The following is a 576,716-nucleotide window of genomic DNA, read 5'->3' as shown; positions in this document are numbered from 1 at the left end:
AAATGTATTGGTAAATTACAAGGAGAACACACACAGACTCCCTTCTAACCCTGCTGGAGCAGGTGATTGGACTAGAATAGATATCTCATTATCTTTCTCCTCCTTTCCTCCCTCCTTTATTTCTTTTTCTTTCTGTTCCTTCCTTCTATCCCCCCTCTTTCTTTGTCCCTTTTTCTTATTTCTTTTTCTTTCTGTCCCTGCCTTCCATCCCCCCTCTTTCTTTGTCCCTTTTTCTTTCTTTCCCTTTTCTTTTTCTCTTCTTCCTTCTCTCTTTCTCTCTCTCTCTCTTCCTCTCTCTTTCCCTCTCTCAGGCTCACCCCATTGACTTCATGCACTGCTCCGTTCAGACTTGCTTGGGCAGGTGCCTCCGATGCAAGGGGCTCAGTGGGGTGAACCTGCAGGGCCTCGCCCCAAATGTGGAGGGATGTTTGAAAAGGAGAGCAAAGCCACTCTGGCTTTGCTCTCTTTTCCCACACTGCTTTCAGGGCAAAGCCCCGCAGGATCACCCCATTGAGCTTCTTGCACCAGAGCATGCAAGTCAATGGGGTGATCTTGCGGGGCCTTGCCTCAAACGCGGCAGTGGGGGAATTTTTTCTCACCCCTGAATTGTGCCCTGCCGCTCACCTCCAGCACCCCCCCTGCTGGCCCCCTTGCCTCTCAGTGCACCCCTAAGGCACCCCACTGCCCCTCAGGGGGTGGTACCACCCACTTTGGGAACCACTGAATTAAATAAATATGCCAAACCCAATTAAAAAGGCATTGCTGCACATTTGGCATTCTTCCTATCTTGCAGGGCTCAGGTTTTTTTCTAGAACTGGAGAATATATGCTATTTATGCATCATGATGGTTTGTGGTTCCTGATGCTCATCTGATTCCCCTTTGCAATGGGGAGAAAGTCTGTTAACATGAAAAACAGCCTGTTTTTACAATTGCCAGCTGAAGAGGAATGGAACATACGTTAGTATTGGTTGTAACAATACTGGTATTCTGCCTCCTTTCTTTCCAGATGTTCTAACAATAAAATAAATAAACAATAAAATAAAAAAGAGAAACTATGAAAAAACACATAAGTAAGTTTTCCTTCTTATATGTATATATGGAGGCAGGGAACCAATTCAAAGGTCAAATACAGCAGTTTGAACAGGGACAGTACAGGTTGAGAACCAATCTAACAGACCAAACTATTGCCTAAATAAAATTTTAAAAAGCTGTTTGGCAGTACTGAAAGGACAACGCCAAGGGAGCCAAATGCATTTCTGAAAATATCTCAAAATCATTCACAGCTGTTGAAATGCATCTCTCATCTTCCTACCAGATGTGCTTCAGAAATTGGCACAATAATTATCTTTCTTTTTTTAAAAAAATAAAGTTTTTTATTTTTAAACACAAGCATACACATACAAAAACATAAAAACATAAAATCATCTTCCACTTTATACAGCGTGTCAGTTGGTTACGTATCTTTTGTGCTATACTTTTGTAGTCATTTACTCACAATTTGTATCAGTCTTCACATTGTCAAACTAACATATATTTATCAGTTATTAATCATCCATGACTAAACTATTTATTCCATTGTTTTATACGAGATGTTCCAAATTGTATCTTAAAATTTATGTTATACTTTCAATCAGTGGTTATATATATCTATATTATGTTTTATATCAATCTATTAGATTTCTATCACAAAATTATCTAGTCTATTATATTACCATGCCTTTTTATAATAATTATCTTTCTGGAAGATCTATTTGGACCTGGTTTATCCAAGAGAACTGTTTTACTTCCAGATGACTTTCCTTCCAGAGAATGGAGCACTGGCCTAAAAATTCCTACAATAACATAACTATTATATGATTCATCTAGTCTTCTCAGCTTTGAAGGGTGTAAGGTCACAGGGGGCACTGCCAGTTTTGACACTTGGAAGCAGTTAGAAGATATTCTGTGAATGTCTTCCCTGTTGACAGGTTGAATGCTGAAAAGCTGCAGCAAAATTCAGTGGAATGCCTTGAGCTCTTCCAGCCAAAGTCCCCTCTCCTCCCTTCCTTTCTCTCCTCCAAAGAAGTTATAGAAACAGACTAGTAGTCTGGTGATTTTGAGTACCTTGGTTGCCTCAGAAAATAAGGAGGAATAAAGAATTTCCACAAGGGTGTTTACACAATGGCCCCTGTTTGGCTTTGGTCTTCATCATGGCTCCCAACCCTCATTCTTTCAGCCAACTACTAAGGGACTGTTCCCACTCCCACTTTTTTTAACCATTTAGCTTGCAGCAAAGGAAAGAGAAACAATCCTTAGTGCAAGGACATCATGCCCCTCCTGAAATACTACAGCCCAGAGAGAGAAGGGGGAGATAGAGAGGCTTTGTTGAAGCTTCCCCCAATGAGATGCTGCTTCTCCAACGTGTCTAGAGTTCAAGTTAGCAAATGGCAAAGTAGGCATTTTTCACTCTGAGATCTTAGGCCAGTGGGCTGAAAGAAAATTGCTTTGACCATGCAAAGTTAATGCCAGAATGGGAATCAAAAGGAGTTCTGGAATTGCTTTAACGTAGCAAATTGTGTAACATTTGTCCATCTCACTTTGGATTACTTCTCTAGGCTACAATTCAAGGTACGATTTTCTTCAGGAAATTTGATAGAAGGCTTTAACTCTGTCCCATCCCAATGTCACAGTCTTACATCACAAATATTAGCTATACATTTCTTCTATACCAGGGGTGTCAAACTTGCATCGTCATGGCATTGTCACATGACATATTGGGACTTTTTTCCGCTTTGCTAAACTGGGTGGGGACAGGGCCAACATTTGACGCATCCAGCCTGCGGCCCACGAGTTTGACAGCCCTGCTCTATACAGTATGATCAAGTTTAATTGAAGGGGACATGTTATAGCAAATTTAAATGGAATATTCCAAATATTAATCTAGGAATTCAAATTGATTACGTAAATATCCTGCATTTGTCTAGATTGACTTTAATTGGACTGGGTTGTGATTTTGTGATAGTATTAATATGGGCTCAAGAACAAAATCATTTCATAAACCATTTTATCAGAGAAGTCAGTGCATTGTTTATTAAATGTTACACTTATTCTCTTTATTCAAAAGTAGGTACAAGCAGTCTAAGTAAGGGCCTTTGTGTGGAAATAAGCTCCAAACCTTATCTCCTTTTTACATGAATGGCCAAAAAATGACTATTTTTAATTTCTTTGATGGGGTAAGTATTCAAGATGTTCTATTCACTACTTCTTTCGGTCCATACACCCAGGCAGCCATAATTCAAAGATTGAGGAAAATTAATTATAATGCCTAACCTGTTTGCCACTAAATAGCTCTCAAACAACTAACAAGATAAAAATAATATAATTAAAACACAGTGAAAATCATAATTAAAAATCAAACAAAACAATCAGCATACTTTTCCACCCAATGCAACTATCACAAACAAAACATGCCTATCTAAACAAAACATTCTGTTGGCTGGCATAATGTATTTGGTGCTAGGCCAGAAACTAGGAGACCCTGACCTCTGGTTCTCTTTAGGTACAAAGCCAACTGAATGACTCTAGGCCAGTCACTCTCTCTCAGCCTCAGAGAAAGACAATGGCATGACACTTCAGGGGGAAAAAGCAAATAAGTCCAATCAAGACTGACTTGAAAGCACCAAAACAACAATCACCGCAATTAAAGGTAATAGTAAAAAGGAGGCCAGTGAACTAACTTTAAATGCCAAAAAGTCAGTCACTGTGGCAATCTTGTCTCATTCTCCATTAGATACAACTTGGATGGTGACAGGTTAGAGAAAAGAAACTTTCCCAAAGAGGTGAAGCCCAGGGAGGCATATAAGATTACAGTTTATAGATTAACACAGTTGGAAAGGACCTTGTAGGTCATCTAATCCAACCCTCACCAAGCAGGTGACCCTACACCATTTCTGACAAATGGCAGTCCAATCTCTTTTTGAATGTGATGAAGCTCCCATAACTTCTGAAGGCAAACTGTTCCTTTTGTTGATTATTCTCACTGTCAGAAAATTTCTCCTTATTTCTAGGTTGAATCTCTCCTTGATCAATTTCCATCCATTATTCCTTGTCTGGTCTTCAGGTGCCTTTGAAAATAGCTTGACCCCTTCCTCTCTGTGGCAGCCCCTCAAAGGGTGTTTGAATGGTGTCAGAACTGTCACTTATATATCTAGAATACCATGAATTCCAACTAACAAATTAAGCTGTACCAATAATTGTTAATAAGTTGTCTGAATTTACATGCTATATTAAGATTAGGTTTGTTTTAACCATGGCTTAATAAATACCACAGCAGGTCCTGACATGTTAAGCTATATGCAGCAATGGACAATCTTTTAGGAAAGAGTTCCATTTTTAATATCTTTGGAAGGAGCAAGGGTCCCTCACTGGATCAAGAATGATGAGAAGTAGATGGGTTAATGATGAAAAATGAGCGACAGCATATTTTGTGTGTGATTTTCTGTTTTAAGGAATATTTGGTGGGTTGTCCTAAATCTGTTCTGAAACCTTCCAAGCAACTTCATTGTGTCTTTTCTCTTTTAAAAAGCAGGAAATTGCATCTGTAAAATTCAATAATTGCATCTCTACATTTTGGTGACAAAGAGCTCAACTTACAAGGATGCAAAAATGTGGCTACCAATGATAAAATAATTCAAAAATCATGCTAAGCTAAAATTGAATAAATCACATTATTCCTTCACGTAATACTAGCTCTATACCTGTGTTTCACTGCGAAAATATGTGATCGGACTTAGTTTTTGGGCAGGAAAATAAGAGGCGGGGGGGAATTGTTGTGCCTCTGCCTATCAGCATCCATTGGTATTCATCTGGCTAGAATCCTGTCAGTGTGTGAGAGAGTTGAGGGCTGTTTGGAAACTGAAACATGGAAACTGAAACAGTATTTGCTGTGTGAGTAAGAAGGAGACAGCAAGGAGTCTGGGCGTGGCTGAACTCAACTGTTCTGTACTAAAGCTGGTTGCTGCTGTAAAACTAAAACTGAAACTCCACTCCTCTGCTTGTGTTTTGCATTTGGAACAGATTTCTTTTCAAGTGAGGAGGGGGAGTAGAACCATCGGAGCCTGTTAATAATAATATACGAAATGCTAATACTCTGATGGTCATTTTGAAAAATCCTTTCTTAACCTAGAAGCCAAGAGGAACATACGTGCCAAATTTTAAGTTTGTAGGTGTTACGGTTCTGGAGATTTTGTGATGATGCATGAGTGGTATTTCGCTTTTATAGATAGGTAGGTAGGTAGGTGGGTAGGTAGGTAGATAGAAGGAAGATAGATGATAGATAGATGATAGATAGATAGATAGATAGATAGATAGATAGATAGATAGATAGATAGATAGATAGATGGATAGATTAGATAGATGATAGATAGATAGATGTAGAACCAGCTTGGACCTCAGAATGTGTTATGAAGTTTCTCTGTACTGCAGTTTATAGTACAGAGTTACAAATTCAGTTTCAGGCATTTATCATGTAAACAAGTATATGTTTGACATTTCAAAGATCTGAAGCATTAACATTTATGAAATGTAAATTCTTGCAAAGCTGAGAAAAGCACTGCATGTACTTGGTTATTTGCACAGATCAGTGTTGGAACAAGGTGAGAAATGGAGCTAGGTTGTGCCTATTGAGTGAGCATACATACACAAAGTAAAATAAAATGGAAGAGCTTCTATTTTTTACATCAGATGTAAATCCCATTAAGCAACAATTCCTAAATAAACACATAGCTATTATTTGTAACTGGCAAACATCTTTAAAATAATACATAGGCTTCAACGTTCACCCTGCCACCATTCTTCATTTTTACTATGGCAACTGATACATTTTACAAAAGCAGGAGCCTTCACCATTAAGCAATTATGCAATGCTAAAATACAGATCTATAGCTATTCTAAGCAACATGTAAAATTAATATTGCACCACTCCTGTTCTGGTACATTTATTTATTTATTTGATGATAAATGTACAGTGGCTCCCTTTGAACTGCATCTAGCATAAATGGAGCAAAGGAAGCTTAATCAATCTTCTTCTCCAGTCCTTTTGTTTATAAAAACAAAGACAGAAAAGGGTTTTTCTTCTGAAAACATTTAAAGCTTTTTTTAAAATACTCCTCTGGCATGATGTTTATACTTCTGGCTGGGCTATGCAAGGCATTCAAAAGAGGATTTTTGCAGCTCATGTTAACCCAAACTAGACACTTCTCCAATGTTTAAAGCGGGCATCTTTGAAAGTTTCCTTGCACACACAGTCAATATTTTCACTGTGTCTACCAGTGAGCAAGTCAGGTAGAGAAACTGGGGAGAGCTTTGGAAGTAGCTTGCAAGCTTTCCAAAAAGATGGTGCTGCTTTAAGAAATCAAAGTGCTTTGTTCCCACTAGTAAGTGTTGTAAAACCTCTCTTCAAATGCTTACCCAGGTCTTGTTTCTGACCCAATTCAAAAAGGAGGCCTTGGATTTTAAAATTCTGTAGAGTTTATATTGATGACCTCAGGGAATACTCTTCTTGCATGTAAAACCTACTCAACCAAATTAATTAGGAGCATATTTAAAAATGCTGTTCCAGGTTTTTTCTTAATTAGACAACAGGGTTGTGAGAAGCAATCAGACCTTCAGTTTAAAGCTTTAATGTGACCAAGGTGTCCCAAAGGTTTCATAGAGCCGCTGACTGCAAGCCTTTTGCCATTTCTTCAGCAGGCATACTTCTTCATTTCAGGAGCAATCCTGGTGGGAGTAATTTTCTGCATGTATGCACAAGTTCAGAAAACTGGGGATGGGGGAGGTGTTTAATTGACCATCATGATTAAAACAACAAATATTTTTATTTTTTAATTCTTGCCTTAGATCCTCATCTCTCCCAAGAATTCACTGGTCTTTAGGCAACAATGATAAATGAGACAATAATGCTATTTTGTTTTAATATTAATGAGCCACACACAATTGATTTTATTAGTAGTAATAGTAATATTGTAATCTTACTGTCTTACAACTCTTTTCCTTTTTTTCTATAGCTGTTTGCTGCATCTGATAAATGAATTGTCAGGTTGTTTTTATTGATTTATTGGTAGGTCTGCTTCCTTGCTTTACTTTGTTAATCATAATACTGTTATATGAATAAATAAACATACTGTATGTACTTAATGAAATTTGCTCCCCATATACAGTCATATATTTATAAAGGAAAATATTTGTAGCTCAGGGTTGAAATGAGGGGTCCTTCTTGGTGCTCTCTGAGCTTGGTTGTTTTCATTACCTAAACTAGGTAACATCATCAATGCTAGTTACTAGCACTGGTGATGTTACTATTTAAGATAATAAAACGTCTGCAAGAAAACAGCCAAGCTCAGAAAGCAGCAAGGACCCTCCACTCATATATTTAATGACTAAATTAATATTTATAGGTGGTTACATTTTCCTAAACAACTGTAATATCTGTTGTAGTAGAACACCATACTGATACGTCTATGCATTTGCTTCTTGCAAATACAAAGAATTGCTCTTTTATAATAGAAAAGTCACAACGAGCCCAAATGGGATCCTGTGATAATCTACTGATAATTTATTATATTACCTTAATAAAATGGATTTTCCATTTGCTGTTTGCTGTTCCAAGGAATCACTTCAGAAAATCTCCCTTGAGTGGTCATAAGAGAAGGACACATTCTTGGATGGGCTACTGCCCCAAAGTAAATCATAAAATTAATGTTTTTGAGCTGAATCAGAAGGATTCAAAATCCACTGGGGGAAAATAACTTCCACTCCAACCACAAGGCTGCTTACACAGAAAAAAAACAAATTCATATGAAAATATACATACTAAGAAAGCCAGGAAAAAATAGCTTTAACATACTGATGATATTTACAAAATATCTAAAAAATGTCCGTGAAATGTTCCAGAGGAGGGAACAGCAGGTGATACAGTAGTTGGTGATGAAATAAACAAAAAGAAAGGATAACCTCCAGCTCCGTATACGGAGCATTATGGACATTGCCTACTACAGACTAGGGGTTGCAGACCAATGGACAACCAGTAGATGGCAGCACAAAGATAAGGGTTTCTGTATTTCATGTCTAGAATGTTCATACTGTTCAATAAATAGCTATCATTCCGAGATGGTCACTTGGGATCATATTAAGGCAAAGTAGATCAGTAATCATAGCACCACAGGGAGCAAACCATGAATTGCTAAATAAGCAAATTAGGTAGATTCATATAATTTGCTAAGCCTAACACTCCATTTATTAACTATAGTTGCGTGAACACAACATACTAGCATGCTTAAAATCTCAGCCAAAGAAGGACCAGTTTTCTCCAAAAAAATTAGAAAGAGTAAGCAATATTTTGAACTTCTAATTTAGCCCAAATTAACATTTCTGTCCCCTTTGCCACTTAACCATTATGACTTTTGTTCACAATTTTCTAAGACATTTCTTTAACCAAAAAAGTTATTTTGTGTTGATCAACCAATCATTGATAACTTATTTTTATCAATACCTTTCAAAGCATAAAGCAATTTATCTCATATTGAGTTGTAGTTAACCATATGGCATTAAAATGCTTACAAAAGTAGATCACATTGATGTCCCAAACCTACTTATTCCCACTATCTCCTCAAGCATTCCTTATAGATTTAGCCAATAATACATTAAACAGCCAAAGCGACACCAAATAATTTTGTCTTACTCCTTTGTTCAGTATAGTGAACTTAGCATTTATGCTGAAACTTCCCTTTTTTTCATCAAATACAACTCTTACCACACTTGGCAATCAAGCTTCAATTCTATATTTTCACAAGATATTCCACAATTCAAGCTATTTTCTTTAGCTCTTTAGCTTTCTCCTAACTTTGTCACATTCATACATTTCTCAAAGATTTGCTGATGAGCAAAAATATGATCAGCACTCTCTGCCTATCATAAAACTACACTGAACTTCTCAAAGCTTGCTGGTTGCACGTTTTCAATCAAAATTCTGTAAGATCCCTGACACACTTAACACACTAAACTCTGTGGGGGTTCACCTTTGCTATCTTTCCTTTGTAACAATAACAATATTGTTTAGAATGATTCAGATTAAGTCTTTCCACAATCTTAGATAAGTCTCACAGTTGTCATATAAACAAGCCACACATTCCTTTTCCTATTTCCCATCCTCCAAACATAATTATTTTCACTCTTTCAGCCTTTAACCTGAAGACCATTTTCATTCATTTTTGGGAGATATTTAACTACCAATATATCACGCAGGACTCATATTTTCTCTTTTCTCTTCCTGTAGACATTACTTATTTCTTACTTATCCATTTTCCCCCAAGATTCAATACTACTCAAAATGGTCCTACACTCAAATTCTCTCTTCACCCTCATCAATAAGTCTTTCATTTTTTCATTATAGGCAGACAAATATGCTTTCAGATAGATCTATATTCATTTGTTTGCTGATCTGTAGTTTTATTTCAATTATGCATGCAAAATAAGCACTTGATTTTTTTTCTAAGAAAATTGTCTTATCACCAGGCTTTTAGGCTTTCATGTGGAGCAATTTCTGTACCCCTTTAACTTGTTTTCAGTAGCCACTCATCTCAGACTTTTCCCCCTGATCACATTCATTTCTATTGTTGCACGGGGTTTCCTCACATTCATCTCTGTTTCTTTAGTTATCACCATTCTCTTAAATGTCTCATGCAATTCTCACAGCCTATAAATTGCTACTAACATGTGTGATATAGAGGATATAAAGCCATACCTTTCGACATACATTTTGGCTGCTCATTCATAATTAAATCAATATTATGCAAAAAGTTAGAAAAACAATGAAATATCTACAATGGAAATTTGGATTATAACATTAACTGGATTTGCAGAAGTGGCAAAGCTGACCAGTTTGATCAGAAGAAGAAAAAATGACAAATATTTGTTTGAAAGATTGGAAATCTTATATAAGTAAGATTTATTATCACAATTGAGCCCAACATTTCTGTTGCTAAGCAAGACAATTGTTAAATGAGCTTTGCCCCATCTTATGACTTTTCTTGAAACAATTGTTAAGTGAATCTCTGTAGTTGCTAAAGTAGTGATATAGTGTTAAAGGAATTTGATTTCCCCATTGACTTTGCATATCAAAAGTTTGCAAAAGTTGATCACATGACATTGGGACACTACAACCATTATAAATATGAGTCAGTTGCCAAGTGTCTGAATGTTGATCACATGATGATGGAGATGCTGCAACAACTCAGTGGTTAAGATGGGCTTGCTGGATGGAAAACTGGCAGCCCACGTAACCAGAGAAGTTGAGGCTTAATTATGGAAGTTTCTGAATTTCAGCTGAAAATATTATCTGGCCTTAGATGGTGATGAATTCCCCCTTAAGGATGAAGTGTGAATTTGAAAACCAACTTAAATAGTTAAAATAGTTGTATGGGAATAGCCTTGAATATTTTTTTCCCAAATTTAGACTGTTATACTATCCAAGATTAAATCTGAACAGAATTGATCTTGGCTTGATTATATGTTATATTGATTTTAAATTATTGTAGCTCGTTTATATGGAACTATATTTGCTTATTTAATTTATATCCCAACATTTTTCTAGCTTAATAAAATGTCTTATCTTCCATGTCCCATAACAGGAACAACCCTATGGTTTTAAGTTAGTTCAGATCAGAAGCCTTATCTGCAGAATCCAGCCATCCAAGTACCAAATGCATTTGAAACTAATACAATATCATCCGTACTAATTGCTGATGCAGTTCTCAACATTGTTGAAAATATTGTTTGATTCAAGCCCTACTTTCATTTTTGTTAATAGCAGTGTCCTAAAGTTGTATGTAAAGGCCTGTCCTATGTTCTCATCACCAAAAGTAGTCAGATTAATAAGGAAGTCATTTGAGTGTAACTCCACATTTTCATATTCAACCCCACATTTCCATCAGGAGTTTGCAAACTTTGATGCAGGCTCTAAAGGAATGCCTGTTTTCACTGGCTTTCCTTTCCGCTGCATTTTGGGCTTCTAATTTAATTAAAATTGTTGGCAGTTACTGTTTTACCATTTCCTTGTATTCTTCCTTTTGATGATGCATACCATGGTGCCACTCTTGAAAGTGATCTAAAATAGTTATAAGTAAGCAGAGATGCAAATAAGTCCAACACAGAATCTGCTCAGAACAACAACTATTTACAGGATTTAGTTAGGATTATATAGTATATGGGTAATGAGTTGTGATTCGAAGAAGGATATATGGCAAGGGCATAATCTTTTAGAGAAAGAGAGATGTACTCAGAATAATTTTCAACTATGTACCATCTAGTCATTGTCTACTCTTAGCAACAATGTAGATTTTCCCCATGACCTTGGTCCTTCATGTCTTCCGACAGTGCACTCATTGCTACACTAAATGAATCTATCCACTGTGCTGCTGGTTATCCTCTTCTTCTCTTTCCTTCCACTCTTTTTTCCTCAACATTAAAGCATTCTCCAAAGAGCCGGACCTTTGCATAATGTGTCTGGAGTAAAATAATTGGAACCTGTCCATTTATGCCTCAAGTAAGAATTTTGGTTCCATTTGTTTGTTTTTTTCTCTGTCCATGGTATTCTGAGGAATCTTCTACAACACCAAAGTTCAAAAACATCAATATTCTTCTTATCTTGCTTCTTCAAGTTACAATTTTCACTTACTAAAAGTGTCACAGTGAATACCATGGCTTCCACAATTCTGGTCTTTGTAGGTACAGACACATCCCAGCATCTGAATATCTTTTCCAAGGCCTTCATGCCTGCTCTGCCAAGTGCTAGTCTGAGGGGGTCTTTCTTGACTGCTTTTTCCTTTACTGTTGAGGGTTGATCCTAAAAGGCAGAAGCTATCCACATCTTTGATATTTTCCCTGCCAGCTGTAAGGCTGATTGTTTTACCCGTTGTCCTTACTTTGGTTTTCTTTCTATTTAAATTTAGTCCTAATTTTTTCATTGTGCTCCTTTACTTTTATCACTAGGCTTGCAGTTCTTTGCATTTTCAGCTAAAAGTAAAGAAACCTGAGAAGTTAAGATCCTATGATAGAAATCTGAGCTATAAGGGAAAGGCAGATAAAATGAAGGCATGAAGGCAAGAAAATGAGGGCAAGAAACAGATAAGGGTTAGAAATCCAGCATTCATAGACTCTTTGAGAAGAAAACTCTTTGAACTGAAACTTCTGATTAAACAAACTAAATCAGAAGCCTTTGATTTGGTAGTTCAATTTTTCTTCAATTATTTAATAGAATAACATAATAGAAGAATTTTAATAATTATATTCTAAAATAGAAATATGCAGCTGGCTGAAGTTAAGAAAGGTACAAAAATGTACATGGAAAGAAGAAACAAAGAAAGCCACTGTGAAATATTTCTATAATGGTGAGGTTTATCAGGCAGTTATCAGTTTTGAATATTCTTGTATTCTTGTCAGTCCTGAAGATAGAATGCCCAGAGAATATGAGAGATTATACTATAAAATCAATTATTTGTGAAGGAGGAAATGAAAGAGGATTATTTTATCAGGGATTTTTATTGATTTTTCCTTAATAGAATAAAATGACACTTGCAGAAATTTGAATTAAAGCAATAAAAAGATGCAGTAGAAATTTAATGAAATTTAAAGACTCTTAATGGGATATCTCTCCTGTTGTTTCTTGAAGTAGAACATTTTTAGAAATTGAAAAGAAGGAGAATTGGGAAAGACTATTTACCTGTAGGGAAATGGTTAATGCAAAAAGTTTCAGCGATGCCATTAAATTAGTGCAAGAATAACCAGTCTTTTGCATTACAGTTCCTCTTTACTGGTAGATAGAATTCAGGCTAAGAGTTTCTTAAAGATCACACTGGATATAGTCCCTATTTCATTTACCAGACAATTAAAAAAAACACTAAATACTACTTGTTCAACCATTGAAAACTATGCCTTGAAAACTTTTTTACATAGATAATTCTATATGCATTTGTTGCATGTAGAGATCTTTATTTTACTCAGGATTGTTTGGATAGTTTTAATCGTGTTTGATGTGTCTTTTACTCCAAATGTTGGCATACTTTTTCCTGATTTTTATAAACCAGTGAAACTATTCCCAATAAGTATTTGTGGATAATAAGCAATGAAACTTGCACAAGACATACATAAAGCATCAGTATTATGAATGTTAAGTTTTATTAGTAGCATCATCCTAAATGTGTTTGCTCCTTTGGTTCTTCTTTGCTTGAGTGGGATTTACTTTACATTTCAAATGTAGGCCCAGGACATGTAACTGAATTTTTAGCTCTACTGTTGTTCTTGGTATCCCTTGGTGACACATGGCAACCCCATGTACAACATATTAATGTTGTTGTCAAACCCCTAATAACAGGGTACAATCCACAAACAAAGATTTACAATGTCTCTCATTAAAGTTGAAAAAATTTGATGGCTTTCTTATAGATGGATCTTATTCTTGTTATTTTTCTAAATTTTCTGCTTGCAATTCATGTGGGAAAGAGGCAGGTGCAGTTTGACATTTTGGTATTCTCAGTCCTTTGGGTGCAGTGGCAAGAGGACATAGGAAACTATGTCAGGAAATCTAGATGGATTAAAAAAAAAGAGTTAACACCTGTCTGTATTAGATCTTCCATGTTTCAAAGCTTACAAATGATATTAGTTATATGCATTGATCTCTGTCCTTTTGATTTTAAAAATGTTACCTTTTATTACTGATCTCTAATGATAGAATTATATTTTTTATTCCTTGCTCCATTTTATTTATAATTTTCTTTGCCAATCTGTGCAAATCAGCAAGTAACACAAAGCTGCTTTAACAATTGCTATAATCATAGCAGTTCCTCCCAGTTACATGCTTCAATTTCTACAGTATATTTAAACTCTCTGCAGTCCAATCATTTTGCAACAATAGGAAACTGTAAACAGGAAGGCTGATTGCATCAGGCAATTTAAAGCACATATTTCAAAAATCCATGATTTAGCAGCAAATAAAATCATTATCTTCCGAAAATGTTGCCATATTGTTAAAAAAAGCCTACACAAAATTAGCATCATCAAGTGTTAATAGTGTTGCTTGGCAACACCTCCCTGCATCATTTCCAGGCTGGCCTGCTCATATTAATTCTGTATGACTTTGATTTTCTCCCTTGATTGCCTGTTAACATTAAAGCTTGTAGTTGCTTGCCCCTGTCCGCTTTTTCTAAAATTGCTTCATCTTGTCTGAACTTGCCTTGTAACTGGAGGGACAGGATAACAGACGATTTAGACCCATGTTAACATGTTTCATTATAATTTTTTCACTTTGATTCCATATAACAGTGGTAAGTGGCTACAAAGTATTGTAGTTCTTTTTTAATAGCCATAAAATTATGTGTCAGAATTGCGACAGGACTTTATCTTACAGTGGGAGTGTCAAACTCAATTTCATTGAGGGCCACATCAGGATTGTGTTTGACCTCAAGAAGGTGTGGGGGTGCAAGCCAGGGGGACATGGCCAGCTTGATGTCACTCATGTTGGGGGTGCCTGTAGTGGCCCAAGCGCTCTGAAAAAATGGGCTCCTGAGCTCTATTTTTGCCTGCAGTGGCCTCCTGCAACCCTCTGCTAGTAAAATGAGAGCTCCATTTTTGCTGGCAGAGGCACGTGGGCCAGTCCTTTGCTGTTTCCAGGGCAGCCCCACATGCCAGATCTAAACACCACGTGAGTCGGATTCAGCCTGCAGACCTTGAGTTTGACAGCCCTGTCTTACAGTAACTAATATATCTGGATGAAAATAAGAAAACTTGCTTGATCTATATATGATAGTTTCTTCTATTGTAGAACACCCTCCTCTTTAACTAAAACTACATATATGTCAGCACAGTCCTAAAAATCAAGATGTGTTGTTATGTTTTTGTTGATTTTTTTTCTGTGAGGTTTATATTTGTTTTTGAACTAATAAATTTATTAAATGTACTGTATTAAAAGGTAGCATTTTCTTAACTATTCTTATTTTCAAGCAGCATTCAAAGAGTCATAAACAGTGAGCTGCAGGCTTGTTTTTCCTACCATGACCCCTGGCAGGTAGGGCAGAAAGTAAGTGACTGGCGCATAGCCTCACAGTAAGTTTCTGTGCCTAAGGTTCGATAACCCAGTTTGAACAAAATTCTAAACAAGAGATTTCTGAGAATAAGCTGATCGCACAATTTTTTTAATGATGTGAAGTCCTGGGAGAATTTGGAAGAATTGCTTTCTTTCATTTTTCTTCCAATAATTGAGGGCCGTGTTTCATATTCCCCTAGGAGTTCTACACTTGGCATATCTACTAATAAAATTTTCGTACTCTGGAACCCTGTGGTCTCCTTCTTTCTGAATAGCGGATTACTATTATTCATATTGTGAAGAGGGAGAGAAGGACCAGGCTAGAACAGGAAGAAGACCTGTTGTTTAGTGATAAAACACACTTTGAATGCATACAGTCCCAATTTCAGAATAACAGAGTTAGAATTTCAGTTGAACCTGTTGCAAATATTAAGTTATATTTTATTTTGTTTATATGATTATATTCAGATTCTCTGTCTGTAGAGTAACTTCTGTTGAAAATACCACAGTCCTTTCCCCAGCTATAGCCACCCTTATAGTATTCAAGGCTTTTTTCCAACATAGGTAAATTGACATAACCAAAGCATTGTTAAAAATGTTTGTTCAGAGATTGCTTGAGGTGACCAGAGCTGCCTGTGGTCTGGCTTGCATATCATATTAAGCTCTAATATCGTTTGTCTTATTTTGGCTTAGAATGAACCTTGTCACTGCAAGTTGTAAACCACAGATGACCCATTTCCACAAGATCTCAAGGCAGTTTTCAGTCAAAGACCATTAAAAACAATAGCCCATTAACATACTCTAATTAAACCAAGGTAACTCTTGTATCATCAGTACCAGAATAAACCCTTTCAAGGCATTGTTAAAGGCCAAGAGATTGGCGCTGCTTCTAATCTCAAGAGGCAAATGTTCCAAAAAGCAGGGGCATTGCTAAGAAGCCACATCAAACCCTTCAATCCTGGTAGGATAAGAAATCTTGGGATATCTTCCCTCCAAAATTATATGAGATATGCTGAGTGGGAAAGATAATCATAGAAGTACCCAAATATCATATAAGGCATTAAAGTATTTTTAGCTTCAAAAGTTAAATGCACTTTGAATTGGACTCAGTGACTGCTGCACAGAGGGACAACAGTTACAGAAGTGTGGTTACATTTTTAAACCAATGAAATCTTCCAAATCATCCACAAAGACAACCATGAACAGCAGGTTAAAATAGTTCTCAAACCAGAAAGATTGATTCACATTAAGTTTAGTGTCCTACAAGTTAGAGGTTAATGTTATGTCCCCGGGACTGACACAAGTTCCCCATCAGGTCCGTTCCTTCCGCGGGGGCATCAGCAGCCCCCATTGGCTGGCTCCCTTCGACAGCCGGTTATAAAAGCCGGCTGCGAGGTCGAGCCAGCTGCTGTTCGCTGGTAGGTCTGCCTGGTTAGAAGCAGACGCGACAGCCCCCTTTATTCCCCTGAATAAAGTGTGTTATTGGAATGCTCTGGTGTGGCCTCCCCTTCGTTCCGATCTATAACATTGGCGACGAAGGTGGGATCTGGCCAACCAGCAGCAATAGCAAAGAGCTGAAATCACACACCAAACGCTGAACCGTAGCCGCGCCGTGAGAGCTCGGTCAGTTGTGGATTGCAGAAGTGAAAGCGGAGGGTGTAGCCGCTCCATGTAAAAAAAAAAAGAAAGCTACGTGAAGAGCAGGGCGCTGAGAGCCTCAGCCGCTGACACTGAGCGCGGAATTCAACTGCTGTGTTCGAATTCTGCTGTTAGCAAGCTTGGCGCTGTACTCGCAGCCGTCAGAACGCATTGGTGCGCGATTTGAATAGCTGTCAGCACGGCGCCACAGCTATAGCCGCCTACGCCTTTGGGAAGGCGCGAAATTCAAACGGAAGTCAGTTACGGGCTACAGCCATAGCCGACAGAGTCACATAGAGCGTGAAACACAGAGAGAACCTCTAAGAGCTGAAACACTAAGCTGGGCAGATCTGCAAGCTACTGCTGCCACGCTTATCAGGGCCATTGTATTCCCAGTGAGATTGGCCAGTCTACCAACAGACTGAAAGCCACACTTATCAGGGCCATTGTATTCCCAGTGAGATTGGTCAGTCTACCAACAGACTGAAAACCCAATATGAATTCAAATCCGGCGTTCCCGCCATTTAAGCCAGATGAAGACAAGTGGGACTCTTACAGAAACCGCTTCAATCACTACATTGATGCCATTGGTCTGGCCGATGCTACAGAGAACAGGAAGAAATCGTACTTCCTGAGTTACTGCGGGGCCGCAGTGTTCGATACCGCCACAGCACTATTTGCACCCAGGGAGTTAAAGAGCGTCCCCTGGCCCGAGCTGTTAGAGACACTCTCTAACCACTATTCCCCAAAACCATTGCAGATCGCGAGACGTTTTGCCTTTCGCATGAGGAAGCAAGCAGATGGGGAATCTATCAATCAGTATTTGGCCGCCCTGAGAACCGCAGCTCTCCACTGCGAATTCAAAAATTACCTAGACGACATGCTCCTTGACCAACTCGTCTGTGGAGTCAAAGACTTAAGATTGCAGAGGCGTTTGCTGGCTAGAAAAGACCTCAACCTCACTCAAGCGATCGAGGAAGCCTTGGCAGCAGAGCTAGCGACCCAATCAGCCGCCGAAATACAAGGGAGCGCAGCCAAATCCAGTCCAGTCACCATCCACTCAGAGGAGGTGGTGAGTGAAGAAGACCCCGTCGAGCACCTAGAAGTCCATCGACTCAAGCCATCCAAGCAGCCACAGGTAGGAAATAGGCCTGGGAACAGCAACACGTCCAAACACATCCTGTTGTGCCTCGCCTGCGGGGGTTCCCATGCCAGAACGACTTGCAGGTTCAGGAACGTCACCTGCAACAATTGCGGCAAGAAAGGCCACATCGCCAGGGCCTGCCAGGCAACACACGTGGCTCCACAAAGGCAGCATCCTTTTACTCCCCTCCGGGGCCACCCAGGCAAGTAGAAAATTGTTACACGTGCTACCAAGCTAACCACACTTTTCTGACACCTAATAAAATCACGCTTTCTATCCATTTAGAAGGTAAACCCTGTCTTATGGAAGTCGATACCGGGTCAGCACTCTCGATCATCTCATGGAGCACGCTCAAGAAACTACGACCCAGGAGATGGGAGGAGCTTGCGCCGTGGCGATACGGTCTGCAATCGAGCTCTTCGATTGCAGCCGATATCTCCGCCACTGGCCGGTCCAACGGACCTACGCTGTCCCGTAGGGACAGCCATCGTGAAGAGCATATCCTGAGGATTCCGGGGATACCGCAAAATCCCTGGAGAGCCCGGGTGAAGCTCTTCTTGCCAGCGGCGGAGAGGCAGCCCCATGCTGCTGAGGCCGGGCGACTCCAGACGGAAAGAGTTTGAGAAAGAGTTTGTCGGTTGGGTGAGAACTTCTTTTTTTATTTAATTTTTGAATTTGGAAAGTTTACTCTAATTATCTGAAGAAACCTGTGTGATTTTTGTTTTGTTTTTTGACAAAATTGATTTAGCGGCGTTTTTTAGGGAAGCGTCAAAGAGAGAATCCATTTTTCTTTTCTTTGCTTCCGGACTCTATTGTTACTTATTGGATAACTGGACTGTTTTCTTTTTCTATATATTCATATGTTTTATTCTTCTTCTGGACTTTTTATTTTTATTTTTTCTGGGCTAGAGGCTTCTCTTGATTTTGTTTGATTTTTCGGTTTTTGTTTTGTGTATTGCAAGCCGGCTTTCCCTTAAGAGAGGAGGGGGAAAGTGAGAACTATGATACTTTGTAACACTGCCACCTAGAGGCTCGGAAATATTTAAAAAAGAAAAATAGACTCTTCTTCTCAAGGACATCCCCTGATAAGATAGAGGAAAGCACTTTGTGGAATATTATTACAGGTGTCTTTCTGGATATACATGGCTCAGCTTTGAAGCTTGTGGGAAAGAGAAGGGAGTTATAATTAGAGCCTTGGATAATTAAATAGAGTGCAGTGTTGTTGTTTTTTTTTGAGTTCTGCCAACCCCTTCACTAACATCAAGGTCCTGACTTTTAAGCTTGATTTATTTGCAAAGGGAAGCCTCTGAATTTCTTTTTTCTACTTATATTTTATTTTGATTTAACTGATTTTATTTTTTCTTTTGCCTATTTGGATCCTGTTTTCTCTTTTTCCTTTTTTTTTTTTTTTTAATGTACATTAGCGGACTATTTCTTTTTCCTTTTTTTAATTGAGGTTTTTCTTTTTCTTTTTTTTTTTTTTTTTCTGGCTGGACTAAGGTGTGGAATCTGAAGAAACTTATTTTTCTTGGTTTTTGTTTTGTTTTTTGTTTTTTCTCTTTTTCTTCTTCCCTTCTTCCTTTTTGGCTTTGTCTTGTTTATTATTATTATTGGGTTTTTATTTTTACTGTTACTTTTTTTTATGGTTTTTTTTTTTTATTGGACTAAGGTCAGGAAGAATTTGAAGAATTTTTTTTTTCTTTTTTTCTTTTTTTTCTCTCACTTTTGGCTTTTTTATTGTTGGCCTTTTTACCTTGGATTAAAATTTCATATTTTTTCTCTTTTTTTTGTGGATTAAAATTTGAAAAAACTTGAAGAGTTGGAACCACTTAAAATGAGTAAGAAATTTATATCTTCGGGTGCCTCTATGTCTGCTTCTGCCTCCCCACCATCTGGACAGCGTTCAATTCAGACATTGTTAAAGCAAGATAAAGAGAAAGAAAAAGAACAAGAAAGAGTATCCTTCAGATGATTATGCAAGAATTCAAGATCTTAAGGTAAAAATGGATACTATTGAACAAAGAACAGGTAGGATGGAACAGATGATGGAAAAATATGAAGAGAGACTCCAAAATGTTGAAGAGGGAGGCAAACAAAGAGAGGAGAAAATTGGAAATATCGACAATAGATTAACAGCGATTGAACAAGAAAAAAGTGAGATGTTGAAGTGGGAGTTGGATAGATCAGAATTTTATCTTAGATTCCAAAATATAGAAGAAGAAAAAGGACAAGATTTGGTTGCGATAATGGTAGGAATCTTGGCGGAGCGCTCGAGATAACAGAAGAGAAGATGATGGATGGAATTGATGAGATATATCGAGTTTTTACAAGATATGCGATGAGAAATAACCTACCCAGAGAAGTTCATATTAGATTTATTAAAAAATCTTTGAAGACACAAATATTGCAAGTAGCAAGAGAGAAGCCACTGAAATACAAAAGTAAAGAAATTTTGGTTTTAAAACAAATACCTAGAAGAGTGAGAGAGATGAGAAGAGAATACCGATTCCTGACTAAAAGGTTATTGGAAAAAGAGGTGTCTTACAGGTGGTTGATTTCAGAAGGATTGATGTTTACGTGGCAGGAACAGAGACATAGAATTGATTCAATTGAGAAAGCAGAACTGTTTTGCGCAGAGGGTTTTGGAGGCAGAGAAGGAGGAGCAGGAAAGGAGGTCCCATCAATTGAATCTCAAGAGGAACAAATGGAGGTTGGAAAAGAAGAAGGTGCAGTAGGTGGACAAGTGGATATTAAAGATCAACGTGAGGCAAGACCCACGAGAGTGGTTAAATCTAAATATAAAACATAATTATGGAAGAAAAAAAATTGATTACAATGAATATAAATGGACTGAATTCAGCTGCTAAGAGAAGGAAGATTTTCCATAAATTAATGAAATTAAGGTTCGACATAATTTGTTTACAAGAAGTTCATATTAAAAAGCAACATGAACAATTGTTATTACAACCAAAATTAGGGAAATTGTTTACCTCTTTGACACAATCCAAGAAAAGAGGGGTGGTTTTATATATTAAAGAGGCCATTCCAGCAAAAATGATTTATACAGATGATGATGGGAGAATATTAATGGTAGAAATAATGGACAATAATAGAAAGATACTTTTGATTGCAATTTATGCACCGAATGATAAACAGGAAGAATTCTATAGAAAATTACATACTAAGACTGCCGAACTTGACTATGCTAATGTAATTATGATGGGAGACTTTAATGGAATTGTGGATAATAGACTTGACTATATTGCAACAACAGTAAAGCATAACAGGAAAACTCTTCCTAAATCCTTTTTTAAAATGATAGATGAATTAACTTTAAAAGACATATGGAGAGAAAGAAATGATAAATCTAAGCAATTTACGTTCTATTCAAATAGGCATCTATCATGGTCCACACTGGATATGATTTGGATCTCAACAGATTTAATGTCTAGTATTCAAGAAGTAAATATTGAAACAAGTACTTGGGCTGACCATAACCCATTGACAATTGAATGGAAGGGACAAAGGAAAAGATCGAGATGGACATTAAATAATTCTATTTTAAAGGATAAGGAATTTATACAATGGATGGAGAAAGAATTGGCCTTCTTCTTTAAAGAGAACAGAAAAGAAGACACCTCAATACAGAATGTTTGGGACACAATGAAGGCCTATGTTAGAGGCTTGATAATAGACTATACAAGAAAAAGAACAACAGGAAAAGGCGAACTCTTAAAGCCTTGGATGATGAATATAAGGGACTTGAAAAAGAATTACAGAAAATGCCACACAGAAAAGATGTTAAAATGAAACTGGATATAACTAAACATAAAATGGATTTAATAGAGAAAGAAGAACTGGCACAGAAAATTAGGAATGCTAAACAGAATTATTTTGAGGATGCAAATAAGCCAGGTAGATGGCTAGCATACAAATTGAGAAAGGAGAAAGAGTCGAGGAAAATACGCAGTTAATAGACGACCAAGGTAAAATTTGTTATGGCAGCAAAGAAAAAAAAGAGATTATTTATGATTTTTATAAGCATTTGTATAAGAAAGAAGACATTGACGAGGAGAAAGTTAAACAATACCTACAGAATGCAAATCTACCTAAGATACCTAAAGAGATTGAAGAAATGCTAGAAAGTAATATAACAATGATGGAGTTAAGTCAAGCACTTAAGAAACAAAATAATGGAAAGGCACCAGGTCCAGACGGGTTTCCTGTAGAATTTTATAAAATCTTTCAAGAATCACTGTGTATTCCACTGTTAGAAGTTATGAATGAAGTTATGTTAAAAAGATGATACCTAAAACATGGTCAGAGGCTTACATTACACTTATTCCAAAAGAGGAGGCGGACCTACTGCAAATCAAGAATTATAGACCGATTTCTTTACTAAATGCAGATTATAAAATTTTTGCTTCAATATTAGCAGAAAGACTTAAAAAGTACTTGAATAACTTTATCCACCCAGACCAAAATGGGTTTTTGCCAAAGCGACAAATCAGAGACAATATGAGAGTAATTCTGGACACCCTGGAATACTATGAGGCACATCCTGAAAAGCAAATGGCTTTGATATTTTTAGATGCTCAAAAGGCATTTGATAACGTGAATTGGAGATTTATGTTACTTTTAATGGAACAGATGGGCTTTGCTAGAAGATTTATTCAGGCAATAGAAGCAATTTATAATGAACAAACAGCTAAGGTAATGATGGAGGGAGAATTTACAGATCCTATTAATATAAGAAAAGGCACAAGACAAGGTTGTCCTCTTTCTCCCTTGATATTTGTATTGACTTTGGAAGTGTTGAATAGAAATATCAGAGAAGATAAAACTATAAAAGGAATGAAAATTAAAAAGGAAGAATTTAAACTACAAGCCTTTGCAGATGACCTAGTCTTTATCTTGGAAGACCCTATAGAAACAGCCTCGAAACTGTTGGAAAAGATAGAGGTCTATGGGGAGGTGGCTGGTTTGAAAATAAATAGAGATAAAACAAAGATTTTGTCAAAGAATATGTTGCTGAAACAAAGGGAAGAGTTGGCAGAACTGTTAAAAATTCAAGTTACAAACAAGGTTAAGTATCTGGGGATATATTTGACATCAAGATGTAGTACATTGAAGGAGAATAATTATATTAAACTTAAACAACAGATAGCTCAAGACTTGAAAAAATGGGAGAACTTACAATTGTCATTAATAGGAAGGATTTCAACAATTAAGATGAATATTTTACCCAGAGTCTTATTTTTGTTTCAAACAATACCAATTAGGCTTGGAAAAGAATATTTTGAGGATTTAAATAAAATTGTTTTGAAGTATATATGGCAAGGTAAGAAAGCAAGAATAAAGTTAAAGCTTTTACAGGATGCTAGATTTAGAGGAGGGTTTGGACTGCCTAATTGGGAGTTGTACTACCAAGCTGCAAACTTGACGTGGGTTAAAGAATGGATAACATTAAGGAAAACCAGATTGTTGACATTAGAAGGTCATGATTTGTTGTTGGGCTGGCATGCTTTTTATGGTACAAGGGAACTAAAACACAGGGTATTTTAGAAGGCATTATATACGGGAGTCTCTGTGGTTGAATTGGGAGAAGATAAAAAACAGTCTTATTTGAAAATTCCAGTTTGGTTATCGACGATAGAAGCGTTTTCTTATCCTATAATCTATAAAAAGGAACAAACAGTTAACTATGGGGAATTATTAGATGAAAAGGGTGAACTTAAATCGATGCAAAATTGGAAGAACAAGGTATACGGATGAATTGGTTTTCATATTTGCAAATATATTCAAAGTACTATGAGGATTCCAAAGCAGAGGGATTTTATGATAAGCAAACTGACTTGGATAAGATTTTGATGGGTACTGATGAAAAGGTGATTAAAAAATTGTATGGTTATTTATTGCAAATTAAGCTTGAGGAAGAACAAGTTAAAGAAACTATGATTGCGTGGGGAGGAATTTTGGATATGGGATTGATTTAGAGAAATGGCAGAAATTATGGTCGCAAAATTATAAAATGACAATGTCTACAGCCTATAAAGAAAACTTGTATAAGATGTTTTACAGGTGGCATTTTCCCCGACAAGGATAGCAAGAATGTTTAAGAACAAATCCGAAAAATGCTGGAAATGTCATCAGAAACCTGGTTCATACTATCACATGTGGTGGACTTGTGAGGATGCTAGAAAATATTGGACTAAAATCCACATGTGGCTGGAAAAATGACAAAGAAGCATATAGACTTGAAACCGGAGTTTTTCTATTGGGAATACTACCAGATACTTATAGTAAAGAGTTGAAATATTTGATTGTAAATGTATTGACTGCTGCTAGGATTGTATTTGCAAAAATTGGAAAAATGAGAAAATTCCATTGCAAGAAGAAGTTGTAAAGAAAATTTTGGAATGTGCTGAGATGAGTAGATTGACTTTTGAAATTAGAGAGCAAGAAGATAAACAATTTTATTTAGTTTGGGATCTTTTCTATCAATGGTTGAATGATGAAATATTAAAATATAAAAGTTAGATAATAAGGAATAATAATGACTTTATTTTCCCTTTCCTTTTATTGGTTTTTGATACTATATTTATATAATAGTTTTCTTTGTTTCTTTCTTTTTCATATTTGGGATAGAATTGGTATGATTATAAGATTTGTTTTAGAATAAAATATTTAAAATATAGTTATCTCATAAAGGCATGACCGAATAAAAGTTTAGTCAAATTTTTTTTTTTTTTTTCTTTAATAGAGATACTAGGATTTATAAATTTGTATTGATAAGAGTATTATATAAAGTAATTGTAATTGTGACTATGAGGTGAATGCACAAAACCGATGGACCAACCGACTTACGGTGTGTACAAAAATATGGGGGAGCTGATACTTTTATGTTTTGTTGTTGTGTTTTTTATGTTAAAAAAATAATAAAAATTTATATATAAAAAAAAAAAGAAACTACGACCCAACCTGTCCAGAAACCAGCTCCAGAAGAGTCGTCTCACCTTGAGGGACTACCAGGGGAAGAACATCCCAGTACTCGGAACAGGCAAGTTCCTTGTTAAATTCAAATCCTTTAAAGGCCATCTGCCTTTAGTGGTGGTAGATGGTACCCTCCCTAGCCTTTTGGGGTTGGATTGGTTCCCCTATCTCGGCCTTAGCTTAACGGGAGTTCATGCTGTCTCACCTTCCGATATCGACTCGCTATTTTCAGACTATGCTGATGTGTTCAGCGATGAATTGGGTTGTTATAAGGGTATGCCCATCTCCTTTTCAGTGGACCCCCAAGCAGTTCCCGTCCGTTTAAAGCCACGCAGAGTACCATTTGCTCTGCGCTCTAAACTGGACGCGGAACTGTACAAATTGCTCAAACAAGGGGTGATCGAGCCCACGGATTTTGCTAAGTGGGAGACCCCAATTGTCACACCCTAAAAAAGATGGCAGTATAAGAATGTGTTCTGACTACAAGACCACAATTAACCGCTATCTGCAGACTAGCGCGCACCCAGTTCCGGTGATCCAACACTTACTACACACATTTGAACCAGGAACCATATTCGCCAAATTGGATATGTCACAGGCTTATCAACAGTTTCCTGTAGACAACCAAACGGCCGAATTGCAAACAATTGTCACCCACAGAGGGGCATTCCGATGCAAACGTCTCCAATTTGGCATTAGCGTCGCCCCAGGTATATTTCAGTCATTAATGGAACGGATACTGCAAGGCCTCCCTGGCGTGGTTCCGTATTTTGATGATATTTTGGTATCAGCCAGGGACAGACCCCAGCTCCTCCTCAGAGTCAGAGCGGTATTGGATAGGTTCAGGCAGCATGGCCTCAAACTAAAAAGGGAGAAGTGTGCCATCGCCACTAAGCAGGTGGACTTTCTTGGGTATAAAATAGACGCCTCAGGCATCCACCCGGTGGAATCCAAAGTCAAAGCCATTCACGAGGCACCCACTCCTTCTTCCAAGTCAGAGTTACAGGCTTTCCTGGGGTTGCTAAACTTCTATGCATCGTTCCTACCCCACAAAGCGTCAGTAGCAGAACCGCTGCATAGACTTCTAGACAAAAACACTCCATGGTATTGGGGACCCAAAGAGGATTACGCTTTTAAGGCAGTTAAGTCGCTGCTCACCTCGGATGCTGTCCTAATACAGTTTGACCAACACCTTCCTCTAGTCTTAGCAGCAGACGCCTCACCTTTTGGGATCGGGGCTGTCTTGAGTCACAGACTGCCCAACGGCTCTGAAGCCCCAATTGCCTTCTTTTCGAGAACCTTTTCAGCAACTGAACGTAACTACAGCCAAATTGACAAAGAGGCCCTAGCCGCCGTAGCTGCGGTCAAAAATTCCATGAATTTCTTTTTGGTCACAATTTCGAACTTGTCACAGACCACAAACCACTATTGGGGCTTCTCTCAGGTGAAAAGCAGACACCGCAAGTCTTGTCACCTAGGATGACTAGGTGGACCTTATTCCTGGCGGCTTACTCGTACAAACTAGTTCACCGTCCAGGAAAACACCTTAGCCAACGCCGACGCCCTCAGCCGCTGCCCGTTGCCAGCACCCGTGGAGGACCCGGCCCCGGTACATGCCATTTTCGATGCCAGTGAGTTCAACCTTCCAGTCACTGCCGGCGACATCGCCCTCCACTCCAAAAAGACAAACTTATCGCCCAGGTTCTGGACTGGGTACGGAGGGGGTGGCCGGGCAGCGATCTCTCAACTGAATTCTCACCGTTTAAAACCCGCCAGCAAGAGCTTTCCAGTTTGCAGGGCTGCCTGTTATGGGGGACCAGAGTTGTCATTCCAGAACCACTGCGCACACCCGTCCTGAAGGCGCTGCACGAGGGACATCCCGGCATCGTCCGGATGAAAGCGTTGGCTCGGAGTTACGTCTGGTGGCCGGGCATGGACGACGAAATAGCAAAATGGGTAAGCTCCTGCCATCCCTGTCAGGAATCCAGGCCAGCACCGCCAATCACCACCCCAACCAAATGGGAAAGTGCCAACGCACCGTGGTCACGCTTGCACATTGACTTGGCCGGGCCATTCCACGGCAAGACTTTCCTGGTGGTCGTTGATTCATTCTCAAAATGGATCGATGTGGCCCTCCTACTGCGACCACCACCCGAGCAATTGCCCAGGCTCTGACCCGCCTATTTGTTACACACGGTCTGCCTGACACCATAGTCTCAGACAATGGGCCCCAATTTACGTCCACAGAATTCAGTCGGTATGTCACCAACCTGGGCATCCGACATATCCTGACGGCTCCCTTTCACCCCGCTAGCAATGGGTTGGCGGAGAGAGCCGTTAGGACAGCAAAAGAGGCGTTGGCAAGATTCACTCAAGACGACTGGCACTCCAGACTCTCTCGTTTTCTTTTGAGCCAACACTCAACCCCATGCATTGTCACAAATAAGTCTCCAGCCGAGCTACTGATGGGCAGACATTTGAGGACGGTGTTAGATAGACTGCACCCCCACTATTGCCCTGACACACCAATTGGTTCTAACAGTAGGGTCAGCAGTTTTGTATTACAGGACCGAGTGTTTGCCCGGAACTACGCGGGTGATCCGTTGTGGGTACCCGGAAGGATCGTGGCCATCACCGGTCCGAGATCATACCGCATCCAGCTGGAGGACGGGCGCATCTGGCGGAGACATCTGGACCAGATAAGAAGTCGCCAGAGCGAATTTGCCAACTCTGGCCCAGGGACTCCAGGGACACTCCAGTCGCCGCTCCTGAATCCGAGTTGGGACCACCAGAGTGACCAGCCTCCGCCGACCGAACCGAGGGAATGGACGGTAGACCGGGACCGTCCACCAGAGTCGCCAGCCTTACCGTCCAATGACACTACCAGGTTACGTGACGATGACAGTTCAACAATCCAACCTGAAGACTGTGGTCATTCCCAGACTCCAGACCGAGTTCCGGATCGACCCTGTGCTCCCGCAAGCCCCGTTCCTGACTCACCAAACTCTGTGCCACTTTATGTCTCACCAGAATTGCGCCGGTCAGTGCGCTCGCACAGGCCACCCGTTTACTTAAAAGACTATTCGTGTTCGTATCTGGGGGGAAGGGGTGTTATGTCCCCGAGACTGACACAAGTTCCCCATCAGGTCCGTTCCTTCCGCGGGGGCGTCAGCAGCCCCCATTGGCTGGCTCCCTTCGACAGCCGGTTATAAAAGCCGGCTGCGAGGTCGAGCCAGCTGCTGTTCGCTGGTAGGTCTGCCTGGTTAGAAGCAGACGCGACAGCCCCCTTTATTCCCCTGAATAAAGTGTGTTATTGGAATGCTCTGGTGTGGCCTCCCCTTCTTTCCGATCTATAACAGTTAATATATAGAATCATAGAAGTTGAATGAGCCACAACTGTATTCATTAGTGCACTCATAAAGACAGGCTTTGAGAGCCATTTGAACCTCTCTTTCTTAAAATGCAAGCTCAAAGGGCTAACCATTCTCTTTCCAGGAAAGATTGGCCCTAAGATGTCTATCTGCTTCTCATTAATTACATCTTGAAATACTCCTGTTTCTATCCCAACCCCAGTGTTTTCACAGTACAGTTTCTTATGTTGTGTAAATCCAATTAATTGAGGGTTTTTTTTAGTAAAGCATAGCTTAGCAATGTGTGAATATAACAGTTAAGGCAACAGTGGAGGTACTTTGGCCTCCATTTTGCTGAAGTATAATTCTAATAGAATAACAGAGTTGGAAGGAACCTTGGAGGTCTTCTAATCCAACCCCCTGGATTGGCAGGAAACCCTATATCAGTTGTGGCTAAACTTTTTGGCCTCCTGTGCCAAAAATTGTGCACACACTTGCACTCGCGTGCCAGCACCCAGAAGGCAATGTGTGCCTCTCCCATGTCCGCTATGCATGCGTGTGCAATCCCCCACCCACCCACCTCCCACTGCCCCCTTACCTGCACTGCGCCTCAGAGCTGATTTTTGGCTGGTTTGATGCCTTTTTTGGCCTCCAAATGCTTGAGGAAAGCTTGTGCAGGCTTCTACAAGCTTTGTAGGCCAAAATCTAGCCCAGTTTTGTCACTTCCTGTTTTTCCAAAAATACTGGAAGTGACGAAACGGGGCTAGATTTTGGCCTACAAAGCTTGTAGAAGCCTGCAGAAGCCTTCCTCAAGCTTTTGGGAGACTGAAAAAGACCTTAAACCGGCTGAAAATCAGCTGTGAGGCATGCACATGCGCAGTGAGGTAAGTTTGCCTGCAGGTCGTGTGCTGGCAGAAATGGCTCTGCGTGCCACCTGTGCCAGCGTGCCATAGGTTCGTCATCACGGCCCTATATCATTTCAGACAAACAGTTGTCTAATCTCTTCTTAAAAACTTCCAGAGTCGGACCATCCACAACTTCTGGAGGAAAGTCATTCCATTGATTAATTGTTCTGTCAGGAGATTTCTCCTTAGTTCTAGACTGCTTCACTCCTTGATTAGTTTATAGCCATTGCTTCTTCTCCTGCCCACAGGTGCTTTGGAGAATAGCTTGACTCCCTTTTCTTTGTGGCAACCTCTTAGATATTGGAACACTGCTATCATGTCTCCCCTAGTCCTTCTTTTCATTAAACTAGACAATTCCTGCATTCTTTATATGTTTTAGCCTGCACTCCCTTAATCATCCTTGTGATCTTTCTCCACTGTTTAGTTAGGGCTCTGATAATTTATACTTTGGCAATATCTGGAGAAGTCCAGCTTTCTCAACTTGCATAAGAAGTCATAGCCCACCTGATTTTCAGCTTATAATATCCTATGGCAATGTAATAATTCAGAAATCCAGTCATGAGGGTGTCTGCATAGATTTAATACAAGATTGGTTTTATTACTCTTCTGTACTCCTGAGCCTGAAAAAGAATGATTTCCAAAGCTGACTGACTCAATACAAATATTTCAGCTATCCTATGTTTCTACATAACGCACCGTGCTGCAGAGTTAATGTTGCTTAGAAACAGTTTTTTTCTGCAACAGCTAGGTAACACATTAATACATACTGAACAGCATACTGAAGCAGAAAGCGCATTACGGAAATGTGAGGAAATATTTCTTGATTTTCAAATGTTCTTTAATCTTTAATTCAGGATAAAGTGGGAGGAGAATCAACCTGAAATATATAGATTAGTTGAAAATATATTTCCTCTAAGAATTTTCATGCTTAGGTAGCAATAACAGGGATACTGACTAAAGAAAGGGTGAATATCATATTCTTGATATGTCAATATTGCAGAAATAAAGCAACATTTTTTAATGTAATGGGATAAAACTGTTCAATGGCAGCTGAGCAGGATCAGGGCCGTCTTAACAGCATTATGGGCCCTGGGCAAAGCAGTATATGGGGCCCCTACAGCAACTATTCACAGGAATAAACATGTAAATGGTTAATAAAATTAAACATATATTTGCATGTTAGTATTAATTAAAAAAGAACCCTTCATGGATCACTGCCTTGTCATGGCGAAGGGGCTTGCATAGCTCAATGAAGCTATGAGCTATGCCATGCAGGGCCACCCAAGATGGACAGGTCATAGCAGAAAGCTCTGACAAAACGTGACCCACTGGAGAAGGAAATGGAAACCCACTCCAGTATCTGTACTATGAAAACCCCATGGACAAGAAGATATGGTGCTGGAAGATGAGCCTCTCAGGTCAGAAGGTGTCCAATATGCTACTGGGGAAGAGCAGAGGGCTAGTACTAGGAATGCCAGAAAGAATGAAGCAACTGGGAGAAAGCTAAAAGGACACTCAGCTGTGGGTGTATCTGGTGAAGAGGTAGTATCCAGCAGGTTTTGACCAATTCTGGAGAAACGGTAGCGGAAATTTTGAGTAGTTTGGAGAACTAGCAAATACCACCTCTGACTGAAGATTTTACAGTATCTTTCCCCTGCCACGCCCACCAAACCACGCCCGCAGAATCAGTAGAAAAAGAAATTAAATCCCACCACTGATCTGGTGGTGAAAGGAAAGTCCAATGCTGCAAAGATCTATACTCCAGAGGAACCTGGAATGAGCGCAAAACATAGTCACAGAACCAGTAGTAGCACCAGTTGAATCCCACCAATGGTATAGAGCAGGCGTGTCAAACTAGTGACCTGCAGGATGGATACGTCCCCCTCAGGCCACGCCCATCCCAACTCCACAAAGGGAAGAAACATCGTGATACGTCACATGACCGCAATGTGACATGGCAAGTTTGACACCCGTGGTATAGAGTTTCCTGTTTGAGCAGTGGGGGGGTGAACTAGAAGATCTCCAAGATCCCTTCCAACTCTGCTATTCTATTGTCCTGGTTTGGTTCTCTTCCCTCTTGACATGTAGAGTTTCAAAACCATGTGGTCTTTGGGACAATCTGAAGAGAATTTTCTCTTTTTTTTTTTTCCTAGAAAATCCTTCAGATTTTTACTTTACTGATTACTTACTTTACAGATTTTAACTTCCCTTCAATAGCTGAAGCCTGATGTGAGATAAATAGAAACTGACATAATCTTTACATGCTACAAATTCAAACATTACGTATTTTAACAAATGTCAATAAATACTATTGAGATTCAGCGGTTTATGATTCAAAATACAAAAATGAGGAATATGGCTAGCACTAAATTTGAGTAATCTTCCAATTCAGTGCTATATTTTACTGCAGTTGCTAAGTCCTCATCTAGTGACTGCCATGTATAGTGAGCAAATAGGATGGTGGTGAAAAAGTAATTTTGTGACCAATCTTTCACATTTACTTAAGTCATTGTGAGTCTTTGGAACTCATTTAAATGCCTAATTGATTGGTCATGAGACCAAATATACTTCTGACTTCTATATAAACAGAAATTTAATGTTAAACCAACAGTGCAGGATAAGCAATGTAAATGTCAATAGCCTAACCTGTATCAATACTCAGGCAGCTGAACATTTCTCCAGTTTAAGTCTTTAAATGCAGACCTAGATAAAAGCACATAACAATAATTAAGAATTGATGTCACACACATAGCTAACAGTAGCAAACCTATTCAGCCAAGGAAGAACAGCATTTGTTCCTAGGAACCACAGTTGTGTCTTGGATTTCTGCATTTAGTACTGGTTTTTTTTTTAAAGAGATGGTAAAACAAGTCATGGCTTAACAATTATCCTCTTTTAGATAGTGAGTGCCCGAGGCATCAAATATCAGCTCATGTCCTTATTCACTGCACTGCATGTCAATGTCAGTTTTTGGTAGATTGATTTCAGAATCAGTAAATACAGGGCAGTAAACACAAGAAGAGCCTATTGTAAAATTTTAAAAAGCTGAAATAATCCAAATAATTCTGGAGATAATACATTTATAAACCTTGAATGAGAAATATTCCTCTGCCTGACCATTTTAAGTACCAAATTTTGTATGTGGAATCTGGAGCAATTGCCCCAAATAAAAAGCTGCAAGCATAGCTCAAGGCATGACCTCAGCCTTAGTAGAAAGCACATAAAAAAGAGTTTTTTTCCACTTAATGACTGATGCTGACATTTTCATTTTTGATTGCATCCTGCAAACAGTCTTGCTGGGAAAGGATCCCACTTAAGACTCTCGAATATCCTGAAGGAAACAGATAGTTAGTATATGAAAGTTTTTAATTGAAAGAGGCTAGGATCTTTGTGGACCATGTCAGGGAAAATTAAGGGTTAAATTAAAGATTGTTTGACAGGACAAACATTAATAAGTTGCTTTAATTTAATACAACCCCTCCCCCCCATATACTGTGTACCTGAAAGTTAGCCGAAATATAATGAAGGATTAAATACCTAAAACAAATACTGATGGGATTAATAAACCGCACAATAATCCCTTCTGTGATTTATCTATATTTAAATTCCGTGCTTTCTTTCCCCCCCAGCTATTTCTCCTAAGGTGCTCATTTGTTAACTTCATGCAAAGCTTAGAGGAACTGTGCCAATAGTTGTCAAGGAGATACTGCAATTACACTTGATGCTAGCATTTTGGGTTATTTCGGCAATATGTTTCTGTAGACTGTAATAAAGGTTAATTATTTCTTTTCCTTTTATTCTGTTGCCCTCTTCCCCCAAAATACCAAAAAGAAATTATGTAAAGGGCTCAGGACACCATCTGTCAGTAGGATAATTCTGTGAAAATTAAACTGAATGGGGCCAAATTTGATGTGGCTGGAGAAGCCAGCAAAAGAAAGATCAAGTCTCAAAACAGGCTGGACCAAGGGCTCCAGAGGAAAAATCCAGAGGGAGGAAAATCCTCCAATGATCCTCATAGGAGAAGCAATTGGCCAGCAGCTTGGAATGTTGCCTATTGTTCCATTTTAAGCCCACCCTTCTCTTGGTCATGTGGCCCAGAAAACATCTGCACGGGAACTGGGAAGTACACATAACACACCCAAGAACAGGCAAGGCAAGACAAGCACACATGGATATGCACACACAAATGCATGCATGCCGAATAATCTCTGAAGAAGAGATTACACACAGACACACAGACCGTTTAACCAATGACATCATTATACAGGAGAAAACACAGGCAGCTCCTACTGTATGTCATCAATGCTAAAGGAGTAGAGAAAAATCCCAGAATATGTGCCATTTTTGATTTCCCTACATTTTTTTCAGGACTTTAAAAGTAGCAGGAGTATATCAGTGAATGAAGCAGAGTACCGATAGGATTCTGCTGAATACCACCTCTGTATGCAGACTGTCCCAAGAAATGTTCGATATTGTCACAAGTTGTAAGCTGTTCCAAGTAAAGTTGCCTTTTTACAGTTGATTGGTGGTAATTCTGTCAATACTAATGATGTTCAAGTGGATATCCAGATGTTTTGAGACTGTAGCTGGGGTTCCTATCATTATTGGGCATTATTTGCTTTCTTTTGACACAGTTGTTCTACTTTTATATGCAGGTCTTGTAGTATGATCTTCTCTTTCTCTTTTGTTCTGCTGCTTTTAGCTACTGCAACATCCACTATCCAGACTTTTTAAAAATCTTTCTTATAAAAATTATTAAGCCTAGGGTACTAACAGAGAAGGCAGATCCTTCTCTGTTTGAACTCTAAAACCCCATAGCACTGCAGCCTTTTTATTTTCTATTATTTAATGTATTCCCCCCCCCCCACTCCCACTCCCCTCAGTTCTTGCCTGGAGACAAATGATATTTCTTGCAGATATTCCACTGCAGCATTGTTGCTACATTGTCATGCTATTGTTTGGGCTTAGTTTATGCAATTTTGCAGCAACTAACTAGGTGGTGCACTATTTCTTCAGCTTCTTTGCAGAGATGACATTTGCTTTCTGTTGCTGTTTTCTCAAGTCTGGTTTTGTATGCATTTATTCTTGTGCTGCCATAATTAGCCCATAATCTGACTCTTTGTTTAACTTTCCTGTACTTAGTCATTGCCAGGTCTTGTTATCTGCTTTGCCTTGTTTTTGTTTTTAATGTACTGGCCAAGTAATACTTTGTCTTATCTTCTCTCTTTTTAATTCTTCATTTGATCTTTTTTGTAAGGCACTTTGGTCTCTCAAGTACTCCAATACAGTAAGCCTTCATGGTATACTAACGCTGATGTATCTTCTTCATTATTCTTCTGATATTCTGCCAATGCCTTTTTTCTTCTTTATCTATCTAAGGTACTTGAAACAGTCCATGCTCATCTATTTTCCTTGGTAATGGTTTGTCAAAATCACTGCGAGAATGAAAGGCATGATTCATTGTCATTATTTTTCTGGTCTTCCTATCCAGGGCCTTTAGTTCTGCATGAGTCCAGTCCACTATTTCAGTGTGTATCTAATGACTGGAATTGCCCAGTGTTAATAGCCTTGATGACATTTCCCCCCCCCCCCCACACACAATTTTGACTTTAAAATCTTGTTCACTTCCATGAAGTATTAACTTCCAATCTTCTCCTTGACTTCAGTCTACTTGATATCACCTGAAGGCTGCTGAAATAAATTGATTGATTGACTTCATCTAGACCAGGGGTGTCAAACTCAAGGCCCGGGGGCTGGATTCGGCCCACAGGGTGCTTAGATCTGACCTGCGGGGCTGGAAACAGTGAAGGCCTGGCCCATGGTGCCTCTGTCAATGAAAACAGAGCTGGGGGAGCTGTCCACAGCCTTCCTGAGCTCCATTTTCACTGGCAGAGGGTTGCAGGAGACTGTCGCAGCTGAAAACAGAGCTCAAGAGCCCATTTTCTCTGGCAGAGTGCTTGGGCCGCCACATGCACCCCCAACACAAGTTACCTCAAGCTGGCCAAACCCACCCTGGTCACACCCACTCTGGCCTCGAGGTCAAACACAATCCTGATGTGGCCTTAAATAAAATCGAGTTTGACACCCCTGATCTAGACTCTTGATGTTATTTCTGTAGGATATCTTGATTCTTTCAGTTTTGTTTTTCCTATTGATGGTAAGGGTGGCACATTTGTCAAGTCCATTGCAGTATCATGGCTGTATATACAGTGTTGAGCAGTGATGCTATTTTATATGGCATTTTTTCTATACAGCTTCAGATGGCCCATGTAAAGGAGGTGAGAAAGCCTGACAGATTTTTAAAAAATGTTTGATAGCCATGGTTTATGAGACACAGTGGTGCAGTGGTTAGTGTGCAGTACTGCAGGCTACTTCTGCTGCCTGCCGGCTGCCTGTAATTTGGCAGATCAAATCACATCAGATTCAAGGTTGACTCAGCCATTCATCCTTCCAAGGTGGGTAAAATGAAGACCCAAATTGTTGGGGGCAATATGCTGACTCTGTAAAACTGCTTAGAGAGGGCTGTAAAGCACTGTAACATGGGTATATAAGTCTAAGTGCTATTGCTATCTGACTTGTTCAAAATGGTTGAGATGAATCAATGCAATGAGAAACAGTAGTGGTCACAGTGAGTGTCCTTGAAAGATTCTCATCTTGAAATTAAATTACCCCAGTATATCAGTACTGATGAACAACAGTGATATTACCAATGCAGGATGGGAAAATTGAGGCCGTTCAAAATGAACTATCTTTACTATGCCAGTTCAGGCAGAATGACTCATAGTGAAGGAGCAATATTGAAACAGCTAAAGCTTTTCTTATTTGTGCTTCAATGAAGCAGCATGAAGGCAAATATTTTAACAATAAATGTGTTCAACAATTGTTGTTAAACAATTTAATTTAATTAACATTAAAATGCATTGAAGCTTTGCATTTCCAGTGTTTGTTATTTCAAAACTTTGGTGTTGCCTGTTTTTTTTCTTGACTATTTTGTTAGGGTCATGCAGCAGCATTTCTTCATTACCATTTACTTCAAATATGGTATCTGTACTGATATCCTAGCCTTACTTTTCTGGTTAGCATTTTACTGGAACAGTCTACACTAGGGCTGTTAGGAATGTAAGTCACCTAACAGCTATTTGGCTTAGAAATATATAAACCAGGATAAACATTTTAAAACTGTATCTTTAAGAAAATGCAAAACTGTAATTAGGTGTGGTTTCTCAAACGGCTATAAGATGGAGCCAGAAACCTGGTTTGTCTTAGTCTCAGAAGAGAGTGTGAGTCAGTCTCTGTTTCCTTCTGTTGGAAAGTATTGCCGTCCATTTTTCCTAATTGACTGATATTCCTGGATTTGATGTAAGTCTGATACTGAACTGTTTTTGATACTGGACTTTGTTATTGGATTATCCCTGGATTGAAAAACTGACTGATTTACCTGTGAATGACTTTCGACTGCTTATTTTGAACTTTGCTTAACCTTTATTGAAAGTAAAACCCTACATTTACTGTACAGTGTATCTGTGTGCTGTGTGTGTATTATTCAAACACTACTCTCTATACGTCTCCCTGTATGCGCTCATTCTCCAAACATTGAATTACCTCAACAAGGGCCTTGTTTGTTTTGAAAAACAGAAGATTGATTACAGTAATGTCTCTAAACATCTTTTAGCTCTCTTTGCTTAACCTTCTTAATATAAACAGCTTTCTCATTTGTATTATATAGCCTAATGCTGCTAGAGGGAGAGACACAGTAAAGGCAGGAGATAAGGATATTTTAAAAACCTTGTGCCCAGTAGATAATATACGGATTCAAATTCCCAGATCACATGAAGTCAATAGGAACACATTATCCATATCATTTCAAGAGCTATTGCTTTTTTTGCTGTAATAAGTGTGGGGTTAGAATTCAATTATAAATACAGCGATTCTGATAATTAGTTGTTTGAAAGCAATATGCTAGGGATCAACAGCTTAAGAAGGCAACATCCCTTTCAGTCCATCTTCATGCAGTCCCTGAATGCATCTGGATGGCAGTTGTGGGACCCAGAAGTCTGGACAAGATAGGCTCTTGGTCCCATCTAGCAGGGTTCCCTCAAAGCTATCTGAAGTAGAAACTAAAATTCTATGGGGCCGCTCAGAGGTTGGATTCAATTTTTTAAACAACCGGTTCTGTGGGCGTGGTTTAGTTGGTGGGCATGGCTTGGTGGTCATGTGACTGGCTGGGCGTGGCCAGATCAACATCAGTCACATTGAGGCACGCTTCTCCTCACTTGGCCTCTCATGACTGTGGGGATGAAAAATGGTCATAAGTCACTTTTTTCAGTGCCATTGTAACTTTGAATGGTCACTCCACACAAGCAAAGTACCAGCAAAGGAGGAAAAAAACCCTCCAGAGAAGTTCCAGAGACAGGAAGTCTAGTCCTGCCAAGAATGTAATAATGGTTAACAGAGAGGCAGTTTCTGTAAGCAACACCAGAATGTTTCTTTCCTGCCTTCCTTACAGGATTAGGCTAGTAATTTCTTTTAACAACCGGTTCTCCGAACTGCTTAGAATGTTAACAACCGGTTCTAGTGAATAGGTGCGAACCTGTAGAATCCCACCCCTGGGGCTGCTGCTGCTAAATATTTCTTCAATAATAAACAGTCACTTTAAATTCAATAAACATCTCAAGACTTCTTTTGAAAACAGTATCTCTTTCACAAAAAAAGGTAAATGGTTTTCAGAAAAAAACAGGCAGCCTTAGTATCTTCCTATATAACATTTCAGATTCCTTATCCTTTTATTTTTCACCCTTTGTCTATCTTGACTACATTAATGTTTTTGCTGGCTTTGATGAGATCACTTGTTTATTAAATGGCACAGTGGACTATTAGCTTCCACTACCAGAACTGAAAAATGTACCAGGAGCCATTAATTAGTTATCTTAATAGTTCAATGTAACATTCTAGACTCCGTGAGGAACAACAAACTGAAAATCAGGGGTGCACATATAGATCAATGTAGACCAACATTTGAATAATACAGAAGAAATGTACTATGGTCTTTTTCTGGAATGTTATTTTCAACCAGCTAGTACCTGTGATTTCTTGGTAGCCTCCCATTCAAGTACTAAACAAGTTTTTTGGCCAATGTCAAAAAATCAGACGAGATGTTGCCATTCTAAGTTTTTAGAAAATGCAATTTAATTATTTTAAAGTTTTATTCCAGGACTAACAACATAGACCCCATTTAAGAGGATTATGTAAACAACCTACCCCTCTTTTCCCCATTGTCAAGCCTGTAGCTTTTCTAAGTTGTTTTTGATTTACAAAAGCCAAAACATGCCACATATCATTTCAATCTCTATTTCCATATTTCAAGTGCATGACAGTTTGTTCTTTTTTCTGAGTTAAAATAGCAAATAGTGCTGCTGATTGATGTTATCATTCTAAAAATCAATAACACTTTATCCTGTGTCCTTTACTTCATCATAAAGCCAAACAGCATGCAGATACAATTCATCATCGCTAGTGCTGAAGAATTCACATCCATTGTGGCCTAGTTTCAATCATTCTTTTAAGACTGTGGGAAGCCAATATAATCAGCATGTTACTTGACAAGACATAAAGTAACAATTGCACAAAGTTGTTATTACAAGAGAAGGACAGAGCTTAGACAGGGTCAGGTTGTCAATGGGTACCAGTGTGTTTGGAGATTTGATGCCTGTTAAAATTCTTTGCTCTTGATTTTTTTAAAAACAGAAAGGGGCATGCTTCATATCAAAAAGACTGAAATCCCTTCAATCTTTATTACCAGAAAAGCTTTTGGAAGTATGAGATGCTAGAGTTTCATCCTGAAGCATGGCTGGAAAAAAGGGGTGAGTTGGAAGCGGTGAGAAAGGAAAGCTTTATTTATTTATTCTGTGCAATGCTGAAGTAAGGGATGCTGGGAACTGCCATTGAAGAATATCTGGAGAAGCGTAGATCTGTTTTGAACCAAAGGGAAGGAATTTCATATTTGGGTAAATCGGGTTTCATGCAAACAGGCTGCCCAGATAGAGTTTGGAAAAATCCTGGTAAATCCTGCCAGCTGTGTATACCAATAGAGAGGAAATCATCTGAGCATGCACAAAGCAGCTCCCTTAGTGGCAGTGGCAAAAAAATAGAGAGAAGTAAGCTCAGGTTCAGATTCATTGAATGGCTTTGGATCCATATTCTAATTACAGGTAACTTGCGACCCTAATTGAGCCCAAAATTTATGTTGTTAAGTAAGAAATTTGTTAAGTGAGTTTTGCCCCATGTTGTGATTTTTCTTGTCACATTTGTTAAGTGAATCACTGCAATTGTTAAATTAGTAACATGGTTAAGTGAATCTGGTTTTCGCATTGACTTTGCTTGTCAGAAGGTTGCAAAAGGAGATCACATGACTTTTGGACACCGCAACCATCATAAATGTGAGTCAGTTGTCAAGTGTCCAAATGTAAATCACGTAACCATGGGGATGCTGCACCGGTCATAAGTCACTTTTTTTCAGTGTCACTGTAACTTCAAAGGGTCACTAAACAAACTGTTATAAGTCCAGGACTACCTGTATTCTAACCTAACTCACAGGTTCTTAAGATAAAGATAAAAGATGAAATTGTCCCATCCATTTCTTCACAAATATTTTTACAAATGAAGAATACAATAATAATTAGCATAGGGTTCAGCTGGGTGTCAGGTATATTGGATTTGTGCCTGTATGATTTCTACAATTTGTATTAGCTCCAGGGTTTGGGGATGGGGAGAATTTAATGGAGAATCTGAATGTCTTGTATTATGATTTTCTAGTTTTTCTATGAACATACTACCAGTAATACAACAGATCTAATCTAAAGTAAAAGACTTTCAGTTTTTATAGGGAAAAAAAGCCACTGGGAATTCCTAGCCACAGAAGTCTAGCAAAGTATTGTTAACTGGACTTGCACTCTCATATTTTAGAAAAGATGTAGTTAGGTCAAAGTTTCAAAAATGTTTTGTGACAGTATTCCTCTGTAAAATATTTGAAACCCAGCTTCAGAAATTCCCCGTATTATGAATCTACTTTCTGCTTATAGAAAAACAACAAATTGAAAATTACACCACCATTAATTCCAATGTGGGTAGCCATTTGTTCTTATAGCAAAAACAGTACAAAAATGTTATGTCATCTTAGAGTCTAACAGATGTATTATCATATAAGCTTTTACTGTGTTCAGTCCATCTCATTTAATGCCCATAAGCCACAAAAGATTGACTGATAGTACAATCATTAGCATTTAAAGTGCTACAAGAACTTTTACATTTATAGTTATCAACAAGCAAGTTTTTCCTGTTTGCTTTTTAAAAAGAAATATTGCATTACACGTAGCGAGTACATAGCGAGTATATATTTGAATAGAATTTAAGTATGACTGTAGATGTCCAGGCCTCCAAAACCCATTTTGAGAGCTGAACTTTTAACATTAAATTAGTAAGGCTGATATCTCTCAGAGCTTTAGCTGTCAGGCAGTTTAAGTAAGGGGGAGAGAAAGAATGACAAATAGAAAGAGAAACTACTTTTAAAAGATTTATAAAGCATAAAAATATTCTACACAATGAATGAGAGAGAGACCTAAAAACAAACAAAAAGATTTTAATTATTTAGTCCAACTAGAACTTCCAAGATCTATTTTGGGGTAATGACACAACCTGAGAAGTGCTAAATTAACTCTTAAATGTTTTTGCTCTCTAGATTGATCATGGTGACCTTAAAATAATTCACATTAATGTGTTCTTTGACATTGTAAGATTGGTTAAAAATTATTTTTAAAGCTTTTCTTTTCTCTGAGACCTGGACCTGGCATGAAGCTGGCGGGGGCGGGGAGGCAGGACAAACAGCAATCATTCCATTGGTGTTGATGATAACATCAGTGCTTTAAATGAAGATCAGAAAATATGAGAGAGCTGATTAAAGGGAAAATAATTCATACTCAAGTTTGCAATTAAGATTATAATAGCCTTGATAGAGAACACCGTGAAGGCATTTGGAACTTTTAACATGTTATGCAAGTGTAGTAATAACAAATTTAAACAGAAAAATACTTACATCCCTTGATAAATGAGAGTAATTACATTCACATTCTATCTTCAGTGGCAGAAAATGAAATATATTGTTGCTGGAAAAATCAAAGTTAATATCTCTCAGCTTGGAAGTAATGAAAATGCACAGTCGCAATCAGTACTGTATGTTTAGATTCCATACATATTAAAAAACAATTGAAGGCTACTACACTAAATAAATAAATAACAATTTATGCACAATTTCCATTTGTTTTTTGCATCCTATAGAAACTTCCTAAATTGGCCTATGTAAAAAATAGTTTGGGTACTAGTAGATTTTGCTTTTAGAAGTTCATGTGTAGGAAGTTATCACCCACCCCTCAATTTGGCACCCAAGCAGATGGGACTCCAAGCTAACCTAACCAATGGACCAGGCCCAGGTAAGATTCCCTTGCCAGCAAGCAGACCCATTGAGTGTGTGGGTGAGTTTTCCTGGACCTTGGCCATTTGGAAAAAAAGGTTTTAAAGGGGTTTTGAATGTTGAGCTCCAAGGCTGCTTGGAAGGGAGTACCTCTAAATTCTAAATTTAAAGCATGGGAAATGTATGTATGCCTGCATGTGTGTAGGGAGAGGGTCCTTCTCCCAAACACAACTGGATCTTGCTTCCTCTGTGCATTTCCTAACCGCAGAGAGACCAAGAGTCTGGAGAGCATGGGGGGTTTGCCAGAGCACAGGACCTTTTTTTAGGGAAGGAGGAGGTGTCTGTGTGTGTGTGGGGGGGGTGGCTTCACCCTTGGACAGCAGCTGAATCTCCTTTGTTTGGCCTCTAGCTGCCCTCTTGCCTGTTGCTAGCTCCACAGAGCCATGACCATCAAGACAGAAAAAGCAAGGAAGGGCCATCAGAGTGTGGGACCTTCTGTATATAAGAGGGAGAAACCAAGAGGGTTATCATTGAAAGGAGGGAAGAAAATGTTTTGTTTTGTTTTTTGTCCAGTGTATCCCAAAAGCAAATCCCAGGATTTTAGGTAATTGTGAAGTTAGGTAGTTAGGAAGTTGTGAAGTTGTGAAGTAGTAGGAATGCCAGTACTTGCCTGTAAAGAGCAGCAAGTCCTTCCAGATTTGAGCTCTTCCAAATCCGAAAACCTAGGCCTGAGGAAGGAGCGCCAATACTTGTCTGTTGGGGGCAGCAAGTCCTCCTGAACTGTCTTTTTGGGGGATAGTAAGTTCTCACAGACTGTTTTGCCCCCAGTCCAAAAACCGTGGCCTGAGAGTTCCCTCTGAGGGGAGAACACATACTTTGAATAGGGAACCAAAGTCTCCCCCAGATACTTCTGTCTGCAAACTGGCGGCCTGTTGACTTCACTAAGCCAAGTGTGAAAATCCCACATCCGAAGGAGAAAAATGGGAAGCTGTAGTTCGAGAGTCCTGAGTAGAATCCCCCCCACTTCCGGGTGAGTTGTTGGAGGCTTGAAATGAACAGCAGAAGCCAATCCTTAGCTGGTATGGGAAAAAAGGAAGAATAGAAAAGCTAAAAGGATATGTAAAAAAGAAAAAAGGGCTTTGCTGAAGGATGACACTGAAACTAATTTGGTACTTAAAATAAAGGTACTTAAAAGAAAAAGGCAATATAAAAACAGGATCACATGGGATTTTCTGTTTTTCTTTCTTTCTCTTTCTTTCTGTGTCTCTTTCTTTGTCTCCTATGCAACCATGTGGTTTGTTTCTTAAGAGTTGTGCCTTCCCCAATTTAACTGAGATTTATTGTGGGAATGATCAGTTTGTGTGTAAACCTCAGAGTTTTGTTTTCCTCTTTGTCCTTGTTTGTGTGTACGTGTGTCTAAATCTTTGTGTCCTTGAGGTAACTGTTGCAACTGTTAAGTGTCTCTGATCCCTTCAGATATGAATTTTAAATTGTTAAAAGCACCGAGAGAAAATGTCTTCTGCTGATCTAGCCTGGCTAGCTGGACAGAGTGAAGAACACAAGTTCAATTTTCTTTTATCTCTGTACTTTTTTAAAAAAACCAAGTTTATTAGCGAATGTTTTAAGTTCATTTACAAGAAAAGTTTCATCCTTGCATTTACTGTGTGTTTAAATTATTTTACCTGATCATCTTTTTCCTGAAGCATGGAAATCCAGTTTTTTTCCTTTCTCATCTGTTGTGTCTCCATTTTGTTGAAATTGATTTATCTGTTCAGTAACTGCAATACTGATGTGTTGCTTTTCCCCTCAAACCTGCCTGCAAGCTATCTACCCTCCAAAAAATCTCTTATCCTGCCAACAATCCCTTTCCTGGTAAGATCACCCAGCAAAGGGGGTAGGGGACCTTGTTCTTCTGTCTTTCAGCCCTGAAGAATGTGGAAACAGATGCTGCCTCCTACAGGAGACACTCCATCCACTGGAGCAAAAAAATTGGATTTGGATTTAGTCCTCCACTGAAAGTTATCACAGCAACCAGAGTGGAGCAAATCCTCCCAAACCTGACTGACCACCCATACCACTAGGCCAAACCTATGCCACCCAGAGACATGAAGGAAAAGACCCTGAGATGGACCAGTAAAAGACTAAGACTCTTTTCAATCCCCAGAAGACAGTTAGAAAGATTATGGGGAAGAGGGTGGAAATTAATTGTAATTTGAAATTCATTGTAATGTGAAATCCATTATAATGTTTTCTTTCTTGTATCATTTATATTGTAATCAGTCTAATGTACTTATGTAAGGATTGTATTTGAGTGGCTGGCCCAGCAAGTTCTGAACGCTTGACTTCTGTCTGGTGGGAGGGAAAATTGTCCAGAATGTTTGTATTGTCTGTATTGTAAAAGTAGCTGCATACAAACACACACAGAGAGAGACACCATTCAGAATTAGACAGAGGTTATCCCCTTCACCTACCTCCACACAATGCTGCTCCTAGCTTCGTTTTTTGTTTTTTTTTGTTTGTTGCTCTGTGACACTAAAGCACAAGCAGACACGTCTCCCTGCTAATTCCATGGGGGAGGGGGCATCTCCCTCAGGCAATTCCCTTACTTGAAGAGATAGCAGAAAAGAGATCTCCAAACCCCAAGTCCTGACTGACTCACAAATGATGCTGCCCAGTTGCCCAGTAAAGCAGGATATGTTGTACTGGTGGTTTCATGAGTAGAAGTCCCGGGGTTCATTGTGTGTAATTAAAAAAAAATACTAAATAGCCTGGATTTCACACTGGCTAATCTCAAGGAGCACAGGAGCCCCAAAATGTTAGGCACCACTGCCCTAACCTATTGGGCCCTGGACATATCTCCAACATCTACACAGAGTAGCAACACTGAGCCTAAGTATTTTGAGGTTGAAAATTCACTGGTCCTTGCCTTAGATTTAAGCAAGACACAATGTACATAAAATTCTTCCATAAAAATCTAGTTTAACTTGAAGAAACATCACCTTTACTCCATGGACCAGTATCAGTAGTGCATTAACTTTGAAGTACAGAATTTACAACAATGCATGAGTTATTAATGCATTAATTATAGATATACATTAAACAGCATCAGTACACATTTAATAGAATCACAAATTGAGCATAAACCATGAATTGGATGTTCATTGCACTCAGCAGAAATATGTGTCTTGTTTAAACTGATGTCACCACTTCTGCCTTCAAAAAAAAATGAAATTGGCTTCTCATCATTATTTCAATACACCACCAATATAATTACAAAAGGAATATTTTCAGAACTTTACCTTAAGTGTTGGTTCTTAAAAATATGGACATTCATGTGTAATGATGATATCTCTTTGGGAATTAAAAATGGAACTTAAAAATATGAGAGAATTACTACAGGAAAGAGGCGAATCACTTTGCTCTGTTCTAGGAAAAAATGGAAATGGCGATTGAAGAACAAGAAGAAAGAGCTTCAGAGGAGGAGGAGTCGATTCAAGGAGAAGACATTTTAAATAGACAATTAACACAAAGAATGCTACAAAGAAGTTGGGAAAGAAGGAAGGTTAAAAAGTTGGGATTTAAGAAGGCAATTAAAAAGGGGAATACTTGTGAAGTCAGGAAAGGCAGAAAGACCCAGCAGAAAAGGGGAAAGGAAGATATTAAGAAAGAGAGGGATATAAACTGGAACGAGAAAAGATATGGGGAAAAGAGGGGGAGGAGGAGCAGTAAGAAACAAGCATATGAAAGAAATACAGAAATAGTAAAATGTTGAAAAGAAATTTTTTTTTCAGAGATAATGGTTGATGAATTAAAAAGAGGATCTGCAGGGTGACAAGCGGTAATAAGAATATTTCTGCAATTAAAAATATTTAGAAAATAGGGTAATATAGATACTGATAATTCTTATTGGGGGAAAATATGCTGCGGAATTCAATTGAAAAGATGTAATGATTAATGGTCTATTGGAAATTAAGATGAGGGAATAAAGGTACATTCTTATTATTAAGGTGCCACATTCAAAATAGTAAAAGGGGGGAAACCTATATTTGTTTGTGTGTGTGTGTGTGTGTGTGTGTGTTATTAATTTAGAATCCATAAAAAAAGTGTAACGGAAAGAGAATATGACAAAGAACCAGCTAAATTAATAAGTTAGTATAGACTATTAAGTTAATATAGACTATTAAAAGCAAGGAGAGACATTGGTAACTTTATTATTACTATTATTAGGCAAATACATATTGTTTATTTTTATTTTTAAAATAAATATTAAAGGATTATATTTGAAATAATTGAAATGAAACAAAAAGATGTTTCGATTGAGATCAATGAAAGAGGTTAGAATTAATGTGTTTGTTTCTCTCCTTACTGAAAATTTGGAATGGAAAAGGTAATAATAGAATTAAGTATGCATATATGAATGTATAATTGCTGTCATATTTGTATGTAAAGGTGATGACCCGGAAATACGTTGTCCACTAAAAGGAGATTTTTGTTTTCAAACTGAAAAACTGAATAAAATTTGTTTTTTTTTAAAAAAAAATATGGACATTCACTCCAAGACAGTTCATTTAGTTCATTTCAAAGTTTCTCTTCAAATTTTCACTGAAACCATTTTTGTTTCATTTCTACCATGAACAATTTTTAAAAATTGGAACAAAAATACCATTTTTAGAAAAGACAGCAAATATTATTTAAATATCTTTAAATATCTAATTTAGAATATTTACATGTTTCTCTATCTTCACTACTGTATTTCATATTTTTCTACATTAAATAAAAAAACTAAAAAAATGCAGATGAGAGAAGGCAGAGCTGAAAGTCTGCTACCAAAATCATTCTGCTTAGGAATCCTTTATCCTGTGTTTGCTTACTCTATTAATTTAGTTTTTGATGGCATGCTAGAAAAGATCTGGCTTCTCTTTGCTCAGCAAAATATCAATGGTCAGGGTCATCTTTGGAGAATAAAAAATGAAACAAGATTTTGGTCAAATTATTTTCTCTCCAAGGACATTTACATCCTTTCACCATTTCTGAAGGATTCTTCTTGGACAACAGATTTGTGTGAACTGATCATATGGTTTCCTCCCATGCAACACAATAGACACTGCATAACCCTTTTTTCCAAATTTTTATGGCTTGTTGCCATAAAATCACATTCTCTCAATCTTAATTACACAGTGATATTGTTGAGCATGTGGAACAGGTGAATCTTCAGACATGTGAATTATAAATACTGTGTTTATATGTCTAGGAAAAGGAGATTGTGTGATTTGCCCACTTGTACTTCAGATAGCTGTTTCTCATAAGTAAACTGCAAGAACCAAAGTTTTTATAATTGGTTCACAAACTGAGCAAGGGACTCCAAATAAACTCAAACGTTTGCCAAACTTCATTTCTTAATCACTTTCAGAAAACGTTTAATTTTTTTTTAGCTATTAGAATCCTTCACAACAGCTAGTTTCAGGACACTGAATGATTTCATTCAATCCTTGAAATAAGTTTTAAATAAGCTTTAAGATTTTAAAAGATCTTTTCTGTTGAAACACACAGCAAAAATGTGATTAAAATGTTGATTTTGGAAAGTTACAAATGCAGAGGGTCCAGATAGATTTGAAATAAAAATTTAAAATTAAGAATCCTTCCCATGGGAAAATGCTGTTGTTTTGAATCCTCAAAAAATGATAGGTTAGGACTTTGATGATTGGACATTAAAGGAAATCAGAAGGGAATTTATAATTCAAGGACAGGAACACTTACATTAGACCTACGAATACAGAATGGAGCAAAATACTTTTAACATTGGATACACTGAAGGATATTTATTAACAATGGACCCAGATATTAATTTTAAAAATCTGTCATTATAGATGGACTGTGTTTAAACGATGTTTTACAACAGGAACCAGTTTCACTGAACAAGATTAAAATTGATTTGAATGTGGATTTAAAGTGACAGGCGACAAGAATCATACAGAAAAAGATGCGATACTGGCTATACCGGGTGTTGGCAACCTGTGACTCCAGAGCCACATATGGCTCTTTGGGCCCTGTGCTGTGGCTCGCTGTCAGCTGAACCCACCACTGGCTGGCCTTGCCCCTCACCCTCCCCTCCCAGTCACTTCTCACCTGGCCTAAGAAGGGTGGTGGTGGTGCATGGAGACTCACTTCATATTCCAGAGCGGGAGTGAAACGCCTTTACTTGCCTCTTCCTCCGGCTTTTGTTAGTGCTGCATGCACCTTGGTCACTCGGGGAGACGTGCAACTCGCTCTCTGCCCTGAGACACTGGCTCACCCCTGCTGTGGCTGACTCTGCTGCTCTTGCTGCCTCCATAGCCTGCTCGCTGCTCTTGCAGCGCCTTGTGCAGCACACTTAAATTTAGTATGCTTCACAATGGGGGAGACAGCATCCCTCCTCCTCCCATTACAATGCAGAGCATTGGCTGAAGCGGAGCTGGCCCAGTGTCTCAGGGCGGAGAGCAATTCACACATCTCCCTGAGCAGCCAAGGTGTGCACAGCACCAAGAAGGGCCGGAAGAAGAGTCAAGAAGAGGGGCGCTTCACTCCCATTTTGGAATATGGAGCGAGTCCCCATCCGCCACCATCACCCTTCTCTTTTCAGGGCAGGCAAGGAGTGAGAGGGAGACAGAGGCAGGGGCAGGCAGTGGTGGGTTCAGCTGACGGAGCCACAGCAGGGGGACGAAAGAGCTTCATTTGAAATGACTCTTAATTTAAATCATATGGCAAAAAACACCCAAAGAAAAACACAAACCCAAACCCTCGCCTGTTTTTGGAAATGGTTTAAGAGGGAACACGCACACGAGAGAGAGAAAGGGGAGAGAGAGATGAGAGAGAGATGAGGGAGAGATGAGAGAGAAATCAGACAGATAGAATGTATAATCATGTTTAATTAAAATACTATATTTGCATCTACTCAACTTTTTGACTGATCCACACTTACTGTATCTTCGTATACAGTCAATTGAAAAAGTATATCCCATCCATTTTTAAAAACTTTTTCTACATAATTCAACATATAGAGATTTGATTTTAATTTCAGTAATACTGCTAGATAAACAGAATATAACATAGTTTGAGCCCATGGAACCTGAGGAAGTGAACAAGGCCCCCTACACATACTAGTTCACCTACTTGTATATTAGATCCATGCCCTTTTGTGTTCATTATTCAGACGTGGGATTGGGTCTGAACGGTGGTTAGCTCCTCCTTGAAAGTGTCCCACCAGCTCTTAAAGACCCCCTCCTCAAAGGATCTTCTCTCAAACCAACCAAGTTGGACAGTTTTTGCCCAGTTTCCAATCTTCCCTTCCCAATGAGTGCCCTCATAGATGACATATGGTGAGAGAAGGATGGAGTAGTATGTCCATTCTGGCTCTTCTTGACCTCTCAGTGGCATTTGATACCATTGGTCATGGTATCCTTTTGGGCTGGTTCCAAGAGTTGAGGCTGAGTGGCACTGTGTTGTGCTGATTGTCTTCTTTCCTTCAGGTTTGATTTCAGTTGTTGATAAACAGGAAAGATCCAGGCTGTGCCCCCTACTTTGTGGACTGCATCAGGGATCCACTGTCTTTCTTCTCCAATTTAAAACCTACATGAGATCAGTGAGTTTAGTTCAGTTCAGTTTAGGGTGAGATATCAATATGTGGATGGCACTCAGGTTTATCTCCACACCAGGCCCCTTGGGTGATGCTGTAGACATCCTATTCCAGTGTCTGGGGGCTACTTGGGCCTGGATGGGATGAAATGGACTCCAATTCAATCTCAGCAAGACAGAGTTGCTGTGGGTATTTGGACCTTTCAGAGACAAGGGTCTTCTATCTCTAGTTCTGGATGGGATGACACTACCCCAGAAAGATCCAGTGTGAAATCTGAGGGTTCACAATGTGGTTAGGACAGCCTTTGCATACCTTTGGGTACTGGAAAAATCTATCACCCATGCCCTTGTAGCCTCCCACTTAGTTTATTGTAATGTGCTCTATAGGAGGCTGCCCTTGAAGAACATTCAGAAACATTTTAACTGGTGCAAAATGCAGCTGCACAGGTAATAAATGCCAGCTACATGGCACATGTAACACCATTCCTCTGTGAATTGCATTTGCTGCCAGTGTGTTTCTGGGTGCAATTAAAGGCTTTTCACCTTTAAAGCCCTACGTGGCTTGACACTGGGTTACCAGGGGGGCTGTCTTTTTCCAAGAGTTTCTACCTGTACAATGGATTGGACATGCTGCAGATCCTGTTAGCCAAAAAGTATCAACTGGTAGGAACTGGAAGATAAGCTTTTTCTGCTGTAGCCCCTGCTTTGTGGAATGTTCTCTCCTCAGAGATTAGAATGGTCACAACCCTGATGGGTTTTCACAGCTTTAAAATTTTTTCAAGACCTTCAACTCAATTTATTTCTTAATCCTTTTTGCTGGAAAATTGCGGAAGAATCTTAGCATTTCTCAATAAACCCATTAAATAAAATAGAAGAACACAACATTTTTTTAACAGAAGTAAATACTTAACATTCTACCTCAGTGGTATGAAAATTAAAACAAGAGAAATCCAGCCCACACCCATAACAAGAAAAATTTAAGGAATTAACTATCAAAACTACCAGTAGATAATAAACACATAGCTGAATAAATCAGGATTGACTTTCAATGTGTTCAGAATTTCAAAATCTGTAATGCTCAGTAAATATCTATACAGTAGGAAACAATAAAATCACACTAAGGAAATGAGAATTACTAATAGATCTCAAGGTTGAGTATCATCAGATAATTATCTATTACCACATTAAGTTGATAAAGCTTTTTATCAGTGTGGCTGTGCGTGACTTATAGAATTTAATGGGACACCACCACCACAATCAATTGGCCCATACTACAGTTCAAACTGATGACAAATAGTCTGTTTAACACTGGCATACCTGTAGGAAGATCTAATAGTAGGAAAATGTTTGCACTATCAAACATTGTAGTTAAACAAACTATGATGGTTTTCTTCTGAGCTGTACTTCTGGCTGAAGTACATTTATTTATTTCCTTACAAAAAGAGCATTAGAATCTAAATATATTCGTGTCTGTTGAAACTGGTGCAAATATTAGAAAAACAAGCCAACTCTAGAAATTAAGCCACTCAAAGAAAACAGCCAATTTAAAAATAAAGTAATTTATATGTACAAACATGAAAGCTGTAGGCTGCAGCAAGATATCTTACTGTAATATTATAAGAATTTCATGCTTGAATTTAACAGAGCTCAATTTTTTGTTTAATGTAATATAATACATACCAAGAAATGAACATAATGAAGAATACTAACTGAATCTTAGCATCCAGTTTCTTTATGTATTACTTTACTCCATTTACTGTTTTCAAATCCCAAAGTGTTAGTACATAACATGTGCATTATTTTTGTATGAGAATAAAACCTAAAAGGTTTAACATATTATCCCATCTGCACCTATTTTCCCAAGTACACATTATATTCCAAGAAATAAACATTTCAAAATGTCAAATTATATATTTAATTTACATTAACATCTTATGATTAATTGATTTCCAGCAATATTTAGGATGATATGAATATGATCAAACTATGTTCATGCAAATAAATCTTCAAAAGCCTGTGAACAGTTTTAATGTTTCATACTTCATATAAAATGGTTTAGATATACTCTGCAAATGATGTCAGTGAAATGTTATCAATGAAGATTATGTCAAACATTATGTTTTTATTTATGTAGATATAAAAATTCTAATTTGCAATGCTAAATTCTGTGAACCACTGAGATTACATTGTGTGGGCAATTTTCTAGTCTTCAGAGCCACCTCTAGTTAATGTTTTTTTAAATTGTTGTTACCCAAAATTATGGGCATAAAAATACAATATAGCTCAAGAACAATAATTACTAGCTAAAAGAGCTACTAGAAAAAGCACTTAAGTAGAACAGTTTAATAAACACAAACTGTTTGCTTTTGTCTATTGCTGCTGCTTAAAAAAAAACCAATACAAATTATAATAAAAAAGCTTAGAAAAGAGTTGGTTTTCCACTAAAAAATATACTTGCAAACATGTTTTCAAATCACTGTATTTTTCCCAAGATATATATATATATATATATATATATTCCCTTGGAAATGTAACATAGATGTCTTTGTTAATTTATGACAATGCTCCATTATTCCATGAGATACAATATTAATAAGTTAAAACTTGAATTCCTCATATATACTGCTATCGAACAGGAGGAAAAACAGCATGAGAAACCATAAAATGTGCATGGCTAAGCATAAATAGTAACCTATACATTTTGGTTCAAACACAGTTTGGAAAACTGCATACAATGTCTTAAAATAGTTTATCCTCTATTTTCTGTAATTCTACCCAAGAAACAAAGTTCAATCACTTCAATGTAAAACATAAACTGAAATTTCATATAAATTTTGAATACCCTGACTGAAATATTTTGCAGCTGATCATTCTAATGCAAACACATTTCTTATTATTTCACTCTTCCAATTGTCCATGCTTATACCCAAGCATACAAACATAAAAAATATTAGCTAACTAAAAAAGGTACAATAGACTCTTGGTAAAAGTTTTTTTTCTCATGAGGCAATGTAGCATCTTCTAGATAAGACTTTAAAAATTACATTGAAATTTCGTTACATTTCTGTCATAAACATGCAACTTACTGTGATATACAAAACACTTGGCTCTGAAGAAAAAACAGCTTTATAAAGACAGACTGCATCAATAAAATTTTCTGATTTACATGGTAATAAAACCTGTATTTTCACTAAAGCTCAGATATTAGGTCTCATATTATAACATAATTTGTTTGATGAACGTAACGTTCAGGAGGGAATATACACATTGACATACTAGACTATTAAAAATTCAGTTACAGAATTTTATTGATACAGCAGATTAACAAAAACTAATAAGGAAAATATGAGGATCAGCTTTTGTTACATTATTTAATAACACATTTTAAAAATTAAAATATTAAATTCTTTTAAATGCTCAATGCCACAAGAAGTCTAGAGAAATCTGTTATCAATACTGAGGTGCATTAAAAGACTATTCTTTCACACATCTGCAGCTGGATGTATTGTTTTATCCCACATCGTTTAAAAGCAATTTGGCACCTCCAAAGACAGACAACTGCCAAAGGTAAACACTGAATTAGATACATAAAGAGAATGTTTTTTATTTTTAACAAATAGTGTCAGAATAAGTGTCACTATTTTGTCAAAGTGATTTTTTCACAGTTAAATGTCAAGAAAAATAAGAATACAGACACTGACAAATATTGCTTGATACCCATTCTTACTTTTTTTTGTCTTTTTCCCCAAATCAATAGCTCTACCAAACAGTCTTCTACTGTTGTGTAAAGCCGTGATAAAAGCTATACAAGCACTTTAAAGTCAGAAATATTTTTTTTAAAAAAGGATTATTTACAGACAGTTTTTTTAGTTCTTTTGCCTATATAGCCAGCATACATTACATTTCACAAAACCCCATAGTTAATGATATAAACATATGTGTGAATTATGCTCATGACCTAGGAGCTTCAAAAAGCAGGAGCAGGAAATAGAGTGATTTAATTTCTTCAGCAATCCCACTGTGAGCATAAACAATTCTCTTCAGCATAAAAGTTTGCAAATGATAAGAATGACATCATTTAAAAATGGCAGGAGCATGACTCTTCATCGCCTTTCCCTTTTAGATGTCCTCCGACGAACCTGAAAAAGCCAAAAAACAAGAACTAGAAGTCTCAATTCAAGAATGTTTTGTGTACATAGTCTTCCATATTCCAAAAACATGAGCAGTGTAAACCATACATTGGATGCAACATAAAGAATTTAAAAATCTGCATAGTGTTGATATTTATCTAGCTGTTTTGCTCTTTCAATAGATAATGCATTTTAATCGGCATTAACTGATTCATCAAGGAAATGCATCTATTAAATGCAGTGGCCCACATGGTTTTATGCAGACCCCAGTGTGCACATGAGTCACTTCTCCTGCAGAAGCTGCATTGGTTGCCGATTTGCTTCCGGGTGCAATTCAAGGTGCTAGTTATCACCCTTCATGGCTTGGGTCCAGGTTATCTAAGGAAACATCTCTTGGCAGTCACATCCACCCGACCCATTTGAGCGAGGAGGTAGGGAATGTTGCGGGTCCCACCCCTGAGGGAGATACACTGGTGGGACCCAGAAGAAGGGCCTTCTCCGTGGTGGCTCCCTCTCTCTGGAACATCATTCCCCCAGAGATTAGAATGGCCCCCACACTAATACTCTTCCGAAAGACACTGAAGACCTGGTTTTGCCAGCAGGCCTGGGAAACCCAGAGAGGGATGGAGCCCATCAGGTGGCTAGTGTGATCTGCTGTCGTCGGGGAGGGTGGGGGGGTTGAAGTTGGTTTTGATTTTTTGTTTTGTTTGTTTTCCCAAATTTTGTTCTATTGTACTTTACTAAATTTGATTATTTTTGTTAGTTTTTATTGTTTTTATTTTTATTTTTTTGTTTTAAACATGGTTTTATATTGTGTAAGCCACCTCAAGTCGCCATGGGCGAATAGGCGGCAATATAAATTAAATTTACTTACTTAATTAATTAATTAACTGGAACATCATTTAGATGAAGGCATTCCATGATATGACAAGACAAAAAGAATCAGGCAGAAAAGCTTGCCCCACTAATTGCTAAGTTTAATTGCATTTAGATGCACAGTTGAATTCAATTAGATTAAGCACAGTCCAGAATATGATGATCCTACTGATGGTTTAAAAATAATTTTCTACTTTCTCTGCATAGGTGTCCATCTGGATAAAAGCTCAGATTTAAAATAGGCACAAGTAATGCAAGAACCATGGTGGCGCAATGGTTAGAGGCTACTTCTGCTGACTGCCAGTTGACTGCAATTTGGCAATTCGAATCTCACCAGGCTCAAGGCTGACTCAGCCTTCCATTTTTCCGTGGTCAGTAAAATGAGTACCCAGATTGTTGGGGGCAATATGCTGACTCTGTAAACTGCTTCGAGAGGGCTGTAAAGCACCCTAAATCTAAGTGCTATTGCTATATTCTCCTCCTATACACATTTTGTTGTACTACATGAAATGGATTTCTCTATTTCTTCCCAAAGAAAAAGTCTCTCACTTTTAAAAAAGGGAACTGCCAATTCTGCTTTACTATATTTAGTAATATCAAAGATAGCATTTTACTAAAGCTTCAACTGTATGAAATGCATAAACATTCAAAGAAATTTATATGCAATTGTGCATAAACATATTATTTACTCTGATTGAGGACACTTCTTCTTCTTCCATTGTTACTTCTTGAGGAATATCATGAATGGGAGAACTACTTTGAAATACATCCATCTCTTCACTAGATTCATTTTCTTTGCTTGCTGTTTGTTTTGATCGTCCAGCTCCTCTAAAATAGAAAGCCACAAGCCAAGGTATCACTCAACACTTTAAATTTAAGCAATGAAGAAAGATTTGGAGAAAGAATTAGACTATCTTAGCATCTAAGTAATATTAAATTGTTATTTCTGTGAACTTTATTGTACTCACAGGATCGTCTAAGCTTTAAACATTTTTAAAATTAATTTGAACCCCTTGTTAGATTGACATCATATCATACCCTTTCTTCTGCTGAGTGGGTGGAACTTTTGGTGGTCTTCCTCGTCTTTTTTGCGGTGTAGACTGGTTTGATTCAGCTGTACTTATTTCTGATGATTCAGATCTGTTTTGGAAGGATATCCAACTCGGTCATCTTGTCAATTTAAATTTAAAAATAGCAGACAACTGAACAAAGAACTTACCTTTGTTGTGATTTTTTGGGTGTTTTGTACTGTCGACCTTTTGACTTCTGTTCTATGCTGTCTATCTGACTTTCTTCCTCTTCTTCCTCCTCCTCTTCTTCCTCCTCCTCTTCTTCCTCCTCCTCCATAGGTTTAACTGGCACAGCTTTTTTTCTCCCTCTTTTAGATGTTTTTACTGTTGATTCTTCTTTTTGTATGCTTCCTGTGGTGGCCTTTGGTGGTCGCCCTCTTCTTCCCTTCTTTGGTGGACTGTTTTGTTCATCTTCACTTTCTAAGATACTCTCTTTTAACCTCTTTTCCTCTGACCACTGAGGTTCCTCAGACTCTGAAATAACTGCAGCTCTTTTTCTGCCTCTCTGGCTACTTCTAAGTTTTGGTTCTTGTCCTAATTTGCTCAGTTCATCCATTCTCAACTTTTCTTCAGGATCTGTAATCATTTTCTTTCTACTTCTGGGCTTTTCCAGCTCTGACTGAGGAAGAAAGAGAACACTACTTCATCCATCAACTATGTCTAGATCTTACTTACATAAGGAAATATGAACCCACTCCAGAAAAAAACTGAAAAAACACCATATTTTAATACTCCAATATTGTATTTTTCTTTATGGCATAATAATATAAAAACTGACCAGAAGGGCCATATAAAAACTGTAAGAAAATACATGTTTTTAAAGCACTCTTTCTAAACCTTGTGCCTTCAGATGAATAATCATCAGGCACATCTCTGATTGCTTGCATTTTTTATTATTTCTAAAAAAATAATGTTACAATTGATTGAAAAGTAATGCTGTTAATTCTTACAATTTCAGAATCATCTCTTTTATCATTCTTCTTTCCTGGCAGAGATGATGCCATTGTATAGTCTTCATTTTCACTGTGGTCCAGTTCAGTGCTATCAAGCCTATTAAAATATGCAAAATTATTAAAATATATTTTAATAATTTAATAATAAATTTTTGCCTCAAAAATACCCCTATCATCCCAAAAAGAAACAGGGTTGCCAAGGTCAAAAAGCACTTCCTTATATTGCATTTTCACTGATAAACTACATGTCCTTATGAAGTACTTTTTGCAACTTGGTTGTTTGCCTGTAGACATTTCATTACCTGAAAGGGTAACCAAGGGAGCAAAATGAAGGGAGGAAACCCCACATTCACTAGCACTGATGTTACTTAGGAGGATAATGAAACGTCTGCAAGCAGAAATCCAAATTCATAGAACAGCAAGGAGTCCAAAATTCAGCTGAGCTACAAATATTTTCTTCTATTAGAACTATATTGTTATTATTAAAGTGTAGTCAGTAATTTATAAAATATAAGGAAATGTGAGACAGTAGTGGTTATGGCATCAGATAGAAACGAGGAGACCATGAATTCTAACCCTGCCTTTGGCACAAAGCTAGCTGAATGAGCTTGGTCTAGTCACTAAGTCTCAAGTCTTAGGAAGGAGGCAATGCAAACCACCTTTCAAAAACCTTGTCAAGAAAACTGCAGGGACTTGTCCAGGAAGTCTCTGAAAATTGGACACAACTGAACAGAAGAAAAGGAAAATGTATATATGTATTAAGACTTGGTTACTGACAAATAATGCCTAATTGTTTGGTTTTACTGAGAATTAAGCTAAATTCCATTACTCAATTTTGTTTATAGGATACATTGTTATCTCAATCTTCCTATCAAGCAATGGCTTTCTCCTGCAATAATGCACATAGTCTTTGACTTATAACTATTTGTTTAGTGACTGTTTCAAACACTGACACGTGCTATGACTGTTTTTCACATGACCGTTGCAGCATCCCCATAGTCATGTGATCAAAATTTAGACACCTGACTCCTATTTATAATGGTTGCAGGGTCCTGGGATCATGTGATCACCTTTTGCAACCTCTTCTGACAAGCAATGTCAATGGGGAAGCCAGATCCACTTAACAATCATTTACTAACTTAACAACTGCAGTGATTCACTTAACAACTGTGGCAAGAAAATCATAAAATGGGGCAAAATTCATTTAACAGATGTCTCACATAGCAACGGAATTTGGGGACTCAATTGTGATCGTAAGTAGAGGACTACCTATATTTTATTTCAGCATCGCCTTAAAGTAAACCACTGCTGTAGAGACATGCTGGTATAATCATTATGATACCAGCCTTGAAAATGGGAAAATGAATTCTAGTTTCAATTTCAGCCCAAAGCCAGATGGATGATTTTGGGCCATTCTCTATCTCTCTCAACCCTAGAAAGGAGGCAATGGCAAACTGTTTCCAAAATCTTGCCCAGAAAGTTCCAAGGTCTTCTCCAAGCAGTTGCCAGGAGTCAACTTCATTATAGAATATCTTACTACTATACCACAGAACAGAATAATTATACTATGTCCCTGAACAGTTCTTAGTCTCTTTTAAACATCACAGGTACATTGGATTATCATGTGAATCAACGCATTTCTACAACTTTTTTTTGTGGTAGTGGTTAAGCAAATGCCACAGTTGTTAAAAGAATCAATGGTTCACCATGGCTTAATTCTGCTGAATATTAGAAGTGCTGTTTTTTGGCAGAATTGTTGTAAAACATGGTAACATGACCGCAGGACATTGCAAATGGCTGTAAATGTGACCTGGCTGCTGAGTGTCCAAAGTGTGGTCATGCGACTGGGGGTGAAGTCTGATCATCAGAACTGGAAATTCAGGTCATAAGTCCTCTTTTTCAGGCCAGTTCAAACTTCAAATGTAAATGAACAACAAACTATTACTTTACAGTATTTAATTAACTAAATGCAAGCCAAATATTGTTAAATGTTTTAGATATTTCTACCCAGCAGATTTAGGGCTCATAGAAATTTTGTTGCTGTTTCATAAAAATTCTGCTATTTCTTTCTGAATCTAAACAAAGTTTTTATACTGCTGCAGTTCATATCCTGGTTAGCTAAAAAAACCCAGCCTGCAATCATAATTTAGCAGTTTGAGAGCTAAAAAAAATCCATTCAAAAGAAAGGCGAAGAGGAAGTATACAAATCCATTTTGTAATTAACAAAATGTATAATTAGTAAGATGCAATCCAAATCAATGTAAGCTACTCAAAATACAAAACTATTTTGCATCAATTAATACAGCATTTTCTCCTTTAAAGAACCATTTTTCATTTAACAGGTTAATTTGGAAAAAGTAATTTTCAAGGCAGCCTATTACAGCTTATGGATCTGAATCATGTAATACAATGGTATAATACAATACTTAAAACAAACTCTATTCATGCTCTATAATTCTTCAATATGGTTTTCTCAGTTTGAACTAAAAGGTATCAGCTACACGAATTCATTCATTTTATTTATTTAACAAATATAGAAATGAAGATCACGTAAGAAACAAACACAGAATGATATAAAAACAACATTCTGTCATACTGCTAGGTATTCAAATACAGGATGAAGTGTAGAGAGAAACTTGTATTACTTACCTTCCTTTAATTCTTCCAGGTGAGCTTGGGTTTGAATTGCTACTGGCATTGCTTACAGTTTCCATCCGAGAAGATTTGGATTGAGATTGCTTGCCTGCAGTTGAAAGAGGCTTATTAACTGCTCCAAGAACATTGGCTGCTTTGGGCTGTAAAAGATAGAACAAATCAGTTATCCATTAAATCTATATGTTATGATTATACTTTCTAAAATAAAAGACAAAACTTCAAAATCTAAGTTTGTAAACTCTTCAGAATATCTTAACATACTTTGAAAAAAAAGTTTTCAATCAGTTAGTCAATGGCCTCTGAATTAATGTTGGTCAACAATGTTGGAACATCAGCAGTTCAGCAAGACACTGTTGAATTCAAGCAGTATACATGTTCCTGCAATATACAGTACATTACTGTTAAGAGGCTTTCTTGAAGATCTGGCTTATTTCCTAAACATTGGTTTGATACTTAATAATGCTCTGTTGTTTTAATCCCTGTCATCCCAGTATCCCCCTGTATCACCCATATACTATGTATGAAATCAGCTTCAGCTCTACTAGATCCTTACCATGAGGAGTAATGCAAAATGATCAATCCTGGATTATACTAATCAGAATATTAATGAAGTATCCAAAGTTCTGCCCTCACTATAGCTTGAAAATCAATCTGCTCTTAGGCTTCCATCACTAACGTCTTTCAATCCTTCTATTGTTCGAAGACTTTTCAGCACTTAAAGATTGATGGTCTTGGTTTTTAAAATCATGCCATGTAATCTCTGCAATGCAGTATAGGTGGAATTGCCTTTGAGTTAGTAGCTAAATATTAACATAAAAAATATACAACCCTCATTGTAATAAATAATTTCAAAATAACTTTTTATTGTAAGAAATTTATTTTGGTTGAACAGAATTATTCTGTGAAAGTCCTAAAAATATACAAATGCCCACCTTTCCTGGAGTAAAAAATGATTTCATTTCTGGAGGCAGATAGTTTTTGGTATTACTGAAATTCTGCAAGTAAAGGAAAAAATGTAGATAAGATTCCAGTTTAAAGATTAAACAGGGATTGCATAATTGATATGCAGTTACATAATTGACTATGAAACTAATATGACATTTTGAGTTGATTCCAAAGAAAAGTGGGATAAAAGTAAAACGAATAATCCACACAATGCACTTCATATCACATAAAATTCATAATCCTTTGGGTTACCTGGCTACATTATGCATAATATTTACTTTAAAAAACTATTTTTTTAACATGTAGTTCCAATGAAATTTATAGGGAAAAAAAAATCACATTACTTTGTCAGGCTGAGTGAAATATCGAGCTGGTAATACAGGGTCTTTGGGAGATTCCAAACTATATGTTGTGCTCTTTGACATTATGATGTTCATTGCTATATCACATACTGTATAAAGTTTCTGAAAGAGAAAGCGTGATTTTTTTTATAACATCAGAAAATATTAATAATAAAAGATCTGAAAAGACAAAAGGAATCTTTGGAACCCCATGTTTTGTATAAAAATTCTACAGTAATATCAAACAAAATAAACTTACCTATTTCAGAAGTATACTATACCAAATAAAAAAGCTTTACAATTGTTTGGAAAATTACAGTATTTATAAACAGTGAATAATTATAAAGCAACTTAAGACAATTTCTACTGGTTATCATAGAATAGAATAGTGATAGTTCCTTTCACAGGAACTATCATAGGCATATCATATTAAATTTTGTTTTCAATCTTGAATTCTTGGAAAGGGCAGACTATGGAGAAGCCCAAATTTCTAAATAAAAGAGAACTAATTATTTATATACAGCCAATTTACAACCTAGATAAAGATTCACTATGTCTATATAAATATTAGCAATATGCAATAAAACTTACTTCATTCATTTTTGTGTCTTCAGGTCCTTGGGCATCTTTTGTCTGTTTAATATTCTCTACCATTTTTCTGATAAATGCATGACTATTATTTTCATTTTTAGCCATTAATATTTCTAGTATGAACCACAGACACCTGAAGAAATATAAAATATAGCTGTCAAATAACCAGTTGATTTTCTTGGAGAATAAATTAGGTACTGAATTGTGAAAAAACATTATCATAGTTGTGGTGAATATTTAATTAAAATATAAATCAGTATATTAATATACCGAAATTTTTCATTTAAAATACATTCTTACTCTTTAATATCTTTTAGTTGTTCAATGTCTTGGATTTTGACATAATCAGGATCATGTGCCAGAAGATGGATAGTGTATGGAACAACATACTCTGGTAGAAGTGACAAAAGTTTCTCTGAAAGTGTAAATTCAAGAAAATTTTTAACATTTGGATGTATCATAACAGTAATAAAATAAATGATTATTTTATATTAAATATACATTAGATTATAGATTATCTTCAACTGCATAAAATAAAGAGACAGTCATTATGTGCAGAAAAGATTTAAAGTTCAAGAAAAATTAGCCTAGTATATAAATAGCTTCAAAGCACAATCAACATGCACTGAAACTTACGTGTTCTAATTTAAACAATTACTTGGTTTGAAATTCTATGCCATGAAGTTTCTAGAAAGATGGATGTATTTATTTAAGCCTCTCAATTGCAATCAAGTGAATCTGATGCAAAAAAGGCTTGAAAACAAGCTATAGAAAAAGGTGGTATGCATCTATCTTAGGCAAATCTGTAATATGTATTTTTTTAATGTGACTAGGCTTACAATCTTTTAGGCATAAAGAGAAGCAAGCCCCAGAGCAGGATGGAAAGCATGCTTGCATTATTGAACAAACAGATTTGACCTCAGAATTCCTTAACATCCAGGATACATATTGTTTTTACAATTACTGAATACCATTTTAAGTAAAACTATAGATAGAGGATAGGAGAATTCAGCACTGGTTCTGGGAAGCTGCATTAAGAAATGAAATAGTTGAGTAGATATGCATATATACTGTTAAAAGGCATAGAATGCACAGTCATGGTAAGAACCAAATTTAAAATAATATAATTCATATTTATTCATAAAATGTATTTTTTCCTAAATCAAGGCACTACAGTAGCACACATTTTAATGTAAAAACAAAATAAAGAAGAAATCAGGGTTATAGTTACAGCACCAAAACTAACAAGAACAAAGATCAAATAGCAGCAAGATCACAATAAACAAGAAACTAGACAGAATATTCAAAGTTGTTTAGTGCTGCTATCTGATATCACACAATAGCTTTGACCATCTTTCACAAATATAGAATCATAATCCAGGTGCTTCTCACAGATAAGGTTGTGCTTTATGCACTTTACAAGATAATGGGATACAGAAAAGAACTAAATTATACTACTAGTAGTATTAGGAAAGTTCAATGAAGAGAAGACTGCTATCATAAACCCAAAGAAAGCATAATAATTATTTAAAAATAATAATCAGCAGTTGGAACTGGGTTTAGAAGCAAATCAAGACTCAATGCAATCAATATAAAATTGTTATGTCACAACCACATTCTTCCACTTTGGAAAAACATTTAAGGCAAACTGTATTGGTACAGAAAATAAATTTAAATACAGAAGGACATAGTGTTAACATTGTACTTTAAATTATTCTGCTAGTACTCCAAGATTTCTTACCACTAACTGCTGCATGCTGTTTTAGATATTCTCTTCTCACATTTATGTTTTTTACTAGGCACTGTCTGGCATGAGCTCTTCTCTCCTTTACTGGGTCTTTTGCACACAATGCACAAATAGCCATATATTCCAGTGGTAACCTGAGTCTTGATAGGCCTTTGTGAAGTTTCTGAGCAAATGCTTGCCTAACTTGGTAACACTCATCCTAAAAAAAAAGAAAAGAAATTTTATATAACTATGACTCTTTGACATCTGTTTTAGGAAATACAAAGCCAAACTGCTTGCCACAGAAATTTGAAATGTATAATAAGCATTTAGAGATAATATTACTTAACACCCATTCCTTCAATTTTCTTACATTGATAGCTAATGCACACAGTTGGTACTGTTCTAATGTGATGATTTCATGATAACAAGGTTCCTGTGCCAGCTTGACAATAGCACTAGCAGCAGCTAGCCTTAGACGAGACATATCAGGTTTGCTGAAAAAGAAATAGAACATATGGTCTAGTTAGTGTATGGCTGATTTATTGAAGGCATTTTTGCTTATTTTCTTGTTTCCAGCACTAGGTATACTGTAGATAGTAATCATTTCTATCTTTGAACATGCATATTTAAGATGGTACTGAGTTCAGAAGACATCTCACCTTGTTTAACTGAATTATGCACAATGATTTTGCCTATCCAGCTTCTCTGCATTTACTGTTGAATCAAAAAGTATCCCATTATCTAGTTTCATCTCCTTTAAAATAAATTGCTTTTGAGGTTATGATGGCAACTAGGACTAGAATTTCCATTGTTAAGCAATATGTTAACTTAGCAATAGCAATCCTAGCAGCAATCGTGACCCGAAAACCACACAGGTAGTTAAGTGAGACCTAGTGTGGCCATGAAATGGGAAGAATGGGAATCTCAGGCAAGCAAGCCAATAGGTAAGAGCAGTAGGTGGGCAGGTAGGTGCCATGGGCAAGTTCTATGGAGTGCAGGCAAGTGGGTACTATGGGTGGGCAGCCACAAAGTTGCATGAGCAGATATATGCTAGGGAAAGAGGGCGAGTGCCTCAGGCTGGTGCTGCAGAGCATGGGTGGGTGCTATGAGCACAGGAGGCCATGGGTGAGCACTATGGAGCATGAGTAGCCAGGGAAAAAGTGATAGGAATGAGAATGATTTGCAACCCCCTGCCAGCTTTCCCATAGACTTGGTTTGGGGGAAGATGGCAGGGTAAGTTGCAAATAGTTGTCATGTGATGGGATGTTGCAAATGTTGTTGTAGTGAACCAGATACCACATGCCTGGATCTTATGGCCTTGGGAACACCGCGACGACCACAACTTCAAGGACTGGTCATAAGTCTCCCTCATTCAGCACTATCGTAATTGAGTCTTTGATTATAACGGAAGGACTACTTGTACTTACATAATAAAGCTATCACATTATGTGGGAAATATTCTCATTTTCTTCCTTTATTTACTACTATTTCTAAAGCAGCAAGATGTTCTGTTGAAACTAGAGTTACTAAATTCATCAAAGTAAGGCAGAAAATTCTGCTCAGAATGGCTCAGAAATATAACATATTTTCATTTCCTGTATTATTTGAAAAAATGTTTGTAATGTTGCTTTAAAAGTATTTATATACCTAATTTTCCCCTGTTCAGTTAGATCTCCATCACTGTGCAAGATTGTTGTTAACAGTCTTAATGTAGATGTTCCTGATTTACTGTGGTTATTCTTCATTCCTAGTAACCATCGAACCATCATCTTAATTGCCTGGATCTGAAATAAATGTTAATGAATAATCAAGCCAAATTTTATCATTATAACAACTCAAGAAATTTCATCTTGAACAGGGATTTTTTTTTTCTCCAAAAGCATTATAAGAAAAATATAACTTGGCAAGTGAGAAAATTTCAAATTTATTTTTTCCTTAAACCAAATTAGAAAGTGATTCATGCACAATGTTCTCCTTAAAGGAACTGTTAACATTCTACAGGGAGGGTGCTCTACTTTATCACTGGGGAAAGATTCACATCATTAGGAAAAGATCTTGAGAGCCTTAAAAATCTGGTTCTTTCCCACTCTTTGCATTGTTGGGTATATGATATCAACTTTATCATCAGATTTGTCATCTGTTTGCCATTTTATGTAGATTGTTATTTTTTATATTGTTAACTACCCATTCAGTCTTCAGTAGGGTAATACCTAAATTGAATAAATGAAATATATGAATTTTAAATCATTTATTTGGTGTTATTACTAATGTAGCAAGCATTGCTGTTATCGTCAAAGTACAACACAAGTTTGGAAAAACAGAATCCAGTGACTCTATTGTAGTATCCGTCTTTACCAGAAGGGCTATGCAATTGTTTCTTTTAATTTGGAAGAGTGTTACAGATTCTATTTTAAAAAGCACTTTGGAACTTAATGAGATTTCAAATTGAGACTGTATAATTACCAACGTATCATTTGGCAGTTTGTGAATACGGCAGAGTTGTAGTATTACTTCATAAACTAACATGCTACTAAGAACAATTGTAGTTTTCTGTACCTGCAAATCCCATTGCATTATAAGGGTCCGCAGATTAAGGCTAAGCCAGTCCACAACTACAGGACAAAAATTACATTACTCCATATTATACTTCTAGACTTACACTTTTAAGTGTCTGCCATCTAACTGTAAAAGGGATAATGTCTAGAAATGTTCTCCTTAACAATGACTATATAAAAATGAAATAGATTATTACTGCAATGATTTAAATTAGACATGCATACAAATATCAAATTAATGTTAATAATCAATAATTCACAATTTTTATCAATATTTTATTATATGCAAAGTTACTTCATTTTTAGTCCAAAGTAAATCAAAATGTGTTACTGCAGCTACATCATGTTTTTCAAATAAGATTAAAGTAGCACTTTAGATAGAGTAAAATCAAAGTAATTATGAAAATATAAGTTTTTAAGTAGTGTACCTTTACAAGAGTCTCTGGAGAAACTTCTTCATCTGGCACCCATAGCTTAGTTGTTTTTTTTCCTGGCATCTGAAACAAATTATATCAGTTGCTACTTTAGTATCATAAATATTTATACATTCTACCTTGAAGAACACATAGCTATGTTTCAAGATAATTTCAAGCTTTTTTCAAAGTCTAAGAACTGTCCAAATATCTCCATAACATGTAAGCAGTCTCAAGTAAAGCTGTTTTAGAAGGCGGATATTTTAAGGACAAAAAATTCTACTCTGTTCAGCTGTTTTGGCAATTCTACTGTTTTAGCTCCTAGAACTACAATAATTATTATTATAATTAATAACTATTATTTTTGCAGTATTTCAGTATTATTTCTCCATTATTGATTATAAATAACCATTAATTTGTTTGCAGTATGGCAGTATTATTTCTCTATTTCATCTTCAGCTTTAATGATACATTATGGTCTCTTAATACAGACAGAAATCAAGGTATGAGTAGCTGCCCTTAAATAGCTTAGCATTTCTTTTTGGTTGCAGCAAACCAATAAATATTTTGAAGACACTGAAACCTTACTAGGATTTTTACTTTGATGATAAAAATGAGGTTTATTTTATGAAATTAAAGATATTTGCATTTGATTTGTTGGAATACTTTAATCTGTTGGAACAGATTTATCTTGAAAAGGCTAATCCTCACTTCCTCCTAAAGTAGAAGCATAGAAGCAAGTCACAGAAGCAACAGAATATTAGTGTTATAAGAAAACAGTGGATGATGAAGAGATGGAGACACTGACTGATTTTAATGCTGACTGGAAACCACTTTTGGACTTTTTGTACAAAATAGAAAAAAATGAAATGATGATATATGATTTTGATGATTAAGAAAAAAAAAAGAAAAAAAGACAGTTGTGTTGTCCCCTTAGAATAAGAGGGCATTTTGAATTTATACTTATAGCTGATGTAAAAAAAACCCAGAAGTTATTTCTTTTCTCGTTCTTTTTCATCTGCACTTCTGGTTTGTTCTTTGTTTCTTTACTTTTTCTCTTTCTGTAATTATTAGTTACTGTTAGTTTTTAACTCATTTTAAAATTATAAAAAAATATAGTATGTGAAATAATGTTCAGAGAATCTGAACCAATCTGGTGTCCTCCAAAAAGACTACAAGGGATAACAGACATGACCAAAAGAATTGGTACTCTTCTATTTTTAACTCATATTCATATTTGTCATGGAATAAATTGAAACTGACACAATTAAATGGCATCTACCATACTTTATTCCACAGTTCATACAGTAAGCTGTTGATATATGACTAGACATGATCTTAAAAATTGAGGCAATAATTGCAAGCAGGCACTTTCTGGAGCTCTGAATGAGATTTCTACACTTCTCAACCAACAATATGTTCCATTCTTGTCCCACCTGCAAACTGTTTCTTGTCTTAGATTTGATGGCTTCTCTCAACTGTGAGTTTCAGCTCTTTCCAAACATATTCAGATCAGGACACACAGCAGGACACTTTAGAACATTCCAATGTTTACTTTTCAACTTCCTGAAATGTATTACATGTATATTTTGGGTCAATATCCTGTTTGAGAAACTATGGCTGAAAACAGAGCTTTCTACCACTGGGCATGCTTTTCACCACAAAATGCAGTGATCATCTTCCTTGTACCCTGAAGATTCGAGGCACCCAGTGCTGGAAGCAGCAAAGCAACCCATAAGAGCGACCCATGGAGATTCTTCCAAATTTCACAGTAGAGATGGTGCTGTTTTCTTTAAAACCATTGTTTTTCCCTTCTGTGAATGTAAAGTTGCTGTGACTTATCAAAAAAACATTAATTTTGTTTCATCTCTCCAAAGGACATCATTCTAGGACTGTGGGTTGTCAACATGCATTTACTAAATTTCAGTCTGGAGTGGGGTTTAAAAGTGGGGCTTACCCAGGTCTGAAATCATGGAATCATGTTCACTTAGATAGTGATGGATCTTGTAACTTGATGCGTAGTTCTTGATCTTAGAAGTCAATAGCTTTTGTTCTGAAATTTTCCTTTGCTCTTATTCCACCATTCAAACTATCTTTCTGTTCTAATTTTCTTCTGATGGCCATATCTAAAAAGGCAGATTACCATCTAAACCTCTTGATAACATTAATAACTGTGGTCCAAGGAACAGGAAGCTCTTTGAAATCAGTTTTGTAGTCTTTAATTTTACTATGCTTACTGTTACCATCTTCCTTTCCTCCTCAGATAACTCTCTGCTTTTCTTTCTCTTGTCCATGTTCACTGTGCTGCACACAATGACAAAAAACATCTGAGTACTTTTCCTCATTCAAACAGGCTAAGTGACTGATTATGAGACTGAAGATACCTGTGACTGTAATTAAAGGGTCTGTTAAGAGATCATTAAAACCCAATGAAGACTTTTAATTTTTAAGGGTGCCAATAATTTAATCATATTCATATTATTTTCTTTTATTTTTGCCAATAATATTAAGTTTTACATCCAAAACAAAGTGTACCCACTATGTCAAATAGCTGTGGCAGTTTAAATTTACTTCATAGGAAATTGTAATTGGGGGGAATGGAAGGTATCAATAATTTTGGCTATGTCTGTATGTGAATCCAAAACAACATGAGGTAACCAGGTGGAGGCACAGTAGATACATTTATAAGTTCACATTATTTAATAGAATAGTGTTTATACACACAATGTGTGCATATGTTGTTATAGAAAAAGGAAAGGAACTGAATAAGCAGGAGTAAAAATTCAATTTGATATTTCTCAAGAAACTTATTACATTCTTGGTTTGTCTTCATTACCCTTCATAAGTTTACATTTTATAATTCCTCAACTGAGTATGCTGGACATACTAAGAACTGTATAGCTATTTTCTCTTGTTAAATACACACAATATAATGTATTTTATTATTTTTCTCATATTTTTTTTACTGCATAAAGCAAAACCATTCTTACCCTGTCACTCATTAACAAATCTTTAACTATAAATGTAGCCACCAAAGATTTCAGCGGGGCAGCAAACTGATCAGGAGCCAGCAAGGCTATGTGGCCGATAGAAACCAGTGGTGTAATCAGATGTTCCAGATTACTTGGATCGAGACTCTTATGTAGTGGCTAAAATATATAAATGATAAATGTTAATATCCATATGCCCTTAAAGAAGAGTCCGCTGCAAGCATTTAAAAGCATTTTAACCAAAATCAAATGATTCAGATTTTTCTACTATAAATGAACTATAAACATAAAATTTAAAAAAATACCTCAAATATCTGTGCGAATTGTGTTTCTTTACTGGAGAATATTGCATGGATGCAGTGAATGGCATACTTGGCCTGTCGAGGAGGACCTTTTTTAGCTTTATGTTGTAAAACTGGAAGTAAAGCTCTAGAGTAAAAAAACAAACATAAATAATACTGTATGAGTAGTTTTGTTTAATGAACTTGAACCATTGTATATTTAACTTGAATCCTTGTGTATTTAATCAGAATTTTGCTACAATAGGCTCTGTTCCTAACTATACAGGATTTCCCGTATTCATAATATAAATGGTGACCCACCATGCAAATCAAAAGTTCAAAAATCATCCCACAATTTATGTACATATGTAATATAATCTGCTTGTTTATGTGCTTTTTCAATCATAGTGACTCTGAATCCAATATTGCACTTGCACATGGACAGCACCTCTCTTCCTGATTCTGTGCATGCTATACCAAAGAATACTTTAACAAACTTGAGGTGTTTAGGTTCCAACCTTTTTCTTCTAAACCATTTTTGAAGCAGCCACAATCCTAGTCTATAAAAAGCTTGTATATGCAACGATGCACTTACTTTTTAAGTACAATTTCTAAAATCTGTGACAATTTATCTAGTTCTTAAAGATAAAGATAGTCTCATACAAACAGAGGGAAAGATTTCATTCTTTTAAATCATCATTATTCCTCAGCATAAAAGACAATGTAAATTCCAGGAATAAAAACATCAAGGGAACCAACTAAAATATAACAGTAAAGTGAAATCTTTAGGGCCCTCATCTTGCTAGGAAAACATATAGGAATGCTACTGAAATATACATAAGTATACTTTAAACATACTTATTTGCTTAGCCTTCATCTGGTGGGTAATGTGCTCGCCTAAAAAAACAAGAAACCACTTTAGTCTAGTCCCTACCTTAGGCATGAAAGTCTATTGGGTGACTTTGGGCCAGTCACACTCTCTCAGCCCAACCCACCTCACAGGGTGGTTATTGTAGAGAAAATATTATGTATAAATGGAATGAAGTCAGTGGTGGGATTCAAATTTTTTTACTACCGGTTCTGTGGGCACGGCTTGGTAGGCGTGGCAGGGGAAGGATACTGTAAAATCTCCAGTCAGAGATGGTATTTGCCGGTTCTCCGAACTACTCAAAATTTCCACCACCGGTTCTCTAGAACTGGTCAGAACCTGCTGAATACCACCTCTGGATGAAGTTCTAATAAACAATATAGAATTAACTCACGATCTGATATGTAAAAAATTCTCCTCAATTCTGCTTCCTGTGTTCTTAAAAATCTGTAATGCAGCTTCAGCTACTTTTTCATCATCCATTTTTAAACAGGCCAGGAGAGATTCAAATGTTTCAGCTGAATGGAATGAGATAGGGTGGGTAAATGAAAGAACCTGCAAGAGTAAGATTAAAAGGGTTTTTAAAATCATTCTTGTGTTAACCTATGCTGACTGAATATATCTCATTGAATCAATCTTGACAAATCTTTATGTATCTATGGATAAACATCAAACACCCTAGTTCCAATTACAATAAGGATCTATCTAAATGGCTTATGTATAAATCTAATGAGCTACAAATGCTCATTTAGTGACTGATTGAGCCTCAGACATGCTCCATAGCAACACTATGGATGGCTAGTAGATTTTTACTTACCTTTGGTGACATTCAATTTTGTACTCTATCACCGTCAATGTTATATTATCAATTCTTAGAAAAAAATGGGACAACCAGACCTGCTGACCATATGAATTAGAAAAATTTTAAATTAAATAATGTAGATTTCTAAATGGGGCAGGCCATACTAATAAGTGCCTATGGCTCCAACAAAGGATAGAGGTGATTGCAAAGTTAGATATCAGTCTATAACACAACTGAATTAGATTAATTTCATATTTACTTCCTTTCCTTGTCCTTCATTTCATGAAAGTCACTATTATTAAAGTAAAAAAATGTAACAAAAATTATTACAATAGTGTTTTAATAGAAAAATTTACCTTAAGCAATTCAAGACCTGCTCTGATTGCCAGATCAGTAGGGACACCTTCATCTTCATCATCTGCTGTCCCATCTATGGATTTGTTTACTTGTTTAATAAGGGCACTAATAAAGGAAATGATAAAGAACCATATTGGACATTCCATTTAAATGTGATCATGTGGAAGCAGTATATTTGAGCAAGAAACTTTTCCTTTAATAGAGCAATGGCACATATTTAAGATATACATTTTTCTTCTCATTAATACTGTTGTAATCATTCAGTTGTGTTATGCTTAATAAGATAGTGAGTGATAGAATCTATTTTCTTTAATTTTATCTGGTATGAAATAAGGTGTCATTACAAGCAAGATAAACATTGCTCCAAGTTATCATTGTAATTCTTCCATTGTCAAACCCTAACATCTTTACATAGTAAGTACAGTCTCTATCTTGCAGCAACCAAATGTTTTTCTCTTTCTTGACTAAGCTTTTTCCTCCCTTTGTCACTTTGACAAAAAAATGAATGTTAGGAAAAGAAGCGAATGAATCATAAACCTTCAATCAATACAAAGAATAAGTTCAGCCTCACCCCCAAAATTTCCCCACTTTTTTCTCCACTCAGTAAGACACATTACAATGTAAGATTTAATAGAGAAACACTACAGCATGTCAACTTAAAAGAATTTTCTAAGCTTTCTCAGTTTAATTTAATTTTAATCCCAATGTAAGTGAAAAGAAATACCTGATGGATTCGGTGTCAATGTGCACAGGAGCTATCCTCTCTAAAAGAAACTTTACCATTTCCAAAAAAGGGTTTGTAGGTTGCTTGGGATTGCCTAACTTCTTTGTAATTTCACGCTGCAATAGTAATTAGGAGCACTTTAGAAGACAGACAATTTAATAACCCCAAATAAGCTATATTTTAGCATCTATTCTTACCACACATCCTTCAGCTTGTTTGCATGAACAAGTTGGGCTAACAAGCATTTCCAACTGGTGTTTTATTTTGTCGTCATCTTCTAGAACTTGAGTGAATTTCTTCATGAAATCCTGTGCTTTGCCAGGATCTGGCAAATTTCCTTTATGGAAATAAAACCCAAGGTTATGTTCAACAGAAAGCTAATCATTAAACAAAGCTTTTCTACTATAAGTGGCATTCTTTACATTCTTTTACAACATAAAAGTAAATCAATAGAAAGAATAAGGCACAAATATGTATGTAATTATATCTTAATAATTTTAGCTATTTCATGAAGTGAAGTGTAAACAGTTTCATACATTGTAAAACAAGACAAAGGTTCAGGTGCTTTTAAAGCTTTTGTCACATAGCAAGCAAAAAAAAAAATCCATGCTTTGAATTGTATGTGACTGAAGCAGCATGAAGAATTAAACAAAAAGATATAAGATTATACAACCAGATAATATATTTTGTTAATTATAAATAATTCACAGAGCCCTGTGGCCAATTGGTGTAAGCTAACATAACATTAAAAAGATGTTAAAATATTGTTTCCTAGCAGAATTTTGAATATCTTTAATAATTCTACACAAACTATTCAAGGAAGGCATATTTTCAACTAAATCAATCAAAAAATGAATCCTATTAATCCTTTGATATATTAATTGTATTAGGTTGCAAGATAACATTAGTTTTATACAACTTGCCTTAATCCATTTCAAAGGTCACTTACTCAAAATTAGGAAAAATGATTGAATGATTGAAAGTATCATAACATAATATACATAAGTAATATTTTCTCAAATGTTAAATTTAAAATATAGAAAAAAACTTACTTGTTATTACCATCACTTTGGAAAATATAGCTTTACTGCTGGCATCTGACTGGAAATTAAAAGAAGGTTTTTCAATGACAGGCTTTATAATACAATTTAATACTTTACATTCTTTCATTAATAGGTAAGATAATTCCTTTACATTAGTAAATAAATTATACAGAACTAGAAGCATGTCATTAATTTAGTTTGATCTATTCTGTATTTTCAAGTGAACCAGACAATTGTGCATTTGTAACTCCTACAAAATCAGTTATCATTACTGCAATTTTGAAAAACAGTTCTTAGCTAAAAAACCAGCAGAAAATATCTATTGTATTCATTAATATTTTTTTTGCATCCTTTCCACAGAAACCAACAGGCTAATCTATAACTTGTTAAAAAATCATAACAAAAGCCAACAATAAAACATATACTTAAAGCAAGATGCATATGTTACATATGCAATGCTAAATTAAAAAAACCAAACCAATCCTGATCTGAAGTTTGACTTTTAATAAGTATACCCATGTGGGCTATGAATGCTAGCCTATAGCCTTGGAGTTCTGAGATGGTTTCCCCATCCAATCCTGCTTAGATTCTGAGATTAGCGAAGGTCAGCTAGGTGCTACCACCAATTGAATGGAAAACATTTTAAAAATGCTGAAAAAATGCTGAAAACCATGGTAAAAATTCATTTTTATTTTACATCACTGATGAAAAACATGATGGAGCAGGCAAAGGAAGAAATATATTAAAAAAATACATGGATCAGATGGATTTATCATACAAAGTGAACCCAAACAAAGTTAGAATTCTGACAAAAACCAAAACCTTACTCCCTAAGCAGTGATTCTCAATTTTCTAATTCTGGGAGTTGAAGTCTACATATCTTAAAAGTTGCCACGGTTGAAAAAGACTGCCATAAAGCATGCTGTTGCACTTCAAACCACTAAAGTTCTACAGCTAGTTATTGATAGGATCCAGGAAGAGAGCCTTCACTGCTGTTGCCCCACCCTGTGGAATATTCTTCCCCCAGAGGTAAGGCTGGCTCCTACTCTCCTAGCCTTCTGAACATGAATCAAAATATGGCCCTACGGCCAAGCATGTGGAGCCCAGAGGATCACACAGCTGTGGGGCTGACTGGTGCCTGAGTACCCCCTCCCTTTGTTTTTTTAAATTAATTTTAATAGTGTTTAATCGATATCCTTTTCTATGAAGATTCTCAGTCATCCAGGTCATAGTTGTCCCAAAGATACTTTTTCAAGTGACAACTGGACTTTGTTTTTCCTTGAATACGTTTTGCTTCTCATCCAAGAAGTTGAAGAAGTTTCTTGATGAGAAACAAAATGTCTTCAAGGAAAAACAATGGAAGTCCAGTTGCCTCTTGAAAAAGCACCTTTGGGATAATCATCATCCCTGTCTAATATAATTTTAATTTTCATATACTGTTTTTATATTTTAATGTTTTATTGTATAGTACCCACACCCCCTCTCTGAGGGAGATTGGCAGCACATGAATGTGAAAAATCAATCAATCAATAAACAAATATTGAAAAATACCTAGAATTATTCAAAAAATTAGAAAAAACAAAGTTTGAATTAAAAACCCAGTTTTTCCTGACTATTTCTAGAATAAATAAGCATAACAATTTATCATTTATTCACATATATTTATTTATCAAATAAATTTATATACTGATCCATCTCAAATTCATGATTGCAGGCAGTGTACTGTAAAACAATCCATTAAAAGAAATATAAAACAACAATTAAAAACAATATAAATACAAATATAAATAAAACCATGAGGGAATGGACTAACATCCTACAGTGTAATCATCTCACAAACTCCCTATAATTCTTGGATCTCCAATGTCAATATCATAGCATATATGCTAAAGCCATGAGGGCAACTCTGCCCCCAAGGGAAAAAAGATATCTACATTATCAAACCTGGAAATTAAACTTTGAAACATGCAGCAATAAGAAAATTAATAATATATATAAACAGAACAGTGGTTTAACTAAATTTAAACAAGAATGGCTTCCCTATATATTGCATGACACATAACAAGGCAAACTTACTTAAAGTATGATTTTAAGCAGGAAATATTTCATGTAAAGGTAATAACTAAAGCATTTAAAATAGCGATGAAATCACCAATCAGAAATATTGGGAGGAGATAGAGGAAGTATAGGGTGATGGATACATCTATGTCTATTGTTATAAATGAACTGTAGTAATAAAGTAAGGTAAACATGAAAAGATCAAATTCAGTATACTTTTAGTAGTATATTAAGATACTTCATAATAAATGAAATTTCATTTTAGTAAATCAATAAATGAAAGTTCTAGAGTAAAAAATAACTTGGATTAACTGCATTAAATGCAACACAATTCTTATAATTCATTGACTTTTTTCATTCTTTTTAGCTGTACATCATACTACAAAAGCTTAAATAATTTTTCCCCCTGGAAAAATGGATGGCTATGTAACTTTGGTTGAAATCGTCTCTTTGATTAACTTGGGATGCTGAGAACATGCTATTTGGTTAGCATAATGTAGAGCAATCAATGTAAATTTTAGTTGATATGCTCAGTAGCAGAAAGCTGTTGGGATTTCTTGTAATAATATCTTGCCTAACCAAATAGATATTAAATTTCTCAAAATGTTAACGTTTAAATATACGGAGTAAGGTACTCTGTTTTCATACTTTCTGCCAGCAGAAAAAGATGAAAGAGACAATATTTCTAGCTGCAATTTTTAATGTTTTGAGAGCATGAGCTAACCTGCAGAACTGTGTAACAATACAGATCATCATAAAAAGCCTATAAATACTGAACTTGAAATGGGAAATGATATGCCTACAAAGTCTTGCAGGGGATTAAACATAAATGGGGTAGTTTCTGGAATTAAATTCTATTCCTTATCAGAAAAGAACAGACAAAATAAAGCATGATTACCTGTCAGAATTCTGTATGATCTGCTTTAAAGACTTTCAGAGATAATTTAGGTAAACTACTTCATGGATTCTGCTGCTTTAACAGGCTGAAGGACATCAAATATTTTTGACATTTCTATAGTCCTTGATAGTTTCAGGAACATGTTAATGTGAAAATATTCCACATATTACTTTTGATCTTTGAATCCATAACAAATCCCCTTAATGGGAGCTAAGTAACATATTTCAACAAGTCTATGATTCACTGACCAATGTCCAAACATACAAATGCATATATGTGCCTATGACTTGACATCAGCTGACTGTAAATATTCTTAATACAGAAAAAATACATATCAGATTCAATATGAGGAAATAATATGGATAAGGACAGTTTTATTTTATTGCTGACATGTAGATAAAATATATCAATATTACCCTGAAACTAATCAAAAATCTGTTTCAATCATATTCTCAAATTTTTTTAATGAAAATCCTTGTTTAATGTGTAGTTCTTCATGGAAATTTGAAGAGACGCTACTGGATTATATTAAAGATCTAATATACCATCCCAATTATTATTATAGTTACAAACCTGAACCTTAGTAGTCTTCAAGTTATAACATTGAGACTGGAATTTCTGTTGTAACAATGTGGTTCAACAGCACAATGTCACATGACTGAACTGCTTAGTTATGGCAATCCCAGCAATCCTTATTGCTGTTGTTAACCAAATCCCATTGACTGTTAGATGAGGACCAACATGATCCAAGCCATTAACAGACCCGAGCTTCAGTAAGGTAAGGGTCTGCCTCCTCTTCAACTTCTCCTACCCACCAATATTTTTCACATATTAAAATACCCTCAGCACTCCTCAGCGGTGACACTGGGACTGAAATAGAGGCCAAACTGTCAGCACAGCCACCACCAAGAATTACCACCTCAACTCCCACACCACAGCCAGTCAGCCAAGCACCACAGTGGAAAGTTCTAATCATCCTGTGCTCTGCATGTCCTGCCATGCTCAGCTGACTTTCATTGTCATTTTTCTGCTGCTGACAAAGAACACCTGACCTGTGCCTATGTGAGGCAGCTGTTGGCCATGCCAAGCTTTTTTCCTGAGATAGCTTGTGCTGTTCTCCAAATAGCCATTCTTGTAATGCAGGCCATTCTTGTAATGCTTTGTCAGGTTTTTGAGGCCTTCTGACACCTCACAAGAAGACTATGCCTACCTACCATTCTCCAAATTGCCAGTGCTGTTCTTGTGATGCTTCAGAAAGCCTTTGGAAAACTTCTGAGGCCTTCTGAAAAATTAGAAGAATGGCATCCATGATTTGGAAAATGGCAGGTGCAGGTATCTCCTGAAATTTCAAAAAGCCTCAGAATCTCACAAAGCATGCAATTTACCAAGGGCTGCCAGAGCAAGAGTTTGCGGGGTGGATAGGTGATTGAAGGGGTTGAAAATGCCTCTGTGGTTTAAGTATGGGCAGGCTTTGATTACATGACCACAGGGATGCTGCAACGTCTGTAACTTCAGAAACTAGGTTTAAGTACCATTCATTCAGCATCATCCTAACTTCAAATAGCCGTGAATGAAAATTAGAGAAGGCCACACTTCTTCATAGATAGTTTTTTATGGACTTTAAAGGGATCCTTCCAATTTATTAATGGCAAAATGCTGGAAATCAGGTGAAAGCTGTAGTGACAACAGTAACTAGATGCACCTGTTGGTTAAGCCAATATTGGGTGTTTTTTTTTTAAATAAGTTAAGTAGTGGTTTAGACACCAGGTTTTCCTGCAATGGGTGAGAAGGGAAATGACAGCCTAGCAGAATATCTGATTAGATCTAGTTATCACTGTGATTGAAGCAGAGAGAAAGCTTGAAAACTGGTACAGGTTTTTTTAAGCTGGCATTATTTCTAGCCATTTACACATAAAGGACAAGCAACTGAAAACTGGAATGTACAAAAAAACAACTTATTGAGAATTTGAACCTCTTATGTTAAAGGTTTTTTAAATATAGATTTGTTATTTGAAAATAACAGTGTCTTTCAAAGATTAGGTCTACCAAGCAGAAGAAAAATGGAACACTCCAATATTCATTGAAACATAATATATTGGGAAAAAGTTTGTCATTCCCAAATGGTGCATGCCTTATTATGAAGTATCTGTGATAGAAGCTTTCTTTATTTAAAAATGGGTTCCATGGAGAGAATATCCTATCAGAAAGTAAATTATTCCCTAGGATGCTCTTGCTACTGCAGCGGATCTTATATTGTGATGAAAGTCATTGCTAAAGGTAATTATAACTTTGGAGGCAGATGTGTTGCTTTATATCTTTCTATGTAATTTTCAGGGCAAGGACATCAGCTTGGTTGCAAGTTGCTGCCTAGATTTTTGCCTGTGTATTTATTCATCTGTAAACTATCTTGAGGATGAAAAAGCATGATATTAAACTAAGAGTCAATAAAATAAAATGAACTTAAAACAGTTTCCCACAAAATTATTTCAAATATTTAGGACAGATAACATAGGCATATAGCAAAGTTTCACTTTCATATTATCTTTTTAAAAAGAAATCCAGAAAGTACTCCTCTGTCAGTGAAATAAAATTCAAGATGAAGTCTTGAAAATATTAGTTACATATAAAATTTCAGAAGGAAATGAACTTACCTTTGTCTGTTTGATTAAATCAACCAAATCTTTTACTTGATGCCTCAGTAAATTTTGACATTTCCACATTTCATTCAATGCCCTAATCATAAAAATAACAAAGTATAAACAATGAGTGATGTAACAATCATCTTTGCAACCGACTAGACGTTATAAATTTTGTAAGTGAGAAACTCCTCCTGTTGTTATTGAGCAATGTGGTCCCATGACATCATACTTTATAACTAGATTGTACAGTGATGGAAATTCCAGTCCAAATTCTTGGTGTAACTTGAGGACTGCATGTACTACAGATACTAGATAAAAACACACTTGTCTCTAATTTCATTCACTACCAAACTCTTTTTAAAAATTGTCTGGTAGGTTCAACATATGTTGAATTGCTGGTTCCATAATAGTGTAGCTAGTGATATAAAAACATGTACAAGGAGTATTACCAGGTTACGGATTCTACTGTCAAATAATAAATATCACCATCTTTTTGGGCTTATAAATTTAAATAGACAAGAAAAATAATTAATAGGTTTTGGGTTTTGTTTTGTTTTTTTTACTTATAGGCAAATATGATGCCTATAATCAACTAAAGGTTTTGAAACAATGTAGTCCTTAAGTGAGGACTTTCTATAAGGCATCTATGTGGAGATATCTCCATCTTTAGAATTGTAACCCATTAAATAAATCATATACAAGATTCAAGTTACCAATTAAAGAATAATGAGTGGTTTTTATTTTAATAACATAAGATAATTCAACTGAAATGAAGAAGTGGGCTATATGCAACTGCATGTGTTCACTGTTGGAACATACCCCACTGGCAAAAACAGATTTTCCATCTACCACCGTTCTCTACCACCTGCCTCCTTCCAAATCTATACATAATTAGTAAGGTTGAATAGAAAATTAAAGAAGTGGAAAAAAGATTTTTTTTTAAACTGTGGAAAGGTAAGTGCATGATGAGGATATATCATACAGTACTTTCAATGAGGCATTTTATTTACTAATAAGAACTAAAATTTTTAGCCCCAAATAGAAAATATTTGTTTCATAAGAAACAATTAAAAAACAAGATGAAGGCCTTTGTAAAATCAATTGGCTTTAATCTATATTTCTCTTAATCAAAATTATTAATTACATTTTCAATGAAAAAATTCCATAGCTCCATATCTGTAATTGAATACATACTTAACAGCATTAGAATCAAGTGTTGCGTAAAGGTAGTATAAGCATTTCATTCTTTCATTTGTTTCCAAATTGTGTGGAACCATATATTGAGCAAAGATTCGTTCTACCAGCAATCTAAAAAGAAATTACCAATAACAAGTTTCAGAAAAATATCAAAATTAATACTAAAATCAAAACTTGGGCCATGATCAACTGCAATGGGGAGCAGTGCAATGGAAGTGGTTGATCAAATAATATCAGATCCTACCTCCCCCACTCCACACACCCCCACCCTCCCCATGTGTCTTCGTTGTTTTAACTGTATATGTTTAACTGTAAGCTTCCCAGAGTTACCCTATGGTAAGATGGGCAGCCAATAAATTTTATAAACAAACAAACAAGATCAATTTGTTTGATCAATCATTTTCTTTATAGAAGAATGAATATGATTCAATTAATTGAATTATATTTATTCTTCTATAAAGAAAAATAATTAATTAAAGGTTACAAACCTGAAGAGCTATATCCCACTAAATCATTTTGCACACAATAAATGAATTTTAGTTTCCATAAGTTTTGTTATAAACACATATCACAGCTACAGTAATCCAGTATAGTTCGGTACCTAATTCAGGTATAAGAGAAATTGCATTAACTTGTAGAATTTACTTGTACAAGTTACAGCAATTATCAACTTGAATAGCATGAAAAAGTTATTGGATAAAAATAAAGGATATCAGTCACCAATGGTTATTGTTCTAGTCCTAATGCCTCATGGGCCCTCATTTTTCCTCTGCTTTCACCCAACAACTAAATAAAAAAAAATATTTTTCTAAATTAGCCACTTTTCTCAAAGATTTTAGGAGTAAATAAATTGGGGGTTTTAAAAGCTATTTTTCAAAAGAACAAGTCAGTCAAATAATGATTTTACTGAATTATTTCAAAGTTATTTCAACAACAGAATAAATACATTATAGAGTTGCTTCAAACATGGAAAAATGATTAATATAAATTTATAACTGATATTACAACACACAAGCTCAGAGTTTAGACAACCTAGTTAATATAGTTGGAAACCTTAAGAATTCTATGGTATAGTTCAGGTTTATTGATTTAAAAATAGATTGTAGATAGCTTTAGAACAGCATTATAATATCTAATAACATGTCATGAGACCAGAGAGTTACTTTAATAATGTCTAGTTTCTAGAGTTCTAAATTAGGTGATCATGTAATGTTCAGAATGTTGTTAAAAATAAATGAAATTCGTATGAATTAAATGACCTCCTGACCTCCTAATGTATTTCTTCCTGTATTATGTCTCTTTTTTTTTCCTTTTTTGTCATTATTATTCCAAACTTTGAAATAGAAGTGTCTATTTTATTTAAAAAACTGAAGATAACTTACCGATCATCAATACTGTTTTGGTAATATATATGCAATAATTTGTCCTTAATCCAAGCAATTTGTTTAGCAGCTTCTTTTCCAGCTTCTGATTGTAAAGAATATTTCTTATATATCTGTGCAAGTCCCATCATAGCTTCTTTTCTCACCCTCCACTAAAATAATACATAATGAGAGCCCCCCCAACATTTATTAAAAAGGCTATTACAATTGAAAACATACAGCAATATTTTTACTATATGCAGAAAAGGAACCATGCAAAATGGCCAGTTTCAAAGTTCATTCACACAGAATTGTTCATTTCAAGGTCAGAGCATCTATTTTGACCATTAACTTTTTTGCAAAAGTTACTTTCAAATTTACTATGGCAGGGTTTCGGAAAAATTATTTAATACATGGAATGCAACAGCACACTAAGAGTAAAAAATATAATCTTTTACTATTGATGCTCTAAGGGAATGTACAAATTGCAACATAAAAAGTGAAACACAGTTAGTACAATAATGTCAATGTCAATTAAAATAGGACTTATACATATGAAATAATATCTCACCACTTGCTATATATGATGAAAGATGTAATTGTAAAGATTAATGAACAGAAGGCCCTTTTGAACTGCAAAATATTCCTATAGTGGTCAAAAGTATGTAGCTCTAAGAAACAGCTTGCTGGGGTTTATTAACCTGTAAGCAAGTTTTGTATAGGAAGTTCTCAACTTACAATCATTCAATTAATGACTGTTTGAAGATACAATGGCACTGAAAAAAATGAATTATGACCGTTTTTACGTCTCTTGCAACATCCCTGTGGTCATGTGATCAAAATTTGGATGCTTGCAACTGGCAGGTATTTATCACAGTTCAGTGTCCCGGGGACATGTTATTGCCTTTTTGTCCTTCTGACAAGCAAAGTCAATGGGGAAGCCAGATTGACTTACAACGTTTTATTATTTTAGCAGCTGCAGTGATTCACTTTCTATGGCAACAAAGGTTATAAAATGGGGCAAAACTCACAATTATCCTGCTTAGCAACAAAAATTTGGGGCTCATAAGTTAAGGACTGTCTGTACAAAAAGTGTCCATGCAAAGTAGAAAATCAAAGTATATGAACATGATACTGAAGGCCTTAACAATAAAGGATTTTTAAAAACATATTTAACTGGTTAACCTTAGATTAGCAGTCTGTAGTTAATCAACAAACTTACCCGTTTGTCTAGTGTTCGCTCTCTCACAAAATTAAGCAGATGATCATTCACAAGGAGGAGATCTTTCTTAGCAGCAGTAACTATTGATACAATAACATCGTGCCTAATAGCTTCTTCAGGGTCATGAGATCTCACTTTAAGATATTCTGTACATAATACATAAAATATATACTGTACATAAAATACATAACTGAAATGTTATATCATTAAGATGAATACTTGCATTATACACTTAAGATAATTCCTCTAAAAAGAGAGTCTTATATTATAAAATATGCCACCGTAGCCATTTCCTTTTTTTTCTCTAAATAAAATCAAACCTAGTTGAATTATTATGAACAACAATGTCACTAATAGGAAAAATAAATTAAGCCATTTGGAAGGAATTTTTATTATCTTTCTAACAGTTAAAACAAGAACCTATTAAAGGATTTGGGTTGCATGGTAATTTCCATCACAAAGAAAACTAACAAAGCAAAGTACCATATAAATCTTTCTTTCCCCTTTCTCTGATAAATATTTAAATGTATAGCTCCACAATTTATAGCTTAAGACATGTGATACTTGTTCTTTCATGGTGATATTATGATCTTTGTATTTAATAAAAGGATCACACACACTTAATATATACACAGAGAGAGAGACTCCTGTCCTATTACATTTTTTTAAACAGGGAAAACTCTGCTTATTACTGATTTAAGATTTATTTATTTCTCCCCGACCAGCAATTTGAAACATCTGTATTTGTATTTGCAGAACCTAAGATTTCAAAGTACAGGAGGGTATTCACACTTATGTGTCAATGTAATATCAACAGCTTATCATGCTAACGAATTATGTTTCTGTGATTCAAAGGAATATAGTAATCCATATGTTTCTTTGTTAAAACATTGTTAGGCAGAAACAATCTATCTCTGCTCTAAAATATCATTTGAATATTACATTATGTTTCTTTCTTGCACAAAATAGTTTCTCAGAGCAGTATTTTTTTTGCCAAATTCAAGAGAGTGAAAACATGAGCTAAAATTGCATCCAATTAAACATTAATTGAATTTAAATTTAGTTGTGCATTTTAATTGTTTTACAGGTAGTCCTTGGTTAATGACCACTCATTTGGGAACTGTTTGAAATTATGACTGCTGTGGACATTAACAACCTGCCTTCTAAGTTGCAATTGCTGCAGCATCTCCAAAATTACACAGTCATGATTTGGGCCCCTTGGTAACAACTTGCGATTACAACCGCTGCAATATACTTCAGTCACATAACCACTATTTGTGACCTTAACTGTCAGCTTCTGACAAGCAAAGTGAAAGGGGAAGCTGGCAGGAGATGGTGATCACATGACATCAGGTTTAACATCCACACATGACTCATGTAGTGATTGCAACTGGTTTAACATCCACACATGACTCATGTAGTGATTGCAACTATCATAAGTCAGCATGGTCACATCTTTATGGCCACATCGTTGCCGGTCCCAATTACCATTGTTAACCAAGAGCTATCTGAACACACTCTCACTGTAATTTGACCGGATAAAATAACTGAAGACAGAAATTACCTGCTTTATTTTATTTATTAAGGTTTGTACTAAAGGGCTAAAGTGTATTATGTCATAAATTAGCATATTTTAGTTTCAAAAAATAACAAATACTCTTGAAAAACAAGTCTGGGTAACATCTATGTAAGAAAACTGTACGTCTATAAGATGGATGGGTGAGATAGAGAAATAATGTACTTACATGCTCATATTAAAACTCTGTTAAACATGAACATCTGATGGCCTTAGGGACAGAGATTCATAAGGAGCAATAAAGGAGCAATAAAACTTGCAGAGGTCACTAAAGAATATGACTTGAAGCACACTTTTTATAAAGATACTATTATATTTAAGTATTTTTTTATTTTAAAAGTATAGTGTTTTTGCCATACAACTAAAAGTACAAGAAAAATTCTTTTATTCTGAAGTTTATTGATACCTGTTAGATCTTTCGCTAGATCAGGATGGTTCATAAGGCAATGACTGGCAAATTTCACACATTCAAGACGGATAGGTACATGTATATCATTGAATCTGTTTTTAAAAAATTAAAATTTTTAATAATCATGTTGTCTCTTATATAATTTTCACCAAAATACTGTATACAAAACTCGACCAGAAGAATATCTATAGATGCATATGGATAACATACCAGCCTACAGATGTTTTAGAGCAGGGGTCCCCAACCACTGGGCCGCGGACCAGTACCAGTCCGTGGAACATTTCCTACCGGGCCGCCGGTTTGCTGGGCGCCGCCATCTTGTTTGACGAGAAAGTGCTTCTGGGTGAGCTTTTCCGGTTGGAAAGCGGCATTTGGGTCCTGAAGGAATCCTCGCGCCTTAGTTTCATCAAAGGGGGGGAGCTTTGAATAAAACTAAGGCGCGAGGATTCTTTCTGCACCCAAGGCAAGGCGAGCCGAGCGACCATCCCGAAGCGAAGCCCATCGACAAAGGTACAAAGGAGGAGTTGAAGGTGGCGGGGAGAAGCGGGGGACGGCTGGCTGGCCGGTCGCTCGGCTCGCCTTGCCTTGTCATGCTTGCTGATGCCGGTATCGGGCCGTGGGTCATTTTGTGATGCCGGTAACGGGCCGTGGCACAAAAAAGGTCGGGGACCACTGTTTTAGAGGGCCTTATTCTTCATCCAGGCCTTCGGCTAGAGTGGTTGAAGCCCATTCAGGTTAATGTGAGTATGTTTTCTGTTGTTGTGCAGTTTTTGCTACTATGGGAACCTTAGTGCTCACTGAACTTGGTTGTTTTCTTGTAGGCATTTCTAGAAGGGAGTAGGTTTTGCTCTTACTAGTGGCTTGTCCTATCAATGTTGATGTGGGTGGTCTTGGTTTTTTTCTTTGATTGGCGTATTGTTTACTTATTGATTGTTCATCTAGTAATCTCTTTGTATTAATCTCTGTTCAACTGGATGTTGAGTTTTTGCTTTATTCTGTTCCTCTCTTGTTGTGATATTATTATTTTTCTGTGCTTTTAATTTGTGTAACACTCAAAATTGCTGATAGCTGGACAGTTTAAAAATAATAAAATAATAAAATATAATCTGTGCTTTTTTTAGCCAAAAATTATGAAATATGAATCCAATTGTCTTTTTAACCAAAAGAAAAACATAATGGAAAAGACATGTATAGGTGCATTTCTTTGCATTGTTTTTTTTATTGTGAAGTGTATTTGTAATCTATTTGCAATTCTACTACATTAGTTTCTAATGTTATCTTTCAAAAGGATATTAATATTAACAAAATGCAATATATCAACTGAATTATACAATGTCTTGATATTTAATTCTGCTGATAAAGATCCACCTTATTCCATATAACTCAGTAAATTGAAAGACACTTGTTATGTTTATATATTTTGCTGAGCTTCACCTTTGTACTAAACATAGTTTTCTAAACTGTAAATAACAATACAGAGTCAGTAAATGAACTAAACAATCATTGCTTATTTTGTCAATTTCTTGATTTCTTTTCCTTTTTCTGGCATTGTGGCAGAAACGAATGCTCAGTACCTCAAAGCATTAAAAATCAGAAAACCAAAAAGTCCACTAAGTCACAAATGCCAAAAGAAAACAAATCATTTATGCTAACATAAACCACAATTTCTTCACTGATTTCATTAATTATTATATTAAACAAAATCAAGCAAACCACATTATAGTTTAGTAAAATGCAGAAGCCCAAATTTACAGTCTAAAAACTAGTGGATCATAATGGTCTGTGGAAGTACAAACGTAGCTTAAACCTCTCCTAAGATACTTAAGAGTAAGCAGGATAATAGTTACTACTCAAATTTATGGCTAATACTAATATTTCAAAAAATATTAAATGTTGAATAATTACAATACATTAAGCCTAAATTACAAATTAGTGAGAAATGAAGTAAAACAAAACATACCTTCCTAAGTAGCATTGCCAAAGGGGCTTGTTCTGAGCTGCCAGCTCCGAATCTTTTGCTCCAAACATTTTTGCAAGAAGTTTTACAACCTGGAGTCGTTCCTCATTGTCATTGCTCTAGAAAATAGTATTTTTTTAAAAAAAGTATGTAAATCTACACAAATAAGCTTTGGAAAACTGTTTCTTCATACACTAAAAGAAAGAAAATAACAAAAACTAAACTAAAATCAGACAGGCATGTTGTTTGTGTATGTGTGTACAAACATACACATACATGCACAGAACAGAAATTATCCTGTAAAAAAACTCAATGTCAGATGTACCTTTAGGTAAACATAGAATAATTCCCTCCATGTACTAATTATATGTGATCAACTTATAAACAAATACAAGTTTACAACAGCTTTCCTGCACTATTTTGTCCTTCAGCCATTTAACACTGGAAATTAAAGAATTCAAAGTGTATATTTTTCTTATTCAGTGATAGCTAAAAAGAGAAGAAGAGCATTAGCATATACTGAGCTATTAAAACATGTCTGAAATGTATAGTGAGGAACGTTCATCAGAAAAAGGAATTTGAAAGAGTGGCATTCCCTACAGCAGAATTAAAGTTCTAATTGAAAAATGGTGCATCATCCATGCCCACTACACAGGTTTAAATCTTCAATTAATGGCAGTGATACTTTTACCTTAAGTGATAGACTTACCTTAAGTTTAAACTCAAGCTGTGGCAAAACTGAGAGTAAAAGATGGCTGTCAATATTATATAGCTCCAAAATTAAATCAAAAACATGCTCCGAGAGATCACTGATGGATGTTTTTCCTAGCATAAGCACTTGATTAAAGAACTGTGAAAAAAATCAAAATATAAATAGGATAGAAATCATAATAGTTTAACTTATTTCAGAACAATTCTAATTTTCCAACAAAACCAAGATTCCCTATTAAAAATTGTTATTTTCACAATCACATTTTAATCCCATAACACTTCGTTCATTAAATTGGAGTTTCCATCTACTTTGGCTGTGCAATTAAATTCATTACAGGAAAATTAAAATACTAATGGCAATAGGTATACTTAAAAAGCTAGTGTCAACTGAATTCTGTATGTACTTAAATTCACAATTTACATCAATGAACCTGACATTTAAATATCTAGAAATAAATGTATAAATATATAAAGATTCCTAATGTGAACTGCTAATGAATCATAAAAATTAAGGTACAATTTGAAATAAAATGTAATACATTTCTGTATCGCTAAAGGATCAAGAATATAAATGTCAGTTATTCAAGTTGAATATATATGTATATGTATATGTATATGTATATGTATATGTATATGTATATGTATATGTATATGTATGGCATTCAGCTTTGTTGGTATTTTCCACGTCATTGTAGTTGTGCTTTTAAAGTTGTAGCAGCGTTTGGCAGAATCTCATCTGCCATCATCAGGCTTCTATATTGTGTTCGTCTGTGAGTCAGACTTTCACAGCCATTTCTGTTTTAAATTTGGGGCTAGCCTACTGCTGTGCATGAAGAAAAAAACATTCTGGCACAGCAGTAGGCTAGCCCCAAATTTAAAACAGAAACGGCTGTGAAAGTCTGACTCACAGATGAACACAATATAGAAGCCTGATGATGGCAGATGAGATTCTGCCGAAACGTTGCTACAACTTTAAAAGCACAACTACGATGACGTGGGAAAATACCCGAACAAAGCTGAATACCATACATATAAATTCCTGTGAAAACATATGTATGTATGTATGTATGTATGTATGTATGTATAAAACATTTTGAAAATCAATCCTTAAAATGATTACTGATATTATTAAAATAAATACTTAGTTCAGAAGACATGCAAGCATTTGTAAACTGTAATGTCTCTTAAGGTAAAAACTAGGTATTAGACAGTATTCCACCTATCATAACACAGATCTATTCTATGAATTATTTTGAAATGCTTTTGTTTTCCTAGATCAATTCCAAATCAAACTGCATGAAGAAAGAGTACAAGAAAATTCTATCTCCAAAAATGCCTAAGTCTTTCAAAAAATCATTCCCATATATACATTTCACATGGATTAAAATAAAATATGAAAAGCAATTGGCACTTTTTTGTGACTGGAACTACTTAGAAAAGTTCAGCTGCAACTATAGAGATGACTGCTAGATACATCTTTTATCATCCAGTTCATAAGATCACATCTTCCAGGAGAAGTGCATTTATTGGGGGGGAGGGGGAGATTTTGTGGAAAAAATACAAAGGATGAATATTTTTTATAATTGAAATGTTCCTTTAGTTCAGAGTTTATTCTCAAATAATCATGTACAGTACCATAACTGTACGCACTGGTTGCAGATTCAAACAGATAACAATGAACTCAGTGGTATTCTATCATTAACTTAATTATTGCTATTATTTTACATGTTATTGTATGTCTTGTCTGCATTTCTATCACTGGGCTGAGAAAGCATGACTGGTTCAAAGTCACCCAGCTGGCTTTCACTCCAATGGGTGGCCTAGAACTCAGTCTCCTGATTTCCAGGCCCAAACCGTAACCACTATAGCAACTGGCCCTAACTACTAATTGGATATTGACTATCAATAAATGAACATCTAGTTTCATGCTTCTGTTATAGGATGATACTTAATGCATCTGACAACTGGTGTAATTAGCTGCTGTTAACTTTAATTTATGAATTATGCACTTTTTAAATAAGAATACAGTCAGCTATGATTTGATTGTAGAAAAATCCTAAAGTATTCAATGTGCAATATAAAGGTATATTAACACTAGTTGATAAATATATTCAGTTTTTTCTACATGGTCATTTTAAATTATCACTTACATTAGTAATGTATGGTTCAATAGCCTGGGCTGTTCTCTTCAGTAAAGCCTTTGCCAAGTCATATGCTTGTTTGTTTAAATTCTAAAAAATTATATTGGACACAAAATTATAGATTTATTCTAAAAAAATTAGACTCAATACAAGTAAGCAAATCAACAAAATTGACGTTTTTCAAAATTTTAAAGAACAGGATGGGTAACATTGATTAAATATATTACAACTACAAGCATTCCAACCACTATACATTGAGTACATAAAAATACATATGTACATTACAATTAATGTTCTGTACAACTTTTAAAGACAGCAGCATTCAGGCCTCATATCTCACGTCATCTATTCCTTCAGGATACTCCAGAGGACAGCAGGATGTACATCTGATTACGATGTACAGGATTCCACTGTCAATCATGCAGATTTTTATCCCTCCTCCTCTTCCTACCCTCTATTATAGCCTAGGGCCAAATATTTATTATCTTCCATCTCACAGTCTAATCATTTGAATTCGTTCATTTTAGACTTTATGTATATCTAATGATAATGACAATATTCTACAATGTTATTTTCATACAGACATAATGCATATGGTATATTCACAATTCAGACTGTCATTTTTCTCATTTTAATTATAGTAAGCATCTCTAGATTAACTTGGCTTAAAATAAAACCTATAATGTAAATTAATTAAAATGTGTCCAGATTCACTGTCGTCATGCCTTCTCAGTTCTCTCCCACTCACTGGTATGGCAATGACAATATAATTCAGATTTTAGTAGGGCAAAATTTAATAATAATAAAAATAATAACTTTTTGATAAAGAAAGAGAAAGAATGCAGGTATGAATATAATTTATCTAATGATCCTCGTCATTAAACTTAGACCAACATAACATTCTTTTATTTCATGCTTCAGAGACTATCTAAGAAATAGAATAAAATATTGTTTAATTTCACTTTTTCAAATGATAACTCTTTGTGTTATAAATTCATGAATAAAAAGGTAGCTGCAGTATATTTTGCCAAATATACATGTATCAATTTACAATATTTTTAGATTAAAATGTTAATTCTTACCTTATGTGCAGGTACTAGATTAACTAAAACTGTATCCAAAAGCTCTTGAGATACTGTATCACCTTCACAAATGATAGAACTCATCAAATCTACCATATGCATATGAACCTTCTGGTTATGACCATTGCTAAAATGAGAACAGAGTCAGCTCAGCAACATAGTGTAAGTTATTATGGCCCATTTTAATTTAGAATTTGGATAATGAACAGTTTCTTTGAGACTGCAAAACCACAGTTCTTATCTGGCCCTCAAGAGGTTTCCTACTTGTCATTCTCCTCTTTTCATTGCTGTTCTTCCCCCTTGCCATGGCGAAAAGGGCGCATGTGCCATTCTGACCAAACCTTCAATAGTCTGTCCCAAACACAATGTACATCAAGCTCACAACATAACATAACCTCATGCAAGTCCACCAGTAACAAGATTATTTCTATCTTGCTACAGTCATTTCAGCTGCATTTAAATTACTGGCCAGAAGAGGTCTTAACTGGTACCCTAAAAAAATGCTACTTAGTCAAGATTACAAGGAAAATATTTTGTGGGGTTGAAAATATTACTCAACCATGCAACTTTTTTCACCCCCATGCTTACACATTTTAAGCCTACTCCTAACAATCAAAACAATCTTTCATTCCCATCACATATCAAAATTGCTGTTGAAGATATACTCACTTGATAACAGAAAATAATGTTCTGTACAGTTGTGTAAAAATTTCATTGCTATCTTCTAGTTCAAAGCATATGTTGTAAGATTTAACCCATGCAATATTCTATTTAGGAGAAAAAGATACAGTAACTGTAATTTAATAAAGAATCAGTAAAGTCAGTACTGAATAATTTGCATCATAAATATAGATCTGTTTCAAATATACTTAAAATGTTATTGTATTTTATGCAGATAGATTTTGACTAAAACTTTGATCAAACTAAGATGAATATGAAAGACAATTGTTTACATTTACCTCTAATAAATAAAAATATCTGTTGAATTGTGGGCTTTTTGTATCTTCTAATCCCTTCAGTTGTCTTGTGATAAACATAAATATATCCTGGGGGGAAAAATATAGAATATGTTTGTCACTTAAAAGTAAATTCTTCCAGCATAATCATTCAGTTCAACTGAAAAAATAATGTCACTACACTAGTAAGCATTTAAAATATTTTAACTAACCTTTTCATTTTATAATCCAATTCAGAAGGAACCTCGTTCAGGATATTGCAGCACCAATTTCCACTCTCGTTTGTTGATTTTATTTTAGCAGAATATTATCTTTTGAGTTTCCCAAGTCTGTTACAGAGGATATTGATAAAAGTAGCTCCTGGCCATTTCCCCACCACATTAATTGTGTTCCAAATAACAACCATATAAACATGGGGCATTTAATATGACCTTATGCTGGGTATATTAATAATATAGCATTGTTCATGGATTTTATAAACAACCAAGGTGAACATATAAGTACTGTTTGCAATATGTTCCAATATTACAACAAAAAGCATTATTTGAGAGAGTAGAAACTGCAACTCAATAAAAAAAAAATAGCTTGGAAAATGATTCAGTGGTTACTTTGGAAAGATTTGTTGAAATCTTTAAGGAGGACTTTGGGAGCAATTCCCATAGCTTTCATTTCTTCCCTCAACTACAGAGGAAGGGGAATATATGATCAAAACCATATGAATCAATCTCAGGTCACTTAAACTGTTTCATTTTTAAGGTATCTGGAATTCTTCAAATAATTCCCAAAAATATTCCAAACAAAAATTATGTTCAATGTAACAAATTTGTATTTGTTTCAACATGTCTTGAGCTTATAAAGTAATCAGCAACCAAGAAAATTCATAGCCAACTATCCTTATAAGTCATCCATTAATACATTTGGTTTAATTTTGAAAAATTCTATTAATTTGTTACCAACAGCTACATTCAGCTTTATTTATCTATATTATATTCTCAATAAATATTTGAATGAGTATCAATTAATTTACAAATATATAACCTTTGTTACATTTCTTATCATTCATATTTAAATTTTTTATTCATATTTCTCAGAAAATCAAAAACTATTATTATTGCTACTAAAGTAGTATTACTATAGTATACTGGTTACCATATAACCAGTCCTCAGCATACTATGCTCATTATAATCATTTTTAGAAAATACAGGTGTGTGAGTTCTACACTACACTGATTTAACTATAAACCATCTGCATCTAATATTTTATAATGAACAAAAATAGTTTTATAATAATAATGTGTAATAATTTATAACATAATAAATGTATACAAATGAGAAAACATATGTAGACATATGATAATGTACTTGTAAAATGAAAAAAAAAATCATGGAAAGCAGCAACAATCAGATGTTTTACTTGATGGTACTAATAAATAAAAGTTAACCAAAGTATAAATTCATTGTTTTCTTTTGTGGAAAATAAAACATTATTTAAACATTATTACTAATATAAATACTAATCCTAATTTTATTCCAACAATCCCTACATATAAAATACTAATTTACAATGCCAACAAAAAAGAGCTAAAAAGTTCAAAATCACTGATCTGTTCAATTGACCCAAGTTAGACAAATTATTGTATCATATACAAAAGAATAATTGGACTAGTTTATGGAAAAATGCAGAAAATAGATTTATAAATCTATAGAAAACAAAATGATAATAAAATTACCCATTATCGCATTTCTTTGAATTCACAAGGAAATTTCTTAAAAACATTTTCCTAACACAACCACTAGGCGGCTTTATTTCAAAACCCCTGTTCACCCAAGCATACAAGTCAGTATTGTAATTCAAGGGAAGAAAGCAGGAATAAGGGAATAAGAAACAAGAAAGAACTAAGAAGAAAATGGAACAATAAATGAATATATAGATGAGAAATGAAAGACTCATCATACTATAAACATGGTACCATTCTACCCATTGTACACTATTTTGATGAATATTATATGAAGTATTCTTTTGAAATTCCTTTGCACATCAATTCTCTGTTTCTCTAAAAAAAAAAGGCTTCTGAGGTTTCCAGCAATTCCAATAACCATACTTCCAATTCTACAAATGTGCATGAATGTGCAAAAATCTTTTCTAATGGGCATCAAGGCCTGAAGGTGAAACAAAATGTTTCAGTCAAGCACAGTGAAGTTTCTTTAGACTCTTGGTAAGATCCTAACTGTTGTGGGAAAACAGTAATTGCCTAAAAGTAATCAGATTGTCTTAATGTAGTGCAAATCATTGTTTATCTACAAATTACAACTTATTTGAAATCAATATCTAAACTTACTCATAGATCAACCACAAAAATTTTAAACAGTATAAAAATATTTGCAAATTTAAATTAATGCTAACTGCACTTTGTCACGTTTGTGTTTTTATTGTTATTAACTTTACAGTTTGTTTCCTCAATCTGTTCTTCTTGCCCTCCTGGTTAAGACGCAAAAAGAAATAATGATTTAAAAATAAAACTAATAGTGCAGCTAAATAACTCTTTCTAGTATACTTCCTTCTCCCTTCTTTTTCACTCTTCCTATTAATAAATGTTCCTTCTGTGGTTGTTTTCTACTTTTTCAGTGAAACTCTGTAAGGAAAGGGAAAACAATTCAAAATAGGCTGTACTATAAGTCAGAACTAAAGCTTTCATTGGCTGCTTTCTCCTTTTTTGAAAAATCAAATGTTTTTCTCTCTCTGTCTGTCTGTCACATAGACACAGACATATCCAGAAACACCAGAAAAAATTAAGAGCCTAATTTAAATCCAAGTAAAGGGCTCAATTTCCTCAGGAATACAGTTAATAAACTATCCTATCCCTATCAAGCTAACCTTTATTTGTATGGAACTAGTTTTTTTAAAGGCATGACATGTAGAAGGCTCTCCAATGTGGCTCATAAACTATGTCATTTTCTATCAAAAATATTAATAATCTTGGCTATCAAATTGTCTGTTGACTCCCTATATTCACTAACTAGAATCATTGGATTACCTCAGTCTTCTGTCTCATAATGAATCCTATCAGACTGGTCAAGCCTACTTACTACCACCTGACCACCAGTTATGAAAAACGGTGGAAAACAGAATTGTGTAATGATTAGTCTTTCAGTAGTATGCAAAAATAGCCCTTCAAAAAAATTGACCTGAAGGAGAGAACAATAAGGCTAGAACAAATATTAAGCATAATTTATTTGGAAGACAACTGAAATACTTATTTCATATACAGTTTATCTTTTCTATCATGTTAAATATTAATTTGGCAGCACTTTTATCAGTTCTATGTAGCAGCTGATTCATATTAAGAGGGAACAGAACATAAAAGTCTTTTCAAAGTACTTATGACCCCCCCTATTGAGACGTCATCAATTATTTTTAAAGGATCTTTTTAAACCCATCTGCCTTGTTTTCCAAATTGTGTAAATACAACTGTATAATTTATTTTTAAAAAAACAAACTATACCTAGTGTTGCAAATAAATATAATTTATTAATTAGTATTGATTAAGCAATACAAGCTTTCTATATTACTTGATACAGGTAGTATGTCATGCCCCTGTCAGAATCTGATTCCGAGGCAGAAGCCGAGCAGCTGACAGAGAGTGGGAATGTGGCTCCGTTGGCTGTGGAAGAAACTGGGGAAGGGCATAGTCTGGCTAGGCAGAGCAGGGGAGAGGTAGAGCAAGGCAGAGGGAATTCAGAGGAACATCCAGGCCCACCCCCTCTTCATCCTAGGGCATGCAGGGAGGAACGGAGAAGGGAGCAATGTGAGTTGTGTGGCTTATGGGGGAGGAAAGGGCCCTGATTCCCATCATTAGCTGCAGCTGGGAACACAATGTTTAAAAACGGAGTTTGCACACAGCAACTTATTGGAAACAAATAGTGTATTATCTTGTTTTGTCGAGGCTTATCTGAGTTCCTGGGGTCTTCCTAACTGTGTGTGTTTTGTTGGCCTTTGAAGTATGCAATTCCTTATCCTGCCCTGTTCAGTTAATTGCTGCAGCATGGTTTGTGTGGATTTTTATTTACAGTTTATATGTACCTTGTTTTCAGACTGAATTTAAAGACTGTTCTTGGAAGGGTTTTTCTCCAGCCGAAGGTAACTGGACATTGGGGGCAAAGTTGGAGGTATTAAAGGGACTTTTCTGACTTACGTTACTGTGTTACCTTTGTGCCATGCCCCGGCTCATCACATTGTATTTCAATTTTTAAAAATGCTTTAATGTTTTAGATTATCTAATTAAACATGACCTATTTGCTTAATAGTTACCTAGCTTTAAAGTATTTAAAGTCACTAGGAAAATGGAGCAAAAAACAGGAACCAGTTTTTTAAGACAATCAGAGAAAAATATCAAAGAAAGGTTGAAGGGAATAATGATCACACTGTGCAAATGACAGAATTTTCATTATTAATATAATAGAATTCATCTCTACATCATCTTGGAATTATTGGTTTTGGAATACATAAAGAAAAGGAATTTCTGCTAATTCCTAATTAAACATAAATTTATAAAAGTTCAAAAGACTAGAACTCTGATTATCATTTTAAGTTTTATAGTTTTCCTGATGAGGGAGGATTTGACCACCCATTATTGAAAATTAGTATTAGGAATCTGGCACTCTATTTTGCCATAAGTGGTATATAAATAAAATCAGATAATAAAGGAAGCCATAAGGACTGAGTTAAGATTCCCCTTAATATCAGATATGCTAAATACTATGCAAAAATCTACTAAATTGAAAATGGAAGTTTATTATTTAATTCAAATTAGTTGCTATACACATCATAAAACATATAATACAGAGTTTCATATGCAATTGAAAACCATAATCTACCAGGCAATTTGCTTTTAATTGTTTAGAAACAAATATAAAATAGCATTGTTACACATCCAGATTCCAAGAAATTAAGTAAATCACACAACTTTACCTTGAGTTTATCAGGTGAAGTATATGGTGCTTCAGGAGCATATATTCTAAAAATATCAGCAAGACAACACGCAACAAGCAAGCGCACATCTTTGTCAGGATGCTTAAGAAAAAAATCAGAAGCAAGATGTAAAGCAAGATTTAGATACAACTCTTTTTCCTCTTCAGAGTCTTGGTCCATATCCATAAAGGTTTTTACAACCATCTGCAAAAATAATTTTTAAAAATTAGCAATATATTATAAACAAGACATTTCACATAGATACATACATACGTACATATATACATATGGTACATATATACATGTTGCTGCTGCTGCTGTTATTTTAACCAGTTGTGTCTGATTCTCAGTGACTTTATAGATAAGTACTCTCCATGCTACCCTCTCAAGCACAGCTTCTTTCAATTGTGGGATGTTCACTTTGTATCAGATTTCATGTTATCAAGCTAGAATGTCCTTTGATTGCTCCTTCTTGTTCCACTAACCATTCCTAGCATAACTGCCTTCTCCAATGAATTTGCATGCATGACATGACCAAAGGACGTAGTCTTGTGATTTTAGTTACTCTGACTGTCAATGGTATATGCAATAACACCAGCATCACAGTTCAAAGACATCAATTCTTCTTCAATAAGAATACTGTATGTGCGCGTGCACACACACCTACTCAGAAAATCTGCTTTTTACCTTTAATCAAGTATAACATTAAAAATGCCTTCAATATTTTTTAATTATATATCATTTTATATTTCCCCATTAAGAAGTAAATGATATATGTATCTATAATAAAAATATGGTTTATGACCTGAAGATCAAGATAAAAGTGAATGGTGAAGTGCACTGGTATTATAAAAATTATGTTTGTTATTTTTAAGTTGCTATAAACTCATGCTGAAAGTCTGAAACCATTGTTACAAACAAAACTAAAATACATTAGAAAGTATTAATAAGAATTTGTTTTCAGAAGATGATTTGCTTTTTAATACTCATGTTTATTATATTTCTTAGCATAGTATGAAAAGTATTAATGTTACACTTTAGTCTGACAGCAAACATCATATTAAACATCTCTAGTTTGGTCAACTTGCTACAACCATGAAAGACAGCAATGAGATTCAGTTTCAATCCAAATTTTAAAAAGCAGCCCAATTTGATGAAATACAAACTTCCATGTCTATCAAACAAACTCAATAAAGGCGTTTAATGTTTTGGTTTGCTTCTTTGTCAAATATGAAGATTCTTTTAATTGGGGGTGGGGAGGGTGAGGGGTGGATGAAGGAAGAATCCAAAATACTGTCACATTCAATTTCAGAAAAGTGATACTTTTAGGATTTATATTTCTTCAGAAACTCAGTGTGAAATAAACAGCACTGACAGCATTGCAGAAGTAGCATTCTTGCCTTCAGTTTTTTCCCTCCATAATAGCTCTGTAACTCGGAATGGCTGAGGCTGGAGGTGTCCTTCCAAGTCCTAGGCTAATATTTATAGCAATACAGATAGTTGCTACGTTAAAATCCATTGTTGTCCATAGTCAACATATGATCCAATATTGCCCTGATAGTTAACAACGTCACTGACAAATCAATTTCCTTAGAATATTATGGTTATTATTATATATTTTAAAATATAATGACTGACTGCCTTTTAATGTTCATGTAAATATTCACAATTTGTTTTCAGGAGATATAAATAACTTGAAATAGCTTCTTTTGAAGCAAAAATGCCTACTTTATTATATCAAAAAAACTCCACAACAGTACAAAAATCACAGCCCCCCCACACACTGCCACATAAAGAAATCCACTACTACAAATCCCTGATAGATGGCCCTTCATCCTCTGTTTAAACACTTTCTAAAACAGCCTGTTTCACTGCTAAACAGTGAAATGGTTTTAAATGGTTTTTGTTTCCTGGTGTCGAACCATTATTTTAATTTTCAATTGCGCAGGAAATAAAATGTCATTAAATCATATAACTTTCCTAATATCTACAATTATTGTTCTAATGTTTTCCTGGTTCCTACCTAGAATTATATTTTATAATTGTCAAAATTGCATAACCGCTTCCTCAAAAAAATAAAAAAAAATAAACAGCAGAGATGGAAAGTATACTATCTATCTCTTTCCTTTTCCAACAGAAGACTTCTCTTTCATTAGTAGTAAATTTATAGTACTAAATAGCTATGTAGCTATGGCATTTTGCATTTATTTAAGTAACCTTACTTCTACAATCTACAAAGTATCATCTTATTGCTATACTATTACCACAAAAAATATAAGAGGAAAAATAGATTTCTCCTCTTATCTAATTAAAAAAGCTCAAGGGATCAAACATGTTTATTTAGAAATATTGAACAAAACATAAACATTAAGATAGAGAGGATGAAAAGCTGTCGGAGACAAAAAGCCTGCTTGGCTTATTTTAGGCAGGAAAATGATCATCACAATTCAAGTTTAACAAGCAACTAAAAAGAGATGCTTGTAAGGGATTTTGTTTCATCGAATTAGTTCTGCTAACTCATCAGAAAAACTTCCAACAACTTACTATTATTTACATTATTAGCCTTTTTGTTTGAAAATAAACAATTTCACATACATCCAATTTTGAGCTGTCCAAATAAACATCACAATATATAATAAACTACCCATACTCACTTTTAATCTTCGTACCATCTCTTCTTTTGAAATTTTGTCAGATATTTCTTTAACTCCTGGAGGGTATGTAATTTTTCCATCATTGGCTCTTGTCTTTGAATGAGCCATAGTGCTATTTTAAACCTAGTAAAGAAAAAAATAGATATTGATCACAAAATTATCAAAACACAAACCAAACAGCCAATAGGCAACTAGATAAGTAGTTTGATATGTATAGCATAGATTCATAGTTTGGCTTTAGGATATCTTGCTACAGCCCTCCTGGTCTATAAACGTTTGCAGGCAATGTTCAGGATCCCACTTCTATATAAATGCATGGGGACCCTAATCCTTAAGCAATCTTTTTCTGTTATTGCCCCCATATTATGAAACACTTTGAGCAAGAGATTAATCTGGCTATTTCCCTATTAGCTTTTAGCAAGATGTTCAAGACTGTTTTATGTATGCAAGTATTCTAGGATTAAATACTGTCAGCTGATTATGTGGGCAACTATCTCTTCCTATAGCTGGAAGTATATTATGTTGATTTTATGTTGACTTTGCATTTTACATAAACCACCAGGACTGCATTTAATCTGGGCATATAGAAATACCTTAAACAAATAAATCCAATAATTGTTTGCAAATTATTGTACAGGAATTTTGTAATCAACTGTATAGCTGAAATACAATTGCAACATACCCATTAGACAACATTCTATTGAACGATTTATCGATTTAATAAAGGTTTACATCTCAGCAAAAGTATCTATTTTTCCCCAAAGGAGATGCAGAAAACCTAAGATACATCATAATTATTCTAATACTAGACGTTTATCCAAAGCTGGGTCTAAAAATGTACAAAATTGAAATAACAAGAAAGCAATTTTGATGAGAACATAATTATAAACAAATGTTAAAACATATCTGAAGAAAAAATATTTCTTCAACAATCCTTTCTCAAATAAAATTTGAGACTTTCTCACCAAAATAGATGTTTAAAGAATGATAAACGTATATATTGCAATATAGTACTAATGGAACTTCAGCTTTATATGAACTATTACTTCTGGGAATCTTATGAATTTATATATCCAGAAACTAATGTGCTAGAATGAATAAGCCTACACAAATTTCTCCTTTCCCTTCCAAACAAAAACTTTGCAGGAAGGATAATTTCTAGGCAAGGGTCTTGAGAAGAATGGAAACCCTCTACCCAATTAAAAGAACATCTGACATACTATAGTTTTATGCTACATACCAGAGAGGGACAGTTAAGTTAAATTTTAAAAAGTAATTAGTATAATAGTTAGAAACATTTAACATTTGTTGATTTGAAATAGTGCACATGACAAGCAATTATTATAAAATAACAGATTGAAAGAAAAGATTATTGTTAGATGCATTCCATACTCTTCCCCCCAAAAAAGCACATGCAAAAAAGAATGAAAAAAACTTAATACTGTATTCTAGTAATATGTAGAATAAAAGAGAAATAAATTAAAAATGTACTAAAGTCTCACTCAAATAAACAATATATTTATAAATATCTTCTATATTTCCTAAGAAGAGCTGAGTACAACACATTTATGCTTTAATATACCATTTTTCAATTCTTTCCCTTAATTTTCAGGCCTCAAAAATCCCTGCATTATTACAACAAACATGAAAATTCACAATACAATTCACTTTAACCTGCACAATTCACCTGTTATAATGATACAACCACAACAAAGTAATAGGCCAACTACTGAGTAATGGTGTTTAAAATTTCCACTTAGATTGCTAGCATTTTTTTTAAAAAAATCACAATCTCTCACAGAACCCCTTATGATTTCTCCCAAGAATCTAGAGTTTCATGGAAGACCAACTGAGAAAGGCTGCTTTAATACTATTAGGCACTCACAAAATCAGTTACCACCTTAAACTAGCACAACATACAGCCTTTGATGTTACATTCACATATATAAGTATTTCACAGCCGATCAAAAATTGGTAGAAAATAGCACCTAATGGGAAGTAACTAGCTTACATAATTTCTGAGATGTCAAGACTGAATAACAGTTAAGTTATGCAGAAGGAGCACAATTTCACTTGAAAATAACCAGGAAGCTATTAAGAACAATCTCTCATGGGTGTGCATACCCACATTTCTGCATTCCCCCCAATGTTCTTGTACAACGCAAATTTTCAAAAGCCTTTCAATATGACTGAGCTTTAAAATATTAAATGCAGTATTTTGTAGCAGCAAAATAATGATTCCAAAGTAAATGTTATTAGGTTATGCCGTGATTCAGATTCAATTCCAAAAAGGTGCTCAATACGTGGGGATATGAACAAAGCACTGCAGTTTATTACAACATCTGTGTGGTTTTTGGGAACTTTATGGCAGCAGTAGAGAGCAAGTGCTCATTCTTAGGACATAGTGCAGATTCTTGAAAAAGTTAAGGACAGATCTTAAATTCACACTCATTTATTCTCTGAAACATCTTTATTGAATTTGAAGTTTTCTACAATACGGTTACCCAAATTTTGAGTTTTGAACTATCATTTGAAACCAAAATTCAGCATAAGCCAAGATCATATTCCGAAGAAGCTGACATTTCTTGAGTTCAGATACAAAAATGGAAATTTCCATTCCTAATATTGCATTTCTCAAAATTTCAGCACTCTCCCTGCTCTATTCAACATCTACATCAGAGCTTCAAATGTTTCCGGCTTTGCAGACTGGCGGGGGAGGGGAGGGGATGTTTGTTTCTACAAGTGGACAGCAAGTATGCATGTGCACATAGTTCCATTTGCCATTCACGCAAATGGAACGTACACACTTGTCCGCTGCTCGCGCAAATGAGGATGCACGTGTATGCTAACCAGCTGTTCCCATGGCCCTCATGACCCACAGCTTGGGGGCCCCTGAACTACATGAAGCTGTTGAGTAATGTAATTTGACAGCCCAGGATGAGATATAATCAGCATGCAGATTATACTCAGCTATACATCTCCACATTGGGCTGACCAAGTGAGGCCATGGAGGTCCTGGCCTGACGGCTGAAGACTATGGGGGACTAGCTGGAGAGGAAGAGTCTTCAGTTCAATTCTAACAAGATTGACTGTCTATGGATTTGGGGGCCATCCTGGTCTTTTGAGGTTCCACCTTTAGTTCTAGTATGGTTGCACCTCTCCAGACCAAATCAATATTTAATTTGTATTCCCCCCAGTGTGGACAATTATGGGTATTTCTCAATCACCAATATTACATTTTTGATAAGCAAGCTTTATTGATTTCCAATAGGGTTTCAGATGTAATTCAAAGTACTGATTGTCAGCTTGAAAGAAACAGACAATGAAAAAATAATAATTTTGTATGTATGCTAATGAAATAGTACACCAAAGAATAAAAATAATATTTTAATTTAAATGTATGATTAATAAAGCCACAAAGTAATATTAAAAGCAAAACATAAAAACTCTACTTTCCATTCAGGCATTTCAACAACTCCTCTTATTTTAGCATTGCTATGATCATGTTCACGTCATTCAATTATATCAATTTTTTCCTCCCTCTTCATTTTTAAACTGAGAGTTGCATTATTTAAATTCACAAAATTTGCAATCTTACCTATATAACATACAGTGGGCACATACATTTTTTAACAGCCCATAGAAATCATGTTAGCACTAGGCCCTGTCCCATTTATCCTTCTTCAGAGAGTAGTTGTGCAATATTTTATTATAAAACATTTTAAAATTATAAACATTTATATACAGTAGTTTTGTTTCTGTAGAATTATCTTTTGCAACCTCAACATCTCAAAAGTCAATTACAATTCCTATAATTCCTATAAGAAAGTTGGAACAAATGGGAGTTATTTAATAACATGCTTGGTAACATGTCTTGCAGAAGTAAATTTAAATTGTCCACCGCTTAGAAGGCTGTGACAATGACTCGAAAGCATAAAAGGCAAAGGGAAAAATCCATAATTAATTTTATCTTTCAAATATTTCTAAATTCCTTAGATAGAATCAATTCAACACTGACTCATTTCTCAAATTAGAACCTTAACATCACATTCCAAATTTGTTTTACGAAACAATCTGTTACACATTTTTATGCTTACAGGTCAAAACTAAGATAAGCACTTGTGCTAAGTTTACGTTTTGAATTTTAAAAAAAGTACTTTTATTTTATTAGCTAATTAATGCTTCCTTGCCTTCAGGCAGTCACGGGGAAAATTGTGAAGTATTCTCTCGTCAGCATTAGCACTGGCTGAAAAAGTTGTGGCTGTCTTAAGGGAAAAAAACCTGTAAAAGACTGATGCAAAATATACTTCAGAGTAATGTTGATGATTAATAGATACATTAAAATGTTTTATAAGGCATCCCCTTTTCCCCTAACAAGGTACACAGGGGAGATCCAAGAAATTATAGGTTATTCAGCTTAACATCTGTTCCAAGCAGAAATGGTAATCAAAGAAAAAATAATGAGGTACACAGAACAGGCCTCTCCAAAAATAAAAATAAAATCAGAATGGATTCTCACCAACTTTCTATAAACATTTGTTAAGGGTCAACAGGAGGAAAGGTGAAAGTAATCTCCTACTGACATTGTATATTTGGATTTAAAAAAATAATACTGACTCAATTCCTCTTGAAGTATACAGTACTTGACAGTTATGGAATAAGAGATCCTTCCTTTTATGGATTACTAAGTGTTTAAAAAACAGAAAGTAAATAATAGGACTAAAAGAGCAGTTTGAGCTCTTCTCAAAGAGACCATTATCCCTGGACCATCCTGGATTGGAGATGAGCTACCCAGCCAAATAGGCTGACGTTGGTGGTCAGAACTAGCCGGTTAGGTTCCTTAAATAGGATTCCTGAAGAAAGGGCTTGAGAAGACCACCAACAGAAGGACTTAATAACCTCCAGCAGGATCCAAACTTGGGACTGGGAACTACTCCTGCCTTCCCTTGGAGAGACCTGGCGTGCAGGCATACCCAGGGCACTATGGAAATACATGAAACCATTTTGCCCAGGAACAGCAAGAGTGGGGCCATGGGCACCCTGCGCTTCGATTTTATAAGGGTAATCAACTCTTTTAAGCTCGACTGACGCTCCTGGGAGAGGCACCTTGGTGTCTATTACAGCTCCTAGATGGAGGTGCAAAGGTGTTTATTACAGCTCCTAGATGGAGCAAACGGTTAGTGGGGGGAAAATGGCTCTTGGCCTTATTTACAGAAAAACAGTGCTCCTGGAACACCTGAATGGTGATCCTCAAGTCCTCAACTGCCTGAGGTGCAGAAGGGGATTGGGCTAGGATAACACTGGACTCTGACTGGGATAGCCCTAAGTTGAGCTACTAGGGCTGCTAATAATTTCGTGAAAGTTCTTGGTGCCGCCGAGAGCCCAAAGGGTAAAGCCCTGTATCAGAAATGTCGGCCATTATAAAAGAAACATAGATATTGCCTGTGGTCAGGTAAAATAGGGACATGCAGGTAGGCTTCCGCTAGGTCAATAGATGTAAGGAAGTCACCCTCCCTGACGCTTTCCAGAATAGACTGGAGAGAATGTATCTTGAACTGCCTGTATGTTAGTCAGCGTTCAGACGCTTCAGGTCCAGAATTGCCCTCCATCCCTCTGAGGCCTTTGGGATGACAAAGAGGCCTCCACCAGACCTTCTAGATAGTGGCGTGGAGCAAGGCTCATTCGTACTAACCACGGTACTGTAGCCTCCTTACTTGATGATGGGTCAGCCCTCAGCTGATCTGGCCCACAGCCGATCTGGGCCAAAGCCCCGATCACCGGGTGCTGACAGCCACTCTGCTGGTAGACCAGGAGCCAGCTGTCTCCAAGATATTCAGGATTGGATTGATGGTATTTGTTGAAATTTAGACCTCAAATGTTGGAACAAATTGAAATGGGCATTGGTATAATTATCTGAGAATGCCCTTTCTATCTATGCTGCAAGAAAATCCAGGATGGGTAAGACTTCTCCCTGTGACACCATAGAGCTCAGTCTGCCAGTATATAAAAGCCGGCCCCTTGCTGGCTCCCCCAGCTTTAGGCGAAGGTACATGACAGACGTCGAGTGTCTATGGAAGCAAAAAAAAACCAAACAATTAGAAAACAACCCCTGCCCCAATATCCAAAACCAGACAAATCACCGGAACAAGAGAAGAATCTGTGGTGGGGCCTGCACTCTGGAGAAAGAGTGACTGGTTCCTGCTCATTGATAAGGTAGCAGGAACCATTGAACGGCCTGGGAATGCAGCCTTGCCCAAGGGATGATGCCAATACAGAAAATCATGTTCTCGAGAAGTCTGGAAAGATGAGACAAAGGGACTGCATGTTGGCCTTGAATCTGAAGGATCATCTCGATGAGGCTTTCTTCTCGATCTGGGGAGAGGGAAACCTCGCAAAGAGATGTATCGATGATTGCGCCCAAATGGAGTAACCTGGTCATGGAAGAGATATGACTTTTCTTGATCGAAAAACCGTGGTCCTGTAGAAACTGCAACGTACTGTGGAGGTCTCACTGTGCACACTGGAGTGACATCAACTGAATCAAGATGTTGTCCAGGTAACATTGAAGTCTCACAGGAACTGACCAAAGGGAAGCCACCAAAGCTGCCAGCACCTTGATGAAGACTCTGGGAGCCAATGAAAGCCCAAAGGGAAGGGCCCAGTACTGAAAATGCTTGTTCTAGTAACAAAAACAAAGAAATTGGTGGTGATAGTGCCAGATGGGGATATGGAGGTACACCTCCGTGAGGTCAGTGGAAGAGAAGAGGTCGCCCTCCCAAAAGCTGTCTAGGATCGAATGCAATGTCTACATTTTAAAATGCCTATACGGGATAAACTTATTCAAAAACCTGAGGTTGAGAATGACTCCCCTTGGGGACCATGAAGAAACTAGAGTAAAACCCAAGGCCTTGTTGATCTGCCGGGACCGGTTGTATGGCCCTTATGTCCACGAGATGTTGAATGGCCGATTCCACAAGGGCCCATTTGGCACTAGCCTGAGAAATGGGACATCTCACAAAAAAACATCGGGGGGGGGAGGAATTCCAGTTGCAGACCTGACTTCACTGTATTAAGTACCCAGGGGTCCAATGTAGACTCTTCCCACCTGGAGGCAAAGAATGCCAAACAGTCTCCGATGGGGGGGAGGGAGAATGGGCATTTATTTGGAGCATCGGAAGGAACAGCTTCCTCCTCCTCGAAAGGGCTGTTTACTTGTAGGTTGTTGCTGCCTGCCCTCCACCTCTGGTCATTGTTCCTGGTGCTGAGGGAACACCCTCTGGTTATGGGAGAAGTGAGATGTAGACTTGGAAGGAGGAGGGACTGAAGTACGGAGTTGGATGATAATCTGCCCTCTTTCCCATTGAAGAAAGGACCTTTCTCTTGTCCTTGGTCTTGACCAGGTACGGGTCCAGGGCCTCTCTGAAGAGCTTCTTTCCAGTGCAAGGAGCTGATCCCAACTTCCATTTTCAGCAGGAGTCAGGCTGCCAATTTCGCAGCCAGAGGAGCTGTCTTGAAGTCACTGAGGAGGCATGGCTCTAGAGGCAAACTTGGCAGAATTTAAAGTGGCGTGTACTATAAATTCAGCCGCTGCGATAATGTTCAGATCCTGATGCGATCTGAAGTCAGTTGGCGGAAAGCAATCTTGTAATTGATGCAGCCAGCGGAGAGAGGCCCTAGTGAAAAAAGACGCTGCTGTCGGAGGCCCAGATCGCCCAGGCCGCGGCCTGGTGGGTATGCTTGAGCGTTTGTTCCGACCTTCCGCCTTGAGCTCATCCTCTGGTTCAGTGGGAGTGCTGGAAGAAGAAAACGATGCTACCACTGGGACATCCACAGAGGATATTAGCCAATGAAAGGACCCACATTATAAAATCGCCTGGCGTGGGACGGTCGGGGCCCAGCAGCAGGGAAGGCCCCCTGCTCTTTAACCAGGTCCAGGAACAATAGAGGAGATGGGAGATCCTCAGAATGTATCAGTGGTTTGGAGAAGAGGGAATCCCCAGGACCAGATGAATCCCCTTGGGGTTCAGGAGTCACCTCTTCTGGGGTCAACTGGGCGGTGACCAAGGCTTTTTGAAGTAGGGGCTTAAATAAAGCCGGCTTGAACATAGCTGTAGAAGGGGGCTGCTCAAAGCGAACCCCCTCATCCTCAGACATGTTAGGGTTTATGATCTCCCCGTCTTCTTCCTCGGATCTTGAGATTCTACAACGCTCCGAGGGATTGGTGTAACCTCTATCATCATACTTCCCCCAGTCAGACTAGGTGGAGGGACCACTAAGCTCCTGATGCCTGGCATATCCTTTATGTAGAAGGGGAGCGTCTTGGGAATAAGCTGGGAACAAGGACTGACCCCTCCCTAAAGGACAAAGGAGCTGCTGGAAGCCTTCTGCTAGGCCCTGCCTGATGGCTAGAGACCATATCTCTAGTATCACTAAGCCCGCTGCCAGAGGGGGGATCAACTGGGCGTAGACCTGCCGCTGAAGGAGTAAAGATAGCTTCAGGTCTACGCCTATGGGCGTCCTGGGAGACCTAGCCAAGGAGGAGACTCAGAGGAGCCTGCCTAAAATTAGGCCCAGATCTACTTAAATCTTGGGGATAAAATTCTTCCTCTACTCTTTCAGGGGACCAGGCATGGAGATAAGTAGAGGTGCTGGCTTCAGCCTCCCCTTCCCTGGGACCAACCCTTGGGCTAACCTGCAGATCTAATGGGTGAGAAGCCTGTTGTAAACGATCTCTCATTTGCTCCAGGACTTTTTGAAATTGCCTTTCCAGGGCAGCATGTCTTCTCTTCTCTGCCCTGAGTTCAGCCTTGGAAGTTTTCTTGGGCGCCAGTGCCTTGGCCCTGATTTTTGCAGCAGCCTCTCTCTGAGCAGACTAGCCTCTCTGCCTCTTTCTCTTTCGGGCCTGAGGGCCCTGATCTTCTAGGACCGAGCGTTCTGCGTTGGCCCTGTCTGACTCCATGCTGGACATAGGAAGGACACAAGAGGTGCTGGAAGCAACCCTTGTTTATGTACCTCCTATCCTGGACCAGGCACTTTGGGAACAGAAAAAACTTCTTCTTAGGAGAGTTCTTGAAGAAGGCCCAATTCAAAATGGACGCCCTCCACATGCTCAGTGGCTGATCCTTACAAAATGGCCACCCACATGTGTGTGAACCCCAGGGGGAAAACCACAAGGCTGTGGCTCCTTAGGCTATAGAGAGCCCCGAACCAGACAGTAAAAAAATGAGCTTTCTACTTTCTGCCTCTCTCCAATTAGCTGAGAGGCACTGCGATCGATTGCTGTAGCTTCTGAGTCAAGCGGCCGGCAAATTAATTGTGAACGACTGCGTGGGAGGATTCCAATCGCTTCCCTCGCCTGCAGCCTTTCAACAGCAGTGCTGAGTCCTTGGTGCTGCAGGAGAGTAGATGCCTGCTCTCCACGTGTATTGCTCTACCAGAGCTGTGGGAGCAGTTTTTTTAAAAGGAGATCTTTTTTCCTGTTGTTGCTGAAGGTGTGAAATATCCAACACTGCTTCCGAGACACGAGCTGAATCCACGGAGCTGAGTCAAAGCTGGGGGAGCTACCAAGGGGCCGGCTTTTATATACTGGCAGACTCAGCTCTATGATGTCATGGGAAGGAGTCTACCCATCCTGGACTTTTGATGCAGCATTAATGAGAACATGTTGTCCTAGCTGGGGAAAGTTGGTAACAGGAGCATGGCCTCACAGGTTTGACAGATCCAATCCAATTAGCTAGCAAGACAAGGTCAACCCAATCCTGGATGCTATATCCACCACAAAAGAGAATGAAAGACTTTCTTCCGTGAAATTCATTATTATAAAATATGAAAATGGGCATTAATTTGGACTGAATAAATACAAGGAGGACTAAAAGATAACTACAGCAGGTGGAGCAGGTCTTGCTTGAAACACAGAGTAAAGGCATTTAGTTGGCCAATGAGAGAAACAAAATGGTGGATTAATATAGGTTTTCTATGATACAGGAAGGCTATTCTAATATTCTTACATCTCCAGGAAACAGCTGTTCCCTAATAGTGCTGGTCAATAACATCTGGGACACTGGTATACTGCTATCAAAACATGACTTCAATTTAACTATCACTGCTGAGGAATAAGCTAAATGAACATGGAAACAAGAAACCAGAATTCTTTTGCACTTTGATTTGTTGGGACTGAGCTGCAGTAACATATAGTCTATTTCTTCCTCCTAGTCTGCCTACTAATCACTGCCACTAGTTCTAACAGCCAAGATTTTTTTAAGTTAGCAATCTACTCTTCAAAATTTGGCTTTGCTGTATAGTTAACCAGCATCTGTCTTCTTCTCATTTTATCTTTGTCAGTTGGGTAGTGCTTTATTTGAAGAGACTTTAAGCAAGACATAATATCTTTTCCAGCCTACTTGTCTCCATTATTGATAATTTTAGGAAAACATTTGCTGTAACTATAAATGAACTTCCTTGATAATTTTCCAGTCAATTAAATGTTCACTGGTATTATGGCCAGTTTCTAAGCAGTCTGATTTCATCTTACAACAAATCCTGAACATAATTTATGATTAAATAATATCCTGTTAGATCTAATCTGCATATATTTATTGTATCTCTGTAGAAATGTATAGAATCCTTATATTTACATTTCTCAGGCAATTTCATAGTCAATCTCTTACTTTTCTACTTCCATCTTCTTTAGCACTTCTTTACTAAATTGCACTTGTATCGTGGTGATAATATTAACACAACCCTATTCAATTCTTAACAGTTTATTATTATAATCCCAATAGACCACCTACGACCCATTGGGTCATCTTTTGAGAGAAAGGTAGTACATCTGATGTGATCAGAATGAACATTAAAATTTCCCATCCAATTCTTGTTTTCTCCTCACTTCCCTACAATATTTGATGTCATCTCTTGATCATCATATCTCCCCTATCTTGACATAATTAGGCTGATATTTTTTTAACCCCAGTGCTAGATATTGCTGTCATCATTGCATAAGAATAACTATATTATACAACTATGGGGATGCCACAGTGGAAATGTTGGAATAAAACTGGTCTGAATATGGTGGAAGCTTCTATTTAAAAAGAGTAATGAGTTTTAATAGTATCTAATGTGTTATCTTAGCTTCAGAAGTCCCTATTATCCTATTCTGACTTTTACCACCAGGATTTAGAAACCTATTCCTTTCTAAACATAAGTATCCCTCTAATTTTGATTTTAGACTATAACGTATATTATACACACAAACTCTCTCTCTCATGGGGTTAAGTCCAAATAAAGTTAATGGGGCTAACTTCAGACTAGATATGAACAGAATCCTAAATTCATTGTGCTTCTCAATCTTAGACTTGCTATCAGTTTCTCAGAACTAACCTACTTCTATTTATCTAATCTTATTCAAAGCCAATTTAATGTCCTTCAAATATGTATTTTCTTTCTAGCTGGACATTCTTCAACTCTAATAATTTCCACCAAGTCAAGTTATAAGTTGCTTTATAATTTTGTTTTTATTTCAAGTCCAAGGTATCATTAAAATTCATAATGAATAATTAATACTTTATAAAACATTTTAATTTCTTAGTACCGTTTCTTTCTCTCTCATCACTTTCTGACAAACACATGATTATGAAGCCAATGCATTTTTTGTGTGTGTCTATGTATGCATGCACGCTTACCTTGAGGCTTTTTAAAAATATTGTATTGTAATGATGTTTTTCCAAACTTCATCACAAAGACCAATTTCACTGTATTAAAGATGTTGCTGAATCCCAGTCCCAGTGTTACTGGAGAACAACATCTAGAAAACTACAGATTTCCCAACCATAACTGTTGGCTTACTTTAACCAAATTCAGTAGCATATCTTATACATCTCATAATGCTGCTATACATCATCATAAATAAGTCTATAATTAATGCAACCTATAATTAATCTTAATATAATTAAACTGATCTTCCACTTTGAGGCTCATATCAGTCATTACAAGAACTCACTATCAGAAAAGTTATAAAGTCACAAACAAATCTAACACTTCTTTTATATTTTTTATCCTTTATAATTAGATAAATTTAAAACAAACAAGTACAAGGCTATACTGTATTATTTTAAGTTTCAAGAAGCAACAATTGCCAAAAGAAAAATCCATAAGTTAACAGCAATACCGGTGATCTTTGATTTAACAATTCCCTTAATGACTTTTGGGGTTACAGCGGCACTTTAAAGTGACTAATGACCATTTCTCATATTTATTTTATGCGGATGTCCATGCAGAATCCCCATGGTCATATGGCCAAGATTCAGGTGCTTAGCAACTGACTCATGTGTATGACAGTTGCAGTGTCTCAGGGTTATGATCACCTTTTTCAATCCTATGGCAAGCAAAGATAATGCAAAAGCCAGATTCACTTAACTGTGTTACTAACTTCACAACTACAGTGATTCACTTAACCACTTTGCAAGAAATGTCATAAAATAGGGCAAAACTCATTTAACAACTGTCTTGTTTAGCAACATAAATTTGGGGCTAATTGTGATTGTAAGTCGAGGGCTACCTATATAGAGGAAGTGCAGTGAAAATGGCAAGAATTTGGTACTGTATACCAAAAAGTAAAGTGTTTTCAAATACAGATTTTTTTTCAAACATTCTCTTTGCAGTATGTTTAAATTTGAAAACACTCTTTTATCTGTGACTGTCATAAAAGTCAATACAGGATTTTGGCTATGGCAACGAGTACTTTGCACTATTAAATCTGGCGTGCTAGCTGCATCTCTTCCTGAGTTGCTTAGATTTGGCAACAGTTATCCAGGTTTAAATTACAATCTGTCTCAGCTACTAGAACTTCCTACATTTGGAGCTACCCTTGAAAAATATTTGGATGTTGCTGTTGGTACAAAATGTGGCAGCTAGTCCACCAATTAGTGATTATACTAAGAACATAGTTTTCTGATTATGTTGAGACCAACAGATTATAATATCTCTTGGCTGCTATTTGTATTTAATTTTTTTTGCATTGTGTTTTAATTGGTTTAATTGTTTTTATAATTGTTCACTGCCCAGACACATTCAGATGGGCGGCTATACAAATCAAGCATAAATACCAATAATGGTATCAATAATGTTCTGATCAAATAGACAGGCTGATAATTGTTTACTAGACACAATTTAAGTTACTGGAATTAACCATTATCACTCTAAACTGTTTAGAGTTTAATTATTTTACAGAATACTTCCCCTATTACAAATCTGTCTGCTTATTAAGATCTCCAGGAGAGCTCTTTTGGAAATACCTCCATTGCCAGGTGTCTGTTTTCTGGCATGCTTTGTTCCTTACTCTCAGATTTGGTCTTAATTCTTTCGGGATTTAGAAGATGTAAACATGCATCTTTTTTACCAGGTTTTTAATTATACTACTACTTAGTTTTTATTTTTAAAATTAGTATTAATCTATTTTTTATTTTTTTACATTCTGCCTTTAAATTATTTTAATTTAAAGCATAACAAATGTATTTGATCAGGAAAAATTATGATTAAAGTTATATCTCTTTAATAAAATATCACAATAAAATGCATTATAGGTAAATTCTCTACACTTAGAAATGTATGTATTTGCATACCATCACATTTTGTTTTCTCATGTAAACAAAATTTCAACCACTATCACTTGATATTTTTAGTGAAAATATGAAAATAGTAAATTATTCCATTCTTACTAGTTAAGAAAAGAAACTAGAAAAAAACCTAGGGTAATTCAATTAGATTTCTTCAGTACAGTTCAAGCAAATAACTTTATGAGAAAAAAGAAGCATGTAAAATTTATAAATAATACAGTCAGAAATAATTACAATCAACAACCAGACTATATTCAGAAAGGAAGCTATTATATTTCTAGCTTCAAGGCTTTAGCTAAAAGCATTTTCTTAAAGATTTTTCCTCTCTTTTTCAAAATAAATACATAATGAGACTTCAATAAAATAACAGGTTAACAGCAAAAAAAAGGTAGACTGGACAACTCAAAACTAATCTTATCAGCAATTAAGAATACATTACAATTTCTTGGACAACAACAAGGATTTATGGAAAGTCCTGGAAAGTGAATGCCATACAGCCACTACTAAAAAGCTTTCTTGTTGCAAGAGAGAGAAAAGCTCCATTCACAAGCTCCACAACTGCAATTTCAATTCTGTTGTATTTTCTCTGCCAGGCTGATACAACAATTTTTACTATCATAACAAACCATATCTGTTCACATAGGTATACCAGAAAGGGAAGAAGCAATATTCTCCTTCACAGGTAATCAAGGAAATGTGGGATGTATGTACAGTTCATTCTATAAAGATTTCTACAAAACTTAAAAGATTTTGTAAGCTTTCAAAATAAATAATAATTATCCTAACTTCTGAGGAATTTTGAAATCATGTATTAATATATAATTTTCACTATAAATTATTACTAGGTAATTAGCATAAAAGGCTACACTGAATAGATGGGGATTAAATTCTCCCAAAGGTCACATTTCATCTTCAAACCTGCAGATACACAACATACAGGCAGTCCTCGATTTACCATCACAACTGAGACCAAAATTTCTATTGCTAAGCAAGATATTTGTCAAATAAGTTTTGCCTCATTTTACAATCTTTTTGCCACAATTGTTAAGTGAATCACAGTTAGTAACATGGTTGGTAAATGAACTTAGATTCTCCATTGATTTTGCTTGTCATAAGGTCGCAAAAGGTGATCATATGATCCCGGGACACTGCAATTGTCATAAATATAAGTTAGTTGCCAAGCGTCTGAATTTTGATCACATGACCACAGGGATGCTGCAACACTCTTAATCATGAAAAATAGTCATAAGTCACTTTTTTAGGGGCCACTGTAATTTCGAACAGTCACTAAATGAACCATGGTAAGTGGAGCACCCACCTGTATAGGTCCTCAATAACATGTACACAAATTACACAGATACTATGGACAGAGAGAAAACCCATTTAACCGCCAATCAATTTATCATGTAGGTAACTACCCTCATGGGTTCATAATGCAACTGTAAATATAATGAACATATGGTGTCAAAAAATACAGGAACTATTCTAAGCACCTTAATAGAACAGCAAAGTAGGCAGTAAAATGCACTAACTTTGCGTTAACAAGATGTGACTCTATATTATACATCTCTGAATACTTCTTAGATTCTCCACAAGCTCCCCATTCTTCAAACTGAATTCCATTACTTTCAACCACACCTCCAGGAATCGGCATCACTAATTTTACTTAGTAAAGCCACCAATTTGCCTCTCTCCATAAACAATGAAAAGGGATCGTGAAAGACTCAGATTTTTTTTTAAAAAAAAACCTTCCTCTTTCAAAGAAAAGCCCTCTAGAATGCTTTTATCGCAAATGCTTAACATGCCGATTTCTCTCCCCCTCCCTCACCCTACCCCCCAAAAGTGTGGAGGCCTTGCTTAATAATTGAGCCAACTCCCAAACTGCTACATTAAAAAAAACCCAGGAGAAAGATAGGGGTGTTTATTATGTTCGGCAACCACTTTCCCCGCCTTTCCCGTTGCCGCTTCCTCCGCGCGTATAGAAAGAGATGCCTCCAATGCTTTTGGCAAGTTGAGAGTATGAAACGGGAACGGGGGAGCGGCTAAATCTCGGGAGCCCCCTTTTCCTCCCTCGTCTCCGACAGGCCCCAGCCAATGGCAGCCGGCAAGGGGTAGAGCTGGGGCAGGGTCCCTGCGCGAGGAACTAGGCCAACTGGGACGGGCAAGGCTCCAGGGTTGTCCGAGCCATTCAAGTCTTTTGCAGAAAAAGCGGCTCCAGGGGCGGGAGGGCAGGGCGGGCGGGTGGAACCGAAGGGAGGCCGACTGCAGTAGCGCCACATTTAAGGGAAGGAAGCGTCTACTGCTGCTGCTGCCGCCTCCTGTCGCGGCCGCTGCTGCTCCACCTCCTCCTCCTGTCTTCCTTTAAGGAGGCTTCAAACGGAGACCCCTCGAGGACCAAGATACAGCGCCCGCGGGAGGAGAGGGACACCCCTGGATTTTCCGAAGGAAAAGAAGGCGCTTCGGACAAGGTCAATTCCCCACCCCACCCCCGTTGCTTCTCGCCCGCCGCGGCTCAGAACAAGCCCGCACACAAACACCCACAATCGCACAGCGGAGGAAAGGGCGGCAAGTTCAACATGCTCACTACGGCTGAGCGAGGCAGGGATGGCGGCGTAGAAAGGAACGGCGTGAGGGGAATATCGGGAGGCGAGGGGGGAGGGAAGCACTCGGGCCACAATCCGCCTCGCTTTCCGGATGCCTGAACAAGCCGAGAGGCAAACGAGGAGGCGGGGACGTGCAGGGGGCTCCTGCCCGAAGAGCCTCTTCGCCCTTCCACCCTTACCTTTCCGTGGTTGACTGCCGCCGTCGCCTTTTCTGCTTCTTCCACGAGCGGAGACGAGGCACAGCGAGCCCCCTATGCTCCTCTCCGGCCCGCCGCGTTAGGCTAGGCTAGGCTGGAGCAGCAGCCGCTACCGCCGTCGCTCGCCAACGCAGCCAATCGCCTTCCGCAGCTCACTGCGGTCCCCCCCTTTCCGTCAGCTTCAAAATGGCGGCAACGAGTCCTCCGTTCCCCGAGACCCCGCCACCGAGCGGCTGGGAGAGGCCGCCCTCAAAGTAAGGTAGCAGCGACCCCTGCAGGATCCGAGGGAAAAATTAAAAGGCGCAAAAGAGCGGAGAGATAAAAGAATGCATACGACCCACCTCGCCCCGAGCCTCCGCCATAAAATAGCGGGAAAGAGTTTTTCTTTCCTCCTTCCGAGTGAGAGTAAATAGTGCTACAAAGGTAGTATTGCACAATAGTACTTTGTAGCGCGTGGAAAACTTTAGGACTGGGTTTGTTGCCCCGCAGAACAGGGTCTGAGAGTTAATAGGAAATGGGTGGACAAAGAAGAAACCGGAGTATCAAACTTTTAGGACATTCCGCAACATCATTCGGTTCTCAGTAATCTGACTCGGAAATCAATCTTGCTCCTTACCACGCGGATTACTCTCTGAGGCATAAGACTGAAGCTCTATAGGTGTTTTTCCTTGGGAGTAAAATGTTTACTATGGTAATACTTGAATAGATACCACTCGGAGGAAGGAAAAAACCTGTTCCTCTACTCCGAAAATTCAGGACACAAAATAATAGTTTTAAGTTAATTTATCCGTGGAACCGATTTTTAAGGAAGGTGAAAGTTGAGATGGAGGCTAGACAGACACCTGTCAAAGATGTTTTAATCTGAATTCTTGAAGGAGTAGAACATTTAACAAAGACTTTATGGCGTCTTTTGACTCTATCATTCTAAGGAGGAGTATATTAAATATTCGCTGAATAAACATGTTAACTATGTTTAAATTAATTTCATATCAATTAAATATTTGTAAACCACCCAGAATTGTTGTGAATTTGGAGGCATGTAAATTTAATTAATAATGACAACAACTTGTAAATACAAGTTGAATGTGGTACCAATTACCATTCCCATTGACAAAATCTGTCAGTCAATTGCAAAACACCCTTTACTAGGAAGTTTCCAATACCTTTAACATCATCAATGTCTATTCTTCTTGGGAAAAGATTAAATAGAGCAGGAGTATCAAATTCAATTTCATTGAGGGCCACATCAGGGTTGTGTTTGACCTGGGGGGGGGCGTGGAGCGTGGCCAGGGTGGGTGTGGCCAGCTCCACATGTGTCGGGGCACCTGTGGCGGCCAAGTGCAAAGGCAGGACTTCCCTCAGACCCTCCCTCCCTCTCATTATAATCTCCCTCCCTTTTCTTTTTCCTTCCCTCTTTCTCCTTTCTTTTTCCTTTTTCCGTCCTTGCTCTCCTCCCATCTTTTCTTCTTTTTCTTTTCTCTTTCCCTTTCTCCTTTCCTATCCCTTCTTGGATGCTCAAATGCAAAAGGGAAAACATTTCTCCTTTTGTTTTTAGTTCAGCCTCCTACAGTCCTTTGCCAATGAAAATGGAGCTTGGGGGCCCGCATGTGGCCCTCCCAAGCTCCATTTTCACTGGCCGACCCACTGCGGGCTGATCATTCACTGTTTCCAGGACGGTCCCCCGGGTCAGATCTAAGCATCCCGTGGGCCTGATTCAGTCCACTGGCTTTGAGTTGACACCCCTGAAATAGAGGGTAATTTATTTAAAATATTTGTACAGCTGCCTAACTAAAAATACAACTCTCCGGGCAGTTCAGAAAAACAATAAAATCCAGAACTATAAAAACCATAAAGCCAAAACAAAAACCAGCATCTCCGTCCTCTCCTTGGGATGCGAGTAACCAAAATCAAATATCTTCATACATGGCAAAAGCCCAACTGACATGTATAAAATGTTCAGTCATAGGTGATTTCAAGTGTTCTGGAAATTGAATGTCTTCTGATGTCAGAATAGCTTGTCTGAGGTTTCTGGAATGTTCTATAACAGAACATTTTAAACATCCCTGCAGCTCAAAAGTACAAGTGTACCTTTTGCCAGGTACAAAACTTCAAAAGAGCACAACCTAACCTAAAGGACATGAGTAAGATGAATTTTTGGTATCTTCTTACAGACTATATTACGGAAAGGAAATGAGTGCTAGATACAATAAGTGGAAATATATGTTAGGCTAATTGTGCATCGTGAGTTTTTCTGGAAACCATACAAACAAGCTCAACTATTTCAATTTACTTTTCAGAAATTAATGACAGAATAAATTTTCTCACATAGGTATCATTACAAGAGTTGTGCAGCACTTCAGATTTGACCTGCATAATCTGCTTTTGAGCTTGCTAGAGAAGAAATGTCATATTTGTTGACAACATATTAAAGTAGCAGCTGCCTAATTTGGGAAAGAGGCCACTGCTTTTAAAAGATTGTCCTCAGGGGATATGTGGGTAGTCCTTGACTTAGGAACGGTTGTTTAATGACTGTTCAAAGTTACAATGTCCTCGGAAAGGTGCTTCATGGCCGATAAAGCTCTTCTAGCCATTGTAAAACATTGTGCCTTCCCAGCCCCTCAGGCACATGACAGGATTTTGGGTGCTTGGCAATCACATATTTATGGCTGGTTGCAGCATCCCAGTCACATGACGGATATTCACAATGTTTTGACTAAACGGCCATTCAACGTAATTAATTTGGTTAATGACTATGTCAGGTGTCAAACTTAATAGTGTCACATGATATATCATGACTTTTTTGTCTTTGCAGAGCTGGGGTGGGCGTGGCCTGCACGTGATATATCTGGCCCGTGGGCCACCAGTTTGATAGGCCTGGACTACATGATTCCTTTAATGACTGCCGTAAAACACTAAAAAGATTGGATCTGGTTAGATTGACTTATGATGAAAATTCTGGTTCTAATGTCACAACTCTGAACTAGCTGTTCTCACATTCCAGAATGCATTTGAAATACTTAATCTGAAATGCTGGTCTGCCCGAATAACTGTATCAAAGTACAGGTAGCCTCATTTAGTGCCCATCCATTTAGCAAACATTCAATATTATAGCAGCATTGAACAAGTGATGGCTATGATCAGTCCTGGCCATCCCAGCAACCATGTGGTCATGAAATTGCAATTTGGGGCATTTGGCAACTGGCTTGAGTTTACAATAGTTGCAGCATCACATAGTCACATATTCATAATTTTTGACATTCCCTGCTGGCAAAATCAATGGGGAAGCCTGCAGGGAAGATCACAAGTTGCTTGGATAAGTCTTCCCCATCCATGCACCATTCGTGTACCCTCCCCATTCACAGCAGCCATTCCATTACCTGCCATGATCACCCTGCACCTCTCTGACCATCCATGTACCCCATTGTTTCCTCTCCCACTAGTCAGCAACCACTTATCTACTTGGCAGCCTGATTGTGAGACACCGAGGACTTGCAACTTCCTGCCTGTTTCCCCACTGATTTTGGTTGTTGGAACCTAACAGGAAGTTGTGATGAGGTCCTCACTTAACAAGCCATGATCTACCTTCCTTGCTTAATGATGGCAATAAGAACTGCAGATACAATTACTTGGTATCATGTTTTAAAACTTTGCTTAGCAAAAGAAATTCTGGTTCCAATTGCTGTTGTAACTCAAGGACTACCTGTTGCATATCAGCTTGAAGATGGGGAATATCTGACAGATGGTGATTTTGTCTTAGTTGCACACTTTTCAAGGAGTCTAAATGATACTTTACTTTTTGTCAGTACAATATCAACTCTGCTTTCTTCTCATTTTTTTATCAGAAAAAAATGATTGTACAATGCACATGATTTTTACATTGGTAGTACTAGAAAACTTCAATTTAAAAATGTCCTTACTCCAGGCACATTACTTCAGGCAAACATAGGCATGATGGAAATGAGAATTCAATATATATAATCATGTCTTAATCTGCAGAGGTACAGACTGGGAAGAATTCAATTATGTAAAAAACAAAATCTTGCACACTAAGCTTTTAAAAAATGATAAATAAGGAAAAGACATAATAAAAATAGGAAATTTGTACTTTAAAATTAATGGGCTATTATGTTTAATACAGTTCATATTTCAAAATGACTTAGTATATATGATGACAGTTTGCTATTTGATCTTTTTAAAAAACATTTGGGATTGAAATAAGAATAAATTGCTTACATCCATCAGAAATAATATATCTCACATTTTGTGATAAACATGCCCATTTGTTAAAAGCTGTGATCTCCAACATTTTTATATAACAATTTGTGAAAATGTATTCTATCCACTTTCAATTCTGAAATTTTGGTCACAGAATTTTCTAAGCTTCACATAGGTCCTGGATTTTCCTTATTTATTACAACTCTTTATTGTATATGTTGGTAGAACCCACACGTAGCTTGGAAAATATTCCATGCCAAAAATATGTGGAATTCATAAAATCCAAGTTACAGTGAATGTATATTTTACATAATTGCCATATTAGGCAAATAAAGCATAAGGATTTGATAAGAACAAGTGTGATTTGGGTATACCTTCTGTTAGACAAATTTTATTATTGCATTTCTTTTTTTTTCCTTTTAAACCACCACTTTTATTAACTGATAGAAATAGTACAAATTTTCAATTCAGCTGTAATTTTATTATTGCATTTCTTTAGGATCAGGATATCTAATTTTCTTGTAAGTTTTATTGCAGGTATATTTGTAATGTAATTCTTTATGATTGCAAGCATCTTAGCATTTCATTCTGACTTAGATCTTAAACATATTTTCTTGGGAGCAAAAAGCTATTAATTTGGCGATGTTTGCTCCCAAGAAAGATGATATTCATAAAGTACCATAGTTAGATTTAGGACATTTTACAAGAGTACTTGTTGTTTTTAATGCCTGAAAATAATGTCTACTTCCAAGAGAGCTAAATCCAACTAAAATATAATGAGTTTAACGGCACATTTTCCAATAAATGTACATAAAATGATGTAGAGTGGTATTCCCTTCTGAAAGCACCACTTTTTTTGCAGATGATAGGACTGTAATTCACAAGGATTCATGGAATTACAGTTCCAACATATCTGGAGAATACCAGGTTGGAGAAAGTTACCTTAATGACATTAAAATATTATTAAAGAAACTGGTATAAAAATGAGCAAGCTATGCGCATCAGTGGAATAATATGTCATTTGGTGAATGTTTCTGTATAGCAGTTGTGATACTATTTACAATACCCCTTTCCCTCAGTACTTAGCAAACAGACATTCATCTTCTTCTGTGAAAAATTAACCGCTAGACTCTAGACCGGGGTGTCAAGCTCAGGGTGCTTAAATCCGCCCCATGGGACCAGCCTGGAAATATCAAGGGACCGGCCTATGATGCTTCCGGAGGCTAAAACAGGCCGTGTGTGCCCCCACACCTCATTTTTACTTTCCACGGTTTCTAGCATTCTGCTGGCCAAAATTGGCCCCAAAACAGGTCAAAAAATGACTGAAAAATGGCCCCAAAATGGGCCACACGGCCCATTTTCATCCGGCAGAGTACTGCAAGAGGCTGTGGAAGGCAAAAACTCGGTGCTGGGGGGCCTTTTGCAGACCTTCCACCCCGTTTTGTCTGGCAGGGTGTTGCAGGAGGCATCCATCCTGCCCCCCACCCTGCTGGCCCTCAGAGGAGAACTACAATGCCGATCCAGCCCTCAAAGAAATCCAGTTTGACACCCCTGCTCTGTCTGGACGATGAAAATAAGTCAGCTTTCACTAGTGCTCCTAATTAAAGAAGGTTGCTAATTAAAGCTTTTTAAATTTTATTTTATTTATTTATTTTAGAAAATTTATATTGCTGCCTACTTGCCCGTGGTGACTCAAGGCAGTTTACACAAATATAAATATAAAAACATCATATAAAAATAAAAATGATAATAAAAGAAAATAATAAATAATAATAAAATAATAAATAATAATAAAATAATAAAAAATAATAAAATAATAGCCCCTCACCCACCCGCATCCTGGTGACATATTCATACAAGCCATTAATGGATTCCATCTTGCTCTGGGTTCCCCAGGCCCGCTAGCAGACCCAGGTCTTCAGCGCCTTCTGGAAGAATGTTAGAGTGGAGACCAATCTAATCTCTGGGGGAGGTATGTTCCAGAAAGAGTGAGTCACCATGGAGAAGGCCCTTCTTCTGGGTCCTGCCAGATGTAACACCCTAGGGCAAGAGTATCAAACTCAAGGCCTGTGACTCAGATCTGGCCTGCGGGGTGCTTACATTTGGCCCGCGGGGCTGGTCTGGAAATAGTAAAGGACTGGCCTGTGGGGGTTGCAAAAATGGGTGTGTGGGGTGCATGCAGGGGCCCTGCGTCCTGTTTTGGCCAGCAAAGTGCTGTAGGAGGCGTCCGTCCCATATCTCCCGCCCCATAGCCGGCTCACGGAGATCTAAAATGCTGATCCAGCCCTTGCAATTGTGTTTTCATTTATCTAATCTAACTGCCATTTATCTAATTGAAGTGCAATTGTGTTCTAACACCTTACCACCTGTACTGCTTAACATTGGAGTTTCCAGCTCCAATCACCATTGGAAAGAAATATTGTAAATACATAGGCAGCAGCCAAGATGAAACTATATACAAACATCCGAAATCGAACATCAACAGAACCATCTCATGGACACTGACCAACATGCTCAATTATCAAACATTATCAAAGTTTTTACGAAAGGCCAGCAGAGTTGGAGGTAGTCTTATCTCTGGGATGATTATGCTCCAAAGGGCAGACAGAAAAGGCTCTCTTCCTGGACCCCACCAGAGGGCACTCTGCAATGCAGAAGGCTCATAGCCTCCCTCTCCTGCTGGATCTGGTGGGATGATCACATACAACAGGGGAGAAACCTATCTCAGATAATCCAGTCCCATGCCAAAAAGGGCTTTGTACATTTAAAAAAAATTAGTAGCTAACAAAGTAAATGTAGCTTACATTTGATTGCCAATTTTTTATTTCAGCTGCTATTTTTTCAAATCCTCCTAATATATGTGCTATAGAGATTATAGATATGATGAAAATATTTGTCTTTTGGTGTACTCCACTCCATAGTCTGAAATATTTGAGTGATTTAATTGTAGAAAATAGAGATGATCCTAAAAGGAAAGTAAATACCTTTCACTAACCAAAGTAAAATCATAATTTATAGAATATGATAAAGTTTCCTTTCTAATCTTTTCAACGTTTAGAATTATCATTATAATTATTATCTACCTCTACACACACACACACACACACACACACACACACCCCGTATACCAATAGAATTGCATATCTCTTTCAACAGAAAAGATTTGAATACTCCAGAAGTAATTTATTTGACATAACGGCAAAGTTTTTTATTTTAGGGAGGCTGCCTTACCACAGTAATTAATTTAAGCAATGGAGTACTCTGGATAATGCAAATTTGAATGTATACCTAATAAATTAAAACACAGCTAATTTTCCAAGCTCAAGGCAGCTTTCAATTATGGAAATGAAAAAATGGAAAAAGAATTTCTACTTGTTGCATATGGAAGGAACTGTAGGCAAAAGGGCTGTAATAAAAATAACTGCACTTTTAGGAATACAGTAAAAATAAAATGTGTAAAATAAACGAATTCATGTGGAACAGTGAAAACCCCATGCAGTATAGCGCATCTTGTTACGATTACGTTCAACTAAATTGTATAGTATTTACTTCTATGTAACTTCTATGTACGGTATGTGGAACCTTCTAAAATGAGTTCGGAAGCTGCCCGGGAATTAAACCGTTTGTAATCGGGCTAATACATTTGAGCTGCAGGACAAAAAGATACAGGCTTTGTATGTCGTTGCTGCCAATCATCCGAATATTTGTGATGAACTGTAGGTAACACTAGGTGGTATGGTAACACACGCAAAGGATTTTCCGGGGACGGATTTATATACTGCGTCCTGGATAGCAATCAGAGATTTATTTTAAAGATCTTTCGAACTTGCGATCGTTATACCTGTTACGCCAAGGTCGATAAAATTCAGAATTTCTCTTTTTTATTGTTGCACTTATATTCTTATAAACTTGCCCCACAACTATCTAACATTTTCTTGCTTCGCTCTCCTGCAGGTTCCGCTCTTTGCTTTTCTTCTATGATGTCATATTAACGCTCTAGGAATGTCGGGAAATGTATTTTGTAGGCCGTGAGAACTACCAAAACGCATGCGCGGAAGCTTAAGGAAGCCACCATTTTGGAAGGAGGCGATTTGAGGTTGTTTGGGCTTTTGGCCTTGCTTTGGTGGGGGTGCGTAGTATCCGTCCCCGCTTGACCTCCGGAATGTTTGGCGAGCGAGTAGCCGATTTGATTTGAGGTTAGTCTGCCGATGCGGATAAGAAAGTTTCTTTGGGAAGAGCGATGCTTAGGAAACCCTCTGAATTGTACAGCCTGAGGGAGAAGAACTGGGCTGGTGGGCAGATGCTTGTTTTCTGTGTGACGCGTGTTGATAGACTGGATATAGCCGCCCGCCTTAGCTAGTCTGGCCCTCTTGGACTACAGCTCCCATTGCTCTTAGCTGTAAGGGCAGTCGCTTTGCCGCGGGGGATGGGACTGGTAGTCCAGAACCTAGGAGTGAGAGAAAGTGTAGGCAAGCCCTTCACTGGGGCTCTGCTTTTTGTATCTGAGCTGTCACTCGTCGCATGAGGAGGTGTAGGATTGACATGCCCGCCCAGTGATGTCGGGGCACCAGATGCATAAAAACAAGGGGAAGCATAGATGGCCTGGCCACAGCTGTCACACGGGCAGATCATTTGGAAGGGGGCTGCCCTCCCAAAATCCGGATCATGAGTCTTAGGTAACACATGGGACCTTTAAGAAAAGGGCAAGGGTAAAATTATATGACCTGGGATCTTAATTCTGAAGTGGCAAGGGCTTTTTTTTTTTTTTTGAAGATTGCTATTGTGTGTTTTTAAAACAAGGTCTATCCGTTTTGTTGTTGTTTGGCCTCAATTTCTTCACAACTTTTTTCCCCCCAAAGCAATTGAAAGTTAACATAGATAGCAAAAGTGTGATAGTGTATACTGTCATTGAAATATAAAAAAGACACCTTGATGCCAAAGCACTTTGTAAACTGAAGAATATGTTTTACCTGTAGGCCCTTTTTCACAACCTCTTACTAATTTTACAATAACATTTTATTATTTAGAAAGTATATTTACATAGAAGAAAATAGGTTGGCTACAATGGGTGTATCCTCAGTTCAGCATGTTTAGCTTCAATCATTGCATGAGTGATGTGATCAAAACATGAAACATATTTGATATAATGTTTTAAATATATGTTATTGTTTTTAAGATGCTTCATGCTGCGTTTAAGTCAAGATATTTTGAAAATCAGGATGTCTCAGTAGTTGAGCCCTCTTCTAAAAGGATGAAATCTACAGAAGAGCCTTATGGTAAATCCTATGATGAATTACAAAGACTTCATGAGGAAATACATATAAAAAAAACTCATTCTGGCTTTATACCATTGTCGCTATCTGATGATGATGATCAAAAGGAGGAAAGAGAAAGAGAAAGAAATGCAGAAGTATTAAATTCATTTAACCAAGAACCTCTTGGTCAAACACCAAGTTCAACAGATCTTTCAAGTTTAGTAAACAAAACTAAAATTAAAGGAAATGAATATTCTTCCGTTACTGACAACAGCAATATAACTCATAATGGAGATAACAATTTCATTAATGAACATAAGAATAAAGGGGAAATGGAACTATACAGCACAAGCAAAGCATTTATTGGGCCCATTTATAAAAGTGAAAGTAATTCTGAACATAAACAAAAGCAAAAGTATATTGAAAACAACTGCCCAAAGAGATCAAATACTATTAATGGTAAAAAGTCTCAGAAAGGAATAGTGCAAGCTATCTCCTGTGATATGCCAAAAATAGAAGATGAATTGTCACAGTTCTACAGGGAAATTGATCAGCTTGAAAGTAATGAAAGTTGTCCAGATACTCATTTACAGGAGACAGAAGCAAATTCACCTTATCCATCTCTGGACTGTAGTAAATCAAATCAAGTAATGTATGTAAAATCTCAAGAATGGTCTCATAAGAGCAATGAGGGACAATATTTTTATAATGAATCAAATAGTTATAGAACTGGCAAAGACATTTGTAATGACCCAAATGGTCACAGAACTGGCATGGAACAACGTGAACATGGAAGAGATGCATGGGAAATCGAACAACCATGTAATAAACAAGATTTTAGATTCTGGAATGATTTTGTACCTCAGTTTAGGCATAGTGGCCCACAGACCCATCCATTTGTAATACCTTACAACCCACCACATCCATTTACTGCTCACTTCAATTTTCAGAACTCTAATTCCTTATCACTTTGTTCAGATGGCTTCAATTCTTCAAATACAGAATTTAAAAAAAATAACATGAACAGTTCAGAACGTGATCAAAGTAATCCATACAGTAATCACTTGAATATTCCTAGTATGAATATAATCAGAAATGAATGTAGTGGACCCAACGGATATATGTTTAATGTTTTCTGTGAAACCCAAGCAAATTGGAAAAACAGTAAAGCTCACAATTTTGAGGAGTCAAATAATGTTCCCCAGCAGCATCCTCAGGACAAATCATATGAGTTTAAAAAGCGACTTTTAATGTTAAGAGGACTTCCAGGCTCTGGAAAGACAACCTTATCTCAGTAAGTGAATCATGACTTTATTTTAAGAATGAAATAGAAGTAATTTATTTCATAGACTTCCTCTTTTCTACTGCTGCTTCCTTTTAATCTTTTCCCCCTCTATTTCTTATTCCCTCTATCTCCAGATCGAAATCAGGACTTTTTCAGTAGTTGGCTAATGATCTTAAATTATTCATCAAAATGTACTCTTTAACTTATTGTTTAAGCTCAAATATCAACCCAAGTATTAACATTTTAGAAACAAAAACACCTTGTTTTAACTATTTGAAGATTGTGAACTGGACAATTTCAGATCAACTAGTTCTTCTGTATTTCTTTTTTTTTGTTTAAAATGGAAAAAGTATATGGGAGCATGAACAAATAGATGTGAAAAAAATCTAAAAGATAAGACTCTGTAGTTGCCCTTCAACAAAGCAAAATTTAAAGCTGTTGAAATTATACAGGGTTTTCAGATAACTGGTGTTAGTATTAGGCTTATATAACTTTTAACTTCTAGCTAAGAAAATGGGCCTTTGGACAAACAGTGACTGGATTCCACAAAAGGCCTTTCTGAATCTTACATGTAGATCATGTTTTCTTATTATTAGACTATATTTTAATTATTATTTCATTAATTAGAATATTCTGTAAAATTTAGGAAATAATTTGAATTAAGATAGTATAAATATGTTTTAATGTAATTAGCATACATTCTTTTAATGGTATGTTTTGGGAAGTAGGTCAAAGCGTTTTGTTGAAATATAGGTAACTGAGCTAGAACAAGTGGGATAGTTTCTAAAAGTGTTTTAGAAAGACCATTTTTGAGGACTTCTTAGAAATGTTTGTATTAATAATTTTTAGCTTAGTCTGCATGAGATATGTATTTACCTGAATTTAAACTATTAATGTACTTTGGCTATTTATTGCTTATCTTTGTGGAGCCTAAATTTTTTAAAAATATTGATGGATGGATAAAAGGATCCTTCTGAATAATGATGATTAGTAGATTTTAAAGTAATTTTGCTGATTTTTCTTAAAATCAATATAAATGATACCTTTTGGTTTAAAAACAGAAAATAATTATTAGTATTCTTTGGGATAGTTTCTTTCCACATGAAATTGGAAGATAGATAAGACAGCATAAATATATAATCAAGTAATTAAGTTATCTGTTATGGAATTGAATTAAATTCTTTCTAGAAATATCATTTATGAATGGATTATTCTTCAGGGGGAAATAGGTAGTAAAAAATTAGATTTGGGAACTGTCGTAGTCCTAAGATGTATGTCAAAAATGTATTGGAAATGGTTTAGTATAAGATTTTCTGGTTTTTTTAGCATAAAATTTCAGTATAAGATTTTCTGTTTTTCCAAACCATCATTTGACTGTGTGATAATACACTTCCTTTTTATTCCTTTGACAGTATTCTCCGTGGTCAGAGTTATAATGGCATTGTATTCAGTACTGATGATTACTTCCATCAGATCAATGGTTGTTGGAGCTATAATGTTTCTCAGCTTGGTACTGCTCATGAGTGGAATCAAAATCGAGGTGTGAAAATATGTTAATGTAGAAACATTTACAATGAAATATGCACTTAAATTGGTATTATAAATCTCCAAGAGTTTGTTACAGATTCATTGGTATATGCAATACTATCCCCATAAACAGTAAGAAATTTGAATTTTTAGCATGGTTCCTTACTATTTTTCTCTTTTATGGGAAGTATTGGTAAATGGAACCTGTCTTGGGCCTATTTTTTCTATAAGTACAGACAAATCTAAAATGTTACGGGTAAAGGCAAACCAAGTTAAGCTTACTACTTTTTCCCTGCAGATTATACTTTTCAACATGATCTATAATTTTCTATATGAATAATCACTTGACCATTCATATATAAATGCAGATTTGGGACATCTTTGGATATTAATGGGAAGGGTGAGGCAATGTAGACGATAACTATACAGAAGATATAACAGCTATCAAAACAATAGAATAGAATAGAATAGAATAGAATAGAATAGAATAGAATAGAATAGAATAGAATAGAATAGAATACCTTTATTGTCATTGCATTCCATGAATACAATGAAATTTGAAAGCTACTCCAGCACAGTGCCCCAAACACCACATCACAATCACACTACAGAGTATTTAAAAATTAAAATAATTATAATAATAATAGGACTAAATCACAAATGCACTGTTTGATTCAAGACAATTACTGCCTTGGAAAAGAAACTGTTTCTCAATCTATTAGTCCTCATTTTAAGACGCCTATAACGCCTCCCTGATGGTAACAGTTCGAAATATAATGTCCAGGATGAGAACGGTCTGTGGAGATTTTTAGTGCTCTAGAGAGGAGTCTGGTCTCTGCAATCTCTTCAAAAGAAGAAAGAGAGCAACCAATGATTTTTTGTGCTGTGTTTATAACTCTCTGGAGCATCTTTTTATCCACTACAGAGCATCCAACATACCACACCGTTATACAGTATGCCAAAATGCTCTCAATGGATGTTCGATCTTATATTAATTAATTAATTAATTGTAGTCTTCAGAATTTAAGAAGAGTTAAATCAAGTCAGTGACTAGTCTAGTCTCCCATTCTGTGCCAGTGCATAATCAACCGGACATATTCAAACAAGAATAGGGAGATGATAGGTCTCTTCAACTTTTATTCTCTCAGGAGGTTTTCAAAAGATTAACTATTTTAGCTGCCATTTATCTAATTGAATTGTTATGTATTGCAGCAAAAGAAGCAATGGATCTAGGAAGATCCCCAATTATTATAGACAACACAAATACACAAGCTTGGGAAATGAAGCCTTATGTGAAAGCGGTAAATAAAGCAGCCACTTTTCTGTCTTAATATATAAATCTAATTTCTGTAAATGTATTAATCATTTTGTCATACATTTCATCATGTATTAACTATGTCTTATGAACTATATAAATTTCATAAAACAAAAGTTTTACTGGAATAAAAATTATGTTAAATGTGCTGAAATTGAAGTACAATCTTATACATGCCCTCTTAAAATAAATCCTATTATATATAATAGGACTTATTTCCAATTTGGTATATACATACAGGATTGCAGACAAGATCAGAAAAAGTATTATCTGATGTTCCTTTTATAACTGTATTTCTTGTTTGCTTAGGCTCTAGAAAAAGGCTACCATGTGGAATTTCATGAACCAGACACATGGTGGAAGTTTAATCCTGAAGAACTAGAAAAGTAAGACTTAAATTATGCTTCACTCATTTGAAAAAAAAAAATGTATGAAACTTCTCTTTAATACTTCTCATTTCCATTATTGTCCTTACGTATGCAACTTGAAACTTTTGAAATTTTTTGTATAAACTTGAAATTATCTTTGTCCCTGCTCCAAGGCTAATTTCTAGGCTTTGTGAAATAGAACCACATGGTGTGCTTTCCCTTGGATAGTTTATTTTTAATTATGCTGATGCTTGTAATTAGTAAGATGGATGAGTTCAGTTACAGTGACAATGGTAGCAATGGATGCATTTTTGGAAGTTAGGATCACGGTAGAGAAAATTTGTCTATATGATTTCTAAGAGTCAATACCAACTTCTTGGTGTACAGTCATATAACTACAGTTCCCTTTTACGCTCATAGAGTTTCATTCACAATCTCTTGTTATTCAGTTGTCCTGATCCACAAATTTCCTAGGATTTGCAGGCTACATATAAGTCCTATCTGTGACCTGCCCCAGAGGTCCATTCAAGTACTATAAATCCAATATATCAGTTGTACCTTGTGCCAGGATACTTGGCAGCAGTTAAAGGAAATGAAGAAATATATCAGTGTAAAAATAAATAAGTAAATATGCCAAACTGTTCAAGAAACTATGTAGCAGCAGCCTCCAACAAAAAATACTAAGTTTATGCCTCTCTTGATCTCTTCATTTTGTCTACTTAAAAAAAAATCCTTGTTGGTACCTGCCTATTTGTTTTTAGGATACTTACAAATATGCAGAAATTGTGAGATTTTAATACATTTGTTTTAAATGAGAAACATCCACAATTAAACTATATATTTAAGACAGATAAAATGCTGCTACTTTTCTTGAACGTCTTTTACGCTCAAAATCACTGATCAATTGCTATTTTTCCACTTAAATATGTATTAGTCTTGCAATTTTTTTTGAAGAACATAAACTGAAGGCATTCTAGGTGGTATTCCAAGATGATCAGATTTTTATTTGTTTAAATTATTTTCTTTTATAGGAGGAATAAACATGGGGTCAGTCGTGAGAAGATTGTACAAATGCTGGAAAGATATGAATATCAAATCTCGATACCCATTGTCATGAATTCAGTGCTTCCTTTTCATAAAACTTCACAAAGACCATATTTACAAAGAAGAGAGAGGTGGGGAGACTGTTCAGTCTCTTGGAATACTTTTAATACTTTTAAGCGAGGATACATTTAAGGTCAATTTTCTTTATCAGTAATAACTTGCCATTTATATACAATTAGTAGAGTTAAATCTATTGAAAAGACTTAATTCCTTGTTGATCTGTTTTAAATATTCTGTTAATTTCTTTTGTGACTAAAATAGATTTAATGCAGATTAAATACCTTGGAATTATTTATAAAAATGTAAATGTTTAATATTAAAATGTAAAATACTTTCACATTTTATATTTGTACTAATCTTTATTTTATTGAAACTTGTGATAATTACTGATTTTTAGTGCAACTTTTTACTTATACCGCAAACTGCTGAGCAGTTTCTTTTTCTCAATAGAATGGATTTTTAATAAATAACAATAGGGTAACTTTTAATATCGGAATTACATTTGAACAATTCTTTTTTCTACTTTTAGTAGCATTTCAAATTCTGCATATTTATTGATAACAGTTATGTTATTATGAAGCTTATCAATCAAACATTGACATTCAGCTGAGGTTCTTATGTTTCCACTTTCTGATCTGTACAGAATTCTATCTGTGCAAGTTGTAAGTTGAAAAAATGGTAGCAAAATTCTGCAGTTAAAATCTGTGACTTTGAATATCAGCATGCAGCATGTGATTTGTATTCTTACAAATCAGTTCTCAAGAACTTTTTTTATCAAATCCTAAATCCACATTACTATGGTATGTTAAATGTTGTGCCTTTTGATATGGGTACTTAAATTTTCTTACAAAAGAATTAATACATTCAAATATGTTGAAAAAGTGAAATGGACATTAGTTATACCATATTACATTTGTTTAGGATATGATATATGCAATATCCACTTCATGATATTTTTGTGGCTGAATTCACAAAAAGTTTTTTGCTAATGCCATGTAATAAATTGAATACCTCTTTTCTTTTTGCATGGTTTTGTACTACTGCTTCAGAAATCCAGTCTCAATTGAATTGAGTATTTCACCAAGCTCCATTTCTGCATGAAACCTTTGGAAGTTAAAGAGTAGCATGACCTGTAGAAAAAGTTCCTACAAGTTATTAAGAACTATTGGTAAAAATAATTTGGCTTTCATGACTAGATTTTTTTTTAAAAAAGAACTTATGCAGGGCCCAATACCTATGCTCAGTGATGAAATCTGAAAAAGTAAAGACATTTATTAAAGCAGAAGCCTGAAATATAATTTAAACGTACTCCTCCATAATATTTCTAGATAATCAAATTATTAATGGAAATATTCACTTCATCTCTCGTGCCTACTAGGCTGACATGTTTATGAATCTACTGACTCAACATTACAAAAAACTTTTACTTATATTGTATGATTTTGTATGAAACCTTCAGCCTTCACCAGGATGTCCACATGATGGAATAATGGTTCCATTATACTTTGCTCTTTGACAGTGAATTCAAATGTAGGGTAAGTAGATCATTCTACACCTACAGAACTCTTACGATAACTTCACCTATGAGCTCACACTTCCAAATGTTCATCAAGGACCATGTTGGCTGGGAAGGGAAATGAAATCAACGCATCTCTAGGGCACCCAGGTTGATGAAAGTTACCTCATAATGTGGATGGAATCTTTACTAGTCAGTAGTTAAGTGATTTTTTTTTTCAACAGTCATTCGAAAACCCCAAATTTCTTTAACTCCATGGCAATGTTATCTACTGAAGTGCAGTTTTGATCAATTATTTTTCTCTACAACTCTACTTTTTCTACTTTTTTATTATTTATCATAAGTTTCTACAAACATACAAACATGACTTTCTGTTTCATGTGTTTCTTTTTCTTTTAAAACATAAGCACATAGAGGATTGAAGAATCATGCAGATGAGATTCAAAGTCCAGATTGAATTCTGGATATTTATTAATTTTTGTGTGTCCTAATCTTTAATGTATTGAAAAATATGCATGTAATTACTACTAAATAGAAATAATTAAAAGATATTTTGCATAATGTACTGCTTAATTGTTTGCTCCATTGCCATTTCCTTTAAGTAGAAGAGATTCTTGTAAAAATTAAGTTCAGTAACTTTAATATATTAAACTTTGCATTTAACAGTGTGTGCTTATAACTATTAATCAGTGCATCAGTATTTTGCAAGTTAATAGTACATATTTTGTCATTAGTAATATGAGAATATTGTCCTTGTTCATCTCAGCATAATTATGTAGCTGATCATGATATGCAGAAACCTAGGAGATAATATTGAGGCAAAGATTCGGGAATGATTACCTAAACAAAAAGGACAAAGGCATTCCTTAAGGCTAGAAAGGAGATAACATTAAGAAGAAACTTGGCTCTTTCCTGACTGACTGGGGAGCAAGGGGAGGAGAAACTCTTATCAAACTTGCAGGATTCTATTGCTATATAGTCTATCTCCATAAAATGCAACTCTAGTATTACTGTGTTTTCTGATCTGGTCTACCACAAAAGCCTCATATGATATGGAGGTGGCTTTTCCTTTCAGCAGTAGACGTTATTTGTCTCCAATTCTGTACTTATTCCTTATAGCAGACAACGAGCACCATTTTTTCTACTTTTGTATTAATCATCATCTTGTTGCCACAAAAGTGAAAGCAAGGCAAGTTTTCACCTTTATGTCAGTTTGAACAAATTGGATTGTTGTGTATACGTATGTACATATGGTAGTAAATAAACAAGTGATTGTAGATAATAATTTATATAACAGTGATTAATATGTTCTCTATCAGGTAAGTATGATTTTTATTAACAGTGATTAATAATGCAGTCCTATACATGTTCATTCAGAACTAAATCCCATGGTAGTCATTAAGAGGAGGTTAATTTCTCTATAAATTACAATATAAATATTAGGTCTTAATATTGCCAATACCCACTATGTGTGATACAAGGTTTTGGATTTTGAACAGAGAGAAAATGCAATTAACATATGTGGCAGAATAAAGTGCTAAGAACTTCCTGCTACTAGGAAGATCATAAATAGAAAATGCTAGTTTTGAATTACTCCCTACACACAAATGCTAGATAAGGTAAAGCAGTTCTAAATTTATTTTCAACCCATGCCCCACTGGGTCATCATTTCAGAGATACTTGCTTGCCTAAAGAGAAACGGAATGACCAAGGGTGGGCAAAATGTAGTGGGATCAGGAGTGACTTCCTGATGGCTTCCCCATTGAGTTTCGTTGACGGAATCTGGCAGGAAGCATCAGAGATCTTTCCTTCCCTATCCTACCCTACCCAACAAGCAGGTAAGTGGCTGTAGTTTGGTGGGGGAGTGGGCGATTACAAGACAGAATGTTGAAAACAAGAGATCATGTAACCACAGCGGCAGCCCAGCAGTGCAACAGCAACCAGTAGCACTAAGCAGCTACAACTTTTTAAAATTTCATTCCCCCAGCAGTCTTGGGTCCCAGATTTTGAACACATTCTGTAAATTAGTCCATTTGAAGTCTCTTGGTTCAAAAATTGTTGCGCTATGATACACTGTTTCGTCTAGTTTAAAGTCATGATAGACAATTTTAGTAATACATAAATTTTACCCTCTTCTGTTGTAAGTTTGGATCTATCTCCTTGGTATATATTTTCATAAGACTGCAAATAGACTTCTGGGTTCTATTCATATGAAGGAGTGAACAGTTGATTGGAATCTTGATTTTGCTTTTCCCCAGAGAGACTACACAGAGACAGACACAGCCATAAATACTGTGTGTCTCATAGTTTAGTATATACTGTAGCTTTTAACAGTGCACAAGAATTTCTTACTGTGACAAATTTGCAATAAAAATTCTGACACAAAAAATCAAGTAGAGAAGGGAAATCGGGAATAAATACAGGATTTAAATTTAATTGACTGAAGAAAAGAAGAACCATGCTAGATGAGACCTAATGCCATTCTGTCAACATTTCTGTTCCATAGTGTCCATGCATAAGTAGTTCAGTTACGGAATTCTTTATGAATGGATGCATAAATTAGCAAGTTGATGTTAGCTAACATATTTTATGTGTTTTGTCCTTCATTTAGGAATTATCCATAAACAATTTGAGAATGAGATGAGGTGAGGTCAAATAATATTAATAAAAAAATTGTGCTAGAGGATGAAAATTATTCATTACTCTTTCAGTTTTAAAGCAACATCCTCCTAGTTATTATGTATCTTTTCAGGGTAAAATGTCATTTCAAAATGGCACACGAGTAAAATTATGAAATGAAATAAACAATGTAAATTAACTTTTTTTTTCTCCAGACAGAAATATACATTGATGTAAATGATATTCTATGGATTTTAGTAGAACTTAAATATATGGATGAGTTTCATATTTCAGTTGAAAGCAGATTGAAGCAGTTTGGACTTTGATGCCTATTTTAAAAATACCATCTTACACATAATGAAACCATAATCAGAGAGGATTTTTTCTTATGTCTTCCGTAACTAACTAGAAAAAAGTCATGAATTCTATATTACAACTTGAATACATCTTTTGTACTACTATTTTCTGGTTACAAATGCCTTCTCATGTAAAATGCCTTCTCATGTAAACGTGCGTGCGTGTGTGTGTGTGTATGTGTACGTGTGTTTATGTGTATGTGTAATGTTTCATGCTGGTGAACATATCATTCCAACACAATACCCTGGTCTGTTTTTAAGTTTGATTATCAGTACTTTCTGCTCTTATTATCTAAGATTTAAGTACAAAATATTTTCTGTGGAAATTTTGAATATTTAGAAAAATGTTATGAAGCTGTTGATGTGATGAAAGTTGGATCACTCCATAACTGTCTTGAGATGCTCCATGTGTTAGTCATTATGTGCATGTCTGCCGCTAAGAGCATTCTGAATAATTCGTTCATATTTAGTTCTTTATTCTATTTAGGGAACTGGTTGTAAAGAGGAAACACAGATTACACAAGATAAAACAAAAAAAGAAACGAAGGAAGAACAGAAAAATAAAAAATGCTGATATTACATCAGTGGACATAAGATCAGATGGACACTTAATTCCAAATGATGGGGATTTATCACAAAGTGAGCAAGAAAATTCAGAAGACAATGGACAATCAGAATTAGTGATTGGCTATTCAGATGAAGCTAAAATTGATAGTGAGAATGGCTCAATGAAGTATAATCATGTACAGCTTTCTGAATTGCAAAAAAAGGAATTCCTTGATTCTGTTGTGGTAAATTCAGCGTCTTTAAAGAAGTCACTAAAAGCAGATATTACTGAAGATGTGTCACTATCAATTACTCTAAATGAAAATATAGCTGGCCAATTATCCAACTGTCATTTATCGAATGGGATCAAAAGCATATCGCTTGCAGAAAGTGACAGTAACACTTTAGATTATTATCAAAATTCATTTCAACAATCAGATCAAAATGATGCAAAAAAAATTATTGTATTGACTGATAAAGAAAACAAAAATACATCTGCTGAAAACTTGGTCCAAAGAAACCAAATGTTAAGCAATGAAGAGGAAACAACTCTTCCACATCCACATGGAACTTCAGAAAGTAATGAAATGAATTCCTGGGCTTTCTTTTCCTTTGATTTGATTGATGAACAATTTCAGATCAAGACAGAAAAAAAAGAATCGTGTTTGACTTGGCCTGAGGATCTATCTAAAATCATGTTTGAGCAAAGATCAAAAAAGGTCAAAATGCTTAAGAAGATGCTTTCAGATGCAACAACAGAAATAACTGATTATAATTCTAGTAAAGAATTGGTGAAAGAAAACAGTGTAAGACTCCTGCCTGAAAATAGTGATACAACAAATAGCCCTTTGTCATTGCTGATGGAAAATAAGATACGTGATAATGCTAGTGAATTTGTCAGAGAAAGTGGAAAGAAAGCCAGTTTCACAACTAATGGGTGTATATTAGCTTTATCAAATAAAAAAGAGAAACATAAAAGGATCTTCAAATTGGCCCCAAACTTTGATTTACCATGGCATATTCCTCCTAAAAATAATCAGAAAGTGCTAAACAATATAGATACAGAGAAAGAAGACATTTCAAATGAAGAAATTATAGAAAAGAACAAACAATGCTGTGAACTTCAAGCATCCAATTACAATGCAGTAGTTGAATTTTCTGATTTTGATGTGGAAGTTCCCTTACAAAATGGTTCCAAACAACTTGCAGAAGAATCTGTGACTATTCCAACAAAAGAATCTGATACTCCAATTCATGAACATGCTTTTGTTTCCTGTAAAGCTCCCTCACCAATTGAACAAGAATTGTTTGAATGTGATGAAACAATAGAAATTAAAGAAAAGAAAAAGATACCTCCAGATACTTCAACTACTCAGCCAGATATTTTGCATTCAATTAAACTAATTACTGAATGCCTTACAAACACTATGGCTGAACCTTTTGAAAATATGGAAGTGATTAATGAACGTGAACAAAAAGTACATTCTCCGATCAAAGATGTTCAAGATTCCCCATATACAAAATCCAGTAATTGGGAGCTTCCTTTATCACTAAGATTTGTACTTCAACTCGTAGAACTTTTCGGTTCTCCAGGAGTTCCATTAGGTAATTATTAGCTAAAATAAAGTTGAGAAAAGTGTAGAATTTCATATAGTTGAATTTTAAAAAATTATTTAGCAATTTAAACTTTAGCATGCAATTTAGTATTCATTGCCTTTTTATACAGAAGTTAATTTTATTGCTTACTTTGGGGGTAAAAATGCCAGGTTCAAAAAACTGAAAATTCCATTATGATGTTAATGATTAGTATATATCCTCATGAAGAATAACCTCATAAAAATCATGTGATTAATTTTAGATTTCAGGCTTGCCAATTTTCAATTTAATTTATTTTCTGTGTAATTATTTTGCATGTTTCTTATCATGTCCACTAAATGGGCACATCAGTTCCACATTTGCTGAAGCAATGCCATAGTTCTTTTTTTTCAAACATTTAGTTCAAGTGAGAAGCTTGATATTTTAAAAATATTCCAGCCCTTGATGCCTTTTCTCTTTGAAAATGTTTTATAGATATGGCAGAACTATTCAAACTATGTTAGAAGTGTTTTGCTTATAGGAACAACGTCAACATTTTCACAATTTTGTTGATATTCCTTATTCTAGTCACAGTATTATTCAAATTGTCACTACAATGACAACAAATTAATTTTGTCAGTTAGCAATGCTAGAACTTTTAAATGAGACTCTAGATTTTTTCCATGTAGCTTTACAAAGAATACCACATAACACCTCTAGCTTATTAATCTTTTTATAATAACGTAAACATATGGCCCATCTCATATCATGTTGCTACAACATATACACTGTGAAAATTAAGCCATTGTGTTGAATGAATCTTTGGCTTCTACTTTAAAATTCAATTTACTACAGCTGGATCAACTGCTCCTTGGCTGAGAGTGAAAACACCTACCTAGTGCTACCCCCGAGATGCCATCTTGCAGTTGCCTAACTCAACTTTCTTAATCCAGTGAGCAACATTCAAAGTCACAGCTGAGTTCTAGTCTAGCTGCCATCCATTCCCTCTGACAATAATCCCCATTTTATCTTAAAAAAACAGTTCCCAAATGTATTCATCATTTCATCCAAAGTGGAATGGCAATAGAAGAAACCGGTCTATAAAAGCAACTGAGCCAAAACCATGATCACCATTAATGCAACACTATTCTTGCTATTGAGGTGAATTGCAGTTGATTGCTCTTTCCAATCCATTACTTTACATGAAAGGGCTCATAGAGCCTTAAAAACTAATTGTCTCTGTCCAAAGGAAACTGCCAGAAGAACTCCAACTGTTTGTTTTAGAATGGAATATGCTGCCAAATTCCAAATGGTTCTGGTGGCTTCCAAAAAAATCTAAACATAAAAAAAATCTCACACACAGTTGGCCGGCTACTATTCCCATGAAGGAAAACCCCATGAAGAATGCATCTTTTTTCACTCTCTCCTTGCTTGAATCTATCAATAACTGCTTGTTAAATTTATATCTACCTTACTCATCCAAGTTGTCTTTCCCATATCCATTTAGATATTATGGTTCATAATTTTTCTGATTTTTTTCTTTAATTACACTTTCTCCTTACTGCACTGTATCTGTTGCAGTAAATTTAGTATGTAATTATGTTATGGTAAAGGACAAACCATAGTTCAAAGACTGGATTCAGACTGTTTTGAGTTGTTAAGTGAATCTGGCTTCCCCATTGACTTTGTTCAACAGAAGATTGCAAAAGGTGGTCTCGAGACCTCGAGAAACTGCAACTGTCATAAATATGAACCAGTTGACAAGCATCTGAATTTTGATCACATGATCATGGGGAATGCTGCAAAGGTCATAACTATGAAAAATGGTCATAACGTCACATTTTTCAGTGCCATTGTAACTTTGAACAGTCACTAAATGAACTCTTGTGAGTTGAGGACTATCTGTATTTCATATTTGACTGCTGCAATTATTGTATTTTTCACTCCATAACACGCACTTCCCTCCCCACAAAAAAGTGGGTGAAAAGGTCTGTGCGTCTTATGGAGTGAGTATTGCGTCACAGACCATGAATTATATTACCTCAGGGATCCCCAACAGTGGACCGGTGCTGGTCCTTTGGTGAATAGCAGCCAGGCTGCAGTGGTGGGGTCCTTTTAGGGTGCTGAACCCCATCTCATCTGTCTTTATTATTGCCTGCCTCTTCTGTCTCTTTTCCGCAGTGCAGGAATCAGTGCAGAGCTGGCACATGAGAGGACACCTATCTCTGGTCCTCTCAGGCTCTGCCACATTTTTTTTTCTTGTTTTCCTCCTCTAAACCTAGGGGTGTCTTATGGTCCTGTGCATTTTGTGGAGCAAAAAATATGGTATATTGTAACAAATGTTTTTTTATCATGGATTACATACCTTCCTTCATGCAGTTGTTCCAATACATCTAGTATATAAACTAATGACCAATTAAAAAATAAATCACTGCGTATTTCATTTTCATTGCTCCCAATATAATATCTCAAAAACTTTCTAGTTTTCATTTCATTCAGCATGAGATCCAATTTTAAGTTAATAAGCCTTAAGTAAAAAAGTGATATGTGCAAGTGTGAATCAAGCTTTAATAGCTCAGTTATCTTGTATATTCAACATATGCCATTAATTGTAGCATCATAATTAAATAACTAATGTGCTCTTAGGTTAGTACTACCTACAATCAAATGATTGTCACATCTATTTTATGTAAACTTCAAACCTATGAGTAGATTAAAAACACTTTGTGTGATCTTGTTTTGTAGGTAGTTTATTACCAGATGATTATGTAGTTCCTCTTGACTGGGCAATATCAAAGGAGATCTATCTACAGTGGAAGACATCTGTGGAGGTATGTCCATTACTCCCCTGTATATTATACAAAATAATTGATGGCTCTTAGTCATCTGTAAATTATACCTAGTAATTTATGCAATGATACACAGCAGTTATTAGACAATAGCAATAGCACTTAGACTTATATACCACTTCATAGTGCTTTACAGGCTTCTTTAAGTGGTTTACAGAGTTAGCATATTGCCCCTAACAATCTGTGTCCTCAGTTTACTAACTTCAGAATGATGGAAAGTTGAGTCAACCTTCAGCTGGACAGGATCGAAGGAATCAAACTCCTGGCAAAGTGAGCAAAGTTAGCCTGCAATACTGCATTCTAATCAGTGCGCCAACACAGCTCATATCAAAATGGATGTGAAGTTCGAACAAGCATTGCTGTCAGGTGTTAAAGAACAGATTTTTTTTTTCCTGTAGAAAAGAAATATAAGATACATGTACCATTTCCCTTTATATTTTATTGCAGAAGAAACAGGAAAGTAACCAATTGAAAGAGAATTCCTTGCTCGGTGAGTGACTTTTTAGTCTGATTTATAACCAGCAACCAGCAATTGGTCATAATACAACATTGTACTAAGGTTAAAGTGGCGATACTGCACCCATGTGTAGAGTCAGATAAGCAAGCAACCATAGATTCATGCTGGGAACTGGGAACCCTGTCCTGCTCGTTCTGATGAAAGATTCTGACCAGTGCAGAAACAAAGGCATGTAAAATCCTTACGCTGTTTTATACTGTCTCTTTATCTGTAGTTGCTGCAGCTGCTCTCCAGGATTCAAATAAGGATGGTCAAGAAAGAAAATCTTCAGAAATGCCTTTGGAAGAACCATCATTGCTCTGAAAAATTGTTTCAAGCTATATATCCAAGCAATAATGCTAGCTACTCTGAGATTTTTATTTAAAAACAATCAACCTTTTTTGCAGAAAGGTAATTTCTTTCTTTGATTTGATTCTGTTAGCTCAAAGCTTTGACCTGTTCTGAATATGAAATTCATAAACCAGACCCCCATCAAGTGAACATGGCTGCTTCTGGTTTTGCTAGTCTCGATTGTTGAGGTGAACTTTGCATTGTAGAAGAAATGATGGGATAAAGACAAAATGAATGGAATGGTTTGTTTTAGAATATTACCAAGATTAAAAAGTAGCTTACAAAGAGAAGATCAATATTATTACTGAGGCAATAGCAGGCTCATATATTTTTTAAACCATAATTGCTGAAGATGTGTATTATTTATACTGATTACCCATAGTTGAGTGTGAAAATCCTCTAGCATCCTACCACTCTGTTAAAGAGGACCATTGTATTACTTTAGTTTTTGATTCCTCCATCCTGTTTGTTCTCTGTAGGCTATTTCCAACCAAACTGCCACAACTTCCTTTACAACACCAGTGTGCAATCTTTTCCACACCAAGGGCACTTTTAACTTATCAGTGGCATAACAGAGGCTGAATGTGAAAAGTAGGTAGTATGAAAAAGAGTAGGTGAATCTGGGATTGAATCTAAATTAGATTAGTTTACATTTTATTGTAATTTAGATTAATTATATTCAGTTAATATTATTCCTGATGTATTTATTTTCCCTCTTCCATCCCATTTTAAAAATGCAGTTTTTTTAAAACTGCCTAAAACAAAATTTTAAATTGTCCAAAACTAGAGAGGTTTAAGCAGTCATACCACAAAGCTTCCAAGGACCATATGCAATGTGAGGACTGAAGTCCTGTACCTGTACAGCATAACAAAAGTGAAGTAATACTTAACTGTCTCCTGAATAAAAAGAACTGTTTCTACTATCTCCTTCAAATTTCTTTCTTCTGATTCTTGGTTTAACTGCTCATATTTATCCAAAATTTTGCTGAGATAATTGGTTATCTTTTTGATTCCAATATGTCCTACTTAGACAACTGCAATAGTAGTTAGTGTCCTTCAGGATCTTACACAGATGTCTTTCCTTACCTTCAAATTCCTCCATGACCACCCTTTTTATCTCTTTACTCATACAGGTAGTCCTCACTTAATGACTGGTCACTTCATGATCATTCAAATTTATGATATACCTCCCCCCATCAAACGGTACTAACAACCAGTCATCCCCGGTCACATGGTTGCATTTTTGGCATTTGGCTCACATTTATGGCATCCCATGGCCATGTGACCAGTCTATGAAGTTTTTGCCAGAAACGGGTGTTTACTTGCAGTTTCTGACAAAAAACACTAATTGTTGACACCACAAAAAAATGTCATAAAATCGGATTGGTCATGTGCTGGCCTTTTTAACAATTGACACAACTTACTAATTCTGAACTCCATTGAGTCGAGGATCATCTGTATCTGGTTGCATCCCTATCCACTATCCTCCATTGTTAGGACCGTAAGATCCTTCTTTTGTTTTTTGTTATGCTGTATGTTTGGAACTTCTTGGAATATTGCCATGATGATATCTATTTTATTTTCTATTTCAGAACCAATCTTTTAATTAAACCCTAAATTGTCATGCAATACTCCCTAAACCTCAGCTTGTGACAGTGAAACAACCACATTTTTGTTTCTCTCTGAAACCCGCTTTCTTTGTGTTGAATTTTAAATTAAGTTCTTGCATAACTTTAAAATGTCTTAACACTATTTAAATATTTTATGATCAGAGCATAACATTTGGCTATAAGTTAAGTTCTTCTGTGCAAAGCAGATGCAAGAAAGATAATTATGCAGAGGGAAAGGTTATTTAACAAAAGTACTATTATAATGTGGAGATATGCATTAATTAGTTAAAAATAGCTAAATTTTTGTTTGCAACTAAAACATAAAATTATAAACCTTAATAAAATGTGATGTCAATTTTATTTTATTTAATTGCAATTGTTAATATATGAATTATAGTTTGGGTAGCTAAGATAGTTGTAAGACTTTAATACCTAGGTTTGATCTTTCACTATTTTTTCATTATTATTATATTACAGAATGTGCTTGCTTTTTGGCTTTTCTTTGGGTGGACTCAAATTAACAACCATCTAGAATAAAAGTAAACAACAGGAATCAGCAAAAGTACAAAGCATCAAACTTTTTGAATCCCTATCTAAGTCACCTGCTGCTTTTGAATTTCATTTTCAAATAAAATTGTGAAGAGTGATTGTCATTGTTAAAAGGACAAAGTGAAATAATGTGGCTTCAATTATTTAAGTCATGTATGTATGATACCCCTCCCCCCCAAATTAAGGGTTATACCATCATAGATTTGGAAAGGTCATGCCATCCTCCAGATGAAAGTCATACCTGGCCTAAGGTCTATCCAGCCTGTTCCTGAACATATCCAGTGTGAGGATTCCTCTCTATGAATTACTGTGTAATGCTTCATATCATTAGAAAATTTCTGCTAACCTTTAACTGGAATCCATTCGCTGTTATAGTAAGACCATTATTTTATGTCCTGGAACAAGAAAACAAGCTATCATTGTCCTCTGTATCAGCGGTTGCCAACCGGTGGGCCATGAGAAAATTTTGGTGGGCCACAGAGAAATCTCACCCCCAGAGCACCCCCCCAAAGCAATTAATCCAGGCTGCACAGAAACACAAGGCTGCTCAGCCCACATGGCCCGTGGGAACCCACCCCGCCCACTCACTCCTTACCTGGCAAACTTGTCTACTAAGTTGCTATTTTTCCTTTTTCCGACCATCATCTGTTCTGCTTTGCCGGGAGATTTAGATTAGCTAGGAAGCAGGAAATGGTTGGATTTCTTGCGTTCTAGCTAAGCACAGCTGAACCTCCCTTAGGACTGAAGATTTGCTTGCAAGCAAATTCAGTGCAGACTCACGGCAAGCAAATTTGAGAGACTGAGCTATCCGATGGCAGATAGATAGATCACTCAATGATTCTGTGAGCAACTCAATCTTCCTGCTTTGCCTGATTTTGGGTAAAAGTTGCTTTTTTTAATAGAAAATTCAATATTTATATAAATATTTATAATATGTACATACAAGCCATGCCCAGGCAGTCACATGACCAAGCCACACCCACAAATTAGGCCATGCCCACATAACCAATTAGTGGTTCCTGGGATCTAAATTATGAATTTGGTGGTCCCTGAGGTCCAAAAGGTTGGCGACCCCTGCTCTGTATGACACTCCTTTGCTGCTAGAAGGCAGCTATCCTATGCCCTTTAATAGGCATTTCACGAAACTAAACAGACATGTCTTCATATACCTTTTTTTCTAATCCCAAGATTATCCTTATTGCTTTTCTTTCAATCTCTTTTGGTTTCTCTGTGGCCTTATTAAAATGTGGTATATGGAACTGGACACCATGACAAAGGTAGGACAGAGCTGAATTATTTATTTCTGTTATTTCTAACTATATTTCCATTAATGTAGCATATGAGTATGACAAGTGGTAAATTCCAACTCCTATAATAAAACATAAGACCTATGTACACAAATATGACTGCAACTTGATCGGCAGTTAGTTGTAGTTTGTTTTCAGGTTAAATAGTACGTAATGTATAATGTATTTATTGTTCTGATACAATGCAAGTACATAAAGAGATAACTGACTGACTTCATTATAAGAACAATAAATAGAACTGTTAAGGGAACAAAGAGAAGAGAGTGGTGGAGAAGGGGGAGAAGAGGAAGAAATAGTAGAAGTTGTAATAGTTAAATACTGGACAACCAGTAATATTTAACAACTGGAAAAGAAAAATAAAATAACCAATATAGTATAGAAAAAAACAAAAAAATTGGCAAACTAAAACATTCTAAAAATAAATGCAGAAAATTGTTGACGTGTCTGTTTAAAAATAACTTATATTCTGTTTATACATTGTAATTGTTTATAATCAATTAATTCTCTTAATAAATGTGAAGAAACTATAATAAACCCTACTTCTAAAATATTCTACCAAGAGCCAATATGAGAATATATAACTACTAACTAAAACTCTTACATTTATCATTTGGAAGTTGGATAGTAATATTTTAAATAATTTTTCATCTCTAAACTAGAAGAAATTACCAATTCTGAATAAATGAATATTATTTTGTTACAGCACCAACTACATTTGTATAACAAATATAACAAAATGTTTTAAATGTTCACTAGCCTTGAGTAATAAGAAAACCTTTATTTGTTTTTCCATCCACTCACTCAAACTAATCCAATTCCAAATATTTGATAGAGATAACTAAGCTCATCAATTGCAAAATAACCAGTGGATATTTTAAAATGTTGTATTTACATACTGTGTGTAACATTTTGGAGGTAAAAGACGAATTGATCGGCATGGGGAAAAATAAACTCTAGGATTAAACGACACAAACTGCACATAGATTAGCTGTGCAAATTGACATGTATAGAGAAACAATCCGGGTGACGTTTTGTAATAATTGCCAATAACACATTCAAAACTGGCATCGCTAAATTAAATTAGCTTATGATACCAGCAGCCGTCCGATGGCAGAGAATGTGACAACTGCACGCAATTGAGGCAAAATCGTTCAGCCAGTCCACGGCTATGCTCTTCGGGGGCTCCTTAACAGTTCAGCCAGTCTCCGGAACGGGTCTTCACTCCCCAGAAAAAAAACTCTCTTCGCCACCTAATGGTTGCCCGGATTTCTGCTGCCAGAGCTGGCGGCTCCAACGTCCTCCTCTCGGAGGCTGCAATCCTATCCAGACGCTTTGCCCAACCCATCGTAAGCCAACTGCTGCCTGGTTATTGCTTGGGAGGGGGGGAAGCGCCAAGCCCATTCAAGTGCGTGATCCCCCAGATCGTGACTGAGCTGACTTCGCGGGACCCCCCATCGGACTGGACTTTTTCCTGACAGATTGAGGTCGGCCGAAGCAGGGCCCTCCTCAGCGTGGGATTTGACACGTTAGTTAGCCGGGAGCGACTCTAGTCTCCCGGCAAAAGGGCCACGCGCCGGCCTTCCCTCCAAGGAGCCGTCCTCGGAGAGGGCCTTCCAACGCATCCTTTTCGCTTTCGGCCGGCTCCTTTGGCGCGGCCTTTCCTCGGCTCCGGAGAAACGAGGGCGGAGCGGGGCGGCGCTGCCCATCTCAAGTCACGCGGCCGAAGGGCAATGTAAACCCCACCAGGTGACTCCGAAAGGCTCCACAGTCGCCTGAGATGAGGAAGCTGCAGCTGCGGCCGCCGTCTCGCCGCTATGGAAGATAGCCTGGTCCGCGCCTTCGGGGGCCTCAGCCTCCAGCAGCCCCGCCGCCCGCCCCCAGCTCGCCGCTTCAGCAAAAGCCTCTATTTGCTCCGCGGCCTGCCCGGCTCAGGCAAAAGTACTCTGGCCAGGTAAGCCTGTCCCAGCTGCAGCCCTTCGAGAGGTCGCGCCGGGTTCTGGGTCCGCTTGGGGCGGGGGGCGCCGGGCGACGCGGAAAGCAACTCTCGAGGGTCTCCAAGAGCTATTTGATCCCTGGGGTTGAAGACAGCGGCGGCTGTGCAGGAAGCGCAGCCGAAGCCGCCTGGCTCCGGTTGATAACGAGGCAGGCGATTAAGTCGCCTGGCTGGGTAAGACAAGGAAGAAGCTGTTGTTCCGTTTTTAGGCGTCCCCCCCCCCCTCTGGTGGACTGTATTATCTTAAACTTAAAGAAGTAACAATGCTGGGGGTGGGGAGGGCCATGAATGGTGGCCAGGAGAGAACTCGGAGCCAGTCAGGGAAAGCCGAGAAGAATAGGAAGAGTGGGTGATGGAAAGGAGGATACTTCGCCCTGCGACACCCGTGTCCCTTGTGCTCTAACTCCACTTTAGGTCTACGCTACGGTGATAAACACCAACAGAAAGCGTAAATGGGACGAGGCGCTAGTAAACAGGAAGCAGCCGTAGCTAGGAGGGTCGATGAGAAGGCCCGCCTTTTTTTAGCTGAAATTTGTGTGCCAGCCATTCTTCAAATTCTAGAACTTATTTGGCAAAGTTGCACTGCTGTGTCTGGGTTGCTCTAAGGCGGTGTGTGACTTTTCCCCAGACTATGCAACTATCGAAAGGGGCAATTCCCACTCACCTGTGTCTTTGTTAGAAATTACATCTGTTTTACCTGCTGTGGTTTGGAGAGGTGATTGTGAGAATGCACTGTGAAAATGGAATGTTTATTCTTTCCATTTTATACAATACTTTAGTGCTGAGCCCAGTGAAATTCGTTAATATCTTTTCTGCATGTTATTTAAATTTTAGATTGGCAGCTGAATCCTGTCCCGGCTATTGTTTCTCTGCACCTAGCCGCTACTTTATAACTGTCATAAATATTTTACACTGAATGCATACCAAAAGGTCACTGTTTGTATACAAGGAAGTGTACATTTTGTCATGCACTAATAATGCCTGTCAATTTCAGATAAGTGTTTGTTTATTTTTTAATTCTGGAAAGTTGAAGTCCTTCACATCTGGTCTAACGTTCAATTCTGCAAAAGTTTCATAATTGACACTTGGTTTTAATTCTTGTTTACTAAATTGAAGAAGCATAACAAGCAGCAGATTTAAAAGATGAGTAACAGAATTGTAATTTGAGGTTTATCTTAATACTGGCTCTATTTAAGTAAAAGCAGTCCTCAAAAATTATTTTGCTTTACTTACCGAACAAAATCTATAAATTTAATTACAAAATAATGTTATAAACAAAACCATCAGCACATACCAAACTGATCTTTCAATATTATGCAAATATTCACAAATCAACCTAAATCAATTCAAACATTTATTGTCAATGCACAACATGTGTACAATGAAATTAAAAATTTCATTGATAGTATAATGCAATCCATATATATGTGATGATTTTAAATAAATAAAAGGGAAAAAAAAGTATGGAGAAAAAAATGCCTGGAAATGCATAGCATAAAAGTAACTCCATAAAATTTGACAAATTGAAAGTGCTGCTATTTTCCCTTTGACTGTATACTTCGCTGCTGCAGTTCAGGTGTACTAATCTTCAGGATTTGAATGAAAAAGGTCTGTGGTTCTGTTTAGCAATTATAAAGACAGAACAGGCCCTAAATTTAATTTTCATTTTCTATTCTATGCCAAAATGGAATGCATTTTGGAAGAGTATTACACAGAATCAAGGCATGTGGATAATTGAATGTAGGGATAAGTATTGGGGGCCTCTACCTCAAATCCCTAATGGAAAAGGACATTGAAGAAAAGCCAAACCTTAATGCATCCTGAAAAGAAAGCTATGCAATCTTTATAAAACCTGTACTACGAACTTAAGAAAGGAATTTTTATACTTAGCCAACAACAACCAAATAGCCAGGTTGTAATGTCCTGCCTCGCCAATCCTCTCAAGAAAAAAGTTTCAAACGGAAACTTTTATTGAAAGGTAATAGTAAGAGATCTAGGCAGGAATTAAGTTTCCTGCTTAAAAACAGTAAATCACCAAATGTAAAGATATTATGAGAAACCCAGGCTGAGAAGATGATAAGGCAATGTTGCTGCTTTTCTCTAGAGACGAGATAAAGCACCTGGCTTGAAGCACATTCCCTCCCCCTCCCAAAGCCCCAAAAGTTAAAGCTAAGCAATGCAGGAAATAGAAACAGAAACTTGATAAAGAGCCCCTCGCAGGAGAATACTACTGTCCCTATAGAAATATAGAGCCTAGGTGGCGCAGTAGTTAGAATGCTGTACTGCGAGGCCACTTCTGCTGACTTATCAGCTGCCTGCAATTTGGCAGTTCAAATCCCACCAGGCTCAAGATTGACTCAGCCTTCCATCCTTCTGAGGTGGGTAAATGAGGACCCAGATTGTTGGGGGCAATATGCTGACTCTGTAAACCACTTAGAGAGGGCTGTAAAGCACTGTCAAGCGGTGTATAAGTCTAAGTACTATTGATATATATGGGACCTGACACAGGTATAGAATAGGTGGTACCTGGCTCAATAGCAGTAATCTCAGAGTTCTAGTGGACAACTACTTAAGAACCAGCAATGTGCTGCAGCTGCCAAAAAAACCAACACAGCCCTAGACTCCATCAACAGAGGGATAGTATAAAGATAATGTGAAGTGTTAGTACTATTTTATACTGCTTTGGTAAGACCACACTTGGAATACTGTGTCCAGTTTTGGTCACCATGACAGAAAAAAGATATTGAGACTTGAGTGCAAAGAACAGCAAACGGGGGCTAAAACATACAAAGAATAATTGCATGAATTGGGTACATCTAGTTTAAAGAAAAGAAGGACTTGGGGTGATATGATAGCAGTGTTCCAGGATTCACACAGAAGAGGGGTTCAACGTATTCTCCAAAGTACATGAGGGTAGGGACAAGAAGTAATGGATGGAAACATATCAAGGAGAGTACCAACATAGAACTGAGGAGAAATTCCCTGACACTGAGGATAATGAATCAGTGAAACAGCTTGCCCCAAGAAGTTGTGCGTGCTCCCTAACTGGAGGTTTTTAAAAAGAGATTGGACAGCCATTTGCCTGGAATGGTATCCTGTCTCCTACTTGATCAAAAGATTGGACTAGACCAGGGGTCGCCAACCTTTTGGACCTCAGGGACCACCAAACTCATAATTTTAAATCCCGCGGACCACTAATATGAATTTTGACTGACGGTGGCTTGCTGACATTTGTGGGAAACTTGGTGCCATATTCCAGAGCTGCAGTAATCACAAGACTGGCCCTTTGGTCATCCTGGAGCAGAAAAAACAGAAGCCGTAGAGATCCTGGGAAAATCCCCAAAAAAGTCTTCAGGAAAATTCCCCACCCCATTTTCCTACAATCGATCATTCTTTATTTGGGATTGCAGGATACCGTCTCCAGCTCCATTCTCAGGGAGAGAGAGAGAGACTTTTGGCTTCATGCAAGGAAAGTTGCTGAAGCAGCAGAAGTCTGTCTTTCTTTCCCCCAAACTCCGACAGAAATGAGTCTTTGTGAGACTTGTTGTGCCGGCGCAGCCTCTTGGAGCAGGATGCCTTGCAGGGTCCCAAAGACTCATTTCTGGCGGAGTTTGGGGGAGAGAAAGAAAGACTTTTGCTGCTTTCCTTGCTTGCAGACAAAAGCAGAAGAAGAAAGAAATGGAAAGAAGCAGCCCGGTGGCCAGGTGAGGTGCATGGGGTGAGTGGGGCAAGTTCCCCCCCCTCCGCCCTTTCCCCCCCTCCCCTCACTATCTTGTGTTGTTTGCAATGGACACTTGTGTTGTATCTGCAAACCCAGATAACTGCGGTATAGTTAATAAATGATTCTTAAACAATGGTTTAGTGCACCCAGGTCAGGATGCTGATTCTGCTGGATTTCTGAGGCATGTTTCACTCTATTTGAAGGATACAGTGCCAGTTGAAATTTTCTCCTATTTAAAGGGTCTTGCAAGACTGGTATGTCTTCATCTATGACACAGCAGATAAAGCACTGACCTTGGATGATATCAAAAAAGCTAAGTTAGTCCATGGGTAGGAGATTACTATTTGCAATTTTAAAGGGAGATAGTCAGGGACAATTATCTCCCCCCCAAAAAAGTTCAACTCAATAATCTGATTGAATCTAAATTTGAATTGAAATACAAATTTAATCTTGATTAGTCCCATAAATTCAGCTAGATGTCTTGCTTGACAAGAACCCATCACAGTAACATTTATTTAACAGACTTAGAAAGGATTTGGAGGTCTTCTAGTCCAGTGATCACCAACCAGTGGGCTGGTGATAAGGACTACTTTTAAAATGCTGCGTATTTTAGATCATAATCATCCAAGTTAAGAAGTTATTTTTACTCTTATTGTGCACAGGACAAATAAAAACAGTGATTCAGAAATTTATAAGTGGTACACATTTTTCTCTTGTGACACCGTGTTGGATCCAGTGATGATAACAAGTCAGCACTTTGTTCTTTTTTGTTTGCTTGTCAGGCAACTGAAACATGAATTTCCTAATGCAGTCATTTTTAGTACTGACGAGTATTTCATCACAGAAGATGGCACCTATGAGTTTAATCCTGATTGTTTGGGAGACGCACATAAGTGGAACCAGGAAAGAGGCATGTATGGCTGGTTCTCCTTAACATTCTTCTTTATCTGCTCTATCAAAGTGGCTATCTAAACATTGAGTAGAATAATCACATACTAGAATTAAGAACAGAATAAGCCTAATTCTGAAGTTAAAGTTGATATGCTTACTGTTTAAAGACTTTCTGATATGGAAGCTAAAGACTATATTGCATTATGATGTTTGGCATTGCTCTGAGAAATCATTCCCACTGCCAATTCTATGATAACTTCCAATTGGCTTCTAGGAGGATATTGAAAAATGGATAGAAGTAGATGAAAAGTAACATGGACCTCTCCCCTTTCCCAAACATTTTGATAAATTATAGGACAGACATGGCCATCTGGAAACATGAGCCTAGAAGAGAGGCAAAAAATATACCAGGGTTTGAAGTGTTATCTGGGTCTAAAGATCTGTTTTGAACTTAATTTTTTTAGTTCATTCCATTTCTATTTTGACTACCAGTATACATTATCTTTGCACTATTTTCTTTTCAGTATAATGCAGTTAATTCGGGTACTTTACAGTTAACAATACAAACATTTCCTGCTACATCCTGGGAAACAACTGTGACCTGTATGGAGTCAAGCAGCTTCTTAGACCTATTTTTGCAGTACCACTGATCTAGATTGCATTGAAATCTAGATTCCATGTGTTGAAGTGAAAAAAACATGCAAAAAGATGTAACATATTATTTTGTCATCATAAACTCTTACCTGATCAAAAATTGTCTAATACATGGCTACTCCAGCTACAAGAAAGACTGCCTATCTCTGTGTTGTACCCTAAAAACGAAGCTTGCCAAAACAGGAAGTAGTTGGTTTCTTTTATCAGCAATCAATTTACTTGCTGATTTTAAATGCTGTGACAATGATTTTCTAGCTTAGAACTTGTGGGGTAAGATTGGTTACTAAATTAGCAAGAAGCATCCGAAGACCAAGCAGGAGCTGATTGAATACATTATTGCAGCCTGGCACCACATTGTCATCAAAGATCACGTGCAAAGGCTTATACAGTCTATGCCGAAGTGATGCTGCCTGGTGATAAGCAATAAGGGCTGACCAATTTCATATTAGTAACCATGTTTGGTTACCTAAACGGTCCTTTTCAGGGTCACAAACAATAAAAATGTTTAACAAAACACTAGCATCGGCCTCAGTGATTGCAACATGTATGCCACTGGGTATGGATCAGTTAATCTGTTTTCATAGTCATTGTAAGCATGCATTGTAAGCATGTAAGAAAATTCACAATCCCCATCCAAACAGCACCAAATTGCAAAAAGCTTATGCTTTTCACTTAAAAAACACCAGTATTTGCACAGCAGTTAGCATAAAATATCATAAAATCAATGGTCTATCCCAAAAAATGTCGTAAACTGAAAAGTGTACAGGACTATTTTACACAGTTCTATCTACACACACACACACACACACACACACACACACACACACACACAGAGAGAGAGAGAGCATATGGAAAATAAGCTGAAAATATAATGCTAAAAAAATATGAAAGGAATAAAACCCTGCTTCTTGAAAGTCCTTTACTAATTATATCTCATACTTATTTGTAATATAAATAACCAATATTTCTGTTGCAGTCAATCCCCCAAACAGGTTCTCCTAGCGATTAGCTCCTAGCTCCTTAGTGATTTGCAACTGTGCCACAGGCCTTGGAAAACTAAAGTTCTTTTATTATCTGAAGGATTTAATATAATTATCTAGATAAATGATAACTAATTTCACTTACTAAAACCTTATTGTATTACAGCACGTAAAGCTATGAAGAAAGGGAAATCCCCAATTATAATTGATAATACCAACATCCATGCTTGGGAAATGAAGCCATATGCGATAATGGTATGTAATACTGTGACTTCTTTGTAGTTCTTAATAAGTGCGGGCTCAAAAGAAACCTGTAACTTTATAGTTATCAAATTAGGGAGGAAATTTTCAAGAATCTGTAATGTCTGTAATGTTTTCAAACACCATTTTCCTCTCCTTGAATTCTTGTACAACTCTTTGTCCAAATCTTTGAACTGCATTCTCCAACTTGGCAATATTGCAACTATAATACATTGGATGGGATTTATGGGCATCTGGCAGGTAATAGATCTTTACACTATCCAATATAAATCAACCCTCTCCTTTTTAGGTTACATTTAGCTAGTTTTCTTAAAATTGAGAATGTTCTAAGGAATCATGCACAGTTTTAAAGGAATGTCGCTTTATGGAGACATTGAAAGCATAGTTCCATCTTGTGGAATATTTGTTTCTAGGTCAGTATAAACCTTGCAATCAATGCAATCACTTTTTAAATTCAAATATGAGATTACCTTATATTGAGCAAATCATTAGCTCATCAGATACTTTCTGATTGGTAGCTGTTCTTTTAAAATACAGATCGTTCTGGCATTCTAATCTCTTTTAACAGAGATACCAAGGACTTTGTAAAGGCAAAAGTATGTCCTTTTGATGGTGCTACAGACCATCTTTCAGTTTAAAGCAGATTGTAAGAAATACTATGCTTTCCTTCTGTTGCATTACCATTGGTGCTAACTTAGCATTCAAATAATTTGAGTGAAATACCAGTTGAAGATGCTTAAGGACATTTAGCAAGCATAGATAGTCTAAGCTCCTTTTAGTCTTGCATTTCACTCAATGGCCAACCAGATGCCTTCCAGTATTCCTTTGCAATTGGTACCTGACCTCAATGGATTTATAAATTTCCTTTTCAAATTAATAGCCATCACTGTGTTTTGTGGTGATGAATTCTTAATTATTTTGTGTAAAGAAGTACTTCTTTTTGTCCGTTTAGTGATATTGGTGACTGTTAAAAAATAGATGCTGCCTGGCACACCAATTAAATAGAATCTGTGCCCCTCTTAGTAATAAAAATTGCTTATGAATGAAATTCTCAAAAATCTGCTAATTCAAATTTCCACTCATTTTTTAAAATATAGTTTTGACAACACGTACAGTATCAACAGGTAACTGTTTCAATATTCTTAGCTCACAACCGTCTGTTTTGAGAGCACTTACAGATTACTGCATGTCTAACCAGTTTTGCTTCTTAAGAAGCGATATTTTAAAGTCCTTGAGATAACTCAATAGCAATGTTGGATTTTTTGTTTGCTGTCTTAAAATACATTGATGATGAAAAGTCATATAATTAATGGTAAGTAATTAGAAAAATCATACTGAAATTTACAGGAAGGAAACATTAGGATGTTTGAATAAACATTGCTTGAATAATTCTGAGAAATAGAATAAATAATAGATGTGTGTGGGTTACAAAACATATTTCGCTTATACTTCCAACAAAACAATCCTTTGTTTGGCAGAATATAATTTGTTGTATTTTAATAAAATATTTCAAGTATTCTAGTCATTGAAAACAATGGAAACTTTCCTTGTTTTTCATCTCAGGAATACAAGGTTAGATGGGATGCTACTCAAAAAGGAAAATCCAACCTACAAAAGAATTGGGCAGATTATTTTATTGTTCTTTTCAAAACATTGAAAGTAAGGCTCTTAGGCGGCCATGGAAAGAATTATTCCTTGTAGTTATTTTGTATATAGCTTACCACTCCACTATTAAGCAAGTTAAAGCAAAAAAGGATCTTTTAAAAGTCAGTCTTGCATTCAGGTTGCTTTTTGCTGGACCTCTGTCTGCAACGTTACGTTGCTGCAAAAAATGCTATTGCTTAACTCTTGCATGAACAGTAATATTGACATGGGAAAATAAACAGTTAAAACTTAATGTATCCTGAAGCTTAACTCATTTCAGTCTCACTCAAAAGAATGCACAGAATATCCATATCCATTGAAGTATATCCAAAATATACACCAGAATTCTCACTCTGGCATTCATAGCGATCTCTGTATTTACAGCCTAAGTTCCCAGCAACATTGGAAGTCAATCAGCTGTAGTGTGCCTTGTCCTGCAGCACAGTTTGCCCTGGGTCTGCAATCCTGAATGATGTGCTTAGGTAACAGCAGGCTGGCATGCCTAATGTCAATCCATCAAAGCCAATAGCAGTAGGTATGACGAGATTAGTAAATCTGCCATCTTTACTAGCCTGGAAATAAAGCTTGATGTATAAGCCGCCAAGATCTAGTTTCTATGCTTTGAACAGCTACCACACATGAGACAGTGCCTTTTATAACTAAGAACTTTTGTGAGAATGCCCATTTCATTTAGAATTTAGTACTCTCTAAGTGATTATTTGATGGATAGTCCTTTCAAGAAGTGCTGGTTGAAGAAATTCAACTTGAATTAATCATTCAGGAAAAAGAAATAGGGGGCCTTTCTGTATGCTCTGGATTCATGCCAAATAAATTGTCATTTTAGGCGTTCATAAAATGTGGGAAGGGTACCACCACTCTTTTTTTGATAGTTAAAATTTGGATAGTGAAGATTAACATGCTTGAGAAGCAAGTGCAGCCTACTTAACCACGTCCGATGTTGCTCTATGGGCTACATTCACATACCGTGTTATTTTTAACTAATTTTTGGTGACTTAATGTGTGGCATGCAGTTTATTAATCAGTGTATTGGGTTTATTCAGTGATCAGGTTAAATGTGTTGTGCATCTCAAACCTTTGATGTTTTTTTCTCCCTCATGGTAGAGAAAAATATGGAAAAACACTGCTTAATAATTAAAACATGATTTTTTAAAATTGTAACATAATTATTTGTTTTTCTTTAATCAGGCGCTTGAAAACAGATATAAAGTTATATTTCGGGAGCCAGATACACGTTGGAAGTTCCATGTTCGGGAATTAGCTAGGTACATTTTACAACCAAATTTAGAAAAACCAGTCAACCATTGTTGTAATCATTGATTGATTTGAATCCTGATTTTGACAAGAGGCTTGTCCTGAGAAACAGTATGTAGGAAAGTTGGCTTCTACTAGTCTAGTTGGAGATCATAATCATCCTGTTTATGTATTGTAGTAGTGTAGTTTCTTGTAGTGACCTTAAAACTACAATGAAGACATTGCCATGTAGGTAGTATATCTCATGAGTCAGAAATGGAGTTTATATCCCAATTGAAACATAATTTTCAGTGTTTGAAAATATATTGTAAATAGAGCAATCTGCAACTAGCAAACACTTGCTGTGTGCAGCAATAATTAAAAACATGGGATTTGAAAAATAAGAAAACTGGGAAAAACTAAATGTTATTTTTAAATTAATTATTTGGCATGATTTCTGAAGAAGTATGATCTTGTTAATGTTAATTTCTATGTTATTCTAAAAGTGAGAAAGTTAGGAGCAAAAGCTTCAATTGAGAAAGCATGAATTTTATTTCTTCTGGGTCAAAAGTTATCTCACACAAAGCAACATCGGGAACATTATATTCATAGATTTGGAAGGGACTATTTAGGCCACTGAGTTCAACCCTCTGCTCAGGGCAGGAATCTAAATTAAAACATTACAATCTGATGGTTCCTATCTGGTGAAGCAAATCACATCACTTCTCTTGGCAATTGGTTCCATTGCTGAACAATTCTTACTACCCAGAATGTTTGCGTAAAATTAATCTGAAATTGCCTTTGTATAATTTAAACCCATTATTTATCTTCTTATCCTATAAAATGAACAAAAATGTTTTTTTTCCTGTAACATGTTTCTATTTGGGATTCTTTCCTATAGCCAATCATCATTGATGTTTTTTTTACTAGAATAACAAAAATATTCTGAAAACTCATGTTAAAGTTCATTCACATAGTTTGATAACTTTTTTCCTTTCTTCAGTAGATCAATTTTGGATGTACTTATACTGAACATACTGTGTTTCTCATATAAGGCCGGGTCTTTTTTTTTTTTTTTTGAGCCCTGAAAAAACGGCTAGGTCATCTTTTCGGGGATGGATTGATTTCTTTCTCCCCCCCCGTGCACCCTTGCCTAGGGTGCCCCGCCAGAAGCTATGCCTTGCCACCAGCCACTCCTAACAGCCAATATGGTGGAGCGCGGAGGGCTCCCTTACCCCCACCAAGCGCTGAAGACCCGGGTCAGTGGGCGGGCGGGGATGTCTGCCGGCAGCGTTTCAGCCACTTCTCAGGCCTCTGTAGCTTCCAGTTCCCACCGGTGCTGGCGCCTCTCTTGCCAGCGCTGTCTCCAACAACAGTGTCTAAGTCGCTCCTGCTGTTCCCCCGTCCCCGTAACAACAGGAAAGAAACATTTTGAGGTACCTGGGAGCGCCGCGCGCTGTGTTTTGGTTTAATCCCGAGCAGCTGGGTGGGCATGAGAAGAGCCGAGCGAGCATCTCTGCTGCTGCTACCCTTGGTGCTCCAGCCACGGGCTCTGCAAGTTTGCAAAAGTCCCAGTGCACAGCCCGTTCCTGCATTCCAAGCGCCCAGGCCAAGCTACAGCTGTCCCTCTCGCCAGCACTGTCTCCAATAACAGCGGCAGCAGCGGTAGGAAGCGTGGAAGTTATGGAGGCAGCTACCCCACCCGAGAAGTGGCTGAAACGCTTCCACAGCGATGCCGCCCACCTACTGACCTGGGTCTGCAGCAAAGGTGCTTGGTGGAGGTAAGGGAGCCTTCCATGCTCCACAATGATTGGCTGGTAGGAGTGGCTGATGGTGAGGCATAGCTGCCTGCGGGGCACTCCTAATGGCAAGTTCCCCCCTGCCTTCCCCCCAATTTCGCATGCTTTAAACTAGGCCTAAATTTGGGGGGAGGGGCTTAATTACATTTTATGCCTAGAAAACATGTTGGGTCTTCCTATTGGGGGGCGTATTGTTGGAGAAACACAGTATTATGTTGCCTAGAGGCTTGCTGTGACAACTGGCCCTTTTCCTTCCCTCTAGTCCAAGGGTGTCAAACTAGTGGCCCGTGGGCCGGATGCATCACGCACAGGCCACACCCACCCCAGCTCTGCAAAGGGGAAAAACATTGTGAAATGTCACAAGATGGCAACATGACGCGGCGAGTTTGACATCTGTGCTCTAGTCAGTATCCCATAGTTACTAAAAATACAGTTCAGTCTTTAACTTGGAGCCTTTTTCTTCTGTGATTCTGGGGATTACTTTGGTGAAAAGGACCCTTCCCCAGTTTGATCGCATAGGTGTTGGATGTAGAGTTCAATATTAGAGGGAGGGAGTCTATTGATCTATTGAGTATATAATCATATTTCAACCATACCCATATATGCATTTAATGGACTAATTCCTGACTGTACATATAGGAAATTTGCCTTCTGAATCTATACCAGGTTCTGATTTTTTTTTTCAAAACCACATACAAGGAAAATTAATGTATGGATCAGGGGCAATTAATATTCTCATGCTTTCTTTGTCATTTTTACATTTATTTTATAGACGTAATCATCATGGTGTCCCATTTGAGAAAATACGATGGATGAAAGATGAATATGAGCATAATGTTACCTTCCATACAGTGCTTCATTCTGAAGAACCAGCCAGATACTGCAATTCTGGACGTTATTCTCGTCCAAATTCAGCTTTTTCGAACAACAGAATGAATAGGTCATGAAATTGAAGGATTTTAATGGGAGACCTAGTGGGAGATTTTAGTGGGATTTTATAGATTTTTATCAATTTGTATTTTGTTTTAGATTATTAGCAATTTTCTATTTTTCTACTGAACGAAAGTAGGTTTTAACCCATTTAAACTTGATGTTCCATAATTCTTGCAGATTTTAAAGAAAATTATAGAAGAAATGATTTAAACAATCATAATCTTATTGTTGCTTTTTCATATTTTTAGTTTATTCTTTTCTGCAACCATTTTCATACTAGGCTTTGTATTCACCCAAAAAATTACAGGGTGGCACCTATTTAGGTTTACATATGTTAGCCAAATACCATGTTGACTGTTGGCATTAAAACGCTAATTATGAGATATGAGATATTTTCATACATTAAGAAAAGCAATTCTGTAGTAGCAGCAGCGATAAATGTGTTTGATTTTTTTCACTCAGGCTAAAAATAGGACTCTAATCCAATGGCAAACCTTTTCTATTTATGCCTTTACCACTATCCAGTGTATCAAAAGCCTGAGCCTTCAGGAGAACCAGAACCAACCAAAATGTTATGAATGGGTGTGGGTGAAGCTTTTGAGCTGTAGGATAAGTAAACCTGAAGCTACTCCCCAAACCAGTATAGATTTGTGAAATCCTCAGAATGATCTTGTTTCTTAAGCCCTATAGTTTCTGTGTTTCAGATTCTATGTTTTTAAAATGTTATCCACAGTATGTAGTTCTTTTCTTTTCAAATTTTAATTTTCTCTTTAAAAATAATCCCGTTCAGTGTGTTGTTCAAAGAAGTGAGGTGCTTCATTTCAGATCCCTATTTTTGAATTCCTAGTTCTGATGGGTTTTATACGACCTAGTAGTAATTTGCTATCATAAAACAGGACAAAGCAAAAGCAATTTTTTATTTTTACTCTACAAAAATGATAATTTTGTAGAATTTGGGCTTTATGAAACAAGCAAGGTGCACGTCAACTTTCCTATTAAGTAATAAACTTAGATGAGTCAAGAAACCATAAATGTTAAAAACTAGACACTGGCTAAAACCAAAATATTAAAATTATTACAGTTGGTATTGACTGAAATAAGATTTTTCTTCTGAAAAGTTTAAAACCCTTTTTACTTTAATAGGAGAAACGGGATTATTTTCTCTATCTGGTTTCTATATGTTCTTTAAAAATTAGAACTTTCTATTTTTTTAAAAAAATGTTCATTGTATTTTAGGGAGACTAATCTAGCAATAGGCTCCATTTTAAGCACCCCAAGCCCAATGAAATTTGTGAAGCATATCAAACAATTAAGATATAATTAAATTTGCCAGGAATTCAACATATTGTTTGCAATGCATTAACTCTTTTATCATGGATTATATACTTTTATTATGAAATTTTGGCTACTTTATATAAACAAAAATATATACAGATAATGATCATTTTAGTCATACTTGAAAACTGCTTACTGTAATAGTTTTCTACTGGTGTATAAAGATAGATTAGTGTTCAGGGACATATTTGTCATTATGATTTAGAGATCACTGTAATAATACTATAGTATCTTTTTGCAGAACTCAGTTTCTGGCAACAAGAATTTATATTTATTTCCCCAGTGTTAGTGGAAGGATCCCTGAAAATATTTTTGAAATAAGTTAGAGATCAGGTGATATTCTCATTTGTAAATATTAAAGGATGAGGGATCATTTTTTTCCTTCCTCTTTAGGGAAAAGATAATTTGATGCTGATGCTATTTTAATATTCAAATTTGATAAAACAACACAGGCCTGTTCATAAAATTTTGGGCACTAGTCCCTTTAACAACTTCTGATACATATAACATTTTAGAATAGCCACTTATAGAACATCTTTAGGAAAGGAAAATAAGAAAAATCCTTTTGTGCAACCCTTTTCTGTATTCTTCTATTAAGCCTTGTTCAAAAGTTAACTTTGAATAAGATGCATTGAATATTTGGAAAACTTTAAATTTGAAATAAAAATTCGAAACTCATATCTTCTGATATAGAAATGTACCTGTGGCTTACATATCAGGAATTTGCAAGTTATTCTTACTGAAGTGTCTTAAAATGCTTGTTTTGAGTTAAAACGTGTAATAAACAAATTAAACAAACATTTACAATGTTCAGAGTTTTAAAAGACAATTCACACATTAAATACAAACTATATTAACCTCTATTTGCCTCTGTAACATTTCCTACACAATAATGAACTGTTAGTTCTGTTTTCCTTTGTAGGAATTAATTTTCTTTGGTATTACCCTGATGCATTTTTATTATTACTAGGCTGGACAGAGTAATCAGCCTGAAAAAAACCTGCATCATCATGTGCTGGATATCACACGTGTGATGTCACCCATAGATATAATTCCTTGCTCTTCTGAAAAATTATTTAAAAGGGCTTGGGTATTTATCATTGCAAGTTCCTCATCAGCAACAAAATTGCTTTCAGGAGCAAAATCAGTCCCATTTAACTTTAGCAGCAGATGTTTGTTATTCTTACTTTCAGTTTTTTTAATTATTTTGCTCTGGGCACAAGTGCTTCGAGGGGGCTGAAATGCTTTTTTTAGAGATGGTGAAATAAATGCACAGATTGGCTTCACGGACGGAGGGGAAGGGACTTGACTGAGAAGATCCATTGCCTTTCGTTTCTTACAGTTCTTTGGAGTTTCTTGAAAACCTGGTGTCACTTTTGCAGATCCAAGAAAAAGGGATGGTCTTATGTCTGACTTTCCAATGGTCAAAGGACTTTGATGTCTTAGTTCACTGTTGGGAACTGTAATCTAAAAAACAAAACAAAAATGTAATTGTTGCTGCTTTTACTCACTAAGAACATTTGAACTAAATAATGCCTTTCTCTTTAGATATGTATGCTTTTAAAATAACTTCCTTCAAAGCAATCTTAGGAAAGGATCAGTAGAAGACAGCAATCCTGGCCTTAGAATTCTCAGCAGTGACTATATAGGATTACAAAATGCCCTAAAGTATTTTAATTGAAATTCTTGATAGGAAATCCAATGAACGTAGAATAACTTACTTTTGAACAGCATTTATAAAATTGTTCTTTTGATAAACTTACTGCTTGTTTATTTCCTGCATCAGATTTCCAGGGAAGATCCAAGCCACATACGTTAGATAAATTACATAACTGCAAGGGATCTGATTTTAGCAAGTTAATGACTTTGTATTGTGCATCTTTGCTAAAGCAGCCATCGTTCTACAAGACAAAAACAATATTTTTGCATTGTAACTATTAAATTATTTAATTCTATATGGCTATCCAACTTGACATACAACTCTGGGGAGTGAACAGCAACTTAAAAACCAAACAAAAACTGAAATAACACATATTTTAGGTGTAGTATCAATACATGCTTTCTGAAATTATTTGAAGTATGCAACTAATACCTTATTTTTGAATGTCAGGAGTTGCCAAAAGAACATATTTTGATTTTTTTAAATAATGAAATATATACAGGTAGTCCTCACTTAATGGCAGCTGGGACTGGAATTTCAGTTGCTAAATGCTGCAGCTTTAAAGCATCACAGAATGTAACCTCATTGCTTAGTGACACAATTTCCAGCATTTAGAGTTGCTATTAATCACATCAATATGGTCTTTTAAGTGAGGACCTCACATGGTCACCATTTCCGAACTCCTTTTGGCTTTCCCATACTTTTTACTTGTGAAAAACTGACAAAGTGGTTGCAATTGGTGTTCAGTTGACTGGGACACTGCAACACTGATATTGTGGGCATCAAGCACCTAGATGTGACCACAAGTACACTACAACCAACAAATACAATGATCAGTCATAACTACCACTTGTTCAGCACTGTCATAAGTTGAAACAGTTGCTGAACAAATGGCTGTTAAACGAGGACTATCTGCAGGACTGCAGCATTTCGATTCATTTTCACCAAGGGGAATGTGGAAGGTTGTAGAAAAAAACTGATGTAGACACTGACTCAGTTGTGGAATGCTATTGTTTTAATCTGCATCACAAAAAAGTAATCTGTGCACTGCATGTACTTAACTGCTCTTTAGAAATAAGTAACTTTACCTCAATGGTATTTTTAAATTCTTTGAATATTTCTTGGAGATGGTTATCTTTTGGGTTTGAAGAAAATGCAGAAAGCTCTCCAGCAAATAGGGTGGGAATATCGGATTTGAACTCGGGTCGCCACTGAAGATTGGTTGCAGAGATCAATACAGATGGAATGATTATATCTTCAATAGCAAGCTGCTTGAGATCTGTACAAATCTGGATTGCTATTATATTATGATGTTCATCTGACAAATATACCAATGTAGAAAAACCTATGTAAAAATGAAACATACAACTTTGGTTTAATATTAAATTTTACATATTGGCCATGTTGAAGTTCAAAATGAAAAATTCCTCTATTCCCAGCTACCACCGATATAAAATTATAATCTATTTGCAGTAGGAATGCAAGGGGAAAAAGAGTGATCAACAAGTCCTGTGATGTCTTCCCTTTCCCCTATACTGCATTCTGCCATCACTACCCAGTAATCCTATTGACTTGCCCTCTAACTCAGCTGTTCATTAAGGATAACCCAGTTCATTTAAGAATGGACTGAAGAAGCAAATTGTTTCTGCTTTGTTACTCCCCAAATCCGTCAAATTAGTATTTTTTAATTTCTACAAAATTGAAAGGTCAGTAGCACAATTCCTGCTAAAGAAAAGCGAATACAATTTAAACAATTGTGAAAAGCAATATAATAACAAACACCAGATATCTAGAAAGTAACCCCATTCTTTTTTATGCATAACACTACTGTGGCTTAAATTTTCAGCTGTTATGAAACCCAATTTAAAGAAAGTAAACACAGGTCCATGGCATATCACACTTGTTAGATGGAGCTTGGTATAGTGACAGTAGAAGGGAAAATGTTAAAAATCAGTTTCCTCACACACCATTAGAATATTAGGTTTTGTAAATGGAAATCCTTGGTTTATATTGATGCAGGTCCATGATCACATTACATTTTAATTGATTGGTTTATATAATGCCTCTATGATTTCTGTTCGTAACTAGACCTAGACAATTTAAATTTGAAATAAATATATATTGCAATTAATTTAAAACTTTAAAAAGCCCAGTGATTTTTCAGCATATTACATAAACTAAGGCAGAATGTATCCATTTTACCCAGGTGATGGGGTGGGTTATTTCATTGCTTGTGTGAAACTTCAACTAAGAAATTTTAACTTCTACATTTCAGTTTGGGAGAAAAAATGGCTTTAAAGATACCAATTTGGAACTTATATATAATTACGTATATATAAGGAATAAGTGTGATTACAACATGTAACATACCTGCTCTTTTTGTCAAGCAAACTACATATCCCACCAAATCCACTTCAGAGCAAGCTGGTTGGAAGGAGGGGTCCATTAATTTACCATATACCAGACATTCCCTTGGTCTGTAAACTTGTAATAGACTTTCTTGAGAAACCTAATAGCATTATGGATAATAACATAGTGAAAATTGTGTAAAATCTGTAACTTAAGTAGCTCACTTTAGGTCTTAACGAACACTTACTGGCAGTTGTAGATACTGGGTTTTCTTGGTAGCTGTTAACTGTATATTGTTGGTTTTCAACTTGCCTTTGGAGTGAGATGCAGATAACTGAAAAATTCTATATCGTCCTCCTTCCTTTAAGAGGCTACAAACATGTGAGGGTGGACGCCAGATGTTCAGTATAACTTCTAAGATTAGAATTAAAAATACAGATTGTATTTTGACAACAATATGATGCATCTTTAAAAAAATACTTTTGCTGGTTATTGACCAGACTCATAGTCCTTAACTTAAAACCATTTGTTTAGCAACCATTCAAAGTTATATTGGCACTGAAAAAAAGTGATTTATGAGCAGTCCTTGCCCAACTATCAGTGTCTTCAGATCACGGGATCAAAATTTGAGTGCCTGACAACTGGCATATTTATGACAGCTGCAGTATCCCAGAGTCACACAATCTCAATTTGTGACCTTTTTAGCTGGCTTCCGACAAGCAGTCATTGGGAAAAGCCAGATTTGCTAAATGATTGTGTGATTTATTAAATAACTGTGGGAAAAACGTTATAAAATCAAGTGTGTCTTGTGTAGTAATGGAAGTTCTGGTCCCAATTGAGGTCACCAAGTCGAGGCCTCTCTATATTTTATTCTTAATAAACAAAAACTACACTTAATATCCATTCATATCTGTGCTACAGATCTTAATTAAATTTACTTTTAGAAATGTTACTATTTGCATACTGCTACAGTTAAATAATGCGTCAAGGGGTGACATACGATCAATTCAGCAAGGCATTCGACAAAGTAGACCACAACCTACTTCTTGGTAAGCTAGAAAAATGTGGAATAGATAGCACCACCACCAGATGAACTCGGAACCGGCTGACAAACCGTACTCAACAAGTAGTCCTTAATGGATCTAAGTCTACATGGAGGGAACTAAGCAGTGGGGTGCCACAAGGTTCTGTCTTAGGCCCAGTACTCTTCAATATCTTCATTAATGACTTAGATGAGTGAAATGAAGGGAAACTTACCACATTTGCAGATGATACTAAGCTGGCAGGAATAGCTAACACCCAAGAAGATAGGCTCAAGATCCAGATGGATCTTGACAGACTAGAACACTGGGCCATATCTAACAAAATGAAATTCAATGTAGAGAAAAGTAAAGTCCTACACTTAGGCAGGAAAAACCAAAAGTACACATATAGATTGGGTGAAACCAGGCTCAATAGCAGTAACTGTGAGAGGGATCTTGGAGTCTTTGTGGACAACCAGCTAAATATGAGCCAGCAGTGTGCAGCAGCAACCAAAAAAGCTAATGCAATCCTAAGTTGCATTAACAGAGGGATACAATCAAGATCAAGGGAAGTACTAATACCACTCTATAAAGCCTTAGTAAGACCACACTTAGAGTACTGCATCCAGTTTTGTTCACCACATTACATAAAAGATGTTGAGACTCTAGAAAAAGTACAGAGAAGAGCAACCAAGATGATTAGGGGACTGGAGGCTAAAACATACAATGAACGGTTGCAGGAACTGGGCTTGGCTAGTCTAGTAAAGAGAAGGACCAGGGGAGACATGATAGTGGTCTTCCAATATTTGAGGGGCTGCCACAGGGAGGAAGGGGTCAAACTATTTTCTAAAGCACCTGAAGGCCAGACAAGGAATAATGGATGGAAACTGAACAAGGAGAGATTTAACCTGGAAATAGGGAGAAACTTTCTGACAGTGAGAACAATCAACCAATGGAAAGCTTGCCCTCGGAAATTGTGGGAGCGCCATTACTAGAGACTTTCAAGAGATTGGACTGCCATTTGTCAGAAATGGTGTAGTCTCCCACTTGGGCGGGGGGTTGGACACATTGCAGAGATTATAATTAACCATCTTGTTAGACCATGTATAACGGACAGACTGGATTTTATCATAGATTTTAGTTGTTATTTATTGTTTTATACTAGAATTGTACATTTACTGAGTTTTTATTTGTTCTGGTTTCTGGTCTATGATTGTAATAAACTAAATTGAATTGAATAAAGCATTGCTTAGGTACTATATTATTACATGTATTTACGGTGAGTATGCCTTTCACAGCAGATTAAGATCATATTTACCTTTTGAGTTTTCTTTTGTCCCATAATTTACAATTCGTAGCTTGATTATGTTGGATACATCCCTTCTGCAGGAGCTGTTTTTCTCTTGTTCAGCAGATTCCACAGCTTTCCTGAATTCTGCCTCTATCTGAGCTTTCCTTTTATCATTGACCATCTGTCTATGACTATTCAAGGCTTTTAACTGCTCTTCATTGAAAAAACCCTGCAATAAACAGTGGTAAAACTGCAGCTAGAGATCTTAACAAAAGGGAAACATAAAATAAGCCCCCTTTCAATTATAACATGGAATATTAAATATATGAACATGTTTGGCTATCAAATGGATTTTTTTCCAGTTAAATCATATACATATCTATTTAGCTATAAGTAGAACCCGAATCAAAAATAGCTATTCCCCCGTCAGTTTCAATTTCCTATTCAGTGAAAGAATCCAAATTAAAGTATCCTTGGGAGTAATAATCATTATTACTGTCACTGTCATTGTTGCATGGGCAACACTAAAATGTCCAAAAAGCAGTTTTTATTCTCATAATTAAAAAGGTTTTCAAATAGCCCTCTTAATGTGGAAAAGACTCTTTTTAGACTTCTTTTCCAATTAACTTGCCTTTCTATTTTTTCACTTTCTTTTTGTAACCAATTGGTGTTTTTAAATATACACATCAAAAAATAAAGTGATCATGTCATAAATTCTTAATTTTTTTATTTTATAATGTTTATATACAGAAATTTTGAACTTTTTTTGTAGAAAATGTTATAGAATCTGACACATGGCCCATTTTAAAATCTGCTTGGTCCACCAGCCCTATATTTTTGAACAGGACTAGACAGGGACAGGCAAAGAGTCAGATATGGCCCACTGGATGTAAAACAGTGAGGTCTATTCTTGAAGAATGACTGATTTATACAAATAGAATGACTTCCAAAAACTATTGTTACTACTGTATCACTTACTTATTAAACTAATTATATTTCCTGCTATTGAAGTCTCTTGTTAGATTACTATGAAACCATACAAACAGAATGATAGCCACAGATATTAAAACACAAATCATCAAAATATAGTAGCCTGTTTTTTAAAAAATCATAATTTGGAGACATTTTAAAAACCTAGCCAAGAGATAAAATACCTGAACTCAGTAAAACTCTAAGTCCTGGAGTAGTTATAGAGAAGAACCAAGCCCGAGTCACTGTGATATGTAATCAAAAGCCTATGAAAGTTTAAAGGTAATACCAATATTTTGTACTGAATTTAATGGATCTTACTTTTAAATCAAATACTAATATTCTATCCAATCACAGCTACAAGAACACAGACTTAAATTTGTCATGGGCACTGAACTGATACAATCAAGCTCATACATTCATGGTTGAACTTAAATGGCTACTTCAAACAATGAATCTACCCTCCCCCCCAAACATTTTGGTGTAGCAAATAAACTTAGTTATATATACACTTGTCCTCATTAAATTTCCCAATATTTATAAGAATGGATGAAATGTAGCTTCTTTAAAATATTGGGTGAAATTTCTCTCAATATCACCATTTCTTTTTCTTTCTTTTTTTTTTTGGGGGGGGGGGGGAGAGGTCATTCTGACTTCCTGCTTTCCCCCACCTGTGCCTCCTTTGTTTTATCCCCTCTACTTATTGTGTTTTTTTTTAACTGAAGCCCTCTGGCAAAAGGCAGAAATTCATAGAATGACTATTTCTAGCATTGTTTAAAAAAACTTACCTCCATGTAAGATGGATCAGCAGAATTAATAATTGCTTCGTAAAGCTCTGCACCATCTTGTAGACCACGTATCTGTTGCCTTGTTAGAGCATGGGATCGCAGTATTTTTTTGCCTTTATCTGTTTTAAAAATTAATGAGACATAAAATTAACATGTGTCAAATACCTACTGCTATGAATTCCCAGTTAACAGAAATCAAATAGAACTGAACACAATGTGATTGTTAAGCTTCTGAAAGGAAATAGAAACAAATTGTGTTAGGTTACAAAGAATGTGCCAGCAATTAATTTAAAATTACCATCCCAAATAACATTTTTGTTTTTTCTATATTTAATGTCTTGTGTTTATAACATCATTTAAAAAGACATCCAAACAAGAACCCAACAGGATTGCCCTATTTTTAAAAATACTATTTAAATATCAAGAATTGGCAGTAAGCATTCCAATTTTGAATATAGCAACACAACCAAGAACATTCTCTCCACTATCTTTTAGACCTTCCATTAGCCATCCCTAACCATTGCCGGTTACACTTAATATCAGTTCAGTCCAAACAACAAGCTATCTTCTTTGGCAGATGGCTACTGCTCAAACAAGAAGTCAGATAGCCCAGTCCACACTCAAGTGGTCATTTCACCTGTGGCTCACTCTCTCCCTGCAAAAACAAACTCTTGACCACCCAATTTGTATCCCATAAACCTGCGTTATTTAGCACTTCAACTCATCAGAAGGCTGATAAAAATTTCTGCATCAAAATCAATTTACAACTTCAGTGGCATAAGTTTTTAATTTATTTGAAATAACACCATTATGGTGGAAGATTACTGTGTTCATAAACACAATAGTAAACCAAATCAAGCACAGCAGTAAACCTTCTCTATGGAAGCTTGGTTTGAACACTGCATACAGCAGGAACAAAGATGGTGTGCTTTAATAGCCTTAAATAGAAAATGATTCCTTCTGATATTGTTTCATATTTTATCATAGAGAGGTAGTCTGCAGATCATTTATTGAATGTATTGGGGCAATTTTTATTTAAACGATCAGGTATATAGAGTGTGATCTGTCAATATTCTAAACTAGGCATAAATTACTTAATGCAATGAATTGTAAATCTGGTTTATAGTTAGGACAGAATTATTATTTTGGAGTTAGAAGTACTCAGAGGAAACCATTTCTAAAAGAGATACTTTAATATTCATTCTGTTTATGTAACTGGAAGAATTACTTTTTAAAAACCTGATACTTCTTTAACTATTAATACTATTTAAACATTATTAAATAAGTAATATTACTTTATAATATTCAGGCACGTACTATATGTGTGATATATTTCTATGCTTAAGAATCCAAATTTTTCAACATTTCACAGTAACTCAATTCTGTTTATAGGGCTGAAATCAAATATAATTGAGAAGGAAAGAGATATCAGTTTTCTAAAGAGTTCTGACACATAAAGGTTGAACAGAACAGATAGATTGTATAGCAGTGTGAGATTTAAACACGTTTCAAATCTTATTTTATGCTCACTAATTCGACAGATAACTCTGATGTACAAACAAAGTTTATTAAAAATGTGTTTGCACAGACAGGCCTTCATGTCTCTTCCCAAAGTGGATTGAGATCATGAAGCATACCTTCGGGGTTTCAAACAATACTTTTATACAGTCTCAATCAATAAGATCCCTCCCAGTTCCCTTTGTCTGCGTACTTGACAAACAAATAACACATCCTGCATACGTGACAAACATGACTTCCTTTTGTCCGGTTACACCAGGATTTATCTTATCTTGTCTTTTACGGTTTGTTCAGAGCAAGGCGACACTTTCTTGCACATTCCGGTCAAGCTGACACACAATAGTTCTTCCGTTACAGTTTGTGGCCTTGCTGCTGAATCTTGCAATTAGAGTCATTAGCATTTTATAATACAATTCAATTTCTTTTATAAAAGAGTAACTTTCTACCCATTCCCACAGCAGTTTTCATATTTCTCTATAGACATTTTTCTTTTATTACATGCAAAATAACATTCTAAAAAATTAAAAATATAGATGTATATTTTACCATCACTCTTTTCAAATTTTGCTTGTATTTTTGCCAACAATATTTCTAACGTTTTCTGTCGATTTTCAGCAAATTTTGCAGCTTCTCTTTGTTCTGCTCGATTGTTACGAAACACACAGCACCCAGTTGGTTGTTTTTCCATCCACTGAAATTAATATTGGTTGAAAATTAGACCACACATTTGAATTAAGATTTGCTTCTCAAATACTAGTAATTATGTATATATTGAAGGCTAATTAATAAACTGAATTACCTGTATAGGATAAATCCTTTGAATAATGACATCAATGCAACCAACAGTCCCACCATCACTAAACAATGAGGATAAAGGCAAAGAGAATGGCCGAGGATCACGATAATATCCTAATTTGGCATACCATCGAGCACGTCGAGTACTGTTAGCTGTAATCTATAATAAAACAACTACTTACTTCAGAACACATTGTAATGTAGCCTGACAGCCATGTAAATTTTTAAGTATGTAGCACATCTAGTTATAGAGCAAATGTTTATTTCAGAGAAAGGGAATAAATTATATCTGTCAATTGTAAGTGCAATAAAAGTAGTCTATACCACTCATGTGTACATTATGGTATTTACTTGATTTCTATAGCTGCCTTTCTGACCAGTAACACTGATTTTGTAGAAGATACTACTTTTGGTCTCTGGGAGGTGGCGATGTGATCTGGGCATGGGATGATCACATCTGTCCCTTGAAATGGACAGATCCCTACCAAATGACCCTGGAATTGTCCTCAGCTTTACAAGGAAGTGGCCTTATTGGATCAGCCTGGTCCAGGTAGCTATTGGACTCTATTTGGTTTCAGAAACAGTTTAGTTTTCTCCCAGTATTTTCTTACACAGTTAAATCAAGGCGTCTTGATTGGCTAATCCTTCCAGGGAGGGTGCATCTAAGTGGATACCAAGTGGTGATAAAAATATCTCTTTAAGAGCAAGGTGATTCTGCAAGTTCTGAAAGATGGAGGTGCACCTGTTATTCAAGAGACCATTCTGAATAGTATTTTTTTTAAGAGACCATTCTTGGGCCCAATCAATCTGGATAGCTTTCATCAGTCTCCAACTTTCAGAGAAGGTTGCTAAGGTGGTGTTCAGCTTCCAGTTTCAGAGAACCATGGAGGAAGTAGATTATCTGGACTCTTTGGGGATTTAGAAATGGGTTAAATACAGAGATGGCTTTTGTTGTGCTGATCAATGATCTTGTCAAATTTAGGATGGGGTAGTGCATTCATCCTGGTTCTCCTTGATGTCTCAGGAGTCTTTAATATATCAACCATGATATCCTTCCGAGATTGGTAAAATGAAGACCCAGATTGTTGGGGGCAATATGCTGACTCTGTGAACCATTTAGGGAGGGCTGTAAAGCACTATGAAGTGGTCTATAAGTCTAATTGCTGTCGCTATTTTACTGTAATATCTGTTTCTCCCCTAAGCAGTTGAGTCTAGTCAAATGAGTTCTCTGTCGTTGATTTATCATGTTTGGCTGGAATTTTATATTTTATATGTTGGGTTGTTTTTTAACACTACATAGTCCCTCACTTGATTATTTTCATTCTGCACAGTTCCCATTTTTGAGTTCAATGGCCCTATAAATAGATAAGTAAATAAAAGGATTTGTAAGCAACTCACATTATAGACAGTTACATATGGTGTACTTTAAGAGAGAGGGTGGGAGCTACCTGACCTGGAGACCTATAACTCTGAAAGGAGAATACAAAACAAAGAGACAACTATGCAGAAATGTTTTGTCGCTGCCCATTCAATATGTAAAGGTCATCTTGAAATACAACCATAGCACAGGTTATAAATGTACCTTTAACATCAGAGATTCTGGTGCTTCTAAAGGAGTGCTTGCATCCTGAGATCCCACAAGTTCTGCTCCGTGTACAACAATTTTCTGGCCAACTGTAAGCTTCTGCCTAGATAATAGTGACTGAAGAGGAGGATCCAAGACTGCCCTAATTCCATACCAACCATCTGTAACTTCAATGATTGCCACTTCTTTTTTATTGTCCTCAGTGATGCTTTTACTGTCAGCAGTTTGAGGCATGTTTGTGCTAAATGATATAATTTTAGAGATGCACAGTATGATTGTTTTTCCAGCAACATCATCTCTTTCTGTTATTCTTTTGATGGCTGATCGTTGACTTTTATCCACTTCTATATCGTACCTTTAAAAAAATTGAACAAATATTTCAAACTGATTTTGATGTTTTTGAGAAGCAATTATCTTGCTAAGTAAAAGGTAAACACATATGTGCTAGTCGTTTCCAGCTCTAGGGGGTGATGCTCATCTCCGTTACAAAGCTGAAGAACCAGAGCTGTCCAAAGACATCTCTGTGGTCATGTGGCTGGCATGACTAAACGCCGAAGGCGCATGGAATGCTGTTACCTTCCAACCAAAGTGGTCCCTATTTTTCTACTTGCATTTTTACATGTTTTAAAATTGCTAGGTTGGCAAAGGCTGGGACAAGTAACAGGAGCTCCCTCCATTACGCGGTGCTAGAGATTTGAACCACCAACCTTTCTGATCGATAAGCTCAGCATCTTAGCCACTGAGCCACCATGTCCCTTGCTAAGAAATAGCACTTAATTTTAATGAGCAAACACCAATAGTCTCATTTGAAAGTAGAGCATAATTAAGACTATACAGACACAGGTAAAATTTAGAAGAGTCATTTTCCCAAATCTTAATCTTAATTCTACCTGTACTTTAGCTGAAGTAATACTCCTTCTGGTGTCAAACATTTACTGGCAAAAAATTGTGGAAATGCCACCTCCATAGCTGCCAGTTTCCATACAATCCACTTATAATGATTATACACCCAGGCTTTGGAAGTTAGATTGGGATCTACACCAGGCGTGTCACATAAAGCCCTGCACCAAAATATCAAAAAATGTATCAAACTATTAGAAGATAAATCCTGAGTTTCAACACAAAAAAGACAACAATAACAATCATAATTCATCTTTTTTAAATGCATGTTTTGAAAAGAGTGATAAATAAAAACACAGCCTAGACTCCTACTAGTATAGAAGCTAAAAAATGTCCTGTGGAATTTCTTTGTGTTACTCCCTGCATTACTACTTTTCACATTTAAGCTCTAAATCACTACAGACAATTATACATATTTATCTTATAAAATTCTATATTTTAGTCAAAACACAATGAAAAATAACTTAAAAATTGGACGTGATTATAGTAAGAGAGAATACTGGCGTTTGGATGTAGAAGACTATGAACGTAAATGAGAGGTACTTGAGAGAACTCTAAGTCAAGTGGAGTCGGGGGCATGGAAGAAAGCAGATGTCAGGTTTGGATGTAAATTGCAAATTCTGTGAATAATGAAACCTGTGCTGGAAATATTTTTCAAAAAGATTAATGGTTTTAATAGACGTGTGTGTGCGCGCGTGCGCATATATGCTAGGGAAAAATGTGATAAAGCATGATCAAAGAAGTGTGCAAATTATTTTCTTGTAAATGAACCTAGAATCACACATTTCAAAGAAAAAATAAGTTTTGTAAATTATTTTAGTAAGAAGGCCTGCAGCAATACTTGTAATTGATTATAGTAATATTAATAATCTATTCAAATTAGTAAACAAAAAGGAGCATTTATTTGGATATTAAGGATATTTGTTTCCCATCCTTCCCTCCCCCCCCCTCCCCCTGCCCCAAAATGAAATCATGAGTTATAGTCTTCCCTTAGACATGAAAGCTAGCTGGGTGGTTTTGGATCAGTCACTCTCTTAGCAAAGCCCAACACACCTCACAGGGTGGTTGTTGTGGGGAAAATAGGAGAGAACATTATGCATCCAGGCTTGAGCTGTATAAAACAAAGGCAGAATATAAATCTAATAATAAGTAAGCAAGCAGGCATAAGAACCTACTTTATACTGAGCCAAAATATTTATATTGCAGTAGTTCAATAGTTCTAGTGGGGTCCAGATTTTGCTTATGACCTGTAAGGCCCTAAATAGCTTGGGACCAGTGTTCCTAGCTGATTACTTTCACCATTAGTGACCTGGTCAATCCTTAAGATAATCAGAAGTGTCGTGTGTGTCATGAGAACCATAGAATGCCATCTAGAAATCCTAGAATCATTTCTAAACAGGCTTTTCATGCAAGTGTGAGTATATTTTGAAATAGTCTCTTTTAAGTATATGAGGTTCCTGAAGGTACCTCTTTTACATAACTGAAATTGCTTTCAACCAGGACTTTCTGTAAAAATGTTAAATGAATGGCTGTTGTTTCTGGATGTATTATTAAATATAAACAATGTCTTAATCTTATAGTTTTTCAGAGACATAAACAAAAAACAACTTTTTAATTTTAAACAAATACTGTAGTTTCTGCATTGCGCTGGTACTGAGAAATATACACATTTCTGCCATTAAAAACATCAGTAATTCTAACTTTTAATAATGTATTACATACTCATAGATTAGAACTGTCAAACTCATGGCCCTCGGGCCGGATGTGCCATGTGTTGGCCATGCCCAAACCTGGTTTAGTGAAGGGGAAAAAAGTTACAATATGTCCGTGACGACACGAGTTTGACACCCCTGTCATTGATAAATATCTTGAATATCATACCAAAAGAATTCTTCTTTTCCGGCCTTTCCCTCATCATTAGGAATAATATATCCTCCATCAGCCAACTGTATTCCATTGTCTTCTAGAAAATATTTTTTACTGAAAAAATCCTGGATGAGAAATTGAAAATCTTCTGCATTTGTGCTATTAATTTTTATGCATTGCTTGGAAATACCAAAAGCATACAACTGCAAGGATAAAAGGCAGACAGAACATTTTAGTATTATTAAATGCATATAAGCTCAACATATATGTACTAACAAATTATGAATGATACTTCTCAGCATGTTTCTCAAAAGAAGAAATTCCAACTATAAGTTCCAAGTATTTAGTATCTGTAGTACCATGATATTGATCTCTAGAGACAAAACTTTATAAGTTCTTTGGTTACTTTAAAGTCATTATTAAAAAGGTAAAATACAAAGTAATCAGAAAGCAAAAATTCAAAACAGTCAGATCCCTGGAATTAAGTAGCTTTGACTTTTATGTAGGATCTTTTAGAAGACTTAGATGCATCTCAGAACCTTAATAGTAGTCATTCTCATCTCATGAAAGAATAGCAAATGACAAAAAATTCCTCCTCAAATTTAGGCATTATGTTGATGGGTAAATAGTACTAAAGTATTCATTTATTTTCAATAGAACAATATAGGATATTGTTCAATATAGGAACAAACTGCAGTTAACCTTGGTTCATTCATTTTCCCTCGTGTTTCTCTACCAAGACTGGAAATACAGAATTTAGAAACTTTTATTCAAGTTCAGCATAACTGAATTTAAGTTAAATCTGAATCAGGACAAAACAAGTTAATATCACTTGAAATCTCCAGTTTCAGAACAAAATATATGATATCCAAATATTGTCATTAACAGTAATTAATCCAGATTAATCAAAATTAGAAGCAAAAAATAATATCCTCAGGATGGTAGATAAAAAAGAGAGAGGCAATATTACTTGAAATTACCCAAGTTCAGAAAAAAAAAACAACCATATTGTCACTAACAATAATTAATCCACATTAATCAAAATTAAAAGCAAAAAGTGATCTCCTCAGGACTGCAGATAAAAAAAGAAAGAATAACAAACATACATCTGAAGCTTGGGTATGTAACATTATATAGTTGTTAATATTATATTAAAACCAGATCAATATGCCACTGGATATATTAGGAATGTTAATATTTATTTTCCTCTTCAAAGAAAATGAAGAGGGAAAAAGAGGAGAAAAAATGATGGAGACAGGGAAATTGGTTACATACATACAGTATATACCGTAAGTCTTATGCTTCAAAACATAATAATAAGGAATAGAAAGTTGTTAATCACAATTAAGGGAGAAAATAATGGAAATATATACCATCCTATGTTAAAGATGGTGCTGAAGATACTGTAATGTATTAAAAAATGAATTAATAGAACAATAACCAATTATGTTGTCGGAACTTGATATATCGTTCTAAAATATTTCTAGCCCTATAAAGAATTGAAATAAGGCAAATAAACTGTGTGCAGTTTTGTTACATATTGCTACTTAATTACAATTGTAATTACAATTAAAGTGCAAGGCATATTGTACACTAATTTAGCTTCTGTGAGGAGCACTTATGAAGAAACAATAAAAAACCAAAGAAGTCTATATTACAGTGTGTTTTTATAGTAACTAAATCTGTCCTATTTTAATTTTTATCTCCCACCATCCCTCAAATTAGTATCTTTGCTTAAAAAGAATGAGAAATATACCCAGAGTCATCAGAAATCAATCTGTAGCTATCATCTATGGCAGTTAATTGATCAATGACTATAATAAGCATTGTAAGCAATTATGTTCTTGCTTTTTATGCAAACAATCAATCAAACTATAAAGTCCCCTATCAATTGGACTGGAAAAAAATGAAAAAGTTTTGATTTTCAGCTTCAGCACATAATAACTTATTACAGTATACCACCTTTAAACCATGAAAAAGCTTGTGTTTTTAAAAACAAGTTACCAGAGTTTCCAGACAACATGAAATGGAAAACTTTAGTTTACTCAATTTCTTAAGATTCCAAAAAGGTTGCATTTGCACAGATAAGATAATTTTTAATAATAAGTCTCTTAAAAGATACTATGCTTACCTGTTCATTGGAATAAAATTCAGGCAATTTCTCTTTGACTGCAGCTTTTAAGGGAATTCTGCAAAGACCAGAAGACCTTTTTACAAGGAACAGGCTGCCTGGTTGTGGATGAATTATTTGATCTTGTTTCTTTGTAATTCTAATTTGTTGTAGATTTCTGGCATACTGAAGATATGTTGTCATTTTTGTTATGTCTGCCAAGGTATTAATGAAATCATGACTATTTTAAATCAGAAAGTTCAAACTTGCCTAAGATAGCAACACTGAATTCTAATCACATATGGACTATGAACAATTATAAAAGACATATTTCAGCCTTTATTTCAGCATTAATGTGCCAACAAAACTAGTGTTATTAGTGAATAAGCTACTTCTGTAATTTTTACTTATCCAAGTTAATAATAGGAAAGATATCCTTGACTAGTATAAAATTTCAAAGAGTACATAAAATTGTATATAACTGAATTTCCCCAGTCTAGAGATGGCATTGTATAAAATTAGGAGAAGAAATGCTAAGATTATCAAGACATAACAAATAATAACATTTGCGAATATGCTATCTATAACTTTTGTGGATTTCCATAACTAGAAGTCTATTTGTTATTTTGTATATGGAAGATATCCAATTAGATTATAGTCAGCATTCTTTCTAGATTTGCTTTTTAAATGGTATCTTTAATTATAATAAGAGTTTTAGACAATAATTCTGCCAATAATTAATAAGTAGGAAAATTGTACAGGTCAAAAAAATTAAAGTACTTGATGTTAAAGGTATTGAGTGGGGATAAAACATGTATCTAATTTTCAAAGGTCTGCAACACAGAATATGTTGAACTGTATATTGATCAGAATTTTTATAAAAATTATGATCATAAACATTACATGCCAAAATAATAAGGAATGAGATATATTGAACTGTATGCTGATAAAAGAACGTTTATAGAAATTGTTATGATCGTAATAAACATTACATACATGCCAAAATAAAAACAAGATTGAGGTATCCAATATACCTTGAACTATTTTACTACATCCTGAATCCAAAGCTGATATTCGTGCACAATTATCTTTTCCTGATTCAACGAAGGTTTTAATTTCTTTTGTGTTGTATTCTTGCATTCTGTTGATACTTTTGCAACTGAATGAGGGATGGTCTTTGACATTGCTTATTTCACCTTCTGAAGTTCTTGATTTTATTTTAAAAGGAGGCACAAAGATCTTGGTAGGTTTTTTCCCTGAATAATGATTGTGTGCTTTGTTTTCCTCACTTAAGATCATTCCAAACTGAGCCAATGACCTAACTGAAGACCGCTCTGAAAAACCACCAGATTTAGATCCTTTCATAACTTGTGGAATACTAAAATTTGGATTCAGTATTTCTTGTCGTTCATTTGCAAAACTGAAGAAATAAATACATTTTAATAAGAATCTGAATGGAAGACTAACAAGAATTCTTTTTTATGTTCCTTCTCTTTGACTAAGAAATTCACACAGTTAAGTTGCCATGTATTACATACATACTTAATTTACTGGTAATTTATTTATATTAATACTGAATAATAATGTATTAGTTTTCAAAATGTTACGAAGATTATCTAATGCATTTTTTAAAAATAGTATCTACTGCTGTGCATTGCCCAATTTCCTTAGTTGAAATGGTTGGCTATTATAAATTTGATTAATAAATTAAATGAAAATCAAATATATTTGCTACCTTATTTATATTTTATGTGACTTCATTATATCCTTTTGATGATTTACAAATTACATAATATACTATTAGAATAAAATTCAATAAATCAAATAAAACTGTGCCTCCTTGAATCACATTTTCTTAATACTATAGTACACTGTTTTTGCTACTATGATCTAGAAAATTCAATCTTGTCAGTTAAGATTTTTTCCAAAACCCACAACTGCTTCTTTAAACTATCGGGCAAAGTTTTTGACAAAGTATAAATAACTTATGTTAAGAAAAGATTAAACCTAAAATGAAATGACAATCTACTCTTACCTAAATGAGCCACAGATGGCTGGTTTTAAAGAGATCTTGTTAGATATTTTTTTTCTGTCATTTATTACACCTAAATAAAAATAAGTTCTATGAATCAAGTGATATTTAAAAAAATATGGATTTCTATGTTTATGATAAAACTATCAGTTTTAGCTGACTTTTTTAAAAAAAATTCAAATTAATATTTTTAGGAGAACTAGTTCAGTTTCGTATTAATTTGAATAACATTTGTCAAACAGTTGTATAACAATCACCACTATCCCTACTGCAAATAACTGGAAAGTATTTGGATGCAGAATTGCTTTCTATCAGCTTCTGTTTATTGAGAGAAGCTTTTAGATAAGTGAGGATAGATGGAAAACAATTATGGGGTATTAGTTTACAAGTAGCAGCAAGATCCTTGAGGTCCCTAAGATATGTTACTGTAAGCCTGACATAATTGAAAAAAACTGTCACTTTTTGATGAGTAAAAAAACAAGCACAACTTGAAACATGGTTGTGGTTTTTTTTTTATTATGCCCTCTGTCACAATTTTAAAATTAATCTGAATTACTGCTCATATATCTACATAAAAGATTGTATTTACTTCTATGGGAACATGGCTTTTCTCAGAGTTCTGAAATATAACTTGTTCTTAAATGCAACGAATATATTTGATCACAAAAAAAGAAATAAATTACCTCCTCTCTTGTCTATACATGAAAAATGTTCATCTGCCAAAGCTCTGTGATGGTGTAATAATGTAATATAGAAATACTATTACTACCACAAAGATCACTCAATTTTGAATCAGCTGAAGTTCCTGAATGGATTTCAAAGGCTGTCTCACACAAAGTAAATTACAGTAATCAAGCTGATAAGTGACAAAATCATAAATTTCTATATCAGTATATTCTGTGCCAGAAAAGGTCACAAACTATACCAGCCAGAACTAGACAAAGTCTTCTTGGCCATGTCTTACACCTGCTCTTCAAGCAGCAGCCCCTCAGATTGCATATTATTTTTCTCTGGGAGACCACAATCCAACATTGAAATTTCTAATGGAATAAGAAATAAGTGGTTCAAAAGAATGCATAGTAGTGATATACAGATATATGTAAGGATTAGATGTGTGTATATGGCATAAAATAAGGATAAAAAAGAGGTCTTACAAACTGTTGAAGATGAGAATGTTTTTAATTGTTTTCTATTTTTCTCTTTCTATTTTCTTCTTTCTTCTTTTTCTCTTTCATTTACACATGTGTTGTTGGTTTGTTTTAATTGTAAAATCAATAAAATTTATTTTTTTAAAAAGAATGCATTTTTAAGTGTTGCTGATCAAATGTTCTGATAACTATATTGCATTTATTACTGCAGATTACAGAACAAACAACTCCAAGGGTTTTTTTGGGGTGGGTGGGTGGTAAGTTATGCGGGAAACTTTAACACCTTCTAGTTTTCCTCTGTTAACCAGAGATAGCATCCTGCTTCTGAAGTTGGGCTTTGGGAAATAGTTTTGACTGCTGCAATTGTACTAACTTCTTTTCTCCCTAGCAGTTTTCCTAACCAGGCCTGTGGTCAAACTGATGATGTTTTCCCAGACTTATGTAATTGGGAGACTTCAATTTGCTATTGCTCAAATTATGAGGTAGTTTGGGATTTCACAGCCATCAGTACAACCATAATCCTTGGCCTGATTCATTCCACAGAGGTCACACATTGAATATGTTTTAAAAAATCTTAGGGCATTACGTTATCTGAAGGATATTAACATGTCACCTGCTATAGTAAGATTACTCTCAAGTTGGTCTGCAGTTTTCTGGTACTGTTCCCTCTCCCATATGGAGCTGGGTCCTCTGAATAGTCTGCCCATATGCCTGATGGACTGTTAGTTTTCAGAGCATGTTTGGGGTTTAAGGTTAAGATGAAAAGTTCAATTAAGGCTTTAGTCATCACTTGGAATGAGTAGGTAACAACAACCCTGGATCAATCCCTTCACTTTTTACATTGTAGTCCCTCACGCATCAATCTCCAAAACAAGAAAAACATGCAGGCGCTATAAAACAAGCAAGAAAAGATATGGAGTGCCAAAGAAGATAAAATGTATGTATCTTTGAGATGGCTTACATAGACTGAAAAACAAAAATTACCATATGGAGAACTTCTTGAAGATTTGAAAGATGATCTTCTGGATTTTTCGGATTGATCAAATTCAGGCAGCAGCTTTCTTTTAAGGGGAGGTTGTCCTGAAAAAGATGTCACTAAACATTTCAAAAATGCATATTCAATAAATATAAATTTCTATGGAACATCTATTTAACTGATTTATTAAATCATGTTTTATGTGGATAGCAGTGCTTTCTTTTGAAAGCAAGAGGCTTATTTTATTCATATTTTGGATTGATATATCTTTATACTAGACAGATATTACTTTTCAAAAATATTTATAAATAAAATATTTACAAATAAACCCAAGTTCTAATTAATTCAGATCCTGATGACTACACAGATTCAACCTTCCATGTTTTTCCCCAGACATACAGCAGTGATTTGCCACTGTGTTTTTAAAAAAATGTTTTTCAGTTTCCAAGCCTGGCCTACAATCTTGGCATTTGCTATCAGAAATTCCAGACTAGAAAGTCAAAACACTAGGAAGCAAGAAGTAAAAAAATAATCCATACAATTGCTAAAAATGGCATAGATGTAATTACCAGAAACAGAATCATGGAGGAATGTGAGAACTTTACATTATACATTCACAATTCTTCACATGAATATTTCTCATTATTCAAGAAAAATGGTAAAATGACTAAACAAAAATGGTTGAATTATTTTTAGGGGACAGCCGGAGGAGAGAAGGTATAACTACCTACTTTTACAGCATATTGTTCCTCTCAATGTCAGCCCTGCTAATAGGATAAAAGCTGTAGAATATTTATAAGAGCAGCTATTACTCTACTCTTCCATCAATCTTCACTAAAACTCATGTTAATGCTACACTGTCAACCCTTTGGCAATATAAATTTGAGACTTTGTATTTTTTGAAATAAGATTTTTCTTCACTGAAGTCAATAATTGTGTAGAACATCAATCTGAACTATTGTCAGTGTGCAGTCTTCAGTACTTAAATGAATTTTAAGGTTGAAGAAAGCAAAGAAGTACTTACCAAATGTGTTTTCTTTTTTCAGGTGTCTTTTCCCACTTCTTGTACGCAATGGAGAATTATTAGCTGTCAAGATAGATTTTTGAATATTTCTTTGTACTTCTGAATTTGTGAAATTGTCATCTTCTATGAAAGCTTTTGCACTTTCTGAAGCTTCTACATCTGAGTAATTATCTGGAGTTTGGGAAGAAGCAGGACAAAAACAATCTGGATTCCCTTCTGTTGCATGTTTAGTATTGATTCTGCTTTGGCATGGTCGTGTTATCTTCAAAGGTTGAGTTACTTCTTTTGAACATGAAAAGCTTCTTTTGAATTTTGCTAGTTGCTTGGATTTCTCAGTAGAAATGATGTACATAGGTATTTCAATATTTAGCAAAGATTTAGAAGTTTCTTTCTCATTCAGATTCTCTCTGGTTTTACATTTCTCCTTCGGTTTAGATGATGAATTAGCTTCATGCTCCTGTTTAATTTTTGTAATGGGAGTTTTTATTGAAGAATTATGAGTTTGATTTAAACTTCCATCAACAAAGAAATTGCTATCATCAAATTCTTTTAAAAGTCCCATAGAATTTTGGAGAGCCTTCTGAGAAATCTGGACCGGTTTCCCACATGCTGTATTAAAATCAGATGGAATGCCTGAATATTCTTCCATATTTGGATTTTTTCCCCTTTGGGATATATGTAATTTATTTTCTCTGGGAAGTTCTTTTTTTCTGACAGAATTCATTGTGTTATCATAATTGCAATCTGGATCAAAATTCTGATAACCAGATAAATCAGATTCAATTTCAGAAAAAAGTAGGCTTGCTTTCTTTCGTGATTCTTTAGACAACTGAACAGGCTTACCACTTGCTGTGCTAAAAAATCCACAGTTGTCAGTAGAAAAGTCTGATTTGCAATCCTTTTTGTTGGAAATTCTGGTATCAGAACAGATCTGCATTTCAATAAAGTCATCTGAAGTTTTACAGTTTAATTCAGGCAGAGTTTCCATTGATTTGGGTACAACACATGATAATGCTTGGGTGTTTTCACAGAACTTTTTGGTTATAGGAAATCGGGACAGGTCAGAATATTCTGTTGAAATCTTCTCTACACTCAAATAGCTGGAACCAATACAGTCCCTGCTACCAAAAGCAACAGAAGAGCTTCCAAAGGCATCATCACTATTTACTTCAGAATGAGATTCTAAGTTACTGAGGTTTTTATGAAGAAAGTGTTGGGCATTTTTTAATGCTTCCTGAGAAACATTAACAGTTTTACCACTTGCTGTTCTAAAATTGAATGTAACTGGGCTAGCTTTCAACTGTTTTGAAGAGGTGTCTTTTTCTCCATTAGTTGAGGATTTCTCTAAGGTGCTAATATCTAAAAAATGCAAGCTACAATTTGGTGTCATCCAATTTTCATTTTTACAGGTTTTTCCAGATATGTTGACATTAGTTTCTGCGTTAACATCTGACTCAGATGCATTCATGTTCTTCACTGAATGTATCCCATTACAGCTGAAATTGTCATCTGAAACAAAATTCTGGTGACCTGATAAATTAGGTTCAATTTCAGAAAAAAGTTGTCTTGCTTTATTCAGCGATTCTTTAGATAACTGAACAGGCTTACCACTTGCTGTGCTAAAAAGCATACATTTATCAGTAGAAAAATCTGATATGCAGTTCCCTTTGATGGAAACCCAGGTTTTAAAACATTTGTCCATTTCAAAACTTTCATCTGTAGTTTCACAATTTGATTCAGAGTGTGTGTCTACCAACATGGGTCTAGCACATGGTAAAGTTTGGGCAGTTCTACATAATTTTTTGGTCATAGGAAACTGAGATACATCCAAATATCCCATCGGCATCTTCTCTACATTCAAGTAACCAGAAGTAATGCAGTTTTTACTGTCAAAAGCATCCAAAGAACTTCCTAACATATTACATTTATTTGTTTCAGAGTGAGAATCCAAATTACTGTAATTTTTATGAAGAAATAGTTGGGCATTTTTTAATGCTTGTGGAGAAACTTTAACAGTTTTACCACTTGCTGTTTTGAAACTGAATGCAGCTGGTGTAACTTTCAATTGTTTTGAAATTGAGGTTCTCTCTTCATTAGTTGGATATTTCTGTAAGGTGCTAGTATCCAGTAAATGTAAATCACATTTTGATGTCATCCAATCTTGATTTTTACATGTTTCTTTCAAAATACTGATATTTTCCCCTCCATTAAAACATTCAGATGCATTTATATTCAAGGTCAGTCCTTTAAAGATCAGTCCATTCCTGAAACCCTGTTTAACCTTGTTTGACAGCACACCCAAAGAGTCTTCAAAATTATTTTTAGAATATCCAATTTCTCTACATTTCTCAGCTCCTCCTCCAAATTTAAAATTCTTTTCAACTGAATCTTCAACACTAGGTTTTATATGATTACCAATATTGTTCATATTTCCAAAAAAGAGTTGTTCTTCTGAAAGAAGATGCCTTGCTTTAAGTAAAGATCTGTCAGTAAATGTAATTTGCTTACCACTAGCTGTATGAAAACCACTAGTTTGCTTTTCCCCGTTTTCAGAGACATTCTTATGGTTGCACCCCAAAAATATTTCAGTCTGATTGAATTCTGTACTCTCTTTCACAGAGGGGATAATTTCGTCATGTCTAACATTTGTCTTCCTTTTGCAGTATGACATACTATTTATCTCTTCCTGTATATCAGACCCTGTCAACAAATTAAGCCTCTTACTTTTTTCTGAAAATATGCTCCCATCAGTAACAGTGTGAATGCTCTGTAGAATATATTGTTTTTCTGGATTACTTACTTTTTCCTCTTGTTCTGAAATAAAGCTTTCTTTTGCACCTGCATCATTCCAAATATTATTTTTTTCAGTTTTAGCAACTTCAACTAAACATGTTAGATCAGACAAAGTTTCTGGGCAATTATTGTTACAGCAGGTTTTCCCACAATTTACAAAATGATGTATAGGTAAAGCATTTTGATTTTTAGTGGATGACAATTCATTTTCTGATACACGTACAGAATATTTTTGAATAATTTTCAAGTTTACTTCTGTAGTGCTAGTAATCTGGACAACACTATCTTTTTGGCAGTCCACATCTTTTAACTTATTTCCCACATCTGCTTTTACGAAAGCAATTGTTGTATCTTTTGTGGTATCTTGTATTATACATTTAGCATTTCCTTTTTTGGCTTTCTGAGACCAATCAATATCTATTTCTTTCATAGGCATATGCCAACTATTGCATTTGTTTGAACCATCCGTTTTTATTTTATAGGAGTTCAATATTTCACCCATTCCATTCATATTTCTGACTAATTCTGTACCTCTTCTTGTAATCTCATCTTTGTTTTTACCTGAATTATGATTTTCCAGATCAGACTGTAAAGGATCTGAAATAATTGGAACAAAACATTTTTCTTTTCTGTTTGATTTCAGCAATATAACCTTCTCGTTGCTTTGTCTGTCAGTATTATGTTCCCCAGTATCTATATGCTTAAAAGAAGAATGATTATCACCTGGATCATCCACAAATCCCATATCTTTCCAATTCTTAGAATTTAATTTTTTTTTATCAAAACATCTAGTCTTGTTAGTGTTATTGTACATCATAGTCTTGGGTTTTCTAAACTGGGTAAATTCAAATTGACTGTCTGTTTCTTCCAATATATTAGAAAGTTCAGTAATTTCAGCTATTTGGCTTGCTGTTAAATTGTGTTTTTCTTTAGGGTGCTGATTTTTAAGTACATTTTGAATAGATTTATTGCCACATTCAGGAAAACCAATTTTCGTATCATCTGAGTGAGTAGAGTTTACCACAGAATCAGAAACATGTAAATTTAGCTCATTTTGTCCAACTGAAAAATGCTCAGTATTTTCTTGTTTATTTTGAATTGAAATAGCACCTTTTTCTTCATTCTGAAAGTCTTCAAGAAGTTGATCTTCTATATCCTTGAATAGTAATTTACCTTTTCTGATTTTATCAGCAGATAGCACTATCTGTTTATCAGATGCAGTCTTAAAACCTTTGAATTTCTGGATTTTCCTATGACAAAGACATCCTAACTCTCTCTGCTTATCACCAGGTACACCTTTTAAACTTAGTAATGGAGACAGTTTTGTATCCATTTCTTTCTCCAATACCATAGTTTTAGATTTTGATGCTTTCGTTGAATGAATACCACTGTCCAAAAATTGTGCAGTTAATTCCAAGGTTTCTTGTGTATTTTCTGTTTCTGATACTTGCATCGGCAATGTACATTCTTTAATAAATGCTTCTTGTGATGAACTATCATTTGCAAAACCAGTCTTTCTATCCACATAATTATTGCTATGACAGATTTCATGGAATCCTTTTTCAGTTATCTGTGTTTGATAATTAACAGCAATATCTCTGGAAAACATTACAGCTTCTTTCTTCATATTATTTTTTAGAAGTATTGCTGAACTATCAGTAGTGTTATATTCAATATTTGACTCTTTACTACCTGTAGTTTCATATAACATGTTAGGAGATGTATAGCATTTTTCAGAATCTATTTGCTTTCTTTCTTTTGTGGAATGATTATCAGCAGTTTCAATTTGTCCTGTAAGAAGTTGAATTACAACAGGCATGTGAGTTAAAATATCAATATAAATATATTCTAAACTTCTGTAGTATAATATTGTACTAAAGTATTTTTTCAGGATATCAACTGAGAAGCCACAACTTTTATTTATATCTGAATTGTAGATTTTTATTCTATATCTGAAAAACCATTAGATATTAAAGCATTTGTACGCTTTTATATTTATAGTTAAACAGAATAGGTTTGTCTATACCAAAGAAACAGCTTTCTCTGAGAAATCTTTTTAGGCATACCTATATGAACAAAATGCATAATTTTATTATGATTTCTCTGTAAAACCACCCCAATAGAACACATCAATAGAGTTGATTTTTTAAAAATAAAATGTTTATCTTTTCAACACATAATAATTGGGATTCAGTAATATATTTTTAGCAAAATCAAGTCCTTTTTTCTAGAAATATTTGAAATTACAATCTACTTTTGGAATGGTTTATTCAGTCCACCTTTGTCTTCATTAGCTCTTAGAGAAAACTTTCTCTATCCAGAGATGGGGGAAAGGAGGGGAATTCCTTTATTTTTAAGATATGTTATTTTTACTTATACTGACCAGCAGGAGGCAGTATATGACCAGTTTCATTCTATCTGAAATTTGTCAATTGTCATTTACTAAGACCCCATACAAAGCTCTGTGGGCTAGGTATACCTGATAAGTCTCAAACAGAACAAAACAGGCTTCCTTATAGTCAGTATCTGAAATTCCAATATTTTTCTTTGTTTTTATAATTAACCATACTTTCTTATTATATCTGAAAATGACTTCAGCAACATTTAATTAACATATATACAGTATATTTTAGTAGACCTTTTCAATGCAGTAAACTAAAGTCACAACAATGAACTGAAACATAAATGGAATTTTAAGACTTAAGTGGTAGAAGTTAATACACAAAGGAATATAAATATTGTACCTTCATTCTTGATTAGGATTTCAGAAAGTTCAGAGATACCGGTTTCTAAATTTGTACATACTGGCACAAAACAAGTAAGAGATCCATCTCTCTGGGTGGTTCCTTCTTCCCGCTGAACTAGAGAATTGTTTAGAGCATAAATGAATTTTTTGGGCCGCCTTTTCAAACTGGAAAGTGAGCTAATATTTTTCAAGCTTGATTTTGTGTTTTGTCTGCCATCACTAGAAGTTTGATTTGAAATATTATCTAGATGGCCTGGAGAACTTTTATCCTTCCTTGACAAATCAGAATGAATACTTTGGATTTCTGAGGATTCTGTTAAAGTTCTGCTCTTTAAGAAATAATTATTCTCTGAAAAATTAGTCAATAAATGTGAGTTTTTGGAAACGGATAACTTTTCTGGAGAATTCATCTTACTATCTTGTATTAGACATGGTGTGTTTAACATATATGATTTTAATATTTTAGGACTACTGCATTTTTTTTCAATAGATGATGGACTACACGGAGAAGTTTTCTTGACCTGTAAGGTAGAAGATGAACTAATGCTTTTCATGAACCTTTTTTCAAGCTGCGTTATTTCAAGACCAGACAAGTCCAACTGAGACCATGGACAAAGCAAAGATGATGGCATATTCTCCTTTCCGTTCACTGCATTCTGTATTGTTGGGACATTTGTATTCCAGTTACATTTAGAAGATTTTAACTTTCTTTCACATTTTCTTCCATTAGAAGCCTTAATCATTTCATGTCCTCCTTCAAGTTCACCATGATTCTTTTCATAAAAAAGAGCTTTTTTATTCTCAACTGTGTTAATTTTTTTAAGAAAAACTCTGCTGCTGGCAATGTTCAGAGAAAAATCATTTGTTCCGCCATGATTATCTTCATCCATTGGTACATTTGATGGTTTTTGGTATCCATGTAGCTCAACAGGAAATGGATTCTTATCAAAAGATTCATTTAAAAAATTTTCAAGATCTGTAAATAATTGCAAAACAACAGCATCAGAAGTAAAATCCCGCAAAAGAAATTTGGTAACGAAAATTATATGAGAATTCAATTATAAAATCTAGGTTAAGGCTTAGGAAATATTAATGTAGTCATTTGTACATGAAAATCCAATGTCCATTTGAAACTAATTATCTGTAATGGTTTGTGGAAATAATCTTGGAAAACAGGGCAACAAGACACAGCCAAGTGAACAAGAAAATAAATTATTCTGCAGCAAGAATGTGAATGGGGCAAGAGGTTCAGAAGTACTTTCAGATTTTCAAGAGACTGTTAATGTAACTTTGCAACCAAGCAGAATTAGTTCATCTAGTCATGTTGCCTGTCTGGTCTACCTGGTAAGGCCAACACTATCCAAAATATTATCAATTATGGTTCATTTAATTACTAAACAAAAATAAAGAAATAAATACTGTATCCTAAACAATTATTCTAATATTTGCAATGGTGTCAAATATTTAACAAATAAAAATATTGAAGGAAAAGAGGCAAACTAAGAGTTATAAACTGTTAATAAAGGACAAATGCTCACTGTGAATTTTGATGTCCATTTCTGCACATGCAATTTCAATTCCTGATGAAGATTGCCTATTAATAATATTGCTCTTGAGACTTTTCCCATGTTTGGAAAAAAGACCATACATGATCTAAAAACCAAAGCAATGAAAATTAATTTATAAACTTACATATCAGTTGAAAATTGTAATACCAAAAATGCACATTCTTTACTTACAGTATCAGTTATTTCATTATGGATCTTTGTTCCAGAAACTGAATAATTTCTTCTGTCTACAATTCAAATGATATATATTATTTGCAGTTATTTTATGACTCATTGATGGAAATGTTTTATGTCAAACTTCTATTTAGTGAAGCTTTGTGAGAATTTTATTTCAAAATACAGAACATATTTAATGAAATAAGTTGAACAATTAAATATTCTAATAAAACTATTGGTACTTATATTAAGCTTGAACAATGCAACCATTTGCAATGATTGCAATGAATTAATTATATGGATCCAACATATTTAGACCAGTAATTATTCAACTTAACCAAACTTTTAAGAATACATTTGATTTCATATTTATTTATACTCAGCCTTTCATTCAGGAACTCAACTCACTGTAGTTCCTCCTATTTCTTTCCGCAACAGCTTTGTGAAGTAGGCTGAACTGAGAGATAGCAGCTAGCTCTAAGCTAGCTCCAAATAAGCACTGGCTGATGAGGTAGTCAAATTGTGTTTTCCCACTTATTGCCCATCCATCAGTATGTCACACTGATTCTATTTCTACCTCTTTAACCACATTGAAAATGAAACAAGTATATGTCTAATAATTATCAGCTGATTTCAAAAGAACCATAATTTTAATAACAATATATATATTATATTAATTACAACTGCAAAATGTCTTTCTCTTGTAGTTACTCTGTATTTACTATTCTTTATCCTCACATATTGGTCATAACCATGTTACCTTCATTATCTATTATGACAGTTGGAGAAAGTGTAGGAGGTGTTGCTAAAGAACTTGTCCAAGACATATCAGGATCTGCTTCTACTCCCAAGCTTTCAGAAATGCATTTCTGTGCCTGAACCTAAAATATAATGAACAACTGTTTAAACACAAACACAGACACACACAAACACATATGGTATTCTCATAATTAAAATATTTTAGAATAAAATTACCTCAAAAATCTTGGGTGTTTGTAATAAACTTTCACTTAGTACTGAAAATATGAAAGAAGGTATTCTTAGAATACTTAGAATGAGCATATATTTATAAACTAATACAACTTTCAGTGCAATAGATAAAGACATTCATATTTACCATATTTATTATTTTGTTTTTCTTGTACAACCGAACTGAAATATAAAGAAAAAATAGTTATTTAAATCAAGAATCCTTAAACACAATTTTAATTTCTATAACTACATAAAATATAATGAACAATGTTCACACATCCAACTCATTTAAACAAGATGTATCTTTTTAAAGTCAATATGGATAATCTCAGAGCTTCTGATACTATAGCACTAATGAGGTTAAGTACAATCCTTTGATTAGTCATTTTAATTTCTCCAAAAGACAACATAACTATTATATAATGATATCTGATATCATAGTTTGAATATAATTATTTTCTTATCTCTCTGCAGAAATATATTTACCTATCAGAATTTATCTTTAGGGTAAATTACATGTTATAAGTATCACAGGGGTATGTTATGCATCAAATATACTTCTTAGTTGATGAGATGTGGGCAATAATATATTGGCTTGCAAAGAAGTCTCTGAAGCACCTGCACTAGAGCAACAGTGAGGTAATATTAGATTTTGATTGTGCTTATTTTGCTCAGAACATGTCCAAACTGATTAATACTGTTCTTGATAATGGTGAATCTGACATGGCTGTTATAATTAGTTACCTAGTGTAATTCTTTCCCATTCTACCAAACTGGTAGGTGAAAGCCTCAATTGTTCAAATCTATGGTCTAGAATACATGGGTCTTTCTGCTGACAGACGTAACATATGAAGAAAAATGTACAAGGGGTTCATAAGTTGAAATAGGGTGACCTAAATTAAGGTGAGTTGATCTTGTAGAGTTAAGATAAATACATGTTGGGGAAATGAAGATGTAAATTTAACTATAAATGAAAAAGCTAAAATGTATGTCACAAGGTATGAATCCATGTCATCTAGACTTTTGTTGGGGTAGAAATTCAGTGATAGCTATTACTGTTCAATACACTGATTAAAAATGAGCAAGGGAACAATTGTGAAACATGAAATACAGATAGAATAGGGCAGATAGGAATATGGAAGATTAAAGAAGTGGCTGGACCATTTAGAGATCCAAAAATTAATGAAAATAATAATTTTTATATCTTTGAATATCTGCTTGGAAAATGTTGTTTCAAATTTATGGTTTAGGCATATGTATCTATGTGTGCACACACACAAACACACATTTAATTGAAAAGCTTAATTGTTTTTATATAATGAAAGATCAATACAGTTAATAAAGGATACAAGATTGATGAGAGGTTCTGAATATGGAATATACCACAACTTGGAATTGTCAAGAAAGATCTTATGCAGTCTTAGAAGGAAGGGGAAAATGTAAAAAAAAAATAGAGAAGACTGAATGATTGCAGGGGGAAAAAAGTATGACACTATGAATATTTGTACTAGTGATGGAAGATAAATTAATCTTCCAACAGAATGAATGGAAAGCAGACATAACAAAAAAGCATGTTGCTTTTCTGCTTGGAAAAGAGTGAAAAAAATTCTGCTACAAGTGCTACAGAAATGTATGGAGTAATGCTAAGGGAAAATATGAAAAAAGATGCTTGGTAGAATGATGAAGTGAAAGTGGCAAAGTAGGTGCATATAGGAAGTAATTGCTAAAAAAATTAGGAAATATGTTATATCAAGATGGGCAGGAGTTGGGCAGGAATGGAAGCTCACCCTGTTGTGTGGCGCTTGGGTTAACTTGGGCTATCAGCTTTCTAACTGACAAGCTCAGCATCTTTAACTGAGCCATTGCACCCCGAGTGAATAGTAATAATTAATAAAACATATGAAGCACAAAGAATATTCTAAAGATACAGATGCTAAATATGATTTTAACAAAACATTACGATATGTTGAAAAATCTTCAGAAATTAGACTACTAATTGCAGGCATGATATTCCCCTCTGAAAAAAAAATCGGGGCCGGCCAAAAGATACCCCCAGCTGCGCGCCAAGAAATCGCACACACAACACCAATGCTACACACCCTTCCTTTCCAGCCGGTCAGGTGTGGATCAGCTCCGGAGCTGGGCAGCCGTTTTCCTGGTGGTGGGGCCGCCACCCGGGGAGCGCCCGCTGCTTTCCCTCGCCAGGGCCGGGTGGTGGCATGTTGCACAGAGGCTGGTCTGTGGCTGCCCAGCTCCCTTTTCCTGCCGCTCAGCAGCCTCCGCTCGCACCACCCGGGCTCCGCTCAGGTATCCAGCTAGGGCTGTCAGGAGTTGCTACGGCTGGCGCGGCTCCAGTCCCGCGTTGCCTCGGGAAGGGAAAGGCAAAACCAGGAGCCGCTGCTGCCGTTGCAAAGCGCCGCCGCGGCGCTTCCTTTTTGCCTTTCCCTTCCCGAGGCAAGGCAGGACTGGAGCTGCGCAGAGCTGCGCCAGCAGTAGCAACTCCTGACTCGGGGCCTCCGAGGGGAGGGGAAGAAGAAGGGGTGGGGGGAAAGGGGGATTCCCCAAAAATCAGAATTCGATTTTAATCGGAAGAATATCATGTCTGTAATTAGGGATATGGAACATTTAGTGACTAAGAAAATATATATTTAAAGAAGATGAGATAAAATTAAAATAAGCAGAAAAAATGCAGAATGATTTTGCTGCAAACATTTTTAATAAGTGAAAAACACTAAACAAAATCCTCCAGCAGAATGAAAACTATTAAAAATAAAAGTATTGAAATTATTTTGGGTGAAACTAAATAGTGGAATATAAGAATATGTTTCTGCCCTTTTTGTGGGGTGAAGAGGAAAAAGCAGAAAATTTTGTTGGAGTTAGTAAGATTCTTAGAAATGGAGAACAAAAGTACTGTATGAAAGTGTCAGAGAGAGCAAGGATATTTTGTAACACCAAAAAGGTACAGAGAGATATACTGAAAGAAACAGATGTTAACTAGATATAGCAATATTGTTTTTTACACATTGTGCCCTAATTTGCTTGGCTATTTCTTATGCTTTCAGAAAATTTATCCACATCAATGTCACTACATTCATTTCAATATACCAAATAATTAGCTAAAGTCTGAGGCACTTGTTGCCATGTTGAATTAATCTGGTGTAGTAATGAGCCAATTTACTAGTTTGGTTGGTTAGAGACGTCAGGCTAGAAAACAAGAGACTGTGAATTCTAGTCTTTCCTCAGATGCAAAGCCAGCTGAATGATTTTGGCCAGTCAGTTTGTCAACCCAAAAAGGCAATAGATGATTCCAAGAAATCATCAACAAAATGGCCAAGCATTGTAATGTTATCTTGATTCAAAAGGCAAATTTAGCTGTAACAATGGAATTCTTTTTTGTGTTGTTATAGACAAGATCTATACCTGCAGATAAATAAATGAGATGCACCTTGCAATAACGCAGGAACTAGAAAGATTCATTCCTTCATTTGATTCATTCACTTGTGTCCTCGGTCTAGGCATTTCACTGAAAGTTTTACCTGTATCAAAGAAATGTAAGCAAAAAACCTATTTCACTACTAGATAGTTCGATTTTTTCCTCTACATGTCTTATTAAATCTTGAAGGCTGCAGGAAGTACATTTATTATTTAATCATTTTTTAACCATTTCTAGCTCCACAATTCCATTGCCCCTCTGCTTATGGTCACTTTCCCCCTTTTAATAGTTAAATCAGTTTAGTATGGATACAGGATCTAGTAATCCAGAACAAGACATTAAATCTATGGAACGTAACTTAGAGATTGTGCAGATCTATCTTTTAAATAAAGTGAGTGAATATAAAGGATAAAGGTAAAGATTTTCCTGTCCAGTCGTGTCTGATCTAGGGCATGATGCTCATCTGTTTCTTGGCTGAGGTAGCCAGCTTAGTCCTAAGACATTTTCTGTGGTTATGTGGCCAACATGGCTGTATGCCTTGGGTGCACGGAACACTGTTACCTTCTCACTGAAGTGGTACCTATTAATGTACTCGCATTTGCATGCTTTTGAACTGCTAGATGGGCAGGAGTTGGGCAGGAACGGAAGCTTACCCTGTTGTGTGGCGCTTGGGTTAACCTGGGCTATCAGCTTTCTAACTGACAAGCTCAGCATCTTTAACTGAGCCATTGCACCCTGAGTGAACAGTAATAATTAATAAAACAAATGAAGCACAAAGAATATTCTAAAGATACAGATGCTAAATATGATTTTAACAAAACATTACAATATGTTGAAAATGCTTCAGAAATTAAGAGTACTAATTAGGGATATAGAACATTTAGTGACTAAGAAATGAATTGCCAGAATTGCCCTCCATCCCGCTGAGGCCTTTGGTATTACAAACAAGATGGAATAAAATCCCATCCCCTGTTGATCCTCAGGCACCGGCTGAACAGCCTGGATCTCCAGCAGGTACTGACTAGCTGTTTCCATGAGGACTCTTCTCTCTCTGTTCTGAGAAACAGGTTAACGAATGAAAAACCTTGGGGGTATGGAGAGGAATTCTAGAGAAAGACCCGAATGAACGGTCTCTGGGACTCAGGTGTCTGTGGTTACTTCCTCCCAACGCCTGGCAGACGTCCCCCAATGGCAGGATTGACAGTAGGGTTATCTGGGGCATCGGAAGGGATGACCCCCAGCCCCTCAAAAGGGCCTGTTCTATATACTATAAACCCAGAAGTGGTCGAAATTGTCTTCTATTTTATTTTTTCATGTTTTTATGGAAATGGAGCAAAAGCTGTTATTTTATACCTCAATCATCAACCCAAAATTCCTGTTTTATACAGGCCACAATATTTGAGCTGACAGCTAATACCACCAAAATGTTACTTTTCTAGTTGTGGACTTTTATGTAGCCAGAAAAATACAATTTCCACAGAAGAGGTATCTGCATTATAACATTTCGTTTCCATACTACATCCATTTCATAAACGGTACACATACAAAAATGTTTACAATTTTGGTTACATATTATTTCTTATCTTACCTGTTTCTTCACTGGGCTGAGCTGATTTTTCTATAGGAGAAGTAAATGTTTTTACATTTTTATTCTGGTCTTTAAAAATCATGGGAGTTGATACCGATGAGTTATTTATAGACAACTTCCCTTTTGGGGTTTTGAAAATATTTTGATCCATAGCTTTGTGTAAGGAGTCTTCTGTTTTTTTCACATCATAAGGTGGAGCTTCTGAACTGAGTTCTTCAAACCAATTGAGACTTATTGGTCCTAGGTCTAAGAAAAGCAGTCAATACATTATTTAATGTATATTTCAAGTTATGATTTAATGATTATTACACATTAATAATTTGTTTACAAATAATGTAAATTACTATATATTACTTTCATCAGAAAATAATCACTTTAGAAGATTATTTTGCAGGATCTAATCTGGGTCAGTCACCAGGACCAGAGGTTTTGTCTTCTGAGCTTTCAGACTCATGCTGGAGCCCATCCTCAGAGAGAAATACCCTGATGATGGGCTCCAGCATGAGTCCAAAAACTCGGAAGACAAAGGTCCTGGTGACTGGCCCAGGTTGGATCCTGCAACATCATCCTGGGACAGGTATATTCATCTTCATTTGTAAGATTTTTTATACAATTACTGATGTAGGTTGGCTTTCTAAAAATATTGTGTAATACTAGATTTTTAAATAAATATGAACTACTATCAAATATTACTACCACTACTATAAAATGTTTTTTTTTAATAGGCAAGGCATCCTATGGAGAATATCTCCTCCCACTTACTTTAAAAGCAGAGTTCAAAACTACTCTGAAATTCTTTCTGAAGGTCTTCACGTATCGCCTTGCATCATGAGATCGGTGGCAAATAAATTTAATAATAATAATATCTGGCTCTGTCTTGTTTGGAGAACATGCATGCCTATTAGGCATGTGACCAAGATTTGCTTACAAGCTAAAGACTCTTTCTCAGGTCACTCTTTTATAAACAACCACCTGCAAGCTTCTCTGTTATCAGCAAAAAGATTCACCTCCATGCCAAATCACTAGGTTTTTAGAAAGAGAAACAAAGTCTTGAGGCTAAGGTATATATGTTAGTTACAATTGGGAAACAGCTCAATTACTGAGGCTGTTGTAACCCTATCCTTTCCTTCTCAATAAATCTTGTTAATAGTTTATATTAACATAATTATTTTTCATCACACATTAATTATATTATTTATAACAGACAATAACAGAAAAAGGTGAAAAAACACAAGAACCTGGCAGTAGCTACAATTAAGCATGCACATTTTCATCTTAATTATATAACAATCTGCCTAAATTTTCTTTAAACTCTTTTTCTGACTTGTCAGTCTAAAATTGGGAAAGCAGCTATCCCCCTCTAACCAAGGAATATCAAAATAATTTCAATCTTGTCTCCGGAGCAAGTAGGTAGGAATATCAACTATAAGATACGTTGTATCATCTATAGAAAATGAACTTGCAATGTACTATTTACAAAGGCAAGTCTCATATTTCAAGGAAAAAGTTTAATATAGCCAGTGATGGCGGACCTATGGCATGTGTTCTGGAAGTGGCACACAGAGCCATCTCTCCGGGCATGCCAGCCATCGCCCATTGCTCTTCTGGGTTCTGCCATGTGCATGCGTGCCGGGCAGCTGGTCTTTGCATGCGCAGGAGCGCCGGAAACTGTTAAGATCGGTTCCTCGGTGTGGATGTGCACGCTGGGAAACTGAGCTTCTGGTTTCCAGCACGCGCATGTACACCAGCTAGCTGGTCTTCGCACACACATGTGTGAAAGCTAAGGCATGTGAGCAGCTGAGCTTCCAGTCTGGAAACTGGAAGCTCAGCTGCCCTTCCAGTTTCTGGCGCTCCCACACACGCGCATGCTCCCATTTCAGCACTCAGTGCCAAAAAGGTTCGCCAACACTGATATAGGCTGTACTTGGCTTACAGTTTGTTCAGCAACTGTTCAAAGCACAATGGTACTGAATTAAGCACAATAGTACTGACTTACAACCTGTACCAAAATTTGGTTAAAATCTGGGCTCTTGGCACTCTATCCATACTTACAACCACAAGTGCTGTAAGTCCCACCTGCCTATCTGACCACCATTTATGTCCTTTTGATCATCTGCTGTCTCCCCATTGACTTTTGCTGCTGTTTTCTTCCTCCCACTACTGCTGAGGCAAAGCTGGCCTGGCTGCAGTGCTGTATGGTACTGGTTTCATGCAAAGAAAAAAGGATTCACCTCCCTGCCCTCAAAGCAGCTTGAATTGAAATAGTACCTGATTCACTGTATTGTGTTTTGAATATTTCAAACAAAGATGGTTTCTTTGGGGATATATCAACATTTTTCTTTTCCATTGCACTGCTAATACAGTTAAGAAAGTCTGCAAAATAAAGTGTTCTCAAAATTATATGAATTCATCATATTTGACAGAAATTCTATTCTTTTTTCTTCTAGACTACTTAGACATCATATACCCTCCCCACAAGAAATGCAAACATTTAGTCACAGCACTAACATCATGAATGAACCAATAAGTTTATAAAATAAAGCTGTATAATTTATAGCTTATATGAAAATTCCAGATTTTGACAAATTATAAGGACTGGCTCAAACATAGATCTAGGCAACTCTTAAATAGAATTAAAAGACTAAAGACAGAGAATAGGATTTTGTAACTTCTGACTAATTCCCTTAATTGTTTGGCAAGAGAGTCAAGACAAAATATAATCAATGAAAACTGCTGGCAGTGTTTGTTGTGTAATAACTATAGTAGTTGATCTTTGAGGAAAATTAGGCCAAACTTTTAATTTAAATTGGTATGTTGTTTCAAACTGATCAGTTTATAACTCATTATTCCTATTCAGAATTGTAACATGTTTTAAGTATGTAACTTCTATCCATAAGTACTGCCACAACAAATCCAAAAATAATATTACAAGAATAAGCTATACCCTACACTGGACAATACTGTAATATTTCAGAAACTGAATGATAGGTCCATATTTGTATGCAGTCAATACATCTGAAGTAGATTCTCACAAGCAACAAAAAATCAACACAATGATACTAACGTGGAAACCAGTTCCTGCAGCATACCCATCTCCAAGAAAGGCCCCAACAGTATATTTAAAAAGTTTGAAAAGCTTTTCCTCTAATGGAATATATGCTACCATCTACTAGCAATGCCCCTATCCCCTCTGGATTCTGTCAGGTCAAATGGTACAAACTTTTTGTAAAAGAATTAAGAGTAACAAGTTTAACATCAGTTCACTCTTCCAGATTAAAAAAATGCTATTTTAAAACAAAAAAATTAACCCAAAATTGAGCAAGATTCCTGAACCTGGATATATTATAACCAGGCTCTCACAAAAGGTCTCAACAAACATGTTTTTAATACAATTGTTAATTGATAAAAATACTTATCTTTCCTACATGTAACCTGCATCTGGATAACCAACCTACTTTCCATTCCATTCTCTCCCTTCACCTCATTCCAATATAAATTCAATTCCAGTTTATCAACTCTGCTTACATGACTTGTCGCTCAGAAAAGCTTTTAATAAAATGTCCCCCCAACCTCCCTTTGAAACCAGTTGAGCAATTGAGTAAACTGCGAGTTGCCTTAGTTGGCAGCCTAAGCAGAGGGGCCCGGAACTGCCCATTGCAGCTGATAGGTGGAACCAGCTTCTTTAGCGACCCCTCTGAGACCCATTCCGTCCAAGTGGTTGCAGTGGGGAATCAGGGGCAGGGGGAAATAGGGCTATCTGAGGGGACAAAGAAGAGCAGCTGGCTCGGGAAGCAGAAATGCAGCGGGAATCTTGAGATCGTCTGATATTTACTCTGACAACGGTATACGTACGTGATTTGAGTTTGCAGTTGGCAAACTTGTTTTCAGACTTGATCAACAGTTACTGGAAATTTTTAATTGGTTATTGCTGCCCAAAGAGGGATCTTAAGTTATTAAAAGCAAAGGTTTACATTTTTACACATACAAATATGTAGGTCTGGAATTTTCTCATGCTTTAGGTTTATATTTATGCAGAAACATTGAAAATTCAAAAGGATTCATAAACTTAGGACCTGCTATAAATTGCAGATTAAGACAAAACTCTAAAAATAACAATTTATGATAAATAACTTGGCTGTGACTTTTAACTGGAAATTTGTTAGATGTCTATCTCAGCATTATTACTTTATAGTTATCTCAAGGCAGTAGACACCCAATACTTCCTCTTCCTGTTTTTCCCACAGGAACAAGCCTGTGAAGTGTGTTGGACTGAGTGTGTGACTGGCCCAAAGTCCCCCAGGTGGCTTACGTGCCTAAGGCAGGACTAGAACTCAATCTTCTGGTTTCTAGGCTAGTACCTTAGCCACTATGTCAAACCTGATATTGGAAGTGGTGTAGCTAAAAGAAAACCAGAAAAAAAGGACATTAAAATTATCAAGTTTAATGTCTAATTACATTGTTATGGAAGGATCTGCACTAGCTACATAGCCACTGAAAACTATCATGAAGAATGAAGCTAAAAGAAAGCAAGTCTATCCCTCTCCCACCTCCACATCTGCTAACTAGGTTCTAAGAACATAAGCCTGTACAAAACAGAGGGCTGAATCCAATTGGACAAATTTGCAAGCCTACTCAACAGCCTTTGACTGCTGCTTTAATGTGCAAAGCAGGAAATTAGACTTGAATATCTATTTAGGCCATCAATCCTCTCACTGTTAAACTGCCATCCTAATATACCTACCTGGAAGTAAATCCTTCTATTTACATAATATCTACAAGTAAAAAAGTATTCAATGGAGCTTGCCATGACTAAGTTTTGCAGGACCAACTGGGCCCCAGTTTGGTGAAATATCCCAATCAGCTGTGCTAACACAACACACTGAGCACTAATTTTACTATATGACCAGCTGGCATAGTATATAGCCACAGATATATTTTTGTTTAAGTCTGTATTTGTCCTAATATTTTCTATCTCTACACGCTTAGTTGGGAATATTAAATTCAAATGTTAATTTAATGTACTCTGAGTAACAGGCAGAAGTATTAGGTATGTCCACCACCTTAACTAGCCAATATAGGGAAAATGGAAAATATAATTATAATCATTTTAGATCTAGTTTGATCTAGTGGTTAAGGCATCAAGCTAGAAACCAGAAGTGTACAGGTTTCAGCCCTGCCTTGAGCATGAAGCCAGCTGGGTTCAGTCCTAGACAGCAGGCAACAGCCTATCACTTTTGAACAATCTTGCCAAGAAAACTGCAGGGACTTGTCCAGACAGTCGGCAGGAGTAAAAAAAAACTGACTGGGGGCGGGGTGGCACAGAAATCCTACTTCAGACCTCACAACGACCAAATAAATTATCCTACGGGATTGCACCGTCAGAGTCCCTTTCCCTCAGACCGCACCATCCCAGATACAGAGAAGGAGCCAAGGCTTTCCTCTCCATGTCAAGCCCTGGAAGAAAACCCGACCTTTCTTCCACTCACACACGTTTCACCTCAGTGCCTCTCCTCATGGGACAGCGAGTTTCTTCTGAGCTAAGAAGAACCTCAGAAGAGCAGCCCTGTGGAAATGTAGTTGAGAGCAAAAAAAGAAAAAAAAATCAACGGACGAAGGAAGATTTCTCGAGGCCCCCCAAAAAAGAAGCCCCCGATACAGCCTGGCTCCAAGTCCTCTCAGCAACAACTTCCTCTGAAAGACAAAAGAAGGCGCCAAAAGCCGCCAACGCATGCGCAGTTCCAGAGGGGGTGGACTCAATCATTTCCTCACGGCTGATCCACACTCACAATCCGGAGGTTTTTCGTACATACCGATCACCCTACGGACGGAAATGAAATTGGTCTCCGGCTGGGAACAGTGGAGCCCAGCTCTTGCTTCCGTTTTTCACTGGCAATGGCATGAAGGCCCGAAACTAAGAGAAGAGCCAGCAGTTCAAGGGTCTTCAAACTTGCCAAGTTTAAGATTTGTGGACTTCAACTCCCAGAATTCCCGAGCTAACATGACTGCAGGAGGAATTCTGGGAGTTGAAGTCCACAAGGCTTAAAGCTGTCAAGTTTGAAGACCCCCGCTGTAATGGTTTAATCCTGCCGCACTCAAGGGATCATGGAACTTGTGGTTTGTTTTTTTACAAAAAAAGAATTGGCCCGTTCTAGCACGCTAGTTTATATGCAGCACTTAAAAGTGTGCCTCAAACCACGGAATTTTGATCGTTCAGAGACAGGCACATAGTTTCATTTTTCTCTCAGGAGTGTTAAGACCCTTTCCCCCTCCCATTTCCCCCCCCCCCAAAGCTGCAAATTATCTCATTGAAATAGCTGTACATTAGTTACTGTACAACAAGTACAATGAGAAATGTAAATTTTTTTCCCAAGAGATTTACATCTCTTGTGAAAAAAATTTTCATTTTACAGAATTAACTGATTTGCTATTTATATTCTGCCTTTCTTCTAGGAGTTAAAGGAAGTAAGAGAGGGCACTCCTTTTCCCGGTTTCTCCCCATGGTTGGCTGTCCCAAGGGTGCTTTTTTGAAAATCAATTGAACTTTCTTGATATTTGTTTCTTAAAGGTGTTTTGCTTGAGTTCTGAAGAAGTTCAACGTTTTTTTGTGTGGGGGGTGGGGACCCAAGAAAGTCCAGTTGCCTTTTGGAAAAGCATCTTTGGGACAACCATTACCTGGATGATTGAAAATCTAGACACTCCGAAGTTGGTTGTACTGTGCATGTCTAGTTCAAAGTCACTGGTATGCTTTGGGGCTTGAATCTGGAGGAGTTTGCATATAAAGACACAAACATTTTTATGTTCATGTGATTTTATTTTACATGTTGCGTAAAGTCTGAAGTCATTTACACATATTAAAACTTAACATTCTGCACCATAAACCTAGTTAACAAATTGCCATGTTTAAGCTAAGACCAAACATCACATTAAGAGTTAGTGTATTGCATGAACAATGAGCCATTAAGTGTTTTATCAGAGAGGTTAGTGCTGAACAATCTAGCCAGGTTGCTTTCTGACAAATGGGGAGTTAGTTGTATTCAGACAAACAGAGGCCCTTTAGTTTTACTGAGTCAAATTGCCTGGATTTACAGAGCATTTTAAATAATCTAACTTTGCTGTTTGGATTTCCACAGCACCCGAAATAACATTTTGACCAAGAGACCCAGTGCTGTTTGGATAACTAGGTTTGTAAAGAACGGGGTGTTATATTGCAATTGGGCCAATATTATAGGTTTATTGGATTGCAATCTCCAAGATTCAGTTGATATCTATGTACTACCTTGGAGTAAATGTTTCCGCTCCCTGATATTTCGGTAGGACTTAATTTTGGGTAAAGTATCCCTTTATCTTCAAAGCATCTGCTGAATCTTGTTGTAGTTTCACTGTTTCGGTTACAACCCAACTCAACCCAAAACCTGTCCGATTCATCATCAATGGGTCTTGGTTGCAAACATTTAGTGGAAGCGCTTTGGAGAGGGAACGCACATTGTTGTGAGTTCAAACCTGTTAACTCCGGTGCGTAAATTCCCAGCGTACTTTACGAGCGCAACTGTTCCTGAATTAAGAGGGTTTATTGGTTTTCGCCACTAGTTAATGAGCACTAATTGCTCCTGGGGGGCGATAAAAGCGAGGGAGGGAGGAAGCCTCCCCCTTAAACCAGGCTCCCTGTCCCGGCATGGAGCGCTTCGTTTATCCGTCTTACAGCGTTTATCAAAGTTATGGAAGCAGCTTTACCCCCAGCCACAACGTGGCCTCGAGGCTACCGCCCAATCAGAAGCAGCCGAGCTGGAAGCAAAGCAAGTGCAGCGGCATCTCTAACCCCTACCGCGGGCTGCTCACGGCCCCTTCCGCGACTCCTCCGGTGTCTTCGCCGGATTATTTGGATACTTATAAGCGAGCGCAGCTAAAGGCGCTGCTCTCGCACGTCAGCCCGGGCCTCACCCCGCGGCTCCGTAAAGCCAACACCAAAGAAGTGGGTGTTCAGGTGAACCCGCAGGCGGACGCCGCGGTGCAATGCTCGCTCGGATCTCGGCCGCTCCAGGCCGTCCGGCCTCAAAGCCCCCCGGGCCGGCTGAGCCTGGAGCAGCCGCCGCTCCCAGGCTTCTACTCGCCCGTGCTTGGTCGCCGCCTCTTCATCTTTCCCGAAGCGGCGGGGAAACCGAAGGCGCCGCCTGAAGGGCCGGCTTCGCTTCCGTTCAGCCAGATGTCCGAGGAAAAAGGAACGTCCGTAGAGAAGGGGGACGGCGAGGCCGAAGAGGAGGCGGGAGCTGAGGACGGGCTGGCGGGGCACGCCGTCGGATACTCTGCCCAGCAGCAGGTCGGGAAAGGAGGCGAGGCTGAGGAAGGCGGGAGTCGCTTCTCCGAAGAGGATAAAAGAACTACCTTCCAGGTGAGCGGCGCGGTTTTCTGCAGACGCTGCGCTTGCTTGGAAATCCCTCCGGCTTCTGGCAGCCGCGCTTTGATGAAAGGCAGAAGGGGGATTTTTCCAAACGCCTTAGAAAAGAACTTGGCCTTAGCTGGACCCTTGGCTTGCTTGGCTTAGCCTTAGCCCAACCTCAGCGTCTTTAGGATGTGTTGGCTTCAACTCCCAAGAATGCCCCAGCCAGTTGGGAATTAAATTCTGTGAGTTAAAGTAACTGAGGTTGAGAAACGCTGTACTAGCCTCTTCTGCAGGGCCTGACATTTAAACAAACCTGTCAACGTGTATGGCGAACATTTGAATATAGCCAGGATGTAATGTTTGTTTGTCACATTTTTGCCTCCCTACCCCCACCCCAAACACAGGTGTGGACTGTAGCAGTATATTCGCAAGAGATGTTGGGATTAAGAATTGTATAGAATCACGTTCGATATAGACCCCTTCTTATACTCCTGTACTTCTCACTTTTTTGACTTTAATGTTTAGGATTATGCTTTCTGGGGTAGCACTTGTAATTGCTATATGGAGTAAAGTAATTTCACCCCTGAATGAGAAATTGGTATAGTTCTTGAAGGTGTCAAAATAGAATGCATAAATTTGGCTGTGGGAGTAGATCAAAACTGTATTTGGCCAGAAATAATTATCTTAATATTTGGAGAACCCTCCCCACCATGCTTGCAGAAGAACGTAGATAGTGAATGGGATTTTTTTCCTCAGATTTCTGCATTTAAAAAGTGTGCTTTAAATGTTGTGATTTAAGAATAATCTTGCAAATCAAATTTTAATATTTACTGTTCATGCACAACTTTCTGTTGCAGTTCTTGGAACAGAAATATGGCTATTTCCATTGCAATGACTGTAAGACCAGATGGGAAAGTGCTTATGTGTGGTGCATTTCTGGAACCAATAAGGTATGTTTAGAAGAACATTAGAAAAATTGCTTCTATTGTTTAAGGTGTAAATTTCAGAAAAGGCTTCAATGTCTGGACTGCATGTTAGAAAATGTAACTGTCTCAAACTTGCAGAATCCTTTTAGGCTCAGTTTTGATAGAATGAGAGGAGCAAACTAGAAGTGATGTTTTTGTACAGTGTTTACCTGTTAACTATAGTGGTGACCAACCGCAAATAGTTTGATACACAAACCTTTTTTTTTTGCTTTGGGTTAAATTGTGCCATGTCAATAGGAAATCATAAAATGAGCTGAATAAGAATTTTTAATGCCTGTTTGGCACAATGAGTATTTAGTTGTGCTTAAATGTATAATTTTTTCATGCTACATTTTAAAGATAGTCTGATCTAAGGTTTTCCCTTAGATCTAAGATCTAAGGTTTTCCCCTCTAATGTACCACTTTCATTTTTAGGTATACTTTAAGCAGCTTTGTCGCAAGTGCCAAAAGAGCTTTAATCCCTATAAAGTAGAAGCAATTCAGTGCCATGTAAGTAAGACTTGATATTCAGCAACTGCTATTAACACATTAAAGAAGTATCTAAAGAAGGGTGTTTTACTTGGCTTAAAATTGCAGTGTATTAAGGAACTATTTGAATCAGAGTATTGTAATATGCAATACTATTCTCCAAGACAAATTGATTTCTATAAGTTATCTTCCTCTACGTCAACAAATAATGGCAATAAAGGTGAAACTTTGAAACTTCTCATAGAAAGATTTTGGATACAATAGGCAGAATGTCAGGTCAGACCATCCATGGAAATTGGAAGTTTGGTGCATCTGAACTATAAAGCACTTACATTTAGGTAAATTATATCATTTGTAATAACTTTTGTCAAATTATACTTTTGGATTTAATAGATATTTGTGAAGAGTTAATGAATTTTCTTCCTCTGATGGTGACTGTTAAATCTTAATGTTCACCAATAAGTATGGATAATTCAGATGCTTCATTTCCTTGTTCAGTGGTGTCTAACTCGTGGTGTCACATCACATGATGTAGCACAACTTCCCCCCCTTTGCTAAAATGGGAGTGGGTGTGGCCAGTGCATGATGCATCTGGCCTGTGGGCTGTAAGTTTGACACCCGATTCTTAATAACCAAAACTAACCCAAAGAATTTAATAGAGAACTTCAGAGGATGGTCGTTACAGCACTATTAAAAATATAGAATATGGCATTTTAAAAACTTTCCTTATTTCTAGTTCAACATGGGTATACGGTGCTTATTGTTATGAAAGCATACCTTTGTTTAATATTACTTGGCATCTATGGCACATTTGTGCAATAGGATTAACTTGAATCTTAGTTAATAGAATATTTTTCATCTTTTATCATTCAAAAGTTTCTAGAAAATCACTAAGTATAATCACAAAAATAATCTTTGGAATAGGTTTTGATTTCTTCTACTAATTAAAGTTTGTTATCCTAAGATCTGTTCAAAGACTCGTTGCTCCTGTCCCCAGAAAAAAAGGCACATTGACCTCAAGAGACCCCACCGGCAAGAGCTATGTGGCCGCTGTAAAGGCAAAAGATTATCTTGCGACAACACCTACAGCTTCAAATACATTGTTTGATCTGTGCAGTTTGTGTGCTGAGGTTGCATTTAGCTATGCACTTTGTTTCATAATGTAGATTTGACTTTAGGATTCTGACCTGGCAATGGATAATGGACTAAAGATGTTTGCAATGCTAAGATATATTTGTAATTTATCACTGTACTGCCTAATTAATAAAACTTAAATTCCAATTAAATTGTATTTCCCTTGATGAGCATTAAAAAGAGATGGGAGAGCTGATACACTTAACTAGAAAAAGGTGGAAAACTTAGAGGGATTTTAAATGCCAGATTAAATCTTGCAAATACTACACTGCTCAAAAAAATAAAGGGAACACAAAAATAAGACATCCTAGATCTGAATGAATGAAATATTCTTATTAAATACTTTGTTCATTGCATAGTTGAATGTGCTGACAACAAAATCACACAAAAATTATCAATGGAAATCAAATTTAGCAGCCCATGGAGGTCTGGATTTGGAGTTATACTCAAAATTAAACTGGAAAAAAACACTACAGGCTGATCCAACTTTGATGCAATGTCCTTAAAACAAGTCAAAATGTGGCTCAGTAGTGTGTGTGGCCTTCACGTGCTTGTATGAGCTCCCTACAATGCCTGGGCATGCTCCTGATGAGGTGGCGGATGGTCTCCCGAGGGATCTCCTCCCACATCTGGACTAAAGCATCCCCCAACTCCTGGACAGTCTGTGGTGCAACGTGGTGTTGGTGGATGGAGCGTGACATGGTGTCCCAGATGTGCTCAATTGGATTCAGGTCCGGGGAATGGGTGGGCCAGTCCATAGCATCAATGCCTTTGTCTTGCAGGAACTGCTGACACACTCCAGCCACATGAGGTCTAGCATTGGCTTGCATTAGGAGGAACCCAGGGCCAACTGCACCAGCATATGGTCTCACAAGGGGTCTGAGGATCACATCTTGGTACCTAATGGCAGTCAGGCTACCTCTGGCGAGCACATGGAGGAGGGCTGTGCAGCCCCCTAAAGAAATGCCACCCCACACCATTAGTGACCCACTGCCAAGCCGGTCATGCTGGAGGATGTTGCAGGCAGCAGAATGTTCTCCACGGCACCTCCAGACCCTGTCACGTGTGTCACATGTGCTCAGTGTGAACCTGCTTTTATCTGTGAAGAACACAGGGCAGCAGTGGCGAATTTGCCAATCTTGTTCTCTGGCAAATGCCAAACATCCTGCATGGTGTTGGGCTATAAGCACAACCCCCACCTGTGGACGTCGGGCCCTCATACCACTCTCATGGAGTCTGTTTCTGACCGTTTGAGCAACCACATGCACATTTGTGGTCCGCTGGAGGTCATTTTGCAGGGCTCTGGCGGTGCTCCTCCTGTCCCTCCTTGCACAAAGGCAGAGGTAGTGGTTCTGATGCTGAGTTGTTGCCCTCGTACGGCCTCCTCCACGTCTCCTGATGTACTGGCCTGTCTCCTGGCAGTGCCTCCATGCTCTGGACACTACGCTGACAGACACAGCAAACCTTCTTGCCACAGCTCGCATTGATGTGCCATCCTGGATGAGTTGCACTACCTAAACCACTTGTGTGGGTTGTAGACTCCGTCTCATGCTACCACTAGAGTGAAAGCACTGCCAGCATTCAAAAGTGACCAAACCATCAGCCAGAAAGCATAGGAACTGAGAAGTGGTCACTACCTGCAGAACCAGAACCTTTATTGGGGATGTCTTGCTAACTGCCTATGCTTTCCATCTGTTGTCTATTCCATTTGCACAACAGCATGTGAAATTGATTGTCAATCAGTGTTGCTACCTAAGTGGACAGTTTGATTTCACAGAAGTGTGATTGACTTGGAGTTACATTGTGTTGTTTAAGCGTTCCCTTTATTTTTTTGAGCAGTGTATATTCCTGCAATCTTTTTGTAGAAACAGTGATACAATGTGAGGATTCTGAATATAATTGAACATATTGAAGTTTGATAAAGATTGAGCAATATACTTTCATGTCTACTATGGCATTCTATAAAGACACATGTAAGTAAGTCTTAAATCACTGAAGGAAAATAGAATATGTAATAGATTTATATGATAGGGATAACAATCATTATTAAATTGAATAAAAAGGACAGTAGTCTTCTTGAATCATCAGATGGCCTGTCTGTCTTGTTGAAATTAAAGAGGAAAAATACCTGAGCATATTAATGGTTAGGTTTACTTAGATATTTTTGTATTAATAATATAAGACAATATCAGATTGCCAATGTACTATTACTATGAATTTTGTGGTGCATGTTAAACTAGCACTTTTGTCTTAGGAGGGATATTACTCTCAAAACTAATTTGCAAAAATGACGATAAAGCCTATATTAGAAGAGATACATATTGAGTTTCGTAGCACTATAGATTAAATATGCAATTTCAAGCCAATCTAAAAACAGGAAGAATTTGATAAGATTTGGTGATTATTCATAAGCAATTGCAATTTTCATAATTATTTCATACATACAAAAATAATAACCTGAGTCATTGCATGTGTAATGAGTTTGCCCCCATTTCTGTTGCATTTCAGTAAGGAGATGTGGAAAGACATAACCATGAAGTGAAGCTTCCATCTTATTTTCAGTGGTTTTTAGATGATAATAGCAAAATTATAGTGAAAACAGCACATGTTCTGAACTTGCAAATAAAGTTCAATTAAGCATGATTATGATAGTTCTTAGGTATATGTACATGTGTATAGGTTGACATTTCATTTAAAAAAATGATGTTTTAAGCCTGTGCTATACAAGAGCTGGTAAGTAGCACAATGAAGAAACATGAACTTCATCGTTCAATTATATTAGGTTTACTAACACTCAGAAACATTTGTTAATCTCTTACAAAGCATTCCTCTAAGAGAAGAGTAAGTAAGTGAGTTGGGCAGCACTCAAGTCACACAGTGAAAGAGGCACTTCATGTTAGCTTTCATGAGGGTTAGCTGACATGGACTTGCCATACAAGATTATAAGCAATAAAAATAACTTTATATCCCATTAATACTCCCCAAATTCATATGATTATGGTAGTAGGCCTTAATCACTAAGCATAAAGCTTGTCTTTCTTCCAACTCAATAGGGAAAAAGAAACCAAGATATATACCTAGCAAATGACATGTTAATTTTATAGTCTGAATGTGAGATACACTATTTTAATCCCTGTTTGAATCATTTTTACAAAATTTTAAATTGGCTTCTATAATAAAGGTAGCACAATCCAACAGGAAGAGGTTCACACCTATAGAGCCCATCTGCTCAATTGTGGTGTTACAGAATAAGTACACTTACATTTTGCATAACATATTTCTTACAGCTTGATTTTTCCATAACAATTCAAACTAATACCTTGCTTCTCTTATATATGCTCAAATTACTGTTTTGAGGAAGGGAGAACAGAGAAGCCTATCAATTTTCATATATTTGCAGAAACCCTTTCAGCCTGGTTCCTTTCCCACTTGTTTGGACTATAAGTCCCAGAATTCCAGTATATTCTCTAGGTAGAAATTCTGGTATTAGTGGTCCCAACATCTCTGGAAGACGCCAGATTGACAAAGCTTAGCTAGAGAGAACTGGTCGAGCAAGAATACATTAAATTTAAGGGACTTTGTTCAATTTATATCAGTTTGTGCAGGTTAATGTTTGGATGCATAGTGAGCGCATAAAAGTTGGACTAATTTATATGTTGATTCAAGCCCAACTGAAAAAGAACCTGATTTCAAAATATTCTTATAGAACTGTTTCCATATATATTATAGCATAAACTCATTACAATTTAGTACATTTACACGCTAATGTATATGTATACAGATATATGTATGTTTGCATGTATGTACACATACACACACATACAGTATATAGTTTTTTATACTTGAGATCTGTAATGATCAAAATATTAAAAGAAAATTCACGAAAACCTTTAAATGTATTTACAGGGTGAATAAGCGACACAATGTTGGAATAAAAGTGTCTCAAATGTGCAAATAACTTACATGCACTTGTTTTAACTCTTTACAGCAGTTAAGTGCAAAAAAAAAAAAACGAGAAAACAGGAACATATATTACTAATAAGCACTTGAAAATAGAAAGTAAATCTGATCTGTACTTAATAATTTCAGTGTTAAAATCCAAATGTACATTAAAATTAAAAGATGCATGTACCAGTTCAAAAGAACTTAAATCAGACGTGATATTTTTCTACAAAATGACAACTTATGCCAGACCAGCATTCTTAATATAAATATACATAAAAGCAACTCTCTAGTAAAAAGCAGCCAAAATCTTTTGTTTTAAAAAAAAAATCTTTGTCCATTCATAGGTACTTGGGTCTTAATAACAGACCTCTTGAAATAGGATCTAGTACCTTCCAAGACAGTAGCCTAGCAACATCAACAAATGTACTTTGTAGCAGCTTATTTTTTTTCTCTATTTAGAAGATACGGTAATCATATTTAAATACAGTGCACATTTGTAGTCCTTTACAACAACTTTCATATGCAGAGGCTCTCAGCTTTCGCAGTGACAGTCTTTCAGTATCCTGTCGCTAGCTTCATTCTGCCTGTTTTTAACAACTTGGTCAAAGGAATAAATGTACAAAACTAAAAAAAATCCTCAAGTGAAGAAGAGATTGCACTTTTTATATCTAAAACTATTTTCTAGAAAGGAAGTCTTGCTCAGTGTAGTAGTCTTTGGTATGTAAGGAAGTCACTTCTTCAGTAGTGAATTGCAGTTGCCCTGTGAAAGTCATTTGTGTGTGTAGTTCAGAACAAAGGATTTGACGCTACCTTTGTTCTTATATTATGACTGCACTCTGAAAACACTGCCCAACTTTTCTTGGAAAATATTGTAAAGGTAACAAGATTGGGTATGTCTTGATCAACTCTTTCTAAAGCTGAAAATGCACTGAACCATCTCATCCCAGCATGGAAGCAATCCCAGCCTGAAAGAGGTAGGGGGCACCAGACTTTTGTCAGAGACTCGTGCCAGAAACACTGGAATCTGGAAGAAAAGAAGTGATCACTCGGTAGCTTTGAGCTCGCCGGATCATGTCCCGGATTTCTATGTTCAACTCCATCAGTTTCGCACAAATTTCAGTCAGGCTTTGGTTAGAGTCTACCAATGCATAAGTGCCAGATTGCCCTAGTGTTTGGTGCCGGAAGTAAATATTCAGTAGAGTCTGGACTTCATCATCAGAACTGCTTCCAAAAATGTCATTCGGCCATAAATTCCTGCAATGAAACGAAAGTACAGGTTATGCTACTTAAATGCTGTTTCATGCAAATGAAATCTCATTTTTTAATTTCTGTGGCTACACATGTAAAAAGGTAAAAAACAACAACAACAAGTGTTATTGATATCACAAAATGAAGGGAAAAAAAAACCTTCAGGTGCAACGGTATTAATTACAATATGCACTGCAATGGATTTAAGAAGATTGACTCTTTTGAAGGAAGAGAAGGAAGCTTCATTATTGGCTAGTAAAGTAACTTTAAAACTCCTGGCTTTTTTTTTTAATAAAGCAGGTTCTCTTTTTTATTTGCTTGAACCCATTGGGTTTTACAAGATAATGCTTCTGGGTTTTTTGTTTTTTGCTTTTGCTTTTTTTTGCTTTGGGTACTAACTCACGTATATCTTCCATGCAAAAGAAGCTTGAAAACCAAGCCATAGATAGTTTAGTGGACAAAAGCAGTATGTTCACCACTAAGTGAACTTCGTTTCTTTCAAAACACAAAACCTAATTTGTGATCAAGATAGGTTTTTTTTTTTCATTTCAATACAGAACCTTCACTTCTCTAAGCAAGGGAAACTGATAACAGACTGTGTTCCAAAATTATAACATTTTTTAAACATATAGAGATACTTGATGAACAGAAGGAACACAGAACCTTTTAATTATTTCTCATTTATTACATTTAAATGAGTTCCTTTAATTTGGATCTATTTATATATATTCAGCAATAATATTCAGTATTATTCAGTAAAAACAAAGTATTTGATAGCTGCTCTTCAGAGAAAATAGGAAAACAATACATTAGTCATCTATCCCAATGTACCTGCATTCTCTTATTTGGTGTAGAGCTTTTCCAAGTTCATTGTTTTTCAGACACTCTAGCATAAATTGAATAGCTATTTCTGTAGAAGCGAACATGGGTTCAGAGGTACCACTTTCTATAATAGATGGATCAAGTGCAATGGCAGCACTAGCTTCCTTAAGGTTTTTCTTTAACTCACTCAGTTCTCGTGACATATTTAGCAGCTGTGGAAGAAAAAATATCATTTTCACCAACGTACATTATCTCTTCCCATATAAAAGATGCAAAATTCAAGGACAGATGAAGTATTTAAATTAGCAGGAACAATATCCATATGAAAATTAATTTAAGAATATGCATTGAAATATATATTTGGTACATCTTGTCCTGATTTTAAAACCAGCGGAGGAATATAGGGTGTTCTACAAGTTAAAGAATATCGTAAACTCATGCTTGCTTTTCAAAAAATGAAATAGATATTAAAATTTTATTTACCGTATTAAACTCAATCAAATATTTGGATATGAATCCAACTTTGGATGGATTTATTAAGAAGATTTTTTTAACCAAAATCAAATGCTCTAAGCATTGAATCATGCATTTCAACCCCACTGTTTTAAAATAAGGTGTATATCTTCCACACTACTTCACGGTATCTTATTTCCTTTTCGCCTCTGTCCAGCTTGGTTACAGAGTCTACTTCTTTTGTGTTATATTTGTCCAGTTTACAAGATCAATGCATGATAATGACAAGGGTTTTGTTCTTCAGCTGACTTGTTGCAGACCCTTACACTGTGTTATGTTATTGTTTGGGAGCTGTGAGAAAATGACTAACTCAAGCTTAACCAATTGTTTTTCATGCTTGAGAAAGAAATAGAACCTGCAGCTTCTTGATTCTAGTCTAACATCTTAACCACTAAACCACACTGCCTTTCAATCGCATGTTTGTATTTTGTGAGACTGGAATAAATGGGTTGTGAATCACATTAAACATGGTATCTCTTTCAACCGACTACCGAAAGTCAGAGTAAAAGGCACTCTTTTTCAGTGGTTCTGTTTCTATTTATGGAAGTGGCTTCATAGGGTCGACTCAGCTTAGCTCCATGATGTCTGGGTCATGAATCCCAGATAACACAGTATTTTTACCCTTGTATTTTTACCCTTCTTTATACGGTCTATATAAATTGAGGTGGGGAAAACTGTATCAATAATTTTTTTAAAATCTGAAATATCTTATAAGATGAGGTTGTTAGAGGGCATTAAACTTCACTTTTCCTTCTTTTCAGGTGGGGCACTGCAGGTGTTGGCTTTATAACTTCATGAAAGCTAATAACTAACAATACATTATTGTAGACTGTGTGTTACTGCTGTAATGATATATCAGTTGGGTCCACTGATACCAGTACTATTAAATTTAAAAAGCTGTATTGAGATGATTTCAATTTAAACATCAATTCCTTGATGTTTGAAGTCAAGGCACCTCATCAGCAATTCTTATCTGCAGGTTACATTTTACACTTCTAGGTGGCTGGGTTCTGCTTCATCTTGGACAAAAATAGGGCAAGAATACTAATTCCAAGGAAAATAATACTATTATTCTATCGCAAAAAGTAGATTCTACCATTTTATAATTTAATGATTAGTGTTGGATTATAAATTAAAGAATAAATATAAAGCATTTAGATAAGCTATGGTTTTTAAAAACCATGCCACAAGCCTATTTAAGAGTAGCCTACTATATGCTGCATGAAGCTTACTGTAATAATATAGTTCAGTATTAAAATTAGGGTAAGGAAGTCTTTTCTCAGCCATGAAATTCAACTGAGGGATATTACATTAGTCACTTTTTGTCAATATTTTATTTAACATTCCGGTGTGAAAAAATGGGGTATAGAGAATGGTCTGCATACCAACTTTTAGCTCTCTCTATATATATAAAAAGGAGAAGGAAAATGTTTATGTAAACAAATATGGAAATGTTTTCTTAAAATATTTTCATAAAATCAACAAATGTTCTAAAGTTTTCTACATTTATAATTTTAAAAGAGAATGCTTAATAGATAACCTGCAGACCATAATGTATTCAGGGCCCAATAAAAATATAGGGGTATGAGTGGAACCAGAGTTTCCCCATGATTTTGTAATAGGAAATGTGGGGATAACTTCTAGTATAGGCATTACACAGTTAAAAAATTGGGGGGGGGGGAGTGTGTACGGAGGAAAAAAGAATACTTAATTCCGCTCCTATTTATTTTTCATAATTATTCCTTCCATTATGATTCTTGTCCAGCAAAATTTAAATGTTCATTACCAATCACTTAAAGTTCACCTGATCTGGTGAAATAAATAAACATTAATCAGAAGAGTACAGCAATTATTCCAGGAAAAAATGTTTCTGTCTTTTCTTGTACATACCTCTGGCATTGTACTAACTTCATGCACTTGTCCGATGAGTTTACAGTATGACTGAAAAAGTAACAATAACTGGAAGTGCAGCTTATATAATCTCTGACACAGTTCCAATTGCTAAAAAAAAAAAATAGAAGAGAGAGTTACTATTAAAAGGTGACAGCTTGGATTTTTCCATAATGTGCTTTGCAACAGAAACTAAGAATCATGAGTTACAAAATAATATGAAGCGATTATGAGTATCTTATGCAATTTCTACATTATTTGTTTTAATGTTTCTTTAGACTGATGATGAGTTAGAGCAGCAGAGCTGCTACAATATAAGTCTCTCTATCAGTTATCTCTGATATATTTTTTCCACTGCCATGAACACAGTTACAAACCATTCTTTCTTACTCCCAAGCAACATAGAGTTAATAATGATGACCTATCTTTTAGGACTTGAAATGCTGAGTCTTATTAAACTCTATGATGCAGAATCTCCTCTTACATCATTTCTTTTTATTAAGCTAACATTACCAGAATGTCTTTAACATTTTATCTATTTTACCTCAATACAGTGTGCGTTACTTTCACAAATTAATTGTGACATGAAATTTAAGAACCAGAAAGTTATGCTTTTACTTCACATAGTATCAGAAACTACATTCTAGAATCGTAAACTATAATTTATTGTGATAGGAAACAGATTAATGCCTCTATTCTTCTCCTATATGGCCATGAAAAGAAATTTCAAAGCCTTTTCTTCCATTTTTATTAATTTTATTTTACTGTTTTGTCTTCTGTCAAAATAATTTTGGCTAATCTTATCTATGTTTTGTTAAAACAAAAAAATTCAAAGCATGGGTTATGAAACCAGGTTATTATAAAAATTCCTATGAAAAAATATAGTTTAGACATAATTGTTGCGGGGTGAAATTTTCAGTTTCCCAGTAGCAGAGCTCATAGTTGATTTCATTGCAAAATACATGGCTTATTTTGAAATGGCACAATGGATTCTCGGATTGTAATTCATTCATATTTTCATGGAATGAAATTATAGACTCAGATATTGAAAGTAGGTAAATAATTTTTATGGGAACTCTTAAATTGAGCCAGATAAATTAAAATTAAAAGATTTACTCTAATCTATTTTGTTACATGGTTTACTTATGTTAATGGTAATTCCATAACTTTAAAAATTATAGTTGTTACTTAAACTTTCCATTTATCTAGAACATTTTATTTTCATTGAAAGCCTTCAGTATCACCACATAAACCAAAAACATGAAACTGTGGAACTATAATATTGTATTTAAATTATTATTGTCGCTTCACTAGCATTCCCTGTTGAAATCTTATGAACTTGGTGTAAAAAAGCCAAAATCTTGTAAGAATTTGATGCTATATTGTATGATCTGGACCCAATTTTATTTTGGTATCCACTCGAAGAAGCATTTATACTACCTTAACAGGTTAAAGTAATAGGTTACTTTAATGATTTGCAGACTACAGATTCAGAATTATTGCCCTGTAGCTTTTGTAAGTGACAGCAAATGACTACTGTAAATTCAGTTACTAAATGTCATATCCATATGGTTGTAGATTATCATTTGTGAAAAGATGGTAAGTCATTCTAGAGTAGCCACTTAAAGCAGCTGAATTCCTCTCTTGCATTATGAACATATGTAGTGAATTTGTAATTGATAATTAGATATCTGGACCTCGAGAGAAATGATCAATTCAAGCTACAAATAACAGTCCTCTCATATGAAATAATAATGTAGTTAGTTTGCTGCAATGATGGCTGATGAGATCAGGAAACAAGTCACTTTCTTTAATAAAATATTCTATTAGTTTGATTTATTCAGAAGAGAAGCAATGAAGTGCCCTGATAATTTAAAAAGGCTAATATACTTTCAAATAAAATTCGTATAATAATTGGAGTTAAATGTGACATGGTCAGAATTTATAAACAAAGAAAACTCCAAGGAACCTGGGAAACTGGACAGTAAAATAAAAAACAAACAAACTTTAATAACAATGATTGTACACTGAATAAATAAGAAAGTGAAAAGGGAGAAACATGCTAAGAGTTAAAACAGTGTATTAGTCCATATTTTAATGGACAAAGAATATGAAAAGAATGTTTAACTTACTGCAAGAGATTCCATTTGCTACACAGCAAGCATGGCACAGGAAAAAGGAAAGGAAAGAAAGTAAAGTGTCAGTGTAATGCATGCAACTGGAAAAGCACAGCCATTACTACTACTCTCTTACTACAATTAGCAGAGCTTATTTTGAGTTGCTAAAGTGATTCAAGATGTATCAACTACACAACATGCATGGCTCAGAAATCTTAATCATAATTGTAAAATCAATAGTTGCAATTCTCTTATAGACCAGAGTGATCTGAAAGAAAAAAAATCAAATACCATAATAAGATAGTATGTATTAGAACTGGCCAAATAATATATACTAGCTTGTGATTTCCAAAATCTTCACCAGCAAGATGCAACAGACTGGAAGGAAAAGGTTACAAAAACAGAACATAATGTTGGAATTATGAAGTCTATGTTTTCATAATCTTAAAATTTCCATTTTAAGAAATTTTAAAAAGCTGTGGATGCAAATTGATTAGCCTCTTTTAGTATCATGCAGGTTTCAAACACTATTGAAGCAGGTTGAGGTAAGCAAACATATAGGGTAAGCAGGATTGTCCCATTTTTTAAATAGCTCAGGTCCAAGTTATTTGCAGGATGTTCACTGTCAGATTTTTAATAGCATGCTCTGCCATCTACTTATTACAGTTTAGGAGGAGATTTAAAGCTCCCTCATGTTTATAGATTTTTTTTTAAAGATGATTATATTATTTTTAAAATAGGTTTTCTGTACGTTATAATCCGTTATAAATTGGAACAATGACAGAATATGCAGCATATACCTTTCTAAAAATAAAATAAAAACAAATATTCATTTTTAAAAAATGCTGCCCCCACCTCAGCCTCATCTGTATCGAGCTTAAGAGGGTTCTGTGAATCTCTAAAATTTATGTTCAATTTTGTACTTGCTGATTCTGATAAAAAGCTTTGTGTACTGTAGATGTTAACTATAATTAGCCTGTTTCTGAAAGTAATTTGAAAATTGAGCTATCGTTTTTAGTGTATTGAGATCTTTAAAATGTAACGTAAGACGTAACGTAATGTATAGGAATATTTTTTTAGGATAGCTGAGAAATTAAATTGCCCATACCATTCAAATTGCTGACAAAACCATCTATACTTGCACTAGAACATGTTATATCCAACCTGAATATGAAAGATGATGGTTCTATGAATCATGAGCCTGTATAATAATTCTTTTTCCTAATAAAAATAGCATCAGTCATCTATTTCAAGAAAGCTCTTTCTCAAACATCTGTTTAGCTGTCAATAAGGAATACAGCATGTAGGAACAATCTACTCTGCACCATCTTTCCTAGATCAGTGATTCTAATCTCCAACGCCATATTGACCATCATAAAGGACCAGTGCTCTATCACTGTAAAAAAATGAAGAAAGAGAGCACCCTATCAAGCAAACAAGCTTTGTAGAAAAAAACCTAAGGAAATGAAAGATGATTACTCCTCCAATGATCTCCTGCTTCAGTGATTTTATCTTGCTGTATATGTACTTCATTTTTGAAAAAAAATCATAATTAATTTGCCATGGAAAGTAACGTAAAGAAATGCAGTATTTACACCTATACAATCCAGCTAAAACTGAAGTATTTAGATTTATTTTAATGATAATGCCTATGAAATAGGACACAAATCCTGAAATGTTTATATACCCAGAAGTACAAAACATTAAATATAACATAAAAATGTCATTTTTATAATTAGACCTTTATCTCACTTTTTCATGTATGACTAAGGCAACAAACTTACCTAATTATTATTCCTATAATAGCTATTATGTTTACTAATATTATACTACATTATGATGATGACACTTGAACCTCCAGAAATAGTCAAAAACTAGGCTTCAGTATGCCACTTTTAAAATATTTTGTATTACAAATATAATATATAATTCTACCACTGCCTACATCCTTCACTGAGTAAAAGCAATTAATTAAACAATGGGTAACCCTTGACTTACAACCATTAGCTGTTTGAAGTTACAATGGCACTGAAAAAAGTGACTTAAGAATGTTTTTCACACTTAGCAACTGTTTCAGTATGCTTTGGTCATGTGATCAAAATTCAGATACTTGGCAACTCACATGTATTTAGGGAGGTTGGAGTCCACTGAGGTCATGTGATCACTTTTGCATCTTCTTACAAGCAAAATCAATGGTAAAACCAGATTCACTTAATAACAATGCAACTTAACAACTGCAGTGATTCACTTAACAACTATAGCTTGTAAAATGGGTGAAAACTCAATTAACTATTTGCTTAGCAACTGAAAGTTTGGGCTCAATTGTGGTCATAAGTCAAGGACTACCTGTATAAATTTGTTTAAATCTCATATTTTCAAAGTTAAACTATTTTTCCTTACTTTAGCCTTTACTTTATGGCCATCCTGTTTCCCTAACGAGAATGAAATCAATACTGTTTGCTGTACAGCATGAGAAAATGAATAAAATAATAACATTAATTTTAAATTACTCAGCAGTATCCTCAAATATCTTAATGATGCACATTTGACTGAAAGTTGCCTTGCTGTACAATATTATACAAAGACACAGCTAAGCATCAGACAAAGTTGTAAGCTGTAATCCACTACAGACAGTTACTGGTGGATTAATCCTAATGTATTTAATATAAGAAACACTGCAGTTTTAAGCATTTATTGCTTTAGTTGATGCACATAAAAGTTTATCCTGTAAAATGCCATTTAACTAGTTCCATCAAGTTTGGTGGACTAAATATGAAGTCAGATAGAAAGGGATAAGAGATCTGACAGATCTTTGACAGAGTTTGTCTTATAGCCAATATCCCAACTGTCTGCATGACTTAAGGTACCCTCTGAATACTTAATTTAACTAATATAAAAAGAATAATCAGGCAACATATCATCTTCTTTGAATTACTCAATGTAAATGAACGAGAACATTCTAATAATGTAATCTTGTGTCCAGAGGGGACACAAAATATGGCCTTGGAATGCTTTTTTAGTCTGTGAGTTAAAATATATTATCATTTGGATGGAAAAAGGTAGGAGAAATTCAGTTTTAATTATATTAGTTAGACTTTGCTAGTTTCGAAAAAAATCCAATTTGTAGCAAATGGCCTTGGTCACTGCCAGGCTTATGGCATGCCAGGATAAACCAACAGATCATTAATAAATGCCTTTTCACTAAAATAATTATCACTGGCTAAATCCTATGAGGTTGGAAACTACAAATCTCATTATCCCAGAAAGGTAGACATGCTGATAGAAAGTTAAAGCTGAACATTCTCTAATTCCACATACAAAAATAAGGACAAAGGTTTACTTAGTCTTACTATTTTATGCATATTGCCAAAAACTCTGGGAGGAGACCCAGTGCAAAGAGAGAAAACTGATTATGTGGGAAAGTAAAAGCATATAATTTTAGCAGTGACTAGATCAACATCACAGTTAAATTATGACAGAAGGGAAGTTGAAAGAGTAATCTGCAAATAAATCAAGAAAGCAAAAGCTATCAATATCTCCAAAACTTTGCAGGGGAAAAATACTTTCAAGCTACCTATTGATATTTGTAACATTATCTGCAATATCCAGATCCTGGGAATAAACTCCCCCCCACCCCCCAGTTATGGTAGATATCCTGCTTTCATTCATAATTCTTCCTGATTTTATTGTTTCAAAGAAGCTGAAGTGAAATTCATCTCCAACTCTTTTGCAAAGAAACTGTTTTGTGTTGATCAGAAGTGCAATAATAGGCCATAAGTACTGAGTACTGTTTTGCTTTCAATGCATTGTAAAGAAATATGTAAATGCAGAATATATTGTTCAGCCCTTGACTCTGAACATGGTATGGCAGCACTGGATTCACACCAAGACATTGGAATTAAAAGTCCATTAACATTACAATATGCTGATTTCTTGAGCTTCTTAAACAGGAACATATTAATAGGCCAGAAGAGAAGAGGATGTTATGTCCTATTTCAAGTGGAACAAATCAAAGTAACTGATTTGCATCACAGAATCACAAGGTTGACAGGATCTTTGTACACTAGCTATGACAGGAATGCTGAAATCCTTGGTTTATTATTCACATCTGCTTATGTGATGTCAGCAGGCATCAAGTAGTACTCCCTATTTTATGGTATGGTACTTAAGTGATTTCAACATTTCTTTTTATGTTTATGTGGTTATTTTCAAACAAATAGTATGATTTTTTAACTCCAGCTAGAGGATTAAACTGCTCAGAATTGGCAGACTGGCCTGTAAACCCTTAAACAATATATACATACTTACACAAATCTGGCCATTTATTCCACCTCTTTCCCAAAGAGAATGGAAGCCAAAGTTCTAGATTACTGGGGGAATCCCTTTCATGCTTTTTCAAAGAGTGCTTTTGAATTGAAGGCAAAAAAATATATATGTTTTTGCAGTAAATGAGTAGTCCTGGAGAAGGCATAGCTGCTTTAAGGAGTTACGGATTAACTACATTAGCTTCAAAGCCCTTTTTTGCCTTGTGGTGCAAAGTGTGACAGAACCCTATCACTAATACAAATCTACTTTCTCATTAGATAGTAATGATGTGCAAAATATTCAAGGGGTTGTTTGCAAAGTCATTAAAGTTGAGGCAGCTGTATCTGTTGAATGGGCTTTCCTGTGTCACCTCTGAATGCAGGAGTAGGCAGGGACATTTTGTTGCTAATTTCTGCACTGTATATGACATGAACAACCTGAAAAAGCCTTTGAAGAAGCTGGAGGATGACTGCTGGAAGACAACTTCTGGCGGATGAAGCTGGCCCAATTGAAGATTCTCTTCAAATCCTTGCACAGACTCATGAGAGGCATTCTCTCCAGAGAGAAGCTGGCAATCTGAGAAAAGAAAATGCCTTCTTGTCCCAAAGGTGCTTTTTCAAGAAGCAACTGGACTTTCTTATTTTTCTTTGAAGATGTTTTGCTTCTCATCCAGGAAGCTTGGATGAGAAGTAAAATGTCTTCAAAGAAAAACCAGAAAGTCCAGTTGCCCCTTGAAAAAGCACCTTTGGGACAACCATGACCTGGATGACCGAGAATCTCCATAGAAATGCCTGTTTCTTCCTCCATTAATGGCATTTGGTTGAGATGAATGGTAAATTAAATTTCTATGATTTTTAGGTATGTACATGTACTTTGACTTACTGATGGGGATTTGAAGGAAGAAGGGATTTTTCAATGTTCAAAAAATCATGGGAGTACAAACACAAGGCACACAAAAATCTTCCTCCAGAAACACCATATAACCAGAATGTTTATTACCTTTTCTTCTGAATCTCCTGGCTGACAAGTGATAACCCCATCTCTTGAACCCCCTGAAAAAGTTGCCTTGCAGTTTGCCAGCCACTGTTTGTAAAAAACAATATATATGTATATATGTGTGTACATACATACATACACATACACACCCACACATATTTATATAGGCATTAGCACAGAAGACATAAACTTTCAATTTTTCAAAAATCATACTTTTGAGATAATATACATTTTACTGAATTTCTAAATATTTTCTGGAATAAATCTAAGAAAGGATGCATCACTGTGCTGAATATAAAATTCTTGAATGAAAATGTAGCAGATACTACATTGTAACTCAGATTTAATCACATTATCCTGATTCCTCTCTCTAAAATCTTTTTACTTCCTAAAATGTGTTTAAGTTTTTAAAGTTAAAATCTTTAATATTCAGTATATTCCGAGAGTAATGAATACACATCAGCGTTAACTAGCTTTATATTCTTCAAAAAATGGTTTACTGATGAACTAATCTCCTTCCAGATTTTATATTTAAAAGTAAGACAAAATCAACATAAGACAAAACATAACAATCATGCTTACAGAAAGTGTTGCTTCTTTTCTGTTATTATATGTATCCAAGTATTCTTGTAGTTCTAAGACACTAAACTTTAATTTCTCTAGAAGCCCACAAGAGAGAAGCTGGAAGAAAAATAAAGATGCTTCAGTGAACACTGTTTCTTTCAAACACTGGTAAAAATTGCTCTCACTGAGTAATGAAAATCAGCAGGGACAGAATTAAAGTCTAGAATGGTCATGCAGAATGGCTTTGTCTGAGGTACAATGCTTCATGTGAGATCAGATGTTACAGAGAAACTCTCTGTTCTAGCTGGTGAAGATTCTCAGTCATCCTGATAAAGTTATCTTAAGGCTGAGTCATAGAAACTAGACTTATTTTCTTGTTGGCTTGAAATGTTTCACTGCTCATCCAAGCGGTTTCATCAATCAGAGCAAGTTAGTTAGGTAGAGAATCGTTGGAATGTACCAACTCCTCCTGCACCAACTGCTCCTCCTAACTAACTTGCTCCAATTGGTGAAGCAGCTTGGATGAGCAGCAAAACATCTCAAAAATCAAGTAAATAAGTCCAGCTGTCATGACTCAATCTTCAGACAGCTTTACCTGGGTGACTGAGAATCTGTACTGACATATTACAATACACTTCAGGCAGTGGTGGGATTCAAAAATTTTTACTACTGGTTCTGTGAGCCTGGCTTAGTGGGTGTGGCAGGGGAAGGATACTGTAAAATCTCCAGTCAGAAATGGTATTTGCCAGTTCTCCGAACTACTCAAAATTTCAGGTTCTCCAGAATTGGTCAAAACCTGCTGAATACCACCTCTGACTTCAGGGAAGAAATGCCTGATGTGGGAGGACTTGGTACATTCCAAGGACTCTTTGCCTAACTAGCTTGCTCTCATTGATGAAGTTGCTTGGGTGACCAGAAAAATGTCTCAAACTAACAAGAAAATAAGTCCAGGTGTTGTGATTCAACCTTCAGACTCTAGTTCATGAAGAAAATGGTTTGGAATTTGAATGGTAGCACTTTGGTGATGCAAGTTTCCATTTATAGTCGGACATGGTAATTCCTATAAAAACAGATTTTGGTGATTAAGGCATCTGGCTAGAAAGCGGGACTTAGTTCAAGTCCTGCCTCAGGCATGAAAGTCAGTTGGGTGACTTTGGGCCAGTTACTCACTCTCAACCCAACTGACCTCACAGGTTTGTTGTTGTAAGGAAAATGGAGGTGTGTTGGATATGTTTGCCATCTTCAGTTAATTGTAAAAATAATAATAAAGATGGGATGCAAATAAATAAATAAAATAAATAAAAATAAAATATGATTATGCATTAAAGACTGTATTGTATGCTCCATAATATGCAATGGATCTCTAATTATCCAGGGAATGGATATTCAGGAGAACTGACATGCTGATCATGAAAAGATATCATGAAATTACACATCCACCTAATTCTAATAAACATGCTGTTTTTGTGCGATTGCTTATGTAAATATACTCACGGTTTCAGCATCTACAAAAAGGGTAGGACATTCTGAACACGAAGTCAGCATCTGGGATGAGCTCACAAACTTTGAGCCAATCCCTCGTAGATTGTCACCGAGATAGCTGGCAGCATCACAAGTTAGAAAGCAGAATCTTTTCTGAATATTCTGTAAAGCAGAATTACATTTGCTTTTAGTTTCATACACAGGCAGTTCTTGCATTATGACTGTAATGGAATTTGCACATTAAAGTTGCAAGTGGTCATGACATCCATCTTGTATTCTCCCCTGATACAGTTGTTAAAACAAACATATGGGTTGTTAAGCTGGTATAGAGTTCTCAGGGGCGAGGGAGGCTCTGAGAGGCCTACTTCAGGCCCAGGCTTGCCTTCCCTAGGCTTCCTCCACCCTTAGGCATCCCATACTCCACTTCTCACTCCTTGGGGTCCTCACAGCCTTTCAGCTTCCTTCCCACCCAGTGACCTGGGGAAGATCAGGCTTGCTGGAGTATGCAAGCGAAGAGAGATCAGGCTGGATGCTACAGCTGGCCTGATCTCCCTTGGGTGAATGAGTGGCTGCAGGGACTTGGCAGGGTGGGATGGGTGAAAGCTGCAGCACCCCTGTGGTTGGTCATGAGAGCAAATGACTGCAGAGGTGCTGTAGCAACCATATATTTGAAACTGGGTCGTAAGTAGCTTTCAAGCCGGTCTGTCATAACTTTGAACAGTTGCTTGGGAACCAGTGGTAAGTCAAGAAGTACCTATAATGACATTTTTTTCTATGATTCAAGATGAAATATGTAACGTAAGTGGGGTGTATGCTTATGTTCTTAAGGACATACGAATATCTGTAACGGTTTAATTATGCACTATTACCTTTATGTATAGTACTAGTATTTATGAATGTGCTACTTCCTGCCTGTCCTACTTAATGTTTGTTACAACTGTATGTTGTAGATGACTCCTCTTTTTTCTTCTGGGGCTACTGGATCTTTTGATTTAGTTAAGATGTGTTAGAAACCTTTGGTTGCTTGTGTGCTATGGTAATGCAATGTGGTTGTATTAGTTTGTGGTTATTTCTGAATTGTTTTGATGTATGACAGCGTTATCTTTTTCATAGGCACTTTTTGATAAAGCTCTGTGCGTGTCCATTTTATTGGAAGATACTTTATAGCTGGCTGCTTCCTTTTCCTGGTGTTCTGGATTGTTGCAGTGTGTTTTTGCTTATCAGAATAATGTTCTTACACAGCTTCTTTTATGAGAGGTTGGGTTGCTACTTTTGTATATTTCTTTTCTTTTTCCTTGCTACATTTTTTTCTATTTTTATTTTTACAATACTTTTTCTGCATTTTCTACTTTTCTTTTTATTTTATTTTTTTGTAGTCTATATTGGTTTTTCATCTGTTTAACCATAATGTTAAATAAAATCATTATTTTAAAAAAGAAAATAGCAGGAAAGGCTTCTCTGTATTTACTTACTGCATACAAAATTTGTAAATGTTGCTTGAAAAAGTTCTGAGAAGTTCAGCTGGAAACTATGAGAGCGGAATCTCTTTTATTTTTATTTTTTCTTGATTGAGATTATTTTTCCCTCTAAGGAATGCTCAGTTATAACTGGAAACAGCTAGTAATAATTTCAGTTTATCATTTGAAAACCATGGTGGGAAATTGTTGTGTTGGATATCAAAACAGAGTTATCAGGATGTGTTATCACCAACGAGTATATTATATGAAACAGAATTGTTAAACGGATGTGAGATTTGTTTCGTGACTAAACAATTTTAAATGATTTTTCTGCTAAACAAGGTGATTTAAAAGTAAAAGGCTATGTCCAGGCATGACCCCTTTTCTCACTAGAGTATTGCTTTTCAATTTCTTCTTGCATGAAGAATTTAATCTTAGTGTTCACTAACATTCAATTCTATTTCAGTGTTTTATTATAAAGGACACTGTATATACTTTTCAAAATACTGTAGAAGATGTATTTGGACATCTACAAATTCATCCTATCAACCTCAACTCTCTTGCTTCCCCAAGTGATTAGATGTAACACAGGTGCCTTTAATGTCTATTGCAAGCCGGGAAGGTGGCTAGCCTATAGACTTAAGAAAGAAAAAGAAAAAAGAGCAATTCAACAATTGAAAGATGCTGATGGTACCCTACATCATCAAACTGAAAAGAAAAAACATATTGTTAAAAGTTTTTTTGAGGAATTATATAGTAGGGAAGATGTACCAGAGGGAAATATCCAACATTACTTAGAAGGAAAAGGGCTACCTGTGATCCTGGAAGAGGATAAAGAAGAGAAATAACATTAAGAGAACTGCAAGAGGCAATCCTGAAACAGAAAAACAATAAGACAGCAGGACCGGATGGTCTCCCAGGGGAACTGTATAAAACGCTCCAAGAAAAATTAGAAATGCAATTATTAGAACTGTATAATGAGGTACTGACGACAGCAAAATTACCTAAGTCATGGGGGGAGACATACATAACATTGATCCCAAAAGAAGATTCGGACCATCAATTAATTCAAAATTATGGGCCCATATCCCTTTTAAATGTTGATTATAAAATATTTATGTCCATAATGGCAGAAAGACCCTTAACCAGATCATTCATACCGACCAAAACAGATTCCTACCAAAGAGACAAATTAAAAATAATACCAGAATGGTATTGAATATAATAGAATATTATGAAGCAAACCCAGGAAAACAATTGGCAATGGTCTTCCTCGATGCGCAAAAGGCATTTGACAATGTTAATTGGCAGTTCATAATACAACAATTTAAAAGCATGCAATTTGGCAATACATTTATTAAATTGATTTCGACAATTTATACAACACAGACGGCCAGTGTAATAATGAACGGTGACAGAACAGAAACATTCAAGATCAACAAGGGAGTAAGGCAGGGGTGCCCACTGTCACTCTTTCTCTTTATTCTTACCTTATAAAACTTATTGGAAAACGTTAGGAAAAATGTAGAAATCAAACAGGCTTTAATTAAAAAGGAGCATTATAAAGTACAGGAATTTGCCGATGATACACACTGCTCAAAAAAATAAAGGGTACACTTAAACAACACAATGGAACTCCAAGTCAATCACACTTCTGTGAAATCAAACTGTCCACTTAGGTAGCAACACTGATTGACAATCAATTTCACATGCTGTTGTGCAAATTGAATAGACAACAGGTGGAAAGCATAGGCAGTTAGCAAGACATCCCCAATAAAGGAGTGGTTCTGCAGGTGGTGACCACAGACCACTTCTCAGTTCCTATGCTTGCTGGCTGATGGTTTGGTCACTTTTGAATGCTGGCGGTGCTTTCACTCTAGTGGTAGCATGAGACGGAGTCTACAACCCACACAACTGGTTTAGGTAGTACAACTCATCCAGGATGGCACATCAATGCGAGCTGTGGCAAGGTTTGCTGTGTCTGTCAGCGTAGTGTCCAGAGCATGGAGGCGCTACCAGGAGACAGGCCAGTACATCAGGAGACGTGGAGGAGGCCGTATGAGGGCAACAACTCAGCATCAGAACCACTACCTCTGCCTTTGTGCAAGGAGGGACAGGAGGAGCACCGCCAGAGTCCTGCAAAATGACCTCCAGCAGGCCACAAATGTGCATGTGTCTGCTCAAACGGTCAGAAACAGACTCCATGAGAGTGGTATGAGGGCCCGACGTGCACAGGTGGGGGTTGTGCTTACAGCCCAACACCATGCAGGATGTTTGGCATTTGCCAGAGAACAAGATTGGCAGATTCGCCACTGGTGCCCTGTGCTCTTCACAGATGAAAGCAGGTTCACACTGAGCACATGTGACAGACGTGACAGGGTCTGGAGACGCCATGGAGAATGTTCTGCTGCCTGCAACATCCTCCAGCATGACTGGTTTGGCAGTGGGTCAGTAATGGTGTGGGGTGGCATTTCTTTAGGGGGCCGCACAGCCCTCCATGTGCTCGCCAGAGGTAGTCTGACTGTCATTAGGTACCGAGATGAGATCCTCAGACCCCTTGTGAGACCATATGCTGGTGCGGTTGGCCCTGGGTTCCTCCTAATGCAAGACAATGCTAGACCTCATGTGGCTGGAGTGTGTCAGCAGTTCCTGCAAGACGAAGGCATTGATGCTATGGACTGGCCTGTCTGTTCCCCAGAGCTGAATCCAATTGAGCACATCTGGGATACCATGTCACGCTCCATCCACCAACGCCACGTTGCACCACAGACTGTCCAGGAGTTGGAGGATGCTTTAGTCCAGGTGTGGGAGGAGATCCCTCAGGAGACTATCTGCCACCTCATCAGGAGCATGCCCAGGTGTTGTAGGGAGGTCATACAGGCATGTGGAGGCCACACACACTACTGAGCCTTATTTTGACTTGTTTTAAGGATATTACATCAAAGTTGGATCAACCTGTAGTGTTTTTTTCCACTTTAATTTTGAGTGTAACTCCAAATCCAGACCTCTATGGGTTGCTAAATTTGATTTCCATTGATAATTTTTTTGTGATTTTGTTGTCAGCACATTCAACTATGTAATGAACAAAGTATTTAATAAGAATATTTCATTCATTCAGATCTAGGATGTCTTATTTTTTTGTTCCCTTTATTTTTTTGAGCAGTGTAGTATTTTTTTTGGAAGATCTAGAGGATACGGGAGTAAAATTAATAAAGGAAAATAAAGGAATTTGGCAAGGTCACAGGCCTTAAGATTAATAAAAAAAACCAAAATTATTGACTAAAAATTTAAAAGATAAGCAAAAAAAAGAATTAGAAGGAAAATTGGGAATGCAAAGTGTGAAAAAGGTAAAATATTTAGGCATTTGGCTAACAGCAAGATGCTCTTCAATCAAAAAAGATAACTATGACAAATTAATAATACAAATCAAAAAAGAATTGGAAATGTGGGTGAAATTACAGCTATCATTACTGGGGAAAATTGCAGCAATTAAAATGTCTACCCTACCAAAAATGCTATATCTTTTTCAAACTGTACCAATAAGATTGGATAAAACCTTTTTTAGAGAATTAAATCAAACAATAAGTAAATTTGTTTGGGATGGGAAAAAAGCTAGGATAAAAATGAAATTGCTACAGGACAAAAGAGAAAGGGGTGGCTTTGGACTCCCTGACTGGGAAATGTATTATCAGGCTGTGGCTATTGTATGGATTAAAGATTGGATGAACCTGGAAAATAGAAGAGTATTGTCGATAGAGAGTCACAACTTGTAGAGAGGGTGGCATAATTTCCTATGGGATGGGAAATGTAAACAGCATGCATATTTTCAGAGACACATGATTAGAGATTCATTAATTCGGACATGGAACAAAATTAAAAAGAATCATTATACTAAAATACTGAACTGGCTGTCAACTATGGAAGCACAAATCTACCCAAATGCAATGGATCTGGGAAAAAAGAGGAATTACAAAGACCTATTAGACACACAAGGAAGATTAAAAACAAGACAGGAATTACAGCAACAAAATATAAAGATAGATTGGTGGCCATATATGCAAATTCAGGCAAGATATCAGAACAACAAAGAACAATTTGGTTTCTGCTTGGAAAAGCATCAATTAGATAAAATTCTACAAGAAATAGAAAAGAAAATGATTTCAAGAATATATAACTTTCTACTAGATTTTAAAATGGAAGAGGAGGTGGTCTAAGAGATGATGGTGATATGGGCGAAAAATGTTGGCCACAATATAGACCTGGAAAATTGGGAGAGAATGTGGGGATCAAATTACAAACTAATTACATCCACAGCATGCAAGGAAAATCAATACAAAATGTTCTACAGATGGCACCTTCCTCCCGCTAGATTGGCAAAAATGTTTCACTCAGACCCAAATTGTTGGAAATGTGGAAAAGAAAAAGGCACTTATTTTCATACCTGGTGGCCATGCCAGGAAGTGAAAAAATATTGGAATACAATTAGACAATGGATAGAAGAAATCAGAAATTGAATTTAATCCGGAAACTTTTTTATTAAGTATAATAACACAAAAATGCAATAAAACAGATAGATATATTATGTTACATATATTAACAGCTGCAAGGATTTCGTACGCACAACTCTGGAAGGAAAAAAATAGTTCCACCGGAAGGCATGGTTATAAAAAAAAAAAAAAAAGATTGTATAGAGATGGACGGGCTAACAATGAAAATAAAAGACAGAGAAGATTCAATTCATTATAGGGCCTGGGATGCCTGGGATGAGTGGTTTAGAAGTAAAAAGAAAAAAAATGGCAATTAGGAAAAGAATGAGGGAATATCTAAATATGTAAATATACCATGGAGAAGATTGAGATGTAAGGATAAAAGATATTGATTTATAGTAAGAGTAAGATGTAATGGTAAAGGAATAAGTAAATACATATAATGAAAAATGTGAGGAGATGCAAAAGATGTCTTGATGTTGATAACAATGTATAAAGTTTTATTTTATGTTTTTAAAATTTGGAAACTTAATAAAATTGATTTTTAAAAAAATGTCTATTGCAAGCATACTTTAAAATCCCAGAATGATAATTCTGCCATATTTTCAACAAACTTTATCTAGTCTTCTTGAAAACATGCAAAGGGTCCTCTGTTTCAAAACAATTTAATAGTTTTAAACAACAGGATTCATGGAAGTGATTTGCCACTAACCTTTTTCTCCCAAGATTCATTTTACTTTATAAAATACTCTACAACCCTAGTGCTACCAACTGTTTTGACCTATATAAACATAAAAGGTTCTTTTCTTTATAAAGATATGAAAGAGCAAAAGATAGAAGAAAGAAGAGACTGCAGAGCCAGTTCCTAAATCTGAAATTTGACTATTTTAAAGTTCTGTCACTTTAATGTATGAAAACTCTTCCCATAGAATTGGGGTACCTAAAAAAGTAAACAGGGAAAAAACAGAAAGAAGTAAACAACTATAACTATGACTAGCTGAAGTAAGCCACACTCATAAAACCTATAGGAACAATCCATCTTCAGAAATATATGCTTCTCTTCTGAATCTATCTACTTAAACCAGAATAAAGGAATAGAAAACATTGATTGAGAATAATTAGGTTGTCTGGATACAGCAAGAAATTATTATAATGCACTGTATTCATTTAAAAGGTCCATGTAAAAACACCTTTAGGAAGGCTTGAGCATGATAGTTAGGAATACAGAAATTCTGTAAACATTAAATATGGATTCAAAGAATGAAATATAAGGCAATTCTCTTCTAGACAAGTGGTGGCTAACCTTTTCAGCACCAAATGTCGAAAAAGGAGTGTATGCATGCGCACCGGAAACCGAAAAAGCAGCTCCCTGATGCACGCATGCGGGAGCGCCGAAAACTGAAAGCTTAGCCTGGTGTTCCAGTTTCTAACGCACATTCACATGCAAGACCAGTTGGCTGGTACACGTATGTGCTCCGGGGAGCTGCTTTTCTGGTTTCCAGCACTCCTGTGCAGGCGAAGACCAGCTGGCCAGCACGTGCATGCACTCTGGGGAGCTGCTCTTCCGGTTTCCAGTGCTCCACCGCATCCGAAGTCCAGATGGCTGGAACCCAGAAGAGAAACAGGCAATGGTTGGTGTGCCCAAGAGATGGCTCTGCATGCCACTTCCGGCATGCGTGGCATAGGTTTGCCATCACGGTTCTCAAGAGTTGTACTACAAATTATAAGCTTTTTATATTTACCCAGCATTGATCACATAGGATTCTAGAACAATTTCCTTACCTTAAACAGGGAGGAAAACACATGAAAAGTATAAACAGCACAAGAGCCATCTGAGTCACACATAAGCTGGTTGATATGACTACGCCAAGCTTCTTCTGCAGCATCACAGGCAGTAGGTTGAAATGCAGCCAGGATTGCAGAAAAGAATGGGGAAGGTGGGGGTGTAGCAGTGCGGTCACCTTCACCAAAACTGTAACAAAGAAAATCTTAAAATGTTAGTTAAGGACAGATAATGTGTTTAAAATGTCTTGGTTTTCATACATATACAATCTTAATGAATTTAATTATTTGACACAAATCATTAAACTCTGTCATGTGTACGTTTTTCAATTCACACTGGTATATCTATGATTAAAGCTCTGCCTCTTGAAGTTTTTGTTGCATTTTTAAACATTTCCTCTTAGCTTTATTTTAAGAAATAATTTTCATTTATTTGAACCAGTTTACTATGTTTTGCTATCAGTGGTGGTATTCTACCGGTTTGGCCCGGTTCGGGCAAATCGGTAGTAAAAAATATTGCCGTTTGGCTGAACTGGTATTTCTTTTCTTTTTTTTCTCCTCCTAATGAGCAGCTGTTCCAACGATCAGCTGTGCTGGGATCCTCCTCCTCCTCCTCGTTCCTCTTCTTCTTTTTGCAGCATCCAACCGCTACCTCAACGCCCAATCTCATCACCACCCAGCACAGATAAACTCCATGACCAAAACATTAATTGCCAGAACCAAACGCCTGGCAGACAAGACATATACATATAAAGACTGAACTATGCACCCTGGCCAAAGTAATGACAGCCAATGGCTTCCACAAAACAAAATCACAGGCCTGATCCACAAAAACACACTGAGACATAATAGAGACCTAGAAGAGGAACAGACCTATGGAACAGCTGTTCTTCCCGACATAAGAGATACAACAGACAAAATCAGTAAGATACTACACAGGCACCACGTCAAGATTGCCTTCAAAACAGACAGAAAAATAACAGCCATCCTAAGAAACGCCAAAGATAAAATTGACCTGAAAAACCAAGGCATATACGAAGTCTCCTGCGCATCATGCCCTGCCACATACATTGGACAGACCAATAGAAGAATAAGTACCCGCCTTGATGAACACAAAAATGCAGTTAAAAAGCTGGAACATCCTCACTAGTCCAACACATGAAAGCCACAGGTCATAGCATCGACTTCAGTGGCACCAAAACCCTAGCCACTGTAGAAAACCCAGCTACAGAATCATCAGAGAAGCCATAGAGATTGAAAAAAGACCTGAAAGCATGAATAGAAGAGATGACTCCACCAGACTGTCAATTATCTGGAAGCCTGCACTCACAAACAAACAAATCTCCACACCACAAGCCAAGCAAGCACCTGGGCACAAACAGACCCCCCCGATACCTCCAGCCCAAACACAGCCCACCCACCCACTCAGATGAAACCTAGCTTCCTAATAAATGATAGCCAGTCATTCACCTGAAGCCAAGCCGCGCTAAAAGCTCCCAATACACGAAACACAATGTTGCCAGCCAATCAAGACAAAAAACAGCTACAAAACAGACAGAAGATATTAGAAACACCAATCAAACAGAACACAGCAAACTCCAAGACCAATAAACACAGACCAAGACTCCTAACCAATCAGGATGAAGAATAACCCATTCTAACAAAGCAGGAGGCTAGCACCAAATTTAAAACAGAAACGGCTGCAAAGCCTGACACACAGACGAACCCAATGCACAAGCTTGATGATGGCAGATGAGATTCTGCTGAAACATCGCTACAACTTTAAAAGCACAACGATAATGACGTGGGAAAATACTCGGACAAAGCTAAATACCATACATACATGCATGCATGCATGCATGCATACATACATACATACATACATATACACACACACACGCACATGGAAAGAACTAATCTAAAGTCTGGAATAAAACAACTCGTGTGGAGCAAAGGTGCTGGGCAACTATGGGCCACTCACACCCACAGCCTCAGAGGGAGAGTGCTATGAACTCCAAGGGAGGGAGGGAGGGAGGGAGGGAGAGACGGAGGAAGGAAGGAACCCACCTGGCAAGTGCATATTGGTCTAGCACTCGGTCACCTTTTTCTTCAGCTTCAGTCATATCTAGACTAAAACTATCACTGTATTCAAATGCTGCTGGGAGATCATTGGTAGATCCAGATAGATCATCTTCCTGAACTGAGGTATCTTCTTCTTCTTGGGCACCTTCCACCTAAAGGAATCAGTTATAATTATAAGTAGTGCAATTTGTATTACAATTTGAGCTGAATTTAGTTTTAAATAACTTAATGAATGTGTCCCCATACTACTCCTAGAAACAATACAGTGGATTGCTCTTGCTTTGTTCCAAAATGATTTTACTTTTAAATTTCTGAGACTAGTCTACAACTCTTGGTAGCTAAGACTAGTTTTGATTACTTCCACGCCGAGACAGAGGCACTTAGGGGTGCTTATAAAGTCAAATAATATTGATACAACCAAATAAAAATTCCTTCATCAAATATGGTCATATGATATGATGTAGTATTTGTTATACAGCTGCATGGAGCTAAAATTATTCATTTGCATGAAAATTCCAAACATGAGCAATCAAACCAAAAAGTTACTATGAAGAATTATTTTTTTTCACTTAGGGCAAAGAAACGAGAAAAAACATGACAGAAGTATATGGAAGGGAAGAAAATACTGGAAAAAATGCTATCTTTTTAAGTCACAAAGTTTACTGAACATTTTTAAAAGAAAACATTTCCAAGAGAAGAAAACAGAAATCACAAGCATAACCACTAAATCTACTAAGCCCTTACTAACTTTTACTAACTTTTCAAGGTTGTGTCCACAATAAGCTTTGTTTCAGGCATTTGAGACTTACAAAACTCTACATACTGTAATCAGCATTCTCAAAGTAGCCCAAACAAGCAAAAATTGAATACACTACAGTCAGTAGCACAATAGCACTCCCACATTCAGGGGATGGAATAGAATTCATATTAACTCCCACGGACCACTTATTGCACTGCTTTATTAAAACTGTAAAAGTGTAATGCCAACGTTTTCCAGAGTATCTTGAGAAGCTTATATATTTAATTTGATGCACAAAAACATCTGACTTTGTTATATAGAACTATAAAGTGTTATTTTGGCAAACCTAAAACTATATCTTTTAGCAAATATGTATCCCTTACCACCCTCCCCCAAATCCTGGCCACTGTTTCTTGAAATTTTAAATTTATTCACCTTTGAATCTTCAGAGACCTGGAGATTATTCATTTCTGGCAAAGAAGTGTTAAAGCTAGAAGTTCTTGAACTGAAAGGAGGCGGACCTGATGTTGCTGCCTCACATGGCGTGGAAAGGGCATCAATGTGATTTGTGTCCTCAGAAGGGGAAAGTGTCATGATCTGTTAAAAAGGAGAGAAAGGGCACATTCCTCTGGGAGATGCTTCTGTGCAGGCCAAAGCACTGAATGAGAACTGCCCAAAGATTGCTCCTTTATCTGTCCCATACAAGTCTGAGTATGTGGGAGAGAGATGACATCATTTCCCCACGAACAGTCTTCCTGAAACTATTCATGATTTTCTTCTGGTGAAAATAATACAATTAATATATGTATTACTTTCATAACCACATATTTAAAAATGAATGCTGACTCCTTATGAAGTTTTTTTCTCTTTTTCTTGTAATATTCTGCTAAAAAGAGTGATATGAGAATATCTGATACAAGAGTATCTGGCAACTTTTGAAAACTCGGCATTTTTGGTCATATTTGTTGACTCTCAAAAGATGAATCAATTCAGAATATATTTACTCACTCTAAAGGTTATGGCATCCAATTTCATTTGAAATGAATTCAAAATCAATCTTTTCTCATCTTTAAATGCAGTTTTAGTTCCTAGCAGCTTAACTTAAAAGTACTTACAAGTTCTGATTGTTCTAAGATTTGACTTGTTGTAAGGTCCTCCTCTTCCGATGATTCATCAGAGTCTTCATGGTTGATTTTGTTTAGGCTGGGAATAATTCCTGAAAGCTGGCTTTCTTCCAGAAGCTGCATATCACACTTGTCCAGACTGTCAAGAGAACGCCTACGAACTCCCCAGTTGAAATTATCCATGCTTTCACCCTGCAATCATAGCAGTGCTTTATTTTCTCTGCCACTATACAACAAATTCTTCCTACCTGACATTTAAAAAACATTTATAAGTTTGTGCATTTAAAGGAGATATATATATATATATATATATATATATCCTTTAACATATATTTTAAATCCAGAAATATAAAACCATAGGAGGGAAGCTTAATAATATGATCGTCTCCTCTAAAAACTCTTCTATTTTCAAAGCTTTAGTTTTCAGAATGTTTCAATGATGAAATTCTATTTATTTTCATATGTCTGACAATGAAGACTAAAAATTTAAAATTATGAGAAATCCTTACACTGTACACATTTAGTAAGTAAAGAGTAATGTCTGTTATGAGGGATTTCTACACATATGAAATTATTTGTTCATGCAGTTGAAAAAAGTATTTTGAGTATCAATTTATGTATACTTCCTTTACAATAACAGAACAATATCAAATCCCAAAATATTACAGAACTTTGCTCTGTCTGTCTATCTACAATGTTGAAGAACAGAATTAAAATAAAACGGAACACTCAATTTTGCATGCATAATGCAAGATTTCAAAATCAAGAGCCCTTATTTTTAATCCTGATTTTCTAAAAATAAATCTAAAAGTATTTTATGTGTAAAAAACAAATGAACATTTCTTATTTAATAATAGTTTAGGTTTTTTTAAAAAACATGTTCTATGTTTACATTTTAAATCTAGTTAACATTGTATAGTGCAATCTTACACTTACTTCCATAGAAACAAGTCTTAAAGGATTTAATTGATAATAGATTTTTTTTCAGTCATTGATGTGTTGACAGGTTTGCTTACTTCTAAAAATGAAGTATGCAAACTTGGGTCTTTATTATTGAAAACACTGAAGATCTTTACAGTTAGCTTAAAACGTGAATGAATTTGATTAATAGCATAATATTCCAATATTCCTTTTTTCCATTTGTGGCACAGTGTAACATTAACAGACTGCTCTTATTATTTGTCTATATGTGGTCGATAGGAGTCAAAAACAACTTGATGGCACATAATCTCATTATTTGTGCAAGTGAATTGAAAGGTACTTTTTGGGAGCCCTTTATAAAGTAACATTTTAGAAGATTTTAAGCTGTGCTAATCTAACAGTGTGGAATTTCTTACAGCATTTGTTATAATAATAACATAAAAATAAAATGAAAAGGTTATACTTAGATTATTGCTATAAATATTTTCTTCCTGCAAATGTTTCCTACTGTCATCTGTCAAGACAATATGTCAAAAAATATATTGCTTCTTTTGCTATTCTCATAATTGCTATCACAGAAATAGAATTTGACAGGATCTCCTAGGGCCTAGGCAATTGTACAAAACTCCCAAGGATCCCTGAAATGCTAAGACAGTTCTGGAAAATGCAAACACTACATTTCCTACTGCCTCTCCTAATCATTATGCAAGAATTAAGTTATAGATAATTTATTGTTTTACAAATACCCTGTCATATTTAAACCACAACCAGAATATACAAATGGGTTAAATTTGATCTTGTCAAAATCATGATTTCACAATGGATGAGAATTGTGGTCTTACTGTGGATATTATAGAAACCTTGAAGCACTTTCCTTTGAATTCTAATACATTTATAAACCTGTGCGTAAGTATAAAACTTTCATACATGTAAACAAACATACATATACTGAAAGAGCAGTTCAGTAAATATTATAGGATACAAACAATGCATTACATTTACTAGCACATTAGTTCAAATAGCATTATCTTACCTGAAGTTCCTGAATAGCAGATATAACAAATAGGAAACAAATAAAGAAAAGCTTGTGTAAACATATTTGATTTAAATATACTTACAGTCATTACTGCAGCTGACCAATTTATTCCTGTATTTCATTTTTAAAAGCTTAAAATACTTTAACATTGGTTCGAACAACAAATTAAAATACTAAATCACTTTTCTCTTAACCCAACTAAATTTAATTCATATTCACATAAAATTAAGCTTAAAAAGTGGAAAGAAAATCTAGAACAGATTTAATTTGTTGACATTAATTCATTTCTATATCTTGTAAGATCAGACCTATTAAAGCTACATTAAGAAAATGAGCCAAATTTAATACACTAACAGGGAGGAAGACCTAATGTACTCAGAGGGACAAGAAGGAGACATGCATAGGATTTTCTTGAAAACCAAAACACAGTTACCTTCTTCCCTGAAACAGAATCTGCTTTTTATTTTTTATTTGTTAAGGGCAAAGAAGTTAGAGTCAATAACAGGAAACATATTACAACACCACCTAGCAACGTTGCTATTGTTACTGAACATGTTTTTCCATTATACATACATCCCACTTTGTATCCTGACATCTACTGTCCCACTTGAAGTATAGGCTCAATATTTAGAATCCTAATTATCAATATCTCATATTGATAATCCTTGAAAAGATATTTACAATTTCAGGAATTATTCAGCAGATTTGGCTCTGAGTTTTGCTATCAAAAGAAGAAAAATTGTACCATAATTCCTGTTCTAATTCCAGATCAATTCTTTACAATTCCTTGCAACTTTTTACTTACAAAACATTATTGTTATTCCAGCAAATATATTTTCTTTAGAATGCTTTGTTAAAATGTTCCAAATTTAAACACAGCACAGTGCAAAAGCTGGTTTTTATTTCAATGTAATTTATTTCCAGTTCAGCTCATCAAACTGAAGGAGAATAATATAATTCATAATCAAGCAGCTTGGTAGTGATGGATATGCTTCAGACCCTGCTAAGTAACTAGTATCAGATGCTCCTTTTTAAAGCAAGGAACCCTCTCTCATCATTGACATTAACAATCCTGCTGAACAAGTTTCTGAACACCAAATTGTTGCTACTACTCATCCCGTCTCTCACTACCCTCTTAAGAACAGCCAAAATCTGACCTGTTATGTAGAGGATTTTTATCTTTAATCTAGTAAGAGGATTTATTTACAGGATTGAGGTGAGGCTCACAGGTGATATTGCCTGCCCTAAATTATTCCTTATTTTATGAATCTCCTTCCTTTCCTACATCCACTGCCTGTTTTTCTTTGCAGAAGGGAATGGGGCAAGATATTGTCAGATCACTAAACAGTGTTCTTTAGTACCAAATGCTGATCTATTCTCTAGTTTACCAGTAATAATTATTTCTAGAGAGAAGGGGACCATATTAACTATAAAAATATTATTTAGAAATAAAATAAAAACACAAACAAGACCATGCCAATTAAATGTTGCTAGTGATCTGCTAGCAGGCCTTTTCAGCAACTTCAGTTAAAACAGACAAGCTTTTACCTGCTGAGACATAATTACAGGCCCTCAAGCTCCTGTTTTTCTTCTACAGACCACCAGGCTTTCTAAGTGCACTATCTTAAGGCAGCAGAAGCATTAAAGATTTACACAGAGAAAGCTTTAGCTTTTTGGAAAGTCATTGATGAAATTGCCAGCTTTTAAAATCGTTATGCAATAGGTTTATGAGGCATGTGTTCAGATTATCAATCAGCATGTCAGGCAGATGGTTAAGAATGGTAAAAGTACTGTGTTTTATTTTAATGTATGGAAAACAAACTTTTAAGCTTTAATTTTACTATTAGAGTAGTTTATTAAGCTCTAACATTGTGCTAAGGTTTCCATGCGGGGCAGCAAAATATCATGACCCTTAAATATATTTGGCATGGTAACCTGCCAAATGTTAGGTCCTTTTACCCCCTACTGTTAAAAACTATATGAAAATGTTCATGCAAAATCAAGATTATTGCTACTCAGTTATGCACTTACTAAAATATAAATACAACACTACCGCGAAGGGCAAATATGGGGCTTAATCTATGATAAATTTATTTCAAAAAGAATGTACCGTACCTCACCATCTTCTAATTCCACATCTAGGAAATCAAAATCTCTAAAGACTCGGAACTGTTGCTCGCTGTTAGAATCATCCATATTCTCTTGTTCACGTTGTCCGTCTTCTGAAGCTACCAGACTAGTTTGGTGCTCAATCAGGTCCAAATCTCCACAGGAAGAAAAAATGACCTAAACATTGAAAAGGGATGACTTTCTTTTAAAAATTCTTCTATGGTTCCTTCTACTAGCCTTAAAACTAATGGACTATTCAGAAACAGTATTTTCAGTACACATCTAATTCCTTCAGAGAGTATTTTTAGAATACTCTTTTTTATTATTTATGTTGGACAAGTGCCTTCAGATTAAACTTGAACAAAGGCACAACTCTGAACTGTAGCAATCCATCCAATTACTTCCTAATGGCTGCAGTACGATGTGGCCTTAGTTTATCCAAGCATTTATAGAAACAAGATACAACTACAAAAATAAGCATTCAAGGAGCTTCATAAAATCAGCCACTCCCCACAGTTGTTCAAGTTAAAACATGTGGATTACTTATAAAGCATTTTAGTTTTGCTGACCTAGTTTTTAATTTTGATTTTATTTGCAGAAAAATGCAGAATTGCTTCTTGGTAGATAGTGATCATAAACTATCAGCAAATAAGTCAAATGAAAAAAATAGGTATGCACTATCTATTATTCTACTATATGTTTAACTAGTCTAGATGCTGATCCTGACATTCCCTACAGCAGGAATTTTGAGGGAATACAGTCTTACTATTGTATAACTCCTGAAACAAAAAATAAGGCTGTTAGGAATATAAGTCACCTAACAGGTATTTGGGTTAGAAATATATAAACCAGGATAAACATTTTAGTACTATATATTTAAGGGAATGCAAGAGCATGCAATTGGGTGTGGTTTCTCAAACAGCCATTAGATGGAGCCAGAAACCTGGGTTGTTTAGTCTGAGTCTCAGAAGAGAGTGTGAGTGTATCTCTGTTTCTGTTGGAAAGTACCGTATATACTCGAGTATAAGCCGAGTTTTTCAGCACATTTTTTGTGCTGAAAAACCCCCCCTCGGCTTATACTCGAGTCAAATTCCCTCTGAAAAAAAAATAATGGTGTGGAGCTCCGGAGCTGGGCAGCCGCTTCCCTGCTTCTGTGTTTCCTTTGCAACTTGTAAGCATAGGGGTAATCGGAAGCAGAAAAGTTCTTGCATGAGGATATAGTTTTTTCTTTATTTAACTGTTTTTGGGGGGGGGGGGAAATCCCACCGTCATGTGAGAATGCTCAGACACGAAATCTATCCGCCTGAAAATAAGTGTGTGTGTGTGTGGGGGGGATTTTAAAAGAGGGAAGACATAGGGAGAAGGCAAAAGAGACGGAAGATCCTTCAGCCCTAGCTACTTTCAGTCTGCTCGGGAGGAGGAGGGGGAGGAGGAGGCCATTTTTTTTTTTTCAGAGGGAATCTCACTTGAGTATAAGCCGAGGGGGTTTTTTTCAGCACAAAAAATGTGCTGAAAAACTCGGCTTATACTCGAGTCAATAAGTTTTCCCAGTTCTTTGAGGCAAAATTTGGTGCCTCGGCTTATATTCGGGTCAACTTATACTTGAGTATATACGGTATTGCCTTTGCTCCATTTCTTCTAATTGACTGATATTACTGGATTTAATCTAAGTCTGATACTGAACTGTTTTTGACACTGGAATTTGATATTTGGATTATCCCTGGATTGAAAACTGACTGATTTAACTTGTGAATGACTTTGGATTACTTATTTTGGACTTTGCTTAAACCTTTCTGGAAGTAAAAACCTACATTTACTGTACAGCGTATCTGTGTGCTCTGTGTGTATTATTCCAACACTACTCTCTATACGTCTCCCTGTATGCGCTCATTCTCCTAACGGGGAATTACCTCAACAAAGGCAATCCCAATATTTCAGATATTTTCATTTTTACAATTTCATTTACTAGAAATAATGTAGATTTGCACTTTAAAAATAAGTGGCATATAGAGTTCTCAAAGGAAGTGTCAGTACAAAATAAAAGACAATAATAGGATAAAAATTAACACAATGTGTTTTATTAAACTGCATTTAATACCGGACAGAAGAATTTCTTATCCAATTTTATGCTGGATAGTAGAGATAGAAAGGGACTGATGGGATGACATGAAATACCCAGGCAATTTTGTCTTACATGCATTTATGGCTTAAATATGATAGAACCAATTAATTTTTCTACAAACTAATGCCCTTCATAGAAAAAATATATTTCTTTATGTACTTTATTTATTTGAACACCAGACTGATTGATATATTGACTTACTGTCAAAATGTAAATGTAAAATTATAAAAATAAAACAATTAAATAAAACAATGCCCAATAAAACAATGCCCAGCCCCAAAATACATAATATAAATAAGTATACCTTGAAGGCCTTACAGAAAAGTTTTAATGATGGCTTTTTTGGAATGATATTCATGTGGGGTAACAAAATCCAGAAGATGGAGGGACAATCCAGAAAAGCATTGCTGCTGACCACCAGCATTTTGGCATCTCCTATACATGAGGAACACTTAACATCTATAATTTTGTTAAAGCTAAATGATGGGCTGTTGCACGTGCAGGAGATAGTCCTCATTAATCTCAGAGTCAGAGTTGGGCTTTGTATATTTAAGACAATAATTTGAATTGCATCCATGCCCTACTGGAAGTTATTGCAGCATCTGCAACACTGCTGTTATATAGCTAGAGCAGTTCTCGTCTGCTGGCATCTAAGATATGCTAGAGTCCATGAAAAGTACATTATTATTCCAGTGATAATGAGGGCGTAAGTCCTCAGTATCAGAGCCTTCCACTCTAGATAGGCTCACAATGGGCACCTTAGCCGAAGATTGTCAAAAGCCAACATGTCCTCCACCTGCAAATCTAGTGGGAACCATAAGTTCAGGAAGACTATGTCAAGCAAATGAAAGACAGTATCTGAAACTGAAGATATAAATTAATTGTGCATAAACAATATAAAAAGAAATATAAAACTTACTGAAGGGTTTTTGCTCAGACCAACCTCTTGACCACAAAGACTAAGAACATGCACCAACTTTTCTTTTGTTCTTTTCTTAAAAAAAATAAAGGTGAAAGAAGATATTTTTAAAAATAATATTATACATATGGATTATTTAATAATAAGAGAAAAAGTAGGAATGCTTGTAAAAAAAACCCATAACCCCGGCTCTAATTCTTCATAATTTTAATTAGTTAATTAATTACTACCATTTAATCTGACAAAATATTACTTTGGTGCAATTTGGATTCTCTGTATTTCAATACTTGTTAAACAATATTTCTGAACACCAATAATTAAATCTAAAGTGAACAGAACAATCCACCATTACAGAAAATCAGTAAGAATATTACCTGAGAATACTGAGGTCTCTTCCAACTAACAGGCACAAGGACATTGGAATTAGACCCCGAAGATGTTGAAGAGGTGCTCCGTGTGACAGGCATTATTCTATGTTTTCCATCACGACCCGAAGAAGTCTGCAGCTCATCATACCGCTTGCCAATAATTGGTGTCTTAAAGTAACACATCAATAAAAATTAAAATTTACATATATTATTCCAATAGTGCATATAGCAACTCTGAATAATAATTGGTTTTAAAATTCAGAAATTCTATTTTTTAAAAAAATTCTTGATTTCAACAATTTAATAGATAGTATGTGGCAGTAGATTAATTTCATGTGTATAGCATGTAGTTTATCTCTGATCTGAACATGATCTTATTGATTAAGCTTTGACTAAATTGCCTATTCTGCTTAAATGATTAGTTTGTAATATTAGTTTATAATATGAAGACTGGTGGAGCAATGGTTAAAGTGCAATACTGCACGCAAATTCCGCTCACAGCCCCTAGCCTAGAATTCGATTCTGACAGGGCTCAAAGTTAACTCAGCTTTCCATCCTTCCAAGGTTGGTAAAATGAGGATTGTTGGGGGCAATGTGCATACATTGCATGCATATAATGCTTACATTGTAAACCTGCAAGAGAAAACTATAAAGAGCTATAGGACAATATATAAGCCTAAATGCTATTGCTAATTTAATTAAGCTAATATAGTACCTCAGAAATATCAAACTGGAACTCTAAAGTTTTTCCAGGAAGTTCCTTGGATGCATTATTCCAGATACAATGTATTTCCATTTTTGAAATATCATTATGCTGATAAGAAGGTAAAACAAGACTTGCTGAGCGTGCAACCACCAATTTAAGTATATTCAGGGCTTCTCGCCAGTGAATGCTCTGTAAATAAATATTTGCACAAATATGTACATAAAATTATACAATGAACAAAAATATATTTTGTAACATTAAATACATCAGAGACTGATTGTACTGAATATATAAAATCTGATTACTCTGTAATAATAATATTTTTAAATATTCCATGTTAAAAAAACCATATACCAAATACAACAAAAAAGAAATGTTAGTAATATTACAAAATATTACCAAGGCTTCTTGTTAGCATTCTACTTGGCACAGAATTTGACATTTTTTAGGTTTTCTAAACACAGTACAGAAATCAAAACAATATTGGATATTTTGAGAAGATTCCCAGATTTATTTTATTTTCTGGAACAATAAAAATAGTAAATGTTCTATCAACTCTACTGATTAGAGTTTATTATTTTGTACAATAACAAGTTTAACATAGTAAGCTGAGGAATATAGTGAGCTCTTTGCCCATTCTATTTACTGTTTTTCTTTATTTTATCATTATTTACCAATGTCAGGCACATTTACCATGCCAATTTAACATACAAGTATTTACTGGAAACTTTGGTTTTAACAATTCTTAAATAAAGTAACAATAATAAAAACAACAACATACAAAGGATCATTTCATCATATATAGTTACAGTATTTTACTAAGCCATCAGGCAGCCATTAATGTCATATTTGCCGATAATTAACATCTGTCATCTACTGTATTTATTGCCATAGTTGCCCATTATTTTGTTCTTAACTTCCTTGCAGCTTGTACAAATCACACAACTTGCTACATTGCAAAGTTATCAGAATCTGCTAGAAGGAAACAAATTTCGCTTGGTGAAGTTCAATAACCTTTCGGTAATGTAGAAGAGGAATTTAATTGGTGCAGGATTTTCTACTGAGTCCCACAATGTACCTGCAGATTTAATTACACTGTGATTATTTCTGATATACATTGCAATACCAAGAAAGACATGGGCAAAGTGCTAATCCTCCATTTATTTAACGATGTTAAATGAAAGAAGAATAGTGGTAGATCTTTGAGACTGAGAGACATGGGAAGAAATGAGTGAATTAATATTGGTTTCTATACAAGTACTATGAGCAAAATACCATACTTACTTGGACATATTTTTCTATTGTCTTTAGTACTTCCATGTTAAACTGTTTAACAGGTAAGTTTGATAAGTCCATATAACTAAGAAGACTATAGATTATTTGTAAAAGTGATTGCTGCATGTTAGGAAGCCCCTTTTCCAATAGCTGTAAAAAAATTAGACAAACTCATAATCTTTAAATAAGACATAATAATAATTACTGTAGACAGGTAAAGATTAGAATTTTATATTGTAACAGAAAACAGTTTAGTGTAGCAAAAATATGTGGACATCTGATATATTGAATTAGGAAACATAGATGTTAGAACTGCACACGTTTTTCCAATTAATTTCAAAAGGTTCTTCAGAGCATATATGAATGAACAAATGCAGCATCTGCTACAAGTCTTTAAAGGAGCTTTGTCTTTTCCCAGATCACAAAGTGGCTCTAAAGCTGCATTTATATTGGCCCCCACTTTGACACACTTTTGCAAGGCCCTGAAGACTTGGTTTTGGCAATGGGCCCGAGGAACCTCAAATGGCATTGAACCCAAGTGGCTTGTTTCACTGATTGTTTTCACTGGGGGGGTGGGCTGTTTTGTTTTTAATTGTTTATATATTGTATATTTATTTTTGTAAGCTGCCCAGCATCAATTAGAGTGAATGGGCAGCCATACAAATTTTCTTAAATAAATAAATAAATTTAAAACTGCTCCTGTTCCAAGGAACCTGGAGCACTGCACAGCCTTATTGGCTATAATAATCACTACCTTTTTTTATATCATAAATAATTTCTGTAATGTGTATTTAGACTCGGTGTTGTTCTAAATCTTTCAGGAAATCTATTGTTAGAACTATGAGAAGAATGGATGAACTTATTAAAACATACCTCAGCAAGATAAGTAATCATATTCAGAGTAGTGTCAGTAAATGCTTCATGAAGGTAACGGCAAACAACATTCACCCAAGTTGCACAATCTCTTGTATAGCTGTGTGTTTTATACAGAGTCATGACATGTGCAAGATTTGACAACTTTGGGTTCTTTTCTTCTAGACAGACCTAACAAGCAAACGACAACATACATTAAAAAAAAGGAAGCACTGGATTTAATAATATCCACATTAAATTAAACATAAAGTACCTGAGCAATCCTCTCTGCTATATCCTTGCAGAGCTGATTTGGGCCATCAAAGTGCTGAATTAAATGAGGCAGAAGGCATAAAACGTTCAATGGAAATCCTGGCATTAAAAAATAGAAATAAACATAAATGTGAAGCTGTAATGTATTACATGATAATAAATGAAACCGATTGAAAACATACATTATATATACCAAAATACAATCCATGTCTTTTCTTAATTCTGATTATGTGAAAATAATAATTGGGTACTTTCAGTCGTTTGTCGTTTCAGTAATATGCAAAATGTATTGCTATTAATTATTGCATATAATAATGTAAATGTATATTAATTATACACATAAGATTTCATATGGAATAGAAGGTGTAGTTTGTAGGTTTTTATGCCTGGGGGAAACAATGATAAAATAGTAGATTATACTTTCATTCTACTGAAATAAAGGGTTAACTGGGCATCTTCTTACATAGAGGTAAGAAGGAATGGATAGGGAACAATGGACAATGGAACTTGGACAGAAAGCTAAAGGTAAGAAAAGAAAGATGGTTTTCCTATTCCTCTTTAAATTTTAAATTAGTACCCACTTCAGTAATAGAAGGAAGTAGAGACTGAAGTAGAGGAAAAATGGGGAAACTTGGAATATGACACAAGATGCATTATTTTCATTATGATTTACCAGGAAGCAGAGACAATAACCCTGTGATTTCCTAATACCAATATGTAATTGCTTAGCCTGTTTCCAAAATTTTGTAATTAACTACTTATATAAATGCATATTACCAAATCCAAGTTTAGCTTTCAGTATTTTATGTTCATTTTATGTTTGATCAAAAATAAACAAAATATGTATTAGATGTACCTATAGCCTGAGAGGAATCAACCATGGATACACGTGATACTGGAGTCAGCAAACTGAAGAGCTGAAGTGTGAGATCAGTAGTTGTTAGAGAAGTAAAACCTTTAAGCAGAAGTTGCTGGAGCCCTGAGAAATCTGTCCATTTTAGTTGTCCTTGTAGCTTTTCTAATTTTTCCCTGTTTTCTACTTTATCCAGTGGCAGATGAACGAGTAGCTTACTGAGCAGTCTTAGTGCCATTAGATACTCAAATTCAAAATCAGATTCCATCAAAGCCACTGCTCCCCAGAAAATGGTAGCCAGCAGGTTAGTTGGATTGTTAATATTGGTAGGGTCTGAAAGACTGTCCTTCAAAGAAGAGGAGCTCCTAGTTTTGGAGGAAAGGCCTTGCTGTGTACAAGCCTGAATCCTATCCAGAGTGGCACTGCGAGGGGGATCAGAAGTTCTATCCACAACCCCAAACTTTTTAGGCACTGAAAAACTCCTCTGATGTCTGCTACGCTCAGCAGTGCCTGTACTGCCACTGGCAGCTCCTGAATTCACATTAAGTTGTCCTGTGCTCTTCCGATTGGCTGTCAGTTTTGCACTTGATGTCAAGTCTGGTGAGGAGGAACTAAGAGAAAACAATCATATGAATAAATTATCAATTTAATTGCAGCTGTAACACTAAGCAGAAATATCTTCAAGGAGAGGTTAAAAAAACAAAGCTATTCCTTCCATAGATTTTCTGCTCATTGAACTCAAGAGATCATGTCATGAAGGCACAAAAACAAAAGGTGCACTATGTAAGCCATCTTCTTTCTCCTATATTTTAAGAAGAACACTTTTTTTAGAAAGCAGAGAGTAAAATTATAATGGAACTATTGTATGAAAGATTTAAATGCATACAATACAGCACTGAGTCAAAGAAAAGAAAGGGAAGGAATTTCGATGGACTTTTCTCTGCTAGTTGTTGCTGACTATAGGTGGCGCCCATCCCTGTTTCAAGGCTGTTGAGCCAGCGTTGTCTGAAGACATTTCTGTGGTCATGTGGTCAGCATGAATTCATGAAGCACTGTTTCCTTCCCACTGAAGTGATACCTATTTATCTACTCACATTTGCATGTTTTCAAATTGCTAGGTGAGCAGTAACTAGGCAAAAACGGATGTTCATCCCCGTTGCACAACACTTGGGTCTTGAACCCGCGGGCTGTCGGCTTTATTTTTCATGCAGCATTCAGAAGAGTGTTTTCTTTTCTCTTTTTTTCTGTTTTTTTCATGCATCATTCTACTCTACCAACAAACTACTAACTTGACATGACAGGGACTATATAAAGGTGAAGGTAAAACATGTTCATCTCTAAAAGGGATCATATTTTATTGTGCTTCATTGCTGGGAAGCAAGGAAATTACTAGTATTCCAATATCAAATGTTTTGTAATCACTCACAAATGTCAATATATTAAAATCATTGCAAAATGTAACATAGTCAAGGTGGGAAGGCTTTTAACATAAGAGGTGACTTTGCCTCAAGCTATGCCAGTTTTAGTAGATGTTTTATTTCAGTTCTTTAAATTCTAATACCTTCTTTGACAGGGGAAGTAAATAATGCACTTGCAGCTGAAATCTGGACGTAAGACTTCCATATGGACAGACAGAAAGCTAAATATTGTATGCTTATCTAATGAAACAGGAATATATGAGCCTTCATAAATTATGGCACTCATTTTTAATACTGTTAATATTTCACAAAAAGAACATAACAATATCCCAAATTGATTTACTAACACCTACTTTTTTACAAGATCCATTTCTTTGAAATGCCCAGTGGGCTCAGATGTTGAGTTGACATAACATAAACTTCTATCAATATTGCAGAATCTCTACACTGTAACTGTATATTTTGCACTTGAATTACATCCTTCTGTGTATACATGTGTAGTCTCCGAACTAGTCCAGGCAGTTGCATTCTGAATTCTATAGCCAAATATTTATAGAAAATGTTATATTTAATTGAATAGAAAAACTCGTTACCGTGATAAAACGGTCAAAAGATCACTGTTCTTCAGACAATCATACAGAGTATCCACAGTGGCTTCTAATGTAAGAAGGGCTTCCATAACATAACCCTGCCAAAAATACAGAAATATGATCATTTCAGTATATTTATTTCACTTATTTAAAAGATTTCTATGGCGACCCATCTTAAACTCACAACAATAATATAATCATTCCATTACTACCAGTAATGTGAATCATTGAATGTCTACTGCCTAATCTTAGTTTTCATTAAATATTCAAATGCACTTTTTTCATTAAATATTCAAACACACTCTAGCTTGACTTTTGGAATTAACTGTGAAAGAGATACTGTTTATGATAAGTAGTGCGTACATTTGATATCTGCTAAGCTAAAATTAAGGAAAAAAATTAGCAAAGAAGCCTCTAGTCCTTGTGAAAAGCACTGAGCTAGATTGTCCAACAATGAAAGGCAACTTTTTATGTTTCTACAAAGACAGGATAGGACTGTATTTATACCTGAATTTCTTCTCCATGTTCTCCTATAACTTCCACTAATCTTGAAAGCAGATCTGACAAGGCATGTGCTGAAAGTGGCTGTTTTAGAGCCCGAAATATCTGAAAAGAGCGGCCAGCATAATGTCTTGAGGAACTTGAAAGAGCTGTTTGCAATGCAATTTCACTAAGATGCTGCTCCAAATGAAAGCCTGGTGAGAAAACCAAGCCAAATGTCATATTATCTCATAGATAATACATGAATTTGAAATATATATTGCAAAATTTCATTTTTGAGGCAACAAAAGGAAGACATTATCAGGAACCTTTACATTTTTAATCATAGAGAGGAAGCAAATGCAGGTTAATGTGAAAATGATTATCTGAAGCATTTATTTATTTATCTATCTATCAAATTTCTACCCAAATTTCTACCCATTTAGGTGATTCGGGGCAATTTGCCATAAAAACATAAAAAGTGGCATAAAACCATAAATACAGTAAAGTTAACAGACTTAAGGACAAAACTCAAATTTAGTTATTACACATTTAAAACAAACATGGAGGGAGCACTCTCGCATCACCAGTCACCCCTGAGATCCATATAATTCATCAACTTCCATGCCAATTGGCAGGGCCAGGTCTTAACATTCTTTTACAAAGACAGAAGAATGGGGTCTCGCCTCACTTTTGGGAATAAGATGTTCCAAAGATGACTCACCAGTCAAAATTATTTAACCAATGGGATCTGCAACCCTCTCTGTCTGATCAGATGGGATCAGACAATATAATTGGGATGAAACAGTTCCTTAGGAAGGCTAGTCCCATGCCACAAAGGGCTTTAAATTTGATAACCTCAAATTGGACCCAGAAGCAAACTGGTATCCAATACAGCTTGCATAGCAGAGGTGTTACATGTCTGAGAGTCTCTCAGAATTGCATTTTGTATCAGTTGCAACTTCTGGATATTCTTCAAGAGTAGCCCATGTAGAGTGCGTTATAGTACTCCATATAGGAGATTATTAGGGCATGAGCGACTGAAAGAAAGTTGAGCAAAGTCTCCATCACCCCCCACAACTGCCACCTGCTTCTCAAGCAGGAGTTGTGAGTCCAGGAAGAATCTACAGTTATACACTAGGTCCATCTGGGGCAGTGCAACCCCATCCAGGAGCAATGATGTAAGCTCCCAGATACAGAGTAACCTAAAGACAGCCACTCCATCTTACCAGGGTTCAATTGCAGCCTGTTTGTGCCCCATTCAGTTCCTCACAGCCTCTAAGCACCACAAAAGGTTTACAGCATCATTTAATTCACCCAGGATGCAGATACGCACCTGCACCATACCCTCCCTGTCTGATTAGGTGGGATGGGACCTCAGTATACAGGGTATCATCAGCATACTGATGGTACTTCCTTTTATGGTGATGGATGATCTCACCCATCAGTTTCATGTAGATGTTAAAAAAGAGATGAGAGAGCAATTAACCCTGAAGCACCCCACAAATCAAGGACTGCAACTACACAACAGCGATTTATCAATACCAATTGGGACCATTCCCATATCCCAACTTCTAAAGTCAATCAAAAGAATATCATGGTTGATGAAATCTACCAAGAGATCAAGAAGAGTCAGGATGGATGGACTACCTCCATCCTGCTCCTGTCAGAGGTCATCCAAAAGTGTGACCGATGCTGTTTCATTCCATATCTGGATCTGGTATCTGCCTGGAAAGGCCCAGATAATCCTTTAGAACTGCACCACACTACTCAACATCTTTCCTAAAAAGGAGAAATGGGAAACTGGTTGAAAATGATCAAGAGTGATAAACTCCAGTGATGGCTTCTTATAAAGGGAATGTACAAACACATCTTTAAATGGTGCCAAGAATATCATTCTCTGTCAAAAATGAATAATCCATCTCTGTCACCTCCCAGGTGCCTCGATCAACCAGTAGGGGCATGGATATGAATTATAGGGGCCATGCTTGTAGACCGAAGACTCCAACAGAATCAAACTGATCCCAGATAAGACTGTTTCCCAGGCATCTCCAAAGAACCATGTTTGGTCTCCAATCGAAGAAATGCCTTTAAAACTCTTTAGAGCTTTATGTCTTACTTAGTGAAGAATTCAATGGATTTATTTGACAAGGCATTCAAGGGTATTGCAAATTTTGTCTCTGAATCCCTAAGGAATGCTGGAAAAAGCTCTCACCTGAATCCTGAGAAAATCAGATTCTCTTCAATTTGGTCTGCCTCTGTTATAAATCATAGCCAAACAGGAGATCAACAAAGGAGTACAACTAAAATCAATTTCTTATGCTCCTAATTTGGGGCAATTCTCAAATCATAAAAACAAATCTACATGCTTTGATTTATTTTATTTTTATGAGTGATCGTGAGCAACAATTATTGTGAAAATTAGGATTTGTCCAGCAAAATAAAATTTGAGAAAGCTGCTTGTTAAGTAAAGGTGTTATAACATCAATTGGTTTAGTACCTGATTTAGAATCTTTAAAGACAGATACAACATGCCGCAAGAAATTGGTAAGCTGTTCTGCACTTTTTGTATTCTGGTTTTTAGGTGTGATATCTTCATGGCACCAGAGAGGACCAAATGCCCTTAAAATCAGAAAATTGATATATTTTATTTTGAGATTTAAAATAAATTATTTTAAATAGCACAACACAATAGCACAGTTCAACACACATCCTCCTTCTGATGAAGACTGTAGGCAAATGGTTTACAGTATAGAAACCTGTAACTTTGTGTAAAGTCTCAGTAAATAAACAATGATTCAATCCTATTAATTCTATTAAAACTTGCAGAGGGCATTCCTTTGATACAATCTTGACTCCTTTCAAACAAATGGACAAGCCCATGCAATTTTCTTGGCTAGATTTTCAGAGGGATTTGCCCTTGCCCTCTCCTTTCTGGGACTGAGAAAAATTACCAGTCCACAATCATCTAGCTGATTTTGTGCCTAAGGCAGAAATAGAACTCACTCTCTCCCAGGATCTAGTCTAGTGCTTTAAACCACTGCACCAAACTAGGCCTCAATTACCCAAACAACACTATATTTTCATTCTTACAATAAAGAGGTCAATTTGGCAATGATACCACTCCAATTCGGAAATGAATCAAACTTGACTATAGCAACCTTTCCTATCCAGGTGCCTTTCAATCAACCCAGGAGTTCAGGTTCCAATAGTTCTATAGACGCCATTTGGGGGGAGGCTGAATTATTTGATACTGTTATCAAGAGCAAATGATCCTATGAAAAGTTCTGAATTATGTTATCCTCATGCTAAATGGCTAAGAAGGAAGAACTTCACAGTCACTATATGGTCACAATATAAAACAGAAGAATGCCCTCTTGAGGTGATGTTCTTTCATTGAATGATGGCCTCATTAAAACTTGTGGTATTATCAGGACAGTTAGGTAAGCCTTGTAATTTTTCTAAGAGATTATTGATGTGCACATTGTATAAATATGTTTATCCCTTTTTAATAAGTCTAAGAAAAGATGAAGAAGACAGTTTTAGCCTCTGATGCAGAAAATAGTTCTCATTTTAGCTAACTATGAAGAATAAAAACAAATATTAATTCAAGAGTCTGCTTTGAATTTCAATGGGGAATGAAGCATTTGAGTGACAGTGCCAAACTTTATTTCAGAGTGACAGTATATTTTTTAAGAAGCAATCTGCCAGCCAAAAAAGAATTATTGTATTATCTTCTTCCCACAATTTGAAATAAATTGCTCCAAGCAAGTTAAATGCCTCTTTACATCAGTTTTCTATACCTGCTTAATGCTAACATTTACTTCTGGCTAAGATTAGAAAGAGGGAATCACAGTAGCATTTGCAAAAACTGCCTATTACTTGTAAAGCAGAAAATGAGACATTGTATCCATGCTGTTATGCCCAAGAAACCTATTAATGAAAGATACTTTTTAAAAAATGAATTATGAATTATACAAATTCTTTTAAAAGCACACAATACTGCTTTTAAGAATTAAAATGGGATATTTATTCTGTCTTGGTTACCTGGTAGTTAGAAATTCTACTAGTTTGTTTGCCTTTTCATTTGTCTCCACACTTGGGTCAATGTCTTCTATTTCCTGGGTGATTTGTGGTAGATTTCCACTGCTTCCTCCAAGGCTGATGCTGGAAGAAGTGGAGCTAGAGCTGAGCCCAGAGTCTGGCACAGGGGAAGACTGATACTCCCGCAAAAAGTCAAAACCACCTAGCAAAAATGTGGAAAAAATCTATATAAACATAGAAGTTACAATTTTGCTACATTACAGTCACTGTGAAATAGGAGGTCACATACATACAAACATATATTTTATTAAGAAACATATGAAAATATGCCTTTGAATAAAAATCTGATATGGATAGATCCAATCAAAACATAGTACCAAACAGAATATGTGTCTAAAATGTGCTTCTTCGGGAAAGGAATCTTTGTTCTATCCATTTTTTCTATGTTGAGCACCATAGAATTATGAAAGTGATGTTAGCCAAGCTCAAACAAAACTGAAATAAAGCCAAAGAACTGGGTTTTCATTACCTGTGTAGAAGAATTCAGGTAAATGCACAGGCTGGACTGTAAGGGTCTTGGTTTCATTCACCTCTCTAGTCTGAAGAAGCATTGAGGCTATGGCTTGAAAATTGCTGTTGCATGACAACACAATCAGCAGATGGAGCAACAGCTTCTTGCTATGCTCAAAGACTTCTGGACGATAATGATCAAGGCCTAAAGAAAACAATCAGGAAGTTTGATTAATTAAGAAGCACAAAAAGCTCATATGCTAGAAAAAGGGCATATTTGAAGAGCTTTTTATTTGGGAAAACCAAAATAATTTTATTCTTGTTTATACAGTTTGCATGATTTTTGTATGTTCTAAAAATAAAGTTGTAACATTTAGTTGGATTAATCTATTGATTTATTGATGGACAAATGCATTATTGGGAGACTTAATTGGTTGGGCTGAAGACAGATCACTCTGGAAGGTTTATTTGACTGATTGCTAAGAACTAAGAATTAGCTTTAGAACTGCAACTTTTAATTGTATTAATCAATTTTAATAATTGTTTGTAATAAAGTATTAACATGCTTGAATAAATCTTGACTGCTGGTGATATATGTATATGGACAGTCATAACTAAATTCTATAGTAGTAGTTTGGCACTACATTTTCTGGAATTTTTTAAGATCTAGTTTATAGCCTTGAAATTCTATGGACATCTCCCATTAAGATATTACAGCAGGCATTAGAGCAATTCCACTTCTAATACTGATGTCTTTGAAGACAGTACTTCACATGACCCATCATCATAGCAACAACCAAAAATTTAACTAAAACAATAAACATTATACTATCTAACACTACAATCCTAAACATTAGAGACAGAAAAATAATTGAATCCATGGTAAGTAAACATTAAAAAAAATCTCATAGGACAATAGGTTAATCCAGAGGTATCAGACTGGATTACAACAATGGTGGGGTTGTGATCAAATTTGAGGGATTTACATTTACTCTGCCTGCATGTAGATGACCTTTGCTAAGCTGCTGGCACTAAGCTTGCTAAGTTTTCTTTAATAATCTTTGCATTTGAAGCAACATTTCCTATCATATCCCCAACCTGTTCTGTGGGATCATTCAAGGCCAGAATTGAGGTGCTAATCTCATTGCTCCTCTCTTCCAAGGATGGCTATTTAGGATTTCTTCCTGGAAGGCATCGTGCCAAGTCTTGGTACTGAACCTGGCTATGTGCTCCAGGCAGTCTGAGTGTTTTGTCTTCTCTATTTTTGCAGTAGCATGAGGCCTCATGACAGGAAGCTTACAGCATTGTCAGAATGTAGACTGCCAATTTTATCCTTGGAGAAATGTCATTCAAATTCATGTATCATTTTAGTGAGTCATATCACTTTTAAAGTCTGAAAAATCTCAAGAACCAGTTAATAGTCCTAATAGTATTTCAGGTTCTAAATGGTCACCATTTTATAACTTCCCAATGAAAGTATAATGTGGCTGATGCCGTTTTAGAATTAAAGTGTAAAATACAATTAAAGTACCATAATGAAAAGTTAGAGAGACTTCTACCTTTGATTTGGTCGTTGTGTTCCCCCCACACCCCCATACAGAATGTATGTTGTCTGATTCATTAAGGACATTATTGTCGGAATTTCTGTCCAAAATCCTCTCTCATAATTTATTGCCTTTTTTCATAAAATGTAATATTTTTATCTGAAGGAAAAGCTATCTATTAGGGGATATGAGTGGGTTGGTAGGAATAACACAAAGGAGTAAAAATATAATAACTGGGCCAAGTATGAATGAGAATAATTGTTTAGTGAGGAGATGCATAAAATGCATAGATGCATTTAAACTTTGTAGTTATTATTTCTTACCTAAAAACAGAGCATGCAACAGCAATGGAAGATGAAGAGCCCAGTCTTCTCTTACACTATGGTCTACTACCATTTCAGTCATGAAGATAACAGCAATATTGCATCTAACAAGAAAAATAAAATTAATCAATTCAAAAATTGCAATAAGAAATAGGAAAAAAGCAGAAAACATGAAGAAGCTGATCACAAAATACCAAGAACAGCACAGGTATATGGCAATTTATAAGCTATACTAAAAGTAAAGGAAACAGAAGGGTGGTTAATATGAAGAAAGGCACTGATAATTATATATTCTGCATTAAATGCATGCCAGTGATTTTATCTGCAGTATATTAAGAAAATAATCTCTCCATATTTCGTCTCTCACAATTTTCCACATCTGAAAAGTTAGAGAGCTTCCTGGAATAAATTTTGTAGAAGTACAAGGGAAAAGGAGGAAGTCAAAATGCTATGTCCCAAAAGTGCTTTTTCAAGAAGCAGCTGAACTTTCTGGTTTTTCTTTGAAGACATTTCGCTTCTCATTCAAGAATCTTCTTCAGCTCTATGGTTGTTTTGGCACATTCGCCAGTGCCAAAACACCCCCTTCCAACCTCAGAGCTGAAGAAGCTTCTTGGATGAGAAGTGAAACTCTTCAAAGAAAAACCAGAAAGTCCAGTTACCTCTTGAAAAAGCATTTTTGGGACATAGCATTTTGACCTCCTCCTTTTCCCATGTACTTCTACAAAGGATGACTGAGGATCTCCATAGTCAAAATGCTATGGCAAAATAAAAGTACTCTTTTGCAGGATCTGATTCAAAATAGTTTTTGGCATTTCAGGAGTCATGGGAGAAATAAAGAGATGTTTATATATTGAAATTCAACATACCAATATTAAAAATATAATTTACAATGTGATTAATCTGCCAAAATCTCACAAAGGTCTGTTTTAAGTACAATATCACAATATGATTCCTAAACTTAATTAATTTAGATCATCCTATGCTAGTGTTTCTTTATGTTCAGAATATAACTAATCAAACCATGTTCATGTGGCAAAATGAATGGTAATTAAACAATTTTCAAATACAAGAAACGATAACTAAAGTGGAACAGATTTTAAATGATCATTATACTGAGAAGATATAATGGTTATAGGTGTTCTGTTTAAATTGTATGAGTAAATAACTGGAATACATAGCCCCTGCCCTATTCATATAATTTTCTAGTATATTATAAAAAATATCCCAAAGTATCCAAAGCATATTTACTTTGAAGGACTGAAAAATTTGTTGACATCCACTCTATGGATTTCATGATGTCACTGACCATGGCTTTTATGGCTTCCAAACAGAGGTTAAAATCTTTGTGCAGCCCCCAGATTGACAATATTGTCTAATTTTAGAACAATTATATGAACCAGTTAAAATATGTTAGGAAACTGGGGTTTCTTTATATTGTGCTTACCTATGGAGGGGTCCCCGTGGTGTAATTGTTTCTGGAAGATAGTCAACAAGTGGTGCCCAGCACCCTCCATTGAATGGCATTGGCAAAGGTTGTGGCTGTTTCATTTCCACAATATTCAGAAGCCAACTTGTATATGGAGAAATAGGATCATCTGTGCAGAAACATTTATTATATTTTTACATTGTCCAACAGCCAACCTTTTTGGAGCAGTGTTCAGGTAAATTAAGAGAAACAATGTAGTGCAAATATAAAATCTTATAGAATAGCTAAAAGAAAATAATATATGTCTTTGGCTGGATATTAATTAATTTATTCGTTCAATTTATATGTTGCCCATTTTGCCTGGCCATAGGTAACTTACAATAATTAAAAATTAATAAAAATATTAAAATGATAAGCAATAGTAACATTAATTAAAATTAACAAAGATGAGGAAGGAAGGCGGGGGGGTTCTTGTCTTAACCACCTCCAGAATGATGTGTCCACACTGGGGTTCTTTCCTTGGACCCCGCCAGATGGAATTATTTGGCTTATGGTGTCTGCAGCATATAAATATTCCAATATATATATATTTCAATACTAGGGTGCTATTTTGACAAAGGTCCTGTTTCCTGGTGATCCCAGGGCCTCAGATGATGCCCAGGATAGGTGGTCAGCAAGCCATTTAAGGTTTTAAAGCAGCACTTTAAATAAATCTAGATAAGAGCAGTGCAGTTAAAAGATATTGGCACAATGGGGTCACTAATGCCATGAACAACATTGCTCTTACTAGACTACTAAATTAAGCTAATACAAAGTGTTCAAAATAATCAAGATAATAGTGAGCATGGAACAACCTGTTTTGGCTGATCAGTCAGGACTAAAATATGTGCTTTGTCCAGGCATAGCCCCAAAACACATGTACTTTGGGTAGAGGCATTCTGAGATGAGGAACGACAGACAGAAAGGTCATTGGCAACAGTACTTGGCGGTGGCCAAGGGGTAGTAGGAAAAGAAAGGCACCTGGAAGATGAGAGGGAGGAGGCAGGCCAGCCACTTTGACGTGGTGTGTTTGAATTCAAGGTAAGAGGAGACTAAGGTCTTGGAAAGTGGTATGGGGCTAGAGAGTAGAGAAGTTTGTTTCTCTGATAGCTGAACCATCTGTTTGCTGTGGAATATGCTGCTGATTGCTTTCTGTTTAATAGATAGGGAGTCTGATATTGCCACCATTACAAACCAGTCAATGCACACTGTGAATACTTGATGCATTTTTATACAGGTATTTAGATTTAGATAAGACAAATACTAATCAGATGCTAATATTAATGCTTAACTGAAATTTGAGTGTTAAAAACACTTAAATTCAATCAACTGAAAGGTTTAAATGAGATTGTAACAGACATTTAATATTTTCAATTGAAATACTCTATCAAATACTCTGTCCAAATCATGTCTGGCTAGCGTTAGCAAATAACACCATTCACAAAAAATAATATTAACCAAATATGAAGACATACTTTTATCATCATCGTAAGATCCTCCGGAGCTATTGCTATATCTTGATTCTAGTCGGTTATGTGCTCTGATCACATTACTAAACCTTGCAAATGAGAAACCCCCCCACAAAAAATCTAATTAAAATCACAATACATGCTCAATTCATAATAGCATTCTGTATCCTGGTGGGTGGGTAAAAATGTATCCATTCTTGTTTTAAATTCATTTCTCAATTTTTTTATCTCTAACATCCATTAGGCCTATGCTCATATTAGTTTAGATTTTTTCCCAAACAAAAAGTTAGGTTAAAAAATTTGGTAGCATTTTAAACTAAAAGCTCTGCCTCCATAATCAGTCTATAACGTTTAATTGTTTCCAATAGGATATAGCTCTGTGCCTGAACATTTCTGAATTTCAAAAATGAAAAATAGCTTAGTTTATTAGCAGAAAGCAGAACTTCTAAAAATAGAGAATAGACATTAACGATATAAGCCTTTCTGTAAGCAATGTCTAGGTATAATACAACGGACACATTTACAGGTAAACTTTTTAAAAAACATTAAAGCCTATTTTATAGAATTGTAAGATCCAGAGAGTAGAAGTAGCTTTATTATGGAAATTTGTAGCCTTGAAATAATAACAACAGAAGTCTAAGGTTGTTCTCTTACTCCCATGAAAGCTTCCATGCCCTCTTTCTGCCATAATGTTTGTCTGCACCAAATACCTGTATTTGCTCCTCACTCACTCCTTCCTGGGTCAGCCTGATCCAAAATTTTCTCTGGCTTCCTTTCAGTAACTAACCTTTTTCTTTGGACCAACACAGTCAGCTATTGGTGGTGGAAGGGATCACCCATTCAAACTAATTTCATCGGTCTTTTACATTCAATAGAAGAGGCTCTCAACGTCCCACTGAATGCTACAGCTATTCATAAAGGGCCATGACTTGACACAATTGTAGTTAGTAGTCTGTGGGCATTAGCAGCTGAATCAAGAGGCTTACATGGGAGATTAGTCGTTCCTGCAGATCTCTTATAGTCTCTGTTGTGAGCACTAAATGCTGTTGTGAGAATTTCCCAGTTGTCTGAGAGCAATACTAGTGTCCAGTAATACACTGAGCAATTGCCATGGACTCTCTCAAAGAGTATCTAGCATTCTGTAATGCAGTCAAAAGGTCCTGGATATTAGTGTTGCCTGCTCACAATCACTTGAGTGAGTTGTGAGCAATCAGTATCCAATGTTGCTATCTAGAGATCTCAACAAATCGTCTCACACAAGGCTAGCATCCAGCAGCACAAATAAGGCTCTGAGGGATGCTAGTGCTGACTGCACATTACTTGTGGCAATCTCAAACCCACCACTGGATGTTAATGCTACCTACAGATGATTTGCTTTTTGTTTTGATCACCATGAACTAGAGCAACACTGGTGACTGCCTCATTAGTGGCCTCTCCAATGAGATCTTGAAGGATCTCTGCAGAATGGTGAAATTTGCATAGTCTCATATTAGAGAAGAGCCTTGACAGGCAAATGGGTTGATCTGAAGAAGACTAGGTACTGAGACAAAGATAGAGAGACTTTAAGCAGACATTCAGTGAGATTGGCTGAAACCTCATAATGAAAAGTAGGCACAAATACGTGTTCACTATATAGACAATCAACCTGAACATTAGAAAATATACCCATCCACAGTTTTAATCATTTATGTGTATTCCAAGTTCTAGTCTTTAATTGTTAATCTCAGAAACAAAACCACAGATCATAAGATTGTGGTTATCGGTACTCAAATTGGAGAACTACTAAGCAATTCTAGTACAGAAAAAGGAAGAAAAAGTCTGAGATGTTTATTACAAACCTCTCATCTGTCTCTTTTACAATTCTATTGTCTTCAATGTCTGGAAAACTATCTTGGCCAGCTACAACAGTGTTACTGCTTGATGTAGTTCCTATACATGTAAAACCAAAAGTATTACAGTATTATTAAAAATAATCATTTTGAAACCACATAAATACATAAACATCCATCCAATGCAATGCATAACTCAACAATCAGCAAACCCACACTATATTTGTTGGCTTCTCTGAGTCATGTTATAAATTAATATCTTGTGTAAATAAAAACATTTATATTGCAGCTTACTTCTTTCCATCTCTCTCACATATGCAACTATTTGCAAATTATGAACTGTTGGAATAGAACATCAGAACAAAGAAACTATCTTTTGATCCCCATCCTTAAGTTACTTCCATATTTTTCCCTATCATAGATTCCGATTGATGATGATATGAGGATTATATCATTTTTAGGCATATATGATTAAAACTTACATATTTTAGGCTCAACATACATGAGTTTATATTTGAACTACAACACTAATTATGCAATCCAGATCAAGCATCAGTACTGCATGAACTTTCCAGAATCTTGGAACAGGACCTAAAGGTTTAGCATAATGGCAAACCACAGTGTGAATAAACTTGGCTAAAAGCATTTGTCTGTCATTACAATAGATCTAGGGCTAGCTCATGAATGTAAGTATCCTAAAAAAGCCTATATCTGGTCTTAAGTCGATAAAAACTTGCCATTTATTCTAAGAAACAATAAATCCAACAGCAAATAAAAATAAATCTAAAGATACAATCTTTGTTCTGCAGATATTAAATGTTGGGTTCAAACTTATTTAAAGTAGGACCACTGTGATCAAGAATATTTAACTTAGTCGTGGTTATTTGATTTCAAAGAGTGTACTCTAATCTACTGTGACTGTGAGGACTGTACCTACATATTTATATCTTGATGAAATATTTCAGTCTGAGAAGCACCAAGCAAGATATAAGTGAGACAGCCAATGTAACACATGCAACTCTGTTCTGAAAGGTCTATAATTCCTTCCAGTGTAATATCTCTTCCAATAAAAGTAGAAAGATTTAATTCTTACCAGAAGCAACAACTGAAGCTTTGTTGCTGGCAGTAAACCGATAAAATGGTGGATTGTCACAATGCTGAACTATGGGATTCACAGGATCTGTTTGCTGGAGCTCAAATAGAAGTTCTTCCATTGTTTGAATAGTATTGTTCCGACACAAATAGATGGCAACTTTTTTGATCTGAAGAAAAAGTAGTATTTAGCAGCTTTTATCTACAAAAAACGTAATGTAAAAATGTGCACAGTGGACATATAGATATTTTTGAATTATATAATAATAATAATATAAAATGATCTTCCTCATATTACTGGCTGCCAGATGGCAAAATAAGCTGGGAAGTACCTGGATGTGGAAATAACATTTTGCCCACAAACTAATGAACAGCTATCAAGGATTAGTTCCAGAGTATGAAAGCATACAGAAACTGGTTACAGAAAGATTCTGTAATAGAGAAATAATCACAACTATATTGTAAAACAATGCTGTCATGCCATTGAACAAGTTCTCATTACATAAGGTAGACATTGGGAATAATTTATGTGGTCTGCAAAGAGTTATAATTTTATTCTGAACTTGATCTGCAAGGACTTCAAAGTACATATTGATTTTAATTAATATATTTTTGGTTAATTTTGGAGTGGTCAGAGAGCACTCAAAAATGCTCATTAAAATTAAACAAAGGCATAGTTAGCTCTAGCTTGACAGGGAGCTATGTGGATATAAATCTAATAAATACATAAATACAATTTGAATTTAATTATTGATGAGTTTATGGGCACATCCATATTGTATTTTTGGCAATAATATAGAAGTGATTTCTCATTAAACTCTTCTAAGTATGTCTTTCCCAGGCTGACCCTACAACTCTGTTTCCTAAAGGTCTCCAATCCAAACGCCAACAAGATTCCACCGTACTTAGCTTGAGATCAGTCAGATATAACTAGGTGCTATCTATAAGTTCAGTACATTGAAGTTTACCATTGAAGTTTTTAAAATGGGTTTTCCAGGGTTTTTTTTTTTGTTTAAACTCCAGTATCATGGTAATTGATAAATTGGTAATTTGTGATCAAATGTTGACAGTGCAGTTTCTGAGGTGCTATCCTTGCTAAGCTTTGGGTTCCACATTTCACATGAAAACAAAGATTTTATAAAGTCTACTGAATATTTGGTATTGTAGGGGAAATTTATTTACTTCAATAAAATTCATAAAATTATTCCTAATACATTATTTTGAATAGATATTGTTTTGTTCCATAAGAATAAAACTTTTCTTTAAAAAAAAAATCACTTACATAAGGTAAAAGAATTGTATCACTGCTAACCCCACATAAGCTTATCAGAAACTGCAAAGTTATTCTCAGGTTGTTGCTCCATTTTTCATTATTAGCTAAAGCATTCCAGACATTCTCCATTTCTGGTCCAGGAACTTCATCTCCATACTAAATAGAAATATGAAAAATGAAAGTGATCAGAATACAGTGAGTGATTGCTAAAATAAGTGAAATATAAGACAAACGGAAAAGTAATTAATGAGCTAAAGAGTCACAGGAAAAAGATCTTTTTTGTGCACAGAATCTATGCGAATAATAAAGGTCAAGCTACATTTAACTCTTGCTGGTATAACATTGGAGAAAAGTACTAACAAATACGTACTGACTGATATTTAATAATCAGACCTTTCCAATATATCATTATGTAGCACTGTGCAGATAAAAAAAGAGGAAGAATTATTCATGCAACTTTCAATCCTGGTCTAATACTATGCCATTACATTTCATATTTTATATATTGCTCAGTATTTCTTTGCTTACCTTGGCTGTCATATACATCAGATTATTAAGCACCAATGATGTGGCTTCTGGTGAGCCCCAACCATTTCCCTTCAAACCACATGAAACAGTTACTTCTCCATCCTTATCCTTTATTTCATCTTCAGGGGTGGTAGGACTTGAACCTGGGAGAAGAAGTCTGCTGTCTACTAGTTCAATGTTATGAAGCCAGGGTAGCAAGTAGGTGAGCATAATCTGGCGCCCATTTGGATGAGTTGTTGGAAATCGTTGACTTACTTCTAAAATTGAAAAAAAAAAACACTCCTAGGATCTTAGCTTTAGAGGAATGAAGCATTTAATTCAACAATAAATTCTGTCAAATATATTTCTTCTGATAAAATGTCAAGAAGACATTTTCAACATAAAGACAGAAGTAGCACATATTTTATTTCCAGCAACTGACATAGGAGCAGAGTCTTTGTGGAACAGTGATTAGATGTTGGATTAGGAGCAGGAAGAGCCAGATTATGGATTTTCTCACTGGAAAGCTCACTGGGAGAGTTTGGGCCAGTCTCTTAACTAAAACAAGTTTACTGCTTGTTTACTTTTCCTTATTCAGCCTATTATTAAACTTACATTATATTCCAAAATCAACTTTCACAAAGAAAGAGTAGTATCTAAAGATAAATGCATTAAGATAAAAACTTGAGCTTTTAAATAGTTACACAAAATTTCAAATATGTATGGTGACTACAATGAGATAAAATAAGGTAATAAAAATCCTTCTAGTTATTCAAGTAGTATAACAAAATTGGAATCGTATCTTTAGATCAGGCGTGTCCAACCTATGGCCCATGGGCTGCATGCAGCCCTTGACAGCTAATAATACAGCCTCACAAGATCAAAAACTTGTAACATTATGTGATTTATATACATTAACTACATTATAGATTTTATATGTGGCCCAAGACAATTCCTCTCAATGGGGCCCAGACAAGCCAAAAGATTGGACACCCATGCTTTAGATCTGATTTAGTTCTACTGCTTTTGGCATAAGTAAATAGAACCTGCCCCCGCCCCCCCCCAAAAAAGATGCAAAATCATGTCCTATAGTTCGAAGAGCTTACATATATGATGTGTTCGCAGAGCCACAAGAGGTTAATATATCATCTTTCCACTACTAAAACTAAAGACATAAATAGAAACTTGTACCTGAAAACAACGGAAGTGTCAGCTCAGGGTACATTCTTGCCATTTCGTAGGACAGATGAGCTAATGAGACACTGTAAAGTGGTGGCAAAGGACCATGAGTTCCATAAAGAATGCTGCCAGGTCTTCGCTCAGCTATTTTCTTGGAATAAACAAAAAGTTTTGTTTCCAAAATCTGATGGAAAATTTAAAAGAAACAGAAATGATATAGATGCTAAATGAATGATGGAGTATTATTGTAAATAAATTTTAATTGATGACTCAGATTAGCAGCTTCTGCCTATGCTTTTGTATCTTCTATCAGAGGTAAAAGTATTCATAAGTATTAGGATTACCACTGATTTGGTCCTCCTTCCCTTCTTCTCCCATAAGGAAAATAAAAGAATAGGTGAAAAAAATCCTTGTTCCCTCTATTGTAATTTTGTTTTTTTCTGAGAAATTGAAAAAAGTAGAAAGTTTTTCCTAATCATTTTCTTTCTAAAGGATATATTGTTGTTTCATACTATTATTTTGTTTACTGTTATTCTTTTGATGTAAGCTTCTTCAAATAATTTTAGAGCTGACAATCTCTAAATATCGTAATTAGTAAATAAATCTCATAAATATTAAGATACCAAGCTTTTATTTCCCCAAATTATCTTTTAAAATGTTTAAAGGAGAGATTTTAAAGAGATTAATATACAGGAACAAGCTATATGGCACAACTCTCAAATTACAGGATAAAAAAGAAATTCTTGTTTCAAGGAACACTGACATCTGTTTTCAAGAAAAGTGTCAGTCCAAGCCGCATCCACACATATCTCTAATTGTGCCATCAATGTGCCTAAATGCAACTTCCTCATGGCATAATCTTGAACATACTTCAAGCTCAGAGCTGTCCTGCTGAACGTAAAGTAAACTGTATTGTTTACTCTTCCTTATAGTTTATAAGATTTTTTTAAAAAAAATATTTCATACATGCCTGCATGAGTTGCATGGAAATTTCATAAATCTCTCTGCTGGTATCAGACGCTTTAAACAAGACTAGATTTAAAAGAGTCACAATATCAAAAGGGTAGTTCCTGAAATAGCAAACAAAAGTGATTGTTTGACATTTTAAAGTTTAAATGAAGATTCTCAATTGTTTTCCACAAAACAATACACTCAAGGCAGAAAACTCAGTTTGCTAACAGTTATAGAAAACAATGAACTATATTCAAGCATAATGACAATGAATTCTCTTTCTTTTTCCAACAGACAAGTGTATAGCAACAGCACTTAAGATTTATATACCACTTCTGAGGGGTTTACAAGGTCAATATATTTCCCCCAACAATCCGGATCCTCATTTTACTGCCCTTGGAAGGATAGAAGACTGAGTCAACCTTGAGCTGTCAGGATAAACTCCAAGCTCTTCTGGGCAGTTAGCCTGTAATACTGCATTCTAACCACTATGCCACCACAATATAAAACAAATAATTCCCAGTTATAAGGAAATAACATATTTACCACTATGTGTAAATGTGTGTGTGTGTGTGTGTGTGTGTGTGTGTGTATGCATGAATGCACACATAAGAGGTTTCCAAATATTCTTGGTTCATCTGCTCTTTGCTTGTAGTGATTTTTTTCCTGATACCCTAGGGTAGTACTTTGTGCTGTCCAACAGATATTACTGCTTTTCACAAAAAATTAAAATATTTAACAACCCCTCTGTAAGTTTACTGGAGCATCCTGGACACCATGGCATAGAATTTAGAAACCTTGGCATATACTGCATCTAAATTACTAATACTACTACTTATAATGCCATATCTTCTGTGCTTGAGTCAGGATCTTAAGGATATACATAAGTTTATTTTCCTCCAACATTAAAGCAAATCAATCAAGTCATTCATTATAATAAATAAGCGACAGACTAGGTACCCAACAACTGGTGTTCCCTTTCTATATTTTTAACCTAAGCAAGTTGATACAGAACAAACAGAAATCCAAAGAATGCTAAAAACCCTGCAGACAGAGCTGAAGATAAATATGGGAAAATGCCTTGCTTTCAAAACTGCATTGCTATAATAATTAGTTTAAGTTTCTTCTTGCGATTAGTGATATTTTGGGGGGGTTATTTTTAAAGACTATATAACAAGAAAAATAATCCATTGGAAACATTTAACATTTCCACTTAGTAACTTTAAGGAGTCAGATTGTGGAACCAAATAAATAACAAATCCAGATCTCTTGGAAATTATTTTATTTGTTAAAATGATATGTCTATTCTTGAGTGTCACTATACTACTTGCCAAGTTGGTCTGTGCAAACAGCAGTGCACTTGCGAAGTATTCATCCATCCACCCATCCATCCATCTATCTATTTATTTATCAATTTTATTGGCCACCCATTTTGCTGCTGAGTAACCCCAGGTTAGATTTCTTGATTTGTACAGAGTGCAAATGTGAGTGTGCTTTGAGTGAAACTCAAAAGAGAATCACATGATTCTGGGATACTACAGCATCATAAATACATGCTAAATGTTAAGTATCCAAATTTTGATCACATGATAATGGGATGCTGCAGCAGTTATGTCAAAAACAGTCATAAGACACTTTTTTTAGTGCCATTGTAACTTTGAATGGTCACTAAATGAATGGTTATAAGCCAAGAACTACCTGTATGTGGTAATACAAGAGATAAAGTCAATAATAAATGGTGCTGAATGAATTTGAGTTGAATATAAAAGTGTGTGACCAGTATGAAAGAAATATACTGAGCAGTGGTGGGATTCAATTTTTTTTTACTACCGGTTCTGTGGGCGTGGCTTGGTGGGTGTGGCAGGGGAAGGATATTGTAAAATCTCCAGTCAGAGGTGGAATTTGCCAGTTCTCCAAACTACTCAAAATTTCCACTACCAGTTCTCCAGAACTGGTTAGAATCAGCTGGATACCACCTCTGATACTGAGATATGTCACAGTGATTGAATAAGAATTAACATGGAAAATGGACATTTGAAGTAAGAGTGAAGGAATCAAGAAGAAAGGGAAGACTGAAGAAGTCATAGTTGAATGGATGTGATGATTCCTTGAAGAGAGAGGGGGGAAGTTTAAGAGAAAAAAAAGGTGATATATGGATATGAGGGAAACAAGGACAAGAAAATACAGGATAGAAAGATATATTGTAATTGGTAGTGCTAATTAGTATTAGCTATGTTTTCTTTTTATTATCTCTTGACTTTTATTTCTTTGTTTCTGTATATTGCTTAGGCTAAAAGGGACTGTTTTAGTGGGCATGCATGTATGCAGTCCTATCAAAACATGAATATATAATTTTAAGTCTATCCTTTTCAAAAGTTCTAGGGTAATTTATTTTTAATTTAATTCACTCGCAAGGATCACTTTTTCTGCTTTGCTTATTGTTGATACCTGTTTCCACACACAGTTGCAATGGCTTTGAAGCATCCTGAAGCAAGCTGATAGGATCCAGTATAACATCGGTCTATAGCCCAGTTAAAGAGATTGATTTGGTCAGGATTCAACTCCAGTAACAAGACAACAACTTCACAGCCAAGTTGATGAACCTGAAAATGCAGAGAATGGGTAAGGGGGTTTAAAACAACAATAATATGTTTTATAGCTCAACAACTGACAAAAGCTCATTGAGATCAATATTCTGTTTTGTGTGCTTGCCAAACAAAGGTGCTGATAAACATGACATTAAGAGGCAAGATTAGGTGACTCAGAAACAACACACAAAGTCTCCTTGGCCATTTTGTGGCACCTGCATTATTTGTTATCAAAATTTGAACGCTCACAATGCTAAGCATGTTCTTGTTTAATATCGTTTTGTTAAAATGTTTCCTTTAATTCTTTGCAATTTTGTCATGTTTGTATAGATTACTCCCTCTTACCTCCCCATCTCTTCTGGTCTTATTTAATTTGGCACTATCCCTTATCCATCCCTTCAATCCCATTCCTTTTTTTTTAAAGCAATCTCTGGAGAACCACTTGGAGAAGAAACGGGGCAGTCACAAAAACTTTAATGATCCCAGATAAATAAGTTAGAAAGAAACTTATTTTACTTGCTTGTTTGTATAAAATATTTGAATAGCTGCTCATTTTATGTTGCATAAACCTGGGCTGCTCACAAAAAGATATTTTTTTAGTAAAGGTGACTCTGCCTTGACTCTGGTATAAGAGGAAGGGAAAACTCAGAGGTTTCAACTCTATCCTGAATCAGTAAGTAGAATACCGATATTTCTTCTGGAGTCTGTTTCTTGACCTGGCCTATCTCAATGGGCTAACTGTGATGGAATATAGTCTGAATTCCCAGGAAAGAGTACTTTCCAGAGGAGTAAATGACAACTCAGTTTAGATTGTCTGAAAGAAAGGGGCTAAAGACAACACCTCCTTCATAGTTCCTGCAGTATATGCTTTATGAGGGTTTAGTTTGCTTTAGTTTGGCAAGATTCTGTCCATAGCTGAGGAACAATAAAGAAATCTGCTTGGAAGAATCACAATGTGTCTTTCTTGGTTTTTGGAGCCTTACACAAGCAACAACAACAACAACAGCGTTACCTATAGTTACTGCTGTATAAGGTTCCTTACCCTCCTGGTATTCTTATATACATAAATCTAATTTGGGACATTTTAAAGCAATTTTGTATAATAGCCTTTGTAAGAAAGGGATCCTCATTAATTCCAATATCCAAAATGGTAACGGATTGCCTCTTTGCTTCCCATGAATTTTCTAATCTTTTTTTTTTAATTCACTGAACTATTTTGTGAAGATTAAGGCAAAAATATTTTTTCAGGTCAGAAATTATTGGCAGTCCCTGTGGTTCACAGTACACATTATATTAAGAAGTGGCAATTTTCTATAAACATTGTGTTTATGCTCTAAAATATTTTATAAATCTATTGTGATTAGCAACTCCCCCCCCCCCCATGCATCCATCCATTTACCTGCCCACCTATCTACTCACTTAGTCCCTATTACTTATTTGGAAAGAACATTTGGTTTTAGTCCCACCGTAGCCATGAAAGCAAGCTGGGACAGTCACTCTCAACCAACTCACTCCAGTGTTGTTGTGGGAGAAAAAGGATAAAAAGATATGTTGGATATGTTCACTGCCTTCAGTTATTTGTAAAAATTATAAAGGTGGAAATAAATGAATGAATAAAATAACTTTTTTATGTCCCAAAGTTGCTTTTTTCAAGAGGCAACTGGATTTTCTGGTTTTTCTTTGACGACATTTCGCTTCTCATCCAAGAAGCTTCTTCAGCTCTGACTGGATGGTAGGATTGGAAGCATCCCTCAGGGGGAGGGATATGACATCATGTATCTCCAGTCTACAATACAGACCTTTCAACAGTTCCAAGAAAGCTCCACACCCATTTTCACCACTCAGGTGACCCTGATGAGACAGATAAATCTCCAGATGGCCTTAACAACTCTCTAAAAAAATGCAAATGACCAGCTGTCTGCAAGGAATATAAATCCTTTCATTCCCCACAATCCAATCAGAGCTGAAGAAGCTTCTTGGATGAGAAGTGAAACATCTTCAAAGAAAAACCAGAAAGTCCAGTTACCTCTTGAAAAAAACAACATTGGGACAACTATGACCTGGATAACTGAGAATCTCCATAGATATCTCTTTTTTTTGGTCTCCTTCATTTGGTACTAATTCCTAATGAACTGTTATTTGCTTTTTATATACAGTTTTAGCATGTCCTTTTTTATACATATTTTCTAATCTTACATTACTCTGTTTTTTGAACTGGAGCAATATGGCACTATACAAAATATTTTAAATGTAGTAACACTATTTCCTAAGATAATTTCCCTTGATGCAAACCTTTCTATTCAGATGTTCTTAAAAATAAAAATAATTGTAAGTCAAGGCTCCCATGTGATCTGACCTGATTTTAAAGTGATTGTTAAGCTAATCATGTGGTGGTAAATCTAAACCCATTTTTCAGAATAAGACTTTTTTGCTGAAAACTAGCAAAAAACAAAAAAACTGGCAAAAAACATCATTCATCTTAGTCATGTGACTGTGAGATTAACTTATTAAATTTGTTTGCCACCCAAGGGCTGTAAACCACACTTTCTGAGGCCATCATAACTTTCATCAATCATTAAATGAACAGTCATAAGTGAATGACAACCTATATTTCTTAAGACTACTGCCACTTTTAACCATCCTCTGAATACTAACCCATGCAATTGATATGATTCACAAGAAGCTTTTCAGTAAGATAGTCCTTATCCATTTGCCTCTCAGAGTGCCTACAACCTGGGTAGGTAGGGTGGAAAGACTTCAAACAAAAATGCAAAGAAATTGATATCATGCTGATCTTGTTGATCTGTAAACCACTAAAATGCTTGGAGTTTTTCAAAACAGTAATTCAGATTAATAACTCACACCAAGTTATGTATCTTGAAAAAGAAACAGATGATTTCATTATTGCAGTAATGGAATGATGACAGATGATTTTGAACTGCTATAAGAAAGGTATACAACATGAGTTCAGGACATCTGCTTCTCTCAAATTAGTTTAGTTCTTGACTTATCATACCTTGTCCCTTAACATAGTTCATAGAATATGGCCCTCTGATAAAACACAAATTACACCATTTGCACCACAGTACAAATACTAAACGAATTCCACTTGAATCACAATGAATTTCATGCATAGAATAGACCACGTGCAATACAAATAAAATTTAATACATTTAAAAGTGAGGATCATTGCTGAGTTACTTACCCTTAAATCTTGGCAAGCTAGAATATTATCAAGCCATTTATAAAGATAGCCATCAGGGGAAAGGCCCACATTGTCAAACACAGGGCCACAGCACAGCACTGCTGACATGGCCTATTTTTAAAAAAAGAGGATATGGTCTTGTTTACTGAAAGGTTATCAGTTTCAAATTCTAAATGAAAGGCAACAAATCAAACATGTAGTAATGAAGATTAAACAGGTAGACTTAGAAAACATATTTCCAAATGCTACAATGGCCCAATCATTGCTTTCCTGCAAATGTATAGTGATGCCATTCCTTTACTGACACAAGGCTCCTGAGATACCAAGTACTTCCTGGGCAAAGCATGTAGATATTATGTGTTCCCCAAATTGTATTTTCTAAACCAGTTAGTATGCTTGCATGCTGCCAAAACTACCAGTAAGGAAAGATGACTGTATAGTGGACGATTGGATTACATTGAGTTAAATGTCTTGTGGCAGGAAGTTAATGTAATTCTTGAATGATTAGGTAGTTCTGGGTTTAATTTAATACTCCCAGTAACACTTTTTCGTATTCTCTGCTCTTATTATCACTCTTCCTCCTGAGCCAATTAAGTATGAATTAATACGGTCAATTTTGTATTTCCAAGTTAACGTTAATTGAAATATTTAAAATATTTTCTAATCATTTTTCAAATGATGCATACAAGATTAAAAATAAGACCACAAAAATGCACCAAATAATCTGCCATTTTGGGGAAATTCTTTAAAATTTAACTTGTCTTACCACTGTTCATTTCTAAATTTAAAATAATTTAATTTGATAAAGATTTATATGCAATGAAATGAAACATGATGCACCTTTAAAGCACAATACTGGTATCTTGTAATCTGATGATTTCTATCACTATATCGATCCAGAGGTGTAAACATGATACTGAAAGGTCCAGCCCATTGACTAAACAGGATGAAGAGGTGGTGCCTCAAGCTTTGCTGAGGAAAAAGAAATCTCCTATGATGAACTGAGTGAATAAAAAAAAAAACAATATTATCTATATTGATTAATTAATCAAAATTCAAACATAAATCTGATGCAAAACTGTATAGCTAAGGAAATTCCTAAAACACATTAATAATATTTGTCAAGTATACATTTATTGGAAAGGAAAGAGCCTTGATTTTAAGATTATCTCATGTAAAAAAAGTAGTGTAGTTTTAGGTAACTAAATATACACAATACAAAGAATGTGGAGTCGTGAGAGAGATTTGCTCAGAAACAAAGATGGATTTCTCAGACTCTCAATAAAGAAAATTACATGACTATCCCTTTTGGACCAGCTTGACACTAACATCAATAAAATAAACAATTAAACAATTAAATTTGTTTTATGCATGGGGCAGTCACACAAATTCATTCATCATTTCAAGAGGTCACAGTCTGGCAAAATTTGAGATAATTCAGATAATGCCTCTGAAGAGTTTTGAATCTCTAGAGTTTTAAAATTCTAAATATCATGAATGTCTGTATTTATATCACAAATACTCTTCAATTTTCAGATGCACACAAGAGTATGGATGGGACCAATGCACACTATATATTATGCAGGTAGATCCTTCATCCCAAACTGAAATGCTACATGGAGATGCCAAACAGAGTGAAAAGATATATTCTGATATGTTTACTAAGTTATCCAAATCCCTTAATGTTCAGTTTTACAATAGAGCTATGGAAATTCTAAATACTATGCTAAATTAAAAAAGCCAAATGCTCTTTTAATCTCTCTTGCTTGTTCCCATCCTTTACCATTTTATATGTACATATATATAATTTTGTAATGAATGAAAACAAAAAATCCTTTGTTAGTACTAAGAAAATTCCATTCATTGAGCATTTGGCACAGATGCATTTAATGCTTTTAAAACAGAAGACTGATCTAATGGAAATTTTCAGAGAAAACAGAAGTTTTCAGATGCTCCGATTAACCTACAGACCTGCAGGCTGATTTAAGAAATGAAATATACTCAACCTTCTAAGAAATCTTTCTACATACATAACCTTAAATAAAGTTTCTGCTATAAGGAAAATTAATGGTCACTCTACTTTATGGATGCTAGTTTTCTGCAGATGAAAGCTAATAGTTCCTTGGCTGTTTCTACAATAACCACAATCATTAATGAGTTTCGACTACAAAAATACTGTACAATCAAAGGAACCCTGTATTTGAAATTTCCTATGCAAATTAGAAATCAATATGAATAGGTATCAAATGATAACCTGACTGATCCACAACACTACAATTGTACGCATATATATTAAACATATTTGAAAATGTTTTTAAAAACCAAAACTGAAGTAAAACTTTCAAGTTTATGCACTGAAAAAAGACCAAACTCAAAAGCAAATAATCTGACTCATGTAGCCTAGAGACTATATTGACTTATAACAGTGTTCAACCTAGTTCATATAAGTACTAAATCCATAATCCTTATATGTCCACAGTATTAGGATGAGAGATACAACAAATAATGATAGATAAGGCATGTTTCATAGGATTGTATGTGGTCCACCTTTTCTTTGTTAATTACTTCGTATTTATTTCTTGCACTTTTTCCTCATCCATTTCATAGAAAGCATTATGACACTTTAAAAGTATGTGTTTAATATAGCACATGTTTTTATGGACTCCTGTCAACTCAGTTCAGAAACTGGACTTCAGTATGGAAAATCCACACATTATATCGTCCCAATTTGACACTTTATTCACTGGTGATTCGGGGCTGGTTACTCTGTCTCAGCCCAACCAACTTCATATGGTTGTGTTTTGCATCTCTATGTGCATTCTGTTCCCAGAGGAAAGATAGGATACAAAGAATAGATTGATATTAAATAATTAAAACATTTATCTCAATGTTAACACAATATAGATACACACAGGGGATGGGCTGTCACTGGAAATCAAATAGAAATGAACTAAACATAATACTGACAGTGATAATTATACAACTCACAAACTATATTGTTGATAAATAAGGAACTCAGGATAACATTTCTTACATCAGACATCATTCATGGAATTTGTGCTATAAACAATTTGAAAGCAATTACTTTTATCATAATTTCTTACATGCTTACAACTCTAGAAATTGTACGATTAAAATTCATATAAATTATACTTCTACTTAGTGTCTTCTTTCCCCTCTCCCCACCAAGTACAGGTAGTCCTTGACTTACAACAGTTCATGACCGTTCAAACTTAAAATGGTACTGAAAAAACTGACTTATGACTGTTTTTGAATTATAACCAGAGGTGGTAGTCAGGTTCTGACCAGTTCTGGAGATTCAGTAGAGGAAATTTTGAGCAGTTTGAAGAACCAGCAAATACCACCTCTGACTGGAAATTTTATAGTATCCTTCCCCTGCCACGCCCACCAAGCCATGCCCACAGAACCGGTAGTAAAAAAAAAATGTGAATCCCACTACTGATTACAACCATTGTAGCATCCCCATGGTTTTTTCCATCTTAATAATTCTGTACTTGATATAATTATTGCATTACCATACCTGGCACACATTGAATCAAGTTAGCAAGCATTGCACTGAAATGGGCTCTCATGTCTTTGAGAATCTCAACTTCTTTATCATTTTCAGCTTCCAACAACATGCGAGTCAGGTCAACGTATTCTAAGAACAAAGCTCCCAGTGCTAGTGTATCTCGTTCCAAGGCACCATTTGTACTGTAAGGAAAACAGTATGGATTAAGGAATCATCCAGAGGAAACCACAAATGTGCATGACAGACTAGAATTTACAGTATAACAGTCAAAACTGTTACAAGAATTATAAAGGAAATCATATACCAGCTACATAGGAAAAAACTATTTTAACAGAGATTCAAGAAATGACTGTGATCAGACAAGTAACCAATCACAGGGTTTTCTTCTATTTGAAAAGCAGTATATCCTACCTATCGCTTATCACACCAGCATCAGCAAGTAATTCAAAAATTCGCAACAGCTGTAATCGTAACAGATCTCTGCGCTCACGACGTTTCTTATTCTGTATTGCAGAAAAATAGGGCAATATTAATTACATCTACTCTCTGCGTGTTGCTCTTAAAAATAAAACCTAGCTGAGTTTTAAAGCTATCCAGCAATTTTCAAACGGTCCGAACTTTTTAACACTAAAGATGGTTCTCCAGAGAACTGGCAGTGGCACACTATTTGGGGGAGCTCCTATAAAAACCAACTTGCTGGTTACTAAACATATCTGTATAGATTTACACAAGAGGAAATAAAGCATTAATTATGATCCAGCAGAGTGATCACTAATGTAGAAACTGTTAATGACCTATGTGGTTGCTCCTAGAAGGCTACTGATGCCTTTCAATGGGCTGTGATCAACCTTTGAGCTGTTTTTAGATGCCAGCATGTGAATTATTTGCCAACAGCTAAGCCATTCAAAAGGCCTAGTCAATGTTTTCTCAGGTATCCTGTAGCAGCTGCTGCTCAGTGTGGTTAATTCTATCCCACTGTATCTGCCAAGGTTTGCCTGCTTTTTCAGTATCCTTCCCTTTCTCTTTCTGACTTCTATGTTGCCACATACAGTGCTATAGCTAAACTCTATAAAGAGTTGGTTTGTACAGTTTTAAGGAAGAGGGATAAAGGGACAAGAGGAGAGAGATGTGGGCATTCCAATCACTGCATTTCTTCACACATAATTTCTGTTGTCAAATAATTGAAAATGAGAAATCCCAAAGAAACAACAGATCTTCCAACAGTATCTGATCACTAACTTCCAAATCAATAATATTTTTCATAGATATTGGGTTTTTTTCTCCTTTGTAGCAACTTTCATTGTGACAAATTAAATCCTTTATGTTGCAAGTATTTTGTTTTTTATTGATTACCACCCACATAATTTTCAAATGCCTTACAAAGGAATTTTTATTTTAAAAAATAAATTTATTTAATATTTTTGTCCAAAATAATTTATTAATTAGTTTCAATCTTATTTACCATTTGTTAAATATTTATAGCTTAATTTTGTTACCAACCTCTGGTCTTCTCTCTAATGCTTCCTTCATTAGAGGGTGAAGTTCTTCCACTAATTCCCTAAATTAAAAACAAAGTATTTTTCAAATAAAGTTCTTTATAAATTAAGTAGACTGCAGTTATAATATATATGAGAATATATGCTCCTTCTCCAAATGTATGGTTATTTTTGGGGTGTATTGTGAAAAGAGATGGTGAATTCTTGAATGTTTCCACAAAAAACAGATCAATAACCTTGTGATGGTGTATATATATTGAAGGCACATCAAAATGATTAAGATCTTAAAAACAGGAATACTCTGCTTTAGATGGAGAGTGGAGTTTCTATACAGATCTCCTAGAAGAGCAACTGTAGAGGTGAAACTTGAAACTTATCTAATAAATGAGGACAACAAACTCCAGTTAAACAATGTCATTGAGGAATCTGACCCTGTGGCCTAGGCTTCTGACATATCTTTTTAATAGTAAATTTATTAAAGTTTTATTTAAGTTTACAGTTGCAACTAAGGTAAAGAATAATAGAAACTAAAAAGAAAGAGTGCAGAAAAGAAAGAAAAAAGAAAAAATAATGGAAATATTAGACTTTTTTTTTTACAACTCTGTAGTCCCTTAATTCAGGGTACAGTCTGGGTGACTGTATGGAGCTGAGCATTTACTGGCTGGATGCCCTTCTTGACGCCTACATGGAGTTGGCAGCAGATATTTTTTCTTTGCACTCTAAGAAACAACTGCCACTACTTAGGATTAAACTCTCAACCGTAAATATTAATTATAATTACCATGCAATAAAACAATTTTACTTTTTAGTGTTCTGCATATTATGGATTATTTAATAAATAAAATGCCTGATGCATTAATGCTTCAAATTTTATTATCAAGATGGTTATTATCTAATTTTATTATCAAGATGGTTTAAAGCTGTCTTCTATTTAATTCAGTGTTCCAATAATAGTACATTTTATTCCATTTAATACTAAAGCAAATTTGGACTGTGATCAACTCATGCCATACAAATACCTGAAAACAAGAGCATTAGTTCTTCCAAAGCCTAGTACAAGTGATTCAGTAATTTCTATGCTTTCAAGTCTCATCAAAGGTACTAGCTGTTTTAATAACACACCAACAGATGGAGTTCCTATAGCCTAAAATAAAATGAAAATAATTTTAATGGGTATGGTCATTAAAAATATTAAAAATTATGGCTAACAAAGCATGCATAGTTATAACTGTTGCTAATGAATTTTTAAAAGGCACATTTTGCAAGGGAGGATTATGTTCAAAATAGCCAAGAAAATAAAATAAGCAATATAAATGGCACGTTTATTAAAGCAATGTTTAAACAGAACTGTAACATGTACTTTTCTCTTTAACATATACAAACTGATTTACTCCTGCTTAATATCACTGTATCTTTACAAGAATGACATTGGAAAGACATTTCTGAATGGTATGTGGAGCTTGGTAATATAGTTTTAGAATAGGGTCATTCTCAGTTGAAAATGAGATTTTGGTAACTTATCTTCATACCTGATCTATGGAGTTTGGACATTTATCCTGAATACAGAGGACTCAGTTTTATTTTCTTCAAAACTATGAATGCTTTTGCTTTAATCTCTTAATTATAACTCTGTTTAAAAATCCCCAATACAGAAAATTGTTGTTTCTTTTAATTCTTTTATTTTTCTTATATATATCCATGTATTCATAACTATGTTTTTACTTATACCTATTATCTTGTAACAATTGACAAACCAAATAAAATAAATAAAATATATTTCTGAGTCCACTCTACACCTTGCCACTACATTCTTTATTATCTGCTGAAGAAAGGGAGAATAACCATTGTGTGGTGGCAAAACAAGAGCCTCTAACAGAAAGGCCTGCACAGTTGGGGACATTTAAAGTTTTTTACCTCAATATAACAATAGAGACATTCCAAAACCTCACTCATTATTTCAGAAAAGCTTATCAGAGATTTATCTCTTTCACTGTCTTTCACTTGACCTCAAATGCTAACTCTGAAAAGAAAGCATGTCTTTTACCTAAAGGTCAAGCATCTGAGGCTGGTGCATTTCAGAGACAAAAATGTAATTGGCGGCCAATATAATCCTAAAAGTAAATGGAATTATATTTGTATACTTCCCTTCTGCCAACAAAATGGCTTACAAAGCACTAGGTCAAACCAGAGGGAAAGATCAGCCCATTCATTATCTGTTTGTTTTCAAAGTTTTATACCTTGCCCCAATCCTGAACTGGTAACAATGGACTAAAACATAGAATACCCAAACTAATTAGATAAAAACAATATATTGGCCAAGGAAATAATGATGAACTAATAGTATGATCCTTTTCAAGCATTTGAAGATGTTTGAAAAGGATCGTAGTATTAACAGTGCCTTGCTGCTGGGAGACAATTGTGAGACTGCAGACAATAGGTTAACTTTTCTGGAGGAGTCCTTTCAGATCCATTAAACTCTTTCTTATAGCACTACTCAAACATTTCAGAGCAGAAACAAGAGAAATAAACATGAGAAACCCCCTACATTTATCTTTGTGAATGTGCTATCAGAATAAAAAATGTGTCCATATTAGTACAATTTAGTTGGTAATGCTATTGGAGTAGTGAGCTTCTAGCTACAATACAAAACTAATAATATTTTAAAATGTTATGTCAGTTTTTGCTGATACCATGAAGGTAGTAGCAAAATAATTATCACTCAAAAAGGAAATACTAACTGGTTACCTGAATCTTACCCATTAATAATGAGATGAAGACCAATCAATCAAACTTTTTATGATATCCATACTTCCATAGTGTAAGAAAAGCACAATTTGGGGCTATTTATTTTGAAGAAAGAAATAATAAAAACTGGATGACAGAATTGACTTTTGATTTCCATCCTACAAGGATTCCCCAAATCTATGAAAACCCAACTTTGCTCCTAAACATGGGGTCAGGCTGTTTGTTGAGCCACAAAATATTTAATATACTCTAATGAGTGATCTTATCCAGACATCATTTGGGAGATGGATGGTTTTCTAAATTTAATAAAATAAAAATAAAACTATGTCCTGCTGAGGCCAATATTGCTAACTCCAAGTGGCAAGATAACTGTAATTGTCTTCTTCAATTCCTCTTTTCCAAAATTTTCAAAATTATTTCTTAACAACAGATTAGTAGGTACAAGTTTGCTTTCTGCATATATTGCAACATCTCTTTAAAATCTACAGAAAATAGCACATTATATTAAAGAACAGTTTGAGGACATTGTGCAAAACTGTATAACTATAAACATTTTAGTCACATTATAAATTCTTTTACTGAAATATGTTATTACCTTATTATCATAACTAATGGTACCATCAGGTGTAGTAGCCATGATCTCTGGTGTAGAAACACGCAAATGTCCAGGACTCATAATGCTGGGTTTAGCTACTCCAAAGCAGAGAATCAGATAGTTTCTCCACAAAGTTACAAAATGATCCCCAGTACTGGGTGTACTTGTTTTCTTTGCATTCATAGGACTACTAGAAATATGGTTTAAAATAAACATTTTTCAAATTCAAATATTAAATATAATTTTGTTCTATAGTTTTTACAATACCAATAAGATGAGGAAAAAGAGAAGGAAATTAAGATTTTGAGTTCAACCCAGTTATAAAATGAAATTCATTTGAGATTGAATCAACAGCAAACTAGATATTTCATTCTGAAATCTTAGAGAGTAACAGCAGGTTAATAGTAAACAAGATAAACCAATTGTCTAACTCAGTAACTAGCCTCAAATCATTGAGCCACACTTTACTGAGTGAGTCATATCACACTAAGCATAACAAAAAACAAATAATTGGGCTTAGCATTTTGTATAAACCTGATCTATAAAAAACACTTTCCAATGTACCTAATAATGGGTACAGCTACAGAACATTCTTCAATATGTTTTTTTTTAATTGTTAATTTTGAATTTGTAATTCGATCTATGACATGCTAATAACAAAATTCACCCACAGGTAAAACCAAGAGATTTAGAGACCAGGGGTGACAAAGAATATTTTTTTAAAATTACTTGAAGTCCAGCTGAAATATTTTAAATATACTATGTGGAAGCCTTAAATATAATTATTGTTTACAAATATATAATTTTCATATATCATTGAACTGTTAGATTTATTTTTTAAAAATTAATCAAACATATCTAACAAAGTAACTTCTCTGAGGTGGTTCAAAAATAAACAAATAAACCTAAGTTTAAAAACAGGTAATATTAATAGGTAACATTAACAAAACTTACTTTGGATCAACCAAAGGCATCACTAGCTGTAGCCTTGTAAATGCATAAGGCCAAGCATAGCTAAGAGCTGTAGGACAATGCTTCGGTAAGTTCTCTTGCCTAAGAAAACTGAAAAGGCAGAGAACCCAAGGATCTTTGACTGACTGCGCAAATATCCAGACATGGGAAGGGCTTTTTACATCATAATGGCTATTAACAAGTACTGCATTCCATTCAACCAGCCATTGCAAATCCACATTATGTGTTAGTGGTAACGTTGTCTGTGAAAAGAAATGAAAAGAACAATATCTCCAAAAATCATCTACTTTTCATATTTTCTTCAGTACAAAGCTCTGCTAGATATCCAGGCCTCATGTCTGATGACAAGGCTCTTCTCTACTGGGATGGATTCTCTAACACAAACACAACTGACCTATATTTTGCTGATTCAGCATTCCATTCCTGATTTATTTACATATTTCTTATTTAAGTAACCAAATGTTTTCTCTCTGTTTATTGCAGTTGTTTCTTCAGCATTCAGATACAGAACAGTTTGTCTTCATCAAAATCCATTTAAGGAATTTGTTTCTTAGTTCATTTACTTGGTTAACATACTCCAGTTCTTTGCATTTATATTAATCCAACAAGCAGACAGTCTGTTCCAATGGAAAGTGAAGTAAATTAAATTAGCAGGGTAGACCTAGTAGATAATGGAGCTGGTTCTATGGCAGTCTCTGGATGGGCTGACACAGATAATTCTTGACCACAATGGAGCTTTGAATTTTGGTCATAAATTGTGGCCATAAGTCAAGGCACCAGCAAATCATCATTGCTATTAAGTGAATTCAGCATGTCCAATGGGTTTTTTTTTTATGAGAAAACAGCAAAAAGTCCCATCATAGTCATGTGACTAAGAGCCAATGCAATTGGTCATAATTGCAAGCCAGTTGCCAAGAGCTCAAAATGTAATCTTCAAGGATTGGTTGTAAATAGTTTTTTTTAATCTGTCATAAAATGATCATTAAGCAACTGATTGTAAATCAAGGACTACCTGTAGTTAAAATTGCTATTAGATGTTTGATTTTCTGCTAAAAATTGAAAAATCTATACAACAATAATAGCAAGCTACAATGTTTATTTAGCACGTATATTGTTAATGATGAGAAATTACTTACTGAGTCAGAAACAGCCACATGAATAAAACTTTCTAGAATAGAAGAACTTAGCTGGTCCATAACATCAATCATAGGTCTATCTTCATCCTGTACACATGAAAGAAGCAATAATTAATTGCATGTGTATAGAAATGACAAATCCCTCTCTCCCTCTCCCTCTGATAGAGAAACACCCACACCCACATATACTCGATGCGGGGAGCATTTTGTAAGGTAAAAGATGAATAATCGTAATTTCTTACAGAAAAAAAAGACACAAGTTATATTAATTAAAATCATCAAATTTATCAAAGGTAAGTAAACACTTATTTTAGGGCAAAACACTACCACTTTATTTACAGTTTTAGCAAGCACATACTTACACTTATGCATGTATTCTCTAGAAAGAATGTGGTGAAGTTTATCTCTACTTTCCCAGAGCATTTGGAATTACATTGAATAGCTAGAATATTTAAGAAAACATTCCTTTGGCAGAAACGAAAGCATTTCCTTATAAATTCCAGCTACTCCAGTAATGCTGGGAAGGAAAGAAATAAACTGCCCTACCTTGTTTGTTGAATTTTATTCATGTCTCTGCAAGTGATAAAAGTAAAAGAGATACCATACCCAGTAATTACATACTAAATCTCAATGTAATTTGATGATGTCTTAATCAAATCTGTTAAAATATTCCCTTTCAACAGTTTCAACAGTTATATAAATATGGCACCAATTAATACCATAATCATAGCAATGTGACATTCCTTGTTTACCAGATTCTATATGACTGGTCAATATAAACTAATGAAAAAATAGATTACTTTTTTCTCAGACGTCCCAATGGCATGAAAATAGAATATTTTGAGCCTTCTTTAACAATTAATAGCAATAGCACTTAGATGAATATACTGCTTCACAGTGCTTTACAGCCCTCTCTAAGAGGTTTACAAAGTCAGCCTCTTGCTCCCAATGATCTATGTCCTCATGTTACCAACCTCGGAAAGATGGAAGGCTGAGTCAACCTTGAGCCTGGTGAGATTCGAACTGCCGAACTGCAGTCAGCTCGCAGTCAGCAGAAGTAGCCTGTAGTACTGCATTCTAACCATTGCATAACCACGGCTCTTGTAATGTAGGTTACAAACTAGGAATACAATCTCTATGATTTTATAGTTGACAAATAGGTATTAGTAACCTTTATTCCAATGTTTCTCAACTTTAGCAACTTTAGAATAGGTTGAGTTCAACTCTTATGATTCCCTAGCTTAAATTGCAAAGGTTGAGAAGCACTGCTCTACTGTATTAAGACCACATTGCCACCTTATTTTTCCTGATGTCATATGTTATTATAATATTAACTGCAACATATGAAGAAATATTTTTACAACATTTCATATCAGGAAGGGACAGTTGGTGACTTGGTCTTAATATATCTCAATGCCCCTTTCTCAAAATAAACTCAGTTCAAAAATCAATATTACGCTATTTCTAGGCTCGAAAAAAATATTAGCTGGATAAAATAGACAATGAGAAGCAGGAAAGATGAATTCAAGCAGTGAGCAAATCACCTTTAAGCTTGTGTAGTCCTTTATTAAGATTGAAAAAGGCCTTCCCATGTAAGGCCTCCTTATTTCAAAGCCTGGTATTCTCACTGTTCAAAGGTAGCTTTAGTAACACGTCTGCAAAAACAGACTCTGTTCCAACTTATAAAAAGAAACAAAAACAGCCCCTCCTGTATGTTGCCTTTTCTTCACAATAGCAAGTTGACTTAACAATCCATCTCCTAACTCATTTTCTTGCAGCTCAGCAAGAAGCTACTCTTAACTGACAGATATTTCTGGAAAATTTGTAATATTTATTGCCATTATTTATTGCAATTATCAGATAATCATTTTATCAGATACTCAATACTTTAATATTAGTTTGGGAAATTTCTTGGTGTTTTAATGTTCTCTGATGTGTTATTCAATATCTTTAATCATAAATTAAATGAATAAAATTAAACTAACTTAAAATGCAATATTCAGATACCCCATGGAATTGATATACATATGATACCTGCACATTTTCACTGCTGAGGTTAAATAGCAGATTTTAAGAAATTAATCTCAATCAGAAATGCAATGCACATAGAAATAACTAACTTTCTTGCCCTGCCATGAGGTCCTAATCTGAACTTTCTATAGCCACAATTTATATTTTTAGAACTCTAAATATAAATCACATATCTTTCGCTGTCATAGCTGATTTGGCACTCACTAACTCTCACATCTACAACTGTGATGAAAACTAGAGGAACTTAAAAGCAAAATATATTGGTTATTGATCTTGGTAGGGATTAATTTTTAAGTAAATTTGCACTTCAGTCCGAGCTGATACAGCGGAATTTCATTGTTGAGGAAAATCAAAGTCATGATACAGGAAAGAAAGCCATACCTCTGCTTGTCCTAGTGCATGAAATAAAGCACGGACCTCTCTGAGAATCAAAACTGCCAGTTTACGTGTGGCAACTTGGAAACTGCAGAGTAATACCAGTGCAAAACCTTCAACTGCATGCAGTACATTTGAATAAGAACTTCGCTCAGTCTGGGTCCTTTGACTGGATCCATTTGCTATCAGCTGCAATATAAAACATGTATTAACTCATCCAAATATGTTTCAGGTTTTAGTCTTTAGAGAGTTCTAATATGGAAAAATATATAATTTGAACTGTAAATTTGAAATAGAAACAAAAAGGCATTGACTTGTATGACTCCCCGTTCACCGAAATAATAACTACTTTTCATTCTTATTCTTCAAAAGCATTACCCTATGTTATGCTGGTCTATGGCTGTAATAAAGATTTTGATTTGATTATCCTGTGGTGCACAGTATGTGTAAGTAACATTAACTGTCTGACATTTGATTTTAGTCATAATTGGATTTTCTCAACTACAAAATTGCTTCCTGCTACTATCTAAAATTACAATTAGGACAAAAAGAGAAGCTCTATTTCCACGCCAGTCATCTTTAAAGCAGGTCTTTAGCATGGGAAAACCAATATTCAAAGCCCACCATCCATTTTTCTGAATTTTTAATATAATTTTGAATTGCACAAATGGCTAAATCATGCACTTCATCTAATCTGGCTAATTCTTCTTCTGCAAAATAATTACTGTTATAGAGATGCTATCCAATCAAATCAATTTGGGGATATGTAGAACAACTTATCACAGTGGGACAGATATGAAAAACAATAAATAATTCAAAGACTCAGTAAGAAACCTCCTCTGAAAACACCTAGTCTTGTTAACCATTCTTTGTTGGTTGAACAAAGCAGGGTTGGGACAAATTGTAGAAGGAATTAACTGGAAGAAACCAAGGTCAATTTATTGAGGCAATTGAGGGTACTATCTTATAATCTATTTATAAAACATTTTTCTGTTTTTCCCACTCTTAAGCTTATTTGTGGTAACATTATTTAAATTCTTTTAGAAATTCCAAGGAAATGCTCCTCTTTCATTGTAGGCCCTTTCTTGTTCTATTGATACACAATAAAGGCCTTTTTGTAGTTAACTATGATGAACAATGCATGGGAAACATGAGATTCATTAAGTATATTAAAATATATAATTATTAAATATAAATATGATACAGTCCTTGCGTGCATCATTGTATAGTTATAAAATGTGTGTGGAATAGATATTTCTTCCCATGTTAGATATATATGATATTGAGCATTTTTCTGTTTTCTTTAGCTATTAGTAAGACTTGAGAATATCTTAGCTTGGACACAAACTGGCTGCTTCAATCACCTTTTCTGTCCTTTTTATATGGTGATGAAATTTGTAGACATTATTCTCAGGGAGGCTGGAATTCTACCTGAAATTTTTGTGGAGTTGATCCCTAGAAAGTATGTATGTAGGAAGCCACTTGCTGAAAAAACAGGTCTGCCAAATTTAGAATGGGTACTCCAATTCTGTAAAATGAAGGAACGTGTTATCTTTACTTTTAGAATCTTACCTCTGAAGATCTGACTTTTGTCTGTTCACTGGTCTTCCCAGAAGTGTGTATTGTAAGCTTCCATTGTGTTAGCAACTGTAACAATAATTTTAAAGATGTGTCCAGGAGACTATTATGCACATCATTTACTTCACGCAACAAAAAATTTGTGAAACCAAAAAGAACATCCTCTCTCCAATCGACAAAATCAACTAGTAAGCCCTGAAGTGAATTTTGTGCAATGTGCCGAAGTTCATCATCCATATGTATAGAAAGCCTATGTAAAAAAAAAAGAAGTAAAATGATAAATTATGGGCAATTTCTATAGCAAAAATAATCACAGTATCTACTTGTAATAGCTACTCATATAGATCTACATTATTGTTATAAATTTCTTCTCAGTCATTTGTTTCTGAGCAGATTTGAGTAAATTTATATGTTAAACTTTTCTTAAAATAACTTATCAGAAAGTATTTAATTTTGAAGTAAAATACAATGCAAATATCATAAAATTAATCTTGTTTTAATTCAAATTTAGTTTAGATATTTTTATTTTCAAAACAAAACAGTAAAGTAAAGCTCAAGACACAAACAACATTCGCATTAGGAGATTACAATACTGTAGACTGAAAAGCCAGGAAATACTTTGCTTCTAGCTCCAAATATAACAAGGACGATGTCCTTTATTTCTTTAAAATGCCTTACTAACTTTATAAAACTTTATATAACAATATATGGTTTATTTTAGAATATTCACTACTCTTTCCTCTGGTAATTTAATTTAACTGAAATGAAATTGGATACTGACTCTACCAGCTCATTCCTAGTACTCTTTTTATAACATCATATATCAAAACTGTCACAGGGTGTCTGAATACGGAGATATAACTGCAAGACATTTGATACTTATGAAATAGAAATAAACCAGATCTTCTAGAAGATACATGTGAAGACAGATACTGGAAGAAGAGTAATAAAAAAACTGAAATAAACTAAACGAGGTTGATACAAAATGAGTTAGGAAGAGAAACACAGATTAGCAATGATAGTCAATAGCAATGATAGGCAATATTTGTTATCTGGTTCATAGTTCAAGTTTATTTCAGCAAGAATATTTTAAAAAAGAATAGTGTTTCTTTCTTGTCCTATAGTTGTTCTGTAGTTGTGTAATATAATATCACAATGAGAATTTGGAATGAACTGGAGTAACCGATTTGACATTTCACACATGCCTTAGAATTTTCTACTTTTGTACTTGAATCACATGCAAAAATGCATAGGATAACACTTGCATCATGACAATCATTTTGTCATTCTATTTATTTATTTGTATTATTTATTTTGTCAATCAAGTATTAGATAACAGGAATAAATATAAACATGATTATGAATACATGAAATGGATACAAATAAAAAGGAACATTAGGACAGGACGGTAGGCATGTTGGTGCACTTAGGCATGCCCCCTGAGTGTTGTATATGTACAAATTCCTTTCTGAGGAATTTCAAAAGGTGCAGATACTATACACAGGGTGTTTAACATTTAACTGTGACTAACACTATAAAATCTGTATTGCAATGCTGATTTTTGAAATATGAAGAAGGAAATTAGGAGGTCAACACCACAATGTTTGACATGAAGACAGTTTATTCTTAACAAACATCTTAATCTAACAATGTTTTAAAAACCAACACACTGAAATGATTCAAAACATATACAATAATAGCAACAAATAGGTATGCATTTCAGCTAACATTCAAAACTAAGGCAAATGCAGCCCACCATTAATCCTGGAGCCTGCTAGTTTCTTGACACAGGTAGATAAGAAGTGATCTGAACTGACAACGTGGGTAGATTCTTGAAATCTGCTTGATGGGTTGAATTCTATGTTTTAAATTTAGCAGTAATTTTGCTTGGCTACCGCAAGCCACGTACACTGAGTAATACTGAAATCTCAGATTTAAACTGATTATTGTTATGCTTGTAGGGTCACTTAGATGTGAGGTTTGTTAATCAGTAAGGATAAATTAAAAAATTGGAAGAAAAAATTGTGTGTTTTATTATTTTCACCCAGAAGACTAAGCTGACTGCTTACTCTTCATAATCCCTTAGAGCAGCTGTACCTTTTCTGGTTGGCTTCAGCAGTTACAGTGAGATCCAAAAAAAAAATGTGATTTATGGAATTGCTAGCAGCTCCTACATGCACACAAAACATGTTCCGATGCTCTTTCCAAGATGCTACAGAATTCTATTATAGCTCTACAAATTGATCAGCAATGTCATTTTGCCTCTAAAATTTATTTAATATGTACACAATTTACCTTGATAGTAAGTCAATCAGCTCTAATTTAGACATTCCATCAGGAAGGAGTCGTGGAATAGCAGCAACACAAGTCCTGAAAAGGTCAATTTTTGGTTTTCTTTCACCTCTGAAAAGAATATGAAATTTATTAATCATTTTAGTACCAGACAGAAGAAAAAAATATAAGCAATAGTAAAATGATGTAAAATGATGATCTTATTAAGCATTCTCCCCCAAAATGGCAGTAATTATTTATAAATCAATATAATTTTACATAACATAAGCATTGTGGTATTATTCAATTGCTAAGATCAAATTTGTCTCAAAATTCAAATAAGATCTGGTGCAAAATCAGAGCTACAATGAAAACAAGTAATTTTTCAGGATCACAAAGGAGATGCTAACTCCTGTTTTTAAAGGATTATAAAGAAAGACTATGCTTAACTACAATTCTGAAATTTATTATCTACATCAATGCTTCTCAATCTTGGCAACTTGAAGATGTGTGGACCACAACTCCTAGAAGTCTCCCTATATAGATAAGGTTTTGCTTTTTAAAATTTTTTAGCTGTAATAAATCCAGCTCAATATCAATTATCATTTAAGACTTACGTGATCATATCTTCAGGTTCTTTGTTTAACATTTGTATATTTGTGAGCATCATGCACCGCCCAACTTCTTTATCAAGATGTCGTAGTATGTTGTCTACAGCTTTTCTTACTTGGGAATAATACATTGACATGCCTAGAAAAACATACAGTGGAAGAAACCATAAAATGTAAATCTAAATTATTTTTTAAAAAGTGAACACGTGCATTTTAGGTGTTATTATTAACAATTTATTATTTTGATCTGTAATAAAGAATGTTCTACCCCACAATTTATTTTGTACTTGAATATTAATGAACCAAATAAAGAAAATATAAATTAAAAAAACATTCTTTTACAGACAAGTGAAATGCAGAAAAAGAACTTACATGCAGATTATGACCTTAGTATCTGGTGACATTATAGTAATTGAAATCAGTGTTAGGAAGGATCATAAAATGAGGGTGCTAAAGCAATTGACTCTTTATGTGATTCTTAGGCAGACTAGAACGTGAAAGTGAAGCTTTTTTTTAAGTCAGTGAATATTCCAAGTACTGGAAATACGATTTTGCTTACTTAAATCTACCCATGAATTCCCTGATAAAATTATTTGAGATAAGAAAAAGTCCCAGAAAATGCAGAATTGCATTGGGCCAGCTGAATCCAAGAGTTCTGATAGAAAAATGGGCATTTCAGGTGTTTAAAGGATTTTCCCAAACTATGGCATTTAGGATAGAATCAATACCATTAACTCATAAATTAAACACATAATGATACAAAGGCAGATGTTTAAATTTAGAAAAAACAGCTGTTTACCCTAAGCTTTTTTAAAATAAAACTTCTGAATAGAATCATAGAAGATTCTTAGAGAAACATTGTTTTGCTTTATATTATATGAGTAAGCATAGGACTTTTGAGGACTTTTAGGATTAGCTGTCTCAACTGATTGTTCAATCAGTTCTAATTAGGGAAACATTTCTAACAACAGTATTGAATCAAACTTATGGGTTCATGCAGGATCATCTCTTTAATAATGCCTATATCCTTAAAACTCCTGAATTTCTATCAGCATGCTGCAATGAGATAATGGATTTATAACTATCCTTTTCTTGTATTTACATTCAAGACATATACTAGCAAAGGACTGACACTACAACTAGTCTAACAAATGGCCATTGACAAATCTTTCTTTTAGAATACTGCTTTATTTTTTTCTAGTAGTTATAACTTAATATTAGTCATGTGAATATCACATTATGAACAGTTATTCCATGTGATTCCTATTTTAATTATATAGATTAATAATTATTAGTCCTATTCTGCCAGAGTTAAATTCTGGAAAAAATTAATACAAAAATAAATAAATAAATAAAGCAAACAGTACACCATAATAAATGGGTTATACATTATATCACTATAGTATTTGCATAATTTTTGGTTGCTACTGGCAACTAGAAATTGTCCCCAGGCAACCAAACTATGATTCAACTTCTTTCAAACTGCATTCTCCAAAAGAAGCATTTGGATATATACTCTGCTCAACAATGAAATGAAGTCTCAGGGCTAGCAATGTGAGTAAAATTTGGCTCAAGCTGTCATACACATTTGTGAAGAGGCAGAAGACATGTCTGATACTTGCCTATCATTTTAGCTTCCTCCTCTGTGAGAGTTTTGCTCAAGTAAGTTTTCTTCACTCGTAGCGTGTTTCCAGAAGGCAGTACAGCTCCAGTAACAGGCATTGGAGGCTCTCCATCTTTTTGCTGCAAGCTATCCGCAATAACCAAGAAAGCTCTCAGACCAATATTCATTCTCTGCAAATTTGATGGATGGATGATGAAAGCAAAATAACAATTATGTGGTTAGCACTGATGCATTCTTTACTCTCACCTGACCTGAAGAGATTACACTGAAAATAGCTAGAGATCAATGCAGTATCTCCAAAAGATTCCAAAGAACATGTTCCATACATGAATTTAGATTCCAGTGCGAATTAAAGAGGACTGATAAGAATACAATAACATGGAAATGGTTGTGTGAAATAGTGGGGTATCAAGTCAGTAATTTTAGGTTTCCAATTAGTTACTCAAGAACCTAGAAGTATGACACAGAATATTTGTATAATATTTAAAAATGTGTTACAATTAGCAAACAGGCCAAACTGTTGCTTTTTCCCTAGTTTTCTCAACATAATGTAATCAAGGAGACAAGCCTTCTCTACTGAAATGTCTACCCTAAGGAACAGTCTCTCATGGAGATCTGGATAGCCCCAATCCTGTTTGTTTTCTGGAAGGTTGCAAAAAACCAGCTGCTCCATCAGGTGTTAGGGTTGAGGTGATATCAGAGACTAACACATGTAGACAAGTCTGTGATTAAGAATAATGTGTGAGATTCCTCAGCTTTTGTATTTTGTTATTATATAACAATTTTGTAATTCAATATATACAATTATATTTAATTGTATTTGAACTGTTTTTATTGGTGTATTATTAGCCATCCAAAATTATCTGTTTATGATGGGGAAACATAAATTTCAAAAATACATTTCTACGAACTACATGGAATTGTTCCATCAATGTAGAGCACTGTAAAAACATGTGCTTAGGTAGTGTTAAAGAGCAGTTAAGGACTTGATGAATGATACAGATGAGAGTTGATCCCTTATGCCAAAACAAAGAGCACTAAATAATACTGACCCACTTTTCTCTTAAAAATATATTATACTTTTTAAAATTTTAAACAAATTATATTAATAATGATACCTTACCTCTGGATTTAGACTAAATGCTTTTGCTGGCTTTCCAACACAAAGGAAATCAAAAATGATTTCTTTCATTGCAAAATCCAAACGTTCCTGTAGCAAAATATATATTGCACATGAACATATGATAACATTTGTTGCATCTCTATATTATCTGAGTGGAATGAATTCTAAATAATCATAGAATTCCAACTTATTTTAACAAGACCTCATTTATAGCAAGACTTTCTACATAAACAATGAAAGGAGATTGCTGCTTATCTAGGAAATTGTAAAGCAGAAGGCCTAATTGTAATGTAACCCTATGTAGATCTTAAATAACTTATCCTGATAGATGAGACGATATAATTGAGACATATTCAATCCATTTAGTGTAGTTTTCAACATGAGACTTTTCTATAATTCATCCAACTGAAAGCTGAAACTGACTATTTAGGTAGGCTAAAGAAGAAAACTCAAGAAGCAAACCTAAGAAGCAAAACTTAGACATGTAAATAGAGGAAACACAATATAAAACTTATCAAGAAAACATTCCATAGCTTAAAAAGCATAAAAGTTTTTCAAACCTGTGCAATAAACTGTATAATTTTCACAAAAATGTTCAGAGGCATGTCTCGTGGTACCACACCTCGGGAACCTTTTGGAAAAAGGGTTGTGATGATTGTTATAAGCCGACTGTAAAATTAAAAAAAACAACATTGTGACAAGTTCATTTTTTTTGCAATATAGCTTTATGCTACCTTAATCAAACTTTTGAAAATAGTTTAGAAAAATCCTACAGGAAAAATGCCAATAATGGAAAAAATATTTTGTTCCAGATTAAAAGACAGCATGTCATTCTGCCTAGTACATTCTAAAATTTGTTAAAACTGAGACAAGAAGAGATTCCCTGTATCAGAAACATATTGTAATACTGATGGCACAGCAAATGCAGTTAAATAAAAGGATAATTCCATGATGTAAATGTGTATTTACCAAACTATAACCCACAAATATGCCCTGGATATGTCTCAAAATGTAACTAAGATATTTTATCTCTTTCTTTGCATTATGTGGCACTAATTATACCCTTTTTACATATTACATTCATTTTTATTAATAGAAAATACTTTTGGATGAAAGATGGTACATGGAAAAATTGTTACCCAATTACTACTAGAAAGTCAGGCTGGTAATTTAGCATTTTTAGCTCGCATTTTTTTCAGTCCCTTTTTCTTGTGCTTCTTCACAAAGCACATATTCCTCAGGAATTTGGGATCCCCCCCCTTTCAGAGATTCGTCTCTTTGTGACCTGGATTTCTTAATGCCGTTTCTGTGCCATTTGCAAGATTGTGTATAGTATGGTTCTGGACTTGGATCAGGGATGGGATTCTACAGGTTCGCACCTATTCGCTAGAACCGGTTGTTAACATTCTAAGCAGTTCTTCTAACAACTGGTTGTTAGAAGAAATTACTGCCCTAATCCTATAAGGAAGGCAGGAAGGAAACATTCTGGTGTTGCTTACAGAAAGTGCCTCTCGGTTAACCCTTATTACATTCTTGGCAGGACTAGACTTCCTGTCTCAGAAACTTCTCTGGAGTTTTTTTCCCTCCTTTACTGGTACTTTGCTTGTGTGGAATGACCAGTCAAAATTACAATGGCACTGAAAAAAGTGACTTATAAGCATTTTTCACACTTACAACTGTTGCAGCATCCCCACAGTCATGAGAGGCCAGGCGAGGAGATGTGCGCCTCGATGTGAGTGATGTTGAGTTGGCCGTACCCCGCCAGTCAAATTACCACCAAGCCATGCCCACCAACTAAGCCATGCCCACAGAACTGGTTGTTAAAATATTGAATCCCACCCCAGACTTGGATTATTCTGAAGGTAGCTTTAGTGATTTGCTCACTATATGAGAAAAATTACATTGAAATTAAATATGAATATAGAACAATACCTTTGGGTAGTTGTATTGCTTTCACATTTAATTCTAATCATATAAACCCATAGCAGTCTGTAGAGAGATTCCAGTGCAACTCGAGCCATTTTTGGATCTTTGTTCTAAAAAAAAATCATGAAAATACTGTAATCTTGATTTATATTTCATATAGCTGCTAAATTTTAAGGCACCTATGTTTTTATTGATGGACCCTGAAAAAGGGCATTTTATTTGTAATGACCTATGAGAACTATTAAGACTGACAAATCTACAAAATATGGATTATGGCCTTGTTTGGGTTCCTGCAAGAAAAGGGAAAAAATACATAGCAGACTTTATGCCAAGAATGATATGAGAGCCAAAGTATTTGGACTATGTTCTCATGGCATGAACAATCTGAGCTAAGTAATGATATTACAGAGAGAGAATTAGATACAGCATGCTGTATTTTTGTGGAATTTAGAAAAATGAGAAGTATGTAACAGATCTGAATAAAGTAATTTTGTAGAGTACAGATGAGGAATATACATGCATGAAAAAAGGTGAAGATAATGAATTAAAGGATCAAACCGTATGGTATTGAATGAAGGGATTATAATATATGTATTATATAATATGATATATATGGTAATGAAATTTTGTAAACTGAAACTGAAGCTAATGCTGTAAATGTTTGAGTACAAGGAGAAACACAATGAAAATAAAGTAATATTATGAATGGTGACAAATTGCAAGGCTGCACTCTATAAATGGTAAACCTGGAGAACTGCTAAAATTTGCATCATAAGTAAAATAATGCTACTATCGTTCCCCTACATGGAAGGAAAATAGCAATATAACATAAATAATAAATAATAAATGTGCTCCTTTCATATCAATTAGATTTGATAAAAGTAATGCATGGAGATCTGTCTTTGTAAGAGAGAATAAAATAGAAAGCAAACATTTAATATATTTAAATTTAAAATTATGATGCTTCTAGCTTGAAATATATATGCTTGAATTCAACAGATTTGAGAAAGAACACTATTTTTTCACTGTAGCAATGGGTAAGTTGAACATGTCTTGTCTATGTATCTTAAAAGTGCAGAAGACTTCTCAGCCTTTGCAATCAGAAATATTCTTACTGGTGATGACTTTTAAGTTTTGAGTGGATAGATGTCTTCAGCTTTGTTTAGTTATCAAAATCAAGCATCTACTATAATTCTAAAGTGTGCTGGAAGCCAAATAATCTGCTACACAAACACATCTGGAGTGTCCTTTTAAAGCCAGCTGAGCAAACTGACCTAAAGACAGATTTTTTTAAAAATGGCAAGATGTGAATATTTCATATCTCAGGCATATAACTGGTACATGACTTTTACATAAAAGTCAATGTTAACATTCAAAAAACCACTTTAAAATGACAGATAAAAGAAGCTATTATTTATTGCATATTTAATTGAAATGGTTTTAACAAAACTTAACTTTTGCAAAGTTATTTATCCAATCTGTCAGTTTTTATGTTTTATAATATTTTTATATACAGTTTTATAACATTAACTAGAGGGTGCACATTACAAAAAGCAGATCACAATGGTCATGAAGTGTGAGACAGTGTACTATCAATAAGCCACAAAAAAACTTGATTTTGCAAATTACCCAGGCTGGGTTTATTAAACTTGCTAAATCGTAATAATGTTTTTTTATTTTGTTTTAGTAACAACTAGCAATTATTATTTGTAAACCAAGGTTTATAGCCTAATGTATTGTATGAACTCAGACAATTATATTTCAGTGAACCATGATTAAGTAAAATGCATAAGAGAATCATATATTGCAGTATATTAAGATTTGTGTCCTTTTTGTATCATATTATGATGCTATTATATGCAACTATGACAGATTAATCAGACTTCACCCTAAGTGTGCCCAGATAACTCACTTGAAAAAGGAGAAACTGGAAAAAGTTTGGAGAAGGGCAACAAGGAACAAAGTTATATGATGAAAGATGACAGAACTGAGCATGTTTAATTTTCAGAAGAGAAGTTGAAGTAGTAATATAATTGTAAAATACTGGTTGAAATACAAGGTCAAGACCTGTTCTTCCTCTTTCATGGATGCTCTAAAATGCTCTTTCATGGATGCAGGAGAGAATGTGGAGTGCAGTTATCAACCAGTTATCCTGAACCTGAGTTCTCCTTCACTGGACGTTTAAGCAGACGTTAGAAAACCATCTGTTGGGGATGCTTTCATTTGGATTTCTGCATTGAGCAGGAACTGGAACTGAGGCCTAAACAGTTCTTTAACTCTGTGATTCAATAAATGTTCTATGACATCACAGAAGTTCTGCTAAGGATTTGTTAGCCTCCTTTACATTTTGCTAATTAAAAACAATGCAACTATTTAGCTTTGTAACTATCCATCCTTTGTAGAAATACCACAGAAATGCTCAAATTGAATATAAGCAAAATGAGTCAAATTTTCCGTAAATAATTTTAAGTATAATCCAGTGAACAACAATGTTCAGATAGTATTTATGCAAAATGATTGGTAGCAAGTTTTCAAAATAGGAAAAAGTTATTATTTACAGTAAAGCAACTGGCAGTTTTTAAGCAATAGTGTTTCATCCAGTTAAACATAAAAAGATAATAAACCTGGCTGTTAAATTTTGGTTCTCACCAATCATAACTCTATATGTGATTAACAGCTGTATTTCAGTTAATAGAGCCGGAGAGCTTAGCTATCCAAACAGCATATAAATATTTATGAAATAAAAGGAGGAAGAGTGAGTTAAAAACTCACCAATCACCTTATATGACCTTTTCTGTTTTCAAATATACCAGTAGGGGTATCTGGAATGTTTATGGTGGTTTTATAGCTAAAATAGTGATTCTGAAAAACAAGAGATAGTATTGGCAGGCAAGTTTTTGTAAAAGTAAAAGAAAATCTTTGTTTTAAAAAGACTAATCTGGGGATATGTTTAGGACTATGCAAAACCCAGTATGAATTGGAGAGACAATCAAAAGGAGTTTATTCAAATAACATATTCCTGCCTGAGAGAAAGAAGACGCAAGAACATTTACATTGCAATATTTTTTGTAGGTCCTGCTTGCCTTTTTTACCTTTTAAAGTACAACAATTGTCATCCATTTGTTTTTAACAATTATATTAAGTATTCTTAACAACCATTATGTTAAGTAGATGTTAAATAAAATAATTATATTTTCTTTTTAATAACCATATCTTTAGTCTGTACTGTTTGAAGGTTATATATTTTAACTGTTTTTATTGTTTAGTATTTGTATTTTAAAGCAGTTCAAAGTATACCAGAGAAGACAGCTATAATCAATTCTTCTTCTTCATCATCCTGTTAAATGTAAGATGTGGACGTTATTATTTTTAAAAAAAGTAATCTTATTATATTTACAAATGTACTTGCAAGTACTAGTTCTATTTTATTTTAAAGGTACTTAACAGAGGTGTTATATAAATGCATCCTACATTTCAGTATGCTATGTGTATTTTATAATTAGTAGAGATGTGGGAAACCATTTATTGATTTGCAAGGAAGCCTCTAAATTAAGAATATAAGATTGCACGGATAGTATTGGCAGATTCATGACACATAGACCCAGAGCTAACTACAAAGCAAGCAAAAAATGATGTACTAACTTTGAGATTGGACAGGCAGTTGTTGAGAAAAATATGCCATCTATTTAGAAAGAACTGTTTTTGACTGACACAAAGCAGGCATGTTACTAGAGGATACAAAGCCTAAATAAGAGACAAAAGAAATACAAGATTATTTGAATGACAACAAAGGAGAAATCTAATTTATCAACAGATCCATAGTAAACGTTGGAGCATTAGATCCACACTAAACTTTAGAGCTCCACCTCTCTCCTGGCTTATATTAAATGCATCAGCCACTATAAACACAGAATTCAAACAATGATTTTTTTTAAATAAAAAAAATAACTCTTACAATTTTTAAAAACTTAATTATTATGATTTTTTGTGATCATTCCGTATAAATGTAGGAATATATTTACAATTAAATAATAAACTACTTCTATCTAGTGCTATCCAGTACACTTGAAATGCGCTCCAACGTTATGCAGCAATAGAGTGTAGCATTCCAAGGACAAATTGTAGTAAGCTGTAAATTATTGTACCAGTTAGATTTGTTGAATGTTAAGAATCTGCTGTCATGAAGCTATTAGAATTCCCACAGAATAGACCATTTGTATAGACTAATGTGGCCCTCGGCTTTAATGGATAAATTAACAAATACATTCATGGTAGTGACAAAAAAGCAGTTTAAGTTCTTCTTCAAATAACTGGTATTTTTTTCATCCCATTTTATCTAATAATCAGCACTAAATAAATGTTTTTTTCTTAGAACTGTATTTTATTTGGCTCTATTACTGGAAATAGCCTAGAGAAACAGCTTGTCCCTTATACAGTCACAGAAATTTCTAACTTTCCTTCAACACTTCAACTATATTATTTTCAGTTAAAAATATTCTTAAAGTTTCCTTTTCAATTAAAATATTGTAATAAAAATAAAAGATTCCATAATTCGCAGGTCAAGTACAAAGGGGAAAGCTAGATGATCCAAAATGCATATTTTTTGTCCAACTTTTTGTCCTCTTCCAAATGTTCTACCTTGCACTTTCAATTAAATAGTTTTTTTCTTCCCTTTCCCCTTTTTGTTTTGCTTAAAAGCTAGAAAAACAAAGTATGATTTATATGTACTCTGGAGAATGTCCACTATATTCAGTAGGATTTTAACACTCTCAGTATTAAAAGAACTATTTAAATCACAATCTTTCATCATTATTATCAAAATCAAATATGTTATTACAATCATTGATCAGAAAAAAACTTTAAAATATAAATTACAGAACAAAAATAAAATTAATTGAGCTCAGATGATATCATGTCTTCACTACCATCTAATAATAAAGGTCAATTATCCTTATTATGCCTAGGTTAGTGTCTCTTAATAATTATTTAGTATAAAATATTCCTGTTTTGCCTGGAAATCACTGGAAGATTGGTGCTCTATGGTAGTTATAATATCTTGTGTTTTTCTGATTTTGATGTAAATTGTAATGCAAAATCTACTACTTTCAATTAAAATTGTAAATTGAAATGTTATACCTTTTGTTTTCTTAAAGTCCCATTCATTTTCAATTGATCTAGCCAATGGACATGATCTAGTTAGAGAACCACATCTTCTTTCAAGATTTAACCATTATCTAAATCTTTCCAAATGACCTCAGTTAGACTTAAAAGTGATTACTTTCTTCACATTCAGCATTATTATTTTCTTACAGTGACCAAAACTCATAATATATTCACAATTGCAAGTTTCATTGATACATTTTAACAATTGTTTAGTAAATTGAAGAATTAACCTTATCAATATAAATAAAATTGAAACCGTACTAAGATTTACTGCTGCTGCCCAATATTTATTGAGCCATTAATGAATATAGTACCTTATCTCCATCCCTAACCAGGTCCTATATTCGGGATATTAAAGGTATTTGTAGAAACCCAATGCTTGGGAATAATTAACCCACAAAAGTAATATAATCGAATGAAAGAAGAATATGCTAAGATCCAATGCATCATATCTTCATCTCTGCTACAGCTTTTCAAAATGAAATGTCTATGCTACTATTAAGTTCATACAAAGTATAATTATACTTAGAGACTATTGTTTTAAAACAAGTTATATCAGCTTGTATATTAAGGATACCAATTACTTATTAACAAAACTTTATTACTTTGCAATGTTTAGTAACACACCCATTTACCCTTTTAAGCCTTATGATAAGGCTGGACCATATTTCAAGTAGATGGGAAATAATGGTGTGCTTCTTTTAATAGCCAGAAATTAACAATGACTAAATAAGGTAGAAATATTGTACATAAAAACAATTTATGCATATACTGAGAGGCATGTACAAATTAAAAATTCCAACAAATTATTGTGAATCTAATGAGATACAGAGATATAGTTTTGGAAACATTTCAGAAAGCATTTTAAGAAAAATAAATATTGCCTTTTCATAATAGATATTAACCTCAACATTACTAACCAGTGAATGCTTCTTTCGTGAAGATAGTTCGAGTGTTGTATCATAGAGACTTTCAACAAAGTTCCTCAGACAGGGAACATTCACTTCATTTTTAACAGCCTGAAGAGAGAGAGAAAGATAAAAATTAAGTTTTACTTCAGATTTTCTAATACGTACAGCTTGGATACTCATATAGAAGAGAATACTGCCTACAGTCATCAGCTGAACAAGGGAAAATAAACTTAAACAGAATCAAGGGAAGGCACTGAGGGGAATCGTAATTCTAGCAACTCTGATATCTAGCAACTATCTGTCCAAGATGAGATAGAAAGAATAAACACAATATGCAGCTTGAGAGCTCTTGGATCTAAATTTTACCCTGAACCTTGAAGTGAATCCAGCCTCTTACCTTCATCATATCTTAAATAATAATAATCTAATACAACTGTAGATATACTTTTATTCCCCAACTATTTCTATTTTGGATTCCTTTTTTTGGCCACTCTTGCATTTTATTCAGAAATTACCATTGGTACAAAACATTGCTGCTGTGACAGAGCACACTATGCTAATTTTGAAGTGTTAACACAGGTTGTTTATTTGTTTCTGGATATAGTGAAACATGTCATTTACTACTTTTAAAAACTTGGCCCCAGGACACATGCAAAATACTTCTTATTGCAAGATTCCCATCATTTATTTTCATAAGCCACCAGAAGCCCATTTTTCAATGGAAGCGGGTTTGCCTATTTGCTATTTGGGGTCAAACTTTCCAAGTTGAATTCCCAGTGCAATACAAGAACTGCTGTCCATGCTGGCCCTTAAGATGACTTTAAAACAGAAACCTTTCAATTAGCTTACAGTTGAAATGGTTTATTTTTAACTTTTGTTATTAATTTAACTTTGGTAAAAATGCTACTTTAATTCTGCTTTAACATTAGACTATAGTTTTAAAGTTTTATGTATTTTAACTTATTACTAGCTATAGTACTCGTTAATACTGCGTATACTAATCAGGGACTTGGTTGATCGTTGATAGGTTAGTAAAGAAAATAGTACTTACAGCAGCTACTGGGACAAGAATTTCAACAAACAACCCTGCTAATGCATGTTTGATATCTTTGTCTTTAACTTCAAGAAAATAATGTGCACATTCCTAGAATAAACAAAAATAGAAAATAAAGTTTCATAAATAAAGAAGAATATTTGTATTTTTGACAAAGCCATTACTTTGTTAAATAGGAGCTCCCACTGTATTCGAGGGTCTTACTCCAAATTAAGTACAACAAAATAACACAGAATAATAATCTGCCAAATAGAAAAATCTAAGCAAATATTATGAGCAATCAAATGAAAATAGTTTTTCAGTTATTATAATAGGCATATCTTATTTTCCAGTTTTCATTACTCTCTGACCTGTGAAATAAAAACCACCCGTTCCTCAAATTAGTTACTAAACAAGCATTATGAAGCACTGAGGTTTGTTTGTATAAGAAAAGGACAGCTTCCTCCTGATATGGAACTTTGCTACCTGCATAAACTGAAGGGAAGCTTCAAAATCTTCCACAGGATACATTTTAATACGGAAGAATTTCATCCCCATGATTAGACTGATAATGCTTTGAACCATGTAAGGATTCTGCTCTTTATGCCGCAGCTCTTTCAATTCTGCCATAAATTTCTTCTTCACAGCTGGGAATCTACAACAAAAATAAATTATAATGATGCTTGTTTCAAAGTATATATTTGGCAGCAAGACAGATATTTATATTTTTCACTATGCGTTATACTTTATATACTTGTTTTACATTGTGAGCTACACAGAATGGTCTTGGAGTCTGATATCATCTGAATTTAAATAAATAAAGCCAATTACACAAAGTGAAATTTTTGTAATACCAAAGAGTCTACAACTCCTACGACCTGTGAAATATGTTATGGCAAGTGGAAAAGAAAAATCACCACCATACACATAGAAAATGAAGTCTCCAATGTTACATCCTAAATCAAATGTACACAATGCAATGTAACAACTTCTAGATTTCCCATGGCCATGAAACCCAACTATAAAGTTTTCCTTTTCAAAATTTAGCTTTGTAATGAAAAAGAGATAACATTAGAACATAGGTTGTGTATAGTAACAGGATGGCAAATTACCTGTAGCATTAAAATATCATTAATTATAATAATTATTACATTAATGATTAGATCATTAATATTCCCAAAAAACATATAGACTGATTTAATCAACTGTGTTGTCACAACACATTTCTCTTTTCAGTTTCCATTTCAATTATCCTGGGAGGAAAAAAGAGGAAGAAAATAGTAAGAAAAGAGAAAGTAGGAGGGGGGAGGAGGAGAAACCTTCCAAGGAATTAGTTCATCTCTCTGGTTGGATCAGCCTAATTCTACCATAAGATCCATAAGACAGAATGGGTATTAAGGGTATATATTAAGGGTATTTAAGAAACCTGGAGGTGACTTCACATCAATTCTGATTTTGGTGCTCCTGGAAGATTATGAGATCAGACAGTTCTCTACATCAAAACCTAGTTTGATAAAACAAAGTATTTATGAGGGGAAAGGATCAATTCTTACAAAATGTGCATGTGCATACAGTTGTGCACACACAAACTGACAGAGAGAGAGAGACAAAGAGAGACAGAGGGACAGAGAGAGAGAACTTCTCACTGAAGAATCTTTTTGAGGGAAAGCTATCTAATATTTTGATTATTTAAATATACTTACTTTGCTTGTGCTAGTACCCCTATTACCTCAGCATAGAGATCTGCAACAATGTGCATATTTCCAGTGTTGGGACCTAGGTACCTGTTAAAGTTAAGAAAATATAGAATTTTAAAACATTCATAAATAAATTTCACCGTAGGTTTAGCTTTATATGACCAATAATCTTTCAGTATTCCTATCATTTCTGAATGGACACACACACTTAGGCTCGGTTTACACATGTTGGGTTTTGATTTTATGTAGTTGAGTGCCCAAATGTAGTGACTTATAGTTTAGCTGAATGTGTGAACCTGGCTTAGTATATAAAGAGTTGTAACCTCATTAAAATCTAATCCTGCACAATATCACAAGCCATATAATTAATCAATCTTTATTATGGTCATACACCAGCATAGGGTATGAGAAAAATATAGTCAGTAATAGACATGAAATATTTGTTTTTCTAGACAAATCTTGTTAAGATTCATCACTATACTAGCAAAAGAGTAAGCCTTCCCTATGATAAAGATTAATCAGTTGTACATAGGGGAAGTGGTATGCCTGCATTATAGAATTAAATAGGAATTCTCTATTTATCTGGGACTTACACAAATAGTAAATTTATGAAGGGACCCTTAAGCTCTAATATCAAACTTCCCTAAAGGAAGGCAGAACAGTTACTGATTAAGAAAGTGACTTCTAAAAGGAGGTCCTTACTCACAAAATTTAGACTCCCAGATTACTACCTTACAACTAGGTCATGTTTATATTGCCATAAGGGTTCACTATTAAACTTAAGTAACTATTGATGCCAATGTGGTCTAAATCCACGAGATTTCATAGAAAAGAAAGAACAAGTCTTACCCTTCTTTGTATTTAAAGTGCTTGAAAGCCAAATTAATAACATCATGTACCAAACCATCAATTACAGGATGAAGCTGAATCTGAAAAACAAATGAACAACCAGTTAACAAAATTCAGACCGATACTTAAAGATGACTAATGGCAAGTATAGCCAACCATTGCATGTTTCTGCTTTCTCCTCCAAAAGATAATACTCCTTAATTCTGACACACATGCAGTAATAAACCTTCAAAATTAATGTTTTCCAGTTTATGTGGAAACCCATAGCCACTTATATACATTCTTTCTTTATTTCAAAGGGTTACAAACCTTTCCCTAAAAGATTGACAAACATATGCCATTAAAATTAAATATTAAAAATTTCAAAATGACATACCTGTTTCAATACTTCTATTAATACTAAAGAAAAAATAAAATCAATAGCAAGATCTCTTCTTTCCATTAAATAGTCTCGTTGCTGCTCATCACTTTAAAAAATGAGAAAACATAATTAAAGTTATCTTGTTGTATACAAATGAAGTATAAAACAGTTTTTAATTAGTCTATTTTAGGGTAGGAAAGTCAAAAATTCATCTGACAAGTTTTTAAGGATGTTTCAATATCTACTCCTTTCATTTCCTTTATTATTCCCCAATTTAAGAGATTTAGTTTCTGTTGGTTGGTTCTCCCTCAATTTTATTTCCTTATTAAACCCTCACTATTTCTATACATCTCATATAAAAATACAATCCGTAAGGCAATTGACATAAAACATGGAATCAATATTTACCAGCAGATAAAATGCAGTGGCAATTGAATTTATGCAAGGATACATTCCACTAAAAGGCTACCACAGTCCAGGATTCAGATAATCTCTCTGAAACAAGTAGTTCTAATAGCAGTAGCACTTACACTTATCTATATACCGCTTCACAGTGCTTCACAGCCCTCTAATGGAGCAAACGTGGCATGATGGTTTAGTCTGCTGGAATAAGCCAATGTGGGTATCTATGATTGGATTTATATTTCCTTCTATAGCTTATTCCTTCAACTAGGAAAAGCCATCACACAACTTTGGGACTTTGGAACTTTTGGGACTTCTGCACATTTTTTGTACCCTTCTAAGGAAGCATTGGTTGACTCCTGGTGTTCTCTGTCTATTCTCAATAGGAGAAATTCAACAGGAATGAAGATAATTCAACAAGAATTTAAATTCAACAGGAGTGAAGAGAATTCCATAGCTAGCTTCATGATGTTTTTGACAGGATTGGAGAATGAAAGCACTCTCAAACTACTGTCTGAAGCAAATCCTTTAATCCACCCACAAATATTGTCTGAAGCAAATCCTTTAAAGTAAAATTCTATATAAAAACAGGTTCCTTTTTACAAATAATCACAAAACATAAATAGCAATCAATAATAAAAGTTATCCAGGTGCATACCTTTTGGATTTTGTGCTTGTTCTTGGTCTGTATTCATGAGATTCATCTTCAATGCCATTTTGTCTTTTATACCAATCAAACAAAGTACGCAGGATAGAAGGTAGACAATACTCTGAAAGGGAGCTCATTGAACTAATTACCTATCGGAAAATGCATAAAAATAAAAATATATTTAGGTACAGTCTACTAAAAATCTACTGTAATCTTTAGTCAATTCTCTGAGGTGGGTTAGGCTGAGAGAGAATGACTGGCCCAAAGTTACTCAGTAGTAGGTTTTCATGGCTAAAGCAGGACTTTAATTCACGTTATCTGGCTTTCTAGCCTGGCGTCTTAACCACTATACTCAAAACTGGTTTAGTAATATTTTGTTTTGACTGGGACACAGCATGCCTTTAAAATCTATATGGTGAGAGTTAAAGTTTAAGATTTATGACTGACCCAAATCAGCCCTGATTATTTAATGAAGCATTCACACAAGTGACTCTGGTATTCCTTTTATTAACTAACTGAATTGGGGGTAGATTAATTTTTCATACTAGCACATCATATGTTGGATGATTTTATGAAATAAATGAACAAAAAGGATATGCATGAAGCTGTGATAAAATTTAATTGTAAAGATTTGCTTTTATAAACCTCATACTGAAGTAGTTTTTTAATAAAACTATAGTCTAGACCAGTGATGCCAAAACTGGTACATGCATGTGCCAGACCACCGGAAACTCAAGACCAGCTGGCCGGTGCGCATGCATGTGCCGGCCAGCTGGTCTTTGCATGAACTGGAGTGCCAGAAACCCAAAGACCAGCTGGCCGGTGTGCATGCACGTGCCGGCCAGCTGGTCTTTGCACGCACTGGAGTGCCAGAAACCCCAAAACCAGTTGGCAATGGCGTGTGTGTCCACAGAGAGGCCACTGCGTGCCACCTTTGGCATGTGTGCCAAAGGTTTGCCATCACAGGTCTAGACTCTAGAAGAATGTACAAATTTTCAACAACCAAATTATATTAACAAATCTGGAAAGTTCAAACCAAAACTATAAAAGGTCAAATCAGACCATATGATTAAATATTCCCACTCACAAATTACATTTCCAACAACTAGTGGTCCAAAGCCAGCTATTAAAAAATATTTAGTCACACAATATGTCCAATAAATACAGAATATTAGAATAAATAAATACATAATTAATGTGTTGTCTTAATTTAATTAAGACTATCTTTATTTATATCATTTATATTTAGCACATATTCTCCTTTCTTCAAGGAACTCAAAGTAGATGTATTTCATTTCCAAGGTAAAATAAAGTGTAAAATAGGTATAGTTGAGAGAAAGCAAGAAAACGTAGTTGATCAGTAATAAAACCAAATCTTTTTTATGGTCAAAAATAAGGAGAAGAGTAGCATAAGGAGGGCAGGGTACAAAAAAATTAAAAAGCATGAGAATTATATATATATATATATATATATATATATATATATATATATATATATATATATGGCATTGACTTTTTCGGGTATTTTCCACGTCATTGTAGTTGTGCTTTTAAAGTTGTAGCTACAACTTTAAAAGTACAACTACAATGACGTGGAAAATACCTGAACAAAGCTGAATGCCATACATGTAAGTACGCAAAACTTAAGTATATATATATATATATATATATATATATATATATATATATATATATATATATACACATACACACACACACACACACACACACATATACATACATACATATACATACATATATATATATATATATATATATATATATATGTATGTATATATATAATAGATATCAGTGCTAAATGTAAACCTAAAAATATTTTTAAAAATCTAAAAAGAACCTAAGGAAAGGACAGGATCAGTAGATGAGCAGAGAGGAGCATGACAAGCTAAATATATCACAATGCAGATCACTCTAGAATAACAAACAAAGTGTTCATTAAAACTGGTTTACAGCACAGGTTATGTTCTGACACATTTTAAGTGCTGCTGTGTACAACCTGGCAATATCATATTTTGTAGTAGGTTTGGTATCTGCAAGCAGCAGGAAAGTATATAATTATCCTGTGCACCCTGGGTATTTATGAAATAATGGTGAGTGAGGCTAGTATAAATATCTCTGTAATAGAAGGAAGCACTAAGAAGCAAATGTTCTACTGTTCCCAGAGTCCCAGAGGCATTGTCTCTTCAGGTATGGAATCTTCCTGAATCTATATCAAGGATATCTGAGGGGAGAAAAGTTAGCCAATAAACTTCCAAGGCTGACATAAAATTTGAATACGTATTTCCTGATTTCTAGTTCCACACCTTAACCAATCTATCCCACTATTTTCAGCAGAATGTGTAGCTGAACTAAGTCTCCTGAAAGGTGGTTTTTTTTTTCCAATTCTAGTCCTTTCCCCCTTCAATGGATCATAAATGCAGTGCTGGATGGTTCCCCGTGCAATTTTCCCTAATCAAAATATCTCCAATTGCTTATCCTCCCATAATAGAAAAAAACATATTTAAGTTTTTCTTTAAATAAAGAAAGTCAATAAAGAAACAAAATATTGGGATTCCATCTTGAGTTTTTATTTGATCTGAATTTGACAATAGCAGCTCTCACAATTTTATATCAGTACAGTTTTTTTCAGCTGCACAAACAAGTCAGTGTCGAATGAACAAGCTAAAATAAAAATGAAGATTGCCAAAATAAATGTCCTTTGGAAGACAGAAAATAAAATGGTGTGTCATTCAATCTTAGACTATATCTAAAGCTTTAATGAAACTGTACTTGTAGTCTTTCTCCCCTTTCTTTTTCTTAAACCCTATCCCAAATTCATATTACAGATTTCTTTCCATTCCTGTATATTTGCTGATCCTTGGTAACAGAATTTTGCAAATACTGAGATTTTTCTTGATAAGTGAAGAATGACCATTTATTTCTCTGAATGCCTCACGTCTCTCTCATTTGTTCCTGCTTTTGTCACTGGCAGATCTACAATATCAGCTGGCTGCTTGGATGTACTTTCAGTGAAACTCTGAGTTCATATAGATTTTCACCTGATGGTCATGGAGATAACCCATAGAGCCCTTCTACAAGAGAGATGGCGGGTTACCAAGTTTGATATACAAATAAACAAACAAATGAATAATTTGCTACATGATTTTTCAGTAATATTTTCCTATTTTTGTCACTAGATATGTAGTCCCAATGGTCTATTAGTAAGATAATTGTTATAAATGTATTGCTGATTTGAAGAAGCAACTGCATGGGTCTCAGCTTGATTTATTAAGCATAGTATGTGTAACTTATAGGTATGTAGCTTCACCTATTCATGTCTAATTTATTGAACAGTGCTGCCCAATGTAATGTAAACTAAATACACAGTGTCTCCTTAGCTTTTTAACTTTTTTGGTCATTGGTCTTATAAGTCAGGAAGGAAGGGTGGAATTTTCAGAGACTGGCTGTTAGAATACAGGAAGGGAGGAACGTCTAAGTCAGCATGCTGGTTACTCAACCCCTCTATTTATTGGAATCATAGCCAGTGTGAGAAGAATTCTAGCTCTGTGTTACTACTGAAAGGGAGTGTGCAGATGTACAAATGGGTCCTTGTTACACAAAATGATCATGTTCTTCCAACCTGAATGAACTACAGAGCATGCAGCTTGAGATACCCACCCTACACAAGCAAACGCCCTGCTAGCAGGGCATTGAAAACAATCTATACAAATATACTTTTCATAATTATTTTGGAAAAATTTGAAAAATAAGTCACCTAAAGTATGTTTGCTCTGATGTAAGTAATAATAAAAAAGAGTTATTGAAATGTCAAATCTGAATATAAATCACTATATATCTTTGTTAATTTTATTATTAGTAGGGATAGGTAATTCATTTGGAGACTTGCTTCACAAAATGATTGAAGTATACCTCTTAACCATTCCTCAAAACAAAGGGCACCACACTGTCACAGATTCCAAGTCAACAATAGCTCAGGTAGCTTTCTTATATTGCAGAAGAACTTCTATTTCATAATTTCTTTATATTTATAAACTATGTTGTAATTTTTTCACTTCATCTAAAAGCATGATAAAATGTTAAAACAAATACAGTCACAAAAAGTAAGCGTACCACTTGTAAAGGTTTTTTTTTCTTTTTAAATATAAGTGGGCAAATTGGTATTTTATTTACATTCAAACAGTATATAAAAGATAAAACTAATGTAATTCAACAAAACAACCTATACCTTTGCAGCCATAAACTCAACAAAAAATCAAGAGATATGCCATTTTCTTCTGTGGAAAGAATAAGTATAAGTTACTGACTCTATTTGATATTCTACCTTTGGCAGAAACAACCCCAAACAGGAGTGTCTTATACAGATAGTCCTCAACTTACAACCATAACTGGATCTAGAAATTCATGATTGAGTGCTGCAGTCATTAAATGAGGCATAATGTAACCTCACCTGGTTTTATTACCTTTGTGGCCACAGTTGCTAACCTTGGCTGTCAAGTGAGACATCACATGACCATGACTTGTAACCTTCAGAAGCTGACTGGGAAGGTCCCAGATGGAGATCACATGACTGTAGGGATGTTACAATGGTCATAAGTGTATGAACTAGTCATAATTCAGTTTTTTCAGTAACTTTGAATGGTCCTAAATGAATGGTCATATGTCAAGAACTACCTGTAACTGTCTATTACCTGCTGATATCAGCTGAGAAGAATTTTTCCCTAATCCCCCATGTAGATTTTTTTCAGCTGTTAATGTTTAAGGAGCATTCAAGCACATGCCACACCATCTTGATGGGCTAAAATCTGAGTTTTGACTTGGCCATTCCAGAACCCACAGGGTTGGGTTTTTTTCAGAGAGCCCTTTGTGGATAAGCTGGAATGTTTAGTGTTATTGTCATGTTATAAGGTCTACTTCTGGTTGAGCTTCAATTTTATGGCAGATGGTCTCATGTTATCCTCAAGCACCTTCTGGACCAATGAATGATTCATAGCAGCTTCTATGAAAGTTAGCTGCCCAGGTCCTGATGCAGCAAAACAGCTCTAGACCATAACTTTGTCATCACTATGCTTTACAATTGGTACCAAAAAGTCTCATGAGATGAAATAAATGGATTGTATTATTAAGCAATATACAGTGAGAACACTTTGAAGTTTTTCAAAGCTGCAAATAAATTTATATGGGCTGAAAAAGAATGTTATTCAGCCTTGAGAAAGGTTTAAAGTGAATGTTTAAGGTTATGTATATTCAGCAAAAGCTGCCAAATTTTAATGTCTAGTATGAATTGGCTCTGCAATTGAGGGGAAGTACAATGATATATTGTAGATTGTCTTGCACTTATATTTTCTAACCTACAATATATACAGTATATATTTTCTTACTAACAAAAACTAAAATAAATTGAAGATATCAACAGCCTCAAAGCAGTTAGGGAAGATTAATCAAATTCTTCTGCTTCACATAAGTAATTATGGAACTGCAGTGCAGACAGCAAAAAGAGATATAACTTACTTGTCTCTAATATAACTTACTTGATCAAATTGTGGATCTTCTCCATGTTGCAGAGATTTGCTCAATGGTTTTTCCTATAATAAAACATGAGATAGATTATTTACTGTTGTAAATGTTATTTGGCTTCTGTTATATAGTTATTTTATGTCAGATGTTCATGAAGTCAATACAATTATTAGGATTCTGTATACAATATTAAATATCAGAATATATAATAATTTTGCCACTAAGGTAAGATTTATAAGTATCTTGGGACCATAGCCAGAAACCTGTCTTCTTTGCCACCATTTAGTTATAGATCCAGACTTACAAAACTACTTTAAGTACTGAATCCTAATTTGTTAGTTCATTTACATGAATGAAAAAGCAAAATAGCTCACACTGTAAATATTATTAAACTAGGATTTGGATCCAGAATTATGTACACACCAGTATTTGAGAAATTACAGTTAGCAGTCTGCAACTTACAACCATTTGTTCAATGACAGTTTGCAGCTATGGGGATGATGAACAAAGGGAAATACAATCAGAGCAGCACACTGTGGTCAAATAATTAAAATTTTCCCTGCACTTACAACGCAGCGGCACTTCGATTCCCCCCACCTGTGTATCTCCCACCACCTATCTCTACCCATTTTGGCCCCAGCAGCCCTAGCTGACCTTTGCAGTTTTCTTGCTCCTGTTGCTGACCAAGCATGTCTGCTCTGCCTTTCATGGGGCAGCTGCTGACCACCTGAGGCTTTCTTCCTAAGATTGTGCATGGTGGTTTCTTCTCAAGACTTCCTCTCAAGATAGGCCAGTTGGGGGAATTGAAGGCAGTCCCTTATCTTATCAAGGCTGGGAGGGGACAAGTCTAAAATGGCTTGGATTGGAATGGGTTCTCAGCTGACAACTGGTGGAATTTGGTTAACAATGGCAATGAGGATTGCAATCACTAAGGGATGGAGCACTGCAATTTACATTTGCATCACTAAGTGATGGAAATTCCAGTCCCAATTACTATCACTTGAAGGACTGTTATAGTCATAAGCTATTGCCAGAGTAATTGAAGAGCAGAGTTTGAAAAGTCAGTGCGTTTTATCTTACAGAAATTATGGAGGAAGGAAATATTAATTTATACCCCATATATAATATACAATTATATAATTGTATATTGTATACAATTAATTTATACCCCATATTCTAATTAGGCATATTTTACTCTGAATATTTTACAACAAAATGAAAATCTAGAAAAGGGAGAAACTATTTATTGCTTTATATTGTTTTTCTTGACTGTTCCAGTCTTGAATTTGCATGTTCATCATGCAAACTGTTGGCATTACTACAATATATATCTATAAAATCTAGCAGACATTCTAGAAGACAGTCAGACTAATTATAATTACCCTTTTTATCATTAATGTCCTAAGTAATGATAGTCACCCTTTGTAAGATTATAGGAAATAACCTTGAATGCATTAGGAGCCAGACAAAAATATTTTTACTTTTTAAAGCAGCTTTCTCAGATTTCACCTGTTTTTCTTATCTTACACAGTCTCCTTTTGATGTCCCAGCACTAACAAATCTCTTGTTCTTTTGGAGTTCCTGTTAACTGGGGCATGTTTCCTGTTTTAGCTCACCTTTATATCTTTCCAAGCCTACTCCAAATATATGTTGTCTTTACTCGGTCATTCCATTCCTATCACCTTACCCTATTGTTAATTATTTAGTTCTTGTTCACACTCTAGCGGTTTTACCAGTCTGAATTTCACAGTGAAGCTGTGAAAATACACTGTGCCCAATTGTCAAATATGTGGTTAGTATGTGCAAGCAATGGGTCACCTTGAAAAGGCCTTTTTTTAAAAAAGATATTGTTCCAAGCAAATCAACCGACAAATTAAAGGGAAACAAATTATGATTATCACTAAGAATGCTAAGGTTAGATGCCTCTACCAGGCTGGGGATTACCTATAACACTAGTGGCTAATCCTTTTGGGCTCCTGTGCCAAAAATTGTGTGTGCGCTGGCATGCCAGCACCCAAAAGGCAATGCACGCCCCATGCCCCCTACACACATAATACCGGAAGTGATAAAATGGTCCTATTTGGCCTGTAGAGGCTTTTTTCAAGGAGGCCGAAAAAGGCCTCAAACCAGCTGAAAATCAGCTGTCAGGTGTGTGCATGCGCAGTGAGGTAAGTTTTCCTGTGGCTCGCGTGCCCGCACAAATGGCTCTGTATGCTACCTGTGGCACACATGCCATAGGTTTGCCATCATGGACCTATAACATCCAGTCTGTATCTTAAAAACATAAGCAACTCCTTGGTGGATTGGACTCCAGACCTTAGCAGGCTTTTCTTACAGAGGCCAACCAAACTATACATGGAGGCCCATTCATCTCCCAGTAAATGCTTTCAGAGGCATCACACCCTATTGCTTCCAGAATATCCCTAGGGCGTTTCCAAAGCACTTTCCTGATAACTGTCTACCAAAAACAAAGAAAAATAAAGTTTCAGGAATAAATGGAATGGAAGCAGGAAAAAATTCTGGTCTTTTTTGAAATTATGTTACTGAATTCTTGTTCTGCCCTCTATACAATCAACTTTTGCACATTAAAGTTATTTTATGGCATTTTGCAGGACTAACAAAAAGCTCAGTTCTGCCTCAAGACATGGCAGATGGAAAAGCATGATTGCTCCATGCTGAGGAAATGAAGAACAAAGGCTCACAGATGGAAACAGATTAAAAAGGTATAGTTTTAGCTAGGAAAAACCAAGCAGCTTCACAAGTCAGCATGAAGGAATAGATGCACTCTCATAACCTAATAGCTCTTTGCACTATTTAGAACTAATCAGAACAGGCATAACTAGGAACAATTGCTCTACTGAAGCAGAACTAAAGATAGCTTCCAGGTTTTGAAGAAGCCTAAAATGCAAAACATTCGCAAACGGGGAGATTAAGAGGAAAAATCATTGTTGTCATCCCTAGACAAAAAGTGCTCCCCGATTTTCTTTAAGACTTCAAACTAGAAATCAGTTCCAGATAAATACCACAGCAGGATTTTAAAATAATGAAATGCAAATATAAAATTCCCAGAAATGAATTACAAGCTATTGTACAATATCTTTGTACACCTTCCTGAAAAAAGGAAAAATGTTTTAGAAATGAAATCTTTTTTTTAAAAAAAGAAAAAATATTCTCTTTCAAAACTTTAAAAAGAAAAAATCCAAATCATTATCCAGCACTATTTACTCTAAATAAACTATTACTAGCCAAGCGACAGGTTGTTCACAAAGATTTACAAAAAGGATGTGGGTCATGACCACAGTTACTTGAATAGGCAGTCCTGTGCCAATTAGTCATTATAGTGGAAATGGCTTCCTGGGAACATGAAAATTTCCCTTTCTGTTCAACTCAGAGAAAGATCAGCGACAGAAGAGCAATCTGCCTGCCTGCACATGCTTTCTGGATTCATTTGATGAATGGGAAGGGAAATGATGCCGATTGCCAGGAACACAGCAGAGGTCTCACTGGGTAACAACAGAGAAATGGCTGGTTCTGCGCCAGGAAGGCTGATAGAGGATCATGCTGGTTGCACAAGGACAAGAAGAAAAGATGGTAGAGAATCAAAGATGGGTTATGCAAGTAGTCTGGTATAGATACAAAGATAATATTTGGCAGCAGCAGTCATGAGAAGAAAACATAAAATAAATATTACTCATAGGTATATTGGGTTTAATTACTTCGGGATCCAACATTTCTTTTATATGCTTTTCTCCCTAAATATAGTCATTGATTCTCTGTCTTCCCATTTTAGCAAAACTATTTTTTTATGGAAATTAATCTCTTCTAAGAAATTGCTGCAAAGAGATTTCTCAAGTCTCTATTTGGCCATTTACAGTATTTGCAAAAAGGGAGAAACATTCTTCACTCCACCCAAATGTGTCTATTGCAATTTATTCACTATCTTTCATACTGGTAGGTTAAATACAGAGCCAAAATCTACAGCCACTAAATTTAGTACAAAAGGGGTTTATTCATTTTCAATGATTCACTATATTTTGGACTGAAGCAGCTGTTATATAAGAACCAAAGAACACCAAATAAACATATTCCTAGTTTAATAAACAATGTCATTAAAGCCAAATTTTAATATCCTGATCTTTCATTAGAATAATATACAACACATTTAAAAACAAGAGGTAATCTAGATATTTCACAAAAGATATTTTAAAAGAATTAAGACTGAAAAGTTACAATTATTTCTCTTCATCATAATGACTTTTAAAAGTTATAATAATTACAGTTTGTGAAGTAATAGAAAAGAGTTATGGCATCTCCAAAAGATAGCACCACATTCAGGGGTGGGATTCAAATTTCTTAACAAGCGGTTCTGTGCAAATGGCTTAATTTGTGGCTGTGGCTTGGTGGTCATGTGACTGGGTGAATGTGGCTTGATGGTTGGCCATGGCTTGATGGTCACATGACTGGCTGGTGTGGCTTGGTGGTCACGTGACTGGCTGGTGTGGCTTGGTGGTCATGTGACTGGGTGGGTGTGACCAATTCAATGTCACACATGTCAAGGGGTGCCTTGCCTGGCCCCTCCCCTCCCAGCCATTCCTTGTGACACCCAGTCTCAACTTATCTACGGTTCTGTAAAAATTTGTTCATCTTTTTTTGAGTTTAATATCTATGTACTATAGATGTACTTTCATGGACCACTGAAAGGAGGAAATGGCTCACATGCTTTGCTCAAGAGTGTGATAGGCAAGATGCTTTCTTGTTCTTTCTTTCTTTATCTCCCTTCCACCTTTCTTTCTTTCTTTCTTTCTTTCTTTCTTTCTTTCTTTCTTTCTTTCTTTCTTTCTTTCTTTCTTTCTTTCTTTCTTTCTTTCTTTCCTTCCTTCCTTCCTTCCTTCCTTCCTTCTTCCTTTCCTGTCTCTCTCTCTCTCTCACACACACACACACACACACACACACTCACACACACATACACCTGGTCTGGGACGAACCAAATGATCCTGCGAGCTCCAGATAGCACATGGTGGGAAAAGAAAGAAGGGGGAGAGGCATGCGGTGGTAGCGGGGCCATGAAGCACCCCCCCAAGCCCTCCCAAAGTACGGTACCTCTGTGGGTGGTGGCAGCGGCGGAGGTGCAGCAATGGCATTTTTACGGGACGCCACCACGTGATAGGGAGAGCTGGGAGAGCACCTTGTGGCGGCTTCATCAGCCAGCCGAGCCCAGGAATGGGGGGCAGGTAGGCAGGCCCCAGCCAGTGCTGCCAGCAGGAGGGGGTTGCTCTGGTGGGGAAGCCAGCCAGCTGAGTCCTGGGACAGGAGGCAGGTAGGTAGGCTGGGCAAGGCTCAGGGAGCCCCGGAGATGGCTGCAGGAGGCCCAGAGACAGTGGGGGAGGGGCTAGCATGACTTGCAGGCTTACCTGTGAGCAGATAGGAGCTGTTTCGTGAAGGGAGGGGCCAGGGACTTGCAAGCTTTTCGCTCTCTCACAGCAAAAAGCAGGCAGCAAGGCATGTTGCACATGCACACAATGTTGTGCCTGCGTGATACGGACTGACCGGGCAGGGAGCAGAGAAGCGGGCAGAGAGGGGCAGGGCCAGCCAGAGGTCCGATTTACCAGTTCTCCAAACTACTGGGAACTGTAACAACCGGTTCTATAGAACTGGGCCGAACTGGTAGAATCCCACCCCTGGTCATGTTTCTTAAACTCAATTGTAAATTTCATATGAAAGTGTGAACTCCTTGGTTCACAAATATTCTTCCAATTATGTTTTTAGGTTGTAGAACTGAGTACAAGTAGTCCTTGAGTTATGACCATAATTGAGCCCAAACTTTATGTTGCTAAGTGAAACATTTAACGTGGTTTTGCCCCATTTTACGATTTTTCTTCCCACAGTTGTTAAGTGGATTATTGCAACTGTTTAATGAGTAACAGGGTTGCTAAGTGAATCTGGATCCCCCATTGAATGCTTGTCAGAAGGTCGCAAAAAATGATCAAATGATCCCAGGACACTACAACCATCATAAATATGAAACCAACTGCCAGGTGCCTGAATTTTGATCAAGTGATCATGGGAATGTTGCAATGGTCCTAAGTGTGAAAAATAGTCATAAGTCACTTTTTTCAGTGCTGTTGTAACTTCGCTGTTGTAACTAATGATCAGTAAATGAATTGTTGTAAGTCAAGGACTACCTGTATTACGGCTTAATGTAAGCACTGGCTTTATCATTACTGTTTATATTTATATGCATATATAAAATTAACTATTTACGATATTCTTCTTAGGTTTGGAACAGGATGAAGTGCAGTTAACAATCACTAAAGTCATTTATAACTGTGTGTGTGTAAACATCCATGCATCCATCCATACATACATACGGTTTATAATCAAAACATGAGGACACTCACATTCTTTTCCAATTCTTTACCAACTGATTGGTATGAACTCATTGATAAGCTGAGAACCTCAAGATACGGTGAAACTATATCAATCTCAGCATGGGGCTATTGTTTTCCTTAGATCTATATTCTACTCCTTCTCTAAGAGTTCAACCTGATATTCTTATTGAGTTAACAACAACATGGTATTCTGATTTATCCTTCCAGTCCAAAGAAAAGAACCAGGACAAGGAAACATTAATATTATCTATGGAAATGTTGCAGAAAAGAGAGACGATTACAGGACTCTGGTCTGAACAATCTGGATGATGGTCTATTAACAAAGGCTTGCAAAGCATGCACTGATATGTATGCAGGAAGCAATTGATCCAGAGTTACCCAGAGAATAATTAATTTCCACAAAATTTATGAACAAGATAGAAGTCATCTGTTCCTTCACACATATATCAATACATATAATCATAAATAAAAATGCAAATGAAAAATGCAAATAAAAATAACCAAATTAAATATTTATGCAACATAGTATAATTCAAATTAATCATAGCAAAATGTAATTGATCAGCTGCATGGACATATTACACCTTTTTGATTAAAAGCTGCTTCTGCCACAAGAAAAAAAAATCTATGAGAACAGAAGGAAATTCCTAGACAGGTGTTCAGATGTCTCTTCCTTCCTGGAGGGAGGGGCCCCTTATAGGCATGCCAGAACGGGGAATAGGGTTGTCATCTTTTTAAGCTGACCGCTATTCCCAGCAAGAACAGTTCTAATTTCAACTGAATGTTGATCTTTAATTTCTTTACATCATTATATGTATCTGAACCCACAACGATTCCATTATTAAATAGATACAGAATTTGAATACAAGTAATGAAGACATAACAATAGGAATTTAAATTTATTCCAAATATTATGTTCACAGAAAATGGGTGTAAGATATTTTACCATTGGTATTATCATTGCAGTTTTGATTGCTAAAGTTGATAATTCATTTTCTAAAAATTGTTCCAACTGTAATGAATAGGTCAGATAATTTTTTTCATATTTGGAAAATGATTCATACCAGAATGAAATATATTTTAAAAGTCAAATTTCCATTTCAACCTGCAAGATTTTATTGCATTTTATTAAGCCGTATCTTCTCTCTAAGTAAACTGAATTACTTTTGTTTACTGCTGCAAGGATATTGTGTGCTTCTTATTGAAAAGGTCATCTGACTGTCTCTTCGGAAAAATGATTAACCAAATTGTGGGAGTACATTTCAGTGTCCAAAATAACTCTGTACCTTACTACAACAGAAACAGAATTTTATTCCAATTTATTTGTGACTCAGCCAAGGTTTGGGTTTTCAATGTTTAGAGTTCACATATTAATTTCATGGGACATTTAAATCAGAATAAATTTCCAGTTTTGCCTTGGTGATTCATACTGTGTTGATCATGGTTCTTGATATGTATCCTTGCTTAGAATTTTTAGTTTTCTTATATGTTATATTCATTTGTTCATAATTGATTAATGATATATTGAAAAATTATGACTTCCTAGACATTTTGGATTCTTCATTTATTTATTTATCCATTACTTCAGTATTTTCTTGGTCTTTTAAAATTGTTATTGTTTGCATATTTTCTGTGACATGCTTAATAAAAAATTATATAAAGGAAGGAAATACCCAAAATTTAGATAAGTATTCTAATTTGGAAATATCAGACAAAGCAAGATACAGGAACATTTTTGGCCACAGAAATTTGCTAATAATAATAATAAAAATAAATAATATATAGAAGTCATACGTAAGAAATGAATTAGGTAAGAATTCATGTAAAACTTTCAACTTAATGAATGAGATGTTTTATGGACATCAAACCTCATCTTCAATTGATATAATGAATAGGGCATGAGAGGAGCTCAAAAGACATCAATACACTGATAGACTTATTAACAATTTAACTACTGCTTTAATATGTTTTGAAAGTGGACTTTGTTCTCAGTACAAAACTTGATTTTCTACGTTTATGGAAAAAATAAACAGTACAAGAAAGACATTCCTGAAAATATCTTTAAAACACCAAATTGAGTTTTACTTGAATTCTGATGTATACACCCAAACATATCCTCACCAGCAATTGTCAATAAAAGTATTAAAGATCTATCTGATAAGAAAGGGGAGACACAAAGCAATGATATCCTTTTCTGATATGCTTCTGGCATTTGAGACGTGATTATAGAGTCTAATAATCTCCCATTTAAAGTATTACAGGGTGGAAAAACGGAAACTGCAATTAGTTGATATTAGAGCAGCAAGATTATTAAACTGGGACGGGCTGTGTTTTAATTTCTGTACCACTTCCCAATGCATTTCCAAACCCAAATCCCCTTCAACATCTTACTACAGCATGGGATCTAGTTATATGAAGGATTGCTTTCTTCCATTTGTACCTATCTGAAATTTTGATCTGCAGACATCAGGCTTTGACTACATAAACAAATTAACCACAAGGTAGACAACCTTTCTGAAAGTGATATTCTGTCATGGAAAAGTTCTAAACCTGAAGCTGTTTTTAGAGTCTTCTTTAGAAGTATGCAGAATAATCTGAAGCGGGAAAAGTACTTTGGATCTGCACAGGCATGCATACTCACGGCATCTGTCAACAGACTGATAAAGAAGCTGTGTCTTTTCCTCAGCTTGCATTGTAGCTCTGTGGTTCCAGGAAAATATATGCTTGCGCTAAGAAGGCAGCAATAGTTGAGCCACTGTGGCTTAGGCAGCACCTAAAGAGCCCTGCATCTTGACTTAGTTTAATAAGAAAAGGTATATTCTGTGGTGAGGTTTTGTGGACATTTGAACTAAGTACATATTCAAGATTGTGGTTATGGTAGAGAGCCTTAAATGTAATCTGCAAACTAAACTATGCCCACTTAAAGTATGGCTCTGTATGTCATCTGAACAAATGCTAAGTCCTCTACAAATGAACAGAAATGGTGCAAAATAGAGTCCTTCCTGCAACAGAATATAACAAGAACTATGGTGACACAGTGGTTAGAATGCAGCATTGCTGGCTAATTCTGCTCACTGCCAGGTGTTTGATCCTGACTGGCTCAAGGCTGACTCGGCCTTCCATCCTTCTGAGGTTGGTAAAATGAGGATCCAAATTGTTGGAGGCAATCTGTAAACTGCTTACAGTTACAGAGTGCTGTAAAGCACTATAAAGCAGTATATAAATCTGAGTGCTAAGTGCTACTATTTTAGTTTTCAACCCTGCATGCATTACTGTATTTCTTGGTTGAAATAAAGGTGCTCAAGGAATTAACTTTCCCTTCTCAATGCTTGCAGTGATGCACCTCTGACAGTTCATGGAACATGGCATCCTGAATAAATATTTTATAAGACAACTTATAAAGAATCGGACATTAAGTAGAAAAATCTAGTATTTTGTCTCAGCTAGTTCGCTCTGATTAATAGATAATTAACAGATAATCAGAGTTGGAAGGGACCTTGTAGGTCAGGGGTCACCAACCTTTTGGATCTCAGGGACCACCAAATTCAAACTTTTAAATCCCGAGGACCACTAATATGAATTTTTAAAAAAAGCTAATATATTTAATATAATTTTTATGTTAATTATATATATATATATTTAGTTAATATAGTTATAGTTAGTTAGTTATAGTTAATTAAATATATATATAAGAAATATATATATTTCTTAAGTTTTCGCTGGTATTACATGTATGGTATTGGCTTTGCTCAGGTATTTTCCCACGTCATAGTAGTTGCGCTTTTAAAGTTGTAGCAAAAGTTGTAAGAAGCCTGATGATGGCAGATGAGATTCTGCTGAAACGTCGCTACAACTTTAAAAGCACAACTACTATGACGTGGGAAAATACCCGAGCAAAGCCGAATGCCATACATACATACATACATATATATACACATACATACATACATACACACACACACATACACACACACACACATACATACATCATACACAAACAAACACACACACACACACACTCTTACTTATTTAATTATAACAAAAATGTAAATGCTTAATGATAACAAAATAAAATGTTCTGGGCTGGAAGCCTCCCCCACTTGGCACCTTCCAAAGAGACAGAAGAGCAGGCTGTGTGTGTGTGTGTGTGTGTGTGTGTGTGTGTGTGTGAGCTGAGGGGCCTGGGGCAACTGCTGTTGGGAGAAGCAGAGGGAGAAAGGGGGTTTTGCTCTCCTTGGGGGCAGCGCCCCTTGGCTGCCACTCCAGGGGCTTCTCAGTAGGCATCTGCCTGCAGAAGGACTGCCGCTCTTGGTGATTAATTGGTGGAGGGGAGGGGGAGAAAGTGGGAGCTCCTTTCAGATCCTGGGTGGAGGATTGAGAGGCTCAGATCTGCAGCCGGGGAAAAGCTGGGGGGCGGGCTCTTCCAGCCTCACCTGGAGACAGGCGAGGAAAGGTGTCCCTGGGGGCACTTCGCTCGCTTTAGCACTTCGCTGCCAAACCCAGCCACAGCCAGTGATTATTTGGGGGTGGGGTGGAAGAGAGAAAGTATCTCTCGCATTACCAGGGGAGGAAAGGAGACAAAACAAAGCTCACTCTTTCACTGAGACCTACAAAACGCCAATCTACCGTGTTCCAGGAGTTCTTCAAAATCATCAAACGCTCCTACTTGCAGTTCTCACACCTCCCAGCTAGGTCCCTGAGATGCACGCTCCCACACACGGCGGCGGCAACAACAGTCCCCGCCCCCAGTGCCCGCCATCAGCTCTCCCCATTAGTTTTCTAGCCTTGAATTGCTCCCGGCTCTCTCTCTTTCCTCCCCCCCCCCAGGTGCAGGGAGGAAAGGGAGACGGAGCCTTGCACAGCTCTCCCCTTTTCTAGCCCTTGCTGCCTCTCCCAACACCGAAGCCTCGGAAACGCAGGCAAAGCCGCCACAGCAGTAGCGCCCTGAGTTGCTTGCTTCTCCACTACTGCCTCCTCCTCCTCCTCCTCCAGCACCACTTCCTTCTCTGGGTAGGGCATTTCTTAACTAACCGAGCATGCTGAGGCAACTCAGGATGCTGAAACAAGATGGCGGTGCCCAAGCAAACATTCTTTGCAGCCCAGTACAAAACGATCCATGGACCGGTACCGTCCGGGGCCCGTGGTTGGGGACCACTGTTGTAGGTCATTTAGCCCAACCCCCCCACCCAAGTAGGAGACCCTACACCATTTCTGACAAATGGCAGTCCAATCTCTTCTTGAAAGGCTCAAGTGATGGCACTTCCACAACTTCCAAGGGCAAGCTGTTCCATTGGTTGATTGTTCTCACTGTCAGAAAGTTTCTCCTTATTTCCAAGTTAAATCTCTCCTTGTTCAGTTTCCATCCATTATTCCTTGTCTGGCCTACAGGCACTTTAGAAAATAGCTTGACCCCTTCCTCTCTGTGGCAGCCCCTCAAATATTGGAAGACTGCTATCATGTCTCCCCTGGTCCTTCTCTTCACTAGACTAGCCATGCCCAGTTCCGTAACCGTTCTTCATATGTTTTAGTCTCCAGTCCCCTAATCATCCTGGTTGTTCTTCTCTGTACTCAACATCTTTTTTGTAATGTGGTGACCAAAACTGGATGCAGTACTCTAGGCGTGGCCTTACTAAGGCTTTATAGAGTGGTATTAGTACCTCACTTGATCTTGATTGTATCCCTCTGTTAATACAATTTAGGATTGCATTAGCTTTTTTGGCTGCTGCTGCACACTGCACACTCATATTTAGCTGGTTGTTCACTAAGACTCCAAGATCCTTCACACAGTTACTGCTATTGGGCCTGGTTTCACCCAGTCTATGTGTGTACTTATGGTTTTTCATGCCTAAGTGTAGTACCTTACTTTTCTCTACACTGAATTTCATTTTGTTAGATACGGCCCAGTGTTCTAGTATGTCAAGCTCCCTCTGGATCTTGAGCCTATCTCAAAAAGTCAGGCTGCTTAGTGTTTAGAAGGATAACAGAATAGAATGACAGAGTTGATGGGGTCCTTGGAGGTCTTCTAGTCTAACACCCTGTTCCCTGCAGTAAATTCTATGCCATCAGGAGATCTAGACCAATAGATCTGATTGAAAACTGAAAAAAATCATCTTAAACAAAAGCAATGGGCAAAATAGTTTTGTACTATCGCAAAGAAAATTACATGGATTTGTAAATCTGCTCACAAAGAACTGAGGTTCATTCAAGCAAGAATTTATTAAATATTACTCTCACACACATATACCTTCATTTTAATGTTATTATCAAGTACTTCTAAAGAATATTTTTCCTTTCACTCTGACCAACAATCCAAGTCCTAATCTCATTATTTCTCTCAAAATCAAATATTTAATGATAAGTGTATTTTATTCTTTTCATTTGAAATAAATAGAAATTTAACATTTCACTGGTTTGCATTCAATGCATCTGTTAGATTAGAGAATAGTATGATTTGTAAAGGCTAAACAAGCTACTCATCTTGTTCTAATGACGTGGGGCTAATTCAAATATATAAAAGTTGAATTAACTATAGTGATGGACCAATTCTTGTATGGTTCTAAAATATTCTCCATTTTTCATTTTGACTCTAATCTCTGTGGAAAAATGCAGGTTTATTAGTAGTTGAGGAGCCTTGAGAAAGAAATACATTTTAAAGTCTTCAGGAATGAGAAGCATTTTGCTCCCTATAGGCATAAAGTCATCAGTAAAACAGTCTTCTTTCACATAGAATATAGTATATGAAAAGTGCCTAAAGACTCACAATCATGTTACAGCCTGTACTATATCAGATAGATTGCCCCCAAATTATTACAAAATTATTCATTTCTCTCTAATAGATTAATAGATAAGATTGATAGTCTATACAGTTACTTCATACAGTCAAAGAGACACAATAACACAATGAAAAAGTTGTGTGAACTATGTCATGAAAACGCTGACCAAAACTCATTGATTTTTTTTCAGGAGGATGAATGTGGCATAGATTCTTCCATTATTTTCTAAATGTTATTTTAAAAGTATCTCACAAGCACAGTCATAAACTAGACATTCTTTGGAAAATATAATTCTGCTTTACTACCTTATTGCCATGGAATAGGCTTGAATTAAATCTCATACCTGAACTTGGTCACTCTTACTTTTTGTTTTCTACCAATGTTATTTCACATATTTTATTTCCTGAAGCTGCTCAAAGAATCAATCATTTCCACAGGATCAGCAGTCAGGGAGAGGTCACTCAATAAAAGCAGCCCTGGTTGTTTAACAAGGCATTTGACAGAGTTGTCCACAAGATAACTAGGAAAACAGTGTCATCTGGAAACCTATGGACCATTAAGAGCCACTGTAACATTACAGACATTGCTGGTTTCAGTTAGATCCATCACTATAAGAAAGCGGTCTGTCTACAACAAGGGATTTATGGAAAAGTCCATAAGAACCAAGTAACATTTTATGTGCTCCAAGATAAAGGCCAGATACTGTATATAAATCAGGCTAGTGATGTCCAAGGCCATATTTATCATGGCAGCCAGAAATTCCTGAACTATTTTTGAACCTAGAAAGAGGAAGCAGAAATTTATCTAAGTCTGGGTGAATCAATATCCAGTATAGTAATGACATCAAGAGGTTTGATGGTAAAAGAATGGTAAAAGAGCAATACCCTCTACTTCACCCAAAAGCTAATCGCACAAATATCAGTCAAATTAGTGAATCAATGTTTCTTGTAACACCCACAGTGCGCCAATATATTATTGTCACTTCTCTGCCCTTGCCCCAAGAGCTGACAGAGCACATGAAACCTGGTCAAAGATATTTCAATGAGAGGCATACACCTCTTTTTCCCTTTGTCAAGCCAGCTCTTGGTAATACGTGTCAGGTTTGTCCTGTTATCCACAACTAATAAATATATTACAGGCAAACTTGGCATTCCAAAGAATAATCCTGAACCCAGTCTGATGCAATGACCCAAATGCCTGGGTTATTAAATCTTGTTAATCATTTTTGTCAACGTATTCGAGTTATATTCCCCTTATCCACCAAGGCAATACATTTTCCAAGGACATTCCATACATATTTCTTATCTTAGTAGAGCTGCTATTTTACAGGTCTTTAATCCCCCCACAGAGTAAAACAGTCATATTCCATTGGTTCAAGAGATTCTAGAAAATCGATTACAAATTAGTTTTAGTTCATTCTACACTGAAATGTTGATTTTTCTTTGACTTACCAGAGGTTCTGCCATGATGATGCGGATCTTGCGTTCAGCCAGGGTGGTAAAGTTAACAAATAAGCTTTTCAAGACATATTCTCCAGGCTTACTATCTGGATCAACATTGATAGGTAGCATGGTTGGAGGTCCCTTTTCCTTTTGTGTGCCAGAAACAGAAGGGACGGGTGGTTTAATGTATCCGTTACCCACTGGAGATGCTGAAAATTAAAAATGCAATATATACTTAATAAGACATAATTCAGATTACAAAATGATTTTATTCCAATATAGATTATACAATTTTATGAAGCAGCTTGCAAAGATGTTGAATGGATTAAAGCCTAATATTATTTTAATGTGAATATGTAAAGACATTATAGAGCTGTTAAAATTAAATATTAGGCAGTGGCATGATCTTCTAAAATGTAGAACAAAAAGAAGATAAGAGCACCCAGAGAGTCTGAATCTGTCTTATTCAAATAAAGTATCATAGCCAGTTCCTTTCCTGTGTGTCTGTGTATATAACCACAAAAGCATAATACTCACATATCACACAAATATACCAAAATAAGCTAATTATATTGCAGGGAGAATCCCAGACAAGGAGAGGTAGATTTCCCTGGACAATCTTTTCTGAACAACAGGCTCTCTTCTATTGTGCTCTCCTAGTATTTCATTAAGAAATAACGATTCCATGATATAATGGTGTCATTAAGGTTATATGCAGTTACATCTTTGGAAAAGGTTTTATAAAAATCTTTCTTAATTAGTGGTTGTAATGAGCTCCTTATAATTCAGGGGGAGCTGCTTCCAAAAATGCATAAGGTATGTCAGGAAATAACTCTAGTTACAACAAATAGGAATGTAACAGTGCAGAATGATCAAAAAAGAAAAAAATCATATTAACTCTATGAACCCAGAGAAATCAGGATTTTAAAAGGCAAAATAAAATATTGTGCCAGACTGAATGTTTGCCTAAAATGATGAATACTGATGGGAATATTAAATACTGATAAATAAATCAGACGACTACTCTTCATATCTGAAAGTTGCATTTAAAGTTGGATGCTCCACTCCCTCTGGGATGCAGTCTAAACAGGCAATATTTCTTATTTTTCATAATAATCCCCAGAATTGAAATACAGTTAGTACATTGAACTCTCATTTTGTATAGTAGTCAGTATTAATCAGAAGCAGATAGACTTAATTCTCAATGTTTCCTATTTGGAATAAATCAAGCTAATGTAAGAGGACACAACACAAATTAATTTTTGGTCACTTTTCTGTTGTTTACATAACAAAAAAAAAGTAATTTTATTTTTCCATACCAAACATTACAGCGTACAATTCAAGCTTTATCATATAAGAGACTTCTCTTTAACCCTTCCTATTTTTTAAACTAACCTTATTCCAAATACATATAGTTTTCCTGGTTTATTTCTTCACTCACTTGAGATCAGCATAATAAGCCATTTACTGAATATAGATCATAAATATTCTAAATATTGCTTTAAATATGAAAATGTCTGGGCAGTGCAGACTATTCTAACATAGCATCTTCTTATATACTTTATGTGACAAGTGAGTCAGATATAACAGCATTATCAACAACTGTTACTCTTGAAAGTAAGACAGTATCTGTGGACAATGGGAGGGCAGCTTAAGGTTAAATGTAAACAAAATTGAATTAGAAATTCATATTTTTGATCCCATATTGTTAGTCCTGTGAATTTATAGTCTTGTTTTAATCTCCCCATGTCAAAAATCTTAAATACTACAGACAAGTTCCAGGTGATCAAAACAATCGATTTTTTGCTGAAAGTTCTCTGAGAAATAATAAAATACAGGTATGATTTGTAGATTTTTAGTCTGTGGATTACTCCTCATCATTTAACTTTATTGTATTCAAGAAAATTTCTTAATCTCAACTGTTTTTCCACTCAAGGAACACCACAATGGCAGCAAGTATTGGTACATCACATACTTTTACTTTACTTAAACTACAGTTACAATTTAATTACCATTAACTTACCATTCTAATTTTATAATTAAAATAAGTTATAAAACATAAAATTAAGAAAAATGAAACATAACTATCCTATTCCTGTGGTTATGCATCAATTAGCTATTTTTCCCCTGGCTAAAAATAAATATCTAAATAAGTAGATTTCCTGGCTGATAATCCTTCTCCATTCTCAACCCTTTATTACTAAATTTTCTTCCCGTATTATTGTGCTGTGTTCTTTATGATAATTAAATGCAGCAGATAGGATAGTTGTACAGTATACACATGACACATGCATTAGAAGAATTCAAGATAAAAAATGATGTCCTTTCCATAGCTTTTCAAATACACAATATAACCAAAGATATTCCTTTGATTATAAAGCAAAACCAATGAAGAAAGATATATCAGACAAAACCCAAACCTCATTAAGTTTATCAAAAGCAGGCAGTATTTTTGTTATCTGCCCACATCTATATCTATAAATCTAAATATATTTGGCTTTTAAATACAGAAAACTGTAACAAATCAATTTAAAATTCAAACTTATGGAAAGGCTTTTTGTCTTTCTTTTTTACCTACCAAGTCCTTTTATTAAGCTGATCACACTGGATCGCCGCCAGCAGGCCAGTGAAATCTCCATGAGGATGACAATATCAAAAAATTTCCCGGTCATAAAATTTATTTGTTTCTATAGCTGAGAAAAAAAATGACTTGCTTCATGTCCCTGGCTTGGTCATTTTGTTACAGAAGTTTTTATTAACTTCAGATTCAAAGCTAGAACTTTGGGGTTTTAATGAAGACAACCTGTAGCTTCCTGATCAGAACACATTTTCCATAACCAAAGAGGTAATTTTTAGCCTCAGTGTATGATGATGATCTACAACTTGCAGAGTAGCAGCCAGTCTATATTTATCCACAAGCACATACTATACTGACAGATTAGCAAAACTACTTCATGCACTCCAAGCACATGAGACCTGCTTGTATAGCCTGCGTAAACAACTCTTGCATACCAACAACATATATTATCGTACAGAGCACAGTGAAGGTAGCAATTCTCCCCAGAAAAGTTAGGTAACACTGAGATAACACAGAATAAATGATAAAAACACTTGCTTTCTAACCAAAGGTCCTAAATCACGCATAGGAACAATATGAATTCCTTTAGACACAACACAGAGGGTGTCCTTTTAACAGTGTCAAAAGAAGTGTGAAATTGCACATCCTCAAAGAAAGTTACAATTTATACTGTGACTAAAATTTGCACATTTGTTGAGGATAAACCCTCCATGCTTATTCCCGAACAGGATTAGAATATTAAACTAGTATGAAATACTGAATAGAATTTAATATGCTACAATTCACAGCAAATGTTGTTCTAAGATGACTTACAAACTGTTTTTTAACCCACCAAGAACTACATGAACATTTCCAGGTGTTTACCAAGTCAGGACTGACTAGAAAATCCAAACTTACACAATTTAACAAGTTAAAAATAGCAGCATAAAATGAATTCTATGGAAATTACATTAACTATAATGAAAAGAAAGTTATTCCAAAGAAAAAAGTGAAATCTCCAACAACTACATTTAAATTTGAATCGACAAGCTATTATTTATAATAAAAATAACAATAATCATTACATTATGTCAAAGGGAAACATTTATCTTTTCAAGGACTAATTAAAATGAAAAATGCAAGATGGCTCACATCTGAGTAGCTGCCAAGAATAGTGCAAGACTGCCTATAACCTCTCTTCTTCAATTCATAGAGTTGTATCTTTCCAACAATGTATCTTGCTATCTTAGGAGAGATAACAAATTCCAAACAAACTTGCCAAACTCGCTAAAACTAACAACAGCTAGCTAACTGTTCAAACCCCCTTCCCCCAAAGGGTGGAACCAGACAGAAAAGAGGGGAAGTCAGCCCACTGAATTCTGCTTCTGATGATTTTTAAAAAATATTTCAAGAAATATACATTTCTTGTCATAAAATCAAGCATAAATCCAAAGGGTTTAGGGAGATCCTCTCAACTTTCTTTACAGAAAGAAAATTGGAATATAAATAGGTATAGATGATTCAAGCGTGTAGATATACAAATCATCAAGAGCACAATGTCTAGGAATGTAGAATATAGGTAGATCAAGAATATAGGTAGATATAGATCTATCTATAATATAGATATAGAGAAATATAGAATAAAGGATATTCTATAGAGATAGAATAGAGATATTAAAAGTGCAATGACTATGCCAAAGTACATGGATATGGAATAAAACCAATTAATTAATACTGTAGCTAACTTCTAGTCACTTTAGGAGTTTATATGATGTGTGATAGTGCTATAAGATAAATGTCAAAGACAGTTTTTCTACTTGTAAAAGGTGCTGCAGAATTTATTGAAAAATTGTAGCAGGATGAATTGTTTCTGCAACCTTTTGTGCAATCAGTTTTGAAACAGTAATATTCACTTTCTTCTTTTCATTCATGACTTCAACTTCAAGCAAGAAAGGATGGAGAGCCAATATCAAGCCAACCAACTTCAAACAATCATACTAGGATGGTCACACCAGTAGTGGACATAATATAATTCCACTCCTCCCTTTCTTTCCTTTTATCCCTCAAGCAGAGGTACACATAAACACATACTCCTCTGCAAACATTGCAGCGAGGCGTTTAAAGCTTCTATACATTCAGAAGCAATTTTCTAAAAAGTGGTCAGAACTTGGGATAGAGAATGAACCTCTCCTCTCATGAGCACAAACCTTCTTTTCAAAAATACTTCTGCACAATCATTAGCCTTTAAAATAACACTCACAATAGAAGCAATTTTAAACCCTTGGGGGGTGGGAAACTTGTTATTTCCATTTAACCTTTTCCCCTGTAGAGCAAACTCAGTTGCACTGGGGTGGTGGGGTGGATGGAATAGCTTCCTTAAATTGCCTGTGGACTGAATGAGAAACCAGAAAAGCTGTACTTTTTTTGGAGGGGGCTCCCCAAATTATTTAATTTACACTATAGAATTCTTTTGTTAAAAAACATCAGTAAAAAGCACAATTATATCACCTGACTCACTAGTAGCTATCATATCATCAGAACTACTATTATAAATTTTAATTAGTGAAAAGTAAAACACAAGATCTGGCTATATTTCAAAACATAAATAAATGTGCTGAAGTTGGAAACCAGCAAGACTTGGTTTTATGCTATATTAAGACATTTATGAGAATACAATCAACCTAAGGAAACTAAATACAAAGTCTCATCGATTGCCTAAAACCATTTTCTGAAAACATGTGGAATATATGCACATAGCAAATCTCACCAGGATATACTTAATAAGAGACACTACATCAAATGTGCAAACTTTTGAGAGAATCTCAAGAATCATTAGCGATCCTGCAAAAATATATGGATTTATCATGGAAAAATGAAACTTACACCGCCTTTTACACTTATTTAATATTAATTTATAGTGGCTAAATATAATTCAAAAGTACCAAATGCAAATCTTATGAAACAACTGGTATGAATGGAATACTGCCAACCAATATCCGATAAGAACCTTCCTCTATTTTTAATAGATGATGCAACCATATATACAGAAAGGTTTAACTAATAATGCAAGTACATTTCATGTCACGAAACAAAAGGCCTCAGAGAGAGAAATACAGAGAGTTTTTCAATTGTTATTGCTTTGGAAAGATGGTTGAACTTCTATCTCATTATATTTAAAAGAAAATTTTATTTTCATTAACTATATTGGTCCTCACCAGAGGTGGCATTCAGCAGGTTCTAACCAGTTCTAGAGAACCGGTAGCGGAAATTTTGAGTAGTTCAGAGAACCACCAAATACCACGTCTGACTGGAGATTTTACAGTATCCTTCCCCTGCCATGCCCACCAAGCCACGCCCACAGAACTGGTAGTAAAAAAAATTGAATCCCACCACTGGTCCTCATGTAGTTAAGATCTTTGAGACTGGTTCCTAAATGGTTCCTCATCTAAAATTTCCAATCGTTCGTTTTGGAGAAATCCCAAGAGAATCAATTTCTAATTGGCCAGTCCTTGAATCAAGCTGTTGATTAGTTCTTTGTGGGTAGATTTGTGATTAGTCTATTTTCTTGTATTCCTGCCACACAGACTTTTGAGAGATCAGCTTGCCAGGTTCAAAACAACAGCCCAACCCAATAAAGCTGCTCACTCTGCCTTTGAATTGCTAGTGAAATATCAGGCCACTATAAAACCAGACCATGGACATTCAGCCCAGAAGCTCATTGCTACTTTATTGATACCAACCGTGAAAGCCTACACGAGTACAGCTAGATGTCACATATCGATGGTGCTGTTTAGTAACCATTCAAAGTTATGATGGCGCTGAAAAAGTAACTTTACAACCAGTCTTTACATTTACAACCACTGCAGCACCCTATGTCACATGATCATCATTTATGTATTTCACAACCAGTTTAGAGCCAACAAAGAAATCAGAAATAACAGTGCAAGTTGTAGTCACATGATGCTCATTTAATGAAGACATAAAGGAATTTATTACCTCCTTGCTTTCCCATAGACATTCATAATCTACAGATAGTCTTCTACTTACAACTTTCATTGCTAAGCAGATAAACGAGATAAATGAGTAGTGCAGATTTTAGATCTTTTTTTGCCCTGGTGGTAAAGCGAATCACACAGTTCTTAAGTGAATCCAGATTCCCCCATTGACTTTGACTGTTGGAAATTAACTGAGATCGCAAATGTGGATCATGTGACCTTGGAATACTGCAACTGTTGTAAATACATGTTGGTTGCCGATGCCTCAGCAGTTATAAGTGTAAAGACTGGTCACAAGTCACTTTTTTCATTCCCATCAAAATTTCAAACGATTGCTAAATAAATGGTTATAAATTGAGGACTACCTATACATTTATATCAAAATCAAAAATCTACATATAAAAATGACCATAAGAAAAATACTAAACACTAATACTAATAATGATACCATACTAATGTCAAATACTAATACTAAAAATAATATGGTAAGTAGTCATAACATTAAATCTGTGTGCCTCCCAACTCTCAATGACTCTGGACAACAATGAAATGTAGAAATTTCAGTGCAATAAATAAAAGATATAGTTAAAAGATGAAAAGGGTGATGAAGAAGAAAATAGTGCAGTATCTCCATCAGCTTCCTTAAAGTAATGAACAATGTATGAACTCTTTACGGGACAATACTGTACACAAATATAATTTGTAAACAAAAGTTTATATGGTCACTTTTCTTGATAGATTGAAAATATTAAATTCAGTTACTACGTTTTCAGTCACATATAAAGTAAATATAATGCTGTTAGCCATAAAATAGTTACTAAGAAATTACTTAACATTGCCTTTCAAATGAGAACTTTCCTGTAAGACAGTGGAGGAAAACAAACGTTCCACTGTTGTTTTAAATTTCTCTGTAAATAACTATCTACAATTATAACTCCTAGCATATAACCAGTATAAACAGAGCATCAAAATTTAACTTTGCATAAATAAATAATTTTGTAAATGTTATTTTGTCCTGTTAAATGGAAAATATTTTCAAACATGACAGTAAAATTAATCTTAGAACATGTTCTCGTAAATTATCTCAAGTACTTTTGCTTAGCTGAATACTAACATGTCTTTTCTTCTTTTCATTTCTCTTACAGTATCAGTCAAATAAGTTTAATAGCAATAAAGTTAAAATATTAGAAAAACTGCCCATAAGCAAATACATACATTCAGATGCCTATATAAAAAGACTTACTGCATGTATATCCTGCCTTTCTTCCATGAACTCTAGGGGGCAAGCCAGTTAAAGCAGATTCCATCCAATAACATTGGCCAGCACGGCAAATACTGTACTGTTACATCGTGGAAATTTATAAGACTTGTCCTACACCAAGGCTTCTGTATTTACAGTTGTAAGTTATAGCTAATTAGGGAGATGTCTGAAAGTAGTTTTATATATGATTTTTATTGAAAGTTTTAAGAAAAGTAATGAGTACTATTACAAACTAATATAGAATATAAAAGGGGAAAGAGAAAGAGAGAAAAAATAAAAAATAAAAGTGCAGAAAGAAAACAATTGTAGAAGAAAAATAGGAAGAAAAAAGATAAACAAATATATAGAGACATGGCTTCTAATTTTCCCAAAAGTTATATATTACATATAACTATTTTAGCTTCTCTGTCTCTAAAGTTAGAAAGAATAGAATAGAATAGAATTCTTTATTGGCCAAGTGTGATTAGACACACAAGGAATTTGTCTTGTATTATCTATTATGTCTAATCATCAAAAATAGCAATCATTTTATTTTTTCTTATTTTTATGCAAAAAGTCAACCAGTTTCCAATCACCAATATATACATATATTCTGTTCTTTGTCTAATCAAAAAGTCACTTTAGCCATTTCAGCAAGATCTGTCTCTTCACCAATCATTCCTTCTCCATTCTAGGTACTGCCAAATCTTTCCATGTTCGTGCATACAATAATTATGCATATAAAAAGTGTTTCATGGCTCTTTTCTAACTGCTTATTCATCAGTTCCAAGAAAAAAAAGTTATAGTTTCAACTGAATGTTAACCTGTAAAATCCTCTGAAATACTGTTTGTATTTGACCCTATATGTATTTGGCAGAATTTTCTAGCTTTTCTACATATCCACCAACCATAATAAAATGACCCTAGTTGTTCATATTTCTAAATTTGAAGTACCTTTATACATTCTGGATAATTTTCCGGTATCATATATCAAAGGCATATCATTTTATAAAGATTCTTCTTAAGATTATAGTATACTTTAAATTCCAATCCTTTTAATGACATATGTTCCCATTGTTCCATTTGTATATTATAAGCAAACATTTTAGCCCATTTTATCAAATTCTTTGACCTCCATTCAAATTTCAATAAAAGTTGACAGTTTAGCAATTATATGTTTATTATTTGTACACAATTCCATTTTAAATTCTGTCTTACATGGTATACCATAAATTACTCTGTCTACTTTAAATGTTTCTGATAACTGTAAGAAAACTATTGTTAATAGTTATTGACTATTGCCTTTATTAGCAGTAGTTCTCTTAATTTTATTATACATTCCCCTTGATCTCACAATATGTTAACCATTTATTATTATTATTTATTGCACAGTCAGCCAGATGTTCAGACTGGGTTTGGAATTTTTGTTTACCTATCGAATCCTTATCAAGGACCTGGCATAGGCAAATCTGGATGTTTGATGGTGTTACAGATATCGCCACAGGATGGAAGCTGTTCCAAGTAAAGCTGCCTTCTGCAATTGACTGATGGCAAATTTGTCAATGCCTATGGTGTTCAAGTGGTGCTCCAGTTGTTTTGGGATTGCACCCAAGGCGCCTATTACTATTAGTACTAGCCTTGCTTGCCTTTGCCATAGTCGTTCTATTTCTATTTGTAGGTCTTTGTATTTTGTTATCTTCTTCAATTCCTTCTCTTCTATACTTCTGTCTCCAGGCACTGCCACATCCACTATCCAGACTTTTTGTCTTTCTTATCGGCAACTGTTAAGTCCAGGGTGTTATGTGGCAGGTGCCTGGCTGTCTGGATTCTAAAGTCCCAGAGCAATTTAACTTTTTCAGTTTCTATGACTTTTTCTATTTTATAGTCCAATTAGTTCTTGCTTACAGCAAATGATATCATCATCATCGTTTCTCATTTATAAAGTTTCTTGTGCTGAGAGCCATAAAGGTGTTTTCAGGTTCATCGTTCATTTTATATCTCTACCATACTCTCAATATGGCACATCTAACATAATGATTCTTTCATATTCTCAATATGGCACATCTAACATAATGATTTTTAAAATCTATATTAAGCTTAGCTTTATTGTACCAGTCTGAAAGTACTCTAGCTTTATCAAGCAGTATATTATTATTGTTGTTGTTATTGTTATTATATGCTGACTGTTTTACCCTGTCTATTATTATAATTTAGCATCCTAAGGATGTGTAGAAAGCCTACTAACAACTCCTACAATACTCTAATTTTCAGGGATGGGATTCAATTTTTTTAACAAGCGGTTCTGTGGGCATGGCTTAGTTGGTGGGCGTGGCTTGGTGGTCATGTTATTGGCTGGGCGTGGCCAACTCAATATCACTCACATCAAGGCACGCATCTCCTCACCTGGACTCTCATGACTGTGGGGATGCTGCAACAGATGTAAGTGTGAGAAATGGTCATAAGTCACTTTTTTCAGTGCCATTGTAACTTTGAATGGTCACTCCACACAAGCAAAGTACCAGCAAAGGAGGGAAAAAAACTCCAGAGAAGTTCCTGAGAACCAAGAATGCCAAGAACGTAATAAGGTTTAATGGAGAGGCAGTTTCTGTAAGCAACACCAGAATGTTTCCTTCCTGCCTTTCTTACAGGATTGGGCCAGTAATTTCTTCTAACAACTGGTTCTCCAAAGTGCTTAGAACGTTAACAACTAGTTCTAGCGAATAGGTGCAAACTGGTAGAATCCCCCCCTGCTAATTTTGTTCTGCTGCCTTTTCTTTATTACTGCCTGCTTACGTGCTCTCTAAGTGAAGCAGTGCCAGAGAAGGGACAATGGAAGAGCACTCTTTTCTTCTTCTTCTGAGTCCAAAGTGAAAGAGAAAACAATTTTTCAGGGGGTATCAAAAGTCAGGTCCCCCACAGGCAACTTATTATATTTAATTGGCTGCCATTTTCTTTTAAACAATTGCTTATTCGTTTGATGCATGATCTTTGAACATTCCCAAGTATAGTAACATTTTATCTGGAAAAAAATAACTTAATAAAACTTTTTGTGATTAGTTTATAGACCTGACCTTTGGTACAACCTGTATAAAAGCTACAGCAATAGGACATGTTATGGGGTTTACATTGAAGACTAACTTCTTGAGAAAGCTGGAGCTCATGCTTTTTTGTGATTCCTATATTATCTTCATGTATGCCTCACTAGCTGCCCTAGATGAAACAGGAGAAATTAGCTAAAATCTTGAACATTTTAAATTGCATTTTCAATGCCTTTCTTAGATTGTTCTAAAACCAGAAAGTTATAAGATTCAAACAAATGCAAGATCATCTTCTGGTAATCCAGATACTATTCTATCTTTTATACTGTATACTACAAACCTCTGGCCATTTCTTTATAAACCCAACAGAAATGAAAAAGCTGCAATTTTCCCCAAATATTGCCATCCTTTGTACCCACCTTTTAGCTCTTCTTTTAAATATGCAATCAGGTATTTGCTTCATTCCACAAGTGGATAGGCATTCTCCCAAAATGAGTGACTTTCAACAAATCAACAAATAGTAATCAGTCAACGAACGAGAATTTAAAACTTGTATATTATTAGTGATGTTTAACTGACATGAAAATAAAACAATGTGAAGCATTGTGTAAATAAAACAAACAACTTGTATAGATAATTAACAATAAACATCACATGCCGCCTGAGAACATTTGTATTGGGACATCACTTTGTAACAGGCACAATGACATGCTATTTTGGCATAATGAATTATTATTCCTGGTATCATGAGATCAGCTCTATGGTGCTTCTGGAAAAAAATTCATTTTGTATGTTCACGTTAATGCAAACACAAATTATGTGATAGGCATGTAAATGAAAGTTTACTTTTGTAGTGTATATTTAAGGATTTATATACGTATTTAACTTCTCCTTCTACAGGCATAATCTGCGCCATCCCCTCTCAAGAACCTAAAGTCTGCTTCTTTCAACAACACATCAGTTTCGATATTTGTGGGAATCAAGTGAACCCCATTTTTGCTTTTAGAATCAAAATCTTCCTTTATCTATGATTGCTATATCAATACTAATAACCACTGATATTAATCATGCTAACCTAAGGTAGAATGCTAATTTATCAGGCTTTCAGTATAAGAAACTTGGATGCTCTTCATAGGTTTTATTGACATTAAATAGAAAGATATGGAAAGAGAACAAATGAAGCCGAGGACGAATGGAAACATGCTAATATTTCCACCTAAAATTATAACCATGAATCTACTTCTAAGTATAATCTATTCAAAAATGAATATCGAATTGGAGCATGTGCAGTGTTCCTGAATTTTTTTCTTGTAAAATAACTTGTTTGTCTCCCTTTCACCAGGAACACAGCCCATACATGACCCAGGAAAAGACGCAGCTGCTTCATCAACAGGTGCTATGTGCATGCTTAGGCACTTTCCAAATCATACTTTGCTTTCAACTCCAGATATTTTCCCAGCCTGACTGACTACTTTTTCAGATTCTGTTTCATATAACTCACCTGTAAAGCATTACAGGTCATAACTAAGGCTACAGTATTAAAATTGTATTCAGCTGTTTTTGCTTTGAGTAGCCATCCAGGTTAAAACACTTTTCTAAATTAACAGATGCTGAGCTGTTGATCTACTGAAACAATCAAAACAGTTCAACAGCTGTGGGACTCAAAATAACACGGACAGCAAATTGCCAAACTGCAGCCTGGACGTGAATGTTGGCATTTTATTCAACAAGAGAGATCCTATAATTAGGTTTATTCACTGTAGACAAATAATTAATAATATTTCTGAATCCAGAAAAACAATCTATATTCTCTTTATGTGATCTGTTATTTATATATATACTGAGTTTTAGATCATTAACTGATACTGTACTTAAAAGACATTAATCAAGAAATATAGTTTTCAACTTCTACTAACGCAATCTTGCCATAGATAGTCAGCTGAAAGTGCAAGTGAAATGAAAATCAGAGGAAAGCTGAACAGGACAGACAATCGGCAGGAGAGAAGAGAGATTTGGATAGGACACAAAACTGGTTGAATTTTTGTGGATAACCACAAAAATAGGATAACCAAGGATAACCAAGCTCAGGAACAATGCTTCACAATTCAACTTATACCCCCCCAAAGCAGCAAGTTGTAAGACTGAGGCAAGAAGAAAAAGTGTGAATCCAATAGAATCACATATAAGGCTTACATTTGGAAGAACATGAATAATTCCTTCATGGTATGTCAATTTTTACCCTCCCCAAGGAGCTGAAATCAAACATTTCTGCTTTACATCAACAAAGCTTGGATATTATGACCAGCTATGCTATTGCAATGGAATTCCTGAAGTCAAGACTGCTGCGAAACCAAGAAAATATGGAACTGGATTTTACAACCAAGCTCTAACAACCAATCACAATGTAGACATAAAACACATTACATAACTGCATTACTTAGTGGCAGCAACACTGGCAGTCCCTGCTGCCATCATTAAGTGAGGATTGCAGGTTGTTAAACAAGGACCATAACTTGTAACTTCCTGCCAGCTTCCAACAAGCAAAGTCAATGGGGAAGCCAGCACTGAGTAGCAAGTCTCAGCCACAATAAGTCTTTCCTTAGGCAGCTCACAAATAGGATAGCTGATAGCAGATGGATGAGTGCTGTGAAGTACAGAGAGGTGAGGAAGGAGTGTTACCATTCTTAAAAAATGGCAGGAGAAGTATGACTTCCCAGAGCAACTTATGATCCTCTTCTGACTTCCACACTGTCCTTGCTGGTGGGAAACCATCAGGGAAAGTTACAAATGACTGAATTATAATCACATGACTGCAGGCGTGTAGGATATTTGGATATATGCTGCCTAGAAATATTTGAAAAAACAACAACATGTGGGATACAAATAAATAATAGCCATCAAATGGGGAAACATAATGAACACTGAAGGAATCAAGATGCCCTATGGAAACAGCATCAAGAATCTGGATGAAGATGATCACTACAAATACTGGGCATCCTTCAACCTGACAACACCAAGCACACTGAATTCATGAAAAGAATTAGAAATGAATATATCATGTGAGTGAAGAAGATCTTAAAAGTTCAAATATCACCAAGGCAATTAACACCTGCATAATTCCGGTCATTAGATACACAGCTGGAATACTGGTCTGAACTCAAGCAGAACTAAAGCCTTGGACAGGAAGACCAGAAAAATGACAATGAATCATGTCCTTCATCCTGGGATATGGAGGATATTGACAGACTTTATTTACCAAGGAAAATGGGTAGGTGTGGAATGTTGCAAGCGTGTCAGATGGTTGAAGAAGTAAAAGGGTTTGGAAGGATATCTGAAGGATAGTGGAAAAAAAAATGCACTGAAGCAAGTATATCAGAAGTAACTAAATCAGGCTTACTGAGAACTGGTGAGACCAAACAGACAAGAAAGACCTTACGAAGAAGAGAAAAGAAAGATAGGAAGACAATTCATGGCCAATACATTAAAGAATAACAGGCAAAGCAAATAATAACAACACTTGGAAATGGTTAGGAGCAGGAAAGTTGAAGAAAGAAATAGATGGGCTAATTCTGGTTGCACAGGACTAAACCTTAAGAACAAATTAATGCAAAGCCAGAATTGAGAAGATAACAACAGACAGCAAATGCTGCCTCTGCAAAGAACCTGAAGAAACAGTGGACCACCTGGTTAGCTGCTGCAAGAAGTTTGCAGACTGACTACAAAAAACAGCACGACCAAGAAGTAATAATAGTACATTGGAAGATCTGCAAGAAACTCCATTTGCCTGCAAGCAAGAACTGGTGGAATTATAAAATAGAGAAAGTAATAGAAAATGAAGCTAAAGTGCCTTGTGATTTTAGGATTCAAACAGACAAATACCTATCACGTAAAACCACAGACTTAATAATTATTGATAGGAAAGACCAACCCCCCCCAAACCACTAAATAATAGATATTACAGTGTTTGGAGACAGCAGAATAGAACAGAAAAAAACAGGAGAAGATAACAAAATTCAAAGTCCTGCAAATAAAAATAGAACATCTATGGCAAAGCAAAGAAAGTAAAGGTAGTATCAACACTAATAGATGCTTTGTGTGCAATCCCAAAACAACTGGAGCATCATTTAAATACCTCTGGTATTGACAAAATCCCCATCAGTCAACTGCAAAAGGCAGCTTTACTTAGAATAACTTACCTCTGATCCCAGTGACTGATCCAGATTGAATCCTTCCAGGGCACATCTATCTATTTGCCTTCATTCATAATCAACCTTGAGTTATCTACATCTTTATGGTTTGAGCTTCAAAACTGAATATCATCAAGTTGAAAAAATGCATTTCTAATTTGCAAATATCTGCCGGATGCTTCTGTGATTCTTTAGTTATTTCTATTACAACACATTTTGATTGCTGTATATTTCAGCTCTCTTTCCCGTTCTATTGGTATGGCAAATATTTGTTTTATTAAAAAGTTTGGTACAAATGTATTAAATGAGAATTTCTTTGTTCTTGATCTTAATTCTTCTTGAAGTGTCTGTACAGAAAGTAGTACAATGCATTCCAACTTCCTTAGGTTGGAATGTTAAACACACTTGTTCCTGAATAATTTGAATGTCTCTATGAAGGTTTTCGTTTATAGAATAACAAATCAATCTACAGAAAATAATAAAAAAAATAATCTAGGGAAATTCTCATGGTCAAAATAAGTTGTTTTTATGAAACAACTGTTAAGAATTTATGTAAATGTTAAGATACTTGATAAACAGCATGATTCATAATAAATGTTTGGGCAATCCTCCTTAAAATCATGACACTTAATCCAGCTGACTTAGAAGTAGAAATAATCATGGAGCTTGATTATTTTTATACTTAATTAAGTAATTTAATGTTAAGTTTTTAATGAGTGAGGTTATTAAATTATTGTACAATGCAATATGTAATGGAATATATGCTAAGAATGTTTCTGCTAAGAGTAATGCAAAAATTCCATGCTATAACAATGATTTGGCCCAAATTTCTCAGAAGAGCAATTGCATTCCATTGTGAAAACCAGGTGTACACAGCTGTTGTCTATATGCCTGAGACTGCTGTCTTCATGTAGACAAGAACTGTAGATATTAATTACTTTGAATAAACCCAGGAACTCTGTCTGTTTATCAGAGAGAAAAAATACATAAGCACCTAACAATACTCTTGAATAGCAGTGCAAATGGCTTTCATTATCTCTGATTAGAAAATATATTCTGGATCTTGGTGTCTAAGGTAAATAGCATTCATGGTTTTTTACATTTTTTTTAATTTTATGGATATGCAAAATGGCAGACATGTGTAAAATTTTTTTTTTAAAAAACCCCATTATCCGTGGTCTTGTTATTCATGCTTTTTTCCTGTGAATAACAAAGGCCACACTGCAAGCCTGAAAGGTAAAATAGTTTACTTTTCTTCCCTTTTATAATCTTCTGAGTCAAGGACAGCCTCCTGCTCCGAGGCCCCATTTTTGGCCTGGAAGGCCTCCTGGGCGACTGGAGGCTCCGTTTGGGGCCTGGAAAGCCTCGTGCGTGACTCTGAAGGCCCATTTTCGATCTGGACAACCTTCTGAGTGACTCCAGGGGCCCCGTTTTGGGTCTGGATGGCCTCCTAGGTGAATCCGGAGGCTCCATTTTGGGACTGGAAGGCCTCCTGAACGACTCCAGAGGCCAAAAGCAGTTGCAGGGGGTGGGGGTGGGGCTGCCTGCACCCCATTTTTGTTAGCAGAGGTACTGCGGGCCAGTCCTTTGCTATTTCCAGGCTGGCCCCCGCAGGCCAGATCTAAGCACCCTGTATAACCAAGCATATTGTGGAGATCTGAATGAACTTGTGTACCGTCTGTTAATAATCTTCGGGCTAAAATCCAAACAAGTTATGATGTGATATGTGTGGGTTTTATTATTTTTGATAATAGTACAGTATTTATAAAAACTATATTTTACTGAATGATTAATTTATTTTGCTTCATTCATAGCAAAGTGCTGTACGTTATATGATATTGCAGATTGAAGTGTGTGTGTATGTGTGTGTGTGTGCATGCCTGTTTTTTATAGTCATTGTTAAGTTTAACTCTGTTCTTGTATCTTAATTGTTCCTGTGTTCTATCCCAGGAAAATCTTTTACATCACAAATAAATCAGCCTAATCAAGCTTACAGGAATAAATACTGTTAAATCTGGGAGGACGGTTCAAGAACGGAGGCAAGACTCAGATAGAAACAACAGCTCTTTATTTGTGACTTCAGATCTGAGCAACTAACCCCAGCCGCAGCAGCCCCTTATATAGGGCTGGCTGCGGCTAGGCAGCCAATGAAGGCGATTTGAGTTTGCCGCTCTTGGCAGGGCCAATCGCGGCAGCCCGTTTACTGGCCAATCGCATCAGTCTATGGCGACCAATCACGATCGGCTTTCAGCGGGCCAATCAGATTTGCAGGCTACGAGCCTGCTAGTCCGGAACACCCCTCCCCTCTCGGTTCCGTTTAAGGGGTGGAGTAATATAGTCTCGCAGGTAGGCAGGTCTTCCCACCTGTCTGCCTGACTTATGCAGTTCCGCTTGACCCTGTTCAAACCGGGGTTCAGATGGACTGCTTGCTGGATCAAACAGGAACGGTGAACCGGTGTCATGGTTAGGGCTCTCCTCTGGTGCCCCCGGGGTGATGGGAGTCCTCAGCCTCGCTGTTACTACCATGGCTCCTGGGGCTCGCTGAACCTGCCTGGTTGCTGCTTCTTGGCGAAGCGTTCGACTGTCCAGTCTCAGCTGCAGCTGGTGAGTGTTGCCAACCATGGTGCGGTGATCTCGGTGTTAGCTCGGAATAAACAGGTGTTGGTTCTAATTCTGAGTTCACTGCTTCCCCTCCCCCCCTAGTGTCAAAGTTAGGGTCAGGGTTGGAAGATGTGGTTAGTCTGGAGCGCAGTTGGTCAATATGGCGTTTCCATGGTCTGCCATCAGTGGTGAGTAGACGGTAGGAGCGGGGGCCCGTAACTTGAGTTACCTGGGCAGGAATCCAAAGGGGATCCCCAGAAAATTTTTTTGCGAAAACAAGGTCTCCTACCTTGAAAACACGGTGCTTGCTGCTGGAACCCAGGGGCTTTTCCGGGGTGTAGGCAGGGTGCAAACGATCTAGAGGCGATCTGAGTTTCCTGGCCATCAGGAGTTCAGCTGGGCTCTTGTTGGTCGTGCTGTTTGGTGTGATGTGTTGTAGGAGCAGCATTCTAGTGACTTTGTCATGGATGTTGCCTTGATCCATTTTCTGTAGGTTTTTTTTCGTAAACTGAACCATTCGTTCAGCCCGGCCATTCACTGCAGGATGAGCCGGCGATGTGAGTGCGTGTCGGATGCCCCGTTCTGCTAAATACTGTTCAAAGGCTAAGGCAGTAAGTTGGGGCCCATTGTCAGAGACCAGGACATCTGGTAACCCGTGTGTGGCGAAGAGTCTGTTCAGTTTTTTAATGACCGCCTCAGTAGTGGTTGCTTTCATTTTATTGACCTCAAGCCAGTTTGAGTAGGCATCTACAGTTATTAAGATGGTGTGGCCTCTCGTAGGTCCCACAAAGTCAATATGAATGCGAGACCAAGGACCCCTGGGTGTTTCCCATTCTGCTGGTGGGGCTTTAGGTGGAGCTGAGTGGTTTTCCTGGCATTTGTTACAAGAGGCGACCCAGGTTTCGATTTGTTTGTCCATACCTGGCCACCAGGCGTAACTTCTTGCCAGCGCTTTCATACGCACGATGCCCGGGTGTCCATCGTGTAGCATTTGCAAGACCCTTTTTTGTAACTTAGTTGGTACAACAACTCGGTCTCCCCACAAAATGCACCCTCTTTGTGAAAAAAGTTCCGTTTGTCTGTTTTTAAACGGCTTAAACATTTCCTTAGTGTCGTAATCTGGCTATCCCCTCTCCACCCAGCCAAGAACTCGTGCCAAACAAGAGTCTCTTTTGGTTTCAAAGGCGATGTCTTGAGCCGTTAGTGGAGGTGATGGCATTGTCTCTATTTGCAGTACCGGGAATGTGGGAACTGGGTCTTCCTGTGGCTCGGGTTGCGGTGAGCGGCTCAAGGCATCTGCGTGGGGAATAGATTTCCCCGGGCGATACTTTAATTGATAGTCATAGGCAGCGAGAAATTCTGACCATCGCGTCATTCTGGGGGAGAGAATGTGTGGAGTAGGTTTGTCGCCCGCCAGGATCCCAAGTAGTGGCTTATGATCCATTATAATAGAAAATGGTCTCCCATAAACATATTCATGAAATCGTTTTATTGCGGAGACAATAGCAAGGGCTTCCTTATCTAATTGGCTATAGTTTCTTTCTGTTTTTGATAGAGTTCGTGAAAAAAATGCAATTGGTGCTTCTGAGCCGTTTGGTAGGACGTGGCTCACGTGGCTCAAATGGTGAGGCATCACACGTGACAATCAAAGGTAGTGTCTCGTTATACTGAATTAGCACTGCCTTTGAGGTAAGGAGGTCTTTTACTTGCTGGAAGGCGTGTTCCTCCCGACGTCCCCAAATCCAGGATGCCCTTTTATCGAGTAGTCTATGAAGGGGCTCAGCAACAGTCTCCTTCTGGGGTAGGAAGATGTTATAAAAGTTAATAAGTCCCAGGAAGTCTTGGAGGTCGGTTTTGCTTTTGGGTCTTGGGGTGTTTTTGATAGCTGCCAATTTTTTTTCTGTGGGGTGGATTCCTTGCTTGTCAAGGAGGTAGCCAAGAAACTCCACCCTTTCTGTGCAAAGCTGGCACTTTTCCTTCTTAACCTTGAGGCCAGCGTTTTTGAACCTCTGTAGGACTGTTCTGAGGCGTTTTTCTAATTGATTTTTTGTGGGTGCTGCTATTAATATGTCATCAAAATAGGGCACGACCCCTTTTATCCCTTGTAATAGTCTCTCCATCAGGCTTTGAAAGATGCCTGGGGCTACGCTTACACCAAACTGGAGCCTGTTGCTTTTGAATGCACCACGATGTGTGACTATAGTTTGGGCTTCTGCAGTCTCGGGATCAACTGGCAGCTGTTGATACGCTTGGGCCAGATCTAATTTTGCGAATATTTTGCCACCCCCAAGTGAATGCAGGAGATGTTGAACAACTGGTACTGGGTAGGCGCTCTGCTGTAGCATGTGATTGAGGGTGGCCTTGTAGTCACCGCAGATTCTTATGGACCCGTCAGGCTTTATGGGGGGTGACAATTGGTGTCTCCCATCGGGCGTGGTCAATAGGTTCTAACACGCCTTGCGCAATTAATTTGTCCAGTTGCTTGTCAATTTTGGATTTAAGAGCAAAGGGAACTCGGCGTGGCTTTAGGCAAATGGGTGCTATGTCGGGGTGAAGATTAAATGAAATAGGGGACCCCTTGTACTTGCCTAGGCTTTCGTTGAACACTTCTCGGAAGTCATGGACGAGAGCCGCCTCCCAGTCATTGTCTTCAGTATGATAGATGCCAGCCATTCCGATTCCTAATGGAGCGAACCACTGAAGACCCAATAGACTTGGCCGGTCTCGATCTACGACGGTGAGTGGTAGAATTGCCTTATGTCCCTTGAACGAGACCTGCACATGGCGGGTACCTGCGACTGGAATCCAGTTGCCTTGATAGTCTTTCAGTATGAGTCTCTGACTGCTGAGGTCTTGGCGTCAGATGTTGGGGATTAGCTGCTTGAGTGTTCTCCAGGATACCATGGATAGTGATGACCCAGAGTCGACTTCCATGTTGCACGGTTTGTTTTCAATCGTGACCTCTACTCGGATCTTTTTAGCGTCAAGTGATGAAGCGTGGCCAATGGTGATGGTTTGATGAGCCTCCTCTCGTCTGGGGGTGTCGTTAAACCTTCGGGGTCTGCTGTACCGGTTCCACTGGTTGCTAGGGCGGTCCTTCTGCGTGGTGGCTTTGCCATCATTTCTCTTTGGGCTGCTCCCTCTCCGTCTGGGGCTGGAAGTTCTCTTGTTTCTGCATACCTTCGCGATGTGTCCCCGTTTCTCGCAAAAACGGCATATGGCATCTAAGAATCTGCATTCGGATCGGGGATGGTTTCCCCCGCATCCGGCGCATTGGTAGTTGGATTTGCGACCCCGCTGGTCCCGTTGCTCACGTTCTGACCGGAGCCTGTGGACTTCTTCCTCGCTGTCTGAGGATGACTCGACGTCTTCGTGATAGGTGGTTGATGTGTACTTGTCTGAAGGTTTCCCAGCATCGTTGGTGGGTTGGCGGTTGGTCCCGCTGGTTCGACGCATTCGTGCTGCCGATTTACGAGTGGCTTCGGCTGCTGTGGCGTCTGCTATGGCATCTGCAAGTGAGATGTCTCCCTTGGCCATAATCTTGCTCTGGACGGTTGGGTCTCTGAGGCCAAGGACGATGCGATCTCTCATGGCTTCTTCGAGGTTGGCGAAGCCACACAAACCACCCAGGTTCCTCAGGTCTGCCACAAAATCCCCAACGCTCTCATCTTCACATTGGTCCCTCTGGTAGAACTCATGCCTGCGAATGAGAGTTGGCACGGCTGGGGCGTAATGGTTGCACAGGATGGGAGCAAGGGTGTCCCAATCCATGGTTTTAACTTCAGCTGGCTTGGCTAAGGCTTTAGCCATCTTAAAAACGGCTGGTCCACAATGGGTTAGAAAAACGGCTAGTTTCTTGCTGGGCGTGGCATCTTTGAGGTTGTTAGACTCCAGGAACATTTGAAATCTGTCCGTGTATGAGTCCCAATCTTCGCTAGCTGGATCGAATGGTGCGGGTGGTATAGCGCTGCTGGCCATGTCACCGTCGTTGCGCTCTGTCAGCCACGTGCTCCTTCGGCTAGCTCAATTCAATAGCTTCTGTTGCGTCCACATCCCATCCTCGTCGCCAGTGTTAAATCTGGGAGGACGGTTCAAGAACGGAGGCAAGACTCAGATAGAAACAACAGCTCTTTATTTGTGACTTCAGATCTGAGCAACTAACCCCAGCCGCAGCAGCCCCTTATATAGGGCTGGCTGCGGCTAGGCAGCCAATGAAGGCGATTTGAGTTTGCCGCTCTTGGCAGGGCCAATCGCGGCAGCCCATTTACTGGCCAATCGCATCAGTCTATGGCGACCAATCACGATCGGCTTTCAGCGGGCCAATCAGATTTGCAGGCTAAGAGCCTGCTAGTCCGGAACAAATACAGATAGGAATAAGTACACAAAGCCAAACCAAATAGCACTGATTGATATCACACTGTTCCTGGTTATTAAAGTGTGTAATTAAGCTACATATTTTGGAAAAATCAAATGCTGTATGTGTAAAGAGGAACGTTTATAAGTAAATATGCCAGATATTTTTAAAAATTCTATTTTATAAAATAATAGATAAATACAACAAATTAGCATAGGATTATGCTTTAAGAGGGAAATATAAATGGAAATTTATATGCCCATTTCATCTAATCTTAGGTATTTTTTTCAGAAAAAAAAACTATTTATTACCTGGCTATTGCTTACTTCAAAAATTCTGTCTATCCTCAAGATTCAGGTCACTTGACAACTCACTTTCGGCAACAAAGGTGTCCCAAACCATTTTTACATCTTTCAACACCCTGCTGTTTAGCCATCTAATTTGATCAGCTGATTTTTCAAAGAAGGGCTGCAATTAAAGGCCAAAAAGTTTACACTTCACATAAATCTCTGGATTTGCTTTCCCTGAAAAACATCACTGCATAAACATTTACTCTAAACTTGATTCATCATATTGTCACGTTTCACTAAATCATACTAAAAAAAAAATGCTTAGCAGACTGTATCTCCAGCCTAATGATGCCACATGTGAAATATATGTCATAATTAACAGTATTTTCCCCCAAGGGCTGGAATAAGCTGAGTTTGGTATGGGAAGAACTTGTTCTAGACTGCATGGGAAAACTTAGCCATGTTGTTTTAAAGTTTTTTATTTTACCTTAGATACTGTTTTTATTTTGAGGTTTTGAGCTGCCCTGAAGTTGGTTCAAGACAGGTGATCATCTAAATGTTTTAAATAAATAAGCATAAGTCACATTATTTGCAAATGTTAAGCAATAGCTTTAAAAGCAAGCTTTTAACAATGTCATTCAAATCTATCACTCTGATGTTCTATTAATCTATGTATTCAACATCAAGAATCCATTAGGTAAAGATGACTCAGTGTTTTAAAACTGGGATATACAAACACATTAATATGTCTCAGAGTAGTTGAAGATGGCTCTTTAAGCAAAACTTTCTGAATCAGTGGGTCCTAAACACTGTATGTCTTTTGACCAACAACAACTCAGTGTGACAGATTTCTAGGAATAACTATTTCCTCTATACATTTTCATTTACATGGAAATGTTTATCCTTGCCACCCACCCACTTAATGCCTCTGGGCATCTTACAAGCAATAAAAGCAATACATCTAAAATTAAATCTTAACATATACATTAAATTGTTGTAAATATTTTAAACCCCCTCCTGAAATGTAAAATACCAAGTATTTTATTTCAGAATACAATATTGTGCAGTTACAGAAAAATCCACTAAGAAAAAAAAAAAGTAAGGAAAAACCTGAATCAAAAATGTGCATTAGAAAATGCCCAGCTGTCTTTGAAGGATTCATTCATGGTCAATTTTTTTAATTCAGGTAAAAGAAAAGAACAATTAGTGCATGCTTTTCTTTTTTATTTTCAGCCTGAATTTAATGTTGATCTTTTGTTCCAATGAGATTTTGTCTCTTTTTCTTAATGGATTAGTTTTGCAGGTTTTTTTTAGTAGTTCTTCATCCTGGAAAAACTTTCATTTTTTCCCTTTTTTATGCAATCCTATTATATTTTAAACTACAGAAACAAATAATAAGAAAAAAGACTGAGCTAGTTCCAAACTCATTTACTATGACTTGGCAAATATCACACCTTTTCTCATCTCATTTTCAGCTATAAGTAGGAAATGAGAAACTTCTGTTTCCAGCTTGAGTTAACCGCTACTTGTCTTGACATTTTAGAGCAGGGGTGTCAATCTCAAGGCCCGCGAGCCACATCCAGCACATGGGGTGCTTAGATCCGGCCCACGGGGCCAGCCTGGAAATAGCAAAGGACCAGCCAGTGGTGCCTCTGCTAGTGAAATCGGGCTGTGGGGTGGCTCCTGCACAGCCTGTTTTTGGCTTGGACAGTCTCCTGCAGCACCCTACCAGATAAAATGGGTGGGGGGGCAGTAGGGTGCTGCAGGAGGGTGTCCAGGTTGAAAATGGGGCACACGGGGGCCACCCATGCCCCATTTTGGCCTGCAGGGTGACGCAGAAGGGTGTCCATCCCGTCTCCTCTCTCCCCCGGCCCAGCCCATGGTAGACAACTAAGTGCTGATCCAGTCTGATACCCGTTTTAGAGTATGAATAGAATAATAGATTGCAATTAATGAAAAACAAATGTAAACTCTTCTAATGTTTCTTTTGCAACCACCCTGAAGAATTGAAGGGTTTATTATTTAGTTTAGTTTAGTTTAGTTTACTTTATTGTCATTGCGCCTCATACAATGAAATTAAATACCATCTTCAGTGTACATTATGACTATGAAAATAAACACGAACACACATCCTTCACATTCTATACATTGAATTGAAAACCCCTGATATTGCAGTAATATTGCACTATACAATAGAATTCATTAGTTACTGTCTTGGGATAGAAGCTGTTTTTTCAGCCTATTTGTCCTTGTTTTTATTATCCTGTACTGTCTGCCAGATGGTAATAGTTCAAAAAAGAGTGCCCAGGATGAGATGGATCTTTGAGAATGTTTTGAACTTTCTTAAAGCAGCAGAAGCTATAAAGCACTTCCAAAGAGGGAAGAGGGCAACCAATGATCCTCTGGAAATGACATTAACCCTCTGGAGTGCTGTCCTATCTGCCACTGTGCAATTGGTGAACCATACACAGGTGCAGTAAGTTAAGATACTCTCTATGATGCAGCGCAGTGGTAGGATTCAATTTTTTTTACTACCAGTTCTGTGGGCATGGCTTGGTGGTTGTGGTGGGGGAAGGATACTGTAAAATCTCCAGTCAGAGGTGGTATTTGCCAGTTCTCCAAACTACTCAAAATTTCTTCTACCGGTTTTCTAGAACTGGTCAGAACCTGCTGAATAACACCTCCGGTGCAGCGGTAGAAGGTTACCAGCAGTTTATCGTTCAGTTGTTGTTTTCTGAGAAGTTTCAGGCAATATAATCTCTGCAGTCCCTTTTGACCAGTTCTGCAATGTGAATTATGTTCAAATTATATTCTGTTCCAGGTGATCAGTGGGATATTAGCAAAATTAAGCATGACAGTAGATCAATAGACCACTAGTTGAATGACAAAGGTTTTTTGCATTTTTAAAATTATTGTTCTATAACTCAAAACCTTCCCATGCTGTCCAACCTCTCCTTTTTTTCTTCCAGTCAATCATGGCTGATTCTTGGAGACTGCCTGGAAAAATCCCCACAATTTTCTTGGCAAGATTTTTCAGAAGTAGTTTGTCATTACCTTGTCCTAGGGCTAAGAGAAAATGAGAAGACCATCTTCACCTTCTAGGCTTTGTGCTTAAATTGGCACTAAAACTCACAATGTCCTAGTTACTAGTCCGATGCCTTAACTATTACATCAAAAATGGTTTCCATTCTGTCTTTAATGAAAAGTATTTAATGTGCTACTTGGTACTGTACCAAATAGCAAGCCAGAAAACTGCAGATGAAGACTTTCAACCCCTGTACCTTGACATGGTGCCCCTCTGTTTGCAAACATATTAATGGTTGTGCACCAAACCCAGGCAAGCATCCACCAACAGTTTTTCAAACAAGTGACATCAAAGCCTCTCATATCACAGCCAGGATAGGGAATCTTGTGGGTTTAATGAGTATCCTGGGGTCTACTAAATACCGCCAGAAACTAAAGGCTTACATATAAAATAATTCTGCTCCTAGGAAAGTTGAATGTAGTCTTCCCATATACAATCTATTCTAAGTTCTACATCCTTCAACTTATTTACAGCAGCTTTTTTCCACTCCCAATTTTTAAAATAAGTAGTTTTTAATTTGTTTTTTATATTTCAAGCAAATAAATCAGAAGACAAGTTTGATTGAATTCTTGCTTTCATTGATACCCAGATTCTTTTTAATAACTAATAACTTGTCATAGGATGACAAAAGTTTGATAATAACTAATTTAACTTTTATGCATAATTGCAGAGAATTATGTTGATATTTTTTAAATTTTACTTTAACATATAGTTTAGTTAAGCTGAATAACTTCTAATTACATTGCTAATGAAAATGATTCAACCGGATGGAAAATACATGCAAGGATAATCATCTAATTTTCATTAAAATTAGAAACTATATAAGTTAAACTATTTTGCCATCATTTTCATATTACACATTTAAAAATCAGAACCAGTTCATAACAAAAATCTACCAACAGTTTTATTTCCTTCTCCTGTTCTGCTATAGCCTCTATTTAAATCAGTTAACAATAGCTCAGAAACAAAGCTTTAATGTTATGCACAAGAATGATGATTAGAATTATTAGAATGCCACCACTGTTACAATATTATTCACTTTATGGTTAAGAAATTCAGATAAAGCCAATGCCTTTCAACATTATTCACAATTGATATTTTTGATACATTTGATTCTACACCATATTTTAGATCTGTATTTGACTAATTAGCATCTTAGCCCATATACAAATTTAAAACACAGCATATGCCAATGATATTTAATTGAAGATATGGGCTCAATAAGCTATATATTACATATGTAAATGTTTCGATATATTTTTACATTACACAAATTATATATATTACAAAATAGCTGTATCCTTCCAGAAAGACTGCACACTTTACATAGTGTGCACAATTATAAGGCAAGTTGTATTTCTGAGAATTAATTTTATTATTGAACAACTACAGTGTTCTTGGTCAATCCAAAATGTTAATAAATCTCAAACCTGAATATTTAAGAAAATAAAAGTGAGGTTTTGGCTTTCTTAGGAGAATATCTATGTGTGCAAAATTATTGGGCAACTATTAGTGTGCAGAATATTATGCAACTAAATGAAAAATGTTTCCCATGTCACTCACTTATTTCCATCTGTTAAAGTGAGAATAAGCAAACAACTCAAAATGTACAAACAAACATTTCTGATAGTTCAAAAAAAAAAATCAGTGACCCTTCTTTTCAATAACAGTCATATGCCTTCCATTTATGGAGTCTGTCAGTTTCTTGACCTGCTGCCGATCAACCGTTTGTGCAGCAGCAACCATAGCCTCCCAATTACTGTTTTCCTACACCATAAATCTCCCATTTAAAAAGTTCTCAATAGGGTATAGGTAAGGTCAGGAAGGGGGCCCATGTCATTAGTCTTTAATCTTTAAGGCCTTTACTGGCTGGTCATGCAGTCGAGTACTTTGATGCATGCAATGGAACATTGTATTGCACAAAAATCACAGTCTTCCTGAAAGGTGCAGACTTTTTCCTGTACCACTGCTTGAAGAAAGTATCTTCTAAAAACTGGCAACAGGTTTGGGAGTTGATTTTGAGTCCATCTTCAACCCAAAAAGGTCTGACTAGCCCATCTTTAATAATACCAGCCCATACTAGTACCCCACTTCCACCTTGCTGGCATCTAAACCAAAATGGAGCTCTTGCCCCTTACTGATCCAGCCGTGGGCCCATCCATATGGTCTGTCAAGAGTCACTCTCATCTCATCAGTCCACTAAACCTTTGAAAAATCTGTTGTCAGATATTTCTTGGCCCAGTCTTGCCATTTCAACTTATGTGTCTTGTTCAGTGGTCGTCGGGTTTCAGCCTTCCTTACCTTGGCCATGTCTCTGAGCACTGAACACCTTGTACTTCTGGACACTCCAGATAGGTTGCAGTTCTGGAATATGACAGCACTGGAGGATAATGGGCTCCTGGTAACTTCACATCTGATTCTTCTCAAATCTTTTGCAGTTAATTTGCATCTTTTTTTCTCAACACGTTTCTTGCTATCCTGTTGACTATTTGCAACAAAACGTTTGATGCTTCTATGATCACATCCCAACATCTTAGCGATTTCAAGAGTGCTGCAACCCTCTGAAAGACTTTTTACATTTTTTGACTTTTCAGAGTCAGTTAAATCTCTTCTTTGCCCCATTTTGCCTGAGGAAAAGATGTTGCCTAATAATTATGCAGACCTTGATATAGGGTGTTGATCTCCTTAGGCCACACCCTCCCTCATTACACAAATACACATCACCTGATATGCTTATATCCAATAAGCATTCAAGTTTATACAGCTTGGAGATGGAAAATATGCATTAAAATGATATGGTCAAAATACTCACTTGCCTAATAATTGTGCACACAGTGTAGACGTGGGTAGAATCTGATGCCATTCAAATATGCTGACATAAAGTAAGCATGAACAGGACAAATTTCTCAAATGAAATTTCACTTATTAAAAGAATCAAAGTAGACAGACTAGAGGCTTTAATTAACTTCACATTAGTAGTGCACATTCTTGACATTCACTGAGCTTTACTATAAAGAATGTTTGCTACATATAAAAAAATAGAATAAAGGCCACTTGGATTACCATCAGTAATATTGACCCCTGAAACGTTGCATAGCTCCAGCCCCATTTGTTTACATTGTGGATCTCTCTCATTTGGTTCAGGAAAAAAGGTAGAATCCTTTGCCACAAATATCACAGGCAATAAAACCACAAAAGGGGAAAGTGTGTGAATACTGAATAGCTTATCATACCAGGAGTCCATCCTTCCTACCTGACTCTATTGTTCAGCAGATATGTAAAAATATTAAGATGATTTGTCATTTTTTTCCTGTGTTTCTCCCTGAAGGAGAAACACAAAACATGTCAAGTGCTGCTATTCAGTTGAAGAGCCATCCTCCCCACAAATGAAAGTCACAAAACCAAGCAAAAACATTTAAGGATGGGAAACTAGAATTATGCCACCCTGCTCTTCTCCAGATTCAGAGGAGGAACTTGAGAGGTCTTTTGAAAAACCCAGCAAAACCAGGTAGGAAGTGAAATCCTACCTTCCTCCTAAAAAGATGATTATAATCATAGCTATAATTACAACCGCAATTAGATTTGCTATTAAAGTACATCATGGGAGCCTTCACCCCACAGAAAGACATCACTTGGTTATCAAGCTATCAAGCTTGGTTATCAAGGCAAGGATGCACTGGCTCCATGCTACCAGCAATTCTGTAGGAGGTGGAGAAGGGTGGGGGGAGAGGGAGGAAGCTCACTCACTATTGCTCCAGGATTTCAGTAAATATTTGATACTGATTTCAAAGAAGCCGGAATCCTGTTGGCTGGCCATGGTTGCAGCATACAAGATTCTCCGAGAGCAGCTCCAGCGGCAGGTACTTTGCCGGCGAGATGGGACTGTCACCAGTCAGTGATGTAAACGGAGGGGTCAGGAGAGGAAATGAAGTCTCCGCAGAGCCTCTCCTTCCGTTCCTGAGGGGCGCTTGCTCCTGCAGTAGCGGCAGCTACTGCCGCTCTCTCGTCCACGGACAATGAACGAAGCAGCCTTGGCGATGCTCGTCCTCGGCTCATCCTTCACCGAGCATGCCGCCTCCCCATCGCACGGAGCCCCGGGAGAGTCTAAGCGCCCCTTCTCACCATCCACCAGCTCGCTTTACAGCGCTGCTGCTGTTGCGGGCTGCGGCGGTGGCTATTGCTGCATGAACGCCGCTGTCTCCTTCTCCTTCTCCTCCTTCCTTGCCGGGTATTAGAGAGGAGCGGTCGGAAGGAAAAACACCTCTTCCTGCAAAACGCCTCGCAGCAGCCCAGGCAGTCGGGGCGGCCCGGTGATTCGCCACCGAGAACAGCTTCAAGGGCCCTCCTCTCTTGCAGCCCCGGCGCGCGGGACGGAAGATGGGGACCCAGCCAGAGTGGTTTTGTTTTGTTTTGATGCCAGCTGCTGCCTTGTCAGCTGCTTCCCTCCCAAGAACAACAACAACGCCTAATTCTCAACAACTGCATCATGCTGCGGTAAAGCCCAAACTGCACCCATCCAGAGGGTGCAGTGACGGTGCCTCTTTTCTCCTCCTCTCCCTCCCCCAGGTTTTGCCGGGCGCCGCTCCGCGCTGCCTTAGTTGTTTGGGTTCTTCTCCTTCTCTCGGCACCAGACAAATCGGAGCGGCTGCTGATACCATTTTGGCTTGGGTCAGATTTAAAGAGACAGCAGCCAGCGGAATAATGGCTTACTATAGTAAAGCCCCTCTATGTTTGCCCCTTATTCCATGGATATGGCCAAGCTACAACATCCCTTTCCTATACCAAGTTGGCCACCTGCTTTAGCAGGAGATCTGAACATTGTACTGAAATCAAAGAGACTTAATATCCTGATTACCTCCCCCTTTCAAAATTAAGGTATATTTTACAAAGCCAGAGCCCTGAAAATTGTCACTACTATGAACTGGATGACCATGGGCTACTTCGTGGGCTTGTAAAGGCCTTCAGTGTCTTGAATATTGTCACTAAGCAATATTTGTTGCAAAAATATAGACTTTCCATATGATGAGCAACTGGGTTGCCACAGACAAGATTCTACGCATACATTGGATATTTGTATGTGCATGTATGAGTATGTATGAATGTATGTATGTATGTATGTGTGTATATATATATATATATATATATATATATATATATATATATATATATGTGTGTGTGTGTGTGTGTGTGTGTGTGTGTGTGTGTGTGTGTGTATGTATATATGTATACACACACACACACACACGTACAGTGTATGTATGAGAGAGAGGGAGGGAGAGAGGGGGAGGGAGAGGAGAGAGAGAAAGAGAGAGAGAGAGAGAATAGAAGAGGTTTTTAACAGGTTTCTAGCACACATAGTCAAAAAGGCTGTACAGTATATTATACTAAATATGGTAGTATTTAAAATGCTACAAGTGAGTGTTAGAATGAAAGCACAACATAGTTATCCCTCTGAAAATTTCTTCAGTTCCATCAGTTATACCAATTATATCTTATTGCTACTGATTTAAAGGTAGTGTATAGCCAAACAGCCATAAATAGTACCCTTTATTTATGTACCACAAGCATAGGTGATACCTCATAGAATTTAAACTTTAAAATCCTTATATCCCTTTTTGATTAGTGCTAGAATCCTCTCTGAACACAATTTCAAAAAGCAGCACTTGCAAGACTGATGTCAGCAGAAGTAGTTGAGACAAGAAGCATACCCTGAAATACTAATTCTATCTTTAGTATAAGTTTACATTAACAAAATCTTGCAAGTCTAAAAGTACATCTCTTGTATCTCATCTTTACAGTCCAACAAACTAGAGGGGATGTCCAGTGGTAGGATTCAAAAAATTTTACTACCCGTTTTGTGGGCGTGGCTTGGTGGTCATGGCAGGGAATGATGAGTGGTATTTGCTAGTTCTCCAAAGTACTTAAAATTTCCATTATCGGTCCTCCAGAACTGGTCAGAACCTGCTAAATAACACCTCTGGGCATGTCCCTCTGAGACATTTGCTATGCCCCCATTCCTCCTGGAAGCTCAGCTGCTCTTATCTGACCATTGCCTAGTCTATGGCTCCCTCTCTGTGCCTCCCAAGGTCATTCTCATATCCCATTACAGAGGCAGAGCTTCAAACACTACATTGTGGCCACTATGTTGACTTTTTTGACCTACCCTGCAAACATTCCTGGCTCTTTGACATACCCTTGCAAAATCAGGATCTGCCCACTTGCAGTCATTTCTTATCCATTTTTAATTATCCTTGAAGAATGTTGAGATATCCCAGTTAATTTCTCAGGTGGTCAAAACACAGCCATTGACTACTAAAATGGAACAGACAAAATATAATTATTGCTAAATTTTAAATAATGTCATTGGTTCACTGTCCATTTCTGAAAACATTTCTAATTTTGACAATAGCTCTTAATGGCTGCAGTCTGTATATCTGGAAAAAAGCCTGTTCCTAAATTTTAAATTTTAAGCTTGCTCTTGGTGCCCTTATATTCTAAAGTTAGACTTATTAGTGAACAGGGAAGGACCTGTTCCTTTCTGAATGGCTTCCTTGGTGCCAGCATTGATATATAATTCAGAACAATATGAAATGAGATCAGTTTTTAAAGGTCTTATGCAATTTCCTGTCTCATTTTTTATTTTAAATTATTTTAATTGATGGTGACAACCTGATCTTGAAGCTTGCAGATGGAAGAGGTAGAAATATATTAAGCATATAAAATAGCAAACTTCAGATAAAATATAGTTTAAAACTTCTAATAAGTTTAGTAAAATTAAAATGCAAATTTACTATATTGATGAACATTATAATTTAAGGGGAATAAAATACACAATTATATTTAGAACGAAAAAGTATCCTTTTCTATTATAATTTGACATAGGACCAGGGCATCTTTTCATGCATTTTTAAAGAACAATCTTAAATACTTAATTTATATAACCAGCTCTGCTCCAAAGTTTACATTACTTATTAATGTCCATTTTTGTCTAGGGTCCTCTGATCAAAATATTTATAATAGAATTGTTCTCATAGCATCTGCCAGTAAACTGCTAACAAGTACTTTCATAACACAGGAAATTAGCCATGCATGATGTGGTGTACATTAACTGCCTTGCTCTGGAATTACCAGTTGAAATGCAAATCAGAAATACTACCTGTATGACCTGAAAAAAGGAATACTGATTTTCATATTTTCTACCTGTACAAAACAGCAGAAAAAGAAAAACCCTCAAACTCCTTCCCAAGTAGACCAAAACTGATGACGGAGAAATTGAAATACCATATCAAATCTTAGTATAGATAAAATGTAGGATTCAAATGCAGATATTTATTACATTTTGTTTCCTATAAGAAACATGTTCCTCTGCTGCCCCCAAGTGGCTTCAGAAACCAATGTTAGAGCAGCACAAGGATGAGTCATTAAACTATAGTATTGTAACAACCAGTTTAACCATGTTTTCCTTGTCTATTAATCAGCACAAAACTATGCCAGAATTTAGGTTTACTTCAAGAATAAAATGGTGAAATGGTAATGGGTGATAATCAGAAGACCGACTTTCTAATTCTTGTTTGATGTCTGTCTTCTGTTAGAACTCCAATAGGGTTCTAGCTGATGATGGAGACAAGAAAAAATAATGAAGAACTGGTCAAGAACTCAAGTCTCCAGGATCAGGTGGACTATTGATAATGTTTAAGAACTCCCATGAAAATAGTAAAGTCCCAGAAGATTGGAAGATCATAAATATGATCTCCATCTTTTAAAACAACAAATAGAAGGTCTCAATAAACTATAGTCCTGTATGCTTGACATCTTTACTGCAAAAGGCAACATGTTTGTGAAAGTTAGGATAAGTATGATACAAATAAGAGGATCTATAATGGATTAATCAGAGATAAAGCATGCTATACTAACATTGTTTTTGACAGACTTAACAGCTTAGTAGTTCAGGGAAATGGATTGGACATAATGTAGACAAACTTCAACTAAGCCTCCAGCAGAATAGGATAAAATATGGGCTGGATTATACTGTTAGATGTAGACATAGTTAAATTAATACACCCTAAAAGCAGGGATGGGATTCAAACTTTTTAATAACCGGTTCTGTGGGTGTGGCTTAGGTGGTGGGCATGGCTTGGTGGTCATGTGACTGGATGGACATGGCTTGGCGGTCATGTTATCGGCTGGGTGTGGCCACCTCAATATCACTCACATCAAGGCACGCATCTCCTCACCTGGCCTCTCATGACTGTGGAGATGCTGCAACAGTCGTAAGTATGAAAACGGTCATAAGTCACTTTTTTCAGTGCCATTGTAACTTTGAATGCTCACTCCACACAAGCAAAGTACCAGCAAAGGAGGGGAAAAAAACTCCAGAGATGTTCCTGAGACAGGAAGTCTAGTCCTGCCAAGAATGTAATAAGGATTAACAGAGAGGCAGTTTCTGTAAGCAACACCAGAATGTTTCCTTCCTGCCTTTCTTACAGGATTAGGCAAGTAATTTCTTCTAACAACTGGTTCTCGGAACTGCTTAGAATGTTAATAACCGGTTCTAGCGAATAGGTGCAAACTGGTAGAATCCCACCCCTGCCTAAAAGTGTTCAGTAATGATTCTGGTTTAGTTTGGAAGGAGGTTATCAGGTTCCACAAGGTGCTATCTTGGGCCCTGTGCTGTCCAACATTTTTATCAATGGGGGCCTGGCCAGAGCAGAGTCCAGTGGAAAATTACTTTATGTAATCTGAAGACTTGTTCTTGTTGATGCAGTTTAAGATAGTCTTTGTCTTTTTAGTATCATCATCACACTACTGGTTCATGTTTAGGCTAAACATACTTGGAGCTTTTAATCTTTCTTCATAGGGATTAATTTTCAGACATTCACCATCTTGGTAGGTTTCTTTTGAACTTGCTCCAATTTTCCACTGTTTTTTTTTTCAAACACTGGTGTTCAGAATCTATATTCCATGTGCTACAGATGACTAGTCCAATTTTCTCCATTGGTATCTTATGGCCAGATTGACAGATTATAATTAACTCCAAGTTATTAATGCATTCTATGGCTGGTTTTGAACTTGGACCTCAACTGCATCACCATCAGCAGCTTATAATACTCTCAGGTATCAGTGCTAAAAGATTCAAAACACTTTTTACCTATACTCAATTTTTCTCCTTTCATGGAAAGAAACAAACAAATTATAAATTAATATAATTGTAAAAGATTACACAACAGAATAATCAATTTTGCTATCAGTCTGAAAGAACAAATAGTTCAGGATATTTTGTGTTCTACAGTATATGGAAAATATAAGGATCAGTCAAAACAGTTCCGCATGTCAGAAATTCCCAGTTCACATATAGATAGGTTTCAGAGGAAGAACTTTAGTTTAGGTTCTCTATGAAATTTTAAACTTCTACCATGCCAAATCAGAAGGAATATTCAAGCATAGAAGTTCCTGTTTTCTGAAGCAATGTAGTAGCATGAAGAATGTATTAATGATTTTCCTAGTCACATAAATTTAGATTGAGTGCACAACTTGAACAACTAAGTCTCCATGCAGTTCCTGAACACTCTGGATAAATCCTGAAAAACCTGTACAGAAAATGCAAGCACCTCTAATTCTGAATATATTGAAGAAAATTATGAAACACATAGAAATACAATTAAATGCAATTAAATAAAGTTATGTCTCATCCCAATGTTGTGCATACTTGGAAAGAATAGAATAGAATAGAATTCTTTATTGGCCAAGTGTGATTGGACACACAAAGAATTTGTCTTGGTGCAAATGCTCTCAGTATACATAAAAGAACAGATACAATCGTCAAGAGTCAAGAATCATAAGGTACAACACTTAATGATAGTCATAGGGTACAATAAGCAATCCCTAGAACCCCCTCCTATAGAATACAGAATAACAGACTAGAAAGGAACCTTAGATGACTTTACAGCCAACCCACTGCTAGCTTAGTCATTGTGACTTCTGTGGTTCAGAATAATAGTATAGTTCCCATGATCCCTAGTTATGAGTGCTCCTTGTCTTTTGAGATGAGAAAGAGGATTTGGCAGAAGTGGTGGTGTTTGTTTGTGAACATACAAGAAATATCCAGTAATTCTGATGGGATTATGTGGTCCTAGCTATGGAAAAATAATGTAAGGTATTATCAGCATATAATGACTTGGATGGCAACAATTGGGAGAGTGGATCCTTCAGAGGCCCCGGCCCTTAATCTCCTTGCTTCTTCCCCTACGGCCGCCTCTTTCATCGTCCGTGGTCATGACTTTACCTTCCTCAGCAAGCCAGGGCTGAGAGCTGCTGGACTCCCTGCCAGTCTGCATCTTGTTCCCCTTGTCGTGAGATGCCTGAAGCCGCTGCCTCTTTTTTCAGTGTGAGAAGCCTCCCAGCTGATGCCCCTTTGCCAGATGGAACCGAGCTGGCTGGATGGCTGGAGGCAGGCTTCTTGCGCCAAAAAACTACCAGCTCCACTTTTTGAAAGCGCCAAAAAAGAGCTTCAGTCCCGCCGCCATCGCTGCCTTGTTCTTTGTACCGGCCATGCACATGCATTCCATTGCCTGCTGCACTGGAGGGACTTGCCTGGGCAAGTACCTCCGATCCAGCGCAGCAGGCAATGGGTGCACCCTGTCGTGAAGAACAGGGTGGCGAGTCCCAGCTGCTTCTTCTTTGCCAGCCAGAACCAAGCTATTAGCCCATGCACCATCTCCTTGCAGAGGTCGTGGGATCTCACATGCAAACGTGAGGCCAGGACCTTCTGCGAGGAGATGGCGTGTGGCCGAGTCCCTCCAGCACCGTGAGATGCACATGCTCTGTGTATGCCTGAGAAGGAGAAGACTTGGGTGAACTTTTCTGCCTCCCTTCCCTTCGCTCTGCTGCTGCTCGGAAGGCAGCCGCCCCAGCCTGTCCCTTTAAGACACTGCGATGCACGGGGGGCAAAAAGGGACAGGCAGGGCACATGAGCTGCCTTACAACTCCTGGCTGAGTCTTGCTGTGTTCCCCTCCCCCACCAAGAAGCCTATAGCTGCCACCTCTTTGCTGGTAGGAAAATCTTCCAGCCGCCACTCCTGGCTTGGTTCCAGTAAAGAAGCAGCAAAAATCATGCAGGCCCACCCCATTGAGCCCGCTCCACAGGAGGGACTTGCCCAAGCAACTCCAAGCGGAGCGGCACAGCAGGCAATGGGGTGAGCTGGCATGGCCAGTGCATAGAATGCGCCAACAGCACGTTAGAGAAGTGGAGCAAAGCCAGAGGTCAGTAATTTTCATTGCAAGAAGCCTACAGCTGCTGCATGGTTTTTTTGGTGCGGCTGGAGTCCAGCCACATCGAAAAAAATGTGGCAGCTACAGGCATCTTGTGACAGGGACAAAATGTGGGCTGGCAGGGAGCCCAGCAACAACAATGGCTCAGTCCTGGCATGCCTTCTCTGGCAGCCAGCCATAGGAGGAAGGTAAGGTCACGGCCATGGGACAACAAAAGAGGGAAAATGGGATGACGCGTGTGATTGGTGAAGGGACAGCAGGCAGCAGGCAGGATTAGGCCAGGCCTTTGACAGATTAGGCCAAGGCTGCCTGGGTAGAAAATAGGTAGATAGGTATTATGCACACTTACTATAGAAGGCATAAAACAATCCAGTCAATTAGCAGTCACATCAGATAATTGTTCTGACTACCTATACACCAGTGGGGGTATTCAATTTTTTTTCTGACCTGGTTCAGTGGGCGTGGCTTGGTGGGGTCATGTGACTGAGTGGGTGTAGGTATGAGTTAGACACACTCACTCAGTCACATGACCCTCCCCCACCAAGCTACATCCACAGAACCATTAGGGGAAAAAACTGAATACCACCACTGGTGTATAGGTCATCAGAACAATTACCTGATGTGACTGCTAATTGACTGGATTGTTTTAGGCCTTCTATAGTAATTGTGCATAATAGTAGTGAATTATCAGTTTATATCCAACTTTTCCTGTCAATATCTAATGTATTGCAAAAACTCATTCACAATGAAAGATTTCTTCTAAAAAATTATTGTAGAGGAATAAAAGAAATCTATTCTCAACTGAAAGGCAAAGAAGAACTTCATAACATTCTCCCATTTAAAAGCTATGAAGAGCCATAAGCATCCCTGGGCGTATAACCTAGGTACAGTGATGGCTAACCTTTTCTGGATAGAGTGCCCAAAGCGGGCACACACAAATGCATGCACGAACCGCCAAAATGCAATGTGCACCCCACCCCTGTACGTGTGGTAGGACCCCACATGCGCCCCACCCCTCACATGTGCTCTGCACATGCACATGACCCCCTGCACGCCCCCCAACCCCACCCCACACATGCGCAGCAGAGACACGACGACCAGCTGCCCACAGAGAGGGTGCTGTGTGCCAGCCGTGGCACACGTGCCATAGGTTCGCCATCACGGACCTAGTACATAACAGGTTTGAAACTCTCTGTATTTAAAAGCATTTCTATTTTTTAAATTAAGGATTAGATAAAGAAAAGTTCCAATCGGCCATTTGTTTACACTTTGCATTACAATTTACTACCTAAACTTGTTAAAGAAAAGCATAGGGGGATCCATAAGAAAAGCCAACAACATTAAAATCGTGGGCACAAAGTCTTACTCCTTATTAACATGTTTTGTACCCAATGCACATATGTAAAACAGGCAGAACTTCAATACCAGGACACACCCACTTTTATTATTATTGACCCCCCCAGTTTTGCTTCTGGGTGCAATTCAAAGAGTTGGTTGTCACCTTTAAAGCTCTTCATGACTTGGAACCAAGTTATTTCAGAGACTGTCTCTTGCCGGTCACATCCACCCTCACATCCAACCCATTAGAGCGGGGAGGCAAGGAATGTTATGAGTCCTGTCCTGTAAGAAGATACGTCTGGCAGGACACAGAAGAAGGGCCTTTTCCATGGTGACTTCCTCCCTCTAGAATATCATCCTTTTAGAAATTAAGCTGGCCCCCACTTTGACACTCTTTTATAAGGCCCTGAAGACTTGGTTTTGTCTGGGGAACTCCTAGTGAGATGGAGCCCATCAAATGGCTTATTTGACTGTGTGTTATCAGCGGGGGTGGATGGAGTTGTTGTCTTTTATTTTTATTTCTATAATTGTTTGTATTGTTTGTAAGCTGCCTAGAGTTGCTGTGAGCAACTAGGCAGCGATATACATTTTCTAAATAAATAAATAAATAATGCCTGGATCTACCACAAATCCCCAGTTGTCTTGTATGCATTACTTTTATGCTCAGTCTTGCCATATATATATGCACAGGTAGTGCTCATCTTGCTATAATTGAGACTGAAAAAACTGTCATTAAGCAAGGCCTCACAGGACTGTACCCAATTTTTTAGCTGCGGTTGTTAATCAAATAATCATGGTCATTAAGAGAGACATCATGGGACTGTGACATGCAATGTTCCCTGCCAGCTGTCCCACTGACTTCCCCAATGGGAAAGCCAGATTCATTTAACAACCATATTCTAACTCAATAATTGCAGTGATTCACTTAACAAGTGTGGCAAGAAAGGTCATAAAATGGGACAAAACTCACCTAAAAATGTCTCACTTAGCAACATAAATGTTGAGCTCCATTGTGATCGTAAATTGAGGATTACCTGTAATTATGCAGACTGGAACTGGTCCAGAAGACCCATACATGATTTTAACTCTGCACATGTTAGTGAAGTAGGTGTTGTTCAGGAATAAGGAAGTTGTATATAGCAGCATACACCCAAATCACTTGACTTCAAGCAGTACAAGAACTGTATATCATATCTGTATTTAATTAAAACTTTATTGATGTCTGCTTATGGTTAACAATTTAAACCAAAAATGCAAAGTCATTTAGAAATGTTAATTTTTTTCCTCCTAAGGCTTTTAAAATGTTTTTGCATTTATAGTACTTCCTTAAGTCATATCTGCTTTCATTTTAAAATTTTAGGGGATGTGTCGTTTTTAAAACAAGAATCCCAAATCTTTGATATCAAGCCTATATGAGTTCTTAAATACGATTCTGAATTAAAATCAATTTGACTTTCTTATTAATATATTTTATTTACTATTTGAAAAAAATTGTTGCACACTTACAGAAATATAGGTTCTTAATATGCTTTAGAACTTCTCTATCTGTACAATGAATTTACAAGTAATCAACATTTTGTCTTAACTCCTTTACTATTTTAAATTAAAACCATAATTCACTGTTCCTTATTTAATTGAAAATCTGATTAAGAAACACAAATCCATTCGAGGATTAAATATACCCATTACTTCAAACATTTCCTACTTCAGTGCAAAATAAGGATTTAAAAGGATGTCTTTCAGAAGAATTTTTTATGTTTTTATTGATAAGAACTAGAACTTGAATACAGTAAGAAGTGTCAAAATTTCATACAAATAATTCAAAACAGAATCTGATTGTTCGTGTTTTCTTAATAGCATTGAAACATCCTAAACTTCTTTATAAAAAATGCTACAATATAGGAAACAAAATTATATTTTTCAATAGACATGTTTCAAAGCAATGAGGTGATTCAGTTCACAATTATTACTGTATGCTACCATGATTTGATATTTTAAAATATGTATCATTTATATATCATACATGTTTAGAAATCTCTGTATTTTTCAAACATAAAAAACCATTAAGAATGTGCAATAGCAACTTCCTGACATGTCCTACCTGGAAAGAGTGAAGGTCTTTTCTTAGGGCGTCTCGGATGGATGAGTTCTAAATTCCTAATATTTCTTTGATACTTTCCTTTAACGTCATTTCTGAGGAGTTCCAATGGTAGACTATTCCGTCTTAATTTATAATCAGCTTGGTATGAAGTTAATTGACACTTAATTGTAAAATGAAGATTATTGTCACCAATTGCCATTGCAGCACATATATTAAAACCACTACTCAAATTTCTGGAAATAAAACAACTATGGAAGCAGAGCTGCAGATCAATCAAATCTCTTTTACTGATGAAAAGCAGTCACCAACCATTTTTAATGCTTAGCCCAGCATTTGTTCGGTAAGTTCAGCAAGTGTGAATAGACATGGACAGAACTGAGTGTAGAATTACCACCAAGTCCCTCCTTTTAAAAGTCAAGTACCTCAGGGGAGGAGGCATAACAAAATCATTAATGCAAAAAGAGACATGCAGATTACTGACAAGGTTACTGACTAAGCTCATCAACTCCCATTACGCAGGGTAAAAAAAATGGTTTTGAAAGACTGTGATAATTCATGCTTCACTGTTCATGTTTCTCTGCTTAGTGACAGATCAAACACAGAGACATGTCTCAGTAAATAGAGGAGCTCTGCAATTTAGTATGTTCTGTTATTTGTTTAAAGATCAGATGTGAGCAAAACATTTCATTTAACGTGTATAACTGAACAATGTAGCTGTTTTCAATCTACTGCTTTCAAGATGGTTTGGGCCACAAGTTCCATAATGCCACCCAATACTGAATTTATTTAATGAGAATGATTGGATTAATAATCCCACAGGTTAGAATAAGTCAAGTTAGAGAAGATGGCAGGATATTATTTATTTTGAGAATGTTAACTGTTTGACACCTATACATATATTCAGGATTTATAACAGATTTCAAATCTGCAAACCTTGAATAGGAGTATTTTTCTATAATAACTTAATACGTGAATAAAAAAATACATTATTGCAATTTATTAGGTTAAATTCATGTTAAATCTAATGAAATCATATGTACAACTTGTTATTGTATCATTTTATGAATTTCAATATGTTTATGTTAAATAAAATTAAGTTCTTCTCTCCGACATTCTGCATTTCTGTAAAGACATACCATCCTTTATCTAGATTGCCTCCTGAAGCTATTGATAAAGTGGAGATGCTGAGCTAAACTTTATTTTTTTTAAAATCATGCAGGTGTTGCAGATAGCAAAAGAGTTACTTTATTTCTATGCAGTATTATAAAAACAACCCTGTTAATACTCTTAAATTCTTCAAAAGATACACAAAACCTTTGTTTAAGGAAATCTTACATTAATTCAGTTTCTATCCTTGTTTTCATCCATTTTTCGGCATAGTCAACAAACTCCCTAGATACCCTGGGGCAAGTTCTTCAGTTAATTGAAGTACAGATGGTAAAGTTTCAACAAGCTTTGTTTACACAGCTAAAACTTGAATAACTGCTGCACAGCTTTGTAAACATGTTTACACCTGGACGATTTTTCTGTTTTTCTACTTCCCCTTTCTTACTTCTTGCTTCTGATTTAAGCTCTCCTAAAGCAAGTCTCTTTTTTACAATTAAACAGATAAATTGATATAATATCATTCAAATCTTCCCCTCAAAGCTGAAATCTAAATAGAGTTTTGGGTTTAAGTGTGAATCTTCTTGCAAGCTAAATAAAGTGATAACTTATATAGCTCTTGACCTTTTTCTAAAATATAGTTGGTTTTTTATGTGTGGAATTATATGTCCAGCTATATATTATGATGCATTTTTCTTCAGTTTGGATTTATTTATTACTGCCTGCCTTAAACCTTTATTTTTGAATAGGTGCAGTTCAGATAAATAGAAATATCAAAATCCAAAATGCCAGTGTTTGAATGTTTTAGTTGTAAATTTCCCTAGTACACAGCGAAGGACCATAAATGCCAACCAGTTATTTGACCATAATCCAATATACGGTCTCCTATGTCTTTGGTAAAGATATTTTCCAATCCTAGGAAATATGAATGTCCAAGAGCCTAGTAAACCATGAATTATGAATAACTCTATTCCATGCAGAATTCAATATGTCTAATGCAGTAATTCATAAAATTAGTGGTTAGCACAGTATAAACTGCAGTGGACTTGCTGATTTAGAAAGGGAAAAGATGTCTGTGTATACTTAAGGATAATTTATTTGGCTCTGATCCTGCACTCTCAGGTAATAAAAAAGAAACTCCACCTCACCTTCTGGGTTTGGTCATATGTCCCTTTAGTCATTTTTTCTGTAGGCTAAACATACTCAGATCTTTTAATCATTTCTCACAGAGACCCTTCACCAAGAGCTGTGATGGTGCAGTGATTAGAATGCAGCATTGCAGGCAAAGCTCTGCTCACTGCCAGGAATTTGATCCTGACCGGCTCAAAGTTGACTCAGTTTTCCATCCTTCTGTGATGGGTAAAATAATGTTTTAGATTGTTCAGGCAATATGCTGAAAATGCAAACCACTTAAAGAGTGCTGTAAAGCACTATGAAGCAGTATATAAGTCTTAAGTGCTGTTGCTATTTTTATCTTTGGAGTTTTCATCTGACTTTACTCCTTGAATCTATGCTCTTGTTAATACATTTCAATATAGTATTTGCTTTTTTAGCCACACTGTTGGCTCATGTGATTGGCAAGAACACCCAGATTATGTACTAATGTAAAACCAGATCATCCTATCCTATGCTCATGTCTTAAATTTCCTTACCAACCTGAAGAATGTTATTTCTGTCATCATTCCAGCCCACTGTTCAGGCAAATCTAGATCTTTTTGAATATTATCTTTTTTGTCTACAGTGTTAGCTAAACTTATTTATTAATCAAATTTATATGTTCACCTGGAAAGTTGACTCTGGGCAGCATAAAACAATTAATATAAAACAATCATTACCCACAGCTATTATATAGAAGTTATTAAAAAATTAAAAAAGAATTAAAAAAGAAAATTATAATAAACAGGACAATGTTGATAATAATAGAATCTCCTCACGGATTCAACCCATCTCCTCAAGTTCCAAATAGTTCTGGCATAACCAGATCAGAGCTGGTATTCAGCAGGTTCTGACCAGTTCTGAGAACCGGTAGTGGAAATTTTGAGTAGTTTGGAGAACCAGCAAATATCACCTCTGACTGGCCCCGCCCCCATCTATTCTCTGCCTCCTGAGTCCCAGCTGATCAGCTGGGTCCTCTTTTGTTGCCTTGCACAGGAGAACAGAGCTGGAAAGCAGGTTAGTGGGGTAGGAGGGAATGGGATTTTGCAGTAACCCACCCCCAGGAGTGGGGTGGGAATGGGGATTTTACAGTATTCTTCCCCTGCCATGCCCACCAAGCCACACCACGCCCACCAAGCCATGCCCACAGAACCGGTAGTAAAATTTGAATCCTACCACAGAACCAGATCTTGAAGACCTTCAAAAAGCTCAAGAGTTATGAGGCTGATCCATCTCTGGAGGGTGGAGGGAAAGGATTCCATAATATAGGCACCATAGCAGAAAAGGGCCACTGTCTAGGCCTGGCCAAATGTAATACCCAAGACAACAGAACGCAGAACATGCTAATTCTACTAAATCTGGTAGGATGGGTAGATGAAATTGAGAAGGGTGATCCCTCAAATAACCTAAAGCTATGTAGGACTTTAAAGGTGAACCCCAGCACTTTAAACTGGACCTGGAAGCAAACAATGCAGCTCCTAAAGTGTAACATGCACTCTACAAGTAACACATAACAGCTTGTACCACTGCATTTTTCAGATGCCACTGAATTTTCTAGGTACTCTTTTGGAGCAGCCTATGTAAAGTACATTGTAGGGCCTCTTAATCCAGGAATGGGTGCAACTGGTGCACAATATGAAGTTGTAGAAAGACCTTCCTAGTCATAACCACCTACTCCTTGGGAGTTGTGAGTCTCGGAAGACACCTAGATTGTACACAGGGTTTTTTGGGATAGCACAATCCATTTAGCACCTGAGACAGTATAGTCCTAGAATAGAGGGACTTTAAACCCCAGATCTCTTAGTCTTGCCAGGATTCAGTTGAAGCCTGTTATTCCCCATCCAGACCTTCACAGTCTCCCGACATCAGGATAGGGTATACAGAGCATTGCTTAATCTACTAGGGACAGACATATATATTTGGATATCATTGGAATATTGATGATACCTTACCCTATGGTGATGGAGAAGCTCACCCAAGTTTCATGTAAATGTTAAATAGAAGGAAAGCACTGACCCCAGCAGCACCCCACACCAGAGGGTTCAAAGGCAGGGTATTTCTACTTGGCAATGATATATATCTATGATATATATCTATTTTATACTGTTTTAAATTATATTTAATTTGTTTTTACATTTTATGATGTACATTGCCCTGAGTCACCTGGGGAGCTAGGCAGCTATAGAAATCAAATAAATAAAATCTCTCCTTTCCAAACTACTGGAATTGATTCTGGGGAAAGGAGGTGAACCACCACAACACCATGCTGCCCACCTAAAACCCTCTGAGTCAATCCAGAATAATACCATTGTTAATGGTATCAAAAGCCACCGAGAGGTCAAGTAAGGCAAGGATAGAGTCTGCACATGTAATAAGTGTGCTGTCATTGATAGACCTGCTGAACAACTCAGGGTCCAAGGCAATATCCTGTGGCACTCTTGATTTCATCCCCTAAGTTAAAGTGGGGCCAATTTTGGGGGGCAGTTTTTTTTAATCTGCAGGTTCAACTAAGAGTAGTATCATACAGCCCATATTTATTTTATGGAGACTATAATGAAACACTTTCTCAAAAGTTTGCAACATATACTCTATATAAAACCATACTAGTCTATTAAATTAAATAAGACACAATCTGAAACTAATTTGTGAAAAACCTACACTGGCTCTTCTTAATTTTCCTATTCTTTCTCACCATAAGCATGTTGCTTGATATTCTCTACAAAGACATTGCTTATATAAACATCAAATTGACAGGTCTGCAGTTTTATTTCTTTTTGAATATAGGAATAATATTTTCTCTGCTCCAATTTCCTGGGGCTTCACCAGTCCTCCAGAAAATCTTGAAGATTGCCATTAGGTTTCTTAGATAATCTCTGCTAGTCCTTCTGTGACTATGATGAAATACATCTGACCTTAAGTTACCTGAATAAATTTCAATTAGTTAAATTCTCTCTTATTTTCTCTTTATGTATCCTAAGCTGAAGTTCCTTCATTTTCCCAGTAGAATAACAATGACCTAGTTGAGCTCCATTTTCCCTCTGAGAGAAAACAAGTGCAAAATAAGATCTAATCTCAAGTTACCACTTCACTACTTTCTCTTATAATAGACTTACACCCTCTTTGGCTTTCTTTTTATTTCATTCCAAACAGCATTTTTTTGTTGTTGGTTTTGCTGTCTCTGGCTATTTGAAAGACAAATCATCAGATTTAGAAAAGCTCTATTTATATTTTCTGCCTGGAGAAGAGGCCTAGAAAAAACTCTCATCATGATATCACTTTTGTTTCTCTCTCTTTTTATTTTTACTTAAATATTTTCAACATAATTTATTGAAAAATTAAGCTTTATAGGAGATGCTATGATAATTTGTTGAAAAATTAAACTTTATAGGAGATACTATAATAAGTGAAATGTTCTGATAACTTGATTTAATATTATTCCCACAATATTCTTGAAGAAAACCAAAACTAAATTTGAAAATAATAATTCTGCCATTCAGCTTCTCCAATGAATCCATTCAAAGGGATTTATTCGGTAGTTTTTTAAACCACAGCACTAGTTCAAATCTAACTAATGCTAATTTCGACATAACAAAGGCACTCCACTCCACCCTTTCTTATACCACAGTGCTTCTCCAATTGCTTGGGGCCAAGCTTTTAAAACATTACCTTACAACTATATCAAATATTATTGTACATATGCATGCTTCAACAGGTTCCCTATATAAAGGAAAGAATCATTCAAAAGCACTGGGGAAAAAGTAACTATATTTTGGAATGCTAAAATGTTTTTCCAATGGGACAATGAAAAGAAGGATTTCCATTTCAGCAACAGGGACCAACATTGACAAGTAGGAAATAAAAAATTAGTTGATACAAAGTTCAAAATCATACTATTGTTTGTTTGGTTTGAGTTTAATATACTGTGTAAATCATGATTTATGTATTAACATAGTGTGTGAATCCAATTAACTGTCATTTATTCAATAAATAATGTTTAAGCAAAACTTTTGGCTTCGTACAATATGTGAAAAAGCTCTATATGCCTTTGCATTTTCTTTCACGTTAGAAATTCTATTGACAGGGAGTTTCAGTGAACATAATGCTGTTGAAAGAGCACTCTAACGCACTCGATTTGATCTTTTCTGACAGGTTCTTCTTGCAGCTTATATTTCTTTGCATTTTATTTTGTTTTAGTCTTGGGTGTGACATAGGATTGCTGAATTATTCCTCTCTTAACTGGCCAAGAACAAACTTTGACTTTTAACTCTAGCTTATGCTTCATTTATTATGAGTAGAAGAAAACAAGGATCCTATTTCACAAATAATGCTAAACAAAGAATACGCAATCATTGTCTTTGCCTGCCTGCTAACAGGAAAAATCGAATGGGATTATTCAAGCAGAATGTATTGCTCACCCTTTAAAAATTATGATATTCTGATGTATGCATATACTGTCAGTGTAAAAACCTCTAATGATCATGTAAAATTTAAGAAGAAAAAAATTGAAATCTTTGCCCTATTTTCCCAAACTATTTTGCACTGAGCTTAATTCTCCCTCTCTCTCTCTCTCTCTCTCACTCACTCACTCACTCACCCCTCCCTTTGAGTCACTTCTTTTGATTCCTGCAAAGTCCCTGCAATTTTCTTTGGAAGTGATTTGCAATTGTCTACTTCCTAGGGCTGAGACAGTGTGACTGGCCAAAGGTCACCCAGCTGGTTTTGTGCCTAAGCTAGGATTAAAACTCATGGTCTATCAGTTTCTAGCCTGATACCTTAAGCACTGCACCATTATTAGTATTTTCCTGTTGTTCATAATAGTCTGATTTTTAATAATTTGGGCAGTTTGGGTCTTTTGGATGAAATCTAACAAATTAAATGTTGATGAGAAGAACTTTAGAAGTAATAATTACTAAATGATACAACAAAAACAATATTTTTCCCAAAGAAAATAAAATAAAAATAGTTTGAAGAACCATACATTTTCCATCATAATCTACTTACAAATTTCAATAAATTTAATTACTTATTTCTAAATAAGTGTGCACAGTACTATATACTTTATCAATGGCATTGATTAGTTGTCAAATTATTTACATGTGTTAAATAAAAAGCTGTAACATTTACTCAGTTTAGTAGATAGCTTATTATCAGAAAACATGACAAATATTGATTTACAGGAATAAAGTCTTTAGGCTGTACAAAAATCTTGCTTTAGGCATATTTTTTAATTATCCCATGCTAGGTAAAGGCATTTGGACAATACCAGTGGCTTTTTCTACAGCTGAAATTGGTTTTAATAAAATAAAAATATCCTTGGCTGTCCAATCAAATTCAGAAAAAAAAATGAACATGGTCCCCGGGTTCTTCTGTTTCGAATGCAGTTCATTAGAAATACACAACAGAATTCTAGCTTTTATCACAATAGACACGTGTTGCAACAAGTATCTTTCCACACTTCTAGAAGTTATGCATGATCAGGTTATATCTTGCTACCTAATCACTATTACTGATGAACTGTCTTTTAAAACACTTCAGATTCACTGATAGCAAATTACTTTGAATTGTCCTACTTCAAATTTCTACATTCAAGTTTCTTTTCTGGTTTCTGTGTACCTGTCCTGATGCTAAAATGTTTATCATTAATGTTCTAGAAAGTGGGAAATAGAAAAGTTTTTAATTTAGAAACTTTTTAATTAATGCACAAAATTTAACATTACAATGATTATTGTGATTCTGTATGTAATCATAATTTACATAACACGAGATCAATCCAATATGGATGTATCACCAATTTGGATTAACATCAGAGAGAGATAAGACTGGATTTACTTGTCATTTATTTTTGAATCATTATTTATCTATTAACAGGAATTCTATTAATAGCATACACATGTCAAAAGAAAACAAAAACCAATTTTGTCTATCAGTTTTAAAGATGAAAGTAACCCACTGAATTATTACTTTTTTCTAAGATTTTATTTTTTCCTACCTGATACTACTTCACATTCTTTGAGCAATAAAATTTAATAATCTGCTGATTGTACCTGAATTTAGTCATATGTTATTTCTATGACAACATACATATCCAATGGAATCAGGGTTCCTGGTGTATAAAACTGAATGAACATAAATAAAGTAGAGGCTAAATATTGAATTGGTTCTTGCAAAATGCTTCAAAGCTGCAGCAAATTACAGTAGCAAATTTATTTAGCAAATTTAGTAAAGATTTCATTATTTGATTGACAGTTTCCAAACAGATTGCAATTGAACTGGCAAAGGAACAAGAATCATTTCCGGATATGTTCCCTCATGGAAGACATATAATCTTTTTAAAAATGTCCTTGGCATTGTTCCCCAAGGTGAGTTAATCGTATTAATGGAGGAAAACATCTAATTAAAGAGGGAAACAGCTTGAAATATTTCAACACTATCCAATGTGTACTTAACAAACTAAGATGTTTATAACAGATGAATATTATTTAAATATTTTAATAATTGATAATATTTTAATGTCAATCTATTTAAATTCCCTAAACGGACAATACAAGGGAGGGAGGGAGGGAGGGAGGAACCAATTTGCAATTGCAATTTAAACAGAGAAATCAACAAAATATCCAAAAAGATGATAAGATCATGGGAAGCCATTTGCACACTGTTGTAAAAAAATTATATGGCTATGTCTGCTGAAGGAGCTGAACTTAATATGTGTTTAACTTTTGAAAAAAATAAATTAGATATACTGATACTGAGATGTATGAACTATAACTGTAGTTCATAACTGTTGTGCCCTCCATATATGGGAATTACAACTTCTAAAATGGTTATTTAACAAGATCTGTAAAATGTGTACACTGGAGGTACCAACTGTGGGATTCAAAAATATGGATGACCCCTAAATGTCTGATCAAGACATCCTTCTTACCTAGAACTAATTATCTAGATATTTCTATTAAACAATGCAATATATAATATAATATAACTAAGTAACATTTATCTATATATAGCACCATTAGGACACATTTTAGAATAGAATAGAATAGAATAGAATAGAATAGAATAGAATAGAATAGAATAGAAAACAGAGTTGAAAGGGACCTTGGAGGTCTTCTAGTCCAACTCCCTGCCTAGGCAGGAAACCCTACACCACTTCAGACAAATGGTTATCCCACATATTTTTATAAACTTCCAGTGTTGGGGCATTCACAACTTCTGGAGGCAAGTTGTTCCACTGATTTAATTGTTTTGTCAGGAAATTTCTCCTTAGTTCTAAGTTGCTTCTCTCCTTGATTAGTTTCCACCCATTGCTTCTTGTCCTGCCCTCAGGTGCTTTAGAGAATAGCTTGACTCCCTCTTCTTTGTGGCAGCCCCTGAAATATTGGAACACTGCTATCATGTCTCCCCTAGTCTTCTTTTCATTAGACTAGACATACCCAGTTCCTGTAACCATTCTTTATATGTTTTAGCCTCCAGTCACCTAATTATCTTTGTTGCTCTTCTCTGCACTCTTTCTAGAGTCTCAACATCTTTTTTACATAGTGGCAACCATTTTAGACCACATTATAAATACAAGATCATATTTCAAGGCCACGTTATAAACAGAAAACGATATAAGATTAAATATAAGACCATATTATAAAATTGTTTTAGACAAGTAGAAAACATTTTTTCCATTATATGGCTAAATTATCTGTTTCTTCCAAAGTCATATTAATAATTCTGAATTCATCTAATATGCTGTTGTACAACCAGGGGTGGATTTCTACCAGTTCTGTCCAACTCTGTAGAACCGGTAGCTCTGAAGAGCAGCAGACATAGAACCGGTTCTATGTCTGCTGATGTTTTTGCCCACCCATCCACCCAGGCTCTTACCTGATCTTTATTTCCTGATTTTTCAACTTCAACTGCCGGGACGAGGCACAGCTGCAGTTAAAAAAACAAGAAAAGAGGGCTGTTTCAAAGGCTGCTTCTTGGCACACAGCGTGCTAATGACGACTAACAGGCATATGGCTCATAGCAGGCAGGGAAGCTAGTAAATCCCGAACCGGTAGTTAACCCTGTCATATCCCACCCCTGTGTACAACCATTATCAAAGTTAATGTGTACTTATCTGACATTACTAACTAAGCTGTAGTTAGCATTCACTATTTATGGAATATGTATAATAAATGTTCAAAATAAATGTAAAAAATAATGCACAGCACCTGTCTGCTAAGCAAAAAACAGAATTAAGGAACAGATTCAGCCAAATATTTCTGATATCCAGTCAAATAACAATCCAGCTACTGTTTTGTACAATGACTGATTATAGTCACGCCTTCATTTAATACTGAATAGGAACAGTAACCAAAGGACTATACTTCATAACTACTAGAGACAGTTTTGTGTTCTTGCACCATGAGAAAACTGTAAACATGTACTATTAGGTGGGTAGCCTTAATCAATAAGGAATTTGTTTTCCCTCCTGAAACTGTAGAAGTTGCTTCTATGAATGGAGATTATCAAACAAAAACAAAGAAAGAAGCTTCTAAGGAAGAGTGAAAAAATAGCTTATCTGTTAGCATGGTTTTTGATAGTCGATCAAACAAAACAGGTTGTCAAAAACCTTATCTGTTATTTACATTAAGTGGAAAGTCTGATGTCAACTATTGCTTAAATGCATCAGGAGACCAGCACAAAATGGCTTTTATACAGTCTAACAGTGAGTCATTGATGTCCTTGTCAGTTGTTTTTACATTTTTTCTCCTCATTTGTAATATGAAAACATATAGTAAATTATTGGGATGTATTTACACTACAGAAAAATCATTTATTCTGTGCAAACTGCAATTGCTATCAAATATTTAAACTTGGTTAAGCTTTTTATTACATATAAATGTAATATAAATAACAATAAGTGCTTATGTGTATTACAGTTACGCAGAAATAATTAGTGTAGATAGAATGTAAAATATAATCTAAAGAGCAACAATCAACTTCAGGCAATAGCAATATTACAATAGCAAAATAGCAATTAGGAGCCTCGGTGGCGCAGTGGTTATAGTGTAGTACTGCAGGCTACTCCTACTGCAATTTAACAGATCGAATCCCAACAGGTTCAAGGTTGACTCAGCCTTCCATCCTTCCAAGGTGGGTAAAATGGGGACCCAAATTGTTGGGGGCAATATGCTGACTCTGTAAACCATTTTGAGAGGGCTGGAAAGCACTATAAAGCAGTGTATAAGGCTAAGTGCTATTGCTAATATATTAGCTGTTAGTGTGGCAGATTAAATTGAAGCTTTTTAGTATCTTTAGGACTGAAGCTGTGTATGTGTGTGTGTATGTGTGTATCGAGGTGGGATTCAACCGGTGTTACTACCGGTTCAGTGAGAGTCCGGTTTCAAAAGAAACATCAGCTGCCCGGATAGCTGCCCGTTTGAAAATCCTCTTCTTTACTGCTTTTTCAACCTCAGCTGTGCCACGCAAAGCAGCTGAGGCTGAAAAAGCAGGGAATAAAGGACAGCCAAGAGCCAGAGTAGGCGGGTGGGTGGACCAAACAGACAAGCAAAAGGTCATAGCAGCGAACCGGTTTGGTGTCTGCTGCTCTTCAGAGCGGTTTTATAGAACCCGGCTGAACTGGCACATCCCACCCCTGGTGTGCATGTGTGTGTGTGTGTATGTATAGTAGTAGTAGTAGTAGTAGTTTACGCATAGGGAGAATGACAATACTACAAGTACACAATACAAAAGATCTCCAAGAAGAAAGCAAGACCAAATTTGTAGCACAAGCAAAAAATGATGGGTTAGTAAATCAGATTTATTAACAACTTTTTATGCTGACTAAAATGGCACTGAATTTGCTGCTGAAGGTGAGATAAAATGTAGACCTAAAATTTTCAAGGCTATTTTAGGATCTGGTCAACTGTGATTTTTAGTTTAAACTAAATATAATTGGTAAATCTGCATGTGTGTTTTTGATGTGACAAATAAATCCATGGAACATTATGTTATATAAACTGTAAAAGTTGGGAATGGGGAAATTGTGCCCCGCAAGATATTGCTGAACTATAGATCCCAACAACTTTGACCGACATGGGAAGAGATCTGGAATGTAAGCAATTATATAGTTTATAAACATGTATGTTTATAAAAGTCTATACAGGGGTATCAAACTCGCATTGTCACAGTGTTGTCACATGATGTATAGCAACTTTTTTCCCCCTTCACTAAACCGGGTGTGAGTGTGACCAGCACATGAGCATCTGGCCCACAGGCTGCAAGTTTGACAGCCCTGCTGTAGACACACAATTTTTCCTCAAATGGTACTTAGTCTGTTATAGTAGCTTGCTTAAAAATATTGTAGATCAAAATATTCTTTACTTCCTTTCTGGTCTGCTGGTTGGAATGACATTAGCTTTTTATCCTTATTTTATATTTTGTGCAATTGCATGTTCTGAGTCTACTATCCACTGGATCATTAAAATGCCATTTTTGAACAGTCATCCTTGACCTTCAACAGCTTATGAAGCAGACAGAACATAACTAATTATTATTTGTTTTAATTAACATAGAACATGAATATATCTCCTAATAGCTATTTGGTTCCTGCTGTGTCAAAAGTGAGTATCTTGATGCTTTTGAATCTCACATCTGCATTCGTTGCCTGTAGGAACAGGAAGGTGAGGTCAGAGAGTATGTACAAATTGTGACTGCCAATTAAAAAAGAAAATGACTAAACTTAGGGTTGCTGCTTTTTTTTTTTTTTTACTAAACTCTGCAATGCATTAAATAAAATTTGATCAATCTACACCTGTCTCCTGGGGCCATATCACTGTCAATCAATATACAAAGTGGTATTTCTCTATGCAGGCTATTTCTGAATTTCAGGTTCAGAAGCAACAACCTGTTGAAAATCAGCTCCTGATGAACAATGGCATTGGCCCTTTTGTACTGATGAACTGAAAAACTGTTCAGCCATCCCTGGCTGGTAGAAAAGTATTCCTGTCTCTACTAACCCCTAGGTAACAAGTAGCAAATCCTAAGCAAAGATTTTACACATCTTGAGACTTCCCTTCAATAACTTGGAATAAAGCTAAAAAGCACACATTATATTATATATAACAGCATTATTATACTAACACCTATATTTTTAATTTGCTTCCTTCCTAATAAAGTGTTATGAAGTTTAGTCCATTAGCCACATCTTAGAAATTCCAAACAAGATGTTGACTTTTCTCCTCAAATGTACTAATATTGCATTTGCAGATAGCCAGCCACATATGTCAGATCCACCTCAATTGGATTCCCAATTGTGCAGGTTTGGGTTTATTAGAAATAATTGAGGCATGGTATAGCTTGGTTATCTGGGAAGAATTCAAACCTGTTTGTCCATATAGTATAGCCAATTGTGTGTTAGATTCATGTGTCTCCTGGATGATTAAGGTTTCTCAGGAGTTGGCATGTACTTGGATATGAAGGGACTGTACTCCATCTGATATGTGATTTGGAGTTCTCTTGAACTCTTCAATCTTCACTCTAGCTTGAAAGATAGCCCCACTGTGGCTGGCCTTCTTGAAAACCCAGCTCTTCCTTCAAAAGAGTTGTTTTTATTTTGCTGGTTATTTTTTTTGTTTTTCTGTTTCAATCTTACGTTAGCTACTCAAAGTTACAATTGTGAGTAGGGTAGCCATATAAATTGGTTGAAAATAATAACTCTTTTCTTTTAGTTGTAGAATGATAAAGTGATCTCTCTGTGTGGAATCCTGTAGATCTCTTTTTGTGGATTAATTAAGAGTTAATTGCAGCTGCAGAGTTCTATTAACACACTTCTCCCAACACGTAGGGTAGAAGGTGGAGAGGAAAGGTTGTGAAACCAGTTCCTCAAGTTCACATTATTTCCCTGATTAAATCTGGTGCGCTACTTTTCTATACAGTAAGTGCTCTTTTTAGAAGCAATACGCTAAGGGGAAAAATCTATAAAAAAAGAATGAAATCTCACATGGACAAAAGACTTAATCACATTGCTAATGAATCAGACTAAAGAAGCCTAGTATTTAGGACAGTGGTGTCCAAACTTTTTGCAAGGGGGGCCAGATTTGGTGAGGTGAAAATGTGTGGGGGCCGACCATTCAGCCATTCACAGGAACCGCTGTGCAGTGAAAGGAAAAACACCGGCAGGTGGAGATTAGTAACAGGCTGAGCTAGCAGGGAGAAGAGGCTGCAGGCCACTTGAAATTTGAAAATGGGCCGCAATTGGCCCCCAGGCCAGACTTTGGACATGCCTGATTTAGGAAAACATAACTTTTTCCCACTTCAGAAAATAGTGGAACTACTTAAGTACTTTCCTTTAATAAAGACTTCCATGGAGAATATAGGATTAAATCATAAGTGACAATTAAACCATCTGTCTCAATTTTATTAATTCTGAGAGGAGACAACTGATTTCTGATTGAATCAACTGGACATACTATACTCATAATTGCAGCACCATCTTCTGGTCTCTATTGAAAAATTGCAAGGTTGAGTGACTAAGTAGTTTAATGAAACTAGCTCACTGAAACAAATGGCCTGTACAGCACCATTACAATTTTAGTTCTCATACAATCCCTCAATGCTAAATCAGAAAGAAAATAAATTATATTACCAAATCCAGATATGTCCTGCCTTAGGGTGGACTTATGAATTACAAGTTTTGTAGGACATTTCATTTTATTGCATACACTTTCAAGGGTGGAGAGCCACTAACTTTTTTTCTAGCCAATTATCATCAGGATTAGCAGTGGCGGAGGCACAGAGTTGGAAGGAACCTTGGAAGTCTTCTAGTCCAGCCCCCTGCACAAACAGGACTCTCTATACCATTTTAAACAAATGGATGTCCACTCTCTTCTTAAAAGTCTCCAGTGATAGAGCACCCACAATATATTGCTACTTCCAGACAATTGCTGTATATGAATTTTATATACCTCAGTCTTATTCAGATTTTGACTCCTTATATTCTGTAAATTCTGATATTCACATATTATAGAAATAGTAGAAACATATACACAGGTTATAATTGCAAAATGAATAATTAAGCCCTGCTCTAATATAATTATAATTATATTAGAGCAGGGCTTTTAATAGCTAAATTCCTCACATTTTCCCTAGTTAATATGGAAAGTTTTTAAATATAAAAAAGTTATTCAACTGGAGTTTACACACACAGCAGCAATCTGATTTCAATTGCGGACACTTTTCTAATGCTGCCTATATTTTCCTTCAAATTATCTGTAAAGTTATTATTAGCTTATAGCTAATAATTATAGCTAACTATAGCTTAACCAAATCAGTTTCTCAATAATTTATAATGTTAACATTTAAATGCTGAGGGTATTATAAGTATCATTTCCTATCCATTCATCCCTGAATTCCTTTGGCAACTCTGTAGAAATGTAATAAACCTGTACATATAGAGAGTAAACTAAGAAAAAAACCAGGATCATATTTCTTGGGAATAAAGTAGTCCAGTGAAAATTCAACCCCCAGTATCTCCATTCATCAGTCAATGTCAACAATACTAGATGGATGGGCTGCTGTCTGACACAGTATAGGGAAGCTTCCTTTATTCTTATGTTGTATTAAAATAAATAAAAATGCAATCCAGTTTATTATCTTATTTTTTTATTAACTTTTTGCTTCTTTTTATATTTCTCCACAATAGATTACTGAAACAATATCCCATATGGCCAGTTTCACAAGGATTCTGTTACATTCTTCCATTACCCACTGCTAAATTCAGCTTGTGCAAACGAAACTACATTCATTAGATTTAATTTCAAAAGAAAGCCATCTGGTACAATGGAAAATATTGTTGGAATATAATCCGTTTTAATATATCAGAATGTTCTTTCAGAGCATATGAATTAATAGATCATGTATTCCAAGGATCAATTCCAGAACATAGGCATCAATGGTACATTGATGACAAAAGAAAGGTGATTTATGCATTGTGATATCAGAATGCAAACCATCTTTTTACAGTTTACATATCAGTGTGTAGTCATGAGGTCTGTGACATGATGTCACAGCTCATGTTTCAGCCTCCTCTGTGAATGATTATGCACCAGGGGCTAATTAACTTGAGCTCATTCTCACCTGGGAGGTGCAAAAAACAGGCCTCTCTCTCTCTCTCTCTCTCTCTGTGTGTGGGGTGTGTGTGTGTGGTGTGTGTGTGTGTGTTTCAGAATGGATATTTCTAAAGATCAATTTGAGATAACTATATAGCCTCTACTCTGTATTATCAGCAAAGTATAAGATCTTTTTATTTAGCCTAAATGAACAAGACATTACTAATTTGATGAGACAAGACACAACTTTTCATTATATATCAATGCTTTCAAACCTCTGCATCTAAATATACCTGACTTCAGATCCCTGAGTGGCAAATATTCATTGGGATTTATTGTAGCTGAAATAAATAATAATACATTATTTAAAGGTGGAAAGTGTTCTTTGCATTCTTCTCTCATTTAAAGAAAAATGTATCAAATGAATTATACAAAGATAAATATAGGTGACTATGTGCTAACTTCCTTAACACTTGCAATCATTTGAACATTAAGTATAAATGTACTATATATTTATACCCAATAGATATAAATATAGACACAGGCATACATATACTATATATAAACATCCTATTATATTATTCAATGTCAATATATATTTAGCAATCCTTTTTTTCACAACAGTTCAACAGCAGTTACTCCAGTTGACAAAACATACCTATAAATCTACCGGATTTTAAAGAAATGTAATGATTTCTTCCTGCTTATTTTTATGTACATTTCAAAAGTTGTAAAAACAGATCAAAAGCAATCTATATACAATATCAAACATTTCAATTATAGTTTCAGAGGAAATATTTTTCAAATAAGGCACATATATTTAAGGTACACTTTATCTTTGATTATTGGTTATAAGCCCAGCTTAAGCATCAATAATTAAATGCATCCTCGCATCTAATGTAATGGATTTTGCATTAGCAAAGGAAATTAAATCTTTTTATACCAATTATATGATTTGCCTCTCCCTTTTGAATGCAATTTAAAAAGGCTCTACCAACACTGAAGCTATGTAAAGAATCACCTGCATTTATATCTATATGCCGAAGCTGTGCTAGCCCATATTTTTAAAATATTTGGTTGAAGAAATAAATATTGATCCTTTTGGAAGGGGCTTTTAAGACCTAAATATTTTTTTATTTCAGTTAGCACTGAACTATTTGAAGAGTTGAAACGCTTTTATTTGAATTCCCCATTTACTATTGTTTTAATTAATGATTGTTAAATGCAATTTTAGATGTTTATGTGATTCTTTTAGAATTTATCTCCTCTACGCTATAGTCACTGGAAAAATTCTTCTTGAGCTCATATTTCTCTATAATGCTATTTAGCATCAAATTTAATTTGCTTGTCTGAGGAAAATAGGCAATATAGAAAAAATGCTACATTAGAGAAAAAATTAATTTCTTCTATTTTATGCAGTATAATACAATAGTTAGATATGTTTCTGCAGTCATACTCCTATGGATAAATTTCCCAAAAAATCTACACAGTAGATAATGAAAAATCACTGAAGAATTTCTATTTTATTTTATTGTGAGCCATGAATCTTTTTAATTATACTGTTTAATAAGCCAACAAATGGGCCTCTTTAACAAACACAGCTCTGAATCCTAAGCAATGATTTACAAGTCATGGTTACTATGTTTGCATACTACGCTAAGGTAAAAGCAAACAATCATATAATGATTTACCAGAATGTACAAATCTAAAGATTGTATATATGCTTTTCCCCAAGCATGTTACCTTCTCTGTATTATTTCTTATAACTCCTGAACAAAAGATATTAATCCAAAAAAGAAGCAAGCAAACACATGGCTCATATCTGTCTGGTATCTTTATCTCTCCTTCTGAACTCTTTTTTTCTTTCTTTATTGTAATTAGAGGGGGAAGGGGGAAAATGTAATCCCTGGCCATTATAAATACAATCTTATACTGAATATAAAATTGTAAAGATTCTAAAATTAAAAATAAATGGCAAAGTTATCTTTGCTTTCCTTATGCTATAAAGACTGCAACTGGCAAAGTAGGAACCAAAATGACAAAATTAGAACCCAAATATTTTGCCATCTGATTCACATTAAACAAGGGTACAAAATATTTAACTGCTTTTGGTATTTCTAATAAGAAATTTGAGTATGGGTATATCTATTAGCTTCCAGCTAATCAGCCTTTATGAGATTTTTGAGTCCCATTTTTCATGACCTTTTGAACATTTTTTGGTCATTTATTTAGAAAATTTGCACATTTATTCCAAAGATTCTATTCCTTGGTCTTTAAATGCCTTCGTGACCACAATCTCTATGTTTGAACAGTCTCTATTAGGGATATTTGGCTATTATACTTCCTCAGATGGAATTCAAATGGATCCAGGCAAATATAATTTATTCTATTTGGGGTGAAATCATATGGCATCTGTAATGTTTTTAACAACAAGCTTTAGGTTCAAAGAAAAACTTTCAGCTTTGTTTCTATCTTACTGAAGGGAATTATCTTTTAAGGTTTGAGCTGACCACAAACTTTTGGAACACAAACATCTCACAGACAGGGTCAGGAGGTACACAATTCTCATTTTAATTTTTGAATCTCTTCCATTCCTAATTCACAGCACAAAGAGGTGAATGTTCTATCCCAGTGGTGGCGAACCTTTTTGGCACTGAGTGCTGAAATGGGAGCTTCCGCGCACCGGAAATCAAAAGAGCAGCTCCCCTGCATGTGCACAGAGGAGTACTGGAACCTGGAAGCTTAGCTTCCTGGCACACGCATGTGCACTGGCCACCTGGTCTTCCCATTTCTAACATGCATGTGCACACAAAGGCCAGCTGATCAGTGCGCACACCCATGCCAGGGAGCTGATCTTCCAGTTCCTGGCACTTCTGTGTGTGCGAAAACCAGCTGGAATCTGGAAGAGCAACGGGCGATGGTTGGCATGCCTGGAGAGATGGCTCTGTGTGCCACTTCTGGCACGCGTGGCATACGTTCACCATGACGGCTCTATCCCATATGTCTGAATATTTCTTAATCCAACACCTTAATGTTCCCTACTAATGAGCATAATATGTGAGCATAATATATATGCAATAATAACTTATTGTTAAAATTAAGCTAAAATCAATATGTAAAATTATTTCCGCTTACTTTTAAAATGTGTGCAAATACATGTCCATAACATAGTCATTCTAATCAAACCAGGAGTTATGTATATCCAGAACTGCACAGGTAATAAGTTTAAACTGTTATGATTTCTCAATTAATCAATTTTGAGCATTCCTTATTGAAAGAAAGGAGCATGGTGCTGCTTTCTGAGTGATATTCAGTAGTGGAGTCAAGGGTTCTTTTTAAAACAGATATATTTAAAGGTGTTATTTGGCTTTTTGAGCAAAATGTCTTGAAATTCTGACACAGTATTTAAATCATAGCTTTTATTCTCTAATCAAAAGCTAATTTAAGCCTTTAACAGTAGTTTTCGATCAATATTCTTTAGTTTTGCACATATAAATACATCATGAACAATTGATCAAAATGATTTTGTGGAGCTAGTCAGAAGATACTGTTTGTTGCACTTCTGTTTATGAATGTTTGGCATATGCATGACCATTAAAGACAAAACCATGTCAATAATTCCTAATCTTAGCAGGCCATCCATTATTCAAAATCTCAGTTCTTTTTGTGTTCTTATAGGTAGGTCACCATGACAACATCACCCTTCCTTTCCTTATCTTAAATAATTAACTCTGTGACCAATTTCACTTTCAACTGATGAATTATTTGATGTGACATTGTTGCATCATGATCCCTACACAAAGTTCAGTATTTAGCTGCAGTCTAATTGGGTGAAGTCCTCTCAAAATTGCACAAGTATTCTTTAAGCAGACAGGTTGATAGGTCATATAGTCAGCCTGGCATTTAAGCCTTAGGCAAGAGAATGGATTAACAGAGAAGGTACAGAGCATTTGACTTCTAAAAGACCCCCTAAACCGCCCACACCCGGTTTACCAAAAGGGAAAAAAGTCCCGATACATCATATGATGCCGCTGTGATGCTGTGAATTTGACACCCCAACCTAAATTAATTGTTCGCCATTATTTTTTATATAACCCAGCAAGTATTATTTAGCATCCAGGAAATATAAGGCTCCCATTTTAAAATGTTATAGATGGCAAGAATGTTGAACCATCTAGGTACAAAGAAGTTCAAACAATAGAAAGTTTAATCTTGGAAATAATTTATGTTTTAAAAATAATTCATAGAACAGCAAACCAGGAGGATTGTGTTGTTAATTCCCAAAGTATAAGATAAATAAAAATAGAGGTCTCTCCTTTAGATCATCAACTACTAAGTTTATACCAGAAACAAATTTAATTTTCAGTCCCAAAGAAGTTTTTACAAAACAGTAAAAAGGCAATATAATTTCACTTGAATTGTGTTGTATTCCCATGAAAAAAGGTACCTTGGCTTTTGGACAACAATTTTGAAATGGGTTACCACTGCCTTTTGTGAATGTTTTTAAACATTAATCTAGTTTACAACCCTGGAATTTTCCAGTAGTCTTCTGTTCATATAGTAGTTTAATTAAATTACTTTGATTAATATTTTTTCTGATTATCCAAGGTTGGCTATATGCTGCCACCTGCTGTTAGCAAAAAGCAAAGCAACTCCACAACCAACCATGGAACTTTTCATGACTGTTATCAAGGACTCAGTTTTCAAAGATGAAACATGAACAAAGGGAACATTGCTTCCAAACAACACATCATTTACACACTTATTATATTTATTTCTATATAAAATTTGTTTATATATTGCTGTTTCCTTCATGAGGTAATATAGCAAGTTCTCATAAATAACTCAGTTATTATATTGTGTAAACTCTTCCTTAAATAACATATTTTTATTAGATTTGCTGTTTGAATGTGACTGTTTTGACCTAAAAAAAAATGATTTACCAAAAATCAATAAAGTTAAAACAAATAAAATTCAGCAATAAATCAATATTCTCAAATCTTAAACAGGACAACTATCAGATCTACATTTTTTAAACTTAAGGAAACAAATAATTTCATAAATATATGTAATATTACTTTAGGCTCTAGTGAAAACTACCATGTCTAGGCAGTAAAATCTATTACTAAGTTTTACAATTACTAGGTTCAAGTTTTCTGCATTTTTTGCTTCCATCCATTGGTCATCCAGATTTCTGCAGCCATAGTAAATTAACCTATATTAATATAAAATAATTTAAGTTTAACATAAATTGATTTCAGTGATTTATTGACTACATCCACAATATTTGTCTTATTGAGTATTACTTCACTGTGATTAAATTATTTTTCCTTAATTCTAATCCCAGATGAGATGAGGTGGAAATGGTTTTGAGATTTGTTTCACAAAAGATTTCTTGGTATGAGAAAAATGTCCAAGGAGTACAGCCCTCAATGTCAGTTTCAAAATCACACAGTAAGCCAAATTACTGATTCATCTATTTTAGCATGTTGTCAACACTACCTGGCAACACTTCCATGATTTTACTTGCAAGGAATTTAACCAGAGACCTATGTGTAAACTATATGCTCTACTGGTAAATTACAGTCATTTGGGGTGTCTCTTATTATTTCCTCTTTTTCTAAGCTAAAAAGATCCAAACATTACCTTTCTTCTTGGAATTCAAATTAATTTTTCTTTGTACCCCATCTATATTCTATGTACAATTTAGGCAACTCGTGTATCATAAAAGTACACTATTACAGAAAAAAATCAAGAGAAAATATTAAAACAGATGCACAAAAATGTTAAAATGATACTAAATATTCCAATGATTTAAACATCCATATCTTATGAAAGTAAGTTGCTCCAGATCCCTAATTAATAATTTTGTGTTTTTCACTGTGTGTTTCATTTCTTTTTTTAGATGCAGTAACCAGAATAATACAGAATTCTAATATGATTGCACCTTAAATGCAAAACAGCATTACCAACTTTTTTTTACTTAGACCAGAATTCATTTTTTTTCCATAGTCAACATACTTAATTGCTGTTTTTATGGGAACTGAACAATCCTCAAAAAATTTTCTCTCATTCAATTTCTGCTAGGTTTCCACTAATTTTTCTACAGCTTTCCAACAATGAAATTAACTACACGAGAACCAAACAAATGCAGTGTTCTAGAAATGTTAGCTTTAGAAAATAATCTTTTACCCAAAAAATTACAAAAAACTCAATTCCACTAAAAATACAGTTTTGAAGAAGGAGATCTCATTCCAGTTCCAAGATACACCCAAAAATCAAGGCAGAAAGAGAAGTATAAAAGAATATGTACGGTCTGTCAAGCAGCATTATCTTTATATACTGCAATTAAGAAATGTTATGGTTACTATTTAAGCCCTGTTCTGAAGGAAAAGATATAAATGGGGATGAGTTCAGTAGCTTTAGTATGTTACATAACAATGTCAAAATAATCTTACCTAGTATAAATCCAATGAAACCTGGACTTTCCCTCTTATCAGTTTATTTCTATTTGATCTGACAAGAAAAGCTGTTCTTGTCATAAGAGATAGACAGCAGGCAGATTAAGAATCTAGTTTTCTAGTTTTGCTGCAAGTAGCGGCAAAAAAATATATAATCTAAAACATTACCGATGTTATCTTTTAGATTATATCTTTTTTGATGCTACTTGCATTACCTTCTTGTAGATTAATATGAATCATTTATGTTTTGTTTATTATTGGCAATTGAATGTTTTAATTATATGTGTCGATATTTCAATGAATATTACATATTGTGTACTTGATTACATCATGCATTTGTTCATAAATTATCTTGAAATGTTTACTACATTACATAAATTTCTCTTAGGGTGTTTTACATTGTTTTGAATATAAACAGAAATTGTTTATGAGACCTCGAAAGCTGTTTGATATTCTTTGAAAAATTTAAAAGGTATTAATAATGCATACTGTTTTCTGTGCTTATTTCTTTATCACATCATTGCTATATACTTCACTTAAAATCACAAGTTAACATTTTAAATCACAATCAAAAATATCATTTTTTTAAATAAAAGAATTAGCACCTAGACCTCCTAAATAAATCTTTAACATCTCGGGAAGTTAATTGCAGGTTTACAATATTGGCTCATCATTTGGTGATGAACAATCACCAAACTTCTTCATATCCACACAGATTCAAGAAATTGTCTCAATTTTTAGTTTTATTTCTGTCTAACATTCATCTCATAATAGCTCAGATGATAATGTTGTTGCATTCCATAAATTTTATAAATGGAAGGTAAGAAGTGAAGAGAGGAGCTATGAGCTTCCCTACGGTGCCAATCTGTCTGTGGATTTTATTCCCTTAGAGGAGTTCATTTAACTCTGTGCCTGCTATCTTTCACTGGTCTTTTAATTTAAAAAGTATTTTGTATTGTTAATTTTTAACTTTATTTTTATACTGTTTCAATTTTTTTTATTATTATTGTGTTTATTTCATTTTTCTATTTTTAATTTTAATCATGCTCTTGCAATGGTATTATGGCACAAAATAGATTTTTCTGTATGCACCGCTTTAAAAGAAAGAAAAAAATCAAAGTTTTCACCAGTTTCTGTCCATTAACCAGACATGTTATTTTTGCCTCAAATGAATCTGAAAATAAAAACAATGATCTCTACAACACATTGTTGTTACCAGTAGCATTTATATAGAACTTGTTATTATTATCTATATTATACTCATTTTTTCTTAACCTTAGCAGTTTTCCGAGCTGTGGTCTTAAATTCCCAGAATTTTCCAGGCTGCAAAGAGGTTGAAACTAAGAAGTCAAGAGAAAGATATTTGATTTAGTGAAACTTCTATCAATTTGGATGCAAGTAATTTTTGGCAATTCCCTTTCCAACTTGCCCTCCTTCAGTTCATTCTTTGCCATAATTCAAAGAAGATCCTAACCTTCTGGAGCAAATTTCAAGGCACCCCAGGATTTAAAGCTCTCTTTTCTTCTGATAAAAGCCTTCACTAGATAAAGTATCATTCTATCTGCAAAAGGATATCATTTTGGATATCATCCAAGGCTTTCAAATTGTATGCAATAAAAAATGATGTCATTCTTGGATTAGACATTTCATCCATTAATTATTTAATAAAAACATTACAAGATGCCATTAGTACATCTGACATATATACAAGCATTCAGAGTTATGATCATGCCTGATTAACGTAATAACTGTGACAATCCATAAAAGAAAGCAGTCAGTAATGCTATGCAGAATTGTCATTGTTTCAGTATGATGTATTGTCATTAGAAGTAGCATTTAAAATTCTCAAATAAAACATACAAGAATAGATTATCATCAGATTAATTTATAAATCTTGTTCTATTTGCATCTTCCAATAGCATAAGACCATAATAATCTTTTGCTATTTAGCTTTAAATGTGGTACTTCCTTTTTCATTTTCATTTGTATAATCCTCTCAATTCCAGGAGCATGTGTTAAAGATTAGATATCAAGGAGAAATGCAGCTGATTGAGATAATTGTAGATTTCTGGCTACAGTGTAATACAGGTATTTATCAAAGTTCACATTTGCACCATATTACTCAGTAACCGTAAACAAGCTATTTTATCTATTCTATCTGCAAAATAAGAGCAAATAAATATAAATTACTTTGTTGAAATACATGCATTCGAATGTTGTGATTACTCAGAAGATGACATAAGCACGCTGAAACTGATACACAAATTCTAATTATTACCCAAAGTTTTTTCAGCTCTGATATTGGCTCTTTCCTATCCAACAGAACTACAAAGTTGTCACAGTCCTGCATTGTCATATGCTGCAAATGAAATGCTCAAGGCACTAATGGTGATATTTTTCATCTGTTAAATATATGCTCCCTTAAATCGATAATTTCAAGTATCTTAAATAAAGTTAATACAATACATAGTGATAATCCAATTATACTTACAGTGTAGCTGGAATCAAAAACACCTGCCTTATTCTTTGTGTTAAAATATTTTACAGTCTTCTTAAGTACCCATATTTATCTGCAAAAAAAGAAATATAATTTTGCTAAACAATTATTTTCTATGGCTTAACAAAAACAAAAGTTAAATTGAAAAAGAACTAAATATACTTTTTTAAAGGTACCCTCCATCTTGATGATTTTCTAAATTTTTGCATATCTTTCCCACTGAACATTAGATTTTTGAGTGAATCTTTCTGATATATAAAGAAGAATAAGTGCATTAATAACATCAAAGTTTTGTGCTTATTTTATTAGTTTCATCACCCAAATGTCATGTGCCAATATGAAAAAACAAATCACTCTCTTGGATTTAGTAGCAGGTTCTACAATTTTTAGCTGCAATAACTATAACCAATGGTATTTGGCAATCAATTGCCAACCTAGCTGAATAAGAATTATGGTCCATTCCTCCCTGACAAACTGCTTTAATTGTGACATCTGACACTTTTTCAGATTTTTTTAAAAAACCATTCATTTTAGATCTTGCTATAATCTTTCTTTGGAATTTCATTCTAGACCACGAGTTGACCATTCCAAATTATTGTATCAGTTTCTTGTTGTTATCTTTGGGGTCATGGCTGTGTGACCTACTTGGGCTTCACTTTATAGCCAATGGGGTCATATTATCCAGGTGCCATGGCAACAAAAGAAATTAAGGCACCCTTATTTTCATGTTAAATAGTGTGATGTTGTTTTTGTGGAACAGAGTAACTAATACAAAACAATATTAGTAAATAATACAAAATAATATCAGTAAAGCTGGAAAAGATTCACTTTTGGCTCATGTATTTACAGAACATTTTTCCAGAAATATGGAGAATCATCCTGACCAATTTTGAGACAAAACCATTGTTCTTAGTGAGTCATGGCTTTTGCATTGCTACTATCCTAAGAATCCCATTTTTACCCAGTGTTTTTCTGATGCTGTCTTTAGACAAGGCAAAAGCTTTCTATGACTTTAGGTTATGTTTACGCTGACAATGTTATGTTGTACTCTTGAAGTGACTGACAAAGTAGCCACTTTCAGAAGATTCATTATTGTAATAAATCTTCCTCATTTTAAGATAAAATCAAGTGGTAGAGACCCGTAATTTTATAAATAGTTTAATAATCTAAATTTAGAATTGAATCGAATATGAATCAATTACTTTTCTACAGAATCTTTGCAAGTTCCTTTTAAGTGAGACATGAGTTGGCTCTACAATCTGGTAATAACATTATTCTGTGGAGAGGAACCAACATTCATGTCATTTGTATAGGGCAGGATACACCCAAGATGTTAGCCCTGTGAGATAGTCCTGACAGAAAGCACTTCCAGATGAACTAATTCTGCTTTATTGTAAGGTTACCTTAACAGAGTCTTGCAAGTCTGATCTCTACATTTCTCCCCTGTCATATATTCAGCCCAAGAAACTAGGAGTTCTTCTGAGATATTTGCCATGCCCACATTCCTGCTGCATACTAACTTACCTCTTATCTGACCAGTCTCCTGGTTGCAGTTCTTCTCCCTGTTGCTCAAAGTCATTCCACACCATATACCACTACATCTGGTCCTATTTATCTTATTAATTAAACTGAACTGGGGAAATTACTTCACACTGGTAAATCCGCTAGATGGTTTTGTTTATGAGGTAAAAGAAACATGTATGAACATTGATGTTATTTGTTCCTTCTGGCTTCTTTTATGTATACTACATCACATATGAAATTTTGAAAACATTCAGTGGGAAAGATATGCAAAAACTCAGCAAATTCAAAAGAAGAATTCTAATTCTTCAACACAATTACATAAAGTACTTATGAAATATTGCTTATGACAAAGATATTTGTTCTGAAGTGGATATATATAAATACAATTTTAGTCTAATTATATAAAAGGATGTATAATAAAATGCATTTGATTTTTTACACACAATAATGTTATTGAACAAGCAAAAGCTACTAGAATCTTTAAAGGTACTTTTGTGCACCTACTTATTGCTTTTAATGGAATCAAAGAATAGCATTACTCATTCGTGAAATGGTAGGAAGACCTATTGATGTTAAGTGTAATCAATTACTCTTTTTATCATCTTAATAGCTAACATTGAGTTGCTGAGTAAAAAATTAATTCAAACATAGGGCTACAGCACTATAGATGCCAACTTTGCCAAAATCTGCAATATTATAAAACTAATACTTTTAAAAAGCCAACCAACACAATAATTTGGAACAATTAACAAATGCAGACCCTGACCTAACTGATATCAACTTTACACTTTAGATGTATTTATTTTTGTACTGTCTATAAATACAACATTCAGCATCACTTGCTTCCAAATATGACCAAAATCAGACTGTTCCAGTCTAGACAGAACAGTTTAAGATTACCCTATTTAGGAAAATGCATTAAAATATTATTAGAAATGGCTGGTGAAGTCACTTCCTTCTCACTATTTAAATATAGATTAAACTATTTATAAAGGCACTTAAGTATAAAGTATGTCCCAAAATAAGTTAACTGGCACACATATGGCAGTCTTTTCTCAGGCTTTGCTTCAAACCAAGAGAGGGCAGCACTGGCCCCCCACAAACATCCAATCGGTCCTCCCTTAAATAACAAACAAACCACCTTGACGGGAATGCTATAAGTAAATAGCGATTTTCAAAGCAACCCTCCTCCCCCCCCCAAATTAAAAATAATTAAAAAGGAAAGGAAAGAAGCACCCCTTACAGAAGAATGAGAAACGGGCTTTTGTAATTCTGGGTATCCCAGATGGGGCAGAAAAAGCAAAGGCAAAAAGGGAAAGCAGGAGACATGGGCGACACGTGGGGCAAGTCATTCAACGAGGAGTTGGGACCAGAGAAGAGGCGCAGGCTTATCACGGAAGAGGGCACGACAGGTGGTGCTACTGAAAAGCCAAGTCCAAGAGGAGAGCGGCGCCTTTTAAACTCCACACGGGAGCGGAGGGAAAAAGGAAAACGGAGGGCACCTGCTTGATGCCTACGGGCTCCCCTGCCCCATTCTGGGTGGACGTCGGGGAACTTTTCCCCCAAAGAGCTCCCAAGGAGGCCCGCCTGCGAGCGGAGGAAGGGAGAAGCGGAGGACCGCCGACAGCCTGCCCACCACCACCACCTCGGTCCCCGCTTCCTAGGCGCGGCTCCACCCCACCCCACCCCCATCGTCCCCTCACCCTTGGAAAGAGCCGCGCGCTCGAGTGGAGTTTCGTCGCGTGGACGCCGCCCACAGCCGGTGAATCCCTGCCCGGACGCTTCCCTCCACTCACCCTCACCCCGTGGCTGCCGGAGCTGTTGACGGCGGTGGGGATGGAGATAGAGGAGGAGGAGGAGGAGGCAACAGCCGGCTCGTCTTCCTTCCCTCCCTCCCTGCTGTCAAGTGGCGCCCGCTCCCCACCCTCTTGACGTCGCGTGGACTGGATCCGCCCATCATAAGATAGAGCCGGGCACCGGCTCCCTCCTCTCACCTGGGTCCTTCTGCCCCTTTCGTAACGAGGGCGCGGGAAGGCGGGCGGGCGGGCGCGGGAAACGGGGGAAGTGGCGCGTCTTTGCTCGGCCCGAGATAACCCCGGCTTACGGTCGCGCCCGTCCGCACGCGCGCGCCCCTTTGCTCTGCCCCTTTTGTCTTCCACTTCGCGCTCCTGCCCGCCCGCTTTAAAGTTGAAACGTAAGAACAAAGGAGGCCGTGCCGTTCCCCTTAGAGAAAGCGGTTTATTGCACTTGCGCCATCGCTGCACGTGGTGACCTGTGTCGGAATACAAACAGCAACCGCGCTTCCCACGACCGGCTTGGAGGCGAAAATGCGATTCGACGATGCCCAGGGGGAGGGGAGGTGGGGTTAGAGAAGAGGACCAGTTCTTATATTTTTATTTCACTCCGTCTTTGAACTGCTCGTGGTAGCATTCTAATCCCTTACACCAAATCCCATAATTCCAGCAATCCCGTGAAGAGGGTAAATTAATCTGCCCAAATTAAACAGGTCCAATGAAACATCGGGCACTTCTGAAGTTGGCTATCGTACTTCCTGAATTTGAGGTTGGATAATTCGGATTTTAAAATGCCACCATAGATTATTCTCTGGTTGATTTTCAAATGATTATGTTGGGATTCTTAAATCTTTAAACTTTAACCTCTTTATTCTTGCTAGCACAAAAGAAAGTCTATGAGTCAAGGACAAAAGTCTCAGGAGAAGGCATAAAAATACCTTCCTTTTCGTTCTGAATATAAAGAAGAATGTAAGAGTTGGCAGTATGACCAGCACTGTTGTTCCTGAAATACACTATATTTTGTTTATTTCCAATTTCTTTTTGCTCTGTTTGCCCTCAGTGCTACATGAGCTCAGTCAGGCTATAAAGTTCTATAGATTTCAAAGAATACAGAATAGAGGATGCCACAAAGCTACAAAGGACAGAACTTCCTGCAGGGAGGAACTTTACTACCCACCAAAAAAGCTCATGTTGCATCTACTTAATGGCCTATAACAGTCAGTTGGATGGTTGCCTAACAACCTGAAGGAAGTGGCAAATAGGGAAGTGTGCTCCTTCAGCTGTGCTTGCGTTTTCCCACTTGAAACTAAGCTATCAGTGTGCATTTACCAACCACATGTTCCTATTTGGGCATTTTCATTTTTTCCAGCCCAACGGAACGATGGAAATAAATCATGTAAAAGGACTCAAGATTTGCCTGCGTCCTTCAACCTGTACCACTCTAAAAACTGAACAGAACAGGACCAAGTTTGGTGTGTGGAAAGAAACCAAGAAAAGATAGATCAGAACTAAAAAAATGGCCAGGCCAGAAGCTGAGCAGAAAATCTCCAAATTTGCCATTACATCCTGGAAAAGGAATTTAGCAGCAGCTTGCAATACTGATGGTCTGCTAATCTCCCCTCCTTCCCTCTCCCTCCACCTTCTCCCTCTCTTCCCCAGTCTTTCTTCTGGTCACATGACCCACAGCACTATATATTGTATGTGTTCTGCTCTATGCTTTCCAGGTATGCATATATACAGATATAGATGCAACATGAGAAAGGCAGAAATCCCCAGAAGCATATAAAGAAACAACATGTATGCACCAACTCTGTGTAGTCCTTGGAGAGAAAGTTTGTGCACGTTCCCCCACCCCCTCCCAACACATGTCTTTGTTACCTAGGGGCAATACAAAAACCTTTTTGGCTTGCTGGTAAAAGGAGGCAAAATCTTGGCATATATGTTCTGCATGCCTTCTTTTATCTTGTTGAAAATACAACATGCAATATAAGATGCAATTCGAGACAGCTGTAACAAATCCAAGACATTTATAACAAGAACATCAGGGAAAAAAATACATTGCTACTCAAATTGAAAGAAAGGGTGTTTATACAACGTTCTTTAACAACCACAAAAATTGATTAAAACAATAACAGGTATGTCAATGTCATATCAGAGGTTGGACAGAATTTCACTCCTTCATTTCTTAACACAAAGACATTTAAATTTAGAAATATTAGTACATTATAAGGTGATAAATACTGTTAAATAATTGAGTGCTTGTCAGCCTCTGATGATATTAAGATTATAGAACCCAGAGAAGAATTGTCTTGCCTTTAATAAGTGTAATATTATTGTAAACATAGTATTAGAATAGATGTTGTGGAAGAGGAATGACTTGGTTAAACTAGAGGGTTTCAGGCTAAGTATATGAATTCAAACACACATTGTCCCCTGTACTACTTAATTAAAAAAATGGAAATGAAGGCAACCTGAAAGAGTCTTAAGTTGAAGAATAAGATGTTCATCTTAAAACTACAGATGGAGGAATAATGCCTATTTTGAATTTGTCTGCCACATGATACACCAAATATTAAAAAAACCTAGGGTATCAGGACAAGGCTGGTGCTACATCTGGCGGGATTTCTGCAGCTTTCCTAGTAGACCTTTATATGTATTAAATGGAGCTAATAACCCGTGATGATCAGATGGTAGCATTCTTTTGAGGGTTTATAGGGAATGGTTAGTAGCCTAGTGTTCTGCATAAGAATTATTAATGCCACTGGACCTATAGTAAAACACTGTTCAGCAAGAAGGGAAAAGCGAGAACATTACATAGGCTTTGCACAATACAGCAAATATAAATCTGTGTTTAAAAATACCATTTAATTAAGGCAGAGGAACACTCAAGGATGAGTTAAAAGGTAAAAACAAACACAGGCTGTTAAGAATATTGATTTCTGGGACTTTCTTTCCAGAACATTATGAAATATTGAAGAATGCCATGTACTTGCTCATTAGAGATTTTCAGAATGTGGTGATGTGCTCAACCCAAGATTGTGCTAGCGTGCACAGGCAACTTTTTGCATAATTAAGTATATCACATGTAACAAAGAAATAGTCTAGTAAAGAATTATGTTTCGTTCCTTTGTATGCTTATCCATTATTATTTTATTTATTATGCAATAGATCAACAATAAATCTGTGTAAAATGTGAAAACTGAATTACTTTTTGCAGTTAGTTGAAAGAACTGGTTTACAATACTCACTGTTTCCTAGCCAGAAAAACTTAAGTCTCCTGAGATTTCTGAAATTTGGCAATAGCATGTTATTTTGGCAGTGTTACCTGTAAGATTGTTTAGAGAAGGTACCGTTTTACTCCAATTTTCCTGATAATAAAAGCTGCATTGTGCAATCTTTATTCTTGTAGTTGTGAAGAAGATTCTTCTCCTTTCTCCCCGAATCCAAATGAGCTTAAATGGAAAGGTAGAATTATTAATAGTGTGCAGAATTTTCTTGTCACTGGTGACTGGGCAGGCACTGGACTGAATCCAGGCTTGTAAATCTGGGGTGGTTGCTTAAAAGTAAACTCAAGAGAGTTTATATTGAGTTGCCAAATGTTCATCTCTGCATTGTTTTGGTTCATTGCAATTTGTGGTATTGCCTGAGTAATTTGAAGTATACACACATATGACGTTTTGGCAGAGGCTATATCTACAAGCTGCCTAGACAACTTCAGGAGCTGTTTTATGGGGTCTAGTTGACTTATCTCTTTTCAATTGCCTCATGCGACAAATCAAAGGCATTCCAGGGCTTATCTGCTTTTGCTAATATAATGCTGAAACATTCTGTGACATACATAATGGTTTCTGTGTTTAGAAAGAATATTGGCCAGATATTTTGATAGAGATTCACAGAAATGGTAAGAAACTCTATCCGGCTCTTTTGGGTCTTCTGTCACTTTGCTCCAGGTTCAGGTTTCTCCAAGACAGAAAAAAATCATGTATGTAGCTCAGTTCTCCATGCCTAGTGCCACAAAAGTGTTTCTATTAGAGATTAATTTAATGTACTGGTTCCTTGTGATTCATAATGGAGAGGGAACAGTCATGTCTTACCTATTTCTCCAGCACAGGGGTGGGCAAACTACAGCCCACGGGCCACATCCGGCCCGTTGGTCATTTTAATACGGCCCGCCTCTGAAAAAAAAAATTCCCCTCTGAAAAAAAAAATGGGGCCGGCCAAAAGAGACCCCGCGCCGCGCGCCATAAAATCGCACACACAACACGGAGCTGGGCAGCCGCTTCCCTGGTGGTGGGGCCGAGGTCGCCGCCCAGGGAATGCCCACTGCTTTCCCTCCACCCGGACTCCGCTCAGGTGTCCGGCTGGGGCTGTCAGGAGTTGCTACCGCGGGCGCAGCTCCGCGCGGCTCCAGTCCCGCGTTGCCTTGGGAAGGGAAAGGCAAAACCAGGAGCCGCTGAGCCACCGGTGCCACTGCTGCCGTTGCAAAGCACCACCGCGGCTCTTCCTTTTTGCCTTTCCCTTCCCGAGGCAACGCAGGACTGGAGCCGCGTGGAGCTGCGCCGGCGATAGCAACTCCTGACTCAGGGGGCCTCCGAGGGGAGGGGAAGGAGGAGAAGAAGTGGGGGCAATTCCCCAAAAATCTTGTGCTGACCTGGCCTGTCTGTCAAATTTTAAAAGTCAATGTGGCCCCCAAGCCAAAAAGTTTGCCCACCTCTGCTCCAGCATAACTAAAAGGTGGTTTCAGTTTTTCTATTTATTTTCCAGCTTTTGCTTACTACTAAACAAATGTTAAACAAAATTTGTGTGATTTCTGCTTGGGAAATTTACCCAAGTTAGAAAAGGCCCATTTTAATACTGCAGCTAGTTTGTCACCATCTTGGCCCTTCCCCAAGCATTTAGTTTAAATTTAGCTCACATTTCTTCTGCCATGTTGACAATGGCCGTGAATCATTTCCATATTCTAAAAAATATTACATTCCATTTGGCATTCTTCACACAGCACTCTTAACATTCTGTGGAATTTACAGAAACCGTATTTGTTACCAATGAGCCCTTGCTCTTTAAATATTTATAGACATATTGTTCTAAACTGAATAAAGTTTTATTTTGAAAAATGTCAATTATTCCCTTAAACTAAAAATACTGCATTCTTAAGAGTCAGTCTGCAAAAACCACCTTGTGATTTATGACTTTTTGACTTGTATTGTTGGATTTAGCTCCAACAGCACACAGACCAGCTTGCATCACAGCAGGTATAATAGACAAATGTTCTGCATTTTTGCAATGTTCTTGTGAATACCAAAGGAGCCATTATTGAAGAGAAATACTGCTTCACCAAAACTCATTTCTTTATATGTTGTAACAGAACAGAATTATCTGCTATGGTAGAGTTAGAAGTTTTGACATGAGCTCTCCTATTAAATCCTCTGTGATCTCTTGCTTACTGAACCTTCACAAACAACATTTCTTATCCTTCAGTTCCTCCATTGTTTTCCCATCATTCCATTCTTTGTCTGTTAGTCACAGCACAATAGAAGCAGCTACTACATGACTCAAGGATCAATGTTTCATTCAATGTTCCACCTCTCCATGCTTAGCAAGTTCCAAAGAAGAGTATAAAACATGAGAGCTAGAGAAAAGTGGCCATAAATAACAAATGGAAATTAAAAAGCAAATAGACACCTTCAGAAGAAAAAATGGATTTGGTTTCTTTGTCACTTGGAATAAGATAAAAACAACAATAATGTTACTTGAAAAAAAAAACCCAAAGAGACTTTGATTTGGGGATGGAAGAGTAGATATGCATTGACATTGGTTTATCGTATAATCCTGCTAAATTAAAATGTAGTTCTCTTTGACTTCTTGCTCTGCCATCAAGTAAATTTCCCTCCATCTTAGTAAAATTATTATTCTTAATCTCTATCTCCTGAACAAACATGATGACCCACTCCATTCATTTCCCAAATAGATTATTGTACTTTTTTTTGCTTTTAGTTATTTCCCTATGGTCTCTTTATATAGTATTCTGCTGCAAAAATCATTAATGTTTTCAATGGCTCTGATCATGTGATGATCATCCTTAAATCTTCCTACTGCCTTCTTATCCATTCCCAGAACCAATGAAAGACCTTTGCCCCGTCCTTCATTGCCATCTGTGATGTAGTTCTCCTTTATCTTTTTGCCCATAAATCCAGGCATTCCTGACTAATAGTATGTGGGATCATGCTCTTTTCCTCCTTTTCTGACTGTCATTGCTCTCTCTCACTCTCTCTCTCTCTTGTCCTCATTCTCTCTTTCTTCCGCATCATGCTGAGGCTTCCCAGGAAGAAATTATTTGCCTTTGACAGCAATTAGAACTGAGATGGCTTTAGAAAGAAGGCTAAGGATTTGGTTAATCAATGTCCATCTTTTAAGCCATATACCCAAGCAGACATGCACATACATGTAAATTCAGAAGACAATTTTAAGCCACTCTGCAAGCAAAATTAGACAGACTCAACATCTGCACTTCAGAAAAAAATAGATTGAAGCTTTCATTAGCTCCTGCTGCTACTACTCTGTGCACAAATGTGTGTTTGGCAGCTTTTTTTGAGCAAACAGAAGAAGATGTATTTGTATTCTCTTGAAATATATACTGTATTTAACAGAACCTGAGCCATGAATGAATATTTTAAAAGCAATATTTTAGACTGGATATTTCACTGAAATATTTTCAAAGATATAATATTATGAACAGAAGATAACTAGCCTTTCTCTTCTATTCATTACTAGATATCTTTTCATTATTTCCATGGATCTCCTTGGTCTGAATTCATTTTCTACTATTTTTTATAACAGGATTATAATAGAATATAATTTAAAGAAAACAGGCTAAGTAGTTCTGAACAAATTATTATTTAAATGATAGCACTAAGGTATATAATAATTATTAATTTCTTAACATCATTAATCATAAAGGATTAATAATTTTTAATTTATCCTTTTTCCAGATAAGTTGAACTTCCAACTTTCAGAATTCCTAATGACGGTGTTGGTTGAGAAGTTCCAAAAACTGTAGTCATACCTCATCTGGTTTGGTTTGTAGAGAAGAACCTAATTCAATATATTTCAAGGACAAAAGCAAAGAAGAAGAGAGAAAATCATGATAAAATATAATTAAAATGTTTACAAACACACTGAATAAAAGGAGGGTTTTGCTTTCCCCCACCAGAAGCCCATCAGCAGATTCCCAAACAGGATTATATCCTTGCACTTTATCTCTCATATACAGACAAAACTCTGCATAGATATATCTATTGAATTCACACAACATGCTTAATCTGGTAAATGGATTAACAACTTTTTGAGACATGGAACCACTGCCCAAATTATTAAGCAATAAAATACCTACTCAAACTTAATAATTATCAAGTTTAGCATTTTGTACAAATATTTCTGTGCTTATCTGGTCACACACAGTCTCCCCATTATACCAACTGACTCACTGGAATTGCTTTTCAGAAGATAAAGGCTAATGTCTGAATGTACTCCTTTTATTTTAAAAAATTCAACTTCCCTGTGAGCTGCATTTGCTGAGTTTTCATTTTGCGAGGCATACAGAAAATTACTTCTGCTGATGTGAATAGGATTGAGTTCTTATTAGACATCTCTGACATGGTTTATGAAATTCTGAAAAGTGAGAACTGGAAATGAGGTTGGAAAAGCATACACCTAAATGCCCTGAAAAAGTGAAACTTTATATTGAGGAATGCCTATTCTTATTATGGTTTAGAAGAAGCTTAGTTTACTCTGGTCTCAGAACATTATATTTCTAAGAGAATTCTTAGGAATCATTTTATCTCTGTAGGTGGAATATGTCTGCTTGTGTATGTGCGCCGCTTTCTCTCTCTCTCTCTCTCCCACCACCCAGAACCTTTGGGTTCTGCCAGCATATGCAGTGCCCAGTATATTTTCTTCCTCTCTTTCTTCCTCTAGAAAGATGATCTCATTATTATTTGCCAGAAGTATTTTCCTGGTTTTATAGTGTCATGGTAACTCTTTTTGGCTGGTGCTCTTTCCTTTAGTGCTGCTTAGAAGAAGAAGTGAAGTATTCCAGCAACATCTCCCATCACTGTCAAGTAAAAGTAAGCATTCATAGTTTAAAAAAAACCATAAATGTATGCCTGTAGGCTGTTACCCCAAGACCTGGCATTATACAGAACTGACTGTGTTCGATATCTATCAAGAGGAGCTGTCCAATGTTTAGAGCAATGCTTTCATCCAATTTTACACTGTAAAACAGAGTATGTTTTTCTTTTCTTCATATATATTGTATGTTAAGTTTTTTTTAAATAATCTAACAATAACAATCAACAATAATGTAAATGTCACAGCTTTGTATTTGTGTAAATACACCAATATCCTACAATAGGGAACAGAAGGAAAGGAGGGAAACGTGCTAGTGTGCGATTAAAAAACTATGAACAAGATTAATCATAAATGATAACGGTTTCATCACTTTTCATCATAAAGTGTTTATGCTTGCAATTTTATATGCAAAAATGTAAATCTTGAATCCTTTGGTGAATAATGTTTGCAGAAGTGCAATTACCCACAAAGTCACACACTACATAGGTTGATATTCAATTTATAAATAGGTAGTCCTCAACTTGTGATTATAATGGAGTCCAGAATGTTTATCATAAGTCATGATGGTCCTAAATCAAAGCACCCACATAACCAACCCTATTTTATGATCATTTTTGCAGCAATTGTTACATGAATGCCATGGTACTTAACAAAATGCCATAGTCTTAAGGCAAATGCTGCAGTTGCTAAGTGAATATTGCAGTCATTAAGCAAGCCAGTATATTCTAATGGGCACGTTTTGCTGGGAACCAGCTGAAAAAGCAAAAAATATTGTAAATCACATGATGTGACTGCAGCCAGCCATATGGATGAGCCACTTGTCAAGCACTTAAATGCATTCACATTCACCTTTGGGGAGATCCATCATAACTTAAGTGAGAAATAACAGAATAGCAAAGTTGGAAGGGACTTTGGAGATCTTCTAATCCAACTCCCTGCTCAGGCAGGAAACCCTATACTCAGAGGTGGCATTCAGCAGGTTCTGACCAGTTCTGGAGAACCAGTTGCAGAAATTTTGAGTAGTTCAGGGAACTGGCAAAATACCACCTCTGACTGGCCCTGCCCCCATTTCTCTCTGCCTCCCGAGGCCCAGCTCATCAGCTGGGTTTTCTTTTGTTGACCTGCACAGGAGAACAGAGCTGGAAAGCAGGTTAGTGGGGTGGGGAGGGAATGGAGATTTGACAGTATCCTTCCCCTGGAGTGGGGTGAGAATAGAGATTTGACAGTATCCTTCTGCTACGCCCGCCAAGCCACACCATGCCCACAGAACCAGTAGTAAAAAAATTTGAATCCCACCACTGCCTATACATTTCAGACAAATTGTTGTCCAATATCTTCTCAAAAACCCCAATGTTGGAGCATCCACAACTTCTGGAGGCAAGTTGTTCCACTGATTAATTGGTCTCACTGTTAGGAAATTTCTCCTTAGTTCTGCGTTGCTCCCCTCCTTGATTAGTTTCCACCCATTGTTTCATGTTGTCCCTTCCGGTACTGTGGAAAATAGGTTGACTCTTCCTTGTCGCAGCCCCTTAGATAATGGAACACTGCTATTGTCACTACCTGTACAATAGATTCTAGATGACTTACAAATCACAGAATAAAACAGTCACAATAATTTTATTTAACCCTAGACAACCAGCTTTCCTTATCAGCTGCTGCCTGTAAGGTTTTGATTTATTTATTTGGTTTGTCAATTTTTTGAAGATAGGGATGACCGTAGCTAAGGACCATAGGTTCGGTAAGGAGCTGGTCCTGAATGATATCTCATATGTAATGCTTGAGGGTTCCACTATGGCAGAGGACAGCTTTTTTAAGAAGTATGCACATAATCCATCAGGGCCAATAGATAGGGGTGGTTTTAGATTACGTAGTACCTTTTCTACATTATCTTCTGTAAAGTCAATATGTAGTAGATCATTACAGTTAGTTGTGGTATGACTAGGAAAAGTGATGCATGAGTCATTGCTGTTTACAAAGACTGAACTGAAGAATGTGTGGAAGAGGTTGGCCTTAACGGCTTCAGCACTGCAGTCTTTCCCATTTGGTCCTTTTAGGGGAAGGATGGTTCTTGAGTCTTTAAGTTTGGTATTTACAAAATTGTAGAAGGCGCTGGTGGATTTTGTACATAGGAGGTTTTCCTCTTGCTTGCAGTGGTAATTTGTGTGTTCTGCCTTTATCTGTTGGCATAAGGTAGTGTATCAGATTTTAAAGTTTGCTACGTAGCTAGATTTGTTTTTATGCCATAGTGATTTTTTTTAAAATTGAAGTTTCCTTATTGTTATGGGTAAATTGTTTTTTGTTTTTGTGTTTGGGGCTTACTAATGGTACATATAGTTTAATGACTCTTTCAAGCTCAAGCAAGAATGCATTATAATGGTCTTCTGTACTATTACAGCTAGAGAACAGAATGTGCCAATCAAGAAATGATAGGTCGGCATCTATGAGATCATAGTTGGCTTTTTTGAAGTTGTATTTTGGGCATCCTTCATTATGTTCCTCATTGTGAGGGCGTAAATTGAGGCAAAAGTCAATAATACTGTGGTCACTATGAGTTTGAGCTGTTGCAGAAGATGAGGTTGAGGCAGTTGTTGAGTCGAGTGTTGTTAGTTACGAATTGATCCAGGCCCAGTGTAGTAACGGCATTGTACAGGGTTGCATGTATGGGTTCGGATGTACATTCATTTAGGGTCCAATTTGTAAGAGGTAGGTTGAGGTCACCAAGGAAAATAAGAGGGTGTGGGCAAGAGGCAGCCCATGTTAGCAATGAAGTTAGCTTGTTTGCATGAACTATGTCATAATCAGGGGCTCTGTAGCATAGGAAGAAGCAGATTGTGGTATTTGAGGACAGTTCACAGACGTTATGTCATATCCCTTGCACTCTGGAAAAGCAGCATTTTATGCTCTTTTTGAATAACAAGAGGAAGGGCCAATCTGACTTTGGGAAACTGATTATTTTAGAGTCAGGAGGCTCTAACTAAGAAGAATTTTGATTGTAGTCTTCTCACTTCCAAATTCTTAGAAGGCAGCCCATGTAATCTAAACAGGAGACAATATAGTGGTGAGTTATCACTGAATGAGTGCCTGCTGATCAGAGGTGTTATTCAGCAGGTTCTGACCAGTTCTGAAGAACTGGTAGCAGAAATTTTGAGTAGTTCAGGTAAATACCAGCTCTGACTGGCTCCTCCCTTATCTTTTCTTTGCCTCCCGAGTCCCAGCTGATTGGCTGGGTCTTCTTTTGTTGCCCTGCACAGGAGAACGGAGCTGGAAAGCAGGTTAGTGGTGTGGGGTGGGAATGGAGATTTTGCAGTAACCTTCCCCCAGGAGTGGGGTGGGAATGGAGATTTTACAGTCTCCTTCCCCTACCACGCCCACCAAACCACACCCACCAAGCTATGCCATGCCCACCAAGCCACGGCCACAGAACCAGTAGTAAAAAAAAATTTGAATCCCACCACTGCTACTGATCCAGGAAAGGCTGCCTGTAGTGTCTCAAACAATGCTGGGCAAAGCGTCTGCTGGGCATGATTTCCACCTGCTGATGTCGAATTGGGTGAATCAGGAGAACTGGCCTACCGTGCAATTGCTCATTCAGGCTTAATGCCACATAGGACTAGGGATGGAATTATTCATGAATCGGAACCAAAGAGCAGTTCTATTCGATGGCTGAGCCTTAACCTGTACCATCCTTTCCAGTCCCTCAAAAGACATTAGCTGCTAGATCAAGACTACCCAGATTTTCAGAAATGCTGAAGTCCTACAGGAAGCACATGTGTTTTAAATACCAAAAATGTAATCAGTTCTTTTACTCATGATTGTACAATGAGAACATTCTGAACTGTTTTTTCAAAAGAAATAAAGATTAAGTGGGAAACTGCAAAGGGCAGCAATATTAACACATTAAATGATTAAACCTGAATGATATTTAAAAGAAGGGAATATCAAGGGAAAACATACAGTACTGTAGATATCATAATCGCTGCCTGAAATGCTGTGAAATGGTAACCAACAATCTGGAGAGAACATCGTCACATTTACAAGTGCTATGTTAAATTATCGCCACATAAGAGAGGGTTGATGTATTCTGTTTGGTTCTTTCTTTTTTCCAGCCCCCAAAAGTGCCTGAGACAACTTCCAATATCATTAAACAGAAAGCATGGGTTGTCTATATGTTAATACTTTTGAACTTCAGGGCAATGAGATAAATAACGGAGAAGCACCATTATTTCAGCATGACCAATGTGCTGTAACTGAAACAAAGCTAAAATGGTAACCGTGGTAGCTATCAACTTGACAGGTAAAGGAATAAGGAAATGGCAGTAGCAATTTCCATTTTGGATTTAACTGAATTGTGGCTTTGTTGTAAAATTGTCTTTCATTCAAAACTAAACTTAGCTCAACAATCCCAGGTTGGCCTTCTGATCTGAAACTCCATGTTTCAAAATGCAGCAATGAAATTTAATGCTATATCTGCCTGTATTAGTAATTACTAAAGTAGTTCAAACTTTGTTATTTCTTACAACCAACCTAAAAAAGTATAATAATATAAAGAATATGTCCTACATTTGTATATTAAACAGTCCCATTCAAGTCAAAAATTGATTTCCCCCACAACTGAAAAACCAGTAGGCCAGGGATGGGGAACCTTTTATGGCTCACTCAGGAATTCTGGGAGTCGAAGTCCATAAGTGATAAAAGAGCCAAGCTTCCCTACCCCTGGTCTAAAGGAATCATAAATTGCTCTGTCCCAATTACTACTTAAAATGAAGACTAGACTAGACTAGAATCATTGAGTTGGAAGGGAGCTTGTGGGTTTTCTAGTCTAATCTCCTGCAGGAGACCTAATGTGATGACCCGGAGTATATCAGAAATATAACAAAACCCAAAACGTAACTAAAAGTCCTTTAATGCCTTCAACTTGGCTTCACTGTTTAATTGTTTACAGTGGAGGAGTCAAAATAACATTTCAAAGGCAAAAAACACAGTTCAAATTCAAAGAGCCGATAACGAAGCAAAAACCAAAAACAAACCGCATTGAATAAAGTTCCACGACAGACCAGGATGTAATTGCCAACTTCAGGAAGATAACCAGGGACAGTCCATTGGAAGAATGCCAACCAAGATAAACCTTCTTTAGGAAAAAAACACAAATTTGTCTCCAGCGTTTGTTACCACACAGGTCCAACCTTTTATGCAGATCTCACATCTGCAACCCATGAAGAGGATCACGGCCCTCTCCTCCTGAGTAGACCACATTTTACACTGATCCTCTCCTCCCTATGTTCCCTAGGATGGATAGGGGATGGGCCTGGGTCCTCCTCTGACTGCTCAGAGTCAGTCTCCACCAGGGGCATGACACCTTATATCATCCTGGACAAATGGTTGTCCAATCTGTTTTTGAAAACCCCCAGGAATGGAGCACGCACTCTGGATGTTTCATTGAATAATTGTTCTCACTGTCAGGAATTTCTCCTTAGTTCCAGGTTGGACCTCTCTTTAACAAACTTCCCCCATTTGCTTCCTGTCCTACTCTCAGATGCTTTGGAGAATAAGTTAACCCTCTCTTTTCTGTGACAGCCCCTCAAATACTGGAAGACAACTGTCAGGTCATCCCTAAACCTTGTCTTCATTAGGCTAGACATGCCTAGTTCTTTCATCTGTTCATCATACAGTTTTGCTTCCAGACCCTTTATCATCTCTGTTGTTCTTCTCTGCACCTTTTCTAGGGTCTCAGCACCTTTTTAATCTTGATGACCAGAAGTGGATACTGTTTTTCAAGCGTGGCAAAGCAGTACTATCGTTTCATGATGCTCTCCTTAGTGAAGTCTAAATATACAATATCCGCAGCATTTACCTGACCCATTGATTTAATCACGTTATCAAAGATGGCAATGGGATTGGTCTGGCATGATCAACAAACATATGCTGGCTTCTAGCAATTGCCTTGCCTAGGTATTCACAAATCCACAAATCCAAGCAACTTTTCCAGGATTCTCCTGGCTATTGATATCAAACCAATTGGTCTATAGTTTGTCTATAGCCAGGGGTGGGATTCAATTTTTTTAACAACAGATTCTGTGGGTGTGGCTTAGTTGGTGGGCATGGCTTGGTCATGTGACTGGCTGGGCATGGCCAACTCAACATCACTCACATTGAGGCATGCATCTCCTCACCTGGCCTCTCATAACTGTGGGGTTGCCGCAACAGTCGTAAGTGTGAAAAATGGTCATAAGTCACTTTTTTCAGTGCCATTGTAACTTTGAATGTTCACTCCACACAAGCAAAGTACCAGCAAAGGAGGGGAAAAAAACTCCAGAGAAATTCCTGAGACAGGAAGTCTAGTCATTGCCAAGAATGTAATAAGGGTTAAAGGAGAGCCAGTTTCTGTAAGCAACACCAGAATGTTTCCTTCCTGCCTTCCTTACAGGATTAGGCCAGTAATTTCTTCTAACAACCGGTTCTCCGAACTGCTTAGAATGTTAACGATCGGTTCTAGCAAATAGGTGCAAACCTGTAGAATCCCACCCCTGTCTATAGTTCCACATGTTCTGAAAGATTCTCTTTAGTGGTTCCAAGCTCTCATTTACCAGCTTCTTCAGAACCCTGGGATGCAATCTGGTTCTGGTAATTTGAACTCATCTAATGTGGATAGGTATTCTCTTATTAATTTCTTGCATGTTTTGGCACCCATTCCTGCTCCATCTTCCTTGGCAATGCTTTTGGTAGGTTGGACAATTTTTTCTTTTACAAATACAAAGAAGGAATGAGGCAATTCTGCTTAATTAATTTCTATATACCTACATCTATGTGTGCAGCATTGAATATGAATTTATATATCTATGTATTAAATATACAGTATATCATGCTTTTTCTTCAAGGTGTCTGGAGTGCTCCCAACTTTTTCCAGTAAGCTTGCTTGACTGAGGGGGGAGTATAGGAATGAACCAGGCTTTTTAATCCAAAATCTTTACCCCTATATTTTATCCTTCTGAAACAAATTTCAAATTGAAATGAGAAGAAGTAGAATAATTTACACACAAGCAGTGGTGGTATTGTACCCGGTTCTGGTGTACCAGTAGTGCCGAAGATGGGCAAAGACCAAACCGTTTCTCTCTGAGAAGCTGCTGGAGCTGCTGTTGGGCCCACCCGCCCACCTGGGCTCCCATACTGACTTTTATTCCCTGTTTTTGAAGTGCAGCTGCTTTGCCTGGCACAGCAGATGCTGAAGCCACAGGGAGAGTGCAGGATTGCAGGAGGTTAGTTGGAATGCCTCTGCGCCTGTGCAAAGTGTGTGTTTGGCATGCGTGTGTGCAGAAAGTGTGCACGCGTGCAAAGCACACCCAACAAGCCATGCCCCCTGAACCGGTGATAAACTATTTTGAAATGCATCACTGCACACAAGCAAATAAAAGCATTTCAAAATTGCATACTTTGATGTTAGTTTGATTTTTGTTAGACTTTCCATTTGCAATAGTGAAATTTTTTTGTCATGAAGACAAGAATCCAGCAGATGGCAGCAGTGACTACTGTAGAGAAAAATTGATGGGCAAATGCAATATTTTTAAAAATATTGATCCTTTTGTATTGTCTGGAATAGGGTTTTGAGCAAAACGTATGCCCATCAAAATAAATATGTTGATTATTACTCCTCCTGAGGAACAGAAAACTAAATTATAATTTGTACATCTAATTTTTCATTTTACCATTTTGATTCTATTCTGTAACTTCCACTGTAATCCACAGGAGACATTTTTAAACTGAAACTTTCTACACACTTACCTAAGAGAAAGCCTCACTGCACATAGACTTGCCACTAAACACATGTGCATAGTGTTTCTGATACTCTCTTCATAAAGATAAAACACCTTTATCTTTTATAGACCTGTTGTAATAAAAGCCAAACAAACTTTTCCTATGGCTTCTATCTTGTACCAAAGAAATATCTTCCTTTTGGGGGGAGAGGATAATTCTACTAAATATCTTTTGATTTGTCATATTAGATAGAATGATACAGGATAAAAATCAAGACATTGGCATAAAAACAAATTACAAAAAAAATGGATTTGCTGAAAAAGAGCAATTTAAATGGTTATATGTGGTATTTCTAAGATTGAAAACATATTTTAAGACAGATAATAAAAGCAATTGGCATGTAAAGCAACATGCAAAAACATATTCATCATAATCCTCCTAAATCAATCTACTCATGGGACTTGATATCATTTAAGCAAATATAGGAATGGAGAATAAAGAATATATATAATAAATGAAATTACTTGGCAGAAGGTGAAAAATTTTGAGAATTAGATTCATGGCAGAGTTAGGACATCAAACTATAATAGATTATCCATATAATGGGTTTGGCTTTAAACCTTTTTCTTATTATTATTTTGAGAAACACAAAGCACTTTTCTCTAGCCATCATTATTGATCTATGGATTTTAACACCAGAGAGGGCTGTTATAATTGTCTAGTCTAACCTTTTACACATAATGCAAAGAGCTAAACACATCTGCCCAGCCTTTATTTAAAGCTCAAGTGAGATTCAGTTAAAATAGAAACACAAAAAGTACTGTCACACTGATGAAGGAGCTTCTTAAATATTGTCTTTGTGCCACATACTAGATGCTTAATATACCGTCCGTGAGCCCCTTTGTTTTTCAGCTTAATTTTTCTCCGCTGCCTCTAATCAACTCAGGATAAAGAAAAAAGCTAAAGACATCAACTCACACAGGGGCTTTGGAAAGTCAAAAAAGTCATGATGGCTACAATCATGCAAGAAAAGTCCTGGCCCTCCCCTTTATGTGCATTGCACACAGAAGCTTGGATTCATTGTTGGGTGGCAGTTAAGGTTTAACCTTTTGTTCAAACTATCTTAGTAAATGCTGTATCTCCTGAACTTCTTCATGGCCTGGAAACTAAAGCAGAGAGTTTAGAAATCCTCTCTGAATTGAGTAGAAGTGTTACATTATTTATATTATATTTATATTTTTAAAAGATGCATATATTACACCTTTCAGCTAAGGGCATTTACCAGGAATGGGTTCTACTCAGCTTGTAGACATGGATAAAGGAGAATTTCTCAATCTTGGCACCTTTAAGAACTGGATTTCAACTTCCAGAATTTCACACATCTTCAAGTTGCCAAGAAACACTGAGATAGAAACTCCTGACAATTAATCAATTTTCCATCTTTTGTTTCTGCAAATGTAAGACTTTATTTTCTTTTTTCATTTTCCTTCCTTCCTTCCTTCCTTCCTTCCTTCCTTCCTTCCTTCCTTCCTTCCTTCCTTCCTTCCTTCCTTTATTTCCTTCCTTCCTTTTTCTTTCTTTCTTTCCATTCTTCCTTTATTTCTTTATTTCTTTTGTTGGAAGAAATATCCTCCTGGGTTCAGTTCCAAGTGGGGAAAAAAGACACTGGAAACATGGTGACTGCTTGGAAAGATGGTTTAATGGTGGACAGGATCACATGCCTTGGGTGAAGAAAGAAGGGCAGAGATGCTGAGAGTCCCTTGGTTTTATACCCTCTGTTGGGATTTGAATTTGAGCTTGTATTCTGATTGGTTGTCAGACTCCCATGGGGCCATGCAGGGGCAACTATGTAGGCTGTCGTGAGTCCCAGGCTTGGTTGAGCCTTGTTGGATGATGATGTAATGAAAGGGCTTGGAGCAATTCCTATTATAGCTCTATCTGGAGTAGATCTTTGTTATGTAAAATAGACTGGCCTAGGCCAGAGTAATGGTCCATTAGCAAAGGTGGGGGCTGAGTTTCTACTTTTCTTTTTAGGGAAATATTCTGCCTTTTTAGTATATCCTAAAATATTTCATTTTTCTAGGAGAGGAAACTTTCAACACTTTCCTTCCTTCCTTCCTTCCTTCCTTCCTTCCTTCCTTCCTTCCTTCCTTCCTTCCTTCCTTCCTTCCTTCCTTCTTTCCTTGCAATTGTAGAACTTAGTTAACAGATGCAGCAGAAGTGCTGGATGTACAATTTGGCATTTGCCTTTCAAATGTTGACCCCTTGGCATATTTGCAATGGGATGGAGTTCAGGCAAAAGAGTCCAAACATGCCAAGAGTTATGCCATCCTAAGCAGAAGGAAAGATTCCTTTGAGTCTATGTGTGTGCATGTTTTATAATCCGCAAGATAGCTGGCATAGTGTAATGATCATACCTCACTCCTTTTGCATGTGTGTGTGAGGTGATACACAAAAGGGTCAGAGTTTAGATTGCAATACTCTGCTCCCTCTCTGGCACATTTTTATATTCCCAGAAACATTACCGGAATTCTTTCAATTTACTTTTGTTTATTGGGCTTTTGGGAGGGGAAGAGATTAGGGTTTGGTACAAGCATGAGGGAACAGAGCAAGCCATCTGCTTATTGGTCAATGTAAGAAGTGATCAGTTGAGACTTTTCAGTTTAAGAAGAATCCATTCTGACTGGCTGTCAAGTTATTAGTATGCTGCAAATTCAAATGCTAAGAACTTCCCAAGATATTATTCACACATTGAAGCTCATACACTAAAGTCATACTTAAAATCCACTATGAGAAGAATAATTTCACAAGGATAAAATCATATGATAATAACATAAAAGATGCATCAAAACAAGAGATGAAGCAATCCAACTAATCTATCAATGATCCAGCCAGTGAAAGCAATAGTCTTATCTTGTTTTTGCTCTTCCGCCAACTAATATTTCAAATAATTTTTTTTTGCTTGAATACCTCTTCTGTTTGTGGTATAATCCCTTCTATTTCACGTGGTTGTTGTTTTTAAATTATTCCTTTACCATCCAAGATTATATCTGCAGTCTGCCATAGTTTGACTCGTTTTATCAGTTTAATAGGCCTTAAGAGAGTTATATTGGTAGGAATGTAAGCAGCATCCACAAGATGGCAATGTTAACTGCCAAGGATTTTTGCCAATCCTTGGCATTAATTCCTTTTTCTTTGTAATTCCTTCTTGTGTAGCAAATAGAGGATTAGAAGTGGCTCTTATCTTTGTCCACACATTTAACCAAGTGAGGATTATTTATGAATGACATAACTCTGAAGGGCTATAACAACATCTGAAGAGCATCTTCTTGCTTGCTTTAAAGTTCATGTTTTCAATAGTATCCTCATCTGTTTGATGGAATTAAACAACTATTTTATTTTTATTAAACAGGCAACTTTTCCCATTTCTATATTCTTTGCTCAAAGGAACTCAAAGGATTCTTTAATTCTTAATTTTACTTTTACCTCTTATTTTTAAATTTTTAAAATGTGCTTTAATGGCCAGGCCTATAATATACTAATGGTAAAAATAGTAACATGGTTTACACATTTTGCTAAACCCTAAGATGTTTGTGGTTGGTAGCCAGTATGATATTTAAGTCATGATTTAAGGCTTGGTAGGTTGTACAAATTCAACCAACTATAATTTTTTTCAGTACATTATAATTCAACAATCCATAACTTGATGTGATGTTTAAGCAGATCTGATTACAATAAAGTCTATAAGCAGTAGCCTTTTCCTTGAGGTGACCTAAAGGGCAAAAAACATTCATCATCTGTAATGTTTTATTACACAGGAATATTTCAATCTCATTCAAATTATGTGTTCTTAAGTCTATTGATTTGAATGAGGGTATTTCTGATGTTACAATAGAGTACAAATTCTGTACAGGCTGTAGGATGGAAGAGAAGGAAATTATTGCAGCTCCTTTCTCTAGAAGTTTTCCCCTACGGTGGAAATTAGGATCAGTTTGTGGACATTTATAGTGTCTATGACAAAATAAACAGTCATTAATGCTCCAATTAACACAATTCTACCTCTCTGTCAGCATTATATTTTTGAAGAACTCATTGCCAGAAATAAAAGTTCTCATACATGCCACTTTTTCTCATTTCTCATTCTTTACTATGCTATTTAATGGGAAATCTGAGGATAATGGATTCAAAGTGCATTTTTGCTAATATCTACTGTGTTGTTAAAGAATCCCTACAGATCTAAATGGATAGATTAACACAGATGCTACTCTATAAATTGAATCTTACATTTCTAAGTTAAAGTTGAATCATGGTATTAACTATATTCACACAACATATCCATCCATGATTACTTGAGCTTTGGTTTACTAGATAAACCTACTTCCCTAGGTTTGGACAACATGCTGAACTATAATTACATAGGTTGAATTACACAACAGACTGAGTTGCAAACTAGGCAACCACATTACGGTTTAACCTATTCTGTAAATCCAACCACTGAATGCTGATTCCTGTGGCTATCTGTCATATTCCTTCTTAATGTTTAATAAAGTGGATTAATATTTCTTGATTAATACTTATCTGGGCTCCAAAACTAAGCAGAGTTGGTATATATCAACTTATATTTAGTAAGTAAATGGGAAGCCCAAGTCAAAAACTCCAAAGGTTGTAGACTCAATTGGGAAATCAAAAAGACATCCAGGAAGCAGGACATTCCAAGCCATTTTTTTACTGTTGCCAAGGTAACTATGTTGATGTGTGCATATACTCATCTGGAGTTGATTTCAGCTGGAGGGAGCTGTTATTTAATAGAAAGAAACTAAGGTAAAATCTGCCTAGGTTGCAAAGCCATCTTATACTTGAATGGTTCCATCTATCCAACTGATATGTTATATTGAAGCATTTGGCAGTCCACCATATGCAGACTGTACTAGATTGTAGGAACATATGATGTAGGATCACAGCAAAAATATATGGAGAAGTACATGCATGCGTTGGCTCATTGAAATGTATACTGTGTCCTTAGGTGGTATCATTTCCCCTATTCCTTTGCAAATGGAATACATGTGTTAGCTGCTGACCACTACACAATGCTATGATTGCATTTATTTTGCATTAGTTATAATGTGGTCTGAGTAAACATAGCTAATAATAATTTATGAACTACTTTTTAATGAGCTCAATAAATTATAGTTTATTCAGTAAATCATGGTTAAACAAATATGCTCAACTGGTTTAGATATCATTCTAACCCATAATATGGAGCTTTTATTTTACAAAGCTCTATGGCATTTTTGATTGGGATTGTATGTGGAGTGCTTGTCAAATACACTTTGCCTTATATATGACCCCAGCCAATTTTAGCTTAGTTACAAAACATGACAAACAAGCCATAGCTTAGCATGATTTATGAGCCAGTTCACTCTATGATGAATTGGCATAACAGAACAACCTATCAAAATACCTATGAATTGATCAGATAAGTTTATGGTGAAGACCAGATACACATGGGATCCCCCCCCCCCACACACACACAAAAGTCACGCTGTTGATCTGTGCATCACTCTTATGTCAGATATTCAGATATCCTAGGCACATAGAACTGTCATCTTTCCTAGCTTAGGACTGTAATTTAGAATTGAGTCTACTTTGTATGTATCACACAAGTGCTTCCAGCCATCTATGGCTTCTCTGCATCTTTTTATTTTACTATTATTATTTACTTTCTTATTTACTATTATATCATTTTAATCCAATATCTCATATATGCTCTTTCCTGAATTCTGAATTCTCTTTCCAAAGAGTGCCGTTTATTTGTACATATAGAGCTGATATCTAATCATCTGACTTCCCAACATGATTATTTGGAAGCATCCAAAGGACAAGTGCAGCCTTGTTGCTCTTTATTTATATTACACTGCTCAAAAAAATAAAGGGAACACAAAAATAAGACATCCTAGATCTGAATGAATGAAATATTCTTATTAAATACTTTGTTCATTACATAGTTGAATGTGCTGACAATAAAATTACACAAAAATTATCAATGGAAATCAAATTTAGCAACCCATGGAGGTCTGGATTTGGAATTACACTCAAAATTAAAGTGGAAAAAAACACTACAGGCTGATCCAACTTTGATGTAATGTCCTTAAAACAAGTCAAAATGAGGCTCAGTAATGTGTGTGGCCTCCACGTGCCTGTATGACCTCCCTACAATGCCTGGGCATGCTCCTGATGAGGTGGCAGATGGTCTCCTGAGGGATCTCCTCCCACACCTGGACTAAAGCATCCCCAAACTCCTGGACAGTCTGTGGTGCAACGTGGCATTGGTGGATGGAGCGAGATATGATGTCCCAGAAATTGGATTCAGGTCTGGGGAACGGGCGGGCCAGTCCATAGCATCAATGCCTTCATCTTTCAGGAACTGCTGACATACTCCAGCCACATGAGGTCTAGCATTGTCATGCATTAGGAGGAACCCAGGGCCAACCGCACCAGCATATGGTCTCACAAGGGGTCTGAGGATCTCATCTCGATACCTAATGGCAGTCAGGCTATCTCTGGTGAGCACATGGAGGGTTGTGCGGCCCCCTAAAGAAATGCCACCCCACACCATTACTGACCCACTGCCAAGCCGGTCATGCTGGAGGATGTTGCAGGCAGTAGAACGTTCTCCATGGCAACTCTAGAACCTGTCATGTCTGTCACATGCTCAGTGTGAACCTACTTTCATCTGTGAAGAGCACAGGGCCCCAATGGTGAATTTGCCAATCGTGGTGTTCTCTGGCAAATGTCAAACGTCCTGCATGGTGTTGGGCTGTAAGCACAACCCCCACCTGTGGACGTCGGGCCCTCATACCACCCTCATGGAGTCTGTTTCTGACCATTTGAGCAGCCACATGCACATTTGTGGCCCGCTGGAGGTCATTTTGCAGGGCTCTGGCAGTGCTCCTCCTGTCCCTCCTAGCACAAAGGCAGAGGTAGCGGTCCTGATGCTGGGTTGTTGCCCTCCTACGGCCTCCTCCACGTCTCCTGATGTACTGGCCTGTCTCCTGGTAGCGCCTCCATGCTCTGGATACTACGCTGACAGACACAGCAAACCTTCTTGCCACAGCTCGCATTGATGTGCCATCCTGGATGAACTGCACTACCTGAGCCACTTGTGTGAGTTGTAGACTCCATCTCATGCTACCACTAGAGTGAAAGCACTGCCAGCATTCAAAAGTGACCAGGCCATCAGCCAGCAAGCATAGGAACTGAGAAGTGGTCTGTGGTCACCACCTGCAGAACCACTCCTTTACTGGGGATGTCTTGCTAACTGCCTATGCTTTCCACCTGTTGTCTATTCCATTTGCACAACAGCATGTGAAATTGATTGTCAGTGTTGCTACCTAAGTAGACAGTTTGATTTCACAGAAGTGTGATTGACTTGGAGTTACATTGTATTGTTTAAATGTTCCCTTTATTTTTTTGAGCAGTGTATATTGCAGCCTCCTCCTCCTGCCTCCCAGTTCTTTGCTCTCTATCCCACCCATCTTTTTTGGTAATCATGTTGATGAATTCTTTTTGTGTTCTTTTCATTGTTTGTTTTATTGTTCTGTTGTCTTTCTTCTGTTCACGCTCTTTTCATTTCTTCCATTTTATTGTCATAAGCCACCTACAGCAGCCCCACAGCGAGATAGGCAGCAAATAAATTTAACTAACAGTAATTAGTAATAGTAATGATTATGGCTATGCCAATAATGATTTATTCTGGAGGGGTAAAATTCCCACCTTCTGTTTTCTACGGTTGGGAAGCTTTTTCAGCCGTCACCTATGGATTCACACACACCCCCGAAAATATGTGGCAGAAGTGAATAAGGCCAACACTAAATTGAGAAGGATGATCACCCCTTTATCTCATACGTTAATATATATACTCAAGCATCTATGCATAATCCACAAACAATACTTTTTCTCTTAGAGAAACAGAAGCTAGCATAAACAAGCTAGCAAAGGAAAAATGTCCAAAATTGAATTTTCAAGAAAACTCTTTTTCTGTGCCAAAAATACTTTTAACCAAAATATAGAAAATATGTGGCATTTCTTTAATATAGAATCCAATGGAAGGAAAAGTTCTAGTCAAGACAAGAAGAGAGTTTGTCCTTCAAGATTCTAGCATGCAACTAAAGGGGACTGAACAGGAATTTTCAAATAATCATCCTTGTAAGTCACTTTTGAATGAATGAATGAATGAATAAAAATTTTATTGGCCAAGTGTGATTAGATACACAAGGAATTTGTCTTGGTGCAAATACTCTCAGTATACATAAAAGGAAAAGATATATTCGTCAAGAATCGTAAGTCTCATATGGTTACTGTATAAAGTAAGGGTGTCAAACTCGCATTGTCACGGCACATCATGTGACATATCATGACTTTTTCCCCCTTCGCTAAACTGGGCATGGGTGTGGCCAGCACATGACACATCCTGCCTGTAGGCCACGAGTTTGACAGCCCTGGTATAAAGGCTCTCATATCAAGAACCAGATTGGTACAGTACTTAAGACATCAGATTAGAAACCAGGAGATCACAAGTTCACCTTGGGCACAAAGTCAGCTGAGTGAACTTGGGCCAATCATTCTCTTTCAGCTCTAGGAAGGAAGCAATGACAATCCACTTCCGAAAAAGCTTGCCAAGCAATTAGTCAATGCAGTTGCCAGGAGTCAAATCTGTTTCACAGGGACAGACCTATAAGCTGTCTATCTAAGAGCAGATGAATTGTGATCTGCTGATGCCTATTATTTCCAGTTCTCCTTTGTCAATGACAGATCACTTACAGGATTGACCTGAGCCACTAACCACTGCTAGGATATGACAATGGGGGAGTTTCCTCCTGGAATATAGCAGTGACAAGGCTGCTTTAAAGGATTGTTCCAGTGCAGCCGTTCCTTGCCAACCAGCCAGTTGTATTAAGGCATGTCAAGAGATGAAATGAGTAAAGAGATGACTAGAGTGATTTTGGTAGAAAATGAGGAACAATTGTAGCAGGAGAGGTTGAGCCCTTAAGCACTCTAGTACAGGATAACCTGGAGCTTGTGTTTCTCTTGCATTTTATTTAACATGAAGTCTCAGGATAAGTCTGGGAAAAGGCATCAATAAGTAGATGACACTCAGTTATATATACATCCACCCTGGGCAAGTAAGAGATATAATGGAAATTCTCAGTGCCCCGAGAATGTCATGTTCGGATGGGGAGCAGCAAGAACACACAGACCAAGCGAGATAGAGTAGCTATTCAAAACCCACCAACTCCAGGATTTTATCAACATTGAGTCTGGATGGGGTTGTGCTTCCCCTGAAATAGCACATTTGAAATTCTGGGATCCCAGCTCTTTGGCTGAAGAGCACAGCCAGGAAAGCCTTGTTGAGCTTCAGGTGGTGCTTCAATTGAGGCCTTTTCTGGAATATAGGCCTGATGATAGTCACTCATGACCTTATCTTCTCTTGATAGGTTATTATAATTTGCTTCACATTACTTTGCTCTTTACAACTACCTGGAGGCTTCAGCTGGCACAACATATGGCTGTCTGTATGCCTATTGGCCATATACTTGATTGCCTTGAGACCACTGCTTTGGGAACTGAATTTGTTTCTGAGTGCAATTAAATATATTGCTTGTTACATACAAAGCCCAGAACACGTGGAATATCTGTATTTTTGAGATTGTCTATTCCAGGTAGAATCTGCCAAGTGATAGAAACAAAGAATGCCTATTGAAGTGTGTCAAGAGGAGATTCAGAAGCAGGCATTTGTGTGGGATGAGGGGATCTCCATTCCCATGAAACAGCTTTTTCTTGGCGGCAAAAAATGATTTTTCTCTTTTGGTATTCTGAAGGCTTACAAAAACCTGATAGTTCTCATAGTCCTTGGGGATCATATTGTTTAAAACTACAAAACACAAATAAAAGTTGATGGATGTGCTAATGGCATTATTTATAAGTATTGTGTACAAGGAATATTATTATGCTTTAGAATATCAATATTATTAAGTGTATACTTTTATGTAGACCTCATAGAGTCAACTGCAATTCATGTATTATAAATAAATACATTTTTAAGTCTAGTTTATTAGTCATCTGACTTTGTGCCTGATATCATCTAAGCTGTATGTTTTTCTTCCCTTTGTGATCAGAGTGGAATTTGTAGTGAGCTATATGTTACCCAGAATGGCCCTAGAAGCTCTTGAGAGATTTCAAAACATTTGCCAAGAATCCAATTGATGCCATATCAAATCTCCCCTTATTTGGATAGATATCTTTGCTAACTTGAGATGGAGGCTGCAGAACAAAGCCAAGCATGTATACTCCATCTATTTTCCCTGCAAGCAAATATAGACCAGAAGTTCACATATAGCTCGCTTTCTTAACAAGCTGGATCCAACCTTCAAGCTTTGAAGCATCTAACCTTTGATTGAAATCTGTGCTCAAATCAATTGCAAGAAAAATCAGCAAATTAGTCAGTTCAATTCTAGGTAAAAACAGTGAATTAGTCAAATACCTGGTAGTATTGGCTTGAGAGCAGTAGACTTGTAGAAGTCAATATTTCCACACAGGTTTATATGATTTTATTGTATGCCTTTAGAAATGAAACATCTGAAAATATGACATGTTACTAATACTCAGCAATTTCTTCAGATATGGGAAGGCAGGATTATACATCCTGAGCCCTCTATCATTAAAATAATGTTCAATGAGACAGAAGGTGAAAGATGTTGAGAGTTGTACTCCATAAACTTTCTTCATTGCCTTGGTACATATAAGTTTCCCTAAATTGCTTTGCTGTGAAAAGATTATGTTTCCACAAAGTAGAATGTTAAGAAATTATATCAGCCAAATGCTGAAGAGGGAATCAAACTCAACGGTGATGGATATTATACTGAGTCCTTAGTCAATAAACAAAGATGTATTTATTATAAATTACTGAACGGACCAAGTGTCATCTAATCCGGCATCTCCAAAATAGCTACTAAAAAGGTCCTTTGAAGCTCATAAAGGATGAAGACAGTATTGACTCTTTACAAAACCTCCTCACTTTCCCTGATCCTGGTTCTTCCATATATATGCCAGAGGGGTATTTATGAATTTGTCTAATTCTAGATATTTAAAACAATACAGAGCACTGTATGTTTGATGGAAGGTCTTCCAAATTAATTACATGTGTTATGATGTATTTTCATGAAATACATGTTATAATCTATTTAAAGCCTCTGTTTCATCAGATAATGTAGAATTCTAATGTTATAAGGAAGTGGGAAGGTGTTCCCTCTGGTGTTCCCTTTTTTAAATGAATTATAACATTTGCATGTCTCAGGCAGGTCCTCCTGCCTCCTTACAGCATAATCTGTTCTGAAATATGTCCCACTGAATTCATGTTCAGCCCATGCAAGTGTGTGAGCCCATGCAAGTGTGTGAGCGCCAGCCCACCACTCATACAAGTCGAGCTATGCGCATACGCGTATGTCCACTACAGGGCTTCACAACCGGGTTGTGCAAGTGGCTGGTTGATGAACAGGCACACGCAACTGGACATACCCAAGCATACGGTCCGCTGCGTGTGCAAGTTGAGCCGTGTACGTACATGTCGGCCTGCCGCTTGTGCAAGTTGAGTTGCGTGCGCCTGTTTTTCCAACCAGCCACTTGCACAGCCCAGTTCTGAACAGGCCATGGTCCTGTAGTGCACCATGGCCTGGAGTTGGGGACGCCTGGCCTAAGTAATTTTTGAATTCCATTTAATGACAGCAGTATTATGCTTATTCATTTGGAAGTGTATCCTCCTGAATTAAACTGCATAAGAAAACACTGTAACTATCTAGGTATTATTAGGGACTGTGGACAGTCACAAAATGCATTCACACAACATTATAAATTAACTATGTATAGTTCCTTTCCAGCAGATGCATAACATAATCAAATCAACATCTGTTATAAATATGTAGAATCACCATGTCTGAGCTGGGTTTGACCATCAGGTGACAAGAAAGCATTTTTATATATTTTTGCTCTTTGTTTATTGGACATTGGATTTTTGAGCCCAGACAGGCATAAGTTACAGGCTAGAATGAACAAAATGATAAGCCTCAAAGGTTGGTTAAAAAAAAATTCATACATTTAAAGAGGGATGAAGTAATTTTGGTAAAATGAAAATGTTCATGCCAATTAATTGCACTTAGCAGATGGTAAGTTCAGCCTGAAAGTCATCGTAACTATGTCATAAATTTATTTAGTGCTGTTAAAATAAAATTCATCTTCACAAAAATCATGCTTGGATTTAGTTATAGTATCAATTACTTTGTACTCGGTGTTCCCTGGTTTCTTTGTGCCACATAATAGTTTCTGTATTTCCATTTGAGTAGGCTATGGATCCTTTCAAAGATATTTATACAATCATTATTTAAAAATAGGATCATTCTTTTTATACTCATAAAAATAACCAGCTTTGTTGTTTTTAAGTAGCCTATCATATTTTCTAAGCAACTAAAAAAAAACATCAAGTAAATACCTTGTAATGTCTTACATTTTACATTTCTTTGACATTCTATAGAAGCAACATGCAATTAAAATTTTAAAATATCTGAATGGATGTTACTACCACATTATTCATAGGTGGAGGCTTCTATGCGTAAAAAGAGAAAATTCTTGGATTAGTATTTGAACGTATAGTATAGTCATCGACCAGAAATAATACAGTACATTCTCAGACATTTTTCTATTTTTTTTTCAAACATATTTAATTTATTTATTTTAAAATGCAGTTGCCCAGTTCATTTTCAGTGACCCTGGGCAGCTTACAAAGATAAATGAAGCTGCTTTCATAAAATTGTATTGAGATTTCATTTTCTGCTTTTCATTTTCTCATTGTTCGTTTTTTCCTAGTGGAAAAAGACTGATGATACAATAACATTTGACTGACATTGGTAGGAGGTATCAATCAGAAATCAGACTAATATTGTCTACTCTGATTAGCTATAGCTTCCTGGATCCACTTATTTGGAGGTGCCAAAAACTGAAATTCTTTGCAAGATATATTACTATCATTGAGCTCTGGCCTTTCCTGTAAATAAGTTTGCTATTACAAAATTGGAATTTTGCAATTTCTGTTATGAAAGTGTTATAAGAGCACATCTGTTTACGGAAACAGGAAATTGAATGTCTGCTAATCACCAAAGGTCAAAATGAGTAACTTCTTCTATTCAAATTATATTGACCACATTAACAGATGGACTTGTAAAAGACCATCCTAAAGAGATAAGATATTTATTCAGCATTACATGTAAATAATTTCTGCAACCTTGAATAAATCAGGTTGCTATAAAACATTTTTTCTGTATTATGATGTTATAAACAAGTACATAAATTCTAGAAAAGGAGACTGATACAGTATTTTTCATCTGCACCCAAGAAAATATTTCAGCAAGAAAATACATTAAGTACAGCCACTTATTTATTAGATCTCTTTTTATGGTAGCTAATGTTACATTATTTGATAATTTGGGATTATTATGTCTTTTATCATAATATATTCTAGTTTACTTCAGATTATCATAGCTGAGATAAACAGCATAGTACTAAGTCTCATCCCTGTTTGTGTATTTGGTGAAACTTCAGTAAGGTACCTGTTGTGTCCCTGTCAGTTTCCGTTATGTCTTTGGAACTGGTTGGGGTCCCCAACCAGGTCCGCTGTTTGAGCGGGAACACCAGCCGTTCCCATTGGTTGGCTCCATTTGACAGTGGCTATAAAAGCCGGCTGTCGAGCGGAGCCAGCCAAGCGGAGAGCGGACCAACGGAGCAGCGCTCGCAAGAGTTCTCACCCTCCGGGCTGCCTGCCCGGCCAGGGCAGCTCTCGCCCTCCGGGCTGCCTGCCCAGCTAGGGCAGCTCTCGCCCTCCGGACTGCCTGCCCAGCCAGGGCAGCTCTCGCTCTCCGGGCTGCCTGCCCAGCCAGGGCAGCCGCGGCAACTTGTTATGCTTCAATAAATTGATGTTAACCTTCAGCTCCGTGTCTGCCTCCTGTGTCATCCGACTACACAACAGTACCATTCCTAAATTCTAGAATTGATCATGAGAAAAGATTGATGCATGCATAAAAATATCATTATTAAATAATTCATTGACCTCTTCCAATCTACATATATCCTCAGCTACTGTATATGATTAAGGAGCAAGCCTTAAACTTACTTGCACAGATTATGTTACCTAGTTGGATAATGAAACATTTGTAAATAAAAACCCAACTCAGGAAGCATGAAGGACTCCACAGTTTGACCCTGAGCTACATATTGTATATTCTCTTCTGTTAGATAGAGCCGGCTATATCCAATTTCATGTTTTTTCAGGCTCACAAGTAAACCAATTACCCTGGAATATAACATAAATTGTCACTAGTAATTTTTTTTAGATTATTGTGTATTGTCAGAGCTTTCATCATTGGCTTCAAACATTTGCTATGTTATAATTTGTTTAATCATGTTTTGGGATGAAGCATAGTAGTTGATTGTCTCACATAATACACTAAGTTATAAATTATGCTTCACTGAATAACTCATAATTGATTGTTATATAAAATAAGTTATAAATTATAGTTTACAAACCACAGTACCTGGGTATGCTCTATAACTTAAACCAAAACCCAATAGCCAGTTTATATTGTTATGGCCATGTTATATCAGTAATATTAGATTTTGCACTATATTGACTCAAAGGTTTGATGTAAATATTTTGTGAAATGCTCATTTGGCAAACAGACTTTCTGACCTACATTGCTCACTGAAATATCTTCAGTTAATAAAAACCTATAAAATAATCACATCATTTCTAATTAAAATCATTTTACACGTTCAGAGTGTTTGCTATTGAACAAACAGTATTTTAAATGAATATTTCAATGTAATTTTGGCTACAATTTGTACACCAACCTTCTACGACCTGATGTTTTTAGAATACTGATTACAGTTTCAAAATATGATTAACACATCTGGGCTGGGGAAAAAAAACAGATTTCTACTATGTGGCAGCAAAAAGATCCATAAAACTGTAACTATTTGCTACCATCTAATGGTCATCCAATTTTTGCAGTCAAGATACAATAGCACAAATTAAATCTTTGGGAACTGTGGTACAATGTAATCAATGAATCCCAGCTGAATAAAACTCCTATAGTTATTTAGAACAATGATCATGTCAGGAGAAAAGTCAACACACATTTGTGTGAAATCTGCATATAAATATGAAGTTTAAAATAATGTTCAAATTTAATTAGAAAAGCAATGATTTTTATAAGTAAAGAATGTGTTTGGTTACCTTGGAGTATAATCAGCTCCAAATCAGAAAAACAAGAAACATGTTGAATTCATTTTTAAAAATTGATGTGCTTCTATGGCAGACTTTTTCCTCTGCTATAGACAACATTTGCTTATCTCCCCTCCCCAGGGGTGGGATTCAAATTTTTTAACACCTGGTTCTGTGGGCGTGGCTAGGTGGGTGTGGCTAGGTGGGCGTGGCCATGTGACTGGGTGGGCATGCCTCTGTTTTTTTTTGCAGCCCCCCCCCATTTTGGGGGCCTTCTGGGCCTCAGGGAAGCCTCCTGGGGAGGACATTTTTGCTCCCAGAAGGCATCCCTGGGGCTCAGGAAGGAAAAAAAAAAAGAGGCTGGAGGGGCCGTGCAGCCCCCTCCCATGCTCCATTTTTGGGCCTTCTGGGCCTCAGGGAAGCTTTTTGGGGGGTGTTTTTGTTCTCAGGAAGCATCCCTGGAAGGCAAAAATTGGAATGTGGGGGGGCCTCAGGGAAGCCTTGTAGGCAAAGCAGGGGAATCCCAGCTTTTGGGTTAACAACTCTTAATGCCCTTTTCGCTATGTAGTTACAGTGGGCTCTAGTATTTAGGTCATTAGAGATGAGTACTCCAAGGTCCTTGACAGAGTTTGGATCATCAACAAGGTCTTGACTATTCAGCCTGTATTTTATTTTCTGATTTTTTTTGCCAATATGTAGGACAGAGCATTTATTTGTTAAGATTTGAAGTTGCCATTTGTTTGGCCATTCTGATACATAGTCAAGGTCTTTTTGAAGGGTAGCAGTATTGTCTGTGGTGTTAAATAGCTTTACATCATCAGCAAAAAGAACGCAGTTGCTCTTAATATGATCACAGAAGTCATTTGTGTGGAGTATGAAGAGAGTTGGTCCTAGAACACTGTCTTGGGGGACACCACTATAGACAGGTACAGAATTCGATAGGACACTCCCAATTTCGACCATTTGTTGTCTGTTTGACAGGAATGCTTCTATCCAATAATGCAGTTGTCCAGAGATACTGTAAGATTTTAGTTTTAGGAGTAGTTTGTCGTGTACCACTAAATCAAAGGCTTTACAGAAGTCTATGTAGATTACGACTATTGCTTTGCCCTGATCGAGTTGTGTAGTCCATATGTTTTTGCAGTGTAAGAGTTGCAGATTACAGGATAGTTTTTTCCTGAAACCAAATTGTTTATTGGAGAGTAGGTTGTTTGTCTCTAAGTGGAGGATAATGGATTGGTTAATAATTGATTCCATGACTTTACAGGTGATGCAGCATAAGGAGATTGGTCCATAATTTTCAGCTAGGCTGGGGTCTCCCTTTTTGAAGATGCGGATGACCGTGGCTTGTGACCATAGGTTAGGCAAGGAGCTGGTCCTGAAAGATTTTTCAAAGATTATGCTTAGTGGTTCAGCTATGGCAGTGGATAGCTTTTTTAAGAAGTAGGCACATATTCCACCCGGTCCAATAGATAGAGATGGTTTTAGATTGTGTAGTGCTTTTTCAACATTGTCTTCTGTAAAATCAATATGGATTAGATCATTGTAGTTGTCTGTGGTTTGGCTATGAAATACTGGGCATGATCCATTGCTGTTTACAAATACTGAGCCAAAGAATGTGTTAAAGATGTTGGCTTTAATGGTGTTGTCGTTGCAGTCTTTTCCATGAGGTCCTATCAGGGGTGGGATTGACCTTGAGTCTTTTAGTTCATTGTTTACAAAATTGTAAAAAGCCTGGGTGGAATTGGTGCATAGAAGGTTTTCCTCTTGTTTAATGTGATAATTGGTGCATTCAGTCTTTATCTGGTGGCATAAATTTTTGTATCAGCTTTTGAAATTGGCAACGTGACCAGATTTGTTTTTCCGCCAGAGTGATCTCTTTTTGGATTGAAGTTTCCTTATTGTTATCGGTAATAGGTGTTTTTTTTGTTTTGGGAGTTGTTAATGGTACGTATAGTTTGATTACTCTTTTGACTTCAAGTAAAAATATGTTGTAATGGTCTTCAACAATATTGCATCCAGTGAACAGAAATTGCCAATTGAGGGATGAGAGATCGTTGTCTATAAGATCACAGTTGCCTTTTTTGAAGTTATAATTGGGGATTCTGTCATTGTGATGATTTTTGGGTGGGCGTATGTTGAGACAAAAGTCAAACATATTGTGGTCACTGCTGGAAAAGGGTTCTTTAGTTTGTATTCCGTAAATTAAATTCAAACTGTTGCAAAAGATGAAATCGAGGCAGTTGTTTAGTCTAGTGTTGTTGGTTACTAGTTGTTCCAGTCCCAGATTTGTAACAGCATTGTAGAAGGTTGCGTGTATGGGTTCAGTTGTACATTCATTTAGGGTCCAGTCAATATGAGGTAAATTGAAGTCACCAAGAAAGATAAAAGCATGTGGGTAGGATGCTGTCCATGTTAGTAGTGTATTTAGCTTGTTTACATGTTCGATGTCATAATCAGGTGCTCTGTAACATAATAAGAATCGAAATGTGATATTTAAGGATAGTTCACAGATGATGGTCTCAGGAAGAGCAAGCTCCTGGGTAACTTGGATGTTTTTTAGATGTAAGAACTTTTTATAGAAGATAGCAACACCATCTCCTCTACAAATTTCATGATCTGATCAGTAAACATGATAGTCTCTTATTGTGGTAATGGAGTCAGGGAGAGATGCATTGAGCCATGTTTCACAGACAAATATGATGTCGAATTTAGCCATATTTAGTAAGAGGAAAAATTCAGGTATTTTATTCGCAAGGCTTCTTGCATTGAGTAGCTTGCATTTAAGACCAGCAGTAGTTGGAATTGAGGTAGTTAGGGGCGTGCGTGCCTAGTCTTGGGTGATGGTGGATTGGTTGAGGTAGGGTTGTGGTTGAAGGTTAAAGCTGAGTTGCGGGTTGTGTGACTTATTTTTGATACTGTCAGCCTGGTAGTCAATGTACAGGTCCTTCTCTCCATTGTCTAGACGTTTTTTGAGTTCAGTGCGGAGTACACAGGAGTGGGCACGTTGCTGTATGGTTAGGTCAGGGCGACAATGGAGGTTCTTATGGTTGGTGTTGGTTTCGGCAAGTGAATTTATAGTGTAAATGAATTTACGTTTGCTTGATTCATTTTTGCAAATGACCCTGCAGAAGCGTAGGGCCACAGAGCCGTCTCTGTTTTTGAGCTCTCGGCCAATGCGGGAAATGTCAAGTATTTCATCAGGGGAGATGGTTGATGCTTGATAATCACTGATGATGTTTCGAACAGTTGTGATGTCATCATTATCATTGATTTCCTCTAGACCAAATAAGATGGCGTTTGGACGTTTCCGTTCACGCTCAACAGCTTCTCTGATGAGGATTGGGATATCATTATTTGTCTGGCTTATGTTTTTTTGTGGATTGGGTTGTGGATTGGGTTGTGGTTGTTGGGTAGAGATGTGGTTTGTAGCTATTGGATGTTCAGGTTTTTGCGTTGTGTCATTTTTTTCATGGTTGGATAATCTTTCTTTTAAGGCGTCCAGGGATGCTACTATAGTGTCAAGGGATGTTATTCGTGTTTCAATGGTATCAACTCTTTTCAACAGATCCAGTTTGGGTCTGCATGATTTGCAGAGATATGGAAACTCATTGGATGATTCTAGGAATTGAATCATTTGCTCGGGTAATCCCAAGCAGTCATGATGAGCATATTTGTTACATAGAGAATTAAGTTGGGTTGATCAAAGTATTACTTTAATGTGGATTTTGGAATCATGCATGTTACATGTACAGTGTCAAGGTCACGTGCTGCATCTCATAAAAGGGCACACCTTTATTCTAAATGCTAAGACAATCTCCAGAGGGTTAACTGTCAAGCAAACATTGACAGCTACTACATCAAAGAACTATGCTTGCTACAGTTTTTACTTACTTAGAATCTTTCATGTATGAAGTATGCTCAACGAAAACCTGGAAAAATAACCTCCCCAAATATTGTCTAATCGTGCTGTAATCTCATGATGATAGAAAAGCAAATCAAAATAGTTTTTTATTAATCAGTCAGTAAATAAGGAGTTACATGAAATATGCATTTCAAAAGGCATCCAGACATGTCCTCTTTTAAGACATTGACATTCATCTTACTTTAAGAGCAAATGTGACTGGGTAGCTAGCAGCATGAACCAAGAAATTCTGGATTCATTTATCAGTCACAAATTCAGTAAATTGCTGTAGGTAAGCCATTGTTCCTTTTGGACTTAACCCATCTGTCAAAAGTGGAAATATAGTATCAGTTTACCTTAGAGGAATATTGAAATGTGTTTGAATATTAGTATTAGAATATTAGTATTCTACTACTGCTACTACTACTGCTGCTGCTACTACTACTGATGATGATGACAATAGTATAATAATAATATATAATATAATAATAAAATCGCTGTACCAGGAGGCACCAGAGTCGAAGAAAAAAACCTGGAAAAAAATCACTAAATATTGTGACCTGGCCATCGAAACTACGCAGTTATGGATGAAACATGTAACAGTGATAACCATTGTCATTGGGGCACTTAGTACCATGTCCAAGAATTTTACAAAACACATCAAGAAATTGCAGCTTCCTGCAATAACACCGGTGGAACTGCAAAAACCTGCGCTACTTGGAACATCGTATATTTTAAGAAGATACTTGGTTGATTCCTAGGATGCTGGCAGCAACCCAGATCAACCATTAGCACCAGTCACTGGTAATTGTGATACATTTTTAAATGTTCGGTTAACTGAGTTTCATGTTTAATGAATAAAAGAGACAATAAAAATAATAGTAATAATCGAATATCAAGCCAACAGCCTTACAATGAACGTGTATGGGGTACCCAGATAAAGCAATTAAAAGTTGTGGACATTTAAAATGCTTTAGATGTGACAACAGAAAATGTTTTGGCACCTTAAAGACAAAGACATTGGTTATCACCTACATATAGTTTTAAGAACTGGAATTCATTTTTTTTCTGAAATAAAAGCTTATATCATCATATATGTGTTACTTCTCAAAGGTATTTAAAGTATGCAATATAGTTATCTATGTATGTAGTTGCGTAGGTATTTATGTATAATACCTAAAAACATCGAGGCCTTTTTGGTTCATGTAATATATATGGGTTAAGGTATCATAAACCTCTTTCTGCTTCTAATGCACTTCACTATCACTTTGGAAATTGTAAATAATTTTACTTTGTTCGATAACCAGTAGCAAATGCACTGATCAAGGAGCACAAACGACTGCACACACTGCTGCATTTTGCACCAGTTGTTGCTTTTAGATAGTCTTCAAGGGCAGCCCTGTGAAAATAGTAATAGCAATAGCACCCTATAGTGCTTTACAGCACTCTCTAAGTGGTTTGAAGAGTCAGCATATTACCCACAATAGAGTCAGCATATTGCCGCCAACAATCTGAGTCCTCATTTTATCGACCTCGTAAGGATGGAAGTCTGAGTCAACCTTGAGCTAATCAGAATCGAACTTCTGGCTGTTGGCAGAATCAGCCTGCAATACTGCATTCTATCCATTGTGACACCACAGCTCACTGTAGTAGTTCATTTGGATATAATGCACTGAATAAGGATAGATTTCTTAGATTAAACAGTAGTTATCACAATATCTTTGGTTGATACACCATACGATATTAAATACTGTTGATAATTGTAGCATGTTAACTTCATCTTAAAAATAAGCTGAAATTCTTAGTTTTGGACACTTCATTAGGTAGAATTTAACTAATGTCAACTTGAAAAAATCTACTCAGTCTTGCTGGGCTTGTAAATTTCATGTGTTCATACCTTTGGTCTTATTTTACTATTTTCCCCTGTTTTTCCTTTTTGATTGTATTATTAAATAACCAATACATAAATAACAGTTGGCCCCATTATAGTTTCTCCAGGGGAACCCACTGTTTGCATACGTTCATTTATTCCTACTCTCCGCTGACATGCTGGACGAAAAACATTCAGATATTTGTTATAGCGAAACATTCACTGTTGCTTAGAATTTAAAGTAATACATTTTTGCCAAGTAAAATTATGCAGAATGCATTTCTTGTTCCTCCTAGGTTTTTCAGTTTTTGTTTTTTAGTGCCAGGCAAACATTGTTCTCTCACTTGTATGAGCTATATACTATAGGGATAGGAAAAAAAATCAATTTAATTGAGACTCTAACATATGAATCCTTAGAGGACTTTATTATAAACCTAGATGCCAGATGGAGATCTAGGATTTATGTTGGGTAACAATTTGAAAACATCAGGGCTTAACAGATGAGATGTATATCAATCTGTTTTGCTGGTTGTGGGTCAGAGAGCTGTCAAACAAATATTATTGCAAGAAACCCCATTGCCAACCTACAGAATTCTTAATTATTTCTTGCTCCACTACCACAGCTACATCAACTAAATAAATGTTCTTGCGACAAGAAAACAGAACAACAGAAAAAAAGAAAGTAAAATGAATGGTAATTGTTTGTTCTTGCCAAAATGAGCCAGTAACAAGAAAGGGAAGCCTTAAGCAACTCAGAAGGGGGAGAAGGGGGGATCTTTTAAAACCTTAGTGACTAAATTCACTTAATAAGCACAGAACAGTTTGGGAAGGAAAATGAATAATAAGAGAAGTAAAAGAGAATGGAAGGAGAACAATAGAAAAGGGGAAATCTTGCAACAATGCAACTTTGTATTGGTACTAATCCCATTTGTGTCAGCATATTTAATGACCATCGTTACTGTATTTGGGCCAATTCTGTAATTATTTGAAATGATGCACAGGATCAAGCTGGTATTGAAAAAAAAGGCAGGGGGAATCTATATTCCACTGTTCTAGCAGATTTTATACAACTGGAAGAATATGATATACTTAACAGAGGTGGTATTCAGCAGGTTCTGACCAGTTCTGGAGAATTGGTAGTGGAAATTTTGAGTAGTTCGGAGAACTGGCAAATACCACCTTTGACTTGCCCCACCTCTACCTATTCTCTGCCTCTTCTTTTGTTGCTCTGAACAGGAGAACACAGCTGGAAAGCAGGCTAGTGGGGTGGGGAGGGAATGGAGAGTTTACAGTATCCTTCCCCTGGAGTGGATGGGAATGGAGATTTTGCAGTATCCTTCCCCTGCCATGCCCATCAATCCACGCCCACCAAGCCACACCACGGTCACCAAGCCACGCCCACAGAACCAGTAGTAAAAAAATTTGAATCCCATATTAGCATTAATATATACAACATACCAGATGAATAAAACAAGCACAGATCTTTGCCTTAATCGGTTGATAATCTATGGGGATATTACCCCATAAAAGCATTCATTTTGCAAATATGCATAGTGTGCAATGTATTATTTAGCCTTCACAAATACATGTTTCAATTTCTCCTTCTACTGATCTACCATGTTCAGAAGTTCCCTTGGCTGAGACTTTCTCCTAAAGCACCATTATATTTTTTACTCATACAAGCACTTCTGGGCATTTCAGAAGGTTCCTTACTCAGTCCTCAGTACTTCCTAAGAATTGCCATAGAAGTGATATAGGCAAAAATGAATATTGTTTTAAAATCTAAAACTGAAATTAAGGGCGGGCAAATTTATTAGTTGGACTTTCTTAAACTTTAGCAGTGTAATGTTATATCTGTTTACTCTGCTGATTACAGTGAGCTAACATACAGGAGAATATGTACTGTATGCTTGCATTACCTAATTTCTGCATCTGCCTGTAAATTATCATCACACACACACACACACACACACACACACACACACACACACACATATCTTTCATGCCCATTTTTCTGAACTCACCGGACACCTTTTTGTACATAAACAGTTTTTGCAAATATACTTTTCATATCTAAATCTGTAACAAATACATTTTTGACGACTGAAATGCTTCAGAAAACTCTGAAAAGTGTACAATTTCCCTTCCAAGCATATTTGTTTATCGTACCATCACCTGAAGGTATCATTTTAATTTTATGTACAAACATTTACATATTTTCTCATTTAATAAATATAATCAAAACTCATAAATATAAACAAAGCTACAGCAAAAATAATAAAAATGGTAAAATTAACAATTTTAGTTTTACTTTATAATAATTAAATAATAGGGCAGCTGGAATAATCAAAGGAAAAGAAGCTTTCAGTTGCTGGTGGCCCTGCCTTTTTTATGTTGGTAGCATTAAAAGAAAGCCTAAATCCATAACATAGTAAAATTAATACCACCAGGCTATGGCATAACGAATAGGACATATCTAAGAACAAAGAACAGGCAGGCTTATATGGGAGTACAATTTTCCTTGAACAGTTTAGTATGATACAGACCAAAAACACTACCGTGAAAAAAGTGGAAAACTAGTCAGTAACTTCAGTACATTTCAGAGGGATCATGGAGTCTAGCGGACAATCACTTAAATATGAGCCAGCAGCTGCTTAAAAAGCCAACACAGTCCTAGGCTGCATTAAAAAAGGGATGGAATCAAGATTACACGAAGTGTTAATATCACTTTATAATGCCTTGGTAAGATATTATATTGCATCAAGTTTTGGTAAGACTTTGAATATTGTATCCACTTTTGATTATGATATGAAAAAGATGTTGAGCCCCCAGAAAGAGTTCAGAGAAGAGCAACAAAGATGATTAGGGGACTGGAGGCTAAAATATATGAAGAATGTTTGCAAGAATTGGGCATGTCTAGTTTAATGAAAAAAAGGAATAGAGATGACATGGTAGCAGTGTTCCAATATCTACGGGGCTGCTACAAAAAAGAGGGGTTGAACCTATTCTCCAAAGCTCCTGAAGACAGACAAGAAGCAATGGATGGAAACTAATCAAGGAGGGAAGCAACCTAGAACTAAGGAAAAATTTCCTGACAGAACAAATAATGGAACAACTTGCTTCCAGAAGTTGTGGGTGATCCAACACCAGGGGCGGAATTCTACCGGTTCAGATTGGTTCTATAGAACCGGTTGTTGTGATTCTGTGCAGTTCGGAGAACCAACAAATTGTTCCCCTGGCTAGCCCTGTCCCTCTCCTCCCCATCCCTCTCCTCCTCGCCCAGTCAGTCCTTATTGTGCATGGCCCCACCCCCCATGTTCTGTTTTTTCCTTCCTGAGCCCCAGGGAAACCTTCTGGGAGCAAAAAAAACCCTTTAGGAGGCTCTCCTGAGGCCCAAAGGCCCCAAAACCAGGGGGAGTTGCTGCCAAAAAGAAGAATAAGCCACACTCACCCAATCACATGGCCACTCCCACCTAGCCCCGCCCAAAGAACCGGTTGTTACAAAATTTGAATCCCATCCCTGTCCAACACTGGAGTTTTTTTAAGAAGTGATGGGAAAATCATTTGTCTGAAATAGTATAGGGTTTCCTGCTTGAGTAGGGGGCTGGACTAGAAGGACCCTTCCAACTCTGTTATTCAGTTATATATTGGTTCCATTTGATTGGAACATTTGATGGCAGAAATATTGGCTGAATGGCTAGGAAAGGAAAAAGATGATCTAATTAAAGTTTGATGAAGTATATAGGGTTAGCACAAGCTACGCCAGGCGTAACAACTGTCCAAGAGAAATTCATATCCATTTCTCTAGGAGATGTCTGAGGGATTTAATTTTGAAAATGTCTAGGGAGGAAACAATATCATATAAAGGCAGAGAAATTAGGATTTTAAAACAAATTCCAAAGAAAATGAGGATGATAAGACAAGATTATAAATTTTTAGCTAATGATTTAAATAAAAAAGGAATCCAATTTAAATGGTTAATCCCAGAAGGGATGTTAATTACGTGGAAAGAGAGGAAAATCAAAATAGAATCGATAGAACAGGCCCAAGATTTTTATCAACAGCTCACGGATACGAATGGTCAATCTACTAAAGAAGAACCTAAAAGGAGACCACAGGAGGACCGATATCATCACAGAACCCAAAAGGAACGACTTTCTCCAATTTTAGGAAGTGATAAACCACAACCTGGGAGAGAAGAGCAAATTCCTCAACAACAACAACAAGAGAACCGAATCATTACTAGGCAAAAATCTAAGCAGACGTAGATAAATGGTGGAGGGGAAGAAGTTGCTCTCCATCAATATAAACGGATTAAATTCATTATCAAAAAGAAAAAGGATATTTTCAAAACTTATTCAACATAACGCAGATATGTCTTCAAGAAACACATATTTCGAAAAATGACGAAAGACATCTAATTTGTCCAAAATTAGGGAAACTTTTTACGGCACTGGCCGATAAACACAAGAAAAAAGGAATTGCAATTTACATAAAACAAGATGTAAAGGCAGAATTAACCTGGTCGGATCCCGAAGGAAGAACTCTGGTTATACAAGTTTGGATAAATAACATCACATTTTTACTTGTAGCAATCTATGCCCCAAATGAAGACCAGGGAAAATTTTTCAAACAACTTCACCAAAAAATAGTAGGCTTTGAAAAAAGAAACATTTGCTTGATTGGCGATTTTAACTCCATTGCAGACTACCAAAAAGACCATAGTAATATGGGAAAAAACAAGAAGGGGAAAAGGGAACTTTCTGCGGCATGTAAGGAAATGTTGAAAGAGTTAAATTTAAAAGATTTATGGAGGGAATGGAATCTTGAAGGAAAACAATTTACATACTATTCTAATCCACATAAGACTTGGACTAGAATAGATATGGCTTGGATGGATTTGGATTTGGCTAATGAAATAAAAGAAATTAAAATCCTACCGAATGAATGGGCTGACCATAACCCAATACAGCTAATTTGGAGAGATAGGAGAGAAATAAAAAAAAGATGGACACTAAACACCCAAATTGTAAATGAAGAAGAGTATATTAATAAGCTGAAAGAGGAGCTAAACTATTTCCTAAAAGATAATAATAATGAAACAACTTCAAAACAGAATATTTGGGATACTATGAAAGCAATTATAAGAGGCACAACAATTTCCTATAATGCTATGAGAAACAAGAGAATTTATGCCCGACAAAACGTACTACAACAACGAATCAAAGACTTAGAAATACAATTACAAAAAACCCCTAAGATCCAAGGACTACAAAACCAGTTAATATTAGCCAAACATAAGCTGAATTTAATTGAACAAGATAAAATAGAAGTTAGCTTGAGAAGGTCCAAACAAAATTATTTTGAACACGCCAATAAACCAGGAAGATGGTTATCTTATAAACTTAAAAAAGAAAAAGAAAAGAGACTGATACACCAACTAATAGACGAGAAAGGCATACCACAACATGAGATTGAGAAGAAAAAAGATATTATATTAAACTATTTTCAAAGATTATATAAAAAAGAAGAAATCAATGAAGACAAAATAAGAACTTACCTGGAGAATACGAATGATAAAACAATAGGGGAAGGAGACAAAGAATTATTAAATAAGGATATTACATGGTCTGAGTTAAAATCCGCAATGGAGAATCAAAGTAATAATAAATCCCCTGGTCCAGATGGGATTCCAGTAGAATTGTACAAAGCCACAATAGATTTAGTAGGGCCACTGATGCTGGAAGTGTTTAACGAAGTACTTTTGGCAGCCAAAATGCCAGACTCATGGAGGGGGGGCGTTGATTTCGTTAATTCCGAAGGAGGATGTAGATGCCAGATATATCAACAATTATAGACCAATCTCACTTTTAAACGCCGATTATAAATTATTTACCTCAATTATAGCAAATAGTGTAAAACAAGTTTTAAATTTATACATTCATGAAGACCAAAATGGTTTCCTTCCATCCCGCCAAATCAAAAATAATTTAAGAACCGTTATTGACGTCTTAGAATATTATGAAGCTCATCCAGAGAAACAAGTTGCACTCATGTTTTTAGATGCGGAGAAAGCATTTGATAACTTACATTGGCACTTTTTAATACAAAAAATCTATAACATGAGTCTGGGCACTAAATTCGAGAACATTATCACAACAATTTACAATACCCAACAAGCCAATATACTAATTAATGGTGAACAGACAGGCCCATTAAACATTGAAAAGGGCGTTAGACAGGGTTGCCCTCTCTCACCCCTCTTATTTATACTTGCTTTAGAATCACTGTTAATGCGGATAAGACAAAACTCTGAAATTCAAGGAGTTAGGGTTAAAGCAGAGGAATATAAACTACAGGCGTTTGCAGACGATATGGTTTTTTTCCTAGAGGAACCCATGGAAAAAGGACATAACCTAATAAAAGAACTAGAACAATTTGGTTCAGTAGCAGGATTAAAGATTAATAGAAATAAGACAAAATTACTGACTAAAAATCTAACAGAGAATCAGAGGAAAGAATTAGAAAAAACCATGGGGATACAGGCAACAAAAAAGGTCAAATATTTAGGCATATGGTTAACACCACATAGTAAATCACTCAAAGAGAATAATTATGATAAACTGTTACAGCAAATTAAGAAAGATCTAGAATCTTGGAATAAGCTGCAGCTTTCTCTACTGGGCAGGATTGCCACGTTCAAAATGAACATCTTACCAAAACTCCTTTATTTATTCCAGACAATCCCAATAAAATTACCAAAATTTTTTTTTGAAGATATAAATAAGGTAACTCTTAAATTTATTTGGCAAGGGAAAAAAGCTAGAATCAATATTAAGGCTTTACAAGATGCAAAAAGCAGAGGTGGGCTAGCGCTCCCAAACTGGGAATTATATTATTGGGCAGCCAACTTATTATGGTTAAAAGACTGGGTCAATTTACTGAATAAAAGAACTTTAGTCTTGGAAGGGCACGACCTTCAGAGAGGATGGCACGCATTTCTATGGGATGTGGGGAAAACTAAACAGTCGTATTTTCATAGACACCTTATTAGAGATTCATTATTAACTAATTGGAAAAAAATATGCAAAAAAACATTATTCAAAAATTCCGATTTGGCTTTCAACAATGGAGGCAATGGTTCATCCCAACAATTTGGATATAACAAAAACGACTAAATATAAAGATTTATTAGACCCTTTAGGAAAATTAAGAACTCGACAGGACTTACAGGAACAGGGATTTAAAATTGACCAGTGGTTATATATACAAATCCATAGCAGATACAAACAAGATATCAAAGAGTTTGGAATTTATAGCAAATTACAATATTTAGATAAAATCTTATTAGGATCAAATAAAAAGAATATCTCCAAATTTTATAAATATTTATTGGAGGTAGAATTAGAGCAAGATGTTCCATTTGTGGATTCAAGAATAGCGCTGAGTAAAGATGCCATATCAGCCCACAGTAACTGCAGCTTCCAAACTGCTCTGTGGGGAAGGGTGTCAACAGCCCTCCCATTTTGGGGTATCAATCCTTGAAAGATCGTCCTTCTCCAGGGACTTTGTAGTTGTCATACTTGCCAAAATTGGAGATCAGTTGTTGCGGGTCTGACTTGGGGACAGAGACAGAAGCAGTTAAGAGACAACCAGTTCCATTTGAATGGGATTAGATTACAAAAAATTAAAAATAAATAAAGGGATTTTTTTTCATTGTAGCAACCTTCATGCTTTAAAGCTCTTGTTTCTATTTTTTAATCATTTCTTATCCTATATTCTATTTTGCTATGTTTACACGTTTATGGTCTATTCCTCTACATTCTATGGTTCTTGATTCTAGCCTTCATTGCTATCCTGCCATCAACCAAAACTTATTATATGCAAATTAAGAAATATCTATAATCCACTAAACAAAAAAGAACCCGTTATTCAGCATTTCACTTGTGTTATTAAGGTTATTATGTGTTAAATGCTTAATTGATATTTTATGGATGAAGAAAGTTAGCATAATCCATTCTCAGAAAAGTAACTGCGCTAATCTGCTGCCACAAAAACCATTGTAGTATCTCAAAAGCTAACACGTGTTGTGGCATGTAGTCCATTTCATCAAGTAATAAACTTAAAGAGTAGTTGAGCATGACTTTCCATATAAAGCAAGATATTGCAAAGAAAAATATGAAATCTCAATGCAGATAATATATGCCCATTTTTTTTACTTCGTTCCAATCATGTCCAATTCTCATGTCCAATTCTCGGAGAGACAAGTCCATAATGCTCCATTAAAACTTTGCAAATACCTTCTTTCTCCTCATATATCATGTTTGAAAAATCCATTATCTCAGGTCTAGACACTCTTAAAGTCAATTACATGTGGAGCTGTTAACATAAAGTTATACAAACTTATTAAACGTTCAGTAGAAATGTACTGAATTTGTTTTCAATAAAAGAAAAAGACGAAATTGAATTCTAGACCACTCAATCTAAAATTAATACCAGAAAAATTATATCATAAAATGAACAGCCTTGAGGTACTTTGAAAGAAATGCAGTGATTACTAATTGTCATTAATCTTGTAAAGGACAAGTTTGGTTAAAGAAATCTATTTCATTTTTTAAAATTCTTAATAGATTCAGGGAATGCAGTGGAAGCAACATATCTTGATTTCAGCAAAATATTTGATGGAGTGCAACATGATACTCTAAATTGTTTTATTTGAATGATGTATTTATTAAATGTATTCACAGCTGGCTTGAAACTTAAACTCAAAAAATCCTCAACTGTTCCTCACGAAACTGGAAAGAGATTTTAAGGAGAAGATAGGTCATGGGATTAAGTCCTGTATTTGATTGCTAACCTGCTTTCCTGCTCAAATTCTAGAAAAATCAAAATTTAACCTTAATAGGTTAGAGAGGTGGCTGAAAGTAACAGAAGGGAATTTATCAGAGATAAATGCAAAATATGCCTAATGTGAGGAATTAAGCACACTCATATAATAAGCAGAAGGGCATAGTAGTTATTTGTAGTACACAAAGTTCTTCTGGTTCCAGAGCTGAGTCCAATCTAGTCCTAACAAAAAGTCAATTCACCTCTTCTGTGTCTTCTCATATCTAATATCTTCTCATATCATTTCATATCTTCTTGTATCTAAATGAAAAAAACACAGATCCATGGATTAGAATGAGGGATACAAATTGTATTAATCACATGATAAATATGAACCAGCATAGTTATCTGCTTGTAGAAAGCGAAGTATCATTTTAGCTTGCATCAACAGAGTTATAGATTCCAAATCACGCAAAGGATTCTGGTCCTTTGTGAATTGTATTGGTCAGAACCACGGCAATTGCTGTCCAGTATAGTTTTAGAAAGATTTAGACAAACCAGAACTGGTAGAAAGAATGGTAGCCAATATGTTCAGTCCTTTGTGAAATCAGAGGAAATTACTGTAGATATGTTTAGCCTCCAGAAAAGTTGACTGAATGGGGGTAGGATAGCATGTTTTAAGTAAATGAGGGATTTCCATACTGAAGAATGTCTTGAGCCCTTTTCATTCATCTTAGAATGCTCTAGATAGAATAATGGTCTAAATATAGGAATATAGATGAAACTTCCTAATGGCAAGAGCAGTTTGAGTAGAAGATAGCTTTTAGCCCTATAAGACTAAGAAACCAATAGTATAGTATATACCCTGTTTCTCCAACAATATGGTCTCCCCCAATAGGAAGTCCCAGCATGTTTTATAGGCATGAAATGAAATTAAGCCCCTCCCCCCAAATTAAGGCCTATATTAAAATATGTGAAATGGGAGGGAATGATGGGGGGGGCTTGCCGTTAGGAAGTACTTTTGTTGCACACCCGGATATGGTGCTGCCTGTGTTGACCCCAATATGAAGTGCCCCACCAACGCCGAGGTCAACATCCAAGCCATCGCTGCCCGCCCGCCCAAAGATGCAAGGGGGGGAATTAAGTTACCCCCGAAAAGACGGCCTAGCCATTTTTTCGGGGCTCAAAAAAAAATAAGACCCGGCCTTATTATATGAAAAACATGGTAGATCTTTATTGTAACAGCTCTACTAACAGAATCTTGCAATTCTGAATGTGCTTCCCCCTCACTCATTTGATCTTATTGTGTGAACTAGGAAGGGCACTGTCTGAAATATTTTCTCAAGTTATTGTTTTGCAAGGAGCTCTAGTCCCTCTTATCTGACAGTTGCCAAACTATAGCATTTCTTCCTTCTGTCCTTCAAGACCATTCCTTATGTTTTTTATAATAGCACCAGTCAGGGGTACGTTACATACGATTCCTGCACTGAGCAGAAAGCAAGATTCAATGTTCCTTCCAGGTTTATGGTTCTATAAAGAGAAAAGAACAAGCCCCAAAACTGACATTCTCTCAATCACCACCAATAGTTTGGCAGAGAACTGACCCTGCTGAAATAGTTGTCAATTAATTGTTCACTCAACTATGCAACATCCACATCTGTTGCCACAGCTTGACGGTTCATAATGTTAGCAATGAATTGAAGTCCAAAATGCTTTTCGACCACAAATGAATGGCAGCAATGCCTTAGGCATGGTGCTTTATGAAAGCTTGCCAAGTTTGAGTTAAAAACACACATACAGGCTAATGGTTTCCAGAGGAGAATTAGAGCTTTTTAGATTTTAGACTTCATGGAAAAATGGAATCAACAGCTACAGAAACATACATGAGTTTGTTAGCTGGCAAAAGTCTCATTAAAACCACATGCTGTGTTTCCTTTCAGAACACAGCTGTGCCTAACCCAAACTGCACAAGAAAGTGAACTCCTGCCTGAAGCTAGGAGCTCTGGTATCCTGTATCATCTGAATGATGAAACAGCTCCCTCTCTGATTCTTTTCAGTGTGCAAATTACAAATGAGAAGTGGGAAAGGTCAGTCTGACCAACGCCAGAGGAATTGTGACTTCTTTTGAACTTTTGTACACAAAGAAGAATGCATATAGGATCCTTCACCCATGTGCCAGATATGGCCATCATAAATATCAATCTGAGGGAAATGATAAATCCAACCAATTTGCTAGTTCTAGCCAATGAGTGATTCTCATATCACACAATAAATGTGAATGCTAAAACTCAGTGTCTCTATGACTAAAAGACCTAGAAATAAAAGTAACTATGATAAATGTGGACTGGCATTGACAACCCCCTACAGTTTGAAAGTAGGATTGTTCTTGGCAGCTCCCGATGGTTTCTGTTGAAATGAATGTGTGAGCCTTCGAGGAGGCCATTAGGAGACACAGTGTTATTTCCCTTCACCCAGTTCCAGATTGCTGTCACTCTGGGTTTCTGTTCTGAGATGAACTGCTTCCAAAGAAACTTGCAAGGAAATGGGCTGTGTGTATTGAAAGGGCTGATTTACTTATTTATTAGTTTCTTTGTTAAATGCGTATCTACCCTTCCTGTGAGTTGGGTTGGACTGAGAGTGATTGCCTAAAGCAGCAGTGTAAAACTCATGTCATCATGGTAGCATCATGTGATATATCGGGGTGTTTTTCCCCTTTGCTAAATCGGGTGTGTGGGCATGACCAGCGCATGAAGCATCTGGTCTGCAGGCTGGGAGTTTGACAGCCCTGGCCTAAAGGGGAAAAAAATGATATTATAGCAAAAGGGCAAGCTTAGAAACATTATGCAAAGAAATTCTGAAGTATCTGAATGTGAAGGAGTATAATATAATATAAATCACTTTCACCCACCCCAATCACTTTCATAAGGAAATAAACACACACACACAGATTTTAATATGTACACTTTGTTTATAACTGTTGGTAAATGCCTAACCAGGCACAGAGGAGGGATCAAGCGGGGAATTAACCTTGAATTGTTACATAGCCACAAGAGATTCTGAACTGACCCCTCCCAACCCCCAGCTCCATGGAACCTTATCTGTTCCCAAAAGAAGATAAACGGACTGGAGAGATTCTTGTATTATACACAGGATACAATAAAGTACCTAGGATGTGTGGATTTGGTTGTTTGTGCCTGACAATATTTTAGGTAACAAATAAACTAGAAGATGTTCCTGCTCTATGGATGTATATGAGCTCCATAAATACATTTGAAAATTTTTTAAGTTTAGTTAAGACAATGGCTCAAATAGATGAACCTGAAAAATATAAACATCCACGTTTATCGAGTTTTAAATATGTCTCACATTGGGAAGAATCATACATAGTTGAATGTAACCGAGGTTTCATATTCTCTCAGACCCTCCTATTGTTAAAGTTAGGTAATTCCACTATGTTAATTGGGGGAAGGGAACCCTGCAGGAGCGTCTGGCAGAGCCTTTGTCTTCCCAGAGCTGTCTCTGCAAAAGATCCTCAGGGCAAAACTAAATGTGAAGGTACTAAAGTGAATCACTTGGGCTTATATCATTAACAAATAATAATAGCATGCAGGGGAAGAAATTTTCAACAGGAACTGTGCAGTAAAACTCAGACTCAATGTTACCTCTTGGATATAAGAGAAAGAGAAGACCAGCTCCCACATAGAACATTGATCCCTTTGCCAATCAATAAGCCGATAATGATAGGCAGAGAGTATCCATATTAGTTACATCATTTACATCCACCAAATTGTTTCGTCTGTGGTGCAGAATAGAGCGTAAATCCTCCGGTTTCTAGCTCGAGGCCTTAAACATTGCCCCAAACTGACTTCCAATAGACTTTTTTTTGATCTGATTTATGTATTGATTCATCTATTATTAGAAAGCTGAATTTGCACACTGCTAAGGCTGGCTCTGAAAAATACTGTATAATGTCAATATCTTACTGTTGGATCATTTGCTGCTTAAAACAACAACAGAAAAAAGTAGTCTAAAAAAGCATTGGTTCCCTCATCAGTTTGCTTTGGACTAAACAGAGCTCATGTTCTGAGACTGAGTGGTTTGTAATTTGATGGGCAATTGTGTGGAAATTATGCGCTGCGAAATAGACCATGAAATGTTAGACAGATAGCAATGTTGGGGGTGGGGAAAAGTTACTACTTGTCATTTTTTTCAGAACTACTCCTACTAGAGCATAAATGGTTTCTGGCTTGTGAAAGCTGATTTTTCATTCTGTGACCTCACTTCTAACTTCCATCAACCCATGCACACAAAGACTTTGTTCCCCAAACAATTTTTATAACAAGTGGCATTATGTATAGATGTAAATATGCTAATCTGGGGATTGGTAATCCATGGTCTTCAGCCTGAAGAGCATATGTTGATTCACACTCTATAGGCAGTTCTAAGACAAAAAAGTCTTAACCCAGTACAAAATTAAAAAGGCTTATCAGTACTGACTTCATTGGGCTTTAATAGGCTTAGTTTGATATTGGAAAATATTTCGAAAATACCTTTTTTTAGACAGTGCATCACTTTGCAGCTGCAACAGGCTGACTGATTCCCTTTGATCAGCATAACCATTGGTAAATTGCTGAAGTTTAATAGAAGCAGTCCTCGACTTACAATCCCCAATTGAGTCCAAAATGTATGTATACATTTGTTATGTAACAAATGAGACATTTGTTAAGTGAGTTTAATTTTTTTTTTTGCCACAGTTGTTAAATAAATCGCTGCAATTGTTAAGTTAGTAACCCAATTGTTGAGTGAGTGAATTTGGCTTTGCTTGTTTGAAGGTTGCAAAAGGGGAATCACGTGACATGGGGACCCTGCAACAGTCATAAATATGAGTCAGTTGCCAAGCATCCCAGTTTTGATCATGTGGCCATGGGGATGTTGCAATGGTCATAAGTGTGAAAAATGGTCAAAAGTCACTTTTTTCAGTGCCGGTGTAACTTTGAATAGTCACTAAATGAACTGTTGTAATGGTCACTAAATGAACTGTCGAGGGCTAGCAGTATGTTGTATTTTGAGAAGGTAAAAGTTGGATAATAAAGAAATACTTCAATGAAGAATGTAGTAATAGCAACTCTGGCAGATAGCCTCCCAGCAGTTGCTCAGATAATTAAGCAAAAGGGAGAGCTCAACATTTTTATGGTTTTAAAATTCCTAAAATCCATCCAATCTATATATATATATATATATATATATATATATATATATATACAAGCAAAATACCTCTCACGCCTCATCACAAAATCTCAACAACCGTAAAGCCTATGAAATTTAAATTTTGACATGTATATGTTCCTCTTGTCTTCTAGGTGCTCACTAAGAAAGGATTTTTCGAAATGACCATCAGAGCATATTATTGTTAACATGCTCTGATGCTAAGGAGTTCTACTTCCCCTCCCCACTTGAAAAGAAATCTGTTCCAAATGCAAAACACAAGCAGAGGAGAGGAGTTTCAGTTTCAGTTTTAGTTTCACAGCAGCAACCAGCTTTAGTACAGAACAGTTGAGCTAAGCCACGCACAGGCTTCTTGCTCACACAGCAAATACTGTTTCAGTTTCCAAACAGCCCTCAACTCTCTCACACACTGACAGAACGTTAGCCAGATGAATACTGATAGATGCTGGTAGGCAATACTGTTTCAGTTTCCAAACAGCCCTCAACTCTCTCACACACTGACAGAACGTTAGCCAGATGAATACTGATGGATGCTGGTAGGCAGAGGCACAATTTTTTCCTCTTATTTTCCTCCCCCAAAACTAAGCCCAATCACATAGTTTCGTAGCGAAGCATGGGTATAGAGCTAGTTCCAAATAAAAAGCAACTGGAAACAAGTGTTGATTTTTCAATATAGTTATAATACTTTTCAGCCAAATTATTTTTACTACCGGTTCTATGGGCATGGTGTAACATGGTGGTCATGGTGTGGCATGACATGGAGGGCGTGGTGGGTATGGCAGGGGAAGGATTTTGTAAAATCTCCATTCCCACCCCACTCCAGGGGAAGCATACTGCAAAATCCTATTCCCTCCCCACCTCACTAGCCTGCTTTCCAGCTCTGTTCTCCTGTGCAGGGCAACAAAAGAAGAGCCAGCCGATCAGCTGGGACTCAAGAGGCAGAGAATATATGGAGGCGGGGCTTGTCAAAATTTCCACTACCGATTCTCCAGAACTGGTCAGAACCTGCTGAATACCACCTCTGTTTTCAGCTTAACATGTGTTTATTTTTTACTTTGGGTCTTAGAAAGTTAAGGGCCATGTTCATTAAATGTGATGTTAATGTTAATAATCCAGAAAGAAAATCTTATATACTGCATTTAGAAAATTTAGTCTGGTTTGATAAAATTATATTAGGCTGAGGAGGAGAGAAACATACTTGAAGTTATTCACGAAGTCAACCTCTTAGCAAGTACTTGAAAATAATAAACATTTTTACTGCCATAATTTGCCTGAAGATGCCTGAAAATTGCAAAAACTAATGAACACTGTTGCTGCTACAAGGTATTCTTCTGGAAGCTACCTCCACCTGTGCACTAATATTTGCCATCATTTTTATATTCATATCCAGGGAATGTGAATGCCAATTAACACGTGTGTGTGTGTGTGTGTGTGTGTGTGTGTGTGTGCGCGTGCGTGCGTCTGCATGTACATAACAGTAATCAATAGTACTTGGGGTAATGAGAATGAAACAGGGACATTTGTGGTCAATTAGCATATGTGACTTCACTATTCTAGTCATTTTTTTTAATTGGCTCGGTGCCTTTATAGGCCCACAGAGACCAAATGCTTACTTTTGGTATCTCTTCCGTTCAATGGGTCAACATACTTGAAAGATATTCTTAATACATTATGCCAAGAGTAATTAGACAGCTACTTTCTTTTGGTACCATTTACAGAAAGTATGCATTTGTTTATGCTTTGCTGAGAGAAACCAAAACAAAACAGACCAGTCATAAAATAATGTAAACTGCAACCATCTGAGAAAGAATTTAATGGAATGGTTGGAGAGGGGAATGCCTTTTGTTTCTTCTGTGCAACCTAACAATGCTCTCTGAATTAGTGATGTATCAATTAAAAAAAAAAAACCAACGCAATATGGTTTAGTGGACAGAGGTCTCAATGACAGAGGGAAATAAAATAAATGTAGAAGTAAAATTTATATTGCAACCTAAAACAAGTTTTATCTCTGCTGGTTTCTGTAGGATAGATGAGGGGGGAGCTCATTATGGGACTTGGCTCCATCAATAACATGTCTAATTTGATGTGCACATTGCTTTGATGATGTGTTCCTTCAGTATGGGTACTGTTGAAATCCAGACTGGGCAGTTGTTGCCAACTACAAACTCTATGGTATTTCATATTGCCATCTGTTTGGAATGTTAGAATTTTATAATGTGCAATGATTGCTTTCCAAAATGCGATGCCCTGTTATGACAATAATTCCTAGGATTTCATTTCAAATGTTTGGAGGACTGAAGGTTGGAGAAAGTTTCAATAATCCATCCAAAAATATATATGAGGGGGGAGACAGAATAGGTACATGCGCTAAGAGACAATAAAATTTATAACGCTATTTAAAATTGTCTAGAAGTAAAAGTATAAATACCAACATTCTGCTGCCTGATTGATGGCATATTAGGACCTTCTGGTTGTGTTATGTCAACATTACTTTTTATGTCTTAATTTTTAATTGTTATCTGGAGGCTACTTTTGAAATTAACAATGTTACTTTCTATGTCTTAATTTTTAATTGTTATTTGTAAGGTGCTTTTACTGTTATTTGTAGACTGGATGTAAGTTAGAATAATAAAGAACATAAATAACTTTACCACTAAAAGTAAAGCATATCTGGTGTTCATGGAATGCTACCATTATAGGTGTTACCTGATTTTCCACTCTGCTCCCTAAATTGTATTTGCAATTGGCCCATTGTTGTGTATTTTCAATACTCCAGTTGGATCATTAAACCCAAAATGCTGGTTGCACAAAGTATTTCATTCATACTATAAAAAGCTGGCATGCTTGAGTTTGAGAAGGAAGATGACAGAAATTGACTTGCAAAGAAAGGTATTCTCACTTGACAGAGAAATGCTTTCAGAGAACCTTGACATGCAGGGATGTCTGTAAGATGGATTAAAAAAAGTAAAAATGGCAGTCCAATGGTGTTATGTCCTGAGGACTCAAGGAGTTCTCACTCAGGTCCACTCACTTTGTGTGGGCGTTATTCCCCCATTCCCATTGGTCAGTTCTCCCCAGCAGCCAGCTATAAAAGCAGGCTGCGGGGTCCAACTGGCTGCTGATTGCTGCGAGCCAGTTCCAGGCTTGGCAAGCATGGTCAGCCCTTTATTTGTAAAATAAAGTACTGTTGCACTCATGCTCTGGTTCAGCCTCTCATTGCTCAAACTTAACACTGGCGACGAGGATGGGATGGCTACCAGAAGCACCTTGCAACCGCTGAGTCACTAGCCACCGATCTACAGCCCAGAGAGAGCGATCGGCTGGCAACAAGGAAACGCTGATCCGCAGCCAGAGAGAGCGGTCAGCTAGCGAAACGAGCGATCAAAAGAGCAAACGCAGATCCGCAGCCAGAGAAAGCGGTCTGAGTCAAATAGTTAGAAGCGTCTGTAGCCACTTGTTAGCCTCGCTACGGGGAAAGTGAAGCGCTGCGAGCCGCAGCCGCTCTGCATTTGGCGCGAAATTCAAATGGGTGTCATTTGAATTTCGAGCCAGTAAATCACAGCAGAGCGCTGTAGAGAGTCACTAACGCCCACTTTTTTTTGGCGCGAATCAAGACACCTCCAACGGCTAGCAGCCAACGTGGTAACCCAGAGAGAGAAAGAGAGGGTAGCAAAAACCTCTCCAGAGCTGATATCACTAGTAACTCACGAGCGTTCGTAGTCCCAGAGAGATTTCTCCAGGTAGCCCAGCCGTTCCAGCACCATGAGTTCCAATCCAGTATTCCCGGCGTTTAAACCAGACGAAGAGAAGTGGGAATCGTATAAGAACCGTTTCAATCATTACATCGATGCGGTCGGCCTGTCGGATGCGGGAGAGCATCGGAAAAAATCCTATTTCCTAATTTACTGCGGAGCCACCGTTTACGATACCGCTGCAGCACTCGTGGCGCCGAGAGAATTAAAAATGTTCCGTGGTCCGAGTTGCTTGAGATCCTCAGAAACCACTACGCTCCCAGGCCTTCACAAATCGCCAGGAGGTTCACGTTCCGAATGAGGAAGCAATCAAGTAAGGAGACCATCAACCAATATATGGCCGCCCTCAGAACAGCAGCCCTGCACTGCGGGTTTGGAACATACCTGGAGGACATGCTCCTCGATCAGTTGGTTTGTGGGGTCAAGGATCTCAACCTACAGAGCGACTGCTAGCTAAAAAGACCTCAACCTCGCGCAGCGTAGAGGAGGCCCTAGCAGCCGAGCTAGCAACGAACTCAGCCACCGAAATTCAGGGCCCAAGCACCAAGCTAGCAGCGTTCCCAGTCCATTCCGAAGAGGTGGAAGCGGAGGAAGGCCACAGCGATGAGAACGATGTCCATCGCCTCACCAATGACAGACGGTCGCAGGTAGGGGCCAAACAAGAATACACCGGTCCACCCAAGCACATCACCCTGTGCCTAGCCTGTGGGGATCACATCAAAGGGCCACCTGCAAGTTTAAAGGAGCCGTTTGCAACAACTGCCATAAGAGGGGCACATTGCGAGAGTCTGCCAAGCCCCCAAAGCGCTGCACAAAGACCCCGTCCTCGCACTCCGGGACCACAGAGGCAAGTATTAAACTGTCGCACGCACCGCCTTGCCAGGCGTACTTGCCACTCTGTTAGTAAAATTTCTCTCTCCGTTTCCCTAGAAGGTAAACCGTGCCACATGGAGGTTGACACAGGGTCAGCGCTCTCAATAATCTCGTGGAACACCCTCAAGAGACTCCACCCCAGCCTATCTACTACCCGGCTTCAGAGATGCCAGTTCGGTCTGAAGGACTACCAGGGAAGGCCATTCCCGTGATCGGCAGAGGCAAGTTCTTTGTCAGTTTTAGAGCTTTTAAAGGCCACCTACCTCTAGTGGTAGTTAACGGCAATCTACCCACCTTATTGGGGCTCGATTGGTTTCCCCACCTCGGCCTAGGGTTAACAGGAGTCCATGCTGTCTCAACCTCAGACACTGACTCCTTATTCGCTGACTACGCAGATGTGTTCAGCGAGGAGCTGGGGTGTTATAATGGAACCCCATCTCGTTCACCGTTGACCCCCAGGCAGTCCCAATCAGATTAAAACCACGTAGAGTTCCATTTGCTATTCGACCAAAACTAGACGCTGAATTGGATAAACTACTAAAACAAGGGGTCATTGAGCCAACAGATTTCGCCAAGTGGGAGACGCCCATTGTCACACCCCTCAAAAAGATGGTAGCCTGAGAATTTGCTCGGACTACAAGACAACAATCAATAAATATTTACAAGTTAGCGCCTACCCCGTGCCCGTCATTCAGCACTTATTACACACATTCGAACCGGGCAGTATTTTTGCTAAATTGGACATGTCTCAAGCATATCAACAGTTCCCTGTTGATAACCAAACAGCGGAACTTCAGACCATCGTCACTCACAGGGGTGCCTTCCGATGCAAGCGTCTCCAATTTGGCGTAAGTGTTGCCCGGGTATTTTCAATCCCTCATGGAGCGGATTTTACAGGGCCTCCTGGTGTAGTACCCTACTTCGACGACATCTTGGTCTCGGCCAGGGACAGACCCCAACTCTTCCAGAGAGTGCGAGCAGTGTTAGAGAGGTTCAGACAGCATGGCCTCAAGTTAAAAAAAGAAAAATGCGCCATTGCCACTAGACAGGTGGACTTTCTGGGTTATAAAATTGACGCCTCTGGCATTCACCCCTGGAGTCCAAGGTCAGAGCGATCCACGAAGCTCCCACACCGACCTCCAAAACGGAGCTACAAGCTTTCTTGGGGCTCCTAAACTTTTATGCATCCTTTTTGCCCCATAAAGCCTCAGTAGCCGAACCCCTACACAGATTACTAGACAAAAAGTCACCGTGGCACTGGGGGCACAAAGAAGACCAGGCGTTTAACGCCGTCAAATCACTACTTACGTCAGAGGCAGTGCTCATCCAATTCGACCCCAACCTTCCTTTAGTACTGGCAGCAGACGCATCCCCTTTTGGAATTGGGGCGGTCCTTAGTCACAGACTCCCCAATGGCGCCGAGGCCCCCATCGCCTTTTTCTCCAGGACGCTCTCGGCCACGGAGCGAAATACAGCCAAATAGACAAGGAAGCCCTAGCAGCTGTTGCAGCCGTGAAAAAGTTTCACGAATTCCTTTTTGGCCACTTCTTCGAACTGGTCACCGACCATAAGCCCCTCCTGGGCCTACTGGCCGGCGACAAACAGACACCTCAAGTCCTCTCCCCTCGGATGACAAGGTGGACGCTTTTCCTAGCGGCCTACTCATACAAACTTATCCACCGCCCGGGCAAAACTCTATCCCACGCTGGCGCACTCAGTCGCTGCCCCTTACCCGCTCCGGCTGAAGACCCAGCTCCTGTCAATGCCATTTTTGAAATCACCCAGTTGGACCTGCCCATCACCGCCCTTGACATCGCCGCCAAAACCAAGGCAGACCAAACGCTCGCCCAGGTGCTCGACTGGGTGAGGAGGGGGTGGCCGGGAGGCAATGTTGATAACAAATTCGCACCCTTTAAGACTCGCATGCAGGAGCTGTCCAGTTTGCAGGGTTGTCTACTGTGGGGCACTCGAATGGTCATCCCGACCTCGCTGCGTACCGAGTCCTGGAAGCGTTGCACGAGGGACACCCGGCATTGTGAGAATGAAGGCGTTGGCACGCAGCTACGTGTGGTGGCCGGGTCTAGACGAGGACATTGTCAATTGGGTAAGTTCCTGCAGCATTTGCCAGGAATCCCGTCCTGCTCCCCCCATCGCCACCCCTACCAGATGGGAGAGCGCCAGCGCCTTGGTCTAGAATCCATATCGATCTGGCCGGCCCGTGCATGGAAAGATGTTCCTAGTGGTCGTGGACGCTTATTCCAAGTGGATAGACGTGGCGCAGCTATCCACGACCACCACACTAGCAATCACCAACATGTTAACGCGCCTGTTGTTACCCATGGACTACCCGACTCCTTGGTCTCCGATAATGGCCCACAGTTCGCATCAGTAGAATTCAGCCGTTTTGCAGCCAACCTAGGCATTCGCCACATTTTCACAGCCCCATTTCACCCTGCGAGTAATGGGTTGGCTGAAAGGGCCGTCAGGACCACCGAAGAGGCCCTCGCTAGGTTTGGCAGAGATGACTGGCACCACAAACTCTCACGGTTCCTGATGAGCCAGCACTCAACCCCCTGTGCAGTCACCAATAAGTCCCCAGCGGAACTTCTGATGGGCCGGCGCCTGAGGACTGTATTAGATAGACTGCACCCACAATACTGCCTGACTCTCCCCTCGCTTCCACTTCGGGGTTAGACATTTTATGTTACAGGAGCCGATATTCGCAAGGAATTTCGCTGGGGACCCACTTTGGATTCCGGGCGAGGTCATCGCCGTCACCGGGCCGAGATCATATAGAGTCAGGCTGGAGGATGGTCGCGTCTGGAGGAGACACATAGACCAACTCAGAAGGCGCCTCAGCAACCTCGCAAACAAGAATCCAGAGTCTCCAGTCGAAGGGAACCGTCCCATCCGCCACCCAGCCACACCGCACCCAGTGACCAGTCTGCGCCAGCGGTCGTTCCGGTCAGCCCAAACTCGGAAAACAGCGCCCAGAGAGTTGATCAACCGGATCCAACCCACGAGAGTTTGACTCCAGAAACCAACCCGGTGGTTTCCGAGGATGCCCAGTCCAGAGAGAGTGTTGGCGACACTATGCCAGCTCAACCGTCACAGACTGATACCGAACAGTCAGACAATGTTCCCGAGTTGCGCCGCTCCGGCGCCAACACAAACCCCCATCTACCTCAAGGACTATGCGTGTTCGCATCTGGGGGAAGGGTGTTATGTCCTGAGGACTCAAGGAGTTCTCACTCAGGTCCACTCACTTTGTGTGGGCGTTATTCCCCCATTCCCATTGGTCAGTTCTCCCCAGCAGCCAGCTATAAAAGCAGGCTGCGGGGTCCAACTGGCTGCTGATTGCTGCGAGCCAGTTCCAGGCTTGGCAAGCATGGTCAGCCCTTTATTTGTAAAATAAAGTACTGTTGCACTCATGCTCTGGTTCAGCCTCTCATTGCTCAAACTTAACAAATGGTGTGATTGAAGTTCCATCTGTTTTTTTTTACATGCCTTGATCAACCAGGGCTGACCATCCCCTGTAGGCATCCTTCCTTCCATGTTTCACTTTGCTCACTAATTTCCTCAGGAAAAGGCAAAAAATATATTAAAACAGTCTGAGATTGATCTTCCCAAGCAAAGCTGTGACTACTAAAGGGTAAAATATCCTTTACCTATTTGCACTGTTACTTTTGGAACTTGGCCAGACAAGGTGACAAATCACAAATCCTTTTGAGGATTACATAAGCAGTAAATAACACAATTTGCCATCAAGAACATTAACCTATTCCTTTTTTTAAAAAAAAATCATTAAATTCCTTAAGGAAAGAATAAAAACGTTTCTCATCAGTCCATTGAGTCAGTGCAGAACCAAAAATTCTGTTCAATCAAAAAAAAACCCAGTCTCTCTCTCTCTCTCTCTCTCGTTCTCTCTCTCTCTCTCTCCCCTCCCTCTCCCTCTCCCTCCCTCCCTCCCTCCCTCTCACTTTATATAAAAAAAGCTAAGTCACTTCCCATCATAACCAACCCAGCAATGCAGGTTAATACTGGACAATGTTGTGAAGAAAGTCTATTCTTTCCCTCCTCCTGCTCAAGCCAGAAATCCCTTTTCTGCCTTCTTTCCAAAACATGCAATCTTCCCTTCCTTTGTTCTCTATTCCCAAGTCAAGCTATACTTGTGCAATATTCCGAGTTCTCTTGAGGAGAAGCCTGACATTCTTGCTTTGGGAAAAACTCTTACGGTGTGTATCATTTCCATTTTTATTATTCTGCTTGCTTCGTTTGTGGCTGGACTGTATCTCTATTCTTTTTGAAATTCCCTGCTTCCTGGGTATTTCTTTGAAATGCTCTTTACTCCTTTTCTCACTGAACTGAATGCAGCATATTTCTCAGGGATGGATACCTGTTTTACATCTCTGTTATCCCACAAACTGTTATGTATAAACTGTTGGATACCACGTGATTATTTGATTGTCATATTTGCTATTCACTTCAAATATTCTTTAACAAATTGTATTAACTGGTTATGAATTCTAGATTCATTTTTGAGCTTTCAGAAAACATAAGCCAGTTCAATAAATGTTGTGGGAGACCCCAATATATTACACTGGAATGTCAAAAGAAAGACTTCAGAGAGGAAAAAAAATATAAAGATGTTGAATCTTATTCATGCATTCTGACATGTTCTGTCATGCTCCATTTCTAAATATCTGTCACATGAATGCTAGCAGTTTCTTTTATTCCCTCTAGTGAGTAACATCAACATGACTTTGTTCATGATTTTAAGTAAGGAGGTCACTTTGCAGAAAAATAAGGAAAAACATATAGCTGCTGCTACTGAAGCAATTGATCTTCATACTTCACATGTCATTCATTACTGGAAAAAAATCATGTCCTAAATGCAAGCAAGTGGAAAAAATACCTTTTGAATGTCAGATTTTATTATATCTAGGGATTGTCATCTTTCATTTGAAATTCCTTCCTGCTATCTGTACATACACATACAGATAGTTCTGGTTTAATAATCATAATTGGGACTGGCAACTCAGCCGCTAAATGAAGTAGTTGCTAAGTGAAAGGGCTAAGTGTGCTTACAATTTTATTTGATTTGTTTTGTAGATTCTCAACGTTGTAAATGCAAGGATGGGGTGTAAAGTTATGTTTTCATTGCTGTTGTCCCTGGGAACAGTCCTTGTCCAAGGCAGTTGCTCAATGAGGACTTAATGTATAAAATTTTGATATGTGAAAGATAGTCTTAGAATAAACTTGGTAAGGTGCTAAAGTCTGGCTAGCTTCAAGCAATAAATAAATAAACAAAGCAAGAAAGCCAGAAAGCAAGCAGGGCCGTCACTTCGTGTATTCCATTAAATTAACATTTATCTTGTAGTATTCAGGGCTTTCAAAGCTTAAATGAACACAAGAGCATTGGGATGGGTATGCAAAAAATGCTTCTCCAGCATGGGTTAGATAAGCAGGTTACATTTTCTTTAAGATAGGAGCTTTGGATTCTATTGAGTTAATAGCCAGTAGAGTGGGTGTGTACAGATCATCCTTCTAATAGACAAGCTCTTCAAACATAGAAATAAAAATAATAGCTGAAAATATGCATTATGTGTGGCTAAAATCAAATGATAGGTTTCCATCTTACTGTATTTGTGTTGGCAGTACAAATATAATTCCTTGATTTAAAATCTAATGGGACATTATGACTATTATTTTTGTTCACACTGTTATATTTTGCAATCATATCAGAAATTAAATCACATTATCAGATTGAATACTTTTGTGGCCAATCCTTATAACACTTCTCCAGTTATAATCAGTGTTTATCCACCGATCCCACTCCCAAGGGACAGAGAAGGTTTTTTTTAGGAATGAATGACAGATCTTGCACTTTGAAAATAAACAAGGGTAAGGTGAGGTCAGTCTAATCTTATCATGACTCCATTATATCCATTCCATGCTGCTTATAGATGTGTCAAGATATGCATTTTCTTGGTCATCCATTCTTCATCAAGGCATCAACCAGAAGGAATCACTTTCTTTGCAGCTTCAGATCCACATCAATGGTTTCCAAGATGATCAGATTTCATAGCAGATCAATCAGCTTTATAAATCCCTTTAATGGCTCTTGCACATGTCAATCTGCTTCTGATTAATTAACTATTCATCCTTATTTCTCATGCAAATCAATGGCCCACTAAGTTTGAGAATCTAAGCATACTTATCTGAGAGAAAGGCATAATGAAAATAGTGGTTTTTTTTTTTCCTGAGCATACATTCTTAGCACTGTAGGATGTTAGAGTTAACGTCCAACAGCCGTCCTACACTTTGTGGAAGAAAATCAATTGATGCATCAGTCAAAATGTAAGAGGGATTTAAGTTTATCCAGTTTTGCACTCTAGTAATAAATCAGAGTAAATTTAACAGGACTCGGGTCGTCAAACCTCAGAAACATGGGCGTGATGATATAAATGCTGCATAACAATTTTCAAATGCACAGCTTAAGTGCATGAATAGAGCAGGGAAGGACAAATGCATTAATGGAAACACGAACACTAAGAGTACACTGCTCATATAATACTTTTGATATGTAGGTCATGATGAGTAAGCTGTAGCATTCCAGATGTTTGTGGAACTGCAATAGGAAACATAATGAATTATGAGGGATTCTGGGAGTTGTTCAGTAACATTTAAAATTCCATGGGTTGTCTATATTAATGCAGTTCCTTCCTGTGGTCAGGAATCCAAGATATCCTATATTGGCAATAATACACCAATCTGTTGTTGGCCAAAGGGTATCTAGTCTGTCAGTGTATAAGAAATTATAAGTTGGGATAGCCATAACAAGTCAGACAATGGGAACTTCTTTGGTGACTAAGAAATAGCACTTGTTGTGAGCCATGTCAGACAGCTGGTATGTATAAATATAGAGCTTTTGTGATTCTGAGTTATGATGGTTCTGGCTTCTACTTGTTGTATTTGCTACCATGTTGCAAGAACTGCATGGTATTGTATACATGCATCGTGTTTTATATTATTGTATATAAAGTTTCTTCTATAAATGAATCCTGCTGAATTATTTATTTGTGTGATGGTTGGATTGCTGCAAACTATGACATAGTCTGCATGTTTTCAAAAACTCAGAGCTGTTACTGCAATAGTATATACTCATTACTTTTTAAAAACATATTTGCTATGTTTGCAGGTCTATATTTTAACCATCGTATGTGCAGTTATGTTTTAATTGCTGAGGGCTGAGTAGACATGAAAATGAAGTGATAGGAAAATGCTGAAATGTTCAGTCTTGGGAAAGGAGCTTGTGTATCTATACTATTTCTTACTTTATTTACAAACAAAAAAATAGCATCACCAAATTCCAGTATATTTTTCTGATGAGTTTTTAAGATTCAATATTGCAAATCCAAAGGATTACAGAAATAGACCTGTAAAACTGCATGCGATCCCCCAAATTCCATGTTAACCGTTCTTCCTTTTGTTGTTATATTAGAATGTCTCTTTTATATTTTAGAGGATTGATCTTTCTCTGCTCCTACATAATTGTAATAGCCAACCCATACTTTTCCTAACATGGATGCTCATTAGTCTACTGTACCATACACATTAAAAATGAATATATTGTCAGGCCCATTGTCCAAGAGGGAAAATATATTTATGCTCTTATTATGGTTTTGTTTTTTGTTGTTACAATTCTTATTGAAGTCAGATACAAAATCTTATCAGTGATTTAATTTTGAAATCTTCATAGATGTTGTAATGAAGGGATGGAGATAAAGAGGGCCTTGTACTATATACCATTGTGTAAATATTCCAAATAGTAATGTTATCTTGGATTGTATTCATAATTGCTTATTTTAAATAATAAATTACTTATTTTACATTTCTTTAGTTGTTGAGGCTATATTAGGATTTTTAAACTAGAGTTAATTTTATTCTGGAAAGTCATTCACCAGAATTAATATAAAATATTGAACAAGCAGGTTTATGAAGAAAACCATGTCAGATTTTAATTTTATGTTGTGAAGAGAACTTATTTGAATTTGCTCATTTGTCTCATGCTCCCTATCCCGCTTATGTCATGTCTATTACCGTATATTATTTATTGTAATTGTAAATTTTAAATTACCTTAAGTGCAGTAATGAAAAGATGGTTTATAAATATTGTAAAAATAAACAATCACTAAGTATCAATTGACTGGATTTATTATTGCAAAATGTTTTTTAAAAGAATCCTAGATGCCATTTATTAAAACTAATTTTGATCTAAGATCTTGAAGAGAAAGTAGCATTAACTTATGTTTTTTTCCCATTGTGATATATCCCAGAATATTTAAGCTTAAGTAAAGAATTAAACAGTTGTATGGCATTCATTAACTGCGAGTGATCACTTAAATGGAGCTTTCTGAATTCTTTTGCACACCTCTTAATTTTGTTCTCTCTTGCCAATATTAAATATTACATAGATGTCTACAAGTAACCATGGTGATGGAAAAATGATGAGACATATGTGCAATAATGTCACACTGCAAATCCTATCCTTTTGAATGTTCATCTTGACATTAGAATTTAAGTTATGCAGTTTGCATTGTGATGCCAGGCATTTTTTATCACTTTTTGCCCCTTGTTTCCATATATATTATGGAATACACTGGCCCTCCAACAGATGTACATAACAATGGCATAAATTTAGTCAAGAAAGGGATTTCAGCCATCTTAAGGCCTGAAAGCACAGAGCAGAAGCCTTGACTAAATTTATGCCATTGTTTTTATTATGAAATGAGTAAGATAGGAAGGCCCTTAAAAGGGGATGATAGTGGGGAGAGAGACATAAATCAGAAGAAGTCTATCATTATGAAAGATAGATCTAAGTTTAAAATTATTGGAACTAAAGAAGGCTAATATATTGTGAAAAATGATCTCTTAAGACTTGCTTTTTTCAATAGATGAGGGGCTGCTCTGTACATATGCTAAGGGGTTGATACATAAAGGGGTCTCTCTTAAACTCACTGGGAAAACCCAACTTGTAGGGATAATTCTATCATTTGGAGATACCTTCTACAACATGGTATCTTCCAGATGTCTTGAAGCTAGTAACAAAGAATTCCCAGCCAGGACATTCTGTAATTGAGATTCCTATACTATAGTTTCCTTTGGCATCCACTTATTATCATTATGAATGTGCTATTCTTACTCACACCTCATTTGGCTTATGCCTGCATACTACCTGTAGGCACTTAGTACTAACTGAAACATTACTTTTACAAGCTTGTTTTTTGCAGCCAAACACATCCTTTGTCTCCCATAGGCCATTGTAGCTTTTTAGTTCCACTTGCTATTGTTAACAGTCATTTCCAAGCCTCAAAAATGATGTACAGTGTAATATCTTTTCATTTTCTGTGCATGTCTATATGTGCATATGGTACTAAAATTTGATTTGTTGTTAGCTATTGTGTGTTTTTTTTTCTTTTTGTTTTTTGCATGCGTGGATATACCCCCTCCATTTGCACAAGCTGAAAAAGGCTTTCAGAGTTCTTTATGTAAGATCAATAAAAACAAGATAGTTCCTGCCTCTAGGTTTACAACACAAATGGGAAAAGAGAAATGGAAAAAAGGAAATACCCAAAAAAATTGAAACACCAGTCAAATATATAAAGTTTTTATAATGGCTGGCTTAAAGGAAAATACACATAAGCTGCTTTTTGGGGGGTGGGGTTCAAAAATCCCAGCAACTGGTTCGCTGCTCAGTTGCTGGATGGGTGTAGCCATGCTGGGCATGGCCTACTGGAACTTCTGGGCGGGCCGGTTTTTGCCTTCCCAGGGGTCCAGAGGCTTTTTCTGGGCTCTGGAGTCCCTCCCGAAGCTGGAAACAGGCCCATTTCCGGAATTCCGATACTTCCAGAAGGTCCATTGTTCCCCCTCCCCTTCCACGCGGACCCTGCACTTACCTGCATCGAAAATGGGCGTGGAGACTCCGGGGAGGGGAGGGGTGGGTGGGGCCAGCCGGTTGGTTCAAATACCGGTTCAGCGAACCAGATGCAAATTTAACATCCAGTTTGCCTGAATCGATCCAAACTAGTAGAATCCCACCCCTGCCCATATGGTCTCAAAACTACCTTTAAAACGTTGAACTAGTAATAGAAGCATCATAAACATCTATGAGGAGCACAACTTTGGAAAAACTGAACTTAAAAAGTCTCAAAGAAAGAACTTTTACAAACAGGTTATCATCACCATGAAAACAATTGCAATATGCAATTTTAAAAGCAAGGTGAATTTAAAAGAAATTAACTCTAAATGTAGCTGAGTATCCTGAATTTTTTAAAGCAGATTTTGACTAGTCACACCAATTGTCAATAGGATCCCACAGCAGATGAAAATGGGCAAAGGTATTTATGGTGGCTAGGAATTCCTAGAAAAAGAAATGTAAAAGGACAATGGCAAACAATTCTAATGAGGAAAAGACAGATAAATAAAGAGTGAGGAAAAAACAGTACAAATGTACTTGTGACTATAGAAAACGTTTAGTAATGTTCTGAAAATTTAAAAAAAAAGATGCATGCAGAAAATGGAAGATGGGTCAGTTCATAAATGCAAAGTATAGACAGATAGCCTGGAACTCTAGACCTGATTCAGAAAACGAAAGCTTGGAATGAGCTGAGGTTGGTGAAGGATGGTAAGAATACCAATTAGGGCTTTTTTTAAGCCATGTTCAAAATAAAAAGAAAGGCATTAGTGTAGAAGCTGCTCTGTGAAGGAGGCAAAGTGCTACTAAAGAGCAAACACCCCGTATTTAGATGATGTCTTTTCCATCAAAAGTATCTGTTCTACCAAGAAATGTGAAGAGTAAAATAAAAGAGCAGGATTGAAGTATGAGACTGATAAAAACATGCCAGGGAACAGTGGTGGTATTGTACCGGTCTGGCGTACTTGTAGCGGCAAAGATCAGCAGAGACTGAACCGGTTCTCTCTGAGGAGCTGCTGTTGGGCCTACCCGCCCATCTGGGCTCCCATATTGACCTTTATTCCCTGCTTTTGAAGCCCAGCTGCTTTGTGCGGCACAGCAGATTGTTGCACGTCAGCTGCTGAAGCGACAGGGAGATTGCAGGATTTCAGGAGGTGAGTCGGAAAGCCTCTGCCCCTGCGCAAAGTGTGCCTTTGGCATACACGCATGCAAAGCATACCCACCAAGCCACGTCCACCGAACCGGTGGTAAATTATTTTGAAATGCACCACTGTCAGGGATTACTTTTTTTTTTACTTTGAATAAGTTTATGTCTAGGATCAACTTTCTAGATTAGTGAAGGAATTAGCTAGTACATGAGCAAAAACTGTATTTAAGAAATCCTGAAGACCAGATGAAATGCTAAACGACAAGAGGTAATATGGTCCTAGTCTTCAAAAAGGGTAGAAAGGTAGATCTAGTAAACTACAGATCTAGCGGACTAACAAGAATCCCTCATAATATTCTAGGCCAGCAGTCCTCAACCTTTGCAGCTTGGGGTCTCGGCTGGGAACAGGGAGAGGGGAACTGGGCCGTATGAGCTCAGCTCAACTGGCGCAAGCAGTGGGCTGGTGTGCACATGCCCAGTGGCCTGACACTCATACAAGTTGAGCTGTGCACAGGCTTCAGCCACCCACTTGCACAGCCCAATTCTGAATAGGCCATGGCCTGCTAGTGGGCCATGGCTCGGGGATTAGGGACCTCTGTTCTTCTAGACCAATTCATAAAGGTATGCCTGTCGCACAAACTGCCCTTAGGTTTGGTCACTTCTTCCTCTGCTTTCTTCGACACCATATTAGGGTAATGAAAAAAAAAAAAAGAAATAGAAATAGTCCTCAATTTACAACAGTTCACTTAGTGAGTTACTTAGTGAGTCACAAGTTACAACAGCACTGAGAAAAGGGACTTATGACCATTTTTCACACTTATAACTCTTACAGCATTCTCATGGTCATGTGATCAAAATTCAGATGCTTGGCAACCGACTCATATATATCACGGTTGCAGTGTCCTGGGTTCATGTAATCTCCTTTTGTGACCTTCTGACAAGCAATGGGGAAGCCAGATTCACTTAACAACCACGTTCCTAAGTTCACAACTGCAGTGATTCACTTAACAACTGTGGTGAGAACGTTCATTAAGTGGGGATAAATTCACTTAACAAATGTTTCACTTAGCAACAGAAATCTGGGGCTCAATTGTGGTGGTAAGTCAAGGACTACCTGTTTGGTCCTGCATACTACTAGTTTTGTCCTGCATTCATTCATCAAAATAGTGGGGGCAATGGGCATGTCTTATATGCATTGCAATGATGTAAAAAGGGGTGGGCTTCAATTGACCTGGTTGCATCCCATTATCTTGATACTGTTGACACGCCCCAAAGATGTCTGTGGTACTGTCCAATTTTCAGAAACTTCATGGCTATTTGAATCAACATTTCAATGAAATATGGCACATTCAAAATTGGATGGAAAGTATACAAGAGGAAACATTAAGCAAAATCCATGTGCAATATGAAAGAATATGCGATATGTTTTTTTATATCAAGTAATGGATTATATTTTTATTCTTCACCAAGTCAGTGGTGGTATTTTACCAGTTTGGGCCAGTTCAAGTGAACCAGTAGTAAAAAAATGCTACCAGTTCAGCCGAACCAGTATTTCCGATGATCAGCTGTGCTGCACGATTTAGATTAGCTAGAAAGGAAATCATCAGATTACTTGCTTTCTAGCTAATCTAAATTGTGCGGCACAGCTGATACCCCTTCCTTGCTGTTGTACTTACCTTGCCAGGAGGCTTCCCTGAGGCCCAGTAGGAAAAAACGGGACGCAGAGGGATGCCGCGTTCCCTCCCACGCCCCGTTTTTGCTTCAGGAAGCTTCCCTGAAGTCCAGTAGGCAAAAAATGGGATGCGGAGGGAGGGGGCGCTGCGAAAGGGGGAAAAACACTACATAGTCATGCCCAGCCAGTCACATGACCACCTGGCCACGCCCACTAGCCATGCCCACAGAAGCGGTAGTAAAAAAATTTGAATTCCACCACTGCACCAAGTCATTAAGAAATGTACGAATATAAGATAGAGCTCTATCTTACGTTCACTGATTAGAGAAAACACGAGAAAATGAACGGTTTGAATTAAGAAATGCTTTCTATGAATAGGATATCGAGGTTAGTTGCTGAATGTAATAAGAACAGTAGATGAAAGAAGTAAAGCATGCATGAGAATAAATTATGGGCTTAGCAAATTGTTTAACACTATGCAGGGACAAGCTGTATAGTGCCTCTTTGTCTAATTTTATTTACAGATAAATGTTAACAGGAATGCTTGGGGTGAAAAGGTATGTTGGCTGGGGACATGAATCTATATGTACTTTTATATGCAGACAATGCCCTGGTGCTGGCTGAGAAATCAAGTGATTTGCAGTAAGTGTCAGCTTGCATCTCAAAAGTTGATTTCCATTTGCAATCCAAGCCTTAATGCTTGACAGAGTCAAAAGCATAAATCCCGAACAACAATATGTTACATTGCGGAACCTTTGCAAAAATCCTTTCATTTTTGAAACCCCAAAAGGAAACATAATCTCCATCATTCAAGAAAATTCATGATAAAATTGGTTGGGATCATGCTAGGATTGGCAACTGCCTGTTGACAGGAATATTTGTTTGGAGCAGAATTAATGATTTTTTGTCAGCAAGCCAACTGGAAGGAACAGATATTCCAATGACAGTTAATTGAGAGGAGGAGGGGAAGAAGCCAAAAAAAAAAAAAAAAGGTAGAGTAGGGTGTGGCATATGATTTTAGATTACACGAAAGCACATTTTTCTTGTTTATTCAGTTTTGTTTGGTCACTCATTCATCATGTGAATGTTAGGAACATCTTCTCAATGGTGTTATACACTTCTGCTCCATGTCAAACCAAGTGTTTGTTTCATGATTCTTTCCCTGGAGATTGGGTGGGTCTGGAGAAGAATGGGCTTCAGCTTATTCCCGAGAAGACTGAGTTGCTATTGATTTTAGGCCCCCTGAATTTGCTGACTTTTGAGGTTCAGTTATGAATGGGGGAGCACTCTTCCTAGCAATTTGGGGATCTTCTTGAATTCTCAGCTCCTGCTGTGTTGGCAAAAAGTGACAGTACAATATATTATTCTATTTTAAACCATTTTGTTTTATTTCACATGGTAAACATAAATAATAATCCATCCCATTCAGTACAAAAAGCATAGATCTGAATCAGCAGATGTATCCACTGTTTAAGGCACTGAGAGAAGGAAATACAGAAACTAAAGAAGACAGTGACTCCTTTAATTCAAACACTTCAATTCAAGCCATCTTGAGTAGGACCATTGAGTACACTTAAAAAAACCTCCAGGCTACATTAATAGAAAATGTATACTGCTTTATTGATTTTGGTTAAATAATTAATTTTCCAAATTGGCCAATGCTCTAAGAATGACAGTGCTTTGGACCACAATACTTTGTGCTATTTAAAAAAAATACAAAACTATAATACTGCTTTTAAGAATTTTTTTTAGGCTGCAATATAGCAAGCAAGATTGACTTATATGTTTAGCTGCCTGATGGAAGAAATTTTATTAGAAAAGTTAGGATGGGATAGTGTACTGAATACATTTTTTTAAATCAAGGCTACAATAAATTTTGCTTGTACGTTTTTTTAAGAGGAAAGAGAGTCTGAGATGATGGCAGATTAGATGTTTCACAAAATGATACTAATTTACCTTTTGATTCACCGTATTCACTTTGTTTATTCCATTACTATTTCAATGCCATTAGCAGAGGAAAAAATGAAGTAACAGTACCGCTGCATGCATTTAAACAATGATTCAACAGAAGTGCTTTCGATGTTCGGGCAAGCACTACCCGAAGGCGATGCCGACTTGCACAGAAGCTTGAAAAAAAGGGGTTGTTTTAATGAGTATCAAAAAATAAAGAATGCTGAGCTGCTGTGAAGGTGAAATAATTCTTCCTAACCATTTTTGAAGCATGTCCAAACCTTGCCAGGAACTACTGCTTCTTGAATTGATTCCAAGCAATTAAAGTTCTTATGGGAAATGGAATGCCGTGTTATTGTCACACGGCAATGAAACCTTGCTAGATGAAGAAACAAAATGAGGGCAATACTTTTTTACTCTGATCCTGAGCAAACATTTTATCCTAGTCTGCTGTTCCTATTTTAAATAATTGCAAAATGATTACATGAGATAAAATGTGCATGTGGAGGTGGTATTATATTTTTTTCCTTTCAAAGTGTATACTTTTCTTTGGGAAGCAAAAGAATTAGAATAAAGAAAAACTTGTTGTGGATAAACTGGCAAAAGATCTTAGCATCTTATAGGTTGTAACGATTACAAAATTCTAGGACCAGAAGCATTGATTTTAAAACTTTAAGGCCAATAAAAAGAAGGAACAGGTGCACAAATAAAAGTTTGCATTCATTTGATTTAGAGCAGCAATATTTAGAGCATGGTCTAGTAATAACTTTGGATCCTGTGTGGTGTACACTCACAAGATTTAATATAAATTTGTTTTTGAGCCATCCTTCATTAGTACCTACACAAAGTAATGCACAATGTGGCAGTAGAGAGGTTAAATGCCTTGTGCACAGGCACTATATCCCTAAACAATGGTTCTAATTATGGGATACAAATTATAGTGGTCCAAAAGGAAGAAAGCAGCATACTGTGCCAAACAGTGGTACTGGATTGTGTCCATATTGTCTTATACAATATGGGCAACAAGTAATTATAAATAGAGCAATAAAATTTTATCTGAATTCTAAATATTAAGACCATAACAATATTTAAATACTTTCACAGATTATAAATCTTCTCTGATATGTTTGCTTCCATATTCCAAATCTTGTACATTTGGAGCCAACCACGTGAAATAAATCTTTACTGGATCAACATTCCAGTGTTTATGAAACGATATTGGAACTTGATGAGATAGGAAGTCCTTCGGGTAATCCATTGGCCGAGCCTAGAATTGAAGTAAAAGAGAGAATGGGTTGCATATTTATAAAATATTTTCTTCAATTATAAAAAAGAAGCAAAGATTATGTATTCTTCAATTAGATACAGATACATCCCTGTGAAGTGGATGACATGACAAGCACAGCAGGAATGTATGGTGTCTTTGTAGAAAATCTGTTCATGCTGACCTTTACAAATGTAGGTCTTTGTGACAAGATGAAGCTAATATGGCAGTGAGACAGGGCTATTATTATTCCAACTTTGCATATACAATTCGAATGCCTGCAAATAGCTAGTGTAACTGCTGTATATATGGTAAACAAAGCTGTATTTATTCTTTTTAGAAGAAGCATTACTAAATCCCATTATCTGATAACCAATTATGGATAAAGCAAATTGTTCTACTGTCAACAAAAGAAAGAAAATGGAAAAGCTAAGGGTATTTTTTCCAGGAAGTTTAAAATATTGTGTTATTTAAGAGAAAGGTTTTTTAGACCTGAGAAAGTAGGATAGTGAAATTAAGGGAAGAGCATAGCTTCTGGCCTTTGAAGGAATATAAATTAAAAAAGGAGCATTTTATTCATCCTCCTTATTAAAGTATGGATTTAAATTATGCACTTAAGAATAATATTATCTCCTTGATTAGATGATGTAAAACAGGGCTGTGAAACTCCTGGCCTGTGGGCCAGATAAGTCATGTTCTAGCCATGCCCACACCTGGTTTAGCGAAGGAGATAAAAGTCCCAATACATCATGTGATGATGCCGTGATGACATGAGTTTGACACCCCTGAAGTAAAAGGATATAAAATGCTCTTTTTTCTCCAAATTCTACAATTTGTCTGCCATGAAAACTGGATATGGTACTGAATAGTCCATAAGATACATGTACTTTATACCCAATAAATATATTGAGATCTTGGGAATATAGAAAATCTATTAAGGATCTGGCTGATTGAATATAGCAATTCAAAACCATTTGTTTATGAATACATTCTCAGAACCACAACAGCATTTGTTTTCTCATAATGTAACAATGCATATTAGTGAAATATTTAAACAGAAGCAAACAAGCTTATACATGATAGTTGCCTTTTGCTTCCACAATAAAGATAATTTTTAAAGAACACAAGATAACTTTATGATACATTTTGCTTCCTCATCTGTTTTGCTTTCTCAATTTGAAATTTAAATGTTAAACTAAATCCCAAGAAATGAGAATAATAAATAAATGAATGGATTATACTTTAAGTATTGTGCTTGCACTGGAAAAATGTTGAGAATCTGTCTTCTTGATTTTCAACATAGCAAATGTTATTTATGCTCTGTCCTTAAATGTTCATATTTATTTTATAATGAAATTATTTTGCAATTCATTGTGTGGCATCTCTAGGTACTTCTTTTTTCAAGAGTCAAATACAGTATCAAAAAAATTCTGAAAAGTTGCTTTTAATCAAACATCGATATGCAAAATGGATGGTTGTGACCTGGAATTATAGAATTTCCTCTGCCTGATCTGTTTTATATTTTAATTTATTATTTAATCAATTTTTATTCTGCTTTCATATTAAGATTCATATATTTTTGCCTTATGACTCTGCAGAATGTTAAAATTACTGTGGGAATTTATGCTTCCTTGAGGCTATATTGTACCAGAAGGCTAGATAGATAAAAAACTGGATGACTTTGGATAGCACCAAAGCATTTCTTTAGCTGAAGTTAAGCATTTCGGCATAATGAGTTGTTTTACCTGCGGCATAATTAGTGGACAGATTGAAATAAAAGCTTAAGAGGTAACAATGTTTTAATTTCATAATCTGAATTGTTCAACAAACAGTTGCACTAATAAGATCATCCCAGGACATTAATTATATATTTATCAAAAATTAGACTATTTAAGTGGATTCCCCAGAGTCTATATCTTCTAGAAAGATAAAGTGAAATAGTATTGGACCATTTCCTAATAGAAACCAACTCTAAAGTTCAAACACAAAGTGGCTGCTAATTGTTGATATGAGAATGCTAATATGGTAATATGTATAATGTCAGCTTTGGAAGCTATATTAGCACCAGAAGCTTCTGTGCTGCCACATTCCTGTGCCTGGGAAAGTAGGAGGGGGGATTTTTAGAAAATTGGTAGTTAGACATAATAGTATTCTTCTTTTCGGTCAAGGTAATGTTATTCCTGCACCTGGAGGAGGAGTGGTTGAAAGGATGTCTCAAGTTGGAACGGTTGGTGATTGGGCCATGTGATAGACTGATGGGTGCAGAGGGTAGAGTTTGACTTTTGAATTACTAAGGAAAACCCGGAACTCTCAGATTTGGGTTTTCCCAGATGTGCCAGTATAACTACTCTAATAAAAGGAAACTTTGAGAAAATGCCTGTCTTGGGAGTTTTTAATTGGGGCTGGCTTTTTCTGGAACCCTGACATATAAATTGTTAATTTATTATTTAATGTAGTTTGTATATTTATGAAAAAAAGCAGAATATAAATATTTTAAATAAATAAATGTTTATTTGAAACAGAAAAGGTTTCCCCAGCCACTAAATACTGATATCAATATAATCATATGATCACTTCCTCACGTTTCAACTTATTTTTCAAAAGTTATACTAGTTACATGAATTTTTAAATGATATCCATGTTTCACGGAAACTTTATAATCCCCCTTAGCATTTTCTATTGCTTTCACGTTACCATTACAAAAGGGTTCTAGATAAATTTGGTGATAATCAGCACATGTTAAAAAGTTAGACATATTTTGGAAATTACTTTTGTATGAACAATAATAAAACATGACTTCGGGGAAAAAATTGTGCAGCTACATGTAGAAATTGAAGACCACAAAAATCTATGGCTAAAACTACATATTTAATTTCTCCTGATTTTTTTTAAATGATTCAAACACATCTTGTAATGTTTTGACAGCTGGGTTGTGAGAAGATACTCTAGTTGGTTATTTGTACCAAAGCCATATTGATAAATATTGATATTTATGGAAATAAGCATAATATTGATAAATATTGAAAATATTCATGTAAATAAGCATGATTTGAAGCACTGGGTATTCACTCTATGTTCACCTGTTTCCACTTTATTACTTTGGAAGGATTTAATTTGTGTAGACCAAAAAAGGGAATCTTTTACTATCCTATCACTAATGTGTGTTCTGTACTTCATTGTCAAAGTTCCAGCCTTTCACTTATAGTTTTGAAATGCTTTCGTACCCTGGTTCTTGGTTCTAAGTAGTAAAGACTCTAGGAAAAAGCAGGAATGTTTTGTAACATTTCCCAGCTGTTGTATCATTTTAATTAGGTTTTAAGGTAATTGACATAATATTAACCATGAGATACTTAGTTACATGTAACAATGCTCACCTGATGGAAGAGAGGGCTGTGTGTAACTGGAATTCCTAAACCACTGAAACACATTCCAATTACCATATCATCAGGGGCATCATTGCTGTAGCACCGGCATTTACTAGCAAACAATTTTTTGATTGCTTCTCTGTTGAAGACCATCCTTTTAAGACAAATCCAAAAAGAAATTAATAATCAAGAGATAAGCATTATTATTGAATAAAAAGTTTATTTACCAACAGCAATTGTGAGTTTGTAACAGTCATTGCAAACAGATTACTACTGCTCTGGTCTCCAATGAAATCATGTTCTTCCATGTCTCTAGTAATATCAACATTACTTAATGGGTATCATTTAACTTTACCATTATTTATTTATTTATTTATTTTATTTGTCAATTGTTTACGAGATAAGTAAAAGTGTATACATAATTATGAATACATGAAATGAGTACATATAAGAAAAATAAAATAAAAATAAAAGAAACAATAGGACAGGGACGGTAGGCACGTTGGTGCGCTTATGCACGCCCCCTACAGACCTCTTAGGAAAGGGGTGAGGTCAATAGTAGACAGTCTAAGGTTAAAGTTTTTGGGGTTTGGGGAAGAAACTATAGAGTCGGGTAGAGTATTCCAGACATTGACCACTCTGTTGCTAAAGTCGTATTTCTTGCAGTCAAGCTTGGTGCGGTTAACCTTGAGTTTGTATCTGTTGTGTGTTCTTGTGTTGTTATGGTTGAAGCTGAAGTATTCATTGACAGGTAGGACATTGCAATGTATGATTTTATATACCATGCTTAAATCAGACCGAAGACGGCGTAATTCAAGGTTTTCTAGTTCTAGAATTTCAAGTCTGGTGGCATAAGGTATTCTACAACGAGTAGAGGAGTGGAGAACTCTTCTTGTGAAATATTTCTGGACTTTCTCAATTGTGCTAATATCAGATACGTAATGTGGGTTCCAGACTGATGAGCTGTATTCGAGTATTGGTCTAGCAAATGTTTTGTATGCTCTAGTTAGTAGTGTGATATTACCAGAGAAAAAGCTACGTAAGATTAGGTTAACAACTCTTAATGCCTTTTTGGCTATGTAGTTGCAGTGGGCACTAGCACTTAGATCATTAGAGGTGAGTATTCCAAGGTCCTTTACAGAGCTTGGATCATCAACAAGATCTTGACTATTCAGCTTGTATTTTATTTTAGTTGTTATTTTAGTTGTTATTGATTGTAGAATCTGCTTTAGGATTATTGATAAATTAGATGCTCAATCTTATATCACTTCCAAATACAAGTCAACTGAAAAAAACAATACCCTTCACAATACAACAAGTTTAAAAAGAGTAATCAGTAACTCTTGTTTTATTATATATAGGTCACTGACATCAAGCCAGTATTTTTTAAAAGTCTATCAGCTTTCTTATTTGGACTAAGCCATGGATATTTTAGAATAATCATGTAATAGCCTCACCCCACATGCCTTTCACAGAAAGTATTCTTCAGCTACAGTCTTCTATTGTATCAGGGAAGAGGCCCTTCAAATATATAGCTTTGATAAATCAGAAATGATCTCAAACTGTACTCATGGTGCTTTGAATTTCTTTTTGCTATGTTTACTTGTCTATTGAAATGTTACTGTACCATATTGCTATTTACAAAGTTATGGCACTTTTATATTTCACATTCTTGTAAACTTTTTATGACAACAGGACTATAGAAGTATCATTCATAGTGGCAGAGCCTGACTTGAGAAGAAATCTATCCATCGTGAAAACTACCGAAAATTAAGTTATTGCTCTTATGTATCTTTACTCCTTTGAAAAATTTAAATGACTTACCCTCCTCCACCAGTAATGTAACTGTAGCCTCCGGTTCCTAAACCATAGCCATAGCGTTCCCCGAGAACCACTGGCTCACTTGAGTCATAGCAACTGAGTAATTTCTGGAGCCTAGAGATGCTAGAACAAAAATCACATAGTGAAATATCATCTAATACAGGGGTCCCCAAACTTGGCAACTTTAAGACTTGTGAACTTCAACTTGTGGAGTTGAAGTCCACAAGTCTTAAAGTTGCCAAGTTTGGATACCTCCGATCTAATATATTTAATTACTTTTTAAAAATCCCAAACCCTGAAATTATCAGCTTAAGCAAGCACATGTACATTACTGAAATGGAATATTTAAGAGAATGTCTTTTGAATATTTAAAACATTTTCAGTAGTTACTTTAAAAAAAACCCTTTGCTTCTAAAAATCTATATAATCACCAAATATTACTATAAAAAGAATAAGCTTTTCTGTCATACTTTTTGAGTCTTTTCTTCAATGTAAAGGCCTATAACCTTGTTCCCTCCTAATTTTAATATTCTAAAACAAAAGTTTTTTTCTATAAAACCTTTGTATCAGGCTGCATCATTTAAAATTTCTACAATTACACTCCCCATCATGAAAAACAACAAAATTCAGGGTTGATGTCTGCAGTAAATTATGATGATGAAGATACTGTGTGCTGAACTGTGATTGTAATAAAAAACTGTTTATTGATGATTTCACAGTCACAACCCTTATGTGGCCTGTCACCAGAGGCAAGTACTTGAATTGTAATATTTCCATTGTAAATTCATGATACACATTTCAACATTGTCCCCTTTCACAGAGGACTACATCCAAATCTTGGTTATCTAATTACAGAATAAAGATTTTTCAACACTGATCACCCATATCTACAAGTTATAATCAGAAAATTAGGGAGCTCCCCATATGGTATTTCACAATAACCTCTGGTTTTGTTGGCAGCTTTTATTCACTTCTGGATGTGGTCATTCTCCTCCTGAGAGGCAGGCCTATGGACCCTGGGTTCCTCCTGAACATATAATTCATCTGGAGCAACGGTTGGAGTCCCTTGTCAGTTTTGGTTGGTCTGCCAAATGCAACACTTCTTAAAGCAGAAGGCTTTAGTGACTGTTACTCCGGCTTTGATTATTTCAGGGTGGGAGTATTGTGATGAGTGCCACCAACGGCTATCTATAAAAACAAACTGGACGCTCTTGTTACTACAAAATGCTGTGGGCCAAATTCACACATTTCAACAGTTTTGTTTCTGGGTTCAATTCAAGTTTCAAGATGCTGATATTAATTTAGAATGGAGAACATTTTTATCCTGCTTCGCCCATAGTTAGAATTGTTTTTATTTATTATTTTGATTTTTAAAAAATATTTTTATATTCTACATTGGTTATTTTATTTATCGTTGCGCACAGCCCAGAACTGCCTTTGATGAAGTGGATATCTATATAAATTTGATTAATAAATAAATAAAATAGAAGTTGTATATTATTTAGTACCAGATTTTCTATGGGATTGTCTCCTTTGAAAAGGAATCTGCCTATCCTGTTTCACCCACTTGGATAGGGAAGCTACAACTGTCTGCGCTTGGATGGGGAGAAACACAAAAGCAGACACAGAACCGCTTCACAAGGGCATGGCACAACATAAGAGATCAAACCCTGCAAGACAAGATTCAGTGGTCCATCTGCATTGAAAGTCACTCTTCTGAAGACAGCAGAGTCCACATTTTGGATAGAGAGGATCACTGGTTTGAAAAGAGGTTAACTGAACAGCCCTCTCTCAACAGAGGGGGAGGGATAAAATACTAGAGCCCACTGTAACTACATAGCCAAAAAAGGTATTAAGAGTTGTTAACCTAATCCTGTGTAGCTTTTTCTCCAGTAATATCACACTACTAATTAGAGCATAAAATCATTTGTTAGACCAATACTTGAATACAGCTCATCAGTCTGGAACCCGCATTACGTATCTGATATTAATACAGTGAGAAAATCCAGAAATATTCCACAAGAGTTCTCCACTCCTCTACTCGTTGCAGAATACCTTATGCCACCAGACTTGAAATTCTAAACCTAGAAAACCTAGAACTAAGACGCCTTTGGTCCGATCTAAGAATAGGATGTTATATGGTATTTCAGGTATAAACAGAACTTCCTTGATTCTCCCAAGACCTGGGATGTGGACATCCCCCTTCCCAATCACCTGCACAAATTTTTGGTTGACAACTTTAATGTTAAACGACACCTTGTCTAAAGAGGTGAACAGCTCTCTATTGAAAGATGTATGTGCTGTTGCCCCGGAGTCAATCAGCCAACACTGTTCTCTTATGTTTACACCAAGACTCGGTTCTACGTCTCTGATCCCATTCACAGAATCAGTGTCAGTCCTATTGTTCTCCCGACTGGATCTCCTGCTTCTTCTTGGGCTTGGTGATTTTCTACGTCTCGGGTTTACATCGTGTCTTTGGCTACTGGGGTGTCTACCTTGATATCTTTGTCCAGAGTTGGACCTTTCCCTCTGATAACTTGTATAGTATGGCAGGGGATACTTAATGGGTTCTCTGCCTTTAAAGGCCTTAGGACAATTCTTCTTAAAGTGATCTCTTGAACCACATGTATAACACCCTAGTAACGCATTTACCTGTTCCACAAAGTTAACTCTTTTTACAACCCTGTGTTCTTTATGAAGCAAAGCTCGATCCTGAGATTATCCTCAGCCACCAGCCTTCCTGATAATGTTTCGAGTGAAATGTTGTCATAATTTAGATTATCCAATTGATTAAGAAAATAGTCCCAGCTAAAGTTGAGGGAATCAATTATAATACTAATAAAACTTCCCTCTGTGATTGTCTCACCCCTTTGTAACAGATCAGATCTCATGGCGTTTAAGTTGAGCAGATGTTTGCTCATGCTTACTCCTGGTCTCAATCTAGCAGAATGAAACTCTCTAGATATTCTGCTAGTGGTACTTCTATTTTTGCTATAAAACAGGTTACATATCTTCTCCCAAATCTCAGAGATGGTGGACCCATTGGGTATGATGTGGTATATGGCTGGTTAGAGGGAACTCAGCATTAAGCAAAACGCCCGATGGTGAATACAATCCACCTCTATAGACCATGGTTTTTGGGGTGGGTTCAGTATGAGAAAAAGAGTGTTCTCCTTCATTAATGCAATCTGAAATTGCTGTGCCCAGTCCATTAGATTATTACCTGTTGCACATAGCTTGGTGAAACCATTAGGTAAGATGTTGCGTTGGACTGGACTGGTGTTCAAAAATTGTTGTTGATGATGTTCTGGAATGTGTGCATATTGGCAGAAGGGCATCGGTATGCACGCTGTTAAGTTCAAAAAACTTACTGTCCCTTTTTTTTGCAAGGTGACTGGAGCTGACTGTACATGCATGATGTTCTGATTTTGTGCCATGTTCATTTTATGTTGGTTTCCTGTGGAGGATGTTCCCTGAAGAGCTGCTGCAGAAAGTGAAGGGTTAAAAAATTGCATTGGAGCTGTGGTTACATTCTTAATTCCTGACTGGGGAGCTGTAGCATCCTGAAGCTGTGCTGGATGCAGGAGGGAGTTTCCTAGCGTTGGGAATCCCCCTTGGGAGGTTTAAGCTATTGTTGGTGCTAGTAAGTACCCTGGAGACACTAGGACTGCTGCAGAAGCCAGTGAGGTTGTCGGGAGTGAAGATGGAGCGTGAAATCTTTCTGGGTTGCTTGGAGTTTGGAGATAACTGCTGGAGATACATTGAGGGGGAATGTGACTTCTGTGATCGCTGCATCCGCTTCTAGAGCTTTTGGGATGTTGATTGAAGATGCTGGGAGACTGCCTGTGGTTGCTGGGTCGTGTAGAGATGACGTGGCTGCTGGGAATTCAGTGTTCGTTGTCTGTGATTGTCTTGGAGTCGGGGGTGTGAATGTAGCCTCAAATGCTGCTGTGAGTGTTTCAATCACTCGAGATTTCCTGTTCTGAGGGAGAGTTCTTGTTGACATTTTTATTTTGAGTGTTAGTCTTGGGTTCTCTGTTATCTGGTGTTGTTGGTCTTGTCAAACGATGAACTGACCAGCCATCTTCACAAACTATTTCGTTAGACTTGTGATCAATCTGACTGTTTCTCCCTTCGTCATTCTTTTCAGGGTTATCTTTTTCCTTTTTTCCCGCCTTCCATTTCAAAACTCCTGCAGTGATTGGTCATTGGTCGGCCATTTTTATTAGCTGTAGCTTTGAGCTGTGTAGGTCTGAAAATGGCATCTCAGCATATTTTCCCACATGCGGTTTAAACAAGATTGTAAAGGACTTACCGGTTCAGCACTCGTAGTTTTATTTTCTTTCTCTGTTTGCCTTTCTTCAGTTCGAGGTTTGTCTATATTTTGAAAGAGTGCTCTTAATTCTGCGATTGGGTCTTTGCTGCTTGTTGATATTTTGATGATTCTGAGTAGGGTTGATTTTAAATCTTCATTTTTGTCAGTTATTTTGTCTTTCTCCTGAGTTTCATTCCTGGGTGGTGTGAATGGTGTAGATGCATTTAGTTGTGGGTCTTCATCCAAAGCAGTTCCTATTATTGCTCCCACTGGTATCAATTGAGCTGCCATTTGTCTGGTGAAGGCTCTCATATTAATTCTGGATTTTTCTGATGATTTTTTTTTTTGATCCTGACATGTTTTGTTCAAGTTAATTTGGCAACCATCCTCTGCTACCAAATTTGTTAATAACCTTTAATGGATCTAAGCCAAAATTAACTTTAAAAAATGTTTATGGTCAGAGTAATTCTTTTATTGTAGAAATGTAAACTTACATTATGTCTATGTTCTCTCTTAGGTACATCATTCTTCCAGGGGAAAGACGAGAGAGAGTTTCAAAACCAAAAGTAAGTACTTTTTATACCTGGTGGGAGGGGAATGTGCAGTGATGCGTCATGGAACTTGTATGCTTAACAACAGCGATGGCAATATCAATGTTTTCTTATGTAATAAAGCAGTTTGACATTTTACCTTAACAGGTTTCTTCCCCAAACCCCAAAAACTTTAACCTTAGACTGACTATTGACCTCACCCCTTTCCTAAGAGGTCTGTAGGGGGTGTGCATAAGTGCACCAACGTGCCTACCGTCCCTGTCCCATTGTTTCTTTTTTATTCGTATCCATTTCATGTATTCATAACCATGCTTATACTTATACCTGTTATCTAATACTTGCTTGACAAATAAAATAAATAAATAAATACCACCTATCTCTAGTCTACAACACAGCTCTTGCAGCAGTTCCAACAAGATTTCACAACTAATTGCACTCTGATTCAGGTGACCCTGAGGACAAAGATAAACCCCCAAGTGGCCTCATGGGCTTTCAGGGAGAGTCCTAACACCAGATGACTGCTAAGAAATATAATCCTCCCATTCTCCCCTCCCCTCCCCATCATCCAGTCAGAACCTACCCTTCTATCCTCCCACCATCCAGGCTCAATTGTCAGTATCTATCCTTCCATTCCCTCCCCACAATCAGAATTGAAGCTTCTTGAATGAGAAGCAATTTTTTTTCTTCTGCTTCCTCAAGGAAAAAACAGTCCAGTTGCCTTTTGAAAAAGCACCTTTGAGACAACTATGACCTGGATGACACAGACACAGAAGCAGACCTTTTTAATTTATGGCTGTTACCAAGAATTTATATTGCCTGTACTTTGGAGAGTGGCAAATGCACTACTGTTCCCTAAGGCGTTTGGGGGCTGAATATCTTGTTGCATAAGGTCATTTTCAACATTGCTCTTTAATTTTAGCATTTGATGTCAAATCTGAAATGTTTAATTATTGGTTTGAATTATTATTTAGGATGATAATTTTTAGGAGTCTTTGGAAGTTGGTGGGATATTAATTTTGGGAATATATACTATATTGAATTTTTCAATAGGAACAATATATGTTCCAAGATAAATACCAAGTGGATAGTTTTATTTTTAATTTAATCACTCTGCTAATAATATAGACTAGCTTTTAAGAGGTCTGGGTGAATTTATATGATATAATTACATTTATATTCAAGTGTGATGTACATAAGGATATTTGGCATCAAACGGTGACATTTTAATTACTTCTGCAGAAGTGCTGGCTGTGTGATTAACTTTCCAGTGATTCTGTTGCCAATATGGAACTTGAAATATAAGCTATCATAGATCAGCAAAAGCTGTATATTCCAAATACCCAAAAAGCATGCCTAAATGGATTTCTTCTAATGTTCTGTCTGTTTGGCATGTTAATTCATTTACACGTCCATAAATATTAGAATATTGCTTCAAGACCTGGATGTCAGAAAAGATTTTTGAGAAGCATGCTACTCTCATCACTAGTTTCAAAAAACAACAACAACTGACATCTGAAAGTGAAAACTTTTCACATCATATGACCACTTTTGTTGCCAAAAATGCTATATGTATACTTTTTCCTATGTTCTCAATGCAAGAATTGTTCCTTAGTACTTTTCCAAATGTAGCTATTCAAAAAGAATATCATCACATTATGTGGAGATTTTTTTTCTTTAAACATTGAGAACATTAATTTTTAAAATGTAGTACAATGTACAATTATGCTTTTCATATTTGCTTTAGATAGTGAGGTGGGTGTCATATATAATAAACAAACAAACAAATAAATAAAAAATATATTGTATAGACTATGTAAAAATAATTCTTAGTACTGAAAATGAATTACATTTAACATCTACAGCCACTATAGAATTTCATGGAAAATTTGGTGTACTTTCAGGTAAATTTTTCATTTTTAAGTCATGCTTATTTTGTATAAGATACAATTATTGTACGCAGCACTGAATCTTCAATTTAACATATACTGGGGTTCAAAACATGTCAGATTTCCTTTCATTCATTACACTGTTTGGTTACTTCAGCATGTAAAAACATAGGAAAGAGAGATTTTTTTTCCCTGTTGTATTAACTGGAAAACATAATTTTAAAGCAGTGTGCCATGTTTTAAATTCCTCATGTTGCATGATTTTAATTTTTAATACTATAATCAGGACATTACCAATGGAAGATAATATTTTGTAGCTCTGAATTGAACTGTGGAGTCCTTGGTGTTCTCTGAGGTTGCACTGACGATATTACCTAATTTGGTAATGAAATGTCTGCAAGGAAACAACCAAGCTCAGAGACCCCCAAGAACCTCACAATCAGGACGTCTCAGGAAATTACAAACCTGGTACTTGCCAACGTTTTTCAAGGCAGTTTCCCAGAATCAAAATAAGCAACATCCATACAGGGAAAAAGCAATTTGAATAAAAAACATAGAAGTCATTGATTGTGCCCATCAAGCTCCAATACCAAAGTTAAGACTGTTCAGGAAAACTTCCAAATATTTGGAAAGGTTTGGTGACATGAAGGATAAAATTGTTTCAAAAATCTGCTTGCAAAACTTTGAACTCAACTTTCAAAAGTACTTGTATAGTTACTATAGTTACAAAAGTACTTGTATAGTTACATTAGATTTGATCCAAGCCCAGATGACAAGCTGGAGTAGGATAATTTGGAACAGGCGTTCTTTTCACTCAGACAATAGTAAATAGATCTGAATAGAATCTGTTCTGGGCTTACATGAATAGTCTTGATTAGTTTCACCAGACGCTGATATCTTAGAAAAGTTGATGAAGGGTATGCCAAAAGGACAAAATGTTCTATTACTTTGATAAGACATAATGACAGTGTAGATGATGGAGGGAAGATACTGTAAGTGTGTGATTAAATCACAATGACCACCTTTGGTTGCTGCAATCACAGAAATGTGGGAGCTGGAAAAATCTTTGGGATTGAAAAAGAGCTCTATCATTTGTAGCCTTTCAGTCTTTTTTTCTACATGGTTGTGTGAAAATGCTTTGGGGGCTACTTGACCTCTCCTAAAAACTTAGTTATTTTAAAATAAAGTCCAGCCAGCTACATAATTTCAAAACTATAAATCACCTCTACTGTATCCAGAAATACACACCATCATTCCTTATTAACATTTCTTCCTCTGTATAATCTCTCTTAACCCATCTGTTTGAAATCTGGCATGCTTTCTCCCCATCATATGGTTTCCTAGCATAAAAAAACTTCATCGCTTTCTGTGCACAAATAGTAATGGTCAGATTTTGAAGGAACATAGCTTGAACACTCCACCATCATTTTGCATAAAATCTGTCATCCATCATCCCTTCATAAAGATTTAGTTCTCTTGAAAATCGTATTCCTTTCTAGTGAAAAATGAAATATGATATTAAAATATGCCTTCCTGTTGGGCTAATGGAGAATAGTGTTTTTGCAATAAATTTTCTCAAGCAAAGTGATATGCGTACCAGGTTTAATCCATTCTACCCACCCAAAAAAAGTGTCCTGAAAACTAGACTTTGAGAATGTCAGAACCTGGTAACACACCTCATGATAACAGTATAACAGAGATGGAAGGGACCTTGGGGGTGGGGTGGGGGTCTTCTAGTCCAACCCCTTATAATTCTATACCATTTCAGATAAATCATTGTCCATCCACTTCTTTAAAATCTCCTGATGCCCTTAGGTGACAAGTAAACATTCATGCTTGTCAGCCTGTGTGATCCAAAGATGAGCCATAGTCGATAATCAACTGTGTCAATCTTCCCTCCCCCGTGGAAACAAAGCATGATGTGGCGAGGAGGTTAAACTGCATACAGGAAGAAATAGCCATTCAGTGAAGAACAGCAGCTGCCAGATCCCCAATTCCAGTGATGGCTCAGATATGCTGAGTGCTTAGTGCATGTCCAAGATAGAAGAAAAATATTGTTGGCTTGGACATCGTAATCTTCCATTCTGCACTACTTAAATGAGATTCTTGGTTTGGGCAACCAATGTCATCTTATTATTTGTACATTCTTCCCCCATATATCCTCATAAATCCCAATGCCAGAGCAATATTTCACAATTGCCATTTTTTCTAGACATTTATTCAATTTTATGCCACAAATGTGCTCAAATATCCAGAAATAAATTTAACATTTGGGAGATGTTTTTAATTTGTTCTGTTTGTATTTGTTGTCTGACTCAGCCCCAAAAATTTCATTGCATCATGAATCTTCACGTTTCACATTTCATCTGGAGCCTGTAATCCTGCAAGTTATACCAGCATAACAATAATAATAATAACAATAACAGACACTAGTATAATTCAATTCAATTTCATTCTGAAATTCTTACCTTATCAAGGTATCATCATCCACAATGACTAACCAAGGCATCTTAGCAGGACTATGATTTAAAAATCTTTCCAAAATGGCAAAAGTCTTTCCACAATGACCTAGAATGTAACAAAAGATAAAAAAGAAACTGGGAAGTGGTTATTAAGTAAAAGCTCAGATATGTATCTAAATAAGGTATGTCATGTTATGGGTCAATCAGCTTTGTAACAATTAATTAGAACATCTAAAACAGGTCTAGGATCTGGACACAGAATCTGCTTGACTGGCTGCCCTTAATGTAACAGCAATTTAAGAAGGGAGCAATCCTTGGCGATCTGCTCTGCAGCACAGATCATTCTGCTTTAAAAATGCTAATCTGGGACAGTGTTTTCATCTGTTTGATGCAATTAGAGCAAAGCTCTTTTTAAACAACCAAGCCCACCATCCAAATTTTCGAAAATAGGCTGAACATTTTAACTTAATTGCCATGCCTATGCTGGCCTTCATGGTCAGAAAAATAAATGAAAACTAATGTGAAAGCTTCAGTATGACTGCCTTTCCTTGCTGTAATGTAGACAAACGTCTAGTCTATAGGGGGGTTCTGCTCCGATATTTGACCATTCCTGCTCAACCCAATCCCACATGACAGAAGGTAGAGAAACTGAGGCCACCTTTTGCATCTTAAGTATCATTTTTCAGGCTGCAACTTGGAGCCATATTAGCAATAAGCATTTCATTGTTACAGACATTCACGTGGAATACTTGTTACAACTTGTGAAAGGAATATCATATTAAAACCCACCTCTTTCTGTATTTGGTATTCCTATGTCAACAGTAGGTATTGAACTTTCTGCATAATCACTGTAGTATTCAATGAAAGTGGCTTCTCCTTCCCAGGTTTGCTTCACAATAGGTACTGAATTTAAAAAAAAAATGAAGACATAGGCAGGAGAAGCAAAATGACTGTTCGGAAATAATAATAATACTCATTTAGAATATATTGCCATGTCTTCATGCCAAGTTCAACTTAGTATATCCTTTTAGATGGTATCCTAGTCCTAGATCGCTTAGGTAGTATCCTAATCCTAGATCGCTTTGCAGTACTTAGGTTAATGAATTAGTTCTTATGCAGCACCTAAATGACATGAATTTGAAACTGCTGCCCTAGTTGGTGGGATACAGCAGCCGTAGCATATTGACTTGCAAAGTAATCCTGAGATTAGAAATCTTTGTTTGCACAGAAGAGTGTCCTTTAAATGTTAGCACCAAAAGAAAAAAAAGGATGAAAAGGAAAGCATAAACACTATGATGAAAATGCTGGTGGCTGTAGAAATATCAAACCATGGATGTGGTTGCTCATGAACTGGGAGATCCAACAAGCTCTTATGTCAGGGCAGGGAATGTGTATGCCATATTTTTGTTTTTCAAAAATTATTTTAAAAAATTCATTGTGAATTGATCTAGAGAAAGCATATGACACAACAAATAGAAGTGAATTGTGTTTGCATGATTAAGCAGCTGAGGATTGGTTGCTTCATCTGATGGGAGGTAAAGTAGGAGTTAGAATACACAAAGGAAAAGGGAAAGATTGTAAGGTTTGCAAAGAATGTAAAACTGTGGTTGGATTTCTTCAGAAAGAGGTAAGGAGTTTAAAAAGCAGCAGTAATGTACAAAATGGTATACGGATTCATTTTAATAGATCCTTTTTTGAAACTACAAATTGCAGAAATGAGTATTAGATATTTGCAACAGCATAACTTTTCTCCTCTTCTTAAGTGGCTGGAGCAATTAGTAACATTCTGGTCACCATTCTTTGTCGTACTCAATGCTGTTGATCTAGCATAGCTTTGGAGCTTTGTAGTAGAAAATTAAAGAGAGCCTTAAGAAACATTCTTAGAAAGCGTAGTCTGAAAAAAAATGACTTTGCTATAATTAAACAAGTGATGAATGAAATAGTTGGGTACTGAGAAAATAAATTCTCTCATCACCCTAAAAAGACTACCAAAGAATAAAAGTAATGTCTGACACTCATTTATCATCTGTGTACATCACACTGATAGAACAGTTTACAGAGACAATAGGATCAATACATCTTTGTTGTGATTTGAAGGCAGAGAAAAATGCTGAAGGCAATTTCCTTCAAACAAGGACATCAGATTAATTTACCATATAGCCTACCAAACTAGTCACTGTTTGACATAGAAAGAATGCAAAAAATAGAGGACAGTTGCGATGAAAGGAAAATTCTTCATGCTTCAAAGAGCTGTGGTTAGAAGAGAAAGCAGCAGCCACGGATGCTTCGTGTGGGCCAAAATCTTCACTTCCAACAAAACTCTGGTTAAAATTAAATAGTTAACATTTATATAAGATGTATATGTTTTTAAAACACAATACTGTATGCAAAGGTGTCTATGGAGATTCTCAATCACTCATGTCACGGTTGTCCCAAAAGTGCTTTTCAAAAGGTAACTGGACTTCATTTGTTTTTTTCTTTGAAAACGTTTCACTTCTTATCCAAACAACTTCTTCAGTTCTGAAATAAAGAAGCTTCTTGGATGAGAAGCAAAACATTTTCAAGGAAAAAAATAAGAAAGTCCAGTTGCCTTTTGAAAAGCACCTTTAGGATGCAAAATTTACTTCAACACATACACTGCTCAAAAAAATAAAGGAAACACTTAAACAACACAATGTAACTCCAAGTCAATCACACTTCTTTGAAATCAAACTGTCTACTTAGGTAGCAACACTGACAATCAATTTCACATGCTGTTGTGCAAATGGAATAGACAACAGGTGGAAAGCATAGGCAGTTAGCAAGACATCCCCAGTAAAGGAGTGGTTCTGCAGGTGGTGACCACAGACCACTTCTCAGTTCCTATGCTTGCTGGCTGATGGTTTGGTCACTTCTGAATGCTGGCGGTGCTTTCACTCTAATGGTAGCATGAGACAGAGTCTACAACCCACACAAGTGGCTCAGGTAGTGCAGTTCATCCAGGATGGCACATCAATGCGAGCTGTGGCAAGAAGGTTTGCTGTGTCTGTCAGCGTAGTGTCCAGAGCATGGAGGCGCTACCAAGAGACAGGCCAGTACATCAGGAGATGTGGAGGAGGCCGTAGGAGGGCAACAACCCAGCATCAGGACCACTACCTCCACCTTTGTGCATGGAGGGACAGGAGGAGCACTGCCAGAGCCCTGCAAAATGACTTCCAGTGGGCCACAAATGTGCATGTGGCTACTCAAACGGTCAGAAACAGACTCCATGAGGGTGGTATGAGGGCCCAACGTCCACAGGTGGGGGTTGTGCTTACAGCCCAACACCATGCAGGACGTTTGACATTTGCCAGAGAACACCAAGATTGGCAAATTCACCACTGGTGCCCTGTGCTCTTCGCAGATGAAAGCAGGTTCACACTGAGCACATGTGAGAGACGTGACAGGGTCTGGAGATGCCGTGGAGAATGTTCTGCTGCCTGCAACATCCTCCAGCATGACCAGTTTGGCAGTAGGCCAGTAATGGTGTGGGGTGGCATTTCTTTAGGGGGCCGCACAGCCCTCCATGTGCTCACCAGAGATAGCCTGACTGCCATTAGGTACCGAGGTGAGATCCTCAGACCCCTTGTGAGGATCATAATATGCTGGTGCGGTTGGCCCTGGGTTCCTCCTAACGCATGGCAATGCTAGACCTCATGTGGCTGGAATGTGTCAGCAGTTCCTGCAAGACGAAGGCATTGATGCTATGGGCTGGCCCGCCCGTTCCCCAGACCTGAATCCAATTGAGCACATCTGGGACATCATGTCTCGCTCCATCCACCAACGCCACGTTGCACCACAGACTGTCCAGGAGTTGGGGGATGCTTTAGTCCAGGTGTGGGAGGAGATCCCTTAGGAGACCATCTGCCACCTCATCAGGAGCATGCCCAGGCATTGTAGGGAGGTCATACAGGCACGTGGAGACCACACACACTACTGAGCCTCATTTTGACTTGTTTGAAGGACATTAGATCAAAGTTGGATCAGCCTGTGGTGTTTTTTTCCACTTTAATTTTGAGTGTAACTCCAAATCCAGACCTCCATGGGTTGCTAAATTTGATTTCCATTGATATTTTTTGTGTGATTTTGTTGTCAGCACATTCAACTATGTAATGAACAAAATATCTAATAAGAATATTTCATTCATTCAGATCCAGAATGTCTTATTTTTGTGTTCCCTTTATTTTTTTGAACAGTGTACATTAAAATATACTTCAACTAAAATACACCATCACTGGTTAATAATTTATCCTATCACCCACCATTAGAGATAGGCTGCTATTGCTTTTATCAGACTGTCAATAAGAATCACATAATTACAAAAATTATTTGAGTGAAATATGTGTAAATTCATGGCTTTCATTTTTAGGAATACACTAGATTCTCATTCGTATCCAAAGCATCTAAAAAAAAGAAAGAAAGAAAACTCTCCAATAGATTGTAAACTGCCCAGAGTCATGTGATAGCAAGATGGATGGAAAATAAATTTAATTAATAAATAAATAAATTCTTGTATGCACATATTTAATAAATAAATATTTCATTGATTTGTTAGATTTATACCCCATCTTTTTTTTCAGAAGCTCCAGATATGTTTTGTTTTGAAAACTGTGGATTTGTACCTTCAATGTAAATTTCCATTTCCTTCCTTACCTCTCTTCTGACTAATTTTCTCCCAAGTGCTTTTCTACTATATATGAAAAGTTCAAAAAGGGAATTTGCTAACCAAAAAGGCTAGCTATACTTTTCAAGATGTTATATAAATTAATAAAAACAGCTTCAGAAAAAAATGTAAATATATTCTTAATTCCAGAACTTACTTCTGTCTCCATGGAATTTCCTGCATGTTTTTACAGCAATAAAGATATCCGTTTTCTTCACAGGATCACCCTAAAAATAAAATACCATCTCCATATATTTTTCAATTTAAACATTTTTCAATTTATATTGATAATTATGAATTCATTTTAAAGAAAATAACTATAGAAAAACGTAATTCCATTCTCCACAACATATTAAAAATACATTTCTGTATCTGAAAATGTAAACAACTTAAATAATCAAATGTTGCCTGGCAGCACTTGCCACTTAAACTATAATAGAAATTCAGACTGCAGTCATGACTAGTGATAAAGCAGTTAAGCAGTTAAGCAGGTCATGCATATCTCATTAATTTTGGCTAGATCACATTTTCTTAGGATTTTGCTATAACTTTTTTTAACCTTTTTCCTGTAATCAAGTCAAATATTTATAAACCTATACAAATACAAACCTACACAAATATATTTGCAACATGAGCTATGTTTTTATGGCCATAAATAATTAATTTCAGGATCTAAGCAGCAAATGGCTTTTATAAGGATTCCTGGTAGCTTCTAGAAATGGCAGTCCAGTTTTTACAAGCATTTGGTCAAAAAAAATTTTTTCTTCTTCATGCAAGTATCGGACACTTGGTAAAACCATAAATGTATAAAAGTTAGAAACTAATGGGGGGGGGGAGGACCATGAATGGAGAAACACCTAAAAAAATATAACACAGTAGCTGCACAAAATATCTGCTAAGATAAAATCAGAAAACCAAATTGGAAGGAGAGTAGAATGAATGTGTATTAACTGAACAATCATAGTTTCCTTAAATTTTAATATTAACCTTAAGAAAATGAATGCACTTTCAAAATCAAAAAGCTAACACACCATTTTCAAAATAATACAGATAGTCCTCATTTAACAACCCTAACTGGGATCTGCGACTCTGCTAAGCTAAGGGGGAAATCATGTGACTCTGACTGTGCTTTCTGGCTGGCAAAAGACAAGACTAGCCAGTTTCACAAGTTTGACTCCTAATCATTTACCCCATTCCCTTCTGGAATGCTCCACTGCCTGCTTACTGTCTCTTATACACACCAAAAACCATGTGATTGCTTTGTAGCCTGGGGCTGGAACCAAATTCATGCTATGCATACAGTTTACAGTAGTTTCTTGAAGTCGATTTCTCTCTAAGCTCTCCTCTATCTGAGAGGAGATGGGTTAAAAAACAGCAAGCAATTTCTGTAGGTAGCCTCTCCTTCGCCTGACCCTTTCTTGCTGTCAATGCAATTGCATTGCTCTCAGTGCGTAGAAGAGCAAATAGCTTATTTTCTTGAAATCCCTTTCTCTTCAATAAATCTGCCCTGCAAAGAGCGGGGAGAAAAAAACACAGGTCAAAAAGAAGAAAACGCTATGGACAGTAAAGGTGATCACTGACTGAGAGATACTGAAAAGATTGTAAATTATTGTAAATGGTCTGTAAAGTTATTTTTTCAGTATTGTTGTAACTTTGAATGATTGCTGAATGAAGGGCCAATAAGCAAGGACTACCTGTATGGCTCTGTTGTGAAAACTCAAATGAAAGTTAAAAAGTTTGCAAAATAAGTGAAGAAAGATCAGACTACCCAGTAATTGCAGTTATCTCACACACAAATAAAACAGTGCACAGAATTTTGCAATCCAACTTCAACAACCCATGGAAAGAGAACTGCCTGATGTATCAGCTGGATTTAGAAGGGTCAGGAACCCTTGAGATCATTTTACTAGCATCTAATGAATAATGGAAAAGGCAAGGGAATTCTAAAAATGTCTAATTTGGTTTTTGACTATGGAGGCCACACAGCAAGTTATGGGTATCTCTTAAAAACATCTCATCTTCCTTTTGAAGAAGGACTAAGCAATTCAACATTGGCACAAAGCGCATCAGGATTATCTATTGTCATTTTCTTTAACCTATATGCAGAATGTATCATGAGAAATTAAACTCAAATACTTTGGCCACCTAATGAGAAGGAAGGACTCACTGGAGAAGAGCCTAGTGCTGGGAACAGCTGAGGACAAAATAAGAAAGGGACAGCAGAGAATGAGGTGGCTGGATGGAGTCACTGAAGCAGTCAGTGTGAGCTTAAATGGACTCTGGGCAATGGTAGAGGACAGGAAGGCCTGGAGGAACGTTGTCCACGGGGTCACGATGGGTTGGACACGACTTCACAACTAACAACAACATCATCATCATGAGAAATGCAGGAATAAAAGAAGTAATATTTAGAATTACTGTAAAATTGTTCGGAGCAAGTTTCCTCAGATATGTTGTGATATATTATGATGGTAGAAGAATCCCTTGTTGAAGATGAAGAAAGGGAAAAATCCTATCTGACTGCTGCTCAACATTAACAAGAACTGAAATTATATCAGAAATTCTGGGGTCTGATAGTACTTTTTCTGATTAATGCATTTTATTTAAAAGCTTCCTTGAACTAAAGCTTACTTCATCAGATGCTTTTTAATCAAATTCCTTAATCACAGCTCTCCTATTACACCTAAAATTACAGTATGTCAATAGTTAATGGCAGAGAAAAAAATTGAACTACCATAATGTACATGAAAAGGAAGACCTTTTCTTCCCAAGCTGAAAAATTCATAAAATTAGTCACTTTAGTCATGAAACAGGAGGTAACCACTATTTGGTGAAAGACTATCACAAGCCTATATGACATACCAAAATGGAAACACTTGCTACTGACATCCAAGTTACATGTTGTCAAAGTTGTTGCTATTAGTTATTATAGATGACTGCTGGAAAGGCTTAACAAAGAAAATGATTCCTTTGAGTTGTGGTGCTGGAGAAAATTGCAATAATTTGGACTGGAATAAGAACAAATCACTTAGAATTAGATGAAGGAAACCAGGCTGCTAAAAGTAAGCATTAATAATGCGCCTAACCATTACATTTTTTGGACACATAATACAACAGCAAGTCATTGGAAAAGATTCTACTGTTTGGACAAATCAAAAGCACTGGAAAAGAAGCCAACCGACAATAAGATGGTTACATGACACAAGTATGACCTTACAAGAACACAAAGAAGCAGTTATTGACCCATAGTTCTGTACAGCAATGATCACCAAGAGTCAGAAGCAATTGAAAAATAGATTGAAATAAAAATATCTAAGCTCACTGGTGATTGCTAGAATAACAGCTTTGAACATTCTAAATGTTTTACATAAATTATTTTATAATTCTTTCAGCTATGTGACAACATTGGCTATTGCCATATTGCAGATCCCAGCAATATTAGCCCTATGTAGCAAATCACAGCAAAGGGATTATGGATGAGGGTCAAAGAAAATGGATTGCCTGCTTGTTCTATCCCAATCCTACATTTTCCCATTTTCAAATAGCAATAGCGCTTGCATTCATATACCACTTCATAGTGCCTTACAGACCTCTCAGCGGTTTACAGAGTCAGCATATTGCCCCCAACAATCTAGGTGAAATCTAGCAATAACCATTCTTTTCTGAATTTGTAAACAAAAAATGTGGTTCAGTACAATGGGAGATGTTAAACCCGAGATGAGTCAGTTCGATGTAGTGGTTAAAGTATCAGGCTAGAAACCCCAAAACTGTGAATTCTAGTCCCACATTCGGTAGAAAACCAGCTAGGTGACCTTGTGAGGGCCACTCTCTCAACCTTGGGTAGAAGGGAAAACCCTTGCAAGAAAACTGCAAGGACTAGACCAGGCAAATACCAGGAATAAAAAACTGATCTGAACGCACCAACAAACCAACCAACCCCTGAGATGGGTGACATCTTGGAACTGGCCCCCTCTCCCGTTCTCAATTTCAACTTGAAGAACCATTTTCTATTCTGCAATGCCCTTTTTCTTCTTTCTCCATGCAAAACAGAAGTAGATGACATTGTAAATAAGCACACATAGGATCTGGCTCTAAGATTGCTTTATCATTATTTAACTCAAAATGCTGGGATTATAAAGGACATACCAGAGTTTTTCTTGATACAAAAGACAAGTTTGCAGTCGCAGTATTAACAAACAGTGCAGGTTTCAAACTGCTTTCTCTGCCTCTTTGCATGAAATGGCATTTAGATTTAGTGAATCAAGGAAACCTTTCAAATGTCTTGAGGGGAAAAAAAAAAACCCAATCTATTTGTATACGTGAAGAAAAGTGAGAATCTAAGAAAACAAATTCTGCAGTTTTCTAGCCTATTTGGGAAAATGATTCCCCTTAAAAGCAAATGCCAACTCTGGAATGGATTGAAAAAAATAAATCAGGTTTCCTTGCACAATTACAAGGGAAATCAAGAAATGATGAAACTGACTATAAAAACCAGATTGATAATGTTTCCCACTTCCATTTTAATTATGTTTTCTGAGGTTACCTTTGTTATCAGGCATTTTCTTTGTATCAAAGCCAATAGTAGAGAAAGAGAGGGAGAGAGAAAGACAAAGACAGAGAGCGATAGAGAGAGATATGCTGAAAAGGCAGTGAAAAGCACCTACTTTCCCAACTTCAGGCATGAGCAAAAGGAAGCAGTAACGTTATCTATTTAATTAAGCTACAATTGCTGCAAGGATAGAAGTTACAAGTTAAATGCTGAAAACAGATTCATCCGGAAGTGTGGGAAGTCTATGAAAATGTCCCTTTTACTGTCCATAAACCTAAGGTCCCTTTACTTTTACAGCAGAAGAGTAAAAGTTGGTCATGCCCTCTATTTGCACATAACCAGTGACAAATTTCATTATAAATAGACATATTTCTTTTTCTTCATTTCTTTTTCTTTCAATTTTATCAAAATGTTTATACATTTTGTTCTCAATTCGTAAAGTTCTAAAAAGATACATATGGGATAGAATAGAATACTATCTCTATAATTTCTATCAGGAGAAGCAATCAGGAAGTACTTACACACTGTGGGAGGAAATTAGTGAATGTAGTGGCACAGGTAACACCATTAGGAGAGTTGAAGTCTTCTGTACAGAATTCAGGCACCGGTGTGAGTCGTGGTCCATTCCCTTTCTCCCAGATATATAATGCAATCTTTCAAAATATAATCCATATATAAGTAGATATGCATTATCTATATACATTATCAGAGAATTACACTTACAGTTATTACTTTATCAACTTTCCAAGAAATGTTATATAAACCTTTGATGTTCCCTAGAGATTTTCTAAGAAACCTAAAAAAATGCAAAGCAGAATAAAGGCACAGTTTTCTTTTTAATTAAAATAAAAATCAATCAAATGAAAATGATACATTTCCATCACAAAGGTGAAAAGTTCAAGCACATAATCCTGCAGGCAATCCTAGCATCTCCAATAAGGCCTGGAAATACCATGCTATGGTTGATGAGCCATTCTAGTGGCTCTAGAATAACATTTTCCAAACTTGGCAACATGGTGGCTGGGGAATTCTGGGAGTTGAAGTCCACACAACTTAAAAATTACCAAGTTTGAAAAACACTGCTTTAGATGCTGCAATATGATAGGTAGAGCTATGGTCCGAACTACAATAAGGCAACTTATATTCCTCACAAGAGACTTCAGCAAGAAGTGATTAAGAAAAATACAGATGAGAATATAACATTTATAATCATCTCAGACACAAGTTGGAATTAGAAGAAATAATGTATGACATGTTCCTTAGATGTTGCTATTGAGCATGCCCAGAAACAATATTTTCTTTGGACTTCTTTCCCTGACAATTGTTTGTTTCTCTGAGATGTGGAAAGGGAAAACTAGGAGGGTTGAGGAGAGCCAAATCAGCAAGTCTGAGCACATAATGCTTTGCCTGACCTATGAAACATCATTCCAATAGAGGTCAGACTGGACCCCACCTTGCTAGTCTTCCAGAAATATATACAATATAATCTAAATAGTTATATTGTACATAAATTAACTGTGCTCTCCAGTTGACTATATGGTATGGTTTTATTTGTTGTAATGTTTGCATGCTTTCCCCCCCTGCTATTGTTTGGTTTTAATCTTGAAGACCACCCAGAGTCACATATATAAGATGGGTGGAGGAAGGAAGGAAAGAAGGAAGGAAGAAAGAAAAAGAAAGGAAGAAAGAAAGAAAGAAAGAAAGAAAAAGTGTTTTCAAACTAGGGAGCCTGTATCTCATATTCCTTTATCTGCAAATTTGCCCTTTTACTAATTTTACTACACATATTACTAAGTTACCTCATAAAACAGCACATACGCTCAGTGAATATTGTTTATTCCCAAGTGGAGAAGATGACAACACAAATTAAAAATAAGTTTAGTCAGGACTGACAAGAACAGATGGCAGGGAGAGTTACAAAGGGCACAATTGTGTTTGTTTCTCTATAGCTACGTTTAACATTCAAATACATTTGGCAAACAATCAAATAATAAAAGTAAGAGACTTACTTTAAAATCATGTTTATACTGAAAGTAGAATGATTTACTATTTCTTAATGTAATATAAAACACGCAGCATTTTGAAAAATAATTAATGATTCAAATGCAACTTGACATTGGTGAAGAATTGGATTAGGTTATAACGCAGTAGGGGCCTGCCATTTCAGATTATTTTCAGAAACACTTTCTTTTTCTTTAAAAAAAGAAACTTTGAAAAGAATAACTTTAAAGACATCCATAATACAGTCAGCATGTGCCAGGAAAAATATGAATATAATAAAAATATAGATTAATGTATTAATGTATTTTTCTTAATTAAAATACATTAAAAATAATTATATTCTATCCAAGGCCATAGAGTACTGAACATAAATAAGGAAAATATGACTTGAGGTGTCAAATATTTTTCAATGCTTTGTATTGAGTCAGAGTAAATCACAATTCTTTTTACTTTAATAACACTATTATCACCATAAAGTACCACAATAAAAGGAAGAACAGGTAGTAATGTTTGGACGTATATTTCATGAATAAATTCAGCTTGTTTTCTTGGGAAAAAAAAGAATTTTCAATGGCCCTCACAAACTTCTACAATCTCTACATTGTTAAATATATAAAACAGGATGTATAAGAAAAAGAAAGATCTAAATGCTGGTAGGTTGTTTTTCAGAAATATTTCTTATTTTCAAAGATCATCTCCTTCCCTTCAGGATGGAATTCTCACTGCATAAGAGGCAGTTGCAGAGACTGCTGGCATTGGAATTACCATTGCTGAACACTGGACATTTCTATGCTGAAGTGGATGAGGTTGAGATTTTGAGGAAGCTTCTGACGAAAATCAAAGCATCATAAAATGAAAGGGTTCTTGAGGCTATAATAGTCACTTTGCTCAACAGAGAAATCAAACCTAAAGCATTCACATCATAGGGCTACCTACTATCTGCCTGAAAATTTGTAGTTATATAAAGATACCATCTCTCTGTAAATTAATTCACTGTAGATCTAATGTGGACTTTTGCCAAGTATTCAGGTGGAATCTCCCTTCGTGTAATTTAAATCCATTATTCCTTATCCTGTTATCCGAAATGAAGAAGAACAGATCTTGGTTTTCTTCTAGGCCACATTCCTTCAAATATTTGAAGATTTCATATCATCCTCCTGTCTTTTAATAAAAAGTCTGACCCTGCCTAATTCCTTCAATTATTCTGTATAGAACACAGATCATCTTCGTTGCCCTTCCCTGAACTTATTTCAGTTTGTCTGAATCCTCTTAAACTATGGTGTATATAACTGTGAATAAGGTAAGAGTTTGGAAAACACAAAAGATAATGAAATTATTGCTTTTTTTTGCTTAGGAAATTATACCAGTTCAATATGTCTAAAATTGCAAGTTTTTGTAACAAATCATTACTCTTGGAATCCAATTTTTGACTCTGGTATCTACTTAGTAAATTCTCATGTATCCAGAACATCCTTAGCTGGTTTGTTATTTGAAATTTCAGTGTTTTTGTCAAATATTTTGCTGAAATTAAGGTGGCTATCTTTATAGTATTCTTGCAAACTGCTAAAAAAATTATCTAATCAAAAAAGTTGGTTGGGCAACTGTTTCTGAAAAATAATTTTCTGGTAATTACCATATTTTTCAAGGTGCTTAAAATGAATTGCTACATAATTTGTTCTATAAACTTCCCAAATATCTTGTCAGATTGAGTGTTTGTTTATAATAGAACGTTTGTAGTTTCCTGGATCCTGTTTTCCCAATTCTTCAAGACAGAAGTAACATTTGCTCTCTTCAACCACATGGAACTTCATCTCTTCAAGTTTTCTCATAGATATAATTCATTCAGATAATCTTCAGATCAATTAATCTGGCCCTGAAAATTTAAACTCATTTAAAGGAAGAAAATATACTGGAGCCATGTTTCATCATACCCAAATCCCACATCTTTATTTCCATCATCACAACTGCTTAAATATATATCCTCTCTTCAGAGAAAACTGACAAAGTAGCACTTTGTCATCTGTTAGCATCTGGGTATGTTAACTCTTATAAAAATCTTATTATAAGAATCTTTTGTTGTTCTTCGCAGTTTTTTCTGAGATCATCTCTACAATTCTCTTCATGATCAGCCCTATACAGAAATCCTTTTCCCCCTTTAAATCCTCAAGGATATTTTGTGCAGCAACATGTCTTGTATAGTTTATCCTCATTGGAACTACCGGTATTAGCAACTACATGATCATAGCTTCCTTTCCCATCTTCTGCCATGGTATTCTACTTATCATTGCTCTGAATTTGTTAAAATCCACTTTACTGGTCCAAGATAAGTCATCAATTACCCTCAGCCTTTAATTCTATTAAAATAAAAAATTTAGCCTCATACAATTACTTTTGTCCAATATTCATGCTATTTTCTTTTGTCAGGTACAAACAACCAGATTCACACGTGCAGAGTTTGAGCTAACTACTTTATTATGTTCTGCCTATAGTACAGAAATCTTCCCAGTTGGATAGCTTGCTCCTGGGAACAATTAGATAAGACCCCAAGGAACTTTGGGGAGAGGAGGGGGGAGACCTTAACCCTTTTGCTGTTGCACACTGACTCCAGGCTACTGGTAGCTCCACATTTGATCCCTTCTCCCTGCCAGGGTAGATGCTTTCTAACACAACTTCATCAATTATATATTCTCTGTTGATTTATATAAAATCAAGAAGATTACACTTTGCCTCTTCCACTACCCTTACAAGGAGAATATAGAAAAGTAAGCTGGAAATTTCCTGAAATAACAATGCTTGGCAGAGTTTGCCTCACCATTTTAAGTCAGTAATTAATTGTTCTTGGCATCACTACTTGAAACCTGTTTGAAAGATCTAAGTTTGCTTGTGGAAAGTTTAATCCACATTGTCTTTTTACTTGGGCAAGTAATAGCAGACATAAACAACAATGCAATTTTTATGCATTCTTCTACTTGTTTTAATTATATGTTCTTGACAGATTCATTTCCTTGAATTTCTGAACAGGTGTGAATATTTTTAATATTTAGTTCATCTCCTCCTCCTCCCTTTCATTTGCTTCTGTTCTTTTTGAACAAATTATATCCTTCAGCTGCTGAACTGTAATCCTCAGAGACATCCCACTGAGTTTTTCGTACTTTTACTAAATCAGATACATCTTCCTATACTAACATCTCAAAACCATCTTTTTTATTTCTCATAAGTTGAAAACAATAGACAATGAAGATCATGAATTTTATAAGCTTTTTTAATTTTAAGGTTGAGTTCTTTAATAGGGCCTCCATTACATTAACACTCCCATTTCCTTCTGCACTGCATAAATTGCTTAGGATTCCATCTACAGCCTTCCTGTTGAAGCTCATCATGGTTTCAGAAAACATAGTTTTATTAGACTTTTATAATCTTATGCCACATTCAAAGGGTAAAACGTGATTTATTACATGCATAAGCAGCCATTCAATCCTGGGAAAAGGTGCAATTGCTTCTGGTGTTCCTGATAGGAGCAACATGTATATCCGTTTATATACCAAATCACTCTTTGCTCTTCAAATCCAAATTTCTGCACGCTCCTAGTCCTTAAAACTGTATCTCCTGTATCTAAACCAATTCATAAATTGTTCATCAACAGCATTCTTCTTTCCTTTCCTATCCTTTTTGCGTGAACTTGAAAGATGGATGGGAATACCCCTTTGGCTCCTGGTTCTTGATCTTTCTTCTTCATTAGATATTTTAGATACTCCTGGCAATATCATTTGTCCCCACATGGATAAGCAGGGAGAGATAATTGAAAGTTGTTCTGTCCCATCAATAATCTGCGCTTCTAGCAGACAGCACACTTCATGAGTCCATGGATCTTGTTAGTTTCTCACCTGCAGCAGTGAGTTGTCAATTATAGTCATTCATTTGTCTTCTTGCAGATGATATGACATGGTTTCACCTTTAAAAAACTCATGAATAAAGCAGTATGTCGATAAGAGTTACTGAATGGCATCCTGCAGAGGACAGAGACTATGAAAACACAGTACTCATAATCCCTTTACTTGCTACTTGCAATTATTCTTAGCTAATGTATTTTTAATACAAAATTCTATAAAGTGGGGTTGTAAACCTCACCTACTTTTAGACTTGCTTTTGCCTCTGGCATTGATCAATAAACTAATTTATACTACAGCAAAGATGTATGGGTCTCCAGGTAAAAAAAACCCAGCTATTCTCTTACAATAATGTGATTTTGCTACATAAGGTTGCTATCAGAGATGAGATTACTGATACTCTATGTTATCTGAATTTTATTACTGTACATAATGAACAAAAATACAAATATAACTTCTTTGTATTGATTGGAACCTGCTTATATGAAGTAAATCATGTTCAAGTGAATCATAAAGGGCTTACCTCATGTTTTAAATCTATTGTAAAATCTGACTTTAAAGGCTCATTCTTCAGTCTTCTTGCAAGCCTAAGCAATAAGAATAATAAAAACATAATGCCGATATGTGGAAAAACATCGAACTTTTAAAACAAAGTTATCAACCATTACATAGTAATTCTGTAACCCTACCTTAGATGATGACATATAGTGTATAATTTTCAATTTTAAAGCTGATGAAATATCAATGACTATTTGATAGAATCTGGCCAAGGTTATAAAAAACAATCTGTGATTCATGCAACAGAGAATACAATGCTTAGAATATAGAGAATGCCGACTCTGTTCCAATAATAGTGGAGAACTTCTATTTCTTTGCCCTCATGGCAGCCAAAGTAGCTACCAAGATGAACCTTCCTTGGAGGTCAAAAACAGACACTGCATGGCACTTTGAAGTAAAGACAGCTATATTGATATATTACTTTGTTCAGTTGTTGGGTGCAACTATTTTCAGCTTTAATACAGTATATGGGGCAGTACAGCTGGCCAAGACAGCCAGTTTGGTGTAGTGGTTATAAGATCAGGCTACAAATCAGGAGCCTGTGAGTGTTAGTTTTGTTTAAGCACAAAGCCAACCAGGTGACCTTGGACTAATCACTCTCTCTCAACCCTAGCAAAGAGGCAATGGCAAACCATCTTGCCAAGAAAACAGCAGGGACTGGTGTAAACAGTTGCCAAGTGTCAACTAACACAAAGGGAATGTTCTCTCCCCCCCCCCCTCACACACACACACACCTGGCTGAGTTTTTGATTCTTGCCATTAAAAAATAGCAGATTATATGATGGCAGAGATAGTTTGTCTTTCTCAAAAGCACTGTTGCCAACAAACTTGAAAAATGTGTTTAACCCATAAGGGCCTAAGATTCTTAGTTGTTAATAATATTTCTCTATCAGGTAGGCAGGGAATATTCAAAACCTCAGGTAAATACCTTTTCTCTAAGTCAGCCTTTCCAACCTGGTACTATTTAATTCTTGGACTCCAACTGCTAGAATTCCCATTTCCTCATGCCCACTAGGAATTCTGAGAGTTGCAGTCCCAACATAACTGAAGATAATCTGCAAGCTGGTTACCCAGAAAAACAGATGAGAACAATCTTCCCAAATAATCACAACTGCCAAAGCACCAGAGTTGGAGATTATGAAACATATTTTATAGAAAAGCTCAGTTTTGTGTATTTCACTGCAAATATTTAATCTTTCAAACCTGTGAGGCAAGATTGTTATTGCTAGTAGCATATAACCTATCTTGAAAACCTATCTAAACAATTGTCCTGCTCAGTTTATGTCTAACATAAAGCAGGATTGTTCCTTCTCATATTCCCCGAATCAATGGCCTGAGTGTCTCTTTTGCAACAGTTCTTTTTCCTCCTATTATTAAAATAGTAATTACCTAATATTGGTAATATTCAATTTAATATGAAAATATATTTATATATTTCATTTTATAGAATTTATATTTATATAAAATTATATATCTATCATTTTGATATGCATTCTTTGTCCAATATTACTTCTCTTTTAGCTTTGTACTTTTTATAGTTTTAATTTTTTTTAATAATAATAATAATAATAGTAAGGAGGAGGAGGAGGAGGAGGATGCATATATTGTGTTATAACCAACCAGAATCACTTGTTTGCGAAATGAGCGGCCATATAAATTTGAATAAATACATTCTACTCAATATGTTTTATTTATCTGTGAGCATTTCTTATTAGAGTGTTTGATTTAGTTCTTCACTTCGATTGCTTTGCATTTTATTATGTATCAGATTATTTGAATCATCTTTCATCCTGGATTTTGGACCAAAACATCCCTGGTGTAATGTAAGCAGGTTCTCAATCCAGCTAGAATCCTGAGATTTGATATGGATATGCCTCTGGTTGCCTGACAGAATGCCTCTATTGAATATAGACTTTAACATGAGTATAGCAATCTCGCTATGTTGATTTAGAGTTGGGCATCAGAGGAACACTACTATAGAAATTCTGAATTTGACTTCAACCTATGCTACTGTATTGTACTGTTTTTCAACATTTACATGCTGTGATCTTGTCAATATTGTGGTAACATCAGTCTCTTAATTCTCTTTGGACCATTTTCCAACGCTGAGTTGAAGTGTAGCCATCTTTTATTGATTCACATAAAACTACACTGGCACGAAATGTTCTGTTTCCGCTGCCTAATCTTAACTTGCGTCCATTGACTTTGTTCTGAGTTATGCCAAATAGTTTTCTCCTGGACAATGTATAATAGTAACCTAAGTAATTTGCTGATCGTTTCAGCTTTGCTGCCTTCTCTTTTTCTTTAGCACAGCACCAGCCAATAGGAAAGATATCTACCAAACCACGATACCGTAGCAGGGAAGAGGAAGGCCTGATTGTATGATCCTACCCATCATCTTTCAATTCCATCCTATGTCTAACGTTCCATTTTTACTGTAACCCAAGTTAAATGAAATTAAAAACAAATGATGGGCCAGTCATGAAGAGAGAAAATTCACAGGCAACATTTTTATTTAATATTGCTTTTTCCTTTACTTTTTGTATAAAGAACAAAAGCTAAGCTGCATTTTCCTGTTTTCTTTTCAGGATCCAATGGAACAGGGTATTGATCCTATCTTTTCACTTTTATGCTCTTTCAGCTTTCTGCTAAATTAGGCCACAAGGTCAAAGCACTTACAGTTCTGCTGTGCAAGTCGTGTAACACCTATTACACAATTTTACCAGTTCACTGTTTAAATTTACCAGTTGCTGATCACCTCCATAAACTTGTAAAAGATGTAGGTGTGTGATTTATGTATGTATGTATGTATGTATGTGTGTATGTGTGTATATATGTATGTATGTATGTATATATATGTAACATCACATATTTGTGGAATAGTAGCTTATACAGTATATGAAGCTGGATTTTAAATGTTTTAAATGAGATAAAAGCTGTTATGTGATTAGAGATTCTCGTACATTTTATATACATACACACCAAGGTGGAAAGACTTTTAATGTTTAACAGCATCACTTCTCCAAAGCATTCTAAAAACACCAACTATTCAAAATAAAAGCATTTATAATAAATTTGCATCATGCAATCTTACTTTTTTACAAGTGGAATACTAAGTGCCCAGCCAGCAGCAAAATCTGGAAATTTAAAAACTGTAGGGTTTTCTGCAAAGGCATAATGGTGGATAATTGTAGATTCATCATCATGTAATGCTTTGCCTAAAAAAAATTCCTACGGGAGAACAGAAATATTATTGAATGTGCTTAGTGAATTTAACTTCACTAAGATCCTGAATATCTATTACATGGTCCACAGAACCTTATAAGACTGTAGTTTTCTCTATATGCTTATTCGGATGCACAAACGCACAGCGAGTAAAGGCATCCTTAACTGTATAATAAATCATACTAATGCTTCATCTATCAAACTTAAATATGTAAACCAATTGTGAAGGTTTGGAAACTTGTGACCTTCCAGATATGGAGAAACCACAGTTCACTGCATCTTTCACCATTCGTTATGTTGATTGGAAGTTCTATTAGTGGTGGCATTTCAGCAAAATTAAGGTCTAGGTTTCCATAGGCAAAATTGACTAGCAGACAAAACTAACTTTTAACCAAGACATAAGAGAAATAACAAATAAGTCTTTAGCTTACTTAATATATTCATATATAACATAAAAAAAAACAAATTTTTAAAAGCATGTTTTGATGAACATTATATGGATTTGTGTAAAACAGATGGTTCCAACATCATTCTAAACCCAAAACAAAGGATAAACTTAGCAGCTTTTATGCAAGTCAGACCATGGTGCAAGAATATGTGAAGAAATAGTACATGCTAACTGCTATACTAATTTACAAAAAGCTAGTCAAAGATTTTTTTAAAAAACAAAGCACATTCCCCACCACCACCACCACCAAAGCACCCTAAAAATGCCTGTTTTGGGATAGGGAAAAACAGGAACACAAAAATCAGGTAAGAATAAAAATCAGTTAAAAGATTTTCCTCAGTCCAATTGCTGAATTTCTCAAAGAGTACTTTTCTCTTTCTTTAAATACATCCTCTGAATGCTTATCACATTATCCCCCTCCCCCCAAGAAAAACTAATTTCACTCAATATATTCTTCATGAGGACAGAAAATGTCAACATAGAGTAACAGACACAAATTCTGTTGTGTGTTTCTTCCACTTTTATTGGGTTTAGGGCTCATTTGTTTCCAAATGAAATATGTTTACTATGCTATGCAAATTCCTAGCCTTCAGCTACTTGCAAACTAAGTAACACTATATGAATAACTGTAACCTAGACTGCTAATTAATAGGTATTAATTTTATGAAAGAATATTTCCATGACCAAATGTAATTTTAGCCATAGATAAGAAACCACTCAGAAATAATACTTTCACATGTGAATGCAAGATCTCCCAACATCTGTTTCTTATTAACAGTAAATAAACTAAGGTGAGAACCTTAACCAGTGCTCTTAAAATTATTCCTATCACTATATTGTTGATATATGTACATGTATAATTATTATTTTAGAATGTCTTGTACTATTTTTTACTAGTAGATGTAAAATAACGTGTAACTTTCTGTATTTCAGTTCTTTGTAAACACTTCTTTAAAAAAGTTTTGATGTTTTTACTGAATAGAGCTTGATAATTGAGATTTAATTCTTACAATGTTGATATAAAACTGTAATTGCAATATAATGCAAGTGTCAGTATATAATTTATCATCATTAATTACACTGCTCTAAGTTTTAGGCATGATGCATGTTAAATAAGAAGAAAACTGTTCTTTCTCATTTATTATAATCATTGCTTTATCAAAGTGCAAATTAATTTAGTTTTTTATTCTTTTTCACAGTTTGTAGTACATTTTGGAGTCAAACATTTAAAAAAATCATTTTTAAAAAATATCACCTTAGATTTGTCATATCTTCTAAGCGTTTTCAGTAGTTTTACAATCTGTATTCTTGTATCCTCTTCACAGAAAAAAATCCATGAGGAGTTTTTGCTGTATGAAACAGAAAACCTGAAAGAAAAAAAGAATTTAATTTATTGCAAACATGGTTTAGAAAGAATTCTGTAACTCAAATGTTTTTGCTGATATTGGGAAATATTTATATTAATAATTTTGCTCTGTTAGGGACATTATATTATTTATTAAAACCAAATCAATATTGAGTCTTGGTGATTTACAAAACAGTAAAAAAAAAGGGCTACCACTGTCTGCAACGTTAAAATGTCTATGGTAAAGGTAAGTAATTTAAAGTAATGGATAATGAATCAAACTTACACAAACGCAAGGACAAAATATAAAAGTGACATTGAGAAATACATAAAATTGGTCATCGAAGTTAAATGAAATAATAGTAACAAATCAATATGAACAACTCAAAGTGAAATAGAGTAAAATGGCAATAATGAAGAATTTACCAAATGTTATTTGGAAAAGTTCATCTTCAGTAGCTTCAGGGATGTTAAAGAGATTACTGCTTTGTCCCAACTACACTTGGATATATAAGCCCATTCTAAAGAAAAAATATTGCTACTGCTGGTATTATTTTCACCCGTTTTATGAAAAATTATATTAATTGTTTGACATATGTATCTAAACAGCTCTAATGCCATCTTCTGCAAAGAATGCATTGTGCTGGTGACTGTTGTCCAAGTGACCAATTATTTCCTTGAAAATAACTAGAATGTACTGCAGAGATGTTAAAAGTTATATGAGGCAGCCAGTCAGTTTCCATGGCATCAACTGTTCAACGTTTTTATCAGTTAAGTTGGATGAGGGAAATTTATAAGATCTACAGATGATATAAACCTCCAAGGGCTGGCCTACCAGTTTAGATGAAACAGGAAAGATTTGGAAGGATTTAAATGGGCTTGAGGGCTTGGCAAAACTGAATAGAATGCGACTTAACAGGGAAAAATGTAAAACTGCACCTGAGTAAGAAAAATATAAGGCAAAGTTGTAAGTTTGGGAACAAAAACTTGCCAGTAGCACATTTGAAACAGATAGCTGATCTTCGCATCTTTATTGAACAAACATGAAATGTGAGCCAGTAATGTGATTCAGCTGATACAAAGACCAATGTTATTTTGGGTGCATTAAGAGAAGCAAAAAGCCCAGACCACTAGAAGTAAGTGTTCCCTTTCCTCCATCCCCATTTGGAGTACTTTACCCAGTTCCGAGCACCAGTTTTAAAAAAGACAAAAATTAGAATGAGTTCAGAGGATTCCCAGTGATTTCTAGACAGTGGGGGAAGGGAGTCTGAAAATGAAATCCTACAAAAAAGGGTTAGAGGATACGATGAGCCCCCAAAATATGACTCACAAGAAATATGATAGTAGTTTTCAAATATCTGAATCACATAGAGTAGTGGACTTCAGTTTTTAATCTAAAAACTGAATGTTACAACAAGAACTGATGAAATAAGTAATTAGAATAGCTGGCCCATGAATGAGAGAGAAATGAGAAACAAGAGGTATTGGAGATATTCAACAGCAAAGGAATACAGAAATGCCTTTGAGTATCGTACAGAAGAAACAGCCTGTCAATCAGCAACAGTTCTGACAATCAGAGGGGATGTGTTGCTATCAGTAAAAGGATAAGAAAATCATAATAATTGGTTACTCTAGGACCTGTCTGATTGAGTGATTTGTGTGTTAATATCTGGGAGCATGGCTTAGGCAAATAATGGAGAAGCTGCCAAAACTTTCATAGTCTACAGAAGATGACTAGAAAGGGAATGCTTAATATTCCAGCACAATAACTAGATACAGAAATAGTGTAACGGGATACCAACTTTCTGTGTGTCCACTGATGAAATAAACATTTTAGGTTTAGCTGGAGTTCCTTATAATTTATACAGCAGTTCCAGCATTCCATTCTGTTTCAACTCATGTACTATAGACCAGAAGTTTACAAAGGTGATTTTATGTCCATTTATATGGACTATTAGTGGACTATTTTAAAGCCCTTCAAAATTATAAATGCATTTGTAAGTTTAACTTTCTCCTCTTCATAAAATAGTATATCATGATGGTTTTTTTATTGGTCATATGAATCTTAATAGTTTAATAAATTTTGGTGTACACTAGTATAGGCTGGTATCTTACTCTGATCCTTTGATTTTATCTACATATACTAAGCTTTAGAATACCTTTTGATGCAAGCATATCTGATTAGGACAACTTTAAGGTAATCTAGGATATATGTGGACAAAGAACTTAATGTTCCTTAATATTCTGTATATTGTAGAAATAAATAATTATTAAACTTGTTATGTTCGATGACTCAATGAAAACTCAAAGACAACATCTTACAAAGCGCATGGTCTTCATTTTCAAAAGTATATACTAATGCTCAGACTATAACTGGTAAACAAGATAAGCTTAGTACATATGATGTAATAGGTATGGTATAATGAGAACACTGGGATGATTTTCAGGGTTAGAGCACAGGAACATACAAATGCAGCTTGTTCAAAATGAAAGAAGGCAAAATTCCACTAAATATCGAAAATATTGCATGGAGATCCAAGGGAATGAACTTGGCCTTACTTAAAGAATCTAGACCAAAATAAATAGAAGAATAATAACAACAGATGTTGCTGATGTTTCCAGCCAATCACAAAACCAAGAAAAACAATGATGTACTCTAAACCAAACTGCCAATCTTTCAAAGAACCAAGAGATTTTAGAACTTAGAATTACCTGACATCCACTGAGAGATACTGCCAGGGATGGTTCTTCCAGGTAATGTAGGATCTGTCTTGATCACTGCTTTTTCCCTCAAAAGATGAAGAAAGGTATAATAGGATCTGCTATTCTTGACTTGATCCTACCAAATAGGAGAGATTTGGTTGATGAAATGAAAGCAGTAGAAACATTGGAAGAATTCTGGACATTAAGGGAAACTAAATGTAAGCAAACAGTCTTCAAGAGGTAGATTTTTAAAAATTCTGAGTAATGATCATTAAGTGCAGATATTAGAAGATGCAAATGGAGAAATAAATTCATGAGTGGTAGGAGAGTCTAAAATGAAATACCAAAAGTACTACTGAAAATAATTTCAATGAGGCAAAAAAGAAACTACACTAAAGGAAGCTACACAAAAACTTAGTAAGGATCTGAATATAAAAAATAGTATACATAGGTGGTGTAAAAATGATCACCAAAAAAAGCATATACAGATAGTCTGGTATTGTACAGACTGTATCAGGAAAGCTAAAGTTTAGAACAAGAATGAGATTAATGAAAGTTACTAAGACCATTAAGGGACTTTTCAGTTACATTCTAAATTTTAATGGAATAGTGTTTCAATTGTTCACAGTGAAAATGGTAAAAGGTGTAGCAAAGAACAAGCATAACTACTATTTTGGTTCAGTGTCCTCTGAAGTGCATTCTATCAGGAAAATGTGAAGAGTTGACTGAAGGGCAAGATTTAACTGAAAGCTGACAGAAAGCAAGGCATAGAACAACTGACCCTGAATATGTTTAAATCTCCAGAGTCTGATGGACTGCATCTTAGGTGACTGAAGGAATTTCTACCTAGTATCTTTGAGAAAGTAGAAAGAACCAGATAGCTAGAGGAGGTAAACTGTTTTCTGTCTTTTTCTAAGGTTGAAATAGAGTAATGGATACCTGGGAAAATTATAGAGCAGATGACAAAGTGACCATTTGTAAACCCCTCAAAACACCATTAGTTGCCAGAAGTATATATGGATTTATCAAGAAGTAATCATATTAATATTATTTCCCCTTTCAATTAGGTAATTCCTTTAGTTTAGTAGATCATGGGAATAATATGGATATAATTTGACTTTCAGAGAAGCATTCGATAAAGTATCTTGTAACTAATTATAAAGTTCACTGGAAGGAGCCACAATTGGCTTGAAGGAAGGCTCACTGACAAAGACTGTACAAAGATTGCTCACTGACAGGCTTCCATTAAACTAGGGTGATGTATTATTGTAGTTAATAAAAATCAGTAAAACAGTGCAGCTACCAAAAATGGAAAGTTTATACAGCGGAAGTATAATTTACATTAAAAGAATCAAAGTTTGACGTTACCAGAAGAAACAATTCTGTTCTCTTCTACACTGGCCATGCTGCATTTTCAGAGCCATATTCATTCCTGAGCAACACATTTGAAAAAGATGCAGAAAGATTACAGAACATGAAAAGAAGGCCTGAGGTTTCCAGCTGATGTTGCTGTGCTACCAGTCATGGAGCTCTCCATTCTGGTGCTGGCTTCTCTCTGTTTGTGGGCTCTGAAAGGAGCCAAAGCCTTGTAAGGGTGGCAAAGCTAAGAATAGGCGCTCTGTGAGGTTGCAGGAGAGATTGCAACTCTCCTGCTGAACCCTGGAGCTTTTTTTCCTTCTATGCCACAGCAAGGAGAAGAGGCAGTCTAAAGATGGCTGCCACTAAGCTGGGACAGCCGATGAGCATCTAAGCACAGTGCAGGAGCAGACTTTGGTGAACAGTGTGTGAACTGGGTGAGAAGAATCTTTTTTATTCAAATTTCAACCCCAAAAGAATATCCGAGAAAAGAGAGGCTCACAACTATTTTTAAAAGTAGTAGCAGCTTAACACTTTGAGCAAAATTTCAAAACTGAAGGAAAAAGAATTTAAGGGGAAAAGGCAGAAAAATCATTAAAATATAGAAAATTGGCCTTTTAAATTGGACAGGCATTGATTTTGATAGGCATTTTGAAGTGCTGGAATTATCCATTTAAAAAATAAACATTATTTTTACATTGTGGGAAATTGGAAAAAAAATGGTTAACATCAAAATTTAATCTAACAGTGCCACCTACCGACAAAAAGAAGAATAACACATTCCCAAAATCTTGGATATATTAGACTATTGGAGATTTAAATGTAAGAATAAGAAAGACACTATCAGTAAAATGACCCCTGAAGATTACAACACAAGACTGAAATTATAGAGGGACTTAAGGAGGTTCTGGAAAACTTAGGGGACTATGCAGAGGAATAGGTTGATCGATTTTGGGATACAAAGAATTAAGCATCCTGAATTTTTGAGAAGTGACTTTAGGTTTGAATATATGGACTTTGAAGAAGGATATAATAAAATTTAACAAGATGGTTCATCAAGAAGAAATTAGTGGAATCTGGGAAGAGATGGTGTTGTAAATTCAAAGTATAAGTACAAGAGAGAAACTGACAGTTATAAGGAAATTATGGACTGACAAGATATGATAAGGAAATTATAGCCGAATGGAGAGCATAGATGGAATGCTGGGAAATATAACACAAAGGACAATGAGTGATCAAGACACCCAGGAAGAGGAGGTGGAGCCAATTGAAGAGTAGATGAAAAATGGAACAGACAAACAAATAAAACCAGATGATAAAAAGGAGATAATAACAAAAATAATAAGGATTGATGATATAAGCCAAGGGAAGAATAGTCTAAGCAAATTAAAAAAGGAACCAGAGAACCAGGAAGATTTTTCTGGAAGAGAGATAGGGGCAAGAGTAGATATTTTGAAAAGTAGACAATGGAAAAGGGCAGAGAAGGGAGAAATGTTTAAAATGAGTAGTCAAGATATGGAAATAGATAGATATAAAGATCCAAGAGAGGAATATGGGAGGCAAACCAAGAAATGAACAATGAAAGCTTTTAAGTAAGTAAGAGACGATGGTTAGAAAGAGAATATGTTTAAATACAATAGTGGTATAATCAAAAGCTAGAATAGGGATGGAATAAGGATGGAGTCTAGAGAGAGGGAAATTAATAAAATAACCATTTTTATATAATAAGAAGTAATAATAAAAGGGGAAATCAGAATTTGAAGGTATTTTTAAATATGGCAATTGGCATAAAATATATTAAACTATTGATTAAACAAATAATGAAAGATTATAATTTAACATGAATATGTGTATGTTTGCTAAATGTAATAAATGATTAATAATATTCTATTTGTATTAAAATGTACAACACGCAGAATATGGTGATTGATATAAAAATAAGATATTGAAATATTGAATAACCAAATAATGAAGGACTACAAGTTGAATAAGTAAACAATGGAAGATTATAATTTAACTTGTCTGTATTATTATAATTATATAAGCTTGTTAAATATAATAAATATGATTCATATTTTATTTGTATTAAAAGATATGACATTTAGAATAGGGTGATTGACATAAAATAATACACTGAAATATTAAATAACTAAATAATGAAAGATTATAATTTAACATATATATGTGTATTATTATTAGAATTATACAAGCTTGTTAAATAAAACAAATACGATTAATACTACTTTATTTGTATCAAAATGTATGACACTCAGATGCCACACTGTTCACACATTGATATGTTTGCAAAAAATAAAAATAAAAAAATTGAAAAAGAAAAGAAGGTCTGCAAGGATGATCAAAGTTATGGAATTAAGTCTTACCAGCAGAGACTGAGGGAAGTGGGCATATTCATCACTGAGAAAAGAAAACTGAAAGGGGACTGTGACCGCACTCTTTGAGTGTCTGAAAAATTGTCACATGAAAAGCCAAGATCTGTTTTTTAATCATCATGCAGGGCAAAGAAAAATGCTCTTCTTACAGTATAAGGCAGTTTCTAAAAAAATCTTAATTGTAAATTTTATATGGAACCAATTATCAAGGGAGTGAGCTTTCCTTTGCTTGATGTTTTCAAGTGGAGGCCAGAAGCCATCTATTTGGATGATTTAAACGGATTCATAAATTCAGCAGTGGATTGAAAATTAACAGGATAAATGATCCTTTCCAACTGTAGTTCACAATATCATACCTTGTTTTTACACTTACTCATGCATTAATGGTAAAATAGTCCATGTCCCTTCATGTCTGTCCATCTGATGCGTAAGAAGAACGGTAGGCATTTCCTTTTAAGAAAACATATTTCATGAACCAGAGAGCAATGAACACCTTAAACAGAGTTAAAAATTGAATACTTTGTTTCATGTTTCCCATAAATTAAACATTCCTATTCATAAATACCAAAATTATTTTAAACTAAGAGTATTTTCTTAGGAGTAGTAGTAATTAGTATAAGACTGGCTATTCAAGCAAGTAGATTCACATAAGAATCTTACTGAAAATAAATATTACATTCTGATCAACTGAATACATTTAGAATACTGGCACTGATAGACTATACATAGAATCTTGAAGGTAAATGAAATGCAAATATCAGGCATAAAAGTTGTGCAAGATTTCAGCTACTAATCCCAAAGGATATAACTCAGCATTTCTGAGATCTGCAAAAAAGCAATTGAGCTGCAATTCTACCTTTATTAAATTCCTTAAATTTGATTATTCTTTTAAGCTACAATGGAATGCACAGGCAAAAAGCTGTTTTTGAACACCTAGTGAACTTGGAAGGCTCAAAAACAATACAAATTAAGTGAAAGGCATTTTACCATAGATCTGAAAGAAAGAATATTTTTGTATTTCATTATTTTGCAAAAATTGAATGTGCAGATGTTATTAGGAGTATATATATCCCAATCCCACTATAAATGCATTAGAACGTTTATTTAGCTTAAAAAACCTACCTATGGGCAACCCTACTTACCTAAGACATGCATATTTTTTTAGCATCAGATGCATCTCAAGGTTTGATTAATTTGAATATATTTGATTGGCACCAAAAAACATCAGGCAGTTGCAATAGTCAGCCTAGGAGTTAAATTCTGATCTGACACTGAGAGTGTGAATCATATTTTAAATACACTGTTTTGGTTTTGTTTTTAAAAAATCAACATATTGATTTTTGATACCCATTTTTTAGTCGAGTATTTTTTTAAGCAATAGTATAAAAGTTATTTTGTGAGCCTAACTATATGTATGTCCATGCAGGTATACATTACTGAGATCCATGATTATTTTTAATAAAATGAAGTGCTATTTTCAGAATGGTATCTTATATATTACTACTTTTAGTAAAAATATCTTTACTGCTTATTTTATATTTGCATGATAGAGAAAATGCAAATAAGTGGCTGAACAGGTTTTTAAATAAATGGCAGTTTTTTCTTGTTTTTCCCTTTCACATTCATGACTATACAAGAATCAACTATGAGGGTATATTGCAAATGGCTGACTCTTATCAATTTTATATCCACCCATTCATCATGTTTATAAGTTTATTCCAGCCAATTTCTCCAGTGATTTATGAGTTTGCTCCTCCCCCCTCCCCTGAAAAGCAGGGAAGGCTGTATAAAATGTGCACATTTTTATACATTTCTCCTACAGCTTTTATTCATATTTTGAAAAACAATTTTTAAACAAGTGATTAGCTAGGGTTTACTTCATCATTACATATATTTTGTGAGTCCTTTTTTAAATATAGTAGAGAGTTCTAAATAGGGATATAAAAGAAATCTATGATACATTTTTATAAGGGTAGATTTGTGAGATCTGTCAGAAGAGACTCCAGTATAGAACAGATTGCAATGAATAAAAACCATCTCTAGATATTCAAACTGAAAAATCAATTTTAGATACTGTAGAGTTTTCTATTTTCCAAGTTCATATTTCTAATTTTGCACAAATGCCAAATTACAGTCCTTCTGACGACTAATCAAATAGGAGAGTAGTTTAACTGCAAGCAGTTATACCATCAACTATTTACATCAGTATGAGTTGTAAAGTTGGCATATTCCAAATAGATTCCTGGAATTTTGCAGCATAACACTTAAATTACAAGAATTATGCCTGTAGCTACTTCCCAATGACAGCCATTTAACCACTAAAAGCCCTCAGCTGAACAGCTTTTTCTCCTGTTTGCTGAAGGTATCTGGTTATTTTGAGATGTATCTGCATAAAACTGTTTATATTTCATTCTAGGAAGCCGTATATCTAAGCCAGTGTTTTTCAAACTTGGCAATTTTAAGATGTTGCCTTCAATACCTTCAACTCTCAGTCATGCTGTCTGGAGAATTCTGGGATGAAGTCATCTTAAAGATGCCAAGTTTGAAAGATACTGATCTCAACCTTTTTTCTTAGATAGAGTTGTCAAAAATGTGATCATTTCAGGAAAGTTGTTTTAATTTATCTCATTTGCAAAAATGCCATTGGTCTAATATTTTATCAGCCACCTGTTGGTGGAATGAAAATATAATGGAATATTATTCTTTATCAGAGAACTTGAAAGTTATGGTCTATTTTCTTAGCGATCTTGGCAAGTGCTTGGAAAAATATGTAGCAAAAAAGGTGTTTTATTTCCAGGAATATCAGTGGCAAGAAATCTTTAGGGCATATTGAGAAATGAATTGAATTTTGATAATGTACTTTATGAATATTTCACTCTTTGGAAAAATTCTACTGTGGCAAAATGCCTTGGCTTATTGGAGAGCTTGGGTACAAGCTGGGATCAATACTTTAAATCAACTACTGTGTAATCACTATTTTAAGGTTTTTTTCCTGACTTCAATTCCTATTTCATCTTCACAATACATAACAATGGAGGTACAAGCAGCTTAACAATGTTCTAATATTCCATTGTATTTCAAAATGGACCAGATGCTCTGGCTCCCTCAAAGGCACCTGAATTGCTTTCTTACTTGAAATTCATGACAAAAATAAAATCTCTATCTCTATCTCTATCAAAAGCTCAATAATATTTTTAAAGTGGATATTTCTGGGATATTACCAACAAGGATTAAAGTCCTGGAATTTTTGATAAAGCTACGTGAATGACTTCAGGTACTTAAAAAAATTAAAATGGTATCTTTATAGGTACATTGTAAAGATGTTGAAAAATTGTACTGAGGGTGTACTAGTATTCCCAAATAATGTATCTAAAGCAGTGGTTCCAAAACTTTTTCAGTTCACCGCCCCCTTGGTGCTACAAACTCATCCTCGGTGCCCCCCACCTAGGGGTGGGATTCAAATTTCTGTGGGCGTAGTGTAATTTGAGGGTGTGGCTTGCTGGTCACATGACTGGCTGGACGTGGCATGCTGGTCACGTGACTGGCTGGCGTGGCTTGCTGTTCATGTGACTGGCTGGCATGGCTTGCTGGCTGGGTGTGGCTTGCTGGTCACATGACTGGGTAGGTGTGGTTTGGTGGTCATGTAACTGGCAAACCAAATGGGCGTGGCCAGGTGACTGGCAAACCAAATACAAGTGGTCCTCACTTAATGGCCGGTTGCTTAGCAAGTATTCTAATTTATGACTGGCCTCCCCAGAGCAACTTGACCTGTTTTTAGAGTTTTGACAGCCATGCACACACATACACACACACATTCTTCTAATCCTGCTGGAGCAGGTTGTTGGACTAGAATCGGCAAAGCATCTCTGATTAGATTCTAGTAGTGAATAGAATCTAATCAGAGATGCTTTGCCGATTCTTGTTGATTTGTTTGTATTTATTTTATGTTGCTGATTTGCATTGGCATGTGTGTCCCTTCTTGTGCACAGCCGAGAAGCTTTTGTGATTCTTTGCAGCAAAAATTACCAACCTCTGGCTTTGCTCTACTTTTCAAACATGCCACCACTGCCGTGAAGGGACAGAAAGAAAAAGAAACAAAGAAGGAGGGAGGGAGGAGAAAGATAATGAGATATCTATTCTAGTCTAATCACCTGCTCCAGCAGGGTTAGAAGGGAATGTGTGTGTGTGTGTGTGTGTGTGTGTTCTCCTTGTAATTTACCAGTACATTTTGGTTTTGCCTTCTTCAGAATTGGCACTGTAATACATTGAGGAAAAGTGATTTTTTAGGGAGGAGATCTGGTCCAATGGATCCTGTTTAGAAGCCTCATCAAAATGTGAGAGCTTCCTGATAGTCTTGACCATGTTTCGTCTACAAAACCTTTAATAGAAGCCAAAGATGTTTCAGTGTGCTAGCAAAGATGTTTCAATGTGGAAAAGGGCCTCAGTCTAAACTAGGCCTCATTTCAATCTGATGCATCAGGTCTCTCTCTGTCTCTGTCTCTCTCCCCTCCCCCACCCCCCAGACTGGCTTTGCTCTACTTTCCCAACGTGCCTGCGGGACCAGCGCTTCAAAGATGGATGGAGAGAGAGAGAGAGAAACAGAGAGACAGAGAGAGAAAGGTAGGAGGTAGGCAGACCTCTTTGATGAATGTATGTATGTATAGGTAGGTAGGTAGGTAGATAAATAGGTAGGTAGGTAGACAGATAGATAGATCTATATTGATAGGTAGGCAGAAAGGCAGGCAGACAGACAGAACTTTTGAATGGATGGACAGACAGACCGAATGTGACAGTGGCGGCACTTTGGGAAAGTAGAGCAAAGCCAGAGTGACTTTCCCAACATGCTGCTGCCACTGCGTTCGATGCACTGGCTCTGGCGCAACTTAATGGGATGAGCCTGTGGTGCCGGCACCTCGAACACCTCCCTGCTGCCTCTTAGCACCCCACCTTCAGCAGCCGCTTCCGAGCAGAGCCCGTCCCACCTCCTGTAATCCCTGACATCACTTCGCACTGACTTGTAGGCCTTGGCCCACCAAGCAAAACCTCCCAACACTCGCCTCGACCAGGAACGCTCAACATGCCGAAAGGCCCACCCTACGTAATTCCTGTGACACAATTATGCGCTTTTACCTTGCTTCCTTGGGGGCGCTAAGAGGCAGTAGGGGGGCATTCGAGGCGCCGGCTCCGCCGGCTCTGATGCAACAGTCAATGGAGTGACCACTGACTGTTGCACTGAAGCCTGTGGAGCCAGCGCCTCGAACGCCCCCCTGCTGCCTCTTAGCGTCCCCTGCCAGCCCCCTTGCCTCTTAGCGCCCCTCTAAGGCATCCCACCGCCCCCTAGGGGGCAGTACTGCCCACTTTGGGAACCACTAATCTAAAGGATGGACACCAGATGTCTTGTGCTGGAGGTGTAAATTAAGGGCTCACTGCCCCATATGTTATGTGATCATTTAGTATTTTGGAGGGAATAGAACATTGATTTATATAAGGAAATTGATGAGGAAAAAAATGTTTAAATCTTAAAAAATATTAATACAACACATATATACCAACCTTTGGAATTTGACTTATGAATTGCAGTTGTATTTTTCCTTGAGGTATGTGGGTAAAAATAATTATATTTAAAAAAGGGAAAAGTTATATATTTGAGCTGATAAGCTATGATTGCTGGGGATGTATGATTTATTAGTTTTGGAAAAGGCAAGATTCTCTACTAATAATATTGCAGTATGGCAGAGATTTTGTGATATCTTACAGTAATATATTCTGTTGTTCATGTTATAGTAATGAATTCATTGGTAAACCTCACTGTTTAGCATAAGATAAAGATACATTTCCACCCTTTTTTTCTTTGTTTAAATTTTTAATTTGAACTTTTAAATTTTCTTTCTTTCTTAAGGTTAAGTATTGTTAGAAAGATTATGAAAAAAGTTTTAAAATAACACAATTATAATATGAAAATCAAGCAACATCATATAATACTTCAAACATAATTACACTAGACAAATACTTCACAATAACAGGGAAGAACAGTAAAAACTCCCAGCTCAAAGGCCTTTAGAAATTGGCAAGTTTTAATGATCTTCCCAAATCAACATTGGCCAGAAAATGCAATCATATTTCCAGGATGATATTTCACAGAAGAGACAAGAATTGAAAAGGATTTCTCCTTTCAGTCTTGATGATGACATTTCCCCAACAGTAGAAAATAGGAGAGCACCTGCACTTCCAAATTGTATTGGATGTGAAGATAAGAAGTCCAAAAGATACCAAGACCTCCAGTCATGTAAAACTCTAAAGGTGACAACTAGCACCTTGAACTAAATCCAAAGCTAATAGGAAACCAGTGCACCTGTCAAAATAGTGGGATGAAATGAACAAATTGATAAGTTCCTGTGACCCCCCTATAACAATTCTATTCTATATCAATTGTGGCTTATAAGAGGGGTTGTCATTGGTGCACAAAATGGAGCTGTATTCTCTTAGCTAACTGCCACTTGTTCACCAACTATTGTGAGTTACAGAATCAACCAGATTGTAACTCATGCTTTAATAGTAATGCAAATTCATATACCAAGAGAGCTTGCATACAAATGTAATAAAAATATGATGCTGCAGATCATGTTTTAAAATTTATCCATGATGTCATAAACCATGTTTTATTATGTATTATTGGCAAACATTTATGGCCTTGTGCCCTTTGCCCCTTGTCCCACCTGTCTTTTCCAGTATTGATGAAGTACTGATTTGCATTTAGCTAGAATTCATTATCTTTCACAGTATTTTTACTTGTTGTTCTCCAAATACATTATAGTAGGGGTTCCCAACCCCTGCGCTCTGGCCCACTACTATGCATGGCCTATTTGGAACCAGGCCATGCAAGAAGCAGACTGGTGTGCATGCGAAGGTCAATTCACACGAGTGGTGGGCTGGCAAGCACACGCATGCACATACAGCTCAACTTGCAGCTGAGCGGCATGCCGCATGTGCACAGGCCCACTGCTTGCGTTTGTTCAGCTGCGTGAGGACACACGTGAATGCTGGCCCACCATTCGCACAGCTTGGTTCCCCTCTCCCCTCCCAGCTGGGTCATCAAGTTGCAAAGGTTGGGGATTATATATAATCTATATATAAAATAAATATGAACTAAAATAAATATGTACAGCATGACCAACTCACAGAGCAGCATATTATAAAGGTTTCATTTCAGTCCATTTCCTGATGTTTACATGAAATTATTCTAGGGCAAAATGGTAATCCACTTCCCACCTATATATTTTTCTCAGTATCACACATTTTAAATACTACCTAATAGAGCACATATAGGTTTATTCTCCACCTACTTGCCCACCCAATAATAAAGGAATATACATGGATGAAATAATATAGAAACATATTCTATATTTTAATTAAGAAGTTTTAGGCAATGTATATAACAATAACGCAGCTCATTTCTTTCTTCTTCTTAGATATACTATTTATAACAGTACGTTTAATAATTCTAAATAAATATAATAGAAAAATGTTTCATTCTGTTTTATTACTGTCTACTCATTAGTTTGTGAAAATATACTGTAGTCAACAAATGCAAGGATACTGCAGTAACATGGAGTGCAGGAAAATTAACAATCCAATAGCAAAGCAGATAGAAACTACAAACATTCAGGTAAAAAAAGAAAATGTATAATTTCCTATCAGGCAGAAAAAAATAAAAGTACAACAATGTAAAATCATATTAGACGTATTACCACTTTCCTGACATTTCATGAATTTTACTCATTTTAAAAAAATTACACAGGCAGGGATAATTTCCCTTGGTTGCAATATTGATTTTCCTTGTCTTGTTGATAAAAGAGAAACTGCTGTTAGTTATCAATCACCTTGCTTATAATTTCAAAATATACCTATTAATAAATAATTACAGATAGTAATTTCCTCCTTTTGCAATTAGGATTATAAAAAAGTAACTCTGGCTGAATGCCAACATTTAGAACAACAAAAGCATTCAGTGTAAAACTGATTAAAATCTGGTCAGTTTCAGGCAGTAGCTAGAGCCTGCCAGAGGATTCTACAGGAAGTCCTTGCTTATAGACTGCCTTGTTTAATTAGTGTTCTAAGTTAATCCAATATAAAGAAAATAGCTTTGTGACCAATCCTCACATTTATGACCGTTGCAGTGCCCTTCAGTCATATAATCACCATTCATGTGCTTTGCAACCAGAGTATGTTTACAAACATTGCAGTATCCTTTTTTTCCCCTCAAAGTTTTTTATTTTTTTTATTTTTTACACATCTCTTCACATGGGCAACATGATTCCAGATTACAATATTTATACATAGTCATAGTTGCACTTTCAACTTTCTTAATTAAAATCACCTCAAATTATCATCCATTAGACTAAACTTTAGATAAATTTCCCTTTCATATTTCATTGATTCAATAGCAAAATCATTTCATTCTCACATATATTTTCAATTCTTTATCCCCTATTATTTTCATTTTCAGCTTACCACCTATTTTATGTTACATTATGTATTGTTATCATCTATAACTTTCTTAAGACTAATATATAATTAGACAGTCAATGAAAGAAAAAGCGAGTAAAAGTAAAGTAAGATTAATACATTTAGGATCCACATGGTATATCCCCTCATCTACAATATATCATATATATTTCTGAGATATTCATATAATCATTCCATATTTTTGTTTCCAAAATTTACCTATATAGTTTTAATAAATTTTCATTCCTCTGCTTTTGATTGTAATACATTCATTATAAATATTTTACATTCCCACATAATCCCTTCTAGTTTATTATATTTTCTATTTTCTCATATCCTTTATATAATCAATTGCATTTTCTATTTCATGTATACCACAAAGAAAGAAAAATAAAAATAAAAACAGAGTTAATTTCCCCTTTTACTTCCCTTTAACCAATTTCAACCTATTTCAACCCATTTATATAACCCTAATTCACACTTTTTGAACATACCAGATTTTCACCCGACATATTCTCTGTTTTCCTAATATCATTTAAGTAATCATTAGACTATTTTAGATGTGTGTGTGTGTGTGTCTATCTATCTATCTATCTATCTATCTATCTATCTATCTATCTATCTATCTATCTATCTATTTTCTTAAGTTTTCGCGGGTACTTACATGTATGGCATTCAGCTTTGTTCGGGTATTTTCCCACGTCATTGTAGTTGTGCTTTTAAAGTTGTAGCGACATTTCAGCAGAATCTCATCTGCCATCATCAGGCTTCTGTATAGTGTTCATCCATGAGTCAGGCTTTTATACTGGTTTCAGATTTAAATTTGGGGCAGCCTATTGCTGTGCCAGAATGGTTTTTTCTTCACCCTGATTGGTTGGGAGTCTTGGTCATGCTTGCTTTACTAAGTTTTCCTGGCCTTTCCTCTTTATTCCTCTTTTTTCCTTCAATATTATTTTTATTTCCTTCTGCCAATCCCCCATCTTTCCTCCTACCTTTTCCCTTTCTCTTTTTTGAAATTTCTTCTTGTACAGCTTCTTCTTCTTTTGCTTAGTCTTGGGAGCTTTTTCTCTTTTATTTATTATCTGTCATCAATGTCTTAGTTTTAGTTCCTTTTATGTCTTTTGGCAATGTCTCTGAATGTTCATGTCCATCTTGGCTGTTTTCCTCTTCCTTTGGCTCCTCCTCTCTAGAGTTCCTTTGTTCTGTTATAAATTGCATTACTTTTTCTTCCAGTATGTCCAATAGTCCCCTTCTTTCTTTTAACATTTCTTTCACAGTTTGCAGTTCCAACTTAAATTCTTTGCTTGCTTCTTCCATTTTTTAATCAGCTGTATTATTTTTTATTTTATTAAAGTTAATTATAATCCTTGCCAAGAGACTCCATTTATTTCTCTTTTTCTTATTGGTCCTTCTATTTCCTTTGCACAATCAACCCCCAGCTGTTCCAAGATATTGCCTTCATTTATCCTCTTGCTTCAATCTCTCCCTTTTTCTTTTAAACTTCCAGGGTTCTTGTTATATTAAAAAATTTTATTTCATATCTTTTCTCATTCATGCATTTAAAAGGCCAGGAATTTTCCATAAAGTCATCCAGGAAAAAATGTCTTGTACCATTAGGTGGTGCTCTATATCGCTTCCACTTTTCAAAGTTCTTCCCCCCCCCCCCGCTTTTTTCAATTATATTAATGTTAATTTTCAACCATTTAAACCATTGGCTTTTTTTTTTTTTAGTATAATCAATTCCAAGCAAGTTCAGCCTTTTATCCAATGCCTAATTAATTCCAGGTTCTGTATATTATTCCCAATTCCGCCCTTAATTTCGTTTTAGCTCTTTTGTAGTCCAGTTTTTTATTTATTTTATATTGTCCTCTTGTTTTCCATTCACCGCTGTTATACTCTCAAGTGAGGAATCTTTCTTTCTGCTTTTCAGGGTTATTAAAACAAAAAGTTCAACTTATCTTATCTAGTTATACGCCGCTCACTGCTTCACCACTCCAGCACACACTTAGGCCCCAGTAGCTTCCTGTCTTCAGGGCATCCATTAAAACTGCCACTTCTCCCTGTCTTCCAGGGGAGTAGTACCAAGCCAGGGAGGGGAGATGCGGCTCCCCTCAAACCAGCTGGCAGTCTCCCCCTCTTCCCCCACCTCTCCGAGGTGGGCCTGATGGTTCCGGTCCTGTAGGGACCCCTCCAACAGGGTAAGCACGGATCGAAGCCGCGCATGATCATGGCCTCCGTCCGTTCTAGACGAAAGTGCCACCGGAAGTTCCAAACATTGCAGTATCCTCTGGTCATGTGATCACCATTTGTGTGTTTACAAGCAACAGAGAAGGTGGAAGTAAAATCATAAGCCGTGATCAGGTGATGTTTCACTTAGTGACTATAGCCTTTTACTTAACAACCAAAGGAGCAATAAGTTTCTAAACCTGTTGTGATTGTGTGATTTTCTGCTTAGTGACTGACACTTAGTGACTAAGTTGCTAATCCAATTGGATTGCTAAGCAAGGACTACTTGCAATCAATTAATTACTGTGACAGAGCTAACTTTGTTAATTTGCAGTTAGCTCCTCCAACTCCCATGAACTCCAAATAGTCTTGATTTTATTTAAAAGACAACAATGCAAATAAAGTTCTATTTGACTTTAAATTAAGAACATCATCTATTTTGACAATAAAACCTAATGTGTAAGAAATACGTATTAATAAGTTAGGATCTTGTTAGGATCAATTATTAAACAAAACTCAGGTATGCATTTTAATCTGCATGTGTGCCTAAATGAGGAGAAAAAATTCATGCAAAACACAGGAAAAGTCAAATAGCATAAGCATCACGTTAAAAAATAATGTAAAAATATATAAATGGAAGCTTAGAAATCAACTGTTACACAATTGTACAGGTGAATCTTTTTAGCTTTAAATAAAAAATGTATCCTGGAATTATAATTCAAATTTCAAATTAAAAGGAGAAAGATAAATATATTTAGCATAATAGCGTACCTTTCCCAAAGAGGCAGCCTGTTTTAAAATACTTCGTTTAAGATCATCTGCTTTCTTCAAATGATAAGAATTCTTCTGACTCTGGATGACAAATACTATCTCCCTTAGCTCTATAAATAGAAATAAATAAATAAATGATGTCAACAATAGTTAAGTGAATTCAGTATCATTGTAAATAGCCCACTGAAAAACACCTTGGGTTTTCAAGTAATGTACGCTTACGTGAGTATCTCCTGAATTTCAATAAACTGGCTGAGAAAGCAAGAAAAAGTTTTAAATTTAAATAAAAGAATAGTGCCAGAACCTTATTAACCACTGAAAATCCAATTCACAAACCATAATGTGGAAAATAAGATACAATAAAAATACTCATGTAATTTTACATGAATTTATATAGCGAATTGGATTTTTAAAGTATTTGTATATTGAATCTAAGGTAATTTACTATTTCATTTAGAGTAAACAGTTTTAAATGCTACTCATTTTCTCAGATGCATTATGCCCCTATAAAAACTAATGTAAACTTGTATCACAGGTGCAAAATAATTCACACCATGGTGCTTGTAAGAATGATGATTTCCGTAACATATATAATAGAATCTATTGGAATTTTAATGATCTCTTCACTTGTTTCAACTACCAGTTAATCATCAGATCCTGAAGATAATTATATGTATGATTAAAAGGTATTGATTTCTTCTACCAAAAGAACTGTATACTGCCATGTTATTAGTTGCACCAATAGGTTACCCCGTCTGTCTTCTTTCTTCTATCTATCTATCTATCTATCTATCTATCTATCTATCTATCTGTCCGTCCGTCCGTCTGTCCGTCCATCCATCCATCCATCCATTCATCCATCCATCCATCCATCCATCCATCATAATTCTTAACCACCCATCTTCCTTAGAGGGGGACTTAATGTCAATATTGCTATATTGTAGATACGATTACATTAAACCATCCATGCTAATTATGGCATTCTAAATTTTGATCCAAACATGATGAATGTCTGTCTCAATGGTCCAAAGACAGCTGCTCAATTCAACCCTAACCCTAACCCACCAATTCATTTCCCAGGCCATACCTGACACTAGGCCCTTGTTTCAACTATTACTAGGATCAAGAGAAAGGGACTCTTACTGATAAACCAAGCTGATTAATATTCATATCAACATTTTAAAACAGCTTTCACATTAATCAATGAGATGTTTAAAGCTTCATTGCCACCCAGAAAGATTTTCAGAGGCTTTGCTTCTCCAATTCTGCCTGCAACCTTCTCTTAAAAATATTCAATCTTTCATCAAATAATGAAGGGAAAAACAATGTTTGTGTTTTGCTCGAAGACAAAAACATCAGGAACCATCTCTGCTAATATGGGTTGTAGATATAAAAGTTAACTTTACTGCATTTATACTGTACCACATTTCAAAATGCACAAAACAGTTCACAATATAAAAATAGAAGACTACATTGTTTATCAAAAGTCAGCAAATAAGAGCAAGTTTATATTAATGTTCACATTAATAATGCACAGTCTCAGGAATATAGACTGTACAACTTGTACAGTATTCAGATGCATAACTTCTTTCAAATTCCCTAAGAGGTTTTCTGTGCCTAAATAATTACAGATGCCTGAAGTCAAGTCAAAGACACAAACTATCCTACTCTGATGACACTTACTGAAAGACTAAAAACATGTGCGTGCCTCTTCATCACTCACTAACACATAGGATCCATATTCCATGACTATGGAGATCCAACTGTAGTGTCATTATGTTGCTTAGTCTTCAGCTTCTAATGCTTTTTGCAATAACGTAATTTCTTACCATCTTGTTTCAAACCATTTATAAACATAATCACGGAAAAAATGGTATCAAGCAGATAAAAGTCTAATGCAGAGACTAATATAATCTTGCCAACATGAAGTATAGGAACATCCTTTATCTGAAATACTTCATCAGAAACAGAAGGAAGAGGAAGAGTCCCTAATTCAGCAGTCAATGCATAATTCCCTTGGATCTTCATTAAAATTATTCACATTGCAGTGCCAGAAGAGGGGAAAGAACTCCGTCCCTATCCATTAAGACCTAACTGCAAGTCCCACCCCAACTCCAATCTTTTGGACTTCAGCTCCCATTAGCTAACACAGTTGATAGCAAATAACTGCAGTGCAAGTAGATATTGTATTTTTTACTCCTGGGATAGCATTAGGCTAGATGGACAATCCGTCCTAGTTAAATCAGCATATTTTTACTGAAAGGAGAAATTAATATAGAGCAGAGGGCATTCATTATTCTGGACTTTACAGCCTCCCAGAACAGCTTACAGTTAAATCAACTAGAACAGAACAGGAACAAAAGTGTGGTTGCTGTTCTTTCATTATACAAGTGAACTTCTTAAAGATATCTGACTGGTGTCTGAGGGAAAACAGTTGCATAAAGCATACACTTGGTCTGATCTAATGTGGAGTCTTCTTATATTCTTACAAATGGTTCTTGTGAGGATAAAGAAAATAATGTATGATAGCAGTTACAAGGATTAAGGTCTAAGAAGGTACTACCAGGCATACTGTGACAATGAATGCAACACATATTATTCATCATGACTATTAGACTTACTATAAATGCTAATATCAAATAGATTGGCTTACCTTTGCTTATTTGGCTTGAATGCTCATTGTTTCCTGGCATCTGTATTAAAAAAACAAAATCTACACTGACAATGCAATTGAAGACGGAAAAATAACTCTTTAAGAAAGCTATGATTAAAAATATTCACAACCTTTAACAAAAATCTTAGTATATCAGCATAAAAATCTTAGTATATCAGCACCATTTATATTACAAGTTTCAAGTATCTAATGAGCTTCACACTTACCAACTCAATAATTCTTATAGAAGCCCAGTAAAAGTTAGGCTAATCTTATTATTTTCCCTACAGCAGAAAACAGGACTTTGCCTAAAGCTGCCAAATGCATTGGTAACTAAGGCTTTAATTCCCTGTTCACATTCTTAGTTACCAAACTATACCATCCCTAGCTTAAGTAGGGTTATTAAACGGGCCCCTGGCAGAACATTATTTTAGACCACTTTATTAGAAATTGTAATATAAAAAATTAGCTCCTTTGATCAAATTTGCCATTTTAAATTTCTCTGTGTTATAATCGACTGGAACTTATATAGATAATTAAAAGAAACTACTTTTTCAAGTAAATCCATATGGCCAACTATTGATGGGAACATATATCCCAGGAAAGCTCAAATCCAAATTATATTACAATCTAAATACAGCTGAAAAGGCCAAAATAAAATCTAATAATTCAGTGTTATGTACAGAGATGTCAGAACTTAGCACTGTGCTTTGGAGCAAAAAGTTCACCATAGCATCACCTTGGAAACCAAGTTCTAAAAATATCTTAACTATTATTCCATAGTGACTAAGCAACTGATAGCAGATACTTGCTGAAATCGCCTATACATCATGTGGCAATCTCACTACTCAAGAGAAAGCATTTCCTAACCAATGAAATACAGCAGCAACATAAAGAGGCACAAGGGAATTATTTGTTTTAAAGTATTTTTCAACAACTTGCAACATATGACCTCTTTAACTTATTCCAAATCCTTGCTCACTTTGATCTAACTTTAAAAGTAGTGCTTACTGAATTTCTCCTGCAGCCCTGTAATCACTTTGCTTTTCCTTTCTCTTCCTTCCATCAGATATTAGCAGTCTACAGCCCTCAAGGTCCCTTTTATAGCATTCAGGGCATAGTCTGGCTGTTAACTACTGATGGTTCTCATTTTGAGATAGAAAACTTTCCTGACATTTTGAGAGTAAAATATGGAGGAAAATAACACTAAAAGATTAAAGCATACACATCAGCATAAAAAAAACCTCAAAATTTTCCAAATTCTGTACAATGCTTTGGTACCAAAAGATTACCGACATCTTCCACAGTAAAGTGCATATAGGAATACAAAAAGATACTTGATGTAAATTTATATAGTATTATTTCATGGAGCCTCTTTCAAAAGTGTAAACACCAGAAATGTTCGTGCAGAAAGAAAAATGTCTATTTCTAGATATTAAGTTAATGGAAGCTGCTTGCATTTGCAGATATTACATTTTGCTTGCTGTTTTGGGAAGAAATGTGTTTTGAAATGTGAACACTTTACAGGTGGCCCTCACTTCACAGCCACTCGTTGAGTGACTGTTCAAACTTACAACGATGCTGAACAGGTGAGACTGATTCTCCAAATTCCACCTGTCCCAGTGTCCCTGCAGTCAGGTAATGATTTTTATAAATGTCATTTAGAAAACCTTTGTTTATATCATTTTATGTGATTTTATGACACATTCTGTACAATTCCTTTAGAGCAGGGGAATCAAACTCAATTTCATTAAGGGACGCATCAGGATTGTGTATGACCTGGGGGAGATGGGCATGGTCAGGATGGGTGTGGCCAGCATGACATCAATTGTGCCTGTGGTGGTCTAAGCGCTCTGCCATACAAGCTCCCAAGCTCTGTTTTCGGCTGAGGCAGCTCTTACAATCCTCTGCCAGCAAAAACGGAGTTCTGTTTTCTCTGGCAGAGGTACTGCAGGCCTGTCCATCACTATTTCCAGGGCGGCCCTGCTGGATCTGGTCCCCGGGCCTTGAGTTTGACACCCCTACTTTAGAAAGGCATTTTACATTTTAAAAAATTGAATCAGGACCTATTGTGCATATCACATTGTTACTGCTAATACTCATTTTGGCAGATCGTTTATATATTTATACACTTTTAAAAGGTAGTTTGTGTAACTGGGGACATTTTCTTTTGCAAAAAGCTTTCAAAATAATTAAACTATCACAGTCAGTGATAAAAATCATTCTGTATCTCTAATGTAATAAATTAAAGCCAGAGGTGGTATTCAGCAGGTTCTGTCCAGTTCTGGAGAACCAGTAGTGGAAATTTTGAGCAGTTTGGAGAACCAGCAAATACCACCTCTGACTGGAGATATTACAGTATCCTTCCCTTGCCACGCCCACTGTCATGCCCACAGAACTGATAGTAAAAACTTTTTGAATCCCACCACTGATTAAAGCCCTACAATTGGGGCATTGACAACCGGCTTGCATTTATGGCCATTTGCAATATCCCACTGTCATGTTACTGAGATTTTTGGCACTTTTTGCCTATTTCCAGCAAAAACACAGATCATGCAAAGAAATAAATACATAAAATCGGGTGCAGTCACATGAATACCAGTTAGGCTCAATTACAGTTTTAAGTACAAGATTACCTAGATATTGAACCATAAATGAACAATATTCTTTAGCCGCTCAGCTCCAATGGACAGTAAACATGATGGGTATAAAAACAGAAGTTTAATATACGAGATTATAAGGCTGTTTACAATCAGAGCTGTGAAAAACTTCTTTTGCATTTCAAACCTATTTATATCAAAACTTGACATATTTTTACAGGTAAATCTTTTCAAGTACCTCTGACAGAAGTTCAATCCAATCTTTTCCATTTTCAGCAGCAACACGTAGAATTAAAGCTGGAAAAAAGGAGAACAAAGTTATCCTCCTCTCAAGTTTGTGTTGTTTTTTTTAATATGAGAAATTATGTTTACATAGATATTAAAAAGCAATTTAGGTAATAACATCTCTTAAATGTGTAGAATGTCTATAATAGTCATTATTATAGAATTAGTTTCAAGCATGTGATAATTATGTTTCAAATTAGTGCTACATTGCTTGCTGTAGTGTAAAAATGTTATTCCCATTCTTCCTGGAATAAAAAAAAAACTGATCTGATCTGAAGCCAATTTAGATAGTTTCAAGTCAAAATAAAACCTATACAGCCTTATATAAATACACATATAGCTTTGTCATCTAGCACTTCACTTTTCTAAATGCGCATATATTCCCTTTACCCTTAGATTAAGCTTAACGTTTATATTTATGAAAGAGGACTTCTTTAGAGGCTGAAATTGTTCACAGTTCACTTGTTGCCAAGATAACAAGTCTAATAGCCACAATCAGAATCTGGGCGCAATCTGAACATCAGCAGAAGCACCATAATATGCTCCCCAAACGTTTACAGTTGAAGGCCTACAAGTCATAAGATAGACAAAACTAACATTATCTGGCATAATTTGAAAAGAAGTTTGCCATACAACAGCATGGAGATTTGAGATGAGAAGAGGTTATATTAAACAGCTTCAGAAAATTACAAGAGACATACACTTCAGTTTTGTATTGCAGTAGTTTGGCATGCTTAAGAGCATGCTTTATATATATATATGATCAGCAGACCTGTTTGAGTTCAAATTTATTTGATAAACAATGGAATAATACATAGTACAGTATTTGCCAATGCAGTTTAGTTAGTTCAATGAATTGTCTGCCACAACCTCAATTAGTTTTTAAAAGAACTTTAATATATTTTATATACATTATTTTGAATTGCTTACAAAGAACCTTATTTCTTCTTGTGATTCTTACTCTCATCAGGTTTTTTTTCTTATTCTGCTTTAAAACCCATTATCCTGAATAATTTGATACCATCTTCATGTTTGGCCAGAGTACTTTACCTAAATACACACAGGCAAGTGATACTGTAATATATGAGTATTAAAAATGCATTTAATTTCTAAAGCAATATGATCTATAAGAAGCAGTTGGATACTGTCATGAAAAGACTTGTAGCAAGATTTTATTGGTATTATACCTGTCAAGTATGGTTGTATTGTGTGAAACATTACTAGTTTTTATGGTGCCTAACTTTTCTCAGCAATGATAACTTTGTACATATAATGGTAACTTACCAGTGAGCCTGTTGCTTAAGAGCATTGTACAATAAAGTATGGATTCCTTTTGGACAATGCATTTTTCAGGAATTAATATTTTTAAGTCTGAAATCTTTTAAAGTTAATCTGCTCAGTAACCTCTTTCAAGCAAAATGTAGCAGCACAACTGATAAATGCTTTGGGATGATTAAACCACTGATTTAAGTGCTGTATTAGATATCTCCCTTTTCTTCCAAGTGCAATTCAAGGTTTGCATGATTTGGATCAGATTACTTTTGGGACCATCTGCCCTGGTTAAATCTCCCTGTTTAATGCACTTCAATCAATGCTGTTCTGGAAGTTAAAGAGATGGATGAACATCGGTTTTTACTGTCTCAGTATCTCTCTCTCCCTCTCCCTCCTCCATCTCATAATGGTCTTATATGGCCATCCATCTCACACAAGTTCCAATTATATGGCCACTATTCTCACACAAGTCACTGTGTAATTCTACACAGGCAAATTACAACAGGGGACAGATGAAACAACTGCCAAATGTTGGATAGAGCCTGTAGCCTTTCAGGTTCTCCTCTGATTTTCCAATTTTTTTCTTTCTGCCAGTTTTCTCTGACCACCTCTTCTGTAGACCTAGTCAGGCAACCACATCAATCATGTTTACTTTTTCTGCTGTTTCTTCCTTTACTCTTCTTTTTCATCCAGTTGTGCCTTGTACTTCCCCAATAACTCACAAAGGCAGACATGGATTAACCGAGCAAGAGAGTTAACAAAAAAGTTATTATTTTATGAGGGAAAGCTACTATCTCTAGTTTGCAGTCTTGAAGACCTGTTTTTGAATCTGTGCCTATGAAGTGGCTTTCTATTTACATCCTGGAAAGGTTGGCCAGTATTATTTTGGATGTTCAAAGTTTAATGCTGATGCTGATGTTTTTATTTGCATTGTAAGAAAAACTATTTCCTTTTTTGTATTCCTTGTTTTATGCATATGAGAGTAATAAAAGACTACAGAGCAAATGTATTCTATGCAACCACTATCTTTCGGGCCAGCAATGACATCTTAAACTGTGAGCCTGCTCTTTCAGGAGGAATGCAATTCTTTTCACAACATGCTGAATGTGAATTCCCAAGTGCTACCTCCTATTGACCTGCAATACTGTCCAGATTTAATTTCAGACTGGCTTTCTTTACTCAGCCTATTAGCAAACTTAAGTAAGGGCATTTATTACATTCTTAATTTTATTTAGATTATGACTGGATAATCAAAAATATTATTAGCTAATAAAATTGTTGGAGAGCATTTAGGAGATAATGAGAGTGCACCATCTGTCCTAGTGGGTTTTATTGTACAACTCCAGGAGTATTGAAGATTATGGTGATAAATGCCATGTAGAAAAAATATTTAGATAAGAAAACAGCAATCAACTTGTGGAATCACATAGGAAAACCCCAGTGGTGAGATTCAATTTTTTTTACTACCGGTTCTGTGGGCGTGGCTTGATGGGCGTGGCAGGGGAAGGATGCTGTAAAATCTCCATTCAGGGGTGGTATTTGCCGATTCTCCAAACTATTCAAAATTTGAATAGTTACCGGTTCTCCAGAACTGGTCAGAACCTGCTGAATACCACCTCTGGAAACCTCCATATTCTGTCAAATGGTATCTACTTACATTTAAATATCTTAAAATACTTTAAATACCTTAAATCCTTCCACAATTAAAATAGATAACCCATTTTTTAATTAACAGATAAACTTTCCCACCAACAATGACAGAGCAAGCCAGTAGTACAAGGATTCCCAAGTCACGGTCCCTGGATCGGCACTGGGCTGTGGCATGCCAGAAACCAGGCTGTGCAAACAAGCAAAGCGTGGGATGGAAGTAGCATGCGAAACCATGCCCCCTTCAATCTGCAGAAAAACCTCTCCATGGAACCGGTCCCTGAGGCCCAAAAGATTGAGGGGCTGCTGCACTAGCATACGAAAAGAAAGCTATCCCCACTCACTTCTAGTACTAACGATGCTACCTAGTTGAGTAATGAAATGTCTGCAAGAAAACAACCACGTTCAGAGAGGCACCAAGGACCCACAGTTAGTTCATCCCTGAGCTGCCAAAAATTCTGTCAAAACTATTTTTATAATCTTAACTCTATGAAAGAAACTAAATAAATCTTGTGTTTCCTAATGCAATCCAATGCAAATTAGACTTGTTGAGTTCAAGGAGACTCACTAACACTGATGGGAATATAAAATTCATTTTAGTCATGTTTACAAATCAGAGCATTTCTTTTTTACATTGAGTCACTACTTCTTTTTCATTTGTTTACTTACTGCTACACTGCCTTATGCCCCAAAGTTGAATCCATATGGGTATTACGTGCCAATTCCCTTTTGCATGTAAAAGTGGATCATATTTTTATTTTCTCTTCCTCTTCTCCAATCCTTTTCTCCTTTGGTTTGGTAAATTATACAATACAATTAGGTGTCAAAAATGAATAAATAAATAAAACATACTCCCAGATAATCACTTAATAATGGGGATGAAGCTTCAGCCCAGCAGTCATACAAGCTTACCTTTAGATTTCTACAACTGAAAAGTTCCAGAGAAAATGATTTAATTATTTTACTAAGAGTGTTGCCTTATGTATTATTCAGAAATAACTCCCTTGAGTTTCTTGGGATTTTGGCAGAGATAAGTGTAAACATGGGACTGCAGATTTTTTTGAACATTTATTTAAATCTTGGGTTCTCTAGGCCTGTCAATGTATGGGTGATCTTATTTGGCCACATTAAATAAGATAAGCCAAACCCCAGGGGAAAAAGAAAGAAACAACAATATATGTTTCTACACAACATTTTTAATTGCTAACATTTCGATAGTATGATTTTAACAATGCCTGCACTGTTACTTTTCCATGTGAACTAGCAGAGGCTTCCTGTAACAGAGAGGATTTTCATCAATTTCTTCTCCTGCCTCTCAACACTATCTTTCTTGCTGATCTGAAATGTCCCTTTTGCTGCTGGTAGCACATTTTCAGCAGGCAGCATCTTCAGGGGAAATGGGGAATCAACAGCCTCCCTTCCTCTATGAAGAGTACAAGCCTATGATGGATCCAAAGCTTTTCTACAAATGAAAGACCATTAAAATGAATCACAGAAGTTTATTGGGCTTCCTCTTAGGTTTTATTACGTAATTGACAAATACACAAAAGGCAGCGACACATCTCAAAAACTGCTTTTTTCTAACTCTGTATGCCAAGTGATATAACTGAGATTATATAACTTGGAACTTAATATATTCTTTTTCCTTTTTTGTCTTTTTTTCCCTTATATATCATGTTTTGTATGCCTACATACATTATATTTTAATAACATTTAAAATGTTTGTGAATGCTACCATTAAAACCTGTTCAAAACACACACACATTTATCTTTCATTTTTGTTCTTTCCTGGGACATGTTTTTAGTCTTCTTTGAAATCAACGTGTTGGGTGCTTTATTTTATTTATCTTTCATTGATAGCTCTGTAATATAACATAGATTTTATCTGACTTATAATTTTAGTTGGTTATAGATTGCGCTTCATAGAGAAAGTAAATGTCTGTTCCTAGAGGGAAAAATCTCATGTTTGTAGGTGCAAAATAATAACACCTGCTGTAGAACATCAGGATGAACGGAAGTACTTCTTATATTTATACTGCAACTTAGCTTTCTTGAATGTGTGTATGTGTGTGTGTGTATGTTTTCTTAAGTTTTCGCGGGTACTTACATGTATGGTATTCAGCTTTGTTCGGGTATTTTCCCACGTCATTGTAGTGCTTTTAAAGTTGTAGCAACTTTTCGGCAGAAACTCATCTGCCATCATCAGGCTTCTGTATTGTGTCCGTCTGGGACGGACGGGACAGACGGACACAATACAGAAGCCTGATGTTGGCAGATGAGATTCTGCCGAAACGTTGCTACAACTTTAAAAGCACAACTACAATGACGTGGGAAAATACCCAACAAAGCTGAATACCATACATGTAAGTACCCGTGAAAACCTAAGAATATGAATATATATATATATATATATATATATATATATATATTTATATATATATATATATTTATATCTATCTATCTCCACCAGGTAACAGAAAAAGTGAAAGTCAAAAGAAGAAATCCAACTAGCCAATTTTTATCTACTACCTGAAAATACTTTATGCTAATACATTTCTAGTTTCTCCATTTTACTCTTAAGAGAATGTCAGTGTGCAAATCTGGGTAAGAAATGATTACTAAAAGACAGGAGGATAAATGATAATTCCTTTTCAACATTCAACATTAAAATGCCATCTATCAACTGCTAGGAATCAAACCTGGAGACATACAAATATTAAAATAAGTTTTTCTACCATAACAAGCATTTTTAGCTTTTAAAAATGTTGCCCTATGTAGTACTCATGTTTTATTAATTTATGGTATGGTACTGTAAATATACTATTCAAATATATTTTACTAGTTCCGGAGCATCTTCCTCATGTCAGTGTAGATGCTGAAGCCTCTTAAATCCTTTAACAGTATAGCTATAATATGGCAAGAGAGGCTTCAGAAACATTAAATCACTCCAACTCATCAAGGTGCATATGTCGGCCAGCTTTTTTTAGCCATCTCATGAAGCTCTCCAGTGGCTTTCTTGCAGTTAATTGTGTAGCCCAAACTTACAGCAGCTGCCATTTTTAGCTAGAAATTTAAACTGATGAAAAATGCCTCAAATAAAGGGGAATGTTAACTAGACATACAATCATTCCAAGCCCATAACCCAGATACAGGCATTGGAAAATTGGCTAGTGAATCACATGGCCCATTCATGTACTTGTGCTAACATAGTGTGTTTTCCCACATATCTGAAACTGATTTGCTTTTTTCTTTACATTTAATACATGATCAGTGTAAATTCCAAGCCAGTACTGCCAAGATGACTCAGATACCTGTTTCTCCTTCCTTTGTCATATTTAAACTTCATGCATCACTTGTTCAGTAGTCTGCCTTTCCAACTATATCCTATCACTGCTTTTCGACCTGCAAAAACCTATCTGAACTGGGAAAGGAGACGTTGCAGTAAGGTTATGATACACACTTGCAAGGAACAGCACGACACCCTTGCCCTGCCTCAGAGAAGCAGCGGGGGTCTGTGGCAGCTCAGAGAGGCAGGGCGGGTGTTTGTAGGCTGCTTCTTTGGCACAAAAAACGAACTCCCGATGGCAAAAATGTTTAACAGACGGCTAAATCTGCCCCGCTAGCCATTTATCAAAATTTGCCTTTGCCCCAATCGTAAGGCTGAATGGTTGAAAGACGTTTCCCGCCTGACTGATGTGGTGGGAGACACAAAGCCTGGGGAATCCACCCTTCCTTGTCTTTAACATGTCCTGCACACCATACATAAGGCCAACGCGCCTCCCGTCGTGGCATCGGCGGCATAAGGATCACCCAGTTGGGGGCGGCAAATTTCACGCCATGCCCGCTTTCCGGTTTAAGGACTGAGGGGAAAAAGCACTTGAAGAAAGCGTAAAAGCGCCCTGCCTCTCCGGAGTTTTTTCAACTCGTTTCCGGGGTTAGTTCTTCCCCTCCCTCAGCCTCAGGAAAAATAACGGTTTGGGCTCCGGACTTTCCCCCCACCCCCGCCGGATAGGCTGCAACGCTATACAGAAGAGGGACAGGAAAAGGCGGCAACGCCGAGGGGCGAAGGGCAGGTGACGTCCCTCGGTTCCCCGGCAGCCTATCCCGCGAACAAACTTCAAGGCGGGGGTGAAAAGCTCCCGCCGCATCCGCTTCCCTTGTCGGACGGGGGAGGAGGGGAAGAAAGCGGACCGGGCAGGGCTAGCGGCTGGAAAGCAACTCTCGTGCGGCGCCTCCTGCCGCCTTTTCCTTTCCCGCCCCGAAGAGGCGGCGACAGCAGTTGCTCTCGCTCGGGCTCCCCGCAACTCGGCAACTCACTCACCCCAGGCGCAGCACGAGAGGAGGAAAAAAGCAGCCGAGGCGGAGGGAGTCCCGAGCCAACCGCGCTCCTCCCCGCGCTGCATTTCGGCGGCGGCAGCAACAACAACCGCGTCTCTTTCCTCGAGTTCGCAGCTCCCCGGGAGGGGAAGCGCTAGCCTGCGCCGGCCTCCGCGTCTTGCTGCAGCGAGAGCTGATTTCCAGCGGCTTCGGGATGGTGTCGGTGCCGGGCAGCTCTGTGGAAAGAAAATCAGAGCCGTGTTGGAGGTTGCGGCGCCACCTAGTGAGAGAAATGGCCGCTCGCCGGTCGGCGCGGAGAAGCGAAGGGGGTCGACCCCAACCTTCGGGAGTAGCTTTTCACACACCCCTCCAGACCCGTCTCCCTTCACCGACGGGGCTTCCTGGTTTCTTACCCTCTCCTTGCGGTTCGGTTTTTGGCCGTTTCTAGCGCTGGTAAAACCTTAGCAGCAGAGGCAGCCTGACCTGTACTGCTGCATTGGGGTTGCACTTGCAAGTTATAATTATGCGCTGTTGCACTGTCCGCTGCAGACTGCAACACCCACCCCCAGTTCAGCTGTGTCTCTAGTTCAGCTCAGTATACAATGTGAAGTTGAGTATTGTGGTACAGATCACAGGGAAAAATATCTGATGTTGATGTAGCTTTTCTTTTGGTCTTGGTAATGCACGTTTTCTTTTTCTTTTCTGAACTAGGGTCCCTGAGGTCCACAGATTGATTTTAATGTATAAAGCAAAAGAGCTGACACAGCACCGCTTAGCTGTTAAAGCCTAACCTGTATTAAGTAACCTTTGAAATAATCTTAACTCAGCAACAGGTCAAAGCTGATCTCTTTGCTATCCTGCAGTGCTGCAGTCTGGATTTTTGGTTGAGGCTGCAACAATTGCGCCCACTGCCTCCAAAACAACAGAATTTCACTATTGGATTATTTTGATGTCCAGTAACTTGCCTCGCACCCTATTTCTATTGCTGTGAGTGAAATCAGTACTGAAAAGGTTCCAAATTCAGGGCAGAATAGGTGGCTTGGCAGATTGCCTCTATGAAAAGTCACCATGTGTGAGTTGGGAAGCCGTATAAATGTGTTTAATAAATAAATAAAAGCACCTGAAATTGTTTTTACATGGTTACTTTTGATGAGAAAAGAGTAGAGGAAGAAAGGGATTCCAGGCTGGCCATCAGATAAACATTAACTGATTGAGCCATCTTTGTACTTACCTATTGGCTAGGGAGGCCACCTTATGTTTTGCTGTCAGTTCTTTGCAAGCACTATGGCTTCACAAAGCAGTTAACCTGTCAGTTACAGTTGTATCCTGGCAAGTATATAGAGTGTGAACATCACTTACACTCAGATTCCCCTTTGTTTTCCATGTCAGAGCAGAAGATTTGGGCAAATGGGATGGTAAGTCATCTGAATCTGGATGTGTGCAGAATATGCAAAAGGGTAATAGGAATTTCAGGCTGGAAAGCTAACATATGACTAACATGTGAACATAACTATATGAGTGTTCAGTATGATTAGTATAGTAAGTAAACATTTCAATACGGATAGTTAGCAACCTCAATTGAGACTAAAGTTTCCATCATAAATCAAGGAGGTCATAAAGCAAGCAATCACATGACCAGGCCCAATTTTTTACTACAGTCATTAAGCAAACAACATGGACATTACATGAATACAGATTCCTCAGTTGACTTTTTGTCAATTGAGGCTGGGAAGGTTGTGAATCACAATAGCATGACTGCAGAACACTGCAAATGTAAGCTGGTTGCCAGGGCCCAAATTGTGATCACATGATGTAGGCAGGGGTGGTGTGATGATCATAAGTGCCTAGACCAGGGGTGTCCAACCTTTCACCTTCCCTGGGCCACATTAGAAGATGAAAATTTGGTTTGGGCCGCACATAAAATAAAATAACAGTAACGATACCTGATCATCCAAAAAAACCGTAGAAAACATAGTTAACATATTAAATTTATTTGGAAATGAAGTTAGTGAGATGTTTATTTTTTATCACGTTTTTTTTATCATGGTTTATTTTCTGGCCAAATTTTGCGGGGGGGGGGGGAGAAAGCTTGCCCGCCTCGCGCCTACCTCTCCTCTTGCAAATGGCCCAGCTGGATGAGGCAGGACTGGAAGGCCGAAGCAGCGGCGGGGGCAGAAGCAGCAGCAGCGGTGGGGGCAGAAGCGGCGGCAGCAACAGCAGGAGGTGGCGCTCTGATGGCGCCCGCCTTTTCTGTTGCTGCTTGACCTGGCGCTCGCCTCGCCCCACCTCGCACCTGCCTCTCCTCCTCCTCCTCACTGGCTCTGGAACCAAGGTTGGGGTGGGCACTGGGCCGCATTACAAGGCGACCTGGGCCGCATGCGGCCCCTGGGCCGCGGGTTGGACAAGCCTGGCCTAGACATTCAACATTTTTGCTAATTAAAATATTATGTATGGTTTTTAATGCAAGCAAGGCACGGAAGTGATGCAGGGGCTTCAAGTTCTTCATCCCCAGCTTAAAGGGAAACAAGGAACAGGTTAAAGGTTTAGAAAATTAATTATGGGTTCTATTGTAACATCACCAAGTGTTCAGAAAATTTAAGCGAAAACAATTATATTTAACATTATCAACTGAATTGAACCATGACACTTCAGTAAGGGCATTTCAGAAAGGTTAACAAAAGTAAAGACTGTTCTGCCCTTTAAAGCAACATATTAAAAAATGCAGTACAAATGCTGATCTATTTGAAATGAAATTAGGACTGTAATGTATACATACTCATCTGGGAGAAGAAAAACAATACAGCAGTACATTCTTGCATTCTGCAATTTTAATGTAATATATAAATACTGTATTTGGAAGTATATCTCACTGAATTCAATTCAGTCAAATTTGTTTCAGCTCTTGTTCTTTTTTTTTCCCTGCCAAAAAGTAGCCAATTAGTTTTGTGCACCAATCAATTAAATCCATTTCTTGCAGCTGTCTGGCAGTTTGCCCCCTCCAAATAGTTTAGGTTTATTAATTAAGGTTGATAGCTACTCCTTTATACCCATGTCATAATGATAACAAGATTTTGCACTAATTATGTTTGTGGAATTCAAAAAGATTTTGGACATAAAATTTTAATACTAAGCGAACAATAACAACAAAAAAGGAGCAAGGACACTTATTACTAAGTAGATATGCCTTGTGTTCTAAATTTTATGAGATTTAAGGCCATTTACTAAAACATTCAGGGTTTTAGTATATGATTTCTTGAAGAGACTGCATATGATTTCTTGAAGAGAATCAGTTATGTGCAACAAAAAGATTTTTCATTGGTTTAAGATAATCTTATTGAATGAATAAATGAATGAATAAAATGAATTAGTTTATGTACAGAAACAATATATGGTAAATATCAATACAAATTGTCTTTTAAAGGATTTGAGCAGTATAAATTTTACAAGTAATACAGTACATTAATAGCATTTAAAGCAAATTCTAATGATATGTACATTTCTATTTTTTTAAAATTGTATTTGGTATTGTTTTAATAATAAATACTCAAAGTAGATTCAAATTATCCAATTTTGGATATTTTATATGAAGATTGAGCTTTTGAAAAAGTTATATTGCTAGGAAAGAGAAAAAGAAGACAACTAACAGCAATTGGATGGCCTCAGTTACAGTGGCAATGAATGCACTATTGGGAAACTTGAAAGAACAGGTTAGGGAAAGATCAATATGGAGAAAATCTATCTCTCATGTAATCACTAGGAGTTGAAAATGAGTTGATAACACTTAATCAATCTTTTGAAATGTTTAAAATAAAATTAAGCACCAAAGGCAATCTCAGACAGGATCCAGGCAAATACAAATTTCTGTAGCCTAAGATTTCCATTTTTCTAGCAGATGCACTGAGGAAACAGGATTCTTTAAATAATTACATTAAGGATTAGACTGTTAAGCTGCACTGATTTAGGTGAAGGTAAGATTATATTTACCTTCAAACTTTAAGTGTGTAGTTGGGAGTTGGGAAAAATAATGGAATTTCAGAAAGTTTGTACAGGTAGTGCTTGCTTACAGACTGTCTAATTTTGTAGTTACAACAGTGTAAAAGAAGCAGTTTTGCAACCAATCCTCCCATTTACTACTGTTGCAGCATCTTAGTCAAATGCTAGTCAAATGATTGTCATTTGCATGCTTCCCAAACACTTACAACTAGCACAATTAATAGAGAATTCAGATGTAAAATTATAAATTGCAGTCATCTATACTTCGCTTAACAATCATGGCACTTATCAATCCCAACTATCACTGAGGACTATCTCTATGCAAACATACACTGTTATGATTAATATATGGTGATTATCTGGACTAATCCCTTCAGTTATCTTCATAACATTTTTGGAAGTACTATAGGTTGCTATTGTCTTCCTTCTAAAGCTGAGAGTGATTGGCCCAAAGTCAACCAGCTGGCTTCATGACTAAGGTAGGTCTAGAACTCAGAGTCTTCCAGTTTCTAATGGAGTGCCTTTAATCACTATATGAAACTGAATCTCATAATGACAGAATGACATTACACCCAATATATGTTATTTTGCTTGTCCATTTTGGGAAAACTAAAGGTCATTATGAATTACATTGATGGTGAAAATGTATGCTAGAAAAATACTGAAATACCATTTTTAAAATACACTGAATGTTCTCCCTATGTGGTAATTTGACATCACCCTTCACCCAACTACAGAATTGCTGAACATCTGTCTCTTAATGAAAACTATACATAATGTAGATATTTGTACATATTCATTTTCTAGTCCAGGCATTTTGAAGTTAAATGAATAATCCAGAAATTAAACTATGGTAGGAATGACATGTATAATGGGAAAGACCTTGGGAGATTAGGTGAATGGACATTACCAAGGAAACAATCAGATAGAGACAGCCAAACATGTAGCTGAATAGTGGGAGGCTTAGGAAAGACCTTTCCTAGCCTTTTGGGCTATAAAGGAGAAGCTGAGTAGAATTGTAATCCCTTCCCATCAATGTAGCTTTACAATAAAATGGAATTAGCTCATCCGGTCATGATTCCTATCTGCTTTATCCAGCAAGGCCAAGCAGCATGTGACATGCTTGGCAATAATACAATAATTAACTTACTTGAACATATAAGCCTTTTGTTTAGAAATATACATTCCCCAGTTCAGTAATATACAAAATGGAATAATATGAAACACTTCCTAGTTTTGTGGTTCAGACATCCCATCCTAACTAATTACTAGCTGAGCAATGCCTTTCTTATGAGTGACTTGTATACAGGGCCATTAATCTTGGATAATTTAGGAAGCAGCATGTTGTGTTTTTATTTTGAATTTTGAAGGCATTGCCTTTGTGAAATGCTGTCATAAACATTTAGGAACTAGCAATAAATGTGTAGCTGCTATTATATAGCTATATATTATATTGCAGACATTTCCATTTGTAACTGATTCACGTGCCTTTTTCTTTGAAAATAGAACAAAATACAAGATGCCTCTCTAGAATACATAGCAGCAGACAAATACTGCAACAAAAAAGTCAAGTTTGAGAAAACCAGAGATGATAACACCCAGAAGTCCTTATTCAAGAGTACCAAATCTACTCAATGCACGTATCCCCTTCTTTCCACAAACTTCCTATGGTAAATAAAAATAATGTAAAGAAAGTGTTGCCTATTGAGCTGAATGCAGTATGTCCTCTTTAATACAGGGAACAGTAAATCTTCCAGGATGCTCAATTATTCACTAGACTCTTGGTTCCCAAACTGTAACCACAGTGGCCCGGGTCACTGCAGCAAACTCACAGATGCACCACAGGATATTTTACTTGTCAATGAATGAAAATGTTAGTGAATTCATTGCAGCATGCTAGAGAATCATGGCTCATATTTTGAGAGCCACTAGAGCACTGTGAAAAAAATACTGAGACATTAAGGTTGCTGTGAACCATCAAAGTTTGGGAACTAGGCTGTAACCACATTCAATTACATATAACTAATGTCCCATTCTCAGTCAGAGATTAGAAGGAAAATAGTAGTTATGCAGCTTAATTCTAAAATGAATTACTCATAACCAGAAGATACTAAAGGTTAATAATCTGGCTGAAAACCCAGGCAGTTCAAGTCCTAGTAAGGATTCAAAAGGCAAAGTAAAGGCATATAGCACTTGCTTCTTGAAGTATTGAACATGGTATATCAAGTAGATCTATTAGGCATAGGGACAGAAAGAAAAAGAGGGGAAGGGAGAGGAAAAGGAAAGAAAAACAAACATGGGAGGGAAGGAGGGAGAGACCCATTTCTCACAGAAAACCTGAGTAGGTGTGGCTGCGGGTGTCATGTGATTGGGTGGGAATTGGCCACACCCACCCAGGTTGTGTGGCTCCCAGTGTTTTTTTTTGGGGGGGGGGGGGAAATGGGTCCAAATGGCTCTTGGAGTGCTTAAGGTTGCAGATCCCTGTAAGTTGTATGGGGCCTGCAACACCTAGGATTCCCAGCCATTATGGATGTCAAATAGGAAAGACTTCAGTAGGAAAACTTTGGGCTAAAACTTTGTTTTTGTGTCCACTACAGTTTTTCATCTTAAGGACTGTCTTATTTTTATCATTAAAATATAACTTTAGAATAATTTACATTTAAATCCTAAAATCTTTCATCAATGCCTCTCTATTATAATACTTGTTACAAAAGGACTCCTCTTTAGGAATACATTAACAGGCAACACAATGGCAGAGAAGAATGGATGATCAGAACTGATTCTAGGATATTAGCATTTTTCTTAGTCACTTTTGACCCTGTTCCCATTATATCATCTACAAATCAATTAGAAGTACCTATGTCTAATGTATGTTAAGTAGCTGAGCTTACAAGTTGGCTGTGAAACACAAGGAGGCTAAAAGTAGATCTGGCAAATTCACTTAATTAAATTTGTTTTGCCTGTTTGCAAATAAAGGAAATCACTTATTTTTGTAAATGCCGTGGCATCTCTTCATTATACTCCTAAAACAGATAAATATAGCATTATTTTAGCAGCCACACTGCCAAGGTTGAGGGAACCCCTCCCAAATGAACTCCATATATTCTACCTCCAACTGCGCCAACTCAGAAAGCTCAAACTGCCCAAGGAGCTGCTGATACAGTTCTACAGAGGAATTATTGAGTCTTATCATCTGCACCTCTGACTGGTTTGGTTCTGCAACCCAACATGACAGACACAAACTTCAGAAGATAATTAGGACTTCAGAAAAAAACAATTACTACTAACCTGCCTTCAGTCGAGGACCTATATACTGCCCAAATCAAAAAGAGGGCTGTGAAAATATTTACAGACTCCTCACATCCTGGACATAAAACTGTTTCAACTCCTTCCCTCAAAATGACGCTATAGAGCACTGCCCACAGAACAATTAGACACAAGGACAGTTTTTTTCCCTGAAAGCCACCACTGCTAAACAAAAAATTCCCTTAACACTGTTCAACTATTACAAAGTCTGCACTACTATTACTGTTAATCTTCTCATCACTCCTTATCACCCATCCCCTCCCACTTGTGACTATACGACTGTAACTTTGTCGCTTGTATCCTTACGATTTATATTGACTGTTTCCTAGTATGATTTGATTGCTTATTGTACCCTATGACTATCATTAAGTGTCGTACCTGATGATTCTCAACTCTTGACGAATGTATCTTTTATGTACACTGAGAGCATATGCACCAAGACAAATTCCTTATGTGTCCAATCACACTTGGCCAATAAAGTATTCTATTCCATTCCATTCTCCTATGTTGCCCTTTCTGTTCTTGAAAGTTACCTTTTTTCTCATTCCCAGCAATTTTGTCTTTTTTTAAAAAAATGTATTTGCTGCTTATTATTTACTGCTGGGGTGGGCAGAGGACGGGAGAAGAACACAGGACCCAATAACAACTTCACTCAAGCTCTGTAGTCTGCAGGTTCTGAATTTCTACTGAGAAGTTGACTCCAATGGTATTTCTGTCTTTTAAATTCACAAATTAAAATGGAAAACCTGTAATCCACAGACCACATGCAACTTTTGGCAGCAAAAAGTGGTACCAGTTATGTCAAACATGTTCTGCCCTCTTTGCTTGCAGCCAAATAATTACCATGTACGGCTGGACTTCTAGGAACAGATTGCTCACTTCCTGCCACAGGGAACTCAGTAATCTATATTGGATTCTTGGAATGAATGTTTTACTGTCCTTCCTTGCATCCAACAGATCTGTTCAAGTTTGAAAGCCAAATAATTCTCTTCAGCTGTGTTATATAGCTGACTATGAGAATAAGTACCATATGGCATCCACAAGCAAAAAAATTATTGGAGTAAAAAATTGCATCATCACCTAATGGGGATCTAAGCTGGGTGTTTTCTTAATCAGTATGTAATGCAGGAGTGGCTGAAATAGCCTTTTTTTTTTTTTTGACCTGGGGATAGCTTGGTATCTGGAAGGTGGGGGATTACTATTATTTTGGTGGTAGTAATGATAGCTGAGTACTTAAGATATTTGGTAACAGGTCAATTCCTGGTATATTATACCCAAAGATATCCTGAAGTCTCGTGCCAACTCAACTAGTTTTGTCTCATTTGATTAATATTATTAATACTAGTACATTAGTTTAAAAAGTTTAATAAACTTTTAAATATATTTTTAAATAAATAATATATTGGCTTTTTGTACAAAATACACTTATGTTTTGTCTGGCTATGCTCAATAGAATCCTTTTTATACTTTACACCAGGGGTGTCAAACAGAGGGCTGGCCTGGAAAATGTAAGGGGCTGGCCCATGTCGCTTCATCCCAGGCTACCCAATGCGAAAAGGAAACATGCCAGAAGTTTGGGGAGTGGCATCAGGCTGGCCACGCCTACCCAGTTGGCTCCGTCCAGTGAGTGGCATCAAGCTGGCCACGCCTACTCAGTTGGCCATGCCCTCCCTTGGTGGTTAGCCACAGCACTGAATGAAATTGAGTTTGACACTTGTGCTTTACACTGTTACAAACATGATCTCAAACACCTACCGACTTGCTTAGTACCTGGATAGGAAATCAGGAAATGTGCAGACTGTAGGCTGGACAGGGAAGTTGAAAGACATGCCAGGCAAAGGGAACAGCAGACCATATCCATATTACATGACAAAAACTACATAGATACATCCATGAAGTACCCAGGAGTCAAACTATTTTCAAAGACTACCTTTTATAAGCAGGAAAACTGAATTTTCTGCTTGAGTAGATTTTAATAGATTTCTAACTGTTTTGCCCAAAGGTTTGTTACCTAAATTATAATTATGACATAAATAGTGGCTGACAGATGGCTGATAGCCCATGCCCCTATTTTTAAATCAATAATGCATTACACAGTTAGAGAATAGGCACAGGATTTATCTAAAATTCATGCTCCCCCAAGTAAACTGGTGCAACAGAAGTTGACTCTCTTTTTTGCCAAACACATAGGTACTCTGAGCATGAAATACTACCGTGCCTTCTTTCTGCAACAATCAGGCTGTCTCTCATGCTTCAAGGACCTTCAGTGCTCACTTCTACCTAAACGAGATAATGACAATATATTACTTTGGAACATGAAGGTCTTTCTGCAAAGTGCAGTTCTGGAAGTCTATGACTGATCTTAACCTGCAAGGACAAAAACATATTTTTCCATAGAGCTGTCTCGAGTGTCCAGGTTGGGAGGAGCTCCAGTCTCGGCTCTTCCAGGCTGAGCTTGAAAATTGAGGAACGCCCCCTCACCGTCACATGGTCCTCGGGCACTCCCCAGTTTTTTGCTCAGCCTCGTGGCTAACAGGCTGTTTTTCCCTTGCTCCGGTCGTTCAACATTCTAGGCCTCTTCTCTCATCGCTTTTCACGTGGATCACCGGCAGGCAGCGCAGGAACTCAGGTTTGAACTCCCCAGGGAGTGTTTTTAATATCCGAGCCGTTTCTTTAAGGGGAGAAAACGAGCGCTTCGAGCGCTCCCCCCCCCCCCCCAGCTTCGTTTGCCGCCTAATCGCTCCGCGCGAGGCCGCTTCGTTTCTGCCTGCCTCTCCTCGCCTTAGCCGCCGTTCCCCCCCCCGCGAACGCCTTCTAGCCCAGGGTACGCTTCCCTGGTTCTCCCAAGGGCTCTAATCTTCCCTGGGAGTTTACCGCCGCTGGGGCTGCCTCCGTTACTTGCGGCCTCCATCTTGGGCCCCCTGTGGCATCCGCCATCTTGGGTGTGCCCTGGAACGGCCGCCATCTTGGGTGTGCCCTGGAACGGCCGCCATCTTGGGTGTGTCCTGGAACGGCCGCCATCTTGGGTGTGCCCTGGAACGGCCGCCATCTTGGGTGTGCCCTGGAATGGACGCCATCTTGGGTGTGTCCTGGAACGGCCTCCATCTTGGGAGTGGCCGCATGGCCGTCCGCCATTACTAGAGGCCCTTTTACAGGCCGCAGCCTTAACTGACTATTAGGCAGCCTGGGATTCCCTTGTCTCAGCCTGTCTTTTATTCTACCAACAGGCCTCCTGCAGAAATAGGGTCTGTTGGCCCTGCAGCCTTTTTCCCCAGCAGGCGAAGTAGCAGCTCTGCCCCCCCTCACCCCTTCCCCGGTCCGTCCGGCAGGGGTAGCTGCCTGGCGTTCACCTTTCTGGCTGATTGGTCTCTGGGCTAGGCCCTGGTTCGTACCAAACCTCTATTTTAAACAGAAAAATTTTTTTTTACTAAAAGGGGGGCGTGGAACGTGCGTTGGGATTCCCGGCCTCCCGTAGGCCGCATCCAGACCTGGTTTCAGCTTACATTATTCCCTTCTGCCTGCGGCCCCAGGGTCATTGGTTTTTTTTCAGAGGCCTACCAGTAGGCCGCATTGCTTCCCTGACTCCTGGGCAGATCCTGGGACTGCTCAAATACCTTGCAATTCTGCCTAAGTCTCCCCCCAACTAAGGAGTTATTTGCTTGCCATGTCCCTTCCCCGGTTCGCCCGGCAGGGACAGCTTGGCGTTCATTCTGGCTGATTGGCCCCCGGGCTAGGCCCTACTTCCCAACACGTTACAGAACAATTCTGTGGCCTTGACAAAAAAGGGGGTGCAACACGAGCACTGGGAGTTCCAGCCTCTGCTTAGGCTGTACCCAGACCCGTTAACCGCCTCGCATTAACCAGAAAATTTTTTTCCTTTTTTCTCTCCTCTCCAGATGGCAGACGACAATACCTCTCGTGGCACTTCTCTGAAGGCCAAGGCCAAATCCCACCACCTGCGCAAACAGGCACAGGAACCATCCAAAGCTTCCCAAAGGGATGCCCTCAGGCGACACAGGGCCCTCGAAAGGGAAATTGACAGACGCTCTCAGGAGTCAAGCTCTGTGTCCCGGGACCCTTCCGTTCCATCAACCTCCACCCATCCTCCTCTCCCCTCCCCTCCTGCTTCTGCTTCTCCCCCACAGCCTGGACAGGCCCCTGAGGTCACCTTGCCCACCACTGCTGTAGAACTGCGCCCGGAGGAGTTTCTCCCCATGGCGGAAATACCCGAAAACCTAATGCAGGCTATGGAGCTGGCCATCCGGCAAAGGGTAGCGCAACAGATGCAGCAGCTGGCCGGTCTGGCTCCTCGGCCCGCGGCCCCCGAGGCTCTAGGATCAGCGGCCTCGCATGGTCAGGCAACTCCCCAAGAGGACTTAACCTTACCTTTGGAGTTGGAGGGAATGGAGGCCCAAGAACCCGGGGACCCTTCCCTCTTTGGGGACGAGCAGGACCTTGACATGAGGTCCCTCATAGGCAGTGAACTCTTTTCGGGAACAGGTCCCCTAGAAGGGGACATGTCGGAGGACGAGGGCCTCCCTCCAGGTCAGCCCGCGTTTCTAGGGCTCTTTAAACCGCACCTATTTAGGTCCCTCCTGTTCAAAGCCAGGACCACCTCGGGCCTGAACCCCCCTCCCCCACCCAACCCAGCGGCGGCAGGGGTTCCTCCCGACTCTCTCTTCTCTCAGCCCGTGGCGGAAACTGAGGTGATCCCTGTCCCGCCCATATTCTCAGACATGGTTTCTAGGCAGCTGGCCTCCTCGGGGCCCCCTCCCCCCCCCCAACGCCCAGGACAAGCGGTTTTTTAACCTGGAACCGCAGTTCTCCACCTTGCTCGACCCCCTCCCCGTGGACGAGCCCGTGGTGGGCCTGGTTTCCCGCTCTACTCCCAGCGACTCACTCGATGCTCTCCAGCCCGAGGACAAGCGAGCTGAACTGGCCCTGTGCCGCGCTCACCTCTCTGACGCTTGGGCAGTCAGGGCTTCCACTGCCGCGTCGTTTTTCACCAGGTCTTCCATCAAGTGGCTCCAGCAGCTCAAGCAGCATGTCCCCACAGCCAATCTCAGGGCGCACCAGGACATTGCCAAGATCCTGGCCGCGGCCGAGTTTTCGGCAGACGCCACCTTCCAGGCGGCAAAGTTCTCCACCAGGGCCATTTCGTCCCAGGTTACCGCCCGCCGTCTACTCTGGCTCCGCCACTGGCAAGCGGACGTTAAAAACAAGACTAAGCTAGCAACAGCCCCCATCTCTGGGGGGAAGTTATTTGGACCGGTTCTCGACCCATTCCTGGCCGAGACCCGGAACAAGCGCAAGTACCTCCCTTCCCTCTCTAGGAGGTCCGACTTCAGAGGCTCCCCCCCCTCTCCTCGCCAGGGTTCTTCTCACTCCTCCTCCTTTGCCAGATACTACCGATCCTCTCCCTATAGATCTCCCTACCGAGCGGAGCCGGATGGGTCCGGAGGTACTTCTTCCAGGAAGCCCTCCCGGGGATCCGGGAGAGGTTCGTTCCGTCGTTCTCGATAATGCAGTCGCCCTCAGGCGCTTGTCCTTTAAAAAAAAAAAAAAAAAAAAAGAGGAAGGAGTGCGAGAAGGCCTTCTCTACTCCGACCTTTAACCCCTGCTTGCAACAGGCTCCTACCCCAGGAGCACTCTTGTCCTCCTCACCCTGCCCTGGGCAACTGGTCGGCAACACATCTACCCCCATTCAATGCTAGCCGGGGTCCCTTCTTGCGCTCCCGGGCCTCACACAGATCTCTGCGCCTCCCCTCCTTCTCTCTGTCCCAGAGTTCTCCCAGGGGAATTCCCAACACGGGTCGATCTTCCCAGTTTCTTGAATCCCGGTCCCAGTGCACACCTGTTGGCCTCTTTGGCGGGACTGCCTCCCGGATAGCTCCGCCTCCTCTTTAGGCCCCTTGTTGAGACATTCCAACATCCAGGGGTTTTCTCCTGTTGGGCATGCCTTCCAGCGGGTCATCAGGGTTCCAGGAGAGATTCTATTCCAGACGGGGCCCCACCCGCAGGACTAGCCAAGCTTTGGTATGTCCCAACCTGGACACTCGAGACAGCTCTATGGAAAAGGGGCGTTGGTTCTTACCTGATACGCTTCTTTTCGTAGAGCTGTTGAGAGTGTCCAGCCCCACCCGTAGGCCGTCTGGTGGGAAACCTGGCTGTTCGACCGAGCAATCTAATATATTTTTTTCCTGAGTGTGATGAGAACAGGACTTTCCTTCTCGTCTGTGCAAAAACCTGGGGAGTGCCCGAGGACCATGTGACGGTGAGGGGGCGTTCCTCAATTTTCAAGCTCAGCCTGGAAGAGCCGAGACTGGAGCTCCTCCCAACCTGGACACTCTCAACAGCTCTACGAAAAGAAGCGTATCAGGTAAGAACCAACGCCCCATCTAGGTACCAAACTGCCTGCACCCAGGATCTGCAAAAAAAAATGGCAATGGAGATATTTATTTAAGATTTTTTCTAGCTGTCAGAATAATGAAATACAGGGAAAAAAGATTCCAAATGTGGGGGAGTTTTCATAAATGTGTTCAGCTGGAAATCATGTTACAAATATTGTTAGAATTAAAAGTTAATACTACAAGTAAGCAGATCAATTAAACAAAAATCACATTAGTTTGCTAATCTAAACATTATTTAAAAAAACCAATTGCTATGTTTCCACATTCAGTTAACAATGTCATAATACCACAAATGCTCATCTCCCCTGCTTTTGGAATGCAAACTTTAGTAGATAATAATCTCATTTTAAATATAAAGCATGCTCCAAAATTCATCTCGTGTTTTTGCTTGGAGACCCAACAGGATGAGAGCACATCTTTCTCCTGTCCTGGCCACTGTTTTGTTTTTTTTACAGAGGCAAGATTGAGAACGTTTTAACAAATTGCATCGCTGTTTGATTTGGTGGCTGCAATGCCTCAGAATGAAAATCCATTCAGAGAGTGGTAAGGACAGGATTATAAGACACTCGCTTCCTGTCATTCAAGATACTTCTTATAAGTGCTATGTGCTTAGAGCTCAAAGCATTGTTAGAGATTCCTATACTCACTTCACAATCGCTTTCTGTTGCTCCCCTCTGGGAGGAGGTTTCCAAGTATTTCTAGCAGGACTATCAGATTCTGTAACAGTTTTGTTTCCTATGCCATCCGCCTGGTACATTTGCAAGATTCGTGTTTCTTGCTATGTACATGTATACTGACACTCCCCCAAAGTACTGACAGCCAACGGTTTCCACAAAAGCAAAATCACTGGCTTGATCCACAAAAACACACTGAGACATAATGGAGACCCAGAAGATGAACAGACCTATGGAACAGCTGTCCTGCCCTACATAAGAGGTACTACAGACAAAATCAGTAAGATGCTACACAGGCATCACATTAAGACTGCCTTCAAAACAGACAGAAAAATAGCAGCCATCCTTAGAAACCCCAAAGATAAAATTGACCTGGAAAACCAAGGCATATACGAAGTCCCCTGTGCATCATGCCCGGCCACATACATTGGACAGACCAATAGAAGAATAAGTACCCTCCTGGATGAACACAAAAATGTAGTAAAAATGCTGGAACACACTTCCTCACTAGTCCAACACATGAAAGCCACAGGTCATAGCATCAACTTCAATGGCACCCAAACCCTAGCCACTATAGAAAACCCCAGCCGCAGAATCATCAGAGAAGCCATAGAGACTGAAAAAAGACCTGAAAGCATGAATAGAAGAGATGATTCCACCAGACTGTCAATTATCTGGAAGCCTGCACTCACAAACAAAAAAATCTCTACACCACAAGCCAGGCAAACACCTGGGCACAAACAGATCCCCCTGATACCTCCAGCTCAAACACACCCCAACCAGGCACCCAGATGAAACCTAGCTTCCTAACAAATGATAGCCGTCCATTTACTTGGAGCCAAGCTGCACTAAAAGCCTCCAATACAGGAACACAATGTTGCCAGCCAATCAAGACAAAAAAAGCCACAAAACAGACAGAAGATATTAGAAACACCAATCAAGCAGAACACAGCAAACTCCAAGACCAATAAACACAGACCAAGACTCCCAACCAATCAGGATGAAGAAAAAACCATTCTGGCACAGCAGTAGGTTAGCCCCAAATTTAAAACTGAAACAACTGTAAAAGTCTGACTCACAGACGAACACAATACAGAAGCCTGATGATGGCAGATGAGATTCTGCCGAAACATTGCTACAACATTAAAAGCACAACTATAATGACGTGGGAAAATACCTGAACAAAGCTGAATACCATACATGTAAGTACCCACGAAAACTTAAGAAAACACACACACACACACACACACACACACACACACACACACATATATATATATATATATATATAGTTTTATATATATATATATATAGATAGATAGATAGTTATATATATATATATATATATATATATATATATATATATGTTATATATAGTTATATATAGTTATATATAGTTATATATAGTTATATATAGTTATATATATATAGTTATATATATATGTTATATATATATAGTTTTATATATATATGTTATATATATATAGTTATATATATATGTTATATATATATAGTTATATATATATGTTATATATATATAGTTATATATATATGTTATATATATATAGTTATATATATATGTTATATATATATAGTTATATATATACATACACGCACACACACACACACACACACACATATATATATATATATACACACATATATATATCCCAAAACTTAAGAAAACATATACACACACACACACACACACACACACACACAGAGGGGGAGGGAGGGAAGAGGAGGAGAAAGGTGAAAAACAAACCTGAGGCCAGGTGTGGCAAGAGGTGGCTGGGAGGGGAGGGATGAGGCTGGGCGGGACAAATAATTTAACAATCCTGCTCTCTGCAATAATGACCAGCTGGGTAGGCATGGCTGGGGGGGGGGGGTGTCATGTGACTGGGTGGGAATGAATGACATCGAGTTGGCCACTCCCACCCAGTCACACTGGCTGTTAAATTATTGGTTCCCAATGTTTTCTTTTATGTGGGAAATGGGTTCAAATGGCTCTTTGAGTGCTTAAGATTGCCTGGATTAGATTGGTATATGAGAATGAGAGGAGATAGGTCCACAGCCTAGACAACAGTCTGATAACTGAATTTTAAGTTCAAAGGAGGAGAGAGGAAGCACCTCAGAAGGAACCCTCCCTACTTTCCAGGAGTGTAATAATAAGGGATGGCAGGGTACTTTCAGAATTGCAAGATTCTGTTAATGTGACCTTACAATAGGGATAGGGCTAGTCATGCTTTTTGTCTGGAGTACGTTATAAGACTGCACATGCTGTTATTGTTCAGTCACTAAATTATGTCTGACTCTTCGTGATCCCATAGACTACACCATGTCAGGCTCTCCTGTCCTCCACTGTCTCTTGGAGTTTGCCCCAATTCATGTTCATTATGTTGATGACCATGAATTTGAGCAAACTCTGGGACACAGGGGATCCTGACATACTATAATTTATGGGGTTGGACATGACTTAGTAACTGAGTAACAACATACTCCACTACTTTTACTTTATTTTAATTTAATTTTAATTTAATTCAGGAAGCTGGTATTTTGCAAAGCTAAGTGCAAGCCTTGAAAGAATATGATAAGGATGCAAAAGAAAGCAGGTGAATTGAAACATCAGTAGAAGGAGCATTTTGGAGAAAAGGGGCTGTCAGTAGTAAAATATGAGGGAGGTAAAGCAAGATACCAGCTTGGAATAGCTTGCTGGTGCACAAGATGACACTTTAAAGGATGTTTTGCTCCAGGTCCTCTCAAACCTAGCAGATAACTGTATAGTAATAAAACATGCCATAACATTATACTTCAGATTACCTATGTCATTATATAAAATTCCTTAAGGTTGAAAAACAAAGGTATCTGAGCACCTGCAGCAATTATATAATACCAAAGAAAGGCTGTATACATGTTCAGTGGTATTCATAAAAATTTCTTAAACTTTTAGGCTAAAAACAGGTGCTATAGCTTATCACTTAGGAGACACTGTCAGTCATCCCAGGGAGCAAACCTGATTATTTAAAGTTCTGAGGAAATAATGACCATCTCCAATAATTTTAATACTGTTGAATCTCAGCAAAGAGTGAATAATGCTAATATTTTCTGTGGGGTGAGAGCTCCCCCTAGTATTCTAAGGTTTAATGATTTTGTGTGCCTTTATTTTAATGCTATGCTACTTATCACAGCAACCCTCCATTTTATTAAAACCATATGAGATAACTTGCAGAATAAGTTCTGCTTTCTAAAAGACCACAAATGAGGAAGTGTTGATTATCTCTAATTAGAATTATAAATCATCTATAACTCTCCTTATTGATAGAAAATTCTGAAATATTTGATTCTGCGGTGTTTTTTTCTAGAAGGCACTGTTTTCAGAGATAATAGTCTTATTTATATGGAAATACTTGTATTTAGTGGGAAAAGATACATGGGTTTTCAAAATTTTAAAGTATGAGCAGACTCATAGGCTAAAGATTTGAATATATTAACAGATAACATACTTCAAAGTATGTCTTACTGAAATAAATACAGTAAGATGAGTTGAAATAGCTTTCATTTCCCTATGAAATAGCGAAGGAACAAATTAGTGCAATTCTTATCTTCCATTTTTTATGCAACGTTACTCATTTTTATTCAAATACCATATATAGTATACATGGATATCAGTGCTGTGGAGGATTTAGACAAGTGTTGCTCAAATTTGGCAAATTTTAAGACTTGTGGACTTCAATTCACATAATTCTTGGTGGGGAATTTTAAAGTTTCCAGGTCTTAAAAAGTTGCAGAAATTGAGTAACTCTGATTAGAGCTAAGGAAATATTTATTTTTTTACATGACATATTTGTTAACTACCCACCTATCATCACCACATTGGAAAGAGCTATTTTTTCCCCATATGCTGCAAATGTATTTTTGTGTACAAAAATACACAAGTGAACTTAGACCATGACAGACTCACCAACCTAAGGGGCAAACTGTTATCAAAATTAAGTTAAATACTTTTTTAGTATTTAGTATTTATTTGATTTGTCAATTGCTTACAAGATACAGGTATAAGAATAAACATAGTTTTGAATACATGAGATACTTATAAGAAAAATAAAAAGAAACAATAGGACAGGGACGGTAGGCACATTGGTGCACTTATGCATGCCCCCTACAGGTCTCTTAAGAAGGGGTTCAGGTCAATAGTAGACAATCTAAGGTTAAAGTTTTTGGGGTTTGGGGAAAAAGCCAGAGTCAGGTAGAGTATTCCAGACCACTCTGTTGCTGAAGTCGTATTTCCTGCAATCAAAGTTTGGTGTGGTTAACCTTGAGTTTGTATCTATTGTTTGCTCTACTGTTCTTATGGTTGAAGCTGAAGTATTCATTTGCAGGTAGGACATTGCAATGTATGATTTTATGTACTATATTTTGATTGGACCAGAGGCGGCGTAGTTCTAAGTTTTCTAGGTCTAGAGTTTCAAGCCTGGTGGCATAAGGTATTCTGCAACGAGTAGAGGAGTGGAGAACTCTTCTTGTAAAATATTTCTGGACTTTTTCAATTGTGTTAATATCAGATAGGTAATGTGGGTTCCAGACCGATGAGCTGTATTCAAGTATTGGTCTAGCAAATGTTTTGTATGCTCTAGTTAGAGCATACAATGATATTACCAGAAAAGAAGCTACTTAGGATTAGACTACTTTTTTAAATTACTTTTTAAAAAGTGAAAACCAAGACACTGCAAGCACCTATTAACCGACATTCCACTCAAGAGGCGCCAAATCACACCGATAACTTTTTCCTATGATAAGCCAAAGACAGTAGCAGGTCCATAGCCGCATTTCTTCCCGCGAGCAAAATCCTCGCGCGCATGCCCTCGCAGGACCTCCCGCCGCGCACGCCTCTTACCTGCGTCAAGCGGCGAAAGATTGGGAGATGCTCGGCGTCCGAGGTCGTCCTGGTAACAGTAGCGTCACCCGATTCCGGGTGTTGCCATTGGCCGGGAGAGTTCGAGAATACCCGAGAAGGCGGAAGCGGAAGCCGCACGTGGAGCCGGCGAGTAGCCGCCGCAGATTCTGGAAACTTCTGCCTATTGTCATCTCGAAGTCTTTTTTTCGCTGGAGGTGGCGAGTTTCGCGCGCGGGTGGGGCGGTTGAGCGTGGCACCTTCCCGCAGTGGATGAGAGGATCCTTTCCTTCTCCCCCACTCTCTTTTTCTCGCGTCTCGGACTGACTTGGGAGTTGAAGGCAGCGAGCGGGTGTTTCCTTCCAGGAGCGGCCGGTAGAGCTGCCCAGTCATGGCTGTGGTGGGCTTTGATCTAGGCTCGCAGAGCTGCTACATCGCGGTGGCGAGAGCAGGCGGAATAGAGACCGTGGCCAACGAATTCAGCGACCGATGCACTCCGTACGTAGCCGGCAGCTGAGGGTGGGCTGCGGGGGGTAGCGAATTGCCAGCAAAAGGGGAAGGGGAGGCAACCCGTCATCAATAACGGGGCTTGTCAACTCAGAAACGTGGAAATACACGTTGGGCGTATTTATGGGGATAGGGTTTCACGCTGCAGGGAGCGTGGCTGGTATTTGAGGTTTATATAGAGCTTATTCGCGAAGAATTGGACCTGGCTAGACTAGCAGCCCTCCCTTTTGATAGCGAGTGGGGAGAAGTGGGGGGTTATTTGGGTCTTGTTATTTCCTAATCAGGCTACCCCCCCCCCCCTTTAAAGAGCCTTTATCCCCTCCACGTTGCTTTTCGTTCAAAGTTCTGTGTAAGGATGCTTTGGCAGGTTGGTATCCCTTTGTAAAGCCGTAGAGCTTTCCCTGGAGTAGTTGTGCCTACGAGCAGGAATCCTCCCTTGTCTTTTGCGGGAAGCAGAAGGCCGTTTCCCTCTTTAAGAAAAGATCGCGGCTCGGAGTAATGGCTGCGCCTTCTTTCAAGCATACGGATTCCCTACCCCGCCGTTATTTTTACATCTTCTCAGTGTAGCCTTATTGCACCCTTTCTATAGTTCATGCAGGGGAAATATAATAATGATAATGATAATAATGATAATAATGATGATAATAATAATAATAATAATAATAATAATAATAATAATAATAATAATAATAATAATAATAATAATCCCACCGTCCCAAAAATAGCAGCCAGTAGAGTTGCTATATGACCGTCGGATCTGTTATGGTAGGATGACGGGGGTATTTTGATTTTTGGTCTTTTCTTTTGGGTGTTAGTTAAGTGGGATGCTGCTGTAGTACCTTTTCACAATTTTGTTGCCTAGGCATATTCCCTGGATAATGAGCTTCTTCTACTTGTGATGCTGTGAAGGAGGTGGGAGTAGAGGGGTGATGAGGGAGGTTGAAGGAGGAGCCTGCTGGTTTCTGAGGAGGCATGATGCAGTAGGATTATTAGGCCAACTTCAGCTAGAATCTGGAAGCTTCTGGAGTTTTCTGTTACTAGATTAAGATAGGAGATAAAAGACAGGGGAACACCCCCCACCCCCCAAAAGGTTGGGTTTTTCTTTGCCCAGGGTATTAGAGAGTCTTCTGGGGAGGACAAAAATCAGACTGACATATCCATGATATAGGGATGCCCACTTCTTTGCATATTCAGAGATTGTTGAGGTGTTTTCCTTGACACCAGCAGGAATTAAATTACAATTAAATTCATGATCCTCTGTTAGGTATTTAACACTATAAAATCCAAGGTTGTGGATTTAATGGATTGTATTTTAGAGTGGAATAGGTAATGTTTACAAACAAGATGAAAAGAGGTGTCATAGTTTGTAAAGGGGGTGATTGGACATTGCTAATTCAAAGAAATAGGTATATAGTGACATTTCTTAGAGGATCTGTGATATGCTTCCGTTGCATGCCAAGTGTTAGTATGTAATTAACGTTCTTTATACTTTTAATCTCGGTGATAAGATTCCCCATTGTTAGTTTTTAACTTTAGTATGATTGTTCAGCTATTCTAAAATTAACCCTAACACTTAGTCCTGATAAACCATACTTTATTGGATATAGATATACACACACACACACACACACACACACACACACACACACTTATTTTTCTTGGTACCAAGGTACAAATAGAGGTGTATAACTTTTTCCAGGATAAAGGACCCACTTGGCTTTGTGAAGCTTGTATTGAGTCCTCAAAATTGAGGGGCCTGGAGAAGAACTTTATTTTGTTTACGTAATAAAATGAAAAGAATATAACATACCTTTTAATATACTTATTTGGCAGTAATGTATTTAATGATTTCCCATTTTTGTCATATTAAAGTAAGGCTTTGGAACTTTTAGAGATTAATGGAGTTATATTTCAGGAGTCACATGTGGCCTTTGGGAACTTTTAAGCTAACTGTTTAAGAAATCATTGGAAACTATAATTTAAAACAATAAGAAACTCACTGAATTTAGAATAAATTTTAACAGACTAAACTGTTTTTATTGCTTAATTTTAACAAAGCTATTTTGAAAACAGTATTACAACATTCATTTATTCTTTATGACATTATCCAGTTTGCTTTTAAAAACTATTTCATATGATCAATTAAATGAAGATTACATAGCATAGTTTTATCAGTGCTGTACAAGAATAAGCACTGTGTATTATGAAGGAGACAAATTCAACCCAAATTTCATTCCCAGATTGTGCCTTCTATAATCTAGTGGACTGTTTGCATACATGGAGCAGGGGTGTCTTTTGATTTTAAGCTTTTAAAAAAAAATTAAATTAGTTGAGGGTTGCCCACAAATCCTTCCTTGTTTCTCTAAATCATGGGTGTCAAACTCGTGTGATCACATTGCTGTCAGATGACGTTTTGCAATATTTTTCCCCTTCGTGGAGCTGGATTGGGCGTGGCGTGCCAGTTTGACACACCTGCTCTAAATTATGATCAAATGTAGAGAATTCTAGCTCTTAAAACAGTTTAAATTGTCAGGGTTGTCCAATTCATATTTTTTTCTAATTGCATTACTGCTAAGGTTCTTCAATAATTTTAACACATCAAATGTAATAAAATAACTGTAATGTTAGCAATTGTTCCTGTTAAGGTACTTGCACTGTTGGTTTATTAGTAAATTATTCAGAATTTTCAAGGAAATACTAAATATAATGACTTGGTGCTTTTATATCTTTCTATGTCATATGAATAAACTTTCCAGTGATGTTGTCTTTATATCACTTTTCAGTTCCGTAGTGTCATTTGGGTCCAAAAACAGGGCAATTGGAGTGTCTGCTAAAAATCAGGTAAGTTGCTTTCTGAAAAGAGCAAGATAAATGGTATTTGTATCTTTGGTATACAAATTACACAAAGGTGTGATTAATAACATAATAGTGATATTTTTGGAGTAAAGCACAAAGTAAATACTTGGTTCTTTTGTACTGTTTAAATCCAAGAACTAAATCAGAAATCCAAGATGTCATATAATAAAAATAGCCAACTTTAATGCGTCTTCCAAATATGTTATATTTCCAGTATCCTGCCTTCATATAAAGGGCACTAGGTGTTTAGTCACGATCAAGAACCGAACCGCAACACACAAGGTGTGTGTTTGTGTTTTCTTGGCATTTGATACTGGTGAAATCAAAATGAAAATAGTGGCCCAGTGGGTCCCTACGACACTTCTTTAAATATAAGGGAATAGCTGCCCAATTCTTATGAGGTAGCATAATTACAGCAATTTAATCAGATCCACATTTGCTTCAATATAAAACATAATTAGGGCAGAAATTAGAAATATTTCTTCTTTCATCCATGCATTTACTATTATATTTTTAATTAGCAATAGAAAATGAAGTGTGAAATTGTTTTAACCACTGATACTATTGTCTCCTTTTTACAGCTAATTACACATGCTGACAACACAGTATATAATTTCAAGAGATTCCATGGTCGTGCATATAATGATCCTTTTATTCAGAAGGAAAAAGAGAATTTGAGCTACTGTGTAGTTCCAATGAAAAATGGGAGTGTTGGAATAAAGGTAAAAATGTCAGTATTATATTTACAATTTCCTAGGCAAAAACTAGTTGTGAAAAAATTGTGGAGATGAAACAAGAGAAGCACTGACTTGCTTTCTATTTCAAAACAAGATTTGGGAGGAGTGTTGGAAATTCAGTGTCTAAAATGTAAGTGAAGTATTTGAAATGGTATATAGCTTACTTCCCTCTTTCTGCAGGTAACATATATGGATGAAGAACATTTATTTAGTGTGGAGCAGATAACAGCTATGCTGCTGACTAAGCTGAAGGAGACAGCTGAAAATAACCTCAAAAAACCTGTAACGGATTGTGTTATTTCAGTAAGTAAATTGACTAAATTTTAATTTGAAGCTTTTTGTTTGTCTAATAGTTTCTCAAACACTGTAAGCAACTTTGAATATCACTTGAATCTGAAGGCAGGGTAGAACGTTATTGTGCTGTCCAGACAGTTTAGAGTTAATGGGATTTGGGATAGTTACTTAGGCTTTGTGAGCTGTCCCCTTAAAGGAATTCATCATGGTAGATGTAGTTAAAAGTATCCTGGGAAATGTAGTCCATGTCACATGACTGCATCTGTAATCCTGATTGGTTGCTATATTGACCTTTGTTGGGTTGGGGGAGGCTCCCTCACTCTTCTCAGAAAACCACCATACCATGCAGCTGCTTCAATCATCATGGGATTCAGACCTTTTCATCTTTCTACACTACAAGACAAATATGCAAAGGATTGGACATTAAGAAGAACAGTAGAAAGATGAAAAGGTCTCAACCCCATGATGATTGAAGCAGCTGCATGGTATGGTGGTTTTCTGACAAGAGTGAGGGAGCCTCCCCCAACCCAACAAGGGTCAATTTAGTGACCAATCAGGATTGCAGATGTGGTCACGTGACATGGACTACATTTCCCAGGATACCTTTAACTACATTTACCATGATGCATTCCCTTAAGGGGACAGCTCACAATTCCTAAGTAACTATCCCAAATCCCATTAACTCTAAACTGTCTGGACAGCACAGGTATATTAGGGGTCCCTAAGCCTCAGTCTGTGATCCAGCCTGCAGCCTTTTGGGAATTGGGTCACGCAAATAGTAGGTGAGCACATGAAACTTCATTAGTATGTGTGCAGGAGCTAGGTTGCACATACAAAATCATCACCACCACCACCACCCTGTGTTGCTGCTGCTGCCTGTCCATGGAGCCAGAAAGTTTAAGGACTGCAACTATATGGGATGCTTGCAGTTGTGCTCTTGGTGAAAGAAAATTGACTTTTAACATCTGAATGAAACAGTGCCCCTCTCCCATGGTTATATAGGATATAAATTCTTTAAAATGAAAAATAACAAAAAGTCCTACTTAAAATATACAAAACAGGTAAAAAGTAATATCTAATGATTTCAATTTATTCATTTATTATCTCATCTTTATTACTTTATAAATAACTCAAGGCGGCAAACATTCCCAATACTTCTTCCTTCTCCTGTTTTCCACACAACAACCACCTTGTATGGTGAGTTGAGCTGAACACAGTTACTGGCCCAAAGTCACCCAGCAGAAACTACAATGCTGATGTGGCCCTCGAAGAACTCCAGTTTGACACCCCTGTCTTAGAGCTTATTTTCTCCTAGTCGGATCGGAAGAGAAAGAAGCATTCTTACTAAACAAAAATGTTAATGATACCTCCAAAATTATTCTCCTTTCCACTGACTCAAACAAAAAATGAATCTACTTTTTCTTCCATAAGTTAGTTTGTTTTAGAAATAGGTTAACTACTTTTCCAAAAAATTGCTTATAAAATGAAAAATAAAATTTGTTTTAATTTTTATTTTAAGCAGTGCTTAGTACGTTCCTAAAGGACAATTATTTCACTCACAAGAAGTGAATGTACTTGTGAATGACTTCATAGTTAAAATCATGTGACTTATTTCAGAGGATTTGAGTTTTAAAACAGAATATTTCCCTCATGAATATCTGATTTACGTGGTTATAATTGCCTTCTTCAGGTGCCATCATTTTTTACTGATGCTGAAAGAAGATCACTGCTTGATGCAGCTCAGGTTGTTGGGCTAAATTGTCTCAGACTAATGAATGATATGACAGCAGGTGAGTAATTTAAGATCATTTCACATTTATTTCTAGCATAATCTACATGTGCGTTTAATAGTTTTCAATAATAAAGCAATGTTGAAACCAAGATAATGATAGAATAATAATCCCTTACAGTAATACAAATGCTGCATACTCAGCAACATTATTACCGTATATACTTGAGTATAAGTCAACCCGAATATAAGCCGAGGCACCTAATTTTACCACAAAAAACTGGGAAAACTTACTGACTCGAGTATAAGCCTAGGGTGGGAAATGCAGCAGCTACTGATAAATTTCAAAAATAAAAATAGATACCAATAAAATTACATTAATTGAGGCATCAGTAGGTTAAACTAAAAAGGCATGTTGCTTTCATTAGTGTCAAGATGGCATGAATTAACATGGCATAAATACTCAGTTGCAAGTTAACTTCATTCACTCTTGGCATTAAAAAATGCCACGGGGAGGGAATTATTATCTAATTAAATCTTTCACTAGGACAGTTGAGAATCAGTTTGATGTTCACAATTTCCTCTTTGAAAGAGACCAGTAAATAGGGAACAAGAAGATGAAGAAAAAGAAGTGGTTTTTTTTTCACACTTTTCACACTGCAGTGAACAAAAATGGCATCATAGGAACAGGCTTATTCTCAGTCCAAAGGTTTGTTTCTGATTTCTTCCCTGATTTAAGGGAAATTTGGGAAACGATCTCACCATCATGAAAGGTTTAATTGATTCACTAACCCAAAAGAAGATGATGATGATGACAGCGGGAGGCAGGAGTCACTCTCTCCCTTGCAAGAAAAAAGCAAGAGCCGTTCTTATGATCTCTCTCCCTCCCTCTCTCTCTCTCTCTCTCTCTCTCTCTCTCTCTCTCTCTCTCTCTCAAATGCAAAATCCTGGGGTTTTTGCATTTGCAAGGTGCAAAGCGGCAGCGGCGGATCGCGCGTGCTGGAAAGGGCTTGACTGTATTCCGGGAGAGAGAGAGAGAGATCATAAGAACGGCTCTTGCTTTTTCTTGCAAGGGAGAGAGTGACTCCTGCCTTCCGCTGTCATCATCATCTTCTTTTGGGTTAGTGAATCAGGGCGCTTTCATTGCACGGTGGAGCTTCTTGTCTCGGGAAACGCCGGGCGTCGTTGCTGCCCCCTGAGGGGAGGGCGATTCTGGGCTGCGCAATTGGGGGACTTCGTGGCTTTGGGTGGGTGGGTGGGTGGGAGCGAGGACGGATGGAGTCCGCGAAGTGGGGTTTGCCTGCCCTTGCTGGCTGCCTCTGCTTCCTTAGGGGAGGGGGCTCATCTGGACCAAGGGTGAGTTTCCCCTGAAGGATCTTCCATCACTTTTGCCTTCTCCCTACGTCTTTCCTCTGTTAAAATCCCCCCCCCCCACATACACACACACTTATTTTTGGGCGGATACATTTCATGTCTGAGCATTCTCACATGACGGTGGGTTTTTTCAGAGGGGAATCTGTCACTCGAGTATAAGCTGAGGGGTTTTTTTTTCAGCACAAAAAATGTGCTGAAAAACTCGGCTTATACTCGAGTATATACGGTAGTTTTCCAAAGGCCTTTATGATGGGCATTGATCTGATTTTGGTGGTATGGGGCCACAAGAAAAAGACACTGTTGCTCCAGGCCCCTTAATCTCTTACTAATGTGGAACTGTTTACAAATTTTGTCTGGAAACATGTACTGGATGAGTTGATTCCACATGAAAGTGGTCCGGAAGTTACCTAGGAGCCAGACTAAAGAGGCTTTTATAGATAAAAAACCAGAAAGTTGAATTCCACATGGGAATATAGGTAGTTCTTGATTTACGACCACAATTAAGCCCAAAATTTCTGTTGTTAAGTGAAACATTTGTTATGTGAATTTTGCCCCTCCTGTGACCTTTCTTACCACAATTGTTAAGTAAAATCACTGCAACTGATAAGGTAGCAATTTGGCTGTTAAGGGAATCTGGCTTCTCCACTGACTTTGCTCGTCAGAAGGTTGCATGTTATACATGTTAATGGCAGCAAGACTACTTTACGCACAGAAATGGAAGGTCCTCTCGATCTCCACAAGGGATGAATGGCTGCAAAAACTGATGGGAGTTAGCAGAGATAGCTAAATTGACTGTTTTGATTAAAGAAACAAAAACACAAATACCTTTATTTCTACTTGGAAACCACTTCTAAACTTTGTGCTTGAGGTGAAACTTTGATTTGGGGGTATATCGATTAGATAGATTTGTTGTTATAGGCATGGCTAGTTTCTATTCTTACGAAAAAGTAAAAAGTTGAGGGTAGGTGTTAGTGCCTTATTTTACTGCACCAAATTAGTCGGAAGTCAATGCCTTTTTTTTCTTTTTCCCTTGCTTCCACTTCCCTTTTTCCTTTCCTAATTTTCCTAATATTTACTTTTGTATTCTCTTTGTATGTCATATTATAAATTAATAAAAAACTATATTAAAAGGGGTTTCACATGACTTTGGGACACAGCAGTGGTCATAAGTATGAACCAGTTGCCAAACATCTGAATTCTGATCGCATGATCATGGAGATGCTACAAAGGTGGTAACTGAGAAATGGTCATGTCACTTTTTTCAGTGCTGTTGTAAATTTGAACAGTCACTAAATGAACTGTTGTAAGTCAAGGACTATCTGTAAAGCATCTCAATATTTGAAACCCTCAACTTGTTCAGTTTAGCTTGCATTTATGTGCCAAATTAACATACTCACTGTACTTTACTGGGACTGTTCTTGAAGACCATCTAAGAGCTGCAATTGGTACAAAATACAGCTATCTGCTGTCTAGCAGAGATCAGTTGCCACAGCTATGTAATACTTGCACTGCAAGATTTGGATTGGTTGTGTACATTTCCAAGTCAAGACGTTCAAATTCTCCATTGTTTCTCTCCTATGCTAATGTAATTGATATTCTAGTTCTGGCTGTAAATAACACAGCACTTCTCAGCCTGATGGTCTTCAGATATGTTAGATTACAGCTGCATCATCCCTCACTTGGATTTTACTGGGCACACGCAAGTCAACACTGAATTATTTCATTTTGTTTACAGTTGCCCTGAACTATGGGATTTATAAGCAGGACCTTCCCATTGCAGAAGAGAAGCCACGAATAGTGGTGTTCATAGATATGGGCCATTCAGCATTTCAAGTATCAGCCTGTGCTTTTAACAAAGGAAAACTCAAGGTAAACAGAGTTTAGAAATCAGTGCAAGGTTGCCTTTATATGAAGTCCAATTTTATGCATGGTCCAATGAAGGGCAATTCTGTGCATGTTGGATTAGATCTGTAATGTAGGTTGAACATACCGTTCAGCCACGGGGATCAGTTGGTGACTTTTGCCCAGTTATTCCTTCTCAGCCTCATCTTCCTCACAGGATTTTTTAATTATGATATAATGAGAGAATATTCCAATATATCCTGCTTTCACTTCTCAAGAGAAAAGGCAGAACATACATACACTGCTCAAAAAAATAAAGGGAACACAAAAATAAGACATCCTAGATCTGAATGAATGAAATATTCTTCTTAAATACTTTGTTCATTACATAGTTGAATGTGCTGACAACAAAATCACACTAAAATTATCAATGGAAATCAAATTTAGCAACCCATGGAGGTCTGGATTTTGGAGTTGCACTCAAAATTAAAGTGGAAAAAAACACTACAGGCTGATCCAACTTTGATGTAATGTCCTTCAAACAAGTCAAAATGAGGCTCAGTAGTGTGTGTGGCCTCCACGTGCCTGTATGACCTCCCTACAACGCCTAGGCATGCTCCTGATGAGGTGACGGATGGTCTCCTAAGGGATCTCCTCCCACACCTGGACTAAAGTATCCCCCAACTCCTGGACAGTCTGTGGTGCAATGTGGCATTGGTGGATGGAGTGAGGCATGATGTCCCAGATGTGCTCAATTGGATTCAGGTCTGGGGAACGGGAAGGCCAGTCCATAGCATCAATGCCTTCGTCTTGCAGGAACTGCTGACACACTCCAGCCACATGAGGTCTAGCATTGTCATGCATTAGGAGGAACCAGAGCCAATTGCACCAGCATATGGTCTCACAAGGGGTCTGAGGATCTCATCTCGGTACCTAATGGCAGTCAGGCTACCTCTGGCGAGCACATGGAGGGCTGTGCGGCCCCCCTTAAGAAATGCCACCCCACACCATTACTGACCCACCGCCAAACCGTTCATGCTGGAGGATGTTGCAGGCAGCAGAACGCTCTCCATGGTATTTCCAGACCCTGTCACGTGTCACATGTGCTCAGTGTGAACCTGCTTTCATCTGTGAAGAGCACAGGGTGCCAGTGGTGAATTTGCCAATCTTGGTGTTCTCTGGCAAATGCCAAACATCCTGCACCGTGTTGGGCTGTAAGCACAACCCCCACCTGTGGACGTCGGACCCTCATACCACCCTCATAGAGTCTGTTTCTGACTGTTTGAGCAGCCACATGCACATTTGTGGCCCGCTGGAGGTCATTTTGCAGGGCTCTGGCAGTGCTCCTCCTGTCCCTCCTTGCAAAAAGGCGGAGGTAGGGGTCCTGATGCTGGGTTGTTGCCCTACGGCCTCCTCCACGTCTCCTGATGTACTGACCTGTCTCCTGGTAGCGCCTCCATGCTCTGGACACTATGCTGACAGGAACAGCAAACCTTCTTGCCACAGCTCGCATTGATGTGCCATCCTGGATGAGCTACTCTACCTGAGCCACTTGTGTGGGTTGTAGACTCCGTCTCATGCTACAACTAGAGTGAAAGCACCGCCAGCATTCAAAGTGACCAAACCATCAGCCAGAAAGCATAGGAACTAAGAAGTGGTCTGTGGTCACCACCTGCAGAACCACTCCTTTACTGGGGATGTCTTGCTAACTGCCTATGCTTTCCATCTGTTGTCTATTCCATTTGCACAACAGCATGTGAAATTGATTGTCAATCAGTGTTGCTACCTAAGTGGACAGTTTGATTTCACAGAAGTGTGATTGACTTGGAGTTATATTGTGTTGTTTAAGTGTTCCCTTTATTTTTTTGAGCAGTATATAATAAATAAATATCAAAATAAAAATGAACAGAGTGCTATATATTCTCCTAGGTTATTTTTGAACACAGAAGAGACAGTAAATAGCAGGCAGCAAACATAGATAAGTGAAGAAAAATATCTGTCCAATGAAGTAAAAATGACTTTTAAAGATAAAATTTGTCTAGGCATTCTAGAGTAAAAAGATGGAAGTGGAAAATATATATATATGCATGGTTGCAAAACGTTACATTGGAATTAATATCTGTCAGGTTTCTTTATAATGTCTGTTGGAGAAATACATAACTTGATTGGATGGGTGGAAACTTTTGATTCCTGGCAGTGCTGTTTGCTATGCCTTGGAAACAGTAGTAAATCCATACTTAAGCATCAACATTATTCTTAAAGAATGTTAGGTGATAGGATCATCTCTTTGTCTTTACATTTGTACTGAAAATGTTTGATACATGGATGATAACAGATTGAGTAATTCACATTCTATTCTTTTTCTTCAAATTAGGTTCTTGGCACAGCTTTTGATCCCTTTTTGGGAGGAAAAAACTTTGATGAAAAACTAGTGGATTACTTCTGCGCTGAAATAAAATCCAAATACAAACTAGACCCCAAATCAAAAATACGAGCTCTCCTTCGTTTATATCAAGAATGTGAGAAGCTGAAAAAGTTAATGAGCTCTAACAGCACAGATATTCCACTTAATATTGAATGTTTTATGAATGATACAGATATCTCTTTAAAGATGAATAGGTAAGAGATGAATGTGGCTAGAGTATTTTTTTTAATCATGTTGCTAGTTCAGGTCTAGTGATCTAGCTATTCTGTCTTCCCCCACAGTGACCAACCAGAAGAACACTGAATACAATAGAACCCTCTTTCTCTTGCTCATAAATTTCTGTTCAGTTCATAAATATGGAGGCTGCCTCATATATAAATTATAATTGTGAAGATGTTGCTGTCATGCTGAATCCATAGAGACCCTGTTACTTACAACTTCCCTTTGTATTAGAAGCTTATCAAATTTATAAACTTACATAGATGAAGATAAACTTGGTTTTGAGAACACTGTTCTTGGTTATGGGCATCGTCTTTTGTCATTGCTACAGTGGATTTTATTATTCTCCAATACTTTGCATGTTTTGCTTTGATCCAGCCGTTCAGGAACTTACTACTCATTCCTTTGTTCACACGTGTTATTGTCTATAGCATACATAAACATGCCAGGTAAACTACATTCAAAACACGAATGACAAAGCTAGCAATTTCCTTAGTCTTCCCAACAGGCATTTTAGAATATATTATTCTTAATACCTTCTTGCTATTTTCATAAAACTGTAGGACCAAGTAAACAACCTTTCAAGGTTAACTGGGATATTTGGAATGTTGAACATTTGTTGTGACATTTTGCCAAAAGCAAAGAAGCATTGTTGCTCAGTTTTCAGAAATGGTTTAGTCTCATTTTAGAACATGGTTCAGGTTCAAGTTGGACTACTTAAGTGGCTGTTTTTGACAGGCAGTTTTTACTCAAGAATTGCTCATTCTTGAGTAAATTGAAAATTTGGCACATTTTTCATACCTATTAACATGTTTATATTTTAGATCCCAATTTGAAGAATTATGTGGTGAGCCTCTGCAAAGAATAGAGATTCCTCTTCGTTCCTTGATGGAGCAAATCCAACTCAAAGTAGAAGATGTGAATGCTGTTGAAATTGTGGGTGGAGCCACACGTATGCCAGCTGTTAAAGAGAAGATAGGGAAGTTTTTTGGCAAAGATGTTAGTACAACCCTGAATGCAGACGAAGCTGTTGCAAGAGGCTGTGCTTTGCAGGTATTTTCATGAAAACAGTTTTTTAAATCAGAAATAGGATTGGATGGAGAAATATGTTTAGTTCTCAATTTAATTCTACAGAATTTTCACTTCCCAAACTCATCCAAATCTTTTTATGGCTTTTTTGCATGCAAATTTAACAGAAAGCAGATGACAAAAACAAGGACTAAATTAACCTTGTTGCCATTGCTTATTTGAAGTGTGTACTTAAATATCACTAGGTCTTTAATGGACCTTGTTTGGATACTGAACAATTGCTAATTGTGGAAATAGTCTCCATGGAAAAACAGTTTGTTTAAAGTAAGGCTGAAGTAATAAAAAATCTTAATCAGTACTGATATATTTTCATGAAGTAGACAGTTTTTAAAAGAACAGATTTTGGAAGGAATGTAATTAGGCATGACTAACAGTGGTGGTGCTTAAATAATGGTGCCTCATAAATTGTGTAGTCTTTCTTTCAATGTAAAAATAAGGACTTGATAAAGATATACCTAAAATTCAATAAGAAAAAGTCTTGTTTCTGTAGGGATTGTTTGTGTAAAAGCATTGAACATGTTCTTCTGATCTACTTCTGTGTTTTCTTTCCTAAAATAGCTTTAGTTCAAATAAGCAGAAAAACAAAAACAAGCAAGAATCTTTTGACACGTGAAGCCCTATAAAGGCTGTTAGTTCTTCCCTTAAGCTGGATTTCAGATACCAATTTGTGAATCCATATCATCTTACTCAATTTTATACTATTCTTTCTTTAAGGTTTTGCAGAATCGTTTCGTAATTGCAGTTTCGGGCTAATGGGATTATCTGGAAAATTTTGCTTTGTGGATAATAAAGCTTAAAGAATAATTAATTAATAGTATTTATTGGAGAAAATATAACTTATTACTCTGCTGAAACTATGTTGAAATTAAAAATGTTTTCTTTTATAAATCTCCTTTGTGAGATTTGGCTTTGTAATAAATAGTTAGCCAGAACTCTCTTTTTCAAATCAATAAAATTATCAGTTCTCACTTCCTTTTATGAACTATTTTAATCTGACTTCTTAGAAAAGCAATAACCAAGTGCCTTGTATTGCATTTTCATTTTCCAGTGCGCAATTTTGTCTCCAGCTTTTAAAGTTAGAGAAATCTCCATCACAGATGCAGTTACATTCCCAATATCATTGATGTGGAGTACAGAGACTGAAGATGGGGATGGGTGAGTCATAACATCAAATTTCATATTTCTCTGCAATAGCCCTATAATGTAAATATTGCCTCTTAAATTAAAGCTATCACATTTGACTGAATTCTTACAGAAGAGTTAACAAAAGAAATTAAGTCATAAATAACAGTATATTATTGAGAAGTTGGTGATCCTAGTTCAGTGGTAGCCACTTGAAGTGGAGACAAATTCAGAAATCTCTTGATCTCCTATCATAGTTTCTGTAATAATTTCATTCATTCATTCAATTTATAGAACAACCTATATCACCAAGACTTGTAATAATACAACTAAATAGCAGTTGCAATAGTGATATGTGAACTGGAGCAGGTTTTTCATTCTTGTTCACATGCCTTTCAAAATGTATTTGAACTCATTTGTCACCATCATCTGTGACATTGATTTTAATATTCAACCTTTTAGACAATATAAATTTGTCAGTTGTATGTTGCAATTGTACTAAATCTTTCATATGACAAATTGGCAGGTGTGAATACATTGCCAGGTTCAGATCTTAATTATCTTATTGCCTGAGGCTTCAGCTCATTTGCATTGGATTATCTGGAATATATATTTACAAAAGGGGTTTCTCATTTCAAGAGCTCTTGAAATGAGTGGGAACTATGCATACATGCTTTATTAGCTTCCTATTTGGTTCATGCTTGATAGTAGAACCTCCTAAAAGCAAATTCCAAATTATTAACAATTGGGGAAAGAGTTATAATGAAATATTGTACTTATGCACAAGAATTGAAATGTTAGATTATTCTCTCCCTATATCCAGTCAGTTTACAAGGTAGAGACTAATACACTAATACTGACTAATACTGTTGGAAGGAGTTAAAAAACGATTTGAAGGTACCCCTCCCACACCCACTCACACAGCCACACCTTTAAAGCCCTGGGCACAATACAGTTCAATACCATCCCAAACCCTAAAGTGAGTTTTGAGATTGAGGATAAAACATTGTATGTATTCTCTTCTGTATTTTTTATTTAGTATGCATGTTATTTGATTAAGATAGGACTCATGAATAAATAGATAATTAAGCAGTTAGGATCTGGCAGAGCAAAAATAATAATACAATAAGACTTTTCTCAAAGCTATCCCAAATCCTTTCCCTCCTTAATCTAACTAGGATTCATGAAGTTTTCAGCAGGCATCATGCAGCTCCTTTTTCCAAAGTCTTGACATTTTACAGAAAAGGACCGTTTGAGCTCCAAGCATTTTATTCTGATCTCAGTAATGTCCCTTACCCTGAAAAAAAGATAGGTAAGTGGTTGTGTGTATAAGAAGAATCTCTGAACGTTTTTAATATTATTGGGTATAGGAGGGATATTTGAAATATTTGGAAATTCAGGAACAGAACATTGTGTCCCCACTCTGGCCCATGCCATGCCAGGGGTGACTTGTTTGTGAGAGAAAATACTCTGATCTGAAAGTAGTTTGACATGTTCAGTTTGATTTACTTCCAGAATCTGCATATCGTCTTAAAATGGCACAGGCCAGAGAATGAAGCAGAACATTCTGGAGTTTCCAGGAATGATTTGTTCCTCAATCATGAAATTTTCTTATCCTTAATATAAGAACAGCAACAAAAATAACTTCTGTAGGAAAGGACTTTAACTATGTTCATAGATAATACAGGTACTGCTCAACGTACCACTACAATTAAGCCCAAAATTTCTGCTGCTGAGTGAGACAGTTCTTAAGAGAGCTTTGCCCCATTTTATGATCTTTATTACCACAGTTGTTTAGTGAACCCCTGCAATTGTTAAGTTAGTAAAGTGGTTGTTATGTGAATCTGGCTTCCCAACTGACTTTGCTTGGCAGAAGGTAGCAAAAGGGAAACACATGACCTCGGGACACTGCAACCGTCATAAATATGAACCATTTGCCAAGCACCTGAAATTTGATCATGCGACCATGGGACTGCTCAGTGCCATTGTAACTTTGGATGGTGACTAAATGAATAGTTGTAAGTCGAGGACTACCTGTATGTGTTTATTTTATTGTTTTGTTTATGTAACTAAGTGAATTCTGAATAATGGAATAGTAGAGTTATATTTTTTATTTGTAACATGAGTATTTATAGAGAGCCTCGGTGGCGCAGTGGTTAGAGTGCTGTACTGCAAGCTACTCCTACTGCAATTTGGCAGATAGAGTCCCACCAGGCTCAAGGTTGACTTAGCCTTCCATCCTTCCAAGGTGGGTAAAATGAGGACCCACATTTTGGGGGGCAATATGCTGACTCTAAACCATTTTGAGAGGGCTATAAAGCACTATAAAGTGGTATATAAGTCTTAAGTGCTATTGCTATTTATAAAAGGTCCCCAAAACTTGCAATAATATAACTGAAAAGCATTGTGCCATAAGCTTTTACTGTAGTCACTGATGCTGCTTAAAGCAATCTATGTAGAAATTGAATATTTAAAAGAATTAAGACAGTCAAGTGCTGGCTGCTAATCTTTTGGCACTAGGAGCCCGTTTCATAAAAAGAAAATAGCTTTTTTCATCGAATTATGTGCCAGTATGTTTGGGAGAAAATTGATTTGCTGCTAATAAACATAGTAATATTATAAATTTCCATCAGGTGTGAATTCCATTATCGTTACTTAGCATATTTATGTTTAACCTATCTTAGCATTCATTTGGAACATTCCTTCCAAGAGTACAAAATATGTCCTGGTAATCTGCCACTTTGCAACATACAGCACAAAATTAATAACAAGATTATATAACAAATCATGGGCGATGTGGATTTTCTGTGTCCTAAAAAACAACTTGCTGTAGGAAGCTTTAAAATCTTCATTCTTTCGGAAATCTAACCTTCCATATTTGTGATTGCTTTCTTGTATTCAGGCAAATACATTATCCAGAACATTGCAGCTCAGAATGATGGAGAAAAAAATAAAGTTAAAGTTAAAGTTCGCATCAATAACCATGGCATTTTTAGTGTCTCTACTGCGTCAATGGTGGAGCAGATGAAAATGGAAGAAAATGAAACTCCCAATATTGAAGCTGAAATAGAACCTCAGAATCAAAAATCTGAGAGCTGTAATGTAAGTTGGTCTCCTCACATAGGAAATTTAGAATCTTTATTAAAACTAGCAATGGTAGCATTTCAAAACATAATGATCAAAATGCGTTAAAGGTGGGGCGATAAGAACATATTTTTTTTGCTTCTTGAAGTCTTCAAAATTCTAAACCAGGGATGGATGAAAGTTCCAAGTGCAATAAACTTTAAAACTCGGTTTAACCTGAATGGGTTTTATTCGACAGTAGCCAAACAAATGTTTGCAAATTCTCAACAGGGAACAACTATTTGGAGCAGTACAGTTATTACAGACTGTGATTTTTATTTTTATTTTCCTCGGTAAGGGATTTTGAAACTTTAATCTACAATATCTGAGCATACAAGATTATCTAGCAAATTATCTACAGATGCTTAATGGTGCTTTGCTCTCAAGAGATAAATTTTCATCCATTTTATGATGCTTATAGGTGCACAAATGCTCTATCTTATATTTCAGAGGTATCAGATGTTAAGTTTATTTTGATTCCTTAATGGTTTTTTGTTGTTACATTTTCACATCTTTTGCGCCTGGGCTCCCATTTCAGAAAAATGTCCTGCAAGACAACACTGAGGCTGGATCTCAGTCCCAGGCACAAACAGATGGTCAGCAAACATCACAGTCTCCCCCTTCTCCTGAGGTTCCCTCTGAAGAAAATAAAAACCCCAGTGGTGAAAAAGTGAGTGTCTTTTAAATGTGTTCTCTTAGGGGGAAAATGTAACAGTATGTAGTTATACTTATGTAAATGATGATCTACTGATGCTCTGGCAAATCTGCATTAACTAGATCTCATGTAGCGGTAATGTTGAAATTGCACCAAGAGAAAAGTACAATACTGGGACAAACTGGATTCTGTTATACAGGGTTTTTTTTCCTGTTAGGCCCTGATGTAATCGTGGTATTATATTGTTCACTCTAGGGAAATGAAAAGAAAAGTGATCAACCTCCAGATGCTAAGAAACCCAAAATAAAAGTGAAAAATGTTGAGTTGCCTATTGAAGCTAATTTAGTATGGCAGCTTGGGAAGGATCTGCTGAATATGTACATTGAAACAGAGGTATGCTAAATGATCTGCAACATCTATATTCTGTTTTTTTCCTTTTAGTTGCAAATTTGGTTCTAGAAAATGTATTGAAGCTAATTAATAGCTGAAAAAATAATTATCAGTTAAGCTGTTGGAGATGAGAATATGTTGATTTTTATGTCAATGATGGGGTCATTTCCATATTTATTAGATCTAATTGTTGATACAATTTTACTCATTTTTAGGGTTGTTGACCCTGGCACCATGGGAAATTGCTATGCAATCTAGAAGCCTGGCTGATTAGGTATTTGAGTGTAGTTTAATTTCTTAACCCTTCATGAGTGGCAGCTGACTTAGCTGAATCAGTTCCATGACCCAGGAGGCTCATGGAATGCAATAGATGTTCAGCCTCTAGAGCTTACATTTAGTTAGCTGCCAAATTTTATCTCTTAATCTATACTGTATAAAAAATATTTTATAAATACTCAAAACCCACAATAGGTGCAGTTGACACTTGATCTTGTAAACCTGGTCAGTATTTCTGTGCACGTTTTTTAGATATTCTCATTACTGTCATAAATTCTTTATGTGTGATAGAATGCTCTTTACTGCATTATTATCTATCAAAGTTAGTGTTTAAAGAGAAAATCACAGCTTTATAACATAGGATGCATTTTGCTAATCATTCATTGAAAGTTGTAAACAAAGCTTTTGAAGAGATTTAATTGAAGAGGCAATTATACTGTACTATTCAAAGCCTTAAGTACTGAAGACTGTTCTTATTATTGTTTTTTGTAAACAGGGCAAGATGATCATGCAGGACAAATTGGAGAAGGAAAGAAATGATGCAAAGAATGCAGTTGAAGAATATGTTTATGATTTTAGAGACAAGCTGTCTGGACCCTATGAAAAATTTGTGTGTGAGCAGGTAGTTGTTTTATTTATTTAAAAAACACTTATTTAAAATAGTTCATCCAGAAAACCAGTTTAGGATATTTACAGTGCAAAAATTAAATATTATAGTCACTCATTGATAGCACAATCATTACATGTGCTGGCTAGGAATTATCTGGGTACAGGTGCAACATGCTACAAAGTATCAGTTTGAAAAAGGGTAGTTCATTTATAAAATCCTCATTTAAAGCCATTTAAACTGGCTTTCATTTTATTGTCTCAGCTTTCAGTGGCAAATTCTTAAGTTTGCAATAGCTTTTAAGATTCCATTGTTCAATTCTATTAAGCATATGTACCTCTCTTCTGCCTGTTTACTCATTTTCTTCCTAAAATGTATTAATTGTATTTATTATTTTACATATGATTTAAGAGCAGTTTTATGAATGCAACTAATCCAGCTATTAGCTGGTGGTTGGTGCTGTTAAAAGAAATAAACTTGTTATTAACTCTTGCTTAGGATCGCCAGAATTTTTCTATGCTGCTGTCAGAAATAGAGGATTGGCTATATGAAGAAGGAGAAGACCAAGCTAAGCAAGTCTACATGGACAAATTGACTGAATTAAAGGTATAGCTAACTTTCATTTTATATGTTGGATTTTAAAAGTGCTAGTGATTGCTGAAATGGCCTGTTACTATTCTGATCTCTTTTAGAAATTTGGAACTCCAATTGAAGTCAGATATCAAGAAGCAGAGGAGCGGCCAAAGCTGCTAGAGGAACTGGGACATAAGCTTCGAATATATGCTGGGATTACAGAGGAATATAAGAACAAAGTACGTAATTGTAGTTATAATACACACTTGAACTGTGAAGTGCTCTCTATTCTCTTTGTAAAATGTATTCTGATCAGTGGTGCTTGACATTACTTAACCATTGATAATTTTTTTATTTATGGTGATATAGACTCCACTGCTACCAAAACAATAAATTGTAAGAAATCCCAGATTTTAGAAGAGTATCCTGAAATACCGTGATAATTGTTATGCTGCAAAGCAATGGGGCTTTTCCAATAGGTGGACACAAAATAGAATATCGAGTTTTATTAATTAGGCTGAACTGTTGGGCTAAACTGAAACCTGGAATTTTTGCTTATTTCAGGTTTTTCCAAGACACATTTTAGAAGGATGTCATAAGTGAAATAGTATTGTTGTTCATTTCCACTATTATGAGCAGGAAATCATTTTTACTTGCCCCTTATTTGGCAATGTTGATCTGATATCTATTTGTGACTATGTGAGAATATATACTCTCACATTGCTCACCCATTTTCTTGAATCAAATGCAGCAGAACCAGCCAGTCCAGCTATCCTTTCTCTCCAAATCTAATGTGTTTTTTTCCCCCTAGCATCCCTTAGTTGTGTCCTCCCAATGGTATTTTTCTCATGGTCTTCTGCTAAGAAACATTTGTCTCCAGATCAAACCTGCCCGTTTTGATCTGTGTACAGATAACTTAAACCTGGCTGTTTCATGCATGAACTATTTTGAATATCCCTAAAAGGAACTCATAACATGAATTGCCAGCCAGGCACAGAATGCAAATTTTATAAAAGTTACTTTTTACATTAATTTACATAACACATTTTGGTCACTGCAACCATTCATCAAGTTTTAGAACTGTTTTTATTTACATTTTCCATTATCCTTATATTTGTGTGAATACTTGTTTTCGCTTATAATCTGCATAACATTTGTGTTAGTCAAGCTGAAATCTTAATGAACTAAACTCTATATGAGAAAATTGATATGATTTTTTTTTTTAGCGGAAAGGGAACAGTTTTTTTCAGTGCAAGGAACACGAGCAGGCTATTTAAAGTTCCTAATGCCATACCAGAAAATGTAAATTTATGTGAACTTCATAAATCTGATTTCTTATCTAAACTTTCCGGCTTGGTGGACCAGCACAAGCGGGGGAGGGGGAGGTGAGGATGGTTCTGTGTGAGGGCATAACTCCATGGAAATTTGCACACAAACAAGCATGTGCGTCTGCTACTCGTGCAGTTGGAGCTGTGTGTGCCTGTATGCTCGCCCACCGGTTGTACAGTCCGGTTCTCGGCCCAGGGGCAAAGGACTCCTAATCTAAAGTATAACAATCTAAAGTGATTCAGTAAGCTACAGTTCTAAAAACAAACAAACTATAATTTAGTGACCGCTTACCTTCCACTTAAGCAGTGAGCCAACACAATAAACAATCTGATTACTTATATGAAAAGTTAGAAATTTGGATATATGGAAGTGTAGCCTTGTAATAATTGGCTTTGCTGAAACTGAGTGGAAGGAACAGGAAAAATATACATGATTAACTTATATTTTGATTTTAAGTTAATTATGATTAATTTATTTATATTTTACACTCACCCTTGGTCACCTCATTCCTCATGGATCTGCCTTTAAGGGCATTCAGATGTTTCAGTTGGCTCAAAATGCAGTAGCCACATAGTGAAAGCTGCACTTGTTACCAGTTTGCTTCTGGGTGCAATTCAAGGTACTGGTTACCTTTAAAGCCCTAGATGGCTTGTGTCCCGGTTATTTGATGGACCACCTTTCCCCAATACCTGGCGCAACAGAAAAGAAGGCAGGATATATTGCAGGTCCTAACTATCAAGGAAGTACATCCGATTTGACCTCAAAAAAGGGCCTTCTTGGACTTCCAGTTTGTTCCGTGTCTGTGCGGAATCCACGATCGTGCGTGGTTTCGCCCAAGCTCATTTGCTGGAGGGTCCCAGTTGGGACCGGAGCCATCCTGGTGGGGTGGTGAAGAAGGGGGAAATTGCCTGGAGGGTCAAGGGGAGCCGCAACTCCTCTCCCTGACAGGAAAATCCGTCCCAAAGGCAAGCTGCAGTGGTGTTCTTAAAATGGCCACCATGAAGACGAAGAACACTCCGGGAAACTTCAGTTTTGTGCTGGATTGTGAACCAGGTAAAGGACATCGCTTTTGAGATACCCCGGTATCAAATTTAAGGACTATTTTGGAGGAAAGTGTGTGGAAGTGGCGACCAGAGAAGGAGAGAAAGAAAATGGGTTTTTAAATTTGGATTTGATTATTCTATTGGACTAATCTGAAGGAGAAATTTAAAGGAAAATACATGAACACAACAAAGGTTTAAAAATTAAACTGGACAGATATTGAACTGTGGGCACTTAAAGGGCATAATTAAATGCTGGAATTGAGTGTGTTGAAAAGAATAGCTAATGATTGAAATTAGCAAACCTAATATATTCAACAAAGAAAGTTAAAGACTCAAGAGCTCCACCTGATGGTACAGGAAAACTTTAGTATGTTTTAAAATGAGTGTCTAGTCTTTTTGAGACTTTGGATTTTGGAACTTGAAAGAATAAAAGGAACTTTACTATTGCCAGTAATTTGGGAAACAGTTGAGAGGCCGATTAGAGGATTCGGAATAAAGACTCAAGAGTATGAATTATTGAAAATAAACTCAAAGATATTGGCTGAAATAATATACTGGACTCTGGGATTGAATATATATATATATATGCTAAAGAAGATTTCAACTATTAAGGAAGAGGAAAGAAAAAAGGAGAAGATATAATGGAGGAGCTACTTGTTGATATACGACTGGACTCACAAGATATAAGATCGGATATGCAAGATACAAGGGACATGCTAAAAATTAAACTTGAAATGTGTAATTATGTACTACGGAAATTAGAAATGGTGACTCAGCATACACAAGAACATAATAAACTAGAGGAGGAGGAGTTCTGTAAAGAAGAAGCCAACTCAGAAGGACAAAACCAACAATTATTTAAGCAGGAGGGAAAAGGAAATAGAATTTAAAAATTGTGGTCTGATAGGATGATAAAAGGGAGAATGGTTCGGAAAATGGTTAAAGAGAGAAGGAAAAAGCAGAAAAAGGAAGCACAAAAGAAAAATCAAAAGAGGGAGAGAGAAAAGTTTAATAACGGGAATGAGAAAAGGAGGGGAATAAGAATAGGGGGAAAGGGAATCAAGAGAAAGGACCAGAAAATAAAGAGGAACAGGAAACAAACAAGGATGAAAAGAAGGTACACTGTTCAAAGAGTTGAGAGATAATGAGTGAAAAAAAAAGAGATAAGGGGATTCCGCAAGGCAATGTGTTGGGATGTATAAGAATATATTGAAAATAGCATTTTGTAATGTATAGAGTAGATGATTTATAGAGAAAATATAATGCGGAATCTGAGAAAAATATATATATTTGTGTTTTATACTAGATAGGGAGATTGATATTAAGGAAGAATGAAGGTGGTTAGCTCGAATTATTAACTAGAGGGAACAATTATATTTATAGATAAGGATTGATAAAATGACAATGTGACAGAAAAAATAATATGAGAAATGACAATAGAAAGATGAGAATTTTAGATAACATTGAAAAATAAGATATGAGAATATACTAAGAAAAATGGAAGATATACTAGGATTTGAAATTGAATAAATGAACATAGAATTGAGATGAGAATTTTAGATAATATTGTAAAATAGGATAAGAGAACATGAACTGGAATTGGATAAGATAAGCTTAATATTTAATAATGATAAGGATGACGTAATATGAAATTAAACAAATAAAATGAACAGGTAACTATGGTCATGTTTGTATTAAGATGTGAAACCTGGAACCATAATGCTTGCCAAATGAGAATTTTTTAATTAAAAATAAATAAAATGGAAACAGGGAGAAAATTGAATAATGAAATTACTAGGTATGTTTAACTGATACAGTGGTAGGCATTTGGAGAGAGTAAGGTTGAAAATAAATATTGAAGAAGTATGAATTAATATGAATATATGCAATGAGAGATGTATAATATACTGATGCCACACTGTTAATGTATTGTTATATGTAGATTGAAATAAAAAAATTGGGGGGAAAAAGGGGGGCCTTCTCTATGGTTCCTGCCATTGAAACATCATTCTTTCAGGGATAAGACTGGTGCCTATCTTATTTTTCTGCATTGCCTTGAAGGCATGTCAGTGGGTTTGTGTTTGGGAGCCTCACTCAGAGCTGATCAAGTGACTTGTCTGATTCCAGTAATGCTATGGGGTGCAATGGGAGATACCCTGGAATCACTGTATCTGAGTTGGGGAGCTATATAAATTTCTTTAATAAATAAATATTATTGGCAAATAAAATAGCCCTTAGTTGGTGAACAAGAATATTAGTGCGGATACATAAAGCTTGAGATAACCTTGAAGAAAAAATGCTTATAGCGAAAACTAACATACTGCATTTTTGTTTCAGGATGAGAAATATATTCATATTGATGAAAGTGAAATGAATAAAGTAGAGAAGTGTGTCAGTGACACAACAGAATGGCTAAACAACATTATAAATATCCAAGCTAAACAAAGTCTTGATCAGGACCCTGTTGTTCGTGTAAATGAAATCAGAAGAAAGCTGAGGGTAAGTATTAATTAAGATGCAGAATCTAAATGTCAAAGAAAAAGCTAAAATTCTTGTATCACATGTGTTTCTTATGATTCATTTTTCTGGTAATGTCCAATTTAAATCTGGTCTGAATAAAAAAAAAAGGACAGAGCGTAACAAATGTAATGGTATTAGCATAAAATTAAATAGTTCCTCTGTCTCTCCTCATATCTTATACGACTATTGCATGTCAAAATGAGGTAAGCGGGAAACTGAGCAAGATAAAAATGAGTGGTGTCTGGTATTTATTTATTTATTCATTTAATTTCTACATGTATGTATTGTAGTTTCTTCAGTTATTGGGAATTAATAGGGCTCCTGCATTTCTTCGTGTAAACGTACTGCAAAATAATGTTAGCCTTACTTTCAGAGTCATCACATCTCACTCAAGTCTAAATAAAAGCAAAATGTTTGCTTTTTGGACTCACAACGAGAGTTGCATTGTTTCACTCTTGTAATGTTTTTCTCTTGTAGGAAATACACAGTTTATGTGAGCCCATTGTTAACCAACCAAAACCACAAATAGATTCTCCTAAACAGGAAGAACCACCAGATACATCTATCAACGAAACTGAAGAATTAGAAGAAGAAATCAAAAACATTGAGACTACACAACAAAATGGTGATTGCCACATGAATGAAAGCCCAGTTAGCATGGACTTAGACTAGCCTATTGCATTTCAGTGAGGAATTTCATTGTGGTAAAATGTATTATGTGATATTAGGGAAAATATGTTTGGGGAGTTATTTATATTTTGGAATTCTGTTATATTATGTGAGGGATGAATATATTGACAAGCTAGAAGTTGAAATCATGATAATTTTAAAAGGAAAATTGCCTTGGTAACTTTCAGATTCCTGTGGAATTGTGAACACTGACTAAAATCATCTGTGCAGGAATTTAACCCTTTGTATCAATTAAGGCTAAAGTGTCTTGAAATTGTTGCAAAAGGCACTGCTCCTTTGAAATGAGTGCACTTAGACCTTTTGTAGATGCCAAGGTAGTTTTTCTTTTGTCTCCAATTTTGTTATGTTTCTTCCATTGAAAATCATTCAGTCAAAAACAAAATGAAAGCCAAGCTTTAAAAAGTTATTTCTATCATCGTCGGAAATATTTGCTAGAAGATGAGAACAAGTATGTGAAGCAGCATGCACAATTGCTTACATTTCACTTTAGTGTGTGGAAAACCAGATGAAGGTAATACATGGGTTTTGTTGTTGGTTCCTGTGATGCCTTTAGTGAGCTTTAATAAAGTTCATGAAAATGGTTATGATTCTTAAAATATTGGCTTTGTTTGTTTGTTTGTCCTATTCAGTTTCCTACCTTTGTCTTGAAAGCCAACAGTTAGTAGGACATAATATTTTTAAAAGTCTCACTTAAATTAATCCAAAACGGAGTATTTTTTGCTGAACTGATTCCATCAATAGGCACACAACAAACTCCAGCTTGAGCTTTGATCTCAATTTCTGGACTCTTCAGCAAGACTAGCATTATCATTTCACATTGAGAGTTTGCTGTATAGTGAGAGGGGAAGTATATAAGCAGCACCCATTCTGTTCTTATGACCCAATTCTCAAATGCTTATCAGGGCAGAAAAGGTTCTTTTAAGATCTATATAAATTCCTATGGATCATAGGTAGTCTCCATCCTGTTTTTCAACTCTTATGTACATGTTATGCTTAAAATTGCAAATAGCCAGGTCAAACTAACAGTATTGCCATATTTAAGGGCAGTGTGAAAAGAAAACTCTATTCTTATGAATTGACCAAAACTAAGAGATACTCTTCAAGACTGAACTGTCATCTCAAACTATTCTTGAATAAATCTGCTAATCTTCAAATTTCAACCATAGCAAATGGCGGACAAAAAAAATGTAAGATGTTGGTAGCTTCATTTCAGCTAAAACAAAAGCTTAGAAACAAACTGGGAATTTTTGAAAGGTAAAAAGCTTTCAAAAGAACTTGAAATGCAGCAGAAAGTGCTAGAATTGGTAGTGTGAGCAGGTTATTAATAAAGAATTGGTTTAAAAATTATGATGATAGTGACAAAACACAAGACCTTTGCTTTAATGAGCTAGTGGGAAAAGGTGTGCATTAAAGCAGCGGTCTTAAATTTGGGGTTTTGCACGTGACCTTTTATGCATTTTATATGTGATAAATGGAAGTAGGATTGTATCTATGTGCAGTAGCACATAAATTTTGTCTACCAAATCAAAATGTTAAAGGTCCATTAAGTATTTTACTGTGGTAGTTTGAGGAAAAAAATTAAGAATAAGAAGCTGACTAGATAGGCAAGGACTGTAGTTTGAACCAGGGGAATAGAATAGAGGCGAATGAGTATTGTACATGAGTATTGTAGAATTCCACATTTTGTGGATAGTTCAGATGATAATTTCAGCTGTTTGAGATTCAGAATATTTCCATGTTAACATTTCATTGATAAAAGCTAATAGAAGAAAAATGCAACCACTGGAGCAAGAGGCCAATGCCATGTTAGGAGTTATGAAGGTAATCTTCAAACATCCAGATAACCGCAATATTTTTTTTATTTCTTTATTTGTATCACAC

The 576,716-nt window shown here is 36.5% G+C and overlaps 9 protein-coding genes across 19 annotated transcripts; 5 read left to right on the top strand and 4 right to left on the bottom strand.

Moving 5' to 3' along the window:
• Positions 1-52,507: 52,507 nt before the first annotated feature.
• On the bottom strand, positions 52,508-115,004 carry PDS5B (PDS5 cohesin associated factor B). Its single transcript, XM_026708825.2, has 35 exons — positions 114,763-115,004; positions 98,371-98,493; positions 95,717-95,920; positions 90,751-90,837; positions 90,461-90,558; positions 89,792-89,918; positions 88,719-88,799; positions 86,567-86,707; positions 85,861-85,976; positions 83,898-83,992; positions 81,916-82,061; positions 80,715-80,866; positions 79,330-79,443; positions 78,148-78,229; positions 72,550-72,598; positions 71,695-71,834; positions 71,498-71,613; positions 70,773-70,878; positions 70,009-70,169; positions 68,771-68,894; positions 68,466-68,624; positions 65,491-65,559; positions 64,155-64,291; positions 62,878-63,001; positions 62,520-62,724; positions 61,079-61,193; positions 60,779-60,911; positions 60,191-60,310; positions 59,834-59,896; positions 58,896-59,041; positions 56,244-56,343; positions 55,443-55,912; positions 55,262-55,363; positions 54,913-55,051; positions 52,508-53,356 (listed from the first exon to the last, which is right to left on the bottom strand). The coding sequence occupies exons 2-35, from the start codon at positions 98,476-98,478 to the stop codon at positions 53,321-53,323; spliced, it is 4,365 nt and encodes a 1,454-aa protein (XP_026564610.1). The 5' UTR covers positions 98,479-98,493; positions 114,763-115,004; the 3' UTR covers positions 52,508-53,320.
• An 8,042-nt stretch (positions 115,005-123,046) lies between these two features.
• LOC113441653 (uncharacterized) lies at positions 123,047-142,329 on the top strand. 2 transcript variants are annotated; one of them, XR_015744290.1, is made up of 11 exons: positions 123,047-123,191; positions 124,172-125,544; positions 126,948-127,075; positions 128,275-128,363; positions 128,687-128,763; positions 129,777-129,920; positions 134,828-136,491; positions 139,207-139,292; positions 139,758-139,800; positions 140,042-140,217; positions 142,245-142,329. XR_015744290.1 is itself a non-coding variant. In XM_087937238.1 (10 exons), the coding sequence occupies exons 2-10, from the start codon at positions 124,172-124,174 to the stop codon at positions 140,128-140,130; spliced, it is 3,693 nt and encodes a 1,230-aa protein (XP_087793364.1). In that variant the 5' UTR covers positions 123,047-123,191; the 3' UTR covers positions 140,131-140,388. The 2 variants fall into 2 exon arrangements, 1 of the variants encoding a protein (XP_087793364.1); XM_087937238.1 differs by lacking the exon at positions 142,245-142,329 and having other exon boundaries at positions 140,042-140,388.
• A 3,058-nt stretch (positions 142,330-145,387) lies between these two features.
• Positions 145,388-159,946, top strand: N4BP2L1 (NEDD4 binding protein 2 like 1). Its single transcript, XM_026708949.2, has 5 exons — positions 145,388-145,574; positions 150,120-150,247; positions 152,029-152,117; positions 154,974-155,050; positions 157,590-159,946. The coding sequence occupies exons 1-5, from the start codon at positions 145,438-145,440 to the stop codon at positions 157,762-157,764; spliced, it is 606 nt and encodes a 201-aa protein (XP_026564734.1). The 5' UTR covers positions 145,388-145,437; the 3' UTR covers positions 157,765-159,946.
• BRCA2 (BRCA2 DNA repair associated) lies at positions 159,947-200,106 on the bottom strand. The gene is made up of 27 exons (XM_087937230.1): positions 199,872-200,106; positions 196,643-196,747; positions 194,375-194,620; positions 192,799-192,889; positions 189,499-189,533; positions 189,357-189,397; positions 189,142-189,262; positions 188,397-188,452; positions 188,196-188,310; positions 186,656-187,633; positions 181,119-185,702; positions 180,103-180,198; positions 177,974-178,043; positions 176,973-177,358; positions 175,960-176,153; positions 173,844-174,031; positions 171,953-172,123; positions 171,060-171,417; positions 169,482-169,637; positions 169,229-169,373; positions 167,165-167,283; positions 165,435-165,636; positions 163,342-163,508; positions 163,116-163,254; positions 161,834-162,090; positions 160,849-160,986; positions 159,947-160,552 (listed from the first exon to the last, which is right to left on the bottom strand). The coding sequence occupies exons 2-27, from the start codon at positions 196,719-196,721 to the stop codon at positions 160,094-160,096; spliced, it is 9,591 nt and encodes a 3,196-aa protein (XP_087793356.1). The 5' UTR covers positions 196,722-196,747; positions 199,872-200,106; the 3' UTR covers positions 159,947-160,093.
• A 1,242-nt stretch (positions 200,107-201,348) lies between these two features.
• Positions 201,349-205,491, top strand: ZAR1L (zygote arrest 1 like). Its single transcript, XM_026708948.2, has 4 exons — positions 201,349-202,760; positions 203,609-203,701; positions 204,152-204,226; positions 205,170-205,491. Exons 1-4 carry the CDS (start codon positions 202,047-202,049, stop codon positions 205,311-205,313), a joined length of 1,026 nt encoding a protein of 341 aa, XP_026564733.1. The 5' UTR covers positions 201,349-202,046; the 3' UTR covers positions 205,314-205,491.
• Positions 205,492-208,100: 2,609 nt separating this feature from the next.
• FRY (FRY microtubule binding protein) lies at positions 208,101-392,796 on the bottom strand. 10 transcript variants are annotated; one of them, XM_087937235.1, is made up of 64 exons: positions 392,685-392,796; positions 389,359-389,437; positions 374,195-374,245; positions 324,022-324,221; positions 309,423-309,476; positions 303,883-304,022; positions 302,838-302,928; positions 302,462-302,541; positions 301,619-301,699; positions 300,402-300,570; positions 299,934-300,026; positions 298,892-298,990; positions 296,451-296,552; positions 292,815-292,918; positions 291,443-291,551; positions 290,883-290,969; positions 289,758-289,929; positions 288,142-288,274; positions 287,549-287,656; positions 285,248-285,503; positions 283,682-283,864; positions 281,270-281,356; positions 280,116-280,375; positions 279,162-279,351; positions 276,841-276,965; positions 275,826-275,883; positions 274,737-274,828; positions 274,335-274,507; positions 271,634-271,794; positions 270,794-270,904; positions 267,449-267,603; positions 265,020-265,119; positions 264,062-264,233; positions 262,892-263,148; positions 262,373-262,519; positions 261,092-261,260; positions 260,008-260,098; positions 258,176-258,258; positions 256,680-256,830; positions 255,236-255,339; positions 253,388-253,573; positions 252,862-253,060; positions 251,315-251,436; positions 248,842-249,029; positions 248,338-248,432; positions 246,330-246,937; positions 245,475-245,572; positions 245,222-245,392; positions 244,358-244,498; positions 243,083-243,262; positions 242,374-242,535; positions 242,000-242,074; positions 238,965-239,135; positions 234,884-235,084; positions 234,204-234,365; positions 233,015-233,181; positions 230,948-231,137; positions 223,234-223,383; positions 221,758-221,856; positions 221,179-221,262; positions 215,890-215,907; positions 213,758-213,868; positions 211,364-211,566; positions 208,101-210,538 (listed from the first exon to the last, which is right to left on the bottom strand). In XM_087937235.1, exons 4-64 carry the CDS (start codon positions 324,139-324,141, stop codon positions 210,280-210,282), a joined length of 8,907 nt encoding a protein of 2,968 aa, XP_087793361.1. In that variant the 5' UTR covers positions 324,142-324,221; positions 374,195-374,245; positions 389,359-389,437; positions 392,685-392,796; the 3' UTR covers positions 208,101-210,279. The 10 variants fall into 10 exon arrangements, with proteins under 10 accessions (XP_087793361.1, XP_087793362.1, XP_087793363.1 ...); XM_087937236.1 differs by lacking the exon at positions 374,195-374,245; XM_087937237.1 differs by lacking the exon at positions 374,195-374,245 and having other exon boundaries at positions 392,592-392,730.
• Positions 392,797-462,494: 69,698 nt separating this feature from the next.
• Positions 462,495-530,400, bottom strand: B3GLCT (beta 3-glucosyltransferase). Its single transcript, XM_026708878.2, has 15 exons — positions 530,166-530,400; positions 522,879-522,937; positions 520,041-520,080; positions 517,388-517,497; positions 506,259-506,335; positions 499,347-499,458; positions 497,513-497,649; positions 494,384-494,447; positions 488,494-488,625; positions 483,581-483,650; positions 479,532-479,645; positions 478,749-478,848; positions 469,532-469,651; positions 467,717-467,861; positions 462,495-464,345 (listed from the first exon to the last, which is right to left on the bottom strand). Exons 1-15 carry the CDS (start codon positions 530,245-530,247, stop codon positions 464,184-464,186), a joined length of 1,524 nt encoding a protein of 507 aa, XP_026564663.1. The 5' UTR covers positions 530,248-530,400; the 3' UTR covers positions 462,495-464,183.
• A 9,580-nt stretch (positions 530,401-539,980) lies between these two features.
• LOC148125267 (uncharacterized) lies at positions 539,981-543,004 on the top strand. The gene is made up of 2 exons (XM_087937229.1): positions 539,981-540,089; positions 541,357-543,004. The coding sequence occupies exon 2, from the start codon at positions 541,357-541,359 to the stop codon at positions 542,266-542,268; it is 912 nt and encodes a 303-aa protein (XP_087793355.1). The 5' UTR covers positions 539,981-540,089; the 3' UTR covers positions 542,269-543,004.
• Positions 543,005-549,550: 6,546 nt separating this feature from the next.
• Positions 549,551-575,416, top strand: HSPH1 (heat shock protein family H (Hsp110) member 1). Its single transcript, XM_026708849.2, has 18 exons — positions 549,551-549,933; positions 552,726-552,783; positions 553,380-553,520; positions 553,716-553,838; positions 555,520-555,619; positions 558,668-558,801; positions 561,149-561,393; positions 562,243-562,471; positions 563,556-563,662; positions 564,808-564,941; positions 566,532-566,731; positions 567,291-567,422; positions 567,663-567,800; positions 568,570-568,695; positions 569,179-569,286; positions 569,373-569,492; positions 573,963-574,124; positions 574,623-575,416. The coding sequence occupies exons 1-18, from the start codon at positions 549,827-549,829 to the stop codon at positions 574,815-574,817; spliced, it is 2,559 nt and encodes an 852-aa protein (XP_026564634.1). The 5' UTR covers positions 549,551-549,826; the 3' UTR covers positions 574,818-575,416.
• Positions 575,417-576,716: the final 1,300 nt, after the last annotated feature.

Source organism: Pseudonaja textilis, chromosome 7 (genome assembly GCF_049901715.1).
Source record: "Pseudonaja textilis isolate UNSWEBS1 chromosome 7, rPseTex1.2, whole genome shotgun sequence".
Taxonomy (NCBI): domain Eukaryota; kingdom Metazoa; phylum Chordata; class Lepidosauria; order Squamata; family Elapidae; genus Pseudonaja; species Pseudonaja textilis.
This window is presented reverse-complemented; position numbering and strand designations above follow the sequence as displayed.

Excerpts from the sequence above, each read along its gene's own strand:
- ZAR1L (XM_026708948.2), top strand. The coding sequence starts at position 202,047 with ATGGAGCGCTTCGTTTATCCGTCTTACAGCGTTTATCAAAGTTATGGA. Across the intron at positions 202,761-203,608 it reads ATAAAAGAACTACCTTCCAG|TTCTTGGAACAGAAATATGG; the intron begins GTGAGCGGCGCG and ends TTTCTGTTGCAG. Across the intron at positions 204,227-205,169 it reads TAGAAGCAATTCAGTGCCAT|ATCTGTTCAAAGACTCGTTG; the intron begins GTAAGTAAGACT and ends TGTTATCCTAAG.
- HSPH1 (XM_026708849.2), top strand. The coding sequence starts at position 549,827 with ATGGCTGTGGTGGGCTTTGATCTAGGCTCGCAGAGCTGCTACATCGCG. Across the intron at positions 563,663-564,807 it reads GAGACTGAAGATGGGGATGG|GATTCATGAAGTTTTCAGCA; the intron begins GTGAGTCATAAC and ends TAATCTAACTAG. Across the intron at positions 567,423-567,662 it reads AAAACCCCAGTGGTGAAAAA|GGAAATGAAAAGAAAAGTGA; the intron begins GTGAGTGTCTTT and ends TGTTCACTCTAG.
- BRCA2 (XM_087937230.1), bottom strand. The coding sequence starts at position 196,721 with ATGGAAAAGAAAAATGTTGATATATCCCCAAAGAAACCATCTTTGTTT. Across the intron at positions 189,534-192,798 it reads AGTTCCTGCGTTATTGCAAG|TTCGGTTGTACAAGAAAAAC; the intron begins GTGCATCTCATT and ends TTTATATTTCAG. Across the intron at positions 160,553-160,848 it reads ATGCAGGAAATAAACAAGCA|ATTACAGTTCCCAACAGTGA; the intron begins GTAAGTTTATCA and ends TTTGTTTTTTAG.
- PDS5B (XM_026708825.2), bottom strand. The coding sequence starts at position 98,478 with ATGGCTCATTCAAAGACAAGAGCCAATGATGGAAAAATTACATACCCT. Across the intron at positions 90,838-95,716 it reads CTTCACCTGATAAACTCAAG|GATATATTTATGTTTATCAC; the intron begins GTAAAGTTGTGT and ends TTTTCCCCCCAG. Across the intron at positions 78,230-79,329 it reads CTTGATTCTAATGCTGTTAA|GGCATTGAATGAAATGTGGA; the intron begins GTATGTATTCAA and ends TTTTATGATTAG.
- B3GLCT (XM_026708878.2), bottom strand. The coding sequence starts at position 530,247 with ATGCAGCGCGGGGAGGAGCGCGGTTGGCTCGGGACTCCCTCCGCCTCG. Across the intron at positions 488,626-494,383 it reads CAATAGATTTAAAACATGAG|ATTGCATTATATATCTGGGA; the intron begins GTAAGCCCTTTA and ends ATATTTTGAAAG. Across the intron at positions 469,652-478,748 it reads GATGATGATACCTTGATAAG|CATCTCTAGGCTCCAGAAAT; the intron begins GTAAGAATTTCA and ends TTTTTGTTCTAG.
- FRY (XM_026708917.2), bottom strand. The coding sequence starts at position 364,265 with ATGGCAATTGGTGACAATAATCTTCATTTTACAATTAAGTGTCAATTA. Across the intron at positions 279,352-280,115 it reads ATGCCTTTGGTTGATCCAAA|TAGTCCTATGAATGCAAAGA; the intron begins GTAAGTTTTGTT and ends CCATATTTCTAG. Across the intron at positions 221,263-221,757 it reads GAAAAGAAGCAACACTTTCT|TGGCTGGCAAACTGCAAGGC; the intron begins GTAAGCATGATT and ends TTTTACAAACAG.
- N4BP2L1 (XM_026708949.2), top strand. The coding sequence starts at position 145,438 with ATGGAAGATAGCCTGGTCCGCGCCTTCGGGGGCCTCAGCCTCCAGCAG. Across the intron at positions 145,575-150,119 it reads GGCAAAAGTACTCTGGCCAG|GCAACTGAAACATGAATTTC; the intron begins GTAAGCCTGTCC and ends TTTGCTTGTCAG. Across the intron at positions 152,118-154,973 it reads TGAAGCCATATGCGATAATG|GCGCTTGAAAACAGATATAA; the intron begins GTATGTAATACT and ends TTCTTTAATCAG.
- LOC148125267 (XM_087937229.1), top strand. The coding sequence starts at position 541,357 with ATGGCAGACGACAATACCTCTCGTGGCACTTCTCTGAAGGCCAAGGCC.
- LOC113441653 (XM_087937238.1), top strand. The coding sequence starts at position 124,172 with ATGCTTCATGCTGCGTTTAAGTCAAGATATTTTGAAAATCAGGATGTC. Across the intron at positions 129,921-134,827 it reads TATTTACAAAGAAGAGAGAG|GGAACTGGTTGTAAAGAGGA; the intron begins GTGGGGAGACTG and ends TATTCTATTTAG. Across the intron at positions 139,293-139,757 it reads AGTGGAAGACATCTGTGGAG|AAGAAACAGGAAAGTAACCA; the intron begins GTATGTCCATTA and ends ATTTTATTGCAG.